The following is a 449,122-nucleotide window of genomic DNA, read 5'->3' as shown; positions in this document are numbered from 1 at the left end:
GCCGTATCATTTACAGCCTTTACAGCCATTTGTAATACGGCCTCCTTTGTAGCCAATTCTCCTAGTTCTTTACCTATAATTTGGTAGGCCCGGCGTAGTGGTCGGTGGTACCGTTCAATTTTTACCAACTGACCAATGTGCCTCTGTCGGTACTTGGTGGCATATGATTCCCATTAATCGTGCTTCTGCCCGGAATGCAGATGCAGTAAAATTGGTACCCGCATCTGTAGTTAGTATATCAGGAGGCCCCAAGTATGTATCAATCCAGCATTCTCGTAACTTCTCCCAGGTAGTCTGTGGAGTCATATTGGGTAGAAATCTTGCAGCCTGAAATGCAGTTGCAGCATCTACTATATGTAGGGTTTTATTGCTGTCTAGATCCATAACATCTACTATAATGTTATAGTTAAATTCCATATCGTCTTTTAACGTAAATTTAAATCTGGTAGGTGCGTTCCCCTTGATTTGGCAATATTGGCAGAATTTGTTCATTAATGCAATCCGGTCATATTCGATATCGTTACCGGAGCGTTGCAATAAATTGTATAATTTAGCAACTGATGGGTGCCCAAATCGTCGGTGTATTTGGCGCATTTGTACATCTGTTAAATAGATAGCTGCATTTTCTTCCGGTCTTAGTGAAAACCATGGGTGTCCCTATTTCCTAGTTACTGGTATTGTAATCTTGCCGGTCTTGGTGTATTTAACGATTTTATTCTTCTGTGAATTAAAGTATGCCCCTAGTCGGTCTAGGTCTCGTAGGCATAGTAGAAATGGTGTTTTAGTTCGCATAATATGGAATGTTATTATACCAATTGGTGTTTCGACTTCCACAGTACCAATAGATTTAATTGGTTCTGCATCTCCAAATTGTACGGTTACTTCCCCTGCACGTGTTTGGTCAAGTTGTAATGTAGTTTCTCGTTGCAGTGCCCGAAATTGGTTATACCCTCCAGTTGAGTGTTCTGCTGCTCCTGTATCTGGAAGAATGCCTTGGAATTGGTGGTCTGAATACCTGTCGATAAGGAAGTGTTGTACCTGAACTACTGTATCTGTAGTCTTAGGAGGAGGTACCTTGCCTAGTAGTGCATGGTATGCTGCTTGGGTAGTTAGGTACGCTTGTATTAAGAAGGAATCCTGGACCTGATCGTTGTACTGTATAATTGCTGTATCTTCGGGTGTTACAGTACCTGTAGTGCCTTCGTCACTATCATCATCATTATCTGGTCCACCTTCGTATTCTGTAAGATATAATGCAAACTGTTGTGTATTATTGCCTGAGAATTTGCGGTCTTGTTTCCATCGACTAATTGCGTGTTGTTGTTCCTCTAATGTATGGTTCCGCATCCAGCACCCAGTCTTGTTGCAAATATAACACTTTTTCTTCCACCTTTGCTGTGGCCTATTTGGTGTGCCTTGGTAGGTGCCTTGATTGGTGCCTTTGTAGGTGCCTCGGCTGCTGCCTTGGTAGGTGCCTTGGTCGGTGCCTTGGTTGGTGCCTTGGTAGGTGCCTTGCTTGCTACCTTGGTAGGTGCCTTGCTTGCTACCCTGGTTACGGTAGTTGTTATTATTATTATATCTCCGATCAACAAAATAGGTCTCTGTATGTTTTTCGTTATATGCATGTATTGATGTACGTAAATCGGCGTATAATGCCCTGAATGTTGTTGTAGGTCTTGTAAAAGTCTGTTCCAATTCCGGTACATTCCTACATGCCCGAATTACTGCAGCAATTAATATCTCGTCTCCCATAAATCCGGGACCTAATGCTCGCTGGCATAGTTGTATTCTGTCCGTTAGTTCCCGTAAGATATCCTGTAAGTCCTTGCCTGTACTTGATTCTTGGTTTCTGATTGCTGTAAATGTAATTGTTGACCATTCGTGGAAATATGCCTGTTTAGTAATATTTGACTCAAATTCCTGCTTAACTGCGTCGTACATTTGCCCGAAAGTCCACTTTGATTGCATATGCCTTCGGACCCATCTCTGTGCCTTACCTGTAAATACCTTTTTAAAAACTGCATAATACTGGTTTGGCTGTATTCCCGCCTCTTCACATACGTCCTGAAACTGTTCAACTGTATCGTCCAAAATATCATATAGTTCTCCCGAATACATATATTCTGGTTTCTACGCCTTTGAAAATTCCCGGCAATTCTTAGCATTAACTAGTGCATTCCCTCCTCGATATATCTATAGTACTTGTGGTACTAAGTCTGTATTTTCTGTAGTTATAGTATTTGCTGGAATTGTATTTTGTTGAATTGTGGTATTTGCTGGATTTGTTGGAATTGTAGTTTCTGCTGTATTTGTTGGAATTGTAGTTTCTGCTGTTCGGAATCGGTACGATGTATCGTATTGTGTTTTCTCGGTCGGTCGTACAGTCGATTGTCTTGTTGTATCCCTTGAATCGGGAGTTTGTGGTACTGTACTGTTAGCTGAGTCACTTACTGTATTACGACTTGGGTTATTAACAATAATAGTCGATAGTTCTTGGTTATTGTTATTATTAATTGTTTCATTAATAACGTCCCTAAAGTAAGGTGAGCAATCAATAAGACAGCTCTTTAGATCCTTAATATCCCATTCCATTAAATCTGTACTGTTAATTACCTGTACTAGCTGACGGGATATACCTGCGCGTATCGTGCCTGTATATATACCGTTATAGCGTAATGCATTTCGGAGTAGTTTTCTTACCGTAACATGGAGGCGTTCAAACATATCTATAGTCCAGTCCTTAAAATCAGTCTGGAAATCGATATATGCTGCTTCTGTTGATAGTTTCTTGTTCCGTCGGTAGCTTGCAATAGCTCGAATAGCATAGGTGTTTAAAAATGGTACTGATGCATCCTTGTCAGGGATTAAGTCAATATCGATATATTCGGCCTTTATTAGCTTTGCAATTGTCTGATCGCAATCTGCCCCCTCCAAAATGTATGCCATTGTTCTTTCCTGGTCTTCTGGTGTCGACCGTTGGTAGTCACTTGATGCGTCCATTGTAATTATTGTATTTATTGTTTTTATTATTTGTATTTGTTTTTAATTGTTTTTCTGTATTGTAGTTTTATTCTGACTTGTTGTACTGGTACTGTAGCGAGTGGGGAAGTGGGTTACGTGTCCTTGTTGGAAGCGTACACTTATTGCGGGTTGTGCAGTATGACGTATTTCGGTGCGGGGTAATCGGAGGCAATGATGTACGGTCGTACTGGGATTGTTGGTTTGTGTGATATGACACTCCTAGAAATCTAGTAAATAGGTCTCTAGGCACAAGGTAAATATATCTAACGGCCTGCAAGAGACGGAAAGATATTCTTTATCTTGTTGTAGCAATCAAACTCTAGGTATCAGGCCCGTCTGCTGAATTTACGAACGGATACCCGGTGAATCTGACCCTTTTAGTCGCGTACTGCTACCAGGCTTCTATGGTAGGAAACGGGTAGTAGTATCGTGATCCTCTTCAAGCCTTGCCAATCTGCGCTGTTCTTTACATACAGCACTGATCAGTGTTGATTCGGTTCTGGGGGAAACTGGTAACAAGAGATCTCTTTCAATGGATTCAATTTGGTACGAAAGGAGGGAAAAGAGGCTGCCCCTGAGCGGCCACTTTTATCCTCTCTGTGATCGTGCCCCACACGATCACGTGATCCTAGTCTACTATTGGCCACTATATACATACAACACACACTTTGTATTAATCCTTTGTAGCCAAAGGAGGAAAAGAAGCAGCCAGTACGACGGGGATTTTTAGGAGATGTATGGCGCGGCATGACAAAAGGCAATCTATTGGAAGTTCCCGGCCTTGTTGGGTCCGCTGCTTTGTTGCCGTTCAGCAAGTCGAACCGTAAAGCATTTCTGAGATCTGCTGGTGATTTCATAACTGCAGTGCAGGATCTCCCGCATGCAGTTAAGGAGGCTACTAGCGGTATAGTAAGTGCTGAGAATCTCGATGCTTTTACGAGCTCTGTTGTCGACCTGCTTCATGGGGTTCGCGATATTCCTCATGCAGCCGCAAACGGTGCAAAGGCTGTTGTTAATATGGAAAACTATGATGCTTTTGCCAAGTCATTGGTTGATTTTGCAAAGGCAGTCCGTGAACTTCCAGGAGCTCTTGGAGAAGGGTTAGACGACCTAAGTCAAGCCCCAACCGATATTGCTACAGCATTTCAGAAGTTACCTGCACAGCTAACAAAAGCATCTGGAGAATTTATGAGCCAGTATAATAAATACGTAAGGTTCTTTGCAGTAACTTTAACTTGTATAGAAATATTGCTAACAATGGGAAAATAGATACCGGTATGCTATAGCATTAGAAAACGAGTTGCGTTGGTAGTAGTATGCTAATATATTGGGACTTTTAGGAGGGTACTGACGGACGAAAGATTTTGGACTCTATTTTCCTAAGTTTGCCAACTAGCAATCTTCCTTTACGTTTCTCTGGCCAGAGGATCGGAGATGCTGTGGAAAATGCCTGCCCGATTTTACTTAATGCATTCATCCAACAGAAATCAGCGGAAGACGCAAAAGAAGTTGAAAAGGCGCAGCGGCAAAAGAGAGGAGAAGCTGTTGTAAGTTTTGTAAGAACTTGGTAGACGACCTGGATACTAATGCTGCTCGGAACGATAGGGTGAACTCGAGGCATTCAGCAAATCTAGCAGCCTAGGGAGACGTGTCAAACTCAACTAGTAATCATACGAGCAAGGCTTCTGTTTACCAGCCCTCGTGTTCAACTTATATATTCGTTCATTCTTTTCATAGCCCTCGTACTCTTGCTCTCACGAGCTCCTCGGACCAGTCGACAGACTACATATACCACATACTTGCTCGACACCTTGTTTTTGATGATGCCACGATGCACTCGCTCTTCCGAGCCCGTATCATCGCCCTGCTTCTTTGCCCGCAACGGCCAGTGATCACCCACGCTACATGTCAGACACAACTCTTTCCAAGGGTAGCACAGGAGGTAGATATGCCGCCAAATACCTGCTAGGTCCCGGACCATGACTTGCTCCGGTAAATTTACGTGGCACTTGGGTTTGCGTGGTAGGCAGCGCTCAGCATCGAGACATGCCAGCAGCGAGCCGTGCCGCGCGCAAGAACAGGAACAAGCACACTTTCATGTGCATGGAGCATGTTCGTGCAGACTGCTTGTACGCCGCACCGTACGCCTCCAGTGCCCGTACGACCAAGGATGCACTATGCGGCGCTGACAAACTGCATATGTGCCCTTGGGAACCGTGAGGTGCAGGAATGATCCAGCGTGCAGATATCATCATGTCCTTGCCAATTCCTGTGCATCCACTTCACCAGGGACGGAGCCTTTGGCATTGCCTTTCAAGGGCTGTTTGCGTTCGGTGCGTAAGAATATAGCTCCTCGACCGACGGAGCTGGGCCTAGCCTATGGGTCGGTTGCAGAGGTGAAGGCAAGCTAGCTATCGCCATGTGAACGGGCAGCGGCCAGGACGACGGCTTCACAACTGTGCTGGGACGGACGGGGCCGACCGATGATGATGTGCACATACATCTCGAAGTGGAGGGTCGATTGGATCGGATACAATGCTCGGTTGCGTCGCGCCGCGTCGCCTTGTGAGATGTTGCGTCGGATAGTTTGGGTTGTGTCGGCTTCACAACGATGCACTATCAGCGGGCAAACTAGGGAGAAAGTACGGAGTATTGTTAGCATTATTCCTGCGACCACTTGTGAAACATTATCCGAAACAGGCCTGAAAATAACGACACTAAGAGCGTGGGGGTCGAGAGGGGGTGAAGTGCTCCGTGCATGTATTCAATACAATTAGTTGTACTTACGGAGTAATATGGAGCACGTACTCCGTACTTGTCCTCAAGTATAAGTACACCTAGGTGTATACCGCACAGTACAAGTAAAGGAAATGGACGGTAAGTACATGCACAAGTACAAGCAGTCCTCTGTTGCTGTTTAAAGTGGGACCCGCGAAGCAGGATGTACTTACTTAAGTACTTAAGTATTACAGGATATGCATAAGCAGTAATACTCCGTACTCCGTACAAGTATGCTTGTCAGTGCATGAGATCATGTATATCACAACTAGGTGCACTTGTGATAAGTATTCCTGGTCCAGTATCACGTAGGTGAACATGTACTTGGGTAGGTACGTAGGTGCACGCATAATGAGCTATTAATACTAATTACTACCTACAACTACATTGAGGTCAACCGGCTCAACAGAGGTTTTCTAAGTACTTGTACAACTACATGTACTTAGGCGTAGTTGTGCAGTACGGAGTATGACCTGTACTGTACTCCGCACAGTACTTGTTGGTTGTTACAGGGTACTGTGCCATGGAAAGCTTGCTTGCATCGACCGCTATAAACCGTGCAGATACTGTATGTAGTTGGACAAGCTTGTGCCACTGACGCAGGGGCTAGCGTGACGATGTCTTGGTACTTGGACACCCTGGACGTTGTGCGGGGTGACGGGGCACAGTGGGCTTACAGGCGAAGCTGGACCCCCGAAATAGTATAAACCCTTTCCGTAATACTCCGTATTGGCCATGTAGTTCCAAACTGACGAACCGATACAAAGGTAAGTACGGAGTACAGTAGTACAGTAATAGTACGGCGCGTACAGCACAGATTCAAGCACATGTACTCCGTACTCCGTACTGCACTTAAGTACAGAGTAGGTACAGGGTACTTGTGCACGTAAGTACTTACATGTCGTACATGCACTCCGTAAGAACTCCGGATTATTACTGCGTGCCATCCCAGCTCAGCTAGGGTTGCCCAAGTATTACTGACTGGTAGCGTCGGCCGCGTGTGATTCAAGTTATCCGTACCAATCGAACGGCACTGCTCCGCATTCAAGCGGCGAACACACAGTTATCGCCAGGCTCGTCAAATGCCGAAGCGTGCTGCACGGGGTCGGATGGCGAAGGAAATGCTTGCATAGCGAATTCCTCGCGGCTTCGTGAATGGAACTGCTACAAAATACAGTACGGACGAGACAGAGCTGCCCATCATTGGCCTGGTATGGCGGGTGAACATTATCATCCGCCAGCGTCCATCGTCTAGTACCCAGCGTTTCAACCGAGCGTTTTCATGCCATTCGAGGCCGTGAGTGCTGGAAGGACATCGTTGCGTGAGTTAGGTGTTCATGCTGGGGTGAGCTGGAGTCGTCTCCCCAGGCTGCTGGATTTTCTGAATGCCTCGAGCTCGCCCTATGATTCCGAGCAATATCAGCATGCGGGCCTGCCATCGGCTTCCCCGTTCCGCAGTAGGTTGAACGTACCGAGACTTCTCTCTTTTGCTGTCGCCCTCGTTCCGCCTGTCCTGCATTTTCCGCTTCCTTATATTCGATGAAAGCGCTGAGCAAAGCCGGGCAGGCATTCTCCACGGCGTCTCCAATCCTCTGGCCGGAGAATGGAAGGTGAATGTTGCGTACCGGCATGCTCAAGAAAATCGAGTCTAGGATCTTCCTGCCGTCGGAGCCCACCTAGAAATTTCCAAAGCGTTAGCATGCTGCCGCCGATGCGACTCCCCGACACGACTCGTGTCGTGGCACTACCACGTACCGGAATCTAGTTGTCCCATGGTTAGCGTTGTTCAAGCACATATGCTGGTGGCCCGGAAGTGGCCGTGGCGTGGAAGCTTACATATTTATCGTACTGGCCCATGAACTCTCCGGATGCCTTGGCCAGCTGTCCAGGTAGCTTCTGAAATGCCACCGCAATATCGCCTGGAGCCTGTCTTAGGTCGTCCACGCCGTCCGCGATGGCTCCCGGAATCTCGCGGACTGCTTTGGCAAAGTCAACCAACGACTTTGCGAAAGCATCGTAGTTTTCCACGCTGACAACGTCCTTGGCACCGCTGGCTGCGGCGTGCGGAATATCGCGAACGCCGTGAATGAAGTCGACAGCGGATTTAGCAAAAGCCTCAAGGTTTTCCGCAGTGGCGACGTTGCCAAGAGAGCTTTTCACCGACGACGGGATGTCCTTGATCGCCTGCCAGAGATCGCCGGCGGACCTGAAAAAGGCGACGCGGTTTTCCTCGCTGAGCGGCTTCGCAGCGGCACTTTTAAGAAGGCCGGGAACTTCCCATAGATTGCCTTTGCTTATTCCGCGCCAGACGTCTCCCCAAAAGCCCCGTCGCGCCAGCTGCTTCGATTCCTCCTTTGGCTAGGACGAGGTGAGTATCGGGCAAGGCATGGGTTTCGGCCAGCAACTTACTTTGTTCTTCTGCGCTTCGTAATAAATGGCGTTCGAGGCAAGACCCAGTATGCAGCCACCGAGATGCTCGATCACGGCAACTTTCTTATTATATCCCGGCCGTGGCTGCTGTTGCGGTTGTCGTTGTGGCTTCTCGGCCGCATCATTCTCCGTCGCCTTCTTCGGCTCATCTGCCTGTGCCTTCTCGCCCGCTTCCTTCTCCTTGCCATCGGACTCCGGGTGCTTGATGAGCATGGCGTCGCCATCGACCTGCTTGCATTCTCCATTCCTCCGGCATACAGTATTCTTCTTGCCAGGGCCTGCACCGTTGGCGCCTTGGCCATTCGCATGCTTCATCTTCACCCATTCCTCACGGACCCTTTTGGCGTTGTCAACAATGGTTTGCACCTTGGAGATGACCATGTTGGGCGCCTGCGTCTTGTCGCCATAGTTCTGTGAGATTTTCAAGGCCATGAAGTCGAGAATCCTTTGCGAATCGGAGAGGACGGCATCGCCGACAATGGGAACATGTTTTGCCTGCGCTTGCATCTTTGGCTGGAGTTCCCTTGCGAACTTCTCCGTTGCCGCATGGTCCCCCTGAGTGTCGAAGAGCAGGACGGCATCGTACTGCATTTCCAGAAGGGCATTGGCGACGTGGGCGTCGGGATTGGAAGAGCCGTGTGGGATGATGACCTTCATCCTCGCCTCCAAGGCAATCAGGGCCGTCCAAAATACCTTGTCGGACATATCTCGGAATGCGATGGTGTCAACTCCCAGGGCTTTCAGGTCCTGAAGCGTTTCGTGCGTCATTCTTAAATCAAAGGATGCCGAAAGAGTATACAAGCGATCCGTTATCTTCTTAGGTGCTACCTCGATCAGCTTACTCTTCTTTGCTGGGCTGTCGTCTGGGTGCTGTTGCGCCTCGGCTGGATTCTGTTGCGCCTCGGCTGGAGCCGGCGGTCCTTGCTCCAGCCGTACATTCTCACCTGCATTCGTGTTGGCGGAAGCGTGCTGTTGGTTCGGTGCGGGCTCTTCATCGAGCGCGACATCCAGCACATCTTGATCCATTGCCGGATAAGGCCTCCCACGTTGTCGCCTGGTGCTTTTCCCACCCATGTTGAAGATGCGATTCAGGCTTCGTTCGGACGTGTTCATCTTACCCGCCGTGTATCGTGATACGCCGAGTGAAGCGTGTAGTTCGGCCGCCGACCTGTTTTTTGTTATGCCCATTTGTCGTCGTTCACTGAATTGAATTTTCCCAATCATGATCTCGGACAATTCGTAGCCCTTACCCTGAGTAACGAGGATTTTTTTCGGTGCATTTTTCCCGTTGTCATCTCCTTCGGTAGCCTCCAAGAACTTGCGAAGGTAGTACGAGTTCGTTATGTCGTTGGGTCTAAAAAGATCTTGATCTCCCATGACGACTCGAATCTTGTTTACCCTATTGGCATTGAACTTGTCGAAAGCGGCCTTGACGACATCGTTGTTGTCCATGATCATGACCATGTCGAATCCTTAGTCCGCAAGCTTTTGAATCATCGCTTGCGTGTAGATGAGTTGGCCGTGGTTTTTGGACGGAGTAATGCGATGTACTTCAGTATGGGTGCCGCCGAGGCGAATATCATCCCTCACCTGCTTCACATGATTCCACGTAACCTCGATGGGTTCGTGGCGAATGTCGGCAGCATCCGAGGCAGCATCGGCTGCAGCCACTCCACCAGCGGCGGAGAGGAGATTCCGGATTTTTTGGTCGACTTCCGCATCGCTGGCACCCGGGATTCGATTGCTGGACTCCGTCCCATCGGCTTGCCCCGGACGGACCAAAGGTCTGTTGCTATTCCCTCGAGAGCTGCTCTGGTCTGCTCCGCCATTGGCGGCACCATGCTGCCCCTGATTCGCCGACTGGAGCCGGTTGTTGGACGCCGTCCCATCGGCTTGCTCCGGGAGGGTGATGGGATTATTTCTGCTCCCTTGAGAGCTGGGTCCACTTAGGCCATATGATCCCTTGCCAGCACGCTGCCCAGTTTCGAACAGAACCACCCTCCTGGCTGTCCCGGGTTCTATCCTGTTCTCTCGGACGACTGCGTCCACCTTTCTTGACCTGCCCCTCTCCCCGGACTCCCTGGTAGCATGGCCTCGTTCACAAGCCTGGACGTAGCCCACGAACTCACCGACGAGGTCATTTCCTTCCCCCTGGACAAACCAAACGCCGGTAGGAGCCTTTCCCGTGGCATCTTGTCCAATCCCAATCAACACGCGGGTACGAAAGTTGATGGGAGTTTCCCCCGCATGCGGCGCTACCAGTTTGAACTTCCTATCGCCCGCACCAGGCGGCGCCTGGTACCTCCCTATGTCCTCCACCATTTCCGCATTGCCATCCAAGACGACAATCTGCGATACCTTTTTCATCCGCGCGGCCTCGAAGGTGGCGTCGGTTAGTTTTCGCTTCACGCCTTCGGCGTATTTCATGCGAAATAGCTTCGTGAGGCGGCCGGGACGAATGTGCGACGTAACCTCTTCGATGTCGTTGATGCTTACGACATGCTCGGTGCTGATGGTACCGTGATTTCCGATGTTACGGGGTGGACCGCCAGGCCGAGTATCGATATGATTATTGTCGACAACACCATCCCTTCCCGACGACGGCAAAACATCGTCGCCGTCACTGTCGGAATCGATGGTGATGATCTCGGGTGGCACCCTGGCGACAAGCACCTTGTTCTTGTCGGACCGCGTGTCGTGATGAAGCAGACCGCCTGCAACGTCCGACGCGAGAGACACGCCGGCTTCGGCAGCCGTGGCATGGCCAAGGTTGAAAAGGAAACACCAGAAAAGGAAGGAGGCCAGACGAAGGGCAAACGAGTGGTTCGCCATGGTATGGATCGAAGCAAGCCAAGCGAGGACGTCGAGTTATTGTAGTATTCTTTGGAACCGCTTCCTGAGTAAGCATGAGCCAATCTACGAACCGATAGGGGGACACCTCGGTATATATAGTCGACGCAGTACGATGAAGCCACCATCTTCGAGTCGCAACGAGGGAGCGTTGCAAGTCTAATTGGCCGCGGGGGCCCAAGGTGCAAAGGCATGGCGTGAACGTTGATGTGGTGTATCTCATGATGGTTGCATCACTGCCTCCGCCGGCGTCTTTCATAGTGGTCGGCTGGTGGATGAGCTGAGAGCAGTGAGGGTGCCAGCAGAACTGTTACGTGCGGCTTGGACGTGCCAGGCAAGCATTCCCTTGTCGTAGAATGAGAGCCAGCCAAGCAGGCTCCCCTGCCGCTTAACCCAATCGGGTAGGTAGCCGGTGCCAGTATCCGAGATGAATTGATTGTCAGCGTTGGTGACGGGTGTGCACGTACTCCGTAGCTTCCGATATAATATCATCTGTCCAAAACGAACCGCCGGCGGCCACGGGTGGCCCGCAGCCATGTTGAAAATTGAATCATCACCGCCGGAAGCCCGGAGCAGAGTTTACGAATCCATTTTTCTGGGCAAGGGAGGCTAGGGGCCGGCATGACAGGATATCGTGGCACGACGTTTTGTACTGTACTCCGTTCTGCTGTTAACGAGGAAGTTGAGAATGCAGCATATTGGCACATGCTGACTGCCTGGTCCGGTTAGGTGGCCAGCTTTAAACCTGTGACATTTTCTCCGCTTTTTACTGTACCTAAGTACAAGTACTGCACGGTAAGTACTTACAGTAAGTACTTGTATGAACAATCTCTCGGCAGGGAGGACTTTGTACATGTAAGTACTTACTAGTACCCCCTCAATTTCCACTTTGCAATAAACGGGCCAGCTCCGCTATTGCCGCCACAGGTTCCCTAAGCAAAACGACGGCGTACCAAGGCAATGGTCGATGAAGCATACGGAATCGTCCGAGTACGAGTCGCACGTCAAGAACACTTTCTCCCATCTCTGGTCTAGTTGCTATACGTCGGGAAGATGGCCAAGATGGCGACTAATAGACCGCTGCTGCGGCGACACCGCTGACTCGCATCCGGCTGCAACTTACCTCGTCCACCGTGGCGGTGTTGGGAACTACCGATGGCTGCTGCGAGAGGAAACTCGATAGGAAACTCGGGCAGGTTTAGTCAAGACTTGGGGACTAGAAGGAAAAGGACAGACTGGAACTTTCTCACTTGGGGACCCCCCGCCTTGCCTAGTGTTCGGCCATAGCCCAGCAGCCGGGCGCATTGTCGCTGCACCATGCTGGATGACGACGCAACCCAGTCCGTGATACCTCCTCCTATCACGTATACCGTGGGAATCAGTGGCAGAGTTTATCGGCAAATGGCACCAAAATCCAAACGGCGCCAGTACAGTTGGACTTGAGGTTATCGTGAACCCTATGTGTCGAGTTTATTCGTCAAGAATATGTCTAAAAATAGCCCAAAAACAAAAAATATTTATTGCAACTGATGCCATTGTCAAACACGGGGAGTGTACCCCGTGTAGGAGGCACAGTGATTACTTACTTAGGTCTGGGTGCTACGATCACTAAGTATTACAGTGGACAAAAACGATGATTCAATTTTGGGAGCGCTACTCCGTACCGAGTCTTAACTACTTAAGAACTTACGAGTCTTAACTGTTAGGGGTTACACCCCGTATGTTCACTTGGGCGCTGCCCAAGCAACGGCTCGCGGCGATGAAGGCGGCCCCCTACATGAGCGAGGGCGCACCATGACGTGCGATGCCGCTAAGTCACGTGCGCTAGCGCGCCTAAAGCAAGGGAGCACTATCACGTGCGATGCTGCTAAGTCACGTGCGCCTGGGGCGCACAAGGGTATAAGAACACGATATTTGTACATTAGTGGAGGAGACATGGATCGTTGAATATCACAGATACGTGCGGCCCCTGTCTTTACAGCGCCGCCCCGTAACATTAACTACTTAAGTACTTACGAGTCTTAACTACTTAAGTACTTACGAGTCTTAACTACTTAAGTACTTACTACTTACAGAGTGAATCGACACTTTTGCCACCCCACCATAGCTGCCAGGTCGCTGCGGACTTGCTGAGAGACTGCTAGCGGGGTATGGTACGGAGAACATGTACTCAAGTACAACTGCGGAGACGGAGTACGGAGTAAGTAAATACATGTACTTGACTAGCATTCATCTCTGTGGAACCACTCATCCTCATACGAGAAACAGTCTCCTAGCCTTGCAAGCGTCTATTGCTGTGATAATTAAGAACATGTACTTGAGTACATGTACAACTAGGCAGCCCAGTCACATGACGTGTGCAGACAGTACTTATGTCTGCTGGCAGCGATACGAATATGCATGTTGACATCTGAATCGTGTAGTGAAATTAGTACGCCGTGGGCAGCTCCATAGGATAAACTGCAGCGCAATTAGCCTCAAGTACAGGACATGTGCCAGTTTGACACTAGCATACTAAGTATGACATGGCCTTAAAAATAGGTGGGATAAGACACTATTTTCACGGAGTACGCCGTCGAGGGACCTTGGGTGAAGGGAATTGAGTCCTCCTACGTAATTACCTGCGAGTTAATACGGAGTGCTACCAAAGTATTAATTGCTAGGTACCATATATGCATCATATGCATCATCGAAACAACCCAGCAACGAGTCCGAAGTATTAATACATCCAAGTACATGGAGCACCAAGTACAGAGTACGGAATACTCGAGTAATAATTGAACCACAATAATTATCCGTACTCCATACGGAGTACTCCGCACAGACTACGCCGCACCTACCTAAGTACTAAGTATTACAGATTAAGTACAGTGTACAAGTACATCGCACAGTGCGCCTACAGATAGGGCCCCCAAGGGGACAACGGTACTGGTAGGTATCCGAAATTCGCGATTACTGCTGTACTCCGTAGTGACGATTCAATCTTGGTAGCGCTACTACTCCGTACTACAATGTGAATCGACACTATTGCCACCCCGCTATAGGGCGGCGCACTTACAGCACAGTACAGACGGTACACTAATATACGGCCATCATCGAATGCTGTTGCAGGCACCACCATTTATCTGCCAGTTCCTGTGCGCTCGTTTCAGCGAATATATACCGAACTTCAAGATAGAAGTGGGATACTAGGCCGCTGTTAAATCTCGTGAAATTGGGCCGACCAAGACGAGGACGACCATCATCTGGCACACAGGGACATGCAGAATCGAGCAATAATAGCTGGTTTTGTCCCCGTTGGTCGTTTGTAACACACCGCAACTTTTGTTAGCTCATTGTTGTCTTTGGTGAGACTCGCAGCCAAGCTCGCGTCTGGTATCGTCGCCTTTAAACGGTAATGCAGCCGCCGTTGCTCGACAGTGACGGAGGGCTCGATGCTATGCCACCGTTCCTAGCCCGTCCCCAGCTCAACCGGAGCTAAACAGGAGGACTTCCGACATGGCGAGCATTGGATGGAAACCCAAAAGTCCATGTGGCTGAATTGTTGTTCATCACAAACCATGCCACAACTTTACAGTACGCCAGAACTTCATGGTAGCCCCGAGAGACCGGAAAGCAGTGGAACAATACAGTACAATATGCCAACACCCCACACGCCATTGTTTCAGACAGTTTGAGTGCGTCTATCGACATCAAACGGGTTATACACACTATTTCAGCACCTGTCCGTTTTCGGGGTATTCGGTCGTGGCCCCTATCTTCTCGACTAGCTAGTAAGCAACAACCAACGAAGCAAAACAATATGCTCTGACCGTAATACCGACGAGCCAGTCGTACCGACGAGCCAGTCGTACCGACCAACCAGTCGTATCGACCGACCAACAGTACTGACCAACCAGTTACATAGACGGATAAGTTGCATACCTAGAGACGCGTAACCTGCTTACTGAATACTAATAGCCGCTGGGCTGCTGATCTGTGCAATCTCTATTTTACTCATTGCAGTATTACGTCTTGTGTCTAAATAGTTCTGTCTTTCCAGTGCTTCTCTTAGGTAGAAAAATCGCACATCAGAATCGCACATTGTACACGGAACATCGTACATTGAATTCTCCAACCACTCTTCTTTCCCAGTTCCTGACTGGCGCTCCTTCTGCTGTTAGTAACAGCCTGATTGATTCCCTGGTCCGCGCGATACACTTTCCACTGCCTCTCTGCAAATTGCAAGAACAAGTATTCCAAGTATTACTCCAAAATAAAAAATAAATGCGGAGGCCCACGGCAAACGGACATGTGCATGTACTTAACCCTACAGTGCGCAGCGTGCATGCACCACCCTTTACGTAGGCGTAAGTAATGCTTGTGCTTCTACTTAAGTACTCCGTACTTGGGCCTATGGATGTATGGATGATGCCTGGTACAGAGGTGTAGAATGGCGCCCGGCTCCATACTAAATCGTGATGGTGCCGCGGTCCCAGTGCGAGCCTTCCACCCCTGTAGCGGCGATCGGATGTCTCCATGTGCATGTACTTGTATGTACGGAGTACAAGCTCTTGTATTACAATTACTTGCACAGTACTCCGTAATTGTCGGGAGACACAATGCTAGAAGCGCGGATCACGCGACTAGGCAACGACTGACAGAAGGAAGGGGACTATAAAAGCTATGAGAGCTCCCCAAACGCAGGAAGGGGAGGCTCTCTAGGGATCAATGCACTCATCGCCTTCGTCGTTACAGGTAACTACCGATAACTGGCGTTCTAGCTCCTAGACCTCGCCACGCCTTCTCTAGTAAACCCATTGCGTCTGGCAGTAATAGCATACGGAGTACCCCGTACAGAGTCAAAATACATGTATATGCGCTTGGAATTACAGTAAGTGTTTATATACCTTTTGCCGAGCCAATCACCGAGCAGTATTTCCTCGCTGCCAGCGTTGCGTCTCATCCGAGGCTTCAGCGCGTAAACACCACGTTTCCGTCATCGTCCTAGACCCCGCTGAGCTTGACTGCTTCAGCCACATCATTTGGTGCCTCGAGGCTCAATTTTTTCAGCTAGTGGTTGAAGCCATCCAGTTTATCGGCCGCGTTGACCATCTTCGTCTTGCAATTTTTCAAGCATAAACGAAGCCTGCCACTCGCGTTATCCTTGTCCTGTTCCTACTGTAGTTCAACCCCCGCTCCACCTTACCCCCGTTTTGCCATCAGACAATCATGCTTTCTCATCGTTTCCGTTGCATCGTGCCTGGTTTGTCACTTGATCTTAATGTTATTACTCTCATCTTCTCGAGCCTTTCAGCCTGTGTCTTGTTACAGAATGACTCTCACAAAGCTGAATAACCTACATTATATCTACCAGGAGAGCGATTAGAACAGTGAAACACGCCACCAAAAATGGTTCGAAAATCATGGTCTCTATCTGCCGCTTATGAGGAATGACGTTCTTTTTCTGTGGCTTCAGAGGATAGATGACCTCTGTCCGTCGCTTCGGAGGAAGGACGGACTACTTCTGTAGCTCCAGAGGAAGGCCGGCCATCTCCTACGCTTGGAGCAAAGCAAGCTTGGAACTGTTCGTTGCATATAACCAGCTGTCCAGACGGTTGCCGAAACGCTACCTTTCCCTTCTCTAAACCGAAAACAAACGACTCCGGCGGTACGACAGTCGCAAGGTTGCTCTTCACGCCTTCCTCAATAAAAGCGTCGTCTGAGTGGGCAGCGGAACAGTTTTTCCCTTTGTTATTGCAGATAACCAGTTGTCCAGACTCTAGTCGGAATGCTGACTTGTCTTGCTCCAACTTTTCTACAAAAGTTTCCGGACGGACAATAGTAGCAAGTTCGTTGCTATGGATGTTTATCGTATCCTCGGATCCCGTTTCTAGAGTAGTATTCTGGCCTCCGGTCGTATCCCTGTTTACGCGTATCGCTACTTTTGGAGTCCAGCCTTGCAGAGCAGTAGGGTAGTAACAATTGGAACGAATTGACTTGTCGCATATGACTAGCTGTCCAGAGGCTTCTCGCATTGTCCTCTTGCCGGAAAAGAAGACTTGGTCTCGGAATGCAAAATCCTCCGGACGCAAGAAACATATAAAAAAGTCTATTGTCCATTGGCCACTTAATGACAGGGATGTATTCGTACCTTGGGAGTTAGTAGTCGCAACGAAAGTTGTAGTAGCATTGCCAGTAGAACCCTCCTGTCCTGTCTTGGGCTTGAGGTTGTCAACGATAGTTTCCGCACCCTCTTCAAGTTGGTGATCGCCAATTTCGGGTATGCCATTGCACATAAAATGGTCTCGAAATCTTTGGTCTTTGAACCTTTGGCTTACCGTGTTAGCCTTACCTTGAACTCTCCTACCGCCGCCTACGTGACCTGCGCTATGGCCTGCGCCGTGGCCTGCGCTGCCATGGCCCGAGCTGTGGCCTGAGCCAACGCCAATGCCGCCACGACGTTTGCATATATTATTCAAGCCGCTTACTTTTACACGAGTACCTTCTCCCCTGTACATAGTGCCGGTTTTAGAAAAAGCGTCAGCTTGGTTGTTATTGCTCTTGCTGTTGCTGTTCGACTGCGCTTGCTTCACTGTTGACTGTACGTGCTCCTCGGTCGCCTGCGCTTGCTCCTGCTTCGACTGCTTCCTGGCAATACAAGATCCCATGCCGCGTTTGCAGTTACCTTTGTTCTTACTATCCCTACCAATTCCAGCTTTATAAAAACTGTCCTGGCTTTTCGCTACGCCGAGCACCTTTTCCGGGTTGAATCCAGCACCAAACTTAGCGATAAGGCTTTTTCTATCGCGTGTAGGATCGGTTACCGCGGCCGATATTGAATCCCAATTAGTCTCTAGATCGGCGACTTGGTTTCGCATCTTTATAATTCTGTTTGACATTTCATACCCATCCCATACATTCTCAATATACTTCGTAACCGCTTTACATCGGATAGATTCGGGTACCATCTCGATAATAACAAGCAATGACCTAGCGAGTTTGGACTTATCCTTTAGGCTTCCTTTGGATAATTCCATAACAGCATTCTGGAGGTCGGCCTGAGTAAGAAGCTTAGACGTTCTATAATACTCCTGCCCATTGCGATTAATATCAGCTCCATACTTCTCGAGTTGGGGGTAGTCGCCAGTAAATCTTAAGTCAGTATCACCAAGGCCCTTCCCGGCTTCGTTCTGGAAGCGAAACCATGTCTCGCTATTACCCATCTCCACCCCATAGCCAACTAAGTAGAGGTTATTCTTCTGAAGCCTTAGCGTAACTATTGGTCCATTGGCGCTATATAGCTTAACCTCGAAGCAGCTCTTATCCCCCGAAGGGAGTACGGGAATGTGGCCGGCGACAGTAGGATTTTCGTTCTTAATTGCCGTACGGAAGTCTTCGATGAATGTCGAGTACTCCTTTGCTTCCGCTCTCGAAACGTCAAGATCGAATTTAAGCAGGGTATCATCTCGCTTCTGCAAATCGTTACTAAGGAACGGTAGCCTAGGCTCGACTTTCCTATCCTGCGGAGCAATCTGAGTGACAGGGAGAGATTGGGGTCCTATAGCTATATCGGAGATAAGCTGGACCTTGTGCAAATCGACGCTCGATTGGGGGCCGGTAGGTAAAGGAGCTAGACGGGCTCGAGGTATAGCAACGGCAACCGAGGCCACAAGGCCGAAGAGAAGAAGACGAGTTTGGTATATTATCATAATTGTTAGTAGGTATTCCGACCAACAACGAATGATTTTAAAATGAATTTGGAAATCGCGATCCTTGCATGGCACTACTATTATTTACATAAGAGTGCGTCTATCGCTTATCTTCAAACGCATCTTTCTAGCGCTCAACACATTCAGCATACGTATAACCCGTACCGCTCGCGAATAATAAAACTATGCACGTTAAGGCGCAAATCAAGAGCTCTGATTCATGCTGGTACGGTTTACAATACGTTGCCTGCCCTGCTATGGAGCGATACGAGGAACATGCCCAACATGATATGCTATTAGAAGACGTTCGCGGTATTGTTGCTCTGAGAACAACCGCTTGCGCCCTTTGCGTTAGTGTAGGGGTCAGTGGGTGGCGTTGTATGACTCTCCTGGAGAGGTTTAGTGGTGTAATTGTAATGGATCAAGTTTAGTAATATCGAACCATTGATAAGTACAAGCCTGTTATAGCAGCCAACATCTCAGATTAGCAATTACAGGGCGCAGCCATGATCCGCCCTTAGTCGTCTGTTTCATCTTTATAGAATCCTTGCAACTTGCAGAGAGGCAGTAGGAAAAGAATCGCACGGACCAGGGAATCAATCAGGTTTTTAGTAATTTAGTAATAGCAGAAGGTGCACCAGTTAGTAACCGGGCAAGAAGTGTGAATTGAAGAATTCAAATTGCAGTATTAAGATTACGATTATCTATCTAGGAGAATTGCCGGAATGGCAAGATTTCTTTATGCGTAGGAGGGGTTGCCTCGATTAGTGAGATGAGATTGCATAAGTCAGCATTTTAGCTGCTTCCAAACTATACACATCCAGGAGGTGGTGGAATTGTGCTAATGCCTGCTGTTGGTCCAAATGTCGTCAACGTACTGAATCCGCCTGTGGCTGTTACAATGATAGTTGTCCCACAATTGACTGTACATCCAGGGGGAGGTCCAATCGTGCTAGTGCCAGGAGTCGGTCCATAGGTAATAGTCGTAATTACACCACCTGTCAAGGTAACTATAATTTGCGTAAAGCAATTGACAGTACACCCAGGTGGAGGTTGAACTGTGCTTGTACCAGCTGTTGTTCCAAATGTTGTAATGCTGCTGAATCCTCCTGTAGCCGTAACAACAATTGTCGTTACGCAGTTGGCGGTACATCCGGGTGGAGGCGAAATCATACTAGTACCAGGAGTCGGTCCGTAGGTTGTTGACGTTACAAGCCCACCAGTTTCGGTAACTATAATTTGTGTAAAGCAGTTTACTGTGCATCCTGGTGGAGGTGGAATTGTGCTAGTACCTGCGGTTGGGCCAAATGTCCTTATGGTGTAAATCCACCTGTAGCTGTAACGATAATAGTTGTACCGCAGTTTACAGTGCAGCCTAACGGAGGCCCGATTGCGCTTGTACCAGGCGTCGGCCCATAGGTAGTGGTCGTAATTACACCACCTGTAAGGGTTACGATGATTTGTGTAAAGCGGTTGATCGTACGGAGTACATCCAGGCGGAGGTGGAATCGTGCTTGTACCGGCTGTCGGTCCAAACGTTGTTATGCTACTGAATCCTCCAGTAGCGGTAGCGATAATCGTTGTTATGCAGTTCACGGTACAGGCTGTTGGAAACAACAGAAGGTACTCCAGTGAGTAGCTGGACAAGAAGTGTGAACTGCTGAATTCAAATTGCGATATTAAGAGTACGATTTGCACCTAGATTCCCTAGGCAGCTTGACACTTGGACCTGTCATCAAAGTGAAGGTCCGTACTCCGTACTTGTGTAACTATTTGCACCAGTGGTTGGGTTAATACCTGGGGCGCAAGAGATTAACACAGTTGCCCTGGCGGTCGGGTATCGGGGCCCAAGGGGTTAGCTCGACTGAGAGGATGTTCCATGTCCCTAGAACGACAACGATGCGCCTCGGGCACATGATTCAGCTCGAATAAATAAGCGGCCACTTTCGGAACAAATAGTCGACGCAAGATCGTACAATACGAAAGCGAGTACCAAAATTCTCAATCTTGTTCTCAAAGCGCAGGATCGGTCCCTCCCTGTGAGGCACGAGAAGTCAAAGAGATTCCGACCAGGTTTCCACGTTCTTCCTTCAGCCAATAGTAGCGGGGACTCTGAGTCAGGGGTAAGTCGATCGATGCGGAGGCTGAGTAATAATATTAATTAGAAGCAAGTACGGAGTACTTAATTAGTTGCACTCACCTGACGAAGTACATGTAACTACAAGTATATGTACCTACATGTACGGAGTACAGTACTTGCATATACTGCAGTGTGCTCCTTACAAGTACAAGTAATAGTCATGTAGATAAACAGGGCTCCGTAATTACTACGTACTCCACACTAGGTATTGAATGCGGAGGACCACGGCAACGTGCATGTACATGTACTTAGGTGTACAATGTGTCACTGCCTTGTAACCTTCACATACTTAGACGTACTTGTATTTCTTACGCCGTACTTGGGCCGACGGACGCAATTACACGTATGGATGATGCCCGGTACAGAGGTGCAGAAATGGCGTCCGGCTCTATGCAGCATAAATGCATAAATGGTCATCTTGCCGCGGTGCCAGTGCGAGCCTTGTATCTCTTCAGCGGCGATCCGATGTCTCCAGGTAAGTTCATGAACTTGTACTTGAGTATATTATACGGAGTACGGAGTACAAGTACCATAATTGGGCACTTCCGGAGTACACACAAGTACAAGCAAGTGCTCCGTAATCTGCAAGTACTTACGCCCTACAACCACGGCACTTACATGTAAGGACCAAGTGCTTCGCACCCCGTACTGGATTAATACCTGCATCGTACTTACATGCACATTAAGCAAGTATTGTACTTGTAGCAGCGCACATGTGGTAGGGTAACAAACACTGTATGTAGGTGTACGTGTACGGAGTACTCCGTACGGTGTTCTTGAAATAAGTACTGTACTGCGCTGTAATTACATATGTAGGTATTTAAAGGTGGGTACTTAAATATCTTGCGCCGAGCCAATCACCCAGCAGTATTTTCTTGCAGTCGAGTGTTCGGCGCGGAAAAATCAGTTTTCCGACAGCGCCGTGATCACCGTTTGAGCTTGACTTGTGAATGCCACATCATTCAGTGTCTCGAGGCTTAAAATTCGTCTGGTAATTAATAATTGTGAGTTCCATCCAGTTCTCCGGCCGTGTTGACCATCGTTGGCTTTAGAATTGTCAACCATGAACGAAGGCTGCCACTCGCATCATCCTTGTTCCGTTGCTCACCGTACTTACGGAGTACTCCGTACTTAGTTCATCCCCCTTGTCTCCACTTTGCCATTAGGCAATCATGCTTGCTGACTCATGGTTTCCGTCGCGTCGCGCCTGGTTCGTCACATGATCGTAACGTCATCACTCCAGCCTTCTCAAGCCTTCCGGTCTGTGTCTTGTCACACAATGACTCTCACGGCGCTGGAAATTGAAGTCATCTCGAAGAACCCGCTCGACGATGCATTGGATCGCTTCCACGACAAGCTACGTACCCTCGACGAGACCGACCGATCATGGCAAGACACGACTGCAAGCATTGTTTTGACGCTGGTCGATACCGGCGCTGCGTTGAACCTTGGTTCTAGAGCCGGAAACGAGACCCTATCCGATGATCTTTTTCCCCTATATCGGATCATCCTAAAAGGGCCTTTCAGCAGCGAACTTTTCCGCCCTCTTGTATGTTGCGTTGTCGACAAGGCTCCCGATATTGACGTCTGGGAAGTGGTCTTCGATACGATCGAAACCTTCCACAGCACGTCTCCCCTATCCAGCATTGCCCCGACTTTCCAAGGAACACCAGTAAAGACAAGCTCGAGCCGGCTTGCCGATAGCGAAACGCGCGATATTATCGAAGAAGAGCTCTTCTTTGAGACAAAGGACTGTACCTTTCGCGGCGTTGCGGGTTTCTGCGATAAGTTCTTCAACGCAAAGGACTGGCGCCCAGAGCAGAGAAAGATGCAAAAGGCAGTGATGGCGATGCATGATGGAAAGAAATGGATAGGTTTCCCGGCAATTCCCGACGAAAAACCGGTCTGGGACTGGCTTTGCTTGTTGGAAGAGCGCTCCTTGGTCAACGCGCCATACAAGCTTCACACAACCAACACTGCCAACCAGTTCAAGGAGCGAAAAGGCCAGATGGATCTCTTCTTTCAGATACCGGCAAAAGGCACGAGTAGTTTCAAGTATAAGCAGGTCCTTGTTGTTGGGGAACAAAAGAAGTCGAATGATTCAAGCAAGTTCAAGGCAACTCTCCTCCAACTTACACGCTATGTTCGAGGCGTCTTTGCCGATCAACCAACGCGCCGATTCGTCCATGGCTTCACCCTTTGCGCTTCCATAATGGAGCTCTGGGTCTTCGACCGATCCGGGCCGTACAGCTCAGGGCCATTCGACATTCACGATGAGCCCGAAAAGTTTGCGCGCGCCATTGTTGGGTATGCTACAATGGATGACGATACAATGGGCCTGGACACATTCATCGAGCGAGGGGATTGGCATCGTTGTATTACAGTAGACGATACAAATGGCAATGAAATGACAGCCAAGCTGGGGGTGCTACTAGTCAGGCAGAAGGCCATTGTCTGCCGCGGAACGACGTGCTTCAAATCCGGAAATCATGTTGTAAAGTTCTCCTGGGCATCGGACAAGCGGAAGCTTGAGGTGCAACAGCTACAGCTAGCAGAAGAGAAGGGCGTTGAGGGGGTGGCAAGAGCAGTTGCGTATTGTTGCATTACTACTATTGCAGATATGCGCAAGGGTCTCCAGTTTTCAGAACGTCACCGGTTCCGGAATCACCAGTTCCAGGATGAAGATGCTCACTTGAATGATCTACCATCGGTTGCAGCGGGCAAGACATCAAGCAACAAGCGCGAATCATCGACCGAGTACACATCCGATGTGTCTAGATCCAAGAGGCAGCGCTCGAGCCATCATCAAACGTCAAAGCTAGCCAGCAAGGTCAACAATCAGTTCTCTGTCGCCAAGACTAAGCCGAGTTTATATACGCAAAGTAATGACCTGTGGGAGAATAAGATCTACTCATGCCTCATTATTTCGCCAGCCGGCCGTGTCATTAGTAACTACAAGACGATAAGGGAACTGCTGGAATCAATGCGCGACGCAATCAGGGCTCATCAGTCACTCTACACAGCTGGCAGCATTCTCCATCGGGATATTTCCTCGAACAATATTATCATTACGAATCCCAAGGAAGCAAATGGCTTTTCAGGAATGCTTATAGACCTTGACCTTGCCATTGTAAAAGATAGTAGCCCGAGCGGTGCACGACACCAGACGGGCACGATGCAGTCTATGGCTATCGAGGTGCTGCGCAAGGTTGATCATACCTATCGCCACGATCTTGAGTCATTTTTCTACGTCCTTCTTTGGATGTGTGCCCGCCAATCATGGAATAATGGCTTCTCCGGCAAACGGAAGCCGCCTAGGGAAAGCTTATTAAGGAAATGGGAGGTCGGAAGTTTCAAGGACATTGCGAGGACTAAAGCAGGCGATATGGCGGTTGATGGGCTTGAAGCGATTATGGGTGAATTTCCAGACGCCCTTGAAGCTATCAAGCCCCTCTGCTTAAGGATTAGGAAGATCCTCTTCCCCTTGGACGAGGATGAGAGGATGAACTTTGGAACTCCTACTGGAGATCCGAATCAACTGTACGGGCCTATTATTGCAGCGTATGATGGATCAATCCGGGAGATGTAGAAGACATTTGGCTTCTCTAGTGAGCATGACCTATCCGCTCCCGCAAGCCCGAGTAGTGATGCTACAATTAGTGCGAAAGCGGGACTACGCCACGTGTAAATAACGTCGTACGCCTTCGTTGCCTGTGCTGTTCGCCTGCATTGAAGAGTTGATTCTTCTGCGAGATCTGGAGCAATTGGAGATGACTCAGTTGCGACCCGGCAGATCTCCGGGAAACCCTCCCACAGCGTATTGATACCTTTCCTGATGCGTAGGAGAGATGACTAATCGTTGCTGGTGACATCCGGGGCGAGCACAGCACAGGCGCAACACACCTACAGTGCAGCTCCACTCGTTCAAAACAATATCATCCCATACAATGCTTTCTATTGCTAAGCACTTCTCTACACCAGCATGGAATACCCTTTGGCGGTACATTTGTAGCCAGTGCGCTTTTCTGTGGAACTTCATCTCACGCATACTGGCCGGAGAACCTGGAGCACCACGGCTTATGATCGGATCCCACAAGCAGCAGCCGCATCAGCCGTCCAAGGTCAGCGTCACGTCCATTCCCACATCTGGAGATGGGGGCATCCTAACACACGCCTGCAGACAGCACATATAGACGGCCCGCGACAGATTACTTATGTGCCTATCCCAGGACCGTGGCGACGGAAAGAGAAACCGAATTGGCCTGATACAGCCTTCCAAATTCCAGCCGACGTGCCCGATGGCACCATATACTATGTTACGAAAGGTAGATGGATCGGTGAGGGAAGCACGGCGCACATTGAACTGCTTACCTCGGGCCACATCGTCAAGTACCCCAAGTCGAATCCTTATTGCCGAAAGAATGAGGAGGAAAATCATGATCGTGTGCGAGCCGAGGCCGAAGTCTACAAGCGCCTCAACGATGCCTCCCACGTCCCTCAACTCGTTCACTGGGATCCGGATTCGTGCTGCCTGACGTTGGAATACATGGAGAACGGAAGCCTCGAGGGGTATGTCAAAACAACCGCCGAAGCGACCACGGGCGACGTACAGCACGTTCCTGCGAACCTTCGACGACGGTGGGCAGTCCAAGCGGCAAGGGCTTTGACTGTCGTTCACGCGGCCGAGGTCATTCACTGCGACGTCACGCCGCGCAACTTCTTGTTGAATGCACAACTAGATCTCTACATTGCCGACTTCGCCGGCTGCTCAATTTCTGGGTCGGCTCGTCTCGTCGCACCAGGATCAAGATATCAACCGCCAGGTTGGAATTGGAAGCGCAAGGCAGTTGAATCGGATGACGTCTTCGCCCTAGGCTCGGTGTTGTACTTCATCATAGTTGGTACCGAACCCTATGCCAATCTGGAAGAGGACGAAGTGCACGATCTGTTTCAGAAAGCAAAGTTTCCCAACGTGGACCAACTCCCATGCGGAGGCGTTATTCAGGGTTGCTGGGACGGCACCATATCTACTGCAGAGGGAGTAGTCAATGCCTTGAATGGTCTTGAGTGGAGGGAGGCAGAGATTGAACCGGTATGCTGAGGGCCCGAAGCTTGCGTGTCGATTTCGTTACATACAAACCACTACGTAGACTCTTCTGAAATGCATGATACCCTCCTTCATTGGGCCTAGCTGAGGCCCTTGACAATTGTCGCTTCGCTTCGTGAACGACTCTACCCCCCTTGAAGCTCCTACGGCATTGTGACAGTCCACCTTCGCCACGTGACGTTTTCTGGGGGTGTTGCGTTCGGAGCGAAGAACTGCTTTCAACGAGTATTAGGATCGCTGTAGCCTTCGTCCCTGTGATTCGGACACATGGTCCTGCTCCTCGTTTGACCAAGCTGTACTGCTTTTGGAATGGGGCAAGGAACGGAGCTTTCCTCGAACTGCGGGCACCCCTCCGTGACGAGAGTTCTCGAGATTTTGTTGCATGCTTCGGGGCAACCCAAGTAGCGCGTGGTCGATGTGAGCAGGCGGCACATGTTCAGGGGCGGTGAAGAACAGCTATACTTATTATCGCGGTTAGAGGATTGTAGAATGCGAATTGTGGGAGAGAAATCAAATCACAGCTCCTAGGCCATGGCTTATGTGCAAGCAACTCGTGAGATGAACGAGCCAACTTACCCCGCACGGCTGCCATATGTATGCAGGACTGTCCATCACCATTGGATACCACCAACGCACGGAAGGGAGGGCATCGAGCTCATTTCCGATGTGGTGGTCGTCCATGAGCCTCGCAAAAGTCAACACGAAGTGGTGGGGAATCCGTTTTCCATCATGAGGCGGTGCTATCAAGGTTTGAAAGGACCTACAAGGCGCCCTTGATGGCCAGCGTTGTGGTGCGACGGGCATGTGCCCTGCACCTGTGTCGTTTTGGTGGGTGCTGACATTGGCAAAGGCAAGACGTGCATTGCCGCCCGAGCAGTTGTTGTTCGGATCAATCGCATGCGAAAGCTTTTCTCCGCCGTGCATGAGCAAGCCGGGATAATTCAAGGCCCGGAGGACAGCAAAGCGGGACCCAAAGCTTCCCTCTCACCCAGGAGCCAATGCAGCGTTGCCGTCGGATCGGCTGGTCTGGCAGCAGCACTCGTGCCGATTGGCGGTTGCCAGGAACCGCGTGAAGTCGTTCGACAGCTGCTGGCCCAGACTGATCGAAAGCGACCATCCGGCAGCGCTGACGTACCCATGGCCTGCTGGGGATCGAAGCGGCCAACGTCCCGGACGGTTGGGCTGCCGGAAATGCGCAGGACCATGGCAGCTCCGCGACCCGGGGCTCGACGTGAAAATCAACGGCCACGGGCGGGACGCAAACGCAGGCTGCCAGCAGCTGCTCCCATTCGGAGCTGACCGGTTAGCAACAAAATCCCCACCAAACTTCGAATGGCGACGTGCCAGCAACAGGGACGAGCGCGGGCCGCCGCGTCAGTATCAGCCCTTCCGCAGGGTATCTGCAACCCGAGGCGACCGGCAACCGATCGGTGAGGGTTGTCGATAGACTTGAGGAATCAGCAGCGTCTTGGTGTCTGCTCCCGACAACTCTACACCGCCGGTAGCACCCCATGGCTGATTGCCAGCTTGAGCACCAGTCACCGGTAGGAACAGAACACCCACCTCAGCTGCTGGCGGCCGACAGTTGCCCATTCTGCCGTCCCTCCCGACTGCCTCCTCGTGGTTTCGACTTTTCTGGCAAACTTGACCCGATCGTCTACCGAGAAACCCGCTTGTACGGTGCCGTTACGTCCCGCTTTATTATGGCTGATACCGAACCCTATGCAGAATTAGAAGAGGATGAAGTGCACGGCCTATTCCAGAGAGCAAAGTTCCCAAACGTACACCAACTCGCATGCGGAGCCGTTATTCAGGGTTGCTGGGACGGGAATATACTAACTGCAGGGGGGGTAGTCGATGCCTTGAATGGTCTTGAGTGGGAGGCAGAAGGTTGAACAATTGTGCTGAGGGCCTGTGGTGTAAGGAAGCATACAGGCATACGGGTCTTGTGACTAGGCTGCCTATATATAACGCGAGCAAACAGTTCCACGTAAGAGGAGGAGGCGCTTCTCAATTACTTGTACACCACTCTACTAATAACTACCAGTCCTACAGCTAGCCACCAGCGCCCTAGCAGCTATAATATTCCTCACTCTGTTATTCCGTAGCTCGTATCCTACTCTACAAGTTGTGTCTGGCACAGCACGTGGGCCCACATGGCATGGGGAAGTCCGCTTGAGGGCTGAACGGCCTCTATATGTATTAATAACAGGTCTGGGCCAATATGGGAGGCGGATGTGAGAGACGTCTTGAAAGACAGAATTTAGCCCCCAAACTGCAGCTCTCCTGAGGTATGAACTCTACATCCGTCGCAATCTGTCGCAATCTTGAAAGATTATTATTGTAGGAAGCCAGGGGGGGGTGAAGGAAGAGAAGGAGGGTTGACAGCATTACACTGAGAGCGAATACCCAGAGCACCATCTCTAGCGACTGCAGGAGTAGGAATGATGGAATTAGTCAACGCTTTACGAGCCCTCTCAAGGCCCTGGCCGAATTCATGGATGCCCACATTTTTACCATTCTGTACTCGCGCATCGTACTGCTGCAGATACATTTACAGTATATATCAATCAACGTGGAAAGAAAACGAGGCACACAGTGGGTCTTGCAGGCTAAACAATGGATTAAGTCGTGCCGCAACTCGTTCTCCATTGCCATCGTCAACGGAGAATGGCTGTGGCTCGCATGTTCTAATTACAAATACAAAAACAATGCCGTACGCTTCTGTACCGCCGCTTTTGTTGGTGGAGACATGGTTCTTAAGAGTGATCCGCCGCGACGGGAGAGGGTCGCTGTTGTGAAGGTATTGCCAGCTCCTACCTGTAAATGGAAGACTGCTGGGATATATTGGGCGAGCACTCGCTTGGGCCAAATGTCAGCTGGTTGCGAACGAATGGTTCGACCAAGCTACCTGGGGAAATCGAACGCGTGGTCTCTACGGTAGAGCTTTCCTTGTATTTGGAAACTGGGCAACCAGACTGGCTCCTGTCATCAGTCTTGACTGCGGAACATCAATATCCATGTACGCACAATTCTGGTACCGCGCAGCAGCGAACTAACAACGCAACGAGGACTGACACTCAGGAGCATCGGACCAAGTGGAAGAAACCCCCCTGCTCTTGGGAGGTGCTTCTGGGCACTGACGGGAAACCCTCTGCTTTAATTGCAGCTAAATGGGTACAATACCATGCTAGATAATAATAGTGTTCATGTTGTTTTTTTGGGGGCTTTTAAGTCCATCCTCATGAGTGTCCCTTGACTAACCCAAAAAGAGGGGGCGGAGAGTCAAGGGGTCTAACGAGCTATACCCAGCTTTAGGGCCAACATGAGAAACAGATATGAAAGACGTCTCGGGGGACACATATAGTAGGGTGGCAAAAGAGTCGATTCACTTTGTCATGGTAGCGCAACCAAAATCGAATCGTCACTTTTGTCCAGTGACTGTGCGGAGTAATAGTTGCAGGGAAACAAGTGCGGTGTAGTGGTGTGGTTAGAACCCTAGCATCGCCAGTCATAGATCGCCTTTAGCAGGGCATTGGAGTCACACATGACGGGGTAGCAGGGTGGCTTGTGCACACCAACTTATGTTCTTATCGCTGGCTGCCATGGTTAAGGAACCTTATTTTGAGACGCCCGGCGCGCCTCGCGACAGACTCGATTATTATCCCGCCACATTGTAGGTCGAGGTGGGGCTAGTGACCATCGAGTCTGTCTCCTGATAATGCAACGCTGGTATGGGGCATCAACGAAGACTAATGCGACTCTCTACATGATAATACGGCGTACCTTGTATTACAAGAATACGCACTCTTACTCCAGCAATAATCAATGTAATATTATGGAGGCTTTGGGTCGGTAAGTAAAAGTAGATAAGCAGAGGAACAGATACGATTCTCCATTCTAGTGCCAATACTTGTGTCCTTGCAGCACTCCGGATCTGGCAGAAAATCTTAAAATCTTACTAGCGCTTCTCATCGTGACGTGCTACACATGCACTAACGAACAAGTAACCTGCATCGAGCGCTATACACCCTTTAAAAATGGGCTAGTTCCAAGCTGTGGCAAACTAACAAATCTCTTACGGAGTATAGAGTATGGAGAACGGTGTGCTATCCCGGGTTGCGCAGGTACCGGTAGTCCAGTAGTTTCGCCTGTGGGTACTCCGCACCAGTCGAACGATAGGTAATACCACGTATAACCCTATAGTCGTGTAAGTAGTCGTAAGGGTAAAGAGTACAAGCGGAGATATTATTAGTGCTTAAGTACAGGCCAAATGTGTAGTGATTTGAAGCGCCTCCGTGACAGTTCAATCCCAAACAGCCCAAAACTCTTTAGAGTAGCACCAACTGTACTCCATTTGGCTCATTCACTTCCCATTCTGCCAGCCAGGGCCAGCGCGATTGTCGATTTTTTGACGGAGCGAGTTGCTTGTACTGTACGGAGTACACTAATTACAACTAGTTACACGCAACCCCCTGTCATGTCCCACCAAAAATACCTCAACACTGCAGTATTTCTGTCTGACACCCTGCAAGCTGAGGGCACTCTTAAAACCAATCATTAATTAACCTGATACGTCATCACGGACCTGCATAATTATGCCTGGCCGCATTTCTGAGCGGGCACTGTTCAACCTGCTATTGGTAAAGCACACGCACACTTACCTACACTACACGTACGAGTAGTTGGGCGTAGATACCTCGGCTTTGCTTCCGCACTAGACATACCGCAGATCCTTTGCATAAACGACTAAATCAAGGTAGTGCGCAGCAGATACAGTGCATGGCTTGGTTCCTGCTTCACTGGGTCCTCTTTAGAAGACTATCCGGCAACGAGGGCAATTTAGGCCGTGCTGTTTCGGATTCGTTATGCACGACATCTCGAGACCTTACCCACATGAAGCATGTGCGTCCAAGCCGATGTCTGTTTTAATGTTGTATATATATCATGCCCGTATCCCCAGCTAACAAGCTGCTGTATATCCGTCCAACTTGTTTTCTTCCCACCGTAAACTAATATTCAAAACTATGCTCTACGTCACTATGACCCGATCTCCGTGGTCATGTGCCGTGACCCTTCTGCTGATTGTGCATCTATGCAACGCAATTCCCGACCTAGGGATCCAGCTAGACAGGAGATTGCGAGCCATTAACGATGACAATAATTCACCAATAGGTCAGAATCTTTACTCCTCGCATCTCGAGAATACCCGTGGCGGGACAAGTATGGCGGATATTATAGAGATTGGAAAGGTCGCCAGGGCAGCTGTTGATAAATTAGCCGAGTCGGAAGGCACAGCCAAACCAGGAATGGTTTCTGTGCTAGCAGTTGGCAACGAAATTTTTATCGCAGGTTCGGTGAAAGATGCAGGGCAATACGAAAAAAGCGCCCCTCGTCCCCACGACCTCGTCCCGGGTGGCGAGGCGGCGCACGTTATCAAATTATGTGGAGGTCACAGGACTGGCGGAGCCTGTGGCGAGATTGCTGCACTGGACCTATACTATCGAACTCGTGGAGATACCATTGATAGACAATACGGTCCAAATGATCGTGAAAATACTAACCGAATCGAGAAAATCAATGGACCTCTGAAAAACAGTATAGTTGTCGCAATAAACCAGGACATCCAAGTCCAGAATGCCTGTTCCAAGGTACGTCTAGCCCAACCGTCTAACTAGCATATATTAATCAAAGGTAGCCTGATGAGCTTGGTCGCGTAGGGTGCAAAAGAATAGTTGACGAACTCAAGATTGTCGCCGTTGATTCCAAGACAGTAAAAAAAGCAAAAAAACAGAGCAACAACGACAACAAGATGCCATTCGACTTCACTAGTCTCAAAGTACTAACTCCTCCCGCATACGACGAGTACAGCCCGCCGCCAAACTATTTCGATGACGATCCTGCACACCCCCACAATGATAATAACGATAACAGTAACAATAACAATAACAATGACAATAACAATGGCAATGACAATAACAATGACAATAACGATAACAATCCACATTACACTGATGATGATGGAAACAACACCAATGATCACGAAACTATCAAGTGCGATCGGAAGAGATCTATCTGCCGCCTCAGACCAGGGGCCGAAAACTCCAGAGCCACCAACCAACGCCAGCAACAGAAGCAACGCAACAGGCCTTCTGGAAGCACCTCTGGACTGAGTAAGGGTGCAGTTATGGAACATTTTGGTGGTATTGCCATTAACCTTGCTTGGATGTCGTCTAATTGCATGGCTCTCAACAATACAGTACGTTGTTGCCCGTCATGAAACGTGAATGGAAGTTAGCATTATACTCAATCCCTGGCGGCTAACTAAGAATCATTTCTCAGATTGAACGAAAAGGTTCGTCATCTCAAGAGGCGCCTCCTGAGGGCATTTGGCAAAAGGTGAAACATCTTCGCCAAGTTCCAGGGCTATTTTGGAGCAGCTTCATGAAGCTTTTCGACGAGGAGAACGTCATCGCTTTCAAAAAGTCCGCCACCGATCTGGGACAAGCTATTACTGAGATTCCAGATTCCGCCAAGCACAGTTTGATGGACCTTACAAATGCAGAAAATCTGGATGCTTTTCTGAACTCTACCCAAGACCTCGTAAAAGCGGTTAGTGAAACTCCAGCGGCCCTGCGAAGTGGAATGCATGACCTTGGAAACTCGGAAAATGCCCGTGCTGCTGGTAAGTCTCTGGTAGACTTTGCAAAAGCTATATGTGAAATTCCGGGATCTGTCAAAGGTGGTTTTCGAGATCTTCAAAGCGCCCCGGGTGATATTGCAGCAGCATTTCAGAAATCCCCTGCACAACTGGCAAAAGTTACTGGTACTTTCGTACAGCAGTACAATGAATATGTAAGTTTCCCAAACTGCCAACAACCGGTTTCCGCTAGTAACAACTCTCATTAACCTTCCAAATCTAGTTGCCGGTACGTTATCATACAGATCAGAGTCGATACACGCAGTACTATGCTAACACAGCTCTTGACTTTAGCCTGGTACAAACCAGAGAAAAATATTCGACTCTTTCCTCATGAGTGTGCCAGTCCAGCCAGCTCCATTGCGTGCATTCGCTCAGAGGATTGGAGTTTCAGTAGAAGAGTTAAGTGCAATTGCATCTGTAGCGTGCATTAAATAAGGCAAGGATATTATTCCCCTCCGCAGGAATACGATATCATAGCGTTACATAATCGGTATACTATGTTGTGCCCAAGTTCTTTTAATGGGGTCACTTTCCCGCCTATTTTAGCAGGCGTTGTACTTTAGACACCAAGCGGCTAGCAATGGCGATAGAAGGAAGAGCCAATAGACTGATTTTGACCAATTTGACGATAGTTGTAGGTTGAACAGTGCCCGCTCTGAAATGATGTTGTTTGACGATGTCTCCATGCCTTTCAAGTGCGTGTCGAGTGGATCTCCGGAAACCTATTGCAACGTTTATGATAAGCCCGGCCTACGTCCCGCGCAAAGGAGTCCTCCTAACGTACACACATATACGCATGACCTCACGAGATATTGCGAAATCTCAACTGGCTACCTTCAGAGGTCTTCTACGGAAGAAAAGCCTTCTTCCAAAAAATCCTGCATAGGAGGAAATGATCCGCTACAGTATTGTTAGGGTCGAGTCCCCCAGCCCTGCATCAGGTTCAAAAGCACCTATAGCTCCTGCAGCGTAAAACTCTATCGCTACCTCGATAGAGTAGTACCTATTGTACATAGAAACCTCGCAGTCCAGTTCTTTCCAAAAGTTATAGACAGGAGTTGGTGATATTCGCTCCTGAAGTATAGGTTCAAAATACTGTATATATGCTAGTAAAACTACCCAGCTGCAACTGGCAGCAACTAGCAGCAGTTTTCCTGCCAGCAAAAATACTGCTATAGTATTACCAGTACAAGTAGTATCAAGTCAACTATACAGAGTCGACCAATTGTTAATTCCTCCTCGTTACGACTTGCAGCGACAGGCGGCAGTACTACTGTCAGCCAATACACTACTGCAACATTACTAGTATCAGTCTTTTCAAGTCGACCAAGAGGGTCGATTGGTTGTGTTATCGATCGGGATCCTCCTACATTGCTACTAGCAGTTACCGTACGGCAGTATTACTGCCAGCCGGTTTACTACTACCAGTTTCAGTAGCATTAATCGACCAAGCAGTCGACTAGTCGTACTGACCAACCAACCGTACCAATCAACCAGTCGGACCGACCAACTGACTGTACAGATCGACCCATTGCATATACCAACAGATTGCATGAATCAACCTGTACCAATAGGGTTATAATTTTTTGACCAATCAATACAAGCAGCTAAACCACTAATCTACGCATCTGCTATTTTACCGATTCAGGTACGACCCTGTATGTACAAATAGTCCTGCCCTTCTGGCACTTCTCTTGAAGAGTTAATCGCACATCGTACATTGAATTCTCTAAATTCAACCCTCTTGCCCAATTTCTAACTTGCGCACCTTCTGCTGTTACTAACACCCTGGTTGGTTCCCAGGTCCGTGCAAACATTCCCACTGCCTCTCTGCAAATTTCAAGAGTATGTAATTTGCAGCATCTACAATATTCTCTGACCGTACTGCAAATTTATCAGTATCAAGCCTATCTATTTTTTTGATATAATGCTCTCTCTTCTGTCTCAGTTTAATATCGCGGCCTAGAATACTAATTTTTGGGCAGATGCCTGATGATCGGCTTTGCAGGCAATAGCGAGATATATTTAAACTGTTGAGCAACTTCCGCAACTTTTTCATTGGAGATCTCATTAGCATAATCTATAGCGTTTTTATATGCATCTCGATCAATTTGGAATCCATAGCTATTGTAGTTATGAAGATTTTTGCGATTCAAGATGGTTGAATACAGTGTGATACGTGTGTTGTAGCGGTGAGCACCACAGTGGGGCGTGGCACGAGTAGTTTAAACTCTATAGTATATTTATTCCACAAAGTAAAAGAACAAAATCACAGACCGACTTCAAACTATTTTCAATATTTACTTACAACATCAATTCCACCTTTTCTGTCATATAACAGTTCATTTTCGTATTCAATCTCTCTCATGCTTTCTCATTCTATATATGAATATATAATCGTAACTATTTTAGATGCATAATTACTCTATGCATGGGTTTAACGATAAACTGAAATCCAATTGCAGTAGCACTGCTTGGATTGTAGTACGAATTTTCTGATGAACTCGAAAACAAGTACTCTGTACAATTCGTGCGGTGTATGTGATGGTGATAGGGAGCTAGGTCTCGGCCCTCCCAGGGCGGACAAGTGATTCATCTATTAATAGCACGTCCTGGGCTTTCGGAATACAAGTATTATTGCGGAGTACTCCCTCCGCACTCCGTAAGTACACGCTTGAACGTTGTTGCGACTCCAGCCCCTGAATCCACTCAACGGGGTGGAGAATGTATTTTCTGCGACAGTTTCAGTTCAACTGCCCAATTCAACCAATAGGCACACTTCCCAAGACTTGGAATTGCCCCAATAAGTGCCACTTGTCACTAGTGACGGAGTAGCCCAGTTCAATCTAACGTGATTTCCAACCTATTACTTCTATGGCTCGTTCGCTGCACCTCGTACCCCGATTTGATGCCAAACTTTCTCAACAATCAAAGGCGTAGGATTGCAAGGGTTGCAACTATGCATTGTATAAACACCTAAGGGTAAGGATCCTGCGCTAGGCACAACTGTCCTCTAGTTTCAAACACTCGGACGATAGTATCCGATCTCAAAGGAATATAAAACAAAGTTACAACCCTCATATTCAACCTGTGGTTTCCTTCGTTCTTTCCATCTCCATCGTAGTCTTACTCTCATGAACTCCCCAGTCGACAGACCACATATACCGCACACCTGCTTTGCGTTTGTTTTTCTACGTCGCCACGATGCACGCTCTCTTTCGAGCAATTATCCTCACCCTGCTTTTCAGCTTTCAACGGTTAGTAATTACCCATGCTACACCCATACCTGACGCCATTCCTCCCGGCGCTGTTCCGGCTACTCCACAAGACGCCGACCGACCCGAGGAAAAACCCAATCGAAATTGGAAGATTTCGAGCTACGTGGCTGGTAACCCAAATCCAGCTCCCAAACTCGTTTATCGCGTGGACTATCGTGATCCAGACCACGTTTTCACACATGGAATGACAACTCGGGAGAAGAGCCCTACTCCGCACGGGTACGATCTTTCTCGACATGTTTTCGGTAGTGATAGCAACCTAAAAGATACAAACTACATCTCAACAACAAAATCTCCAACTGTTGCAGAGAAGTTCGGAAAGCAACCTGGACTTCCTAGTAAATTCTGGAGCTTAGGTGCAGAGGAGGCCTATGCTTTGGCCCAGCACAATATTCAGAAAGGAGTGAAACCAGGCCAACCACTCCTTCTCCCTCCCGTTGACAAACTCCCAGCTCATCCTCCCATTAAAGATATGTGGGTCTACGTCATTCAGCCAGATAAGTCTTACATCAATGTTTTTCAAACTCTCGGACCGGACGGGTATCCCACACCCGACTTTATAGGCCAGCAGGAATTTGCTGTAATTCGAGGAAAGATTGAAGCGGAACGAATAATCGGAGCTTATCAAGTGAATGATGCCAAGAGAATGATCCGTTTCAACCCTGCATTTAACCCTACATTCCGTGGACAGAGAGCTGGAGTTGGACACCCGGAGGTTGCACATGATAGTAACGCACAAGCGGCAGCGAAAATTATTGCAGACGCGGATGCGGAAAACGAGAGCTTCCGAACAGAGGCCAGCAAGAGTCCGAAGCCAAAACCACAATGGCGGTCCATGCCCTTATCCCAGTTTATCCCAGAGTACAATTCGCCCCTGCTACCAAACCACAAGGCGGATACGAGCAAGACTCCGAAGAATCGGCCGTGCAAAAGAGGTCTGGAATGCGATTTTCAAGATGACAATCCGGACAAGCTGATTGCCGGGAACAAGAACGAGGCGGCTGGAGAAAACAGGCGCGTCAGCCTCAAAACCGGACTCACCAAGTCTGCTGCTGCTGAACATCTTGGTGGTGTCTCCATGGCACTTGTGTCGATGGCTCTTACCTGTAGGGCACATGAAAGCTCGGTAAGTTCCCGCCGGTGAGCAACAATGTGTTGGTATCGGCCGCATGCTAATAGGCTCTCAGACGGTTGAGCAACAGCCGCCGCCCCAGGGCTTCTTCCAGTCCTTTTTGCGGGGTTTAACAAAAGGCAATCTTTCTCAAGTTCCGGGTTTACTTTGGGGCAGTGCGAAGAAACTGGGCAGCCAGGAAAACGTGGACGCTTTTGCGAAGTCTTCTGGCGATCTTGTGCAAGGTTTTACCGAAATTCCGAATGCGGTGAAAAGCAGGGCGAGTGAGGTTACAAGCGCGGAGAATTTCGAAGCCTTTGCGGAGTCGGCTGACGACCTTGTTAACGCGTTAAGTGAAGTTCCCGAGGCGGTGGCAAACGGTACACAAGACGTTGCAAAGGCGGAAAATTTCCACGCTTTTGGGAAGTCTCTTACCGACTTCGCAAAAGCGGTAGGCGAGATTCCGGCCGCCGCCAAAAGCGGTTTCGACGACCTCACCGAAGCGCCAAGCGAGATCGCGACGACATTTCAGAAGGCGCCTTCACAGCTGGCAAAAGCTACTACAGATTTCATGAAGGAGTATGATCAATGTGTAAGTTCTACTCATGGCCGGTGATGAGTCTGACTGTCAGCAATTACAATACTAACAAAATCTGTCAAATCTAGTTACCTGTAAGTTCTTACCATGACCGAATGTGTCGTCAAACGGCCAGGTCATTGCCGACGGGTTTGCTATTGTGGCTAATAACTCTAGCCTGGTTCCAACGGAAGAAAAATTGTCGATTCCATGTTCGCAAGTCTGCCGGTAGGCGCGATTCCACTACGTACGTCTGGACAGAGAATGGGGGACGTAGTGGAAAGCTTGGCCACTATTGCAAATATGGCATGTATGGAATATAACACAAGGAGGAGCAACTAAATTGACCAATGAAATGAAGAGGCAGGGTTGTAAGCAACGTGTGTCCCTATGACTGAGCTCGGAGCTTAAGTGCTGACAGCAAATTTAGGGTGAACTATGGATATTCCAACCAGGTCTCAGGCCGGTGCAAGCTGCTACCTACCACTATGAGTTTCCGTTACCTGGGCAAACTTCCAAACGAGAAGGCTGGATCAACCAGGCTCAACACTAACGCTTCCACTAAACGATGCGTCCGAATATATCAGGCAACAGACACGGTAAACACGTCTTGCCGTTGTCAATGTCGGCGCCAGCATGACAAAGGGGCAGGGCACATGATTCCCTCCTTGACAGGCCATACAGGCCCTCAATTATAAATTAGACCCCATATAGCAGCAAGACAAGCAGTGTCATCGACGGCACAGCCGAGGACAAAGGCGCTGGCAATTGCCACTTGTAGGATTACTACAACTACAACGCTCTCAGAGGGCCCCTCATGGTTGCGCATGCCGGGCATCACGGCGAGAAGCTCGTCGAGGCCGTGACAACCGCGCGAGGTGCTGAAATGGTCAAGCAATCAACTTTGGGTCATATCTTACTGACCCTAGCAGGCCGTTTGAAGCCCCTGGATTGGAAGACAACGGCTGTTACAAAAGTGAAGAATGTGGGAGTTTCGAAATACAAGCAAGAGATTCGAATGTATATAACAATTGATAATCTTAATCGCCGTACGACAGCCAAACCCTACCGTTTAAGTCAGGATGGCATAACAAACCAAAGATAGCGCTGCGATTGAATTCATCGATAGGCATAAGCAACTATACCAGAGGACTAAACAAGGCCTAATAAGTAGGGCACATATAGCAACGATTGCAGCCACGTTGTAACCACAACGGCAGATCCAATCGATGATTACATGCACATCTTCTGATTTTATCACAACAGAGAATGGCTATGACTCGGTATGTTTCAATTCAATCTTTCGACAAATAGATGTATGCATATGTGCGCAGTAGCGACAAGGGCAATTGGATATTTGGATTGGAAACTCTGCAATACGAGCACCAATCCTAACGCTAGCGCATGCCAAGCTAGAGTTATAGTTATTATTACTTGCCCTCCATGCATCGAAGCGGCCATGGTGTAACGGTTAGCATGGCTGATTTCCATTCAGCCGATTCGGGTTCGACTCCCGATGGCCGCACTTTGTTTTTTTGCGCAGGTCGGGTCGAGTTGCTTCGCACTTTATGAATCTGGATTGAGGACCAGGTTATTCGATGTCATCTGACGTGACGGCGTCTACTTTTCCGCCATGGGCAAGAGGATGGCCAGCTATTTTTTTTTTATTAGCACGGACTCGATGCCAGATGGCGCCCTCCTTTGCATCCCCTGCAACGCTTCATCATTCGCGGCATGCGTGCCCGTTGTAACATAATGCGCCAGGACGCTGTTGCTGGCAAGGGCCCCGTGGCAAGTCGGTGGACCGAACGAACAAACGGACATGCTGCTTTTTTTGGTCGAATGTATCTGGCTGAAGCAAAGTATTGGAGGCCATGCTTCCGTTCGTTTGATGAAGCATACAGTGTCCCTCGGGAAAGGAAACTTTGCAATAGGTTCCAAGAGTGCTGGCCACCTCAAGCTGCCTGCTGTCGTATGAGCAGCGCAGGGTGTGTTCGTCGTTCACTTCTCGCCTTGGCTTTGCCACGGCGGATATGCTAGTATACTTGGATGTCGTGAGTTATGCATCCAGTCACTACTGCCAGATGGGTACTAGGAGTAGGTATTACCTGGCCGATCAGATTAGCAAAGCAAGCGGGATGCTTCCCGGACGATGGAGTTGATGTCGGATCGGATGCTGCCTTGGTTGTGTTCGTTTACCTCGGTTCGCTCCTTATCCTTGCGCCTAGTCTTCAGCCCATCGAGCATACGAGCATCACTCGAGGGGAGTCTGGCAATTGACACGGACGGAGGGGTTGAAATTGGCGAGTTCCTCAGCATGTCGTGCTCGTTCCTCGCTTCGGAGTGGGCAGCTGCCCAGCGGTTCGATGCCCATGTGCTGTTGCGATGCTGGTGCTAGTGGTTCCAGTGGTTCCAGTAGCCTGGTGCTGCGATGGCGCTCTGGTGTCTGGTGCTGTGGTGCTGCGGTGCTGTGGTGATGTCCTGCTACTATGCTGCTCGGGGGGGGTATACTCAGTGCGGTGCTTGGGGGGGTTGGTGCTGGGGGGAGCATGGTGCTGGGAGGCTATGGTGCTGCTGCAGTGCTGGTGCCTTATCGCCATGGCTGCCTGCCTGCTGGCGTCTCCGAACAGTACCTAAGCGTTATTATCAGGCGTCAGCACCTAATAACCGGCGTGGTACTTGCAGTGCGGTATTATTACGGAGGCTCTGTAATACGCCGCTGTCCGTACTCGGTACAGTGGCTGTCTTCACCTCTCAGCTCCACCACGCTTCACCTTAGCCCTGCAACCAAAGGCTTTCTCGTCGGTCTTCTCGTCGGCCTTCTCGTTGGCCTTCACATCGTCGACGCATTCACGGACGGTGCATCGTCACGCCCCTTCGCACCGCCCCGCATCGCACCGCACCACCGCATCATGGCGTCCAAGACGCCGCGGCCCAAGCTCCTCTGGAACGCGGAAAACATCAAGGACGCGGCCGAGTCGGTCGGCATAAGCGCCCTCAACGAGGAGGCCCTGAAGGCGCTCTCGCAGGATGTCGAGTATCGCATCGGTCAGGTCATCATCGAGGGCCTGCGCCTCATGCGCGCCGCCCGCCGCACGACCATGACGGTCAACGACGTCGCCCTCGCCCTGCGCGTCCTCGACGTCGAGCCTCTCTTCGGCTACGACTCGACCCGACCTCTGCGTTACGGCGAGGCGAGCCTCGGCCCCGGCCAGCCGCTCTTCTACATCGAGGACGAGGAGGTGGATTTCGAGAAACTCATAAACGCGCCGCTGCCCAAGGTCCCACGCGACATGCACTTTACCGGTAACGTCCTCTCCGCTCCCCGCGCTTCCCATTTTCCATCTCCTCCTCCCCTCTCCACCTCGAGGCATCGGCCGAATGCCCGCTGACCGAACGGCGCCGAACCCCAGCGCACTGGCTTGCCATCGAAGGCGTCCAGCCCTCGATACCGCAGAACCCGACGACGGCCGAGTCGCGGTCGCAGGATCTGCTGCCCAAGGGGCCCGGCGCCAACCCCGCCCTCCACGCCCTCGCCGGCAGCGACAACGTCTCGGTCAAGCCGTCGGTCAAGCACATCGTCAGCAAGGAGCTCATCCTGTACTTTGACAAGATCCAGGCCGCCATCCTCGACGACAACCCCGACGATGAGGTCGTGCGCCTGCGTCAGGCCGCCCTCGGCTCCGTCCGCGACGATCCCGGCCTGCACCAGCTCATCCCCTACTTCATCAACTTCATCATGGACCGCGTCACCCACCACCTCGACGACACCTTCACCCTCCGCCAGATGATGGAGCTCACCAACGCGCTCATCGAGAACAAGACCCTCTTCCTCGACCCCTACGCCAGCTCGCTCTCGGCCCCGGCCCTAACCTGCCTCATGGCCCGCAAGCTCGGCGGCGACGACGGCGTCGACGCGCTCAAGGAGCAGTACAACCTCCGCCAGCTCGCCGCCTCCCTCGTCGGCCGCATCGCCCGCAAGTACTCGGCCTCCAACACGCTCCTGCGGCCCAAGCTCACGCGCACCTGCCTCAAATACCTGCTGGATCCGACGAAGCCCCCGGCCGTGCTGTACGGCGCCATCCAGGGTCTGCTCGAGGCCGGCGGGCCCGAGGCCATCCGCGTCCTCGTCCTGCGCAACCTCAAGGCCTTCGACGCCGGTATCCTGCAGCCGCTCAAGGATAGGCCGGAGAGCGCCATGGACTACGAGATGCTCGTCCAGGGTCTCGTCCAGGCCGTCGCCTCCCTCGCCAGCCGGCCCGACGGCGTCGAGACCAACGGCGTCAACGGCAGCGTCCAAGCCGCAGCCTCCGACGTCGCCGAGCTCGCCGAGTTCGTCGGCCCCACCGTCGCCGAGAGGGTCGTGTCCTCCGGTCAGCGTGCGCTCGCCAGGACGATTCTGGAGGCTCGCTTCATGGACTGAACGCCCGCTCGTGTGCAAAGTTATCAAGGCGAATGGCGTTGGGCGGATACCATCAAAAGCACAAGCACCTCGGTGGTTTCTCTTGTTTTTTTTTATCGCAGGCGGCTTCTTGACAAAGAAAAGTGCCTTATGTCGGCTTCCCATATTCTACACTCGGGCCAGTCCTCCCGTCGCCGTGTTCAGTATGACTGCCAGATACGAAACGAGGGCTCCGTCGTTTGGGACGCATCCTCGCCACCCTCCCTCCACGCCGTGCGCCGCGGTTCCCCCCTTGTACGTCGTACACTACAGGCCAAAGGCCAGGTAGAGCCCGCTCAGGATGCTCGACACCCACAAGGCAATCTCGCCGCGGCGGATGCTGGGCTTGGCGAATCCCTTGCCGAGGTCGTACACGAGGTGCTTGATGCCGTTGATGAAGTGAAAGGCAAAGGGGAAACCGAGGGCAAACTTGATGCCACCCTTGACGAGGAAGGGCAGGCCGGTGAAGGCGGCGGCGACGCTGGCGCTCTCGAGGTGAAGGCCGAGCAGGGGCGCGACGAGGTACGAGCCAAAGTAGAGGTAGGCGGTGCCGGAAAGGGTGATGCCGGTGATGCGGGTCCAGGCCGAGGCACCGAACCAGGTCTGCTCCATTTTGTAGATGGCGAGATGGGGCGAGATGGGCCGCTGTAGCCGCTGGTTGGCGAGTATCTGGTCGCCCTCGCTCGGCGAGAGCTTGGTCGTCGTGATGGGGCTGTCCGGCGACGACGGGGCCGACTTGTTAGAATCTCGTCCGCGTCTAGGTCGGCCGGGAGGGGCGGGGCGGGACGGGACGGCATACCGGACGTGGGAGGTGGAGATGGACGCGAGAGCCAGCTTGGGGATGGATTGGTTGAAGTAGATGCTGGGCTTCGTCGCGGCTGTAGGTCGATCGGGTCAGATCAGATCAGCAAAGCTGCTCGCACCATGGATCGGCAGACGTGTCCCGGATGGCCAACGCACCTCTGCGCAGGGCGCCGACGCCAACCCGTTGAGCGATCATGGCGGCGGTGGTACTGTGTCGGACGTCGCGCGATGCGGTGGAAGGTGGTCGTCGGTCGATTCGTCGCAGACCAGGACGAGAAGAAGCGTTCCGTCGTTGTCTTGTTAGTTGCCCTTTGCCGGTGATGCAAGTCGGCACCTAGCTCGGCTTCTCGGTCCACGATGCCAATCAGCAGCCAGGAATTCCTCAGCTCTTGTCACGTGATTTGCCTGCTTGTGCAGGATTTCTCCGTGCCAGGTACTTACTTACGGAGTACGGAGTACTTATTACCCGGTACGCAAGTCACGTGCACCTCCCCGACCTGTCGAGTACTAAGTCGCCTTTTTTCTGACATCCGCTTTTCCTTTTCTCTTCCTTTCCTCTCCAGATAGTCACGAACGCCCGCCGCACGCTGTCTACAATCATCGAGACTGGACAACGGCTGGATGGCAGGGTCCTTGGACCTAGGGGCGCTTCGGAGAGGAAGGCGATCCGTCGTTAATCTCGGCATCTGGTTTCTATCCGTCTGGGTGCCGTTTCATTCTGAGATCTACATTTTGCCCTCGATGCACGCGCTTGCACTCTTGATGTTGTCGATGTGATGGTCTTGTCGGCCCTTGACCCTTCACTGCCTTGACGGTCAGCACTGTGAGGTTCCTCTTCTTTGCCTCGGTTGTCTTTCATCGTGACTCTTTCCGTCGTTTGGCTGGGCAGCTACTGGTATTGTCGACACCCCATGTGGACATTGGACGTTGGACGTGGGCGACATGCAGCAGCACATGGCACGGCAAGCCTCGTCGTTGGCATGAATCACTGCCTTGAGCGAAATCATTCACTGCTGCCGACCCTACCAAGACCCAATGGCAGGCATGGTGGAAAAAAGGCATGGAGACGGGAGTGAGCATTACTTGCGTGCACAGCTTGCGAACATGACGCCTCCAACTCATCCCCTACCCCCGGTCCCGAAGCCAGCGGTAACCAACGCAACTGCAGTCCCAGCCATCCGGCACTCTAGTCGTTGCGCTTCTCGACGCCCTTGACACCATGACGACCCCATTTGCAGCCGCAAGGATAGAAACAGGAGCATTGACAGCGTCCTCAACCCCAACAACGGAGTCTCCTCCACACAGGGCACGAGGACGAAGAAGACACTGGCTTCGGAAGCGTGCAAGTCTCGCCGACGAAATGCCTCCAGTGCTCCACCTTCCAAAGCAAAGGGCTTGCGACGGTTCAGAAGTAGAAGTGGGTGATTTGGATGATGAAACTGCTCCGTCGTCGTCGTCATCCTACTCTTCCTCATGTCGTTGCATCACCCGCTGGTAGACTCCGGCCGTATCTCGGGCATCATTCCGCGGCCCGAGGCCGTGCATCTACCGTCAGCCGGGGAACAGATCACGGACCTTTGCTTGTTTCGCCCGAAGATGCCGGGTTGTATGAGAGGGAGGGGATGGGATGGACGGATCGTATGTTGACCATGCACCCTCTCGGTGGCATGTGCACAAATGCAGCTCTATGAATACTGTTCATCATTTTCCTCGGTTGATCTTCATCTGTCTACCGTGTCCATCTACGAGTTCTGTCCCAAAATTGACAAAGCAAACCTCCCGTCATGGTTTCTAGACTTGACCCCATCGCGAGTCGAACCTTCTTGCGTAAACAACAAGAGCATCTGCGGCCCGCCATCACATGGTACATCCACAAACCGTACGATAGATCGATTAGCGTATACACCTGTTCATGAACGGCCATGGCATGGCAATGCCCCGGCGTGCACAGACATTAGTCGCCGGCTTTGTTATCGGCAGTCTAGACCACGGGAAGACACTGTTCACCATGCAGTCTCGTGAACCGACAAACAAAGCGAACCCTGACCATTTGCGCCAGGTTGCTTCATAAAACCGACCATTGCCCAGCGTCCTCAGTCCCTCCGTCCACGGCCGCACACACACCGTTGCACGCTCCCGACCCATGATCGCACCTCGCCCGCCATGTCTGCCTACAAGAATCAAGCAGCGGCCTACTGCGATGCACCCAGAAAGTCATCCGCCGCCAGCCAACTGACTCCTGCGCTTCTGGAAGGTCTTGTGGCTCACGCGCCCCTCATCGTCGTCCTCGTCGTCTCAACCCTCATCATCATCCAGCTCACGCTATCCGTCACGACTCCGCGCCTCCCGCTCACGGTTCGCACCGCCATGGCGACGCGGGCGAAGACGGTGCCGGCGAAGCCGCAACCATGGCTGGAAAGCGCACGCCACCAGCCAATGGGACGCCGCGAGGTGGATGGCCAGGGAAACCCGACGGAGCCCGAGGTGGAGGCGCGGAACGACATCATGAAGCCTGGCCGCCCATCCATGCCGGGAGAATTCCCGCTCATGTTCGATTCAGAGTAGACCGTCGGCCAATCGATCGAGCATGTACGTCACGCGACTCGGAGTCGTCGTTCTGCGGAGCGGAGGGGGAGGAGAACCATAGCAGGGTTTATTCCATAGTATGTAGTACTGTACATGAGCCGAGTAGTCACCGTGCCCGTTCCCAGTACGGTCCTCTCGCGTGCCTGTGACCTGCTTGACGCACGGAAAGGCGCGGGCTGGAGGGACTCGTCCTTGTCTTATCTTATCCAAACGCCGAGTCGAGGAGTGCGCTTCCCGGCGCGTTGCCCCTCTCGCCCAGACGCACGGCATGCCGCGTGCCGCGTCTCCATGAGGCCGATGTCATCGGTCAATAAGAATTCGGGTTCCTCATGTTGTTCACCGCCCCAATGTTGGACACGTTTCCCAGCCCGATGCTGCCAAACATGGCGGCCGAGAGCTGGTCGGCGCTGTCGCTCATGCCGAACATGTCCCAGTTCAACGCCGGCATGTCCAGGTAGCCTCCGAGGAACGGGTCCACGTCGGTGCCGGCGGGGTCGAACGGCATCGACCCGGCGCTTTCCATCTTGACGTTGGGATGCTGGCCGTGTGGCTGCTGATGGTGATGCGACGGCAGCGTCGGCATCGGCGGCGTCGCCGACGACGGCCCGGACGAGCGCGACTCGAACGGCTGAAGCAGCTCCCGCAGGCGGGCGATGAGCGCCGGCGTCGTCGTCGTCTGGCCGGCCTGCCGCAGCGCGTTCTCGCGCGCCTTCCAGGCCTTGAGGACGAAGTGCGCCTGGACGTTGTACTGCTTCTGCGACATGTCCGACAGCTCCGTGTAGCTGCCGTAGACTCGCTCGATGACGGCCCAGCCGCGGTCGGCGAGGCTGCCCGTCGGCCGCTGGCAGAGCTGGCCGGTCATGACGGCGAAGATGTCGAGCTGGAAGTGTAACTTCATGAACCAGAGAAAGCCCGTGTCCTTGAGGCGCTCGAAGGCGTCAATCTTGTGCTCGCTGCCCATGACGACGACCTTGAACAGCTTGTCCTTGGGTCCGAAGATTTCGGTACCCCACTCGGGCTGCTCCCGCATGGGCACGAGCATCTCCGACAGCTTGTTCGTCACCATGGGTCGGATGGTGAGGGCGGCGAGGTGGACGTCGCCGGCGTGGACGTCGACGTATTTGGTCTCGAGGTCCATCAGCCTCCGCTCGAGCCCCTCGGCGAGGACGCGGAAGTTGTTGAAGAGGGTCTGGCGCGCGCCGGAAGCGTCGCCGTCGGGATCCAGATCCTGGCCCATGATGGCGGCCTCGAAGGAGGGGCCGTCGAAGGACTGGTCCGACGAGATCTTGAACTTGTAGACCTCGTTGAGCAGCAGACAAAAGGCCATCTCCGTCGGCCCCTCGCGCGGCCGGACGGGTTCGGTCGAGCCGGGGAAGATGTCGGCGTCGTTGACGTTTTGCGGCAGCTTCGTGTCGCAGGCGGTCGGCAGCAGGGACTGGCTCAGGCCCGACATCATGGCGTACTTGGAGTCCTGGATGGCGATCTGCCACCACACGCGCCGTCGCATCTCCGTCTCGAAGGGGTCGAGGCCGAGCGTCTCGCCGTCGCGGTGGTAGCCCATCTTCTGGGCGATGCGAACGACGGTGCCGCTGAGGATCCAGGCGGCGTGGCGGTCGTAGCGACCCTGGAGGGAGAACTGCTCGTCGCGGTCAGCGCGGGTCGGCGGTCGGCGGCGGGGAGGGGGGGCGAACGAGGAAGAGGACGAGGGCCTGGAGGGCGACCATGTTGTAGTTTTTCAAAAAGTTGAAGCGGATGAGGGCCACCTTGGTGGCGGCGGTGAACTTTTGCATGGCGGCTTCCCGGGACAGGCCGAGCATCTGGATCGACTCGCTCTCGGTGAGGGACAGGACGGCCATGGCGTAGATGGAGAAGAGGAGGGCTTGGACGTGCAGCGGAAGACTGCTCATGCCGGAGGCGGCCTCCATAACGAAGGGCTGCACTGTGGGCACGTGGATGACCTTTGTCAGGGGATTCACGCGGTCGAGGAAGATCTGCCAGAGGCGGAAGCCGTGGACGGGATCGGGCGTGAGGTCGTCCAGGTTGGCGGTCGAGAGGTCGCCGGGGAAGAAGAGGTCGGTGTTGTTGTCGGGGGTGAGGTCGTCGGAGCCGAGAATGCTCGAGTCCTCGGGGTCTTCGGTCTCGACAATGTCGCGCATCGCTTGCAGCTGCGTGGCGTGCGTCAGCACGGCGGAGAAGGCGAGGGGGACGGGACAGCGGGGACGGGACGACGGGGACGGGACGACGGGGACGGGACGACGGGGACGGGACGACGGGGACGGGACGACGGGGACGGGATGACGGGGACGAGACGACGAGGACGAGACGACGGGGCCGCGAGCTCACCTCTTCCGATATGCTGCCCCAAATGTAGCTGTCCATGAAGCGGACGCTGCCATCCTCGCTGATCATCTTGCAGCCCGACCTCCAGCTCTGCTGGGGCGAGGCCGTCGTCGCCGGCGTCGAGTCGGATGGTTCGGCTCTCGACTCGCTCGTCGTGGGCGTCGCGGGCGACGGGCTCCGGCCGACGGTGACGGCGCCGGCATACTGCTTGAGAAGCTCCTCGCACCGCATCAGCCGTTCCTGGAGGTCCTGGTTGGGCCGCCGACGTTTCCGAGCGGGAGCAGGTGTGCTGGGGGTGCAGGTGACGTTTGCCTGAGACCCCGAAGAAGTCAGCGTCCGCCGGACTCGCCCTCTCTTTTTTTTTTTTTTTGCCTCGGTCGGTCTGCCTCGACGTCAGAGGAGGGGGGGGGACAAACCTTGACGCAATTGGCGCAGGGGAAATTGCGATCACATTTGATCTTGCGTTGCTGGCAGAGGACGCAGGCGAGAACGCGCGCGTGCCGGTGAGGGGCGGCGGACAAGGCATGATGGGTTGGCGACATGGCCCTCGATTCTCCCATGCCTACGCTCCGAGGCACGCGGGAGGGGTGAGGATGGTCCGTCCGGTTCGGATCGGCGGCGGGTCGCCACGGGCGGATGGGGAAAAATCAGGCGTGCGAAGCGAAGCGACGGTGGAGAGGTGGCCTCGAGGCAAGGCGAAGTCGGCCACTCCGGGGCGCGGGTGGAAGAGAAGTTGTCAGGCACCAAGGCCAGCGGCGACGGCGGTGCTGGTGTCGGCCTGCCGTTATGTACTATTCAGACGGCGCAGCAGGTGCTGGTGCTGCCTGGATTCGGTGGCATCCGTCGCCTTGGCTCGGTCGGTTGAGCGAGCTGGGCGGACGGAGGCGCCAGGGGTCAGACTTCGCGGACGGGTCGGTCGATCGGTGGGCAGAGCGAGGAAGGCAGCTCGGTCCTATGATCGGCATGCGCTGCAGCCGTCGAGGGAGCGGTAAAGGGAGGCGGGCGTCGAGGGTCGGACGGTGCAAGATGCTGCTGCCTGTTGCCCGTCGTGAATCTGGACGCAGGCGATGGACGAGGCAGTCGGTCGATCCACCTGCCGTGTAATTACTCCGTACTGTACTTGCATGTACTTGGGCGAGACCTCGTCGCAAAGGGACCGGCGGGCCCGAAGCGAACTAGCGGCAGCGGTGCAGAGGGTGGGCAGAGGGGTGGGCAGAGGGACCATGACGTGAAGGCGCCCGCTGCCGTTGGCCGTTTAGAAGCGCACACCGAACCCAGTGGGCACCGTAGGCAGGCGGCAGCAGGTACCGATCGTGTACAAGTAAGTACCTACTTACTTAGCTCGACAGGACTCGGCGCTGACGAGTTAATAATTACCGTACCCGTGCAAGGAACACACTTGCCGCACATGCAGCGTGCTGCTGTCCGTACATGTACTCCGTAAGTACTTGTAGCAGCATTTAGTACCTAGCACCGCTGCACTCCGTACCTGCAGCCCACCGACCAAGTGCTAAAAGTACCTGCTGCAGTAGGTGGCTGCGCACTCGTGCAGCGAGGTTCCTGTCAGGGTGGTCGAGGGTGCGGAGATGAAACAAACGCAGCACAGGATTGGCGGCAGCCTGGGGAGCCGTGTCGGCGCAAGGCACAGCAGGCGGCGAACTAATAATCAAGGGTCGCTCGCGGCGTGCAGCTCGTCCGTTCCCACGGGCAGGCCTGTTTGGTCGGAGGCATGAAGACGTGGCCGAAACGAGAGGGCGGCGGACCGATGCGGAGATTGGCTTTATAGGCGGCGGAGAATGGCCAGCGGTGCCGACGGCCAAGCGCAGGTCAGGGCAAGGCGCGCCGCGTGCTGGGCGGAGAGACGGGACGGAAGCACCATGGCCAAGCGGAGGGCAGGGAGATGGATGGATGCGTCCCGATGTGTCACTTGTCACGAATCCAGCGTGGCCGCCGCAGTGGTGAAGACGGAATGTTGTGTGCCTTTCGCACGGCATGCCACATGCATGGAATACAGGCCATACAGCACACGCGGACGGTAGCAGCGCCTGCCGGCACAACGCACGTCCTGCACAGCCCATGTCCTGCACAGCCCATGTCCTCCGCAATGCATGTCCTCCACAGCGCTACGTACTGTACGCCTACTGCAGGACTGCAGCGGTTTGCTCGTCGGAGGCGGCAGGCTAGATGGCATCCAACTCCGCTCCCACCCGGACAAGTCCATTTCCATTCCGCCCTTTCTGATCAGATGGCAGAATCTACGCATGTGCTCACGATGGGGATGGTTCATGGCATGCTTGAGCGCGTCCTCCTCCTCCACCACCACCACCACCACCTTCTCCTCCTCTCACTCGTTCCGACTCTTTCCTACTCCTTCCGACACTTTCGTCCCCGGCCTTGCCCTTCCTTCCCCGACCTTGCCCGTCGTACTCACGCCCGTCCGAGTGCTCTGCCTCGTTTCGACTCACACACGTCATGGGGAGGTGAGAAGTGACGACGGCGACGTGCATGCGGCCAGGCGGAGGCTGCGGCGCAGAGTCGCAGAAGCCTCGCACCCTGTCGGCGCTCGCAGTGGACACGTACGCGTATTTTTGCACCTGCGCACCTGCACGGGACGTGATGCGAGGAGGCTTCCGGTGTGACTCAGAGTCGACGGACAGCCACGAAGGGAAAAGAAAGCAGTCATCGGGGACGCCAAGCGTTAAAGTCAGTGTGCGCTCAGAGCACGAAAACAACCGCATGGATAATTACCTAGTAGGGTACCTATGTAGGGACTCTGTCGCAGCATACTACAAGGTAGGTATGCAAGTGCTCCCAAGTATAACACCTAAGTAAGTACTATAATTAACACTATGCTAGTACTCCGTAACTGGTACCTAGTAAGTATGACTTACTGTACTCCGTACTCCGTACTGCACTCCGTAATTGCTAGGTCCTCAAGTTCACACTGACGATGGCGGCCATTTTTTCGTTTTCTCCAGTTTGGGGCAAAAGACTCCGTACCACCAACGGCAATGCGGTACCGGTACAGAGAGCAGTAGGCGTAAACCTGCATGTATTCCTTCGTATTCCGTACCTGTACTTGCTTGTACTCCAGCAGCCAGCCACATCCTACGGCATCAGATTGGGGGAAAATACGCGTATTCCGACCACTCACAATACAGTACTCGTTCAGAGTATTTACTCCGTACACTTGCACGCTTACTTGGTACGCCGTTCGAGCGTCGAGTATCATTACTTGTCAACGCTAGCAGGTTTGCCGTACAGTACATGTCGGTGTACAGTAAGTACATGTATGTACCGTAGCTCCCGGGCCCCGTACTCCGCATTCCGTTGTCCTCCGTGCCACGATCAAGTGCCTGCACGCCGTGCCACGGCTTGATTGACCCATTCCCGTACGTGCCAAGTCGGTAATAGCTTGTATTTGTACGCAGGACTACGAGGTAGGTACTAACACCACCACAAGCACAAGTGCAAGTACTTACAGTACTTACCTTAGTACTCGGTTCATACTTCCTGGCCGTACAGTACAGTACTACTACTCAGAAGCACACGTACAAAGTACTGTAAGTACTGTAAGTAGCTAATGAACACTCCGTAACGTTCTAGACACCTGCTTACCTACAGTACAGTACCTAAGTACTTGCCTAGAAGTAGTAATTATTGCTGATTTACTCCGTACTGTGGTAAACAACTCATCCAGCTGGCTTACCCGCTACCCGAGAGGCACGATAAAAAAACGGCAGCCAACGTTGGTCGGGTCCGACTTTTCTTCGCTCTCGCATCACGGATAGCTCTTGCCGCTCTCGCCGCCTGCCACGCGACGCCCACCCGGCCTCGTGACCAGCCGTCACAATGGCTTCCATCCGCCCATCCTCTCCTCTGCGCCTCCGATCCCTCTCGTTCGTCTTTCGGCATCGGCGGTGAGACCCTGTCGGCCGTGGAATGACCCTCTGTCGTGGCAGAACAGTCGGTCCCCGTTTTCTTCATGTGCCGTCTGCCTTCTTCTTCTAGAGGGGCCATGAATGCGAGAAAACAAGAGGCTCGTACGCGGCTGGCCATGCCGCCGAGGCGGTTGCGTCCCTGCAGGAGTCGGTCCGTCATCTGCTTGATCCGACAAGTTGGACGAGGCGAAGACGGCAAGCCCAGTACGTATCCTCGAGCGAAACGCCCGGGAACATCGCTTGGGAGCAACGCTTGGGAACAACGCGGCAGACGTGCATGAGTGGCGGTGACCAAAGGAGAGAGGGTGGCGACCGACTGACATGACGCAAGTACTCTGATGAGAATGGATGGCCCGCATGCGAGGTTTGACCCCGTCTTGGTTATGGGGAATGATGGAGCATTCTGGTGCGGCGCCGACAATCGTCCCCTCCCTCGATGAACGCCGGCGCAGAAGCGTCCAGACGCCGAGGGATTTTGCATCATTCGGCGGGTGACGAGAACATGGATCCAATCTCAGGGCTCGACGGCCGTGTCCCGACATCAGCCTCGTCTCTCTCCCGCTCTTCCGTGGGCACGAGCGCGAGCCTCTGCTTCCTCCTCAACGCCCTTCTGTGGCTGACGCCCTTGATGTGTCGTTGCCACGCCTGCTCCGTCACCAGCACCGTCTGGCACAGCTCGCACGTGCGCTTCGACGGCTTTTCCTGCGCCGGCGGCTCCGCGGCCGCCGTGAGCACCTGCCGCGCACGCTCCGAGACGTCGCGAGGCCGAGGCCGCTCCTCGCCGGCGAGGAACTGCGCCGTGATGCCGGCGGCCGGCTGGACGACGTCCTGCTGGAACTGCGCCTGGTCGGTGCTGTCGACGACATAGAGGCTGTCCATAGCCTCGGCACCTTCCTCCTGCAACCGACGCATCTGCTTGAGTCGAATCCAGCGAGTCTGCTGGACGGCATAACGCCGCGTCGCCGACTTCGTCTCCTCCACCGCCTTGGCCTTGAGATCGTCGAGGCCGCCGTCGTCGGTCGCGCCGCCGTCGAGGGCCGCCAGGTACGCCTCGAACTGCCTGTAGCCGATCGACTGCCAGATGCCCTTTGTCGTGTCGAGCGCCTGGCCCGCCGCCGCTCTGCGCCGCTTCAAGTCGACGAGCTCGCCGACCTCGTCGAGGAGGCCGCCGGAGAGCATCCTGTCGACGCGCTCGTCGAGTCGCTCGCGCAAAACGTCGCGGTCCGAGTGGACCCAGAACAGGAGCTTCTCCCACCGTGGCCGGCTCGACGAAGTGGCATCTCGGCTGGCCGCCGCCGCCTTGCGTTCCCGTTGCTCGGCGTAAAACTGCGACGCCGGCTTGCCCGTCTGCAGAAAGATCTCGAGCGAGCGCTGGATCTTGCGTCTGTCGTTGGGGTGCCATCGTTCCGCCATGACGGGGTCGCACCTCTGCAGCTCCGAGAGCAGCGTCTCCGTCGGCGAGTCGAGGAAGGGAAACGTCCCGGAGGGGGCCTCGCACTGCACGCCGTCGAGGATGACGTCGGCGAAGAGCAGGGAGTCGACGTAGTACTGCGTCCCGCCGACGAGTATCGGCAGGTTGCCCCTGGCGCGAATCTCGGCCATCGCCTTGGTTGCCTCGCGCTTGAAGTCGTCAACGTCCCAGGGGGCTTCGTCGGCCGCGATGTGGCCGAGGAGGTGGTGCGGGATCCCGCGCCGCTCCGGCACCGGCATTTTATTCGTCAGCACGGGGAGCCCTCGGTAGAGCTGCATGGCGTCGGCGTTGATGATCTCGCCCCCGAAGCGAGTCGCGAGCTCGACGGCCAGCTAGATGCTCGTCAGCGATGCCGTCGGACGAAGCGGGACTCGAGCGGTACCGACGTCGGATTTGCCCGTCCCTGTCGACCCGAGGATCACCAGGAGCGGATCGGCGGGGGGGGTGCGGACGGCCATTGTCGCAGCATTGCGCCGGAAGAGCGTTCCGATGCGGCTAAGCATAGGTCATGGCCATGTTCATCAAGAATTCGTCGCACTACCGTTCATGGGATGTGAGGCGGAAGAGTGCAGCAGATGTGCGGAGTGCTGTGGTGTCTGCTGGAACAATTTATTACAGGCAGAGGTCCCTGCCAGCACCCACCCGATGCAGAATGGCGTAGGGACGGAGCGCCGAACCAGGCACCAGCACTGGGAGGGTACCTGGAGGCTTCCGAATGCCGCGCCGAAACCCCTTGCCGGTCACGTGCACCTCCAATTTTGGACTGGACACATCTCACATTTCGGGCGCAACAGCTCGGAAGCCAGATCGCCATCTCCCCCCTTCCTCACTAACTCTGGTTATCCACCGCCAGCCCATCGCGAGAGCTCGTCAAAGCTCCGCTTGCCTTCCCTTCCCGCGGGCGTCTCGATCCCTTCCTTTCATTTCTGTAGTTTCGTCCCACCCGCCCGCCGCCGAAATGAGTTCCCGTAAGTTGCCCCTCGCGTCCCCGTCACCCAAGCCCGTGACGAGCTTCTCGTCCTCGGACGGGGAGCTCGGCCGTCGCGCGGCCACGACGACGGCACGCGCCATTGGCCCTCGGCGACATGTTGCTGACCCGTACCGCGCCTCGCAGTACGATTCCTTGACCTCGTCAAACCGTTCGTGCCGTTCCTCCCCGAGGTGCAGCAGCCGGAGACCAAGGTCCCCTTCAACCAGAAGATGATGTGGACGGCCCTGACGCTGCTCATCTTCCTCGTCATGAGCCAGATGCCCCTCTACGGCATCGTCTCGTCGGACAACTCGGATCCGCTGTACTGGCTGCGGATGGTCATGGCGAGCAACCGAGGCACGCTGATGGAGCTGGGCATCACGCCCATCATCTCGTCGGGCATGGTCTTCCAGCTGCTCGCCGGCACGCACATGATCGACGTCAACCTCGATCTCAAGTCGGACCGCGAGCTCTACCAGACGGCCCAGAAGCTCTTCGCCTTCATCCTCTCGGCCGGCACCGCCACCGTCTACGTCTTCACCGGCCTCTACGGGCCTCCCTCGGACCTCGGCGCCGGCATCGTCTTCCTCCTCATCCTGCAGCTCGTCGTCGCCGGCATGATCGTCATCCTCCTCGACGAGCTCCTCCAGAAGGGCTACGGCCTCGGCAGCGGCATCTCGCTCTTCATCGCCACCAACATCTGCGAGTCCATCATGTGGAAGGCCTTTTCGCCGACGACCATCAACACGGGCCGCGGTCCCGAGTTCGAGGGCGCCGTCATCGCCCTCTTCCACCTGCTCATGACGTGGCCCAACAAGCAGCGCGCCCTCCAGGAGGCCTTTTACCGCCAGAACCTGCCCAACATCATGAACCTGCTGGCCACGATCCTCGTCTTCGTCGCCGTCATCTACCTCCAGGGCCTGCGCGTCGAGATCCCCGTCAAGTCGGCGCGCCAGCGCGGCGCCCGCGGCTCGTACCCGATCCGCCTCTTCTACACGTCCAACATGCCCATCATGCTGCAGTCGGCGCTGTCGTCCAACGTCTTCCTCATCAGCCAGATGCTCTACTCGCGCTTCTCCGAGAACCTCCTCGTCCGCCTCTTCGGCGTCTGGGAGGCCAACGACGGCTCCTCGCAGCTCTACGCCGTCTCGGGCCTCGCCTACTACATGTCGCCGCCGCTAAGCTTCAAGGACGCGCTCCTCGACCCCATCCACACGGCCATGTACATCGTCTACATGCTCGGCGCCTGCGCCCTCTTCTCCAAGACGTGGATCGAGGTGTCGGGCTCGAGCCCCCGCGACGTGGCCAAGCAGCTAAAGGACCAGGGCCTCGTCATGGCCGGTCACCGCGACCAGAGCATGTACAAGGAGCTCAAGCGCATCATCCCCACGGCCGCCGCCTTTGGCGGCGCCTGCATCGGCGCCCTCTCCGTCACGAGCGACCTCATGGGCGCCCTCGGCTCCGGCACGGGTACCCTTCTTGCCGTCACGTGAGTTACCCCCCCCCCCGGACGCTGATTGCCCGACCTTGCCGCCGCCGCTCGATGCTGACGAGGACCTCTAGCATCATTTACGGCTACTTTGAGATCGCCGCCAAGGAGGGAGACTTGACGGGCATGAAGGGTATGATTATGGGCTAACCGGCCACGGAAGCCGGAGCATGACGCATCCCTCGGCGTGAATGGCATGGCCCTTGAATGACGCGTGGTTTGGCTCCGCTTCGACCATGCCACGAAGCCGGCTCGTCGAGCCGGCGAAAGGTCGGGGACCCGGAGAGCGATGTACAAAACAAGGCAGGACGGTATTGACAAAACACACACAGCGACGAGTGGGGTCTAGAGACGTCGATTCAGGAAGATGGGGCATGCCGGGGCGAAATGGTGGCGATACCTGCCGACTTGCTCATGGCTTGTCCGTCCCGATGCATCGAGTTGTCCGTTGTCGGCCGTGCGTAGGGGCGGCGATGGCCGAGGAGCGCGTGGGCGAACTGCCTCTAGAAGTATATCAACACGAGCTAGCAATGGAAAAGAATGAATGGATGACCGCATGAGCCGAGGTGAAGCTGCATGGGGCCACAACCAAGCCGTCGTTGTCTGCCGCCCACAAACGGGACGATGCCCTCACTGCCACCTGCGCCGTCGCGATGTTTTGGCATTGTAGCCACAAACAAGTAGTCTGGCCGGAAGCTGCTCCCAGCTCTCTAGGGTAGCAGCACATTGGCTACTCTAGAGCACCGAGAATCCCTGAACAACGATGGCGGGGAGAAGCCTGTCATGACGAGCAATCCTTGGGAGAAATGCGAGAGAAGCATACGGGTGCGTCCGGTTCAGGCCCAGTGGATAGAGAAGAAAGCAAAAGGTGAATTTACTGTTTCTTGTCGGAGAAGTCGGACTGATGTGGCTGGGATGACTGGTGATGAGCGGCAAACAGTACAGTTCCTATGACAAGGACTGTTGTTTGCCTGACTCCAAGGCCATGCTTTTTACATTGGCGCGGCTGATGTGACTCGACAACGCCTGCAGAAAGGCCGTCAGCAATACGTAAACATGTTCACATGCACTTGTAAAGGTAGACGGCTTTTTATCATGAATTGCTGTACTCTGAAATGGCAGTCAACATTTGTTTCACAGCATACTGTAATTACTTGATTGAGCGAACGGAGTGGTAATTATTACTGTACTGTTCTCCGTGCAAGTACGAAGTACCTACAGTGGGCGTAAGTACATATACATGTACAGGATTGAGCAGATAAGCGGACGAGGGCTGGCTGACTGACTCTTGGCAGATTGGGGCTAATTGCAGCAACGTGGGACGGAGTACGGACTATTACGCCGAAGAACTTGGTACTTATACTTACAATACTCCGGACGAAGTAGTTGTACTTACATGCCGCAGCTCGCCCCACCCATTCACAAGTTCTTGTACTTATACCACATGTATCGTCAGTACAGTGCACAGTGCGTATGGAGTAATACTCCATGCACTTACTCCGTACACTTACATGCATTGCTCCGCAATTGCAGAAAGGCACTGTACGCGTAAAATGCAGAGTACGGAGCTCATGACGGTACTTCCATGCACTTGTTGGTGGTGTAGGTGTACTTGCACGTAAATATGAAGTATTGCAGCCCAGAGCACTCAGTACGGAGCACGAGGAAGTACAAGTACGTGATATGAATACAGTGCTTACCTAGTACCTAGTACTGCACAGTTCTAGGCATCGGTGCAAGTAAGTACATGTACATGCATGATTCGTACGATACAGTGATGGTGTAGTACTTGTACTAGGATAATGCGCCTGCCTGTCTCTGTCTCAGCCCAAACTACGGCGTATTCAGCTACGTACTTAAGTATTTATGTACTTACTCCGTACTCGTACATGTACTTTATGCTCGCACGGTACAGTTAACTACTCCGTACTTGGGTGCTATACTAATATACACCTGGGGCTGCACAGAACACTTGCATTCGCACTCAACTGCAGGCATTCGAACATGCAAAAGCATGTTGGTGGACAGTGCATCTACAGGTCTAGATGGAGTCAGCCCGTAATATTTACGGAGCACATGTGCATACGTAGTACACAACACACAAGCACACGATTCTGGTCCGGGGCCTTGCCGGGCGTGTTGGCCTTGCTCACCATCATCCAGTTGACCGTGACATTACCCCAGAGTCTGTATGCACCTGACCAGAGCCCATGCAGGCAAGTGGACGACGCACTCGGCTTGGCTGCACGATAAGCACGGAGAGGAACCACCCGGCGGAGAGAGAGAGACGAAGGCGTGCAAGGTTCCGACTCATCTCGGTGGTTCCTACTGATTGGTTGATGTGGGAGCGGCGACTTGTCGCCGTCAGCAACCTGCATGCATGTCTTGCCTGCACCAGGTGTTGCCACGCATGAGGTGTCGAACGCTACCCACGGCCAAGGGACGCCATCAGATGGTGCAGCTCCTCATGAAAGTGCGTCCAGAGCAGCAATGTCGTGCGACAGCCTTTTCACGGCGGTGAGTCACGACGGAGCTTCACAGAGCTTCTCAAGAGCAACGGCGAGGACCAAAGGTAGGTCGACTGAAGAGGGAGAGGGGGGGCGGGTGACTCGGAGATATCCCTCGTTCATGCATGCGTCGTCGCTCGGGTGCGCCAGGGCCCGAGAGGAGACAAACATGAGAGGCAACCATGTCGGACTCGACCAACAATCGTCTCGTCACTCGGTGATGCTCGTCTGCGCGTGCTCCTCAGCGGCACCATTGGAAAGGTACGCCGAGGAGAGACATGCTGACGCCACATGGGAAGGACGGGACTGTTGCGCGACGGACAAGTCATCCTCGTCGACGTCGCAGCCGCCCTCGTACTGCATGGACTTGTCGTCGAGCAAGGTGCGGCCGGCCCATGTCGTGGTACGTGGGCTTTGCCGTGGCGGTACGGACGAACTGCCATTCGGATGGTGAACGGATGCGGTGGACACTGGCGACCAACGCGGCATCCGCATACCGCGATTGGAGATGATGCAAATAGGAATTACCCGCTTTGGCATGTGGGGGATTATTTTGGCATCAAGTCGCACCGAACCCAGCGGAGTGTGGCTCAAGAATCTGAGGAACAGGGACCTGGTTCTCGCTTGCTATGGTCGGGTTCGACGTGGGAAAGAAGGCAGAGCTGGGTTAGCAGAGGCTGCGATTGTTCTTGCGTGCCCTGTCGGATGCACACAAGCACGCACACATTATCCGTAGGGCCATTGTGTCGACCGATCGGATGCTTGTAGCCGCCTCCTTTGAACCCGTCAGCGCGCCGCATCCTCGCTTCCCATAGATTGGGGGGAGCAGCGTCGGCCTTGGAGGGCGGCAAGGCCAACACGGCACAGCAGACCGTCGAGCGAATCTGCGTTTGCATCTGGCCGCTGGAATTTGATTTGTGCAGCAGACGGCAATCTGACTGGGCCCCGTGAGCCTGCCGGGTCCCCGTGGACGACCAAGGAAGACGAGGTGTTCAGCCGGGGCGGTCGGCGGCTTTGGGTGGGAGGAGACTGATCGGGGCCCGGAGTTGCCAGCGAACAACCTGCCGGTTTCATGCACCGTGTCAAGCACAGGTCGAAGCAGCCATGACCCATGAACTTGCAGAGATTGACTGAAGGGAGACGACTGATGAAACTGTTGATGACACAGCGCATGGGTATGGAGATGGGCAAGGGGAAGGTAGCCGTACGTTTATACTTCCTCGGTAGCAAGTGCTGTGCGTACTGGGTACCTTGGGAATCAGGCCGCCGAGAAGCCGTCTCATTCCCCGAGCGAGTCGTGCCTTCTGGATGAGCTCAAGGGTAAACATGGCAAGGAAGTTGCCAGGCGGTTGGTCTTGCCGTTGAACTGGCAGCGGCTCCCCATTTCCTTGGTGCACCATGCCCTTGCCATGGTAGCAGCAGCACAAGCAGCAGCAGCAGCGGTAGTAGTAGGATGAGGAGGCGAATACGAGTACCTATTGTGTAGCAGTACTGCTCAATAATATCAACAATCGAGAATACTAGCAGCACTCCGTATTCTGCTTGTATTTTAGTATGAATAGTACGTACAAGGGCGAGTAGCATGTCTGTGTGCCGTGTTCGCTTCAAATACCTACTTACAGTACATGTACTTGCACTTACATGCGTACAAGTGCTGTAAGTACTGCACGTGTACAAGTACACTGACATGTACATATGAGTATTACTGATCCTTGCTATGCTCCGTACTCCGTACATGCAAGTACTGTCTGTAGGTGAACAACAGTACGTACATGTACAACTGTTTTACGTGGGACTCCTTGTTCCAAGCCAAAGCGTCGACCTCGAGACTGCACCTCCATCTGTCATTCACCAGCCGTCCTCCAGTACTCCGTACTATTACTGTACTTGTAGGTGCAAGTGCATACAGGTACGGAGTAGCTACGTCGTACCCGCCTGTAAAGGAATATGCTGTACCGTAGAGTATGGCTGTACAGGAAGCACTCCAGAAGTGTACTTGTACACCACAAATCAGTGTGCCAACAGTGTACGTGCAGTAATACCTAAGTATGTGTATCCGTACTTGGATCAAGACGGCAAGTGCATTAATTACTTGCACTCCGCCCATCCCTACCCATTGAATGAATGCATGTACTTGTTACTCACAAGTATCCGTACAGAGTACAGTACTTGCAAGTACATGCAGCTGACCAGCCGCGCCGTATCGCAAGCCCCCGTCACCCCGGAATAGAGTGGTCCGGATCGAAGACGGCTCGCGGCTGCACGGCGACGCTGGTGACGGATGGATGAAATAAAAAGGATGGTCGGTCTGACTGATGGACTGAGTCACCGACGAACTGATCGACCGATGCGTCGCCATGTGGGGGCTAGGGTGAACTAGCCGTCGCTGGTCTGCGGCGTGGCCCTGCAAAAAGGTTCGAGCACAAAGTCAGAGTACGAGCAGGTGGTACAAGAGAACATCGAACTTCCTAGTAGGAACAGGGACGAGTTCGCAAAGGTGCGCTACACCCAGACGAGCACCCACGCTTCTCCACTTTGCAGCGTCGGCCCAGCCCAGTCCGTTCCTCCAAGATTCTTCCATGGCCTTGACTGCACCGAGGAACAATAGTTGTACTTGAATATAAGTAACTCGCGACCTCACTCGCCATTGCTGGCTTTGCCATCGATCACGGAGCACGGAGCGCGGCGTTTTCGTCTTCCCTACCCCTAGTACCAAACCGACGTACAGTAAGTACTCCGTACTCGTAAGTACTTACTTGCCGTGCTCCGTACAGTATTAATCAAGTACTTGCGGAGGACTGACCGATCGGATACAAGTGCTTCCCTTCCCGACCAGCCGCCTCTAATTAATTTCTTCACGTCAACCATCTCCAAATCCACCTTCGCAAGTACCCCGGCGTGGCCTCGACATCCCTGTCCAGACAGGCTCCCGGCGTTCCTGCGTCCTTCCTCTCGACCGTCGGCATGTACCGGTGACGGAACCGGTGCTACGATTCGACCATTCAATTGCCCAAGCAGGCGCGCGCCGTCGATTGAGCTGCGCTGCACAATCTTCGTCTTGGGTGCAGCGAGGCAGCAGAATCTACCGGTACGTCCTGTGCCGCAACGAGTGGTGCCGTTGGGTAGGTCGCAACTGACGGAGCACTTCCTGCTAGGTCTAGGTACCTGCTAGCTTGGTAGGGTGGGGCACTGCTGTACCTACCTGGCCGCCGCGACTAGGCCCGAAAGCTCTCGCCGACGCTGGAAATACCACCAGCTCGAGCCTATCGGTGCGGCTTAGTACCCGTACGGTTAGCGGCTCCAGCACAAGCAAGTGCTGCAGAGACCCATGGTCGCCATTGTCTCGTTCTTATTCTCGTCCTGCCCCGCCACCGCCGACTCGCCGACCAAGCCGCCGTGACGCCGTTCAATTCCTCACTCTGCCCAGCGGACGGGCTAGGGTGCGACGCGATCCGTCACAACAACATTCGAGTCCAGAGGCCGACTCGACCTCCCTCCCTCCCTCCCTCCCTTCTCTCGAGAGGACACCCCCGGATCCCCCCTCGTCGACGACCAAACATCGACCGAGAAGGGCGCGACCGCAGCATCGTAAACTGCGTGTCGGCTGACGGGGAACGTGGTGGAAGCGTGCGCAGGGGCCCGACCTCGAAAACCTCACCATGACCTTTGCCCGGTGCTCGTGGCCGGTCTGGCGGGTCGACGACCTGACGCCCTGCTTTCAGCAAGAGTTTGTCCTCCCCTCCATCCTCTCGAGCCTGCCAACGTCGGCGCCCGTGCCTGACCGAAGATGCTCCGACCGCTAGTTACCTCAAGGTCCTCCTTCCCCTCGTCGTCATCGGCCTCTCCTTTGCTCGCCTCACCGCCCAGTACGGCCGCCGCCTGCTCGCGAACCGCCGGACGAGTCGCTACAAACCGCTCTCCAACGGCCACACGGCCGCCGAGGACCACACGGCCATCCCCCCCGATGCCGCCGACGGCGAAACCGATAGCGAGGAGGACGACGACCTCGAGATCAACGGCGGTCGACTGGCTCTCGCCAAGACCCTGAGCAGAGGCTCCATCGTCCAAGCCGACACCCCCCCCGGCCGGCATCTGTCCCAGGCCGTCGAGGAGCTCGCCGTCGTCGGCTTGATCGTCGTCAATGCCATCGCCGCTCTCGCCGGCGCCTACCGGGCCGGCGTTGACGGCCAGCTCGCCGCCGTCGCCGGCCTCGTCGTCTGGGTCTACACCTTTGTCCTGACCTCGCACCGCCTCTTCCTCGGCGCCACGAGATGGCGCATCCCCCACCTCTGGAACCACACGGCCACCATCTACGCCGTCGTCTGGACGCTCGACCTCTTCATCTTCCGCTCCGTCCTCATCCATCCTAGCTCCCGCCTGGCCCGCGTCCTCATCGTCGTCGAGTTCGGCCTCGTCAGCCTGCTCTTCGCCATGGCCATGACGACGAGGAAGGGCAACAAGACGGTGCTGCTCGAGTGGGAGGATGGCATCCCGCCCTCACGCGAACCCCTCGCGAGCCTCTTCTCCCTCGCGACCTTTGCCTGGGTCGACGACATCGTCTACGAGGGCTGGAAGAACCCCATGGAGCTGCCCGACGTCTGGAACCTGCTGCCCAAGGACAAGGCGGCCGCCGTCATCTCCGACTACCGCCAGCTCAAGAAGACGGCCTCGCTCGCCTGGCACATGCTCAAGTTCTTCAAGGGCATGCTGCTCTACCAGTGCTTCATGGCCTTTGTCTCCGGCCTCTTCACCTTTGCGCCCACCCTCCTGCTCAAGGCCATCCTCGAGTACGTCGAGGATCCGGACCGCGCCCCCGTCAACGTCCTCTGGCTCTACGTCATCGGCTTGCCCGTCCTCGACACCATCCGCTCCTACTCGGACGGCATGGCCCTCTGGACCGGCCGCAAGATTTGCATCCGCGTGCGCGCCATCATCATCGGCGACATCTACGCCAAGGCCCTGCGCCGCAAGGCCGCCGCCGGCAAGGACAAGGTGCTGCTCGCCGGCAAGACGGCCCCGAAGGGTGGCGACGCCGACGAGGAAGGCACCGTCGCCAGGATCAAGGGTCTGCTGGGCATGAGGAGGCGAAAGAGCAAGCGCGCCGGCGGCGGCGACGCCGAATCCGCCACCCCTCCAGCGGGCGAGCCGCAGGCCGCCAAGCCCGCCGGCGATGACGAGCAGGCGAACCTGGGCACCATCATCAATCTCATGTCCGTCGACAGCTTCAAGGTGGCCGAAGTGACGGCCTACCTGCACTTCCTGTGTGCCGCCGCCCCGACGCAGCTCGTCATCTCCGTCATCCTCCTGTGGCAGGTCATGGGCCTCAGCGCCATCCCTGGCCTCATCGTCATGGCCTTCCTGCTGCCCGTCAACTACTTCCTCGCGAGGGGCTTCAACATCACCTCCAAGAACATCATGGCCGCCACGGACAAGCGCATCAACGTCACCAACGAGGTGCTCCAGAACATCCGCATCATCAAGTACTTTGCCTGGGAGGAGCGTTTCGGCCGCATCATCGACGAGAAGCGGCGCGTCGAGCTCAACGCCCTGCGCTCCCGCTTCATCCTCTGGGCCTGCGCCGTCGCCATCTGGAACTCGGTGCCCGTCCTCATCACCTTCTTCTCCTTTCTCGTCTACACGACGATCGAGGAGAAGCCGCTGTACCCGTCCATCGCCTTCACCGCCATCTCGCTCTTCATGCTCCTCCGCGTCCCCCTCGACCAGCTCGGGGACATGTTCGCGCACGTGCAGGAGGCCAAGGTGTCGGTCGACCGCATCGAGGAGTTCCTCGCCGAGGACGAGACGGACAAGTACGAGCAGCTCGGCCTGGACAACGTGGACGAGGACGGCGTCAAGCGCATCGGTTTCCGCGACGCGACGCTCATCTGGGGTGGCAAGGATGCCGTGGCCGAGGACGGCTCGCGCGCCTTTCGGCTCATGGACGTCAACGTCGACTTCAAGATTGGCAAGCTCAACATCATCGCCGGCCCGACGGGATCCGGGAAGACGTCGATGCTGATGGGGCTCCTCGGCGAGATGACCATGGTCGACGGCAGGATCTTCTGCCCCGGCGGCCGGAGCCGCGAGGACGTGCGGCCCGACGCCGAGACGGAGCTGGCCGACTCGGTCGCCTACGTGGCCCAGTCGGCCTGGCTCGTCAACGCCAACATCCGGGACAACATCCTGTTCGCGGCGCCCTTTGACGAGGGGCGGTACAGGGACGTCATCGTCGCCTGCGCGCTCGAGCGCGACCTCGAGATCCTCGACCACGGCGACGAGACGCTCGTCGGCGAGAAGGGCATCACCTTGTCGGGAGGCCAGAAGCAGCGAATCTCGCTCGCCCGCGCGCTCTACTCGAACTCGGCCCACGTCCTCATGGACGACTGCCTGAGCGCCGTCGACTCCCACACGGCGCAGTGGATCTTTTCCAACTGCATCCGGGGCCCGCTCATGCGCGGCCGGACCTCCATCCTCGTCACGCACAACGTCGCCCTCTGCGTCCCCTCGGCCGACCACGTCGTCGTCCTCGACAACGGCCGCATCGCCTGCCAGGGCACCGCGCAGGAGGTCATGGCCTCGGGCCGCCTCGGCGAGGAGATTCAGAAGTCGCGGCCCCCGTCGGCCTGCGCCTCGCGCGTGCCCTCGCGCGTGCCCTCGAGCGTCGGGGACGAAGACACGGCGGCGGCGCACGGCAAGAGCATGGGCAACGGCAACGGCAACGGCAACGGCAACGCCCCGAACGGCGCACCCGGCAAGATTGGGCCCAAGAAGCCGCAGGTGAACGAGGCGATGAGCGAGGGCAAGGCCTCGGGCGCCGTCAAGTGGCCCGTCATGAAGAGCTACCTGCGGTCGATGGGGCCGTGGTGGTTCTGGCTCGTCGCCATTGTCGTCTTCAACCTGCAGCAGCTCTCCACGGTGGCGACGAACGTCTGGGTGCGCGAGTGGGCCAACAAGTACGTCGACGACGACGCGTCGGCCGTGGCGCTGGCGTCGTCCTCGCACGCCTACGGCGGCCCGTCCCTGGCAAAGGGAAGCTGGGCGAGCGTGGCGCGGCTGGGAAGCGCCCGGTCGACGGCCGAGGCAGGCTCGGTGCCCGGCGAGCCGGCGTCCTTTTCGACGCCCGCCTACCCGGACGTCAACCTCGCCTACTACCTCGGGGGGCTCGCCTTCATCGGCGCGCTCGGCGCGCTCGCGGCCTTGATCCGCGACGTCTGGATCTTCTTCGGATCGCTCACGGCGTCGCGGCGGCTCCACGACCGGCTCATGTCGGCGGTGACGAGGGCCAAGTTCAAGTTTTTCGACGTCACGCCCCTCGGCCAGCTGATGAACCGCTTCAGCAAGGACCTCGAGGCCATCGATCAGGAGATCTCGCCGACGGCCATCGGCGTCATGTCGTGCGCGCTGTCGCTCGTGGTGACCATCATCCTCATCGCCGTCATCACGCCGGGCTTCCTCGTGGCGGCGGCCTTCATCGCCGCCCTCTTCTACGCCGTGGCCACGTTTTACCTGCGGGCGTCGCGCGACCTCAAGCGGCTCGAGTCGGTGCAGCGCAGCCCGCTGTTCCAGCAGTTTGGCGAGACGCTGAGCGGCGTGACGACGATCCGGGCCTACGGCGACGAGCGGCGCTTCATCCGCGACAACCTGGCCAAGATCAACACGCAGAGCCGGCCGTTCATCTACCTCTGGGCCTGCAACCGGTGGCTCGCCTTCCGGGCCGACGCGCTCGGCAACATGGTCTCCTTCTTCGCCGGCGTCTTCATCATCCTCAGCCTCGGCAAGCTCGACGCCGGCGCGGCGGGCATCTCGCTGAGCTACGCCATGAACTTTACCGAGAACATACTCTGGCTCGTGCGGCTCTACGGCATGAACGAGCAGAACATGAACGCCATGGAGCGCGTCAAGGAGTACCTCGACCTCGAGCAGGAGGCGGCGCCCGTCGTCGAGGGCAGGCGGCCGGCGGCGTCGTGGCCGTCGGAGGGCGACGTCGAGTTTGTCGACTACACGACGCGCTACCGCGCCGACCTCGACCCCGTCCTGAAGGGCATCTCGCTCAAGATTGCGGCGTGCGAGAAGGTCGGCATCGTCGGACGGACGGGCGCGGGCAAGAGCTCGCTCGCGCTCGCGCTCTTCCGCGCGCTCGAGGCCGAGGAGGGGCGCATCGTCATCGACGGCGTCGACATCGGCACCATCGGGCTGCGGGACCTGCGGGAGAAGATGACGATGGTGCCGCAGGACCCGACGCTCTTCATGGGCACGATCCGCACGAACCTCGACCCCTTTGACCAGTACACGGACGAGCAGGTGTTTGAGGCGCTGCGGCGCGTGCAGCTGATTGGGCCGGACGAGCCGGGCGAGCCCTCGACGGTGGCGCCTCCGTCGTCGTCGCCGACGACGACGAACAAGAACGTCTTCCTCGACCTGTCGTCGGCCGTGAGCGAGTCGGGGTCAAACCTGTCGCAGGGGCAGCGGCAGCTGCTATGCCTCGCGCGGGCGATGCTGAGGAAACCGCGGGTGCTCGTCATGGACGAGGCGACGGCGTCGATCGACTACGGCACGGACTCGAAGATCCAGGCGACGATCCGCGAGCTCACGGGCACCGTCATCACCATCGCGCACCGGCTGCAGACGATTGTCGACTACGACAAGGTGCTCGTGCTCGACAGGGGCGAGGTGGTCGAGTTTGGCCACCCGTGGACGCTCATCAGCGACGCCGAGGGTTCGTTCCGCGGCATGTGCGAGACGAGCGGCGAGCTCGACGCGCTCGTCAAGGCGGCCAAGAGGAAGTGGGACGAAGGACAGCTCGTCGACGTCGGCTCGGCGTGAGCCAGCGCACGACGGAAAGGGAAAGCAAAGGGAGCCGTCTCTGCCGCGTGTGCGCGGAGCATCATGGGTCTTGTCGCGCTTCGCGCTTGCATTGGGTGTCTTGGGGAGAGTGGACGGACGTTGCCAGGGACATGGGCACGTGTCGTGGTCGGTTGCCTCGCTCGCCTCGGGGTCGGCGGGTGCGACAACGACACACGGCGACAACATCACTGCTTGGTACATTTTATCTTTACCCTTTAAAACTACGAGCATTCGCCACAGAGGCGGTGGACAGGCAAGGCCGCATACGGGGCCTCGGGTGTCGTGAGCGTGACCATTGTTGTACTCGCTCCAGAACTGTTGGGCAGAAGCGGCAGACAGGCAGGACCGCAGGCGTCGCATCACCGGTGGGGAGCGTGGACATGAGCAAGAGATTTCGCCTGCAGAATGCCGGCCGGCTGGGAGGGAGGACGATTCGGGGCAACGACCTACTCGGCAGTGCATTGCGAGGATAGCATGGAATACTCGCTTGCTTGACGTTGCCCATACCCAACATCTGGTGGCGGGCCCTGTTTGATGTTTCACCCCCGTCATGCTTCAGACTCTGGTGCAAAGTCAAGTTGTTTGCGGAGCACGGCGTTGTCCTGTTACAGGCTACCGCACTAGGCCTGCGAGCATCAGCGTCGGCCTAGCACGGTTGGCTCGTAGTTACAGTGGTTCCAGCCATTGTCGATGGCTCGTGCGTCCGAGCATGTATTTGCAGTGCGTCCAAGCAAGTATTTGCACTGTGTTCAAGCAAGTACTCCGTAATACTTGCAGTACGTCCAAGTAGGAACTTCCAATGCGTTCAAGTACCTGCAGTGCGTTGAAGTAATACCTGCAGAGCGTGTACGGAGTACAAGTAAGCAATACTTGCAGTGCGTCCAAGTACTAACGTAGGTGAACTTGCAGTGTGTTCAGGCAGGGACTTGCAACGCAGGTACATGTACGTGTATGTAGGTGTGCTGTGCGGCACCCATCCGTGTACAGTAGCGTAATTACTTGTGGTATTATATCGTCGCCGCATCCACAGATGCAGTCCAGTGCACTACACGCACTGGAGGTTCCCGACCATCTAGTGCCCAGTCGCCCGCCGCACCGTGCTGTATTCCGTCGAGAACCAACTACTTGACCTCCTTGTACTGTTATTCGTTGCGCGCGGCAGTGCTATGTGATTGTTCTCCCAGGTGTACTACGTACTTGCCGTACAAGTAGTATTACCTTGTGTACGGTATTGTGCAAGTAGTATCCCGTACTTGCATGTACTACCGTAGAAGTGGTGCAGCACAGCTCCTCCAGTGGATGTGCAGCGCATCGCCTACAGTGGATGTGCAGCGAAGCGCCTACAGTGGATGTGCAGCGCAGCGCCTACAGTGGATGTGCAGCGCAGCGCCTACAGTGGATGTGCGTCGTAGTGCTGCACACTAATCGCCGTGTTCCGCACAGCACACCTACTTCGCCTCCATTCCATGTGGAGCACAAGTGCATCAAGGCAGTCTGTATGCTCAGTATTTGCCGTTCCGCACAGCGCACCTGCATCGCCTCCAGTCCATGTGCGGCACATGTGCAGCACAGCAATCTACATGCACATCACGGCAGCCTACATGGACGGTGCAACAACTTGCATGCGCAGTAATCGCCGTTCCGTACAGCGCACCTACAAGTGCTGGCACGGAGGGGCACCTACAGCAACTAGACAAACGTGACGATTCAATGATGCTACTGCAAATTGAATCGACGCTTTTGCCACCCTTGCCACCCCACCGCACATGCCTAACGAGATCTCCCCTCAGCACCGAGCACGCAGCGGCCTGAAGGTACTTTAGCAGCACGGCCACCAGCACTTACCTGCAGAGCACAGTGCGCAAGACGCGCGGTGGAGAACCTGCCGTGTAAGTACAGGCACAGCACAGCACAGCACCCCTACTGTACAGGCATGGTACAAGCACGGTGGCCCTGTGGCACGGCGCCCACCAGTGTTGCATGCACGGTATGATCGACCGAGCCACCCCTCCGTTCCGAGACTCCATGCCCCAAATGCGTGCGTTCAGTATTATTACTCCGTACTTACATGTACTGTATTTACTCCGTACAGTCCTTGTGCTCCGTGCCGAGTCCTCCGTGCAAGACGCACGAATCGCGCCCCTACAAGTACTGTACGAGTGCGTACCGAGTGCTCGACGACAGGGCGGATGCCTGGTGGATGTTGCTACCCCGCATGGGCGAGGCTGACGGCTTCGATCGCCGCTGGCTGTCGTTCCGCGGCCACCAACCAAACTCTACTCGTGCACCATTCTCCGACACCATGCCCGAGTAGCGTAGGTGCCGCCCAGCGCGAGGCAGAATCCGCGGCGGCCTTGGCTGGCTGCCTGCTGGGTGTTGTGGATGGCAGGCCCCATCCAGCCTCGATGCCTCCGCTCACTCTTGCATCCTTGGCTTCGCCTCCTTGCCTCGCCTCGTACCCTCCCTCCCTCCCTCGCCTCTCTTCGAGCCATTTGCCTCTCTTCGGGCCATTTATCTCTGTCCTGACCCTTGCCCCTCTCCCGGCCTTTTGCCTCTCGCCTGGCCTTTTGCCTCTCTCCTGGCCTTTTTCCTCTCGCCTGGCCCTTTGCCTCTCGCCTGGCCTTTTGTCTCTCGCCTGGCCTTTTGCCTCTCGCCTGGCCTCTGCCTCTCTCCTGGCCCTCTGCCTCTCTCTTGTCCCTCTGCCTCTACACTCGAGCGTCTTCTCTCGAGCGTCCTTACTCGAGAACCACCCTGCCGGCCTCCGCCCGTCTGGCTCCCGCACGACCCGACAGCATGGGCGACCCCGATGCCGATACGCCCTCGCACGCGGGCGAGTCGACGGCGGCCATCTCTCTCTACCCGACGGCGGCCCCCCCTGCCGACGGCATGCGGTACATGGACGACCCGACGCTGGCGCTGGACGGCATCGACGACGACCTGCCGCCGCTCTACACCGACCACGAGGAGTTTGTCGATGGCGAGTCGAGCCGCGGGCCCGTCGACCCGCTCATGCCTCGCGGCGGCGCCGAGCTCGTGCGACCGTTTGGCCAGGACGCCGACGGCACGACAACCTACTACGTCGACGCCCGGCTCGACTCGGATCCCAAGTTCCTCCTCGACCACATCACGCGGCTCGCGGCCCTGCCGCCCCGGCCCTTTGTCCGCCTCCGCGGCACGCACAGGGAGCGGCGTCGCGAGCAGGGCAAGGACCGGCCGGCCAGCGCGCGCGTCGTCGACTTTGACGTCCGCGTCGAGCTCACGCACCTGCTCTACACCGACATCGGCCGCCAGCAGTCGTGGCGGAGCCTCGTGACGGCGAGCAACTTTGAAAAGGTGCGCCGCGGCACCGTCCGAGCCCAGCGGGCGCCCGAGGAGGGCGTGCCCGGCGTCGAGCAGTGGTGCCACCGTTTCTGCGCGAGCGCCGCCGGCCTCCGGTGCTTCACGCTCGAGCGCCGCGTCGACGGCTGGGACTGGGACCTGCTGCGGCGCCGGCTCGAGGCGCTCGTGCGCGCCACCAACTACCGCGGGCGCTGCGAGGTGACGTTTCCCGTCGCCAACGCCCGCGTCGACGTCTACAACGCGTGCCTCGCCAACCGCTGGCGCCTGACGCGCTGGATATGCTTCCTCTTCTACGCGAGCCTGCTCTTCCTCTTCACCTGGCCCTGGCTCCACTTCGCCACGAAGCGGTGGGAGACGGTGACGGCGGCCTGGCCCATGAGCCGGCCGACGGCGGTGCCGGGACGGAGGCGGTACGCCGCCGGCGTGAGCGAGGAGGCCTGGTACGGCATGTGGGCCAAGGCCATACAGCGCGCCATGCTCGAGCGCCGGGACGCCGAGCTCGACCAGCGCGACCTCGAGGCGAGCCGGGGCCAGCCGGCGGGGGGGGACGGCGCCCTCGGCGACGTGCTGCGGGCCGGCGTCGAGGCCATGGGCGTCGTCAACCGCTCCTTTGGCTGGGGAGGCGACCAGTGAGACGGGGGGGGAGGACGAGGAGGGAAGTGGGCGAAGAGCCCGGAGAGCCCCGAGGCGAGAGAGGAGCTGGTTTTCGCTCTCCACGAGCACGCTGTATATGTTTCTCTGCCCTTGCTTGGGTGCGTCGTTGGTGCGTCCGTCCGGATGCATTCGTGACGCACGACATCGCCCGACGTAGCGGTATCCTGAATTGTACGACGCACTTGCTTGCCTCTGTATCCCGTCTCGTTCGGAAGATGTGGCAGCATGGACGTGAAAGCGCCGTCCGAGGTGGTTGTTCTGCCACGAGAAGACGGCGTCGTTCGCTGGACCCTTGATTGCCGTGCGGTCCAGGCTAGGTGGGGGATGGCAACCCCGCCAGCGGCACCATCCATACCGCCAGGGAGCCAACCACGGCACTCTTTGCCACGCAGCTTCACCTCCCAGCGTCACCATTCCAGACCTCACCTCCCAGCGTCACCATTCCGAATCCCACCTGTTCCCTTTCCGCCGCGTCGACGAGCAAGGTCAAACGAGGACGAGAGCGGGCCGGAGAAGAGACGTCCACGGACCGATTCGCCGACGCCGACGCCGACGCAGGCGGGATGGAGGTGACGAATCCACGACGCATCCTCGCCGTCAGCCTCGAGCACCATGCCGAGCATCTGAGCAACGTGGTCCAAGGTGCGTGACCCTCGCGCCGCGGGCCCCTCGCCGGCACGCTCGCACGCCCCCCCCCTCCTCGCCGCGGCCGGTCGCTGACGGACGCCGACGGCCGCAGCGCTCGCCGGCTCCCCCCCTTCGCCAGCGTCGACGTCCCTCGCCGGCACGACGCACAGCCTCGCCCTCCGGACGCCGTACTACAGGGCCGACGTGCCCGTCTGGCTCGACCTCGTCGGCTCGCCGGCCGCGTGGGCCGCGTCGTTCCTCTCCGACGAGGCACGCGAGGTCCTCGCCGTCCTTGGCGGCCTCGTCCTCGTCTTCCCGCTGCCCCGCACGGGCCCGGAGACGACGACGACGCGCGAGCTCATCGGCCAGGTCGGTTCCGTCGTCCGCGACGGGCTCGGCGGCTGGGAGTGGGACGGCGTGCGCCTCGCCGTCGGCCTCGGCGGGGCCGACGACACGGACGAGTGGGACGGCCTGTGCGTCGAGGCCGGCATGGAGTTTGTCCACGTCTCCTCGGCCGTCCCGAGGGCGTCGACGGGGGACAAGGGCGCGCGGAACGAGTTTGGCGAAAAGGTGGGCGTCGAGAGGCTGAGGGAGGCGCTCGAGAGCAACGACTGGGCCCAGGACGACGACGACGACGCCCTCGTCTCCTCCGACGACTTTGGCGACTTTCACGTCGGACGGGACGACGGCGGGTCGCCCGAGGGGGACGAGGAGGGCGCGGAGCTGAAGCCCGAGGATCTCGACTTTGGCTTCGACAGAGCCGACTGGCAAGGCCTCAAGAAGGCGATATGGACCGAAGCTCGCCATCGTGCCGCCTGCGACGCCGACGCCGACACGGACGCCGCCGCGACGGAGGAGGACGGGATGCCGACGCGGCCAAAGGCGACGGGATTGGACGACGACAACGACGACGAGGTGGCCAAGGTCGAAGGCATGATGAGGCGCCTGCAGGCGGTGCGGGATTCGAGCGCCGGCCTGGGCGAATCGCAACGGAGGAGGATGGCGGTGCGCGCCGTGGCCGAGGTGATGCGGGAGCTATGAGGGCGTCGGGATCGGACATGCACGAGCGCGCAGCGGCGCACCGCACCGCACCACGACTGGGTGCAAAGGCATCGAGGCCCGGCCGGAAGCTCGCTCGTTTGCCATCGCGCGCGCGAGCTGCCACCGCCGGGACACGGACGGATTCATGACGACGAAGCGAGCCGAGAATCCGCAAGCACGACAGGAAGGATACACTGCGCCGGTGGTTACGCCGGACTCGTGGTGACGGCGCAAGTCCTTACCACACTCTGCAGAGCGAGCGGGTCAGTACCCGACAGTGCGGCGCAATGGAGAAGTGCACCGCTGCGGTGCGTCTCGTCTCTCGACCGCCGAGCCACTGGGACGAGTTTACACCGTGCCTGTTGCGTAATTGCTCGACATACCTTGAACGTTGGCACTTTTACAGTGTAGGTACGGTATAGGTAGGTAGGGAGTAGGTGCATCATAGGCACGGAGAAGGTGCAACATAGGCACGGAGGAGGCGCAGTAAGCACAGGCAATACAGAGCAGGCGCAGCATAATAGTTGTAGGTACTCCGTACAGAGGTGGTAATACAGAGCTAGTACCTAGGCACAGTGTAGGTACAGTATAGGTGCAGCATAAGGTAGGTACAGAGTAGGTACTAACGGAGCACAGAGTACTGTAGGTACGGCATAGGTGCAGCATAGGTATTAGTTGTAGGTACAGTATAATTTACACACGCAGCTGCACTACTTACGTACCTACAGTACTTGTGGCCGTGTGGGTGCAAGAAGGTGTTGCGTGCAATAATTAATACTGTAATAATTGCCCGTACAGTAGGGGCATAAGAACTATTACTTACAGTACTGTACTTACAGTATACTGCGCTTGTAGGGCCCCCCCTGGGAGCGCTCGAACTATAGTCCGCGGTGCAGCACTACTGTAGTTGTGAGTACGTAAGTATGCAAGTACGCATGCCTCGCCCCACCCTTCTGGCTCTCGGATTGCCACGCACTGGGCACGGTTGCATTCAAATCTCCTCCATGGAAAGGATCGTCACAACCGTGATGGCTATTGATTCTAATGGTTCTAAATCAACCAAGACCCCCCCCCCCCCCAAAGCGCTGCAGACTATCTCTTGCCGTTTGCGGAGGCAGAGCCTGAAGAGCCATTCGAAGCGACAGCAATGGAGGATGCACTGCTGGTAACGGGTGCGTATTACGCCTTCGAGGCCGCCTGGCTCTGCTCTGATGCAACATTCTGCCATCTAGATGAGAAAAGTTCCGGCAGGAACCTACATGCTCGTTTTAATTTGCATAGACGTTTGCAGCTAGCCACGACCATCATCGACTCACGCACCTCCGTGGTGACAACGAGGCCCCTTCCGCTACCGTGACCCGTTCCGACGCCGTGGAAGCCGACTCCGTCGTGAGGCCGATTTTCGCCTTGGCTACCTCTACTGTTGCGAAATGGAAGGCTGCATGCAACCTTTGAAACAAACTGCAGCTGGTTTGCCGGAGATAACACCGTTCCCTGCATAGGTGTGCACCACTGGAAAACACCAACGAGGGTGGGTGCTCCGTACTACTGTAAACGCACCCATCGCACAGTCAGACACCTGACCAAAGGGATGCTTCAGCTCAAGCGGCGACAACCAGGGATTGAATCGACACCTTGGCCACGATTAACCCACCGTACCGATCCGCTGGTACGCCTGTCGGCGGGGTGTGACGACCCGACCACGGCATTAGTGGTTGGAGGGTGGTTGCCCGAGCCCCAAAACAGCCGGCGCCCTCCCAACAGCAGATTTCCCCCTGACCGACGGCCACCTATTCGATGCAGGCCCGTCCGATTGTCCTGAGACGAAATGCGCGCAGTAGTGCACTCGCCGGCCTCTGAGGGTGCAAGCAGCAGGGGGGCTGAGCGTATTCCTGCACAGTTCTTTCCAGACAATGGACCGATGTCATCTATGGTTGCAAGGTAGTGGTCCTGTCCGGATGGTTGGGTAGATGGGTGGCCAAAAGAAGCAACCAAGGACGCTGTGCTCGGTCCTGTACGGAGCACCGCCAGAGGAGGATATACGGCCCTCCGTACATGTTCTTGAATTCCGGTACGGAGCAGTGCGTGTAGTACGTTTTGGTAAAAGTGCCGGCGGGGTTGGTAGTGCGAGTTGGTTTGTTTCGTGGTTGGTTACTCGTGGCACTTAGTGTTGACTAACAAACAGTAGAAGAAGTCACAAGCAAACAAGGTCGCTTTCAGGCCATGAGCCTGCGTCAGGCGGCACAGCCACAAGGGGTAGCCAAACATGCTTCGAGTTAAACTTGATGCAATGATGGTGGTCTGTTCGGAAAACACTGTCTCGAGGCGTGGCAAAACAGTTGAGCCTTTGGGTATATATATTTCTCATGGCATGTCATCATTGCGTGGACATGGTTCCTGTTTGCTTTTCAGTTTCACACATCCTTTTCGTTCATTCATTCCTTCACCGTACGTGGGCTGCCTTGCTTTCTGCTGTACACGTCAAATCATCGCAGAGCGAACAAGCACACGGCACATTCAGCGTCCCGTCTAGATTGGCCCATCCGGCCGGCTTCAGCATCATGCAAGTAGTCTCCTTTTGGCTACTCCTCGCCTTTGTTCAACTGTGGCAAAATGCTCTCGCCAACGTGCCACCCTGGGCAGTCTCGCGGAATACCAAGAAGGTAACTCTGCCGTCAAATATTCTTGCCCGAGGTGATAGCCGGTCGCCCACAGCTATTTTCGAAGACGGCTTGCAGGCCAAGCCTAAGCTGACCCTCGGCTTCGGGGAAGGATACGACCTCAACAAGCATGTTCAAGGTTCGGCCTCTAACATTCGAGGCTCAAATTTCGTCTCGACGACGTCGTCACTGAACGTTGCCGAACTCTTTGCGACGTATGGGACCGCAATCACCGAGGATATCAAGGATTTACAGTTGCCGAAGAGAGATGGCTGGGTGTATCTCCTCAGTCCGGATCCATCAATCATTGACGTTGAGGGATCTCGCGACCAGCCCGACGGCATGCAGAAGGAATTCGGGGCAATCAACGGAGTCGAGCGAGATCGCATCATCGGTGCGTACCGTGCGGACGACACTCGGCAGATGGTGCAAATGAATCCGTTCTACAATCGCGCCTACATGTCCCAACACGCCGGAACGGCACATCCTACCTTTGCCACTGAATTCTACAACGAGGAAGACCTCCAAAAGCTCGCCTGGACAATCAAGCTGGAAGCAAATCTTGAAAACCATATACTCAGGGAGACCGAAGCGCAGAGACCGGCGGATAACCCTGCTGACTGGAAGGCGAAGCTTGAGTCGGACATTCAGGGGAACAATTTCCTTCGAGACAAGGCAGCCAAGGATCCGCCCGCGCAGCAGCAGAAGAATAAGATAAAGCTTGCTGACCTTGTTACCGAATGGACTGCTAAAGACGTACCCAAGACTGCTAACCCTGCCGTGTCAAAGTTTGTCACCGAGTTCGTCGAGGAAAACTGGAGCCGAATGCTGTCCACTTTCGAAGCCATCGACGACAAGCAAATGGGTAGGAAGCCTAAGGGCAACACGAAGCATTCGAACTGCAGGCGCGGCGAGACATGCAGCATCAAGCCAAAGAAGGACAAGCCGCAGTCGAACCGAGGCAATAGACCTGTCGGGGTTGCCAATGCTAGAGTTATGGATCATTTTGGTGGTGTTGCCTTCAATCTTGCTTTGATGGCTTCGACGTGTTTGACCAATGCGGTATGTTCCCAGTAATGAATTGGATGATGGCGTGATTATACTATTCAGCGACTAGCTAACTGTTTCCAGACGGCAAAGCAAAGTAAACCATCTTCTCAAGAGGAGTCCCCAGTCAGTCTTTGGGACAGGGTCTTGGGGCTTCGCTTTGTTCCAGGATTGCTGTGGGGCAGCTTTACGAAACTTTGGTCCCAAGAAAATATTGATGCTTTCAAAAAGTCTTGGAACGACCTCAAACAAGCCTTCAGCGAAGTCCCCGACGCCGTAAAACGCAGCGTTAAGGACGTTATAAATGTCGAGAATCTTGATGCATTTATACAGTCATGCAATAATCTGTCAAAAGCAGTAAAGGAAATTCCAGCGGCGGCAAAAAGTGGAGCAGCCGACCTTGCAAACCTAGAGAATGCCGATGCATTAGGCCGGTCTCTTACGGACTTTGCAACGGCAATAAGCGAAATTCCGGGAGCCATGGAAAGTGGCTATAATGATCTAAAACAGGCCCCAGGTGATATTGCAACGGCATTTCAGAAGGCTCCTCGACAGTTGGCAGAAGCTGCCATGGCCTTTACGGCAGAGTTTGATAAATATGTAAGTATGCCTGCTACTACTACTATGACTATAATTAAATTGAAATATACTAATTGGCTTTGTAAATCTAGTTTCCGGTAGGTTCTTGCTATGTGTTGATGAGTCTAGCTGCTGGTACTATTCTAACGCTCTTACTATATATATAGCCTGGTTCTAACAGTAGAAAAATCCTGGACTCTATCCTTGCAAGTGTGCCAATGCAAGCAACGCCACTAAAATCATTTGCTCAAAGGCTTGGGCTTTCGCTCGAAGAGTTGAGCGCACTGGCAACTGAAGCATGCAAACCTAGGTATAGCGCTACTGAATAATAACGTTGATGGATTGTAAGCATGCATATATGCATAGGCATAGCGCCACTGATTAATATCGTGGATGGATTTTAAGTTTGCACCCCTAGGCATAGCGCTTTGAATAATGATGCGAACAGGTTTCATGATTTTGGGGGCAACTAACTGCAAGAAATATTGTTTTTGCCAGGTGCGCAGTGTGCTTTATAGAAGCTCATACAAGTCTTGTACAATAATTATGGATCAATCTGAATAGCATGTTAATCTAAAATAGAAGTTGCCCAAGTCGAGTGAATAGAGAAATGAATGGGCCGATATTGCTATGCTCGTCCTGCAAACTGCACAGCCGGCCGACCGAATAGGCCATCGTTGATCTGCCCGTGAGGTTCCGTTGTTGCTGGACCGTTGGTGGTATTCTGGATTGTCTCCCGCATTCCGACTTGTCTCTCGACTCGGAACGGTCAAGTACTTTGCGACGCATGGAGCGTGGAGCTGACCGACCAGCCGTAAGAATGCACCGTCAGCAGGCGAACCATCAATACTTGGTGCGGAGTGGGTTGAGCATGCGGCATCGTGCGAACCCACCACTTGGCTTTGGTGACCGGAGACAAGCCGCCCCCGGACAGATGGACTCGTGCAGATACGGCGTATACTGCAGAGTACGGAGTAGCTCCATAGCATGGTGGCCTTGCTGGCATAAATACCGGCTCGCTCGACACCCCTACCACACATGGATTGATCATTCTCACCAGCTTGGCCGGGTCAAAGGGATTCCTACGGATTGGGATTTCTCCCAGACGGGTGTCAACAGCACCGCTTTCCCTCCCGTGTCTTGGATGGAATAAGGTGCAATCATTTCGGTTTCAATTTCATCCGAACGCGTACTCGTTTCCGACGGTGTCGGACAACATTCATGGTGTAGGATAGGAGGCAGAGCGAGGAGTTTTGGGTGCCAGCGGCCAGGGCGCAGGGGACTAGCTGCAAGCACTTGGTTGTAGGACTGGCGGTGGGGTGGTGCAGTATTGATCTCGGAGGAGCATCTTTGCCTCTTGCGAGGAACCGTCCAGTCAGACGACCCGTATGTGTCTCCTGACAAATGCATGCAAGTACGTGCAGTGCCTCTGCAAGTGCCTAGCTGTGTTGTCGCTTCGTGTGATTGTGACTCTTCCCACTACGCCTCTGCAGGTTGCCACAGGTTGAAGATGGTGAATGCAAAGGTGCCTGTTGCGGCGGGAGCAAGGCCTTTGGTGGCGGGAGAAAAACCGAGTGATGGAAGGGTAGAGAGAGCGTAGCACGATGGATGGTCGAGCCCGAAGTACTTACTGTGCAGGGCTCGCTTACAAGCACAAGTAGTCGTAAGTACTTAGATGACTACTGCGCGGGGTACTTGCACATCTGCATGCACAATACGGATAGCAGGACGATGACGGCGTGCACCTATCCTACAGTACAACCAGGTACACGTACATGTACAAGTACCGTTGACGAACTCATGGTGTACTACATGTAGTAAGTACATGCACATGTTCCCAGTACGGAGCAAGTACTTAAGTACATGTACTTACTGGACTGTTCGTAAACACGTGCGGAGTACTCCGTACCGTAAACACGTGCGGAGTACTCCTCCGTGCGCAGGTACGGGATACGGAGTACTTGCAAGTAGTAATAGCAAGGACGAGCACATATACAGGAGGAAAAAGCACAGTTGGGGCAGCGGCCCGGGACTCGACGACGACCCTGGCAGGGGAGAGTTTTCATTGGAAATAAGTATGACAGGTCCCGGGCCACTGGACAACGGTTCATCAAAGTACGGAGCATCTTTACTCCGTACGTACCGTATAATACAAGTACTTACGTGAGGGTACCTCGGGCATGCACTTTACGTACTTGTATTCATACTGCGTACTAGGCACTTACTTGTACTTACTTAGTCGTACTGCGTATTACTTGTACTGTACTGCGGTCTTGTTCTGCGGATTTGCACCGCGTACAGAGTACAATCACGTAGTTGTACGTGCATACTGTATTACATGTACATGCACAAGCACAAGTACGAACACGGCAAGTACTGTACACGCACGGTGATGAGTACATGTACTGTAAGTACTCGTACGTGTACGGAGCACCCGTCCTGCACTCGCAGGTACCTGCTTACGTGCACGCCCAAGTACAGTACTGCACGCATTGCATGCATAGTACTACTCTGTACGCTGTGCTCCGCAACTACTCAAGTACTGCAAGTACGTACTTAGAGTGCAAGTCCACTTGGTTGCACGTACTTACAAGTACAGTAACTACTGGCAAGGGCGCTGTAAGTCAGCCGGTAATTACAACTCCCTCCTCGCACATGTACGTCTGGTGACCAAGTAAGCACTTAATACAGTAATGCTCCGTACTGTATACGAGGAAATACCATGGGGTTCCAAGAAATACTGCACGCACCACGTACGTGTTGCAGGCAGTGTGGCGTCTTGCGCGTTGGGCGCCGGCGAGACGCGAGCACCTCACCGCATGCCGGTCGACTGATGATGACGGCCATGGTGTGTGATGATGACGGGACGATGACTGGCCGTGACGATGACGACGAAAACGAAGAGCGCGCCGCCGTGCACGCACATGGCAGGCCGCGACGGGCTGCGCTAGCGATGCCGGTGGATGCGGCGAGTGCCGGCCCAGGCGCCGCTAGCGCGCAGGCCGAGCCGCTACAGGTCCCGCCTCGGCGCCACAGGGGGGCAGGCCTGCCGCCGAAGAGGCTCGCCGTCGAGGGAAGCCCCGCCGCTCGCCTGGGGGGAGGGGGGGTGGGCGGCATTCGTCCAGCGGCAGCATGCCCGGCCGCACCACCGGGGGCTAGTTGACGTAAAAAAGCTTGGTGCCCATTACCTAATGGCCTGACGGCGCGGCGAGGGGCGAGCTAGGCGGAAATTTTTTGGCCGCCGCTGGTGCCCCTGCCAAGGTGAAACGCGTGTCGCAGGAGAGGAGGCTCTCGGTGACGGAGCAGGCAAACGCGCCGGCGAAGGCGCAGGCTTCGCCAAAACAGAACAAGGCCAAGGCAGCCGGTCTCGACATGACACGCGCTCGCATCGTCTCGGACCGTCTTCTTTCGGCATGCCCAGACGACAACTGCCGCACGGCGCATCTGCTCAGCCTTCCTGGCGCTTGACCGAGTCGACGTTCCGATTCATGTCGGGTGCGGAGGGAACGGGGAGGGAGGTGTACGGAGGATGTGCAAGCAGTTGAACAGCAAGTACTTACAGTACAGTACAGTACAGTACAGCACGGAGCACTCTTGCCCTCTGCAACGCAGAGCTCTGTACGCATGTTCGGAGCATGCACTCCGCGGGGGTACAAGTACCGTACAGAGTGCTGCACTTGTACGTGTGCACTTACAGTACATGTATCCGTGCCTAGTACTTATGTCTACTGCGTATTGCTAGGTACAACGTACTCCGTACTTACTTGCAGTGCTCCGTACCGTACTCGCTGCACAAGTAATAATACTTAAGGCGCAAGTAATACTTGAAACAGTTCAAGCACACCTGCACGCTGCCCACGCTTGCGAGTCACCAGCAGCATGTTGCTTGGCGCCTCGGCGGAATTCTGTCTTGGTGCCCGTACAGTACTTGCGACTGTACAGTACTTGCACAACTAAGTACAGTACATCCATGACACGGGGTACTCGTGCAAATAAGTACATGCACGTCCAACTATGGTACGCAAGTACACCGAATTACAAGTACCGTACAACAACATGTACCTGTGCGGAGTACAGTACGGAGTACAGTAATTAGTTGTAGTTACTTGTTAAGCATGGCAATGTTTGCTCCGTACGGAGTAAGCACAAGCCCGAGTAATTAAGCAATATGTGCACAAGGACGGAGCACATGTAATACATGCAAGGTTGAATACAAGCAACACAGGCATGGGCAAAAATCACACTACGAGTACTTACTTACTAGGTACCTAGGCACTGTGGTAAGTAGTGCAGTGTTACGCACTTGCACGCTCCGGCACACCTGCATGGGCAGCATTCAAAGCTGGCCGCTGGCCGATCGGCACCATGGCTCGTCTCGTGTGCCTGCCGGCCAGATTCGCACTGGCAGGCGCTGCGAGGAACAAGCATCGCGACGGGGCACCAACTGCCGAGGCGAAAAGCAACGGGTCGGCATGCGGAAACGGATCCCTGCTCGCAGGTGCCGAGTGCCTCGTGTCATGCCGTGCAGGTTCAAGTGCATGCACGGAGCATGACTGCCCGCCGCAGACTGCAAGCAATTACGGGTGTGACGAGGCAAGACCTGTCCGGACTTGAAACGCCGGCGGCGGAGACGGGGCAGGCCCATGACGAGGAGCCTCCAGCCAGTCAGTCCAGCGCCGGGCGGGGAGCGCAATCCAGGCTGGCCGCTGCACGGGTGGGTACGACTCAAGGCAAACGCATGAAGCCGCCGGGCTGCTTCGACGACGCCGTCGCACGAGGTGCCGTCGCGGCACCACCGCGGCCACCATGGCCACCAGCACGGCCACCGCTAGGAACCGTAACGGCGACACGTACAGGGCACTAGGCCGGGGCAAGGCACGCCGCTCGCCGGCGCATGGGAACAACAACAACAACAACAACAAGCGAGAAGCCAAAGGCGACTAGTGCCCGAGGCTTGGACGAGACGGCGAGTCGGTCGACGGAGCGCAAGCTCTCCTCTCGACGAGTTTGGCCTCGGAGGTGCATGCTGGCCGTCTGCAGGCGCGCAGGTACGTGGCCAGCAGGTGCTGTATGGAGTACTGCACACCTACGGAGCGCAGGTCCCAGCATGCGCCGCAATGGCGAGCGTCGCCTGCGAGGGTAAGTACTTGCACGCCCACCTGCTGTACCTAAGCAGGTACAGTACTGAGGCTAACCCGTACATGGTAACCCCGTAATTAATACTTACACCCAGTAAGTATTACTGCACAGGTACGGAGCACTAATAATAAGTAGGTGCTCGTTCCGGCCCGGACAGTGCAGTGGGCGCACAGCACCTCGGAGCACTGCGCCGTCGGCCACGCACACCCAAGTAACAGTAATTGCTGTGCAGTGCATGCACGTGCGCGTACGCTGCACCGTACGGAGCGACACAAGCACCACCAAGCTCAGTGCGTCCAAGCGGACGACGGAGAGAACGGTGGGTGCACGCCGATCAACCGCCTACAGTGTCCACGTACAGCACCTGCGCGGTGCTTGTGCGACGCGGTACTTGTACGGGCACAGCCACTCATGTGCGCACCGGCTCTGCACCAACTCGGAGCAGATGCGCATGAGTGCGGTGCGTGGCCATGGTCCATGTGCTGCCATGGTACCTAAGAAGGTAGGTACCTACCTAGTAGTCTGCGCCCAGGGGTCGTCAGGCACCGTCCGGGCCTCGTCCCCGTTGCTCGTCAGGGGCAACAAAGGCGCCCGTCACGGTCGCGCGGGCCAAGTGGCGGAGAGCGGCGGAAGAGCCCCATGGCGCCGCGGCATGCCTGTCTCAGCCTCTCCGGTTCGGACGAGGGCGAGGCGCACGGTTTGCCGTCCGTGATGGCGCCACGGTCACGGAGCGGCGCCCCGGCTCCGGACGGCCTGCAGCGCCGGGGTGGAGGGACGCACTGCGGGTGTTGGCTGCGCACGTCCTTGGAGCGAACGGGTGCAGGCAGGTATGAGTACATGCAGATACCTGGACGGCCGACACGCGCATGCCCGCCTCCACGTACCTGCTCCGTACAGTACCGACCCCTACAGTGCCTACCCCTACAGTACCTACCCCTACAGCACCGCTACATGTACGGAGCAATACAGAACACACTCTTGCATGTACAGCACGCCTACGGTACCCCGTACGTGCACTCGCGACAACGAATACAAGCACTTGCATGTTCTTACATGCGCAGACGGGCTCCTGGTGGCCAGAACCAACCATGGGCGCAGGGCCTGCTCCGACGGTTGGCCGCCTCGGACCATGGCGAGAGCCAACGCAGCCGTCGTCACGCCACGCCTGTTCAGGCGGCTTCGCCGAGTCGGAATCGAGCGACGCGAAGCGGCCGGCGACGACCAACGACGGGGCGCAAGAGGCGCGGAATGGCCAAGCAAATTCTTCTCGTCATGCTGCCGCGTCGTCGTCGTCGTGGCCGTGCACCGCAGATGGACGGTTGGTGGCAAGCACATGTACTTGGTACGCCTTTGCGGATGGATGGAAGGCCTGCGTGGGTGGATGGGACCCGCGTGCGTGCTGTTGGAACATGCACAAGTCCTCCTCTGCCAGCGTGGCCGTACTGCTGTGCGTGTGCCGCACACCTACTCCGTACAGCGCAAGTAATTACTGCACATGCAAACAAGGGCACCGACCTGTGCGGACGGAGGAACCGCGCCCCTCCGTCGTCCATCGTCGTCCCCTTGGCAAGACGGCCGTTGGTGCCGCGGCAGCCGCACGGCGACGGGCGCCAAGCACATCGACCGGCTCCTGCAGGAACGGAACATGGCAGGCCCTGCCGTCGCCGGCCGTGTGGAAGAGGGACTCGATGGCAGGAAGCGTACCTGCATGAGGGCACAGGTACTTGCAGTTGGCCATGACGCCGCAGCGCGTCTCGTGCTCGTGAAGCCCCCAGGAACATGGGTGTACGGTGACGGTAGGTGTGCGGGCGAGGTACCTAGGAGCGCAGGCCTAGGAGCGTTGGTGCACGTCGGATTTCCCAGTCAAAAGCACTCCGTACTAGGTACCTACCAGGCGCTTCGACTTTGTAGACGGCATATGTACGGGGGTTACAAGTGCGTGTGTTGCCTGCCGTACCGACGCGCGCAGGAGCACTCCGTTCTCCGTACAGAGCGCCCGGTACCTAAATAGGTACTTAGGCACCTAGTACCTGCAAGTAGGTCGTTGGCATATTGCATGCTGAACAGGCCTCAGGCGTGCGCCAAGTGTCGAGTCTGGAGTGCCCGGTAGCCACGTGTACTTGCATCGCGGGTACCCATACCTATGTGCTTGTGCTTTCCTGCCAGGACAACGTGTACAGGTACATGGTGGTGCAGAGTACTTGCAATGATACATGGTGCGTCTTGCGAGCGAGGTAGCCATCGGGTGAGAGCCGCCTGGAAGGCTCAGGAGGCAAATGCGCCGAAGGAGACGATGGCCGTCGTGACCTTGGGCCAGCGTCGTCGCATGCGCGTGCACACGAACCCGCCGCATGTGCAAGTACTTGCTGTGCAGGTACTGTAAGTGCTTACTGCACAGCAATTACTCCGTACCACAAGTGCTCCGTACGCCGTACTGAACTCTGCACTCCGTGCTGTGCTCGGTGAGCGGCATCGCATGCACTTGCACCTACACGTACAGTAAGTACATATATCTATACGTACTGTACATGTAGACCTAAACCTGCTGTACTGTACTTACACCTACGCCTACACCTACACCTACTGTAAAGTGCACCTACACCTTGTGTACAGTACACGACACTACGCCTATTGTACCTACACCTACACCTACAGTACACCTACACCCACAGTACTGTACACCTACACCTACGGTACACCTACACCTACGCCAACGCCTACACCTGCACCTTCACCAAGTACACCTACACGCATCGCAACGCGGCATGCTGGCCGCGCCGCCTCTGCCGCCCGTCGTCTCCTGCCGCGGCTGCTTCGGCCTGGATCCCGTCGTCGCGTCGGGCACAGCACGGCGCCGCACCGAGGACGCGCCCACCCCGCTGCCCCTTTTCCCTCGTCGGCGCCTCGTCGGCGCCCCCCTCGTCGCGCGACTCGTGACTCGCCGCCCAGCCACGGCCACGCTCCGGCATCGCGGCGGCCGCGGGACGCTAACCCCTAGGCCGGTTTTGCCTGTGCAGGCAGCGTCGGTGCCTCGGTGCCGCAGGCTAGGGTTCGGACGCACAGCATCCGCGGTGCACGGGGTACCCTGCACACACACCAACACCTCGCTGCGGTACCCAGCACTGTACGGAGTACAGTACGTGCACATGGACAGAGTGCTGCACATTTCCTCTTCGGCGACCAGCAGCCGTGCCCTGCAGCACCGCAAGCCAAAGGTGCTGCTGCAGGTGCATGTGCTTGGCACTCGCACGTGCCGGTACGGTGGGCGGCCGGATGCTTCGCATGCTCGGTGCGAGTGGCCGCCTTCTCGGTGCACACGCCGCCCAAGCAAGTAAGCGTACACGCACAGCGACAAGCATTCGTTGCCGTGCGATGCGAGTGCGAGACGTGGCAGTTGGCCCGCCGCTCGCCATGGCGATGCCCGGATGCACCCATCCCCACGCTGTGCGGTTGGCCGTGAGGGCAGGTGCTCGGTGGCCGCTGGTGCTGTGATGCTGGTCGACGAGTAAGTACTGCACTTGTACAACTAAGTACTCGCCACGGCAATCCGGCACAAGCACAAGTAATCGTGTGCTTACTGAGTACTAGGTATGGAGTACTGCACGGAGTAATACCGCTTGTACTCCGTACATGTGCTCCGCACTTGCATTGGTGCTCCGTACTTACTCCGTACTGCGCCGCTCCCCATCCGTACTGCGCTCCCCATCCGTACTGCGCTCCCCATCCTTACTGCACTCCCAGTCCGTATGGTACGCCCATCTTCACCTACAGGTACCTATCTACCTAGTGCACAGTACCTACTGCAGGCACTTGTAGCTGTACTACTTGGAACAGTGCAGGCAGGGTTCCGGCAAGGGTGGCGCAGGCTGGGTGTGCTATTCGGAACGGTACAGGCGCCGTGCGGCGAGGGTGGCGCAGGGTAGGCGTGCCACTTGAAACGCTGCAGGCACCGTACCGGAGAAGACTGCACCCGAGCCTTGCCGCCTTGCGAGCCGAGACGAAGCATCGCCGGATCGTCGCCGCGACGGCGAGAGCCTGCCTTTCCCACCGCCCGGACGGGAGCAAGCGCGCGAGGGCTGAGCTGTGCTGTCCGAGACGGCCCCCCTCCCTGCGTCTCCGCCGCTCGGCGGTCTGCGTCGTCGAGGCTGAGCACCGTGCGAGCCTAGGTTGCGAGGCGGCGAGAGCATGTCAGACAAGCCTGGGCTCGTCGGGTCAACGGGAAGCGTCCGACGGGCCCGGCATCGACGCTGACCGACTCGCCTCGCCGCCTCGTGGCATCGTCTGTCCCTTTCCTTTTCCGACGCCGGTCCAGACGCGGCGGAGGCAGACGACGTGGGACGGTGGCGCGTCGAGCCCGTTCGGGTACCTTGCAGCCGCCAGGTGCTGGAGCCCGCTGCCCGTGCTGGAGCCCGCTGCTGCTGGTGCTGGCGAGACCCGCCGCCGCAGTCGCAGTCGATGGGTTCAGCGTCGGCCCAGCCTGTCCATCGCGCCGCCGCCGCCGCGGCACCCCCCCCCCCCCCCGATCCAGCCTTTGCTCAACGTCCAGCAGCTGCTCGAGACGGGGGGCCGACAGGGGTTAGCGTGCCCGCCGCTTCCTGCACCGCATCCTGATGCTGTGCGACACGGGGCATCACGGGGACAAGCCGTCCGCTCCGTCGCGAGTAAGTACCTACGTGCCGACTCGTCCGCGATGCCTTCTGCAGGTGTACGGGCAAACAAGTGCAATACAGGTACAAGCACTTGCTTGCTCCGTACTCTGCAGGATGGTGCCTGTCTGCACTTGGGGCTTGTGCGGTGCCAAATGCCTCGTCGTCTCGTCTCCTCCGTCGTCGCGTCGCCCTCTCTCGGCTCCGTCGTCTTTCTTCACTCCGACGCCGTCTCATGCCGCTGCACGACCTCTCGCCCATCCTCGCATCCCCTCGCGTCCCCGTCTCGAGCGGAGGATCGGCACACATTTGTGCACAAAACAGGTAGCGGCACGCGCGAGTGGTGTGCTGCGCTCCGTACGTGTACGTAAAACGTACTGTAGGCGCTGTGGCATGGATCCATACAGTACGTCACGCATGTACTTGTTCGGTACGACTGCATGCAAGCAAGTACTGTGCAAGTACCTTTTCCTCGGCACCGCCAGACGACTGAGAGGCGAGAACGGGTGCCGGGCAGTCAAGGGGAGCAGCATCAGCAGTCATTGTCGGGTCCACGCACCGGGAGTTGGCTTGCGCTCCGTACGGAGCACTGTACATGTACACCTGCTGTGCTACAACCTACTAGGTACCTAGTAGGTACTTGCAAGTTGCCGTGCTGTCTTGCTGTGCTACACTGTGTTGTGCTGGCTGGACTGTGCTGTGCTTGTGTTGAACGGCGCACATGTATTAGGTGCACTTCACCGCAAGCGCTGACGCCTGGTGCCTGGTGGATGTGCATGTACAGTACCACCAGAGGTACAATAATGGTCTGAGGTGTACATGTACTTACTCCGTACTTGTGCTCGTGCTCGTGTGCGTCCTGGTATGGCCTGTGTGCTCCGTACTCCGTAGAGTACTAGTTGTACTTGCGCGGTACTTGCGCAGCAGGTGTGCTCCGTGCTGTGCTCCGTACAGTACTCTGTACGGAGTACAGTACTGAAGTAAGTGTTCCTCCCTACTCCGTACAACAAACTACTCAAGTACATGTACATGTACATCTACAGTACATGTACAGTGCACCGACAGGTACGTGCCTTGTACATGCATGCGGGTGCGCCCAGTTTCTTGCACCGTGCGTGGTCCAGAGGCACGGCAGGTACATGCTTGCTGGCTGCGCGGTGCTTGTCGTCCAAGTATCTGGTCCCTGGTCCCCGACGGCCCACTGGCCAGCGCCGACGGGGACGGTCACGCAGCGATGCGGCGCCGCCGTTTGATAGGCCCTTCTGGGCGGGTCGGGCTCCTTGTCCCGTTCGCCTCGCCCACCCACCTATCCACCCACCCACCGTGTCCCGTCAGAGGTACGGATGGTACCTGGTACGAGTACGACCCGTCGTGCTGTACGTACTTGCAGTACTCGCAGTACGGGGTGAGAGGTACGGGGTACGTACCTGTTACTTCGGTACCTGGCACGAGCACGCTGCTGCGACCGGGTGCTGCCCACCACCCCGTGCCCCCCCCCCCGTCCGCTGCCACCCGTCGCCTCAGCTCCTTGGCCACCGCCCCCCCCCTCTCACTCCTCGCTCTCAGGCACCAGGGGCTCGGCCGCTGCTGGGATCCCTTATTCCCCCGTCGTCCGCTTTCTTTTCTCCTCGTCCTCCCATCCATCGTCATCCTCCATTCTTTTGCCATCGACACCTCCGCCGCCCTCCCCTGTCCTTACCTTCCGTTCCCGTCGCGAGCTTGCTGTTGTTTCCAGAGCCATATCTCGGTACCCGTCACTCCTTCCGGGACCGCACCTTTGTTCCTTTGCCTCGTCCTCTTGCTCCTCGACCGAGCCGACCGCGGATCCCATCCGACGACGAGCCGCAGCCCTCACACGCGAGCGAGCTCGTCCTCATCCGACCGACTCTCCTTTGCCGCGCCGCACCGCACCGCCGACCGATTTCGCTCCTTTCCCAGCATTTTCCCGTCGTCCAGCCTGCCCCGAGAACCTTCCCCGTCCCCCGTCGATTCCCCGAAGCCGCCCCTCGCTGCGAGACGGCCACGACCGACGAGTCGTTCGCGAGCCGCGTCGAGAGCCTCCCCCTATTCATCACCACCACCTCCTCCTCCTCCCCCCCTCCCCCGGCCGCGCCGACGACGCACCCGGGCCTCGCCGCACCCAGAGCGACCCGAGCGGTCCATCGCTGTCCCCCGGCCCCCTCGGACGCGTCTCCGCCATGGCGACCAAGCTCGAGCACCCCATCGTGCCGATGCCGACGCCGACGAGCGTCATGACCTCCCCTTCCCCGGCCTCGACGCCCAGCATGTCGAGGCAGTCCCCGACCCAGTCCGCGTCGAGCGCGAGCGGCCACTCAAGCTCGAAGCGACCGCCTCGGAAGAGCACCCTGACCCAGCAGCAGAAGAACCAGAAGCGCCAGCGGGCGACCCAGGACCAGCTGACCGTCCTCGAGGTCGAGTTCAACAAGAACCCGACGCCGACGGCCGGCGTGCGGGAGAAGATTGCCGAGGACATCAACATGACGGAGAGGTCGGTTCAGATTTGGTTTCAAAACAGGTACGCATCCGACGAGGCCCTCCCCCCCCCCTCCGCCTGACGTCCGCCGCCCGCTAACCTGGCTCCTCGCCGCCGCAGACGCGCCAAGATCAAGTCGTTGGCCAAGAAGAGCCTTGAGACGGGCGAGGACATTGACTCCATCCCCGAGTCGATGCGTGCCTACCTCGCCATGCAGGCCATCGAGTCCGGCCAGGGCCTCGGCGGAGGCTACCTCGCCCGCGGCGCCCTCTCGCCCTTTGGCCAGTCCGGCCTCGTCATGGCCGCCGACCAAGCGGCCCAGGGCAAAGTCTGTACGTCTTCACCCATCCCCTTCCCCATCCCCTCCCAACCCCCCCCCCCTCTTTCCCTCTCCGCCGGGACCGTCGCTGACGCCGAGCCCGTCCCAGTGATCCATCACCTCACCTGCCGCTCGCTGAGCATCGGCAAGTGGACGCGCGTCGGCCAAAACACCATGGACCTCATCATCTTCTACTCGCCCGACAAATGCACCATGACCTACTACATCAACAACGACCAGGCCGGCTACAAGATCGAGTACCCCTTCTCGAGCATCAAGAGCATCTGGCTCGAAAACGACGAGGGCGACCCGGCCAAGTCGGGCGGCATCGTCATCGAGCTCAACCGCCCGCCGCACTTCTTCATGGACTCGTCGCCCACCACCAACGGCTTCTACCAGTGCGGCGACTTCACCGAGGACGTCCAGGCCTCCCGCTGCATGATCCATCACCTCGGTGGCAACCCCAAGGTGCTGACGAACCAGCTCGCCAAGCTCGTCTCGCTCGACGCCTTCATGAACCGCCACAACCCCCACGCCTTCGCCGACGCCCACGCCCTGTCCGTCTCGGCCCCAGTCTCGCCCGTCCGCCCGTCGTCGCAGCCGAGCTTCCCGCCGCCGCAGCCGGGCCTCATGCCCGACCAGCACTGGGGCCTGAGCCAGATGCACTCGGCCATGCGGCCGCCCCACGGCCACAAGCGTCAGCGCAGCCGCTCCGTGCCGGCGCCCGTCGACTTTGCCATGTTCCAGAGCCAGCCGATGCCGTCCTTTTACATCCAGCCGCCCGGCGAGATGCCGCCGCCGCCGCCCCAGCACGCCGCCGTCTACGCACCCTCGCCGCAGCCGTCGGCTGGCGTCGGCTCGAACCTCCGCATCGACACGGCCGCCGGCTTCGGCCTCGACATGCGCCAGTATCCCATGTCGGCCACGACGGCCTCGCCCTCCGAGTTCCCCCAGAGCCCCGGCTACTTCCCCGGCGCCCCCGACGGCAGCCCCATGGCGAGCTCCCACTTCGGCACGCCCTACGGCGCCGCCTTCCTGTCGCCCATGATGAGCGCCGACGCCGGCGGCCACGGCGCCGTCTCGCCCCTCCCCTTTGGCGCGCCGGCCGAGCCCTCCATCGTCGAGCAGTCGCCGCCCATGTCGCTCATGGGCCGCCCGGGCTCGGCCGAGCTCTACGCCGCCCACGACGGCTCCTGCGCCGTCTCCGACGACGGCACCAGCCTCAACGAGATGTACTCGAAGCACACCATCAACCTGCCCATGCACGCGCCCTCGGCCGCCGCCTTCGTCCAGGCCGGCCCGCACGGCGAGGTGGACATGGAGCAGCTGGTGCAGTTCGACGCCGTCGACCCCGCGAGCCTGTCGCCCGAGACGATACCCCCCACGGCGCAGTGATGTCGACGGCCCGGAGATGGATGCACCCGGGAAGGCGTTCTTGTTTTGCAGCAGCGGATACCATGGCCTTTCGCCTTCGCCTCGTTTTTGATGCCTCCGGCGCACCCACCTCGCTCACTTTTCGCATTCTGGCACCGGCAGGAGAGCCGCTCCGTCTGGTTCAATTTTCCCTTGCGCCTCGTACAGCGGCCTATTATGAATTTGGCATGACGATACCTCCCTACGACATCCGTCATGCATGTCTGGTACAGCGAGCTTACATCCTTTTTCCCTTTGTCTTGCCTCTCTTCTCTCTCCCTTTTGCGTGCTTGCGTCGCCTTGCAGGATATCGTTGGCTCCGACGCTTCGTGTCGAACCGTGACCGGACGGCTTCAAAAACGTTACCCCCTCCCAGTGACCTGCGACGACGGCGCCAACCGGTCGAGGGCTGCTTCTTCTCATGCCCATTTCGGGCGCCGGAGCGGGCCTGCTTCCGTTTCCCCCCTCTCGTCCTTTGATTCCCGCGCCGTCACGTTTCGGAGCATCTAGTCTGGTCCCCTTGGAGACGGGCCCTGGAGGCCTAGCCGGCGTTTGTTGCCCTGGCTTTAATGGTGGAGAGGAACATGCGTCGTGCGTCCTCGGCTGCCGGGAGGCCGTTTGGCGTCCACGTGCGAGCGGGGGTTGCCGACGATGCGGAAGGGGGTTGCTATAGATAAAAGTAGTTGCCACGATGGAATCGAATGAACTTTCCATGTCGACAAGGTGCCAGCGCTTGGCTGGTTGCCTAGGCCGTCCCTCGTGCGTGACGTTCTGTGAGCTGGCAGCCCGGGATACATGCTAGTACGACGACGCGGGGGCGAGCGTTGGCGGAAGGAGGATGAGTGAGGCTTTTGTTCTCGACCATGAGACCGGGCCGGGGGGGGGGGGGGGGGGGGGGCTCTGTGCCTGTTGTTGGCAGTTGGCATCGGAAGAGGACGCCCTGTAGGGAATAGTTTCACGCGCGAGCGTGCGGTTAGAGGCAAGCGCACAAGTCGACGGAGCGCTGAGGACAAGGACGCAACGGAGAGCAGATGGTCAGTCCACGTCGTTGGCTCGTGCGAGGCCTCGCTTGACGCATTCTTGTTTCTGTTTTTTCCCCTCTGCTCAGTTGCCTCAAGCTGCGTCGACATGATATGGCATAGCATGGATCGACGATGGATCGACGGATGGGTGGACGGACGGATGGGTGGATGGATGGATGGAGTGTATTTCGCGAGCGTGATGCCTGAATTTCGAGGCGCATACAATCGTCAAGACCTTCAACGTGGTTGTACGAAGCAGCAAGGAATACCCGTAGCAAGCAACACCTGCAGCGAGGAATACCTGTAGCAAGGAGTATCGGTAGCGAGAAACTCCTGTTGCGAGGAATACCTGGAATGAGAAGCACAAGCATTCAAGACTGCTTCCTACACCGCCGGCTATGGTCATCGGCAAGCGGCGGAGGTGGGAGTGCGTCCTTCGAGCGGCATCTGCCCATCTGCCCATCGGCTTGGCTTGGCGGGCATGCATGCAACTTCGGAGCATCGTGGTTTAACTCTAGTCGTAAGCTTAGCCGGGGGGTGCAGCCTGCGATGGCACTGGTCGAAATCCATGGTGGTGGCCAGTCATGTTGGCTGAGACGATCGACGGGCGGGCATTGGAGGAGATTTCAGATTTTAACGCGAAAGCGCTGCGCCACGATGAAACGGTCCAAGCCCGTGTCTTCCCGCGAGCGCCAAAGAAACGAGTGCCAGCAGCCAACGAATGCCCAACAGAGCCGTCAGTTCAGAGGCCAACGGATCATTGTCGACTGCAGAGCACACCGTCCTCCTCGCCGTGCCGCATGCCATGACCGGAAGGTGGGCTTGATCGTTTGCAACCCGTTGTTGCCACCAATCCATCGTCTGCCATCATCAATCTACGGCCTGACCCTCGAACATCGAATCCCGAGCCCGTCGTTGGTCTCTTCTCATCCGCGACCGCTCGAGGCGAGCAGAAAATCATCGGCTTTGTGCCCATCATTCATCGCTCGTGTCGTCCCGACCCTTGGCCGTCCCGTTCGCGTACGTCCACCCTACGCACCACGGGGGATCGAATCCTTCGTCGCCGATCGATACGAAACAAGCACTGGGCGGGCGGGAGCATACGGCACGGTACGCCCTTTCGAGCAGGAGCACACGACGACGACGATTGCCATCACCCGAGCATGGGCTCCCGCTAGGAAAGGCCCTGACGCCTGACGCCGGCGGCATTTCTACGCCCCAGAAGCGAGATCGACGACCGATATCGACGGCTCCATGACACGAAGGCGCGACGAGGCCGCTCGCCCTCGTCGCGAAGCCGACGGCGGCCGCCTGTCCATCGACGATGCTGATGCCGAGACGAGACGGGGAGTCGACGACGAAGCGTTGAATGACCGCAACTCTCCCGCTCCGCCGACGCACGGTGAGAACCCCCCGAGGACAAACACCGATGCCGCCCGCTCCGACGGACCGCGCCGTCGAGATTCCTACCCGCCGAGGAGAAGATCGCTTGTGGAATCGAGCGCGAGGAGGAGACATGACCAGTATGAGCTGCAGACGATACCGTCGAGAAGCGTGGCCGAGCCGACGGACCCGACGGCGGCCGGTGCGGGCAGCGATGGATCGCCTGGACACGACCATTTGGCCGCCGACCCGACCGGGACGGAGAAGGCGTCCGTGTCCAACAGGATCAAGTCGTCGGTGCTGGACCGAACGACGGGGAAGGCGGCGAAAAAGCAGGCGCGGGCGAGCTGGGGAGAACGGGCCAAGGACCGAGCGGCCGCCATCTACCAGCAGGTCGTCATCGAGGGCCTCCTGCGACGGAAACCCCTTCCGCCTACGCGGGACGGCCGTCATCTTCCGCTCAACCCGTCCTTCGACCTCATCGATGAGAGGAGCGACAAGCCCTACGTCGACAACTTCATCCGATCCAGCAGGTACACCATCTACGATTTCGTCCCCAAGCAGCTCGTCTTTCAGTTCAGCAAGCTCGGCAACTTCTACTTTCTCATCATGGGCATCCTGCAGCTCATACCCGGCCTGAGCACCGTTGGACGATGGACGACCATCGTGCCTCTGAGCATCTTCGTCGCCTTCAGCATGGCCAAGGAAGGCTACGACGACTACCGACGGTACCGGCTCGACAAGTCGGAAAACCGCAGCCTCGCCGCCGTTATGATCCGCCATCGACGCGAGCCATCGACCAAGGCAGCGTCGACCACCCGTTGGAGGCAGGCGGCCGAGGGGAAACGGGCAGCTGATGGTGAGGGGATCGTCGGAAGCCACCGAGCGAGCGTGGACGAGAACAATGACTGGCGATCGGTCCGGTGGCAAGACCTTTGCGTCGGCGACGTCGTTCGTCTGCGCCGCGACCAGTCCGTGCCGGCCGACCTCGTCCTCCTACACGCGACCGGCCCAAACGGCGTCGCCTACATCGAGACCATGGCCCTCGACGGCGAGACCAACCTCAAGAGCAAGCAGGCCTGTCCGCTCCTCGCCGGGCGCTGCCGCACCCTCGACGGCATCCGCTCCGCCGACGCCACCGTCGTTTCCGAAGACCCCAACATTGACCTCTACAGCTACGACGGAAGGGTGACGGTCGACGGCGAAACTCTCCCCCTGTCCCTCAACAACGTCGTCTATCGCGGCTCGACGCTGCGCAACACGACCGAGGCCGTCGGCCTCGTCGTCAACACGGGCGAGGAATGCAAGATTCGCATGAACGCGAACAAGAACGTGCACGCCAAGAAGCCGGCGATGCAAGCCATCATCAACAAGATGGTCCTCTTCCAAATCTTCATCGTCATGGCCCTCGCCGGCGGGATGACGGGTGGCTATTACATGTGGGAGGAGCACACCGAGGAGAGGTCCTTCTACCTCGTCACGCGGCGGAAATACGACGCGAGCGTGCCCTTCAGGGAGATCTTCTTCGGCTACCTCATCATGTTCAACACGCTGATCCCCCTCTCCCTTTACATCAGCCTCGAAATCGTCAAGATCGGCCAGCTCATCCTCATGCAGGACGCCGACATGTACGATGCCACCTCCGACACGCCCATGGTCGCCAACACGACGACCATTTTGGAAAATTTAGGCCAGGTCAGCTACATCTTCTCCGACAAGACGGGCACCTTGACCGAGAACATGATGCGTTTCCGAAAGCTGAGCGTCGCCGGCGTCGCCTGTCTGCACGACATGGACGTGCAGCGAGATGAGGCGTCCAAGCCCAACAAGGCAGCCTCGGAGCGGGCACTAGGAGGGGTGTTGGGCGAGGAAAAGGCCAAGTCGGCGTCGGCGCCCCGTGGTGCAAAGACCTTAGGAGACGATGACGATGACGACGATGACGACGATGACGTCCACAGGTTGACACGTCCGAGCCGGCCATTCTCCATCGGCTCGGCATCGCACTGGCGGTCCTCCGTCCATCCCAACGAGGAGCCCGAGATGAAGACCGAGGAACTTCTCGAATACCTCCGCCAGAAGCCCAACACGACCTTCTCGCGCAAGGCGAAGCACTTCCTGCTCTGCATCGCCCTGTGCCACACCTGTCTCCCGGAGATCAAGGACGACGGTGAGATTGCCTTCCAGGCGGCGTCTCCCGACGAGCTCGCCCTCGTCGAGGCGGCGCGCGATTTGGGCCTCATGCTCGTCGATCGTCCTGCCCAGTCCATCAAGCTGCAGAGCCGTGACGGCGACGGCAACTTGCAGGTGGAGACGTACCAGGTCCTCGACGTGATCGAGTTCAGCAGCAAGAGGAAGCGCATGTCCATCATCATCCGGATGCCCGACGGCCGCCTGTGCATCTTCTGCAAGGGCGCCGACAACGTCATCATGTCGCGCCTCAAGCTGAGCCACCTGGCCGAGCAGAAACAAAAGGATGTCAGCCGCAGGGCGAGCATTCGCAAGACGTTCGAGCAGGACATGGCCTTGCGCCGCATGAGCGAGCACGGAACGGGTGCGACGCCGCGGACGAGTTTCGCCCTGCGCCGGTCGACCGATCTCTCGAGGATGTCACTCAGCGAGGGTGTTGCCTCCTTGCTCCCGAAACGGCAGCCGGAGGAGACGATGCCGCTTCGGAAGTCGACGGACCTGCTGCAGAGGCAAAGTCCTCGTCAAAGTCTAAGCAGAATACCATCCCTCGACCTCCGGAGCGGCGCACGGGGGCGCGGCCTAGTGGACGAAACGATGGCGGCGAACGAGGCGGCCGTATTCGAGCGGTGCTTTCGACACATCGACGACTTTGCCACCGAGGGCCTGCGAACGCTGCTGTACGCCTTCCGGTACCTCGATGAGGACGTGTACGCCGAGTGGAAGGAGTTGCACCGCAAGGCCGAGACGAGCCTGGTCAATCGCCAGCAGCTGATCGAGGAGGCCGGCGACGAGATCGAAAAAGGTTTTGAGCTCGCCGGCGCGACGGCGATCGAGGACAAGCTGCAGGAGGGCGTGCCGGAGACGATCGACAAGCTGCGACGAGCCAACATCAAGGTCTGGATGCTCACGGGCGACAAGCGGGAGACGGCCATCAACATCGGCCACTCGGCCCGTCTCTGCAAGCCCTTCTCGGAGCTGTACATATTGGACGCGACGCAGGAAAACGTGCGGGACAAGATGACGGCGACGTTGAACGAGGTCGGCCGCGGCATGGTGCCGCACTCGGTCCTCGTCGTCGACGGCCAGACGTTGGCAGCCATCGACGGCGACATCGACTTGATGATGCTCTTCCACGATCTCGTCGTCCGCGTCGATTCGGTCATCTGCTGCCGCGCCTCGCCGTCTCAGAAGGCGAAGCTCGTGCACTCGATCCGTCGTCGGGTCCCGAAGAGCATGACACTCGCCATCGGCGACGGCGCCAACGACATCGGTATGATCCAGGCCTCGCACGTCGGCATCGGCATCTCCGGACGCGAGGGTCTCCAAGCGGCCCGAATCTCGGACTACTCTATCGCCCAGTTTCGCTTCCTGCAGAAGCTACTCTTCGTCCATGGCCGGTGGAACTACCTGCGAACGGGCAAGTACGTACTGGCGACGTTCTGGAAGGAGGTCATCTTCTTCCTCGTCCAGGCACACTTCCAGCGGCAGAACGGATACTCGGGCACATCCCTCTTCGAGTCGTGGAGCTTGACGGTGTTTAACAGCGCCTTCACCTCCCTTCCCGTCATCCTGCTCGGCATCTTCGAGAAGGACTTGTCGGCCTCGACGCTGCTGGCGGTGCCGGAGCTGTACACCTTTGGCCAGCGGGACGAAGGGTTCAACTACGGCCAGTACTTTGGCTGGGTCGTCATGGGCATCATCGGTAGCGTCATCATATTCTTCACCATGTACGGCGCCTACATCCAGGCGCTCTTTACGAACGACGCGAGCTTGTTCGCAATGGGCGACATTTCCTTCACCGTTGCCGTTGTTTTCATCAACATTAAACTCTTGTAGGCAACCTCCCTCCCCCGACGCCGGCGACAAGGAGGTGTATCTGCAATTTACCGCGTGAGCGTGCTGACCAGCAAGCAGGATCCTCGAGCTACACTGCAAGACCGTCGTCACATTCGGCGGCTTTCTCGTCTCGGTTGCCGGCTGGTTCTCCTTCAACATGCTCATCTCCGCCGTGTACCAGCTCAAGACGGGTCCGTACATTGTCAGGCACGGGTTCCTGCACAATTTCGGCCAGGACCTGCTATGGTGGGCGACGGTGCTGGTTGGCCTGGCCATGCTTCTCGTGCTCGAGCTCGTCGTGCAGAGCATCCGTCGGGTGTACTGGCCGACGGACCAGGATCTGATGCAGCGAGTGGAAAAGGACGGCAAGATGAAGAGCTTGCTGGAGATGATGGCCGTCGAGGCTGAAGATGGGTGCGACGGGGCGGACGTTGCCATGGGCGAAGCGGACAACAGCGGCGGCGAGGACGGGATAAGCGGTCCGAAGATGAGGACGAGCGACTATTCGCAGAGGCCGAGTCGAGATGGCTTATGGTCATCCAGGCGTGGCCCACCGGTCGACGACGGGGGCCACCCGTCTGGGATGGCGCGGGTCGGGAGATGAAGGAATCAAAACAATGGATTGGTTTTACATCCAGTGGCAACTCGTATCGTATCCCGTGCCCGGGCCGTGTTGACTTGCAGTGTAGCGACTGGTATTGAGCCGACCCAGTCAGCATCTTCCAGTCTGCTGTAGGGCTTTCCTGTGTAGCGACCGATGCGATCAAGGGCTTTTTTGATAACCCAGCAGCCTCGCAACCGACAGGTTTTCGTCCCAGCATTTGGCATCGAAACAGTCAGACTCATCTTGAGGCTAGACTTTGTCTCTCAGACGTGTTCCGGCAGGAACAACTAGGACATGAGGTAGTAGATGATTTTTACCCATTTTGATTTTGCTTCTCAACATCTAACTGTGATGCACTCGTTCAACGTCAAGGCCCTGAAAGGCACCGGCTATATCAGAGCAGCCAAGTCGTATTTGGCCTGCCTGTCGTGCCTTGCATGTACAGATGTATGGAATCGGGAGCTTCCGCTTAGCCGCTGGAAGCAACCACATCGCATGGCCTTCCTGGGCATTGCGGAGAGCCAGCGGTCATTTGGTACGATATATTGCGGTCTAGACTCTTCGGTGGCTTCTGGGGCTTCCAAGGTTTAGCATTCATCGTCGCCAAGGTCGGGGTCTACTTTGACCAGGACCTTTCCCCTCGCGTGTCCTCCTGCCAGATGCTGATAGGCTTTCTTGGCATCGTCAAACGCCCAGACGCTATCTCTCACGACCTTCACTTCGCCGCTGGCCAGCATGCCGACGATACGCTCTCTGTCCTCAAGCGTTGGCGCCATCATGGAAACGCCCCGCCAGAGACGCCCAGTGCCACCGAGCCAGCGGCTGACTGGCCACCACTCGTTGAGCTTCATCTGCCAGACGGCGCGCAGGAAGTTCGGGACGGCAAAGGACGGCGGCTTGATGCCGACGGAGGAGTAGACACCCTCTGGGAGGAGATAGGAGGGCGAGGCGACGTAGAGGGACTGGTGGCCGCGGGTATCGATGATGACGTGGAAAGGGTTGGCGGAGAAGAGGGTGACGAGGTGGGAAGCGAGGTTCGAGTGCTGGGTATAGTCGATGACCTGTTCGCCATTAGCCAAGGCTGAGGATGGACCCCCCCCCGTGATTATCGTCATTACCTCGTCCGCTCCTAGTCCCTTCACCAAGTCGAGATTCTTGCCGCTGCAGATGCCGACGACATAACCGTCCTCTCCGACGATGCGGCGGACCATCTGGACGACCATGGTGCCGATGCCGCCGCTCGCCGCATTCACCAAGACGCGGTTCCTCTTCTTGACAGCAGCCTCGAGGACCATCTGACGGGCGGTCATGCCGGCGAGGAGGCAGCCTGCGGCATCGCCAAAGCTCGTCCCGGCCGGCTTGGCAACGGCATAGCGGGCGGGAAAGGTGATGTACTCGGCAAGGGCGCCGGTTCCCGTGGCGAGCGCGTGGTTCGCCGGCAGCATGGCGACGATCTTGTCGCCCTTCTTGAACCTTCCCTTGCTGCCATGGCCGGCGGCGACCTGCCCCTCGTCCGGGTTCCAGACGTCGGTGACAACGCCAGACAGGTCCATCTCGGGGATACAGGTGCTGCTGCGAATAAAGCTCGGAATCAGCGTCATCTGGAAGATGGCACCGACGTTGAGGCCGGCGAAGGCGACCTTGACGACGATCCATTCTTCGGGGACGGGCACATCGCGAGGGAGGGGCAGGCTTGGGGGAAGCGTCGGCGTCGGTCGGCTCGTGAGGGAGAGGACGTCGGAGGGATCGCCTCGGGAGGAAAAGACCCAAGCGCGGGAGTCTGGCATAGCGAGTTCGATACTCAAGAATGGATGGCACCGGACTTTGGGTCTCGTGCGAAGGTGAACGCTGATGTGCTGCCGAGTCTCTTGTTCATGGCGAGTTGAAAGGCGAGCAACCGGTCAGCGGGCTGGCTATATGATGATCCGATGGATGATGATGGTGCCTGCACGAAGCCGTTCACGTGTGCATGGCGTGCCGATGTCTCAGGCACTATTCATAGCATCCATAGCTGACGGTCGCCACCATTGGAGCTCAGCGGAATTGCGGGGTTTGCTGACGCGCCGTTGGATCGAGCTGAGCGATGGTGCTCCTTGGCGAAGGTGGAGGTGGAGATTGGAACAGGAGGTTGAGGCCAGCGAGACGTGATGGACGAGCGGGGGTTTTGGTATCGTGATCGGGACGGTGAAGGCTCCGTCTCCGGTGAAGTACATGTGTTGACCCTAGTTTCAGTCCAGTCACGGTTAGCCTACTTTTGCGTTGGCACTTTGCTTCAACCTTGGACGAAATGCTGCATGAGTTTGCGAGAACCACACATGTATCGGTACAAACAGAATGGGCAAATACCAGTGAAGAATGATGCTTCAATTACTATTAATATAAACAAGCATAACATGCATTTTAGGCAGCCCGTAAACGCTAATGTATCCAGGGGGAAAAAGGGGGCAGTGGTATAAATGTGCATTTGAGTGTTTCGTCAGCATTCGAAAATAAGACGCTTGCAATAAACAATGTACTACTCGGGCGGCTGCTAAGGTTAGTATCCTTCCGCATGGGTAGAAGAAGTATCTATTCTACACCTGAGGCAGAGCAATTTTCGTAACCTTCGTTGCAGACAACTAGCTGGCCTGAAGGCCGGCGATAGGCAACCTTGCCAGGCTCGAAACCGTACACAAAGGAATCCGGGCTAACAACAGTAGCAAATCTGGTATCGTTATCTCCAACTTCTGCCCGTGGCTCTATGCCTGTTGATGCTGTGCTGTCTGTGGTTGCGATATTAGAAGCGTTGTCCGAACCGGCAGAGGAACAGTCTTTCTTGTCTGTATCACAAATAACTAGCTGTCCCGACTCCAACCGAAAAGCTTTTACATCTTCTTCTAACCTATGCAAAAAGGATTCAGGGCGGACAATAGTGGTAAGTTTGATGCCGCCGAAATCCGGTGCTCCTTGTGATTCCGTTTCAGCAGCGCCGTTGTCACCTCCGACCGTATCCCTGGATAGTGTTGTAGACCGGGTTAGAATTTGTCGGACGGAAGAACCGGAGGTTGACTCTGGGTAGTAGCAGTTAGCATAAGTTGTTTTGTCGCATATCATTAGATCCCCAGAGGGCAATCGAATTGCCGTCTTGCCCGTGAAGAAAGCTTCATCTCGATATTCAAAATCCTCCGGGGACACAGCAACCGCAAACTTGTTTATGTAACCATTGCTTGATAGCTTGGACTTCTGTTTGCTTGGAACTTGAGTCGTGTCGGTGGACATACCGACTTCCGTCGCATTGGTAGAATAATCAACTTCAGTCGCACCAGTAGAGGTATCGACTCCAGTTGCCCCAGTAGAGGTATCGACTCCAGTCGCCCCGGTAGAAGTATCGACTTCAGTCCCGATGGTTGAAGTACCCAATTGAGTCGCATTTGTAGAAGACTCGTCTCCGGTCGCACTTGTAGAAGAATTATCAATGTCTGTCGCACCAGCGATTTCTGTCGCAACAGCAGAGGTATCGCCATTGGTAGTCGTAGGTTCGATTTCCTCGGATTCCTCATCCCCAAGGAACAACCGCGATCCTTCCTCCGCAAGTCCCATTGCGACTTCGGCTAAATCCTCACACGACGAAACTCTCTCCCGAAACTTTTTGTCTTTTTGCCTCTGGTTGCGTGTTTGACCTTTCCCATTGCTGCTTGCATGACTTGTTCCATGGCCGCTTGCATGACCTCCACCATGACCGCCACCATGACCTCCAGCGTGGCCGCTTGCATGTCCTCCACCATGACCTCCGCGGCGTTTGCACAGGCCGCCTGACTTGCGCACTCCACCATTTGGAAGATCTGGGTTGTTTCTGGAGCGACCAGAGTCCGAATTGGCATTCCCGTGCCCCTCACTTGTGCTCCCGGACATGTCGGGATTGTCTGCTCCAGCTCCAGAACTGGGGGTAGTTCTGCCCCCCCCCCTTACGTTCTGATTGGAGTCAGTGCTAGTAAGAGAGCTTTCCTTCCCTTCCATAGCTTTCTGAGCCCTAACCCGAGCATACAATCCCGTACGCACAGGGCAGGACTCTTTCCGCTTCGTAAACCAATGCGCCTTGGGTGGCGTTGCTAGTATCCGGCCAGGCCAGGATGCTCCGACAAAGATAGGATCCCTCGAACTAGAAGGTTCTAAGCTACCCCTTTCAAACAGGAAGCGTGCATCTGCAGAATGCAGTATGCTCGCTGCAAATAGGAGTATAATGGAGAGATTCATCACCTAAAGTAGCTGGGGCGGTCGTCGTGTGTCGATTCATGTAATGAGGTTAATGAAATGATGGAGAAGAGGAGAAAGAAGAAATCAAAGAAGTAAAAGTTCTCTAGATGTATATTTATGATTTGTTTTGCTGCAGTTGATTCAAATGCATTGGCAAACGCTTTTCTGACGTAAACCATTCGTACAAACATCGACTTGTTTGATGAGTAGTGTGGCGCAGAGAGCAATACCCTGCCTGAGACAACACACATCTACTCAGGCAGGGTATTGCTCTCTGCGCCACACTACTCATCAAACAACGTCTAGCCGGGGCGCAGGAAGTGTTAGGGGGTAACCAGCAGGATCCAGTCGTACAAATCAGAAAGTCATTGTTACACATACGTGTAGGGATACTGTATGAGTATGTAAACCTAACCCGTATAAGGAAACAACTATTGATTTCTTTTCTTTAGCGCACGATCTCATTCGAGCCCCAAGATCGGAACTTCTCCGTTTAAAGTATGTGTTGCTCGGTAAAGTCGTTAGTCTTGCAACAGAATTATAGACTATTGCTGAAACGGACGGACCCCGTAAGTAGGATAGAAGTTGACGGGCCCTCTGTACACCACGTAGCTTCACGTCGCCTCGCGAACCATACCTTTGCTCCGTGGCTGACCCTACCATACCTTACCTTAGCTCGCCCTACATTGCCATTCCTGACGGGCCTAACAGCGATGACTACCACGTGGCCAACCCTGTTACGTGAGGGCCGTATCCTGACACCTAGCGCGAGAACATAGGCCGCACCTTTACTCCATACATACAAATTGATGTCCAAGGCGGAGCACAAGGTGCCCTTTCCAAATTGGCACCTTCTTCTTAAAACCCGTGCTCGTATGATTGAGCTCACAATGCAGGTAGTGATAGTGGCTGAGTCGCTCTAGGGACCGGTGCTAATTAATCGTGTTGTATGATAAAACTTCTGCCAGTGCAATCACCATCCTCTCCCACTTGTCTCGGCCAATAGTCTCTCGTCATAAGATCCCGTCATAAGCATCCTGAAGCGGCTTTTCAAGCTTGCTGGCTCGGCTATTGTTGTTACAGCAAGCGAACTGCTTGCGTCGAGGGGCAAGGCCGTCACCTCTGTAAGGGCTGCTCAGCCACAATCGTCGCTGTATTTGACTGTTACTGGTACTATGTAGTTCTCAGCACAAGTACTCAAGTGCGGAGTGCGGGTAGGCGATGATTGGTGTTTATCACTACTACATTGCAATTCGGAATATGTATACGAGCTAAAATAGCAGCATCGACCATCCTTACATGTAACCGCAGTTGGCTTGGTCTTGTTTGGCTAGTTATTGAAACAGGTTGGGTAGGTAGATGGCACTTTGCTTCAAACTTGGAGGCATGCTACATGGGCTTTGCGAGATTCACATACGTAATGAGCGAGGCACAGTACGTTCAACATCCCCGGCAGAACGTGATGAAATATTTCAACGCTCACTTACGTACTGCTTGCTACTTAGAGACAGCACGGCACGTGCTAATCAGTGCCTGCAAGTGGCAGTTTATTCTCTCAGTATAGCTGACTACATTGCTTTCAATGGAGATGGACCTTTATATTGAAAGCCATGCCATTTGTGATGATTGAACTGCAGTTGAAGCAACTGACCTAATATTCGAAGGCCTACGTGGTAGGATGCGGGCAAGCTATGCACGTACCAAGATCCCTCGCCGCGTGGAATGGGCGTCGACTAATGGCGCCGGCGATGCGAGATTTTCGGACGATACCCAAGTCTGTGAAGTGCAGCTCTGTGGGCAGTGCTCAGATGGCTCTGAGTGTGACAAGCTCAACAAAAGTAGGATGGAACGATATGGCATTATGGGTCCATTCCTTCATTCACTCGACTTCGTCAACTTCTGTGTCCAATAACATACTGTTCAGATCAACCCATAATTATTTTATAAGACTCTTGTGAGCTTCTATCAAGTATCCTGCGCACCCAGTAAGAACAAAATGTCTAGCATATAATTACCTCAAAAATAATAAATTCCATTAGCGTCATCATTCGGTAGCGCTGTACCTAGGTGTGCATGCTTCAGTTGCCAGTGAGCTCAACTCCTCCAGAGAAAGCCCAAGCCTTTGAGCAAATGATTTTAGTGGAGTTACTTGCATTGGCACACTTGCAAGGATAGCGTCGAGGATTTTCCTACTGTTAGAACCGGGCTATAGTTAAAATATACATATCAGAATAGTACTAGCAGTTAGACTCGTTGGTGTATAGTAAGAACCTACTGGGAACTATATTTATAAAGCTAATTAGTTTGTTTCTATTGTAGGGTTGTAGGTAATATTAGGAATACTTACATATTTATCGAACTCCGCTGTAAATGCTATAGCAGCTTCTGCTAATTGTCTAGGAGCCTTCTGAAATGCTATTGCAATATCACCTGGGGCCTGACTTAAATCATTAAGGCCACATTCTACGGCTCCCGGAATTTCGCTTATTGCTGTTGCAAAGTCCGCAAGAGACCGGCCCAATACATCGGCATTCTCCAGGTTTGCAAGATCAGCCGCCCCGTTTTCTACTGCCGCTGGAATTTCCTTTACTGCCGTTGATAGATCATTACATGACTCTACAAATGCATCAAGATTTTCAACACTTATAAGGTCCTTGACACTAGATTTTACAGCGTCGGGGACTTCGCTGAAGGCTTCCTTAAGGTCATTCCAAGACCTTTTAAAAGCGTCGATATTTTCTTGAGACCAAAGCTTCGTAAAACTGCCCCACATTAATCCTGGAATATGGCGAAGCCCTTTGACCCTTTCCCAAAGAGTTGGTGAATCCTGTTCTTGAGAAGGTGGTTCATCATGCTTGACCGTCTGGAGACAATTAGCTGGCCGCCAAATATCAAAATTGCACCGTAATTCAATTCATTGCCGGGAACATACCCTGTTGTCAGTAGTCAAACAAGTTGAAGCCATCAAAGCAAGATTAAAGGCAACACCGCCAAAATGATCCATGACCCTAGCTTTGGTAAGTTTTGGTGCAACACCGACAGGTCTATTGACTGGGTTCAACGGCAGCTCCTCGGGCTTGTGGAGCTTGTCTGCTCCGGTTCCAGAATTGGTGGCAATCCTGTCCTTTCCACTAAACTTCCGATCGAGGTAAAGGCTGCCCTTGCCCATTTTCAACTTCCGATTGTAGTAAGTGCTAGTGAGTGGGCTGTCCTTCACGGGGCTGTCGAGCTTGTCTGTTCCGGCTCTATAACCAGGGGTAGTCATGTCCTTATCCCCATAGTTACGATTGCGGTCAGTGCTAGTATGAAAGCCGCCCTTCTCGGGGTTGTTGTCGAGATTGTCTGCTCCGGCTCCAGAACTAGTGGTAGTTTTGTCTTCACCTCCAATGTTCTGATTCGAGCCAGTACCGGTATTCGGGTTGTCCTCACCCCTCGAGTTCCGATTCGAGTCAGTGCTGGGAAGAGAGTTGTCTATTTCTTCCAAGGATTTCTGAGCTTTGATCCGAGCATACAGTCCCGTACGTGCAGGACAGGACACTCTCCGCTTCACAAACCGATGGGCTATTGGTGGCGTTGCTATTATCTGGCCAGGCCAGGATGCTCCGACAAAGTCAAATTCCCCAGGACTGGGAGGCCCTAGGCTACCCATTTCAAACAGAAAGCGTCCGGCTGCATAGTGCAGCATGGCCACCGCTAATAGGAGTAGAACGGAGAGATTCATGGCCGATGGCAGATGGGGAGGTAGTAGTAGTCTTGTGTCGACAACTATAAACATGTGCTTATTTATTGAAGTAAGGAAATGAGGAGATGTCAAGAAAGTAACGTTCTTTGGGTATCTATTTACGATTTTTCCTGGGGATGGATTGACAAACACTTCTTCGTGTGATTCTGAGACGTAAAACATTCGTTCAATAATTCCTGTTTGAAGATAAGAGGAGCACAGTGAGCATTGCGTTCCCTACTACAACGTGCAATAATACAAACATCCAGCTGGGGCGCAGGAAGGGCAAGCGGCTGTGCAAAGGGGTCCGGTGACGCAGTTCATGTACAGGTTACGAAGCCAATACACATTGGGACACATGTAATCATGACCCTTGCGAGGAAACGACAGTTGATAAAATTCCTTGGCGCGAGATCCCATTGGAGAAAAGGTTTGGTGCTTCTCCGTCCGTAGTATGCACTGTACAATCGCTGGGCTCGCAACACAACTGTAAGTTGTAGTTGAAACGAACGACCCAGTTATTGGGATCGGGGGAGGCGAAGACATCTGTAGCTTCACCTAGCTAATCGAAACTTACGTTCCTTAGGTCCTTGGCTCACCCTACCATAGCTTACCTTAGCTTCCCCTACCTTGCCGTTTCCCGACGAGTTTACCGGCGAGGCGGAACTACCACGTGGCCAACCCAGTTACCTGACGACGAACCCCTGGTGGGATGACGAAGACGGACCAGTCGGTGCACCCTCCTCCAAACAACACGCGCTATGAGTAAAGAGAGTGTGGCTGAGGTGCCTTGGGGACCGATGTCAATTTTTTTTTATTTTGTGCAGCAATTTCAGACACCCCCCTGGACGACGTGGTGACATTGTCTGTGGGTAAAAGGCACAAGGGAATACGAAGTGAGGCTGGTCAATTATTCGTGATGCGGTAGCTGCCGCTACCTGGTATTATTCCGCTCTCGCTTTTGGACAGACAGCATGCGTTCCTTTTCATCGACATGCCCAACATGCTACATGATCCGCAGAGGAACGTCGGTTTGGGCTTAAAACAACATGACAACACAGAAAATCCGTACAGGCCACCACCATCCTTCCCCTCTCGTCTAGAACTGTCTCTCGCGATATCCTCCCTGCAGTTAGATGTCATGTCTGCTGGCTCGGCCGTTGCTACTACAACGAACTGTCCCAGTCAAGGGATGAGGCTTCCGGCTACCGTAGCCCCTCCGAGACCACTCAGCCACAACCGTCCCTTTGGTTGATTACTGGTCATCTCTACCCCATACTCTAGTACGGGGTAGGTGGTGATTGGTGTGGTGTGCCCGAACCTTGGTGTTCCGTATGCATGCAAGTATCAATATGTTTGGTTAACGTGCCTATGTACATGCATTTCGTACTCCTGACCTAGTCTATTTGTTACGGGCAAAAATGAAACAAAGTATTCGTGATCTCTTGGTTAGGCTACGCGAATTCCTGGAAACCTTCATGCAGTAATTACCTGACGGCAAGGAACTTGCAGCTACCGAAGCAAGCCTGTTGCAGGCATCCTCTAGATGTGATATATAATGGGACTTGTGCCTACGTTTTGTTTTTGAAAGTCCCATCGTGTACAGACTCGTCACATTCTTCCCCCAGCCGTTGCAAGATTGTAGGTCCACGTCCTCCAACTTTTTCTTTTAAACCCTACCGACATGTTTATTCAATCTGGACTCCTGCTGTCACTGCTTGCTTCTACTCTACAGCTTGCCTCTGCTACCGCGACGCATGAAAGTTTTGAATTAAATGATTGCCTCGTGAGATACGAAATGAATAGCCGCATATCGCAATTGGACTGGGATCAAACCGGACAGCAGGTTTCGCAAACGCTGAATAACTACCACAACGAGGGAGGGAAAAATTCCCGACTTTGGTTATTGGGCGATATGGCTTTACTTTACGGCGACTACACAACTTCTGATTGTGTGAACCTTACACCTCAAATTGGGCTTAGCAAAAATGGAATGGTGATGAACGTCATCCTACCCACTGGTACCAAGGATCTCAAGCTTGTATCAGCCGATGACACCGTGGCCAAGGGTAATGATCGAGAAGGCGTCATAACGGGAATTGCAGGCACAATCAAGCCAGATAATATTGCATATATCTCAGCGGAGTCTGTCAAGAAGGCAATAGGAAAGGGCCTAACGAGGAAGCGGTCAGGGGACCCAATTGAGCTCGAAGCCGAAACTTCGACGGGGAAGACGGTTAAGTTGACTCACATCCTCGTGTAGAATAGCGACAGTTTATACCGTGTTTAGATGCCATAATTTAATCCACCAAGGGCGGCAACCAGGTCCCGATTCGAATGAGTATCCGTCATGCTTGGTGCTCCGTCTTCCTGCCAGCCACTCTGAGTTGCCACTAATGTTGTGGCATGGCAAGCCATGTCATGATTGATATTGCCATGTTCCTCGTACCAAAGTCGAATCCAGCTCTCCGCTCTTGTCGTGCTATTGCCACTGCCTCCACCAGCGAACGGTGACGAGACCCAGCGCGAGCTGGGCTGCGTTTCGAACCAACGCCCTCAAAGTGGTAGCCGGCATGGCGGAGCGCTCCAAATGACCAGCGGCCCCAGGGGCAGAAGTTCGCCATTGCGTGCTCCGTTCCGGATGCCACCGTGTACCAGGCAGCGGCCTCGTCTTCGTCCCTGTCAGCCGATCGCGTTATGTCTCGGCGCCGGCCAACTTTCCCCATTTAGATGCGTTGTAGAATCCGTATCTTATGCCACTTTGCGACTCAGATGCTCGTGCCATCTGCAAGTGGCTTCCCATTGAATCTATCCGATCGCTGGGACGAGGGGTGAGAAGTGCGTGTCGTGAACTACGGCAGCCGGAACTGCACTTGCCATCGGTCGAGGGACATCATGTTCCACGGCGAGGGTAGGAACATGGCCATGGTAGGGTATCCGCCGAAAAATTGAGCCAAGATTGGTACGGCGTTCTGCAAATACGTCGGAAGTGTGGGATGAGGTGGCATTCATTACTTGACTCCGTGCAGTCAGACGAGGTAGATGCAGGGAGGTATAATAAGTACGTAGGTAGGTAGGTAATAATACTAATAGGTAGACATGCTATTAATCCTCGACAGGTGAGGAGCAGACGTATGTATCAATACAGGCACCACCAGCGCCAATTCAGCACGCCTGTAATTAATACTTACACCGCAACTGGAGTGCTGCCAGGTACGCTGTACGGGAACTTGCAATGGGTGTAGTACTAATTAATATAGCGCAGCGCAAGTACCAGGTACTCGCACATATGTAGGTCTGCATAGAAATTCCGAGTACTCCGTACATGTACGGAAGGAAATAGTGCTTGCAGTGTTTCTAGCGCGCCTACCAAGGCTACCACAGCACTCCGCGACTCCGTACGTGGTATTTGCCTGGCACTGGTACTTCGTGCCCAGCACTGTGTTAAGCCTGCGCTGACATCTTTCCGGAGGGAATTCAGCGTGCCGCTCACTGCCAGTCACCGCCCCTGGAGCCCCAAACCGCTTACCTAGTATTGATATTGCTTCCCCTCACACTTTGACTGGCCGAGCGATAATATTCCCCTCACATACTCATACCCCCCTCACGTCTCACATGGTTTTCGCAGACGGCCGGTAGAGTTCGCCGACGCTGTTTGCTGATATTCATCCGGGCTCGCACTCGTCACAATAGTGATAGCGATCGATATTCACATCGGGCAAGCGACCGCTGCGTCATCGACCTTTTCAGCATGGCCCCCAAGGTCCTCGTCGTCCTCACGAGCGCCGACAAGATTGTCAAGCTTGACAAGCCTACCGGCTGGTATTTGGTACGCATCGGTCGATGAGGCACCGTGCTTGACATGTCTCTCACCCTTGCTCGCCCGACAGCCCGAGCTTGCTCACCCGTACGACGTTTTGTCCGAAGCCAAGGCGGACGTGGTCGTCGCCTCCCCCAACGGCGGCGTCGCCCCTCTCGACCAGAGCTCCGTCGAGGCCTTTGCCTCCGACCCCTCGTCCGTCAACTTCTTCGAGAACCACAAGTCGGTCTGGGAGACGACGAAGCCGCTCAAGGACTTCGTCGGCCGCGCGTCCGAGTTCGACGCCATCTTCTACCCGGGCGGCCACGGCCCCATGTACGATCTCGTCGACGACAAGCACTCGATGGCGCTCATCGAGGAGTTTTACGAGGCAGGCAAGATCGTCTCCGCCGTCTGCCACGGGCCCATCGTCTTCCGGGGCGTCAAGGTCGACGGTCGGCCGCTGCTTGACGGCCGCACCGTCACTGGCTTCACCAACGAGGAGGAGGAGCTGATGCAGCTGGCCGATGCGATGCCCATGCTGCTCGAAGATGAGCTGAAAAAGATTGGCGCCAACTTTGTCCGATCCGACAAGGCTTGGGAAGAAAATGTGGTGGTCGACGGCCGGATCATCACGGGTCAGAATCCGGCTTCGGCCAAGGCCATCGCCGAGGCCCTCGTCAAGGCGCTTGGTACGTGACCCGGCCTCGCCATCCAGCCATGCGCCCAGCGTTGTGCCGAGCGACCCGGACCGCCAATCCCTCAATTCCCCGTCGCTGATGACTCTCCTCTCCCAGGTCTCTAGCTGGCTACCGTGAACCGTCACGGTCACGGCGGACGTCAAGTTCGAATGCGTAATCGACGCATGATCGGCCTTGGCGTTCGCCCCGGGCCTCGTGCCGTGCATGCCTCGGATGAGGATGAGACCAGCACTATGGCACTAGCTCTGCATGCTCGCAAAATTCTGCATGGACGGCCGTGATGGTGCACACGGTTACTTGCACAGGTGCCGTGTGCACTGCGGTGACGGGCTGAATACTTTCCACGGCGCATCCCACTCAACGTCGCGTATGAGTGTCGTGTGGACTGCGGTGACGGGCTGAATAGGGCAGACGTTGCATGCCATCCAAAGTCTCAAATAGGTCCCGAATGGACTGCTGCGACAGACTGGAATATTTCCCACGCCTCGCCCCATCCAACCAACGTCCATGTAGGTGCTGATAACGGTAGTCACGGGACGGATACTTTCCACGGGCCATGCCAACCAAACCCTCGAATAGGTACCGTCTTGACTGCGGCGGCATACTGAATTATGCTTTCCATGGCTCGTCCCATCCAAGGTCAGTATGCTGGTGGCTATGTCGAGCATGTCGACCTGTAGTGACGTGGTCCATGGAGCACAAATCACGGGGCAACTGGAGCGGTACAACCTTGGCCGCTTGGCAGGTAAGAGGAAGACAGTAATCCCTTGGTGTGACATCTGGATCATATGCAGCCACTAGAACAGAGCGTCGGCCAAGGCGCTGTGTCTTTGGGGAGGCACGAGTGCAGCTGGCGTGTATTCTCATATATGCACTCTACTCCGTACGTGTAAGCATTTTGTATGACCATCGTGACTCTAAATTCCTGCAATTTCCGTCAATAATACGCCGACAGTCTTGCATTCGAGTTCAAAGCAAGCCGTTCAAAGTTTCCCGCTTCTCGATTACTTGTGGCATTCTTGTCGAACACTCGGTACAACCTCGACCTATCCACGATTCACGACGGGACTCCGCAGCGAACTCTCGAGCCATGGTCCAGATTGCGAGTAGGTGTTCCGTACTTGTATTTATGACACCTTGTATTTCGTGAACCAGAGGTTGCAGAGGGGTGGTGATACCAGTGCATTGAACGTTGGTGTGCTCCCATGCAGACATGGATATCCGGAATCACACCGAGCCAATTTCTGTGCTATACGGATGCCTTTCTGTACATTAAATGGTACTCGTATACATCCTTGTATGCATACCGTGCGTTATATGCCGAGTAGTAGCACAGCATGCTGACGGACAACCGTACGTAGGTATACGGGGTAGCGTGAGCAGACATATCGGCACCACTGGCCGCTGCTCATGGAGGGAGCGATCGGCGATGATGATGGCATATCGTCACTACCGAGACTGTGGAGGATGTGCCATGTTCTGAACCATGATTTCGGGATGAAGAAGCTTGCTTCGCGTGACAGATTGACACAATGATTTGCCTAACCTCTATTGTTAGAATCGGAAATGGTTCAAGGAGACTGATCTCGGCTTGAGCAGGCGCTGGACCCAACAGAACTGTAATCAGAACACCCGAAGCTACGTACAAGCTGGACATGAATGGCTTGCGGCTGCCAATCTTGAAGCCAGTATTCCATCGCCACAGTATAAAATAGCCTTGCAACGTACTGTCCCCTGGTGCGAATGACAGGGGTGACTAGACGTCCTCGTAGAGTCCTATAGCAGGGATGCCGCATGAAAATACCATTCATCCCTCCATCCGTCCCTTTCCCTTGAATATGCCGTCCGATGACGTCCCAGATCAACCATGAAGAACTTCCGGAACGGCGGAGAGAATGTCCCTGAACAGGTTGCAGTTCGCATCCAGCGTCGTCCGGTTCACAGGCGTCGAGCCAGCTGTGTGTTCGGCACCGACATCGCCAAGGCTGGCGACATCGAAGGGAGCATACGACGAGCCGACGGCGGGCCAGCCTGGGCCTCCGCCTGGGTTGCGCACGAACCTGCCTATGACGGCGCGGAAGTAGTTGGCAAAGGCGTACAGCGGGGCCGAGACCGGCAGGCTTTCCAGGGTGGGCGTTGCGAAGAGTAGCAAAACATCGGCGCCGTGGCATTTGCCGAGGAAGCGGAACTTGCTGGGAAGTAGTTCGGCAATGGAGACGTTGAAATAGCCCCGCCAGACAGGTGGGTTTGTGACCGAGGCGGAGGCGTTGGCGAGCATCTGCTGAGGCTGTCTCCCCCATCATCGAACCGTTAGCTATATCGCCGTCTGTATTTCCAAACGCCCTCTCCCCAGTGATCACGTCATATAAAGGACTACGTACGCATTGCCAGACCAGATCTGTGTAAATGGCCGCGGCGACGTCAAAGTCGGATACGAGCCCCTGTTTCTTCCGGTAGTAGTCGACAATACGCTGTTGCCGCCTCACCGTTGCGAGGGGAGGCGGAAGATATGCTTGAAGGAACCGTTCGATGGATATGTTTCTATTCACAAGCGACAGTCCCTCCTCAGCAACGGTCGTCATCAATGTAGGCACCTTGGACACTCGTCCTTGCCTCCACCTCATCGCACGTCCACCCGGCACCGTAAAATGATCCGCGACCGGCATGAACGTCTGGTTGGATTCCTCAAGACCCTTGAGCAGCGTTGCGGCCGGGACGTTGCGCATGCACGTGAGCCGGTCTTTGCTGCCGGAGCATCCGACTCTTGCGGACACAGCATTCCAGGCGCGCTCATCGTGGGCACTTCTCGCGGTGGAAAGCAGGCCAAAGGACATCTGGCCGCTCGAGAGGATCGCTCCCTGAAATGGCGGCGGATGGATGTCGGCATAGGCGAGGAGGCGAAGGTCTGTCGACATTGCGCCGGCCGACTCGCCCCAAATGGTGACGCGGCCGGGATCGCCGCCAAACGCTTTCGCGTTGGCTTGGACCCAGTCAAGAGCGAGTCGCTGATCGTGTAAACCTAAATTTCGCTGAGAGACGGGAATGTCATGCGTGTTGGGAAAGCCGAAGACTGACAGCAGAATGTCAATGGCGTCAGCATAGCAACGGGGGCGAGATGAGAGAAGAATGGGGAATGGGGGAAGCGAATTGCATGCTGATAAAAGACACACGAGGGTCCGTACTGTTGGTTCGGTAGTTGAATGTAAAGGCAACAATGTCCTCGTAGGCGGCGAACCCGGAGAGATCGATGAGGCCGTTGCCCAGCTGGAAGCCGCCCCCGGGAATGTAAACGACAACAGGACGTCCTTCGGGGGGGGCTGGGTTCGCCGGTGCAAACGCGTTTATCGAGAGACAGTCTTCGCTCTCAGGAGGGTGACTGTTGAATAGTTCATCGAGGATATCTTGGCCCGGGCCGGTATCTAGCCCCTGATTAGAAGGTAGCGGCTACTTGGATGCCCACCTATTCGGATAGGGTGGGATTTGCTATCGGCCGCTCACCTGTCTTGATGATGTATTGAATGCACGAGCTCCCAAACGAACTTGTGTTTAATGGAAGCTTCCATGGCTTTGGTGGGACTGCAAGACCGAACCTTTGCGGCTTTTCGGCGTACGGGATCCCTAGAAAGCTGTTGACAGCACCGTTGGCTCCGCGGAGTATCGTGCTTTTACCAGTGATGGTGCCCGAGACAAGGGCTGCCTGCGGTGCAACTGCGTATGACGCAGACACTACCGCTACAGCCGAGGGCAATAGGATAAAGAGTCGATTAATACGTGTTTTCGTCATGTCGAGAGGAAGGACACACATTTCTCAATGATCAAGTGGAGGGATGATATCCAGCAGCAGCAGCAGCAGCAGCAGAAGTTGGCAGCGAGCGGCTTTTATTGAGCTTGCGACCTTGATAGTGTGCTGCAACCATCCCTGTAAGACGTCATAACATTGATGACGCGCCACCGGCAACATTGTGCTGGATGCAACGGGCGCCGGCAAGCATCACCACCCGACCGCTGGCGAGTGCGAGCGGTCGGGGATCCACGGATTGATGACGGACAGGGGTACTCCGTAGAGAGGGTAGAGCTGACAAATGACGACATATGATCACGGCCCGTCTAGGTTATTGCAGCCCACATAGGCATCGAAACAAGTTTTATATCAGTCGGTTGTTGGAATTGTGCGCAATTCCACGAATACGATGGATGCCGGAATAGGGGGACGGCAGCCTGTAAGCAACAGGCCAATAAAAGGCATCACAGTGTTGGCAAGCGAAGGGCCGAGATGATTTGTTTCATCAGGGAGAAGGAAAGAACCTCTCGTATAGACTTTAAACTTTTCCAATCGGTATATACGGCTTTGTTCCTTACAACATGGGTTGTTTGTACTGCTTCTCTCGCAGATTGCATGATGCAGCTTCGTCGAGGTTGGAACTCTTCATCCACAAGTGACTGTTCCGAGCCCTGGGCGGCACTCATTATTGCTCGTCTCCTCTACGGGGGAGATTGGGCATTGTCGATGATCATCCTCATTTCGCCATTCTGCTCGCAGAGCAAGCCGCCGCCGGCGGCATCTGGCTCACACCGGGAGGTCGGAACCATATCCTGACCCCAAAGAGTAGCACTAGAAGATTGGACGATATTTAGAGATGAGAGAGAAAAAAACGGATGAAGAGGAGAGGATGTGGCGAGACATACGTGCGGAGCTTTTTGCGCAGGAGGCGCAAGGTGAAGTAAATCTCATCTACAGAGTTGACGACGACGAAGCTGAACTCGGGGTGGTTGCAGTTCAGCTCCCCCGAAATCAGATTCGGCTCCAGATCCTTTGCCGAGCACTCGACACCCTCGGCGTCCTTGGCGTCAACGTTGAAATGGATGGCCATCTTGCCGTTTTGCTGTCCATCGATGGTAATCTTGGCGGAAAAATTGTTGACATTGACCGTCTCGGTAATGGGCGCCGGGGCTGATGTCGCGGAGGCGCCGACGACTGTCGCAGCCAAGACGGCGTTGATGGTGGAGAAGAAGTGCATGTTGGATGGTGAATGGCGATGGATGGCAGATGATGTTTGACTGACAGACAGAAAGGCAGAATGGTTCGTCTACGCAAACAGCTGGCTCGCTCGCCAGGCCGGGAGCGGTGCAAGGATATATAGGAAATACAATCAGCCGCCGCCTTCTCCCGACTCTAGCCAGGTGCTCGCGGGACAGACAACGGAGAGCGGCCTTGAGCAAAGATGAAAGGGGAATAGGGGAAGCCCAGAATACAACACTGCTCAGGAGCCGACTGGAGGCCGTTCTTTGCACGATTGAATGTCATGTGCACTCCGTACTGTAGGAGTCCAAGTGCGAACACCATGCTGCCACACTATTGCTGCCATAATAAACACAAGATAGCAGCCCCGATATATTCCATTCCACTGAGGGTAGCCAGGGGGTTGTTAGCTAAAGGTCCCCTACTTATGCCCACGAGCGAGAGGCGGGACTGCCATCATGGCAAGCCAGCATGCGTAGTAGCACGCATATGTGAACAGCACAGGCAGACACCCTCGCGTACAAGTATCCGTGGCATGGTAGGGAGAGGGAAGAGGGGGTTGATCGATCGATCCATGGCTATAGCGGATACTCTATAGGTAGGTTCGTCAGCATCGACGGGGTGTCCCCAGCCTAGAGTACACTGTAAGTACGAGCACTCCGCAGCAGGCAGGCCACGGAGTTTCACGTCCTCGTAGTTGCAAGTACATGATGGTGTACTCGTGTCTATAAGTAAGCACGGCGCGCATGCAACCCCGTTCCCACTGGATCCCGCGAATGGCCGAAGGGGGGTCGAGAAACGGACAAGCCGACCCATGACGTTCGGTGAGGCTCCAAAAGGAACGACGATGACGACAGATGATAGGACGCGAATTCAAATACTCCGTCCCTGATGCCGAGTGCCAAGCCTGACGTGCTGCTTGTGCCGCTCAGGAAATCGCGGCTTTTTCATGCTGCCTCCATTTACGCCGAGGGCCGTTGCAAAGGCCGGGCCGGATAAGATCTCGCCGCCGACCGAAGCCGGTAGGACCCCCAGCAAGCCGTGCCGATCACTATTTTTTTTCTTCCTGTTCTTTTTCCACTCTGACTCTCTTTTCAAGACTGGATCGTTCACACGCACTCTCTCGCCGTCCCATGAAGCGTTTGTCTTTCTTCCATCTGAATGACAATGGCCAGCCTGAAGTCGAAACCGACAGAAGTGGATTGCGTATTGCGGGAAATAACGGCGTGGGGTCTAGGATCGCGGAGCGGATCGTGTGGCAGACGTACGAGTGAGTATTCTGACTCCGCACTCCGCATAGCAATTCTGTGTACTCCGTACGGGGGTAGCAATTCCACGATAACAGTACCGACATATACTGTACTCCGTACATGTAGAAACAGTCCACACCAAGGTGGACCTGTTCGAGTGTGCACAAGTCCATGTTCTAGACACAAATGCGCCAATAATGTAGCGGGAAAGTAGTGTACTTGGCAGTAATGCCCCTTTAGTCGTCGTCGATGTCGAGGGACATGTTGTGGAAGAACTTCTTGACCCAGGGGTCTTCCTGAGCAGTTATGCTTGTCGTGCACGCTTGCGAGGAGTGCACACGTGCGTATACATCCATGCGTACACTTCTACCGTGTAATTTTAAGTCTATAAGAGCGCTTCCTGAGTATTCGACGATGGGAGCGAGATGGCGGGGATGAAGCTGTCGAGCAAGGTCCATGGTTGGTGGGGTGTGCGTTACGCGTGTACGCCAACTCGCTCGGCGCGCGGCCATGATGGGTTCGCGGGGAGCTCGTCATGCTCCGTTTTGCCGACGACCATGGGCTTGGTCGGCGCGCGGGTCAAGGTCGGTCGCGTCGGATCGGCCGCTCCTCGCGTCATCCTCCATGAGCTCCGTGAGGGCGCGCTCAATGTGCTTGCCCATGGCGTAGTGGCTGTCGCCGTCGAACTCGGTGAGGATGCCGTGGGGGAGCTTCCGCTGCATCCAGCGCATCATCTCGATGGGCGCGTTGACGTCGACGCTGCCGTGCCAGATGCGGATGGGATCGAAGTCGACGTCCTCGAGGGCGAAGCCCCAGTCGAGGTCCGAGAGCAGCCTCGCCTCCTCGACGGCGGCGTCGGCGCCTTGGGCGAACGGTTCCTCGAGCACGATCTTGACCATGCGCTCCCTCTCCTCCCGAGCCGACCGCAGGAGCTTCGCCTTGGCCTCGTCCGTCCCGGGCTTCTCCTGACCCTTGGCGAGGAGGCGGGCGAACCAGCGGTCGAGCCGGCGCCGGGCCACGTCCCTCGCGGCGATCCAGCGCATCGTCCTGATCATGGCGTCGACGGTGACCCGCAGCGTCGCCGGCCACGAGTTGGCCATGTGCTTGGTCAGCCGGCGGGTCAAGGTCATCCGGTGCGCGCCGGCCTTCCACTGCGGACCGCTGGCGAAGAGGCCGACGGCGGTGAGCATGCCTCTGGGCAGGGCGTAGGCGCAGGCGAGGGCGTAGGGCCCGCCGCCGGAGAGGCCCATGACGGCGAAGCGGTCGAGCCCCTTGTCCTTGGCGAAGCGCTCGACGTCGACGGGCCAGTCGAGGAGCCGGCGGTGCGGCTGCGGACTCGAGAGACCGAAGCCGGGCCGCTCGAGCGAGATGAAGCGGACGCCCATCTTGCGGGCCAGATCATCGACGGGCTTCGCTTCGAAGCGCGAGGAGGGGTATCCGTGGAAGTAGAGGAGAGGCTTGCCGTCGGGGCAACCGTACTCGGCGAAGCCCAGGAGACGGCCGTCGGGCAGGCGAAAGGTCTGACTGTCACGGTTCGACGCCGCCGAGCTCGTCGTCGTTACCGACCGCCTTGCGCGAGCGGCGAGCCAAGGGCCCAAACGCACGGTCAGCCTCGTGTTGGGCCTCATGACGGCGACGGGTGGGAAGACGGCGTTGCAGGCACAGCGGGTGCTGTCAGTGCAGCACGTGGGCCGGCGAGGTGTTCTGTGATTCAACCCTTTTCCGTTGGTCGATGGAAGAAAAGGACGGGCTTCTCACGTCTCTTTTCTCTCGTGCCCTGCTCTGTTGGATTCGTCTATCACGTCCCCGCCGTTGGCACTGAGCAGCATCTGGCCCGAGGTCCGGGTACCGATCCTGGACTCTGCTTCGGTCTCTGCTCGCCCGTTACGCCGCCAGAACGAGACAGAGAATGGAGGAGAACGACGGATGGGCGGTGGCAGGCAGGCGGTCCGTCAATGGCAACGACGAGTCGATGACGGGGAGAGGAAGGATTCGAGACGATCTACCCTCGCCGTGACGAACAACGAGCGGAACCAGGAGCTTCAGGCGAACGTGTTCAACGTTGGGTGTGCTGCGCCGGCCGATACCGTGAAGAGCCGGGTACGCTGCCCTGCGGATAGTAATACGACGAGTACCGAGGGTGCGTTTGCGTGGGTAAGAGACCCGAGGATGACACGAGGATCAAAAACAGGGAATCCGAGGAAGGCGAGAAACGACGGCGGGCAGCCTCGCTGACCAGTTGGCTGGTTGGTTGGTCACGATAGCTGGGTACAACGATAAACCTACAGCAAGCATGCGAGGGACGGTACCTACTAACACCCGAACGTCGAGGCAGCCACCCAGAGCACCCTTTTTCTCATCATTCCCCCATCCATTCCAACCAACGGCGCGGTGGCCATGGGCTGCATTTTCCGACCTCGTCCCACCACGTTGCCCACGTTGCACCGTAGGATTCCTCAACGAAGCCTGCCGATCTCCTGCACGATGACGTTCGTCCACGGCTGGAAGTGGAAGCGAGGCGAATCCAAGGACTGGTCGGCAAGCAAGCAACAACATGGGCCATTTTGTCGCGCAAAACACTGCCAGAATCACTAAACGCCGGCATCGTCAATCACCAGCATCACCAAACACCAGTATCACCAAACACCGGCATCACCAAATACCAGCATCACCAATCACCAGCATCACCAAATACCGGCATCACCAAATACCAGCATCACCAATCACCAGCATCACCAATCACTAGCATCACCAATTACCAGCATCACCAATCACCAGCATCACAAGCACAGCGTCACCAGCGTCACCAAGCACCAGCTTCACCAAGTACCAGCTTCACCAAGCACCAGCATCACCAAGCACCAACATCACCAAACACCAGCATCACCAAACACCAGCATTACCATACACCAGCATCACCAAACACCAGCATCACCAGAAACCGCCATGCATCTTTTCTCGTTTCCCAAAGATTCACGGAATCACATGCCCATCACCGACGCCTCCACGCCCGTTCGCCCGCTCGCCAGGACCTCAGCAGCCACCCTTGAGCTGCTCTGCGAGAAGCTCGCCGACCATCCGCAGCCGTTCTTCCATGCGCTTCATCTTCGCTGCCTGCTCCTGGTCCTTCTTGTGCCAGTGGCCAACTTCCTCCGCCAGAGCTCTTTCGGACGCGTCCATCTTCTCTTCCAGCCATCCCACCCGCACCGCCAGCTCTTCCGCTCGGCTTTCATGGGATGCTAATGCCGCCTCACACTCTGCCAGTCTTGTCAAGCAACCCGCTCCCGAACCGGCTTCTTTGACCGCCGCTTTGGACAGCAGCTCCCACAAGCCATCCTCACCCTGCGTTTCGTCGGTGCACTGGCTCGTACGAAACGCGTCGAAGCCAGAGCTTGGCCTTTCGCAGTTGTCTGCAGACCCTCCCATCGCCTGGTCGGCCGCATCGATGCCTTCTTCCATGAAACAGCCCGAGAGGGCGGTTGTTGGAATGGCCCGACGGCTCCGAACGTCGGCCAACGCTGTTCCCTTGCCACGTCCATGGCCAGAGCCGATGAGAGGGGGCAGCCTTGTAGAGTCCGCCGTGGCCATCTTGCTGCCTTGCGCCTCCATCGGAACCGTCTTGACGTCGATGACCGCTTGCGTTTCACCAAGCAACGACCGATTCACCTTTGCAGCATTCGCTGCCATCTGCGGGCCCGAAACCCGCGTAGCCTCCTCGGCCTTGATCCCATGGCGTTTTCCCTCTTTCTGCAACAGCTGCTTCGCATTCGCCGGCACCACCGGTCCATGCGAGAAATCCGCTACGTCTTTGTGCAGGCGCCTAAAATGTTCCCACCAAGCCTGTTCCTGGAATGCCGATTGTCCAAACATGACTTCCATAATCACGTATTCAGCAGCTGACGGTGGACGCTCTCCCTTCATCATCGGACGGGAGATGCGGTGCTTGCGAGGCGTGTGTTTGTGGATGCTCACCGTCGCCAGCATGGCCAGTCGACGATATTCATCTTGCATTTTACCCGTCCAATTCTTTCCTTTATCCTTCCAAATCGCCTCGAGCTTGTCGACGATGAGTCTGTCGATGGAGTTTTTCGGTTTCACCGCCAGGTTCCTGCTACCTGCCATGGTCATGCCCGGAGTGGAGAGGTGTATTCCGTCTGCCGTCGTGTTTCGGCCAGTGCGAGGGACGCAAAAGCGCGTGGAAAAAAGTATCCTTGCCAACGAGATGCTGTGGAGCAATTGTATTGATCGATCTTCAAGCTGTGGTAGTCGGTCAACGTGGCCTTGTCGGGGCAGCCGAGTGGACATGCAGCAGACTTGACTGCATGATGAGGCGAAACGAGAATTATGACCAAGAAACCGCATCTCCTTATGTTCGACGCCGGGAGAGCCGTGAACTTGACTTCCGCACGCCTACTCCCCTTGATTAGCCACCACGGCACCGAATTCTCCGACGAGCGGGAGGTCCAACCAATCTCTGCATCCACCAAAAGGACTGCGTTGTGAAGGCAGCAACCACGAAGACTCTTTCATAGCCCGCCGATCAGTCGATCATGTACAATTGAAATTCACTGGTCTGGGTTATTTCACACCGTTGAAATATGATCAGTAGCCGTGGCCAAGTTCTGGCTGTTGTCTTGCTTGCGTGCTTTGATCCGAGCTGGCAGTGAAAGGACCCCAGGTGCATACCGAATGCTTGCAAACTTCCACGGTCACCGCTCCGGGCCTCCTGGAGACCCGTCGCTTCATTGCAGAAATACACCTCTAGGACACCGTTAGTCAGTCTTGGCCGTCTTGAGCACCGTGCCAGACGAGATTGGGACACGTCAAACACGTCATACAGACATTTGACGTCAAGCCAACGAATGCGACAGTCTCGCCAAGAAAGAAGATGGATAACATATAGATGCTGCATTTCAAGAGTGCCTGACTGCGGACCAGTTTTGGAGTGAAAATCGCTTGCCCATCGACGATGCATCCATCGCCGCCATCAACTATGTACAAGCTTGCGATGACGCCAGGGACAGTACGATTCATCAAAGGGAATCCAAGAGGATGGAACAAAACAAACAACCGCCAGCGCTTGCCGTTGCATATGCTTGCCGTTGCATATGCCATCACCGTCTGCGATCCAGGGTGAGAGTGTTCACCCCCCCTGGATGCCAACTAGACAGAAACGGACAACGGAGGTATCATTCTGGCCCGGACAACCCGGGACCGACTTTCTGCTCCCGCCTCGAGCAGCAAAGCCGACAAGCGACCAGAAGAGAGAGGTAAAACGCAAGGAACGCGGACGGAACGCGGACGGAACGCAGCATACGGCGCGACATGGTCCTGGCTGCGAAGCCCCGTCGGCCGATTCGGACGAGTCCGATGACGCTACTTCGTTTCGGCTCGCTAGGGTTTAGGGTTAAGCAAGCGGTTTCGATCGTCGTCGACGGCGAGCTTCATTGCGGCTCGGCTTCGTCCATCTTGACGTCACCGCTGGGCGAGAGCCGCGGCGTCATCGCCTCGTCGTCGCCCGTCGACGGTCGCCTTTTCTTGCCGAAACGCTCGCACCACTGCTCGGCGCTCACGATGGTGCCGTCGACGACGCCGATGATCTGCGTCACCATGTCGAGACCCTCCTTGGCGAGCACGAGGATCTTCTGGGCACCCTCGCGGATGGCCGACTCGCTGTCCCTGTCGGCGCCCTCGGCCGCGTTGGACATGGTGGCGACGCGGAAGCGCTGCGGCAGGGTGGTGAGGTGTCGGTGGACGAGCACGCGGGCGTTCTCGGGCAGGGCGCCGCCCGTGTACTTGGAGACGGTGTTGATGGACTCCTGGAGCGTCTTGAGGACGTCGAGCTTGAGAAAGTTGATCTTGTGGGCCAGCTCGGCACGAGATTCCTCGGGCGTCTTCTGGCCCGAGGCTTGGGCTTCGCTCTCGGCGCCGTCGACGGCTTCCTTGGCGGCGTCGACGCGGGAGGCGGCCGGGTCCGTCTGCTCGTACTCCTCCAGGGCCGTCTTGAGGTTCCCGATGACGCGGCTCATGTGGTCGTTGGACCATCGGAGCCAGCGCAGGCAGTACTTGAGGCTGCGCAGGCTCTCGGCGCTCATGGCGACGCTGAGACCTGACGTCGACATGATGAGCCGGTTCTGCCACGGCGCGCTCGACGAGGTCGGCTTGGGCGGGTCCTGCGGGCCCGCCGTCTCCGTGTAGGCGGGCGAGCGTTGATCGTCGTAGGCCGGGAGGGTGTCGACGGTGCTCGAGGACAGGCGACGGCTCCTCGGCGTCATGAGGGCCGCGTCGGCCGGCTCGGCCTGCTTCTGCGACGCCTCGCCATCGCCGCCATCCTTGGCCATCTTGCGCCGCTTCTTGGAGCCCTCGGCGGCGTCGGAGGCGGCCGAGGAGGGATGCTGACGCCGGGCGCCGAGAAACCACCGCACGCCGCCCTCGACGCCCGTGACGCGGCCGACCGAGTTGACGGTGTTGGCGATGGGTGTCAGGTAGCCCTCGACGTACTCGGCGCCAGAGCGGAAGCGGGGGGAAAAGTTCTTGGCGCCTCCGTAGGCGACGCTGGCGCCGCCGATGGTGCTGGAGATGAAGGGATGAGACGTCGTGAGGAGCGAGAGGAGAGGCTCCGACTGCGGGTTCGCCGCGGGAGGCGTGTGCCGCGCGCCGGCCGACGGCGGGCTCACGGGAGGCAGGGAGCCGCTATCCGGCGGCGACGAGACGAAATCTGAGGCCAAGGCACGCGTCGGTCAGCCGGCGGCGCGGCGGCAGGGGGCGGCGGCAGGGGGGAGCGGGGGAGGGAGAAGGAATCATGGCGCCCTCGACTCACCGGCTCGGAGATTTCCCAACGCCTCGGCGGCCAAGCGCACGTCGGGGTCGGCAATGGTCAGCGGCTTCTCGGCCGCCGCATCGGGCGTCGCCGTCTGGGCGCTCGCGACGCTGGCGGTGTCGAGGTCCATGGCGGCCGGGCTGTCGGGTCGCGGAAAGGTCGGCTGGGGTTGGGACTGGCGATGGACCAACGGGTCGCCGAGCATCGGACGCGGCAAGGGGGCCGAGGGAGACTGCGACACGGGTCCCTGCGGAGGGTACGGGTGCGGCGGTGGTAACGGGTACGTCAGCTTGGGGGACGGTCCCGATGGGGGCGGCGGCGGGTAGTACGACGGCTGGTACCGCGACGGGTACGGCGGCCGGTACTGTGATTGGTAGTCGGGCAGGACGTCGCCTCGGACGCTGTCGATGGAGGGAAGCATCCTGATGGGCGGCAGCCTGTTGGAGGCGGGCGACTCGTCGGCCTCGGCGACGCGAGGCGGCCGCGAGGTGGTGGAAGGGTCCATCGAGGCCGGCGGCTCGCAATCTCCGTCTTCGCTCCTGCGGGGGGCGAGCAGCCAGCTGGGCTCGGAGTAGGGATCGCCCACGGGAGGCTGAAGGGACAAGGGGGCGACACCCGGAAGCGGCGGGATCAGAGGTCGGCGTTGCGGCGGCAGGAGGAGAAAGGACGAGGGACGCAGATGCCGTCTCGGTGGTTGTCGTTGCCGTCGTCGACGAGGCGGTGGCGGAAGCGGCGGACGAGGTCCAGCGGTCCGCGGGGATGGTCGTGATGGTCGGGACGGCGAGGGTCGGGACGGCGAGGGTCGTGACGGCGAGGATCGTGACGGCGTGGGTCGTGATGGCGATGACGGCGATGTCGACGGTGTCGACGGTGACGGGGGCACGAGGGGCGACAGGCTGGATGGTGGGAAGGATGTTGCTGATGGGGAGCCGGGGCGGAGAGGAGCATCACCGTCTTCGTCTCTGCCTTGGCCTCGAGTTCTGTTGAGCTCTCGCTCTCTGCTGATGTTTCTGGGAGCGGCGGGGGCGACGAGCAGCACGAGCACAGGGGAAGCAGGGGCGCTAACGGCTGGGGACCCAGCAGGGAGCATGTGATTCTCCGCCACGTGCGCCGGCCTATCAGCGACGACCATGGCACTCGTCCCGCTGCGATGGCCTCTGGGGCCACGGCAGGACATGTTGAGGCCCCCCACGCCTCGGACGCAGCAGCTCCGACGATGGTGCGCGGTCAAGATGCCGCCGGGACTGGCACTACTAGGACTGGCATCTCTGCGAGGACTGGCATCACCGCGTGGGCTGGCACTGCTGGCAGGGCTGGTACCGCCGCGAGGACTGGTGGTGCTGTGAGGACCGGCCTTGCTGCGAGGGCTGGTATTGCTGCGAGGGCTTGTATCGCTGCGAGGACTGGTATTTTTGCGAGGGCTGGCATTGCTGCGAGGGCTGGCATTGCTGCGAGGGCTGGCATTGCTGCGAGGGCTGGCATTGTTGCGAGGGCTGGCATTGCCGCGAGCGTGAGGACTGATCCTGGTCGTGCTCGAACACGTAGCTGTCGTGGTACATGCGGCTGTGCGTGCACTGGTTCTCGTACGCGTACGCAGGGCCCTCAGCGGCGGGGGGGCCTCGCATGTCATGGTGCACTGTGCCTGGCTGTCACTGCAGGTATCGTGCGCTAGAGTCATCGCTGGCACCATAGGGATCAAGGTGGCAGGTCGGTAGGAAGGTGGGTTGTAGGTACCGAACAGGTACGAGCACAGTGCATGTGCGGTTTGCTCGTATGGTGCTGACGTGCTCGCCGCACCCACGAGGCACTTGCGATGGCAGGAAGCGCAGGCGACGGCGATGGCTGACGAGCCAGCTTGCGGCAAGATGGCACGGACAGCATCTCGACATGTCGTCGGCCGAACCTCCTCGACGCGGGACGGAGAGGCCTATTTATCTCCCTCCCCCATCCCCTCCGACGACGAGCACGGTGGAGCGACAGGCCGAGCAAGTGTGAGCCGTGAGCAGCAAACGACGCAAGCCGCCGTGACGGCTACAGAGTAGGGACGCGGACCGGTAGGCATGCCTGCCACCTCGCCGTCCAATCGTGGACGTGCCCTCGAAGCCGACAATGTCGTGCACCCTTCCCCCTCGACTTGGTTGGGCCCGGCACGATCAAGGATGAGGACGCCATTTGGGGTCCGTGACGTCGCTTGGCTCTCGTCGAGCTCCTTTTCCTGACGTCCACAGGTCGAGGGGAAGGCCTGCGCGAGGTTTGCGGTTCTTGACCGGCGTGGCTGAGCGGTTACCGGGAGTGGTTCCACGGACGATGCTGTCGCCAACGCATGTGCCTGCACGGCGTAGGTGCCAGGGTGGTAACGACCTAGTTGTAGGTGGGTGATGTTGGGCTGCGATGCGGTGGGCGATGCGGTGGTGTGGTTCACCGTTCGGGGGCTAGCGACGTCGACGACACCACATGCCAGGTCGTGCCAATGGAGCTTGCCTCGGTACGTACTAGGGGGCAACGTAGCTGCTCCGGGCGTTGGACGGGGGGTCGGGGTCGCCCAAGGTCGGAGCATGTGCTCTCGACGGCCATGAGAGTCTCGAGCTCAGCATGCACGTCCGAGGAGGGGAGCATGAGCGATGTGCGTGAGTACAGTATGGGAGTAAGTACAGTAATTACGGAGTATTACCCTGCAGAGTGGGACGGGTTCGACATCACCAAGCGGGTACAAGGTACTGTACTCCGCAGGTACTCCGTACTTGTGTACTGTACGGGGGGAGTACTGTACACTGTACCTAACTTACTTACTTACATACAGTATTACTCCGTACTAGGTACAGTAAGTGTCAATTAATTACAGTACTACTCCGTACGGAGTAGGTACATTTGCCCCCCACTGTACTTAGGTACGCAGCATCTCGCGAATAGTGGGGTGTCAAGTCACCATGGCGGCCAAAGTAAACAGCCGGCCCGCCATACTACACCCCCGCCAGGCTGCCAGACGCAACCAAACAAGGCTCCCACGAGGATTCCAAAGGCCACGACGAACAACTCGCCAAGTTGGCAAGCGACACGACGTACAAGAACGCCCGACGACGAGCGCCCCCCCCCCCGTGCCTAGGACCGACCGACCGCACGGCGTCGCCAGCGAGCCATGGAATCCGAGTCGGTCGTGTCCCAGCTCCAGCGCAAGATCGAGATCCAGTTCCCCGAGGACCTCGCCTACCTGCTCGCCAACGTCCGCAACGCCGCCCGGGCCCGCATCGACGAGGCCTTCCCTCCCGTCGACGGCGCCCTCGAGGGCGAGGATGAGCTTCGTAACCAGATCGAGGCTCTGATCCACGAGGTGCCTCCTCTCCTCGCCTCTCGTCTGGTCGTGCCCTGCTGACTCCTGCCCCGGCGGGGGCCCGCAGTACATCAACAGGACCTTTTCCCTCGCGGCGCCCAACATCTCCATCAACGGGCTCCCCGTGCCGCACGATCTCGTACGCCCCTCCGAGTCCCCCGAGTCCGCCTCGGTGCCGGCCGAGGACGACGCCAGCATCGCGTACGAGCCCTTCGACACGCGGAAGCGCCAGGCCATCGCCGATCTCGTCGCCCGCGAGGAGAAGCTCCTCGAAGAGGTCGCCTCCCTCAAGCGCACCGTCCCCGCCAACGCCGCCGCCATGCAGGCCACCCGCGTGCGCGATGCCCTTCAGCAGGATGAGGACGCCTTCCGCCAGCGCGTCGCCCGCCTCGCCGCCGAGTGCGGCCCGGCTGCGGCGGCCGGCATCCGCATCGACGAGCTCGAGCGCCAGGCCACGGTCGAGGCCGCCTTCAGGGGCGCCGTCGAAACGCTCGAGCGGCTGAAGAGGGACATGCCCGCCGTCGTCGCCAAGATGGAGAGGGCGCGGGTGGCGGGCGAGTACGTCGTCACCGACGGTCGACGGTAGCGACGACGCCAAAGGAACGCGTGTCGCGACGAGTACGCGAGGAAGCATCGCCTATGGCATCTGGCCCGGCGAGCAGGTCATCACCGGTCGACGGTGGCGACTGCGCCAAAGGAACGCGTCGTGATGAGTGCGCGAGGAAGCTTCGCCTATGGCATCTGGCCCGGCGAGCAGGTCGTCACCGGTCGACGGTGGCGACGTCGACGGCGGCGACTGCGCCAAAGCAACGCGTGTCGCAGCGAGTGCTGAGGAAAGCATTGCCCGTGGGATTTGAGCGGGCTCAACCTAGGAGTTTTGGCGTCGAAATGGAAATCCGATCGGCCATGTGCAGCACACTTTTCAATGATGCCTACCGTCTACAGCAGCACAACTGCCGCCGCTCCCATATTACCACGGTCTCGCGTCGGCAACGCCAAAGCCCAGCCAGGCTGGCGTGGCAACTGCATTCTTATTCTTGCCCTCGAATCAAACGATTCACCGGTCATGATGTGCCCAAGACGAATATTTCGGACGCACCACTTGGAACTAGGTTGGTGGGAGAAACAAAAATGCGGTTGCAAACCGGTGAGCGCGGCTTTACGAGAGTGTTGAAACCCCGATTGTGCATGTAGCGCCATGAAGTCAACAATGGACATGAATGGCTCCCGCGCGTCTTTTCCCTGTCTACCGATCTTCTTCCTCGACGCCCGCTCCGCTCCTCTACATCTCCGCATCCATGCGACTCCTCTGCCCCACTGCCCCTCGACCCTCTGCTCTCTGCCCTCTGCCCTTCTGCCCATCCGCCCATCCGCCAGTCAACCTTGTTCGGCGTCCCTTCGGCCCTTCGCGCGATGCCACCACGTCGACAACGAGCTGCCCCGTCCATGCTCCCGGAAATGCAAATGGCAAATGGTCCACGAGGCCCGCTCGTCGTTCCGTCCGAGCTGCATCGTCACGACCCTCACGCGGCCGCCGGCTGCGCGGCACCGTCCTTCTCGGGCACGGCCGCCGGCTCGGCGTCGGCCGAGGCGCCGGGCGTCTCAATCTCCGAGCCCTTGTTCTCGATCGTCTTGCCGTCGTCCTTCTTCTTCTCCCATTTGGCCGGCTTGGCCCACTCGGCCTCGCGCCACGGGCCGGCGTCGCTGTTCTCGCAGCCCTCGGCGCACTCGCAGGAGCCGCCAAAGGCCTTGGGCAGGCTCTCGGCGGGCACCTGCTTCAGCAGCTCGCCCTGGTAGCCGGTGCCGAGGATGTTGATCTTGGCCACCGTCACGGGGTCGAGCCAGCCCTTGACGACGCTCCAGACGGTGGAGAAGCCCCAGGGGGCGTTGATGAGGTACAGCTTGCCGAGCCGCTCGGGGTAGTAGTTCTGCGAGATGACCGAGGCCTGGCGGACGTACGAGTAGACCTGGGGCACCTTGGTGAGGGTGACGCCCTTGAGGTCCATGATGGTGCAGCACGTCTCGAGCAGCTTGCCGGCCTTGCGGGAGCAGGCGGGGAGACGAGGGTCGGCGAGCCGCTCGTACTCGACGGCGAGGTTCGAAAGCATGCGCTCGCCCGTCGTGATCTTGTACATGGCCGTCAGGTCGATGCCGCCGAGCGTCTCGATGTAGATCGGTCGGCCATCCTACGACGGCCAAGAGCCGGGGAGGGTCAGCCGGCGGGCACGGTGGAGGCGGGGGGAGGCGGCGGTGCGTCGCGGCGCGTCGTACCTTGTCCGTCTTGTGGTAAAACTGCTTGTAGTACTTGGCAACCTCGGGCCGCTCGGGATAGTCCCAAGTAGGCACCAGCTCGTCCAGCTTGGTTTCCTTGCGCCACTTCTCCGTGTCGACGAACCTGTCGGCCGAGCGTCAGCATCGATTGGGGCCATGACGGCAGAGGATGCGTGGTTGGCGGACCGGCCGCGTCATACATTTGCTTCGAGAGGGCCACGTCAAACTTGCGCGCGCGCAGGAATCGCAGCTAGGACGGCCGCGTTAGCATGGCATCTCCGATGCCGCATCATCTGGCTGCCGCCTTCTTCGTCGAGATCCTTACCAGCGTCAGGGTGTCGAGGCGGTCGGTGAAGCCTTCGGCCTCGAGCATCATCCGCAGCTGATGAACCTGCGCGATCTGGCCTTCCGTGAGGTGGCCGGCGTGGCCATTCTGAGGCTCGGCCGCCGTGTGGGGAAAGTCGTAGTCGTCGTACTTCTTGTCCAGATCCATCGTGATGAGGTTGCCCGAGGAGCGGAGGAGTCAGGGAGGGACGAGGGAAAGACGGACGGATCGGGTACGAGAGAGGGGAGCCCGGCGAGAGGGAGCGAGTGCAGTGTACGGTAGAGCACGAGGAGGAGAGGGTGCAGCACTGTCGAGCGAGCACGGCTTGGAGGAAATGTGAGACGTGAGTGGAGGAGCAAAGAAGTGGGATTTCCGGGAACGAGGGAGGAGGGGCAAGGTTGCAGGCGAAAGTCCGCGAGCTCATGCCCAGATAGGCGGACAAGATGGCGGTGCTACAGTACTGTACGGAGTACCGTACCTGTTAGCTCTTTGCCGTCGCAGCTGTCCCGCACTACCAGCTGTACTTGAAAGTACTTGGAACCCACAGGCAATGTACTTGCATCCAGTATGTGGGACATGTATTGTAGGTGCACTTGCCAAAATATCCCGTTAGTAGGTACTTGTACTGTAGTGTTCGTAGTGGGGGTGAGAGGGGGTCAATGGCGGGGGGGGGGGGGGGGGGAAAGGGGGTGAAGGGGCTCGGCGGGCATGGCAGGCCAAAATTACAGGTCTCACGTCTCGCTGCCACCACGACTGTTGCTCCGCGCGGCTGGGGACGGATGCCGTTAATTAAGGGGGGGGGCGCGGCGGCATGGTTGCCAGGGCAGTTGGAATTGTGCGTGGGAGAAATACGCCGCGGGTGGGACGTTGTGCACAACGGCCACGTTGAAGAAGAAGGGGGGTAGTTGTCCCGAAGGAGACTAGCATGTGTTTGACATTATAAGTACGGAGTACTGTACTCCGTACTTACTCCGTACTCCGTATTGTATGCTGTAACTTACTTAGTACTGTACCTACTCCGTACAAATACTGTACAGTAATACTCCGTACTCCGTACAGCACACGTAACTACAGGTACCGCCATATACGATTCCTCCATGCCTCTACATGCATACATACACCCGAACCACGAAACAAGAACTCGTAGAGTATGCAGGGAATTTGTATCAGCTTCTTGTGTGCGGAGAACTCGCATGCATGGCCAGTACGAATTCATTCATTCACTTACTTCTAGTCCTCTATGGCTCTGCTCATCGTTCGGCGGTCGCAACAGCCAGCCAAGCTGCACTATCAGCACTGGCGCAGGCCCGCGTTGGTTCGCGGGCACCTACAAGTATGAATAGTTGCATTTACAAGTACGCATGTATTATAACGAAGAGCAGTCATCCTCTGTCAGTAAATGATCAGTAAATGATCAGTAAATGATCAGTATTCGAGTGGAACTATAGGTACGTCGAGTTCAACCTAGAATCACGCCTGCTCGATTCTACAGCATGCATTATATCCATCGGACGAGCGTGCATGCACGAGAATGGGCATCGCACAAGTAATACACGTGGTTCCCGACGTGAGCGTTCACGTGCCACCATCAGCTGCAGTCCAAGCTGGTAGATACTGCAGTGGTGACTTCCGGCCCATCACCAGCCCCTACGTGACTACGAGTACTGCTAGTAGGCAGGTGCCCAATTAGCCGCCTAGGGTTGGCCTTCCATGGCCTTCATACGGCGATGAAGCATTTCACAGCCGGGAGAGTCCCATCGAACCCGAGCATTCAGGACCACCCCCAGTCGTCGAATCCATGGAGAATCAGCATTGCCCGGGCGTGGTGGTCTATGCCGTGTCTCCTCACGCGGCAAGCACGCCGGAGAATCAGCATCATCTGCGAGGCTACACGAAGTGCGGACAGCAAAGGGTGAAGCAAGGTTGTCGGATGAGTCGGAGACTGACGACGACATCGAGCCAGGTTGGTCCCCCTACTGCGGTCCCAATTCTTGTCGCTATGGAATCATGGAACTGAATTTCCCCGTAGGCGCCGTGGTTTTGCATCGCCTGTTCGACCGCAGGGTGATTCGTTATCCCGACAACACTGTCGTCAAGTCTGGGAAGCGGATGGCAATCGGCGAGGCGGATGCACTCAGAGTAGCGGCGCGCGCCCGCCGGATTCCCGGTCCCTCGTGTCTGCGAGGCGTACAAGTCGTCGGATGGCCAGAATCGGAGACGAATGAGCTACATCCAAGGGCAACCCCTCGGTCAACTTCGGCCCACCATGACGGTGGAAGAAACGAAGGTGATTGCCCGGCAGGTTCGAGACGTGGTGGAAAGATGAGATCCGTCGCTCCCCCTCCCCATCTCATCGGCGCCTGTGACGGCACCGAAATTCGGGATACGAGGCTCCACTGCACCTACTCGTCCCCTCCGTGCCGTGACGAGAAGACCTTCAACGAGTTTCTCCTTTCAAGCCTTTTCGACCAAATACCTCCACCCCTGCGCGAGGCCTTCTCTCGAGGGATGCGGACGAATCACCGCATCTGCCTTTCCCATTGCGATCTGGCACTGAGAAATATTCTCCTCCAAGAGGGCAGGATTGTTGGCCTCGTCGATTGGGAGGACGGCGGATGGTATCCGGAGTACTGGAGCATGTCAAGTTCTTCCAGCGCAGTGGTGCCGGGGACTGGAAACATGACGCACGGGATATTTTCCCCGAGCTGTACCGTGACGAACTGGTGCGGTGCAGTGCCATATCGAAGTGGCAAAAGTCCTAGGAAAGTGCAAGCAAGGCCACGCCTGCCCGCCATCGACATCATCCACAACTGCGGGGCACGATGGATAGTAATACAGTATTACTTCATCCTGCGAGAACAGACCTCCCACGCCAAGACGCTTTGAAAGGCAACGATGCAGATCGAATCCAGCGAGAGCATCTGTCCGTTTTGACGGCGCCATTCGCCATGTCGGGCATCACGACCGCCCGGCAGTCGATTTCCTCCCCAAACGGGTCATCGGCGAACCTTGCGAAAGCATCGGACCTTCTCGCCTTCGTCCCGTGACCCTGGCCGGCTTGCATTCGCCCCCGAGTTGTACAGTTCGCAGCAGCGGGACGAAAGCATCAGCGGATGAATCGTGCGAGACAGCCATGTTGTGTTGGAAGCCGCGCTTTGTCAACAGCACCGGACCGCCTGATGTTCGATCCGCAGAACGTCGGGTGCCATGGCGCCATGAGGCTGTGGCATGGCCGTGTTGAACAAGGCGACTTGCACGCTTGGACGCTCTCATCTCCAGCTTCAAACAAGGCCGCAAGGAAGACCCATGTGCAGCCAAAGATGGGCCGCACGTTCTCCCGTCGAGCATTTCAGACGGAAATGTACACCGGAGGCGATCACGTCAGCGATGCCGTCTTCAAACCGGCCCAGGGCTCCCGGCGCCGACCTTGCCCACAATCGTCACCCTGCTCGTTGCCGCCCACATTCGCTCTCGGACATGGAACCCACGGACGAGCCAATGGTGGCGGTTCAACCGGAGCAACGACCTCGGAGTGCGGACCGTCTCGGGCGGAAGCTTGGGGGAGAGAATCGGAAGACCCCACATCCTATCATGCCAACGACATCTACTTCTGCTCGAGCAGGACGGCACCCAAGATGCCTAATGGCAGCTAAATATAACATGGTCATGCACCATCATGAGTAAACACGCCGACAGATCCGAAGGACCCTTCAAGGCGCATCTCCTCTTGGCCGCCCTTGGCCGTTGTGGCACCAATCATCGCACGCCCAACGCGCTGTACACCGTCCCGACTCCGTCCCCTTGATCAGCAGCTACGCTTCCATCCAATCTTGTCGTTGGGAGAGTTGGCCAACCTGTCGTAGGCCATGATTATCGTCCTCGTCGGGCGGCTTAGGGCAGCGGTTCACCCCTCACGAGTTGTGTCGGCGAGGTGCGAAAGCATGCTTGCTCTTTCCAGTGGCATCGGTGAGGGACAAATGGTCCCTTCGTCGACGAAATCTGACCCCTTGCACGGTTCATCCCAAAGGCCAACATTGACCCATGCTGACAGGACGCTTTCATCGCTAGCTGCTGACCATCACGGCGGTACTTTTTTTGTTTCATTTGTCCCGCACCCTCGCTGACCATCATGCCAAACCTTGGCAACAGCAAGGCCGCTTATCTCGTTGATGTGACGAGGACCTGCCGTGATGTAGTCACGGAGTCCCAGTGGTATTCTCCCACGGGCATCCCCCACGGGCATCCCTCACGGGCACGCGTATAAAGCCCATCACATCGCCCGCCAGAGTAATCTATTCCTTTCCTCCAAACCAGACACCATCAGCTCCAAGAGTCGGCTTGAACCCAAATCAGCACACCAGTTCCTCTCACCTTTCTACCAAAGCAAAGTCAAAATGAAGTTCTCCGCCGGAGCTGCAGTCGCCGCCCTGGCTTCCCTCGTGGCCGCAGACACAATCACCGTTCAGAACGTAAGGGCTCCCTCCATGACGGAAGGATAAATGGCCAGCCCTTTGCTGATGAAACGGAATGAAAAGAACATGGGTTGCACGATTGCCGTGTAAGTGGTGCTCCCGACGGCCTGCTGTCCGCTTCTCCCTTCACCCAGCTGCTTACACCGTATTGCACCAGCCGAGGCTTTGTTGGCAAGATTCCTTGCTTTCGTGTCGTCTTCACCGACGGCGGTGGCTCCAGGTTCTCGAGCAAATGCGGCTTCGCCAGCCCTGCAAACACCTGCAACGGATACTGGGAAAATCAGTGAGAAGCCCGTTCCCGTCCCTCCTTGAGAATGCTCGATGCTGAGCATGTGCTTCCTTCACAGGAGAAGCGATGTTGACCTCGGCGGTGGTTACATTTTCACCTCTGATGGCAAAACCGCCTATGTCCGCTCCGGTAATGGCCTGTACGTCTTGTCTAAATCCAGTCTCTCCGTTGCCAGAAAAATAACCCGCTAAAATTATTTGCGCAGATACAATGCTAGATGCGTTCCCCAGGGAGACGGCAGGACACCGGGCATGGGCTGCACCTTGGTACGTGCTACACCCTGTCATGAATCCCGTGTTGCAAGCATCCAATTCTGACACAAATATCCCACAGACTGGCGACACAGACTCTCAGTCCTAATCTCCGTCGGATAGCCATTCCCATCCGTGTTTCTCGTTGTTTCCGGGGCGCTCATTTTCGGAAGGAACCCTGTCTGACTGCTGGAAACCGGAACGGTAAACCCTGCACGGTATGTTGTGCTAGCTCATATTTTGAACGAAAACACATGGTATAGATAGAAGTAGAAGACTTATCCTGCAATGGCTGTTCTACTCAGTACAGAGATGCCGTGAAGTCTGGTCATCTTGCTGGCCACAGCGTAAGCAGCAAATGTCACCAGCATCGCAGTCGCGGGCACTACTTTACCTCCACCGGAACCCCTACGCTAGAACAATGTACGCAATGCGTCTTCGAGACTCTATCAGTATTGAAAAATCCAAGTGATGGCTTGTTCTTGCATCTTTATATTTGTGTCCTTGTATATGATGGTTCTTCCACTTTGTCGGTCTACCCCTCAACGAACCTCTACCGACATCGCATCATCGATGATGATTGCGACTTTTTGGGTATAGAGCACCTACTATTAGTGAAAACCATGCCATCTGAAACAAAGCAGTCGTTTCCATTCCTTCTGGCATGTGCAAGTAGTAGTTCGTTCGTTACCTACCCACCCTGCCTGTCGCAACCGTTGCGCCCAAAACTCCGGTATCCAATCGATGCGTGTGCGTGACGCATCCGTCAAAACAAAGGGAAGGCAGAAAGCCGTTTGCCGTGAAAAATGAAGAATCCATCCGCAGCAGGGCATCGTCTTGGCGTGCCGTCAGCTCCGAACCCATATCGGTCATCTCATCGCCGGCGAGCACCGCATGCAACACATGGTGCAGCCATATGGTAGCAGGCTCCATGCCAGCTAGGCACCTCCACCACGAGGCTTCGCCTTGGCCGCCGCCTTCTCCTTCTTTTCCAACTTCAGTTTCTTCTTCTTCTCCTCGTTTTTCTCCTCCAACTTCCGCTTGTGCGCCGCCTTTTCCTCCTCCGTTTTGGGCACGGGCTTGAAGAAGCCCTCGAGACGAGCTTGCTGAGAACTCTTGAGGTTCTTTTCCAGCCGGGCACCGCCGCCGCGAACACGGTCCTCGGAGAAGCCCTTCTCGGTGACGAGAAACTGGACCAGGCCCTCGGTGTCGGGCTTGTCCCATTTGAAGTCGCACAAGGGATCGTCGGCCTGGTGGACATCGGGCTCGAAGAACAGATTCCGGGCGTCCTTGTACGGCCAGTCCTCGGGCAGGGTGAACTTCTTTTTCGAGTCCTTCTCAAACGCGTCGACAACTTTCTCGAGTGACCCATACTCACGGATGAGCTTTAGTGCCGTCGTCGGTCCGATCTTCGGTACAGGATCGAGATAGTCGCAGCCGAGCAGAATGCAGAGATCGACGAACTGGCCGAGGTGACCCGTCAGTCGCCTCAGTTGGGAATCGAAACGCCAAGGGGGCACTTACCTGCTCCCGCTCCATGTTGAGTCCCTCCAAGACCTTGTCCAGTCGAATCTCTTGGATCGGCTCCTTGCGTTGCTCGCTAAAGGTGAGGTGGCGCAGCAGGATGGGCGTGTTGAAGCACAGGGTGTCCATGTCTTCGCTGGCCGCGGCGTACACCTTGCCCGCACGAGCGAGGACGGCGCACTGGGCCTCGGCCTCGGTCGGCGCGACGATGTAGGGAATGCCCATCAGCTTAAGCAGGCGCTGGCATTCGGCATTGTGCTCTCGCGTCACCCGCACTGTCCGTCTCGAGAACTTTTCCACATCCTCGGCCGTGCCCGTCTCCTTGGCTTCCTCGAGGCCCTCGGTGGCCTCCTTTTTGCGCTGGAATCGCTTGGCGAGCTCACCAGACTTGAGCTTCGGCGGTGCGCCGTCAAAGACATAGAGGGGCTTGATGCCATTCTCCACCATGCGGAGGGTGCGATAAAACATGCCCATCAGATGCGAAGTCGTCTCGCCGCTGTCGTTCATGAGCTGCTGGCCATCCGATCGCACGGCGATGAGGAAGCTGTAGATGCTCATCGAGGCATCCTAAGCGGCCACGTCAGCAGCGGCCTCGCCCGGATGGTCAGCCAGGCCACGGCAGCGCGGTACACGTACGATGGCGACTTTGCGGCCAAACTGGCCTTTGATCTCGCCTTCCTTGATTGCATCCGGAGCCTCCTCTTTGATGATTTGGAAGAGCTGCTTGATGCCCATCGTGACGACTTCTCGCTGCGGGGGAAGTAGGAGAGGACCGGTATCTCCCAACCGGTGACAAGAATGGAGAATGCAGTCCAATGAGGAAATCGGCAAGAAGAAACGGGTGAGAGGATGAGCAAAGCCGTATGCTGGCAAGGATGACTGTGCGGGAAAGGCACAAGGCGTGTGGACGTCGGGTGCTGTCACTTCGACACTTCGACGACAGCGAGAGCGGGAGACGCGAACCGAAAAAGTCATGACGCGCCTTTTCGCGCACGTAACGTTTAATTAGCGGCCAGCGGCTATGAGCTTCTACTTGCACATGCAGCACAGCATGCACTGTACTGCAGGTACCTTGTGCTAAGCCTGGAACATGTACTTTGTACTCCGCGTACTGAATTTCGAGAACTGTACTTACGGAGTACCTGTACGGAGTAATAACGAGTTCAGTACGGAGTATCCGTACTCCGTACTCCGTATACTTATTAATCAAGTACAGTATACGGAGTATACGGAGTACTAGAACTCATTTTAGTACATGCAAGTATGTACTCACAGTAATTATAAGTGCACGTACAAGGTGTAGGTAGAGTGCTCCGGACAAGTACAGAACATGTACTATTCCGTTCAAGTACAATAAATGGTACTTGTACTGTAAGTACAGAGTACTCCGTACTCGAGTGCAATTACTGTAATACAACTATGTACTTACTTAAGTTTAAGTGTACTTGTAATAATACGTAATACTGTACTCCGTACTCTGTCAGAGTCCGCTAGAACGGCCACTATCAAAAAAAAAAAGAGACCAGCGGATAAATAGATTGTTCCATCCGGTCGTCCAACCCCAAGCGAGCAGCAGTGACAAAGCAGACCGATCTGGGTATCATTTCAGGCAAGTCATATCAAGGCTATGCAAAGTTGCCTCCCCTCATGCGCCATGCTGCTCCGATTGACGCAAGAAACCAATGTAGAGAAAAAATGGATCGAAAGGGTGACGAAAGACACGAGCCGCAAACGGCCAGGCGTGCGGAAGCTCCGACTGTCGCACCTACGAGGACGCGGGCTGGCCTGTCGGCTCCTCGGCTGCTTCGGTCGTCTTGGCCATCTCCCTCTCCTGCATCCACTCGAGCACGATCCTGCGCAGCTCAAAGACGACCTCGACGGCGATCAAAAGGATGATGATGAGCTCGAGCCGCGTGCCGTGCTGCTCGCTCGACATCTCGCGCAGCACCGTGGCGATCTCCTGGGCGTAGTCCATCTTCTGGTTGAGGGTGCGGATGCGCACGTTGACGTCGAGTGCGCGGCCGACCTGGTCGTAGTACCCCTCGAGCCCGAGCTCCGACCGGCTGTCCCAGAAGATGTCGGGCAGCGAATCGGTCAGCTCCGAGTAGTGGTTGAGCCGTGCCCGAAGGCTGAGCAGCTCCCCCGTCTTCTGGAGGATGAACCTGCGGCCGAGGGGCACGCCGGCGCCCTGGGAGAGCAGCGCGGGGATGTTGCGGGTGCTTTCAAAGTACGACGTCAGAGCGCTCTCGAGGACCGCCAGCTTCGTGCTGCGGGCGAGGCCGGAGGAGAAGGCAATTTTGGCCAGGGTCGTGTCCCTCGTGTCGCCGTCCTTGTCTTCCCGGCGCGTGCCGAGGACGACGACGTCACCCTTCATCGTGCTCTCGGCCTTGGATGTGTCGGTGGCGAAATCCAAGTCTTCCACCTCCCGGAGCGCCGGCGGGTGGGGGTCCTCGGCGGCACGCAGTATCTGCTTCGTCACCACGTCGGGCGGTAGCGACCAGGTGACGACGGTACCGGAGGGGAAGACAAAGATGTCGCCGCCGTTGACGCCCTTCGCGTGCACCACCTCGGCCGCGTCGAAGCCGGTCGAGTCGGGATCGATGGCGAAGCCGTGCGACTGTAGAATCTCGAGGACCAGCGGCATGTTGAACGATTCGGCGATGCAAGTGGCGCTTATCGTCGTCGAGGAGTCGACTTGAGCCTCGCCGACAGACTCACCGGCTGCCTTGCCGTCGGCGCCGCGCTTCGGCTGCTGCGCGATGATGGCCACGCGACGGAGCGAGCCTTTGGCCGTCGTCGCTCGCGTCGGCTTCCGTCTCGTCGAGGCCGAGACGGCCACCGAATGCTCCTGTCTCGGGGATTCCGAGCTCGGGGTGGAATGAGAGTCGTTTGAGGGATTGGAAAGGAATGGATTCGACGTGAAGAAGCTGCGCTTTCTTGGCAAGCTGGCCGGGGTGGTGAGGTGGAATGACCGCCGTGGCCGACGGCTCGTCACCAAGCCGTGCATGAGCCGGGAGCCATGGCCGAGAGATGCTCTCTGCGGCGGTATCCTCATCGCGCCGGGCCGCACTCTTCGTCCTCGGCCATGCACTGTCGATTTGGAAGAACGGAGCGAGCCGGGAGCGAGGATGCAGAGAGGAGCGATAACGATGCAGAGGAGTCGAGGTCGAAATGCCTTGGCTCTAGTACTTGGTTCTTGTACTGTACATGCATCATGGAGAAGTGCTCCGTACCTTAAGTACATAATTGCATCGTTACCCAGTGACTCGTCACGTGACAAGCTCCTGATCAAATCTGTCGACAACTGCATCTTGCAGCAGTACACATACCGTTGCTCATATGCCTTGGGATTGTTCGTACGACAGAACAAGGTAAAAAAAGAATAGGGTTATACACGGAAGAGTCTTCGTTTCTGAATTGGCTACGAATGGCTACGAATTATCTCATGGAATTACTACGTCTCAGACTTTCACGAATACAAGTGCGTCAGCTTACCATGAGAAGCTGCTTCCTTACGCTTCCCCGTACAGCCTGCGCCGATTGCCATTGTCCAGTATTGATGCGAGATGGTAATATCATGATGCTCAAACACAATTTTGTCAAGTTTCTTGAATCCGAATACCAAAATCATCCTTGGAAAAATGTCCACCTCTCTGGTTACATGTCATCGTTTGTGCCAACGAATGAGCTCAGTGAATGATCCAATTGCGCAAAGGGAAGTAGCTGAACATTAAATGGAGCTTCAGATCATGGCCAACGGTAGGCAAGCAGTATTCGTCTGTATCACAGCGAAATTCTTTGACTGCAAGCATGTCAAGTAATAATACCACTTCCGGCTCACCATGCATTTACGCTGTTTCTCTCTGCTGTATGCCATTGCATTTTTGACCTAAAAGCGCAACGTTGAGCCCGGTCCATGCGTAGGTGTGCTACGAGCTTCAGTTTGCCCAGGCATCCTCGGGAGAAGCAGCTGATCGGTGGCCAAGAAACGGGGGGCCGAAACAAGTGGGTGGCCGAGAAAGTGGGACGGAAAAGTGGGTGGCCGGCCGAAATAGATGCCGAGTGGGGTCGCCAGAATGCCGAAACGCCGAACACGACTTCATCATGGAGGCCGAGGGTGAAAAAGAGTCAAGGGTCTGACCAGTTCGAATCTCATTTTGCTCTTGATGGCACGGCGCCATCATCCCATCTTGACCTAGGTGCCCGATGACCGCTTGGCTACTTGGCAGGAACAGGTCATGGCCAATCTGCCGTCTCCCAATGTTTACCAGTATATCATGGTCAAGCCAACAACCAGGTTCTAGTGGGCCATAGTAACGTTCACACAGTTTGCAGCACGTTCAAGTCGAGCGTGATGGCTTAAGCTAGCTGCATTCTTGATAACTTTACTGAAATGTTCATCCCTCCTTTCGGTCACCCGGGTCGGTCTCTAACGGCTTCGTGCTTCATACGTTCTCTTCCAAGAATACTTCCCATTGCTTCCGGGGAAAAAAAGAGGCCACGATATCTTCTCAGAGCGCATGATGGATCAATTATGGTTCAGTGCTTCAGGCAAAGAGGGGAGAACAAGTCAGAAAGAGTAATGACAAGAATAAAGACGAGAATGTGGAGCAAGAGGAATGGAATATATTCCACTCGCACGGAGCATCCGTTGAGCTAATTGAATCAAAAATGCAAGTCTAAGCTTGGCTAGATCCCTTGCGTTTCATCTCCCATTCTTTGATCCACTCTACCAGCTTGTCCACTTTCTTATCAATGCATTGGTAAACTTCGTCCATCTTTCCATCAGGCTTTCTTAGCCCTTGGCATTTTGCTGCTTCGTCGCGGCAGTCGTAGATGTTTACCTTGTCAAACTTTTGACAGTACTCATCGACCTGCTTGTTCCAGACCTTGCTTGCCTCGACGGCCTCTTCGTAGGCCTCAGTTCGAGACGGAGCATTAGGATCAGGATTTGAGACCGACCCAAGATATTCCTTGATGAAAGGGATATAGCTACCAACTCTTGTATATATCCCGGGGTGATGTCCGTCGCCCGCTGACACGACACCAATGAGATGGCCCGTTTTCTGGTCAATAAGGGGACCGCCACTGTCAAATGCAAATATACCCTTGTCGCCTCCACCAGCACATACTATTGTGTCTCTTCCTGCGAATGCCGGAACAAACGTCCAACAGTCCTTGCGGGCGAGAACAGGAATGGCAACCTTGCGGAGTTTTTCGGCTGCAGGTGACCCGAGTCTGGGAACTTGTCCACCCCTTGCCTGTCCGTTAGCGTCTTCTCCAGCAGTCCTACAGTAAACCTTCATGGCACTTACCAGCCTGCAACAATTGCGGTGGAATTGATCACAGGGTCCGAGCCGTTTTTCGGCAGCGTTGCATATTTAATCTTGTCGCTCTCGGCAATTGGAGTTGATAACTTCAAGATGGCAATATCATTAAGAGCTTGGAGACGACCCTGTGGTGAATTCAATTTGTATTCGGGGTGCTCCTTAACAAAGGCAAGCTTGCCAACAACTGCCGTCTTGCTAATTTCCTATCACTCTTCTGTCAGTTTTGCCGAGGTGCTGGGGTACTAGACGTAAAATATTGGCCAGACTTGCATGTATTCCTGCCCTCACGTAGTAGACATTTCGAGTACAGTGGGCAGCGGTAAGGACAGTAGTGCTGTCCAGCAATGTGCCGCCGCAAATATGGGACCCCTGAGCCGAGCGACTTAGACTAACGATGAATGGAAAATCGCCGTCGTTGGCCTCGTCTCCGCCAAGAATCCTCTTGTCAATAACTGCCGCCGAAACAGCAGTCATCGCTACGGCGAGCGTAATAAACCTTTTCGTAGCATTGTAAGTATACGGATGAATCAAAGGCTTGTTAAAAGAGTGGTGTATGATAACACAAGGTAGAAACAACCACCGATCGATGATGATGCAATAATCAAGATGGGCGGCTGGCTGCGCGTATATATTATTCTTGCTCCTGGAAGTCTTGCTAGCTAGTAAGTGATGGAACAATAGAAGACACTTACAAATACAACCAAGTAAGCTCTTCTGTACAGGTCCCTATCCGTATTGTAGATTGAACCATGATGGGTTTAAGCGAATGTTGAATTAATGCCTCGAATAGGTATTGGATAAATGAGTTGCCTGGCTGGCCTTGTACAGATACGACGACGCATGCCTTTCAAATTCGTGCGTCCATCCCACCCGGCCGTGGCGAAAGCCGGTCGGCTGCTAGCGAATATGGCCGAGTTTTCATGGCTCTTCTTGTTCTTTCTCTTTATTCGCTTGAGCACCTGCATATTCAATCTTCTGGGGCCCGGAAAGCTTTGACTGTACTTTGGTTAAGCGGCGTAGGTGCATCATTTTGAGCAGCGGTCATGACGTGTCAATGGGCCCTTGTGTACAGTACACACTTCCGCGGTCCACGGACGAGTCACTCGGCTGGGTCATCTTCACCCTGTTTCAAGCGTTTCATCAGCATTAATCGTCCTAAACCATTAAAATACTCCCTCCGGAGTCGTTCATGTCGGTACGTCATGCAGAAATCAGGAGTAGTTCTGGCATGAGTTAAATGGATAGTGCTCACCCTCGATGCATCCACAATCACGGTGAAGCCAGATTTCATCGCAACTTTAATGTTCAATGCCTGCCGTACATGTAAGTTGAAAGTTCCAGCCGGAGATTACGAAAGGATCTGCTGCATGGACCTCAGTAAGCAGCAACCATGCCAAGTTCCACCTTGAAAGTTCAATTAAGGATTATTTTGAGCACTACTGAATCAGGTGTGGCACGATTGTATGATACGCGCAAGTATTGAGCAGCTGGAGGCAACGGAAATTTGGCCGGTGAGGCTGCCGCCCCGATAGCACAACTCTCAATTGGTTGTAAGTCGCAGGCATCACCATACCTAATAATGGCATGCGAATTTTGAGCTCAGACCACCTAGCTTGCCAGACCGAATGGTGCATTATCATCATACAAGTGGTTAATATTCCAAGACTACACGTACACGGTACGTGCCAAACTCCTTGCTACTGACATGACCGTGTGGGCATGCATTCTCGCTCATGCGAGTTGAGACGCAGATAATGTGTCTTTATGCGATGCACTGCCCACACATAATAGTCATGGAGAAAAAGAATTACTTATAGACGGGCAAATATCCTCTCAATTTCTGTTTCTGTAGAGACCACCTCACTCGTTTTGACCAGATTCTCCTTTCCCTCGCTATCATATCGTGCCCCGGACTACGCACGGAGCTTACTCGGCCGCAATGATTTGTCCGCACTGGCTAGCCATTCTGTGGCTCGGCATCATAGGAGCAACATCAGCTTGGGCCGCCGAAAATGCAACAGTGTCGCCGGCCAAGCTCGTTGCGGGTGCATTTATTCTCGAATGTGAGAGCGGTCAGATTTGCGAATCAGTCGCTAAAGCTGTTGAGAAAAGGGGCGGCACATTACGCCGGACATTCAACTCGGACGTGTTCCATGGCATCTCGGTTCAGTTGTCTAACTTGACGGCCGAAGAGGACAAAAAGGCCTTGGTGGCACAATTCAAGGGTATCAAAGGAACGTGGCCAGTGCAGGGCCTCGCTCAATCTTCTGATAGTACGGCCAAGAGCCAACCAGAAGACAAGCTGGAGGAGAAGTCAACGCCAGGACAGGGGGGAGGGGAGCTGCTAGAGAAGAGGCTGGCGGCGACGCCAAAGACGTACAAGCGGCACAAATGTCTTAGAGGTCGAGCCGAGGATGACCATGTCGAGTCCCCTTGGAACCACCTTATGACGCATGTGGACAAGCTGCACAAGGAGGGTTATATGGGGAGTGGTATCAAGATTGCTGTTGTCGACACTGGAGTACTCGCTTTCCCCTACCCTTTATCCTGTCCCGGATCTCGGAAGAAGGCAGAGGCTGACAAGCAGAACAGGTCGACTACAACCACCCCGCGCTGGGAGGTTGCTTTGGACCGGCCTGCAAGGTTGCTACTGGAGATAATTTTTCGAACGAGGGAGACAAAGGCGACCCTTTAGACTGCCACGGCCACGGCACCATCGTGGCCAGTATTCTGGCTGGCCATGACAAGGCCAAGGGTTTTGTTGGCGTGGCGCCGAACGCAACCATTATGGCATATCGCGTGCTCAACTGCAGGGCCACTGGAAGCGAAGACGACATGATAGCAGGTTGGCTCAAGGCAAAAGAGGACGGCGCGCAGATTATCATCTCGTCGTCTGGATTCGAGGGACAGAACTGGGCCCAGAGACCGCTTGCCATGGTCGCTTCTCGCATCGTCGCCAGCGGAGTGCCTTGCATCGTCGGTCTGGGAAACATGCAGAACGAGGGCCTCTTTTTCACCCTGAATCCCGCTACCGGCCGCGGAGTCACGGCTGTCAACTCGTTTGCCCGTACTGATGTAGCACTGGAGGACCGCGGTACATACTCGATCGGCAACAGGTCTGAGCCCGTCGAGTTTATGTTTGCGCCTGGCTGGCGGGGGCCGCGTGATTGGGACAAGGAGTGGCGTCCGCTGCACGATGTCGACGCCGACTTTGGCGACAAGCCCGACGATGATCTCATGGGTGGTAAAGACGTGCCCATCGCCATCGACGATTGGACCTATCTCGAAAGAAATTGCAAGCTATCGCCGGGCAACTCGAGCAACGGTTTCGATCAAGACCTCGTCGGCCGCATCGCCTTGATCCGCCAGACGCCGGAGACCAAAAACTGCAACTTCTATGATCGGGTGCGAAACGCGGTCGCGCGCGGTGCGGCGCACATCCTCGCCTGGCAAGACGACCCGACCTACGTCATGGTCGAAAGAAAGGACGCAAAAAGGGTCAGAGCAATCGGCATCACCGGATCGGATGTCGGCCGTGCCATGGCCCGGGCCCTCGCAGCCAGCGCGCCGGTCACGGCACGAAGAATCGGGAGAATGCGGATCGAAACGGGGTATATCGCGGCCCGGTCGGCGTACGGACCGACATGGGACATGGACATCAAGCCGAATGTCGGTGCGCCCGGTCAGGATGTTCCTGTAGCGTACAAGGATGGCGGTTACGGCTCCCAATCGGGCACCTCTTATGCCGGGCCTCTTGTTGCTGGCGTCCTTGCTCTCATGGCTGAGGTTCGGGGCACCTTTGATCCCGCCCTCCTCAACAGCCTACTTATGTCAACGGCGGAGCCCCAAAACGAGGATGGCCGCCCGATAACCGTGGTCCAGCAGGGAGGTGGCCTTGTCAAGGCGTGGGAGGCGGCCCATGCAACGACCCTCGTCGAGCCCGGTGCCCTGACGTTTAACGATACCGATAACCGGGTTCGCTCCATCGGCCTGCGCATAACCAACACGGGCAAGACCGAGGTGACTTACCAGCTTTCCAACCTCGCCGCCACGACGCTATACACCTTCGCGAGCGGCTCCATTCGGCCCAGCAGTGGTGAAGCCGTCAACGCCACGGCCAACATCAAGCTGAGCCAAACCTCCGTCGTCGTCGGCCCGGGCCAGTCGGTCACCGTGGACGTCTCGGCCGCGGACCCCAGCGGCCTTGATGCCAAGCGTCTGCCCCTGTGGTCCGGCTGGGTAGCAATCAAGGGGTCTGACGGTAGGAAACTGACCGTTCCCTACCTCGGACTGGGCGGCTCGCTTCGCTCGGCTACCGTCCTCGATCCTGCCAGCGCACTGAGAACCTTGGCCAATTCGGAATTCGTCCTTCCCGATCCGCCAAATGGGCAGAAGCCTGGTCCTTCTGGGGAAATAAAGCAGTCTCGGGCTGCCATTCGCGGTCCGGCCATCTCCACCGAGATTGACCTCGTCCTCGGGTCTCCCCAGCTTCGCGTCGATATTGTGCCACTCGATCTGTGCTCGGCGTCCGGTCCTGTCAACGCGAAAAGGGTTGGTAGTCGAGCCGCAGCCGGGTTTGCTAAGCGATCAAACACAACTGAGTTGGATCTATCCAAGGCTTGCGTGCCCGACTCGATGGTGACAGAGGTTTCTGGTGTCAAGTCTATCGGTCAGCTGCCTGGCTATCCAAACCACCATGTCAAGCGCGGAAGCGTCCAACTCGATTGGGCCGGTGAATTTGCTCCGGGACAGTATGCGCCGCCCGGTAGGTACAAGATAGTTGCTCGAGCCTTGTCCATCATGGGTGAGGCCGCCAACGAGGCCCATTGGCAGATCATCGAATCGCCCGTCTTTTCTATTTCGTACACGCACAACGGCCCGAGTTCCCCGAAGCTGTCACAGTCAAGCGCCGATTTTTGGGCTAAATATTTCACCGACAATCCTAATCTTCCACAACCAGATTGGGATAAATTTTACGCCAAAAACCCTGGTCTCCGAAAACCCAATGCTACTGCTGGAGGCGCTCCTGCAGCAGGCAACAGTGCCAAGGAGTAGGGCAAATTCGATTCTTCCGTGTATCAGGCTTCGATATTCAACGTTGGCAGGGCGGGGTGTCGAGCATGTGGAAGCTAAGTACTTGGAAATGGTATTATTACGTGACATGCTTGCTCAGTGCAGTCAGTTTGTTGCAATTCAGTTACTGTTACAACGATATCTGATGATACTCCGCACATGTGCTTGCATGTTCACCGTGCTTGTAGTTTTTCTAAGTACTTAGGTGTAGGTGCACAAGTATAAGCACATGTACTGTAAGTGTACATATATTCCGTACAGTGCTTACAACTACTTGCACTGCAAGGTACGGAGTACTGCATACTGTACTTAGTACTGTACATATACTGTACTGTACGGAGTACTTAGGTGCAAGTACAACATGCATTTACCTGTCTATTCCGTATGCTGTGTACAAGTAGGTAGCACGCTATCGAACGAAGGACCTCACAAGGTATGACAGTACGGAGTGCTCCATACACCGACAAGTATTACTCCGTCCTTGTGCGTCCATTGCAGCAAGAATTTGGACCATATTATTCGCTGTACTGTACGGAGCACAACTGTCTACAGCTACGGAGTACTGCCTACAGCACACAGTACTGGCATACATACTAGTACTTAAGTACTCGTACTGTACTGTAGGTGTGAGTAAGTACTGTAAGTTAGTACAGTATGGAGTATGCAGAGTAATTACAGTACTTGTAGTTATTTTCCAGTACGGTACTTAGTTGTAAGTACGTACTCCATACATAAGTACTTAGGTAATATTCATACTTGTATTATTATTACTTGCATGTATCCATATGTGCTGGTTGGCTGTAATTACTTATTAATTATTACTTGCTGGTAACATGTCAATGAACTTGTATGTACTTGTGTAAGTACTGTAGTTGCACAACTACAACTACAGTACATGTACTCCGAAGTACAGAGTACTCCATGCGTTACTTGATACTCCATAATAATTATAACTACTTACTAGGTAGGTGCGTACAGTACTTAAGTCATAAGCATTCCGTTGTACGGAGCAGTGTCCCTACTGAATTGTGGGCAGCATCCGTCTAGTGCGTGAGCCTCGGGCCCTCGGCTGTGCCGCGCCCCTCCCCCACCGCGGGGAAGGTAATATTATACATATTAGGTAAGCAATCGACTACCGGAAGAGGGCAATGCTGTTGAAGGGCCAGGGTGGCAGAGAATCCAGCCATCCGCCGTTTTCGACAGCATTCACATGTAACCAAGGGCGGCGACGGTCAGTTGGGCATGGGTCGAACAGCATAAACGAGTACAAGTACTTTAGGTGAGGCAGCGAACGACTTCCAGGAATGCTGTCGTCGTTCGCCGATTCCTCAGCTGGAGCTTCTGCGAGACTTCAGAGTGAGAACGGAAGAGTAGACTGATGAGGGACGGCGAGCATGTCGAAGGATTGCATAGCAGGTGAAGGACGGATACCGTCCATTCGATGCTGTTTTCGTGGTCATACTTGTAGGGAGGAGCACAGTTGCATTCCGCAAGTACTCTGTACTGACGCACGCGGTCGGTTCGAGGGTTGCCGCATTCGAGCGTGCCTACAGGACATTTACTTGCACGGCCATGCTTTCATTTCATACCTAACCCTGGCATGAACTACATGTGGTACGGCGTAATTACATGGTGCGTTCGACCGTACCTGACCGTCATACGGAGTAGAGTACGCGGAGAACCTACGGAGTACGGAGTAGTAATCCATCGATTTCTAGTCGCTGTTTGCCTGCGGGCCCTGCGGCGGCTGAGCTGACCCGAAGACGGTGGCAGAAAAGGGTACTGTGTGGATGGCATGTGATTGTGATTGCCTTTCCCCAGACAACGCAACGCCCCTCACCCCCCCCCCCCCCCTTTCTTGGCCGCCGCCGAATGGGATTTAAGGATAATCGGCCGGCTTTGCGCAAGCTGTGTCTGGTCTCATTCTTGCTCTCGACTCCTTGTCCCTCGTCTCGTCAAAGGACTCTCCCTCTTCCGTCCCTTCCGCCACTTCCGCCTCGAACTCGTCGTCGATTCCTCCACGTCCCCATCTCATCCCCTGCCTCTCGTCGTCTTCTCATCGCCCCTCCATCGCTTCTCCATCCCATCTTCATCCCTTCTCCATCTCATCTCCTTCACCATGTCAAAGACCTTCACAGCAAGCGACGTCGCGTCGCACAACCAACCCGACAACCTGTACATCATCGTCGACGGCGACGTCTACGACTTGACCAAGTTCCAGGATGACCACCCCGGTATGCCCCCCTTCCCTCGACCCTCGGCCGCCCTCGTCGGCACCGGCAGGCAGTCTGGGAGAGCGCTGAACTGACGGAGCGGTGGGCATCTAGGCGGCAAGAAGATCCTCCAGCGCGTGGCCGGCAAGGACGCTTCCAAGCAGTTCTGGAAGTACCACAACGAGGGAATCCTGAAAAAGTTCCAGTCCCGCCTCCAGGTCGGCTCGCTCGACACCAAGCCCAAGGCCGAAGCCAAGGCCGAAGCGAAGAGCGTTGTCGTCAAGCCTGCTGCTGCGGCGTCGGCGCCGGCGAGCCACGGCGGTAGCGACGAGCCGCTCGAGCCTTTCGGCCACCAGATCCCCTTTGCCGACCCCTCGTGGTACCAGGGCGTACGTCTCGTCCACCCTCGTCCTGTTTCCACCCCTCCCCCCCCCCCAATCTCCCGCGTGCGCTGACGGTCACGATGCAGTACTTCTCCCCCTACTTCAACGAGACGCACGCGGCGCTGCGGACCGAGGTCCGTCAGTGGGTCGAGACCGAGATCGAGCCCTACGTCACCGAGTGGGACGAGGCCAAGCGCGTGCCCGAGGAGATCTACAAGGAGATGGGTCGCCGCGGCTACCTCGCCGGCCTGCTGGGCATCAAGTATCCGACCGAGTACGCGGCCGGGGTCCGGTCGGTGGATCCGGCCCGCTGGGATCTCTTCCACGAGATGCTCGTCACCGACGAGCTGTCGCGCACCGGCTCCGGCGGCTTCGTCTGGAATCTCATCGGCGGCTTCGGCATCGGCTGCCCGCCCGTCATGAAGTTCGGCTCCAAGGCGCTCAAGGATCGCATCATGCCCGGCATCCTCAAGGGCGACAAGCGCATCTGCCTCGCCATCACCGAGCCCGACGCCGGCAGCGACGTGGCCAACCTCACGTGCGAGGCCAAGCTGAGCGACGACGGTAAGCACTTCATCGTCAACGGCGAGAAGAAGTGGATCACCAACGGCATCTGGTCCGACTACTTCACCACGGCCGTCCGCACCGGCGGCCCCGGCATGAACGGCGTCAGCCTGCTGCTCATCGAGCGCGGCGAGGGCGTCAGCACGCGCCGCATGGACTGCCAGGGCGTCTGGTCCTCGGGCACCACCTACATCACCTTCGAGGACGTCAAGGTCCCCGTCGGCAACCTGCTCGGCAAGAAGGACAAGGGCTTCAACGTCATCATGACCAACTTCAACCACGAGCGCATGGGCATCATCATCCAGTGCCTGCGCTTCTCCCGCTGCTGCTACGAGGAGTCGGTCAAGTACGCCAACAAGCGGCGCACCTTTGGCAAGAAGCTCCTCGAGCACCCCGTCATCCGCCTGAAGCTCGCCCACATGGCCCGCCAGATCGAGGCCTCGTACAGCTGGCTCGAGAACCTCATCTACCAGTGCGAGCGGATGGGCGAGACCGAGGCCATGCTGCGCCTCGGCGGGCCCATCGCGAGCCTCAAGGCCCAAGCGACGGTGACGTTCGAGTTCTGCGCCCGCGAGGCGAGCCAGATCTTCGGCGGCCTGAGCTACTCGCGCGGCGGCCAGGGCGGCAAGGTCGAGAGGCTCTACCGAGACGTCAGGGCGTACGCCATCCCCGGCGGCAGCGAGGAGATCATGCTGGACCTGAGCATTCGCCAGAGCTTGAAGGTGGCCAAGGCCATGGGCATGAAGCTGTAGGCACGCCTCCTCCCGCCTTGGGCTTGGCCCTTGGCACGCTTGGCTGGCTGGCCGGTTGCTGCCAGCTTGGTAGCTTGTACGTATACCGATTGATGTAAGGTGATGACTTGTATGCCGGGGCCTGTAACTGCAGTACCACCGTAGGCGTGCATGCAAGCACAGCGTAACTACTGCACGTACTTAAGTGCATGCAGTGCCTGTGCCAGGTACCAAGTACAAAGGTAGTATTAGGTATTATCGTCCCATTGCATTGTGCAAGAGCTGCTTTAGTAGCCACTACTGAACTTACTCCGCACTACAGGGAGGGATGCCCCGTAGTAGGGTTGGTTCTGCGCAGGGGTTGGGTTGTCGTTCCAGCATTGCCTACTCCGAGGTACCATCCACCTGGTTGAATGCCACCCCAGCTTGCCTAAGTAGGTACTAGGTGCCTAGTATTACTTAGTACCTAGTACTAGTAGTCAATAGTACCTAGAACGATAGTAAGACCTACAGCAGTAGGAAGTAAGTACTAGGTTAGTAAGTAGATGTACGTACGGAGTAATTACTCCGTACTACGAATACATATTACAATCATGTGAGGAGCCCAACAGGTACTCTGTATATGTACAAGTATTATTATAGTTGGTCATTACAGAGGCACGGAGCAAGTACATGTTTGGCATCGATACCTGGTGGCACCTTTTATGCCACGAACGTAACAATCTTTTCATCGTCCTGCTCGGGTAATGAACGCATCACACCCTCTTCGGGAGACGGCGCGAAGACGACGGTCCTGTGCGCGGGATGCTGCAAATGGCCAGAGCCTCAGGTGAAGGACCAGTCCAACGGGATGGAAGAATGCAATGCGCGTTTGATGAAATGCTCACGCGCCCAAATTCCCAGCTCCCGGTATTAACGAGCGAATTAGTAGCAGTGTACATTCTAATACTTGTGTTTACTTACTATCTGGCCAGCGTAATAGATACCTGCAAACAAGTGTCTACTAACGAAAACAGAGTACGGAGTACATACTAGCAACATTAGTGCTGGACTTGTATACTTGTACGAGCACATTATTATTACCTAGTGCCTTGGATACACCATCATACATACCATCTGCGGTACACACGCATACTATAGTATACCTGGTAATTCCACCATCAGCGCATGTGTGCCTGCTGGTTGTACTTGCAGCACAAACACATCTATTTGCACATACGGTACTTACATTACCTGCTAGTACACATACTGTACTTATTTCCCGCACCCAGGTACCTGTGTTCACACCCTAAATTCGAACCTATACTGTCGGTTGCTACTCAAGGCCGCTCCATCTCACCGACGACGGAGAATTGTGCACCTGTTCGACTGCAAGATCAGAACAAAAGGCCCCAAAGGACATCTGCGTCTGGCCCTGTAGTGACCGGTCCTCTCAACGTCAGGAAGCTCTTCATTTAAGCTTCAACGCAAAGTCCCAAATTGCCAAGTTTCAAGTTCCCATGTTCCAAACGGCCATGGCCACCCAACCCCGCGATCACGTGACCACCAGAATGGCTTTTGCGACGCTGGCTTCCATCCGCACATCGTCAACCGTTCACCATCGGCACGAAATTGGACTCTGCCCTGCCGCTCAATCAATCCCTTCTCCAACACCCACAGGAAACCAACGACCAAGCTTCCTTCCACCCACTCTATCCGGCGCCCCGTGCCCCCCTCCACAACTACCTTCCTCCACAGTCGCGCACGCAAGACCACATAAGCCATAAAGCCCCCGATCGTCGACGAGTGCCCACCGCCTCCCGACAGCCCAAGGTCGGCCGCAGCGAGGGAGAAAAATAGGATTGCCCCCGAGGTCGACGGTGAACTCTTCTTCGCGGCAGTTTTGCAACCACACGATAGCCACCTCGGCTAGCTAGTCCGCGGACGGAAAACAGAGTATCGCCACACAAAATGTCGAAGCAGCTGGCAGATCAACTGAGGAGCACCCAGCTCAGGTCCGTTCTTCAACCATCGTCCCCCTTGTCCCCGGCATCGGCGTCGACCGTGTGCGTGAGCCTGGGATGGCCTTTGCTGACTGGATCGATAGCGATTCCCCCCCCGCTCCTCAGAACGATGATTGGAAAAAGAACCTGAACATCCCTGCCCGGGACAACCGGCAACAAACAGAGGTGTGCAGCTGCAATCCCCCCCCCCCCCCTCCCCTTCTGTTGCCTTTCCCTTCCGCCGTTCCCTTCCGCCTTTCCCGTCCCGTTCGCCCTCTCCTTTTGTGCCTGTGCTAAGCAGCTGGCTGCCCTGCAGGATGTCACGAAAACGAAGGGCCTCGAGTTCGAAAATTTCGCTCTCAAGCGAGACCTGCTCATGGGCATTTTCGAAGCCGGTTTCGAAAAGCCCTCTCCCATCCAAGAAGAGGCCATCCCCGTCGCCCTCACTGGCCGCGACATCCTGGCCAGGGCAAAGAATGGCACCGGCAAGACGGCCGCCTTCGTCATCCCCGCCCTCGAACGCATCAACCCCAAGGTCACCAAGATTCAGTGCCTCATCCTCGTCCCCACACGCGAGCTTGCCATGCAGACCTCCCAGGTCTGCAAGACCCTCGGCAAGCACCTCGGCGTCAACGTCATGGTCACCACGGGTGGCACGGGTCTCCGCGACGACATTCTGCGGCTCCAGGATCCCGTCCATATCGTCGTCGGTACGCCGGGCAGAATCCTCGACCTCGCCGGGAAGAACGTTGCCGACCTGAGCGAGTGTCCCATGTTCATCATGGACGAGGCCGACAAGCTTCTGTCCGTCGAGTTCACCCCCGTCATCGAGCAACTGCTGCAGTTCCACCCCAAGGACCGTCAGGTCATGCTCTTCTCCGCCACCTTCCCCGTCTCCGTTAAGGACTTCTCCGACCGAAACATGGCGAGCCCGTACGAGATCAACCTCATGGACGAGCTTACCCTGCGCGGCATCACCCAGTACTACGCCTTTGTCGAGGAGAAGCAGAAAGTGCACTGCCTCAACACTCTCTTCTCCAAACTGCAGATCAACCAGTCCATCATTTTCTGCAACTCCACCAACCGCGTCGAGCTCCTCGCCAAAAAGATTACCGAGCTGGGTTATTCCTGCTTCTACAGTCACGCCAGAATGCAGCAGCAAGCCCGCAACCGCGTCTTCCACGATTTCCGCAACGGCGTTTGCCGCAACCTCGTCTGCTCTGATCTCCTCACCCGTGGCATCGACATCCAAGCCGTCAATGTCGTCATCAACTTTGACTTCCCCAAGAACGCCGAAACCTACCTCCACCGAATCGGTCGGTCCGGCCGGTACGGCCACCTTGGCCTGGCCATCAACCTGATCAACTGGGACGACCGGTTCAACCTCTACAATATTGAGCGAGACCTCGGTACCGAAATCCTCCCCATCCCCCCGAGCATCGACAAGAGCCTCTATGTGTACGAAAACCCCGAGTCCATCCCTCGCCCCATCTCGAACCTCCCGAAGAACGCGCAACAGCCCTCGCAGATGCTCTCACAACAAGCTCCTCTCCAGGCTCAACCACAAAGTAATTGGCAAACTCAGAACGGTCAGCAGAACGGTCAGCAGAACGGCTTCAACGCTGGACGCGGCCGCGGACGAGCACGCGGCGGTTATCGTGCCCGTGGAGGCGGTGGCGGCGGCGGCGGCGGCGGCAGCAGTCGCGGTCGCGGCCCCCGCGAGGCCCAAGCCTAACCTCTCCTCTTCCTTCTTCACGAATGACGGCGGGGGGTGACGAGGTGAAAGGGGACGAGGCGAGAGGCGAGAGGCGAGCTCGACATATTTTCTTGTTGGAAGTGGAGCTGATGTCGATTTACGGTTGGATTGTACATTATTCGCACATTTTGGCGAATCGGCGAATCGGCGAACCACATTTGATTTCCCGATGGATGACGACTACACACGCCACCTCGACCAGGGGAGGGCTTGTCAATTACTCCGCGAGCAGACACGATGGCTATGTGCCCTTGGGACGACGGACCCCGCGGTTTTTTTCTAACGTTGTCTTCATCCTTTTCGATTTGAGCTCGTATCTCGAGCTGCATGGGCGCAAACGGTTGTTGACTTGTACCATACCCCCGTTGGCTTCGGGCCTTGATTGTGCCTTCCCCTGCGAGATCTGGGGGTGATCGGGAGGAGAACTGTTCTTGGAGCGAGGCCCGCAGTTTCAGGCATGAAATGGGGTCACGACCTACTACAAGTCATGACGCAAACGGTTGAGCTTTTGCGGAGGCGAAGGGGGGGAGGGCCGGGGGATGGAATCCTTGTGGCTGTTGCATTTGCAGGCGAGCTACAGGTGCAGGCGAGGCGTATCAGGTTTTACTCACCCCATTTTCTGCATGCTCTCCGCTGCGAGCACTGTTCAGCGGCCGGAGCTGGATGGGAGTCTCACAGAAGCGGGTCGATACCACATTACGATATCACTACGTTGCGCAGAAGTGCCGGATCGGCGACGAGTCGGACGATGGAGCAGGCCTCTCAGTTGACGGAACAGTGGCCGAAGCGCGTGTTCGCCCCGCTTCGAGTTTCTGAATTCGGCCGACGAGGCTCTTGGAGATTTGTGGGCGTTGCCATGACGCCTGCGGAAATTTGGACCTCGATGCATGATTTCGAGTACCTACATTTTGACGAGCTGAACATCGACCAGGAGCAGCAGGCCGGTCGGATGGGATGTGGTGGAGGGGGCCTGGGTTGGCTTCCCAGCAGACGAAGGCTGCCGAGGAATGCCACACTAAACAAAAACACTATAAAATCGGAGACAGAAGCGTCAGTCGATATGGGGCTGCTTTCGAACCAGTTGAGACTCTTTGCTAGGACCCTGTCTTGACGGAGCAACGGTTGCTCTGCATCCACGGACTTTGAAGGGTTAGCGAGAGAGTTTGGAGCTGATGGGGTAGCCGCTTCGTCTGAGCAAGGCATAATAAACCACAAGTTCTGTCTCTACAATTCTGTGTCATCTCTGCTATCGTGATATCGTGATGTGACTTGAGTTGTAATTCTACTATCTGATAAAGAGTGGTGCTTACGGGCATTCTGGGTCAGGCATGGGATTAAACGGAACTGATGTACAATCATCGCATTGGGTTCAAAGGGTTTGAAAGTCCATGCTTGTGGTCGTCTCAGGAATGTCTGATAGCAGGTGAACAGGCATGCCTTATCATTGACATATTCGTTCCTTATCCATCGCAAAGCCGATATCGTGGTTATTCATCATCAAACAAGCTGGGCTACCCAAGCTTCCTACTTTCCCATGCTCGGGGATGCCGTGTTGGATGCCGAATAACGACCTGCAAACGAAAGCCAGCCAGAGTGCTATCGATGGCATATTGGCTCATGTCCTCGTTCCCAGAGCTTTCGAAGGCATTCAGCAAGAACAGGCAAAACACAAGAGGATGACACGTCAACAGAAATCGAGCTGTGCAGAAGGTATGCACGGAAGAATCACTCTGCTTGTTTGCGAGTGTGAAGATGAATGTCCCGAGGTCGCCACCCCTCAGTCAAGGTAGCCTCATCCCCCGCCGCCCGACAGCAGCGAGCGGTCAAAGACTCGGGGCCTCATCGCACAAGCCATGCCAAGACGGAAGATAGCAGGATGCTAGCCTTGCCGAGAAAGCACATGGTCAATGTAAATAGTTCTCCCTTGGGAGTAGCGTAGGACGCCTCGGGTTGTGTCTTGATATACCGCTCGGAATACAAAGCTGTCAAGGATGGATCTCGCCTTGCGCTTCACCTTGCCGTGCGGAAGGAAACAGAAGAGTTCAGTCATATGGTTCGGAATGCATCCTTACCTTGTGAGGGAGACTTCGCCGAATGGGCACAGACACCCACGTGCTCCCAAGAAAGGGAGGGCCGTGGGGGCGGGCTCTCGGGTTCACATCAGTGCCTCGAGAGTCAGGACCGTCCGTCTGTCACCAGCGGTTGGGTATCGTTTATCGTTCTACCTTGGGGTATATCCCAACACGAACCGCTCGATATCATGCTGAGAACGCCGGTCTGGCTCGTCGGCTCAGTCTTGTTCGAAAAATACCTTCTTCCTTCCACTGCCCCTGCTGCCCTCCATGCTCTCAAGCGCCTGGTCAATGCCCATGATGTCTAGCATCTCGACTTCCAAATCCCGCGACAAGTCGGCACTACTATCGGCTGCCGTGTTGAGTGTGTTCATGAACTCGAGTCCGAGGCTCGGATGCGACGGCGGCTGTGAGGGATCTTCTCTCCCATTCAAACCCCCCCTTAGGTCTTCCTGACCGTTCGAGAAGGGCCTCAGCCTCAGCGTGCCGGGCTTCGACGTGCTGAGATTGTACGGCACGCTGCCCGCTGTTTTGCCGCCGTTCCCATGAACGATGATGGCGTCGGATCTTTCGACCTTGGAAAACAGCCGCTTCCGTCGGTTGTCGACAACGGTGCCAATCTTCTTTCCAGGGCCATCTTCCCCTTGTCGGAGCACCACCATGCGGGATTCGCCCCGTATCAAGACCTCTACCGGAAGTCCGCCGTCCTGATCGAGGTGCTCATCGCTGCTGAAGGAACTCACAACGAGGCTCACGCCGCAGCATCGTTCGCCGAGCAATCCGGTCGACAGATCCAGAAGCTTGACCATCTTCGTAGGCTGTGCACCGCTAAACAGATTGACACCACCGCCGGCTCCTTTCCGGAGCTGCGAGTCCCAGAACCGGGAAACGGCGGGGATGATGCAAACGTGCTCTTGCCCACCAACCCACAGCACCAGGCTTTCGTCTCGTAGCATCCTTCCGTTGGACGGTAGAGCGGTGATCCGGGCACCACCACGAACGGTTGAGAGGCGATCGGCCGTGGCCGTGGTGCTGAGGGATGCCGTCGCCTGGCGGCGGGCGTGGGGCGTCATGGGCGCGAATTCACCCGTCTGGCTCTCCTTTCGTTGGGTGGCGACGCTACGCAGCGTGCTCGTTCCCTCCACGTAACCGGACACGCTGAATGAGGTGAGGGCAGCACCCCGGACGCCCGGCTTGAGTTTGCTCGACATGGCTGCCACAGATGCGGAAGGGCTCGCGCCGTCCACGTCCCAGATGCCCCACATTCCATCAGCCAGGAGCACAAATATTGCACGGCCATGTGCTATCCAGACGGCATCCAATATCGGCTTCCTCGATGTCGACGGTCTAGCGAACGGTTGGTACAATGACACGAGCCATGACCCCTGCGACGGAAACGGCCCCGTGGCATCGGGATCGGCAGGCAGAGGCGAGGTGGCGAAGTCGTACACTCTCGTCGCTTGGTGTGAGGAGACGGCCAACAGCTGAGTGGTGTGTGTCGGGTTGAAGGAGATGCTTATAAGTGGGTTTGGCAAGAACTCTGTTTGAAAGGGCTCCAGCGCTCGGTCGGGTTTGTCCTTCGGATCCAGGGGAACGTCCCATAGGAGCAGTGCCCCGGATGCTTGTCTTGAGCACGCAGCAACGACGGCTCTTGCGGATTTGACTTGCCGCTCGGAAGACTTTGGCTTGATCAGGTTCATCGCCAATCCTTCACTGTGTTTCGTCTGTCCGCCAAGGAGGACAAGTGATTCGCCCCAAGCGCCGGACCCGGCCCTCCCGGCTAAAAGGTCAGCCCTCAGCTCCGGTCGCAACTTGCTTTCGGGAGAGGGCGGTGTCAGCGGCAGTGTGATGACGAAAACATCGCTCGTGACGCATGACACGGCAAAGACTATCTTATCGCCGAGAATGGGTGCGACTGATGCGGCCGCCTCCCGCGCGGTGCATGGCGTCATGGGCATCACGGCCACGTTCAAGACGGCCGTTCCCAAGGTCAAGTCAAGCGTCTGGATTACTTCCGGGTACGGCGTCTCCTCCGCAACGTCTTCGAAATGCGGTCTGTCCTCGAACTTCGGTGTCGACTGCAACTTCGCAGGCGGCTCGTCGTCGTCGGAATCGATGATCATGACCGCATCTTCGGATGCTCCGTTTGCCTTCTCCTTGGGGGGGTCCTTCTTGAGCGGTTTCAGCCGCCGGCCGCCTCGCCATAGCAAACTGACACCATTCTCGTGACCATAGATCAGAATGGTAGCGCCCTGAGGAGACTGGACTGGGTAGGTCTGGACATCGTTGATACGGTGCGGCAAGCTGTATCTGCATGTGGACTCCAAATTTAGCGACCGCGGCGACGGGCTCGGTCGTGGCCGTTGGTTCGAGAAAACTCACGTGAATTGGGTATTCTGTGCCGTACGGCGAATGCGCGGCATGGCAACGGAGCTCATCATGGGTGCGCCGTCACGAGTCCGAGTTGGTGAGCAACAGGTTGGGAGCCTTGAGGCTTCGACTCATGCCACGGGTCGAGCAACAATCGAGTGCAGCAAACTGAAGTTGGCGGGCGCTGCTTGCTAGTGATCAACCGAAACTTTCTGTGACGCGACGCCAGTCGCCCAGCCATTGAAGCTTGGCTCGACAATGGCGGTTCCTCACGTGATCTCGGCAACACCTTGGTCCAGTGACGAGCAATCGACCCAAGTAATTACCCGCACACCTCACAATACGATGACATTTTTGGGTACTTTCTTTTGACAACTGGGCTGATTACATGGTGTGGTATCAACTGCGGTTTGTGCAGTGCTCTCTCTATTTCTACGGAGCACGGTTCGTTTCACCATCACAAGCCCTCCCTCTGCCTGCTCGGTGGACGTCGTCCCCGGGCTTGTTCTCGTCGATGCCACCAACGTAAACTTCCCCATGGTGCACAGTTTGTGACATCAATGGCGAAAATCAACCCGTAGGTACCCAACCCAACAGTAGATTCGACGTTCCATGAACTGTCGCAGGTGGTGGCGGAGGTCCAATCATCCAAGCCCAGCTCATATTGCTCGATACCTCGGGGTCTCGTAAATTGACCGCCTGATAGATATCCTCCGGCCGCAGGGAGTGATTATCGATGATGGCAACGGACATTCACCGGCGAGAAATCATTTCCTTCAAGGCTTGACGTGACTTGAATTGGTCTACTATGGCTCCATCCGTGCATCCATACCGCATCGCTCCGTACCTGGCTTCCGTGGCTTCTCATTCCGGCATATAAGACGGGAATTAAAACAGGTAGCAAAGGGAATGTGACCATGTGAGTTATGTACGAGAGACGTCCCTGAAACGTCGCTCGAACGAGGGGGGGGGGGGGTTGACTGATGCTTCAGCCTTCCATATGCCCAAAACCGCCGCTCGTCCCAAGGACCATGTTCGCTACCAGGCTTGTATCAGCGCACGACGCAGGCAGCGCGGATAGGCAACGACGTTGGCAAATCCGAGCAGCCGGCGGCCAAACTGCAACGCCCAGAGGTAGATCCATGGATAGGTCATGGCGACGAGCGAGACCGGAGGTGTGGAACAAGGGAGGGGGGAGAAGGAGCAATCGGGGTTTGTCGCAATTATCTGCAAACGTCGTTCGAGATGCAAGGAGCGGACGGTATACTGGCGAGGCAAAAATGCGCAATGAATGAACGAGCCTTCTATGTCGATCATTCCACCAGGTCCAGAAAAAAAGAGTTTCCATACGCCATTGGAAACGGAGAAAAAAAACGCCGTCAGGCCATCGGCTGGTCGAGCAACTGATGGTCATGAGCTTCATCCCAATGAACGCCGAGAATGCCTGAGGTTGGAGGAAGTGGTATTTCGAAACAGGGGTGAGTTTTATGTGTTGACAGACTGCGCGTCGAAGACATCGACGGTTTGTCATCATCGGGCTCACGCGTTAGTGACCTAGGCCGTCAGGTTAGCGCGGGTGCACGAAGCAAGGGGCGGGCGACGAGGGGCGGCGAAGGGGTGCGGGACATACCCTGAGGATCCTGCGCGAGTAGTCTTCGTTGTCTGCAATACTGCCGTCACTCATTCTACGATGAGCCAAGACGGGGTCGAGGCGAGCGTCCGTCATGGAAATGCTGCCGCTGCTGCCCGGAGGCTTGGAGCCGTTGATGAAGGCGTTGACGGCAGCATTTCGCCGGTGGCCCTCCTCGATCTCCGAATTCCGCCTCCGTCGGAGGAAGAAGAAGATGCCGCCGATCAAGGCGGCGGCACCAACGACGCCGGCAACGACGCCGGCGGCGATGCCGGCCGTGTTGGGCCCGCTCTTCTTGTCGTCACCGGACGAGTCGGCGGGCGCCTGCGTCTCGGTGGCGGCCGGGGCCTTGGTGGCTTCGTCACCGGATGATGAGGTTGGCTTGGCGGAGCTGGACGTCGTCGAGGACGATTCGTCAAAGTTGGAGACATCGACGTTGATGCCGGTGTTGAAGATGGACCAGGCTCCGGGTGTGCCGAGCCCACCGCAGGCTTCCAGATCGTAGAAGGGACAGGGATAGTTACACTTCTTGTCGTCGACGAGGGCGTTCGTGGGGGGGTAGGCAAAGCCGCAAAAACATTGAGAGCCCTTCATTCCCGCCACCCAAAAGTTGTCGGCCTTACAGACATTGTTGCAAGATCCTGTCGACATCTTGTCGGGGGCCTTGTGCATGGTCAAGTTGCCTTGTGAGGAGAAGCAGCCTTGGGACTTGAAGGAGCCGGGTAGGGGCACTTCGGAAGGATGTTGGACACCCTTCGCCTGGCGGGCGGCAATCCTGGTGCTGCGCTCGCTACGGATAACCTTGGTCGGGGGGTCGGACGCGGCATAGACGTTGGAGGCAGCCAGCAAGGCCGTGAAGGCGATTGTGTGGAGCTTCATGTTCAAAGTCTTGTCGAGGGAAATCAAGGTGATGAAGGAATGAAAAAACGAACGAGGAAGGATTATGGGAGGGAAGAATCGGCTCGAACGAGCGGCGTGGTAGTCACGACTGCCACGAGTCGAGGAGGGAGCGTACTTTGACGTCGATCGTCGGAGTGGTTGACCGGAGGGGGGGGTGCGAAGGCAGTTGATCCGCCGGCGAGGCCTTGCCTTTGGATGACGATGCGGACGACGGTCGATGACGGAGCGACGACGGTCGGCGGTGCTCACGATGGTTGCTGTTGATGCTCCGGGGGGTTGGTTGATGATGATCAGACGGACGGACGAGACGGCGGCGCTCTCGAACCCGAGTGTGAAGGAGGTGAGCTGGTCAGACAGGCTGCGTAAAGAAAAAGAAAAAATTAACGACGGCTTCAGCATCCGATCATTGAATAACAGGTCTGGTCGTTTGAACCAGGGCGATGGATGAAGATGGGGGAAATGCGATGCTGTGGGGGCAGCCGGAAGAAAGAGGGACTGACTGGAACGAGTGGCAGATGTTTTCGTGAAAGGGGGCTGAGAGGTGAGAAACCTGACGAGACGTGCTGGGGAGGCGGAGAAAGCGGTATTGGGAAAAGAGGAGAGGCAGCGAGTGCGAGAGAGCGGGAAGCGAGCGAGAACTAAGGAACGGGGGGGGGTGAGCGTGTGTGTGGGCCAGGGCACGCTGGCAGGGAGGGGAGGGTCCAGTGGAGAGGACAGGCGGGAGACGCAAGGAAATTAAGTGGTGCAGGCGCGTCTGGTTGGCAGACCTGGCACGGTGCGAATTCTGAGTAACACCATCAACCAGCCGATCCACCAGCCTGGCCCCCTGACGGCCTGCGTGTTCAGCCATCCATCCGTGCTCGCCGCGACCAAGATTCAATCTCGCCTCTCCGAACCAAAGCCTCCTTCCGGCCGGATGCTTTCTCAACTGCGGCAACCAGACGTTGCTCCTCTTGCGCGGTCGTCGGCGGATGAAGAGGATGGCTGGCGAGGGGACAGGCCACGCCTCCAGATGCACTACGACGGCGGGATTTTTGCGTACAGAACAAGTGCAGTAGCAGCCGGAACAACGACCCCTTACGAGCACGTTGCCTCCGTACGGGGGGGTGTATTCACCTGGGTACAGGTACTTGTACATGCATGCACAGCATCTGAACAGGCGCCTTGTTGTACGAGATTGACAAGTACTGTACAGTGCACACCTCAGTATACACTACTCCGTACCTGTACGCCCATCACACGAACATGGCACAGGCTATTCTCAAACCAACTAAAATGCCGGAGCCGCCGCAGGAGAAAGCCATTCGCTTCACGGCGTCGAATGAGACGACGCTCGCGATCCACTAGTGCTGCAATGCCACGGTGGTTGGTACTAGTACACTGTACGTAGACCACGTCGCACGGGTTCAGGACTGGCCAACAACGCTCACGCGTCACCCAGCAGTGCGCTTGCACCGACGACGACACGACGTAAGTACTAAGGCACAAAATGTATCCGGTACATGAAACTACACAAGATCTGTGCACAGCATCACAGCACAGTCATGAACATGGACATGTACATGTACCCTTACCACAGTGCTCGTATCCGCCTACCCTCGGACCAACATTAGTCGCTCCACCCCCCAACGCGTGTGAAAAGATGCGAGGCCGATGAACGAGGACATGCTGTAATACACACTTACTTACTTGTACGCTAGTGGTACTCCATACTGTACGTGAATTTTCCTGCGCATTAAGCGTACTTGTACGGAGCAATAATACGTGAATACTTACGTGTATCCGTACAAGAAGGTGTGCTCCATACCGCGCGGCACACTGTACTTGAGTACATGGAAGTACTCCAGGTTGGTGCATGTAAGTACACGTGTAACGTGCAGTAAATGTGTACAGTAATGTACGAAGTACAGTGCATGCAGTTCAAGTCTACCTATAATTACAAGGAGATGTACAGTATCGTACGGAGTACGTGCACTCATTTACAGTGCCCTGTACACATACCTGTGCTGTGCGCGTGCATACGGCCGCAAGGACATGAGAACATACATACAACTACAGTGTTGATGTGCTTGGTTGCACGTAAGTACACGTGTACGAGGCAATTGCGGCCACGAGTCCTATAATTCCGTACTGTACAGTACCTAGTACGGAGTACACCTACTTAAGTACTGTAGGTACAAAGTACGTATAGGCGTACAGTGCATGTACAGTATATATACGGAGTCCACCCAGACACAAGTATACTGTACTTATGTAGCATGTACAGGTACTTGTACAGTAAGCACTCCGACATGCATAGTGGTATTGCACGAGAATTCGCAAGTAAGTATGTGTACTTGTACGAAACACTCCGTATATGTACAGTGCAGTGCTTCGTGCAAGTATTTGTACATGCACCTGTTCTTAGGTGTGCAGTACTGCAGTGCAAGTAAGTATACGGAGTACCCTCTGCTGAGCACTTTGCTGAGTACTCTGTAGTACTTGCTTACATTACCTACATGTACATGTGTAGTTCTGTACCTACCCAGTCGCGCACGGTGAAGGGGGGAGACCTGTGTGCAACAGGGGTCCGGACATTGGGCATTGCAGAGCAATCTCATCGCTGCAAGGCCTTTCTCTAATAGACGTTTTCACTTCTCACCCACAACCCCAAGCTACTTTACTTACAATACAGAGTGCACTTAGGAGAACATCATGTGCTGTCCGGCTATCCATTGCTAGCATCTAGCAGAGGCCGCGCGGCTCAATTGTGACGTTTTTGTTCATGTTTACCACCATGTGTTCTTGGCTCAAGATGACACATATCACGCATTCGCACATGCATACTTGTACATTGACAAGAACAGTACATGTACAGCTAGATGTATAAGTACTGTACGGAGTAAGTCAGACCCCCCACTCATGGGCCCCCCCCCCTCTTGGGCCCCCCATTTTCCTACCTTCATCAATACAAGCTACACATTACAACCGCGTTTTTTCGCGTAACTTAATTGATTTTTACAAGAACAGCTATTCCTAGCTTATTTAATAGCTAAAAAAGCTAAGTATACCGAAGAAACGCTCTAACTAGCCGTATCGGCTGTAAAAAACGGCCTCTTGCAGTACCAAGCTATCTCTCAGTATAGAATTCTACGGACAATACTCCAAAACCAATTACGCAGCCACCTTCCAAGAAATAAAGCCTATATCCCGTTACAAAGGCTCTCAAGGGATTAAGAAAAGCACCTTTACGATTGGGTCCTTATCTAAGGCGCATTAGGGCTACCACCGTTACATTAGCAATTAAAGGTCTTTGCCGCCCGGATCCTCGTTACAGGAGGGGACCTTTAACCCCTCGGTAAGAACTAAATTACGGGCTTTTTACGCCGTAACCCAGAAGTTAGTACCGTATAAGGTAAGTCTATTGATTCGTACCGTTTAAACGGTGCTTCTACGAGCCTTATTAAAAATTGGTTTAATTTACTAAGGCCCTCCGAGATCCAGGCTATCCCGCTACAATACCGTTGGAATATAGACGAAACCGGGATCCTCGAGGGCCTTGGTAGTAACGGCCTAGTACTTAGGAGGTCGGATAAGACATTCTAACTAAAGAAGAAGGCTGGATCGCGTTGTTGGACTACTATTGTAGAATGTATATTAGCTATTGGCCAAGCCCTTCTACCACTAGTCCTTTTTAAGGGTTAGGACTTACAATACCAATAGTTTCCGGAGAATCCGACCTTCCTCAAAGAGTAGTACTTTAAGGCAACCCCTAAAGGCTGGACTAACGATAAGGTTGCAATACAGTAGCTTAAGCAGATCTTTATACCTTAATCTAGAGTATCGAAAACGGAACGAAGGCTACTTATTGTTAATAGGCACGGAAGTTATTAGACCGATCGATTTATATATACCTGCTTTGAAAATGGTATCTACCTTTTATTCTTACCACTACACGCCTTATACGTCCTCCAGCTACTCGACGTATTGTGTTTTTCACCTATCAAAGCTGCCTACCGCCGGGCTATCCAAGATATCCTTTTTAAGGCTTATACTAACAATTTAGCGCCAGTTGGTAAGGCTACCTTCTTATATTGCTATCATCAAGCCCGTACGGAAGGTCTTACGGAACGGAATATTAGGGGAGGGTGGAAGGGGTCTAGGTTATGGCTTGTTAATATAGCGAAGCCGTTACTAAGCCGCCTTGTCTTGCAAGATAAACCCCTAGCTATCTCGGAAGCCGAAGCCCTAAAAAGGCAATTAGAAGAGGATTATAACCCTCTGCAAATACCCCAACGATCACACAACTTTCGGAGCCTTGTTGTAAAAATATACGCGCCTAGTCAAATTGACCGTATAGCGCGGTAGCTATTTTCTAAGGTAGGCCGGGCCCTTAACGCTTAAAATACTACTCTTGCAACAGCCTAGGCTAGAATCCAACAACTGGAATATTAAGTCGATCGACTTAAGCCTCGGAAAAAACAAAAAGTAGCCTAAGATCCCAACGGCCGCTTCGTACAGATCGATAAGATTATCGAGACCCAAAAACGGTACAAACGAACACTCAATCCAGCACCATTATCAGCAGAAACGTCTAGTTACGGATTTAAAGACCTTTGCTTTAAATGGCAGCTTAAATAGATACTATAGATATTTTATTTTAATTTTATTGTATTAATAATACCTCGTTTTGTAGCTTTAAAGATAGCTTGTTTTTCCGTATTAGGGGGCCCAAGAGGGGGGGGGGCCCATGAGTGGGGGGTCTGACTTAATCCTCTGTCCAAAGGCGGCTAATTGACAGCGATTGCAAGTACCTACAAGTACGGAGTACCCCTACTCATGTTCTTACATATTTGTACTTAAGTGCGGAGTACCGGTACGAGCGAGTAACGAGCACGAATACTTTTTACTTAGATACTTACTTACTCATACAAGTACTCAGTACGGAGTACTGTACGAGTACCGTAAATACCACGATGTGCTCTGTACAGCACCCCGTACTCCACACAGGTACTCCGTCCAGGTACTCCGTACTTACAGTACATGTACAGTAGTTATTACAGTAACGAGTGCCAATGCACGCATGCAGCATCTTGTCATTCAGTTGCACTTACGTAAGTACTAACGGAGTAATACCTGTACATACTTAGTACAGTCCGCAAATAAGTATACAATAAACAAGTACATATACATGTACTGTACATGTCGTTGTAAGTACTCAAGTACTTGCCCACGTACGGAGTAATTACAAGTACTACGAGGAGCACTCCGTGCAGTAAGTAATACACGGTATAAAAGATTGGCGTCACTCTCCTACTTACTTACATGTACCTTCCCATGCACATCTTTATGCAGCAGTGAAAATAATCAAGCCCGTGTCAACGCACAGTCGCAAAGGTGAGACACGCTAGAAACGGCGCACTGGTAGTCCGTCAATGCTGAGGGAGGAAACACGCGAGATGGGAAACACGGAACAGACCTTGGCTGTCAGCCGCCGAGTCATGGCTCGCATTGAGCACAACAAGGACCGCGCTCCCTGTACATACAGCAAGTACTCCGTACATGTAGTTGTACAAGGACTGTACGGAGTAGGCGAAAGTAAATACTGTATTGTAATTACTTGAATGCTGTACTCCGTACTGTATGCGCATCCCTAGAGTACTTGGTTGTACTCTATACTCTGTCCAGTACCTACCATCACGGAAGCATGCATGTAATTATTACTTACTTACTTACTTACTGTCCATACCTGTACTTACAGGTAGGCGTCGCATGTTCGGGGTACTTGCCGTGTATGCATTTCTGTACAGTACTTTGGGATGAGTGTAAGTAGAAGTATTATCATTTGTACTCATGCATTTCGAGGAATATCGTACGGAGTATACGTGCTTCCTCCGTATGTTTGGACCAGTTCGAACGATTGAGCACGGGCAATACCAATACTTTACATGTACATGTACTAATCTGCACTGCACACTGTACTTTATACCTACAACGTATATGTACACCGTACTAAGCATGCACTTAGCTGTACTTGCCTGTACCTAGGGTTCAGTGTACGTGCACAGGCTACTGACGCGTTTGAACAGGTGCTCATCAACATAGTCAGTCTCCTCATTCAAAGGCCAACAAAGTAATATTACTTGGAACTTACGCTGTCTTTTATCCCAATAATGAAAGTTCTGAGCGTTACTCCGTACTGTGCGATGCTCCTGGGCTTGGTCCCAACACACAATGTATCCAAGGCAACGAACAGTATGGCGCCATGGCAAGGGCCTGACTGGCTTTGACTGACGCCTTTGATTGCCGCCTTGAAGGCCTTGCTTGCAATAACTGCTCCCGACATTCCGACGGACTGCCGCGTCCACTCGCAACACGTCACCAAACTCGCGTCACGCGTGCCCGTGGTTGGCATGCCAGACAGCGCCGGGCTGCTCGTCACAAAGCCAATAACGGGTGCAAATGTCTCGTCCTATCATCCATCCGGCGTTTCACGGCACCGACGCTCTCGCAACGCTTGAGCGATCAGACATGCATGTCTTGGTCGAGGCAAGCCTGCACTTGCACTGTACGTGTTGTTGAGCCAAGCCATCGCGTACGGAGTGCGTGCACCGTGCTCGTCCGAAGAGTTGGAGTAACCGTGCTGGTGAGCACTGTACGGAGGCCAAGGAAGGAGGATGGATACCTCGATCGTTGCCTTGTTGCTACCAACCTAACACGCAGCCCGTAGGGGTACGGTACTGCGCGAGAAGAAAAAAATGCACTGTCCGTAAGTACTTGCTGTCCTGTCACTCGCCCACTGTCTCTCGGTGCCGAGTACTAGGTGCATACATGTACGGAGTACTGTACGTACAGTACCTGCGATTGCGGATGGCACAGTACACGCACGACGTGAAACCTCTGGTCGCCCCCTTTCCAATCTACATGGAGTGAAAGGATTGCGCCAGCCACCAATGCTGATGGACGCCTGGGGATTCCCAGGGCTTGATACGAGGCACAATTCGGCGCGCATGTACGGAGTGCTCCGTACTCCGCGCCTGCTCCGATCCCCGTGCCCAATATCTGCGTGTACTGTACGGAGTACGCCAGGGCATCGAAATGTCCACTGACTAGTGGAGGCTCTGAGCCCCATAATCGTTGCTCGGTACAGGAATGCAAGGTTGAGTTGCCGGCTCCCTGAAGGATACGAGACGACGCGCACGAGCGCCTGTTCGTCTCGGCGCGACGTCCCACGATCGGATTGTCAATTCTCTTCTTCCCCCGAAGCCGACGTGCCCCGAGTGCGATTCGCCCTATCGAGGGCGGTGCAGCGTTGCGATGCCGTCAATGAATGTATGGTATGGATCGTGGACAGTTCAACTCAACCCCAGACCCCACGAATTGTCAGGCGGCATGTTTTAGCAGCCGACGTCGCTCGTTCATGCTCCTCCTTGCTTCCGAAACTCACTAGCCGTGGCCGAATGAGCGAGTCTTGTCCTCTCTCCGGCAAGCCGCCATGGCAGGCCAATCTCGCCACGCCACGCCACGAGCGAGGCGCTGAGCCTCGCTCGCTCTGTTCAACGTAAGACAGCACCGGTATCATCGGACCGTGACTTCAAACTGTTCGCAGCGGTCGGGCTTGGCGGAGTCCAATGTTCAATGCATCCACTCTGCTCGAACGGATCAAACGTGCATCTAGCATTGCAGGGGCCCTCACATGACCCTCGTCGTAGACGGGTACCCAGGTTTGCAAGCAGGCGCCGACGACAAGCATGTACCGACGTAACGCACCACCTGCCCGAGCGGCTGTGGCATGCGAGCGCCTTGGCCTTGGCGAGCAATATGCGGTCCTGTGACGTTTGGGGCAGTTTTTGACGGCTTCCATCCTGTCTCGACTTGTTTTGTCTTGTCTTGACGACGGACCCTGTTTCCGCTCGTGCCAACGATGCCATGCCTGCGATGCCGGAAATAATCATGGACGAGCGATACCGCTAAATGCCGACTGCCTACACTTGGGTCCTCGGGCATCCTCCGTATCCTGGCAGGTCTTGTCTCGTCGGCGGAGGCATCGCAAGTTCGTACGGTTGAGGGCCTGGCCTGAGCGCAGCATGGCATTCGTCGTCAACGATCAGACTGGCAGCAGGTAGCAGCAACCACAACCAGAGGGGCTCGTGTGATGAGAGAGATGTCATTGTGGGTGGGATTGTGGGATGCAGGATTCCGTGCCCAGAAACAGCAACTGTGGTACCTGGATCGCCTGAGCGGACCACCAAGTCCCCACCAATCGCCGGGACATGCTGGGCCTACATTACTGTACTGTACTTTCAGTGCAGTCCTCTGTAGATACACCTACTAGGTACTGTACTCCGTACCTCACTTTGCAAGCATTAGCACCTGCTGCAGGTGTACATGTACGGTGCGGAGTACCTACTAAGTAAGTATTTACTTACATGTGCTGTAGTACGTACACCAACATACTTGGGCACTGCAGTAGTAAGTGCTCCGGACTCCGTATGGCCGGCCCAAATCGTATCAACATCTTGGCCAAGGCCGGTTTCGATCTAGTCCATTCATAACTTGCAGGTACTGGTACTTGCAAACCGCACCAGGCCGGTGGGGGGAAATAAGTACATGTACTCGTACCTGCTGTGCCGCGGAAGGGAGATGGGGCGATGGTGTTATTTTTACCCCAGGCAGTTTAGCCGGCTCGCTGCGCTCGTCATTGGCTCCGAGCCATTGTCCACCGACGCGATGCCTAGAAGGGAAGGCTCTCTACTTGTAAGCGGGCAGAGCGATGTTCGCATCCATCAGGCAGCCCAAGTACGGCGGACGTCGCCCACTTGGCCGGCCTGGAGCCTGGAGCGGTGCGTCATTTCGGTCAGTGCAAGGAACGCCACTGGCGCGGCACATGACGATTCGCCGCACATTGCCATCTCCGTTCCCAGCTTCCTTGCCCTGGCCCTCGGCGCCACCTGAGCTGAGCTGAGCTTCGTTCGACCGACGACGCCGTGATTCCCTTCTTCCACCCTGCTCCGTCCATCACCACTTCCCTCCCCATCTGCTTCGATCGTGCGGACATCTTCCTGGCCCTCCTGTCGTGCCCCTCCGTCATCTTGTGCTGCCTTCATCCAACGAAAGCCGACCGACCACCCCCCTCCCAAGTGCCCGACCCCCCGGGTTCTTCGCAGAGCTCCGAGCGTCGCCATCATGAAGACCACCCTCGTTGTGGCGGCCGCCCTCGCAGGCTCCGCGCAAGCTGGAGTCCACAGGATGAAGCTGCAGAAAGTATCTCTGGAGGAGCAGCTGGTGCGTCCGAACCATCTCTTTCCCCGACGAGACAGCCTCAACGGCCATGCTAACGCCGCCTCCCCCAGGCCGGCGCCTCCTTCCAGTCCCAGGTGCAGCATCTCAGTCAGAAATACCTCGGCGTCCGCCCTCCGTCCCGCGCCGACGTGATATTCAACGGCAAGCCTCCCGTGGCCGACGGGGGGCATCCTGTTCCCGTGACCAACTTCATGAACGCTCAGTGTACGTCGGCGTCGTCTGCTTCCCCTTGTCGCCCTTCCGTGTCCCCCTCCGCCGCTGACGGGAGGCGCGCTCCTAGACTTCTCCGAGATCACCATCGGCACGCCGCCTCAGTCCTTCAAGGTCGTGCTCGACACGGGCAGCTCCAACCTTTGGGTTCCCTCCAAGTCCTGCTCCAGCATCGCCTGCTACCTGCACTCGACGTACGACTCGTCGTCGTCGTCGACGTACAGGAAGAACGGCTCCGAGTTTGAGATTCGCTACGGGTCCGGCAGCCTCTCCGGCTTCGTCTCCAACGACGTCATGTCCATCGGCGACCTCAAGATCAAGGGCCAGGACTTTGCCGAGGCGACCAACGAGCCCGGCCTGGCCTTTGCCTTTGGACGCTTCGACGGCATCCTCGGCCTCGGTTACGACACCATCTCGGTCAACCGCATCGTGCCGCCCTTTTACAACATGATCAACCAGAAGCTCCTCGACGAGCCCGTCTTCGCCTTCTACCTCAGCGACAAGGAGGAGACCAGCGAGGCCATCTTTGGCGGCATCGACAAGGCCCACTACACGGGCGAGATTGAGTATCTTCCCCTGCGCCGCAAGGCCTACTGGGAGGTCGATCTCGACTTCATCGCCTACGGCCACGAGGTCGCCGAGCTCGACAAGACGGGCGTCATCCTGGACACGGGCACCTCGCTCAACGTCATCCCGAGCTCGCTCGCCGAGCTTCTGAACAAGGAGATGGGCGCCAAGAAGGGCTACAACGGACAGTACACCGTCGACTGCGCCAAGAAGAATACTCTTCCCGACATCACCTTTTCGCTTGCCGGTTCCAACTACACCCTGCCTGCGAGCGACTACATCCTCGAGATGTCCGGCACCTGCATCTCGACCTTTCAGGGCATGGACATTCCGGCGCCGGCGGGCCCGCTCGCCATCCTCGGAGACGCTTTCCTCCGAAGGTACTACTCCGTCTACGATCTCGGCAGGAACGCCGTCGGCCTCGCGAGGGCCAAGTGAGCGTGTGCGGGAGATGAGTGCCACGCCCGGCTAGGGATGTGCCCGGCGGGTGCGACGTGGAGAAGGAGGATTTGCTCGTCAAAGACTTGCTGTATCCGAACCCGTCTTGTTTCTGCTCCTCGGCGCCGTATCGGGTGCCTGTCGATTAATTGCCTATCTGTAATGCACGATTGCGAAAGGAGCAGCCTTCGATTTGCTTCGCCGTGACGACCGTGTCGCCCGCCGCCTACTGCGTAAATACCTGTTGGCCCCCCGACACGGAAGCGTGCAGGTGCGAGAGCAGTCTGCGGCATGGTTAGCTAGTCCCTCTGCGGGGCGTGGCAGAGTAGCAATGACCGTGACTACACCTGGCTGTCGTGCTGGCCGAGTCCCTGGTGCAATTCGCTGGAGCACGGGAGGACGTGAGGGTCGTCCCGCACGACTGCATCATGTCTTGCCGGAGCCATGCGGTGGATGGATGACGTGACCGACCCCCGTACCGTGTATTGACGGACCAGGTTCATTTGCCCGTACAGTAGGCCATCAGCCATAGGCATGCAGCGGGTACGCACATCCTTTCCGGCACGCATGCTTGATCGGACCATGACTGGCCTTTTTCTCTTTCTTTGTTTGCCCTCAACGCTCGGCTGGTGGCCGGCGACGAAAAGAAAGGCGACGAGAAAGGCTGGCTATAGGGTAGGTTAACAGGCCCCTCCCTCACCCACCAAAGCGTGCACTGTTGGTGCAAACGTGGACTCGAAATCACGTGCCGTGAATTTTAGACTTTTCCGCGACAGCCTAAGCGTTGGCTCAGCGCCAGTCACCCCAAGCCTCTCCTGCCTGCCGATTCAGGACGCTCACATTCTTTCCATCGGCGAAGCTTCACCTGCTGCATCACGCCTCGCCGCCGTCCGAACGACTCGGTAAAATCGACGTGTCAAAATCGACGTCCGCCGCACGAGGCCTCACGCATCGCTCATTTTTCACCTCCCCCTTCGATTGTGCGGCCAGAGCTGGATGCGGACCCTTGTTGTCGACTGGCCTTGATGAAAGGACTTGGAGTCGCACCAATCCAATCCATCCTCCACCTCGACCCGCCAACGCGATCGCGTATCGCGACGAGGCGTCGCCGCCATTACCATTGACCACGACGGGCCAGAGACGGATAGAAGATGGCGCAACCGGCGGCCCGCGAGGCAAACGGCGTGACGACGACGGGCAGCAACGACTCCAACGAAGACCACCTCGCCCTCCCTGGGAAAAGAAAACGCGACGTGGGCGACGAAGGATCCGCCAGCATCAAATCCGATGACGGTCCAAAGTCTGCCGGCCCGCGCCGCTGGCCCGCAGGCCATCACAAGGACCTCGTGAAGTCCTATTTTGACGTTTTGAAGACGTGAGCCCTCCCCTCCCCGTCCTGCCTCGCCCTGCACACACCAGCTCTGCCTGCGCTGCCTTCCCTCCCCGCGGCGACGACCACGTCCCATCCGATGCCGCCATCCGAGCCCGCGTTTCGCCCTTCTAACCATCGCTCGCCAGGCTCGATGTCGAACCTTCCATCCTCAAACGCCCCCTGTCCCAATGCGAAGCGCAAGACGAGCCCGACCTGAAGCGACAGAAGGCCGCGGAGCCGTCGTCGGCCTCAAGCATCGCCGACAAGCTCGTCGCGGACGCGTACGCGAGCATGGAAGACATGGCAAACGACGTCCTCTCCGCCGTCAAGGCTGCCCTTTCCGAGCTGGATAGGAAGTCGCCCGACGACGTCGACAAGGCGACCATCTCCAAGGCTGCCAATCGAATCCGCGAGTTCAAGATCAAGGCGATCGAGCTGCTAGACCGTGAAAAGTCGTACCCGAACCCCGTGACGCGAACGGCCGTGGGCGATGCCGATGCGGAATCCCCACCAAACGACGACGAAGCGGTATTGTCCGTCATCGGATTGGCACCCCAGGAGAGGCGCCTGTTCTCGAGCCTGCCCCTGCAGCGGCACGGGGACGCGGATGCGGACGCGGACCTGTCGAGGTTCAACTTGCCTCCCGGCGTGTCCTTCTCTCACGTCGTGCCGTCGAGCACGCAGGAGATGACCACCCAAACGCTCGGCGAGCTGTTCGCGGCGCCGCGACCTCTGCCGCCCCTGCAGCCGCCGAAGCAGCCCAAGACGCAGGCCAAGGGAAACATGCTGGACTTTTACCACCCAGAGCTCACCGACACGTCCAAGTACCGAACGAACTGCTACTACACGACGAAGCTCGCGGCAGGCCACTATCTCGACTACAGCAACGCCACGCCCTCGTCCAAGTCGAAGACGAAGCGACGCGAGCGTGCCCAGAGCCTCGCGGGCAAGAAGCCTTCGGCGACGGAGCTCGAGATGACGGAAATGGAGGCTCTGTTCCGCGGCGCCTTCACCTCCTTCGCCCCCTGCAAGGACGACTCCGGCGCCATCGTCCCCTCCAACGTCGCCGGACGGATGTGGTGGCAGAGGACCGGCCTGCGCAGCGTCCAGCGCATGATCGAGGTCGAGTACTACGGCGACGTCGAGGAGCTCGACGTCTCGGCCCGAGGCGCGCACGCCGGTCATCTCGACGAGGCGGCGGTCCAGGAGGCGATAGACAACTGGGACGACTCCGTCGTCGACCCCTCGCTCGACGATGTCATGGGCGCCAAGCCGGAGAGGCACGAGAGGGAAGTGGACGAAATCCTCGACGAGGTCAGCGACATGCTCAAGACGCTCTCCTCCTACCAGAGGATCCGCAACCTCACGCTGCCGAACTCGCAAAACCGCCAGTCCAGCGACCCCGTCACCGGGGACATGCTGGCCACGGCCGGCCCCCAGCCGTCGGAGGAGGAGCAGGCCGCGTACGAGGTGCTCAAGAGCCAGCTGGCCCTCATCGTCAAGACGCTACCGCCTTACGCCGTGGCCAAGCTCAACGGCGACCAGCTCGACGACCTGCTGATCAGCACCAAGGTCCAGGTCCACACGGATCAGTACCGGGGCGTCATGGAGGAAGACGAGGCCGGCGTCCAGGCCCGCCTGCGAGCCCAGCAGCAGGCTCAGCAGCAGGCCCAGCAGCAGGCCCAGCAGCAGGCCCAGCAGCAGGCGGCCCAGAAGCAGCAGGCGGCCCAGACCAACAGCCGGGCTGCCGCGCAGCGGACCCCGAGCGTCTCGACGCCGTACGGTACCCAGTATCAGGGGCCGAACCAGTACGCAACACCGACCCGGGCGCCCTCGCACAACCAGCAGTTCTATCGGCCTGCCCCCACGCCAAACTACCAGCAGCAGCCGCGGAACCTGGCTGCGCCCCCCTCGGCTCACCAACCTCGACCTCCTCAACCGAACCAGTACACGCGCGCGGCCGGCTATCCGAACCAATACGCGACCCAGCTTGCGAAGGCGCAGACGCCCTATGGGCATCAGAACATGCCTCAGTACGCGAACCAGCCTCGGACGCAGTTTGCCCAGATCCAGGCCCAACCCCAGCACCCGCAGCATCCTCAGCAGCACCCTCAGCAGCACCCTCAGCAGCACCCTCAGCAGCACCCTCAGCAGCACCCTCAGCAGCACCCTCAGCAGCACCCTCAGCAACATCCCCAGCAGCATCCCCAGCAGCTCCCCCAGCAGCTCCCCCAGCAGCATCTGCAGCATCACCAACCGCCGCAAGGCACCCCCAACGCCCGCTATTCCGCCTTCCCGCAGGCGTACCCGAATCAACAAGGCGCAGGCGGGCAAGCCGGCTACGGGCCGGCCTACACTAACGGTTCCGGCCTGCCGCCCCGAACCATGTCCCCTCAGGTCCAGCTGCAACGCCCTCCGTATAGCCCATCGCCGAACATGCAACAGCAGGCTCAACGATACGCCCCGCCGAACCCCGGCGGCAATGCGTTGATGAACAGGCACCCCAGCGTCGGCGCCATGCCGGCCGGCCTACCCCAATCCCCGGGCTTGACGGGCTATCACACGGTGATACCCGAGGCCCAGCAGCAGCGGATTCTGGATCAGGCCAAGGCACGCGTCGCCGCCCAAGAAAGGTCCAGCATGTTCACGGAGAAGATGGGTCAGTCGGCGCCCGGAGGCATGGGGTACGGCTCGGGAGATAGGCTCACCGGCGGGCGCGCAAATCAGGGGATGCAGCCAAAGCCCCCCACCCCCCTCGGCGGACAGCGGCAAGGGGCTAACGGCTCGCCGGGGCCAGGACCCGCCGCCGGATACCTGCCACCGCAGAAGGTGACGCCGGTCCCCGTGCCCGCGATTCCGGGCGCGCAACAGCCGGTGCAGGCGCAAGAGCAGCAGCCGCAGCAGCAGCCGCAAAAGCCGCCCGAGATGTAGTGGGCATGTACAGGCCTGCCGCGCAGTCAAGGTGAGAGGGAACCCGGAGATGCGTCCGCGAGGTGGCGCCTCGTGGGAAGCCGCCGGTTCCATGGGGTAGGTAGGAATCGATGTCAAGTTGTGGAACAGCGATGCATCCGCCCGAGGCGGATTCGACTGGCTGCCCGTGAGCGGCTGCAAGTCGAGCCCGTCGAGGGCCGCGAGATGCATGCAGGCCCGCGCGACGACGACGGCGGCGACGTTGATGGGGAGCTTGTAATAAAACAGATGCGGGCGCGCGTCGGATGGGCGACTTGGTCGAACGTACTTATGGGACAGCATGTCATTTAGAGATGGCGTTGCACGGGACACGAGACACGGGCGGGCCTTGATGCACGCCAGAGTAGAGCCCGAGAGGGAGCCGTGGTTGGGTTTGTGATAGCGTGCAGTGTACGTCATGCACCGCACCGATTATTGGACAGTAGATACGTCATCAATCAATGCCCATGTTTCTTGCCTTGCCGTCTTTCTACCGGCATGGGTTGGATGCTTGGATGGCCTGCCCTTGGTCGGACGGCACATGATATTCCAAGCTTCGGGGACCGCTCTTCGATGCCCCAACAACCGTACGCTGCCGGGTTTTCCATTTTCGACTTCACGTTCTATCCTCGGAACCTATCCCTGAGGGCATCGACCTCCCTCCGCAGTGCATTCAGATCGGCGAGGATGTCGGTGCCCTGACCCGCATCGTCGACCCCCTCGTCCTGGCCAGCGGCGACAGACATGGCTCTCTCCCGGCCTTCGGCCCTGCTTTCCGAGCTGTTGACCCGATCTCGCCGAGGCGGTGGGGGTGGAGGGGGCACGCCGTCGCGCGCGGGCCGTTTGGACTCGACGGAGACGTGCCGTCTGAGGCCCTCGACGCTGCGCACGCTCGGCGGCCGACGGATCGACGTGTTCCGTGACGGCGGCGGCGGCGGCGGAGGCGGAGGCGGAGAGGACTTGGTGTTGCCGGCTTGATGGGTGACGACCGAGTCGAAGGATCGTCTCGTGAGGTCCGGGGATGCCGGGTACGCCGTCGGCGGCGAGGACGGCGGGGTGCTTTGGGGTGCCGCGTGGTGTGCCTGCTTCGCTGCCGGGTGCGGTCTACGCGGAGGCGGAGGAGCGGGAACGTGGGTGGACGGGCGCGACGAGAGCGCCTCTTCCGTGGACTCGGGCGCAGGAGTCTCGTCGGGGCCACCGGCCGTCTTCATCGGCGTTTGATGGCGCTGCTCGGGACTCGGGGGGGTCGCAGCGGGCCCGGGTCCTTGTCCCCTGGTGTCGGACCTGCCATGGGTTCTTCGCGGAGGAGGGGCGGGCGCGTTCTTCTTGCCGCTGCTGCTGCCGGTGCTGCTGCTCCTCCGTGGCGTCCCAGGTGTCGCGTGCGCATCCACATCCACCGGTCGAGGTTCTGGAACTCTACCGACGGACTCGCGGTCGAACGGTGACCCTTCCTCCACGCTTGTGCGGGCGGGGGAGACGGGTAGTGGTTTGTTGAGATTTGTCGGTGGTATCAGACGATGAACAGACACGCCGGCGTCCGGAGCAGGGACACGGTCGCTGTCCCGCAGCGACTTGCCGTGGCGGGAGCTCGGCGGTGGCGGCGGAGCCTTCTTTTCATTTCTGGTCTTTGACGGGCTCGGCGGATTCGGGCTCGGCGGATTCGAGCTCGAACCAAGCCTGGCTTCGAATTCGGCTTCCTCGTCATCGTCTGACGAGTCGGGCGGGTTCCACGGCCTGTCGCCCGTGCCGATATTTGTCTTCGTCGGAGGGCCATGCTGCGTGGACGGCGGCTGGTCATCGACCTTGCCCGTCATGAGCAGGCGGTGAAAGGCGTCAACGTCGAGCGACTGCCGGGCGGCGGCATTGGCTGCCTTGAGGGCCTCGCCCTCGTCCCTCTGCTGCTTCCCGAGCTCCGGGTCCATGGGTGATTCCAGGTCGTGCAGGGTTTTGCTGAATGGATTCACCTGGGGTCCTGCTGGCCCGGACGGAGCCGATGCCGATGCGGCCGGGGCCGTGGGCGTAGCGGCCAACCCTCCCACGGCCGCAGAGGTTGGCCGAGACGTGGCGATGCTCTCGGCATCGCTGTCATCTGTCGAATATGCACCGAGGAAGGGGTCGCGGCCGAGGCCATGGCCCGCGGCGTCATGGTCCGCGACGGCGGCGCCGAGGGCGGCGGCCACGCCATCGTCCAGCGGCCGCTCGGGCGACTGCGGCGGCGGCGACAGCACCCGCACCCTTTTCTTGACCGGCTTGGGCGCCCCGGCGGGTAGGGCGTCGGTGGAGGAGAAGCGGTCGTCGGGGAGCGGCGAGTTGCCACCACTGGTGATGCGAAGGCTCGGCTTGGACGGGGACGGCGTGCGGTCCTCCTGCGGCACCTTTTTCCGGAACGGGTTCGACATGACGACGACGGCCTTTGGGCAGGCGGATGGCAGGGTGACGAAGACGGAGCCCAGGTCGGGCAAGGATCTCCGATATCTCGTGCTCTGGCTGGTTCGAGGCGATCAGGGCGCGCAGAGGCCGGAATGCGGGGCCATCATCTTGCACAAGAACAATCTCGCATGCAACGAGTCTCGACGATAGCACCCGGCCGGAACCGATGGGGGAAGGGGGGGCGAGCCGAGATGACGCTGTGCTTGGACGAGTGAGGCCTTGGGAGTCGGTCGGTCCTCTCTCGGATCCATCGGTAGGCTGCTGTGTGGTTGGTTGGCCGCTGTGTGACGGACGGAGGGGTTGTGCGAGCAGGCAGGCATAAGCGTACAGTACTTACTTACTGTACTTACTGTACAGTAAATGTGCGTAGCTGTACTGTGCTCCGTACACCGCACTCGTACTCTTACTGTAGAGACGTCGGTGCTGAAGGTGCATGTGCACAGTGCCCATGTACACGTACTGTACAGTACCCCGTGCCAGCAGTGAGCACAGCACATGCATGTGCTTACTGTGCTGAGCGGATGCTGCATGCGCGCGGCCCAGACCGACCCAGCGGGGATCATCCATGCCCATCCATTAACGGGTGACCGCGCCGTTTAAGGCGGATGTTGGCGGTCGCAGGTACCGCCTTAACTCGAACGGTGCCGTTCTGTAGTGTCAGCACCCCCGTTCTCCGTACTGGGCACCTATCGATAAGCCGTCAATTCAATGGAACAGGCGCTCCAGGCCACCATGGCCCGTTGTGTACCTACCCTATACTCCAGGCCGTCGATTCGGGTCGACGGGTGCGCATCCGAGAGGCGGCAGAGAGGAGGACAAAGTGTCTGCTGATGACTCCTGAATCTTCAGCACCTTTATCGCAATTCTGCATGACTCGGGGCCGCATCGTTGCAAGTTCTGGTCGGGTGGGCGAAGCGTTCATTCACAAATAACCGTCTGTCAATTGTTCGTTGTGGCCGCTTCGGAGGAATTCCAACCCCGAGCGAGTCCTGTAATTACTTGTACATTTCACCATACCACCTGCACAAAGGCAATGCTTATTATTACTGCAGGCCCAAGGTGGCGTACTAGTAATTAGCTACGGCAGGGAATTGGAAACACTACCTAGGTACCACGAACTGCAGTATTAATACGGAGTACTTGAGCGGAGTGTGGACACAAAGGACGTTTCCCCGGTATTGACAAACACAGGCCACCTTTAGCTGCTTGTACTTACTTACATGCACATGCACGTGTCCTATCATCCATGAGAACAAGTATTTGGATTTGCACGAGTACTTACTGTGCTTGTACATGCACACTTCGCAGCAATTATTATACGAGCCATTTATTCCAATCTACAGCCACGGTTCCCTTTCATCGCGCAGGTGTGAGGAAGTGTCCTCTCCGGAAGCCCACACGAGCACCAACAGCACTTCTGATTTTACCTGTCCACCACAAAATACTTGTTATCTGGCTTGCAACTACCTCATACGCCCCCAAACTGTTGACGACAGTGGGGAGCTTGCCATGCTGCAGGTGGTACGAAACACGAGTACGGGCACTGGCGGTGATATGTTGTTCTACATCGGCGAGTTACACTCCCCAAGCAAAGCGGCGCCCCGGGCAGCGCCCATGGGCAACTACTTAATTAAACGCCTTTGCCTTTATTGTGCCTTTCTTCCGCGCAAGTACTTTGTGTAGTTGTACATGTGCTTGCATTTCCTTATGGACAGGCACGTGATACCCCTGAACGCGACACGTTTCCTTCCAAATGTCAACAAACGGCCATCGACGCGCACGAATTCTGGGGCCATGGCTACGATTTCAGTCACAGGTACTCCGCAACAGCCGTAATGCTGTAATTAATTACTGTACTGTAGTTGTACAACCTTGCTTGTACTTGCAAATGGGGCTCCACGCGTTGCAGATATTTGGTCAAGTACTCCGTACTGGCAAGTACTTATTAGTTGTTTGGTACTTATATGTCATGTACAAGTATAGGCACCTGCTTTGAAAATATCCAAGTAAATGTACGGTGCAGAGTACCGCATCTACCACGCATACATGTAGAAATGTACAAGAATAATAGTACAAGTACAAGTGCACGTACGGAACGGAGCACGCTTGATCTGTACTCGTACCGCACGTTCTATTCTATCCGTACACGGTATAACTACCCAAGTACTTGTACTTTCGTCCGTAATTGAGCGGACTGTATTTCATGTACTCCGTATCACGCAAGTACTTACAGTTACGGAGTAGGTGTACATGTAAGTATATGCCTTATTATTATATCTGCAAGCGCTCCGTACTTACTCCGTGTATGCTGATGAATTGTATTATTACTTGTACTTGTACTCCGTACGTGCACCGCTACTCCATGCTTGCAAATACAAACACTTGTAGGCGATTTTGTACTCGGTGCATGTACTGTACCTACGTGAACGCGCGCAATATTCTCCGTCGTACAATCACCACCCCACTCGCACTCGCACACTCACGCCGTCTAAACACCCGCTCTCTCGCTCTCCCACCCTCAACTCAACCCCATTCATCCATTCGCGTCGGGCAAACCCCAACAACGAAGCCATGAGCGGGATAAAACCAAGTGGAAAATAAGTTGAAAAAGCATCGTTGCATGTCATTTCCGCCTCCTCCCGGGACTACCGATAGTATACTCGTACTCGTAATTTACAGTGTCTGCTCCCACGCGTCGCGCGACGAGCAGGTGCCGCTCCCGCACCAAGTCTCATGAAAGCCTCAAAACGCCAAGCAGCAAGCAGGCCCCGTAAGCCCCGTCCGTCCCTGTGCGCCTTCTCCGCCCTCCACCGCCTTCGCCGTTGGCCTCGCCGACGGCCGGCATCGCGCAGACGGGGCGACGAGAGTCGGACGAGAAAAGGCGAGCGTCGACCGTGGCAGGCTGCCCCGCCCGCCGCCGCCGCCGCTGTTGCTTGCCGCCGCCGCAATGCTGGCGCGTCTCCGCCGTTGGAAATTGCTGCGGCGGAAAAATTGCCGCAGAAAAAAAAATCGGCACGTGCAGAGGGGGAAGCCGCCGTGTGGGCGCGCGTGTGCGGTGCAAAACAAAAACCTCTTCTCCGCGCTCGACAGTATCCCAGACCAGATATACCCGCCCCACCGGCGCGTTGCCCTTTATAAATCCCAAGCCGGTAACGCCGTTGACATCATGAAAAACACAAGCATCCAGGACAGAGAGTGAGGGTCGGGCCTCCTACTCCTTGGCGGCGGCGGCGGCAGCCTTCTTCGGCGCCGCCTTCTTGGGAGCCGCCTTCTTCGCCGCGGGCTTTTGCGTCTTGGCGACGCGTCCCGATTTCGTCTTGGTCAAGACCGTCTCGGGCTTCTCGGGCTGGACACGTTCCGATCAGCCAACGTGCACGCGCCACTCGCCTCTTCTCGAGCGGGGCGTAGACGTACCTTGGCAGCGGCCGCCTTCTTGGGCGCAGCAGCCTTCTTCGTCGTCGTAGCTTTGGATCCGGCCTTGGTGGCGGTGGTCGTCTTCTTCGTCGCCGTAGCCTTCTTGGCCACCGGCTTCTTGGCGGCATCCTTCTTGGCCGCCGGCTTCTTAGGCTCGGCCTGCTTCTTCGCAAGCTTGGTGCCGCCCGAGGGTCCCTTGGGCTGGGCGAAGACGCCCTTCTCGACGCCGGCCTTCAAGGCCTTGTTGAAGAGCGAGTCGAACATCTTGTCCGAGGCCACGTTAAGCTGGTTGTTGGCCTTGACGTACTTCTTCAGGGACTGACGGCTGCGGGGACGGCGTGGTCAGCGGCGACATCGCGACGGAAGACCATGGGCACGTCGGGACTCACCTCGAACCATTGCGATCCTTAAGCTGCGGCACGAACGACGCGTCAGCGGGCGATGCGACAGCACGGGAACAAGGCAAAGAATGAAAACGAAAAAAAACTACGTCGACCGAGAGCGACGGAGGGGCAAAAAAGAAAAGAAAAGAGGGACAACAAAGCGGCTGCGCCGTGCGGCACCTGTCACGTTCAATCCGCCCGAGCAGGAACGCGAGGAGACGAAGCAGAGCGATGCGCCGGAGGGAAGGGGCGGGCGAGACGTACGTTCACGATGGCATCCGTGATCATGTCCTGCGAGAGGTTAGACGGACCGCATAGCGGTAGGAAATCCGAGTCGGGACGAACCTGGTAGCTTGCGTGGCTAGAGCCGGACTTGGGCTTGGAGCCAGTTGTCTCCTTCTTGGCAGGCATGGTGGATGATGGGGGGTGGAGGGGGATGTGTTGACGTTTGGCTGCGTGTGCTTGTCGAAAGAGGTATTTTGGATGGAAGAGGGCGGGCTGCTTGGGAAGACGATGAGAGAAAATGGAGGCGTCACACGTTCTTGCGGTCGGGTCGGGGGGAGGAACAGGAGAACAGGGCCGACGAGGTCGGGCGCGTGGAGGGGACGGGGCTTGTTTATATATCGGGCGGGGGCACGACCGCAATCAGTAAGGGAAAGGCACCTCGCTCGCTGGCGGCGGCGGCTGCTTGGCTCGCTGTGTCGCCCCCCCCCCCCCCCCCGTGCTGCCCTGCGCTGGTCAGCGGCCTGCGATGCTGGCCTGCGCCGTGCTCAGCGGTGGTCAGCTCCGCCATGCCCTGAGGTGCCGTGCCATGCGCTGCGGGTGGGTACCTGGGTGGGTGGGCACCCCCCCCCGTCCGGGCTCGTGGTCCCCTGTACGAGCTGCGCTACGGCTCCATGTACCTGCTGTGCTCCTTCGACGAGCGCTAGGGGTACCGCCGCGGCGTGCCTAACCATCACTACCGCGTACCACTCGACGCATCGCCCAGCACGAGTACGGAGCGCAAGTACCATGGAGTACAGTACTGTAAGTAAGTACTTGCTCTGCAGGCGGCGTGTGGAACTGAGACCCCCACCTGACGCCAACTCCATCGACCAACCACCTTGTACCGTTCTCGGCCGCCAGAAGCGTCGGCCTACGGGGACACTTCATATTATTATTTCATAGTCGGCTTCTGCCTTGTTTAGCATTCTGATCGCCCGCGCCGGATTCGAGAGTGGCAGCAGCCGGCCTGGCTAAGAGCGCGCCACACTCTGCCCACCCGCGGCCGCGTTCCCTCGCTCCTCATCCCATGATTCCCTTCTCACACCTTTCTCACATTTTCTCGCTCGTTCGGCAGAGTGTGCCGTCTCGGCCGGGACAATGGGTGTAGCAGGTGCACGTAGGCGTACGCCGGTGTAAGGTACTTTCTGCCTCGTAGTTGTGCATGTAAGTAATTACTAAGTAGGTACTCCGTACTTGGTGATGGAAGTACTGTAGTTGTACAGCAAGTAAGTACTTGCATTGTATCGAGTACGGAGTACTTCGCACACCAATCCCACCTCGGGCCGTAAGTACAGCCAGAACTTGCAAGTACCTACTTGTAACCATGACTTTTGCCTTTTCTATGCCATATCTGTTTGTTTGTTGTCGACCAACTGACTAGTGAAGCGAAGCACGAGTACTCCGTACTCCCGGACTAAGGTACGTGCCTAGGTGTACATGTATTGGTAGCTATAAATTGCTACCAGGCACTACTCTCCATGCTAGTAGGTTAGTAGGAATGTTAGCACTCCGGACGCCTAAGCAATTCGCAAGTGCGGAGTAGTTGCATTTACTTACTTACGCTTACGGTGCACATGTACATGTACTTATACACTACAAGTGCAGGCTGTGCAGTACTCGAGCACTCCGTACTCCCTGCAGCACGCTGCACCTGTGCTCGAGTACTTATCAAGCGCAGCAAGTAAGTACATGTACTTGTGCTCCTCTTTGCAAGTGGACACGCACCGTACCGACGACGGTCTGTTGTCCTCCAAAATAAAATGGGCGCCCACTCGCCAAATCGATGCTTGACCCATGACCAATTTTCTGATTGGCCGATTGTTTCGAGCATCATCTTTCTGACACTCCGTAATACCTTCTCTCCGCAATGCTTGTACCTGCTGCATGTACCAAGTACTTGGTATCGAGTTCTCCCATGGTCCTATGATCTCGTCGCCAGCCTGCTCCGGCCGCGATGGGTTGTGCTTCGACCGCCCACCCCTCTTTTCCCAACAACCTCTGCTGCTCCGGTTCCTGCCCGCTCTCTCTTCATCGTCTGCTCTGCTCCGATCGACCCTCCTTTCCGACCGTCGATGAATCCCATCCCCCCCTCAATTTTTTTTTTTTTTTTTTTTGCCAGCCTTACCCCGCGGAGACATGCGCTACCGCACAGTAAAGTCACCCCGGCGTTGGTTGTGCCTCGATGCAGGACGACGCCAGCCATGGTGCTGGCTGCGCGGAGAACCAAATGGGGTTCAGCCTCGCGCTGCCGATGGCGTCACTTCTCCCATGCCGTCGAGAGTGTTTGCGACAAATGAAGTGCAGTCTACTCCTCCCTCGTTGCCTGCCGTGAAGATCTTGGGAGCATTTGGGTTGCAGGTTGCTGGTGGAGTGCTTCCCGCCACTACCAGCGAGCCAACTTGAAGCCATCGACGCGTCCAGCCCCCCCCCCCCCCCCCGATCGTTCCCCCCTGGAACTTTCCATTCGTCGATGAAAAGGCACCGTTCATGTCACCGAATCGTTGCGTCGCCGTGGAGAGAGCACGGTAGATTTCCCCCCCTCTTCCCTTCTATCCTCTTGGCGAGTTGTCGCGGCCAAAACTTGGACAATTCTGCTGCCGTCGAATCCGAACCGCCGACGATTACCCGTGTCCGGAGAGTTTCTTTCCAGGCTCTTTCGCCTCTCCTCCCCCGCCCCCCTCTCTCGCTGGCGGTTCACCTCTGCATGGCCGCGTCGCAGGTTTATCATGCCATCCTCGACATCTGGATGGCAACTTCGAGCCGTTGCTTGCCCGTACATGCTTGATCTCTTGTCTCGCTGCGCGGTGGAGCTGGTGTCAACCACCCGATGATGGAGGATGGATGGTATTGATGCATCCTGCCATGGCGCGTCCCTTGACCGTGACCCGACATGGCCTCTGCACCGCCCATAGGCGAGACATGACATTCGTGGCAATGCCATCTTGAAACTCCCCAGCATCCATCGCACGGTAGGCGTCGCGGCCATGTGCTGTGAGTGACCCGCCCTCCGTCGTTGGATGCTTTCGTCATGGCGGGAGGAGGGGGGTGGCACCACACCATTCGCACGAACAACTTCTACCGCAGCCTCGGCCACTGCTGCCATTATCCCGCATGCATGCGACGCGACCGAGTCACACCTGACGGCTCCGAAGCGACCACCCCCGTCTTGGCCACGCATGCAGATACGGGTCGTGGTGGCCACTGACATCTTGCAAACTACAGTACGTGTACGGAGAGGCAAAGGCGGGAAGCCGATGAAGACGAGACATGGGTTTCCAAGACAAGATAGCAAGACAGGAGAGCCGAGGGAACCTCTGCTCTCGCCACCTGATCCGATTAGGAGACTGAGTGGCCAGCTCGAGATCAAGCCGCCACTTGCGTTGAAAGTCGGATGTCGGGACCGTGGCGGTGGCGACTTGCATGTAAGTAAGCAAGTACTTCTTGCAAGTACTTACAGTGCAGTTTTGTTGCGAGTCCACGAGACGACGAGCGAGATCAAGAGCTGTCGAGAGTGGGGGCTTTCTTAGCGCAAACTCGTCGAGCTTATTCCGTGCCATTAATTATATTCTTCATCGTTTCTGTCGCGGCTCGCACGTGATGCGGACCCCGTTAGTCGCACGGAGAAGCTGTCTAAGTGCATATCGCAGGAGAGCTGCCCTCGCTTTCCAGAATTGTGGCTCGACCCCCTGGCCCGAATAGGAAATCACCTCTTGCCCAATGAGGATCCTGGCACAAGTCCCGTCTCCAACGTCTTCGAACCGTCTCTCGTTTCGTTACCTGGCATTTTCCCGTGCTTCACCTCGACAAAGGTCAGCGTCGTCGGATACCAGCACCACCACCCCTCACCACCACCCCTCACCCCGTCGTCACCCGCATCTCCGGCACGCTCACCCCCCCTGCCGACGAGAAGCCCTGGGCCATCTGTTTTGCGACAACGAGCCGTGCAGTATGGAAGCTGTTGCGGGCCTATAAGCTGCGACTTTTTTGCTCTCGCCTCCCCAACCTCTAGCTGCTGGTCCGCCGGCCCGCTTGCCCACCTCCCGGCCTGCATCGTGTCATCACGACGACCCCTCAACTGCCACCCAGCAACCAGCACCCAGTACACAGCACCCATCGCCCACCCGCCTGCTGGCCCGCCCGCCATTCGTGCATGCTTCGGGTTTAAAGACCGTCTACCGAGACCGTCGAGGAGACCGCCATGGCCGACTACTCCCAGTACCATGCTCTCGGCCAGGGCATGGGAACCGACCCGAACAACGCCAATCGAAATGATGGCAATGCTCCTCCCCACAGCCAGCCTCAGTACTACCAGCAGCAGCAGCAGCCCCAGCAGCCGGGCCAAGCTGCCTACGGCGGTCCGCCCCAGCCCCCGGCGCAGCTGCCTCCGCCCGGCAACCCCTACGGCGGCGAGCTTCACCCGGGTCAGCCGTTCCAGGGCACCTCGCCGCAGCTGGTCCACCAGGGCCAGCTGGTCACCCAGATGGGGGGCATGAGCGTGGCCGCCCCCGCCGGCGCCGGCACCATCCGCAAGAAGAAGAAGGATCGCCACGCCTACCATACTGTGGAACCCAGCGGCTCGTCTCAGGCCTTCAACGGCATGCCGCCGCCCGGTTCAGCCTCGGCACAGTTCATTCCCTCCGCCGCCGGACCCGTCGGCCCCGGCTTCGGCCCGCAACCCCAGCTCGGAGACCAAGGCTCTCCTCAGCTGATGAACCCGAGCCAGTTTCCGGCACCCGTCGGAGCCGCGCTCAGCCCCCCAGGCCCTGTTGGCTTCGGCCCCGGCTTCGGTTCCCCCGATACCGCGACGACCATCGCCCCGACCGGCCAGTCGAAGATTTCCGCCGACGACATGCCCAGTATCCCCGTCGCTCGTGATTCCGTCCAGCAGCACTTCCTCAAGAACGTCTACCCAACCTTTGAGCGCCACGTGCCCCCCCCGGCGACGGTCTCCTTTGTCGCCTACGACCAGGGGAACGCCTCGCCCAAGTACGCCCGCCTGACACTGAACAACATCCCCGCCACCTCGGACGGGTTGCAAGCCACGGGCCTCCCCCTTGGCCTGCTGCTGCAGCCCCTCGCGCCCCTTCAAACCGGCGAAGCAGACATACCCGTCCTCGACTTTGGAGAGTCCGGCCCGCCCCGCTGCCGTCGATGCCGCGCATACATCAATCCTTTCATGATGTTCCGCTCCGGCGGCAACAAGTTCGTCTGCAACCTCTGCACCCATCCCAACGACACCCCGTCGGAGTACTTTTGCGCCACCAACCCCCAGGGTGTGCGCGTCGACCGTGATCAGCGACCGGAGCTCCACCGCGGCACCGTCGAGTTTGTCGTGCCGAAGGAGTACTGGACGCGGGAGCCCGTCGGCTTGCGCTGGCTCTTCGTCATCGACGCGACCCAAGAGTCCTTCAACAAGGGTTTCATGGAGACCTTCTGCGACGGAATTCTGGCCGCGCTCTACGGAGGCGAAGACCGCGACAAGGACGACGGCGAACGGAAGCGGAGGATGCCCGAGGGAGCCAAGGTCGGCTTCATGACGTACGACAAGGACATCCACTTTTACAACTTGAATGTGAGTTGCGACCCTGATTGCCGACCGACCGAGACCCGTGCAGGCTCGAGATGAGCGACCGATGACTGACCCCGGCGTCGCAGCCTCGTTTGGATCAAGCCCAGATGATGATCATGCCCGACCTCGAAGACCCCTTCCTCCCGCTCGGCGAGGGCCTGTTCGTCGATCCTTACGAGTCCAAGGCGCTCATCACCTCGCTGCTGACCCGTCTCCCCGAAATGTTCTCCACCATCAAGAACCCGGAGCCGGCGCTGCTGGCCACGCTGAACTCGGCCTTGGCAGCCCTGGAGAAGACGGGCGGCAAGATCGTATGTTCATGCTCGGCGCTGCCCACCTGGGGGCCTGGTCGTCTGTTCATGCGCGACGACGGCAACCACCCGGGTGGCGAGATGGACAAGAAGCTCTACACGACGGAACACCCTGGCTGGAAGAAGGTTGCCGAGAAGATGGCCTCGTCGGGCATCGGCGCCGACTTCTTCCTCGCCGCTCCCTCCGGTGGCTATCTGGACATTGCGACGATTGGTAACGACCCCGCCATCACCTCCCGCTCGGAGGGAATGCCGACGCTAACGTGTGCGACGCGATGCTAGGTCACGTTGCCGCCACGACTGGCGGCGAAACCTATTACTACCCCAACTTCATCGCCCCACGGGATGGGCCGAAGTTGTCGGCCGAAATTTCCCACACCGTCACGCGCGAGACGGGCTTCCAGGGCCTCATGAAAGTGCGGTCGTCCAACGGGCTTCAAGTGTCGTCCTACCACGGGAACTTTGTGCAGCATACCTTTGGCGCCGACCTCGAGTTGGGCGTTGTCGATGCGGACAAGGCTCTCGGGGTCAGTTTCAGCTACGACGGGAAGCTTGACGCCAAGCTGGATGCTCACTTCCAATCCGCCTTGCTCTACACGACGGCGTCCGGCCAGCGACGCGTTCGCTGCTCGAACGTCATCGCCAGCGTCAGCGACACGTCCAAGGAGTCCAGCACCAGGGAGCAGAGCATCCGCGGATGCATGAAATTCGTCGATCAAGATGCCGTCGTGGCCATGCTTGCCAAGGAGGCGAGCACGAAGCTCGCCACGACGTCGAGCAACCTCAAGGATGTGCGGAACTGGCTCAGCGAGAGGTCCATCGACATCATGTCCTGCTACAGGAAGCACTCGGCCCAGCAGCACCCGCCCGGTCAGCTGGTCATGCCGGAGAGGCTGAAGGAGTTTTGCATGTACGTCCTGGGTCTCATCAAGTGCCGCGCCTTCAAGGGCGGCATCGAAAACTCGGACAGGAGGGTCCACGAGTTGCGAATGGTTCGATCGATGGGCGCCACGGAGCTGAGCCTGTATCTCTATCCGCGCATCATCCCCATCCACAACCTCCAGCCCGAGGAAGGGTTCGCCGACGCCGAAACCGGCCACCTCACCTTGCCCCCAGCCGTGCGGGCTTCCTTCGGCCGCGTCGAACCCGGAGGCGTGTACCTGGTGGACAACGGGCAGCAATGCCTGCTGTGGTTCCACGAGCAGACCTCGCCCAACCTGGTGGCCGATCTCTTCGGCGAAGGGAAGGATTCGCTGCGGAGTCTTGATGCCTACACGTCCTCCTTGCCGGTGCTGGAAACGGTCCTGAACTGTCAAGTGCGCAACATTCTCGAATTCCTCAAGGCGATGCGAGGATCGAAGGGCCTGACGCTTCAGCTGGCTCGACGAGGCATCGATGGTGCCGAGTACGAGTTTGCGAGGATGCTGGTGGAGGACCGCAACAACGAGGCGCAGAGCTACGTGGACTGGTTGGTCCACGTGCACAAGGGCGTGCAACTGGAGGTGAGCTGATTGACTTGTGCGGTGGCCCCGACCGCCGTGGGGGTTGTCGTGACTGACGGTGCGCGTCGCAGTTGAGCGGACAGCGAAAGAAGGAGACGGACAGCGATGCCTCGCAGTCGCTGTCCACCTTTTCAGGCCTACGACCTGCCTACTGGTGATGGCGTGCGGGTCCACGAAGCGGCAGACGACGTTTCTTATGCCGGAAATTCCGTTGCTCGGCTCGTTGCTCAGGAGCATGCGTCCGTCTCACAAGTAGCAGGAAAAAAAGGGGCGGGAGGGCGTCTTGGAGCGATGATGTACGGTGAAAGCGTCCCGCAAAGGAGACTTTGGGTAGCAGCGGTAGCAACGACGATCAAGCAGCCGGTCTGGCGAGGTGCTTCAGGTGCCGGTGATGGAATGGGTTGGCTTGCCGTGTCACGTCTCGAGACTCTGTTTGCAAGTTTGTCGCGGCACCCGTCAGTCAGCCCTGCGTTGTGCGCACGCCGCAAGGAATATCACATCTATCCTCCACAGGGACCGGACGGACCAAAAGATCAAGCAGAATATTAAATGAACGCTCACCTTTGCTTGGCCAATACTGCAAAACCCAACAGTGGAACATAAGGCCGGCGGAGAGTGGCGAGCGTTTCGACTACGGTGAACCTAGGCAGGGGCACGCATGTAGTTGGCAAGCATCTGAGGGATGCCGCATACCACACTCGGAGGTGCACACGCAATGTACCCACGTACGGATACTCGCCCAGGCCACGCCGCAAGCGAATCTCTCTGTTGCGTCCGGCAGTGAGCAAGGGGCGAGGCTGATTGAATGGCAGGTCTCCTGGGCCGCCGACGCCCAGCGCATTCTGCCCAGTCATTGGGCAATATATGTAATGAATATGTGTAATTACTCGCACGGCTAGCTGTGCCAATGTCGTGAACGAATCGGACCAAGACGGATACTTCAATGCATGATCGTTGATCAATCGAGCCCTGTCAAGAGGGTTGGGGGAGGTAGAACCTGGTGTTGATGTGAGACGCCTATTCTCACGAAAAAATAGCAACGCATTTGCAACTGATCTTATTGATAGCCACCCGCAAGATCATAGGAATTGCGCTGCCCTCTTTTCCCGCCCTCCGGAAGAGGAGGATGGGCAGCGTTTCTTTGCTCTGATGAGTAAAACCAAAAGCACGGGTGATCATGCCGCCCAAGGCCGCTTCGTCAACCTCCGCGCCCGCAATATGGCAGAAACGAAGGTGGTGGCAGGCAGATGCGTCAACAGGAGATCCACAATCTTCAACACTAATGAACCCTTCGCCCGCCAATCGTTGCAGATGTGACCGCGTAACGGTGGGTGTGGCTGCCGAGCAGGGCATGGGAAAAAGCAAACACGCAGAAATAAAGCCTCACTGTCAACTCCGTACTCCAATTTCGTACCGAAGCGACAGAAAGCAACCAATACCATGTAGAGACATGGCTCACCCTTGCAATGCATCATAGTCTCGATTCACGTCTTGAAGAGTCTTCTCCGTACCATGGGGGGGGGCATCGAGCCAATGACAAGGGGCAAGGGCGTACTGCCACAGACCTGGGACGACTGTGTGAAGATGCGAACAACGAATTAGCACGGTATGAGAATCCGAGCAGGCTAACCTGCACTGCCGAAGCACGGGATTCTCATGCCGGGCAGGTGCTGAGAGTTCACGGTCCGTCAGGACGTAATCATGTCCAAGCCGTAGCGCGGATCTGGGCTGCTGAGAACACGCTGGATCTCGACCGGGTCAAATACATGTTGGAATATGGCCATATCCGTGGGCGCGTAGCATCTCGACGACGAGGTCGAGCTGGATGCCGAGGACCCATCCCGCGACCGGCCAGCAGAGCCTCTCCTTTTGTCTTTCTTGGCTATTTCATCAAGAATCGAGCGTTCCGTGCTTTGCGACGGGTCCTCGAAGGCGAAGATGACGTAGGTGAACTGGCCGCGTAGGTCGGGGTCGAAGAGGAAGACGTCTCGCCAGATTTCCGCAACCTCCCGAGGGGGGTTTCGGTAGTTGTTGCCGAGCCCAAAGTCACCAATGACGACGCGGTCGTAGTTGTTGTAGAGGCAGATGCGTAGCGCGCCGCGCATCTTCTCCCGCATCAGGTCACGCTCCTCGGAAAACGAATACATGGATCCGTTCTCCTTGAGCTTCGGCCAACGAGGTGGCGAGACGGAGACGACGGGCAAGTCGTACCAACGTTCCAGCCTCTCATATCGACCGTGGGGTCCTCGACAGACGACGACACAATCGGACAGGATACCGCCGGTGGAGGGGATGGGATAGTTGGACGTCTCGCCGGTACTGGGCCAGGGGGTGCTCAGCGTAGCTGAAAGGTTGCTTCGACGGCAGAGCGTCTCCTCGTACACCGAGCAGCCCGTCTCCCAGTCTCCACCGGGGCGGCGCTCGTTGGCGGCGCATAGAAAGGGGACGCGGATTCGAGGCCCCCCAGCGGACTCGCTCGCATGGCTATCGACGGCGCCGTAGGATATCGCCGTCATGATGGGGTCCTCGGCGACGAAGTGGAACGCAGGGGGGCGCGTGCTGAGAGTGCGGCGTGAGATCGCCAGCTGGGCTGTCGGCTGGCGATACAAGATGGAGTACGGGGGAAACATTTCCGCGTAGTTCGCCTTCACCATGGGGATGAAGTTTCTCTTCGTGTCGGCCGCCACCTCTATCGGCCTCACCCGGCCGGGCCTGGATCCCGGAGCCATGTGGAGGGCGGGAGTTGAACGGAGACGGAGTCGGTTGCGGTGATAGGCTGCGGCGGTTGCTTGAAGGTAGTCGCCGAGACGATGCTGGAGCGGGAAGCGAGCCGATGCATGGACGATGGGGGCGACAGGACGACCTTTATACGGCTTGGATCCCTTCCTGACGGGGACGAGGAAGACAGAATGGAGAGAAATGCCACCATCAGAAGGCAGAAGCGAGATGTAGGGATGGCGGCGAAGTGTGCGACCTAATATGTCGAGAATCTGAATCAGGTGTTTGGGACATATCCATCTAGAGGCGAGGGCAACAGCCGAGTTGAGGCTCCAAATTCATGGAAACGACGGACCGGGGTGGGCTTCAAGCACACGGCAAGCCGACATCGCTTGACATGCCGACGACGGGGCAGCGAGTTCCTGACGAGAGAAATGAGGAACGAATGAGGCAAAGGGTGGAGAAGGAGAACGGAAGGTTGATCATCCAAGAAGACCGGCCGGATGGCAAGGGCAAGGGGTGGCACCCGACTGCGGGCGGCCGCCCTGCAGCGGCTGCCGTCGTTTGCTGCTCCTGTTTGCTGCCGCCGCCTGCACCGTCAGACGGCCAAGGGACCAAGGCGACGTTTTTGACCGACATCTCAGACATGAGCCCTCGGCAGCGTTGGGAACTGCTTGCGCCACGTCGACAAACCGGCAGCGAGACAGAGACAGAGACATGGAGAGAGGGCGCTATGCGGGAGAGAAACAGGTGGTGTTGACGGCGGTGGAATTGCTGGCGGGTCGGAGCATTGTTGGAGGTTGCTGGGGAGCGCACCAGATCTGTGCGACGCCATCTCGCCTCTGTCCGACCTCGTCGCATGCAAGGCCCCAGGGCCGAGGCACGGGGATCCTCTTATTTCGTCGTCCGATACGCGATGGGATGACATCAAATTGGCGACCGAGGACGACTCTCGTGAACGACGGCACGAGCCAACCGTGGCTCCATAGCCGCTGGCACGAAGGGGAGCCGGCGGCAGCTGTGCTGGTGGGCCAGTTTGAGCCATCAGCTGAGACGCCGCGAGACATGAGGAAAGATGCTAGTACAAGTACAAAGTAGTCGATCAGAGAGAGGCGTCCGTCCCGACCTGTTCGACTTGCCTCTGGAGCCGGGCCGTCCCCCACGCAGGCAGCGATTGGGCATCGAAGGATGGAGGAGGCACCGCCGTGTACCGTATATGGACACTTTTGCACGCACCACGATTCCCTTGTCGCGGTGCCGCCCCCGACGAGCTCCGGGCATGGGGCGAGACCATCACGGACGTCGTAGTCGTCGTCGATGAGGGGGGGGGGGGTACGGATTGTAGTGGATGCAATGGCCTTTTGGAAATCCGAAGAGGAGGACACACTGGAAGAAAAAGACGATTGGCAGGGCATTCATCCATTCCGTGCAAGGTGTTCTTCCCGCCCAACGGAGGCTGGTGCAGTGGGAAGCTGCGACGGAGGGCGCTTGACTGTCTGCCTGAGCAGGCACAGGCAGGTTGCTCCTGGGGCAGGAGCGACTGGGCTTCGGGCACAGGGGAGGCCAAGCGCTAATGCGAGCTGGACAGTGGCCCTGGCCCTTGCATATGCAGCATTTCAGGGCTCTGAACAACCTAAAAGCACCGTAGCCGGGTGCGCAGTATGTGTTCACCCTCGGCGTATCGTTCCTTGCTTCGTGGCAGCACTTGCAGGCCGAGAGTGAGAGGTGATGATGACGAGCGCTACGGAGCACGGTATTATGTCGTACTACCTCCTTTTTGACGACCGAGGGTTTTCGGCAGGTGCGGTGCATGTAAATTACAGTACATGCTGCACTAGACGTGAGGTAAGCAAGAACCCGCATGTACATGCTGGTGCTCCTTACTTACAGTACATCTACAAATACTTACTCCGTACGGAGTACTTGTACTTGTACATGCACTGGACTCAGGTACGTGATAGGCGTATATGTACCCACGGTACGGAGCACAGTACAGTACTGTACAACTACTGTACGTACCGAGCGCAGTACCTGCAGCTGTACTATACTGTAAGTAAGTAAGTACTGTACGGAGTACCAACCCAAAGCTTTGGTGGCGCGGTCGCGGGTTTTCCTTAATCCACTTGTAGCCTTCCCTCCCCATCTTGACTAATAATAATAATTACTGTATTAATTTTAATTACTTACGGAGGACGGAGTGCTGTACTCCGTAGTTATTAAGTACTTGTATCAGTTTGTCGAACCAAACTCCACTCGAAACAAACTTGTACCTGGGAATTTACGCTAGACTGATTCGCATCCGTACCTGAAATCGTTTCTCGCCACGGGAAGGAGCTGGTAAGCGACATCTTGTCGGCCGCACTTCCCACACGGACATATTCTCACTCGCCGACAGAAGCACCGTCCGCGAACAGTACGCCGATGGCTCGTAGGACCTAGTCTTGACGAGTTGGAAGCCGTTATCTGCCCCCCTGTGCATGGCCAGCAACCGGCCACTTCGCCTCCCGCCATGTTCGGAGCTCCGAGACGGCGCATCCGCCTAGGCCAACCTCTACCCGTGGTGGTCTCCAGATCCTATTCCGTGCGCATACCTCCCGGATTTCCGTCGGACCCGTCCATCAAGACGGTGGCCGACCTCAAGGCGTGGCAGCCGGGCGTCAATGTGGCCGACGTGGAGGTGCACGGTTGGGTGCGGTCGGTTCGGAAGAGCGCGGGTGTCCGCTTCGTCGACATCACCGACGGTTCTTCCATGAGACCGGTGCAAGCGGTTGTCGGCAAAGAGTTGTCCTCCGAGTCAGTAGCCTGCTCTCGTCTGTGCCATCGGGACACTCTTTCCCACGCCGTCCGACCTTGACTGACCGACGGCCAGGATGAGACCTGGCGCCGCGGTTCGTCTAAAAGGAACCTGGTTCAACGCGAGGCGCCCGCCGGATGCGCAGACGACCGTCTCACGAGGCCAAAGCTCCCGCGCACCGGCCTGGACAGCCGGGACGGTCGATCAGCAAGGCCGGACGGCTGCCGTGGACGGATCGAGCGCAGCCAAAGCCGGAGAGGCGACGACGACGACGACGACAACGACGACGACGGCAACGACGGCGGCAAGCGAGCTGCAGGTCAGCGAGGTGGAGATTCTGGGCACGTCCGACCCCCAGGTGAGACTGCCTTCGCTTGCCGTCATGGCGGCTGCTCTCCGCGCCCCCGTCCGGCGGGCTCTGACTTGCTTCTCCCCAGACGTACCCGATTCAAAACAAGTACCAAACGCCCGAGAGCCTTCGGTGGATGCCCCATCTTCGCCCACGAACGCCTCTCAACTCGACGCTCCTGCGCCTCCGCTCAGACGCAACCGCTCTTCTCACCCGCTTCTTCTTCGAGGAGAAGTTTCAACAAACACACCCGCCCCTTATCACGTCATCGGACTGCGAAGGCGCCGGCGAGGCCTTCACCGTCAAGGCGGGCGGTGCCGACGACTTCTTCCGCGACGCAAAGTACCTGACCGTCTCGACCCAGCTTCACCTCGAGGCCTTGGCGCAGGCCCTGGGCAACGTCTGGACCCTCTCGCCCACGTTCCGCGCCGAGCGGAGCGACACGTCGCGACACCTGAGCGAGTTCTACATGCTCGAGGCGGAGATGAGTTTCGTGCGCGACATGGACGAGGTGATGGATCTCGTGCAGAGCATGCTGAACTTTGTCGTGCGAGGGCTCAAGGGACTGCGGGCGGCCAACGAGCTGGAGCGGAACAGGGTGGACTCTCGCGAGCCGTCGGAACGGCTGGCCTTTGCCGACCTCGCCGACGGGAAGGAGCTCGAGCGGCGATGGAGAGGCCTGGGGACGGCGAGCCGATGGCCCCGAATCAGCTACGGCGAGGCCGTGGAAAGGCTGCGGCGCGCTGGTCACCGGTTCGACCACGAACCGGCATGGGGGAGCGGCCTGCAGTCGGAGCACGAACGGTTCTTGGCCGACGAGGTCGGCTACGACAAGGAACGGAAGGCCTACTTGCCAGTCTTCATCACACAGTACCCTCGGGCGATCAAAGCCTTTTACATGCGCCAATCGGCCTCGTCGCCGGGCGAAGGAGAGACGGTGGACTGCTTTGACCTCATCGTCCCGAGCGTCGGCGAGCTCGCGGGCGGATCGATGCGCGAGCACCGGCTGGCGAAGCTCGAAGACAACATGAGGCTGCACGGCCTCCCGGTGGGCGGCGGCGGCGGGGGCGGAAAGGCGGCAGGCAAGGACGGCATGAGGTGGTACCTCGACCTGCGGCGTTGGGGGTGCCCGCCCCACGGCGGCTTCGGGCTCGGCTTCGACCGCTTGCTGAGCTACCTGACGGGGGTGCCCAACGTTCGCGACGTCGTTCCGTTTCCTCGGCACCACGAGCGGTGCGACTGCTAGCCGGCGTCGCACGACAGGACGGCGGCCACGGACGGCGCCTCGGCCACATTGCCTGCCTCGTGGAGCCGACGTCTCGGCACGGCTAACGAGTGTTTTTCACGCCGCGCCCACCACCCGCCCGCCGCCTTGGTCGGTCGGCCGATGGAAGATGTCGCCGTGCGACGGGGAGCGGCGGCGAGGAGGCACTCTCCGTCGGGGCCGAGGCGAGCGTCTGGATCATGTTTCGGAATCTGCGTCGTCGGACGCTCAGGCGGACGCCGAAAGGCTTGGACGCGAGGCGACGACGGGCGGCTGGCTGCCGAGAAGCGTCGGACCCAGGCGCGGCGAGATGGGGACGGCGCTGGAGTCGGGACGGCTCGTCGCACCGCACGTCGTTGGCGGCCACTCGGCGAAGTTGACATTTACTCGTCACGGCCCGCACTGGCCTCGTGCATCGACGCGGATGACGCCTGACGAAGCCCTCGTCTCCAGTACTGCACGATGCGAGGTGCGAGGCGGGTTGGTGCTGGCCACCTGCCCCGGCTGGACGGCAAGCCAGCAGGATCTGTACGATGGGGGTTGGAGAGCGGGACGTCGTCGGCCGCACTCGTCGTCATTCTGGCGTCTTCTGCTGCTCGGGTCGCTTGCCGTCGTCGACGTCGGCAAGCGTGCCATTACACCGGCCATGAGCTTACGCGACCAGGAGGACACGTCGCGTTCTGCAGATGACAGACATGACGAGCAGGACCATGACTGCCAGTGCGGCGGAGTAGAAAATATAGGAACCTACCTACCCGCACAGCCACAATACACACCATCCATTCGAGTATTTGGGTGGACACGCACCAGCCACCTCTGCAGAGCCTTGCCGCACTTCACGTGCGGCTTCGTCAATCTACGCTGCTGCTCTCCCGCTTCTGCGTGCGAACTTTGCACCAATTCGAACATCAACCGACAAGACGGAGACCTCTCCTGGGCGGTGCCGTGAGGGCGGCTGGACAAGGAGGAGGCCGAGTCTTTTTCCCCGACCATCTGCCGATGCAGAATGGAGCATCGCTCGAGGCCACTTCCCCACGGCCAGTGACGGCTTGTCATGATCGGCGGCGTGTGGCCAGGTCGGCATGCGGGCACGAACAGATGCCGACCGGCTCGATGGATGCCGGCACTTTCCAGCAGTCAGTCCACGCTCATGCTCGTTCGCAGCGCCCTCGAGCATCCGCCTCGGTCGCGGCATCTGGAGAGCGGAGCCAGGCCTCGGCGACTCACGGATGCGGCCGGCCGGCCGGCGAGAGCGTCTCGGCGAAAGGGGAGATGGGACGACGAGGAGGCGAAGAAGGACGCGAAGCATGGAGGTTCCGTCACGACCGATAGGCGCACGAGACGGGGGAGACGGGAAGCACGACGCATCGAGTGCGATGCCACTTCGTCTCCGGTTCGCGTCTGCTCACCGACGGGGCAGGCGTCGTGCAGCAAGAGAGTGGGCGAGCGGGCGCGGCCGCTGCTTGGACGGAGCGAGCAAGCGTTGCGTCGCAGAGAAAGAGACGGGCAAGGCCAAGCAAGCAGGTTTGGGTCGTCTGGCAGGATGGTGAAGCATCGAGTGGGGAGGCGGCGCTATGTTTCATGTTTCACCTTGACGGAGCCCCTGAAGATTTGGCGGGGATGCATTGACCAAGGCAGTCGAGGGGCACTTGGAGCGAGTATCTTGCAAAGTTTTGAATGAAGCACGTTGCAGGTATAGCCATTTCAGAATCAGTGCCTCTTGTTCCAATACGCCATGCTGTAGGAAATGCTTCCACGAATCGTGTATATATATATCTACGTCAGAGCACCCCGACGACGAGGGAGAAAAAATAACTTTGGCCGACTACATCCGTTTACACATTTACTTTCTACATTTGCATTTACATTCAAATTCTACATTTACATTATGCGTGCCTCTGTCACCACTCTCGTTGCCGTCCTGGCTGGACTGGGGCTTGCTGCATCTGCAGAACAGCACGAAAAGAGGCAGTCATATGGCTATCCGGCCAATGGCTATGGTCAGCCCAGCAACCAAGGGTACGGCTACGGAAACCAAGGGTACGGCAACCGAGGGTACGGCAACCTAAGATACGGCAACCGAGGGCAGTACCGCCAAAGGAACTACAACCAAGGGAACTACGGCCAAAGGAACTATGGCCAATGGAACTACGGCCAACAGAGCGGCGGCCAACAGACCAGCGGCCAACAGACCAGCGGCCAACAAACCAGCGGCCAACAAACCAGCAGCAAAGCGGACGATGGCGGTAATGACAGCGCCTCAGGCAACAACCAATGGAACGGCCGAAGCGACGACCCCATATGTGCTAAAAACCCCCGTGTGTGCGGCATGACGATTGACTGAAAATGACGGCCATGTGGGTTTGCTCTCCAGGGCGCGGGCGCCATGAAAGCATAGATTACCCATTGGACAAAATGGTAGAACAAATCTTTTGATTATAAAAAATGCTTCAGACTGCGTGACACGTGACATGCTCAGGGCCGTACGGGCACTGCAGGCATTTACCTCGGACGAATACTTAGCATCGAACCTCCATGTACAACAAGGAGCAGAGGGGGGCAACCGATACGATGCCTGCATGATGGCGATGGTCATGGCCACGGCCATGGGGGCGGCGGGGGCGGCGCCTGTGGGAATCGCGCTGCATCCGCCCATTCGACGGCAGTCGGAGGCGACGGCGCCGGACCTGCTCGCCGCATCGTCTCGTTCTCCCAAGCACTCGTGCAGGCAGGAAATGGTAAGCCGCACCCTGCCCACCGGCTGCACGGGCGAAAGGCAAAGGTGCGCCGAGCTTGTTCCCGTCGGGCCTCGCTCCCTCGCCGACGCCATCGGCCGGCCATTCGTTGGCCCTCGGACTCGCCAAGGCCAGAGCGTCCGTCCCGAACGTCCCGCCGGCGCGGAGCCCTGTTTGGCGGCGAGACGAGGGAGCGGCAGCCAAGTCCTCGGGGAACGGGCAAAGTCGACTGTCGGGGACGGCCAAGCTGCCTCTCCAGCACTGGAGCAAGTGGCCGCCCGGGGGCTTCGTTTCGTCTCGTGCGGCACGGGCACGCACGGCGTGTACTTGCGGAGCCCAGCAGGCGCTCGCCCAAGTACGGGTGAGTCGGTTCGGCAAGCAAGAAGGCTGCCATTCGTGGCGGCATCCATGCTCGTGCTCGTGCTGGTGGTGAAGCAAAGAGGTTGTTCTCAGAGCAGTAGGTGTCGGACGGCGGTACTGTACACGTAAGCAGTGGACGGTACTGTAAACGTAAGCACTGCGAGCACGCCGCACGAGAAGGTGCAATGCTCTGCATCAAGTAAATCAAATCACGTGCAGAGCATTAATACATGTACAGTACTTTTCCGTGCACACGAGTGTACCTACTTGCTGTACTTTACGTGTGAGTTCGTACTTGGGTGTGCTGTAGTTGTATTACATGTAATTACTGTAAGTGCATGTACTTAATTGAGTACCTAGTAAGGGCGTGTGCGAAGCAGTCCGCAGCAGAACTTGTAAGGAATATTACATGTATTAATTACTCCAGGGTGGTAGGACTTGTAAGTACATGTTGGTAGGAGTTGTACGGAGTACCTTGGCTTGAAAGGATTGTGCCGCTGCTCCGTACTCACGCACTTTATGTACTTGCCACTACCCACACGAGGTACTTGCGCATGTGTAAGGTGGCATAGGAGTATTACATGCTGCTCAGGTCGGTGTGTGTACTTGTATGCTCAAGGTACTGGCAGCATTGCCTGCTGGCTCATGCCATGCTCGTCCTGGTACGAGGCACTCGGCACAGGCAACATAATACTGTGCCGGTGCATATACTTGCAGTACATGTACGTACGAGGCATTATGGAGTGCTGTACAATGCCAATCCCGTAGGCCAGTCGTGTGCGTACCGTCTGTAGGCGTGGGTGCGGAAGAGGAATCGTACGTTCAAAAGCTTACGACAAACTATGCGGAAATAGGAGCAGCCACGCCGGCAAGCAGGTGGACGAAATGCTCTCCGCCCTTCCAAGCCAGCCACGCACATACCCAGCGATGCGCAAGTAAGTATTACTGCCAGTAAGTACTCCGTACTCCATACTGTAGGTGTATTCCTCGAGTGTGGTACGTCGGCACGTGTGGGTGCAGCACAGTAGCAGCACATCCTTACTTACAGTACACGCTGGACTGTATGCTGCACGAAGGTATTACTGCACTCACTGTACGCTGTGCTTCGTGGTACGTACAGTACTTACTTACGGTGCGTTGGTAATGGCTATTTGCGTACTTGGACTTGCGGCAAGTGACTCCCCACAGAGTACTTACGTGTAAGTACGCAAGGAGGTACATGTACATGTAGTGCTTGCTTGTGTCCACCCTGAACTCTGCACAGAGTATCGGCACGGGACTTTCGTACATACTTGAGTACTCCGTACGGAGTACAAGAACACCTATTTGTACAAGCATTGTTGTACAGAGTACAGGCATGCGCAAGTATACCTTAAGCAAGCACCTCGTAGGGTACTTGTAGTACTTAGGTGTACAAGTAGTGGTATGGAGTTACGGGGTCGTAGTTGTGCAGTGCACACATATGGAACTTGCTAGTGCACATGCAAGTATAGCCATTACTCCGTACTGGCAGTGGTAGCTGTATTCTTGGTCAAAAGTACTATTAATTAACGTGTACTTGCACTCCCTCCTCGCAAGCACTGCACATGCGCACACCTTAGTACTTACACCTACATTCTAAGTACAGTACTTAAGTACAGTACATGTGGTTGTACTTACATAAGTACTGTTCGCTCCATGCATGTACTGTACGTACCCCGTCCAGCGTCGTGGGACGAGCAGGGCCCCGCTGTGGGCCAAGTCGGCTGGGACGGCATCTCGCAAACGCCAAGCTTTCCCTTGGCTGCGACATCCGTCCACCTTAATCTTTCCGCAGCTGTAACACGGAGCTGCGTGATGAGCCAAGCACGGTGGCGCACAGGGTGTGATGAGATGGGGTGGGCTCGACATGATCTCGCCCGTCGTCGAGTGGTCGCAAAGGACGCCAGGCGCCGCAGAGTGGGACGATGGAGGCAATCAATCGGCACCGACGGCGGAGCACATGCACCTACAGTACAGCACCGCTCGTACGCCCAAGGAGCACACATGAGCATGACGGTATGAAGTGCTCGGCTCGGGTACATGCCACACCTACTTACACTTGCACCTGCCTACAGACACAGGTGCACTGGCATCGCTCCGTGGCAGTACTCGTGATGCGCAATACACTTGCGTTCCTCGCATGCCCTTACAGTGCAAGCAAGGTCCTGCACGCGCTTGAACCGTGTCGATGATGGCGGCGCCGACGCCCTCGCCCTTTCGTTCCAGCCGGAATGGGTATCCGTGCCAAGGCCATTGCCCTGCAACGCTTAAATTCATGCTTAAAAGCCGACGAATCCTTGTGGGACGATGACTGGCCGAGTTAGCCGCAAGCACGAATGGACGCGTAAGTACGCTTATTTGCCGTTGGCGGACTGTACATGCACAGTGCCAACGCAAGTACTTGCAAGCAAGTGCGGAGTGCTCCGTACCTGCCCAGTACTTGCAGGCCCTCGGTCCGTGCGTGTACTTGAGCAAGTGTACAGCTACAGTACTGCACAGAACGTGTACCGTAATACACCTGCAAGTACGATTTGGGGTGCAGCGCGGAGTACACTTGCACGTACTGCACTCCGCAATAAGTACGGAGTACATACGGAGTACATACGGAGTACATGTACGCTTATGCTTGCATGTGCTGTACATGTGGTTGTACTTACTGTAGGTTGTTGTACTTACTTAGGTGCAAGTACAAGTGCTGTACATGTACAGTAGGTGTACGTGTTCGAACGTACGAGTGCGCCTTTTGCTCAGCGCACCCCTCCACCCCCTTTCCTCGCCTCCACCCTTCCCACTTCCCTTTGAACATGTGGAGTCGTATGGCAATCTCCACGGTGCATCCGCACCTCCGCAAGTCGTCATTTTCCGCCCTCCTGCGCCCCAAGGCGAACGCTGCTGCACCCGCGCGAGTACGCCCGCCGTCGACGAGTTCGCACCCGCGCTCCGCATGCACGCCTGCTGCTGCCACGACGTCGAGGGGATCAATGGCGCGGCAAGTCGAGATGAAGTCGGCGGTGCCTACGCATCCAACGGGCTGGTTGGCTCCCGAATAAGGCGGACCCTGGATCTGCGCGCTGCGGTTGGTGGCTTGGCGCATGCACCGTACCGGGATGCCCATCGGCCATCGCCAGCTGCCAAGGGTCCGATGACGAGCGGAATACCTTGCCGCACAGGCACTGCTGCTCGTACATGCAGGTGTACATATGCAGGTGTGCAGTGCAGCAAGTACAACTAAGTACTTAGGTGTCCATGTAAGTAGGTGTGCGTGCTCGTCCACCCATACGCCATGTGTGCTGTGCTGCGAGTGCCCGCACATGCAGCTTGGTACGCATCTCGCAAGTCGGAGAGCGACAAGACCTCCAGGAGAGCGTGGCGTCGTGACTCACTCCCTCTCTCCCCGACCAACGGGCATGGTTGCCTGACGAAACGAATCATCAGCCGGACCCCTCGCCAGCCGATTATCCTTTCCACCGTCTCCTCCCCTCCGTGGCTCGGGTGCCGATTTCCATTGCGTCGTCATTCCCGCGTGCGCATCCCTCGTTCTACTCGGCGCTGCGGCCTGCACATAGGCGGGTGTGCGCACGCAGAGGTTTTGGCGAAAGCATGGGCGTGAGAGTAAGTCGGTAGGTTTGCACTCCTCTCGTTGAACTCTGCACCTGTCGACGCACGGCGACGGCTGCTGCGCGGAAGAGGGTCGCTCATTGACCGCGACGGGGGAGGGGGGTGGCACGAGCCAGGCCGGAGCCGGCTCGGCAAGGACGTCATCGCCCTGGCTTGGCCGTCCGTCACCCGGCCCTCGACGACGATTCATCATGGACGGGTGGACGACGACGGTCGGAATGATCAACGTTGCCGTGCCGGTGCCGAAGCAAGAGTGGGCCGTGGGCCACGCCGCCCAAGGAAGCGAAGGTTGGCACGGCTGGCTCGCGAGGGTACAGCGTCCCCCGTCCGCGGCCCCGTAGGTGGCAGGGCGCTGCGAGCGTGCGAGGTTCGTCGACGGCATCAAGCAACGGCCGTGCTGCCCATGCCGCCCGCATGCGTGCGACCGCTCGTCGGGGCACATTGACGGAGGAGCATTTGCTTGCACAGAGCCCAGGCACGGTGCCAGCATGCGAGGACCTGTGCGTGCCGTCCGCCTGCCAGGGCGATCGATGGCCGACAGCCGCAAGCCTCATCGGAAGCGGTCGCGGGTACGGGCTGGGATGAATGAATGAGCATTCCGCGCCGAGGCACAAAGTCAAAGGAAAGACGGTTTCCTTTGTGAACACGACACACGACGATGCTTGCCGTCCGTGCAAGGAGCATGCTGGCTCGGGCTCTCGCAGAGTCGCAGAGGAGAGTTTGCTGCGTCACATGGATGCACCCCCTTGGAAGCGCGGTACTGTTTTGTGCATATTTTTGTGTGCATTTTTGTGTATTGTTTGTGTTTTTGCGTGTGTGCGTGTGCGTGTGCGTGTGCGTGAGCACAAGTACTTAGTTGTCCATGGAGCGGTGCGGGAACCGAGACAATGGCATCGGCATCGCTAACCAGGCAAATGCGAGCACCTTGCGTACCAATCCAGGACGGCGGGCATGTGTACCCTACGGTACGCAGACACCCACCTGGTTCTTGGTGGTGCTTGGTGGTGCTTGGTGGTGTTTGGTGGTGTTTGGTGGTGCTTCTTGGTGCGTGGTGCCTGCTGTACTTGCCATGGGGTGCACTGAACGACTGCAAACAGTTGCAGGTTCCGCCCGGGCTTGACGGCGACTGTGCGGTACATGGGCTCGCCTAGTGGTCCAGCGCGGACTGCATGTGCACACGCAGCGCATCTATTCGTCACAAATGCCAACTGCCCCCTAGTGCGCCACCGTCAAGGTTATGACGGTTAGAGTCCTCGACCGAGTTCGGAAACTCACCGTCGTTCGTGGCACGAACCGCGACCGATGGCGAGTCTCGGGAGCCACGGCACTTGGTGCTGCGACAAGGCGCCCCTAGCGTGCTGCCTCCTCAGAAAGACACGTGTATCGCGGCCGTGGCGAAGACTTTCACGGCGCTCCATTGGCGCCGCGCCGGGGCCCTCAGTTGGGGCTGGAACACCGTCGCCGACGGGGGGCGGCACTGTGGAGCAGGGATGGCGACCCCATCCGCGGGCACGAGGACTTGCCGACATACCCAGGAGGCGTGCGACCATTCCCACGACGATGACCTTGACGCAGCAAACAAGAACGACGCATGCGCAGCCTGGTGGTGGTGCTGCGCTGCCCAGCACGGAACGTACCCGTCCCGGACAGGTAAGTACAGTGCGTGCGAGTGCCCGTACTCCGTACAACCGACTACATGTAACGTACTCCGTACGGTGCTCCGTAAGTACACCCACCTGTCCTAGATAAGGCAACGTACCCCTATTACCCGTCCTGGATACGTACCCCTAGATACTAGGTAGGTACTACGTAATTACCCCCAACACCAGCCGGTCCTGGCACCAACTTGCAGCGCGTACTTGGAGGACCGACTCCGCTGAACCCACTCCCTCGTGGGTGCCTGTTCTCATCCGCCGAGTGTGCAGCGCTCCCTTTGGCAGACGTGGCTCCGTGATGGCGATGCACGACCGACGACGCGCTCTCCGTGGCCGGCCGCGCCCTTGTCGGTGGCCCGTGGTGCCAGTGATTGCTGAGCCCCCCCCCGCCGCCGCCCGCCTCTCGTTGAGGAGTCGGTTGCCGCTGGAATGGGGCCGGCGGGACGATGAGCGGCGAGAGGGCCGCTCGACCCGACGGAGGATGCTGACAGGCAGGCAAATCGCTTGCGCACGGTGCGTCCCCGTTAAGCCTGGACGAGCGTGGGCCGGTGACACGACGTTCTGTCTTCGACGGTTGAAAATAAGCTTAGGGCGAATCCATCACCTTATTTCTGCCACCGTGGCGTTGCCGCCGTCCGTTTGATCTTGGCCCTCGTGCTCGCCGGTGTCTGCCACGCACCCACCGCACCGAGGGCGGAACCATGCCCTGCTCGACGCGCAACGCCCGCCTCGAGCATTCATGCACGCCTGCAAGCACTTGCCTCGCCACGCGGCGCGCTCGAACGCACTGGTGATGCGTACAAGGACGGCGGACAGTGTGATGCCCGCATGGACGGGCAGTATGCCCTCCGGAGACGCACGTTGAAGCCTCCCCTCTCTCCCCCCAATCCACGGCCGTTACGTCCACCCAACTTCGCCTGCGCTAGGCCGGCCCGTACGGACCTTGTCGTGCTCGTGACGGCGCCAACCATGGGCAGGTCCAACCCTTCCACTGTGCAGGTAATCGAGTCCTCGCTGGCACCGCACCGTGGCCGGCTGTTGCCCCGTTCGGGTCTTGGCTCGGCCTCTCGGCAACGCAACTGCCCATCCCACCGCCCTCCCTAGGCACTGACGGTACCGTGCAGGTACGGCCACTCGTGCCTGCTGTCCTCCGAATCGGCTCCGCTAACACCCAGTGCACCTTCCCTCTTTCAACGGTGCAGGCGGCCCTGATGACGCAACACGACAGCCTTTCCTTCCTTTTGCTTCCTTCGGGCTTACGGAGATACGTACGTACCTGCACATGTACAGGATTACGGCGAGTACGCGTACTTTGGACGGCAAAGGGAGTACGGCCAAGTGCCAACAGTTGCGTCTTCGTCGTGCCTTGGCTTGTTCGTATCAACTAAACTCACCTGGTCTGGTCCGTATCGACTAAACTCACCTCTGTTTGTTCTTTTTAATCTTGAGTTTTAACCTTGCCCCCCCTATGCTTACGACGAGTCCGTGCTCTCCGGTGCTCTATTCTTGTAGCTGCAGTTGTACATGTACTGTATGTAAGTACACCTACCTGCTCGCACGCAATGCACTTGCATGTACTCCGTGCCGCAGGCGCTCCCTCTGTCGTGCGGCCGCCCACCTCTGCGTCGTCCGCTCTGCTTCTCCCTTGCGCCCGTCAGCCCTCGCACAAGACCACAGCCGCCGCCGCCGCGTGGACGCAGGCTGCCGACGAGTCGTTGCGGAGGGTGCGAGGTAGCGTACGGCGGCATTGCCGAATGCTTGACCTTTTTGGAATGGCCATCCGGTGGCTGTAGGTTTACTTACGGGGACGCATACGGAGAGCGAAGATGAGGGCCTTGAAGCCAATATGGATGGGCCTTGCACAGTGCAAGGTAGGTGCATGTGCTGGTAGATACGCCGTATCCGTACGGAGTACATGTAAACGGCTCGAGCCTGCACCACCACCACTTGGCTTCTTCCCACATTCTCGATCTGCGTGCACCATTAATTGCTTGTACTTGCACATGGACCGAGCACTGTACATGTAGCTGTACTTGTGCTTACTTCTCTATTCAAGTATACTTACTGTACTTATACCAGCAAGTGCGCAGGCCCCTCCATGTACTTACCGGCTGGCGTACTTGTACTGTACTTCCGCAAGTACTGTACGGTGCCGCACAGGTGCGAGTGGGCTGCTTGGTACGTACGCTAGTGCCGCCCCCCCTCCCCCTTGCTGATGCCACCCCCCCTCAAGTCGGCTTCGCGGCGCCGACTTAAGCGTATTATTCATTCTCTCATCTACCCATTCATACTTGTACATAACCTCTCCATTCTGTTGCCCATTTTCGCAACCCCAGCCTTGGCTACCCTTCCCTCTCGACCTCCGACCCCTACCACTGTCGACTTTCGATTTTCGATCCCATTGACCGCCGTTGACCGACCGCTTCATTCTACAGCGTTGCTGCCGATAACAAAGGTCCCATCGTCCCCTCGGACCGAGCCTCTCCCACCGTCCGACGGCATCACGCGAGATCGAGGTACGTCACCCTCGCTCTTGACGCAACCCTGAAGCTCTCCTTCGCCCGCCGCACTGCCTCCCCTACCTACGAGTATCCCGTCGATGCCCCCGATCCGAAGTCGGCCTTGTTGCCGCCGTGCACGGAGCTGCCGGGCTCGGCCACGCGTACGAGCGAGTACTCCCGCGGTCCCCCCTACCCGTTGGCTCATCTCGCGATGCCGCCATCTGCTTCCGATGCCGACTCGGTGCTGCGCCAGTGTGCAGACCTTGGGTGCTCGTCGATGCATTCTTTGCTGTTTGGAGAGCCTGTACCGTGGCCGACTCTCGCCTAACCAGCCCGCCGTCGCTCGCCCGATCCGAGCACCCGCGTCGGCGACGACGGCATCGATTGGCTCCGGGACCTTCTGGCTGTCCTGTTGCCAAGCGGCAGTTTTTCCACCACCGGATGGTGAGGGGAATCCGGCGAGCGGGGCGGGGCGGGGGGGACGGACGGACGGACGGACAGACGGACGGACGGACGGCCCTTTGCAAACGAGCTGCCTGGCTTCTCCGTCGCCGCGAGCCGTCTTCTCGACATTCTCGATGGAAGGATGCCACCTGGGAGATGGGTGCGAACCTGGCCGTAGCCGTGGTGGCATCCACCTGTCTTCAACTAGACTTGACCGGCCGGCCTCTCACCCTCCGATCCCAACGTCCTGCTCGAGCCCAAGTGTGCAAGTGTATGCTTCGTGTCGAGCAGTCCGGCCATGCCCGCCCCGAGCTCGCTACGCTCACTCCTCCTCCACCTTGTCCAAATCTCAACCTCCCATTCGACCCGGCGCTGATGTGAAACCGCAGCGGATCCTCCTCGCCGACAGACTCTGCCATCTTGGCTGGACCCGGCCGAACGCCATCCTCCTCCGGCCTTGCTCGCACCCAAGTCTCGTCCCCGACTTGAGTGAACTCGGCTGTTTCTCCCGGACTGGGCCATTCCCCTCTTCCTCCTCCATGTCAAGTACGTCCTGCGAAAGCAGGTACGGAAAACGCGTTCAAAACGGATTCCATCAGTGCCGTCAAGATGGAGACGTACCATGGTTACGTGCGGACTCCGGCCGACGCCATCAAGCTGTTTGAAGCCTGCCGTCTGGGTTTGCTGCCCCGGGTGCAGCGTCGGCTGTCGGAGAAGGAGAGGCAGTCGATCCGCTCCGGCTCCGTCTTCGTCTGGGATGAGCGAGAAGCCGGCATGCGGAGATGGACCGACGGCAAGTCGTGGAGCGCCAGCCGCGTCTCCGGCAGCTTCCTGACCTACCGCGAGATGGAGGGCAAGCGGGGCGGCGGTTTCGGCAGCAGCAGGCGAGGCGCCGGCAAGACGCCCGACTCGGGCCGCGGTAGCGACGACGACCACGACGACGGCGAGCCCGAAGGGTACCGCTACAAGGCCGACGGCCTCATGAAGCAGTCCTTCAGCATCACCACGTCGACCGGCCAGCACCTCCACCTCATCTCGTACTACTCACGGCCCCAACCCGGCCAGCCCGACCTGCCCCAGCCGAGCTCAGACCCGTCGCTGCGCGGAATCTCGCCCCCAAAGGGCATGTACCCGGAATCCAATCTCGGCGAGACGATCCAGACGCCGGCGCTCACGCGGACGCCCATGCAGCAGCCGTACATGATGCCGCCCGGCCACGCTCACGGTCACCACCCGCAGCCGTACCCCCCTCACTTTGGCCAGACCGGTTACGCGTGGCCTCCCTCGCCGGCCGTGACGCCGCCGTACGGCCAGTTCGCCCAGGCTCCGTATCCGCCCAGCGTCCACCAGCTACCGCATCCTCACTCGTCGCACGCTCCGCCGCCGTCCCAAGCTCCCGCGTACCCCAACGGCTACCCGCACGCCACGCCTCCCGCCTACGACCGCGGCTCCCTGACGCCGCTGCACAGCCAGGCGCCGGGGCCGATGGCGCCGCTCCAAACCCGACGTTCCTCCCACGGAACGCCCCTGCCGGCATGGTACGACGGAGCGGCGCAGACGGAGCTGCCGTCGATGGCATCGGCGGCCGCGGCCGAGGCGCAGGCTGGCGGCGAATGGTCACAAAGGTCCCTCGGACCCCTCCCCGCGCTGAATACGGTGACGCAGGGAGCCTACGCGTCGTCGCACGGCTCCATGGCGACGCCGCCGACGCGACACCTCAGCGTCAGCCCGCCCAAGCTGCCGCCGGTGGAGAGGCTGCCGGTGGGCGGCGGCGGCCGGACGAGCCTGTCGGCGCTGCTGCACCCGACGCCGTCGAGTAGCGAGTGCGGCAGCGTCGGCGCCGGCAGCCACGGCAGCGCCAGCAGCAGCCCGAGGGCCAAGGGGGCAGGGGCGCCAAGCCTCGCGTCGGAGACGATCGGCGTCAGCGAGGATGCGAGGGCGCTGAGAATGTTGGATCGCAAGTTTTGTGTGTAGGAGACGAACGAATTCCTGGTCGAGCCGAGATGACGAACCATGGCCAGTATTTACTTGCCGGCCCGTCCTGATGACTTGTCGGCGTTGGAGCCGCTCCCGTCGACGTCATTGCTTGCATTCATTTCGATTGCCGAGGTAGCCATGAATGAGCAAAGCCAAGCAGAATTTGGCCAAACACAAATGCTACGAGGAGTCACATCGGGGTCGGTGTTCCCGTGAAGGCGGGTGCCAAGATGGCCCTTTGGTATTACCAGTGGATCGAAACAAGTGGCAGCCGAGGCCGCTTTGGCCCCAGTCGCCCGTGCCGCTGGCTTCACACCTCCTCGCCCAGGGCAACGAGGACCCCGTGTTTCCTTGACTGCGCGCCGTTGAATCACGAGAGGGCGTGGGCGCGGGCGCATGAGACGAGAAAGGAGGGTCAGTCGAGGTTCGGTCGATGAAGGCCGCTCGTACGATGCGTTGTTTCGGCTTTTGTTGCGGCTCGTGGATAAGGGCGGCAAAGGGCAAAGAGGCGACGGCACGAGCAGGGAAGTTGGATGGTGAATACGGAGTAGGGATGATGACAACCGTCGAGCTCGTCGTGGTGATGAGCAGTGGTGGAGGACATGGGCGATGGTGGGCCTGCCGCGTATTACCAACTTGCTTCCACGTAGCTGCACCTGCGAGGATGCCGTAGTGTGCGTTTCCCGCATTACCACTCAGCTATTCCATCGATAGTCTCCGTACAGTACGGAGCAATGCAAGTAAGTGTACGACTTCCAAGTACGTGTGCAACTAAGTACAACTTGCAAGTGTGAATGAATCATGGCACCATATCACTGGCTTCCTTGGCACAAAGGTGCAACGCATATGCAAGTATACAGTACTTGCGTTCAGCAAGCAACAAGGTACCACGATCAAGTACCAGGTACTTCCATCTGGTCAAGGCCAAGAAGTCCGTAATCCCACCGGCCACGGCGGAATGCGGTATGTACCGAGTCATATCCGTACTCCGTCCTGGTCATACCATCCCCAGTCGAAGGCGGCAAGGTCGTCGGAGAGGGGGCCGTTGGCATTCGAAGAATAAGATAAAAAAAGGGCAAAGAAATCTGTTGGCATTCGAAGATGATAATAAAATGGGCAAAGAAATCTAGAACGGCAGACGTTTGTGCTATATGTCAAGAGCAGTTGGCATTCGAAGAATATGATTAAAAAAAGGGCAAAGAAATCTGTTGGCATTTGAAGAAGATGAAAAAAAGGCAAAGATATCAGACGTTTGCGTTACACGTCGTGGAGAGTATACAGTAGTATGTACTTGGGTGCGTGTCGTGGGCATCTGCATGTGCAGGTATTTGCTTACTAAGCAGATATACAGATAATGTTCGGGCACGTGCACACGCAGACTTGGACAGGCCAGCTTGCTGCCTCGATCGACCATTCATCGCAGTGACAGACAGACAGGCCGGCCCAGGATGCCATGGCAGCATGAATCATTGCCTCTTCCTATCCATACACCTACGCGCACGTGGTGCGAAGTAGGGAGACGAAAGGAACGTCTCGCCATGATGCTCACGCCAACTCAACTTCGGTCGAAGCCCCTGGGAGTCCTTGCAGCATCGTGCGGGTGCGCCGCTCCGTCCACCAGCGTGCCGGCCGTCGTCCGCGTGCAGGGATCCGGGATCACGGACACCTGGCTTCCGACACTTGGCCAGTGCGATTTGTCTCGGGCCGTTCTCGAACGCACAGCGCTACCGGGTTCTTGGGCTGTGGCTCCCTGGTCGAGCCCAGGCTCCGGTTGCGGCCTCGGGTCGGGTGGCTTCCGGCACAGTTGACCTTGGCTGCTCGATTGCCGGTGGGCGCGCCGGCACTTGACAGGTACCGGATCGCAGGGGACGACTCGTTGTCGTCCGAACCTCGGTGGGTGCAGAGGTCGAGGCACCGCTCTGCCGTGGCGAAGACTGGTTGCGTCGGCCCTGCTTCCCGGCCACAAATTATTGACCGCATCGGGGACGGTGACGCAAGGCCACCCGCCGACACCGCCGCCATGGTCCCGTCGCCGTCCGTCAGCGAACGCGGGCCCACGCAACCGCATGGCGTCGGAAGCTCTCCCTCGTCGGTGCGGCAATGGAACCGAAGGAAACTACCGCCATGTGCCGTCACACGAACCAGCTCGACTTGGACGACGCCGTACTGGCCAGACGACGGGTCCGAAGAAGCAGAATAAGACGACGGACGGACGACGACGACGATACTGCCAGTCCAATGTCGGCCGCCAGACGTCGCGTCAGGTGGGTGGCCGAGGATGCCAATAAGCAGCATGACGACTCGGGACCGTCGCGCGCCCGATGTCGGCATGGTTCCAGAAGAAACGAGAGAAGGATTCGAATCATGACAGCCGCCAAGCCGCATCACGCCTGCCGCCTGCCGCATGCGGGCACAGTCACGGCCATGGGTGCATCGGCCGAAGCGTACGACGGTCGATCTGGATCGCATGCAGGCATGCATGCGATGCACGATGCGGCGACACCTGCAGCGTAACGGCGGAGCATGTCTGCAAGTACGTAACCCTAACGGCCAGCAGGTGCATGTGGCCATGCGCTTCATGCATGCGCATGTGCGTAGGAACCAAGATGGGCTCGTCCAAGACTTTGCTGGCCTTGGCGGCGTCCGTAACCGTCCCCATTGGCGACCTTGGCCAGCTGATCGGCACGGCCATGGACGAAGGCGGCTGGGACGAGCATCGATCCGGTCGGGTCGGCCGTCTTCCGCCGCCCCACGCCGCATGCGCTAACCAAGAATGGCTGGTTCGTGAAGGACGACCATGTATTACTTACATACTGTAGGTGTACCTGCGCATGTGCAGGCAGCACGGTACCTGCAAGTACACCTACAAGCACGCAAGTACAACGACTCGAGGTACCCGATACCTGCGAGGTACGGGGCAGGAGACGCTGCAAATCATCACCATCGCCTGGCTGCCGAGACTATTCCTTCCAGACAGATGAACCTGCACTGTTCAGGCACATGGCGAGTACCCCTCTCTAGCTGTGCATTTCGTGAGGGTTTGTGCTGAATGTTGGTAGAGGCAACCAAGTAGGTGTCGGAGGCGGAGGGCAGGCTCACGGGGTCCATGTTCAAGAACCTGGTAGCCGGCCTTTGTGCGTGTGCGTGCACAAGCTTGTGCGTGCACAAGTGCTTGGTACATATACTCAAGTAATGCTGGTACCATGCTCAAGTAGGACATGAGTGCTCCGTCTAGAACGCATCACCCAACCAACCGCGCGTACATGCCAGTCCTGAGGAGCGGTATGAACACACCTACCTACATGTATGTACTCGCTAACTCAAGTGCGTACATTCACACACCGCGGTGTACCAGGTACGATTGCTCCTCGTACTTTGGAGTACCTGGGCGTACCCATACGGTTCTTTGTGTACAGAGTACTCCGTACTTGTAGTGCGGGTGGAATGTACCCGCTTGTGCTTGTACTGTACGCTCCTACTTGGGTGTAAGTAGTAACTAATAGGTATTACTACTGTAGGTAATTACTAGGTTAGTACCTAGTAGTTACAGTACATGTACTGTAAGTGTGGTTCCCGGGTACCGATGCACTGCAGGTGTATCCGCACGTACCGCAGACATCTACTAGGTACCTAGTACAGTAAGTACATACGGAGCGCTGTGCTGTAACTTAACACCTGCGCAGTGCTGTACATGTAGTTGTACATGGCTTGGACTAATTTAAATGACTAGGTGCAGAGTACTGTCCTTGGACCCCTGTACTTACAGTACTTGCAGCACTCGTGGGGTGGTTGTGGGCTTGTTTGCTAGTGCAAGTCAGAACTGCGAACCCACGAACGAGCCTAGCTGTTACTGAGCGCAGCACGATGCGAATGAACATCACCAGCTCGGAACCGACTCCGGCGCAATTGCACAGTATACTAGTATTCGTAGTGCCCTGTAGGCTGTACGAGTAGTGTAGGTGTGGGAACTGAAAGGTGCCCGTACTTGCCACGAATTACTGACACCAGATGGTTGCCCTTGTACTTCGGTGCCCTTACTGCCGCCGTAGTGGCACGAATGAACTCATCCATCGAGGTACGCCGTACTTTCAGGTGGCGAGCTGAGGGGTACAGTCACCACTAGGTACTCCGTACTAGTACCTAGTACTAAAGGTACCTTACCTTAGTAGGAATTTACTAGGTAGGTGGGTAAGTACACACTGAATCGACACCGTTGCCACACTACTGTACCTGTACTCGCTTGCGTCGCAGCGCCCATCGCATCCCTCCCTGTCCCCGTCGCCAACGTCCGAAATGAAGTAATAGTGGCCACCGCTGCGCACGCAGCATCGAGTCACGGCACTCCCGACGAATGGCAACCATGAACCCATACTGTGGAAAAATCAGGATGGGCTTTGGCTAAACGCTGCGGCTTATCATTAGGCCGACGAGCCCACGTCGTTTGGACACGGTCGCCTTGCCCCGCCAACGACGCCTATCATCCACATCACGTTGGCCTCTGACGCCGCACTGTGGTGCTCGTTTGCCACGACGGACCATACGATGGTATGAATATGTTTTCCAGATACATCCTACAAGTACATGTTTGTCCGCGTTGCAAGCACCGAGTACCCGGACACTTGTGATGCCGAATACGAGTACGGAGTGGCCGCCCGCCACCTTCGTCAAGTAGGAGCAGCGCGAACACGGCACAGTATGTGCGGAGCAGGTGTACTTGCATGTGTTTTTACGGTAGTAAATCTACCGTTCGAGTACCAAGTGCATGTACATGAACGGGGTGCTATGGGTGCAAGTGTGCTTGTTTGCAAGTGCAAGCAAGCTCTTGTGTGTACACTTACTTATTTACTTATTGCTTGCGGTTGAGCCGACACTGGATGGATGAGGGCCGATTGCTGTGCACCTCAGGCACCCATACTTGTAGCCACGCTGTGCTCGTAATTACTGCCGTAATGCTGCGTCGAACTTGTGCTGCCGGTGCGCTGTACAGTGTCTGCGGCGGTATACTTACTGTACGGTGCTGCATCCGGCAAGGGCCGCCACCGCCCCGTGACCTCACACGCCGCCTGCTGCACACGCTGTCCTTGCCGCCCTCACCCCCTCCATCCGATGCTCGTCTACGGGCGATGCATTGCCGTCATTCGTCGTCTGTTTCACTCGACTCCCACGGCCGGTTCCCTCGACTCCAGCGCAACCGCCCGCCCACCCTTTCCCCGTTCGCCCTGCCGTTCAGAAATCGATGACGGCGCAAGGGAGGCTTGCCGTCGAGTCGACCCTGGCCCTCCCACTTGATTGGATCGAATCCTTCCTCGACACTCCCTCGACCTCCCTTGACCTCCCCAAGTGGCATGCCGGCCCATGAAAGCATCAACTTCGCCCGCGGTGGCGTCGTCCGCTCGGACGGCTCCTCTTCGCTTCGATTCAACCGTCCCACGCCCGCACGACTCGTCCAAGTCATGAACGAGCCCCCCGCAGGACAGCATGTGCCCATGCCAGCCGGGCCGCCCTCCAATCGTCGTCGGCCGGAATGGCACTCGAAAAGGAGAGCGGCTGTTGGCCCGCAGCCTCTGCACCCTTTAGAATTCAAGCCTCCCACCGACCATGCTGGCCGGGCTGAAAATTGACTTTGGGGTAGACCTGCCAACCTGGCCGTTGCGCCCTGGCCGTTCGGTCGAATCGACGCCAAGCTCGCGTGTGGAACGCAGCGGCCCCGTGGGACAGGCGAGGCACGGACGAGGGTCACCAGCGGCTGCCTAACGAGCAGCCGGATGGAGAAAGGAACGGTCGGCCGCAACGGGTGCCGCACGGGCAAGGCACCATACTTTGCTTCCAGCGTTAGCCTGGCACCACCACCTCCTCCAGCACGGCTTGGTGGCGTGGATGAAGCAGATCTTGGCCGCCGCTCATCGTCGGATTTTTCGGAGTCGACGCCCAAGCCGCAGTGGGAAGGAAGCAGCGGTCCGACAAAGATGAGAGGCCGATTGCTCCCACGATGCCCTCCGCTTAAGCCTCGGCCGCGGCCCCGTCAGTGTCGAGGGGAGCTGCCATCCATGATGGAGTCGACAGGGAGGGGGGGGGGGGGGAGGGGGGGAAGGGGAACCACTCCAGGTGATGGGAGCCTCCGCTGGAAACTATTCATCGATAGCACTCGTTGCTCGCTGGCCGAGAACCTCCTCATCCCTGGGGCCCACCGCCGTGGTCGCTCGAAGCCGTGGTCAAGGACATGGTCCGCTCGACGATCGACGCTCGACGCTCGAATCCTGACGCTTGACGACACTCGCGCCGGTGTCTGACGTCAGATCCCATCCACCATCCACGAGCCAGCTCGATGCCGCCGTCCTGCTCAACCTTTCCCGCCGTCGGAGCAGACGACGAAACCAGACAGCGCCGGGGGCGGACCGGGATGCCTTCGGCAGACTGGCAAGCCATTCTGGGCAAAAAGTGATGCGTCGGAGGCTTGCACGCCAACGGCGCCTCCCCAAGAATCCTAGTACGCTTCCGGATACCCAGCTGAAGGCTATTCCTACCAAATTGCCGGGGGCCTTCGGGAGCTGATCGATAGCTCATAAAGTATATCTACCGCTTCCTCGAAACCCTGGTCACACACGTCCGAGACCCTTTCCGCATCGCGCAACCACCTGCTCGTCTCTCTCCATCGCAACACTCTCGACTCGCTTCCAAGAGGACAACAGGATAGAAAAAAAAAGGCAGCCGGCCAGGCACTCCATCGACCATGCCAAAGATAAATTTCCACCTCAAGTCCATCCTGGCCGTGAGGAAGAAGGTGAAGGCGAACAAGGCGGATCAGGTTCTCCCCAGCGCCTACCGGAATGGCCTCACCGTCATCGTCGGCGAGTTCTGCGGAACCTTCATGTTCCTGCTCCTCGCCTTCATCGGCACCCAGGCGGCGCTGGACCAAAACTACCCGGGCAACACGGACGCGCCCTTGTTCCCGGCCACGCTGCTCTACATCGCCTCGTCCTTTGGCTCGTCCGTCGCCGTCAATGTGTGGATCTTCTTCCGCGTCACCGGCGGCATGTTCAACCCAGCCGTACGTACAACCGAGGCGGGAGACGGACTCGATGCGAACGTTGCATCGAGCTGCTCCCCTCGAACCCACCCCTCCCACCTTGCCCGCCCCTTCGTTGATGGAAACATGCTGACGGTCGGTGCGACGACAGGTGACGCTCGGCCTCGCCCTGGTTCGCGCCTGCAAGCCCGTCCGGGCCATCGTAATCTTCGTGACGCAGATTGTCGCGGGCATCGCCGCCGCCGCCGTCGCTGACGGGCTCCTGCCGGGTCCCCTCCTCGTCGCCGACACGCTCTCCAACGGGACGAGCGTCGTCCGCGGTCTCTTCATCGAGATGTTCCTCACCTCGCAGCTCGTGCTGACCGTCTACTTCCTCGCCGTCGAGAAGCACCGAGCGACGTTCCTGGCCCCGATCGGCATCGGCATCGCGGTCTTCATCGCTCACCTCTGCGGCACCAACTTCACCGGCACCGGCATCAATCCTGCCCGGTCATTTGGCCCCTGCGTCGTCACCGGGGACTTCACCACCTACCAGTGGATCTACTGGGTCGGGCCCTTCATGGGCTCCTTCCTGGCCTGGGGCGCCTACAGCCTGCTCAAGTGGCTCGACTACGCGACCGCCAACCCGGGTCAGGACGCGGCCGACGACGTCGAGAAGGGTAACAGGGCCAAGATTGTCCACGTCGGGCCGGGCAACGCCGCGCGGAAGCCGAACGGCCACCGTTCGATGCCGAGCGACGTGACGACACTTGCGTCACCGACGGCGCCCGACATGGGACGGAGGGAGACGACGACGTCAGCAGATGGGCCGAGCAACTCGGATGCCGGGCCGAGCGAGAGCTCGCCGAGCACCGTCGATCGCGCGTCGGCCGAGAATCAGAGCAGCGCCGCCCCCGCCGCCGACAGAGCGGAAGGCGCCGCTTCGAAAAAGTAAGGCCAGCCTGGCGCCGAGGCCGACGCCGGGAAGGAAAGAGATGCGTGGGCCGAGGGTCGGGGTCGGGGGGGAGTATCAGTCATTCGTTTGCATAGCGAAAGCAGGAGGCCTCCAACCCCACCGAGGGCAGCCGCCGAGGAGGAAAGGAGCTCCGAGCGAGCAGCGGAGGCAGTCGTCGAGGGGCCGGCATCAGCTGACGAACCGATGATGGTGATGTGATGGTAGTGTGGATGGAATCCGATGGATTCGGATCACGCATCAGCTATCGGCGACACGCAAAGACCAAGTAAGAAAGAGTAAGTACAACATGTAGTTACCATACGATTGTGCAGAGCACATGACGTAATTTTTAATTCAAAGGTCAAAGGAGAGAACAGTACGCGTTCCGCCAACGTGCATGTTGGCCAAGTGTCGTTGCGCGATCCAAGTGTATGGAGCCAAAGCGAATCAACCCACGCCGTCTGGCCGTTGTCGTGATTGCTGGTGCCGCAGAGATGCAGCTATCGACGGACCCGAGTCCAACAAGCCGGACTCGATCGAGATGGGCACCCGTCGGCTGGTGAGTGTTCGATCAATGGTACGACCAGTTGGTCACCAGTGGAAGGCGTGCAATGTTATGTTCCTGTCATGCGCGGCAGATGCAAGATTGCATGGCCGGAAACGTACTGCCACATGGAGAAACTGTCGGGGACCGACGGAGAGTCCCGGCGTCGGGCTCCACAGACGCCGGCCGTTGGGACCGAGTTGGGACCCACGTGCCTTTGCTTGCCAACAAGGGGAAGACGATACGAGCAGGTCGCCGAATACGTGGCGGGGATGAATGGTGAAGTGAGAAAGGATGAATACGAGTGGGCGGAGAATACGACGGGTTGGCGTTGCCGAGGACAGCGAGCGCGAGGCGTGATGGAATCAACCGTTGTCGACTCGACACCAATGCCAGATGCCCGTCCGTTCCCAGAGGCCAGTCTGTTCCTAGGTGCCAGTTCCCGGATTTTATATTCCAGATTCCAAGGTCCAACTTCCAAGCATCAGTCATGCCGCTCCCCAGATGCCGCTCCCAAGAGGCCACTTCCCAGATTCCAGGGTTCCATATCCCAAGTATCCGTCGTGACACTTCCCAGAGGCCACCTCGCCGATGCCAGGATCCAAATCACACGTGTCAGTCAGTTCATGATGGCCATTAGCCGACAGCACATGCTGCCTCTGTACCTGCACCGAAAACACACCCACACTGCCCAAGGCTGGGACGCTGCCATGGTAAAGCTTGCAGCCACATAATGGCCCCTGAAACTCCTCCTGGAGTTTTCCGACCCGCCGTCGTTGCTATGGACAGATAGATTTCCAGATACAGCAAATGGAAGAGCTCTTGGTTGGTGCCGTCTCCATTCGCCGCCCGCCTCCAGCGCCTCCCCCGCGTGATGAAACAAGACTTAACTCGATCGACGCTGCATCCGCAACATGGGGACCGGCCGTTAACGTTATTACACCTGTGGCGCCAGAGAAACAGGATCGCCCCCGAAAACAATTCCGACAAGCAGCTAGAGTCTTACGCGGCAGTCCACCGAAAACCCCACTGCATGGCCGTCGAAACACTGCGATGGAGGAGGCAAAGCGTGCGATTGGTGAGTTTTGCGCGACGGATGGAGGCTCGAATATTGGATCCATGGCTAGAATCGACTGATCGACCTCGTTCCCATTAGATACATGCTTTCTTCCTGTCGTGTGAAACGGACGGGTCGGTTACACGGTGCGATGCCAACTCAGGGCACCCAAGGGGCCATGGGGCCCAGGACGACTATAAATTTCACTCCATCGTCCAATTTCGATGCGCCGAGTCACCCATGCTCGCAAGAGTCCAAGCTCTCACGTCGAGTCTCCTAGATATGAAATAATCCAAGCTCGATCTTGTACCTGCCGTATATGCCAACACCAGACGTCGAAGGAAGATAAGCAAAGCACCATGTTGTTCAGCCGCATCGTCACCCTCGTCGCCCTCGGCTTCGCCAACCTGAGCCTCGCAGAGTCCGAGGGAGACTCGGAGTTGGAGACGGGCTCACTCACGACGGAAACAGGGTCGCACATGCACTCGCCACCACTGGAGACACCACCGCCGGAGACAACACCGGCCGGGACGCCTCCGGCAGGGACAACACCGGCCACGACACCACCGGCAGAGTCCCCTTCGGCCACGGACTCGGAGACGGCGGTGCAGACGGCAACGCGCACTTGCGGCTTCAGGCAGGACCCGTGCCCGACCGACCAAGCCTGCAAGCCAAACTTTGCCAGGTGCTGGATCCCCAGCCGCTGCACCGGAAAATGCGTCTACCGCAACCGCTACCGGCAATGCGGCAGCAGCAACCCTCGGGCGCCGAGGTGCGTCCGGCCCAACTACGAGTGCCGGACCGACCCGAGGACGCCCTCCGGGTCGAGCATCTGCCTCCCGAAGAAGCTCGCGACCTGCGGTGGGATCACGGGCAAGAAGTGTCCGCGGGGACTGTTTTGCTATGACGACCCGAGCGACAACTGCAATCCCGCGAGCGGGGGCGCCGATTGTCCGGGCGTCTGTGTTTGATGAACGAGGAATGAATCCTCACGACCTTCTTGTCCAGCTTTGTCATCTATCGTTGAATGAGGAATGAATCGTCGTCATCTTGTCTTGAGTGTTTCCCCATCCACGAATGAAGAATGAACGTTCATGATGGCGAGTTTGTTATCGCTCAGCTCTTTGTCTTCACCTTCTTATTTTCGGACGAGGCAAGTCGATATCAAAGTTGGTACGTCCTTGCGGCCACCTACATTGTAGCCTCCATCTCATCATGGGAATCCACCAAGCAATTTGCATTCATCGGCGGCTTCAGTTCAGACATGTCGATGTGCTGCTGTACAGAGGAGTACATGGTCCTGCGATACCCATGCGGACGTTGATTTGAATCTCGTGTCCGTCGGTTGCTTTTTTGCCGCCTCCTAAATTCCCACGGCAGCTTGTGCCGGACCGTGTCGCATCGTACTGGGCCGGGACAGACCAGAAGTGTTGTTGTGCTCGTCGGGCCGGTCGAGCGGCGCCAACGGCGAACGACTGCGAACCTTCGGCTCGGCAACCATCGGGGATCCACTTATTTTTACCGAGTCTCCGGCCCCGCATATGGGAAGCCGGCACGATTAATAATGCACAACCCCCAAGCGGCGGCTTCCATCATGTGCTGCCACGTTCTCCCCCCTTCGGACCCCAACACCTCGGCCATCCGTTTCCCTTCCTCCCCTGCAACTATTTGCCTCTCAGGGTAGACGATTGCAAGCCCAACAAGTGGTCAGATGATGCGAGGCGTGATTCGTCGGCCTTCAGCATGACCACCTTTCGCATCACCGTCACGTCCGATACTGTCTGCCCCTGGTGCTACGTCGGCCGTCGACAGCTCCAACGCGCGCAGCAGCTCTGGAGGCAGAGATATCCCGACCGCGCCGACTCCTTCTCCGTCACCTATGCCCCCTTCCAGCTCAACCCGACCTGGCCAAAGGGCCCCGCCTCGAGCAAGGACAAGACGCAGTTCTACCATGAAAAGTTCGGCCCCGAGCGTACCGCCATGATGCAGCAGCGGCTATCGCAGTTTGGCCGCGAGGTCGGCATCGTCTTCAAGTACGGCGGGCGCACCGGCAACACGCGCGACTCGCATCGTCTCGTGCACCTGGCCAAGAGATACGGCGAGGAGGTGGAGCTCAAAACGGTCGACGGCTTGTTTGCCGCCTACTTCGAGAACGAAAAGGACATCACCCAGTACGAAACGCTCAAGGAGGTCGCCACGGCCGCCGGCATCCCGGTCGACGTCTTTCAAACCGCCATCGTCGAGAGCGACTCGGGCGGACCAGAGGTCGACGAAGCCGCCGCGATGGCCAGGCTGAGCGGCGTCTCGGGCGTGCCGGATTACCAGATCCAGGACAGCTTCCGGTTGAACGGCGCTCGGGAGCCCGAGGCATTCGTGGAAATTTTCGAGAAGATCAAGGCGTCGGGAGAGGGAGGCGACTAGATTTAGCTGCACTAGCCGAATGGAAAGCCGAACCGTCGGCGTCAGTAGCCGGCCGAAGTAAAGTAAAGCTCCGTGCGCATGTTCAAGACCGAGTCGCACATCTTGCTTGCGGCAAATCCGGGCACGTACAGGAGCACGCCCAGCTCCTGGCTCGTCCACCAGCTGGCCCTGTCCATGTTGCCGGAGCCGAGAACGAGATAGTCGTGGTCGACCGAGGTCATCTTGAAATGGCTAAAGACCGGCTCGTCGCCGCGACCGTCGAGGGGCTTGTAGTACAATATCTCCAGCCTCCCCAGCGACGCGGCCTGGGCCTCGAGATCCGACCTCTGCCTCTGCCTCTGCCGCTGTCGATACTTCTTGACAAGATGACCGAGGCATCTCGACGTGGTTGTGCCGGCCGTGATGAGCTGCTCGATCAACATCATGTTCTTGCTCGTCCGAATCTGCACGTTGACACCCCGGTCGAGGGCGTCGAGGAGGGCGTCGAGCACAGGCCAGGAGGTCATGTTGGGCGTCAGGATGGCAATGTCACTCTGCGCGTTGGCGAAGAGGGTAAGGAGCGCGCCGTTGAGCGGCGTCATGGGCGGCCTGGACCGCGACAAGAATGGAAAGAAAGTGAAGCGGGGATTTCGGTGGTGCGATGACGGCAGGAATATCGTCGGGACCGGGTGTGGAAAGGCAATCTTGATGGACTGGGTGGTCGACAAGCCACGGCCGTAGGGGCCATCGGACAAGGCAGTGCAGCTCGTGATCGATTCCAACACCTCTCCGTCTCCTTCCGTTGCGGAATGCCTGCTTTGGAAGTTGCCGCCGGTCGCAGCGTTGTTATTGATGTTGGCATTCGGCAACGATCTTGATCTTGACCCGATTTCCCAAACGGCGGCGTGCAAGGACAGCATGGTCGACACGGCCTCCCCCTCCAGCTCGATGCAGCCCTCGAACCAGCGCTCCCAGCTTACGTTGCAGCTGGGGACGAAGGCTCTTGCCTCGTCGACGATGACGTATTTGGGATGGATAACGCTCAGAGGGGTGAAGAAGAGACTCTTGACCGTCAGTTCGATGCCGCCGTCCCGGAGCGAGCTTTCGTCCGGAAGGCCCAGCTTGCGCCATTGGGCTGGCGGATAGATGTGGCCGGCCCTGGAGGAGGTGTGAAAGAGCTTCTGCAGAAGTCCACTGGAAGAAAAACCGATGGTGATGCGTAGCTTTGGCGCGCCGGCGGTGCGGTGCTTTCGCGACGAGGCAAGCTGCCAAAGGGTCTCCCGAAGCGCATCGAGCGTGGGGGAAGCTGCCCAGTAGCAGGTGACGAAGTGAACGGAGTGGGTGGCGGACAGAATGGCCGGAAGGATGGCGCGGGTGAAGATCGAGAGGCCGGTGCCCAGGTCAAGGGATTTCGGGATGCTCGTGGTGATGAGGGACTCTGGATGTGCGACGTGCCGGTTGGGGAAGTCCTGCTGCTGTTCGCTTTGGTGAGACCGCAATAGTTCGAGCCACGGTCTCACGAACGAGGCGGGGAATTCGACTGGTGTTGACATGGGAACTGTGAAATTTGTTCCCGACACGAGGCGAGAAAGGGGGGGGGGGGGGCCGAAGGTTGCAGGTTGGAATATCAAGTGACAAAAACACTGGTATGGAGTACTTGTAATCTGTAAGTACCAGTACATGAATAGGCTCACTATAATACTTGTACAGCAGTGACATGGTACTATTATTACCATGGTAGTAGTAGCGTCTTAGGAAATCCCGCCACTTACCATGACGAGCGAGTCCTGTCCCGCGATGTGCCATGGGAGGAATTGGCCTCTGCCGCGCGAGTAAATCGGCCCCGATTGTGTATAAAGATGTACATGTTATGATACTCCATGTTATGATACTCCATGTAATAACATATACATATGCATGATATTATATATATATTATGTGTTTTAACATATATTAATGTTTTATATTCGTGCATACTCTACAACGCGAACCTTGTCGTGGGGAGTGGTGCTGTTGCAGAGTCAATACAGGGAGCCAGGGCCCGATGATAACCTCTACAGTACTTACTAGTAGGCCGTACAGTACATGTACATATATGTACATTTACTGTAGTTGTACAAGTAGGTATTAATTACTGTAGGTGCAATAAATACAGGTATTCGTGGTACCTTGGCGCAATTACCACCAACTAAAGTCCTTGCCGCCTCCCACCTAAACATAGTGCTGGCTGCAGTGTGCTGTATTTACCCTCCCTCCCGCTTTAACAGCAGCGCTCACCGCCTGTGAGCTCTGCGGCAGAACCCCCCCCCCCCCCCCAGATCAAATGAGCTGGTTCAGCATCGGATCCTCCAACGTCAACTTCGACCTTCACCAGTGACTCGCCCCCCCTCCTCCTCCCCCCCTACAGCCGTCGCGATGATCTCAGGCGTCCTCATTTTCAATCAAAAGGGCGAGAACCTCATCTTCCGCGCCTTTCGCAACGACTGCCGTCCCCGCCTCGCCGACGTCTTTCGCATCCAAGTCATCTCCAACGCACAAGTCCGGTCGCCGATCCTGACGCTCGGCAGCACCACCTTTAGCCACGTCAAACACGAGAACATCTACCTCGTCGCCATCACCAAGAGCAATGCCAATGCCGCCCTCGTCTTCGAGTTCCTCTACCGCCTCATCCAGCTCGGCAAGGGCTACTTTGGCAAGTTCGACGAGGAGGCCGTCAAGAACAACTTTGTCCTCGTCTACGAACTTCTCGATGGTATTATCCTCCTTCTACCCCCCCTCCCCCTCCCTTTGTTCGTCCCCGCACACGACTGGGCATGCACCGTTCGATGCTGCGGGGGAAATGAGAGTAAAGTGATGCGATGCTGACTGATCCGATGATAGAAATCATCGACTTTGGCTATCCCCAAAACACCGAGACCGACACGCTCAAGATGTACATAACCACCGAGGGCGTCAAGTCCGAGGTTCGTCCCGAGGACACGTCCAAGATCACCATGCAGGCTACCGGTGCCCTCTCCTGGCGAAAGGCCGACGTCCGATACCGAAAGAACGAGGCCTTTGTCGACGTCATCGAGGACGTCAACCTCCTCATGTCCGCCACCGGCGCCGTCCTGCGAGCCGACGTGACCGGCCAGATCGTTATGCGCGCCTATCTGTCCGGCACGCCCGAGTGCAAGTTCGGCCTCAACGACCGCCTGCTGCTCGACAACGATGGGCTCCAGAGCTATCCCAGCGGCAACCGCACCGGCTCCAAGGCGACCAAGGCCGCCGCCGGCAGCGTCACCCTCGAGGACTGCCAGTTCCACCAGTGCGTCAAGCTGGGCAAGTTCGACACGGACAGGATCATCAGCTTCGTGCCCCCCGACGGCGAGTTCGAGCTCATGCGCTACCGCTCCACCGAAAACGTCAACCTCCCCTTCAAGGTTCACGCCATCGTCAACGAGGTTGGTCGCACCAAGGTCGAGTACAGCATCGGCGTCAAGGCCAACTTCGGTTCCAAACTCTTTGCCACCAACGTCATCGTCAAGATACCGACGCCCCTCAACACGGCCAAGATTATCGAGCGCTGCACCCAGGGCAAGGCCAAGTATGAACCGAGCGAGAACAACATCGTCTGGAAGATTGGCAGGTTCACCGGCCAGAGCGAGTACGTTCTCAGCGCCGAGGCTCTGCTCACGAGCATGACCAACCAGCGAGCCTGGAGTCGACCGCCTCTGAGCATGAACTTTAGTCTGCTCATGTTTACGAGCTCTGGCTTGCTGGTGCGGTACCTCAAGGTGTTTGAGAAGAGCAATTATTCGAGTGTCAAGTGGGTTCGTTACATGACGAGGGCCGGTTCGTACGAGATAAGGCAAGTCACTCATCGTTACTGTTGTCCAGATGGCGCCTTTTTTGCTGACGAGAAGTTAGGTTTTGACATGATCCCATCACGAGTGCATTGAATGGCGTTTGGGAGTATCTGGGCCGGTAAAATCTTCACCAACTGCGTGCTGCTCTTCATGACCTTTCTTCACGACTCAAGTTTCAAGTGCCAACCACCTGGCGCAAGCAATGCGGACTATTCCTTTGCATCACCATGTTTACCTGTGCTCATCCTTGGGCCCGAGTCGTCCCTCCCTCCTCTTGCCCCGTCCATCGGCCGTTCGATTCGACTTGCGATGGTGATGCCGCCCTTCTCGGCCTCCCACTCGGTTCGACACTACCTGGTGCCACTGGGCAGAATCTCGTCAACATGCACTGCCCCAGACTCCTGCGCGACGCACCACACACAACACCGCACCATTGTCACAGCATGACGCATCTCGCCGTCGATGTCATGTACGCAGAGTGGCGATGGTTATGCGACGAGCGTTGGACATCGGAAATTACCCCCCAGCCCTGGTTTGCAAACTTGCGTACCGACTTGATTGTGCTTGGCTAGATGGGCTCAACTCTCCCGATATCAGCTGGGTGCAGTGTTTCTCCCTGTCACTTTGGTCGCAGATCTGGCGTCTTGGTGGCCCGATAGCTGCCGCTGAAGGCTACTTGAATGGTGCCAAAATGAGAGCACCATCGTAAGGCCTTTCAACAGAATGCTGCAACCCGCTGTGCAGAGTTAAATGAACCTTCTAGAATCGCAAACGGCATCATCTGGCGCGGGGCCAATAAAATAACTCTGGACAGTGGATAGAAGCCATGTCGGTGAGGAAGGGTGTTGTCCAAATTCCACCAATGCACATCACCAGGCCATGCTTCTTTGCACCGGCCGATCTCACTTCCAGCTTGACATGCAGTCTGACCGAAAATGCCTCCTGTCGCGTGGCCGGACACTTCTCATTCCTCGATGCAGCCTAAAAAAAAAGTCCGCATGCCAAGACTTGTCCTGTTTTCTTGAAGTCCTGCGCAATGCCACTGGGAAGAGAAGCTGTATCAGTTCTGCCGCGAGCTGCTCTGTGTGGGATTGCAAGATTCGTGATATCGTCGTGGCGGGCGAATCCCCAGAAACCAGAGTCCTTCCTGATTCGCAAGGACAATGTTATACAGTGTCTCTCTTTCCCATGCCTGCCACAAACCCCGAGCGACTGAAACTTCCTTCGGGGGTGGCGATACGAGATCTGGCCTGTTCTTTCTCCTCAGCGAGATTATGTTGACTTTCACTTGGTCGCTTGCGTCCCGCGATTTTATGGCATGATATTTAGGAACATGTCAAAATGCCTTGTTCCGGCGCGCTATCTTTGGCTTCTTCAATTACACAGAATACTGTCAGGACAATGGCTATGAGAGCAAGTGCATACTCGCCTTCAGATGCGATCAGACCGCAGAACGAAAAAAAGATTTCGATGTGCAAATCTTTGATTGATCAACAGAATCACCACATCCATCTCACGGGCTGGGCTCATCTCCCAGAGTGTCGAATTACTACTTCTCGCGCTCCAGTAGATAACAACGCGAAGGCCTCGTTACCCTAGGCGGAAACATATAATCACTATCATTGCTAAAACCGGGTGACCGCAGTGTCCTTGTCAAGGAATCTACAAGCAACCGTCCGGTATTAGGGACGGCATATCCTATGTCACCGCTGGGTCCTGAAACAAGAAATCCTGCGGCCGCTCGCCATCTGCGTGCCAACCCAAAGCCTAGTTTTCTACGCTGAATACCAGGGTAGTCAACTCACCCCTGCCTACTCTGGCGACGATTGCCAACACAGCCGAACCGATTATTAAAAAGTTCTGCCCCTAGTGCCCCGAGCCCTTTCGGTTTGCATTTACCATTCTCAGCCTCACCTGGCCAGATACTTTTGGTCATGCAACTCGCCGAGACATACAGTACATCCTCTGCGGAACCTGTCGTCATCACCAATGCCCGAATCAGTCAGCCGCCTCACCTGAGTGATCACCAACCTTCAGCGCTGCCAAGCCTTGTGCACACCGACCTGTCCATTATTGGCTGCTGAACTATTCTCATCCTTCTGATACGGGAGAAGCAAGCGAGAAGCGAGAAGAAGGAAAATGGTTCCATTAAGATGTGCATCTGCTCGACGGTTCATTACCATCACAGCCCCCCTTGTCCTCGGCCCTCCTTTTTTTTTACGAATGGCTACCCATACTGTCCGTGTCCGGGTTCTGCCGTCAACGCGATGAAGAACCTGCCCGTGGCTCCTTGCACCAATGCCCTGTTGTGGACCGCCAGCGGCGTCAGCGACGGGACCCGGTGTCCATTGCTCTCACGATTCACAACCGCCGAGTTGGGCCCATGCGTTGCGAGCCATAAACGTAGTGGAGGGATTTGCTGGTCTGGGGACCTCGGCGAGAGGCGGGTGTGCTGTAAGTTAAAGCGAGGCGGGAACGTGTATAGCGCAAGCACGAACCCAACGGTTGGATGTCCCGACACAATCTGCTACCATGCTGTCGTAGGCTGGCACGGGGATTTGAAAACAGGCGGCCTGAAGATATAAGAATGGATGTTATTGTGATGTGTACAACTAACCACGACTGCATCATGGCATGGGGGAGGTTTCATCTAGTCCGACAGGGAGGGAGGCGATATTCATCACCATACCTCCTCGCCTGTCTTAACCCCCCCCCCAGACTTGCTGTCGCATTACCAAGTTCTTTCAGCTGCGGCATCCCTACGAAATCTGCGGCCCAGCGTGGCTCAGCCCTGCCGGATGGCGACGCACCCCAAGCCGCCTGGCCACGGTGCTCAAAAGTCATCCTCGGGCACGCATCACCCAGGCCGACAACCCCGAGCGACATCCCAAAGCTCCCACCTTGCTTCACTCCCTCGTGCCGATCACTGAAACGGCGGTCTCCTGAAGAGAAGGAAGCGGGGGAGGGATACTGAGGCGGAATACCAGGCGAAAAAATCAAGGCTGCCACGTGTCGATGCCAATAATACCGCGTCACAGCCGAGATTGGCTACTGTCTTGTCCAGTACTTCGACAGGTGCTGGAGCCCTGATCGTGACGGACTCGCTCATCATGCTGCCGTCTGCTCTCTGAAATCGAGGCGTATCCAGCGCCGTGCGTCAACCAGAGGCCGGTATTCAGTCCGCCAAAACGCGAGAGACACGCGAGTTGTGCTGTGTGACCAACTCGGAGGAGGCCTCGATGCCGTAAGGGTATAAATAGGGCAGCCGTCGATCGGGGACGCTTCAAGGTCTTAGCAGAACAAAACAAAGCAAGAGAGTCAAGACAGTACACGACCAGACCAAACCTCGCCCTACTCACTACACTTGTGCTCAACACATCCTCCATCGATCAGCGGGAGTCCAGAACGGGATAGGTAGCTCCACATCTGCCACAATCCTGCTGTGTGAGCCTTCATTGTCGACCCCGAACTTCCCTATCGTCGAGCAAGCAAAAATCATGTGTACCGACAGATGCATCATCCTCGCTTGCGGGCACAACATCAAGTCGTGCGATCGCTGCTCCAAGAATCCAGCATCCGACGGACGACCCGCGTCTGCTTGCAAAAAGTACAAATACGAACCCATCGAGCATGAGGGACCCGCGTCAAGAACCGGGTCGCCGTCGTGTCCGCTGCTACCAAACTGTCCTTATTGGCAACGCGACGGTCGGTGGAATTGCTGCGAGTGTGGGAAAGTGATGAACACCAAGGCTCGCTGCGGCTGCGAGATGACGGTTGGGGGCACGTTGATTCAGTGCCAACACATGTGCTGCTCTGGCTGTCCGCGAGGGAGCTGGCGGATGCAAAGCTATGGCTTCATACGGGAGGGCGGTTGACTACATCCCCTGCTGTCATGGTGAAAGGCACAGCCTAGGCTTTTGATCCGACGAGCTGCCAGAATGATAAGTCGCTCCAGACCCCCATCCGTTGGAATAGAGTCATAGGGGAAATTTTGTCCTGTCCTTGAAGCAGTATCATGTTTGATCCTAAATTTTATGTTGCCTTCTGCGTGCGACGCAATGGTTGCCAGGTCACTGAAATGCTGGGGCAGACAAGACATGAAACTGGCAATCTCCCGGCTCGAGAAGCTGCATCATGCACGTTGGATAGGGAGTAATGGATATGAGAATCTTCGAATGTCTTGAGACAGGGTCGGTGGACCAGATCCAGAATTTCGGATATGGTAGGTAACATGCCCTGCAGGCCTGCAGGGAAACGTTGGACAAACGAACAAAACACTGGCGGCAAAAGTCGAGGATAAAAAATTGCACCTACACGCACTTCCATCGCCTCCGACCGTGTTGATGAATGCTCCAGTCATGTATATGATCGAACCAGGCCATTAAATAAGCATAGAACGCTGCCTCCACATTGAGACGGCATTGCAAAGTGCACACTGTCCAGGTCCCAACGACTGGTAGGGCCCTGATCCGGCATGACAGGCGTCGACTTTTCGGCGCGTGTGCGACACATTACTGTTCTCGTCACAGAGTGGCCCGCCTTGCATCTGGGCGTCGAGACGTATCGGCGAGCTGCAGTATCGAAAACAGTGCATGTCTCGCAAGTCTCTCGGTCGGCTTCATCGTTCGGCAGTCGAGCTTTTCTCAAGCGATCGCCAAGATGGCCGCCCTGCGAGATTCGACACACCCACAACGACCTCGGCCACAGATCAGTAGAGGGGCATCGCCCAGTTCTGTCTCGTCCAATGAGTCGTCTGGCCATTGAAATCCACTACCGTGATTCCCCCCGAGACATCGAGAAGCAGTCCCAAGCTCCCGTGTGATCCAGTCTACCGCACCGGTGCCGTGGTTGTGGGTATCGGGTGCGGCAAGTTGCTTGTTCCTCCGATTGGGCATATATCATGGCAGTCCGGGATTCGCGAATGAATCATTTCGGCTATAAATCCGTCAGAGAGGAAAGTAAATAGCAGAGCACGGCTCTCACTCGATGGCGAGCCAGTCAAAAGGCTGCGGGCACAAAAGCGAGTTCTCATGTTGTGAATCACCGGTTGGTCTCCTCGACCAGAACATAAAAGGCGATGCGCTGCTCGCCGAGGCCCATTATCAAGACGGTTTCCTCGGCCGCAAAACTCCCGTCGACGTTGGCCTATGCATGCTCTGCAGAAGGGAGAAGCACCTGCTGGTGAGAAACGTCACGACATACTACCCACCCGCCCCGTGCGAACCATGTGCAGAGGAGAGCCGCGGGAACATGTGTGTGGGCACACGTCAATCAGATGGTTCTATTGCCGGCACGCGAAATACGACGCGACCTCTGGACGTAGGAACAGCTGCAACGACGCGGACATTGGGCAAACACGACATGGCAGAAGTGACTGCCCATTGCAAAACTGTGCTTTCAAGGCCAAGGGTGGACGGTGGGTCTGCTGCCAGTGTAGACAAGGCCCGAACACGACCGGCTGGTGTGTGCAGAAGGTGCAGCGGTCAGAGACGAACAGGTCCTCGGAGAAGGATGAGCGGAAAGAGAGGACATGCGACCACGGCTGCTGCGAAGACTGCTTCCAAAGTTGTGAGTGTTCGCGGTTGTCCAATGATACTTTCTCTTGGTTTGCTAACAAGTCAGCAGTGCAAGGAAAGGTAGCGGCGGACTGAGGAGGAAGGGCATCGCGGTACGGTAGAATCGAGGCCTGAAAGGCAACTCAGGAACAACGATTGTGCAATAGTGCCCCAGACTCGTACGTGTACGCATGTACGATAAACCTTGTTGAGGGGCCGTGCAACCTTCATAGTTTGTGGGATAGATGGCCATGCGGAGACGTATCGACGGATGGGCGAGTGGAAACAATCTACCGTACGGAGTAGAGAGAGCGAGCGAGTGAAGGACGGCGCATGCTCCGGGTACGTGTACGACATGCGACAGAAACCAACACTTGGTTCGCCGTACTCCGTATTATTATTGTACACGGCTGATTTCATCGTCCGAACCGGACGGATGCGGCTAGCAGGAGCCAGGCACCAAAAATAGTCGCAGCCACGGCCTGCTGGGGGACGATCCCCTGGTCGGGGCCGTCACAGAGTGGCCAGGCTGTTGGCCAACAAGGTGAGGCGGGAGGCGTGTCTCGGCCGGAATATTTCTCTTGCGCACAGCCGACCAGTCTGGTTGATTTGTCACTTGATGCTCGCCACATCGAGTGAGGGAATCGTTCACTGGTGTTGTTTTGCAATATTACCGAGCACGGTGTCACGGCTGCGAGGCAGCAGCAGCAGCGATTCCGTCGGCTGGCCCATCGGAATTCAGCTTGGCGAGCCACGTGTGCGAGAATGTGATTGTGCTGCGGCGGGCTGAGACTCCTCCAGAGCTCCGAGCTCTGAACTCCGATTGCTGGCTCGCCGACCTGGTGGCCTGCATTCCAGGCAAAGGGGGAGGGAGCGCGGGGACGGCTGACTCGCCGGCGGGCCATGTCTCATCGGCAACGAACGTAGACGCCGCGGCGGAGAGGTTAGTTGGCACGGACAGAGGGGCGGGAGGCGTTGCATAGCTAGCTATCCAGCTGTACTCCGTACCGAGTACGTGATGCCAGACCATGAGCCCATCTCATGCTCACCAGAGCAGTGCCATGGACATTCATACCTCGCAACGCAACGCAGGGGTCCGAACAAAGCATCGATCGCGTGTTTCGCACTGATTTTTTTATGCCGACGGATCGTCAGTGGCGAATCAATTGTCGGATGGTCCCAGCGGGGCGCGGACGTAGGGGGCGCGGATGCAGGGCCGGTATTGACAAGGTCGGTTCTGCCTCATCACTACCTGCTGGGCTTAGTGCTGATGGGGAACGGGGCAGGGGTGATGCCTCAGGGCTGCGCTGGTGATGCACGGTCGCACATGGCACTGCTCCACCAAGTCTGCACGATGCCACCGCATACGTGGTCCGGACGTGCCCCCTGCGGCCGATTTCGTTGACGCAGGTGCTAGCATTCAAAAACATGCTCGGGATGAGCCCAAGTGGGAATCCTGGTGCATGTACGAGCAGGTACGAGATGCCGTACGGGCGGAACGCGCTCGTAGGCCGCACCGTAACCCGCCCTCGTCCGCCGTCCTTGTCCATGCAGTTCGTGTGGTCGTTGTGGCGGTGGGACAACGGTGAAGATGGGCATCGAGGCGAAGAGTCAAAAGCGATGGCGGCGATTGCTGCGAGACTCGTCGGCGATGTCGTATCCGGGGTACTCTGTACTTGTACTGCAGAGCGAGTCAAGGCCGCCATGTGTATCCTCCTCCCCCTCACGCTGGAGGAACGTTGAGGACGATAGGCTCAGGGAAGTGCCGATGCGCTTGTGCTGGCGTGAGTCTGGAGATGCCTGAGCGAGGTGGGAAAGTCAGGTTTGACTGATACCGACCCCGAGCTGGCGCCCCTTCCCTCGCTCGCATATCTTGTGCAAGTACGGAGTAGTGCAGTGGCTACTGTGACGTACATGCCGCAAGTGCACCTGCTTCAGGACTAACGGTGTGAGTACCCACTAGCGCACTTGCGTGAAGTTTGTCACCTACAGCATTACGGAGTACTTGAACCTATACATGTATTACTCCGTATAGAGTACATGGAAGCTATCAACTCGTACCTTCCTCGCGAGGCTGTGTAATTATTAGTCGTTCCTACTCCGTGCAGTGCAGGTACAGCGAGTACAACTACAGGCACAGCAAGTACACCTACACGTACAGCAAGTACATGTACGTTGTGGCCTCTGCGCAAGTGACACGAAGGCTGGTACCTCCGGGTTCGAGTACATGTGCTGTACATACCTCGTCGCCATCGAATGCGTGCTGCGCGTGTTACGCAGGAGTACCATCAAGTTTTGGTACATGCATTTCGGTAATGCATGTATGAAGTACGGTACCTAGAGAGTTTGGAGTATAACAGCAAGTACGTGCGCCTACACCGACAGTACTTGCTTGCAAGTACAGTAATATGTACTTACTTGTACTGTACTTACCTAGTACTTACACCTACTTACTTACTTATACTTGTATTTATACTGTAATAATCCGTATTTGCACCTTCCGAGCCCCACCTTCACCAACATCCGCTCCGGCCGAATAACGCTGCGCACCAGGCAGGCCATTTATTACAAGTACATGCTTGTCCTCTCCTGTCCATTCCTCATTGTTCATCCCATCACCCAGTATATCCCCTTCTCCTGTTGCTTCCTCGTCATCTCTTCGCACTCACCTAAACTCTCGTCCTATTACTGTTCGTCGTCCGTCGTCATCGACAACAGGCAATTCATCGAGAAATCTACCTGTTTACGCCGTCGTCGGACCGTCCCCACCAACCATCGGTGTTGCACCAGGCGACGATACTCGAGCAACCAAAACAGTGCTTCGGTTCCCGACAAAATACCAAACAGGCGGAGCATTCCCGTACTTTGCCATCTCATCACCTGCCAGGTTCCCTCGGCAATAGTGTACTCCACCCAGTCTGGGAGGCATTGCCACCATCAGCAAGTGCAGCTAGTGCCGCGGTCCAGCTCTCGACGCCTCGAAACGTCCGCCCTTTCGTCACTCGCGCAAAAGATGCCCATTTCGCTCGAGTCGGCTCGTCCCATCATGGCCCCGTCGGTATGTTTACTTTCCTGGGCATAATATAACATGTTTACCTCTGTAAAGTCCTTCCGAGCTTGACTTTATTGTCTTGCATTGTCTTGGTCCTTCTCGTCGTTGCCCGGCTTATTGTTCGTGACCCACGCCGTCAGCTGTCTTACCCTCCCTTTGCTTTCCTCGCTCTGCATCTCACCTTGCCCTTGCTTCCTGCATCCCATCCTCTTCAACTTCACCTCTCCGACACGCATTCTCTCCTCTTTCCCCAATGTCACTGGCACCTTTCCTTCATTCATTCGCTCCTGTTGAAACTCGCAACCTGACGTCCACCTGCTCATCATCATGCATCACCAGCCGCCTCGAACGTCGCTTCGCTTCAGCACCTACAGCATGGCGGCACCATCGTTGACGCCCACGACCCAAACCTCGGACTCGGCGCAGGCCGAGATTCGCGACATCGCCGTCGGCCTGGATCGCATGGAGAACAAAGCCCTCTCATCCCAACGTGTGATGCTGAGCGACGAGCAGTCGGACAACCTGAGCAAGCTGGCGCTCGGCGCAAAGCTGGAGCGAGCCCTTGAACGTCGAATGAGCGGTCAGGATGCCGTGATGCGGCCGCGGCCGCGATCCAAGAACATGAGCATCAACATCACGGTCACGGAGCATCAGCAACTGTCCGAAAAAGTCTAGGAAGCCCATCTGGACTCGGTTGGAAGCGACGGGCCATGCCATTCTTCCGTTTCATCACCAGCAGTCGGCACTGTCATGTATTCGCCTGTTTTCTGCCTCACGACGCTTTCGACGTATTTTTCAGCCTGCATGTCCATTTTCCGGAGCCGAGGATCTGTCAACAATGACTCCCAGGAGGAAGCTTGGGGGAAGTGAGGCAGTGTGCCTGCGGGAGGGCGGGGAAGTGGAGGGGCGCCGTTGCCAAGGTGGGGGAGCGGTTTCAACGACTCTCTGACAACTTCACCACCGGAACGGGCGTTTGTTGCTTGATGACGTTTGTCGCCCCGAAATTGGCATTTGGTGCGCGAGTGCCAACGAATGGTTCAACGTCGGTTTTTTCCTCTCTCTCTGCGTTGCGGCTTTGCTTTTGCATGCTGCCATGCGAGTGTATGTAAGATGAGCATCAGGCCAGAGCATCGGGATACCGGCGTTATGGGAATAGTGTCTCGGTGACGCTTTTTTTCTTTGTTTCTTTTCATTTGCCCGCCTGCCCCTTTTACATTAGCACCAACGATATCCAATGGGACACACTTTGCGGCTTCGTACCTACCACATGACGTATCGCACAGCCGGAAATGAGAGCGAAAGAGATTGAGTGATTTTGATACTAACCAGTGGCATGCTAGTCGATCAAAGATCGGCATGTCTGAGATGAGAATTGCACCCTTTGGCCGCAATCATGATCCCACCGCCACGCAAGGCTGGGTGGGGGTTTGAGCTGGAACGTTCATTGCATATGTACGGAGTATTGGTCATCATCTTTATGCGGCATACTTGCTCGTCCTTTCTTTTATATATATATATATATTGCTATCAGTCACATCATACAAGACCCCAACACGCCGAGACTCGAGGTTGTGGGCAATGGGAAGGGAAAGTTGCATTGTCATCGTGCGCCATCTCGCCGTCTGACGTTTAATCTTCGATCCTGGACGATCATGACGTGCGATAGTCCGAAAAGACACGTCATGATTTGCATCCTGCTTTCTCCGTATCATGCCCTCTCCATGTTCGGCTAAGCACAGACATGAAGGAAGGATCGCAACGATGGCCTCATTGCTCTGCCGGTCGACGGTGTAGCCTCACCATTTCTGGCCCTGTGAGCTGCCGTGGAGGTTCAGCATGCTCAATGCATCTTCTTCTTCTCAATCGAGCTGTCAATCTCCTTCAGCAGGCCCACGAGCTCCGCCTCCTCACCCTCGACCTCGAGTCCGCTCTTCACCCACTCCCTCGCCTCTTCCAGCCGGCCCATCTCGACGAGGCAACGACCCCTCCTCCACCAGCCCTTGGCGTTGCCTACCCTCCGCGCCTCGACGCTAGCCTCGGCATCGACGGCGCCTTCGGGCCAGTTCTGGAGGGCCATGTGCGCCTGCGCACGGTTGGCGAGCAGGCCGCTCACTTCTTCCCTCACGAGGGCCGCAGGCTCCCACATGGGCCGAGTGAGGGCCATCTGGATGCCGAGCGTGTAGAGACGCACGGCATCGGCGTACTTTTGCTTTCGGTATTCGGCGTTTCCGTTGTCGCGCAGCTTCGTGATGTTGCCCGACCGCTTCGGGTTGACCGGGATCGGCGGAGGCGGCACGCCGTTGCCGTCGACGGAGAGGAGGGCGCGGTGCAGGCTGTTGAGTTGCTCGAGTTCGGCGTCGAGGGCGCGAGAGGGCTTGTGCGAGGAGATGGCCTTGGACTGCGGGTTCATCTGCAGCGGTAGGAGGTCGAAGTGGTCGAGGTCGGACATGGCTGCGACGGTGGACGTCTAGACGTCCGAAGGATGATAGGAGTCGGTTGGGTATATTCGTGCGCGCTCTGATTTGGTGCAGTGTGATATGGACTGGGAATTGAACGTCGGAGAGCGGCGTTGCCGGCTCAAGATGCGGATGGTATGGCGAGAAGGACAGCGGCTAGCGGGCGGGTTGACGAAAAGGAGTTGCGAGATTAATAGAGTGCAGATTATCCACTGGTACCTGCGCTACCACTTCGTAGATTCGATCCAACAAGAAGGACACCTCGCACCATTCGAGCCTATTGTTCGCGGTGGCTTATCTTATCAGCATGTGACTGTGGGGTATTAGTTTTCGCCGTTTCTAAGTACTCCGTACTCCGTAATACACCTTACTCAGTACTTATACACCTACAGTAATTACTCCGTACTTACGGAGTACGTGGGTGTAGGTTTACTCCGTAATACAGAGTGCGGTTGTTAACCCATCTCCGTACTCTGCTTACTATTGTTACTTTGCACCTAAATGGAGATCAAATGGACGTGACCAGGACGTCACAGTGTACCAGCTGGCGCCCAGTAGTACAAGTACTTGATATCAGCTCAAGTGCGAGGTTGCTGCTCTCATCGCTTTGCACACGTTGCGGATTTAAAATATCAAGCAAGCTTATAAAACAACATTCACATACAGCAAAAGAACCCAAGTTTGGGTCCACTGAAAGGAAGCACACATAATCATGACCAAATAATTTGCAGTAGAAGTGATCGGCGGCGGAGTGTCACCGAAGGCAACCTCGCACTCGGTTACGGATAGCAACTTGCGACACGGGAGCTGCGCTTTTGGTGAACCGTGCTCATCTGCCACAGGAATATCAAGTGCCCAGCTCTTCCAAGCTTCGACCCATCACGCACCTACACCTATGCTGCCGATGCACGCCACTATTACACCACGACGACCTGTGTGTTGAAGTTCGTAATAGGTTCCATTCCCTTTTCTACTCCGAGTATGCCAAATGCCAGTCACCCCTCCATCGGTGTGCGAGAGAGGAGTCACATATTTTGCCGTCCACCGTTCTTCCCATCGCCACCACGTTCCCTTCCCCCCCCACCGAGTGTTCCCTCCAGACGACGTCCTGCCAATGCCAGAGGTGGCATCATTGAGTACAGCCGTATGGGCTGACGAGACGGTCCTCCTGTTCTACGCCCGTCAGGGCGTGGCACCATGTCCCCTGCGTCGTCCTCACGCAGCATCGTGTTTCGAGCTTGTTTGGTTCAGTGCTATATTCGTTTGTGCACGGGTGCCGACGACGAGATTCATGTAGAACATTTAGAATAACCATCCGCCACCATCCCATAAGCCACTGCCCTTGCCATTACTCGGCAAATAAGGTGTAATCCGTTGTGAACCGCCGCGCCAATCTAATGAACCGCACGAGAAAGGACAAGACAATGCGAAGCTACCGAGACCGGTCAGGGTCGGGGTATTGCCTAGTATCCGTAGGCAGCCAGGGCCTTGGCAGTCTCGGGCTTGACGGTAGCGTTCTTCTTCGCATCCGACAGTTGTCGCGCAGCAACCTTCTTGCGCTCGTAGTAGGCGGCGCCCTTGGCCTTTCTTCGCTCCTCCAACCTGTGCTTTCCGTCAGCAAGAGGACCGCCAACGGGTGCGAGTCGCCGGGCGGCGCGACATACCGAGCAACAACATCCTGGTACTTCCAGCCAACCTCGTGGCTGAGACGACCGACGGTGCAGTACTTGCGGCCGGGCTGGAGTCGGAGGACACGCAGCGCCTGGGGGACGACCATCTTCTTCTGCTTGTCGTAGGGAGGGGGGACGCCCTCGAAGACCTTGAGGCGCTCGAGAGCGGCAGCACCCCGAGCCGTCTTGTGGGGGACCATGCCACGGACCGCCTTGTAGAAGATTCGGGAGGGAGCACGGAAGTGGAAGGGACCTGCGGGCTGTTAACAAGGCGTCGCGCGGGCCAGCATCGGAAGGAGAACTGACCACCGCGGGTGGGGTTGTATCGGGTCATCTTGCGCAGGTAGGCGTGGTACTTGACTGTGGAAACCATCAGCTTGCCGTCGCTTCATTCGGAGTAGATGGCCCTCCTCGTCTCGGGTTGGGTGTTGGTGTCGACACCATCGGATCGAGGGGTTCATCGTCGGGAGAGGGCGGAAAACACATACGCTTGGCGCGGAAGAACTCGCCAGAGATGTTGAGGGCCTCGCAGCGAACGATGACGATCTTCTGGCCGTTCAGGAGCTGCTTGGCGACGATGCTGGCGAGGCGGCCGAGAAGGTGGCCCTTGCCATCGATGACGACCTGGAAGGAAGCGGCCAAGTTAGTCAAGTTCCCAAGCGCAGAATCCATGCCGCCGGGGAGCTGCGAGGCCGATGCGGAGGGGCGACAGGAATGGATGGCCAATTTTGCATCGTCCTCTCCGTGTCTGCGCCTGCTCTGCATCCGCGTGCGCCCGAGGCAGGAAAACCGATGAGTGGTTTACTCACAACCGGTTCGAACGACGACATCGTATCGGCTTCCTTGACGGCGAAAGGAAAACGAGAGGATAGGCGACGGCTCGTTGACGACGTGAACAAACTCTCCAACCGAACCGGCGAGAATTTGTTGCTGTACTGCTAGGGTTAGTCGTCCCTGGGCGAGGATGTTGTTGCAGTAGTGGTCGCGATATGACTGACGGCGAGAAAATCCAAGTTCCCCAGGGCTCGTTGTGCCTTTGGGTCAATAATCACTAACCAAATGGGGGAAGGTGGCATTTTTGAAGAAGCGAGCGAGGGCTCACAGGCAGAATGTGTATTAGGGCTGCAAGACCTACCCACATTGGCCGTAGTTTTGCCAACCACTGTATGAACGACGGTCCCACAAGTACTTAGGTAATGCACTGCGCTGTACGGAGTACGGAGTACGGAGTAATACGGAGTGCTTGTATTATTATTACTCCTTACTGAGCAGTTGCGAGTCCTCCGTATTACTGCACTTCAGTACGGAGAAAGTAAGTACTTTAAGCACTTACATGTACTTACTTACTGTAAGTACTCAACGGAGTACAGTACTTACTCCATACTCTGTACTCTGTGCTCCGTACAGTCCTGCACATTACTCCGTAATTACTTACTGTAAGTACGTTGTAATACATGTACAAGTACTGTACACCACAAGCAGGAGTCAATAGGTGTGTCCGTACGGAGTACTTGCGGCATATGGGTCTCCCCACGTGACACTACTGGGACGTGAACAAGTTGACGTGACCGTCCCAAGTACAAGTAATTACTATTTTACTCCTGTACTCCGTACTTACAGTACAAGTCATACCACTAGTGCACTTACGGTTCGGAGCTTGTACTCCGTTCTTTCAGTGATTACAGATTGGTACTCAGTACGGAGTACTGTACTTAAGTACTCTGCACTTCTCATTGCTGGATGCATACTTCTGTCCATCAGGTCGTGGAGGTGTAGGTACTTGGAAATGCAAGTGCTTGAGTACAGTTGGCGTCACCAGCTGGGAAGTTCTCCTGTATTATTCTGTACTGCTGATCAAGTAAGTACAGGTGCTGATAGTAATTATGTACTGTATTTCCAAGTACGGAGTACCATGCGTATACTTTCTTGCAAGTAATTACGTGCAAGTAATACGGAGTACTGCGTTCACCTGCATGTACTGTACTTATAGTACGGAGTCCGCAGTACTTACATGATGTCGAGTACGGAGTACTGTACGAGTGCTCCGTAATTATGGTCAAGATCTCAGATTATGGTATTACGTCCAAAAGCATGGGCCATATCACAAGATGCACGCGCAATCTTTTCCAGTTTGTCTTCGACCGTCTTCAACGACCAAATCATTGTTTCAGATGGCTGTTCTGCTGGTGATGACCAAGTACATACCTCCACGCCTCCACAGGTGTATACGTGTATGTTCGCAGTCCGGCAAAGTGTACATGTAGAGAAATGTCCGTCTGATCTATGGGAGCTAGCTGTACATCATCTTCTACGAGAGACGAGAATTGTTATCCAACTTGGCACCATATGCCTCTCAGCGTGCCCTGCAAAACCGAAAACACATGAGAGAGTCGAGGTAGGGTGGCAGGGTGTGCCGCTCATTCGCGATGGGGGAACACCGAGGAACAGGCGACAGGGAGGGAGATGTTGCAGTCGATCCATCTACGAAGCCTTGGCCGCGTCTAAAGCCTTGAGCACACCCTGCACCTGATTCACCAGCTCTTTCCTCCTCGCCCTCACCTCGGGAATGCCCTCGGTATCTACGCCGTCGAGCTTCAGCAGTATGCTCTGCAATATCGACTCGGAGAGTCTCCGATGCTCCTCGTCACGAGTCTTGGGGTCCGACGGTGGCGACGCGGTGTACTGGGTGCAGAGAGGCAGCCATTTGGCGACAAACTCGTCGTGCAGCTCCTCGATGCGCTTCATCGGGCCACTGCTGCTACCGGCACGTGGAGCGTCGCATGGGCTGCTCGCCGAGTCGCCCTCGCCCTTGCTGTCCCTCTTCTTGCCGCTCTTCTTCTTCTTCCGACGACGCGACTTGGCGTCGTCGGGGGAGACGTCGGCGATGACGGCGTCGTCGGGGGCGGCTTCAGGGAGCACGGCCATGAGCTCGCTCCTGTTCTTGACTCCGTAATCGCGGACGGCGGCGGCGGGCTCCTTCAGCTGCTTGCCCTTGTACAGCAGCTTTATGCGCCGCGTGGCTCGATCCGACAAGCCCATCAGCAAGCCGATGCGGTCCCGGACATCGTTGACACGCAGCTTCCCATCTCCGATGGAATAGGCGGGGAAGTTGGCGGGGTAGGTGGCTCCCTTGTTCTTGAGGATGAGGATGTCATCCTCGGGCGTCGAGCGTCGCCTGGGGTAGTGGCGTTCGCCGGCGTCGAGGTCCCGCGATGTGATGTAGCTGAAGTCGTCGTCCGTCACGGCCGGCATGCGGCCCGACACGGAGCCGTAGGGTGAGCTCTGCTCGCGGTTGAGAGACCAGCCATATCTCGACATGGTCAACGGCACGGCGACGAGGGCGGCGAGGCTGCCGTAGACAAGCCCTGGCGAGACGCCGAGCGTGTCGCAGATGTAGTCGCTCGATTCCTTGTAGGCCGACGAGAGGTTCGAGAGGGTGCCGCTGAGGTAGGCGGTGATGTTGTGCAAGGCTCCCGAGGATGCCACGAAGGCCTGACTGGAATCCACCTTGACTGTCGGTGGGCAAGGTGGCCTGGGGACAGGACACCTCGGACGACGAAAAACTGTTGACCACGATTCTCTGCCTCGACAAGAAGCGGGGGTCACGACGCAGGAGGTGCCGTGGTGGTGTGCTTGTGCCCTGCAGCGTAGTTGGTCGGCATCCGTTTGGGCGTCGAGCGTGGGGCGAGCGTGCGCGCCAATGCAGCGACGGAGCGTTGCCGTTGGGCGAGATGCAGTCGGTCGAGGTACGGGATGTGCGATCCGACGCGAGGCCGACGATTGGGATGGGCCCGGTGACACTTGTCGAAATGAGGCAAGGAGGTGAGCGCGGTGCGGCGGACCTATTGCTGCAGCGGGCCTAGAGGGTGTTGGGATGGCGGAACGGCAGGCAAAAGGTGCGGGACGAAAAGGCTGCCGCTGCCGGTCCTGCTTTTGCTGAAGGTGCCGCTTGATGGTCGGCAGTCAGGACCGGATGAGCTGGCGGGAGCGTGATGCAACGAGGCTCGAGGGCTTGCGAGTTTGTGAAAGGAGAGGCCCAGAGGACAAGGGAGGTGGTGATTGGGCTGAATTGGAGGCGGATGCATTGTGCCCAATATTAAGTGCCTGAATAAAAAGTATGGGGTAATACGGCGTATTACCCACAACTGTATCAGCACCAAAGCCTTGGTACTTTATAGCAGTACTTACTCTAGGTGTACTACAGTATACATAAGTACAATAGGTGCCGTAAGTACCTGCAGCTGGGCGTCATTACTGGCACTCTACAAAGTACTCCGAGAGTAACGTAACTAAGTACATTAAGGCTTGGGCGTACGGAGTAGGCGTACTGTAACGGTACACGTGTGTAAGCAAGTAATATACAGTATCAAGTGATAATGTACACTCCATACTATTACCCAATACTAATACTTGCTTGTATTTTAAGCAATGGACCCCCTCCTTCGTACTTACTTACTGTACGGAGTACAAGTACTGTAAACAAACTACTTACCACTTACTCCCTGCTTGTGCAGCACTAAGATCTTGCAGATGTACAGTAGTATTAGATAAGCACATCCTAACCACCCAGAGACAGCCATAAGGGCGAGTCAGGTGACCAGATTCAACATCCTCCGAGCACGTCGTTTCCTTCCTTGCGAAATGATGATATGCTGGCGGTACAAACAGCATCATTTTTTGTCGACAATACGATTTTGCCCGAGGTGCAGAAGTGTGTGTGTCGACAGCAGCCCATGCAACAAGCTGTCCGGCGCTTCACTACAGGTCGTCCTTGCGACCAATGACTTGGACTGGACACCCGATGTCATCGTTACATTGCGTATCCAGGTACGTTCAGCAAGGCAATAATACCAAACGGCTTCTGCAGGTTCCTCTGTTTCCAGTAATGCATGTCATCTATCCTGTTCGCCGTAGGTTCGCCGCTCGCGAGGTGGTGAAACAGTCTTCGACGGACTGAAATGCTCCATCCGCTCCTGCCGAGTCCAGTCCGGTGCATATTATCTGTCATACTCTGTCACACGGCGATTGCATGATTGGAATGGCAAGCATCCATCCAAGTGAGGAGGCCTGCATTGGCGATCCGTTGCTACACAATCACGCGGCGAGGGGGGACATGATTGGCAAGGTACTTCCGATTTTCGATCAAGGCTGACTCTCGGGCATCGACTCCCTGCCAGTGTTCGTCATCTCGAGCGTCTTCATTTGATGAAGCGACAGAATAGTATCGGCACGGAGCACAGAACTCCCCGCTGTCCGTCGGTTCGCCCGTCAACGCCCGAACAAATCAGAGAGGGAGCTTCCGTATCAACCAGGAGCGGCCGGGGGGTAATGGATGCGGGCATTGCTGAAGCTCGCCTGGATTGCTACCTTGGCACCCGGCCATGCGCTTCTCGTGTCACGCGAACCGGGGAAGCAACATATAATGCCTCAGCGTATGCGAGCATGCCATCGGCCATTCATACATGCCTCCATTTTGCCACCCGGCGGAGGGTGGAGGCGGCCGAGCTCGCCGCAGTACCGTGCCATAAAAGGGCCGTCTGCTCCTGATTCTGGTCAGCCTCCATTTCTAGTACGGCAGCCATCGGCATCTCTCTCTCGCACTCCCTCAGCAGGAAGTGGTCGTGGTCTGACTGGCCAAATTCGGCTCCCGCGTGAAGCATCGATTTGACTGGCCATGGCTCCTACGATGGACATCACAGTAGGACCGCCGCCGCCGCCGCCGCCGAAGCGGCCTAGCCACCTTCCCCGACAGAGCTGGCAAGTGCGCTGACTCATGGACCGACGTGCGTAGCATTACCCGGGCAACATCATCAACGGCCAGTTCGTGGCGTCCGAGCGGACCAGACACTCCATAGACCCCGCGACGGGCGAAGCGCTGTACGAGGTCCCCGTGGCCACCAGAGACGACCTCGACCTGGCCGTCCAACATGCTCGCGAGGCGTTCACCGCATGGTCCAAGACGGCATTTGCCGAGCGATCCAGGCTTCTTCTGGCCTTTGCCGACGCCATCGAGCAGAATCGGCACGAGTTGGAACAGCTGTTGACCATGGAGCAGGGCAAGCCGCTTTCCCTATCCCACCAGGAGCTCGACATGACGCTCGCGTGGCTTCGAACCTTTGCGACCATGGAAGTCAAGGAAGAAGTCGTCGAGGACGTCGAGGAGCGGACCATCTACGCCACCTTTCCTCCCTTGGGTGTCTGCGGAGCCATCATCCCCTGGAACTGGCCCATCCTGCTCGGCATGGGCAAGGTCGGGCCGGCGCTCATGACGGGCAACGTCATGATCGTGAAGCCGTCCCCGTTCACGCCGTACTGCGACCTCAAGCTCGGCGAGCTCGGCATGTCCATCTTCCCACCCGGCGTCTTCCAGGTCCTCAGCGGCCACGACGAGCTCGGCCCGTGGATGACGGAGCACGGCGGCATCGACATGATTTCCTTCACCGGCTCCATCCCCACGGGCAAGCGAGTGGCGGCGAGCTGCGCCAAGACGCTGAAGCGCTACGTGCTGGAGCTGGGAGGCAACGACGCGGCCGTCGTGTGCGAGGACGTGGACGTGGCCAAATGCGTGCCGAAGATTGCCATGAGCTCGTTCCTGAACTCGGGGCAGATCTGCATGCTCACCAAGCGCATCTACGTCCACGAGGAGATATACGACCAGTTCCGAGACGCCATGGTCGAGTTCACCAGGGCAAAGGTCAAGACGGGCGCCGGCTTCGAGCCCGACGTGGTCGTCGGCCCGGTGCAGAACCGCATCCAGTGAGACGCCCCCACCCCCCCCCCCCCCTCGGCTCGGCGGGCCGACGACGAGGGCGCGTTCGTGGGGTTGCTGACGAGGCCAGGTTTGACCTGGTCAAGGACATGTACTCGCAGATCGACGCGTGCCGGTGGCGGACGGCGCTCCGGGGCGAGGTGCGGTCGTCGTCCAAGGGCTACTTCATCGAGCCTGCCATCATCGACAACCCGCCCGAGGACTCGCGCATCGTCGTCGAGGAGCCCTTTGGGCCCATCGTGCCGCTGCTCAGGTGGACCGACGAAGACGACGTGCTGCGGCGGGCCAACGGGCTGCGCACGGGGCTCGGCGCCTCCGTCTGGAGCCGCGACGTCGAGCGGGCCGAGAGGATGGCTCGGCAGCTGAGCGCCGGCAGCGTCTGGGTGAACTCGCACTTTGACGTGGCGCCCCACGTGCCTTTTGGCGGCCACAAGGAGAGCGGCGTCGGCGTCGAATGGGGCATCGAGGGCTTCAAGCAGTACACAAACTCGACGAGCCTATGGGTGTGGAAGAAGGTATTTGATTGAGCGAGGGAGGGAGGTGGGATGCCGGGGTTGGGCTGACGAAGTTGGCGAGCACCCGCTCTGGCGTCGGTTGTGACGGGGGCAAGCAGTCGGCATCAAGGCTAGGCTGCTACCTGCTCGGCCAGTCGAGGCAAAGGGACAGCCGCCAGCGATTCGGGAGCATTTGCTAGAGGACATCGAACAGCCTGTCTAGGCTTGATTTGATTTCTAGGGATCCTCGTCCCCCCTCTTGCGAGGGGTGTCGAGTTCCCGACGTTGACTTCTCGAGCCTGTTCGAGAGTGTCATTGGCGAGGCAGCTCGTTGCGGGTGGACGCTGATGATGATTCGACTTTTGTGTGTGGCCGCCGCGGGTAAGACCGTTCGAGGACGTCGGTGCGGCTTGTGTGACGAAGCAGCGGCCACTTGCCCGCAAGAATGGACGTTATCCGTACGTGACTGCAGGTTTGGGTGAGGCTATTCCGGTGCCCTAGTTGGGACTACAGTGCAGCGAGCTACGAGGGCGTTGTGCGTGCCGCACTGTGGAGAGGTGCACAAGTACTGCTCTGTACCTTGCAAGTACTGTATACCGCATGCTGTCACCAGTAGGTACCTACTTATGTACGTACTTGTCCGTGTACTGTAGTGTTGGGTGTCTGTTACTCCCTCGTTATTCAACAATAAGTACAGCCAGTACGAAACACATCCTGTAAGTAAGCACTGTGCAGTAGAAGTACAGCACGTGCGGAGTACAGCGAGTGCGGTACCACGGAGTACATTTCGGGAGAACTTAAGTACGGAGTACAAGTACAAGTACTGTACGGAGTACATGTACTGTACATGTACTGTACAAGATTCCTCAGAGAGTGGAGGATGAATTATTAATGGCCCTACTGTACTCCGTAGGTGGTGACGAGCAACTCGATTAGCAGTCGGAGTAGCTGAACTTGGTATTGCAGCATTATTATTCCCTAGGCTGTGTTGGCAGTTTTAGCACGCAACAGGCCTTGCCTCTAAGCGTCATCCACTGATTGCATCATCTCGCGGCGCTTCTGACTAACGCCCGAAGCACTACTCCGTACGGCCTGACAAATCCAGTCTCGTCCGCTACGCTTCCATTTAACTGCCCGTCCATCGAACAGCAACGGCGCCAATCGTCCACAGTTCCCGTGCCTCTCCCGAAGCTGCCACCGCCACCGGCTTGATGCAGCGATTGATTGCCCCGCAGACATATATCTCGCTCGCTACCCCTCTTGCATACTCGAGACTGCACTCCCGCAAGGCGACGCCCATGTTCAGCATCTTCCGACAATTCTTCTCAACAACACCATCCCCCCAACGACAAGCGAACATGGCAGACGCAGGCAAGAAGGTCCAGCAGATGATTAACGACAATGCTGTCGGTACGTCGTGGATTCCTCACCCAGCCTACCTCCCCTCCCCTCCATCCCCTCACCTCGATCCAAACTCGCTTCCCACCTCCTTCATCTCGTATGCATCTACCGTCGAAGCTCGGGGCCGGCTAGTAACACGTCGCCGCAGTTGTCTTCTCCAAATCGTACTGTCCCTACTGCAAGGCCACGAAGCAGACGCTGAACAACCTCAACGTCGACTACGCCCTGCTGGAGCTCGACAACGACCGTAGGTCTCCCCTCACCCCCATCTCTCCCCTCCAGACGCATGCCGCCCCCGTGCGCCGGGCGCTGCGATCATGCACAGTCGCCATTGACACCTTGCAGCCGATGGCAGCGCCCTCCAGGAGGCCCTCGAGGAAATCTCGGGCCAGCGCACCGTCCCCAACGTCTTCATCCAGCAGAAGCACATTGGCGGCAACTCGGACCTCCAGGAACTCTTCAAGTCGGGCAAGCTGATTGAGCTGGTCAAATCGGCCGGTGCCCTCAAGGCGTAAGCGGCCCGGCGCATCCGCGAGCGGAGATGGGCCTGATTTCTAGTCAGAAGCCGGCTGTGACGGAGCCATCGTCACACCCGAGGCGGATGCCTAGTGGCGTAGGCTAGACGCAGATGCTAAGCACGGATGCTAGACACGGATGCTACTAGACATGGATGCTAGACGCGGATAGAGCGGCGTTGACCGGCTCGTGGGAGTGCTAGAATTCGCCAATGGCACAAAGTCTCGAACGGTTGTGAACTTGACGAGTTGGCCAGTGTCCCTTTGATGCAGAACTTTTGATGCACCGGCGCGCCTCTTGCTTGCCATGCGTGGCACGAAATGTCCACGCACGTCCTCGCAGGTAATAACCGGGCAGGTGCTCCAACCTGCCACGCCTGCCGGCGTCCCCCCCCCCCCCCCCCCCCCTTGACCATCACACGACTTGGGCCGCGACGGTGCCCACCGGTCGCTCTACGAGCTCCATGATGCCCTCGATTATGTTCCTCCTCGCCTCCTCCGACGCCACCTTGCTGCCGGACAGGTAGTTCAACCACAGCAGCCGGGAGAGGCGCTCGTCGTCGACGGTGCCCATGACCTCTCGCGTCGGCTCCCGCTTCTTCGTCCGCTCGCCATCGCCGTACAGGACCGACAAGGCACCGGCGCCGTCGCGGCAGAGCAGCAGTTCCTTCTTCTTCGGCACCGACCCGCGGTTGAACATGACCTTGAACCGCTTCATGGCCCCGGCAAAGGCCTCGTCGTTGTAGGCCGTGCCTCGCTGCGAGCGCGCCTGGATGGCTCGCACGAAGCCGTCGCGCAGGTGGTGGAAGTCGGTGTCGCGAACGGGAACGATGCGGAGGGCGGTGCGGCACCCGGACTCTTGGAGGATCGAGTCCCACGTCTCGTCGCCCTCGACGGCGTCGAGCAGGGCCTTGCGCAGCGCCTCCTTCTCCGTCGGGATGAGCGTCGTCGCGAGCGGGTTGATCTTCTTGACGAGGTGGTGCTGCAGCCGGGCAATGTCCTGGGTGGCCACGTACAAGCCGACAAGGTAGACCTGGATGCCGATAAAGGTGACGGTCCGCATGCCGAGCCCGACGAGGGTGAACTCGACACCCGCTTCGTCCGAGATGGAGGCCGCCATGGACGCCTCGTTTCGGTCTAGTCCCTGCCGCGCCGTGGGCATGTCAAGTTCGATGGCGCGCGGGAACGCCTTGACGAGGCCGTGGCCGGTCGGTATGATTTCCCGACCCTCGTCGTCATGCAGGACCACCTTTCGCTTCTCGCCGGCCTCGGTCTTGAACGTCTCCGTGGGAATCGACGACGGCGCGTCGCATTTGACGGCCAGCTTGGACCTCTCGCCCGAGCCGTCGAGCGCCTGCTTGAGTTTCCATGCCGTGTAGACAAAGGAGACGATGCCGGCGAGGGCACCGGCGGCGAGGAAGGCGGTCCGATTCTGCTCGTAGTCGCGCCGCTTGGCGTTGAGCTTTGTGATGTCGAATTCCTCCGTCGCTCGTGCCGACGGTCGGTGGGAGAAGAGCGTCCGCCGGAGAGCTGCTGGTGCACAGCGGGAGGGAAGGGTTCGGGGAACGAGCCGAAGCATGGCCGAGGTCATTGTGCTGCGTGCGGCGGGCGACGGATCTGTCCGTCTACCTGGGGGGTTGGGTATCTGTGATGTCGGCACAATGCTACGTGACGTCGAGCTTGACAGCAAAGACTGTTGCCTTGATCCCTCTTGGCGGACGTGGTGGAGGATGTGTTGGAGGATGTGTTGGAGGATGTGTTGGAGGCTGGCTGTCGAATGACGTACGATGATGCATCACCAAGTATTACGGAGAATCGCTGCAAATATTTCGCAGGTAGTGCTGCAAGTATTTCGCAGAGTACTCTGTACGGAGTACAGTATCAAGTAATACATGTAAAAATCCAGCACAAGTACAGAGTAGGTACACTGAGCATGTACAACTAAGTACTTTATTAGTTGTACGGAGTACTCCGTACTTTCTTAAGCACAGTACATACTGTACTCCGTACTCTGTACTGCACTTAAGTACTTAAGTAGTCGTATTAATAATAATACTTGTACACCAACAGCGTACCGTCGCAGCAATGGAGGGTCCTGACCTAAACGGGAACTTGCTTATGTCAGTCGGGTGCAGCACAGAACGTGCCTGCAGGCGGCTTCACACCGGCCTCAACATAATACCCATTGCCAGTACGTAATGGGTGTGTAAGTGTGCATGAAATAGAACGATCGATTGATGAGTCGGCCGTGCGATCATACACGGCTACCGAGGCAAGTGTACAGTACATGTGCGAATGGACCATCGAGCACACGGGCGAAGGCGCTGGGGCATGTACTTGGTCAAGTACTCGTTAGATCGCTGTCTATTTATGCATGCAGATATGTACAATGGATGCTCCCAAAGGATCGCTCGTCAGGCGGCAGAAAAAGCCAAGAAGAAAGATGTAGGGGAAAATGGCAGAGCAGAACGGCGAATGCCCTAGGCACTACAGAATTTGCTCGGGCTTCACAACGAGCCAGTTCATGTGAGCCGTCACGGGAAGCCCCTCGCGCTCCTGATCGGCCTTTGCCTTTTCTATCATGCCCTCGAGCTGGCGCATGTACTTCTCCTTGCGGTTCACCCACAGACGTCTGCCGCCCCTCGCGACGTCGACGCGGAAGAGCATGGGCCCGTCGCTGTCGGGCGTGTCGCCGGCCGCGAGGATGGGCGGCTCCCACTCGTCGATGTAGGTCATGATGGCGGCCCACTTGCCGGCCTTCCAAGTGGCCGGGGTCCAGAGGTAGGGCGTCATCTGGAGGTCGAGGTTGGCCTTTTCGTCGTAGGTGCCGGCGGCGATCTGCTTGCGCGACGACGTGAGTTCGCCCGTGGCGAGTTTCTTCATGAGCAGGGTGACGCCGATGACGTTCTTGGCCGTCACGTTGTAGCCGTACTGGGGGTCGGAGGCGACCATGCGGACGAGCTCCTCCGAGGCGGCGCTCACGATGTAGACGTCGATGCCGTTGTTCCTGAGCTTGTTGAACAGCTCAACCTGGCCCCTGTAGATCTTGGGCGGTTGCACCTCGACCTTGACGACCGTATCGCCCTGGTACAGGGTCGTCGGCACCGAGCCCTTGAGCTTCATGAGCTCGTCGACGTGCACCTTGAGCTTGCGGAGCGGGATGCCACTGAAGATCTGGGCGGCGAACGGATAGCAGACGGCATCGTCGATCTCGCACAGGCGATGATAGTAGCTGTACAGGCTCTCCTTGTGCCCGGCCGAGTCCTTGAAGGGGATGAGCTTGAGGGACGGATCCATGCTGTCGCGCGTGATGACCGCCTTGTTCTCGAGATAGGGCAGCAGCGACTCCTCGAGGTCGAACTGGTAGCTCGTGTTGTCCATGTCGAAGACGGCGTACCGACCCTGATTCTTGTTCCGAGCGATCATCTTGTTGAGCGCGGCGGCGACGTCCGACGGCCAGTGCGTGAGCCGGGGTCCGGCCGTGCATTTTCCTCTCGTGCCGGGCGCCGCTTCTGTGAGGGAGAGGGTTCCGGCAACCGCCAGGGATAGGGCGGTGCAAACAAAGGACCTCATCGTTTCGTCGTCGTCGTCGTCGTCGCTGGAAGAGGTATGGAGAGAGGGGGAGGGGGACGGCGGTGAAAAGGGAAGTCGGTTGACGATGGATGCATGAGGCCTGACGGTTGACGATGGATGCATTTGGTTTGGGCTCTGCCATGCATTTATTGCGACCCAGCCAGCCGCTGGTCGCCCGGCTCGCCGACTAGCCAGCGAGGCAGCCCAACAAACGAGACTCCATTCTCCGAGGGGGCATGATCCCGCCTTCCGTCCGCAGTAGACGGGACCGGTATGGAGTAGGTGGACTGCTACCTCGTAATTTCCATCGCATATACATGTACGGAGTACGGAGTGCTGTGCTGTGCGGAGTACAAGTGGTTGCACTTGCACGTATTCCTGCCGATGTACCCGTACCTTTCAGGTTCAGGCATGAACATGGGGGGCCGGGGGGGGGGGGGGGGGGGGTTGCAGAAGGTACCTCGAGAGCAATTCGTAGAGGGTAGTACTTCCTCCGGCTGTCGTCGCTTTCGTCCCTCGCCTGCGAAGAATATGCAGACATGTATATCCATATGCGGTGGTACGCGGCATCGTGCGAGATGGCCGGGTTGCTTCAAGTACACTCGGTTACGTGGGTACGAGCAGGCGTACAGGCATAGACCGCGACGGATTTCGTCGGACGATTCTCCAAGTACTTACTGTACAGTACGGAGTACTGGTGCATGGAGTACCTGCAAGGTACTTACCAGCAGTTCGGTGTGCCAGGTGCCGTGGGCGAATTCGGGCGCGCAGGCCTTCCCTGCCCAATGGCCCGGCACCCACCGCCGACTGGCGCCGACTGCCAGCCATCCGTTCGGCTGAAGGTGGATCGCTTCCCAAAGCGACCTCGAGTCAAGACTGGCCATGGCGCAAGCCGTTCAACGACCACGTCACGTCGTACACTACGCACCTACCTATTTCTCCACGACGACAAATCTGTTGCGGCTAGCATCGCCCGGCGCATGACGGCGGAGCCCTCTGCCCGTGTCCTCGGACGAACATGTCCACCATCATGCTCATGCACGCGTACTGTACGTGTGCTTGCACGTCGGTACATGCGCATGCCACTTGCCAACCTGCAACATGTCCATGGCAAAATCAAAAACAATTCAATCCAGGATTTCTGCAAGCCCGATCAATGGGCAAAACCCGAGGTCGGCATCGGCCACGACCTCGTCGTCCGGGCTTCTGGTAGGGAATGGTGAGTACGAGAATAGGTACGGAGTATTACTCCGTACAGTAAGTAATACTGGTACATTTAGCCCGTGTATAGTAAGTAGATAGGTACCTGTAGTTTTACTACGGAGCAAACGCACATGCATGACGGAGTTTTCATACACAAATGACAGGTGCAGAGATTGGCACGTGAAATGCTAGGGTGCATCGGCAGGCAAGTACACCTACTTGTGCTGTACATGTGCTTACTTACGTGCATGTACTGTATTGTAAGTGCAGTAGGTGTAAAAGTACTTGCTTAGGTACGAGGCACATGTACTGCTGCTAGGAAGTAGGCGTCAGTAAGTACTCCCCAAGTACAGTACTGTACTGTAGTACGGAGTAATTACATGTACGGAGTACGGAGTACAAGTACTTGCATCGAGCAAGTGTACATGCAAGTACATGACAGACGACGGAGCACTCCGCGCATGCAAGCATTACATGTAGGCCATCAGTACAGAATGCAGGTGCAAATGTACTTTCTTATACTTGCGTACGGAGAACAACTTGGACTCTTCGTTTACAAGTACATGCATGCACTCCGTCCACGTACGGAGCACTTGAACATACAAGTACTTATTCTCGTACGAGGTCTTGGTACTTGCAATTGTACTTACTCTCCGTACTTGTGTGTACACCGAATGCAACTCCCCGCAGATGTACGGAGTACGGAGTACGGGGGCCAGGAATACTAGGAACGTGCACCGACGATCCAAGTACTTGGCTTGGTGCACCAATCAGGATCACAGTGCCAGGTACATGTTACACCACGACATGTGTGTTTGAACGGAGTACTCCGTACTACTCGCATAAGTTCAGAGCGTACGGAGAAATAATAAGTACATGTAACTCCGTACTCCGTACATTTTGCAATGTCTACAGTAATGCCACTCACATACGAGATACTTGTCGTACAGTATACCTACTACTTAAGTACTTAGGTAGGTAGGCAAGCACAGTACTTATACAAATACACTTGCACTGCAGCAAGTACACACACGTACGCCTACTGTACTGATCGGCCTATGCATCGAGTTTCTTGGCACAACACAGCCCTGATGTCTGCCAGCAACGTACTCGCACTACTGTGCTTTCATATGCATTGCGTGCAGTGATACCGGCATCAACTACTTGCACGCTCGTGCAAGTGCGCTGCAGTGCCATACATGTGCAGCTTCGTTTCTACGCCTGCCATGCACATGCTTGCATCTGTCGGTGTGAAGACGCACCCGCCCATGGGGAGCATTCGTGCCGCGATCCTACTTCGCAAGTACATGTCCATCAAGAGCAAGCAGAGTTGTCGCCGAGCCTCGACCAACCCCCGCAAATGCAGTGGAACCGACCACGGCACAGCCAAGGAGGGCCGGCAGGAAACATGCATGGCATGCGCGGGAGCATGGATCGGGATTGCCTAGGGAGCGGGCGCGATCGGTGTGCGATGGAGAGACCAGCTAGCTCGCCGCCTTCGATGTCGACGACAGGATGCAGCGGGAGCAAGGTCCGAAACCTTGGCCGTCGACGAAATGCACTCCCGGACCATGGCTTTGTCGCTGTCAGCGCTTGTTCCTGCACCATCGGGACGGCTCCCCGTCCCCAGCCACCTCGATGGCGTGGGCGTGCTTGGGCCCAGAAGCCGTCTCGTGCATGTGCCAGAGAACGGTGCCTTGCCCGTGGAAGGTTGCTGTAATTATCATCTCGTCCATGCCGAGCAAGCCGCCCGGTCCAATGCACCCACTCGTAGCCGACGTCGGCGTGCCCATGCAAGACGCGAATCTTGGCGCCCATGCCGTCGTGCTCGGCTGGAGTGGTCCAAGTACGAGGCACCTTTGTGCCACCTTTGTACGGAGCGACCAAGCGATGTGCTGGGGAGTCAGGTGTGCCTGTGCGACACACCTACAGTGGGGGGCTGTAAGTACCTAGTACTCCGTAGGGTACCAAGTAAGTACAGTAATATTAGGTGTCGAACGCACGTGGGCTTGCGCGAGTTTTACTGCAGGGATTCTGCCAGGTGCCTGGTGCAGGGTACCTCGCAGAGTGCGAGTAGGAGGAAGCTCTAAATGGGTAATTCTGTGCGGATATACGAGTACGTACGGAGTACTGTACTGTACTTATTCCGTACTCCGCGCAGAGTAAAGCAGTATGTACAGTACTTAGGATGTACAACTACAGTAAATGTGGCGATGGTCAGCAACAAGGGCTATAACGGCAAGTACTGGGCGTCCTCCGTACTAGGTACCACCTAGTAGTTTGGTGATTACTCAGTGTAAGTAGTACACGTATGTCCTTGTATGCACTGCGATGAATCTACTGTAGAAAGTACGGAGTAAATGTAGATCCATCCATATTATTGGCGTATGCAACCCAAGATCTACCCTTGTACATGCAAGTAAGTACAAGCAAGTGCACTATTGAAATTGCTGCAAGTGTACGGAGTGCATGTGCACCCGCGTACGGTGCATGAGTAATACTTGTGCGAGATGGCCAGTCGGGCGGACTCGACGCAGTATTACAGGTAATTGCTGTACATTGCCATCGCTCTGCCACACACCTCGTGCCTTGACACTTTGATGCGCGCAGTTCACGTTCCAAGTACTTGCGGAGTATTCATTCGTGACTACTGCACAAGTAGGTACAGAGTACAGTATTACAAGGAAGTACTTAAGTAGGTAATTAATTCGTCATCACCCCGTACAGTATTTCTCCTCTCCGTGCAAGTTCAAGTACGTAGCGACAGTCCTTCCTTGCACGTACAGCACAGCACACGTACAGTACCTTACACTACGGAGTACAGCACACACCCATCTGCGAGGAATACATTGGAATACAAGCCAGCGTATACCTACGTAGGTGCATGTAGTACCCCTGCTGTACGAATATGCGAGTAAGTACTGTAGGTTCTGTGCATGCTCACCAACTTACGAGCACGTAGGTACTTGTACTTGCATCAAAGTGTGCTTACGGTACTCCGCACTCCGTATGTACTGTAATTGACAGTTGTAAGTACATGTGCAAAGCAAGTAACAATTACTACCTAGCAGCCAAGTAGGTACTCCGTATTAATTACTCCATAGAGCCACTGTAAGTAGATACCACGTATTAATGTATGGAGTAAATACCTGTGCACCTCCACATACTTGCTCAAATACAGACATGTCCACCGACAGTACGGAGTACAGTGTACGTACATCTTTGTGGGGTTCGAGATAGAGATCGAGTCAGTTGGTCCATAACAAGGCGACACGGGATGGATGGCGAGAATGACGTATTGGCAGCCTTAAAGAAATAATACTTGCAAGTGCTGTAAATACTTGCCCTCGGAGTGGATCGTCGGTGAGAATGGATCAACCGTGCCATCTCGATGCTTCAGCCGGCATGTGCGAGCCTCCCCTGTTGGCGGTACTTGTACGGAGTACGTACTCCGTAGGCCTTGGGTCATTTGGCTCAATCTACTTGCTTCGTATTACATGCTTGCTCAGCATGCATGCATTATCAACAACCAGTCGCCAATTCAAGCACATGTGCACGTGCGTATACTGTAGGCACGTCGTGTACATGATAAAATACTTGGCAAGCACTCTGTACACCTACACACATACATTTTCATGCCCACTAATAACCGGAATACCCAAGTTAGAGCACGGGGTGCTTGCTGTTCCCTTACGCTATTTACGCTATTAATAAGTCACCATGAATGGTAGCCAGTGAACCACATACACACCGTTCCCTTGACCACAAAGGTCAGAGGCGAGTTCAGGACATGCGCAATCCTGCTTTCGGCTGCGACGGAGGAGACGGCAATCCGAAATGCCAAGTGCTCGTTCCTGTGAATGATTATATGGTGCGCTGCCTGCACTGTCTACCTAGTATTTAGTAGGCGTACTCATACTCTACCTGGACAGTACGACTGACTGACTTAGTAGTACCCGGTCTTACGCAGTAGGGATAAGGAAGCACTGAACGTGACCGGTAAAGCATGCACTGGCCAAACCTGCGACCCAGGCCGCTGCCATACATGTCTCGTGCTACAGGCACTCCGAAGTAGGTGGGTGCTAAGTACTAGGCACAGTACTAAAATACTCTGTACTGTAAGTAGCCGTGATCACGTACCTACCTACTACTAGGTAGGTACCTAGGTTAGTACTTGGAACCTAGTAGTATTACAAAGGTACCTATGTACTTGCCTAGCTGTTCTCCGTACTCCGTACCGACCGACTGCTGCAATGGTGGCGAAAACCTGTACGGCGTACGTACTAACAGTATGTGTACCAAAGTGTGCAGATGGCTTTGAGACGTACGCACATGGCATACGACTCTGCATAAAGTACAAGAATGTACGGAGTAATGCTCCAGGTATTCGTAAACTCGCTGTGGGTAATGGAATTCTAGAGCTCATGCACGCCATGTATGCCGCGCTGGACCTGACGGAGCGCACGCGACTGGTCCCCAACTCGAACTGGCCCGGATGCCCCAGAAGTTGTTGGCGTTTCATAGCGCCAGTGTCAAAATAGCAATGTCCTTCAGAATGGGTTGTTTGTACCATGGCATGTACGAGTACTATTGATACACAAGTATACAAGTACGTGCAGTATAAGGATCAAGCGGTTACTAGCCCATCTGACCTTGGTCGGAGTGCAAGTACTCCATGTGGAGTGCTGGGCTGCCATCTAGATTTAATTGCATGCACATACTCCGTACAGTACGCATAGGTGCATGCATGCTCCAGATCCCACGGCTTGCTACACAACAATCAGTGCGCAGTCAGGTACCAGTGAACCTAGTACCGCCAGTGCCGAGGCCTTTCGTCCACCAAGGCCGAGTCGAGAAAAGCCGTCTCGGTCCCAAGGGCGACCGCTCGTCCGAGTATGGCCGTACTTGGATGCCAGCGGATGACAAGGCAACCGTTGCCTTGTTCAAGTGCCTACGATGGTACCCATTCGTTCTTGCTCGCAGGACCGTTGCTGTCCAGCCGTGATGCAGGGCAAACGAAATTTGGCTGCCTCACTGTCTGGCTGCCGTTCCCATAAGCTGCGGCAAAGGAAAGGTAAGATGCCCAGGGTAGGCACGCGGCAACCGAGCTTGCTAGGTGCAGAGGGTGAGTCGAAACCAACGCGTTTGAGAACAACTGTTTCACGTCCAGTATGGAAACCAAGGGTAGGGGACGCTTTTTGGCCAGCTTTGCCATTTTCTTGAACTCGTGCAAATAATTCGTGCAAAATACTCCCGACCGCACCACCTATCAAACGCGACGCGCAATAGGACTGACTCCATGCTCCCGTTGTACAGTACTACTTGTACGTGGGCGAGCAACGACTATGGAGCAGCTCGTACGGACCAGCGTCGGTAGCAGGCACCGAAGCGTCCATGGCAGTTCGTATCTTCACCTCCTCCGCGCCATCACCCGGCCGCTGCTGTTTCCTGTCTGCTGTGCGCTGTCTGCTGTGCGCTATCTGCTGCTCTGCTGCTCTGCCAAGGTGCGGCTCGGTCACCTCAGCTCAGGTCTCAAAGTGGCCCCTAAGTGGCCCCAATAATGGATGTGGCAGCGCTGTGGCACCTGCTGAACACATCCGCAGGCACCCCAGCTACGCTAGCGCCACCCACCAGATCGAAAGAGCGCGCGGGAGAGCCGTCCGCGAGGAAAACAGTGACCCCTCGGTGTCCACATGCCCCACGGCGGCAGCTTTGGTGACTTCCCAGTGACCGTCGACCACCGCAAGCACAGCAAGTACGGGGGTACTTAGGTATAGTACTCCATACAGTTCTCGTTCATGTACATGTACACCCTCTCCAGACGGCGCATGGTAGTACGGGCACGCCATGTGCATGTACAGGTACGTGCCGCAGCAATCGTGGTTCATCTTGGTACAGGTACCCGATCGCACCTGCGCAGGTACTTTCCTTGCTTACTGATGACCCAGCGAATGGTGCCGAGCAAGCAGGTACCGACCAGCACGACACCATGTACTGTACCGCTAGTCCACTTGATTCAACCTACTCCGTACCCGTGATTGGGTTGTTTGCTTGCATCGTTGCCCCGTCTTGCTCTGCTCTCCTGCCACTCCTCATCCACGTCCACGTCCACCATCACCATCGCCGCCGACAACAACCATTCTTCATCACCCCCCCTCGAGCAATCACCGACGACATCTGCAGCACACCCGGCAGCTCTGCTGGAACGCGGCCATACCCGCTCCTTCCATTTCCGCTTGGAGCCTCCGCCAGCCTGGCCCTTCTCGCTCCATCCGACGTCATCTCCGCTCCCTGCCGCCCTGCCCTGACCAAACGCACGCACGCACGCAAGCACGCCGTCGAGGCTCCGATCGGATTCGAGTGCCTTGGCGACGTTGGTGAAGCCGACGCGTCCTCCGAAAGTCATCCGTCAGCCCTCTTGGCCCCTGCTTCATCCTCTCTCCCGCCGAGAACCGCGCCTGGCCAGCCCAACGCCCGCTCGCTTCCCGAGTCCGCCCGCCCGTTCGTCTCGAGCTCGCCCGCCGCCACCCGTGTTTGGTCGGAGAGAGCGTGCATCCCGTCGAGCGAGGAAGAACGCCCCTGTCCGAGACCCCTCGGACTCGTCTCACTCTTGACTGCCGACCCCGTGCCGACGCCATGTCTGCCGTGCCCGATGTTGCCGCCGACGAGCAGGACGACTCTCGCTCGTCGTCGTCGACCACCTCGCCCGCTCCCGCCGACAATGAGGAGTCCGACTTCTTCCTCGGAGCAAATGACTCCCAGTCGTCGCTCGGCGTTCCCAACTTCCAGGACATGCAGGTCGACGACACCTGCTGGCCCCCCGTCAACTCGCTCCCCAACGAGATCCTCATCGGCGTCTTCTCCAAGCTCAGCACGCCCTCCGACCTCTATCATTGCATGCTCGTCTCCAGACGCTGGGCGAGGAACGCCGTCGATCTCCTGTGGCACAGACCCGCCTGCAGCAACTGGAAGAACCACAGCAGCATATGCCAGACCCTCGGCCTCGAGCATCCCTTCTTCAGCTACCGCGACTTCATCAAGCGTCTCAACCTCGCGGCCCTCGCCGACAACGTCAACGACGGCAGCGTCCTGCCGCTGGCCGTCTGCTCCAGGGTGGAGCGGCTGACCTTGACCAACTGTCGAGGCCTGACCGACTCGGGCCTCATCGCCCTGGTCCAGAACAGCGCCTCGCTCCTCGCCCTCGACATCTCCAACGACAAGAACATCACCGAGCGGTCCATCGCCGCCATCGCCCATCACTGCAAGCGCCTACAGGGGCTCAACATCTCGAGCTGCGACGGCATTTCGAACGAGAGCATGATCACGCTGGCCAAGAGTTGCAAGTACATCAAGCGGGTGCGTTCCCTCCCTCCGCCTCCGGACCGTCGGACCTGTGGGCTAACATCGGTACGACGGCCAGCTGAAGCTCAACGAATGCGCCCAACTCCGCGACGATGCCATCTTGGCCTTCGCCGACAACTGCCGCAACCTTCTCGAGATCGACCTGCATCAGTGCCACCAGATTGGCAACGGCCCTGTCACCTTGCTCCTCTCCAACGGCAACTGTCTCCGTGAGCTGCGACTCGCCAACTGCGACCTCATCGACGACAACGCCTTCCTCTCCTTGCCCGACGGCCAGGTCTATGACAACCTGCGCATTCTCGACCTGACCTCGTGCACGAGGCTGACCGATGCCGCCGTCGAGAAGATCATCGATTCCGCACCCCGTCTCCGCAACCTCGTCCTCGCCAAGTGTCGCAACATCACCGACGCCGCCGTCCACGCCATCGCCAAGCTGGGCAAGAATCTGCACTACGTCCATCTCGGCCATTGCGGACAGATCACCGACGAGGGTGTCAAGAAACTCGTCAACTCGTGCAACAGGATTCGCTACATCGACCTCGGCTGCTGCACGAACCTGACGGACGATTCCGTCAAGCGCCTGGCTCTCCTCCCCAAGCTGAAGCGCATCGGCCTCGTCAAGTGCAGCTCCATCACCGACGATTCCGTCTTCGCCCTCGCCGAAGCGGCCTATCGGCCGCGCGTTCGTCGAGACGCGAGCGGTGTATTTGTCGGCGGCGAGTACTTCGCTTCGAGTCTCGAGCGAGTCCATCTGAGCTACTGCGTCAACCTTACTCTGCGGGTCAGTACCGGCGCCCCATCAGTCGCCGCGACGGGCACCATGGCTAACTCGTCCGTAGAGCATCATGAGGCTTCTCAACTCCTGTCCCCGACTGACTCACCTCAGCCTGACGGGCGTCGCCGCCTTCCAGCGAGACGATTTTCAGGCATACTGTCGAGTGGCGCCCCCTGGTAAGTTGGCGTTGCCCCCGCCCCCTCCCCTCCCGGAATGATCATGGCATCCCTGAGACGGTCGGTTCGTAGAATTCACTCAGCACCAACGGGACGTCTTTTGCGTCTTCTCCGGCAGCATGGTTTCGCAGTTTCGCGACTTCCTCAACACCTCGCCCCGGTTCGAAGAGCTGCGTGAGAGCCTGCCCTATCGAGCGGGAGGCAGTCGCATCCGTGGTGCCGCTGCTCGTCGTTCCCAGGCGATGGCCAACAATCTTCCAGCAGCCGAGGTCGAAGGCTTCGACGACGAAATGGCCGACGAGGACAACGATTTCGAGGGCTTGGATGGAAGCGAAATGGCCGTCGACGCCTTGGTCCAGCTCCAGCAGGCGGGCATCGATGCTGGCCCGAACAATTCTGCTCCGGCCGCGACGTACATGATTCCTGTGCCGCCTCCGGCGCCAACCTTGGCCCAGCAACCCTTCGTGCCGCCGAGTGGTCAGGGACATGCGGCTGCGAGCCAGCAGTACATGTTCCCTCCAAGCGGGCCCATGGGGCCTTTGGCGTTTTCGAGCTTTGTGAACAGAAACATGGCCAGTGGACCGCCGGCGGGCGCTCATGGCCAGATGCAAGCGAGCATGGCTCCGTTGCCGGAGTCGAACCTTCAGACGGCCAGCACCGCCGGCGATGGGCCATCGACGGGCGCCAGCACCGCACCGATGCAGTCGGCACCATTCCATCAAGATCCAGCGAGAGAATAGATTGTCTTGTTCATAAGGTGGAAGGTGTCGTTTGGTCCGTGATTCGGGATCACCAAGCTCGTGCTGGCTTGCCAGCAGCTTGTGTGAGTTCCCGGCAGCACATGCTACTACCCCCGCGCGCACCCGCTGATGCAGCTGCAGTTCATTTTAGGGCAACGACTTGCGGCGAATATTTTCCAATGTCGGCATGTCGTCTCGTCATCATAGCATGCATGGAGTTTTTGATGTTGTCTTCGCCAAAGTTGACGATGTGGCAGCAAACGCATAGGGAGTCACGTACAACTCAGGTATACCACATGGAAGCAGTCGTTAGTTTGGAAGAAGCAGGCGATAGGACAGAGCGAGGCGTCGGGGTTCATGATGAAAATTGGGCGAGGGCCGGTTTGCTGCAGAACAGTAAAACTCGGCAACGCTTGGCTCTTGTCAGTGTCATGTCGTGTGCATAATGCGTACCCCGCGCGAGAGTGAGCACGAGAGGGAGAGCGTGAGGTGGCGTGAAATGGAGCGTCCACATTAGAGTCTTGACTATGGACTACGAAGAATAGTATTTCCAACTAAGTACTTCGGGCACCACTATCCCGAATCATGATTGAATTACCGTTGCATCGGGAGATCATGTCACTTGCAGAGGCGCACGGAGGAGGTATTTTGTCATTCATTCGTTCGCACACCCGCCTTTTGACTCGAAAGTAGACAAATACAGATGGTATCTAGAATCAAGTTTGCTTCCACAAATCTATCGGAACCGAGGCTACCAAAACGCTACCAAAACGCCGCACCGCAAATTGCCACGAGTCTGCTGGCCCAATACCGATGATGCTCAGACGGCGTTGGGCCCAGTCTTCTCGTTGGCAGCTGAGCTGCTTGACGACACGGTGCGGTCGGCATCGGTGACATGGCGCGTCAGCTCGACGTAGTCATAGGCGAACTCGCCGAGCTGGCAGTCATCGATGCCGATATCCTCATCCTCGGCGGAGACGCGCAGGGACAGGCCTGGCACGAGGTTCATGAGGAAAAGGATGATGCAGGTCAAGACAAAGGACCAGCCGAAGGCGGCACAGATACCAGCGAGCTGGTAGCCCAGCTGGATCCAGTTTCCTTGAATCCAGCCGATAGGGCTGTAGTTGTTCCCGTCGAGTCCGGCTATCGTGGAGCTGTGCGGAAAGTGGATCGTTAGCCGATGCACAACAGCAATGAGGATGGAGGGACTGGCGGCGCAGGGGAGGTGGAAGGTTGGAGAACATACGTGCCAAAGATGCCGGTAAGAATGTTGCCGATCATGCCGCCAATGCCGTGGACGGCGAAGATGTCGAGAGCATCGTCGACGCCGATGAGGAACTTGAGCTTGGTGGCAAAGTTGCAGCAGACGCCGCCGCAGACGCCGATGATGACGGCAGCCCAGGGAGTGACGAAGCCGGCCGCGGGGGTGATGGCGACGAGGCCGGAGATGGCGCCGGAGCAGAAACCGATGGTGCTCCACTTCCGCTCGAGGCGGTAATCGAGCAGGATCCAGCTGATGGCGCCGCAGGAAGCGGCGAGGTTGGTGACGTAGCAGGCCATGACGGCGCGCAGGTTCATGGCGAGGGCGGAGCCGCCGTTGAAGCCGAACCAGCCGACCCAGAGGAAGACGGTGCCGAGGACGACGTTGGTGACGCTGTGGGGTCGGTAGGGCAGGCCGGCGTTGGTGCTGTAGCCGGCACGGCGGCCGAGCATGAGGCTGTAGGCGAGGGCGCAGGAGCCGGAGGCGATGTGAACGGGGCCGCCGCCGGCAAAGTCGTAGGCGGGCAGCTTGAAAAGCCAGCCGTTGGCGTTCCAAGTCCAGTAGGCGATGGGATCGTAGACGATGGTGGACCAGACGAAGATGAAGACGAGGGCCGGAAGCATGCGGCCGCGATCAGCCACGGCACCGATGGCAAGGGCCGGACTTTACTCGCCAGTCAGCCAGACCAGCTCGCTTTCAGTTCACATGCGGTTCGCCGGGCGAGACTCACGTAATGGAGGCAAACATGCCCTGGTAGAGGCAGAGAAGAATGTCCGGCAGCAGCGGAGAGCCGTTGGGCTCCCCGAGCGTGTTCATCAAGCCAAACTGGGTCAGGTCACCAAGGAAGGCGTTGCCAGTGCGCGAAAAGGTCAAGGAGTAGCCCCAGAAGAACCACTGGAAGCCGATGATGGCGACGGAGAGCATGGACAGCAGAACGAGCTGGAGGGCCGACTTGCGACGGGCGAGCCCGCCGTAGAAGAAGCCGACGCCGGGGATCATGAGCAGGACGAGGACGGAGCAAATGGTAAGAAATGTCATGTGGCCGGTCTGCGAAGCCGTCAGCGTTGGTCGCCATCACTGCAGCTGGGGAAAGGAGAGGATGTAGGCGCCGGTAGCAAGCCAGGAGCTCGCATGACAGGCAGAGAGACGAACGTCGTAAAAGATGTTCAGGTTGTGGACACCAGACGAGTAGCCGTCGTCGGCCACGCCGGTGGTGCCATTGTATTCTACCGCCATGCTCGTCATGGCCCCGGGGGTCGGGAGTTTGTCGTCTTGCGGTCGTGGATGTTTGGTTCAGGTGCCGTGAGCCTGCGAGCGTGAGGGAGACGGGGCAGGGAAGCGGTCGATGTTATATCGCCGACCGTAACGCCAGGTAGCTCCCGGACACATCCAAGCTGACAGAGTCGTCCGCCACAGTGTCATGCTTGCATGGAAGCAGCTGGTGGTCAGGATTGGCATCCCTAGTGGCGCGCGAGATAACCCGACCTCGAGTCGCCGAGTGGGCGCGTAGGGATTCGTTCCGCAAGCTGGCGGTGCGCAGGGGTGCTTGGTTAGGTGCGCATGTGCACGTCGAGCTCTCGTAGCTGGGGCCGACTCTCAAACGTTATCGCGACGACAAAAATAGTGAGGCGCCTATCTTCCGATCCGGTGCGCCACCACGGCGTTCTAGTCTCAGGGCAAACAAGGACGATAACGGGAAGACATGTGATAGGTGATCCAACCAGCTTGACGAGTCTTTTGCACATTGATTTTTGGTTGCTTCATGGCGCCGTTGTGCGGTTGTCCGACAGTTACAGTCGACGTTGCTGTGTTGGGGCTCGAGAGCAGCAAATCGGTCGTTGATGGTCGTCGAGGTCCGGAAACGAACGTGGCACGCACGCGTAGTTGCGTAGTAGTGGGCGAGCATCTTCGGAATGAATGACTCCATTTGCTGTTGCTGTTCTTGAGACGCGTGGGCGGAGGATGGATGGAGGAACGGATCATGGATGCATCTAGGGCACGGCGATGCAAATTTTGCAAACTCGGTGCATTTCACGGGCGATGGTGCCATGATGGCGATCTGAAAACGGCAGGCGCGCGAGCTGGCTAGACGGCAAGAGCCATGCACGGTGCTTGCCAATGACATATCGGTCGCTTCAGGCCCGTTCGTGTCATTTATTGCACGAACCTACCTTGCTTCATGCGTCCAGTCGCGAGTTTCTATTTTCTCATTATACGGATTCTAGTACGGACTCCGAATCATGGTTCTCCAAGCGCAAGAATACGGAGGCTTCAACAAGCAACCTCGACCCAACGAGCGAGGGGAAAAGGTTGCATGGAGAGGATGGCGGACAAAATAAAAGGCACTGTAGGTACAGTACCTGTGCAAGATGTGAGCAGAGATGGGACAGCAAGGCAGGCAGGCTAGCAAGCAAGCCTTCTCAGCTTCTGTGAGAGGCAGCGCCTGTTGTTGAGTTTTTTCTCGAAGCATCAGCGACCGTTATCGACGAGTCGAAAGTGTCGTAGATATAGCGGTAGGTTTAAGTACTGTACATGTAGGTGTAAGTACTGCACATGTAGGCGGAAGTACTGTGCATGTAGGTGGGTGTGCAAGACGACGTACAGGCACATGTGCAGTGTAAAGTGCAAGTACTCCTCCGTACTTGGGGGTACTTGTATTAGTCCTGTAAGTACAAGTACAGGTAGACAACCATTGGATCGGGAGATTCATCACCGTCCATTTCGCAAAGATAGCGATCGACGATCGCTGATTGGGCTCGTCCCGTTCTTTATCTTTCGGCATGTGGCCTGGCGGAGACGCGGACGGGCTAGTGCCGGGGTTCCGGAACGGCCGTAGCGGGTGCAGCCTGCTGGATCCTGGAAGCCGCCAGTGGAGGGGGGGGCCACCAGATCCGCGTCACTGCTCGGCTGCACGCTAGGAATAATTATCCTGCATACGAGTTCCGTACATGCCTGTACTGTAAGTACTTATATCTAGGCGAAGGATGGGACGAGAATGCTGTATCCATGCACACCTACCTACGCACACGCATACGTATGTGTACCGAAACTGTGCAATTGGTTACCGGAATCGGGAGTCGACCGTGACGACTCATCAACAAAACCTCGCCTGGACTAGCTTCCGATATGTTCCGTTAACCGTTCGTCGACGGGAGAGCTGGCCGCCATACCGACTGCAGCACCTGCACTTATATTTTCATATTTTTCTCCGTCTTTCGTTTGGCTGCGACGGCGTACGTAGATGAACCTCGCCCGACCACGTCGGACAATTGCTCGGTCATTCATTTATCAGGTAGGTTGCTGGAAACATTGGCGCTTGTCCGCGCGCCTGCCGCTTGGCATATTTGCCGGTCGTCGTCTCCTGGAGGCTATCGATCGTTGCCGAGTAAGTAGATGGTGCAGTCGCTGGTCCCTCACGAGTCATGACTGCACCTCGCTCCTCCATTCGGCTTCGAGCTCGACCAAGCGCTCGGCAACGTCGGCTGGAGCGACCTCTTCCAACACTCTCCGTTGCTCCTCCGAGATCTTGTCGAGCACGTACCGGCTCACCGTCGCCGCGTCCCTCTGCTCCGGCCGACCGATGCCGACGGCGATCCTCGCAAAGGGCGAGAGGGGGTATCGACCCTGCGACAGAGATTTCTTGACGCTCTTGACGCCATTGTGACCTCGCGGGCTGCGATCCCATGAGACGAGCTTCACGTCGCCCAATTCTCGTTCGAGCTCGTCGTGCACGATGACGAGGCTGAGGGACGCCGCCGAGTTGCTGTCCTTGACCATCTCCTGCCAAGCTCGGGCGACGAACGGGCCCGAGACGTTCATGAGCGTTGGCGACTGCACGAGCGTGTACTTTGGTCCGCGCGACGTCAGGCAAGCCTGCCGTCCCAACACCACTTCGCGAAATGCCGGCTGGCCGACCACTCTAGCAAGCCCGTTGAGCGCGAAATGGCCGGCCGAGTGTAGGCTCTCGTACTTGGGAAGCGGGTTTCCTAGACTGACGACTAGGAACCGGGGGTTGAACATGCTGGCCAGACGGATGTCGAGAAAGCGACAAACAGCCATGCCATCCATGCAGCCATGATTCGAAGTTTTGTTCGCCTCGTCCAGCTTGGGAATTTTGAATCACGTGATGCTCTCGCCCACTGCGGTGTGCATTATTACTGCGTACGGCCATAGTCTGTAATAAATATTAAACCTTGGGCACTTGTTCGTCGTCTCCGCCTGCGCCTCATCCACACTGACGTACACATCCGGCACGCCGATTGGGTAGCGTCGTGCCTACAGCCGGCCCCAGTTTCGACGCCCCAGTGTTCAGTGCCATCACCACCCAACACCACGGACACCTCCAGGCAATCATCAGGCATCACAGAGCACCTCCCGGCTCCCGCGAACATTGCCAGACATTTTCCCGATACGCCGTAACTGCCGCCAATTCCCACCCATTCCCATCCTCTCCCGCGCCCCCGAGCGGCACCGTGAAGCGAACGACTGGACGACGGCTCTCTGAAATCTCACCCTCGCCCTTAACCCGAAACACAGCCCTCCCGTCGAGGCAGACGTCAGCCAAGATGTCGTGGGCGGGTATGCGCAATCGCCGCCCTTGATTGCGAGTCTCCGGCTAACGTGCACCAGGGTTCAAGAAGAATGTGAATCGCGCGACGACGCAGGTCATGATGAAAACCGGTACGCTCCCTCGCGCCCTCGCTCGCCGCGCTGCTGTCGAGGCTGACCAACTCGGCCAGGCCATGTGGAAAAGACAAACGACCGGGACTACGAAGTTGAGGAGAGGTACGCGGGCAGATTCGAGTTCCTGACCGTCCGAAACGATCGCTGACGCGCCGCTCTCAGACGGTTTCGCACCATGGAAGCCGCTTCACTACGGCTGCAGAAGGAAGCAAAGGGCTATCTCGACTCGCTCCGAGGTATGTCACGGTCGAGGACAGCACGTCGATGCGCGAGGTCGAGTGGACAACGTTAACGGTTGCACAAGCCATGACGGCGTCGCAAATGAGGATAGCCGAGACCATCGACGCCTTCTACGGCGACTCGGGCGCAGCGGACGGCATGAGCAGAAGCTACAAGCAAGCAGTTGAAGACCTCGACGCCGAGACGCTCAAGGCCCTCGACGGGCCCTACCGAACGACGGTGCTGGAGCCCATCACCCGATTCTGCGCCTACTTCCCCGACGTCAACGAGTGCATCAAGAAGAGGTCGCACAAGCTGCTCGACTACGACGCCCTGCGAGCGCGGGTCAAGAAGCTGGTGGAGAAGCCCGACAAGGACGCGACGAAACTGCCACGGACGGAAAAGGAGCTCGAGATGGCCAGGGTAGCTTATGAGCAGCTCAACGAGCAGCTCTGCACCGAGCTGCCCCAGCTCATCGACCTTCGCGTCCCCTATCTCGACCCGACCTTTGAGGCTCTTGTCAAGATTCAGCTCCGGTTCTGCGCCGAGGCGTACTCACGCATGGCCCAGGTGCAACAGTATCTCGACGCCGATACGAGGGATCAATACGCCGAAGGCCATCTGGACGCCAGGGTGGAGCAGGTTCTGCAAGAGATTCGGGAGCTGAGCATCAGCGGTACCGTCTAACGAGACGTCAAGGTCAGGCAGGCAGGCAGGCAGGCAGGCAGGCGGGTGGGTGGGCGGGCAGGCACGCTGCCAGCCAGCCTGATATCGGAAGAGGCAAGAGACGACGGATTCGACAATGGATGCAGGATTCACGCATCAGCGATACGCATGGTTCGCCGCAGAGGTAGCCAAAACTGTTTTTTGTAGACGCTTCATCTTCAATACCCGATTCCGTGGATAGGCGGTCGGGCTTTTGTGCGACACGCCGATGCCCGCGGCCCGGGTGATTTGTACCGACATGACGGCAGGACATGTAGCATGCGGCGTATGACATGCGGCATGCGGCATATGGCATTTGACATGTAGCATGTAGCATGTAGCATGCAGCGTGTGGCATCGAACATGTGACATGTGACAAGGCGCGGCCCGTGTTTGACGCAGTGCGAGCGAAAGTGCAGCGTCGAGTTGGGCAGAGTGCCGTGCACATCCCCCAGCCTCCTCGAAGCAGGGTCATTATTCGTTTCGTCATTCCATCACGTATTTCTCGCACCTCATTTCCCAGCCGTCTGCACACTGCGCTTGCCAAACAGGTCGCTCAGCGACAGACGTTGACCCATCGCCTGGATGGCGGGATGAGCGTCCGGAACCGCTTCCTCGGCCGGGCTGGTCGGCCGGACCGCCTTCCAGGACTCGTAGATCATGGCGCCATTGACCTGTCTCGTCTCGGCGGCGTCGTTGTGTATCCAAACGCCGATGACCTTGCCGCCGGCGTCGTCGTCGGCAGGCTTGTCGCTACCGACCCGCAATATGACGAGTTCGCCCATGATCTCGACGTGGGTGACGAGGGCGAGGTCGACGACGAGATTCTCGAGGCCCCGCCGGTTCAGGACGAAGACGCAGGCGCGGGGGACCGACTGTTGATCCGAGGAGGAGGCCGCGGCCGGTTCCTGGGCGCAGACAAACATGGTGCCCTCGATGCCAGACTTGTCCCAACTCTCGGCATCGCCGTCGAAGGTGTAGATGACGGCATTGGCGGCGATGCTGAGGAGGCGCTGTATCGAAGGCAGGTACCGCTGCAAGACGGAGAGGTTGAGGTCGGTGTTGGTGCGGTGCGGCGGCGGCGGAGCGTACGATGAGGTCTGCATCGCCGTCGCATCCGACTCATAGTCTGAGACGGCAGGGATGAGGTTCGAAGGATGCCGTGCGTGACGGGACCTGCGGGGCGTTGATTTGCTCATGACGGTCGACACGACGGGTGGCGATGGCGAGAAGGTGCCTGTTGTGTTTTCGAGAAGGTTTGCTATCGTATGCTGTACTGAAGTTCGAGGCGGCGGACGAGACGGAGGCGTGCGTTGGGCGTGGTGTCGAACTTGAGGTTGGAGGAGCAAGCAACAATGGTGGGAGGGAACACGATGTACGCTTTCGGGCGCTGAGGACAGCTCTCGTTTGCCTCCGCACCAGGTCTTAACACGGGAGAAGCAAAAGAACCAAAACAAGGGTTATGGGATGCAGTGCGGCGCGATGTGCCCAGACGATTTGGGCTTCAACCGTATTGTCTTGACGTCGTCGATGACATGGCGCCGCTCACGAGGCTCGAAAGTGTCGAGATTAGCGGGCAGCCAGTAGAAGGGTGAATCGGCTTATCGATAAAGACAATCTCCCGTCGGTCAGTTGATGTCAACATGTAAGTACTTACTGCACGGAGTAATTACTGTACAGCTACCACTACTGTACAGAGTACCATACAACTGCTACTACTGTTCAGAGTACCGTACAACTGCTACTACTGTTCAGATACAACTGCTACTACTGTTCAGAGTACCGTACAACTGCTATTGCTGTACGGAGTACCGTACAACTGCTACTACTGTACGGAGTACTCTGTATTAAATTCGCCGAGGCCCAGTGGGACGAGGGGTCCTGGACGAGGCGCTGAGGGGAGGTCAGTTAGCGGACCGTACTTAGGGAACACAGGCGCCTCTCCCCTGGAGCGGAGGCTGCACCCGCAGATATCGGTGGCGCCTCCCACCTTGCCCTCGCTGCACGTCATTTGCGAGCGCCTTGCTTTGCTCCCTGTCACGAACAAGAACACGGAGCCGAGCTGCCATCCTTTCTCTGAAATCACAGTTCCCGGGTGCGTCCCGGGTACAGACGCACATGGCGCCGCTTCTGGGTCTCAAGACAACAAATTATTAGGCATAGGTATTCATCGTCACCGCGAGAGCGACGACCACCACGACCGCAACCACCGCGACTGCAACCACCGCCACCGCCCCATCTATTGTCATTCACAACCTTCCTCGACTTTGCATCTCCCTCCCTCTCTCGACACCTATTCCGCAGCTTCGAACATTGCTTCGGCACCCAGCGACTCTATTTACCGTACACCATGGTCCAGAGGATCAGAAACCGCGACTACGATATCGAATGCTAGCAGCCTGGCCTTCATTTGCCCCCGTCGCCCCCTACTTGTCGAGCAATGGCCACTCTGTCGAAGGCGCCGTCTGTCCACTCGGCTGCTTCCGACTCGGCCGATGTCTCGTCCACAGCACCGCAGTCGCTCGCGAGAGCCGTCCTCACCCGCAGATCCGAATACGTGCGCCCATGTAGCGTACGGGTCAAAATCGGCACTTGGAATGTCGCCGCCTGTCCGGGCACCGACAAGGACCTCGCTCGCTGGTTTGTCGCCGGTCGAGGCGTTGACGAGAACACCACGCGGCTGCAAACTTCTCGAAACGCCGCCGTCGAGCGCGCCACGGGCGAGAGCGTCGATTCCGTGCGCCTCGTCGGCGGAGACCATGTCGGTCTCTACGTCCTGGGGCTGCAGGAGGTCGTCGATCTCAGCCTGACGAGAGACTACGTAAATCGAGCCGTCTACACCGACCACTCCTCCATCGACAAGTGGCAGGCCGCTCTCGAAGCCGCCATGCCTCCCGGCTACGAACTTGTCGCCTCGGAGCAGATGCTCGGCCTCCTCCTGCTCATCTATGCCTCTCCGGAAATCGCGCCGACCATCACCAACGTGAGCTCGAAACAAGTTGGCACTGGCATCTTGGGATACTTTGGAAACAAGGGTGCCGTCGCCACCCGCCTTGTTCTCGGTGAGACGACCCGGATGGCGTTCGTGAACTGCCATCTCGCTAGTGGTGCCGGCTCGAACTACCTGGAACGGCGGTGCTGGGACGTCGGCCAGATCCTTGCCAAGACCCAGTTCGACCCTGTCGTCCACAGCGGCGTGACCGAGGACGGCGGCGAGAGGATCGGAGACGAGGATTTTGCCTTTTGGTTCGGCGACCTCAACTTTCGCCTCGATGGTCTGCCGGGCGATGACATCAGACGCTTGCTGACCTTGCACGCAAGAGGTGAATATGGCAAGCCTGGCGGAAATCGTCGGCAGTCTTTGGATGGAAACAGAGATGGAGGGGACGAGGGACGAGACGGCGACGGAGACGAAGACGAAGACGGCATCATCGTCATGAGGTCGTCGGAAAGCGATGATGAGACCGACGGGCGATCCCAGGAGCACATCGACTCCGACACCGAACCGGACGACTTCCCCAACGATCCGAGTCAGGACCCAACATCGTTACAAGCAACGCTAGACTCTCTACTACCCCACGACCAACTGAAGCGCCTCATAGGCCAGAGAAAGCTGTTTCATGACGGGTGGAGGGAGGGCCCGATCGCCTTCCTTCCCTCATACAAGTACGACATCGGCACCGTCGGCCTCTTCGATTCGAGCGACAAACAGCGGGCGCCCAGTTGGTGTGACCGTATCCTCTATCGCACCCGCAAGGATAAACTTGGTCATGACACACGGCTTCGGGAAGAGCTAGCGTCGAAGAAGAAAGATGAAGAAATGAGATCGAGGGGCTTGGAGGAAGATGACGACGTTTTGTTCAGTTATGACCCGGAAACGGATGGCGATGAACAGGCGGTTGGAAATTCCGAGGTCAAGTACGACCCATACGACGACACGACCGATAATCGGGAACTCGTCGAGGAGGATGTCGTGACGAAGGAAGGGTACCTCGACCACATCGCCCAGGACATGTACACTTCTCATCAACGCATCACGTCTTCCGATCACAAACCTGTTGTATCCGTCTTCACTCTGCAATACGACACTGTGGTGCCGGAGCTCAAGGCCAAGATTCATGCCGAGGTCGCACGCGAGCTGGACAGGGCCGAAAACGAAGGTCGACCCAAGGTCACAATCGTGGTCGAAGGCGGCCCCGAAGATGACGGCAACGCCGTCGACTTGGGTTCCGTCGGACTTTTGGAGACGGCCACGGCCGTCATTACCGTTGCGAATACCGGCGGCGTGCCCGCCAACTTTACGTTTGTCGAGAAGCCGCCGCCCGAAGCTGGCGAGGACCCCGTTCCCGTTTGGTTGACGACGCGCTTCCGACGACCGGCCGAGGAAGGGACAGACTTTCTGGGTAGGACGGTGACGCTCGAGCCTGGGGAGACGATTCTTGCACAGATCGAGGCCCAAATCTCCGACATCATCCACCTCCGCGCGCTCAACGATGGCCACGCGAGGCTTGAAGATGTACTTGTCCTGCGCGTCGAGGACGGCCGTGATCACTTCATTCCTGTTCGAGCCAGGTGGCTGCCGACCTGCTTTGGCCGATCGATCGACGAGCTCATTCGCGTTCCCGATGGAGGCATCAGAAGCTTTGTGCTCGACAAGGGCATCGTCGGCGCCATACCCGACGACGCAGCCGTGCATTGCTCGGCCCCGAAGGAGCTGTTCAAGCTGACAGAGGCGATCCAAACCATGGCCGAGCGGTGCGTGGCTGACGAGTCGATGTTGGAGGCCATGACGCTGCCGCGCGATCCTGGCTGGCCGTTCGATGCTTCCACCTGGGCTGCTGGTCCGACGGAGCAAACCCCGGTCAAGGCGAGGATTGTAGCCGCCATGGACACGGACTCCTCTGTCCTGGAGGCTCTACCCGTCGAGCTCCAGTCGTCAAGCAAGCTGGAACTTTTGTCCGCCGTTCTCCTCCTATTCCTAGCCTCCCTCACCGATGGACTCGTGCCCCGGCAGCTGTGGACCAAGCTTTCCACCTCTCTTCCCAACCTCACGTCACTACCCACGAGTGCCTGGGCCGACATCAAGAGCCAGGTGCTTGAGCTCCTCTCATCGGCTCCCAACCACAACATCGCCTTTGTATTTCTTACCTCGACAGTTTCTCGAGTCGTGGCCGAGATCAGCCCTACCACTGCACCGGAATTATCGGGCCTGCCTGGCCTAGGACGACGACTCAGCTTTCGGCGGGTAAACGACGAGATCTCTCGGCGAAGACGAAGTAGGGAGAAGCGGTATGCCGAGACCTTGGGGCCGCTCGTCTTCCGGGCAAACGACAAGGAAAAAGCGATGAAGGAGAAGGAGAGGATTATTGTTGAGATGTTTTTGAGACGAGAAACAGATGACTAGGGGGGTAATGAGGAGGAGTGGAGATGACGGACTTGGATTATTGTGAACGCTGTGCAGTGCCATTGATGAATCCACTAGAAGAGGCATGGCATGAGCATAATCGTTTTGTCACGGCACGGCGAAGGGCTGATTGACCGATGGCAACACGTGGAGGCCACCAATCTGCCGCTGCCTTGACCTTGATCCTGACCTTCACCAGCATACCAGTCATTTTCGTCCTTTTCGGCTGCTGGGAAAGGGCGCAAGCCGTCGGGGGAGGACAGCCTGCCGAGGTCGTTACCCATATCACTTGACTGTATCCTGGACGGTTCGGTCAATTGTCGTGGCCGACACGACGGCCATCATTCACCCCCACCCATCTGCTCTCCGATGTGGTCCTCGCCTCACCGACGCCCAGCTTGTTTGTCCTGAAAGATAAAAGTAAAAAACCTCCTTCTCGTCGTCTTGTCTCGGATATAAGCACGGGCCAATGTGCGGCTATCTATGTGCAACTTCGCGACCGGCTCAGCCTTGACCGGCGTTCATTTCGATGAAAATTGCTTCCATAATCCGTCGTACTTGCAGGTATCACAGCGCCTACCCGTCGCTATTTCGTCGTCCTCGCGTGTCCAATCCAGATGAACAGGTAGCAGAACGAGCACTCGGCCACTCTATTATCAACCTGGAAGTAGAGCATGCGTTCAGCTGCCAGAATCAAAGATACAACCAAGATGTTGTACGAGAGTCGTCTGCTCCTCCTCGAGAAGGTGTCACAAATCCCGCACCAGCTGGAAGCAGTTCGCCTCCGGGTCATTCAACAGGCAACCGCCGATATCATCGCCCACTTCGCCGAGGAATTTCTTCGGGAGGACTTGATTTGATAGAAGGGGTGTGGTAAACACCTTGCAGGGATAAAGAAGCGGAGCAGGGAATCAATCATCATATGAGATTCGTTGGTGATGGACCCTTGTCGCTACCAATCGGCCACAGTTTGGTCCACGTAGGCGATGTAAATGTATACTGTCGTACAGGACGCGAAATTGGTCATGGGTTTGGGCACGACTCATCGCAAGTACTGGGTAGGCGTTCGTATTAATGATTGGTGAGAAGAGATCACGTTTGATGGGTTTGGGATGCCTGGCGTAGTTAAATGCCACACCTCCGATTGAACCACGTAGAATTGGTTTCTACAACTTCGAACCAAATATATGCCTGCTTGCTTCGTCACTCAACCGAGTCCCACATGACGGGAGCGGACTTGTGCTAGTTTATTGCATGTCATTGGAGTCGACCATTCATGTCATCAAAATGGGATCCGACCCAATATTCTCTGTGCATTTCCGTCACATGTTCATATTTCATGTCCGAAAAAGCTGCAAGAGGGTGTGGTAAAGCAAACCTCTACGGCTAAGTTATCTGGCAACGAATGTGCCCTCCCAGAAATTGCTACCTCCCAATATCAATATTTCGAATTCCTGTCCACTCCATAGCCAACCATCCGTCCCTTCAAATGATCAGGTACACATATCATAGCAAAGATTGCATGGGACCTCGTTGATATGAGGACGGGGAAACCATCCCAATGTCTCATCTTGTAAATATCAATCATGAGTCGATCAGAAACGCAGGTGCGGACAGGGGAACGACATGTCGACAACGAATCGTGGTCACTCGACGTACTCGCGCTGGTATGTTGGGTGAGGCGACCATTGTTCCTCGAACATCTGAGCAACCCAGTACAAGGGGTGATCCCAGTCAATCTGCGCCTGTCTCCCGATATATTGTGCTTGGTAGGCTGTGGTGTCATCGGACGTGGTCGCCCCGACTGCAAATTGACAAAATGCCGGTCAGACACTTCTGCAATGCACGGTGGCTGGTAACAATGGGCCACTTACGACTACCGTTGTTGTCCTTGTAATGCTTCCAGATGGCGAGCTGGCGCTGCACGCGTGCGTCCGTCATGGTTTCCATGACTAGGTCGTGCTGTTCGGGACTCAGTTCGGAGAGGAACGACTTGTGCCTATGCCACGGTTCGAGGGGATTAGGCCAGGCCCTGCAGTTGTAGTAGTGCCAGTGCAAGAGGATGGTGTTGCAGCCCTCGTGCAGCTGCTCGACGAAGCCGGGAATGGAGTATCGGTACTGGATTTCATGAGTAGGTCATTTTCTCGCGACAGGAAAATACCCAGGTTTCTTACCTTCGCACCGTAGTTGTTCCTGGCATGCCGGTATCGATCCGAGCTGACGAAGCTTGCTTGGTGGAGAAGGGTGAAGAAGCAAAAGTAGATCGTCCACCACCAGCGTGGCTGGTTGCGAAAGACGAGGGCTTCGAGGTCCTTCAAGACTTCGCGTCCGTAGATGCTCAGAATTTTCGTGTGTGTTATACAGTCGAACTGAGCAATGACCATGCGCGGCAGAGAGACCTTGCCGAAGAGAGGGTATGTGTCGTCCTTCGTCTCGGGGTCCATGCCGAGCTTTTCGTCGCCGCAAATGTAGGCGCTGCCGGTAGTATGCCCTGCAGTACACAGGTAGGGTTAGCCATGATTGTCTTGCCGGATGGAAAGTCGCGTTACCCACTGATTGCAAACCATAGAATGAAGAGATTCCTGAGAAGCCTCTTCTCCACGTTCACGGTTCTACCCCGTGGCCCTTCAATCTCGTCCTTGCACGACAATCAGCACGTAGAAAAATGAGTGTCTGGAAAACAAAGGGGATATACCTCGAGCCCGGAATAATACTTGACCGCCATAATGTAGGTCCGATTGATCACGTCTCGCTCCACTGCGGGTTGGATCATCGGGTTTGGTTTGTTGTGCATCAGCAGGGATGGAATCGCATTCGTCGTGACATACTCTTCAAAATACGACGCAGTGCTCCAAGCATCAACGAGGCAGTATGCCGCCAGATCCTTTCGCCTGCGCGTTTCAAACCCTTCGGCGCCATCACGAACCGTCCAGAAGCGGGCGATGACGTCGCCAGGCCGGGTGTTGAATTTCACGACTTGAATCGTGATGGGAGTCCCACAGATGCCTTGAGTAAACGAGATGACGCGAACATCGCCGCTGATCCGGTCTGCGGCCGAGACGTCCCGTATGGCTGTGCCCGACCAACGGGCAGTCAGGTTGAGCCCGCCGCTGCGGAAGAGCACGGCATCGGTAAGCTTGTTCCTGCAACAGAAGATCTGATGGATCGTCTTCCTGGACGTCTTGGAGAACCTCTGGCACGCCAAGCATTCTCCGCCAGGATTTTCCGGATCGTTTTGGCACTCGTATTCAAGTCAGGATATGCTCGGGGGTGCAGCAGGCCGGCCGGGCATACTTACACGAATCTTCTGGACTCGGCACCTCAGGCACGCGTTTCGATGCCTGGTGTCTGCCGTTTCTTTGCGTCTTGCATCATCGAACGCGGATCTAGTCTTGGGCCATTGAACCATGCCGTACGGTTCGAGGGATGAGCCGGCACCGTCGCTCTGTTCCGGGTTGATGCACGACCCCAAGGTCAGCTCCTCGGTGCCGAGTGGTAGCGAAGGTGGCGGCAATGCCGCTCGGGAATCGAACGGGGAGGAGTCGGCGGCATCGTCGGTAGCCTTGTAAGCAGCGCTAGGCTGAGAATGCGGCGGAAAGACGTCACCTCCGCCCATGGTCAACTGAGGGGATGGCTCGAAGGTGAGGGCCAAGCCCGCTTGCTGAGAAGAATAAAGCTGCTGAAGCTCAAAGTCGGAATACTGCTGCGCAGTATGACCGGATGGCTCGTTCGGGGTGGGGTTCAAGCACGGATATGGGCTCAGCGCCTGGATCGGGTTGAACGTCTGGCTTGATAGCGGAGGGCCGGATAGGGAGATTTGGAAAGCCGAGTCGGGATCGCCGACGGAAGGTAGGTGTGTCAGGGCCGGAGGGGCCAATATTTCTCCCCTTGATGACAGGCCAACACTGTCGGAGACACCGGTCTGACCTGGCCCCGGTAGGGATCCTCCACAGGGCACTCCGCCGGTAGCGTTGAAGAGCGAGGCAGGCGCGGCGTTGTCCAGAGGGTAGTAGTATTCCTGCTGATGACGCTGCTGCTGCTGCTCTCGAGCCTGATGCTGCTGCTGGTACTGCGGGTGCTGTCGATACGGTTGGTCCTGCTGCTGATGCTGATCCTGATGCTGATGCCGATGTTGTTGGTATTGCTGCTGCTGCAGGTGAGTAAGGTAGGGGTTGGAAGTATCACCAGAGATAGGCGGGAGGAAAGGTGGATCGTCAAGGATTGCCGAGACGATAGGATCGGGAAGCAAGGATGCTTTATAGGAGGAGCCGTCGTTCCCACGATCATTGCAGGGGGCTTGCACCATGTCATGGGGTCCATTGTAGGCAGCAGGGTCCAAGGGAGCGTGCCGCTGCGAATCAACGTTTGTATGGCTCCTCTGCTGATGGTCGCGAGGCTCACGATAGGCCTGGGGGCTCGGCAGGTCCGTGTCGTACTCGGAGGGGTCATCTTCCTCGTACGCGGCGTCGAGTCTATTCGGCGTCTCGGACACAGCCGTGCGAGGGCTGTCCTTCCATTGGTATGAATAGGAGAAAAGAAGGCGGGAGTGCTGTTCCTGCTGGTGTCCAGCGGCGGTGCCCTGGTTGAACACGGCAGCAGGGTTACATGTCCCGTCGGCATGATAACTGAGGTCGACGAGCTCGCCAGCGGTTCCTCCATCGTGCTTCGCCGGGAGACGCTGACCCAGGGGGGGCTGGATGGTGGCTAGTCAGAAAGCCATGCTACAGATGACTCGAGGAGCGTGTGCGAACTTCCAGTCTGTTCCGGTTGACGAAGAGACCCCTGGCGTGCTGGGCTGGGGGCGCAAAATAGCACTGGCCTTTGTGCGCCCGTATCGCCCAGACCCTAGACAGTAGCCATATCACGTCACACGCGGTTGCTGATCTATGCGCACACCGGTACGTACGCCTCGGGAATACTCAGCGAAGCAGCAGTTGCAACAAAGACAGGGCGCGCACAGCACAACGCAGGCCATCACAGCACAGCATTTGACATCTGCCAGGAGAACAAAATAGAAAGGGGAAAGGGAGTGAGGAGTCGGTGCAGTGCAAGGGTAGGTGGGTGTCCATGCCTCGATGAATAAGACTAGACGCGAGAGTGATGGTCTCCTCTCTAGGAAAGGAGGAAAGAGAAAAGGCCGAGGCGAGTCATGAGCAAAGAGGTGAGGAAGCAAGGAAGCAAGGAATCCAGGATGATAAAGGCCATAAGCAGTCTCACGTACCTGGTCCATCGTTGCCGCCGGGATCCTGGATGACAAGTGAGCACAAGCAGGTCCGGAGTCGGGGGCTGTTCGCTGCTCTGCAGGGTTTTGACAGATGAGAGTTGCGGTCGCACACGGACGGGAAGACTCGTCTTGATGGACGGCGACGCACGTCTGGTGAAGGCAGCCGGGATGAGAGGGCGGCAGGTGAGTGGATGCTACTCTGTACTTGTATGACGGGGGACAAGAGGAGGCTCGCCGTCAGGTTGTACCACAGGCACTCTGTCGGCTGTCCAGGTTTGTGGGAGGCTCGGGATCGAAGAATCCGGGATCTGAATGCAACGATGACGGAGGAGAGAGGGAAAGGGAGAGGGGAACCATGAGGGTGCAAGGAGGACGATGCCACTTTCTCGGACAGCTGGGGGATTCGTCAGTAGTCACCTGCTGGTGGCAGAGAGCAAGCATCAGCGAGAGGCGCCACGTCGGGGCGCCCCAGCCAAGGCGCCGCAGTCGAGGTGCCGCGCAGAGGCGAGACATGCCCTGGAGGTGCGGATGCTCATTCCTCGTCGCTCGCACGTGCATGGTCGAGCAGTCGAGCGTGGCGGAGGCGGGTGGACGAGGCTGCGGGCCACAGTACGAACTCGAGATGTCGGGCGCTAGGTCGTCTCCTTGCCACGTTGTACGGAGTACATGTGCTGTACTTTGACGCGTGTCCTACTCACCTAACTGGGCTCCGTCCTGACGTTGAGATGTGGAAAGGACGAATGGGCAGAAGGGGCGACGCACCCCCTGAGTTGATGAATGGGGTGGATCTGCTCGCCGTTCCTGCCTGCCACTCGCCTTGCCGCCTCGGCCCATGGATTGATTGGTTCCTACGCCTCGTCGGATCCTGACAATCAAGGCTCGCCCAGTGGGCATGGCAACTAGAACCCACGAAGCGGAAGGAGTGGTACAAAGAGACGCTTGGTGCTGGTACGATGCACCGTAATTGTACGGAGTACATGTGCAGTACTTGCGCAGATTTTGATAGTACCAGCATGCAGGAACCCACGGAGTACGGATACATATCGCACCATGGACCTACCGCTCCTGCTCCGTGTCGAGTACATGGGCCTGATCCGTGATTACGAGCAATAGGAATGGCACGTTGGCAACTCGACATCCCCATACGCTGTCACTGCTGTTTCGCCCCCTTTTCACTGTCATGATTACTCGTACGTTCTCGCTGACGAACGAGCGTGGCTTTGGAAATGCCCTTCTGAGAGGTGAGTCTGCCATGTATACACTGTACGGAGTAATTACGTAGTTCTACTCTCGTCCATGAGGTCGCAGCTAAGTACTTCGCGCTGGTACTTCCTTCCGGCTCACCGACGTCGTGCCTGCCTTTAGGGATGCCAGATTTCAAAGACCGGGCAGGCACGATGCAGCTTAAACGGAGAAAACACGTCACGCCACAAGACGAGTACTTCTACCTTCTCGATGCTGGTGAGAGTGGCGAGAGACGGACCAGTCCTTTGTACCTAGTAGGTAAAGGTATGCAAATGGCACTGTGATGCCTCTCGCCAATGATTCGAGTGCTCGCAAGGCCCATCACACGCCTTGTCTCGGAAGTGCCTGCGGATAGAATGCCTTTCATACACAACGATACCCGTCCAGGGTGACATTCAAGAGCCGCAGGGGAGGCCGCGATCTCAGAAACCTCGGAGCAGAGAAAACGAGTACCGATCCGTACATCAAAGGACCTACACATGCAAAATAGGTGAGCATGGTGAGGGAATTTGGAACAAAGGTCCCACGGAGCTGAGAGGGCGGCATGGAAACAACCTGATCTGCTGCTCCTTGATCAGAGCAGGGTGTCTTTTCGGCGTTTACCGGCGCCCCCAAGCATCCCCCAGTCTGACCCCATGTCCATGGACACAGTGTCTGTCAGAATATCAACACGTAGTACCTAGTACTTAAAATGCATGCACAAGTACCCCGTACACGTATCGTCCTGTATTACCTCTTTGTACGAGTACGCGCTGTAATATGTGGAAATACCCAAACAGGTACTGGTGCATGTATTATGGAAAACATGCGATGGAGTGAGAAAGAGGCTCGGTCGCAACTGCTTCGGGAAGTACGGACTAATATTAGTTAATACCTGGCTGGTACCTAGTACGGACTTGGTACCTAATCAGACACCTTTCTCAGCGTACGTGCTCCGTGTTCGTTCCAGTGCCATTTGTCATTCATGCTGCCATCGCCAGCTTCTCAGCGGGCCTCTTGGCCTCGTCGTGTTCAGTCATCCTTCGCCAGGGAGATACAAATACTATCCCATGAACACCCTACATCATCTGTTCCCTTATTTTTGCCTTTGTTTCATATACTATCCAACATTTGGGCCATCCGACTCGACGAGCACCGATATTTTGCAAACCAGTTGGAACAAAGAACGAACGTCACATGCCACCGGTACGGGTATTCGACGATGAAGAGGCAGTAACGAAACGTGGCATTGACCAACATTCTCTCGTGTCGGCGATGTGATGGGCTATAGCCGGCGAATACCCTCAGGCTTGTTCTGCCTGCTCCCTGTTCATCCCGCCTCCGTGTGCAAGCTTTACCGTTCCAGCTACCCCATCACGTGCTCGGGGCATGTCATGAATGAATGAGTGCACCCAATCCACCAATCCTGCATTTCTTTCGCTTCTACGGAGGAGTGCTGTCCTGTTACGAACTCGCATTTCGAGAAGCGCTGGAAGTCAACCGACCGGAATCTCAACCATGGTGACCAGCACATCGCATTGACGGACAGCTCCAGTATCGGTAGTAAATATCCGAAACTACCAACAAGACTCGGTGGTAGGCGGAAGAATACAAGTGTTCTGTCCTTGAGGAGACAAAGCATGCGCATACATTGAGTCCGACCCATTTGGGGTTCAGATCAACATTGTCCGCGTTGGATATCAATTCGTCGGCTTGCCCAATGCAATCACGGCATCAGCACTCGATATGAAGTCCAAAGTCAAGTTGCGGCTGGCATGGTTCGGTTTCCGGAAGGCGGCAGCCGTCTGTATATTTGATGATATCAATTTGAAATTGGAGGCACGGCATATGCAACCTACTGTTTGAGTCACCTGCATGGACAATCCGACAGCAATGGATACACTCCCCCCCTCAGGCCACCACCCCAGTAGCATGGCATGTGGGAATAAATTGAAGAGTCCATCCATGAGACTCGAGGCGGCCTCTTCCTTACTAGCCTCGAACTTGCAAGACTTCCTTTCTTCAGGCCGATTCAAGAATATTCCTCATCTTCGACACCTCGTGTAACCAGAATATCAAACCTACACTCCGTGCGTCTCGAAATTGTCGGCTGCAGTTGACGGAGAAGAATTTCATGCACGCATTTCCAGACCAAACAGCACCATCTCTTCCTTTCTTCAGGATCCAGTGATGCCCGAGCTACCGACACCAAGATCACTATCAGGGCCTCTCGTATGGTCTGAACAGAGCCTCAGGAACAAGGACGAAGAGCTCTACAAGTTGAAACTCACCTCCAATGAGATTTCCGATATAAATACATCCCTAGAACATTTCAAGGGTATGTACTCAAGATACATGGCTTCAAAATGTCTGCAGATGAACCTAACAGTGGGTGGTAGCTCTTGAACTCGACTTGGACCAAGTTTCCCCCGCCACCTTTCCCCTTGGAGGCCTTGCACGCCAGCTTCAGAATGTCGCCCAGTCAGTTCACGGTGGCCTCGGATTCACTGTCATCCAAGGCCTGGATATGGCCCAGTATTCCATCAAGGACAGCGTCATTATCTTCCTAGGGATCGCTAGTCATATCGCCGACAAGAGGGGATATCAGGACACAAAGGGGAACATTTTGGGTCAGTTGATGCCACGCCTTTCTTTGATCTGATTCTAGAATGTCACTCATCGTGTTCTCAGCCCACATCACCAACTCGAAACTTTGGAATGTTCCCATGGAGAAACGTCATGGGATTCACTCCAACAAAGCGCTCGTACGTACACCCCTTGGTTTGAATCCGTCTTGAATCTGCAGCCGCCAGACAGCTCAAGTCTCCCATGCCACCAGCCTTTCCACAACGACATGGGTTGTGACATCCTAGCCCTGCAAGCTCGCCACGGTACATGTGCTGGTGGCTGCATATGTCTGAGTTCCGCTTGGACTGCGTATAACAGGCTTCTTGATGATGAGCCTGACGTCCTACAGACACTTCTGGCCCCCAACTGGCCCGTTCAGATGTATGCACTCCATGCTCCCTACGATTGACAGCCAATGGCATTGGTAAGCAGGATGATTTACATCTCACCTAGATCGGGTCACCACAGTCGGTATTATCTGGCCCCGGCATTGGCCATGCACGGGGGTAAGCTGATGACAAGCCTGGACCCCAACCGCTTCGGGCGCCATGCCGCAAGTACCCATGCAGACATTCCGGATTTGACAACGGGACAAAGGCATGCGCTCGAGAGGTTATTCGACGTGGCCATGCAGGCCGAGGTGCGATTGAAGCTCGAGACTGGCAGCTTTCTGTTTCTCAACAACTGGGCCATCCTTCATCGCCGTGACGCCTACGAGGATGACGAAAGCACATCTCGCCACATGGTTCGACTCTGGCTGCGAAACAGCCAATTGGGCTGGGCCATCCCGACCCGAATGCTCCCACCATGGTTGGCAGCGTACGGGGACGGCCTGCAGAGGGCCTCTCCGATCTATGCACTTCACCCCTTGACCACCTATATCGCTCCAAAGTATTCTGCAGGGTCGGCTGCATTTGTTATGGAAGACTCTGACGAGTCAGATGGCGAGTGAATCCTTTCAGAGGGAAGCCTCGTGGCACGGCTGCTTCCGAGGGGAGGGGGGGTGAGGATATCGGAGAGGTCAAAGGCAATTCGAAATTGAGCATGATACGAGTATGATTCGGAAATTCAAGAGGCAACCTGTTTGTTGCATGATTGCATTATTCTGCTTCTCGTCGAACGGATGCTGTGGACGTGGCACACTCGCATCCTCGAAAATCAGAATAGGAGAGGCCGTAGAAGCAGGCCTCAGATAGAGCAACATTAGTCTGCATTCTAAAATCGACCGCCCAGTCGAGTTAATTACCCTCTTTCAATGTATCCTTCCTGTGTTTCAGCGTGAAGGATGATCATATTACTCTTGAAGTCCCACGAGTAGGGCTTATGTCCGCGGTGACGTTCATCAACAACTCTGTGATGCGGCTCCATCTCCTATCGACGCTGCCATTTTCGCTACATGCAAGCAGCGACGTGATCATCTATGAGCAAACACCGTATCAGTTTGAAAGGCCTAATATCACTTGTTGAATGTTCGAGGTCCCTGTCCTTCGTCATTGGTGGTTGCTGCGCAGACAATTTCTAAGCATGCAATAACCCTAGAACACGATGCCACTATCAAGGTGGCTGTGTAAATCTCTTGGTTCGTACATATTACTCACTTTGGTGTTCCGAAACCACCCACTTGCCTCGGCAGGCGGATTCCAGGCGAGTCGGTCATGAACCGTCGGGCACACCCCCTGGGCAGATGTTGGGCTCGCCTGCACCCGTTCTACAGTGGCTTGTTTCCTATTTTCCGGCATATTATTCCTCGTATTAAACAATACGAATGGTTATTCTGGGGTTTGATTGGTGGTCAAGCCAGGTTTGCCGGCGGTTCTGCCGAAGCGAGGCTGGTCGCCTGCCCATATTCACGACCAAGTTTATATTACAGTTTCGTAGATGCCTTCATATGAGATCTTGTACTTGCTTACAATATTCGTCTCAATTACAATGTCTTTGGTCGCCATGTTCTCTTTCTTCACCGAACTGCACTTGACTTTCATGAGAACCAAATGCGTTGACGGATGTTGCAACTGCAGTTTTCAGGGGTAATGGTCCGGCAACGGGATAGCGTCCTTGAACAGTTCCTAGCGGAATTTTTTCGACAAGATTTTCATTGATGCAGTACTTCATGCGATGAAACATGACAGCAATATCCAACAACTGGAGGATACTGGCTAGGATACAGATGTTGCCCTAGCAGCCTGTAACCAGGGGTGGACGTGACCACATTGAGCGTCTGCCAGCAACGCGATCCCATAGAGACAAACAATCTGACGCAAGGGGATGATTGAATCACCTCCATGGTATTCCACGCAAATTCCTTGCTTCTCCCTTTGAATATCGCTTGGGTATATGGCAAGGAAGTTGGGGGCGCAGCATGCGGCGTGCGGTAGGGGTGGTTGTAGCAACCCACCATCTGGAGTTTGTTGCGATGCAACTGCAGCCGATGCTGGGGAGATGTGGTTTTCGTACTCTGCAGTTGCATCGATAGGATGCATCAATTCTGTCATGTTCGCTCAAGCAAGGCTGTGTTGGGCATGAAGGCCTGCAGCCAATGCCCGACAATGCGACTCCGCTCCGGCGCCCAACGTCTGCACCATATCTTTGGAATTTGGACTGCGCCAAATCGGACTACCGTGTATTTCGAGAATGTGTTCGTGTCACATCACTGCCGTCGGTTATTTAGCTTCGTGGCCACTGCCAGCATCAGAACGTGAAGGCACCCATGCACAGTTGGGGTAGTTGCCAAGACGGCTCGGAAGTTCTCTCAGTCATCTTCTCCGATCTGAACCTCAATGGATGTGCTCCGTACAGGGTACCAAAAAGCAGGCGAAGCAATTGGATGGGAATGATGTGATTTTCTTCTATGGCGAGCCGATGTTCTGCGAAGGTGTGGCCACAGCACGTAAAATATGTCATTCGTGGCCAATGGCCATGAATTCTTCCCGTCCGCACATGTCGGGTATTGTGCCTGGATTCAATGAAGTCGTCGAGGGACATCTATCACTTATGAGCGGCCATCCTTTGCAGATACGAGGTGCTGCCAGGCCACATCCAAGGGCGATTAGGCATCACCGGCCGACACTGGTTGGGCGATGATCGATACACATCACCTGGTTGCACGGAGTGGCCCGTACGAGACGAGGGGCCTAGCCTGTTCTTTCAACATCCAAAATTCTGATCCGTAATGCGCGAAGAAGCGTGGTAGGAGGGAGTTCATCGTCCAGGCCAATTATGCGACGAGTTCGCAAAACTCTCAAAGGGTCTCTGCCGCCAGTTGCACCCGGCGTGCACCGCTGCCGATGCAGTTTCGCGTGGGCTACACATCTGAATACACTGGCTCTCTTCTCCGAGGCTCACTCGTTCGGTTCCGCATGCAATGGAGCTGGTTGCATCAGCCGCAGCGATACGGTACAAAGCCTGTTCGAAAAGTCGACCGGCCCGAGCACCAAGATTTACGGAGCAGGTCTGGCAAGTAGAAATGTCGACACAGCTGCCACGAACATGTGGCACATCTCAACTTTGTTCGCCTAGGTGCGTCCAGTCAGAGCACATGAGAGAATGGCGACAGGCACGGAGAGATTGGATACTTCGCACACCTTGGCCGGAGCGGCTCTCCGGTTGGGTCGAAGTCTGTTCACAGCGACCGTCGAAGGCATATGACATGCATTGCACATGCATGCCACGCATAAGGCCATGCTGTAGTCACTTTCGTGTGTCAACTGGTAAGGGTTACCGTGGGTATCTCCTGCGGATAGTCTCGTGAAGGTACGGTTGATGGCTGCGTTCTCCAGGTCAACACAAGATGGTCATTTTTCCAAACGAGCAAGTGGAGGCATGGTTCATTTCCACGGCCAAATGTCCAGTCGCGTCACAACCTTGCGTCCCTCGAATGTGTTTGAACGATCTCGGCTCCAGCATCAGACAACTCGTAGCGTCGGCTAGGTCGCGGCATCGGCCAACTCGCTGCATCAGGCCACTTCCTCGACCCAATATTCTGTTGCTTATTATGGACCGCGGTTGTTAACATCAAGCTGTAGATGGCGACGATGCAAGCATAACGTTTTTTGCACACGCCGTGTTGCACGGTTAAGGGTAGACGTGGCTGGTGAGCAGGTCGATATGGCTTGAAGGCAAGGTGGATGATTCACAGCAGCGGACAAAACGAGATGAGAACCACGAGCTGCATTAATGATGAACAGTAGGAAACCAAGGGCAATGCCATGATATGCGGCACGCGTGAGGTCAAGGCATCCATCATGGTTGGACGATCATGGGCAATCTCAAAAGAGTAACTGTTGGATCGGGGTGATGGGGCAATCAAGGGAATGGCTTGTGCGTGACGTCTGCAGGCAGGAGATGCTAGAGAAGAGGAAACGGAGAAGCGGGTGTATGACATAATCCAGTACAGTACATGTACATTTTGTGTACGGATGTACGGAGTATAACGGAGTACATGTTCGTCTTGTCTTCCAATTAAGTACTCTACAGTAGAGCATACACCTACATACTGTATACAAGCAAGTAGCACTCCATACTGTCTATTCATACAGCATCATACAAGCATCATACAGCATGGGTATCATTTACTTGTTTTTGCGTGCACAAGGTATCAATACTTGCATGGACGGAGTACGATGCTACAACAATGTCAAAGTAAATGTATACACCCAGCGCGCCGAGATGCTCGAGCGGAGGCTGAGCATGCTCGTGCGCGTCCATGAAATTACAGTACAGTAATACTCCGTACACCACACCACACCTGTGAGGGACATGGACGTTCTCGTTCTACTCTTGCCTGATCAAGTGCCTAGGGGACGGCTGATGGAGAGAAACGTTTGATTCACAAGGGCTGACGAAAGGGTCGGCCGCCCCAGGGGTGCTCGTTACCAAGTAATTAATACGTGCTCCGTACACGTACTGCCCATGTAGTTGAACGGATATGGGGGAGTTGTACATTTACTCCGAACATGGGCGGAGTTCAATTTGGTAGCAAGTATAGCTACATACACCACACGTACTTCGCACTCCGTACATGTATACAAGACCAAGTAGAACGTATGGACACTTTGGCGGTGTAGACATACGAGTACTTGTACGGAATACAGCAGGCAAAGTCGAACAAGCATGCAACGTTGTATCATCATGACCCCCCCGGAAATGCATGTACCTTGTGGTGCGTTTGGCAGCCTGCATATGCACCCCTGCAATAGGTATGATGCCACGACTGTCCTAGAGAGAGTACAGGGTACAGCGCACTGCTATTGCTGCTACGAGGTAGGCGCTTGCAGTGCAAGGCAAGTACTGGTACGGAGTAGGTACTAACTAACCTTAGTAGGTGGTCAGCATGGCAAGGCGTGCTCGACAGCGGCATGGACGATGGACTTGTCGACAGGTAGAGTACGTCGTGTACGAATGATGCGTTCACGGGTGCCGCCGGGGTTGCGTACGGGGGGAGCACGGCTGCTTTTCAAAAAGGCCACGGCACGTTGACTCAGCGATACGGAGGGATATTACTCCGATCATATCATTTCATTCCGGCGGTTGCCCAGTACTAGGTCCCTGCGGCCGGCCATGTTACAGCGGGACGCCGTCGTCGTTGCCGTCGCGCAATGAGCGATGCGAGCACACTTGCATGTACAACGTACAGCGTGCGGTTTATGAGCATACGTACAGAATACATCCACTCCGTCATACTCCGTACTCCGTACAGTTGGTATTACCTATTAGTAGGTTCAAGGCAGACCAGTACTTACCTGCGTGTACTCCGTACTGGGTAGTGCCGAGGTATGCATCGCAGAACTAGTCTGGCTAGTACCGAGCAGCGTACCGACCGAGGCACGGACAATGGCTGCTAACGGCCTGCGAGTACCGTGTACATGGAATACTTACAAGACAACCATAAGTGACAGGTACCAGGCATGGAGCACAGATAGTGGACCAAAACTCGAGACAGAGACACCCGCCAGCGCATGAATGATTACAAGCACGGACAGTATGGCGTTCAGAGAACGTCTACCGGCCTGCCACGTTAGAATGTAGGAGACTGGCCTGTTCGACTCCCCGTACGCACCAGCGCATGTAAATACTGTACACGTACGCGGACTGCACGTCGACGGACATGCGCCATCCTTGGGGGACAGAAGTCGTGTTCCACGTCACCGTACCACGTGTGCTTCCTGTGCCATGTTGCCTCCAATCTCTCCGTGTCTCCGTGTCGCCATTCTCATTTCGCCGCAGGCCGCAGGTGATGCACCCTGGCGATTGGTTCATCCGGACAGCATCCAGCGTCGGGCACCCCGAGCTTACCGACGGCGACGCCAAGGCATTTGGCAGCCCACGAGACAAAAGGGTGGGTGCGAGCGGGCGAAAGGGGGCAAGGGGGCGAAGAGGGTGGGAAGAGGGGATGAGGGATGGGGAACGGGGGATGGGGGATGGGGGATGGGGATTGAAGGGGGGTGGTCAGTTGACGCTCGCAAGAAAAAAGCAGAGCATGCCAGACGGCAGTTGGTTCCCGTGCAGATGTCGATCGTTTCTCCTGCTGCCAGAACCCCATACGAGCAAAGGTGCGGGTACCAGGACGCCCAAGAGTCAAGAGGGCAGAGACAGGACAGATGCACCATCAGTTTGATTGCTCAGGATGAACGGAGCATTCCAGCGTCATGGTCGAAACCAAACCACCCAACGACGAGCGGTTGCACGAGAGGAGCAAGAAAACGAGCGATGGACGTACAGCGCTGCGCTTGCACTATAATACTTCCTGATGCATGCGGTACCTACGGAGTACTTCGTGCATACACCTACTTGCATGTAGTGTGTGGAGCCTCCGCCCCTCGGGTCGTGTGTTTGCCAGTGCCATGGTGCATTACTTACTTCCATACTTTACGGAGTACATGTACTGTACTTGACTTACTACTAGGTTCCTTGTAATAGTACCTACTAGTAATTAGTAGTTGTTCACGTACAGGCTGCCGTGCACCTACAAGTACACCTGCAGACACCTGCAAGGTACAGGGCTCGCAACATCTGGTATCGGCTGCTCCTGGGCACCATGACCAAGCACCACAACGGCCAATACAGTACTACAGTAGTAGGTCCCTCTATGCAGTACTTGCACTTAGTGTGACGCGCGGCGACCACGTACTTCCACATACTCCTTCGCCTGCGAACGAGAAGGCTGTAATACCGAGGACAAGTGCGAGTTCTCCAACGTCGCTCGCTCCGCACCGCACGATGATGTCAAGCCCAACCTCACCCCGTCACCTTGCGCGCACAGCGTGGCAACTCATCGCTTTGCCTGGCCTGGCCTGGCCTGCCAAAGACAGGTCCGCTTTACCTGTCAAGCCACGAAGTAAATACGGGCACGAGTACGAGTTCGACGCGAAATTGCCTGCCTCCACGAAACGCCATGATGCCCCGAGCGCTCTCGGTACTTGGGTAAAATGACCATGTACGGAGGACATGTGTCTGCGCGCCGTCCTCCTGAGACTACGAATCAATTTGCACAGTTCCGAGCTGAGGCGGAATTGTCAGGGGCTCCTCGGCTCGTGCGACGGACTACATGTACAGTGTGCTCGTACTGTGTCGTACTTGCGCAACCATCCCTAAGTACGGAGTACTCGCGAGGGTGTTGAGGCCGTTGGAGGGGGCGGGGATTATTCCGCGCGTATTGTTTGTTCTATGCACCTACATGTGCGGAGCACTCCGCAGCGCGTATACTTGTAAGTAAGCGCATGTGCAGTAGGTGTATTACTCCGTACAGTATTAATAAGTACACCTACGGTAATACCTGCAGGCACGCACGTACTTATGCACGTTACATATGTCTACATTTTCTGTGCGTGTCCGTCAGTGCAGGTGTCCAGCAAGCAAGTGTGGGCATGCCCTACTGCGAATGGATCGACGTCATGATGGTGCGAGGTGCGCTCCAGGGTGGATGCTACCTATGTACGAGTGCTGACGAGGAGCAATCGGCTTACGAAGTCATGACAAACATCCCAGCTCTCAGAGTATGAACTAGTACGGAGTGTTGGTAGAACTCTTCCTTCCAGTAATTACTTGGACTTACGTGCCCCGTACTCCGCACACTGTATTCAAGCATAATACGGTAAATACTTGTCAAGTTGGTGTCCCTGCCTGTACAGTACTTGTACACCCTACTCCGTACAACTACTTAATACTGCACAGGCAGACAGGCCTGCCGCAGCGGCAGCCGCACCGACCGTGCCTTTGTCCTTGGTACTACCGACACTGTAACTGCACTGTACGGGTACATGTCAATCTGAACGTAGAGCACAAGTGCACCGCAGAGGTGGCCGATATGTGGATGCGTGCTTGTAAGTGTACAGTGCCAGTGCAGGCACTCACTGTAGAGTGTGACCTCATTCCCTGTCTCTGCCACATCTGCTGGACCCACACGCCACCTTTCCTTCGCTTGGCCCAATTGGACCGGGGACTGACCTCTCGCTTCGCCACCCCTCCGCTGTCCACTCAGCAACCAGTGCCAGCCTCCAGTTCCTGGCCGGACCAAAGGAGAAGAAATTAGGAGCAGCGCAAGGGGCAAAGGCGTTGCCGCATCTGCAGCCCGCTCGCGCTCGGTGCTCGCTCAGCGGTCTGCCACATTCCACATTCCACCACTCACTCCATCTTGCCATCCGATCGCGCCCCCCCTTGGCCCCCCCACCAGCCGCTGCGTTGCGCTGCGCTATTGTTGCCTATTCGCCATGAGTGGCCTCGATTGACTTGTTCTACGGCCTATTGCCTGCACACGTACAGTACGGTGTCGGTGTGTAAGTCCACCCACCTACTTACAGTAATAATTACTTGCCACACCCTCGTACCCAAGGTACCTGTAACCGGCCTCCCTGGCTGACGGTGCATGTACAGGAACATGGACAGACAAACACGGCGCCCCAAGTTTCCTTGCGAGGCTCTGTACTTGTACATGCTTGTATTTGTAAGTCTGCATTTCGATGTACTTGTACATGGAGTACGGTCCTTGCTCCAGAAGCATCTGCCACTACGGAGTACAGATGGATGTACGGAGGAGTACTTACTTACAGTATTGTAGAGTACCGTCCTTGTACACACGTACTCTACACAAGTACTTGCGCTGCGCCCGAGTCCTGCGCGCGAGTGCTGTACACGGTAGGTATGCGTTTGTATCTGCAAGTGCCTGACGGCCTGCTGCTAGTGCAACACGTCGTCTTGCCTCTCAGCAATTCAAAGAAAACCCACCCGCACCCACTCTTTTTCGCTCTCGCCTCCTCGCTCCTCGATTCTCCATCCCAAATCCCGTCAGACGCATCGCGAAACGGCATCGGTGATACCTGCTCGACCGCCAGGCTTGTCGCCTCACGCATAGCGCGGCCTCATCCCGCGCACCGTCTCCTCGACGCGTCCGCTTACTCGTAGGCTTCGCTCGACGGTCGAATCGCCCCAGGCTACGAGCACGCCAACCGACCGTCTTCGGCTCCCCGCGTTTTGGTCCGCTTCGAAAGGGCCGAATACCGCCTGCAGGCTCAACGTCGATCCCCCCCCCCCCTCCCCCGTCCGTCCGTCTCTTCCTACCTTTGGCCACGCGAGTGTGCGCCGGCGAGTGCTCGCCCAACCGCCCCCGCAAATACCAACCCTCTGGGTCCCCGTCGAATTGATAGCGCCTTGGGGTGGTATCGAGAACCTTGCCATCTGCGGCCTCCGACGCGCCGGCCGAGTCGACCAAGATTCGGTAAACATCTCCGCCCATCATGTCCCAGGCCGTCAAGAGGGCCTGCGATGCCTGTCATCGTCGCAAGGTCAAGTGTGACGGCATCAACCCGTGCCGGAACTGCTCCTCGGCCCAGCTCTCGTGCACCTACAATGCCATCCCCCAGAAGAAGGGCCCCAAGGGCTCGAGGGCCAAGGTCATCAGCGAGCTGAGGGAGACGCAGCGGCAGACCAGCCTGTCGGCCAAGGTCCAGAGCCGAATGAACGGCATCCCGTGCCCTCCGACGAACCCGGCCTTGGGCCCGACGCCGGGCCTCCTCACGAGCGAGCTCGTCAAGGACTGCGCCCAGTTCTTCTTCGACAACCTCTACGCCCAGGCGCCCATCCTCGACCGCCGCCAGGTCGAGCAGCAGGTCCTCTACATGGAGCAGAATCGCGACGCCTACTGCCTCATGACCTCGCTGTGCGCCTTCGTCATGCTGCAGCCCGGCATGGCCATGCCGCCCGGCGACCCCTACAACCTCGACATGATGCCCGGCGCCAACATCATATCCAGCCAGCTGCTCCTCGAGGAGGCCATCCGCGTCCGCAAGGGGTATGACTACCTCGACTCCATCACCCTCAACGCCCTCGCCACCAACTATTTCCTCTTCGGCTGCTACAACGGCCAGGAGATGCACGACAAGGCCTGGTACTACCTTCGCGAGGCCACCACCATGATCCACATGATCGGCATGTCCAAGGAGGAATACTACCTGCAGTTCGACGCCGCCGAGGCCACGCGCCGTCGACGCCTGTATTGGCTGTTCTTCGTCACCGAACGGTGAGTCCTACCTCCTTCCCCCTCCGCGCCGCAAGCCTAGCCTCCCGCGGCAACGTGCTGACGGCCGCCCGTCTTGCAGTGCGTACGCCATCCAGCGTCAACACCCCATCTCCCTCCAGGCGACCATCAACGCCCCCACCGTCGCCGATGACCCGAACGATCCTCAGTCCCACCTGCTCAACGGCTTCGTTCTCCTCGTGAACATGTACAAGCCGTTCGACGACACGCTCACGGCCGTCTGGAACAAGACCATGGGCCACCTGTCGACCCAGTACCTGAGCGGGCTGCAGAAGCAGCTGAACGAGTTGGTGCAGTCCTACGCCTGCCAAGACGCCGCCTTCAACGACGTCCAGACCAACCAGCAGTGGCTCAAGAACACCTTTTGGCAGCTGACGGGTCGTGTCGGCGGCAACGGGGACGACGCCATGTCCTTTCAGTACCCCGTGCACCTGTCCCGAGAGCTCCTCGTCGGCATGGCGTCGCAGTTCCCCGTGCAGATCGACCTGCTCGGTCCAAGGCTGGTATGCCGCCTCCCCTCCCCCCCCTCGCGTGCATGCGCCCGTCCGTGCTCCCGCAACGTTGCTGACGCCGACAAGATTGAAAAGCTGGTCCAGATGACGTCGTCCATGACCGAGTTCCTCTCCATGCAGCCGCCCTCGCGCGATCCTTTCGCCGTAGGTCCGCGCGAGCACCTGAACCAAATCATCTCCATGGTGGCCGTCTCCCGCAACGGGGACCATCGGTTCCTGCCGCTTCTCATGAAGAAGCTGAGCGAGCTGCTCCCCCGAACCGCCAGCCCCATGCTCCAGGACGTGCCGGAAAACGTCAACATGGCCAGCATCGACATCTTTGACGGCTTCGGAAACGCCGGCATGGCGCAACCGCCAAACTCGGTGCAAATGTCCATGGCCGGCACCGACTTTGACCGAAAGTTCTCCGTCGAGGATTACGAGAAGAAGTATGCCATGGACATGAGCGGAAACACACCCGAGTCGGCCACGAACTCGACTCACTCCAACGCCTCCCCACCTGCGCCGCCGCAGAGCTCGGCCGACATGAACGGATCCTTTGGCAGCTCGCCGGGCCTCATGTCTCCCGCCATCGACTACCCTCACGGCATGGCCAGCTTTGGCTGCTCCTCCATACCGGACATGGTCATGAGCCCCATGGGCAACCCGACGCAGTCGGGTGCAATCAACGCCTCCCAGGGTCAACAGCAACACCAGCACCTCGGCCACGGCCATAATGGGACGGCACAGCACATGAACGGCATGGCGCAGCAGGGCATGCGTGCGTCGGGCTTGAACACGGTCATGATGGCGCAACCGCCGTCGCTCACCTTCCGTCCGCCACCGCAGAGGCAAGGTAGCTTCCAGATGCAGGGTCAATCCCAATTACGCGCCGGAAACGAATTTCACGCCTTTCGGGGAGCGGACTCGGAAGGCAACGCCCTGGTCAGCATGGGCTCCATGGGCGGCGACCTTGACTTTGCCATGCGGTAACGTGCCGTTGTTCGGCACACCTGCCAGCCGCGTCGACGCCCGTCGCCCCTCGACGGCGACTGGCTTGTCTTGTCGGAGGAGCGGCACTTGACTTGGGCCACCTCATTCCCCTCCCGTCCTCGGCGTCACATTTTCCTTTGTCACCCCGACGGCCGAACTAGGCCTGAGCCCATGGCGGTACCCATCGCTCGGTCGCAAAACCGGCACCGCCGTCTTTTTTGGTAGACCAGTTTCTTCCTGCCAAGGATTTTCTTTGTTACGTTGGCATCCTCTGATTTTCGAGCTGTAGGAAAAGTGAATGGGTCGGATGCGCTCGGCGTTTCTCATTCTTGGGTTGGATCAGCGCCGCTGGAGTCTTTGATTCGTGAAGGAACACTTGGAGGAACGCGGGAGATGCATCTGCATGCTATCCATTTTGTATATCGGTTCCCGGCATCTGTTTCCTTGACCACCGCATTTAGGGTAGTCTTATGTATCATAGGCAGGTGATGATCACCGACTTCAAAGCACATTCGAATGCTTGAGACTGCGACCGTGGCCTTGATCGTTTGCACAAACGGCCGCTGCCTTTCTAGTTGAGATTTTGACACGTCGTCTCGATAATGCGACCATGCCTTCACCTTCGAATGTACGCCTTGCATGGCACGGCATCGAATGAATAAATTGCACCGTGCACCTGCGATGAACTCATGGTGCCGACTTGAGAGAATGCCCAGCCATCCCGTCCCGCGGCAGTACGCCCGAGCCCTCGGTCGCCTAGTTGCAGATTCTTGTGATCGTGACCCTCGTGCGATCGGTGGCTTTCTGCGGGTTGCTGCTGCGTTGCGGAGGGCCTTTGCGGCTGCCGTACGGCCTCGCTGGAGAAATGATTGTCTGCCATGTACCGGTACACCTACGTACCGCACGCTCATCAGTTTGTTGTTGCCTGTCTGTCTCAGGGAGGCTCGACCGTTGGTCCCAGATGAGGCGCGGCCGGATGGTAGGGAGCGAAAGTCACTCGAGGGGGTTCTACGACAACCTGTTGACAACCCTCGCTACTGGGTTGCCCTCGTTGACGATGCTTAGCAACCAACCCTTGCATGCGTTTCCCTGGTTGCTGCGTGACTTTGTGGACAACGACGATCCAGAGAACAAGGGGATTTTCGCCAAATCATTGATATGCATCACCTCCTTTTGGAACCCTGTGTAATGTCAAGCTCGCTCCTGGGGAAGCCCATGTGCACGCGAATACGCAAGTGCTGGTGTGTATACAAATATATAGTTAGAGAGACTTGCTTGAATGGTGCCGCCAGGAGCGGACGCGCCTCAGGATCCGAGCAGTCTTGGTAATTGTTTCTCCAGCCCAATGAGAAGCGGGTTTTCTCTTGTTGCTACCTCCAACACGTAGTAAACAACTCTCCTCGTCCATCCCATGCTCCTCCTTCGTGTGAAACCTCTTTCGAAACGTTTGCTAGGGTATGGAACATAAGCAATACAAGGGAAATACTACCATCAGGTTGTTCCTACGACGGATCAATCCTAAGGTACGAGTTGATCTAGTGTTTTTTCTTCTTGTTTTATTTTCGAATACATTCAGTGTGGAGGGGATAGAACGTATTGTTCAACACGGCTTGGAGCATTACGACCAAAATTCAAGAAAACCTACCTGTACGCTGTGCGTACAGGGCAGATGTAAACAAGGCCAGACGCGTATGGAAGAATTGGCGAATATCTTGGCCTCCAACACAAATCGCACGCCTGCGCCCATGAAATGTAGCGAGACGGGTTATGCTACGACGCAACTAGAGATCCCTCACCACACAGCTATGGCAATGGGAAGGGTCTCTTGGTATTACTGGAAACGGATCAAATATGAAAATATGGAACTGTAGTAATACCAAGTATTTGACTATGAAAACGCCGAGGTTCAATCGTGACAATAGTCCTGTAGGGTAAGTATATCTAGTCAAGTCGTACCTGAGCACTGATTATACAACTAAGTAATTACAGTACAGTACTTACTTGGTTGTACTTGCACGGAGTACTCCGTACACTTCCTGTACTTGTATTACTAAGTATTACAGTACAGTAAGTATATTACAGTACACGTACTCCGTACTGTAGTATCCTTAGGCGAACCCCACTCCCACCTATTTCTAGCTTCACTGGCCCGGTTGCGCAATATAGCTTTTCCGAAACGGATCGCAGGCCTAGAATGCAACGCAGATATTCTTGGTTCGGTGTCACACCTTTCATTTCTCCATCAACGCCACACACAACGCAACGCAAACGCATCGCAGTTCATTTGCCCAAACGTCCCTTTGCCTCTGAATCATCGACGTGTCGTTCCTTGAAGCTGTCCGTTGCCCGACACCCCCGACAGGCCCTGCAGCATGGCTTGGAGAAACCAGGGCATCACGGGCTCCAACAATATCCCTTTGGGCAAACGTCGCTTCGGCGGCGACCCTGAAGAGGATGAGCTCGAACGAGATTTCAAGCGCGGCCGTGACCCCGAACCGCGAGGCATCGCCGATGGTCCTCGCCAGCGGAAGAAACGCAATCGCTGGGGAGATGCCTCGGAGAACAAGGCGGCTGGCCTCATGGGCCTGCCGACGGCCATCAAGGCGAACATGACGAGCGAGCAGCTCGAGGCGTACACGCTCCATCTTCGCATCGAGGAGATCAGCCAAAAGCTGCGCATCGACGACGTCGTCCCGGCCGATGGTGACAGGTGACTCGCTCTCCCCAAAGCCCCCCGCCTCGGGCTCGCGCCGATGTACCCTCGGCTCGACGATGCTAACCTCTATCCTCCCGCCAGGTCGCCGTCGCCACCTCCCCAGTACGACAACCATGGTCGACGTATCAACACGCGCGAGTATCGATACCGCAAGCGACTCGAGGATGAGCGTCACAAGCTCATCGAGAAAGCCATGAAGACGATCCCCAACTACCACCCCCCGCAAGATTACCGACGGCCGACGAAGACGCAGGAGAAGGTCTACGTGCCGGTGAATGACTATCCGGAGATTAACTTCAGTATGATTGCTAACCCCGTCGATTTCCTTTCCTCTCCCCCTGTTCCCTCTCCGTGCTCCGCCCCCCTACCCGATGCCCCGCCACCGTCAACGTGCCCCTTGACCTCTCCACAGCGTCCTCAGTTGGGTGCTCGCGTGATGACTCCGTGCGCTCGCTCGCTCACCCACCTTCGTTCGCATGAGAGGCGGCAGGCATGCTTCCCGCTCCCGGCTGCTTAGCATTTTGTTCATCATGACGTCGCCTTTCTTTCCAGATACTAACATCTAGGTCCCAAGTCGGTTTGCTCATCGGCCCGCGTGGCAATACCCTGAAGAAGATGGAGGGAGACTCCGGCGCCAAGATTGCCATCCGTGGCAAAGGCTCCGTCAAGGAAGGCAAGGGTCGCTCCGATTCGGCCCACTCGAGCAACCAGGAGGAAGATCTCCACTGTCTCATCATGGCCGATTCCGAAGACAAGATCAACAAGGCGAAGCAGCTCATCCATAACGTGATCGAAACGGTACGGTGAACCCCGACTCTCATGCAGGGTGCCAGCGCTCATTATTCGCTTCCACAGGCTGCTTCGATTCCCGAAGGTCAAAACGAGCTCAAGCGTAACCAACTGCGAGAGCTCGCGGCCCTCAACGGAACGCTCCGAGACGACGAGAACCAAGCGTGCCAAAACTGCGGTAAGATCGGTCATCGCAAGTACGATTGCCCCGAGCGGCAGAACTACACCGCCAGCATCATCTGCCGCGTCTGCGGAAACGCCGGGCACATGGCTCGTGATTGTCCCGACCGCCAGCGAGGCGCCAGCTGGCGCAACGATCCTGGCCACGGCCGCCCCGGTGCCGGCAGAATCGGAGGCGGCGACGCCGTTGACCGTGAGATGGAGGTATGTCTTCGACCCCAGCGGCAGACGTCGAGGTGCGGGCATGCTGACCGAATCGCAGCAACTCATGCAAGAGCTTGGCGGTCCAGCCGGTGCGCCTGCCCAGATCGAAGCTGGTCCTGGCGGTCACGACCACGGTGACGCCAGACCATGGCAGCGCGGCCCCACCGGCGGCCCTGCTCCGTGGCGCTCTCGCCATGATGACTCCAACGACAGACACAACGGGTCGTCGGGACATTCCGGGGCTCCTTGGGCCCGCGACCGCGACCGCGACCGCGACCGGAACCGCGGTTACGACGACCAGTCCGACGGCTACCGTGGACAGGGATACGGCTCCGGCTCCGGTGGCGGTTCCTCGGGCGCCGCGCCGCCTTGGCAGCAACACTCGTCGGGCGCCGGATCCCACGGTGCTTACGGCGGCTACTCTGGATACGGCAGCTACAGTGGCGCCCCCGGCATGGGGTCCTCGGCGCCGGGCATGGGCCCTCCTCCGGGTCCGCCTCCTGGCCCCCCTCCGAATGGCATGGCCGGCCCTCCCGGCATGGGTGGCTCCCACGGCTTCCCTCCGCACTACCCGGGTGCCGCTCCGCCGCCGCCGCCTCCGTCTGGGGATGCTCCTCCGCCCCCTCCTCCGGGCGGCCAGCCGCCGCCGCCTCCCCCGCCGGGTGCTTAGTTTGATTTCGAGGTACCAAGAGGATCCGCCACTAATCCCTAGAGCTGGTTGTGAGCAAAGCGAAAGACGACATTGGCTTACGATCGAGGCACAGGGCCGTCCGACCGCTAGCTGGCTACCCTCCCCTGGATGTGTCCGTCTCTCCGATATCGTTCATCTCTGGCAATGCTCCTTCACCGTCTGAACCCCGGCGCCATGGCCTCGGCCATGCTCCTGCGGGGGGGTGTTGCCGTCTAGCATGGATGAGGAATCGCGAACGGTTTCCGCGGACTAATCACCCGCAGGTTGTACGAATTGCTGCTTTGTAAATGGACAAGTTGACTTGTAACGCGCTTCGTTTCTTTCGCGCGCAAGGCCGAGGAAAGACCGAAACGGCGGGTGCCCGGACCGTTGCATCCAGATCGTATTTGCTTTTCTAACCTTTCGTACTGCAAAGTTCACACAGTATAAGTAGCTGCGAAGCTCTTCGCGAGGCGAGTATCTAGCATTAGTGAATAATACTAGTTGGCCGCTGCGTTGGCCTACCGCTCCGTGCTTGCTTGTGCCGGCCGCGATATGCACCAGGCGATTTTCTGGCCTGACGACCCCGTTGCTGCCTCTCTCAAATCGACCTGGAGATGCGGTCCAGGCTTGATCGCGAGGTTGTGAGCACAAGCATGGCGGTGATGTTTCCACATGATGATGGATGATGCACGTGGGCATCTTGTGCGCCGCACGAAAAAGTACGGACCAGGTACGGAGTACACTGTATTACTTGCCAGGGTATATGATGTATTGTCAGAGGACCGGCGTCCAAAGACGAGGAGGGAAGGGATTCTGGTCTGCGACATGGAGCCTCCAGGGGTTGTTGGGGCTGCTGAACGAGGTCTCAGGTGACATGCATTCCTGGAGTCTTTTGCAGGCAAGGCCGCGAGGCTACCAATACTTACTGTACAATGTACTCCGTACCCCGTACACAACCCACCTCCCAACACTACGGCGGTGACCTCCACCACAACCCCCGTCCACTCCCTCCGTGCGGATGCCACTTCCTGCCTACGCCGCCGTCTTTGCAACCACGATTCGCGGAGACGCCATACAAGTGCTCGGCACGAAAATCTTGAGCGTCTGCCAATTGCAGAGGCGCTTCCACGACGGTCGCAACATGTCCCTATAGGGAGGAGCAGGAGTACTAGCCGTTACCCCGCAGGCTGTCGCCTCCCCTGTCCGCCGAGCCAAGCACCTCGCCGCTCCCTACCCATCTGCTCTCCTGCGCCTTCGTCCAAGAGCTCGCAGGGATTTCCGCCGATTCCCGTTCTGCCGTCATCGGCCGGCCCCTGGGCATCATCATGATGAAGTTTCCCAACCCATTCTCATTCCACCCGGGCCAGGTCACCTGGTGGACCACCTCCATCTACCTCGCCATCGTCATCCCGCTGCTCTACGTCCATGAAACGGTTCCCAGCCCGCCAGCAGGACGCGATATCCCAAAGGGCATAAACTTGACAGAGGCGTGGTCTGACCTGCAGGCGGTGACGAAGACGTACCACCCGTACAACAGCCACGAGAACGATGGTGTCCGAGAGTTCCTCATCGACCGCTCGAAGGAGGTTTTGGGTCGCCATGGGCTGGGGTATACCGTTGATCGATCCGGCGGAGTAGTCTGGGATCAAAGGTTGGTAATGCAATACCGAGCGTTTACGCTTTGATCCTCGTTGACATGACACAGTCTCGGGCCTGCCGGTGAGGCAAATGACATCGACAAGGAGGCACGGCGCACTCGCGCCCGGAGACCTCCCGGTGCCACCATCTTCGACGACCGCATTTCCAACGTGACCTACACCTACAGTGCCAAGTCGGCCTCGGGCGGGCAATATTTCGAAGGCAACAACTTTTACGTCTACATACATGGCAAGGAGGACCCCGAGGGTGACTGGTGGCGGAGGGAGGATCGACTCGAGGCCCTGGGATCGTCCGGCGGAGTTCTCGTCAATTGCCACTTCGACTCGTAAGTCGTCTGCTTCCCACCCGTCGCGCTCGCCCAGGCTCATGACCGAGTAGCGTCTCCACCGGCTATGGCGCCACCGACGATGGCATGTCCTGCGTCTCGCTGCTCCAGCTGCTCAGCTATTTCACCACCAAGGGGCGCCAGCCGAAGAACGGCATCGTGCTCCTCTTCAACAACGCCGAGGAAGACGGCCTTCTGGGCGCGAACGCCTTTGGATACAGTCCCTTGTTGAAATTCTGCCATACCTTTGTCAACCTCGAGGGAGCCGGCGCCGGCGGACGCGCCATGCTTTTTCGCACGACGGATCTTGAGACGGCTCAGGCGTACGGCCAGAGTCCCCACCCCTTCGGCTCCGTCGTAGCGGCCAACGCATTTCAACGCGGCGTCATCAAGAGCGGCACCGACTTCCAAGTCTTTGTCGACGTCTTTGGCCAGCGCGGCCTGGACATTGCCTTTTACGAGCCGCGCACTCGCTACCACACGGAGGACGACGACGTCCGCCACACCTCTGTGAGCAGCATTTGGCATATGCTGTCGGCGGCACTGGAATCCACCCGACGTCTGTCCGAGACCAACGGCATCGACTTCAGCGGTCCCCGCCTCGATGGAAGGAAGGACTTGGTGCAAAACGGCCGACCGACCGAGGGTGTCTGGTTTGACTGGTTCGGCGGTGCTTGGACCGCATTCCCTCTCCGAGGCTTGTTCGCTTGGTCTCTGACCCTGCTCATCGCCACCCCGCTGGTTCTCGTCACCATCGGCTACTTGCTGATGCGCAACGACCGGTTCTACTTGTTCGCCAGAGAGGTGAAGATGGATTTGGAACCGAACGTGGACCCAGTCTCCTTGGGAGGCTGGAGGGGCTTCTTCCGGTTTCCAATCGCCCTGACGTTTTCCACCTCTCTGACCATTGGTTTTACCCATCTCCTGGCCAAGTTCAATCCACTCATCGTCTCCAGCAGTGGTTACGCCGTGTACGTGTGCCGAGACAACTGCCGTCGGCAGACCGGTTACGCTAACCGATGGCAGGTGGGCAATGGCAATATCGCTGTTCTACTTTACGTTCTGGCTCATCATGCGTGCCTCCGATCTGCTCCGTCCCAGCGCTCTCCAGAGAGCATTTGCTCTCTTCTGGTTGTTCATCCTCTCGTGGGCCGTCCAGGTGCTTGCCGCCGTGGCCGAAGACCGGTTGCACGTTGGCGCCCTCTATTTTGCCCCTTTCTTGCATACGGCCGTTTTCTTATCCTTGGTGATATCCATGCTCGAGCTTTTTGCGTTGCCCGGGAAGCGCGAGTTTGCTGAGCGACTTGGATATGCCCGAACGGCTCCTGACGATGCCGCTTCGAACCCGGGGGCAACGGTGATTGACGATGCAGCCACCGGGGTTGCCACAGAGCAGTCCACGGCAGTGGGAGCCAACCAGGCTGACGACGATGCCGACGCCGCTACGGAGACGACCCCTTTGAGGGCCGGAGAGCAGGGCTATGGATCGAGCAGCCCGACGACGTTTGCCAGCACGTATCGACGATCCGTCGTGGCGGCCTCTCCGTCGGCACCCAGCTTGTGGACGGTGCCGCCGTACAAGCATGAGCAATCATGGTCGGGCCGGCTGCCATCCTGGACCTGGTTCGTACAGCTCCTTTTGCTCGCGCCGACGCACGTCATCCTTCTGGGAAACCTGGGCCTTGTCCTGATGACGTCGACGCAAGCGACGGCGGCGGATGGAAGCAATATGCTGGTGCCGCTCGTGGGCGTCGCCGCCTTGAGCATACTGCTCCTTCTTCCCCTGACTCCCTTTATCCATCGCGTCAGCCACCACATCCCCCTCTTTCTCGCCTTTGTGTTCATCGGCACCCTCGTGTACAACCTCGTTGCCTTTCCATTCTCCGTCAACAACCGGTTCAAGTTTCGCTTTCAGCAGGTCGTCGACCTCGACGACGGAACCAACCTTGTCACGTTGACGGGGCTAGAGGCCTTTGTTCGACCCGTCATCGCATACCTTCCGGCTGCCTCGGGGCAGACCATCGAGTGCCGTACCTCGGCGATGGAGCGGCTCGTGGACTGCGCGTACGACGCTTCATCCCTGCCGCCGCCCAACCTTGCCGACGACAAGGACTTGTCGCAGCTGGTATCGGCCACGGCAACGAGATCAGCGGACGGGAGGACTGCCAAGGTGCAGATCGAAGCGTTGAACACGAGAACGTGCTACCTCGACGTCTCGTCGCCCGTCTACGACTTCTCCGTCGACGGTGGCGGCGCGAGAGACGACCGGTTCGGCTCCCTCCCCAAGGATGGGTTCCGGCACCTTCAACTTTGGCGTCGAACGTGGGGCGGGAGGTGGAATGTGACTCTGCAGCTGGTGAACGAGGCAAGAGACGAGCCGGTGAAGGCAAGAACCGCTTCCGACGAACGGTCCCACGAGGCAGGCCGACAAGCCAGCTCGCTTGAGGTAACGGTCCGATGCGCCTGGGACGACGCAAACAAGGCGACCAACATTCCGGCCCTGCACGAGGTGATGAAGTACATGCCCAGCTGGGCGACGGCGACGAAGAAGGGCGTCGGGCTCGTGCACGTGAAGAAGTCGTTTCGCGTACCGTCGTGATGTGACGGGGGCGACGCAGAGGCCGCCGAAGGCGATAGTCAGGGGTCGGAGATTTGCATGCATTTCAGGGCAAATAGCAAGTCAAGTACTTAGTCGTCGACAGAGTCATTGATTCCTAGGCGCATAGCATCGAATCCGTAGTAGGTCTATCATCATGGAAGGCCTGGTCACGATGCCATGTCGGGCGAAGCCAAGCTGGCGATTCCGTACGGAGTGCGACGGAAACAAAGACCGTTCCTTTCTCATCGTACCTGCTCGCACTCTGGCGATGGCCGATTATTGTTGTTCAGAGGTTCAGAGAGACATTTCTTCTTAGACATTTCGTCTCAGAAATGGCGGGCAAGTAAGCAAGTTTGCATGTACAAGTACCTGGCAGCTAACCGACCCAACCATTCCTTGGCGGGCTTGCACGGAGCATCAACGTAAAGGGAACGACAGGAAAAGCCTCGCATAAAAGGACAACGGCTGGGACAGCAGCAACACGGACAACAACGCAGCAACACAGGGCAGTGGCGGACAATGCGCAGAGACCGACCATGATCTCCTCGATATGGCATCCGTCGACGCTGCGCAGCCCCCGTCGGCGCACGCTCGTCTACATGATCTGTGGCAACCCCGGCCTCATCGGCTACTACACCGACTTTCTCGAGGCGCTGCGTGGCCTCGTCGACGACCACGAGGCCACGTCTGGCACCGCCTACGACATGTACGGTCGAAACCTGCTCGGCTTCAGCGACGCCGAGCACGAACCCTTCGGCCAACCGTGGGACCTCGACGGGCAGGTGGAGGGCGTCTACGAGCACGTCGTGGCGAAGAGCCAGGACTGCGATGACGGTCCGTACCACTCGGTCATACTCGTCGGCCACTCCATCGGCGCCTACATGGCCGTCGACATCTTCCGGCGCCACCTGGAGGACCCGTCGCGGGCGCCGCACCTCAAGCTCGACCACGGCTTTCTCCTCTTCCCGACGATCGCCTCCATCGGCCTATCGTCGGCCGGGCGGCGGATGCAGCTCCTGCGCCGCGTGCCGACGCTGGACGCCTTCGCCCACGCCTACGCCCGGCTCGCGCTCCTCCTCGTGCCCCGAGCGGCGCTCGGACGCATCGTCGAGGTCCTCATGGGCTTCTCGACCCAGGCGGCCGAGCTGACGGCCGAGTGGCTCAAGAGCCGCGACGGCGTGCGCCAGTCCGTCCACCTCGGCCTCTCGGAGCTCGACGTCGTCCGAGACGAGCCGTGGGCCGACGAGCTCTGGGCCTCGGGCCGCTTCTACGCCCTCTACGCCGACGAGGACCACTGGGTCGCCGACGAGGTGCGCGACGACTTTGTCAGGCGCAGGAGCGGCACCACGCACGTCGAGGTCGACGCCGGAGGCCTGAAGCATGCCTTTTGCACCACCGAGCGTGCGTCCACTCCCCATCTCCCGCCTCCGCCTGCAGAGCTGACGAAGGGGGCGAACAGATGGCAGCTGGGTCGTCGCGAAGCACGTCCTTGCGTGGATCGAGGATGCCGAGCGACGCAGGAAGTCGTGAACTCGTTCCATGGTACGGAGCACGCGCAGCTGGCCGGCCACCTTGGTCCTAACTTGGGACCGAGGCCAGTCGGTCGGTGCTCTTCGAAATCACGGCGACCGACGGCGCAAGTCATGATGCAACGCCACCGGCTTGCGGTGCACGGTATTCTTGCCTTGTGCTTGCATGCAGATTCCTCCATGCCCGCACACGAATCCGCACGCGAGGCACGAGCGAGAAGAGGCTCGGAGGGCAAGATGTGGATTCCCAGGAGGCATTCTTGCGCCGCGTAGGTACGAAGCAACTCTGATGGGAGGGTTGGCGGCGCCACAAATTATAATCACACGAGACGCAGACGCGGGTGCCGATGCAAGTCAGATACGGACGGATGCTGCGACAGTTATGCATGCAACTAGGTACGGAGTAGCAGTTCCCGCTATTCACACGCCCCAGCAACGGCGAAGATTTGTTTCCATTCTTCCCACTCGTACTTGCATGCCGCCCTCGTCGGATGAGAGTTGACCGGTTGATGACGTCGAGGCCGGTTTCCATGCCAGCGCAGATGGGCCGCGGCTCGTCCAGTCCTGCCACTCGCAGAGCGGCGGCACGGCGCAAGAGCAGCAACAACGGCGCATGCCAGCACGCGCTCGGGGATGAAGGCACACTCTGGTTCGAAAGTAGGCAACGGACGGGCATCGACTACGCGGCTCAGCCAGGGGAGGCGACTCGGGCGAACGGCGGCGGCCGTCACAAGACGTCACGTCACGCACGTCACGGGGTCGCGAGATGGCGGTCCAAAAACGATGGCAAGAATCCGAAGACGATTAACATTATCCCACTATAGTTTGCAGTACACTCTCCTTGGGAGAGGGAGGAACCAAGCGTTGACCCGATCCCGCCAGAAGAAAGGACGGATGATCTCGAAGGAATCGTCCGCCGCCAGAGGGGGCGCCGCCACGACGGGCGCGTAGCCTTCCGGCTCGAGGCGCCAAGACAGCTTACAGGGCCAGGGCACCGAGGGCCAGCATGGCCAGGCCACCGACGGAGGCGAGGCCGGCGGCGCCGGCGGTGACGATGGCCGAGGTGGTGGGAACGGTGGTGTTCTTGTGGGGAGTGACGGAGGGGGCCAGGGTGGTGCTGCAATCCACGGAGGAGACGGCGGTGGCGGCGTGGGTGGCAGTGGCGGAAGCCTGGGGAGTGGAAGGCTTGGAGGCCGGGCTCGAGGCCGGGACCGAGGCGGCGACGGACGTGGAAGCGACGCCGGTGGCAGCAGCAGAGGAGGCGGGGCCCGAGGCGGCGGGGGGGGCGGACAGAGCCTCCTTGCAGACGTCCTCGATGCCCTTGAGGACCTGGGCTGCCATGGGAGTCAGACACGGACGGCTCGGGGGTGAAAAGGGGGGGGGGGCAGCTGGAGGCGCGAGCGGCCACGTACCAATCTTGTCACTGCAGGCCTTGATCACGCAGCCCGTGGCCAGGGGCCTGACGGCCTCGATGTTCTTGCAGATGCAGGCGTAGTTGCCCTCGCAGTTGGTGGTGGGTGCCTTGGCGGCATCGAGGATGCAGGGCTTGGCGCAGTCGGGGATGTCGGCGGCGCTGACCAGAGCGGCCATGGCGACGGTGGCGACGGCGGTGAACTTCATGTTGGCGGTGCTGGGAGAGAGGGAGGCGTGTTGGGTACGGGTGGAGAGTGCGGATGCAAATGCCAAGCGAGTGGATGGATGGAGAAGGGAGGAGAGAGAGGAGGAGAGGGTCGAGAAGGATGGGTGGGCGGCTTTATGTATTCGCCGCGCTCGCGGTCCATGCGACTCGGTCGCCCTATAGCGACAGGTACGTGGGCTTACATATAGTAGTCATTTCCTTTGGGTTCCCTCCGACGGCTCGAGTACGAGCACACCCACGGCGAGCGAGCGGCCGTCATTCTCTGGCCGCCGCCGCCGGCCAGCACGCCCACCCGTGGACGCTCCTACGAGCCCGAGCCCCGGGCCTCATCTCCACACGCCCCCCCTCTCGCGACCAACGAGGCGGCTTGCCGATGCAGGGACATGGACGGCGAGGGCGGTTGATCGAGCGTCGGGGACGACGGCGGGAGCGAGTGCCAGATACGAGGGGGACAGATGGAAAGGCGGGGGGTCTAGGGGGTGGGAGATGGGTGAGGGGAGGTGAGGGGAGAGGAGAGCGTCGAGGCAGATGCACAGGAGCGGGAGGCAGAGCGCAGGTAGGGCGGAAACGGAGGCGCAGGCGGGCAGGCAGGCGTACGCGGACAGCACTCGCGCCGCGCAAGCCGTACGGATGCAGCATCTTCTCCGTCCGATGCCATGGCAGCGGGCCATCGCGTGGTGGCGATATGGGGGTGGGCTTGGGGGTGGTGTTGAAGGCCGAATGCTTGCACGGAGAACGGAGCAAGTACGTAGTGAAGAAGTATAATGTACTCCGTAGTTGTGCGTACAGGTACAGATACATGCACATGCACAGGTGCCCGCTGCGCGGAGTACAGCAGACTTGCATGTACATGTACGCGCAGCAGATGGCCTCACCAAGTACTTGCACCCACCCGCCAACATCAAACGTACTGTAAGTACTTACTGCAAGTACGGAGGAGTACTGTAGCTGTACATGTACTTGCATGTACTCGGTACTGTACGAAGGAAGTATTGCACCATCACTCTGCACACCTACCATGCCGTACGTTACATACTCGTACGAGTAGTAGGCACATAGCTACGGAAGGAAGTTGTACTACCACTTACACCTACAAATACAACTACGTTCACCACTGCTGGTAGTTTTTGTACGCTGCTACGGAGTTCATGCATGGGTACGCGCGGAGAAGGCATTGACGGCACCGCACAGACGAGCCAAACGAGACCTATACAGTACTTGAGCTCTTGCAGAAGGTGTACATGTAAGAACGTGCAAGTAATGTACTAAGGTGTAGGTAAACTTTGCCGGCATGTGCAGTTGTACTTGCGCGTAGCAGTACTTGGGTGTCAGTGTAAGTGTGCAGCGGTTGCATGTACTGTAGGTGTACAACTACTCCGTACTTGCGCGTTCCGTCCTCCACAGCTGTCAGCATGTACATGTACTTACTTGTAGGAGACGTGTGGGGGAGCTTGGCGGCACAGGGTCCGCATCCGCCCAAACATGGGTCGTCGCGTCGGCCGAGATGGGGATCGACAGCCGGCAGCCGGCGAATGGGAAGGCGCGCATGGCCGGACCCGATGTCCGAACAGGGACGACGCCGACGGCACAGGGGTGGTGGGCAGAAGGCACTACAGAAGTACTCGCATTGTACTCGGTACATGCACAGCATTGCATCGACTTGTATCCTTGACGTGTGCTGGTGCCAACACAACACACGACAGCAAGCAAGTCTGCAGCGTACTTGTACTTACAGGTACTGCTCTGCGGAGTACGGAGCACGCCTACTGTACTTTGTTGTAAGTACATGGAAAAGCACTCGGAACGGTACAGAGGACGACATGCACATGTACACTTAATTACAGTGCTGTAGGTGCTGCGTACAACAAATCAATACATGTAGAGTACTCCGTACAATGCCAAACAACCAATACGAGAGGCCCTCCTTATCATAAGCGGTGCTCGCCTACTTGTACTTACAGTACATGTATAGGCACAAACATAAGTACGGACAAGTACATGCAAGTAAGTAAGTGAGTGGTGAACGCATTCGGTTCCATGCATCCTTCAGCGTGCTGGTCTGATCCGCCCCATGGCCCAGCTTTCCTTGCAGTAATTATAGCAAGTACTTGCTCCGTACGGTGCATGTGCGCAAGCCAATACGGACGTAAGCCGGTGGTGGCTGCAAACGACGCTCGGCGACACGGAGGCGGGGAAAAGAAAAAAATCATCGGCGAGCCAGCAAAAAAAAAGGAAGAATGGCGGCCGTCATGGGTCTAGGCACGCGTGCGGCGTCGACAAACGAAGGCGGGTATTCACACGCTCGTGTACACAGGCAAGTGGACTTGTACTTGAGCGCCGTCTGCCAGAAGTTCCTATCAGCACTTGGCAAGGTGCAAGTCCTTGTAATACGGAGTGCATGCTGCACATGTATTACTTGTAGTTGTACGGCAAGTATGCACAGCACTGAGTGGCGCTCCGTTGGTGCAAGTGGGTGTACATGCACTTGGGCGTACAGTACAAGTATAGTACAAGTAAGAACAGTACTCCGTATACTGTAGTGCAGCACGTTCTCCGGCGGGTTTGGGAAATGAGCATGTGGGGGACGGATTGGGGTCGTTCTCGGTACCATGGGTTGCAGGGATTTTTGGCGTCATGGTGCATGCATTCCTGTGCTGTAATTACTTGGTTGTACGTACTTACTGTACTGTCAGTACTGTAGGTGCACAAGTAGGTACAGTGCGGTTAGTATTGCTCCGTAGTCGGTGCACACGAGTACTGTACGTACGAATCTGCCTGTATGGAGCGTTGCATGAAATCGCATACTTGTACAGTGTTGGAGCGCCAGTGACGAAGCGACTGCCAGCGACGAAGCGAATGCCAGCGGCGAAGCGAATGCCAGCGGCGAGGCGAATGCCAGCGGCGAGGCGAATGCCAGCGGCGAGCCAGCGACCGCCACCGCCACCGCCACCGCCACCGGCCGCTCGGCAGGCGCCGTGTCTCACATCTCACCGACATTGTTTGTTTCTCGATCAAGCTCCATCTTGTTCCATTGTTCCATTGTTCCAAGGCTTCCACCGCCTCGTGCGCTGCAGACGAAATGACGTCCCCGTGGACCTGTCATTCGTCCAAACCGTCCAGGACGAGAGGCAAAAATGGCCAGCAGCAACGGACAAAGCGACTTTTCTTCGTTTCCCAGCAACTCGCGCCGCCCATCATCCTTGCTTGCACTCTGTACACTGTGCAAGTACGGGCATGCTGCATGTACTGTATTTAGTAGCACACGCACGAACATGCAGTGATGCTTGGTGGTGCGCAGTGCCTGGGCTGTACGCCAGCTGCAAGTAAGTAAGTGCAAGCACAGAGTACTTGCATGTACCATTAGCAGGTGTTCAGTACTTTAGTACTTACTTAAGTCCTTACTTACCTGGAAATGCGTGTACTTGTCCTGGTTGGTGTACTGTAGTACAAGTACCGTACGGCACAAACACGTACAGCAGGTACAGAGCACGGAGTATCATTGTGTGCAGCAAGTACTTTAGTACTTACTTACTTACGTATTGCTCCGTTCTCCGTAGGCGCATCCGCATGTACTTACTTACTAACTGCACAAGTATGAAGTGGATGCACCTGCGGATAGACGCAAAACCAAATGTACTAGTACGTACTCTGCACTCCATGATTCATCCTCCATTTGATCCTAATAATCCTTCGAGTACGGAGTACTTCGTACAAGCATGCGCGTACAACTATTAATACATGGACTCCCCTCGGCCGTGACCAAGGGGAGGCACACCGAGCGACGCCGCGAGTACTCCGCACTTACTGTACTTTTACTTGTGCAAATACTTGTGCTTGCGATGCACGCAAGTACTTGCATATGCGCGCAGACGCAAGTACGGCACGCCAAACGTGGTCCTGCCCATGTATTGCTGTAGTTGTAAGTATTTGCGAATAAAAACAAGAGCTCCTCGTGCCTCCATCTGACCGTGCCTGTGCCGACCGATGCGTTGCTGCCAATCAATGCCCTCGCCATTGTCGGAGCTCGGCCTCGTTTGGTAACCTGACGCAGTCGACGCGGCCAACTGTCCGGGAACAAACAAGCTCGCCAACGATACTGTAGGCACCGTCGCACAAGTGCTCGTATTTTCTCGCACTCGTCTTGCTCCGTAGGCTGGCACAAGGACCATGGTTTCCGTGCGCTGCACGAAACCGCAACACTTGCCTACACGTACTTACTGTACTCCGTACTGTCCTCACTGTACTTACTGTACTGTACTTGCTGTATTTCCCTCGTACGGCGAGCAAGTGCGCGTGCCGGCAACTTGCACCTGGACCTCTGCCCAACGTCCGTCATCCTCCGCCCCACGCGGCCCCGTGTCCACCCACACCTCGTGCTGAAAATTCTCCCCCGTTGCCCTGCCACGGTTCGCTTCCGCTCGCCGACAGCTCGTTTCCCGACCGCCAGCCTCCTCCCCCATTGGGCCGTCCGTCCGGGGAAGGCGGGGGAGCACAGGGCAGGCAATTTCCGCGAAGGCGACCATCCCATTCCGTCGACGTTTGGTCCGCCGCCGACGGACGGATACGAGCATCATACTTTACGGTACGTCAGCCGTACCATTGGAGCCCCTGAATGCATCCCTTTCTTTCGTCCAAAGTGCTCAAGTACGCCGGATGCAGGGCGTGCGCTTGTATCGATAATACTGTACTTACGGAGCCCACGCATGGCAGACGTAACACTCGGTGCTTGTGTCGGCGCCTGCTTTCGGCATGCGGACCAAGTGTACCATTACCGCACTGCACGAGCAAGGATGCACGGAGCTGCGAGGCAAATATTGTACTGTGCTGTCAGTACGAGTACTTTCTTGCACATCATTGCTTGCAAGTACACCAACGATCATGCAAGTGTGCTTGAACTTACGCCTCCATGGACCGGACCTATACGGAGAACTGACGGGTCGGGTACGGCACTTTGGCGCTGCATTGCAACCCTTTGCAAAGCACTGTAATGACAAGTATTGACCTGCAGCCTTTGAACAGGTAAAGTAGCACGCCCGCTACAAGTACTTACATGTGCTGTACTCCGTGCACCTACGGTACTGTAGCTGTAGCTGTAAGTACGGTACTCGGCACATGTACTTACTGTACCCTTACTGACATCCCCCACAAGCAACACAATTCAATTTCAACACCTGGGCCGCTATGAATACCGAACAGTCCTTGTACCTATGCAACCCACTTGCAGGCAATACAAGTAAAACTACTACAGTATGTACTGTACGGAGTACTTTGGTGCAATACCAAGTACGGAGCGCATGCACTCGTACTGCAAGTGCAGTTGGAGGAGTACATGTACAAGTGCCTGCGCATGTTATGTACTTTTGTTTTGTGTGCAAGGAGAAACACATCGACAGGACTGGTACGCCGAAGCCCGCATCCAAAAAAGTACTCATCGATCCGCACAGCACTCTACTGTACCCCGTAATTAGTACAGTACATGGCCTGAAAGCGTACTTACGGAGTAAGTAGGTGTACTTGAGTACCTACTTACCAACAGAATGTACAGTACTTACATACTAGTATACAAGTACAAGCACAGTAGGTGCACTGGCAGCTGTCTCTTCATGCACTCCCCGCCGTCTTCGGATGATCTTCTGCCGAGCAAGCTGTTGCGCTGCAGAGAGAATCGGATCGGCATCAATACGAGCCTTGTGGCGACAATGGCAGCAGGACGTCCGTCCGCCGCATACACGAGCAAGCCCCTTCGGACCGTCTGCTTCTGGGAGCGTTGCATCGACACAAGCCTGCATCGACACAAGCCTCCATCGCTAGACTTGACCGCTCAGCAGGCCGCCAGGTGCCTTTGTACATGCAAGGAGTGGCCATCGTCACCGTACATGTGGCTGCGGTCCAGCACTCGACTTGTAAGTACGGGTAAAAGTATTACATGTACGGAGTACGTGCCGCCTCCCTCCGCTGACTGACCGTCAACGGAGCCATTGTTTGGCCGAGCACTCCTACAAGTACATGTACATGGACGCCCAAACATTCAAATATTACTGCTGCCATCTCTCCGAGTACGGGCATCATGCAACGATACCCTGTACAGTACATATTGCATACTTGTACATAAAAGGATGGAGCGCATTCGGGAATCGTCCATCCATACGGAGTACTCGTACGTGCAGTGCAACGTATTCCCGAGCAAGAGAATCATCGGCGTGGTAATACTCCGTACAAGTACATGTATCACATAACCTGTACGGAGTATAAGTATACTTACTTACTTGCTTACAGTAGGCACTTTGGCGCAACTTGTACTGTACAGAGTACGGATACATTACCGCGCTGCAGATCTGCTCCACCTGCCAACATTTTACTCAAGTACGGAGTACAGTAGTTGCACATGTACGGAGTAATACCTGCTGTAGTATTAATTACTCAAAGAATGTACAAATACTCCTCCGTACTTGTGCCAGTACTTATTACTCCGTACAGAAATACTCCGTACATCCAAGTGCGTTACATGCAGGAGTATTTACAGTACGTGTACAGCTAATAATACACTTGCAGTGCGGAGTACGAGTACTTGCATCCATTACTTGTACTTACTGCATACGTATGCGCTTGGACAGCACGAAAAAGTCTTCTTCCTTGTCCTTGCCGTAGAGTTGTAGCTGCAAGTACGGAGTACACATATTACCGTATTACTGCAAGATATTACGGAGTAATGCGGAGTCGATTGCCAGCGCTCAAACTTTACAGTACTTCGTGCACTTACGTGTACAAGTACTCTACTTACCTACTTACATACCAGGTAGTCAGAACGTGCAGCACCACTGCTCCTCCGTGCCTGGTCAAGGAGCGGAATGGAGCGAGATACACGCACCCATTGTCAGGGGTTGCTGCCCGGAAATTGGTCCAGGCCAGAAGCAGACCCAGATCGGTCTACGGGTAGTATCGATGAATCATGGATTGGACAAAGACGAGCTGAGCTGGCTCACGGTCCGCCGAGAATACAGGAGTGCAATGTACTTACTGTACTAATTACAGTATTACTTGTTCATCTACACCTGCAGTTCGGCGTACTGTACATGAACGTACAACTACAACTACTTGATACAGTGCTACCACTACTTACTTACAGTGCTACAACTACTTACTTACAGCGCCACGGTGCTCCTCCTCGAGTCCCCGCTGTCTGTACGGAGTACCTGCTCCATAGTACCAAGGTACCTAGTACCTAGTAGGTATCCTGTACGCCGAGTGCCAGCAGCATGAGCGCAGTAGGTGCGAGTAAAAGTAGTGCAAGTAAAGTAGTGCCAGGAACGATCAAGTACTTGGAGCGTACGGAGCAACTACACGTACCGTACATCTGCAGGGAGCGAGCACCTACAGCAAAGGTTGTAATGATCAAATATCAAGTACCGTTGCGCCGTGTATCCTGGATGGCAAGCACTGTAGGTACCTGTACACCTACAGAGCACAATGTACTTGTCGTCGGGTGCCAAAAGGATGGCTCCCTCTCGGCCCGTCACATCATCTGCGTGGGCCGACGTCACATGCTGCCTCGCCGTCATCTCTTTTTGTTTTCTTCTCCCCTCGCCCGCCCTTTGGCCAGCAGTGTGGTGTGCGGCGGTCGAGCCATCCGCTGGCCGGGGCAGCTATACGGAGCGGTGGACGACACCTTGCGACCGACCGTCTTTCGACCATGGCTGGCCAGGTGCGACGAGCAGTCGTGGACCCGCGACGAGCTCGACGCGGCAATCCCGGCACGAAAGGGGCCATGCATGCCCATCGATTGACCGCGAACCCTGCGTCCGCGCACATGAACTGGCCGGCGTGAGCGCTCTCGCCACACCATCGAGGCCCTTGGGGGCTCGTCGCCGCGCGTCTGCGAGTCGAGCATGCGGCGAGCGGCCCGACCACACGAGCCCGGAGACGCGAGCCCGGAGACGCGAGCCCGGAGACGCGAGCCCGGAGACGACAGCCAAGAGACGACAGCCCGGAGACGCGAGTCCCAGAGGCCAGGGAAAGCGTGGAGGGTAGACGTCTCATGTCGCGGGCCTGCGGCAGGCGGAGAATCGAAAGCCATCGTTGCGCAGGACCATGGCGGCCGCCACCGTCGACGACATTCCCACCGACCCTTCCCGTCCATCGACCGTGCCGACGGCGGCCCGAGGGAGACACGCCGCGGCCCGTAATGCTGCTGCTTCGTCCTCCCGTCGTCGACCTTTGTCGTCTCCGAGTCGCCGTCGCTCCGTTCCATGGTCCAGAATCCACCCGACGGGAATGCCGTGCTTTGGGCATCATCCGCCGCCCTCGAGTGCCGAGCCCATCCTCGGCTGCATCTACGTATGCAGCACCATGCAGCCGTGGTCAGAGTCGAGTCGAGTAGATGCCTCGTGGGCAGCCGATGGATCAAACGGCCAGTTGATCATCGTTTCCCTCCCTCCCTACCAGCGACAGCCACCAGAGGGGAGGGGGGAGGGGGGGTCGTTGTGGGGTCCGGTATGACGCAACGCTGCCCCTCGCCTCGCCTCGCCTCGCCTCGCCTCCAACTCAAGCTTGGTCGGGTGCGGAGTCGGCGCCGGACTTGCCATTGTCAACCACCAGCCGGCCATCATCCATCATCTCGTTGTCGCCCATCGCACTCGCACATCGCCATGGCAAGCAAGACATGCAACGTCGGCGTCGTGGGCTATGGGTGAGTCGCCGCACCGCACCGTCTCCCTCGCCGTCACCGCCGTCCCCGTCTCCCCTGACATCGCTGACGACGCGCCCCCGTAGCATGTCGGCCAAGGTCTTCCACATCCCCTTCATCACCACGACGCCGCAGCTCAGGCTGCACAGCATCGTCCAGCGCGCGCCCAGGGACGGTAGCTCGGCGCCCCAGGACCACCCCGGCGTCAAGCACCACACGCGCGTCGAGGCCCTGCTCGCCGACGCCGACGTCGACGTCGTCGTCGTCACCACGCCGCCCAACAGCCACTTCGAGCTCACAAAGGCCGCCCTCGAGGCCGGCAAGCACGTCTTGACGGAGAAGCCCTTCGTGCCGACGGCTGCCGAGGCCGACGAGCTCATCGCCGTCGCCCGCAAGCACAACCGCCTGCTGTGCGTCTACCAGAATCGTCGCTGGGACTCGGACTTCCTGACCGTCAAGCACCTCGTCTCCCGCGAGACCCTAGGCCGCGTCGTCGAGTTCAACACCCACTTTGACCGCTACCGCGCCGCCGGCCCCTCCAACTGGAAGGCCGAGCTCGGCCTCGACTCCGGCGGAGGCGCCCTCTTCGACCTCGGCACCCACCTCGTCGACCAGGTTTACGCCCTCTTCGGCATGCCCTCGGCCGTCCACGGTCGCCTCATCTCGCAGCGATCCGGCAAGGCCGACTTCTTCAACCCCGATTGCGTCGCCGCCGAGCTGACCTACCCCGACGGCATGCTCGCCAACGTCCGCATCAGCGCCCTCAGCGCCGAGCTGGTCCAGCCGCGCTTCTGGATCCGCGGATCCCAGGGCAGCTTCCACAAGTCGGGTCTCGATCCGCAGGAGGACCAGCTCAAGGCCGGCAAGGCGCCTACCGATGCCGCCTTTGGTCGCGACGCCGCCACGAGCATGCGACTCTTTCTCGCGAGCAAAGACGACAAGGTGACGGAGGAACAGGTGCCCCAGCTCGAGCCTGAGACCTATCGAGCCTTTTACGCCGCCTTTGGAAAGGCCGTCGTGACGGGTGACGAGGAGCACGTGCCCGTCAAGGCCGCCGAGGCCCGCGATGTGCTGCGTATCCTCGAAGGCATCGTCGAGAGCGCCAAGACGAACAAGGATGTCCTCTTCGCCTAGTGCCCGCGCCGCCGCCTTGCCGTTGGCCGCCTTGGTCGAAGGCTTCCGTGCTGCTTGGACATGGGTGCCGTGGGACCCGTGCGTTGCGAACGGTCGTAGCGCCTTGATGAACGCATCGCCGCATCGTCGCGACGGATGCCGATGGCCATGCTCGTGCCGACCTGACCATCCTGGGCGTTGCTAGTACCTTTGAAGCCATCTTCGCGAGACTTGAATTCAGCTTCGGGCCGGAATGATCACGAGCCAGACATTCATCTTTCTCATCGTGCCATGACGCGCTGCGAGTGGACCGAGGTGACTGTCATGCAGTCGTGCAGTCGTGTGCTTGGTTCCCTTGACGATGCTTTGCCGCGGCAACGATGAAAACACGGAAACCACCAAATCGGTGCCCTCGCCGGCACCTTCCACGTAGACGAGTGGCGAGCCGACCCCTTCCTCCACCTCCAGCTGGCTCCTCGCTTCCTCGAGCCTCGACGACGCGGCATCCCAGGTCACCGGCCAGCCAGTCATTCTGCCTGCAATCACTCGTAGCTCCTCTCGACCGAGACCAGCAGCCGTCATCTACTTGACCTCGTCGGACCTTGCCATGAACCCTCAGGAAGCCCGGGGTCTCGGCTACGGCAAGCCCGGCTCGACGGAGAGTATCGCGAACGGCGTCCCCTCCACTTCGGCTTCACGCGCCACTTCGGAGAGCACGCGGACCCCACGATCAGCTCCCATCATCAAGAATGTCGACCAAACCTCCGGTCACGTCCCCACCGAGCCCGCCGGTTCTGCGAGAGGAATTCGCTTCGAGTCGTCCAACCCCCCCTCGCCGGCGCGGCCACCGTCGGGGGAGGGCGACGGACGACGACCCATTTCCCCGCCGTCTGCGACCGAAATGCCAAGCTCGTCGCAGGATGCCCTTGCCGTCGACATGGAACCCGGCTTCTCCTCGTGGGCTGATGTCGTCGACGGCAAACCGACCCCCTGGTTTCCCTGGACCTGCTTTGGCTCCAGGCTGGAGCATAAAATCCGTGACCCCGGAGCGGCCAGTTCCATAAGGTACAGTGTCCGACCGAAACTTCCGCTGCTTGTCTGCTTCCTCTACTTCGCCGGCTTCTTCGCCTACTGCCTCCTCATTTCCACCTTCCACCGAACCCTTCAGAATCTCGGCTTCGACTGTACGCCCACCACGACAACGCTGCCCCGTAACGGGCGAAACTCGACTGTGGCCATTGTCTGGGCAGAGACCCTCGTCGTAACAGGCGTCTGCTTCTTGCTGGCTCAAGGCTACTACGGGTACGCTGCATTTCCACACTTCACCTTCCGTCTACGACGGAAACCAGCCTGACTGACGTTCGGGATAGCGTACGAGCCAGCCGGGAGCGGATGGAGAGGGTCAGGCAAAACACCATGACCTTGGCCTACTCTTTCCTCAAGTCGTTGAGAACCTCGAATAATGCGCTCCAGCTCCAGCTCGAAATATAGTAGGCGACCCCGGAAGCGAGGTTCCCCATGCCTGCTCCACGGCTCACATAGCTCCCAGCGAGTGTCTCGCTCTCTTGACGGCGTATCCGGTTGCCTTGCTGGCGCAAATTCGAGGCAACACCTGCGAACCAGCCGTGACCAGATATTGCCGAGACATATCCCACGCGCTCATGAGACTCAGGCGCGGAGACGACCCGGTGCTGTCTGCCCCTTTCGAGAGAAGCGAGGCGTGGGAGAGTAGGGGCTTCCGAGAGTTTGCTGCGGTCGAGTACTTCTTCGAGATCTTCTCTATGCAGCTTCAGCTGGAGTTTCGCCGTCGATCGATGAGGATGAATGTGCCCCCGTCGCTGACGACGCAGCACGTCATTTACAACCTCCGAAATCACTTCGAGAACCTCGTCGACAAGGGGAAGGTGGACCAGGCCACGGCATCCATGATGCGTCCGTCATGACTCGCTCGGCTGGGTCGATGGTTGGCTGACATGGTCCGCTCAGGTGATACAATAGACATGTTGTCCCTCGCAGGACGGGAGTGCACAATCTTCTCCCACGGCGACATTGCCCCGATGGCCTTCTTATGGTCCGTCCGCTTGGCCGGCTGGCTCGTCGCACTCTACAACCCTGTCCAGAGTTGCCAAATGCTTGTCAACAGGACGCTTGCCGAGGACGACAGCACCACGCGTTTGCCACTCCTGAACCTGAGCATCCTGTTCTTCATGGTCGTGCTCGCCATTCTAAGCACCACGCTCACAATAATCATCAGAGAGATGTGGTGCATGTGGGATCCTTTTAGCAAAGCCACAAATCCGTACGCTTGGACGTTGGGCATCGCCAACGAGATCGACAACATGCTCAATGAATTTTACGAGTACGATGATAGCGCGCATTGCCGTAAGCATTGTTACATGGGCCGTTCGATGGCCAGGCGTGCTCGCCGTTGACGTGCGACCGACGCAGAGTTGCCACGTCAAAACCGTCTGACTTCTAGGCGATTGGGTGGCGAGATAGGAGCCGCATCGAAAGGGGGAAGGCGAGGAGTGTGATGCCGACAGGGGAGGTCTCGGAAACAGTTCTACATGGGCGGAATAATCCAATCCTGCCTCGCGGCGAGGTCGTCGGCATCCGTGGACGGAGGAAGCACTCGTTCAACACTCGCCACCACGAGAAGGGAGGCGGGCCGCCGGCGCCGAGACGAGCGATGGAAGTCATAACCCTTGCAGTTGAATTACCCAACATGAAATGATCCGCCAACGCTAGTAATACAAGATACACTGAGGATTCGGGAATGACGTGCGTGAAAGAAACAAGGCCTGCCGGGAGAAGCGAGACGGTTGGCATGTCATTCGCCACTCACCACACTACGACTTCGAGCACGGCCACGAGCAGGGAAGCGAAGGCGGCGGCCGACGCCGTCGAGCGACGGGTCATGCTCCTCGAAGCGAGACTCTTGACTTCGATGGGCGTGCTGTAAAAGGTAGGCTCGTAGGGGGCAGCCTTGGTCTCGTTGAGCTTACCGTCCCAGCAGTAACGAGCGAAGCACTGCTGGCACTTGTCGGGAACGGCCGTCCCGGTGCGCTCGAAGCTGCGGGACAGCATGGCGCAGCCGACGCAGACGGGCCAGTCGGCGTCGCGGGTGCCGTTGAGCTGCGTGGCGACGGCCCAGCCGTTCTGGATGATGGCGTCGCGCTGGCCCGACGGGATGGACATTTGAAACGTCGAGATGTTGGAGGCGTAGACGTAGGGATAGTTGGGGATGTAGACGACGAGGGGCGAGGGCGTCGTCGTGTTGGTCGAGTTGCAGCCGAAGAAGACGGGCCGGGTGTTGAGGCCGCCGTTGATGAAGGTGTCCTTGCCGGGGACGGCGGGGAAGCTGGTGCCGGACGACATGTTCTCGAGCGAACGCTCGTAGGTGGCAATGGCCGACGCACCGTCGGGCCAGCTCGTGTTGGTGTCGGCCGAGGAGTCGATGGAGAAGACGACGTCGACCTGACGGCCGCGGGCGAGGTGAGGGTGGTAGGGCACGTTTTGCAAGTCCTCGCCGCCGTCGACGAGCGTGAGGCGGTCGGAGCCGGCGCCGGGGTTGTTGAGGGGATTGTAGCCCTTGAAGGGGTTGGGCGTCCAGTCTGCAATGTCGTTGTTGGCCTCGCCCAGCGTTTGAAGCAGCGAGGTCAAGGCGTCGACGACGAACTTGGGCGAGTCGGCGGGGACGTAGTTGCTGCTGGGATCCCTGAGATAGAGGACGATCTGGTTGAAGAGCGAGCTCGAGGTGCCCATGACGAAACCGGCGTTGTCGAAGCCGCTGACGCACTTTTCGCTTGCCGGAAGCGAGCCGTTGGCGAACTTGGAGCCGACGTACCGCAGGGGCACGAAGCCGTTGAGGGAGGGGTCGAAGGAGCCGAGCTCCCAGGGGGAGAATTCAAAGACGGTCGAGTTGAGGGCGATCAGCGTCTCGCCGGGGGCGCGGCCGTCGGCGACGAGAAACGGCAGGGGCGTCTTGCCGGAGGCAAAGTCGGCGTCGTCGGCGATGGAGGAAAAGGTGAAGGCAGGACCGCCGTTGGTGGCGTTGATGAGCTGGTACGAGAGCATGCGGCCCCAGTAGTCGGTGATGGAGCGATCGTAGCCGGCCTTTTCCTTGGCTTCGATGTCGTCGAGGATGTTGCGATAGTACTGCAGCAGGCTGTACTGCTCCGGGCCTGGCGTGCGTCACCCCGTTTTAGCGTCCGGGGCTTGGGGCACGTGGGCGGAGGGGAGGCTCACCTTTGAGTATGGAGCTACCGAACTGCCATATGTTGGGCGAGTTGACGGCATCCTGCACCGAGGTGAAGTTGTTGGTGTAGATGCTGCCGACGAGCCAGCCGCCGCCCGAGAGGCCCGAGAGGTAGGTGGCGCACTGGAGCAGGCCGCCGAGGTTGCCCTTGGTCTGACTGCCGTCGGAGCGGCTATCCCACGAGGCGAGGGCGCCGGCTCCGTTGAGCATGGCGCGGTAGCCGCCGCCCGAGACGGCGAGGCCAATGTTGGGGAGGGCCGTGGCGTTCCGTTCGACCTGCTCGAGGTACTTGTCGCTGTCGAAACCGGGGATGGCTAGCCGCCTGAGAAGGGCGCGAATGTGCGGTATGGTCTCGTTGCGACGCTTGGGGAGCCATGCCAACTCCATCGGGCTGAGCTCGGAGCCATTGCGGATCGAAGGCCGCTGCTCGGGGCAGTCGACCGACGACGGAGTGTAGCCGCTGGGGGCGCGATCGACGGCTCTTATCGCCAGGGACGAAGGGCCGACGCCAACGAGAGAGAGCGACGAGGGTGCATCCCGAACTTCGAGGGCTGGAACGCGAGGCAGATGGTGGCGAGGTTAGCAACGGTCTGGGACGAGGTCGATGGTGGTCGATGGTGATGGTGGTGGTGGTGCGTACCTGTGCCTGCATGGTGTTGTTGCTGAGCCTCCTGCGGCGGCAGTGTGGCTGCCCTAGCGGAGGGCGAAAGCACGGCAGCTGCCGCCGCCAGCAGTGTGAGGATGGCGACTGCCATGTTCAGCCCCGTGGCTGTGCTAGTCGAATGATGTAGTCAGGCAAGGGGAAGGCGCAAAGGAGATGGCGAGGAGAACAGGAAGGTCCCGGGGAGGGGGAAGGAGGCCACGATCTGGGGGGGAGAACTCCCAGTTTTCATCTCAATCCCTCCGCGCTTCTACTAGTACGAAATTCGAATAATTATGAATGATGGTGCCGGATGGCTGGCGCATGGGAGCGAGCAAAACAATCGCAGCAAGATCCCGGCGCTTGGGCGTCCCCTGGGCGTGGCTTGGCAAGCGGCACAGCAGCGACCAGGGCAGCGGATGCCAGTTAATAGTGCCGATCTAAATACGAGCGCTCCGTTCTGACTGACACCTATATCAGCACATGTACAGCACTGTCCGCCTACAAGTACAGCGCAGGATCGATCACTAGCAGTGCTCGACGGAAAGACCTGCGGTGCGTGGCATCAACGATGGCCTCCATGGAGCACCGAGGGCAGTGAAAACGACGGTGATCTGCATTCGGCGCCGGCTTTTTTCACCTCAACTGCCTACACCTACTTTCAGTGAAGAGTGGCAGACGGACAGGGAGTGCGAGGACGGGCAGAGCTGGAGTGCGAGAAGCGGACGACAAGCGGCCGACGAGCGGACGACAAGCGGACGACAAGTGGCTGGGCGGGCTGCAAGTTGGCGTCGTACACCGCATCGCCATATCGCTTTTGCCTTGTCCTCACCTTTCAGCACAGATTCATGTTGCGGGGAGGCAGCGATGCTGCGACGATGGCGAGTTGGCGGCAGACACTAACCCCCCATCATTCAGGTTGTTGTTTAGAGTTGGGCGGCAACGATGAATGACTCGTACATGGTACTCGGTGCAAGCCGCTTCATCGTCCACCGATTCACTCCCACTGTGGTATTGCCGAGAGATACCTAACTACTTGTACGAAGTGCGCGCCGCCAAACTCGTTCGCCTCTGGTCGCTGTGCAAGCTGACTGCGGCCGGTACCCCCATGCCCATGCACGCTGACGCGGACTTTTGTCGAGACTCGCATTCGTGTTGGCGATGAAAGCACGAGTCCGCGCTCCCCCCTCGCAGCTCATTGAGGAATACGAAAAGCCAGGCTGCCGGCGATGCTGGCCGGTGCCTATTTCCGTCTTGATGGGTGGCCTAAGACGAATGACGGGACCCAATCAGTTGGCTGGGACGGGCGTGACGAGTGCCGCAAAACCAGGCTGCCCGACATGCCCAACCTACGGTTCAGCAAGCTGCCACGACGCAGAACGTGTCTGTACACGCCACAGGCACCCGGACCCAGACTCGTACATGCGCATGAAATCAGAGCACGGGGTACTTCCGGCCTCCGATTTTTGGTTCCGCCAAGACACTTCACCCGTGTCCTGTGGACGAGCGTCGTGAGGGGCACGAACAAGCGTGCAAATGCCGATTCGCATTCTCGCCAACCTCGTTCCCAGTCGTGGCTGACGTGGATACAATTTTCATCGTCTACTCTATTGGTATAACGAAGCTGCGCAGCACGGTGGATATAGGGGCGACGAGATTCGTCATGAGAGGCGCCATCGCCCCATTTTCGCCAGGAAACGTTCGATGTGACGAAACCTACTGTGCCTCGTAGCCTTGCACGGTGCTCTACGATATGTGCGCCCCGGCTTGGGATGCTTGGGCGACGGACCGGTAGGATCGACGGGTCGAACGATGGGAACAAGCCGGTCGATTGCCGGTCGGTTGCCAATGCGGCACCGTGGCGTCGCCCTGCTTCGACGAGAATGCCCCCGGCAAGAACGGACTGGCAGCGAACCAAGCACGCGGCCTGGGTGATCGCGGCCTGGGTGATCCCGCAATACCTGCCACCTCAGCGGTCTTGCCTCGACCTACAGTACATGCCGCACCCCCTCCCACGAGTGGCGCGCGGGCGATGTAATGGTGGCCACCGTACGCATCGAGCGTCGGAGGCGCCCGAGACGAGGACAGGTTGAGCCAGTGACCCAAACACGGCTCGCATCGTTGTCATTGAGCGACGGGATAAACAGGCCGGTGGCTAGTCGGAAAATTCATCGCTGTGCGGCTCCCTGCCAAAGGGGTGGTTGAACTTGAGCAAGCCGTTGAGGCCTCCGACCCAAGGATCATCGTCCTCGGCCTTGATCACGCACGGAACGCCGCCGTGCCATTCCTCGCCGGGGCCTGCGCGGCCGACAAACTCGCCCTCGATGCGAATTTCCGTGCCCGGGGACACGCCCAAGCATCGCTTGCCGTCGATGCTGAGGTCGAGCTCGCGCCCTCGGTTCTTGGCGCTCATCCGCAGGCACACCTTGGTGTCGAGCGGCAGGACGAGGGAACGAAAGCTCAGGCTGCAGGGGCTGATGGACGTGATGAGCAGCGACTTGACGAGCGGGTGAACGATGGGCCCCCCGGCGCTCAGGCTGTACGCCGTCGACCCCGTCGGCGTGCTCACCAGGATGCCGTCGGCCGTCGTTTCCGTCAAGAAGTGGCCGTTCTGGTAGACGTCGATGACGGCCAGATGCGGGTGCGACCCCCGGTGGACCGAGATTTCGTTGATGGCACGCAGCGACGGCGATGGTTCCTCGGTGCCGGCCAGCTCCGGCTGCGACTCGGCGACGTGGTGGTTGACGTTGGTGCCGGCGCCGTCAAAAATGTCGGCTTTAATGCGGTGACGGAGGAGGATCTTGGAGGCGCGACGGACGCCCAGGCTCTTGCCCCTCATGCACTCCCAACCGGGAAACGACGCGGCCGCCGCCTCGAGGGCGCCGTCCCGTCCTCCGCGCGGCACGGCGGCGTCTTGGACGGCCACGTCGCTTCCACTCATGTACATCTCCCTCCAGGCCTTCTTGTGCTCGCGGAAATCCCACTCGCCGAGGAAGCCGAGGGTTCCCATGCTGAAGGAGAGGATGGGGGGGACGGATCCGTGCAGCTTGAAGAGGCTGGCCGCTCGCAGGACGGTCCCATCGCCGCCAAAGGTTGCGATGACGTCGATCTTGTCGGCCATGTTCGATCCGCCGTCGGGCACGTGGATGGGGAAGCCGAGCTGCTCTTGTATGGAGGAAGACGTGCGCGGCTCGACGACGAAGTTGACTTCGGGATATTCGCTCCGAACGTATTTGGCGAAGCGCACGACGGACTGGCTGACCTCGGCCGAGTAGAGCTTCTGGACGAGGAGCAGGTTTCGCGGCGGTCGAGGCCACCGGAGCGAGAGCAGCGAGGAGCCCGGCTTCGTGCTCTGCAGGTACCTCGGCACCGTCCGCTTCGGGAGAGTCGCGACGCTTCGAATCTCGGCCAGGTGACGAGAGGAAGATGTGGAAAAGAAGCGAAGCGACTGGGGCGAGGCCGACGAGCCGCATTCGGTGCGCAGCAGGCGAGGCACGACGAGCGAACTCGCGGCGAGGGCGCGTGTTGACATGCTAGCGACTCGATTCCGCGATGACCGGCATGATGCCTGGATGGAGCGGAGAGCCGAGGGTGCAACGCCGGGGGCGAGGGGTGACGGGTGGTGAAGGAGCGTGACGAGGGTTGGTGATGACGGGGCGAGCGATGGCTGTCGCTGTCGGTCCGTTGCGCGTCGCCGCAGCAGGAAGCGATGCAGCTCAGAGCTTCCGATGCAGCGAGGCTGACCGCCTGCCGCTTCGAGTGCGGGGGATCACTGACTGGTCTGGTAGGGGCCGAAGTACTTTAAAATCATGAAGTATTATTACTTACTTACTCCGTCCAGTACAAGTATTACTACGGTACAGCAATTACGGTACAGCAATTACGGAACAGCAATTACAGTATTTGCAAGTACGGAGTAATACTTACAACGTACACTGACGTCGTCCCTGCACAATACAGTATACAAGTACTCATCAAGTACTCCGTACTGAGCACTCTGTACAATACTGCGTGCTTGTACTTTCATGTACAGGTACGGCATGTCACAAAGGGATACGGGCCATGAGGACAGAGCACACTTACCACTCCGAGTGCTGAGTTCCTCCAGCAAGTACTGTACAAGCTTGTATTACTGCAACTGTGTTATGGTACCTTGAGTACCCGCAACTCGGGATTACAATGCTCAAGTAATAAATAATACCTGCTTGTACGGAGTGCTCCGAACATGTGTTCTGACTTATTACTCCGTACTCCGTACTCGGATCTCTCTCGAACGCGCAGTGGGGCGTGGAGAGCCCGCCCAGGCTAGATGTGGGAGGACTTGTACATGTACCTATAAGTACATGTACAAGTACCGTTCGTCGTGGGAACCTATGACTATTACGGAGTTTAAGTACGGAGAATAAGCTAATAGCTGCTTCAATCCAGATGGTCGCCGCTAAGTGGCCGACCACGGGGCGGCATCGCCGCTCATTGGATGTGGAATGCTGGGCTGATGAAGTAGGTGCAGGCAGCAGTCGTTCCCGTTGACGATGTCGGGCCTCGTTCGTCTGGTCGTCACAAGGACAGCGCCAGCGTGCCCTCCGGCTCAGCAGGCGGTGCCTATACTCGCCAGCCTCGGCCTCCCTCCCACCACCACCGCCGCCGCTGCTCCCACGCAACGGAAAGTCGGTCAGGTGTCCACGACGACTCTTCATCTAGCCGCCACCTGATCTGATCGCCTCCAAACGACGGCATCATCCATCCCTCCCATCATCAGCCGCGAGAACACGTACCCGCCTCGCTCGCTCCCCGCCGCAGCGTCATAACCCCGTGCTGCGGCATTCCCTCGGCTCGAAGTCGCCGTCGAGCCGTTTCGATTCCGACGAAGCGACCCATCCCCGGCCTCGACCATCGTCCCCCGTCAGCAGCAGCACCAGCAGCACCGTCGATTGGGTCATGGCCGACTCCTCCGAGGAAACGAAAGCAAGCATGCCACGGCCAGAGTCCAAGGCGGCGCCGAGCGATGGGAAGTCGCCGCGGCCCGAGGTCAACGCAGCCTTTCATCCGTCTGGACGAATGCCCCATGGTCGCCTCACCCAGTTTCTGCGAGGCCTCGCCTTTGCAGCCTACTTTGCGTTTTGCTGCGTCATGTCGGTCCCTTCTCTCCGCCCGAGCCGCGTCCTCGTCGTGGCTGGCCTGGGCCGTTGACGGCTAACCCCCGGCCGCAGGATCGCCATAACGCAACTCGTCGGCGCGCCGCTGTACTTTGTCAACCGCGAATGGTACTACGCCTACATGGCCATGACGAAACGGTCCTTCGCCTTGACCATGATCGTCATGACGCAGATATGGGGCCCGACGACGATTCGCATCAGCGGCGACGAGTCCGTCGCCGACCAGATCAAGGCGACGGCCGACGGCGGCGTCCAGTTTTCATTTCCCGAGCGCATGGTTTTGATCGCCAACCACCAGGTAGGCAGGTCGACGAGTGTGCCGCTGACGGCCGCGCCGTGAGGGAGGGAGCCTTGCTGACGCGACACGACCTCGTCGGCAGATTTACACGGATTGGCTGTATCTCTGGTGGATCGGATACGTCAACCGCCCCGGCATGGACGGCCACCTGTACATCATCCTCAAGGAGTCTCTCCGCTTCATCCCTCTCATCGGCATGGGCATGATGTTTTACGGATTCATCTTCATGTCGAGGAAGATGGCGACGGATCAACCCCGGCTGGCCCACCGCATCCGAAAACTGAGCCAGAAGATGACGGATCCGAAGGGGAAGCCGTACATGAGCCCGATGTGGCTGCTCCTGTTCCCGGAGGGGACGAACCTGTCGTCCAACGGGCGGAAGAAGTCGGCCCAGTGGGCGGAGAAGAACGGCATCAAGGATGTCGAGCATGTCATGCTCCCGCGCAGCACGGGCATCTTCTTCTGTCTCAACGAGCTCAAGGGCACCGTCGAATACCTCTACGACTGCACCGTCGCCTACGAGGGTATCCCGTAAGTGGCGGCCGATGGGATGACGGTCCGACCCGTGGCCGCATGAAACGATGCTGACGAGCGCCGCAGTCGAGGCAAGTACGGCGAAGAGATCTTCGGCCTTGCCAGCACCTACTTCCAGGGTCGACCGCCGAAATCGGTCAACTTTTACTGGCGACGTTTCCGCATGGCCGACATCCCGCTCGACGACCAGAAGAAGTTTGACGCCTGGCTGCGGGAGGAGTGGTACAAGAAGGACCAGCTGATGGAGAAATACCTCACGACGGAACGCTTCCCGGCCATGGCCGGCGCCAAGCAGCCATTCATCGAAACGACGGTGCGCACCAAGTATCCGTGGGAGATCTTGCAGGTCTTCACCGTCGTCGGCATTTGCGGATTGCTCTGGAACAGCATGAGGAAGCTCGCGACGGCCGTCGCCAAAGTCTCGAAGCCGTAGTGAGTGTCTGGCCCTGGGCACGAGCGCACCGCCTGGGTGCCTGTCGGCAGTGGCTGTCGTGTCGGGGCAGAGTGTCGGCACCGGGGTCGGTAGATGGTGTCGGTAGCGAGCGGTGATTTTCGATTTGGCACTTGGGCAGGCGTACTGCCGGGTTCGCTGCTTGCGGCGTTGATTGCATTCACGGCTGTGGTCGCTTGTTACCCCGTTTCGCCTCGTTTATGAATTGCCTAGGGAGGGGAGGGAGTAAAGGAAGGACGGAGGACTGTTAGACAAGGTTCGCCATCACCACGACATCATGGGCTCGGATCCCCGGCAGGTTTTTTTTCAATCGATCAAGTAGAGCTATAGCCACTTCCGTCTAGATATTTATATACGTGAGTATAATTGTATGGAGTTGTGCTTCCGCAAAAGGAGAGAAAGGGTGTTGCGATTGCTGGGTGTGAGGGTCATGAAGGGCCATGCTGACTATTGCCCGCAGCCAACCAGATCTGTGTCTCGTTACGTATCCACGTACAATACTTACGTATTAATAACCCGTAGCCGTAACTGGCGGCCCCACCTTGTTGTATTACTATCAACGTTGTTGTTAACATGTCTTGTAATATCTTTGTCTCTATGCCCCTATCGTTGTCAATCTGCTTGTTCATCGCCATGCTCCTATCGTCATTATTTTGTCTGTTTATTCTTGCTCGGAAATTCCTTCCAGTGTATACTACTTATTGGTACCGTCTTGGGTTGCGTTTGCTGTATGGTAGGATTGCTAGCTGCCCCTTAATTGGGGTTGTGTTGTTGGAGTAGACTTTTCTGCCGAGTAAGTGATTCGACGGCCGAAAATTTGTCTCCGTTATCCTGATGCAATTCAAGTTATCAATAATTGTAGTCTGGTCTTGTCTGTCTAACTCCGAGCGAATAGTGGCAATGCATTGTGTATCTCGATTCAAGTTTAGTATATGGAACTGTATTCTATTAGCGGGTATAGTACGGGTTTTTTTTAAAAAAAATCATTCTCGACTTGCTCCTCTTTTCTCCTGGTGACCTCCCTGTGATTATTTTTGTCTACTAATCTATGAGTGCTTGAGGTTGGTGTGCTATGTGATTCTCTTCTGATAACGTTGGTTGTCTGTGCTTGAGGATATGTTATCGGGAGGCCTTGCAGTTCCGAGTTTTGTATTAAATGCAACCAGTCCTTGCGGTATGGTTTGCAAGCCCAAGTTATTGGTAGGCTGTTCGTATCTATGGCGTTAATGCGTCCTCGTTTTTGTCTTTCTGCTACTCATCCAGGAATTGTTTGAATTCATTCGTATCTGCACTCCATCAGTGAAACTGGGATCTCGTTGTCAAAAATAGCCATCGTCTTTGGATACTCTGCCTCGTATCGGTCCAAAACTATACATCTTCGGGCGTTAGCTAACAGTAACGATAAAGCAGTTGTCTTAATGGAGAAGATTTGTCTTGTTCTCCGTGAAGGGATCGTTGGCGTTCTGTCAATATATGTCTAATTGGTTGTTTTGCTGGTTTGCTGGCGCCTCTCGCATCATTTCATGGCTTGTAGAGGCGAATTTTGATGTTTTCGATGATTCTGATGTTGCTTTTTCGCAACGTGCACTTGCTACCAACTGTCACGATTGTTGGATGTGAGGGTCATGATGTCCCATTCCGTCCGCAGCCAACGAGATCTATCTGAGCCTCGTTGTCACGTGTCAAGGTGGTAATACGTGACCCATGGCCGTGACATGACAAACCATGCGCCTTAGATGTACATGTGCTTGTAATATTGACGCAAACCACCTACTTGTAATACGAAGTAGGTGTACGGAGTAATGCTTGTAATACGAAGTAGGTGTATTTGTGATACAAGTACTGTATGTTCGGTGTAGTTGAACAAGCGCTGTCGGCCCCCCCTGTTGTCCCGCTGGATCGGAGGGCCACTTCCAATATTATAACGGCGATTGACTGACCTCCAACCTCATCTGCCATCTGAGCAGTTCGCCAGCACCACGACTAGGTACCCCTGTAGCCGCAGCGTGCCGTCTGCGGGTAGAACCCACCAACATACTCCGTACTTGACGTACTAATGCCATCGGTGTGCTCACCTGCAAATCTACATCTACGAGCGCGAGCAGAGTTCAAAGCAGAATTTCAAGTCGCAGCGCGCGGCGAAAAGAGAAAGACAAAATGTTCCCGGAAGTATCAGCCCAAGTAAGCAATACCCAACATGATCGATGGCGATGATGGATATCCATCCCAACAGACCTCGCATCCGTTCCCGTCCACCGCTGTGGGCACGACAAACCGATGGGCGAACAGATGTGCATCAAAAACCTTGCAAACCGTGGCAGCTTCGAGCCATCTATCATGTGCTATTCATACTCCGGCACCTCGAATCTCAACTTTCCTTGCAAAGCGTTGATCATGGTAGCCCTTCGACGGCACCATCACCAGGGGGCCCGCTTCAACCCTCGTAACCTGCCATGACGGGAGGGGGCCTAGGCTATCATGCCAAATACGAGGCCCATGGCCCTCTATCCGTGCCGGATCAGCTATACCTTTGGGTAGAGGAGGGGAAGGGCATGGTTGAGACATGTTCCGCCCACAACCTTCTCTCCTTTCCGGAACTCGACTCTTTCTTGCAAGACATCGTTCGCCACAACGCTCTCACTCTCGGCATGCCCCTTGATATTCTTTCCAAAACTCTCGCAGACAGCCCTTCATGCAACGAGCCCTCCTGGAAGATGTCGAGGACGGACGGCGGGCCGATGGTGGTGCCATCTGCAAGGAGCCGGCTTCAGTGCTCGAGCATCAACGGCGATCCGACGATGAGTTGGAGAATCAAATGGAGAGTACGGTTCAGTTTGCTCCGACGCCAGAGCAGCAGCGCAGCATCGTCCGACGCATCGACCGTCGGCTCGTCGTCACCGTCGGCGCCATGTACTGCGTCAGTCTCATGGACCGCGCCAACATGAGCGCGGCCAACATCGCTGGCATGGGCACCGAACTGCGGCTCGAAGGAGTCAAATACGTTAGTTTGTTCGGACGCCAGCCGCGGTCACCTGGAGGGAAACCCGCCGCGGCCACCTCGCTGACGAACATGGCTCCTCGTGGATAGAACACGGCCAATCTCCTCTTCTTCATCCCTTACATCATCTTCCAACCCCCCTCCACCGTCCTCGTCCGCCGTATCGGTGCCCGTCTGCATCTCGCATCCATCACCCTGCTGTGGGGAGCCGTGACGGTTGGCATGGGCTTCGTCGTCAATTTTGGCCAGCTCGCCGGGCTCCGCGTCCTTCTCGGATTCCTCGAGGCTGGCTTTTTCCCGAGCTGCGTTTACCTCCTCAGCACCTGGTACACACGATGTAAGCGAGACATGTCCCTCATGTAGAGTTGGTGTGCTGACGTGATGGCATGACGACAGACGAGGTCGGCAAACGATACTCGCTCTTCTACCTGCTCGGCAGCGTCGCATCGGCGCTCACTGGAATCCTCGCCTACGGTGCAAGTGCCTACCCACCTCATGCCCCCCCCCCCTCTTCCATGATCATGTCCGCTAACGGACGTAATCGCTGGACAGCTCATGCAACTCGGCGGCAGGGGGCATCTTGCGGGCTGGCGCTGGATCTTCATCGTCGAAGGTGTTCTCACCTGCTTGCTCGCCATCGGTTGCTACTGGATTCTCGTCGACTTTCCTGATTCCAAGAGGAAAACCTGGCGCTTCCTGAGCGTCGACGAGCGCCGATGGGTCATCGACCGCATCCAGAAGGACCGAGGAGACACGCAACCGTCGCCGTTTCATCTCCGTCACTTTCTTGGTGCAGGTGCTGACTGGAAAGTATGGGCCTATGCCGTCATCTTCTTCAACACGACCACCATGGCGTATGCGCTCTCGTACACCTTGCCCATCCTCCTGGTCGAGAACATGGGCTTCAGCGTTGGCGCGGCGCAGTGCCTTGTGGCGCCCCCCTGTGCCTTTGCCGGCATCATCATGTTCCTCGAAGGCTACTGGGGCGACAAGTACCGGGTACGAGGCCCCATCATACTGTTGAACATGCTGCTTTGCCTCATCGGCCTGCCAGTCATGGGATGGCATGCGAGCCCGTCGATCCGCTACTTGGGCGTCTTCCTCTTCACCGCCGGCGCCAACAGCAACGTACCGGCAACAATGTCGTTCCAGGCCAACAACGTGCGAGGGCAGTGGAAACGCGCATTCTGCAGTGCGACCCTGGTCGGCTTCGGCGGTATCGGCGGCATTGCGGGCAGCCTGGTCTTCCGAGGAGAGGACAAGGTCACAGGCTACAAGCCGGGCATGTATGCTTGCATAGCCTGTTCCATTCTGACCATCATGCTCGTTTTGCTGTGTGACCTAGACTTTTACTGCCAGAACAAGCAAGCAGAGAAAGGAAAACTGTTGGAGTCGCACGAGGTGAGTGGAGTGTCCTCGGGTGGATGGACATCCATGCAGATGCAATGGCTCACTGTTTACAGCATGACGAGTGCACTCCTGGGTTTCGATATACGTATTGACGAAGCATAACACTTAGGTGATGGAACCTCAACGAACGGAAGCAACTTCCACGGAGGTGCGGTTCTTGAGATGGGCAAGGCGGTTAGGGATGTAGCGTCGTAAAATACTAGGGTATCCGCGTGAAATATGCAACAACAGGACTTCTTCTATTCAGCAGCAAGAGTCTGGGTTTTTGATGGTACGAGGAATGACAAGACCTGCTTACGGTGGTACCTGGCGTCATAAAAGGAGGTAGCGATGCTAAGGAGCTGTGGCTTACTACCAACGTCATCACCTAGCCAATCGATACTCAGCGTCCTACATCACCCATCATCCACCTCATCATGGGATTTGCCTCATGACGGAATAGTCCGCGAAAATCGTCAGCATATCGTCAGCATAAATTGAGACGTCGACTTTTACATCTGACCTGGTGAATAGCCTCGAGCTCAATAATAGACATGCCTGTCGGGGCTACGATGCATCAGCCTCTTCGCCGCAGCGCTCGCCACCGAGGTCGGGACCCTGTCATGGTTGCCGTGGGAGAGACTCTGGCAGAAGTCCAGCCGAGTACTTTTCCAAGAGGAAGCATTGTGAAACAAATCTCTAGTCCTGCGATCCCCCCTAAACCAGAGACCGGGAAGATCAAGACGGAGCCGCCGGATACCATTGTCGACGATGGGTCGGCTCACGGTAGCGTGCTCGACAGCAAACCGTCCACTCTCGGCACGAGAAAGCCAAAGTCGTTCTTGGCCAACGGTCGCCGGTCCCCATTTCCAGATTTCACCCGTCCTACGTCGGACGAGTGTGTCGTTGCCCACCGCATCCTTGCCGCACTTCACGGCGATCGTCCTAGGCCGGACAAGGTGATTGCGTCCACCGTCACAGCCGGCTGCGGTGCTTCGCCGTCGGTGCTTGATGCCCTCATCCGCACTATTCTGTCGCAGAATACGAGCGACAAGAACAGCTCCCGAGCGAAGCAGAGCATGGATGCCGTGTATGGCGGCAGCGACAAGTGGGAGGCCATCGTGGCTGGTGGTCAGCCCAAGCTGCAGCGGGCCATCCACTCGGGCGGCCTCAGCGTCATCAAATCCAAGGTCATCATCGGCATCCTCCAAGAAGTCAAGGTCCGCCACGGCGTCTACTCGCTCGATCATTTGTTTCGGGCGTCGGACGAAGACGCCATGCGCGAGATGCTCTCGTTTCAAGGCGTCGGGCCCAAGACAGCCAGCTGCGTGCTGCTTTTCTGCCTCCAGAGGCCGAGCTTCGCCGTCGACACGCACGTCCATCGCATCGCCGGCTTGCTCGGCTGGCGACCCGCTGCAGCCACGCGTGAAGCAACACAGGCGCACCTCGACGCCGTCGTGCCCGACGAGGAAAAGTACCCGTTGCATGTCCTCCTCGTCCAGCATGGGAAAGTATGCCACGAATGCAAAGCTGGCGGAAAGAAGATCGGCAAGTGCGAGCTGAGTAGGGCCTTCGGAACAGGCCAGCTCGAGCATCGGGAAGGAAGCCTGGCGAGCACTCGAGGGTGACAAGGTCCGGTCCGATTCATGGTGTTGATGATTGGTCATGATATTCATCATGTCTTTCATTCGTCGTATGGGGTCGTCCTCACCATGGGTATCATTCCTCGCGCAAACAAGACTGGATCAACCAAAAGAACCGTGGCAGACACACGAGACACCGGCCATGCAACCGTCCACACTTCACGCCTCCCAGTCCATCGGCTCAACCATCCACTCCCACTCGTCTAGTTCTGCTACTCGCCGCTGCTGGTCAGTGACGCCGACCTCGGCCGCGGCAAGTTCCTCACTAACCCTCGCCGAGGCCACCTGGTACGCATCCTCGAGCCCCTTCATCACTTCCGTCACGATCCAGCTGAGATGGTACATCTTGAGCGGCGGAGTCTCGCGGCCCTCTGCCGCATCCTTCCATCGGTTACGGAGCTCTTTAGCCTTCCAGAGCGCCTGGTTTACGTCGCCACGGCCGAGAGTGGCGTGTAGCGGGTGCGTCTCGTCGTCGAGCGTCTTGAGGACGTTGTGGTGGTACGCGTGCGCGGCGGCCGACTTGCCGCCGATACGCATGTTCTGGTCCGTCGCAGCGTTGATACTGTCCCGCTCGACCGTCGTGCCGAAGACCTTGAACAAAAGCACGATGGCTTGCTCGATCCAAACGTAAAATTCGTGGAAGTCGACTTTGAAGTTGCGTTCCGCGTCGACGGTGCCAAACTCCCACTGCCCGGGATCGTTGGCTCGCTTGTACGAGTTCTCGAGGTCGATGAACTTCCAACGAAGCCGTCCGCATGCTTGCTCGAATCTGTGTAGCGCCTGGGAACGCGCAAAGGCCAGTGCCCGCGGGGCAGCGGTCGTCGACGTCGACGTCGACGTCGGCGTGGACGAGGTCGGCGCCGGCGCCGGCCGCGCAGGAGTGGACGCCCTCGGCGGCGTCGCCGTTGGATGAGCCCACCAGGAAGACGACAGGCCCGGCGAGTTCTTGGCCATGTCACGATGAGGCGGCGCTTGCGGCAGCAGTGGTGGCAGCCCGCAAGGAGGGCGCTAAGGAGGTCATGAATCTGAAGCGTGACGTTGCAATTGGAGAGAGCCGCGAAGCCCCGACGGAGGTGGACCTGCTACGAAATACTCCGTATTCCGCACTAATTACAGGCGGAGTACGGAGTACGGAGTAGGAGTATTAATAATATACTTGATTCGAGCAAAACACCGTTCGAGTCCGCCTGCTTGCCCCACCAAGCTGCTTGCCAGCTTCAGCGCCCAGTTGCGCGCCAGCACAAGTACTGGTCAGCATGGTACGGAGTACAGTAAGTACTAAATATTACTGAGTATTATTTAATACAAGTACAGTACTGTACAGTACATGTACTTAAGTGATTACAGCAAACCCGCAATACGCCTAAGTACTTACAGACAAGCAAGCACCATCTCGGGCAAGTGCAATGCAGGCAATTGCGACGGTGGAAAGTGCGACTGATCGTCCTGGAAAGTACGGATGCATGAGCCTGAGGACACGTTTAATCGATTGATCGGCCAGTCGTTCGCGGTGAACAAAGCTCGCTCGAACCCTCCTCTACGCCTTTCCAACACACCGGCCAGCCCGTTCACTTCACTTCACGATATCCAGGGATCAAGACCGAAATGCCATGGGATTTTCGAGCCGCCATGTCCATCCAAGTGCAAGGCCAGTGACATGTTCAAGTCGAAGAGAGGCAGACGCCTGAGTGAGACATAAATACAGAATGCCGACAAGGCGCGCTCTTCCGCCAAATATAACCGCACAACTCCGTCTCTCTCTCACCAATGCGTGCCGCGCTCTCCTTGCCTCCTGCTACGCTGAGCTGTCAAGGAATGAGCACACAAAGCATGTCCACCCATGCGCCGTAACCGATGGGGCAGTAGGCGGGTGATTCATCATTCGGCGCCTTTCGTCTTCTTCGTCGCCTTTGCCGTTCCGATGTGGGTGTTGTGCACCTGTCGAAGCGAGAATGTCAGTCCATCAGTCTCCTCCGGCTTGGAACCGGCACATCGACATACCTTGGTGGCAAACCTCAGACTCGTCAAGGTCTCCTTCAAGTGCACCTCCAGCGGCGATACCATGACGAACATGAGGGTCTTGCTGTTGCCGCCGAGGCTGTACTGCAGCAGGTGCGTCAGCTTCGAGTTGCGGTACGGCACGTGTCCGGAGCCGCGGCCCAGCGCCTCGATGACGTCTCCCAGGCAGCTCAAGCTCTTGTTGATGCTCTGCGTTTCCTTCATCCGCTCGCCCTCGGCTTGCGAGTGCTTCAGCCTCTCCGACCCGGCCAGGTCCACGAGGTTGAGCGTGCCCTCGCACCGTTCGCCTGTAGCCGAGTTCTCGCCCACGAGCTTCAGCACGAAGACGCTGTGCGACCGCGACGATCGTTCATTGGCCTTGGTCGCCGCCACCGACCGGTTGCTCTGCGCCTGCTCCAGCATTTTTTCCACGCTTGCCGCCGAGTTCAGCTGGACCGACCGGCAGTTGACGATGGACGTCTGCTTCCGAACTTCGTCGTGCCGTATCTCTAGCTTCTTTGCCTTGCCCTCGGGTGAGCTGCGGTCATGGGGCGTCAACAGGTCGTTGAGCTCCTCGTTGTACACCTCGACAAAGGACCCCTCCATCGTGTACTCCCACGACTTTTCTCGAAGTTCCGTCATGGTGTCATAGATCATGTGCGTCGCGCGCGGGATCATGCCGTCCTCGGACGACATGGTGTACGTTTTCCCGGAACCCGTTTGGCCGTAGCAGAAGATGCACACGTTGTAACCGTCGAGGGCGCTCTGAACAAGCTGCGAGATCTCGCCAAAGATGTCCTCGTTGGGCGTGTTGGGCGTGAAGACGCGATCGAACTCAAACGGGTAGTTCTTCCTCGAGACCTGCCCCAGGCTGCTCCGCTCCTCCGGACCGGCCAAGACGATTTCGGCCGAAGTCTTGTCGTCCGGAAACGAAACCCTGGCCTCTTCTCCCTCGCCGTCGCCAAGAACGGGCCGGACGCGGCACATGACGCGGATGTTGCCTTTGAGTTCTTGATACTTGTTGAAGAGGACGCGTCGCTCGGTTTCTTCCTTCATCAGCTTCCGTCTCGCCTCGTCGGCCGCGAACAGTGCATCCTGCAGCCTCTTCTCCATGTTGGAAAATGAATCCGATTGCGCTTTGCTGTCGGACTCGAGGAACTCGACGTGCGACTTGAGCGAGTTGATCTTCGCCTCGAGCGTCATGTTGGCCGCCGACAGCTCTGAAATTTTTGCTTGCAGACTGCCTCGGAGCAAGTTCTCGCGATCCATGTCCGCTCGCAGGTTCTCAAGTTGCGACTTAATATCCTGGGCCTCTCGCTCCTTGCGCTGCATCACAACGTCCAGGTCTTGAAGCTCGAAGCTCATCCGCTGCCTGATGTCCTGTATTTCCCCATCCTTTTTTTGCCGTTCCTCCTCGAGCTGCTGTTGATGTTGGCGCAGCAGAGCATCCATTTGCTGCCGGTGCTCCTTCGACTGCTGGTCTCTAAGCTGGTCCAGCTCACGGCTCAGATCCTCCACCGTCATTCGATGTTGTCGCGACAGTTCCTCAACCCTGTCTTGGTGCCGTCTTTCGAGATCGTCCATATTGCGCGTCTGGTTCCATTGCTGCTTCTCCATCTCGTGATGCAGTTCGCGTCTCTCTTCCTTGATCGCATCTAGCTCCTTCTCCAATTGCTCATTTCGTTCTTCCAGCTTCTTTCGCTCGTTTTCAAGCTCGGAAACTACCTCCCGCATCAGCGACATGAACCGCGGCCGGTCTCCATCCGACTTACTGCGAGACTTTACCGACTGAAATGCGTCCTCTTCATCCCTGCGTTGCATGACGGTGGATTCGACCATGTCCTTGAGCTTCTTGATCTGCGACTCGACAACGTCGACTCGTCCGTCGACATCCCAGGCTGCGCATTCAAGAAGATTAGAATCCTTGGTTAAAAACACGTGCAGGTAAGGGGATCTGATTGGGGAGTGTAATGATTTTTTCAACTTGGTGATCAATCCCTGCACACGCAAAAATTGCATCTCCACCTGCCTGCGAGTTGGCGTCCTCCGAGGAACGGGCTAAGTCTCCTGAGATTTCGCCGGACGCAGCAGCATGGCCTCTTTCGAGGCACGGTGGCTCGTACAAGATCTGTCGATGCCGCCTTGCGGACGGAGCTCGGTTGTCACTTGACGCGTTTCGAAAAGGGGACCATCAACCCCCCAGGCCAGCTTGGTCCCGGTTGTCAAGGAACTTTCACTTGTGCAGGACAAGCATCGCTGGTCATTCCTCTCCTCGACTTGAGGCGCCTGGAACGGCTCGAGGGCGGTCTTTCGACTACTGGAAATTTCGGGAAGGTAAGCCATACCGCTTCCAATTGACGTGTCGCCAACGTGTTCTTCGCGATGTCCCTGCACCGTTCGCGGCCGTGGTGTCTGCGATTTTGTCCGGCTGTTCGGGGCACGAACACCCGAGGTCGATGGCGCCGCCGTTGACCGGCCGAGGTCGATGCTTCGGCCCGGGCCAATACTCTTGGCAAAGTTGTTGATGTTGGAGGCAACTGTCGACTGACCGCGGGACCGGGACGGTTGTTGCTGTTTCAGCTAGAAATGTTGCCCTGTCAGCCGGTGCACAGAATGGACGAGGAGGCACCGTACCTGTGAGATTGCTGACAAGGTTTGACCCCTGATGCTTGAGCGAGCAGGATTCACAGTTGGCAGCGAGGAGGATTTGGCCGGATAGTGGGCGGCCTGCTCGGACAAATGTTTTCGTTTCGCATCGGGCTGGAGTGCTGCGGATGCAAGTCAGACAATCTGCTGTCCCGTCGGCAGGGTGAGGGCGAACGAACTTGATGGAGCGATCGCTCTCTTCAGGTTGGAAGGCTTCGAATCGGGAGGCGCCGGTATGGACGACTGCGTGCGAGCGTTGCTTTGCGAATCGCTACACTCCGCTAGGCTGGATCCCGCGCGCGCAGCTAGAGCTGGGAGTCGGCTGGTCATGATTCTGGACGATCGCAACGACTGCAGGCCCTGTGAAGTCGGAAGTCGACGGGTCAGCGACGGGACGGATCGACACAATGGTCGCGAGTATGTCGGGGACGAACCTGATTCTCGGTCCCGTCCATGATGAAATGATCGAGTGCGCGCCGCAAGCAGAGAGGAACGAGAACCGGGAGCGCAAGGAGGAAAGCCCCGCCGGGGGCTGCGGATGCGCGAGGCGTCGTGGGCGGTTGTGCGCGTCGGAGTTGGAGCAGGGGAAGATGAAGGCGACGAGAGTGTCGACGGTGACGAAGCAGCCCGCGGTTGGCTAAATGGCTCACGGTGATGACGAGCACATATTTTTCGCCCGTGTTTCAACCATCTCGGAACTCGAAACTCGAATCGCGTTGCGAATTGACCCACCAGTGGATGGCTGCGAATGGAGGGAGACGTTGTTTATGCTTCATCCCCTCGGCAACCACCAGCCCCACGTCGACGCCCCACGGCCACGGACACGGCCACAGCATTTACCTGCCAGCCACACACCCCCAATGCACAAACCTAAGTACTTACATGCATGCACGCACGCACACAGCCACGCACCGCCACATTCTTACCGTTTTTCTCATGGCCCAGTTTTCTGCGCATTCTAGAAACAGTCAGCGGCGCTGCCGTAACCGGATTCGTGCAGCTCCGTTGGTAAGCAAGAAGCCAGCACCAGCTGGCCGCTAAGTGAGTCGCTGCAGCGTTCACATGTCAGTTCAGTCAGACCCTCCTGGGCAGGCATGACGACAGCTTCTCTCATCCTACTCTGCATCTGCACGAGCGACGACAGACCAACGGAACGGGCGGTGCCTACTGCCTGCCCTGCCCTGAGCTGAACGAACGGAAGGATTCGGATACGGCAAAGGTCGCAGCAAGATCGTCGCCGACTGTCCCTGCTTGTCCTCGTCCTCGCCGGCTGCCATCAAAAAATCCGACGGTTCGTTGCCACCACGATCCGTTCATCATCGCCTTCGTTCTCGACCGATGCCGCGACACTCATAGCCTCGCCCATCGATCACGCCAACCCCGAGCTCCTAGATCTGCGTTCCCGACTACACCTGGGCGGCTAGGGTCCGTCCCGTTTCCCCGCGATGGAAAAGTATAGCCAGTATCGAGACAAAGGTACGTGCGACGTCCGAAAACCATCGCCTCCCTTACCCCCCCCGCGTCGACGGCATCGTGTCATCTCGCCGTCCATCGACCTTGTCGCTAAAACGAACCCCTCTTCTCCAAAGCCACGGGCATCGCGCCTTTTCTCGCCGTCACGACGCCCCTCTCTGCCGTCTCGACCGTCACCCACAGCCTCCTCTTCCTCTTCCGTCTCCCCTTCTTCCTCATCTACGCCCTGACCTACTTTGTTCTCTTTCACAATCTTCCGCTTCCCGTCGTCGCTCGCAAAATCGCCCTATGGGGTCTCATGGCCATTCCCGGCATTTGGTGGGTTGACCTCCAACTCGACGGCGTCAAGCGCGGCACGTTGTCCGAGCAGCCTCGTGAACGATTTCCACATCCCGGCTCCGTCATCGCCGCCAGCTTCACGAGCCCCATAGACGCCCTCTATCTCGCCGCCATCTTCGATCCCGTCTTCACCATCTCCTACCCCGGCACGCGGAAAGTGCAGCGTGTCGGACTGCTCGGCGCCGTCGCCATGGCTCTCGGTCCCGTTCGCACCGCCCCGCCGCCCGATGCGATACTTGTCGACATCAAGGAGCTGCTCCAGGAAAATGCCGATCGGGTCATCGCCGTCTTCCCCGAGTGCGGCACGACCAACGGCAAGGCCATCTTGCCTTTCGGTCCGGGACTGCTCCAGTGCCCGCCCGACGTTCACCTGTTCCCCGTGAGCATCCGCTACACGCCATCCGATGTCACGACCCCAATCCCTGGCCAGTGGATGGCGTTTCTGTGGAACCTCCTCTCGCGACCGACGACCTGCATCCGCGTCCGGATAGCCGAGGGGCAGACCATGGGCGCTGCTTCCGCCTCCACCAACGGCGCCGGCAACGGAAACGGTGCCGGCGAGCTGCGGCTCCGGAAACCCGTGGATGACGAGGTATCTTCTGGCGAGCAGAGAGTTCTGGATCGCATCGGCGACGCTCTAGCCCGGCTCGGCAGGGTGAAGAGGGTCGGGTTGACGATGAAGGACAAGGCAGCGTTCGTTTCCGCCGTGACTGCAAAGAATGACTAGGGAGGTGGCAAGAAAAGGAACATATTGAATCGTGTGACTGACTGCCCGGAAAGGACCAGAGCTGTCATTTGACAACTGTTTTGTCGCGACGACTTGTCCCAGGGCCCATCCCCCGCTCTATAATATCCATGAAATGACGTGCGCATGTCTTGAACCGATGAATGATTACATTGTGGTGCGTGAAAAGACGTCCCAGAAATCACAATCAACCAAAACCGAGCGCCCGTTTTACCCGACCAGATACCATTGCACCTTGGCACACCCGGATCGTCTCGCCTGTTGTCTCACAGGCGCTCACTGCACCGGTCCGTCCGTGACGCAGCCCGAGCTGGCGTTGCTCACGAGCGCCGCATACTTCTTGAGCGTTCCCTTGGTGTACCTGGGAGCTGGCGCCTTCCACGCCTCCCTTCGTCTCGTCATCTCTTCCTCCGGCACCAGCAGGTCAATGGCACGCTTTTCGGCGTCGATGACAATCTCATCCCCGTCCTCGACGAGGGCGATGGGACCGCCCGCCATGGCCTCGGGGACGACGTGTCCGATGATGAAGCCGTGAGAGCCGCCGGAGAAGCGGCCGTCGGTGAGGAGGGCGACGTCCTTGCCCAGGCCCGAGCCCATGATGGCCGACGACGGCTTCAGCATCTCGGGCATGCCGGGGCCACCCTTGGGGCCGTCGTAGCGAATGATCACCACCGTCTTCTCGCCCTTCTTGATCTCACCCCTCTCCAAGCTGGCGATGAAGTCGTCCTCGGCGTTGTAGCAGCGCGCCTTGCCGGCAAATCGCAGGCCCTCCTTACCCGTGATCTTTCCGACGCACCCTCCGGGCGCCAACGATCCGCGCATGATCTGGATGTGGCCCGTGGACTTGATCGGGTTGCTCATGGGCCGGATGATGTCTTGGCCGGCCGGGAAGTCGGCCACGTGCTCGAGGTTATGCTTCATCGTCTTGCCCGTCACCGTCATGGTGGAGCCGTCGAGGATGCCCTCCTTCAGCAGGAACTTGAGCAGGCTCGGGGTGCCGCCAATCTTGTGCATGTCCTCCATGACGTACTTGCCCGACGGTTTCAGGTCGGCCAGCAGGGGAATGCGGTCGGAGACGGCCTGGAAGTCGTCGATGGTCAGCTTGATTCCGACCGAGTCGGCGATGGCGATGAGGTGGAGGACGGCGTTGGTGCTGCCGCCGAGGATGGACACGACCACCATGGCGTTCTCGAACGCTTGGCGCGTCAGGATGTCTCGCGGTCGGATGTCTTCCTTGAGAAGGTTTCGCATGGCCGGCCCGACGCGCTCGCACTCGTCCCGCTTGCTGCCGTCCTCGGCAGGGTTGCTGCTGCTCCCGGGAAGGGTCAGACCCATGGTCTCGATGGCTGTGGCCATGGTGTTGGCCGTGTACATGCCACCGCAGGCTCCGCTACCGGGACATGCGTTGCGGATGATGTCGAAGCGCTCCTCCTCGGTTATGGCGCCCGTGATGTACTGGCCGTAGGCCTGGAAAGCGGAGACAATGTCGATGGATTCGCCCTTTTTGGTGCATCCGGGTTTGATGGTGCCGCCGTAGACCATGATGCTGGGTCGGTTGACGCGGCCCATGGCGATGGCAACACCGGGCATGTTCTTGTCGCAGCCAGGGAGACTGATGTTTCCGTCGTACCACTGGCCGTTCATGACCGTCTCTATACTGTCGGCGATGATCTCTCTGCTCTGGAGCGAGTAGCGCATGCCCTTGGTTCCCATGGAGATGCCGTCGCTGACGCCGATGGTGTTGAAACGGTAGGGGACGAAGCCGGCCTTGGCGACGGAGTCACGGACAATCTTGGAGAGGTCCAGGAGGTGCATGTTGCAGGGGTTTCCCTCGTACCAGACGGAGGAGATGCCGATCTGAGCCTTGTTCATGTCGGCCTCGGACAGTCCGGTGGCGTAGAGCATGGCCTGCGAGGCACCCTGAGACTTGGGCTGTGTGATGGCGGACGAAGTTTTGTTCAGAGCTTGGTCGGCCCGACGGCCAGATGTCGACGAGAAGAGGCGACTGCAACAAGGGAAAGGGACACATCGTCAGCAGGGTGATCATGATGACGGTGACGTGTGGGAGGGAGTACCCATTGCGGACATGGCGGGTCGCAGAGGTCAAGCCGGCTCTGGACAGCGCACACGGCTGCCGCAAAGCCGTCGAGAGCATGATGAAGAAGCCGGAAGAAAATGTCGATTCTTTGCGATTGGCACAGCGGCAAAAGTGATCGTAGCGAGCGCTGGGGACGAGGAAGAAATGTACGGAGCGAGAGGGGGGGGGGGGGGTGGTAGGAAGAAACGATTCCGGTGTCGGTTGGTCTGTACTTACGGGGTCCGGTCGCAGTCACCAAAAGTCTCGATGTCAGCCCCACCATAGGTAATTCAAGACGATGCTATTGGCCAATGCAGCGATGAAGGAGGAAGCACGCAGCAATTGATGATGCACTCTGTACTGGTACAAGTGCAATGGCATCACCACACTGCAAGTATTCGTATCGATACTTGTAGATATGAATGAAGCTAGCCGCTACGGAGTATTAATGTTAATGAATACTTTAAGTACGGAGTAATTACTGCACATGCTTAGTATGACCATTGACAGTACTCCGTATACCGTAATCAACTGCTCCAACCCGGAAATACTTAAATACTGTACAATACAACAAAGTACACGCACGCGACGCAACGCAAGAGAACTGGAGAATCCTTCCTTGCACCAAAACGTTGCAACACAAAAGTACGCAAATCCAGTTCTTGCAGCGCCTTCAAGTCGTCAATATTTCATTCGGGGACAAGCCAAGGATACTGACGGTACTTTCGTCATCAATTGACTTTTCTGAGCTTTACGGTTGTCGCGCCGACATCGGCCCCGTTGTGCTGGACGGGTGCGTACCAATTCTGGCGTTACATTGTTGCACACTTTACCCCTCAAACTGTCAGTGACGGCGAGAGGCGGCATGTTGTCCATCGAGGCCGACGGCGCGGCTCAGAGATGGTCTGCTACGTCTCGTCGCCCTTCTTTTCATCCGTGCCGCTTTCCCTGTCCGGCCTCTTGGTCAGAATCTCGTCGATGGCACCAAGCTCGAGTGCCTCGGACACGCTCAGATACTTGTCTCGCTCCATCATGTCGTTGACCTCTTCCACGGTGTACTTGTCGTATCCTTTGGCTTTGTTGAGATGGTACCGCATAATCTTGTTCGACTGCTCGCGGATCCGCTGTATCTGGTTCGCGTATATGAGAATGTCGGATGCCTGGCCGTGCGTGCCGCCGAGGGGTTGGTGGATCATGATGGAGCTGTGCGGCAAGGCGAACCGCTGGCCTGCCTCGCCGCCAGCGAGTAAGATGGCCGCCATGGAGGCGGCACCACCGACGCAGATGGTTGATACGGGCGACTTGATGTATGTCATGGTGTCGTAGATGGCCATGCCTATGCGTCCACTGTCAGCCATGCCGCCGGTCATCTTTGGTCGGTCGACGAACCAGAGGTGACGGAGCCGCCAGGCGAGTTGATGTACATTGTGATTGGTTTCTCGGGCGTATCTGATTCGAGCCAGAGGAGCTGCGCGACAATAGAGGCCGACATGTAGTCGTTTATCTCGCCGTTGAGACAGATGATTCGTTCCTGCTCGAGCGCGTTAGCCCGAGCGGCCGAGGCACAAGAAGGGACCCAGGGGGTTCCATCTCCCGACCTGCAGCAGCTTGGAAAAGATGTCCCCTCGAAAACTATCAGCGCGGCTCTACCGAGACTCTCTCTAGACGCTCTCACAAGTCTTTCGCCCAGCGGCCTAATTCGTGTCAGCGAGCGAGCAGCCAAGGAGGCTGGTCAGGCCGAGTTGCTCACCGAGGTCTCCTCAATGTAGGGCATTGGAATGTAGTCCATGGCGGGCGAGGACAGCCGGCCCGGTCGAGAGGAGCCGAAGGGCCTCGTCTGTATGCATGGCACTCTTCTCAGAGCCCGCGAGAGCGACATGATCGAGATGGCCGATGGAGGCAATTCTGGAGGCAGGCAGTGACGAAGCTTGGGGAACGGATGGTGGGGCACAATGAATACCAGCTCGAGCTGGTAGTACAGTATTGTTAGCGTGCGTTCTTACACTCGGGGACAAAATAACATGTACTTACTTAGGTACTTACGGAGTACTGTACTGTATCTGCTGTGATACTCCGTACATATACAGAGTACTAGGTACTTACTTGTACTTACGTGCCGATTGCTTTCACCATCTAACCAGTACTGTATTATTAGGTACCGAACCTCTTGGAGCAGTTTTCCCTGCACTGCGACTACAACCGTCACCATCGGCAATCGTACATGCTTCGCCCGCTGAGCAATGCGTCTGCTGGCAGCACTCGGGAGGCCATGAAGTGGTCTACGGCGCTGCGACGGAAGCAGCGGCATCTGCACTTCATACCCACCTTCACCGCGTCGGCCAGCTTGGGCCCTCCAACGACGCTGATGCAGCAGCGCTGGACCTCGTACGACAGGGCGGCCCTCACGAAAAAGGACCTGCTGCGCCAAGCCGAGGCCGGCCTCGGGGATGACTGTGACGGGAAGCGGATGCGGATCGACGCGGAAGCAAAATTGTTATCGACCGCCGCAGGCCCTCTGCCGATATCTCCCCTCTTTGACCCTGCGTGGATGAAAGCAAGGCGTCGGCAGAGGAAAGACAGGCCGGGCAAGCCGATGGGACGCTTCAGAAGGAAGCTCGCCAACAACCCCTTTGGTACGTCATTCATCCGTCCAACTGTCGGCTTCGCCGCTCTCCGCAGCCCCTGCCGGAGGCTGACGATGAGCAGCACTGGCACTCGCAACGCCAATGCGAAGATGCGCCAACACGACCACATCACTGCCGAGGTATTTTCTGCAAGACTTTGAACTTGTCTCTCATCCCGACACGGGTGCGGCATGGTGGGCGCCGGGTCCCTTGTCGTTTGAACTGGTGCAACAAACGTCACGGACGGCGAGGGTGGCCGAGGAGGACGAGGTCGACGAAGCTCCCCCGGCGACCGACAGCACGACGAACACTAGCTTCGGCGTCAATGGATCTGCCGTCCCAGGCAGAAAGTCGCATGAGAGTCAGCCGCAGGCCGTTGACAACGACGAGGATACAGGGTCCGCGCCGAAGAGACCGTACCGCAGCCCAGTGACGAGCTACACGCTGTGTCGCAAGTCGTTGGTGGACAGTCTCGGTGGCCCGAGCAAGAAGAATGCCGCATTGCTGTTGGCGGGCCGCACCGGCATGGCGGTCGCGCCGGAAATGCGAAATTCGGTCTGGCGTGCGGACATGGGCGAAGTGCTGTTGGGCATGATGCGTCGTCACGTCGTCAATGCATTGGTCGTCCTGAGCCAGGCTCGGCCCGGCGAAGAGGAGCGGGTGGGAAATAGGCTGGTCCACCCTTGCGCGAGCTGGGAAGCGGCCAAAGATGTGAAGCTTCGAGGCTGTCTACTGCGGCTGCCTAAGCACCAGAGCCCGGACGAGACCGGAGGGGGATACGCCACGTTGGACATTCACGAGGCCCAATACGGGCGTAAAATGATGGTATATGACCTCGACTGGCTGTTGGGGGACACGGAGGTGACGAGGCTGCGGCAGGAGGCGCCGCCATTCGGTCAGCACGAACTGTTTGTGCTGAAGCAGTGGAACAGCCTGAGGGTCATGAGGCTGCACCTGCTGCTGTGGCGCCTACAGGGATATCTGGCTCCCTGACCGGGTGCAATGCTCTGCTCGTTCCTACATCATACAGCATTCTGTTTTGCAACAAGAGCACTTTCAAATGTACGAAAATCACCCCAATGAAGGCCGGCTCTGGGTTGGAGATGGTATGTCGACGAGGTATCGGTATCACCCATGGCAAACCCCAACGTCCGACAGAGGCCAGCGCACAGCTGCCATTGATTGATATGCTGCAGCCGAGAGAGAGCTCAGCTGATGAAAATGACGCAACACTCGGCAACTCCGTTCCTCGGCCGACGACTTTGACGCTTCGGCTGCCGATCCGCATCATCGAACGGAACGGTAGGTGGCAGACGGCAATTGCTCACCGTCACTCTGGCGACTCTTCCCGGCCGTTGCGCCATTGAATTCGCGGTTTCGAAAGAGGAAATAATAATGAGAAGGCGAAAGTCAATCCGATCCGAGTCCAGCAATGGATCAACGCCAAGAACACCTTGATGGACAGAATTGGCATGCTCGATGAACACCTTGATGACTCGTGACCGATTACGACGACACGCCGAGATGGTTGAAGCCAACGATGCCTTCGGCGATGAACAAGTATTCCCGCTCACGGGGTGGCCGGGCATAGAGCGAGACGCGGCGGCCGATGATGCCGCCACCACCGACCTCGAGCGACAGCGGCTTCTCCAGCGGGAGCTCGACGAAGCCCGTCCCGCGCACCATCTCGACGCCGGGGAGGGCAAACCGGCGGAACTGGCCGCAGTCTCGGGCGCATCTCGTCAGGTCGCCGCTGTCACTGGCAGAGTCGTCCTCGTTAGCAGCCACCCTGTCGGTCGGAGCTTGCGTCGGATTCCACACTGCGGGAGAGTCGAGCTGGGATGGGCTGGGATGAGAGAGAGGGGGGGATGAATGACGACGACTGTTACTTACTGGATGACAACCTCGAAATCTCCGAGCATGCCGACGTCGCCAATGTCAGGCGAGCTGAGGCGCGCGTGCGTGGCCACGGCGCATCGTGGGCGGCCAGGAGTGTGGAAGGAAAGATCGCCGTCGGCGAGCGCTGTTGGACTGCTTCGGCCCGTCGTTGTCGGCGGACGCAGAGCAACGAGCGCGCCGCCCCTGGGTCGATGGTCGCTCTCGGAGCCGCACATGGTGATGCTGTGAGAGGACCAAGACTGGCGAAGCCGAACCGGAGTGGAGGAAGTTGTATTTTTGAATGACCTCTCTCGTCGCCTTTCTTTTTTCCGCATTGGATCCTGCCCGTGTTGGATGCGGGAGATTGAATCCCGAAACTTGCTCAATCGCTAATAGTGGTTAGGGATGTACTGTATCATATTTGGAGTGTGATAGCTAGAGAATTGCGTCCTGGACCGTCGTGTACCGGGTGCACCGTCCCGTACGTACTATCCTGCACTAACCTGCACTATCCTGTGCTATCCTGCACTGTCCTGCACTGTCCTGCACTGTCCGCACGGTCCGCACTGTCCTGCGCCGTCCTGCACCGTCCTGCACCGTCCTGCACCGTCCTGCACTGTCCTACACCGTCCTGCACTGTCCTGCACTGTCCTATACTGTCATGTACTATCCTGAACTGTGATTGATATATCATTACTTATTGTCCTGTATCCGTAGCGTCCTTATTATCCCTGCTGGCGGCTTCTTACTTGCCCAAGCTTGCCATGGCCATCCACCTACTAAGTAGGTACTACCTAAGTTTACTCACACACATGTGCAAGTACTGTATAGCGGCGAACAAGTACATGCACACTCACTATGCCTGGTGCAGCGCAGTGACAGCACCTACATGGAGAACATTGTAATACTTTGCGGTAATTACTTACATTCGAGCTTCCAACAGGATTGACCAACTGCAATTAATACGGAGTATATTAGTGTGCGAGTGCAGGAAGAAGAGTTCGAGGCTGTGCAATAAAGAGCCAATCACGTCGCTGCATCCTGCGACTCCGTTTCCTGAAGTGGCAATTTGCCTTGAGCAAGTTTGAGCCAAAATTCTCAGGAATCATCATGCGACGTGGGGAAAGGTGCCAGCGACGGCTTCAGGGACGTTTCGTTGCATCGACGTCATTGGTGCCGTAGACTCTTCGCCGATACCTCGCTCGCGAGAAGCTGGAATATTTCGGTCCAAGCAAGCCTGCAAGGCGAAGCCCAAGGGTGGGAGATCAAGCAGCTCGATGGTGGATTAACGACATGTACTCCAACGCCGCGCTCCGCGACGGCATGAAGACAAATCATCTCGGTGGCCGCTGCCGAGCAAGAACAGGTACAGATGGAAATTTGTACAGTGTACGGAGTACCAGGTACTACAGTTTTCAGTACTGTATATACGGAGTAGTACGGTGTATGTAAATGCGCAGCTCTGTGGGACCAGGGCGACGAAATGTTGTCACGAAACGCCATGGATGAAGCATTCTCCAGCGTACGCTCGACCAAGTAATACATCTAGTTTGACATGGTCTCACCCGAATTCGGTATTCGGTTGTATTAATGTAATCGATTTTATCTGAAGTTGCTGTTATTTTCTGTTATATATGTTGTGAGGGCCCAGTGACTATCATCATCGCTCCTGCCCCCCTAATCCGCGCGGCACCTGCCCTGCCGTACCCGCTTGTGCCGAGATCCCACTCGAGGCGCTCCTGCCTGGCGGGTGGGCAAATATTCCCACGATCCAAACGCCCAACTCCAACCCCGGCTCTCTCACTCGCTTCCTGCTCTTGCATCTTCAGTTCCATTTCGTCCACCGTCGTACCGTCGAACAGTCTTAGCTGTCGCAGTCCTCTCCTGTGGTTCTCGCCCCCATATCATGACAATCATGTCCGGTCGTGCGTACAGTCTCCCGGCGCTACCCTACGCCTACGACGTAAGGCTTCCCCAATGCCAGGCAATGAACCGTGGCAATGGCTTGAATGCAAATGAGGACTAACGGCGGAGGCTTCTTCTCACGTCATCAGGCACTGGAGCCGAGCATCTCGTCCCAGATCATGGAGCTGCACCACAGCAAGCACCACCAAGCCTACGTCACAAACCTCAATGCCGCGATCGAGACGTACGTTGCTGCGGCGGAATCCCGCGACATCGCCGCGCAAATAGCCCTTCAGGCCGTCATACGCTTCAACGGCGGCGGTCACATCAACCACACCCTCTTCTGGGAGAACCTGGCTCCCGCAACATCCAATGCCGCCGATCCCCGTTCCGCCCCTTCCCTGATGGCGGCCATCAACGCCGCCTGGGGCAGCTTCGACCAGTTCAAGGCGGCATTCGCCAAGACCCTCTTGGGCCTACAGGGCAGCGGTTGGGGCTGGCTGGTCAAGGATGGTCAGGCGTTGCGCATCATCACGACCAAGGACCAGGACCCCGTCGTCGGCGGCGAGGTGCCCATACTCGGCATCGACATGTGGGAGCATGCCTACTACTTGCAGGTAACTTCTTCGGAAGCCTGGAACCTCTTCTCTGAGCAACCTGCGACTGACGTTCTCGATAGTACCTAAACGGCAAAGCGGCTTACATCGAAAACATTTGGAACGTCATGAACTGGGAGACAGTCGAGAAGCGATTCTGCGGGGGGCGTGAGGATGCCTTCAAGATCCTCAAGGCCTCGATGTAGAGGTTTGCAGCCGATATCGATCAAGTAGAATTTCATAGTCTATGCAGCATTCCCCTGCAGTTTTTTCCTTCGTCTACATCTCCCTCATTAGCCGCGAGACAGGGACACGACGGCCCATTTGCCGTCCCAGGCCCATCTCCGAGCCCCGCTTTCGCCGCCGCCCCCTTCCAACTGCCTCAATTCCTCATCTTTGCCTGCGGGCAGACCGACGACGACGTCGGCCTTGCAGGTGCGCAGCGATAAAATGCTGACGCCCGAACCCTTGCCCATGGGCCCGAGGGCGTCCTCGAAGGGCGTGGTGGGGTCCCATTGAGCCTGTGTTGGTTAGACAAAGATGTTTGGGAGGATGGGGAAATGGAAATGGAAACGAACATCGCCGGTTAGTTTTCGGTAGTTGAGGTCGCCTTTGAAGATGACCAGCTCGGCCGCCTTGAGGTCCTCGTGCAGCTCCGGGGCTTGGTGAGGCAAGCGCCAAAAGGAACTGGCCGTGGTCCAGTATCGGTTTGGCCGCATCATGAGCTGGCCTTCGGCGTGGAGGTTGGCCCAATCCTGAAAGACGAACTGGAGATTCTCGACCTCGGCCTGCGATAGCGGTGCCGGCATCTTCTCCTGGAGCTCCTCGGCCTCGGACTGGGTCTCGAAGAAGGCCTTGGGGTTGGCGATGGCGGAGAGGAGAGCGGCAAAGTCGCCGGGTAGAACATCGGAGACGAACCAGGGCACCGACTTGGGCCGGAGGATGACCTGGGTGGCGAGGCCCGAGGCGAGGAGGAAGCCGGCGAGGACGAGGTCGACGTAGAGCTCGAAGCCGGCGTTGTCGAGGACGATGTCGACGCGCCGCTCCTTCCGACCTTCGGCCCGGGCCTGCTTTAGAATGTCGTAGGCGGCCGGTAGGTGGTTGACGAGGATGTTCTCCTCGGCCGCTTTGCGCGCGGCGCTCCCTTGGAGCTTCTGGATGTCTTCGTACGTCAAGTTGGTGAGGAGGGAGAGGTCGGTGGCGTTGCCCCAGAGGCAGATCTCAAAGGCTTCGGCGAACAGGAGCCTTTCGGCATCCTCATCATGCGTCACAGCCTTGTGGGCGTGTATCTGCCCCATGAGCTCGCGGTAGCGCGCGGCCAGCTCCAGGACGGCGTTGCGCGAGGTTCGGAACGTGTCAATCTTCTGCCGCGCAAAGATGTCGTGCTTCTTCCAGTGCTGGGTGAGCTGGAAGTACGTGCTTATGCGCCTGTACAGGTAGCATTCGGCGTAGAGCCACGGGACGTCCAGCCAGCCGGGGCCGTCGAGGTCGTCGAGCTCCTTGTTGTAGACGGCAATCTCTTCGGCGTGACCGTCGTCGAGCAGGGGCCTGCGTTCGAGCACCATCAGCCGCGGTTAGGGCCTCGGCATGGGATATCGGACGTCCGTACGTCAGCTTCCGGCCATGCTGGACCTCGTACTTGAGGCAGCCGAGCTGCTCGATGATCTTTTTACCCTCGGCCTTTTGCTCGCCGTCGTCCATCCTGCAGACGGCTCGGTACACGTCGTCGACCGCACCGGTCTGGAGACGGCCACGTCAGCACGAGCAGGAGGGGGCCAGGAGTGCCGGGCGAGGCGGGGAGAAGCTCACAAGAATGACGGGCCATCGTTTGCGGACCGAATCGCTGGCAAACGACGTCACGTCGCTGGTGACGTATTTTGCTGCGAGCGTTTTTGGTTGCCATCAGTCGACGTCCCTGGGCCGTCATCGCCGTCGGCACTCACGGGTATCGGGATCAAATTCCATGGCAAAATCCGACGAGCCGTCGCTCTCTACGAACACGGGGAGGACGAGGGGGGAGGACGAAAAGCGCGCCCTAGCAAGAGGGGTGGAATTGTCGTGGTTCGGGGTCCACGATCGAAAGCCACGGTTTCGCCGTCGAGGATTCTCTGGGGAAGCGTCGTCGGCCTTAAAGTGGGTCCATCCATCTGGACGGTTTATGGAGTGCACGTGTATTGTAAGTACTTAAGGGCATGGATGCCAAGGCATACTATTCATATGCATGTTTTATTTTATTATTTATTGCCACCTCTTCTATATTTCCCCCCTGTGTTTTTTTCCCATTCGATTGTTACTCCAAAAGGAAGCCCTCGTAGAAATTTTTCCAGGCCGCTTTACTTGGTAGTATGTATGCCGTACGTAGGTTCGTCCCTGATGGTGAGATCTTTCTTGTAGTATTCTCTCCCTCGCCGCGACGGATCATATGTCCCTGTTCATAACAATGGCCCCGGATTCTCAGATATTGCGATGAGTATGGATGTGTGTGTTATCATGGAGATGTAAGCCTCATGAGGGCGGCTTCATTGCCTTGCACGGGGTCGGATGGACGGCTTGCTAGGAGTGGGGAGCGAGGGTAATGAAGTCTCGGATGTGGAATATTCATTCGGGGGGAGTGGATGGGATGTAAATTTCTCATCAGGAATTTTAGATTTAATTTTTCTACCAAATTGATCTGATCGGAAGAGTAGTTTTCAAGTGATTCCAGGTCGTGCCTGAGGCTCCAAGGCAAACGACCATCGGAGGCCTCGGCCATGCGAGCGAAAAGCATCCCTGTGACCTCTCACGAAAACATCAGGCCCTCTTTGCCGTCGCCCACGAGCCGTCCCCCGTTCGATTCGACCACGCCGCCAGTGGCAAAGGTATCCTTCATGCAGTACAAGTACGCCTCGGCCACCTCATCGGGCCTCCCCACGGTGCCCGTGATGCCCTCACGCGCGAGATTGGCCAGCACGGCCGGCAGACGGTCCTCTGGTATGCTGTCGAAAAGCTCGGTGTGGACGGCGCCGACCTGGACGCAGTTGACGCGAACCGGCTGGAGGCTGATGGCGAAGCCGCGGGTAAGACCTTCGACGGCGCCGCCGGTGCCTGCGATGACGGCCCAATCAGGCCCGGGACGCCAGGTGTTGGTGCCACCCGTGACCGTCAATGAGCTTGCCGCGCGAACGTTGATGTATTTCGGCAAGTGCTTGGCCAGCATGATGAGCCCGACCTGCCGCACCATGCCGGTCTTCTGCACGTCGGCGACGGTCGTCTCGGCAAGCGGCGTGATCTTGATGGCGTCACCAGCCGTGAAGGCTACGTGGTCCAACTTTCCATGCTGCGTGGCATATTCAAGAAGGCTGACGACGTTGTCTTCGATCGTATCTGGGTTGGAGAGATCGCACGTCTTGGCCGATATCCTCTCGGCCTCGAGGCCGATGGCTGCCGCGTGCGCCTGCAGACGGCCGACGGCCTTGTCGAGTTTTGCCTGGTTCGAGCTGCTGATGATGACGTGCGCGCCGTGCTCGACCGCCGCTTCGGCAACGCAGAAGCCGATCCCGGTGGAGCCGCCGAGGACGAGAACGCGATGGTTCTGCAGCTTGTTGATGTACTTGTGCGCCGTGGTTGATGCCATGGTGGGAGACGAGCAGTGATGATGATGTCGGGTGAGCCGATCCTTTCTGAGCCGAGAAACACGAAGCAGAAGCCCTTGGGTTTTATGTTCGTTCCCTCCCCTCCAGAAGGGTAGAGCTAAACCTTTATTTTACCGTAAGCTGACGATGCGGCGGCGGTGCGGCCTTGCTCCGGCAACAGGTCCGGCACCGGTGGTGGGGCCGCTGCAAGTTAGCGTCGGCCACGGATAGATTGCGGCGCCGACCCCTCAGCTGGGCAACGGCGTTAAGGGCCTCAGAGCAGCAGCCTCCGGGTGTACGTCCGCAAACTCCGGATGGTGATTTGTCGCTCATTGATCCCCGCCGCTGACAGCACAACGGGGCCATCCGTCAGCCGATGGAGAGAGTAAGTCGGCGGAGGTGACTTTCAAGCCGTAGGACTCATGACACAGGACACAACACCCCCCCCCCTCTCTACTCCGTACGGAGTACGTCGATTGAGATTGAACTCCTACACGATTTCTCTGTAGTAAGACAGGGAACTAGGGAGATGGTGCCTTGGAGCATTCAATCGTCCGTAATCCATACTGTACTCGTACCTCCTTACTAACAGGTGCTCCTAATTACTCCCTTGTATCAGCGGGAAAGGCGCATGAATCATGTCAAGGCGGGTAGGTAGTATTATGTAATCCCCCAGAATCGGGCAGTCGCGGCATCGAGCACGCCAACGCCAAACTTTGACCGCTTCTCCTCTCAACCATGATCCAACGCCATCCTAAGCGCCCGTGTTTCCGCCAACGACAGCCCGAGATGTAACTATACCGCGAGCCTTGTGCGAAGACGTGTCATCTCCCCCCATCGCTCCCTCCTCGGGCCTCGATGCGACCACGGCACGTACGATAACCGCCGACGATGCCCTTCGTTGCCAACACGCCCGAGTCGCTGCTTCGCCGCTCCGACTCCAAAGACCCTGGCCAGACGTGCGGCGGAATAACTTCTGGAGGGCGTCCATGTCGACGACCCATCGCCCGCCCCGTCGAAGCCTTTCGCCGACCCCTCGGGCATCAAGTTGCCGGCGACGACAGCCTGTACTGCTGGCAACACAAGGAGCAAGCCCGTCACTCGACACCATCCAGCCCCGCGCCCCAGACGAAGCCTCGACCCATCCTGGAGGATCGCTGTAGCTTGGAGACACTTGCCGATAGGCTAGGCCTCGTCGACTTGCAAGATGGCCGAGGGGAAAAATCACGGAGCGGCGCAAGGCTGACGGAAGCTGTCCGGCCGGCGACGCAACGGCCTCCCAAGTCGAGTCGACCCAAGGCGAAGAAGCAGTTGTATTGCTGCTTGTGCTTCTCCATCCCTATAGAACCAACCCACGACTCAAGGAGGCCGAGACCGAGACCGCTGCAGCAGGGGCCCGTGTCCGCTCCCACGTCCGCTCCCATGCCTGGCACCGTTCCGGTGCCCGCCGCGTCTGGGAAGTCACCAAAGCGACAGCGTGTACGTGACTCGGACGCCTCCCAGATGGCCCACGTAAAGGATCTCATTCCAGACACCCTCGACCCAGCGACCGCCTCCGCCCTGCTCGCCGAGCTCTCTCGGCCCTATGCCGACGCCGAGGAAGCAGGCTACATCTACATGTTCTGGCTCACGCCCGCGTCTCGGCAGTCGGCCCCTCCCGTCGATGCTGCCCGCTCGCTCCTCGCATCGCCCAAATCCTCACCCGCACGAGCTGGTGGCCGCACCCGTCGACCCAGTGACGTCGTCTCCCAGTTCGCGGCCCCGAGCGGCGGCGGCGGCAGCGCTCGTATGCTCCTCAAGATCGGGCGCGCTGCTAACGTTCAGCGCCGCATGAACCAGTGGCAGCGCCAGTGCGGCTATGACATTGAGATGCTGCGTTACTATCCCTACCTGCCCGGCGCCAGTGACGTCTCCCCGAGTGCCCGGAGCCAGCTTCCTCGTACGACGCCTCACTGCCGCCGAGTCGAGCGGCTGATCCATCTCGAGCTCGCCGGCATGGGCCACCGTGCCAATCTAGGCACCTGTGATACGTGCGCGCGGGATCATCGTGAGTGGTTTGAGGTCGAAACGACAAGAGAAGGCATCCGCAAAATTGACAAAGTCATACGGAGGTGGGTTGAGTGGGACGAGGCTTCATCTTGAGAGCAAGTACGAGTATACGAGCATACGATACGACTGCCCTGTAGGCTTCGCATTTACAGTAGATTTAAAAGTATATAGCCTTCAGAGTCAAGCGTCCGCTGTTATTTTTTCTGTACATTTTTGGATTTCTTTTTTCCCTGTTGAGGGGGCATTCGTCTCTGGTGGCCTGATCGCACACACTCAAAACGCCTGTTGAGTCTGCACCGTCTCGCACGCGAGGCGCGCGAGGCAGGACTTTTAGACTTCTACTTCTGCATGAAGCAATCATGGCAGCCTCCCAATGAGACAAAAATTCGTTTCTCGCATCAGTACTCATGGACACACATGCTCAAGGGTATTTATGTAGTGCCTGCAGCACTCGTTAGTCTCCCGCATGGTGCAACGCCACGATCGCACCCTACCCTCCTCTGCCGGCCCGGCGCTATATATAATATTGCGACGATGACTGAATGCTGCAGCGGTTCCCTCCGTGAAGTCGCATCTTCGGTCACGAGCTCACGAGCTCCCGCACGGGCAATGGTGCGCGAGCGGGGTACGTCGCATCGGTATTGTCACCATCAATGTCACGGGTCAACCGTAGTGAGACATGTGCGGGCATCGACGCCGTGCTTTCACTTGCTTGCTCTGCTGCTGTCACATTGCATTATGAAGGACGGACTGCAGGCATCGGACTATACGGCTCAACTTTGCGAAATGTGGTCATCGGCAGTATGAAACATTCGCCGAGCTCCAACGATGTGCCGACAGGATGCCGCTGGCAGCCTCTAGGCGGGCGGTGTGGGCTTCTCCTGGTCTTCTGGAAGATCTGCCGAGAGCTTCCGTTCCGTGGCTCCCATGACAGCCTCAATGTCCCCTTGCTCGGCACGGTTTATTGACTCGGTGGCCACGCGCGTCTTCCAAGCCGGGGTGCCCAGATACATGATGCCGTTGGGGTCCTCAAACATCGCCTCCGTCTCCTCCAACGTCTTTCCCGCGGTCTCGGGGAAGAGGAAGAAGACGTGGAAGAAGGCGACGGTGTTGAAGATGGCGAAGATGAGATAGCTCTTCCACTTGATGTTGGCGAATGCCGGCGGCGTGAAGAGGCCGAGGGCCGTGTTGAAGGCCCAGTTGCCCGACGTCGACATGGCCACACCTTTGCCGCGAAGACGTAGGGGGAACAGCTCAGGAGGATACGTCCACGAGACGGGCCCCCAGGTTGGGGCAAACGAGGCTACGAAGAGGTAGGTGCAGGCAATGAGGCCCTTGGCAGGCGCGCCCGTGAGCCGCATGGACTGGGCGGCGACACCATCGATACCGCCGGGGACAATCTCCCCCTTGGTGGCCAGAATGGCGGCGTTGGTGTACATCCACGTGGCCATCAGAACGGATCCGACGAGCAGCGTCGGCCTACGACCCCAGCGATCGACCCAGAGAATGGCGGGGATGGTCATGAGGACGTTGATGACGTACTGAATCGAGGATGCCAGGAGGTTGGCATTGCCCGAGTAGCCGGCCATGCTGAAGACGTTGGCGATGTAGTACACTGCATGCTTGTCAGTCAACGCATGGCACATAGCCTCCGGACATGATATCGTAGCTCACTCATCACGTTCATGCCAGTCAGCTGCGACCAAATTTGCGTGAAGAGGCCGATGAAGGTCCGGTGAATCATGCGCGGCTTGAAGAGGTCCAGGTAGGTGACGTCGGCGTGACGGCGCTCAAACTCGCACATATTCTTGATGTCCTGCAGCTCAAAGGCGACGAATGGGTGGTTGGCATCCCCCTTTCCGTGCACGAGGGCAAGGACAGAGTGGCACTCCTCCCAGCGGTCTTTGCGGGCGAGCCAACGAGGCGACTCGGGCAGCAGCATCATCATGAAGAAGAGAAAAAAGGCAGGGATCATCTGGAGGCCCCACGGGACGCGCCAGGATGCCTCCTTCCAGGCGGTGGAAGAATAATTGTCGCCGATGAAGGAGCAGCCGTACGAGATGTAGTACATGATGAGGATGCCCCATGTGATGGCCCACTGCTGCATGCCTATGAATCGACCGCGCTTCGACGGCGGGGACAGCTCGGCGATGTAGACGGGAACCTGGGCCGACTCGATTCCGACGCAGAATCCGTTGATGACGCGGCCGACGATGAGCATGCCGATGTTCTGAGATGCACAGATGATGGTCGATCCAATGAACCTGGAGTAGCACGGTTAGCTGGAGACGACGGCGGCGTGCATGACTTGGACACGATACCAGATGACGCAGCCAACCATGATGGAATACTTTCAGCCGAGGCGATCAGAAAGAGGTCCGGAAACGAGAGCACCGAGCCAGGAACCCCCAGCCATGGAGGCAGTGATGCCTCCCTGGACCAGGTCGCGCGGTCCCGAGCACAGGTTATCGTTGAACGGCGGGCCGTCCGGACCCTGGTTAAAGTAGCATTTGTACGACTGCTCGCCGAGCTGGGCTGACAGCGACGATATGTCAAATCCAAACAGGCCCCCGCCGATGACGGCGACACCTGCAATAACGTAGATGTTGCCAATGGCCATGACGAAATCTTCCTTGTTCGTCTGCGAGGCGTTGAAACTTGGAGCAAGTGTCGTCGCGCGGGACGGCGACAATGAGGCGTCTCAGGCCAAAGGTTCGACTCGAAGAGATACGCGAGGCGAGTGACAAGGGCTGGGATCTATGATTATATATGACGAGCAGAGCTCCTTCCACCCGACATGAGCAACGAGTGGAAGTATCCTGAGCTCCTCCGGGCCGGCTGCTGCATGGTGCATGCTTCACGACGCTGCACCGATGCTGCAGCTAACCTCGACTTCAACAGGATGACCGGCAGCAGGCCACGCCACTGGCACACCCCTGCTCGCAGGTTGGTTCGAATCGTAGTGTCAGCATCGGGAAGAAAAAAGATGCGTCAAGGTGGTGGGGTTAGCCGGTCCGGCATATCAAGCTCGGCCGAGCAAGTTTTCCGTGAGGATCAGAATGACGCTGAAAGCGGAGGGAGCTTGTATACAGAGTTGCATGTAGCGAGAGGAGGGTGATATCCAGCGCATACTATTATTCGAAAAGTCATCACGTTGCCTTTGTTTGCCGTCGCATCATTCAGGGCCATTTTCACCTCACCATCCCATTCATGAGGGCGGCGCGAGAGCCGAAGGCCAATGACAAATTGTCAGTTTTTATCTCGCATATTTCTGTTTCATGAGCTGCATCCAGTCTGAAGGGCGGTGGGACGGGACCAACGACGATCGGAAACGGTGATGCCTGTGGACAAGCTCCGGAGGGTTGTGCCGGCAGAGTTTGCCCAGTGAGATCAATTCATGGGTGCGAGGGGATGCGTCGGAAAGGACAATGGCGCCGAGGATTTGGCCGCTTCAGAGACGCCCTGGTGGTCACACCTCAGCCGGTCAGGTCGCAGCTTATTGCCGAGCTGCAGCCTCACGAGCTCACATGTCGTCGGCCTTTGTCTGCGTTGGACCATCAGTCCGTCGGTCGACTTTCCGGTCCGTTCGTTTCACAATCACCACTGCAATCTCGACGCGGCACCGGCACGTACCCAGCTCGAGTCTTTTCCTCCCAGGGCCTCAACAGTTGTGGTTTGCTCTCCCCTGATGACGCAGATACTCACCTCATAGGGGACGAAGCATGGCGTCGGGGCGTGGGCAAGAGGACACTGCCTCGGGGTATGCCACGGCCGCAGCAGTCGGACCCTCCATGCTGATGATGTTTTGGCTGCAGCAGCCTCGATGGACGTACAACAGGAGCCAGTCCCGTCTGGGTAATGGCTGTGGTACTTTGTCGTCGTGCGGCTCGCCAGCGTTGCAGCCTTGCATGGCCTCGTGCCAGCACCGTTTCGGCACGCACTGGTTACGGTGGACAATTCGGCCGGCTGTTGGGTCTGCATTCGTGTAGTGTCGTTTTCCTGCAGGACGTCTTGCGCCTACGAGAGACTCGGAGCCAGATCCCTGTTGGCATCCAAGCATGCCAAAGACGATGGAGGAGAGGAGGTGGTGGAGAAGGAGGGACGAGGAGGAGTGGGCGGGGGATTACAGGCAGAGTGACCAAGGTATACACCAAGTACGGACAGGGTAGTAACTACTCATACCTACTTACAAGTACAAATGTTGCTAGAACCTCCTCCTCTTTCTCTTCATGTGTACATGTACTGTGATACGGAGTACTTTGTACCTACGAGGATGACTCTTACATACGCATACTTCGAGTATTCTGTACCAGGGACGACGCCGTAGGTACGAAAAACATTTTCCTGCCTGAGCGTTTGGATGCCTTCAATTTCGTTGTTCCCCTCTATCAGCGTATGCAACTGGTCGGGATTCAGTTGGCGCCGAACTTTGGCTGTACCTCGAACTCGCGTACCTTCGAACTTTAGCTCTCTTGCTGCCTCTCTCGCTTCGGGGGATCGAGATTCGTCCAACAACTCGCTGCACACATGGCAATGGAATTGGCTGACTGCGTTTCCTCGTTCCAACTACCACGTCTGGTCGAGAGCGAGAGCGACCCTTCCCCCCCCCCCCCCCCCCCCTTCTACATGAGCCACCCACCTCCTCGCAGAAGGTCCGATGATCAACGCGGACAAAACCCAGCTTATTGCTACCGTCTGCCAGGGCTGCACTACGAGTGCTTTACGACTGAAGGAACCCTCCACCATGACAAGATGACAAATGGCAAATGTGCCATCATCAGCACCGCACATGGCAGCAGGGAACCGATGCAACCCTGACTGGTTCGCCACGGGAGCAACATGACTAGCCAGGACGGGGCATGGCGCATGGTAGTAACAGTACAGCAAGTAGTATGACGCAGTCCCAGAAACGGCACCTTGCGCACAGAATATTCCACGACTGTGATAACCTCTCGATAACTACGGGACAAACAAAACACCAGATGAGCTGCAAAGATGTCAACTCTGCAACTGGAAGCGCCGCCGTCCAGACCCGGATCCACCTTGTTCAATCTCAGCATCATTCTTATCCGTCTCGCGTGCATCCATCGTCCGCTCCCGGACTAGTCTGCGTCGAGATCAGATGGCCATCCACTTCCCGCAGCATCGGAAGCGGAGAGATTCGATCGAGTGACGGCCCGCCTCCCCTGGTTAGCTGGCGTTGCCATCCTCCCCTCACCCGGGCGCTCCAAGATGGTGTCCTCAAACCCGGACCTCCAGAGCTACCTGCACTCTGTCCTGCAGCATGTTTCCACCTACTTAGTTCTCTGGGCCTCAGTCTACTTGAGGGCCTTTTAGAGTACCATTTTACGATTGCGTAATACTATCATGATACCAGTCAGCCGAGTGTCGACTCTACCGTTACTCCTCCCACAACACATCGACACAGCATCAACATGGCATGTACATCACGACTTCCATCGCGACAGCGTCCGCCTCTTTCTCCTGGGTTTCGTGTTTTCCAGTAGCATGCGCAGTAGCAAATGTTTGTTTGTCTGCTTCCAATGAGTGGTTACGGCAATGTCTGCATGATGCACTATAGAACGTCACCCGTGCCTACAAGTACTCTCCAATCCCATACCAGAGCATTGAAGAAAATGCCGTGTTACATGATTCGCCAGCACCGATCATTTTGTACCCAAGCAAACTTCAAGCATGCCGACAGGTGACGACGGAGGATTGAGACAGATGCTTGGTCACATGAACCGTACGCGATGCCAGGTCCCCGAAAGAACATTTCATACCTGCAGGGTCATTTGCCGAGCAAGCTTCCGTTCGTTCACCCAAGCCTCGACTGTGTAACCGGTGTATCCTGGACCGTGGCATGTCTACAGAATCACTTCTACGTCAATAGCATGGCACGCACCAACTAGGCTGGCAGAATCAGCCGACGCGGCCTCAATGGCGTGAGACTGCAGATTCCAGCGAAGCGGTGCCCTCTGGACGTCCTGCAGCTTCGGCTTCCGGTCAGCATTGGAAACCATGGTTACCATGCACGTTTTCGCAGTGCCACCTGTCGAGAGGCGTGCCGTTGACCTTTCGGAAGTTTATTTTCGCGACGGTGATTCCGTTGCAACCGCCGGCGGCGGCGCTGCATTGGAACCAGCCGACCTCGTTGACGGCGTCGTCGACGGTGCCGCGGACGTTCCGCCACACGAGCTCGTCCATCTTGAACTTGCTAGAGTGGCAGTCCTTGCCGGCGAAGCCGGAGTAGTTTTCGCACTGCCAGGCGAAAAATGGCTGGCGGCGGAGCCGCTCGGCCCTGACGTCCTCCATGACAATGTTGGACGCGCGGCCAAGTCCGCCGCCGCCGCCGTTGGGAGGGTAGCCGCGCGAGAGGCCGGCCCAGGTCTTGAGGTAGGAAACGTGGGCCGTGTTGCGCAGGGTGATGTTGCGGGCGTAAAAGTTGGTGATGTAGTCGTACCTGCCGTCGTACTGTCCCATGGAGCCGATGGCGACGCCCTGGCCGTTTTCGAAGACGCTGTCCAAGACCTTGATGTTGCTCGAGTTGGGTTTGAGCGCGATGGCGTCGTCACCGTTGTTGACGTACCAGCGGCGAAAGGTGATGTCGTCTGAGTAGATGGTGTCGCAGCCATCCGTGTTGAGCGTGTTCCACTTGCTGTTGGAGACGCTGCTGACGTAAATATCGTCGAGGTCGACGCGCTTGGAATAGGTGATGGCCATCGTCCACATTTGGCTTTGGACGAACCGGAGCCGTCTGATGACGGAGTTTGTGAGGCCGCGGAAGTTGATGTTCATGGGCCGACGCGGCAGGTTGCCTCGGCTCTTGGCCCAGTCGTACCAGATCTGGCCATTACCGTCCAGCGTACCGACGCCGTAGCCGTCCCAAGTGACACGGTTACCGCCAAAGTACCAGACCGTAGTTTGGTTCTGGAAATCGACGGGCATGGAGACGGAGCGCCAATAGGCAATGTCGGTGCTCCAAAGCAGGCGGCCCGGCTGGTGGATGGCGACGTCGTCGAGCTTGGCCGTCGTCATGACCGTCTTGATATTGTAGACGGGGCCGGGAAGGTACACGAGAGCGTTGGAGCGACACTTGATACTGAGGGCATCGACTATGGCGGGCGCATCATCACCGCCATGGGGGTGCGGCTTGACAACACAGAACGCGCGATGCTGCGACTTGGCGAGCTTCCGGAGCGAATCCTCGGACGGGAGTTCAGATCTGCAGGCGAAACCCTGACCCGTCGCCGCCGAGGGCAAAGCCAAAACGATGCCCTGGAGCAAACAGAGGGCGGTGAATAGCAGCATGGCGATGTTTGGTGCCGTTTATGACGCTTGGGCAAGACGGGGGAAGTCGGCTCACAAGCTGCTGAAGAAGCGGCAAAGCCAAACAAAGAGTTGAGAAGTTTGGGGCCCAACGGATGCGTACTGACTGCTCTCCTCTACTTTCCGATGATGGCACTCCAACCGGGTAGATGCCATGATGCTGCTAGATATAGCACATGTGTTTGCGGGCAGCCCCTCATACCGCAGCCCTACCAAGCATCGGTTCAAGCCGGCGTTCGGATGTCATATGACAGCCAACGCTTTCTTACACCCAAAAGCCTGGCTGGGTCGTAGTGCAGCGCAGCAGACATGCTGCAGCAGGTAATAGTCGAATACGACGATGCATCGTGCTCAGAGGGATCGAAGGGGGTTCAGCCCCCTTGCAGTTGGTGGGGACTTGCCGGCTTCCATCCTCACCGACAGAAAGAGAATGATGCGGACTGAGGATGACGGCATGCCGTAAATCAACTGGAGCGGCCATCATGGCGATGTGAACAGTTCGCTGGTGGTTGACTCCTCATTTCCGAAAGTCCCTGTCTGTACCAGCACGCTGCATCGAGGCAGCACCATGCCTGCACCATATCGGGAAGACACGGGGCTGTACCAGCCCAAAATGTCTGTGAAGCTGTGCTACCTCCTAAAATAAAGATGGTAATACTATATCGGAAACGGGCTCGTACATTTTATGCAACAGATGCACCTTGCCGTGGCCAAAGGACGATGCGGCTGGTCGAGTCGGTGATGGCATCATGTGGTTTGGGCGGTAGCATTCTTGATTCCCAATAGAACACATTTTGCTTGAGTAGGTTGACGGCGAATGAGAGGCCGAGAGTGTAGACAAGTCGACTATGAGTGTCTTTGGTGCCCAATGCAACCTTTGGTTTGCCATTGTTGACATCGCGCAGGCGTGGACGTCGGATGAAGTTTGCCGTCATTTTGCCTCGAATGGGCGAGCCTTCATAGTTTCTCTTCTATATTCACCGTAAATTTCGTCCAATAATCCTGCATGACAGGTATATGGATGCTGCCTGTTGCTCGTGTTTGCCGAAGGCCGTCTTCCAATCATCCAAGATCGGCGTTGGTTTCATGCTGTACGACAATCCTCGCATCGTCGGCGGGACTTCTGTCATCTCCATGTGCCCTCTCTCGGTGCGGACATCCCGTGTTCCCCCCGGGTGATTCTCGTGCGGTTCTCGTGTTTATTATCGTTGCTGTTCTCGTCTTTCTTTCCGGCGAGCCGGCAAACAACGTGGTAACGTGGTTGGAGAAGCACTTGGATTGAAGAGAATTCAGCGAGCACGGGATGGCTACGAGGAGGAAGCGGCGACCAGGCTGCGGTCTACCCTCTGCTCCCGGCAGGAACCTTTTTCACCACTGATGGTACGCTGGTACTTGGTATTGTTACGCCGACAATGGAATTCCTCCTCCACCAGCTCGTGAAGGTGCGTCGGCCATTGGCAGTTTGCTGGTGATACCGAGGTGGAAGACTCCGTTACCATTCTCAAGTACGTTGCTGTCTTTACCGGGGACATGCGCTCGAACCCGAACGGACATTAAACCCGACACAATCTGTCGTCTACTCGCATAACATCGGAACAAAGCCGCCCCCCCCCCCCACGCCCCCTGCGGCTTCACAAGACAGGCATCGGCCCAGAGTTCGGGGCACTCTGTGCTACCAATACTACATGCGCCAACGGATGCATGCGTCCATCGCTGAACGAGTGCGTGGCCTATGTTGCTGCAAATGCCCATGCGGGCTTCGTACGTCGACTTTCAACGGATGATCCGGTTCTCGTGGTCAAATCCAGCCGTGTTCCACTCGAACCCTTGTTCAAAGGAGCAGACGACAATATATTCCAGACGGATCGAGAACGTACAGGTTACGGCATCATGCATTTCATCCGACTCTCCCGCGCCCGCAGAGTTGCCAAAGACAACAAGCTCGCCATGGTTCCCATGCGTACACGGCGGTGTTCTGCCACCGCTCGACTCGTCTCGCTTGCGGCCGAAAGGCAAGGCAATCACACGTAACGAAGCTCGTCGAACATGCCCGCCCGGACCTGCATCAAGCTGGCGAGCTCGAGGAGAAAGGACTGGAAGATGATGACGTTGGTGATGATGTGCGACACCGACACCTTGATTTCTCCCGCCGACGCGGCTTCCTCGTCGACCTCTGCCCCCTCCAACGCAGTGAGGCTGATGTCTGCATCGTTTACCTCGGGCCCGGCTTCCATCTCTTCACCAGCGTCCAAAGTCACGGCCGCCCCCGACGCTGGCTTCCGATCCAGATGCAGTGCGATGGGCTTGAGCTTGTCATCCGGTAGGCCAACACGCCTAGCCAGTATGCTCTGATCGACGGCTGCGTGGGACGATGCTTGGCTGGCGGCACTGCTGTCCCTCTTCCTCTCGTCCTGTCCGAAGACGGCCTCGCTCCTAGCGCTCCTCGCGCTCCTCGCGCTGCTGGGGGAGAGGCTGCGGATGGCGTCGCTGCCGCTCCTTCCAGGGTCGGTATGGTGTATCGGAAAGTCCCTTGGCGGCACGCGGATGGCCTTGGGCGTCATCATCTCCATGGCGCCCGAGGAAGCCGTGCCGGGCGTCAAGGCGCCGGGGCTTCGGCTCTGGTCCCTGTGGCCCTTGGGGCTCGCGGACCGACTCGGGGTGCCCATCTCGGACAGCAGTCGCTGCGCAATTCCCTCAATCGCCGACGGTCGCGGCGGCGAGCCGGTACGGAGCATCTCGTCCATACTCGGCCGCTCGGGCGTCATCTGCGGCGGCGGCGTCGGCCTGTGCGCGGGAGGCGGGTTGTCCAGCATGGCATCGGCCGTCTCGAAGGCCTCGCGGCGCTGCTGCAGGAGCTCCTCGAAGCGAGGGATTGACATCTTGTACGATTCCACCTGGTCGCAGAGGGCTTGAAGAACGCGCAGAAGTCGGGGGGCCGCGTCCTGCGACCACAAGGGGCGCCGTCGGCACCGATCCACCGCCTCGAGCCTCTCGGCCTCGGCATCACGAGGACCGCGCCGCGCCTCGAGGGCGGCCGAGAGCGACTCGGGACCGTCGCTCGCGACCGACGTCGCGTCGGTGACGTCGTCGGCCGCCTCCTCGTCGGCGAAGCTGTAGGTCTTGGGACTTCGAGCAAACCAGCCGTCGATCCTCATGTAGCCGCAGCAGGCCAAGTCCACGACCGTCTCGGAGACGGACAGGTTCGTCTCGACGGGGTTGATGAAGAAGGTGCGCAGGAGGTCGAGCATGGCGTTCAGCAGCGGGTCGTCGACGCGGAGGGTGTGAGTCCGCACGCCCCTAGGCACGCCAAGAGGCGTGTCGGGGATCGCCGGCAGCTCGCGGTTGTTGGTCGAGACGCGGGGGGCGACAATCTTCAGCGAGCACGGGTGGCTCTCGAGCCGAGACATGGTATCCTTCAGGACGTTGGCGTACACGTCATCGAGGTTGTCGGACCCGCCGATGGAGCCGGCGAGCGACATTAGGTAGTCAATCTCCTGCTCGTGGGCGCCGACGGTGCGCTCGGAGGCGTCTCGGGGAAGCAGTTCGGTCTTGAGCAGGGTGATGATGGCATATCGATGATGCCGCTTGAGGATGGCGGAGACGAGCTGGAGGGTCACGTGAATGGTCTGCTGGTTGCGCGAGCGCAGGCAGGCGAGGATCAGGTCGACGAGGTTGAAGAGGAGCGGCGTCGCCGCATCATCGGACCGCTCGGCCATCATGGTGGCGAGGTCCATGGACTTGCGCAGACGGGCGTCGCTGATGGACGAGCTCTCCCGCTCCTCGGACGGGCCCATGTCCGGGAGGGCGAGGAGGTAGTGGAGGATGAGGTTGATCATGTCAGGGTGGTCGAGGGACTCGAGTATGCGCCGCAGGTAGGTGAGGACGGCGACGGACGAGCCGCCGTCGATGTCGGACGACTCGAGCAGCGAGGGATACCTGTTTCGCACGTCAGCGCGGCGCGGCTCCCGACGGGTCGCCTCGCATCGACTCACAGCAGCTGTTGCAGGAAGATGACCTGGAAGTGCTCGAGCAGCGTCGACTTGACCTCGACGGAGCGGCAGTGGTTCAGCACGTCCTGCCAGAACAGCAGGTGGGACAGGAAGGTCTCGAGGTGCGACTTGAACTCGGCCGAGCAGGAGCTGACGATTTCGTAGCTGGACGTCGGGTGCTGGTAGTCGGAGAGGGCGAGGATGGGCGGCAGGTCGTGCGAGGGGTGATCGATGACGAGCTTGCGGCTCAGCTGGCTGTAGAGGGCGCCGAGGCCCGTGGCCATGAGGGTTGACAGGTCGCTCTCGACGATCCACTGCTCGAGCAGGGCCGAGCTCGAGGCCGCTTCGATGATGTACAGCAGGCCCGTCCTCGCAAAGTCGCCGACCTTGCCCTCGTGGTGGATGTAGTCCATGAGGATGTAGAAGAGGGGAAAGTCGGCGCGCTGGGTGAGGCCGGCGAAGGCGGCTCGGCCGCGGCCATGGCCGTCGGGCGGCGGGGCCGGCTGCTGCACCTTGAACCAGGCGGGGAGTATGTCGGGATCGAGACGGATCTTGGTGGTGATGTTAAACGCCAGCTCGACGACGCGCGACTCCGTGTCCAAGCCGAGGCGGACGCTGTTGGCACCGGTGATGCGCACGAGCAGGTTCGTCAAGCTCGTCGAGAAGGTGTCGTTTTCGACAAAGGCCTCCTCCTCGCTCTCGATGAGGGTGGCGAAGAGGAGGACGGCCTCCTTGATGATCCATTCGTTGTAGGACGTGGTGGCGATCTTGCCGATGGGCACGTATATCTGCTTGATGGAGGCATACTGGATGCACGGGTGCGGCAGAGGTCGACGGCTCTCGTCGCTGAGGATGTTGGTGAGCTCCTGGAGCCGAATCTCGAGCGTCTCGGCGGCATCGCTGTCTCGGGAGAGGTTGGTCGACGAGCGCCAGGTCGACTGTTTGCAGGCTCCGGTCAGGACCGGACGTCACGCACGCACCATCCGAGCAAGGTCTCCGCAAGCCAGAGACTCACCAGCAGATTCCCGTACTCCTTCTCGAACCGATGCAGCCGTTTGGCAGGGTCCTTGGCCTGGTCCTGGCGCGAGGTGCCCGCGGACAGGGGGCTCAACAGTCGTGACCACTGCGTCCCCTCGTTAGCGGCGGCAGCAAGCTTCGCTCTACAGGGAGGGGGCGGGGTCTGCTTACAAAGTCCATGACGGTGCCAGAGTCATGGTCATTTCCAGGAGAGCAAGGGACAATGAAAACGAGGAGGAGGAGGAGGGGGGGGGGGGGGAGAAGGGCGCAATACAGGGGAGGCTCAAGTGAGGCGATGGGGAGGTCCGCTCGACTCCTATCGTCGTGGGATTGCAGTGGAGCACTATAGCATTGTGGTTGCGTTCAGTTGGGTGCCAAAGTGAGGTACCTCTGCCCGCCATAAACTCATTGGTGCCAGCAAGTAAGTACCTTTTACTGTACTAGTAATACACCTACTCCGTACAGATGTGTCAGTACTTAGTACTTGTTCGTAGGTGTGCCAACACGCGTGTGTGCATGTACCAAGTAATACATTAGTACTAGTACTAATAGTACTCTCTACTCTGTAAGTATGCGCTGATGCATGTATTAGTACCTACTAACCTACTACTAGGTACCTAGGAAGTAATTGCGGCACAGTAAGTACTTGGGAAGTGTTAGAGCACGTTCATGTACTTACAACCAAGTACTATTAACATACATGTGTTATCCCCAGCCATGTCAGTCTGGTACAGCAAGTGTTCACCTACAGTCGGACAGTCGGGCCGCACGTACGGAGTCCGGAGTCATGCTGCACAGCAAGTTAGTACTGCGCCTACAGAACTGTTCCGTACAGGTGTACTGTAAGCTATTGAACTTACTTGTACGGGGTGCAGTGTAAGTAAGTACATGGGCGCTCATTTTCCTACGTGAAAGGACTCCGAACGGTACGGTCCTACTAATAATCCGCAATCAAGAATACCTGTTTTGAATACTCCGTACTTACCATACAGATGGAGTACGGAGTAAGTACAAGTACATACATGAAGTACGGAGTATTATACGGAGTACAGATACAGTACATCACCTAAGTACTGTAAGTACTATACAGTAAGTACTGTATACTGTACTCCGTAAGTACTGTACTTATTATGCAAGTACTCCGTACATACTCGCTCCGTACAACTACTGTAAAGTAAGTATATTACAGAGTATGTTGGCGAACTCCGTACTCCGCAATGCGTTCTGAAATAATACAGAGTATATTCCGTAAGTACTTGTACAAGCATACTGTACAACTGGTATGGAGTACTTGTAAGCTGCTGGATTATTAATGCCATGTTGTTCCTTGACACGGTACGGAGTACGGAGTACAGTACATGCGTTACAAGCACTTGTCCCTGTACTTAGTATCGTCACCCCACTGTTAACCACATCCAACTTCGAACCCCGAACCGTCCTCCAATTTTCACCCTCCATCGTACTCGAACAGGCTCGACGGCAACGCCATGGACCGTGTCGGGAGACTCGACCCCTCCGGTGCATGCGGCTGATTTGATAGCACAACATGCCCAACGTCCATTCTCCCGGAAATTGTTCACGTCTGTTGCGCGCCCATGGCGAAATATTGCAAGTAGAAGGATGAACCTCCGGGGCGACAAACGACGACGCGATTACTCTCTGCCGACATGAATGGCACCCAGAAACGCGGTCACGTGGATGTAGACACAAGGCCCAACCAGCCATGAGCGTTGCGGACGGTTGACATTAATAGGGAAGCATGTATCCGGTGCGAGAGGATATTGAAAGCCAACACTTGAACCCGTCTAGGCAACCTATGCCGAACATGTATCTTTCTATCTCTCGGGCCGCAGGTAGGGAACGTGCATCCAACGACAATTTACCCATCCGGTTTTCAATTTCGTTTAACTAACCTCCCTTGATTGCATTTATTCATCTTCGTCTCATACGCTTGATATTCATCTCTTCCTCGTCAGGGGACCTCTCGCTACACTCTCGATGATCGTCCGCGTCCTTCTCCAGCTGTCTGTCTGAGCACCATATTACATGGCTTGATGTTCCAAATCATATTCGAAGTACTCGTAGAAGGAGACAGGTGGAAGAATTCTACGAATCCCTTTGCCGCTCCAACTCCTTTGGCTCCCATACAACCCCCCTCAACCGTGCGGGTACTGTTCGCCTGTCACGCTTTCGATTTTCAGCGACGGCTCGGCAGCTCCTCTGTAACACAAACAATCAAGCTATCAATAGGCAGATACGCACTTGGGTAGGCAGAGATACATTCAGTCAGTCACGTAGACGGTATCAAAAGCAGCCTTTGCGACTGCAGCACACTTGCAGTCATGCAGACACACAGGCAGGCAGACACCGTAGGCAGATAGGCAGGCAGGCAGGCAGGCAGACACCGTAGGCAGATAGGCAGGCGGGCAGGCGGGCAGGCAGGCAGGCAAGTAGGCGGGTAGGCGGATAGGTGGGTAGGTAGACACGGAAATGGGGGCAGCGGACAGCGGTAGTGGCGGCAAGGCGCCGGAAGGGGAAGCCCGGCCCTGAGAGCCCGGGCGGCGGCCGGAGTGGCCGGAGTGGCCGGAGTGGCTGGAGTGGCCGGAGTGGCCGGAGTGGCCGGAGTGGCCGGAGTGGCAAGGAGACGTAAGCATCCCCATCCATGTCCAAGTTTGTATTACTGCGTTCCCATGGCAGGACTTGCGCTGCCATGCGGAATTTACCGATGGCTGTCTGCAGTCCCTGCTTCACTTTTGCGCCGGGATGACGGCGCCGTTCCGGCGCCGTCATCGAGCAACCCTTAGGCGTTGCATCCTTGTGGAAGGACTTGCGCTGCCCTGCGGATTGTATTGAGACATGTCTGCAGTGTGCATCTGTGCCAAGACACTGACACCGTTCCAATAAGTGTCCAAGGATCCTTAGGCGTTGCGTCCTCGCGGCAGCACTTGCGATGCCATGCACAAGGTATTGATATCCATCTGCAGCGCACACTTCCACTTTGTGCCGAGACTCTGGCACAAAGTGGACGATGGAGTACCATTAGGTGTTGCGTCCTTGCGGCAGGACTTGCGCTGCCATGCACAATGTATTCATGTCCATGTGCAGCGTACACTTCATCCTTGGGCCGAGACGCCGGCCACGGTCCGGTCGGTGAACATCAAACGATACACATGCCCAGGGTACTTACTGGAAGCATGAAGCCAGTCGGTCCCAAGATCCACCGCTCGGCCCCAGGAGCCCTTGGAGCATCCGTAGTGTCGTGGAGATGCAAACATCCCCATATAAGCAGAAGATGGCGCTGCCCCCCTGTGGTAGGACCTGCGCTGCCATGCAGATCGTATTGATGTCTGTATGCAGCCTGTACTTCACTTTTATGCCAGTAGTGGCACCGGTCCAGTGCGTTTCGAAAGGCCATGACCCTGAAAGAACCTTTTGGAACCATGACGCTGGTCGGTCCAGAGATGCACGGGTTTATAAGCTGGCCGCCAACCTGCTCTCCCTTCCAACTTTCCCTTCATCATCCTATTCTACCGCACCGCTCCTACATACCATCAACTAAGAACCGGCACCTAATGCCTCGTTCCTGAACCAATCCTACCCCTAGCAGTCTGTGTGCCATCACAAGCCACCATGGGCGTCGGATATAAAGGCTTGCCGGCCAAGAGAAATACGGTATGTGGCAGTCATTTCACTTCCCAAAACGCCGACCTTGACCTTTCCAAAGGCCCCATGCCTCGTCGTTTCCGCAACCTGACCGATTCTTAGCATGGCAAGCAGCCTCGTGGCGTCATGGACCAGCTGCACGATGCTTACATCGATGAACTTTTAAATTTCAAAGGGAACCCATTTGCAGGTGCTGAGAACTGGGTGGACCAAGTGGTTGCCGCAAGAGATCCGCTCGATAAGCCGTTCCAAGAGTCTCCATCGGTTGGATGGTCCGAATCCAATCCTGATCCGGAAGGTTGTCCCTCCGAATACAGTGGGCACGATGAAGCTGGAGCTTCTCACGCCGAAGGTCATGCCGCCGGCTACTATTCGCCTGAAGAACTTGCAACCTGTTGTGCTCAATATTCCTCCTACGAGGATTCGCGCGAGGGACCTGAAGATGGTACTCCCTCCAAATATTCGCACAGAGGGATTTCAACCCGTGCCGGCCAGCGGTCGTGTCTTTTCCCATCGGGTTTTGCAGCTGAGCTCCCGCCCACTACGGCGGCAACTACGTCGGCGGACAGGATCGAAATGTGTATACAACTGAGGAATTCGTGTCGTCAGGATGAGAATCTTGCGCCTCCCGCGGTGGTGAAAAGTAGGCCAACTCGTGCCCATGCCCATGCCTATGCCCAGACCGTCCCGATCGGGAAAATACGGCGATTTAGCCGGGCTCCTCATGAACGTCAAAGGGGCAGGTGGACGATCTGATCTTCTTGCTGTCCGCTTTTGAACCTGGGGACTGGCCATGGCTTAGGAATGACAGATTGTTTGGCAGTGGGAAAAAAGAAGGTCGCATGATTGTCCTACCTCGAGTACAGCTTTGGCACCGTGATGGAAGGTCATAGAATACAAGGGGATTCCCATTTGCCAACAAGTTGCATCGTTTCACTCGCCACGTGTTGGTGTCGTGCATGCTGCGATCCGTGAGGCTCGCACCGCATCATCAAGGACACTACGCCATGCTGTGCCGTCTGTGCCGTGCCGTTCGCGGGAGCCGTGCGAGCTGTTTTGAGAGCGGCCTTGCCAATCCCCGCGGTCAAGCGTGGCCGGGGGGCGAGGAAACGGCACGCATCTGATGAAAGAGGCGCCACGGGCACCCTTGGATGCATAGGAAATGTCTCGTCTCAATTCCACTACGGACCGCCATCTCATCCGTCCCCCCGCAACACGGGGCTAAAGGTCATCAAGTCGGGCTTGCCGGGTCGTCCAGGCCGCCGCCGCCGCCGCCGCCGTTGCCTTCCCTGCTCCCGCTGGCATCGCCGCCGCTCCCGCCGACGGCCGGCTCCGGATGGCGTGGCACCACGGCGGCGGGGGATGCGGAGGCGTCATCGCTCGCCTCGGTGAAGCCGCTGACGTCGCTGAGCATGCTCGAGCTGCGGCCTCTCGACTTGGCCCCTCGAGCCTGCGGCGGTAGAGGAGCGGTCGGTGACTGCCACGACACCATGCTCGGGGGTCCGGACGGGGCCGCCATCGGGGGCAGCATGTCGCCGCCGGACGAGGCGGGCCAGAGACCGGGGGGATAGTGCGGGGGCGCGACGGGGTGGGGGATCCACGGGCCCGGCTGGGCAAAGGACGGGCGCATCGGCTCGGGCGCCATGGCGCGGTGGACATCGGCCGGCATGCCGTTGGGGGGTGGCAGGTATCCCGAGAAGGACTGCACCTGCGCCTGGAGGCCGCGGAGATGGTCTCGCCGACCGTTGTTGGCGGCCACGACATGGCCGAGCCGGTCCGCGTAGTTGTTCTCGATGGTGGCAACCTGTTCCGAGAAGCGAACTCGGTCCTGCCTTCGTCGCTCCGCCTCGTCGAGGCCACGGCTGTTGGCGTCGGCGATGTTGGCGAGCTCGTTCTCGATCTTGGCGATGCGCGTGGCGATCTTGTTCCGTCGGCTGTTGAGGTTCGACTTCTCCACCTCCTTCGCCTTGATCTCGTCGTCGAGCTGCGCCTTGTGCCCCTTGAGCTCCTTCTGGGCCGCGTCGAAGACCTTCTTCTCGGCCGAGTAGGCCCGCTCGGCCTTCTTCTTCCGCTCGGCCAGCTCGAGAGGGTGGTCGACGCTCCTGAGCTGGTCGACGAGGCGGGCCGTGTCGCGCTCGGCCTGCGCCTTCTGCGTCTCCTGCTGGCGAATCTTCTGCTTGAACTTGTCGTCGCTGCCACCGGCCGACGAGAGCTGGTTGTCGGCCAGCTCGTTTTCCTTCCTCAGCGTGTTGATGCGCAGCTTCCACTCTTTGCGCCACGTCTTGAGCCGGTTCTTCTCATCGGCGAGCTTCGACTCGGCCGCGGCGATCGAGGTCCGGAGCGTCGTCGCCGGCGAATCCGGCCGCAGGGGGGAAGGCGCGCTCGGGAGCCGCGGCGACGCCGCGTCGTCCTGGCGTAGAGGCTCCTTGACAGTGCGGATGCTCGTCGTGAAGAGCACCTGATCGGTGACTGTGTCGACAAAGTCGCACACGTACTTGGAGGCGGGTCGGAGGCCGTAGATGTCGCCGGCCCACCGCGTCGACGGGGCGCCGTCGTCGGCCGAACCGTCGGCCGGGACGATGCGCGTCGGCTGCCAGAAGGCGTTGTTGATGCGGACGTAGAAGGGCTTCGACGTGTCGACGCCGGCCGGAGGCGAGGCGCATCCGTCGGCCCCCGAAGGCGGCATCGAGTCTCGGTCGGCGGCGGCGGTGGCGGCGGCGGCGGCGGCGGGGAAGTGGCTGGTGTTGAAGCAGACCTCGTCGCTGCCGATGTAGGAGATCCAGATCTGCCTCGGCTGGCGATCGAACGAGGGGGCGCACTCGAGCGTGTGGATGTCGTGCTTGTTGGACGGTCCGCGGAGGCCCTTGAGCTCGTACTCCTTCACGGCGACGATCTTGGTGCTCGCCAAGGCGGCCCACAGAGGTTGGTGCATGCGAACCTGGGCGCTCTGCTTCCGCCTCCGCTTGGACGTGGCGGCCGAATGCTGCACGGCCGAGGGGCCGGCGTCGGCGTCGGCGACGTTGAAGGTGCCGTCGTGGGACGCGTCGTTGCCGGCGCCGGCGCCGCTCGACGGCGAATTCGCGGCCGCCAGGTTGCCGGCGCCGGCGGGGGAGGACGAGGACTTGGCCGACTCGGGATCGCCGGCGGCGTTGAACCTCTCGCGCCGAATGTACCATTCGCGGACGTGGCGGACGATGCCCTGGGTCAGGATGTGGATGGCGAGCATGCTCTGCAGCCAGCCGTGGCCGTCCCTCCTGTCGAACAGCGTCGTCGTCGGCTGCGTCGGGTGGCCGAGGACGGCGGGCAGGCGCCAGCCCTCGGGAAAGTGACGGGCGAGCCAGGGCCAGTAGGCCTTGGAGGAGCGCATCAGCCTGTGCAGGAGCATCCAGACGAAGCAGGCGGTGACGCCCGTCGAGGAGCCGTCCTTGGCGTCGGCGCCGCCGCCGAGGGTGACGGCGACGACGGGCTTGGCGAACTCGAGGACGAAGTCCTGTATCGGCGGCCAGAGGAAGACCCAGATGAGGAAGAAGAAGAAGTCGAGGGCCGTCGTGGTGGCGAGCGAGGGCATCTGGACGAGGCCGTCCATGAGGTCGCCGAGATTGACGTTCCAGCCGACCTTGCTCATGACGGGCGGCACGAAGGTGAGCGTGGCGAAGAGGGCGTAGACTATGGTGAGGGAGACGTAGGGGATGTGCATGAGGATGATGAGGATGGCGAGCGTGTCCTGGATCGGCAGGGAGCGGACGACGGTGGAGGCGAGCTCGAGGGGGCCCGAGTCGCGGTGGACGTCGGTGTTCTTGGTGGCGTTGACGTCGATCTGGCGGTGGCCGGAGCTCGAGCCGGCGTCGAGGGCGCCATTGACGGCCAGGTTGGAGGCCGACGACTCCGAAGACGTCTCGGAGAAGGTGCCGAGGGAGCCCCGGCGGAGGGCGTGACCGGGCCGGCCGCCGTCGAGCGTCGGCACATGGTCGCGGGCAGGCCCGTCGTGGAGACCTTCGGCCGCGGGGGGGGACGCCGACGACGCCGCGCAGTTGCCGCCGACGTCGGGCAGCTTGGCGGCGCCGTCGGCGTTTCCGTGGCTCCTCTTGGCCGCGATACGCCTCCCGGGGCCTACAAGGCCATTATCGTGCCTCGAGTCGCGCGAGGTGGCGGCGCCGTGCTGTCGCTTGCCCGAGCCGGACGCGCGAGGCATGCGCAGCGTGTTTTGCTCCCGCTCCTGACGTGCAGACCGGGCAGTCCCGACGACGGGGCAGGGCCGGCGGTGCAAGCGGCGGACGGGCGATTGCGGCCGAGGGCGAGGACGAATCGAGGGCGGGCCACTCGTCGTGGCGGTGACGGCCGCCGTGGTCTGGCCTGATGGAGGCGAACGAGGGCCGCGTCGAGCTCGGCAGAATTCGCCAGCCAAGGACAGGATGGGCTGCGGACGGTCAAGAGAGAGAGGCGAGGCGACGGCCTCTCCTCCGCCGACTGTCGATTGGTGCGGTTGATGGTGATGGTGTCGAAGCTGAAATTGGAGGGATGGGATGATGGGAGGAGAGGGCGAGCCGGGTTTGGCGTCGGAAGGAACACTTGGAATATTTTCACCAAACTGGGGAAGGGCGTCAGATGCGGAAGGAACGAAGCATGGATGGAATTGACAGAACGGGAATGAAGCCACCGCTCCGCTGGGTGGGGGGGCGGAGGGGGGGGGGCGGCTTCAGGCGGCCAGCCAGTGAGAGAGGGCGCTGATGGAGCCATGGGGGAACCTGGCCGGAGCTTCCGCTGATTTTCACAGTGGAGGCGACTTGCTCGCGGTGCCGAGTTTGCAGCAAGCAACGATCCGCAATCTGGCTGGAGCACCTGGTCCCCATCGAGTGCTGGATCCGTCTGGTTCTCACGTCCATGGCGATGACATTGAACGGGTTCACATTGGTGCACGACCTGAGCATGCACGCATTGTAAGTGTAATACAAGCAGGTACCGCCTTTAGGGCGTGTTCAGCTGGGAGGCACTTTCGTACATGTACATGCACTAACACCACGTACTCCTTCCGGGGCATGTGTACAAGTACAAATGCAAGTAAGTACTTGCAACTAAGTGTAAGTGTACTTAAGTACTGAAGCAGGCGTACTCCGTACTTGCTCCGTACTGTGCAAGTACAGTACTCGTACTCGCAATTGTCGTTTGCTGGCCAGAGACTACCAGTAGTTGTACTGCCGAGTCTGTTCTAGCGTCTGGTGCCCAATGGATGGTTAAATTTTGCACCGCAACTCTATGTCCTTCGGTGCCTCTGCAGGACATGTTCCCTGCACAAGTGTACCTGGGGTGTGCAGGTAATTACAAGTAATAGTTGTCCAGGCCTGACCACTCCCAATTGAGTGTCTTGGAGGCACTACTCTGGGTGCGGCCTCCCTGCGTCTAGGCGTACAGTACTCCCTAATTACTGCGGATCCAGATACGGAGTATTAAGTATGAATACTCCGTACATGCTGCAGTAGGTGCAGTAGGTGCATACTGTACTTGTATGTGCTAGGTATGTAGGTACCTAGCAGTGCAGTACAATATGGCGGCCATTTATGTACACATGTATAGTAGGTTAGTAAGTGCCTTCGTATGAGTACGGAGTTACCGTATAGGCATTAGGATTTTAATATTCGTAATTACATACTCCGTACTCCGTACAGTACCAAGTATGTATCTAGCACTACCTATTTGGTACCTAGTACGTGCTACCAAGGTACCAGGCGAGTCGGGGCAAGCACTTGCCGATGTGCAGTATTATTATGGCTTACCATTAATACTGTAGGTAGTACTTAAGTACAGTACTTGTAGTACTCCGTACTTGTACTGTAGTCGTACTTACAGTACTCTGTACTCCGTAATACCCAGTAATTCATGACATTGAGGCCAGTTTTGGCCTTGATTGACGTGTCGCCCTGGAGGCGTTGCCCTTTGCCAGACTTGATTCGAACATGGGTAAATGAACGTCTTTCCCGTCTCATTCCCCCTCTCGATACAGAGCACTTCCGTAACCTATTCTGTCCTTTTTGCTCATTCAATGCCATACATCCGGCGAAAGAAAACCCTCGTCAAATTCTCTCGCATCTCAAACGAGGAGCATCTCCGCTCAGAGGCTCCCTGGAGGGGCAAGTGTGGCTTGGATCTCCCCGCAGCATCACTGCACTGACGGCAACCACCAAAGTCGAAGCATCACATGCGTCTGGAGGGTAATTTGACGTAGCCACTTTTTGTAGCCGTGCAAAAGTGTACGCAAGAGGTACCGTATTTACCCCTCCATGAGTACTGTATGAGTCGTTTTCTTGCCTGCTCCATGGAGTGTCCATCTACAAGGAGGATGCACCCCATCTCCTGGCATCGCGGTGAAGCCCCCCCAGGTGAGATGCAGGAACAGCCCTCCTTGTGTACCTCCCAGTGCGCGAGATGGGGAAGAAACGGCACGCCTTTGTTCATGATGATCCGAGATGGTGGTTGTCAACATCACTTCCATACGTCGTGAAAGGTAGTTACTGTAGGAGTCGCTTCCATTCTGACTGGCCACACTCGTTGGGAAAACTTTTGGTCGAAATCGTCGATCATGTGCGTTTCCACGATTCGACCCGCTTGGTTTGTCCTACCATGCATCCGTGACGAACTAGAAGTCGTACTACGTCGAAGAACCCATCGTCGGTCAGTCTTACCAGGTCCCAGTTGTTCATGAGTTGTTGATGAGAATTTCCACACATGATGGCGCTTGGTGATTTGAGACGGTTCCCCCCACAGTTTCCTTGGTAGGATTTTGGTCGACCGTCGGCATTGTTGGTCCCTGAGATGGCATGTACGTCGTACAGGCATTATTGAACTTTGTTCACCGCTTTCCCACGCACGAACGTATGGGGCTCGGATAGAACAGCGTTGGTGTCACGACATGATGGCCGGTATCCGACTGGAGCACGGCCAGCTGGTTGATGTTGACGGTTTGTTCGACAAAATGTTCCATCGTACCATGGCCACCGGTTAACATATTCCCATCGCACGCGCTGCTGCAAAGATGGGGATACGCATGGGCTCCCGGGGAGAAACGACTCCGTCCCTGCCACCACTCATGTTTGCCCCATTCTTGGTCAGCACCTCCATAAACAACCGCTTCTCGGCGCGGCAGCGGTCGAACAACACGGCATAGGTTCGATGTGTCGATGGAACGGTTTGTCGGATAGATAGAGTCTTGCCATGTCAGGAGGATGCGAATAGGAAATGATTTCATCCAGCAGCTCCAGAGGTGGTGCGTCCATGAATGGTGATGAGCGAAATCCTCCTCGACCGAGGTGGACGGCTTTGAACGTTTGATGAAGAAGTATCAAAAGTGTTGCTGACAATCAGTACTGATGATACCGAAGAAAAAGGTACGACAGAGTGAGAGACGATGCTGTTCGTACGCATGTACTCGGTACTAGTATATACATGCTAATACTGAGGTCTTGCATCAGTACGTCCCTTCGGAGGGGCCGTTGGGCTCAACAAGTAGATGCATGTGTACGTATCCGTGCACATGCATCTACTTAGGCGTAAGAGTCGGTTCGACATTGCATAATTGTAGCAATCGCGCAGAAATACAGCATACCTATTTATTCATTCTCTGCCACTGGCTCGGGAACAGGACTACTTGGTACGTATTCCATGGCTGTGTTCATTCTCTCATCGGCATCACCTTCAGATGGATATGTCGCCAGCTGTTGAAACGTCGACGAAACAAGGAATGCATCACCCGCACGAAGCGGATTCCCTGAGAATGGCCAACGCAGGGCAGACCGACGGGGCAGGTATGTCATCCAGTCTAGCTGTTCCATGCCCGTCTGTCTACGTGGCTAATATCGCTGCCAACGACGACCTGCTACCCCCAAAGAATGGCATGACGCACAGTGAACGAACCGAACCCGGTTCCATGCAGAAAAAAAAACTGTCTTTGTCCTCGATTCCATATCAGATAATAATCGCCACGCCGCCTGTGGTGATGGGCATGTTTCAACACCAGAATATTCTAGTCCTCATGCTTGTGATTCACGGCAGTCTTTACGAATCATGGCCGTCGTGCGCTGCCATCACGCCGTCGCTGCCATTGGCATCCGTAGCGGAGCATATCGAAGGATGCATGACAAAAGGACTGTCCATCCAAGGTCGTTGCATTCATCGTGAATGGCCTGATGCTTGCTGGGGTCCTTCTGAAGCGACTTCTTTACCGCAGGCAATATAGGTCATACATGTATGCACTCATGAGAGGAGGATCGGGTGCGTGATGGCTCGCGGCGGCAGTGACCAAGCTAACGATCGACACAGGTCTCACACGCTGGATATTGTCAAACAGAGTCCTGCGAATCTACACAGCACGGAGCATGGGCATCCCTGCTGCCTGTGCGGGACGAGAAAGTAGTGACCATCCTGCTGCTGCAAACACGCAATTGCAGTACTCCATACGGGCATCTCATTCCGTACTGAAGCCTGTGCATCATGATACGCTGGGGGCATTCGGCGGTTCAGCACAACACATGCCACTACTGGCAGGGACGTTGCGTGTGCTGTATTAGTGCCAGGAGTACTGAGCACCTATGCACTATTCTCTAGCCTAACGGCACCAGCCAGTCGCTTTGTAGCGGCCGTGGGGGGGGCCTGTTTCTGCACTGTAAGTAATATTTGTTCGTAGAATGGGGGTGAGCCGAGAACGAAGCCTAGCTGCCATGCTTCGTAATTACTAGGTACTCGGCCTGTTGATCTATAGTAATCCAAGTACGTTGCAAATATACTTACAGTACAGTAAATACTAACGGAATACTCGTTCTCCCCCAAACACCCAAGTACAGTATAATTTATTACTTGACGTACCAGTGTAGCCTCTCCGCAATAAATAGTAGGTACATACACACAGTAATACAGTTGCTTGACAAAAGTGACGACTCAGTTTTGGTAGCGCCACTCCTACAAAATGAATCGACATTTTTGCCACCCCAATGTACCTAGCACGCCGTACTTGCATACTAGGTACCTGGTACGTACGTACCTACTAGTAGTGGCCAGCACTGCCGTTCAATCGTCTAGCCTGCCTTTCGTTCCCAAGCTCCTTCGCGACTCTCGTCCTGCCAACGACATCCCCAACCAAGGCTTGCTTGTGGCATGCTCGGCTCGGAAAATGCCAAGCCCAAACCTCGAGCTGCGGCGGCAAGTGATTGCCATATACAAAGGTCCGGCCGTCCGCCGACACCCTGAACCGCGTCGCATGTCCCTCGGCACGAGCCCGGATGGGCGTCGCTGAGTGACATGAAGGTTGCATGCCGTCGAAGCTGGTCCAACTAACGGCCCTCGCAGAACTCCTCCACCTCGGACGGGACTATCCCCTCGGATTCCACTACTTTCGTCCGCGACTTCACAAGGCCTTCATCTCACGGGCGGATGAGCGTGACGAGGCCAAGATTCAAGACGCCATCGCGCAGGCTGAATACGTAAAAAAAGGCACGTCACCTACGGCCAGGCTCCTGGCGAGTCGGTCGCTCATCATCATATGCTGACGGCGATGGCTTCCCAGAGATTGAAGCACTGTAAGGCACCCTCACCCCGATGAAGATGCACGGCGACAAACGACATTTCCATTTGGATTGCTCCCTTTCTACCATGACGCATGTTGATGCACCCGAAATTCCACCCGACGGCCCGCAATGGTCCGCGATGACCCCATGACCCAATACTTTGATGCCCTTGTGCCCTTGTGCCCTTGTGCCCTATTTCCTTCATATTGCAAGCCCAGAATGTGTACCGGCCAAGGATGCCGTCATTTAGGTTGGAGAAAGCTATCCAACCCCATTATACCCCGCTCCGGTTTCTCGTACCTGTTTTTTGATGCTCCTCACACACATGCGGCGCAGAACGGCGCAGTAAAATGAAAAGAAAAAGGAGAGAAACGAAAGAAAACAAGTAGAAAGAGAAAACGACGACCATCGCCGGCCGAGTTCATCGCTGCTTCGACCGACCCCGGGCTAATGCGTCAGCAGGTACTACCTGAAACGATACCGTACGCTGAAGAAGAGGTACTATGCGGACGCTTGACCATCAGGCTCCGTCCTTTCAGGCACGGGGAGGGCTGGCCGCCGCGAGCCGGTCGACTCCAGCGTGCCGTCGTGGTGTCGGCCGTGAGGAGTGCCGGCCGTGAGGAATGTCGGCCGTGAGGAATGCCGGCCATGAGGAGTGCCGGCCGTCCGGGAAACCGTTTCGTCTGCGTTGGACGTCGAGTCGTGCAATAGGCAGACAGTTGCCGTGAGCAAGCCTTCTGCCGCCATGCCTGGCCCCTCCATCCGTCGACCCTCATGCAGCCTGGGACCGCTTCCTCGCCCACCAGGCGCCGACCTCGAGACACTCGCCCCAGCTCGCCCCGCCGTCGCTCACGAGGTCGGCCATCATCTTGCCGAGCCAGACGTCCCATTCGTCCTGGCTCTTGCCGCTGACCTCGCGCAGCAGCGGTTCGAGCGCTTGCACCTGCTGGACGACCGTCAGCAGCGCCGTGCTCCGAACCGCCTGCTGGCCGACGCTGAGCATCCTCTGCTCCGCCTCGGCTTTCCCCTTGGCCGCCGTCATCTCGCGTTTCCCGTGCTTGCCGTTTCGATCCGTCGCGGCCTCGCCGCCCCGGCGCTCCCACCGCACGTCGCTGAGAGGCACGGCGAGGCGCCGCGACCGGACGTCGACGAGCGCCTCGGCCTCCTGCAGCAGCGCCGGCCCGACGAGGGTGCAGGGCACGGCGCTGAGGTCGCGGGCCTCGAGCGCCCGCCCGAGCCAGCCGTTGTACTCGGCGAGGTAGGGGTTCAACGGCGTCGACAGCGGCGTGTTGGCCGACATGACGTAGGCGCCGAGCCGACGCGCCGCCTCCTGCTCGTCGGCCTCGCAGGCCTGGGCCGGCCCGGGAACGTGCGGCCGGAGCATGCGGATGAGATGGTCCGACTCCCACACCTCGAGGGTGCCGCCCGGTCGCAGCAGCCGGATGTACTCGTCGACGAAGCGCTGGCTCTGGCCGTTGGTCGTCGCAAGGCTCATGTCCTTGACCATGACGAGGTCGTACTCGCCGCTCGGCAGCGGCCACGGGAACTGGCGCAAGTCGTGATGGACAAAGGTCCACCGCATGTCCTTGTCGGGCCGCGCCGCCGAGCCGTCCGAGGCCGCGTTCGAGGCCGCCGACAGGGGCGCGAGGTCGAGGCCCGTGAAGGATATGCCCGTGTGGCCGCGGCCTCGAAAGTATCGATGGCACATGACGCTCCAGAAAGCAGACCCGCAGCCAATCTCCAGCACCCGCTGCGGCGGACGCTTGGTGAAGGTGGGCGAGCACACGGGCGCGCCGAAGAGCTGGATGAGGAGCAGGGTCCGCAGAGACTGACGGTGCAGCTCCGCGAGATCGAACGGGAGAGGGTACTGGACGCCGCCGTCGCCGAGGTAGGCTCGACCGTTGCGCAGGACAAAGGGCCGCGCGGGGGACGCTTCCGAATGTGTCGTGGATCGCGTTCGAGCCGAGAGGGAGGTGGCGCCGGACGAGACTGACTCGTCACTCGTCGGCCGCATCGTCATCCGCGAAAGCCCTGGTCGTCGGAGCGGGCGAGGGGGGGGCGAGCCGGCGTTGCCGCGTCTGGCATCAAGGTCGAGGGCAGCATGCGCATCAAGCTGCCGGCCGACGCGAGCGTGGGACGGATGCGAGCTTGAGGTCGAGGTCTTCGTTGAGGTCGAGGTCGAGGTCGAGGGCAATGGAGGAGGAAAATTTTGCCGCTGCGGCCGCTCCAAGCGAAGACGGACGGACGGATGAACGGACGGACGGACGGACCATGCGAGTCGGTTCCGTGCATGTGGATTGGATGCATGTTCGCATGGCCTATAACGATGTGGTGACGATGTATCAGTACGAGGTTTCTACTTGCCTGTGGTGTGCGTTTGCGTGCACGTTCAGGTACCTGGTGTGTATCGTGAGTGTTTTCCCACAGCGCCTATGAGTGCTAAAAAAAAAATCCAATAGTGCTTGTGTCGTTAATGGTGTTTAGGCGGCATTCGGTAAAAATAGTGGCCGAGCCGGGCGGGGCGGTCCGCTGGCGTCGCCGTCCGCCGGAGAGTGTTCCGACCACATCGTTGGAATGCACTCTGGCCGTCTATTGCACCCTTCTGGCCCTTACACAGGAGGATGGCATGATGCGTCCACGAACCTGCTTGAATTTTTGTTGCCTTTTTATTGTATTTTCTGACATTTTTTTGGGGTATTCGATCGACTGTTGAATCCACTGGAGGCACCATGCGGTTGGCGAGCAAACGATTATACAATGTTGCTTCATAGGCATCATCCAACGAACTGAAGTCCTGGCTAGGGATTGACTCGTGCATAAACATACATGAGAACAACATGTTCAGGATGTGCCAAAGTGCCAAAGTGCCAACGTGCCAAAGTGCCAAAGTGCCAAAGTGCCAACGTGCCAACGTGCCAAAGTGCCAACGTGCCAACGTGCCAAAGTGCCAACGTGCCAAAGTGCCAAAGTGTTAAAGTGCTATTTGTATTATCATGCAAGTACGAGTACGTCAATGATGAATGAAAGCATCTATTATCTTTCCTAGCCACGCTCTAGTGGTACTCTCTGTTTCCCATGAGGCTAGACGAGTCGATGACTTGCGAGGGATAGAGTGCGATGCCATACGCTCCATTTGGCCCTTCGTCCCTGGCTCCTCCGCAACCACTGGGCAACGAAGAACCGTCGTCATATACGTCGTGTCACCGCACAACGTCCTGGTCCATTGCAGCATCGGGCGGGTCATCAAGACAGCAGGAAATTTCCGTCAATTACCAAGCAGGCCGTCTATGGCTTGCCTTGCCGGCTCTGGCTTGCATCCATACTCCTTCGCCGGCTTCCTTCCACCATTCCAATGGCCATGTGGTCGCCGTCGAAACGCCATCGCACGGCATCCAGCCACTCTTCCAAGACATGGCACACCTCCCTATCGATAATATTCTACCTTGACCTGCTCTGTCAAAGTACCCCCCTTCCTCGGGTTCATCGTCGAGACGGTGCTGGCACCCGGATAGGCGTCGTCAAAAGTCCAGGCAGCAGTCGAAATGAGTCACGATATCTACGCTGCCAAACATGACTCGGGACAAGCCCCGAACATGTCCATGGGATTGATTGACTCTGCGACTATTGGGAGGATCCAATAGTTACACTCTGGGGCTTCGCGATTGGAGTCTGGTTGTCTTACCGAACCATTCATAGCACTACCAAACGGAAGACGGTCGAGGTAATATTGTATTAGCTCCAACTTCGGCAACCGCCAATTCTTGAGACATCACTTCTCAATTCAAAAGAGCATCCAAGACTCTCCAATCGGGCCCAGACTCGTCGGGCCGTTCGGTATTGCCTCCTATTCATTCTTACGGGGAGCCCAACTACGTCTGCACTGCTGCGGGATCCAACAACGCCGAAAATGTCATGTAAATCTATCCAAGGCGGCAAGTGTCTACGTACTCCGTACTTTGCAATAGTATCAGGAGTACGGAGTACTCCGTAGTGGTGGGCATGTCGTCGTCATCAACTGCGCCTTTGCGAGCACTTCCTCACGACGTTGTGTTACGGCTTTCCCTCGTCTGGAATGCTCATTACCGAATCTGCTTCGACGCTATCGCCCACTGTCTGGTCATTGCCTATTCCGGCACTCATCATCTTCTCTTTCTTCGTTGCCCTTGCTCGTCCTGCCTGTTTCAACAGGGTCCACGGCTCCTTTGCCGAAAGTCTGCCTCCATCTTTTGGGACAATGTTGCTCCTGATGGGCAAAACCCCACAACTTGTGGCCAACCATAGTGCTTCTTGTCGGTCTTGTCGTGAGCCACCATGGCCGTTCGAGCCTATGTGGCTGGCTGGCTGAAACTTCAAATTCCAACCACCGGCTGGCAAGGGTGGGGAGCGGGTTGGTTCGGTAGACACGTGTGCAGGCGTATCCGCATACCCGTCGAGGACCGTGTAAATGGAAATCATGAAATTTGTAGAGGCGGCTGACAAGAGGGGTCTCGGATTCTAGAATTATCAGACATAGGAAACCACGTGTATGGATGTGCCTACGATTCCTCGCCGGTGACAGTTGCAGAGGGAGCACGGAGCTGTCCCACGATCCAAGCCTATGTACGGAGTATATATAGTTTTGCTTGGCGACCAGACAATTCGCAATTCATCTGATCGACTATTCCCTCAGCCTACAATTACTATTATTACTGCCTCTTGGCAGTGTTTAGATTCAGATGGCCTTCACATACCACATTCTCTTGGCATTGTCGCTATGCCTCGCCACATCTCTCGCCTTGCCTTGCACATCCTTCACGGTCAACGGTTCCAACCCGACAGTCTTCTCCTTTTACAGATTCTATGACTTCCGCAAAGCCTCAGCTTCCACAACCCTTCAGCAGGGACAGGCAACTATCTACCAGCCTGGGTCCGGAAGCCTTCCTCCAACCCAACAGGTCAGCGGTTCGTCCAACCTAAGCGATTGGATGGTTCAATACAGCCATAGAGAGCCGTCACTTGCTGGTCGGCCGTCCCTGGACTACCTTCCGGCAAACGTCGTCATCGGTTCGTAATCCACTGCTCTCGGCCGTCTTCGTACACCTTTAACTGAATAAACTGTACAGATGGTCCCACCGGGGCGAAAACTCTGTCCCTCGTCACGAATCGGGTAGATAATGACACCCAGCAAGGGGGTCAGTTGTTTTTCGGCCTCGCCGACGTAACCTCCGTCTCCTTTCGAGTCTCGGCCTACATATCCGGCGATCCCGGAGCAGTCGCCGGAATTTTCACGTACCGCAACGACACCCAGGAGTCGGACATTGAGGTCCTGACGAGGGAGAGTGGTCACAACGTACACTTTACCAATCAACCTTCGCAGGACGACAATGGCCAAGACGTCCCTGGGGCCTCGCAGAACATAACGCTACCGGCCGGTGGCACTGTGATCAACTGGATGAATTACCGGCTTGACTGGTTCAAGGATAGTCAAGAAAGCGTGTGGTACGTGAACGGACTGAAGCTTGCAAACACCACCATAAACGTGCCCGAAGCGGCAAGCACGCTTATTCTCAACATGTGGAGTAATGGCGGGTATTGGTCCGGCAACATGGCGGTTGGCGATCTTGCCACGCTGAAAATTCGCTGGATTGAAGTCGCATTCAACTCTCCATCACAACCCAGCGGGCAGCCAGGGAGAACGTGCGCCATTGACCCATAGTCGGGACCCCAATTTCGGAAAAACATGCGGTAGCAACAACCGTCGTTGCTGTCGATATTTTGCATTTATGATGCCCAAGATAACGGCCTTTCATCAGATCTATGACGACCGCCAAGGAGGCTACGAGGGCTTGCAGCGTTGCCTGGCTTGGGCAATGGGGACTGTCGTTGGTTTGTGTTGGATCTTAACTCATTTGATAACTAGTTATTAATACATATAGCAGTTCGTCTTCATTTTGGCTATACAGAGTAGAGTTTGTCTCCATGTGTACCCCATGACAACATTTTTTTTTCTTCCGACGCGTTCGCCGAGATATATGTATATATATATATATCGCATATATATATCTCATATTATATCTCATTATAATCTCGGAAGCGCGAGGCAAATAAAAGCAGCTCCGATGTCTATGCCAGCACGTTCATTATCGCTTAGTCCAATCTGCAGAAGGGAACTTCGCGTTTCAACAGAACCAACCCCTTAAGGTTTGACCTTCTGGCCTGTTGCTTCGGGTCAGTGTCAAAAATGCTAAATATCGAACAATGCAAGGTTAAGCGTCTATGGAGAAGCTTTGGCTGATATTTCTGCGGCTTGGTGCGCGCGTTGAACGCCCCGGCTTCAACTTGACCACTTCGATTGCTGAAATTGTAGGAGACGGCCTGCGGTAAGCAATTTGTCGACGTAGTTTAATAAAACCTCACGCATTTCTGGATTCCGCCATATATGGAGTGGTTTCTGACAAGACATCCTCACAGACACGATTCGTTCCCGTGCCGAGTGGTCATACATGCGAATGTATCCAGTCAAGCTCCCTCTCGCAAAAGCGTATCCAACTATTGAATTAGCAACTATACACCAGCCAGCTTCAGCATCCCTCTACCATTGATTTTTCTTATATTTTGAATGAGTAGCGTGTCAAGTCAAGCCTGTGTAGGGTATCAGCAATGTCAAGCAAGGCCCACCAGTGAAACACGCTCGCGCCGCTCTGACGTCGATGCTACGCCCGGGTGCCTTCGCCATCTACTCCACACAGTACAGTAAGTAGTTCTCGTTTGGAAACGCGGTATTTATCTCAATCTGTCTGCGAATGGACCAGTATCGGGAAGTAATATTGAAAACTTTTCGACATGGACCAGCAACATCGTGATGCCCAGAAAGCGTCCGAGGATAATGGTTCTGCAGTGCATTCTGTTCGTGAACAAAGGAGTGCTTTTTTCTTGAATGCTGTGGTGAGAGAGCTTGCAGCAGAAGCCATTTCCGATACCTATTTGCACCAGCGTATACAAGGGCAGCAAACACCTTCGGTCAATGACTACCATCCGCGCCCAAGCTGCCGGTTTTCCGGGTGGCAACTATGAACAGGCTACTATTTCGGATCCTCACAGTTGCTATATCTGAGCACCACGTTCCAACCAGTGGGATGGAATACCTGTCCGCTGTAGTCGGATTTCGACCCTCCACATTCTGCCATGATATAGTCGGCACCGTCGGCGACGCTATTTGCGCTGCTGAGCGTCATTGGTGTCGAATTCTATGATGCGTATTAGTATCATGCTGATTGTTCAACGTACATTGGTGAGAGATGGAAAGGTTTGTCCATGTTCTGCTGCGTGTATGTGCACTCACATCGTTGCACCACCACACTGCAGCCCAATTCTGGCAGCTTATTTTTGAGCACAGGTTGGGACCAGGACCCAAAGTCGGCTCCTTTTTGTTTGCATCGTCATCTCTCAACATTCTAATGCTGGAGAACAGATTTTTGGGGTCGGCTTTCGGGAAGACGTTGCAGAAACTCTGGATGTAGCCAGGGAAGGAAAAGGTGCCTTCACTAGCATGGCGGCTATGAAGAGTGCTATTATCGGTTTCTGGAACATGTGCGGTCCGACTCAGATTCATCCTATTCAGTTGGGCTTGAACCTGTTGGATGGTGCCATTAAGCACAACAGTCCTCCCTGGTACGATCTCGACCGTCCAGGAAGGCAGAGCGACCTTGTAGCCACCTCGAGGGGCGACACTTCCAAGAGTCTTGGACGGGGCATTAGTAAGACGGTGCTGATAATTATCTTCAAATATCTCACTTACTCCAAGGAAAAGGAAGAACGGCGTAAAGATTGGGTCGAACCTCATGGTGTCTGTTTGTCCGACTACAATAATTCAGGATTTACTACCTTGAATATCGTGAAAGAGCTGTCTACTCAAGGATCGCAATGTAAGAGCAGCGGCCCTCCCCAATAGAAAACGAATTTATTCGGCGCGGTTACTATGAGGTAATTTCAAGGGGAACACGGAAGGGAGGGCCATGTTCAAGACCCGTCCTTCTCGGTGAATCTGCGTCCGTGCGATATTATCCAGCTAGCGGAAAAGTAGCCGGACAATCATCATTCTGTATACTCCGTACGACTACATGTACTGTTCCAGCTAGAGTACACTTGTTATCGAAGGGAATAGCACGACCACTGGGCCAAGTCTGAATGGCAGCCGGCATTCGAGCATCAGCAGCTCATTCTGGCGGCATCGGCAGTGGACGAGGAGCGGATAAAGCACAGGAATCGATACTCGGAAACTGTGCAACAATCGGGATATGAAAACGCACGACGAGTGCGTTCGTTTCACACAAGGGCAACGCCGAGTCGGGACGAGATGCCTCTAGAAAGCAGGACTGGGGAGCAGCCATCCCAACATCAGCTGCGTGATAATATTGGGGAAAATTCTTCACCTTCCCTGCACTCGAAAATTTCCTTGTCCTCAAAATTCATGGACACGATCTCCGGCATGCTTTGTTCCACAAGTTCTGGCCAGATTCACATGGCCAACCACTGGCAATCTGCTCCGGTCCGTATTTGCAAAAATGAAAGGGGCATCAGACACAAGTTGAACTGAGCGATTGCGTCTGTAGGGTTTATTGATGCTCAGGAGGAGAAAATCCGACGCAACAATTGAGGATGCTTCATTGTGTAGAGTATGAGATGGCTATGCTAGTATTGATGTTGGTTGGTGACATGTACTTCCGGAGTACTCTGCAATCTCTACAGGTACAGTACCAGTACAAGGGCAGCACCTTTCCCAGTACGAAGTACGGAGTACTTGAACCGAGAAATACCTATTTGCATTGTACATGTAAGTACCTTACGGAGTATTACTACTGAGTCTACTGTAAGTCACACCTGTCAGGGACTCAGGTACAGGTTAGTGGGATGGAACTGCACGTGACCTAGCCGCATTGTGGAGGCGTCAAGTCACGTGGCGAAAGGAAGCCCGACGCAGTTCGTCACCGCACAGCCACGGTGATCCAGCTTCCGACCTCTGCTTGTCCCTCGATATCGGCCACTATTATTCTGCCCAAGTATCAGTTGGTTTCTTCAGTGTTTATAACTCCATTGCACTCACTCGTTATTGTACGTGAACCCGGCAGCCGGTCGATGGCGAACCTGGGGGGCCCGTCGAGCCTCGTCGAGCCTTACCTCACCCCCCCCCCTCCCCGGGCGGCCTCGTCATTTGTTCACGAACGCATGCTGACCTCGCTTTCATTGCAGAGCAATCTCAAAACTCGCTCATACAGGCCGCGCACGATCGTCGCCCGACGGAAGTACTGCAGGCATCCCGCTTGCAGAGAGCGACTCGTTTGTGCATCCTGCCGCCGCCGCACCGAACCTGGCTGTCTCGTCTCGTCTCGTCTCGTTCCGTTCCGTCCAAGTCCGTCGATCCCCGTGGCCGCTTCATCGACTACACATCGCGGACATCGGCGACAATATATGCAGACATAGTTGCTGCTTCCCGATCCATCGACCCATGCGCATTCCGCGAGTCCTGTCCACAGTCCCTCCTTTCGAGCTACGCGTGATCCAGGGTAGACCGTCGTCATCGCCGCGACTTGCCCTCGAAACGACTTCCGACCCAGTCACCACGCTAGGCAGACGACAGATGCTGCCCAGGCTCCATCTCAAACCACAGCAGTGTCAGCCCGTCTTCCGCGCCGCTGCCGACGCGGACAACTAGCCACCAGACCGTGCTCACGTGAAAGGCACGCACAACTAATCCATCGACGTCCTTCGCTGTGCACGGCACCAGCCTGCCGGCATGTACTCCCAAAACCACCAGCAAGGGCACAACGCCCGGCTGAATGGGGCGGGCCGCGGGATGCCGAACCTGCTGTTCAACTACCAGCAGCATGCCCAGCATCAGCATCCGTCCCAAGCCCAGCACCACCAGGGCCTGCAGCACGAGCACGGCATCCCCAACGCCAATGGACTGGCGCACCACGCATCCTTTGGTTCCGCCGTCATGTCCAACTCGTCCGCCTTCAATGCGAACCCCGTGCCCAACGGGCACTCCGCCAGCGTCCGGGCCGGCCAGGGGCCTCCCAACGAAATGTGGCAGGAGCAGTTGCGCATGCACAAGGAATCCGAGCGGGCGCATTCGGCCATGACGGACCAGCAACAACCGCACTACTATGCCCGGCTGAAGGCGTCCGAGAATAGGGGCATCGGAGGCCCCTCCCCTTCGAATTCCAAAACGCAGGCCGATGGCGAGAACGAACCGGACGACAGGCGGCCGCCCTACAACCTGGACAAGGAGGCACGCCGGCAAGACTGGCACAGCATGGACATGAGCGGCCAGGGGCTCCGGAACCTGGCCCCCGAGCTGTTCCGATACCAGTTCCTCGGCGAGCTCTACATCGCCTCCAACAAGCTCACGCGCCTGCCCAAGGAGATCGGGGAGCTGCGACAGCTGCGCCACCTCGATGCCTCATACAACCAAATCTCGGAACTGCCGCCGGAGCTGGGCATGTGCACCTACCTGCGACAGCTGCTTCTCTTCAACAACAACATATCGGAACTGCCCTTCGAGCTCGGCTCCCTCCACCTCTTGGAAATGCTTGGTATAGAAGGGAATCCCTTGGAGCCCAACCTGAAGCAGGAAATCATGGACAAGGGTACCAAGAGTCTCGTCAACGCGCTGAGAGAAGGAGCTCCGAGTAAGTTGACATTCACTCACCTCAACCCTCATCCCTCCCCCCGATGGACCTTTGGCTGATGGAGCGATGGCGCGCAGTCCCCCCTCCGCCAGCGCAACGAGCCAACATCGTCATTCAGGAAGATGTCATGGAAGGCTTGGAGCGGGTCAAGGTCTTCTCCTGGAACGTCCTCTGCGACAAGTACGCGACCGCCTCGACGTACGGCTATACCCCGACTGGTGCACTGCACTGGGAGTACCGCAAGGACTGCATCTTGGAGGAGCTCCGGCTCCGGGATGCCGACTTCCTGGCTCTGCAAGAGGTCTCCACCGATGCCTTCAAGGAAGATCTCAGCCCCGAGCTGGCCCAGATGGACTACAAGGGAGTGCACTGGCCCAAGTCACGCGCCAGGACCATGTCGGAGAAGGATGCCCAGTCGGTCGACGGTTGCGCCATGTTCTACAAGCAGAGCAAGTACATCCTGCTCGACAAGCAGCTCATCGAGTTTGCGACCATCGCCATCAACCGCCCCGACATGAAGAACCAGCACGACGTCTTCAACCGCGTCATGCCAAAGGACAACATTGCCGTCATCTGCTTCTTCGAGTCGAGACTTACCGGCGCCCGCCTCATCCTCGTCAACGTCCACCTCACCTGGGACTCGGCTCTGGCGGACGTCAAGGTCATCCAGACCGGCATCCTGATGGAGCACGTCACCAAGCTGGCGGAAAAGTACGCGAGGTGGCCGGCGGTCAAGGACAAGAAGATGATCACCATCCCCGGTTCAGACGAGGGAGACGCGGCGCCGCCCCAAGCCGAGCCGGGCCCGAGCCAGGAGTATCGGTCCAACACGGAGATACCGCTCTTCGTGTGCGGCGATTTCAACTCGACCGAGGACTCATCCGTCTACGAGCTGATGTCGCTCGGCCGCGTGCCGCCGAACCATCTGGAACTGACCAACTACCAGTACGGAAGTTTTACCCGCGACGGCATCGAGCATCCCTTCAGCCTGAGGGACGCGTACGCGCATCTCAAGGGCACGGCTGACGAGCTGGCCTTTACCAACTACACTCCTGGATTCTCCGACGTCATAGACTACATTTGGTACTCGACCAACACGTTGGAGGTCGTGCACCTGCTCGGTCCCGTCGATCCCAACTACCTCAAACGAATGCCGGCGTTCCCCAACTGGCACTTCCCAGCCGACCACATCCAGATCATGGCCGAGTTCTTCATCAAGCCCCGCAAGGACAAGAAGCAGGCGCCTGAGCGGGAGGTGGATTTTGGAACCGGCTCGGGCGCATCCCGCAGCTGAGGCTTGGATGGATGGGGTCGATTCGATCCGCTTGGTCAGGCCGAAAGTGCTCGAGAGGACGATGGCCCTCTTTGCCTCAATCTGGATGTAGTTTTGGGTCTTGCAAATGGAGTTTCGGATCTTGCACGGGTGGGAGACGGCAGAAGGGTGACGACGGGTGTAACTGTGGGCATGTAAGTGAAGGCCGGGGCCGAGTGAGCGGTCTGTACCGTGGGACCTGTAGGAGTTGACTGAACTTTTGACTCGCGGACTTTGATGCGTAGTCGATCTCTCATGTGTACATTTCTACAGCGTTGGCTTCCATCCGTTCCTGTCGGCCGCAACCATGCAAGTGCCTGTTGTATCGACGGTGAGCGGTTGTGCAGCCTCATGGCTGGAGCCTTGGCGTCACCAGCTCGAGCATATAAACAGGTCAATGATGCAAGCAAATATGCAGGTTCATGATGAGAGTATCCATATATACAATGTCTGCTGATGCGAGTGAGCATGCGCGACTGCGTGCGAATCGTATCTATACAGCCAATAACGCAAGATTCGGGAGATCGCTGATGGGGAGTGAAAATGCACGCATGTACGTCCCGTCGTCCATACCCCTCATACTCCAACTCCTGATGCAGATGCAGACACCATGGCGCACCATCGCTCCTCAGTTCAGTAGGATGTCGTACCCGTCCTTGGTGATGCGGACCTCCTCCGAGCCGAAACCGTACTTCCGCCGTATCAGTTCAAAGATGATGAGGCCTGCGCTCGTGCTCGGTACCTGACGGATCGCGTTCCACCAGAAACCCCGGTAAAGCCAGCGGCCGATACTTTGACGGTCGGCCGCAGCCTCGGCCGCGCAGGCGGCCCACGTCTCTTGGTAGGCGTGGTAGTAGGCGCGCAGCATCCTCCACCTCCGTTCGGGCAGGTCGAGGCTTGCGCCCTTGGCATTCTTGTACCTCGCCGCCTTCGCGTCCAGATCTTCGAGATGGTCCCAGTGCTCGACCTGAAAGTGCGTCAGGGGGTGGAGCAACAGCTGCTGAGCGAAGGAGGCGCTGAAGCCGGCACACAGAAGAAACATGGGCTCCAACGCGTAATGCGGTCGGATCGTTCTCTTTTCGCGGTCACGGTCCGTGTCCTGGTTGGAAGGGCGTTTCGTGGCCAAGATGTCGACGACTTCCTGACCGAGTCCGCCATAGTACCACTTGACGAAGCTGTAGTAGCTCTGGGCCTTGACGTACTCGAACATGCTGAAGAAGACGGCACTCCCAAGACTATCCTTGGCAAAAGACAGCCCCCAGCCGGCAAAGACGCCACGGAGGCCAATCTCGCGCAGTTTCTCGGCGCCAAAGGTCCACATGCTTCGTGGTTTGCCACTACCATCGTTGGGCATGAGGTCACGGTGATCGTAACGGGCTTGCAGGGCATCGAGCGGGGCAGCGAGAACGCTCTGGAGAGCACCGGCGAGAAAGCCGGCGGCAAAGGTATGCTGGGGCAAAGGTGGCGGATAGACCCTCTTGGTTGCCTTGCCGCTCTCCTCGTGCAGGCGGCCGAGGATTTGCAGGTAGCTGGTGTACAGGACGGCACCGACACCGACGTTGGCGATGAGGGGCGGGAGAATCTGGTGAGGTATGACGGACCACCCCTGGTGCTTGACGGCAGAGGTCAAGACGCCCGGCGTGGTGCCGCGCAACCAGAGCCATGTTTGCCTCCAGAGGAGGGTGCGGCGCGAGGCCAATTGATCGTCGGCGATGGCCTGCCAGAGGGGCATCGTCTGGGCCTGGTGAAGGGTGCGAGCGTAGGCCAGGTAGTCGACGCGGGTGCGGAAGAACGCCTTTGCCGGCGCGCGAAAGTAGAAGGCGACGACCTGGGCGCTCACGGCACGAACACCGGCCGCCGACGCCGCCGTCGCCGCGTTGCTTCGGGGAGCTCGGTCGGGCGGGTCATCATGGACGGGGAGGTCAGGGAGGACGGCAGGCGGCGCGTCTGGCGGCAAAGCAGAAGCCATCGCACGTCATTGCGGCCAAAATGCATGGCTCTGGCGCGACATGATGGTGGTGGTGATGGTGATGGTGGTGGTGGGGTTGTCGGTGGTGGTGTTCTGTCAGTGCCTGGTAGTGGTGTGGCATTGACTTGATGTGGGGAAGCTGACGAACCACCACCATGTTGACATACTTACTTACAGTTTGACCAAGCACGGAGTACGGAGTATTAATACTCCGTCATACTGAGTGCCGCCCAGAGTAATAATCGTTTTGGTCCAATGATCAGTCAGGGCCACCGCTGGCTGACTAAGGCAGTACGCCCAAGGGTCTTTAAGTAGGCTATGAGGCAGCAGGGACGCCTCTGTCAATATGCTGTAAAAATGCTGTAAATATGCTGTAACAATTTCACCTTCTGCGTCTGATTTTTCTTAGGTTGTTTATGTGACGTCGGATTGGAGTGCCCGAGGGCATGCTAGATGAGCCCGTTCAAATCTTCTTGATTCTGCTTCCGAAGGCTTGGCGAGGGCTCAAGCAATTCATTCGACCGTCACGGCCACTTCCTCCCGAGTTGATTCATCCGTTGAACCATTCCAGTTATTGGCAGAGCATGAGCCAAATAAAATACGGCGTCGCAATATGCTGTAGGTATAGTGCGGGTAGATGCCTACCCAGGTTTTTAAGCAACACGCTTCTCCGCTCGACGGTTCATCGTCACTCAATGGGCGCCGTCGGCGTGCTCACGTCTTCGGGCAGCTTCGTCCACCGACTCGTGTACACACGGCCGTTCTTCATAACCGCCAGTACGTTCTCCTCGGGCCGGGCCAGAAGCGAGACGTCCTCGAGCGGGTTCGCGTTCAGCACGAGCAAGTCGGCGGCAAAGCCCTTCTTGATCTGGCCAAGAAAGGCGTCCTGCTTCAGCAGCTTCGCAGCCGTCACGGTCGCGCTTCGCAGCACCTCGGGGCTGCTCATGACTTGGGACCGAATGCTAAACTCCCGGTTCTGCTCCTCGTGCAGCGGCCCCAGCAGGTCGGAGCCGTAGCAGATGCGCACGCCGGCGGCCGAGGCGATGCGCAGGGACTCGAGGCCCCTGGCCAGCACCTCGCCGTTCTTGGCCCGGTTGACGGCCGGCAGGAAGGCCGAGTACTTTTCCTCGCTCAGGGCGTGGTAGGTGGCGAGGGTCGGCACCAGCCAGACACCCCGTTCGGCCATGTAGCGGGCCGTGTGCTCGTCCATCAAGTTTCCATGCTCGATGCAGCGGACGCCGTTGTCGACGGCGTGGCGGATCGCCTTGGGCGTGTAGGCGTGGGCGGTGACGTAGGTACCGTACGAGTCGGCCACCTCGCAGATGGCGCGGATCTCGTCGGTCGTGAATTGCGTGTTCTCGAGCTTGTCTGTCGGCGAAGCGACGCCGCCGCCGACCATGATCTTGATGAAGTCGGCGCCCGTGCGCATCTGCTCCCGCGTCACACGGAGGCATGCAGGCACGCCGTCCATGACCTTGGTCAGCACCGTCTCGGCGCCGCAGCAGTGGCCGTGCCCTTGATGGGGTCCTCGCGCATCCCCGTGCCCGCCCGTCTGGGAGAGTGCCTTGTTGGAGATGAAGAGGCGTGGGCCGGCAAAGACGTCGTCGTCGATGGCTTCCTTGAGCGCGAGCGTCGCGCCGCCCGTGTCGCGGACGGTGGTGAAGCCTCTGGCGAGCATCTGCTTGCAGAGAAAGGGCTGTCGAAATTGGGAGACGGTCGGGTCGAGGCCGAAAACGGCCGGCAGGTTGTCGCTGCCCGCGACAGCGCTGAGATGCACATGGCAGTCGATGAGGCCGGGGCAGAGATACTTGCCCATCAGGTCGACGACGACATGGGGAGTGGACGTGGGGACAGCCTCGTCGTCGACGATCGACTCCACGAGTCCCTCCGACAGCGTGACCGTCTGCTTCTCGATGATGGTCCCGTTCGCCGTGTCGACGATGCTGGCGTTCTTGAATACGTAGGTCGTCTGAGCCGGTAGCTTCCACGGCTTGACGGAGGTGGCCGGAATCTCGGTGGCGTTGACGGCAGTCTGCTGCTCCTGCTGCCGCTGCGACGGCATGTCGGGAATTTGAGCTCGATGAAGCGTCATGTTTGTCTGGGTGCAGGGACAAGCATGCGAGCGTAACGATCAAACGAATCCGAAGCGGGGTTGCTCTGATGGCCGGCTTACTGGGCGACGTGACGTGCCATCAGACAGACGAGTGTAGACAGAAGAGCACCAGGCGCATTGGGGACAGCGGTCATCTTGGCGCTCGGGGCGATTGGCAGACTCGCATAGCTGATGATTCACGTCGTGAAGTCGAAGGATCTGTGGGCTGTTTGCACATGTGCGGAGTATACATGACGCCTTTGGTGAAGTCGAAGCATGGCAGACTGGCTGCGACATGTAAGTAAGTACATGTATTAATTACTGAATATGTGCCAAGTACGGAGTACACGGTGCAAATACCACGGTTGAGGTTGTCGTATGTACCTGTGCGGAGTACGGAGTGTATACTTGTACTGTAGATGATGCATATCATGAGGTCAAGGCATACGTAGAATGCTTGCAACATGTACTTACTGTACTTACATGTGCTCTACGTATGTATATACACACAACATGGTCGACGGTACGCAATGTACGGAGTAATTACATGTAATTAATACATGATGCATATTGTGAGGTCGAAGCAAGGCGGGCTGCTTGCAACATGTATGTACTATAGTGCGGAGTACATGTACTTACTGTACAATTAACTAATACTAGGTGTATCAGAGCTCTCTAAGTACTTCAGTACGTACCTTACTGTGCTTAAGAATGGAGTACGTTTTGTATTACTAATCAGGCCCCGTCTTCGTCGGCCACACAGCACTGGACGAACTTGACGAGCGAGAGCTCTCTCAGCGGGCCGTTCCGCTTGCTCGTTAAAGCAAAAATCCAGATGGCGAGTCATGCAATAGCAAAGAAATCATTTAAAAGGGTTTCGAAGTAGAATGTCGTCGGCCATCAAGGGTCAGCAAGGAAAGAGGCAGGAAAAAAGGAAGGAAGCAAAAAAAGATTGCCCACTGAGTGAATTGAACACTCGATCTTCGCATAACTGAGAGGTACAAGTGCGACGCCTTACCACTGGGCCAAGCGGGCGTCGAATACTTGGATGGTAACAAAAAGTCCTTATACCTGTACGATGTTTCCAAGCCAATGCAACGAGTCCTGGCCATTCTGCCGCGATATTGTATTGTGTATCACTTCAATTTGGGGCCATCACGTCACTCTATCGACGTGCTCGAGGTTAGCATTCAATAATTCGGCGCCATTTTTAAAAGTGGTACGAGATGCCGCAGTTTTGGTCGGTAAACCCATGCATTACTCGCGCTTTCAATGCAGGACAAGAGCGTACCGACTACTAGTGAGTACCATCGCTTTCCGTGCTGTGTGCTATGCTAGGTGCTACTCGGACCGTACGATCGTCAGCGCATACGCGTACTCGAACTTGTCCACGCTGGTTGTCCACCGAATGCGGCAGACGGTACGTAATAATACTGTTGGTGCGCTCTGTACGGCTTCCGGAGTAGGATGGTGCATTCCGCACCGGTTATGTAAGCGGCTATGTAAGCGCGCTCTACCAATCTTTGTCGAGGGCGGTGATGTAACGACGCCATGAGCTGCGTCCGCTGTTGGTCAATGTTGGTCAAGGGATGGATGGGCTGCGAGACGAACGGTAGGACTCGTACTCCGTACATGTATTAGCATCACAGGCACAATTGTCAGTACGGAGAGCATGGTCCATAGCTAAGTGCCTGTACTTCGGAACACACATTGTATTACCAATTGACACATCCAGACCTCGGTTTGCAGGTAAATGCGGTTCCGTGTACTCCGTACTCCGTGTTATTTATTGCATGCACATGCTTAGCGACGTTTGGCATCATCGGCTGCCAACTGAATGTTACCACAAGGTATGGAGTACCTGTAGTATGTAAACCTGTCATCTACGGTACAAGCACAGCCGAGGGAGGGGCCAATATACAGTGCATATACGGAGTACTGCGTCCTGTGCTGCATCATGCATGGATACTGGGTACCTGTTGGTACTGCAAGTAGCTGCAACGATATTTAACAAGTAATAGTAATACTCAGTACTTACTCACCTTACCAAACAATTAGACTCGCCCGCCCAGGGAGGATGATGCAGTATTCATTAGCACACTCAACCACTGAGAGGAATGAAAGGCCCCTTCAGCACCCCTCCCTCGCCCTTCTGCCGGGCTATTGAGCCCCTAATTGAGCTCGTTCATTGCCCTTCAACACTGCTAAAGCTACAAGCTGCACTACCATTGTGCGGGTGCAGGAGCCGTTAGTGTCATCCCCACCACCCACAACCCCATTCACATCGACCCTCCCCATCACCCACCCAGCCATTACCCACCCATCCATCACCCACCATGCATCATCATCATCCACCAACACAAGCCGCTCGGACAGCTACAGCTACCGCCAAGGTAGGTAGTAGCTTCACACAGCGAGCTTGAAGGAATCGATAACTTGACTTTGCCCATGGGCCCGACTGCCTAGACGCAAAACGTACTTTTCGACATGGTCGAGGACAGAGAATGCAGTCTGCATGTGCATCGTCTGCCTCTGCAACACATGCATGTCTCATCTGTTACCGAATAGTACGGCGTGCTTGCACTTCCGTCCATCTCGTTGTCTCGCCACTCCTTGCACGACTCGCACTCGCTCGCGGCCGAAACCTTCCTCCTCGGCCGGCGGTCCCTGGTAGCGGTACCTACGACGTCAAGTCACCGTCCGCCATGCTCCTCTTTGGCCCCCTGTACGATATTGTTTGGCATTCTGTCTATCCGTACGTCAAAGTGCATCCATCCATCGGCCAAGAATCTATAAGAGGGGATCATCAATACATAATAATGCGTGGCAATAGCATGCATGGTAATAGTCTGTCCCTGGCCCTCAGCGACGCCAACCCCCCCCCCCCCCCCTTGCTATCCGCATACCTGCGCGTGCCAGCATTCGCTTCCGAGGCCGAGGTCGCAAAGCGGGCAAGGCGTTCGTACGAACGGACGGAATAGGTACGAGTCAGCCGAAGTGTAAACGGTCCATTAAGCTCCCTTTGGTCACGGACACGCGGAACCGCCTGAAGTCGTCGACGCGTACGTGGCTGCGCTTGCTGCGCTAATCATGAGAGCGACCAGTCGAGGGATAATGCATGTAGTACAATACAGCATACTTACAGTGCTCATACCCTCGTTCTTTGTCCACCAGCGAGCTCCTCGTGCCTTGATTTTCCTCTCCATCTTCTCCCTCTACCTTTTTCCATTCTCCCACTTTGTCCATTCTCCGTCTCTCATCTTCATCTTCATCGCCTTTTCCTCCTCATCCTCCTCCTCCTTCTCCTCCTCTTCCTCCTCCTCCTCCACCACCACCACTACCACCTCCGCTCTCCTCTCCGCTCATCCCGTCCGTCTCGCCATGCGTTGACAGTCGGCCGTGGACAGTGGACAGTTGACACGCATCCCTCGCAATGATGGAAAAGAAAGCGTGGTTGTCGGCAAAGGCAACGCTAAGGCCCAAGCAGTTGGCCGCCAAAGCGCCCCTGCGGCCGAAGCACACCCCCCTCTTCCTCCTCCTCGTCTTCCTCCTGTTCTGCTGTCGAGGCTTCGACCTCTTCGATCTCTCCATCTTCTCCCCTCGTACCGGAACCTGCTGGGATGACTTCGACCTCGGCAACATCACCGCCATCGCCCAGCAGCATGCCGAGTCCCCCATCCAGCCGCCGTTCAAGAACCAGTTCTGGGAGGTCGGCCAGCGGTCGAGGAACCTGACCAAGTGGCTGTGGTACGGCGACCAGCTTCACAGCCGCTCCGGCACCAAGCGCAAGCTCGTCGCCGCCATCGAGGCCACGGCGGCCTCCATCTTCCCCTTCATCACCTCGTCGCCCATGTGGCCTGACAGCCAAACGCCCCTCAGCGACCTGAGGACCATCCACCGCAACGGCGGCCGCGGCATCGTCATCCCCGTCGGCGGCGGCGAGCAGGCCGTGCGCTTCGCCGGACACCTCATATCCACGCTCCGCCGGACGCTCGGGAGCAAGCTGCCCATCCAAGTCGCCTACGCCGGCGACGCCGACCTGGCCCAGGACCAGCGCGACGCCCTCGCTTCGCTGGACCCGATGAGGAAGATCGACTTCGTCAACGTCATCGAGGTCTTCGACGACACGACCCTGAGCCTTCGCAAGGGCGGCTGGGCCATCAAGTCCTTCGCCGCCCTCGCCTCCCGCTTCGAGGAGGTCATCGTCCTCGACGCCGACGCCGTCTTCATGCAGCCGCCCGAGGTGCTCTACGAGCAGGAGGCCTACCTCAACACGGGCGCCTACCTCTTCCACGATCGACTCCTCTGGCAGCACGGCTTCCGCGCTCGCCACAACTGGTGGAAGGATCAGATCAAGGAGCCGTCCGAGGCCTTGAACCGGTCGCGCGTCTGGACCGAGGACTACGCCGAGGAGTGTGACTCGGGCGTCGTCGTCCTCGACAAGTCGCGCCTCTCCGTCTTCGTCGGCCTCCTTCACATCGCCTGGCAGAACACGCGCGAAGTCCGAAACGAAGTCTCCTACAAGCTGACCTACGGCGACAAGGAGACCTGGTGGCTCGGCCTCGAGCTCGCCGGATCCCCCTACCAATTCGAGCAGCACTACGGCTCCATCCTGGGGTGGCGAAAGGATCAACCGCCCAACGTCGACGAGCTCCCGAACCGCGTCTGCAGCTTCGTCATCGCGCACACCGACGCCCGGGGGAGGCTGCTCTGGTACAACGGCAGCTTGGTGAAGAACAAGATGGTCGAGCCGGAGAGCTACCAAGTGCCCAACGCTTGGATGGTCGGTGGAGAGTGGGAAAAGGGAGGCGCCAAGAAGGACATGAGTTGCATGGTCAAGGCCAAGGTGAAGACGTTGACCTTGCACGAGCAGAGAGTGTTGGAGCACAGCATCGAGGAGGCGAAAAAGGTGGACTGGATGCTCAAAGACAAGGGACTGATGACGCCTCAGGATGGCTTGGTAATTCGCTAGCGCCGGAAACTTGGTTTCTCCTCGCCTCGTTAAATCGTCTCTTTTTGTTTAGAAAGGGGGGGCTGCACGCTCGCACGGGTCCGCGAGCAAAGCCAAGCATGACAGAGTCGTATTCAGCGTCGAATTAAGCATTGAACTTTGTCTCCGAATTTTTCTGCTGATTCCTGTCCGGCACTTCTGCCCAAAGTGCCCCAATCGATCGTTGCACGAACATTCAACCTCGACAGTTGCATGCGAGCGGACCCAGCTCGGAACATTTCGAAGCCCACTGGTCCCCCTTGGAATGGCGTGTATTCGTGAAACGGAGGCGCTGAGGGCTCCGCAGCGTCCCTCGAAAGAATATCCCCGATTCCGCGTTTTCCCGACTCTCTCGTACGAGCGAGGTTCGCGCATGAAGTCGAAGAGGCCTCCGGCGAGCGAGCAATGCGCTTAGCGAGGTCTTTGCCGCATCTCCTCCACGCGATGGCGTACGGGGGGGGTCGAACGCGACTTGATTGATGGTATACTCCGACACGCAATGCCATGACGGTATCGTCCGTCACCGGTCCACTGCGAGACTGATGGAAGCGGGGTGTGCAAGTTCGGGGTGCCCGTTGCGCCGTGTGCTTAGCATTCTCCAAATGCTTCGTGCCCGCGTCCTCATGCCTCTCGGCCGTCGAGCCACTTGCTCATGTACGGGCCGTCGAGCCAGTACCCAAGCTTCTTGTAGTAGCTCCGGACGCCGACGCCGGAAATGACGCTAATCTTCTCGCTGCCGTGCTCCTCCCTGGCTATCCTCTCCGCCTCCTCCATCAGGAGTGTGCCGAAACCCTGATGCTGGAACTTGCGAGGGTCGCGCGCGTGGATCGGCACCGCCGTGCCGTAGACGTGGAGTTCCCGGATCATGCTCGTGGCCTGGCCGACGAGCTCCTCGCGGTACGTGTACTTTTCCGTGCACTTGCGCAGGCGCAGCAGGGCGACGAGAATGTCCTGCTTCGGATCCTCGTAGGCCAGAAACGTCTCCCAGCCGCCGTTGGCGGCGTAGTCTCTCCGCACGAGCTCGATCTGGTTCGGTCGAATCTTGTTCTTGACTTCGTTGACGCCGACCTCCCTCGTTCGCACGTCCCGGCACGTCGTTCCAAAATCCTTCATCCGTGCGAGCGCCAGCTCCCGCAGGTTGCCGTTCTCGACACCGGACGTCACCAGCGGCATGGGAATGTCTCGCTGCACGCGGTAAATTCGGGTCCAGGGCGGGATGAGGGCCAATATCTTGGCGACGAGGTCGATCAGCCCGTTGGGCGTGTAGTTTTGATAGCGGCCCGTCCGCCACAGCTCGTACAAGCCGGTGCCTCGGATGACGAGGGTCGGGTAGATCTTCAAGCCGTCCGTCCGGAAGGCAGGATTCTCAAAGTACTCCCGGAATTGATCCACGTCGCGCTCCATGCCCACGTTGGGGAGGTCCGGCATCATGTGGCTGACGACCTTGAAGCCGGCGTCCTTGGCGAGGCAAAACGTCTCGGCGACCGATGCCACGGTGTGGCCACGGTTCGTATCCCTCGCGACATCTTCGTAGAGCGACTGGACGCCAATCTCGAGCCGCGTGCAGCCGTATCGCAGCATGTCGGTCAGATGGGGCTGCAGGCAATAATCCGGGCGAGTCTCGATTGTGATTCCCACGCACTTGACGTTGCTCATCTCGCCCGCCTCGACGGCCTCATCGACCTTGGACGTCTGGTATCCGCTCAGGGCGTTGTGGAGCTGAGCGATGAAGTCTTCCCGGTACGACTCCGGCAGGGACATGAATGTTCCTCCCATGATGATGTACTCGACCTTGTCCACCGAGTGGCCGAGCGACTTGAGCTGGTCCACCCTTCCTCGCGCCTGCTCAAACGGATCGTACCGCGCCCGAATGGCTCGCATCGACGTCGGCTCGTATCCCGTGTACGACTGTGTGCTGTACTCGAAGTCGGAGTCGGGCCCACCGGGGCAGTAGACGCAAATGTTGCCCGTGTAGGCGATATGGGGACACCTGTGGGGTTTGCACATGACTGCGACGACGGCGATGCCAGAAGACGTCCCTGTTTCCGTCAGCCAAAGCCTCACCGACCTGTCCGGACCAACGCGGGTGCGGCATACGTATGGGCTTCGCAATGAGCTTGTGCAGGATGTATTTCTTGTAGTGCTCCGGAATGGCGGCGATGATGGCCGTCAGCGGGGGGATGTTGGTCAGTTTGTGCTTCTTGGCCAGCTTCGAGCGCAGAGAATTTAGATTGATGTCTCGCGACTTGCGGCCGTCCTTGGAGGCTTCATGGTCCTCGATCAAGGCGTTGGATACGTCCGCACAGCATCGCAGGAACCGTTCGCTCTCCGGTGCAAGCTCGGGACCTTTTTTCTTGGTCGTCGTCACCGTCGCCACCGCCATGGCTTATGGATCTTTCGGAGTTTGATGAACCAGATGGCTGGACTGGAGGGGGGATTGTCGTGAAATGAAGTTTCGAAGCTTCGCGTTTGGTTCAGAATTCATCAACAGTGGTGGGATTGTGAGATCTGGAAGTCGAGTCAAACTATGGGGCCATCATTGACAAATTTGGTGAACATAACGGAGTACTGAGTACTAACGGAGTACGGAGAAATAATTACTTGGTTGTACGGAGTACTTGTAGCACAGTGTGGAGTACTTAAGTACGGAGTAAGTACTGTTTATGTACTTGCCTGTAAGTACTGTACTCCGTACACCAACATGTAATTAAGTACATGTCCATCTACAGTACAAGTATCAACATGCATGTACTGTAATTACTTACATGTACTCCCTACATAAAAACTTGCCGTAATAATTACTCCGTAACTTGTACGAAGAATGGAGTAGTAATACTTGAGTAGTAATACTTAAGTACTTGTACGCCTTAATTACTTGTAGGTCAATACGAGTTACAAGTACGGAGTTTTGTACACCTACTTACTGAAGTACATGTAGGCAAGGTACTGTACAGTGCATGTACGGAGTACAGAGTACATGCACAAAGGCTATTCCGTCCATGTGCGGATACGGTACTCCGTACTTGTGCATGTACTCTGTAAGTACATTCGGTGCATGTAAGTACCGGTACTCTCCTCCTTTGGCCACCCTGCGAATCCTTGTCTCTGCGACGTGGGGGAATTTTTCGGAAAAATGTAGCCGCCGAGGGTCCGGTCGCACCCGAAGTTGCCAGCCAGCAAGCTCTGGCTCGCGGTTCCGGATTCTGAACTCTCGACTCGGGACTCTGGACGCCGGAACTGCAATCGTTTTCGCCCGACAATCTCAAGGCTCTTCATCCGCCCATTCGCCTCTGGTCGAAGGTTGCCACCGCAGCGTCCTCAGCTCATCCTCTCCTCCGTCCCCCACATTCACCATGCAGGCCATTCCCAGAACGGCGGCGCGCTCGGCGCTGCAGCAGGCGAGCCGTCGCAGCTACAGCAGCGCTTCGTCCCCGTACTCCAAGACGATCGAGAACCTGCGCATCAATGGCGACACCAAAGTCATCTTCCAGGGTTTCACGGGAAAGCAGGGAACGTACGTCGTCCGCCTGGCCCGTTCCATCGCCGCCCCGGGTGCTGTTGCTGACGGGACGCAGTTTCCACGCTCGTCAAGCGATCGAGTACGGTACGTCGCGAATGCTCCAGCCGCCGGACCGACCTCGCATCCGCCATGCGAACGGCATGCTGACAGGCCGGTTTCAGGCACCAAGGTTGTCGGCGGCACGAACCCCAAGAAGGCCGGTCAGACTCACCTGGACCTCCCCGTCTTCAAGAACGTCTCCGAGGCGGTCAACAGCACGGGCGCCACCGCGACGGCCCTCTTCGTCCCGTACGAGAAGACAACTCCGTTGGTCGTGGCGGATGCGATTGCTAACATGCGCTGCCCAGCCCCCCTCTGGCCGCGGCCGGTATTGAGGAGGCTCTGGAGGCGGAGATCCCGCTCGTCGTCTGCATCACCGAAGGCATCCCCCAGCACGGTAAGCCCTGTGCCCGCCCGCCCTCCCTCCCTCGGCGTCCCTCGGCCGGATACCCTTTGCTCAACGGCGTGCAGACATGGTGCGCATCACGTCGATGCTCAAGTCGCAGTCCAAGACGCGTCTCGTCGGCCCCAACTGCCCCGGCATTATCGCCCCGGGCCAGTGCAAGATCGGCATCATGCCCGGCTTCATCCACAAGCGCGGCCGCATCGGCATCGTCTCCCGCTCCGGCACCCTGACGTACGAGGCCGTCAACCAGACGACCCAAGCCGGCCTGGGCCAGTCCCTCGTCGTCGGCATCGGCGGCGACCCCTTCAGCGGCACCAACTTCATCGACTGCCTGAAGGTCTTCATCGAGGACGAGGAGACGGACGGCATCATCATGATTGGCGAGATTGGTGGATCCGCCGAGGAGGACGCGGCCGATTTCCTGAAGCAGGCCAACACGGCCGGCGGCGGCAAGCCCGTCGTCTCCTTCATCGCCGGCATCTCGGCCCCCCCCGGCCGTCGCATGGGCCACGCCGGTGCCATCGTCTCCGGCGGCAAGGGCGGCGCCGACTCCAAGATCAAGGCGCTCGAGCACGCCGGCGTCATCGTCGAGCGCTCCCCCGCCGGTCTCGGCAAGGCGCTGTACGACGAGTTTGTCCGACGGGACCTTTTGTAATTTTCACCCACGCTCCATCTCACGGTCAGCCCATTTGTAATGAAGGCGGAGGGGAAAGATGGTGGTTGGCAGGGCACCGAAGGTAGCCCGCTTCCTTTGTTACAATAACGTACCGATATCCTACATTTGGGATGCCAGGGCTGTGGCCTCTCGTTGCACCATGTCCACGTTTCGTGCCGGAGCCATTTGCATTGTCTAGGATCCGACTATCCGGTCAATCGATGCATGAAGCGCGCTGCGCAACAGGATCGTCCGCATCCTGCGACCAATACCACGAGCCTGGTTCGGCCGCTGGCAGCACGCCTCGGCGGCGCTTTTCCATGGACACGCCGAAGGATGCGAGAGCACCGCGCATCAAGTCGGCTGTCTCGGCTGTCACATTCCCCACCCGGGGGGGTAACGAGACGAAAGCAAAAATTGATATGAAAAGGAAACTCCCCCGCTAATGCTAAGAATTCAAATGCGCACCCGAGCGCAACGCTTCCCGAGTTGGCCTCGCGTCGGATGTAAAAAAGGCCTGGGATCCAAGATGATCATATTTCCTTCTTCCACCTCGTGCCTCGTAGCCCTCCCCCCCGCCCTTCGCTCATTGTTCCCCAAGGAGACGGGCGGTGATGTCGCCCATGTACGCCTCCTCCAGCTCGTAGTCTCGCCCGTGGTTGCGATCTATGCCCACGTATATGAAGGCCTCGACGACGGCGTCGAGGTCGAAGCCCATGGTGACGAAGCGGTCGATGAGATCCTTGTTGTAGCCCTTGTATCTTCATCCCTCGTCAGGCCGGGCACTCGGGAGGCGAGGCACGTCACCTACCTATTAAAATCATCCGACTTGGCCGTCGCCGACTGGCCACCGTTCTTCTTCATCCAGCCGTTCAGGTCGAAGGATGGATTCCTCGCACCGGCGTGCCGGATGGCCCACTCCTGCGCCTTGCGGGCGAAGCGCTCGGGCTCCTCGACGAGCATGCTCGCCACCTCGGCGTCTTGCGGGTCCTTTGGGTTCGGGGATTCGAGCAGCATGCGGAGAGAGAGGAGCGCCGTTTTTATCGTCTGGACGGGAGACCAGCCGCTGCCGAGGGTGTCGAGACAGATGGCGCCCTGGAGAGGAACAGGCGTGAGAGGTAAGCCGATGAACGGACGATGGTATGGGGGGAGGGGGGGAGGGGGGAGGGAGGGGTGACGGCTGGGGGCGGGCGCACAGTCTGGCTGCTGACGTTGGGATGCCAGATCTTGGTCTCGAAGCGCATGAGGGGCGACTTGAAAGGATAGTTGTCCGGTATCTGGATGTCGATGCTGTACGTGCCCCCGGCGTAGGGCGTGTCGGGGGGCGCGGGGATGGTGCCCTTGAGGTGCTTGAGGGTGACGCCGTCGGCGGGTGCTGCGTAGACGCCGGAGTGATCCCGGTCGGCTTGGATATCAGCCAGCTCCTTGGCGATGCGACGATCACGGCTCGTCGTCATGGTGTCGGTCGGGGGCGGCGTGAAGTTGAATGCAATACTGTAATGGATGTTCTGCCGGCGTCGAGTGACGGAGAGGGCCCTTGGTGGCGGGTTTGGTGGGAGGGAACGACGTGGAATACAGCCGACGATGATGGAATAATATACTCTGCGGGAAGCATCACCTATTACAGTACAGGCTACCGGACAAACGGCAAAGCATCTGCTCCGTACAGTACGGAGTACTCCATACTGATTACTGTACTCCGTAGCTGCGCAGTACTTGCAAGTAAGCACTTGTAGGTAGCATTCAGGAGGGGCGATGAAAGTATATACATGTACAACTACTGCAGGTGTACAGTACGGAGTACAATGTACAGTAATTACGAGAACCGCAGCAATATGCCGGTGTACCTGAGTACTTCCTTACCTAGTACTCTGTATTACTTGCAAGTGAGTACAAGTAGGCGGTCTACAGTACAAGTAGGCGGTCTACAGTACAAGCAAGTAGTACTGTACTGTGCAGCACATGCGGCGTACCGCCCACGACGTCAGTAAGTATTACTAAGTTCCTACAGTACTTACACGGAGAACAGAGTACAGAGTATTACAAGTATTAATATTCCTACGTAAACGCACCTGGAATGACCACAAGTAAGGTGGCCATTCCCTGTACCTGCAAGTATCAACTTCGCACCAAGCGCGGGAGTAGCCATGAGTACGGAGCACAGTCCCTCGAGCCTACAGGTACTGTGCTTGCCTAGCTTTCGATACCAAGTACAGCACAGTGCAATCGTTACAAGCATTAAGTAGAGAGAGAATGGTTCACACCAACACGCACATGGACGGCGACCAAGACAATAGCTGAGTCCAGCCGACGACGGACTTGAGCCTCGACACGGTGCGGTGCGGTGCGAAGGATAGTCCATCTTTCCATTCATTCGGGACCGATTGTGATACTAGGCTCCTCTCTCAAAAAGCCATGGATAGTTTGCGTGATTTGGGAGGTTCATGGGTATTATGCGGGTGCGATGAACGCTTACTTACTGGAACCAAGGGCCTTCCTCGGCGCTCCGTGCTGACCGAAACATGCACTGTACCGTGCGCCGAGTGGACACAGCTCCCCCCAAGAGACAACACTCCGTTGGCTTATTCGGCGAGTCTCGAGGCGACATGTCCGAATATGAAGAACTGCTGGGGATTTCGTTTTGCAGAGCAGAGTACCTACGGCTACCGCGATGTGCATGTCTGTCGCGTTCAATCCTTTCCATGTCCCTTTCTCGTGTACATGTACTGCTGCATACAGTATGAATACAGAGCTATTTACTCCGCAGCACCTCATACCAGCAACCTTATTTGTTGCATCCAAGGCCACCATCTGACGCATATAAGCGATCGAGATCCTTCCCTCTCGACAAGTCAAATAATACCGAGACTACATGTACTAGAATTGCAAGACGGAACACATCTGTTCTTTTGAGATTTTGCAGCAGGCCAACCCTCGGGTAAAGCAATGAGATCCAAGTGACTTGTTCTACAGGGTAGGTAGTTGTACTGTAAGCATTGCGGGCAATGGGTCCACAGGGGTGCATGCATGCGAAGGAAGCTCGGTTGGCGCAGAGTAATAATGCAACCACTGTACATGCACCATTCCAGGCACAGGTAATGTCAAGAAAAGCTCCAATGAGTCCGACGGAACGAAAACTTCATTTAGCTGTGCTTCAACCATGGAGCTTTTTCTGACGAGCGGGCTGTTGTGTTGATGCTGCGACAATGCAACACATCACGTGACCCGGCCTCTCCAGCACGTGACGTCTGGAGCTGCGTCGTGTCTCCCTGCCGCCTACAAGTACAAGCCGGCAAGGCGTTCGAGGTCCATGATCCCAACATCTGTTAGCCACAGACCTACATACCTTCATCTTCATCACCCCTCACTCACTCACTCACTCGCCCACCTCACCACTCCATCATCCTCGCGCCCTCGACCCGGATTCAAGGTAGCATTCCTGCGCGGAGTGCATAGTGCATTGCGGGCAATCGAACCGCTTGCTTCACTCGTCGACGCAAGCTCCGCGTTGCCATGGTAAGCTCGTCGCCGCCGTCGACGGCCCATCCGCTCTCGCACCCTCGCTCACTGTGACGCAGGGCCAAGGACAGTCTGGCCTCGGAGGCAGCGGAGGCGGCGAACCCCGCGATGACAAGGAGAAAAAGGTAGGCGGACGCCTTGGGATGGACCCGGCAGTCCGTGGCATCGGCTGACGCCGCGCCGATGCAGAAGGAGAAGCCCAAGTACGAGCCCCCCCCTCGGCCGACGACACGCGTCGGCAAGAAGAAGAGAAAGGCGGTCGGAACGACGGCGGCGGTGAAGCTCCCCACCGTCTTTCCGACGAGCCGATGCAAGCTCCGCCTCCTCCGGATGCAGCGAATCCACGACCATCTCCTGCTAGAGGAGGAGTACATCGAGAACCAGGAACGTCTGCGTAAGGCGAAGACGTCCAAGGAGGGGGCGACGGTCGGGCTCGACGCCGACATCGACAGGCTGGCCGACGAGCGAAGCCGCGTCGACGACATGCGCGGTAGCCCCATGGGAGTCGGGACTCTGGAGGAGCTCATCGACGACGACCACGCCATCGTCAGCAGCACGACGGGCCCCGAGTACTACGTCAGCATCATGAGCTTCGTCGACAAGGACCTGCTGGAGCCGGGCACCAGCGTCCTGCTGCACCACAAGACGGTCAGCATCGTCGGCGTCTTGACCGACGACACGGACCCGCTCGTCAGCGTCATGAAGCTGGACAAGGCGCCGACGGAATCCTACGCCGACATTGGCGGCCTCGAGCAGCAGATCCAGGAAGTCAGGGAATCGGTCGAGCTGCCGCTGCTCCACCCGGAGCTGTACGAGGAGATGGGCATCAAGCCGCCCAAGGGCGTCATCCTCTACGGCGCGCCCGGCACGGGCAAGACGCTGCTCGCCAAGGCCGTGGCCAACCAGACGTCGGCCACCTTCCTGCGCATCGTCGGCAGCGAGCTGATACAAAAGTATCTCGGCGACGGCCCGCGACTGGTCCGTCAGCTGTTCCAGGTACGTGTCCCCCCCCACCCCCGGGCGCCGCCGAGGCGACCGAGGAAGGAAAGCAGGCAGGGACAGAGGCTAATCCGAGGGCGCCAGGTGGCGGGCGAGAACGCGCCGTCCATCGTCTTCATCGACGAGATCGACGCCATCGGCACCAAGCGCTACGATTCCACCTCGGGCGGCGAACGGGAGGTGCAGCGGACCATGCTCGAGCTTCTCAACCAGCTCGACGGCTTCGACGACCGCGGCGACGTCAAGGTCATCATGGCCACCAACAAGATCGAGACGCTCGACCCGGCCCTCATCCGACCGGGCCGCATCGACCGGAAGATTCTGTTTGAGAACCCGGACCAGAACACGAAGCGCAAGATCTTCGTCCTCCACACGTCCAAGATGAACCTCAACGACGACGTCGATCTCGAAGAGTTTGTCTCGCAAAAGGACGACCTGTCGGGCGCCGACATCAAGGCCATCTGCTCCGAGGCGGGGATGCTCGCGCTGCGGGAGCGGCGCATGCGCGTCCAGATGGCCGACTTTCGGTCGGCGAGGGAGCGTGTCCTGCGCACCAAGCAGGAGGGCGAGCCCGAGGGACTGTATTTGTAGTTGCGCAGCCGTGCGCCGCCGAGCGCGGTTGGAGCGGCAGGGCAGAAGGTGCAAGCGGCAGGGATTTGCTGCGACAGCGGATCATGTAGCATCTATGCCACACAGCCATGTATGATAGCAGCTTCCCATCCATGGATAGAAATGCGCCGCGTGCCTGTATTTCGCCGAGGCTCCTATATGTGTGCGTGTCATGTACCTGCCCGCCCCGAGGCGTTTGCGGCGGGCGTTCCGAGTCCAGCTACAGTACTATCTACAAGTGAAGCGACCGCTCGTCCCGTCCAAGCAGGGTGACCCTGCGAGACCCTGCGTGAACTTGCCTGACCTGCATGGCCTTGCGCGACCTTCCCCAAAAGTAGCAGCACGGCGACCCTCTGCCACGGTCTGCACATTCTCACCTTCTCACGCTGGCTGGGCGTCCTCGTTCTCACTGGGCATAGCCCACGCCGGCGACGTTCTTGACGGGTATGCTGGGTTTGGCGGGCCCATTCGCATGGTTTGCGTGCACGTCACGCTTCACGGCCGTCGGCGCATGGTTGTAGAGCCAACGGGCGACGAGGAAGCTGCCGAGGGCCCAGGCCCAGACGAAGACGGCGATGGACGAGGTGACGAGCAGAGCGGGCACGAGGACGAGGAAAGCGAGGGAGATCCAGAAGAGGGCGAAGACGATGGCGGTGCCGAGAGCAAAGGCGACGGTCGAGGCGGCGAAGAAGACAAAGAGGAGGAGAGGCAGAAAGGACAAGGCAAGCTGGGAGGCGGCGAAGGACTAATTTGGAGCCGTCTTCCGTCAGCACAAACGAAGGCTGTCGCGCGAACGGGGGGGGGGGGGGAGCTGTCGGCGCCGCCATCGAGCTCGAGAGGGGTGTCATCGAGAGGAGTGTCATCGAGAGGGGGATGGTCGAGGAGGGGAGATGGGATGGCCGAGAGGGTTGGGAGCAGAGGAGGCGGGGTGGTGGGCAGAACGTACAAAGAGGATGGGCCGCGATGAGGCAAATGTCGAGGCCGAGTCGTAGGCGCGATGGCGAACCGACGGCTTCACCACCTGGTCGAGGGAGCGCTGGACGAGGGAGTAGATGGCTCCAGCCTTGCCGTTGGCCTTGTCGCCGACCTGCGGCTGGACATTTTGCTTCGAGGACATGGTGGGGGAGAGGTGGGGGGGAAGGGGGTTTGGTATGTGTGGCGAGCAGTGCTGGCGGCGGGTGCTGCTGGATGCTGATGCGTGCGGGGATGCGATCTGGAAGCTGCCTGCTTCAGCGGAGCGGCCGGATTTTGCCGTCGAATCTTTCGTCCTTGCTTCGTCTTGGGAAGCAGATTCACTTGACGGTCGCTTCGGTTTCGGATGTGTCGTTGTTGTTGTTGTTGTCAGGAAGTCGAGTTCGATTGAAGTCAGACGTCAGAAGGAAGTCGGAACTTCAGAGTTCGATGCTTAGCGCCGTGGTGGCCTGAATTTGGACTGGTGACGCAACTGAGGACGGTACGAAGCATGGGGCAACCAACGGACCCCCCCCCCCCCCCCCCCCCTTCGCCCCCCGCCAAACCCCGGCAGCTTGCTCATCAAGCTCACCATGATTCACTGGCGCAAGCACTCGGTGCGTACGAGGCAATTGGTGCGCCGCGGCAAGTGGTTTGCGAGCATGATCGCCGTCGCTGCCAGAGAGACTGCGTGACCATTTTGTCGTCTTTCGCCGCTTGCATGTGACTGTGCGTCCAAGTGTACTAGAGGTAAGTAGTTGCAAGTACTTAAGTACTGTACATGTACTTTACTAGCACGTACGCATAGCATACTTTGCACTTGTGCACCAGCGGTATATATATATTGAAGGTACTTTGTACTCCCTCCGTACCGCACAGTGGTGCGCAGTACCTACCATAAACATGCACTTGTAAATACATGGCTGGGACAGACCGCCTGTTCAGGTTATACTCTGCATGTACATGTACTGTGCTCCGTCCACGGTAGAGCAGGCAGTGCAAGTTCTGTATCTCGACGGGCAATAATAATCAACAAGAAAGTATCCAAGAACCTGCTCACTTGGCCATGCATGTCATTACTGCTAAACGACATTCTTTCCCACTCCAACGCAAAAAGCTGACACGCTCGACGCAAACACAGACCCTACAAGCATTCCTCTGTGGTGCTTGCTCGAGCTGGACAATTCGTCGGCGATACGCAAGTACGGAGCCCATGTAAGTACTGTGTTGTACGGAGTAAGTACACACGAGAGGAGATACGACCAAGTACTTGGATTAAGTCAAGTAATTAATTACTTGCACAAGTACACCTAGGTTCTTGTACTGTACTCACAAGTACGGAGTCCTAGAAACATAAGTAATGTACTCCGTACTTGTACAGGTAAACGAGTAGTTACAAGTATGTACATTTGCTATGCATGGCAAGCACTTACAAGTACACTCACTACTCCGTACTTGCACCCTGTATACCTACCTACTTGTACAGTGCGGTACAATGTTCTCACGGTCTGTACTGAAGTACGTGTATAAGTATTATTGATTTACAGTATATTCCTGTATTCCGGACGGAGCACCTTATGGTTCGTTCATTCAAGTCGGAGACACCCCATATACTTACTATTTGCAGAAGACCTATGGAGTAGCGCAGGAACTATTATTCCCATTGTCATTACGGACACACTTGTAGTGTTGTACTCGCTGTACAAGTACTTAGTTTACAGTACATGTACACTTACTTCTACAAAGTTCTTCCAGTACTTACTTACAGTATACAACTATTAAATACTTGTACTGTATGTGCTTACGGAGTGCAACTTCTTACCCACACACACATACTTGGTACTTGTGCAACTATTTACAGACAGTCTCACTGCGCATGTGTACTTGTGCAGTACTTGTGACTGGCACCATGGACCATGTTCGTGCGAACCTTGGGGTTGAGTTGAAATGAGGTCCAAAATGCGCAAATTTGGCAAAAAAGAATACCAGGATCCACAACTTCCTCGTTGTCCTCTGTGAGACTCGAACTCACGACCTTCGGATTACCCAGAGTAAATCTGGTCATATGAATATGAGACCGACGCTTTAACCAACTAAGCCAAGAAGACTGTGCCGATCCGACATGCCGACCAGTTGCTATCATTCCCTATACTCCATCTCCTCCGTCTCCTCCATGCACCCATCACTAGGCTCAGCAACCGAGAGGGTATATCCGCCATCATGAGAATCGATGAGTGAGACGCCCGATCGACCTTGGAGCCTTGCCGGGCCAAGCTTGACAACAACGACAAGGGGCTTCCGTCGCGCGCTTCTCCGCAATGTCAAAACATGCCCCGACCGACGCAGGCCGAGAGCGCGCTGCCACCTACACTACACCGGCGGCGTGCACCCGAAGCTTGTCGACGAGCTCTTGCCGTCAAAGGCGGCGATGAGTCCTTCGACGCTCGAATAGACGCCCAGCACCGTGGTGACGACGCTGCCGAGCATGTAAAACAGGTTGAAGAGGTTGAACCACGGCTTCATCATGAAGGCGCGCTTCCAGCGGGCGAAGCCCGTGTCGACGTAGTTGTACTGCCGCGTGCTCGGGTCGAAGCGCTCCTCGGCTGTCATGGCGTCCTTCCGCAGCCAGAAGCCGAGGCCGACGAGGGCGGGAAAGGTGTAGGTGAAGCTCAGGATGAACAGGGCGCCGACGAGGCCCGAGATGTAGTTGAACTGAGGGATGGTCGCGGCGATGATGAAGGCGAGCGCCCAGTAGACGGGAATCATGACGGCCCAGGCGATCTTGCCGATGCGCTTCGTCAGCGGAGGCAGGTGGAAGATCTCCTCGAAGACCTCGATGTAGATGACCTTGAAGCCGATGTTGCCGTAGAGCGCGGCGGCGATGAGGCCGGTGATGAGGTTCAGGATGTTCGCCGCCGTCTGGAAGCCGTAGGGCGACAGCCCCTGCATGACGGGGTTGAACGAGTACTGACCCTGGTACGAGTAGACGAAGATGCCAAAGAACATGTAGACGCAATAGATGAAGACCTCGCCGCAGAGGAGGGCCTTCCAAAAGTCCCACGGGTGCCTCATCTCCGACAGGAAGGCGACAAAGGCCATGCAGCCGCCGTAGGAGTAGACGGCCTGGTTGAGGCCGTTGAGGGAGCCGACGAAGCCGGAACCGCCGGTGGAGAGGCCGTCCGGGGGCGTGCCGGCAAAGGTCTGGACCGGACCGGGGCCGAACTCGGGGCCGAAGGAGGCCTCGGTGGCCTTGAAGTTTGGCGGATAGTTGGCGACGACGCCCATGCTGCGGCCAGCGTCAGCGAGCGCAAGCACCGCACCGCGCCGAGTCCGGCGAGTGCGAGGGGACGGTAAGGCAGGGGGAGGGGAGGGGGACTCGGACTCGGACAACGCACCAGAGGAAGATGATGATGAGGTTGATCCAGACGGCAAAGTTGGCGATCCAGGCGAACCGCTGCAGCGTTCGGATCTGGCCGACGATGCAGCCGGCGGCGGTGAAGATGGCCAGGCAGGCGATGAAGCAGATGCCGTCGCCGTTGCTGTCGTTGTCGCCCTGGGAGATTTGCGAAATCGACTGGCCGTTGCTCAGGATGAGGGCGGCGACGTTGAGGAGCAGCTGCAGGCCGAGCATGAAGTTGACGACGTGGCGCGAGACCTGACCGAAGAGGCGGAAGAAGAGGTCGCCGTAGGTCAGGAGGGGAAAGCGATCCGAGTCGAGGCCGCTGAAGCTTCGCCAGATGATCCACCCGGAGCTGCCCCGGCGCGGCACCCCGTCAGCCTCGACGGTCGGAGGGGGGAGGGGGGGTTATAGGAGCGAGCCGACGTACTAGCCGGCCATGACGCCAAAGACGGTGTAGAGGGCGATGCCGGGGCCGTAGCCCATCTGGGCAAAGGCCCAGGGGGTCGAGAAGGGGCCGAGGACGTCGGTGGTGATGAGGAAGAAGACGGCACCCCAGCTCGCCGTCCGCAACGCTCGACTCGCCGTCTTCCACTCCTGCTCCGAGACGCCGTGGGAGACGGCGACGGACTCGGGATCCTCGTTGACGACCTCTTCCTCAGCACGGTCGAGGACCGAGTTCAGGCCATCGTTGGCCGGTTCCGCCGCCGGCTCGGCCTTGGGCGCCCGAGAGAAGCGGCTCTTGATGACGGACTTGAAGGTGCGGGGGCCGCGAGCCTCCCTGAAGGCCTTGTTGGCCGCATCCTCGTCGGCGCGCGTGATGGCGGCCCAGTACATGAACTCCTCGAAGGAGATGGAGGTGTCGCGCGAGTCGAGCGGCTGGTGCACGGCTTCCTCGTGGGAGGCGGTGGCGTCCTGGCCTGGCACGAGGGCCACGTCCCGGTCCCGTTCCCGCTTCTTCTCCGACACTGCCTCTTGCTTCTTCTCCGACTCCCCCTCCGGCGGGGGCGGAGGAGCATCGGCGACGTCGATGGGTTCCGCCGTCATGGCGGGCGATCTTGGCTCGTCGGGCTCGCCGGGCACGTCGGACTCGTCGAACTCGTCGAACTCGTCGGGCTCCTCAGCCTCCTCAGGCTCCTCTCGCAAAGGCACTGGGCTATGGGGTCGGAGCGGAAGGGAGCAACGCGTGCGTTGGTCGGCGTTGGTCGACCTGATGATGGTTGGTGCTGGCGGATGGCCTCCTCTCGTCGCTCTCGACCGGCCACGAGGCGGCCGACTTTGTTATAAGGCCCCGAACCCGTCGAGCCGACGACGGCTCAGGGGCCCAGGGCTCGCTAGCATCGATGGATCGGCGTCGATGCTAACGACCGGCCAGCAGCCGTCGCCGGGGACAGTTTAGTGAGCCTCCCCATCCTCTGCGTTTTTTTGACTTTTGCATGGGAAAGGGGGTGGAGGCAGGTACGGTACCGAGTACCGAGTACCGAACGCCAGACGCTTTCATCGCACAGCCAGCCGCAACAGCGGCGTACGACCAAGGTTGAGTTGCGTGTTCGTCTGCGGCAGCGATGACGGCCGTCGTGGCGAGTATGGGCGAGCTAATAATAACCCACCTTACCCTGCTCCCTGTGGTCGTGCTTGGCCGTATGCGTCGACGGGTGCACGCCATGATGGAGTGGCATGGTTGGATTCGTGCCTACGCCTGGCACGCGTACAGCATCACATCACCGTTCCGCACCACCTCCTCCTGCCCACGCACGAACACGTATGCCATCCTTCCATCCATGCATCCATCCATCCCCTTGGCTTGGCTGCCCTTTGGTCGATTGTGTGCTTGCCAGGTATTGGCTCGACGGGCGGCGGCACGAGGCTGGCTGTCGGAAACGAATCAAAGAGCTTTGGCGCCGAGACGAAGGCAAGCCAATCGATGGGCGTTCAAGCCATGTTGAAGGAGCCGGCCTGGCAGCTCGAGGAGCGACGAGGGGACGTCCTGCTCCGGCTTGGCTTGCTTGGCGACGGGCGAGATTGTTGTTCGTACGAACGAGGCATAGAGGGAGACATTTGGCCAGGTTGGGACATGGCCAGTACGCACGAGGTAGGTTGGCGTCGGTGGGGGGTAAAGTACTGGGTACGGAATGCAGATGTCGGCGCGCCGTGCTGGTACCTGTTCCCGCTCGGTTGAGCCGTAATATTCTTGGGTATGTTCCGTCTACGGCGTGGTGCAGCCCCCGTACTCGGTAACTGAGCCAAGGTACCTGTACTTGCCGGATTCATGACAGCTGTTGCGGCGTGCTCATTGGTGCTCCTCCGTGCGGGGTGCTAGTGCCATTCCGGGCCCACTGCCAATGGCGGGATCGGACAGCCGACCAGATCTAGGCGACCAGTGGCCTGCCGCCTGGGGTCTGTGGACACTGCGCGACTCCTCCCTTGAACTCCTCGACCTGCGAGGGCATGTACATACATGTCCCTACTAACATGACACTGTTTGTGGCCTGTAGGTAGCGCACCCTTTATAATTGCATCGGCATGTACAGTACACGTAGGTGCGCACGGAATCACGGAGAGGCAAGCAAGTACATGCACCTTCACCTACATGTACTTACAGCGGCTGCAGCACAGGCAAAGCAGCTGCAAGCGCCGTCGCCTCTAGTGTGTCGCACCCTTCCATTCCATTCTGCGATGCGCTGCAAACGACATCGTCCGACTGCTACATGGCGCGCATCGACCCCGGACGTCGAAGCAGCAGGGAATGTGGCCGTGCAGGAGACAGCACTGATGGCGCTCCCCCCCCCCCCCCCCCCCCTCGAGACGGCGGTGGGAGCAGGGAGCAAAGGCCGGCGGCTCAGTCCCTCTCGCAAGATATTCCGACCCATACGTACTACACACATTCGTACGGGCGGATAGACGTAGAATCTACGGAGTCTTCATTCGTACTTGCATGCCGGGTTATAGCCCCACCTCGATATGAGCATGGTACCAGGCCATCCATCGTGAAGAAATTCCCTCCTCCGAGGCTGTGGCGGTGCCCAATGGTTGGTCAGGGCTAGGACGGACAATGAAGACGGCCCGGGAACCAAAATACCTCGGGGAGCTCAGCCTAATTCCGCCATGCCCTTCCAACAGGAATAATTACATGCAATTACATGTGCTCGGTACTGTACGGATGGACGAAAGGGGCAGAGGAGGGGGGATGTTGTGCGTGGCGCTCGAAACGATGTACTTGCCCAAAATACATGCACATTCTTACGTAGCACTGTTGCGCTGTAATACCTTAGCACTGTACTCTGCATAGATAGGTAGGTAGTATCTTAATACTCCACTTCGTAAACCTAAGAACTCCGTCTACCTTCTGTGCTCCGTATATCTGCTGTGCTCCGTGCACCTGCTGTGCTCCGTATACCTGCTGTGCTCCGAATACCTGCTGTGCTCCGTATACCTGCTGCACTCTGTATACTAGTATGCACCTACGGTATTCCGTATACTTTCTAGGTACTCTAGTTGCAGGTACAAGTAAAAGTACATCTGCAGAATACGTACAACTACGAGCATGGGCGCGCTGATCGACGCTAAACTACCGACGGGTGCCGATACTACCCAAGCCGCCAAGAAATGCATCAACGACCATGCATACAGAGACAGCACCGAGGTATCCCGTACATTACCTACTTACTTACACCTACCTATCCGCACCCGCACAGGGTACAGTACTATCCATGTCCTTGTACATTTGTTGCAGCAATACTAATGCGTGCAAGTACCCAACTGGTACCGATCTGCGCGGCACATGTACTGTGCCCGTGGAGGGCAACCGTCATCCCCCCCCCCGCAGAGGTAGAGTGCATCCTCTGGCTGTCCCCCGAGCTGGCAGAGTTGCTTCGTCGACCTTCGAAGCGTTGTGTTTGTTGGAGTGATGCTTGATAATGCAGTACGCACACTCTTTCTACCGGAAAATGAAAGAAAAAGGATGGATGAATGAATGATGAATGGAATGCAGACGGGCCATGTCGCATCACGGCCTACGTCAGGCATACCAGAGGAACAGCACCATGTACATGTACAAGGGCCCTGCGTTGTGCTCCGTCCTGGTACCGAGTACTGTAGACAAGCTCGCGCTCGGACCGTCGCGGGTGCTGGTCTCTGTGAGCCATACAGTATTAATTAATACCTGCGCGGTACTTGCGAACATGCCTGCGAGTGTACTCCGTACAGACTACGGAGTGCATGTACTTACTACACACCACACCACCATCCACGCACAGTTCATGTAATAATAATATAGCAGGACTGCCTACCAGTTGTAGCAGTACGAGGGCATACTGACTTGGTAGTGGGTACATACTAGGTACCTAGCATGGACGGAACGGAATCAAATGGCAGCAGCGCAAGCGAAGGGAACGAACGACGTTGCCATCCTGCCTTCGACCCGCGCCACCCAAGGCAAACTGTGCTTGCAGATGCAACGGAGGAGAACCCGCAGAGATGATCGTCTTCCTGCGGCTCTCAACGAACCGTGTCACGCGCAGCGCTACCTCGGTCGTTGAGTGCATGCATGGTACGTATGGACTGCGCATGTCCTCGTGCCTGCAAGTACATGTACATGCGAGGCGACTGAGACAAAGGCCGCCACGAAGACATGGCCTGCATGCCCACCTCGGTGCACTGACGGGCCCCGGTACCATCGTGCACCTGCCCTGTCCGTTCATACCCTACCTCGCAGTACCAGGTACCTCAGTAGGACTTGCAAAAACTGCCCGGAGAGCACAAAGACTGGGAAGAGGAGGTGGTAGTCATAAGCGCCGTGGGTTGTACGTCGGATATGCACAGGTATCACGCGAGTACGGAGTACTTGCACTTACATGCATATGCACGCACAATATCGTCAACCACGCACCACCCAATCCATTCTTTTCATCTAATACCATCCGCTCAATCCGCTCGCTGCCACTCGCAACATTCCCAACAGAATCTGAACATCGTGCGCCTCGTCTGTATCCGTTGCAGCGTCAAGCGTGCTCGTGCTCGTGGCATTCTCCATTTTGGACCGGCTCCCCTCGCCATCGACGACGACCCAGCCGGAGCCGTCACCGCCGTCAGTCAGCTCGCTCACGCACACCAAGTAACGGCGAGGCCACTCTCGAGTGACGCCATCAATCTGCGTTTGGATCGACGCCGAAGGCCTCGAGCAGGCAGTACGGATGGACCCCGGTCCTTCGGCCGCCCTCTCGACTTCCAACCGTCCCCCACCCTGCACGCCGGGAGGCAAGCAGCGAGGAAAGGCCCTGCGGCCGCCGGTAGTTGCTGTCGACGAAGCATGGCATGACATTTTTTACCTTGCATGCACGCTAGCTCCGACGTAGTCCAAGACAATTAAATGGCTCACGCTCACGCGGCCGTCCATCGTGGCCTGTCTCGGATCGTTATCGGTACCATGCAATTCGGCCGTTGCGATGACACCTAGGTGGAGGCAATACAAGTACGATGCATACCTTGCGACGGCACCATCGTCCGTATCCGCATCGGCACCAGCCTGTGCTAACCCCATCGGTTCCCTTCGATCCGACAACCTCGACAGGCCGCATCGTCAAGCCAAGCCATGAGAAGACTGGCGGCCACATCCGCCAAGGTCTCTAGCCGACTACGGTGAATTGGAGCGCAACGGCTGTCTCTCGCGCAAGACAGCGACTAACACTGGGCGTTTGTCGTGCGAACAAGTGAGAGCATGAGAGAGCGAGCGACAGTAACGGAGAGGGGGTCGGGGAGAGAGAAAGTGAGAGCGAGTGAGCGAGAGAACAAGGGAGGAGAAGTCGACCAAGCGTCGACGAACTCAGTTCATGCTGTCGTCCGTCCGTCCGCCCGTCCTTTTCCTTCGACGCACCGCGATGGACGTGTGTCGACTGGCAACGGGCATGCCCGCTCCCGCCGTTGCCTGCTCCGAACCGTTCATCCCCATCGCCGCAGCCGATGAGGGCCGAGGGAGGAGCCCAGAGACATGGTACTGACCACATGCATGGGCATGCATCGGTAGCGCCCTTCAATTCCCACACCAAACTTGCCTCCGGGGAACGGGGCTAACGCGTCTCAGGAGACAGCCAACGGCGAGTACGCTTCCTGCGCCTCGGCCTGTCCACGTGTACGGGCCCTCGAACGGCGGCAGGAATGCGGCCATCGGCCTGCCATGGACGAGTCCGACGTTCCCGAACGCGTGTGGATGGATGGCCTGATTCGATGCCCCTCCTGCATCGCGCCGTGGTCGACGGGGGCCTGCATCATGGTGGAGGATGGATGCATGTGTCGAGGGATGAATCGATGGGGCCCGTCCATGGCCTGCGGGAATCCCGTCGGTATATCTCGCCCTCGTACCGGACTCGACGACGGCCGAGTGGTTCGCTGCCTCGTACTGTCCCGTCCCGGTCCATGCTGCCTTGCGAGGGAACAAAATGGGCCAAGCGAACATGAACCATGTCAAGATCGCCGTCATTGGCATCGGTATGTTGCTTCGACGCGTCGACGACTCGGCCCCGCGCTGATCCAAACACCCCGCAGGCCCTGCCGGCTTAACGGCGTTGAAGGCGCTCCGCGAAGAAGGCTTCGACGCCGTCGGCTTCGAGCGACGAGATAGGGTCGGCGGGCTGTGGTCCTTTAATCCGGATACAAGCTACACCTCTGTTTTGGAGGGAACCGTGTCCAACATCAGCAAGTTCGTCGTAAGTTGCCGTCCCCGTCCATCCATCGTCATGAAGGTCCGCTCATGAGGAACGGCGAGTCCGATCCAGTCAGGCTTCAGTGACTTTCCCATTCCCGACGGTAAGTGCGCTCGCTTCCTCGTGAATGAAGCCTGCTCGGGCGTCGTCGAACGAGCACTGATAGGCACGTGGCAGACTATCCAGCCTATCTCTCGGGCGCAGAAGTCGCCAAGTACTTCCGGGCGTACGCGAAGCACTTCGATCTCGAGAAGCACGTACGCTTCAACACCTCCGTCACCGCCGTTCTTCGGCACGAACACGATGGAGGATGGAACGTCCATATCACGGGCCCCGACGGGGACACGTCGGTCCTCTTCTTCGACAAGGTCGTCTTCGGCACCGGGTCCGAATCCGTCGCCAAGTGGCCTTCGATGCCGGGGAAGGAAAAGTTCAAAGGAATGATCCTTCACGGACAAAGCTACAGGAAGTATGTGTTTCCCTTCGTCCACGGATGCTGGGCCTGACGTTGGCCAAAGTCCAGAGCAGTTCCGAGGGAAGAGAGTCTTGGTCGTCGGCATCGGCAACACGGCCTGTGAGGTGTCCCTGAGCCTCACCAAGCACGCCTCGGGTGTCTACCAGGCCTATCGCCGCGGACGCATGATCGTCTCGCGCTATCTCGACGACGGCACCCCGACCGACAGCACAATTCCTTGGCCGATGCTCCGACTGAAATATCTCCTCGACGACAAGGTGCCGTGGCTCGTCAACCCCCTCGTCGACAAGTTCATGGTTCGGAAGATGATCGCCGACGCCTCCCGCGAGGACCCGTCGGACGGCCGTCTATCCCGCCGTGAGAGGCGGCGGCTGGCGAAGCGCAAGGCGACGAAGGAGTGGCGGCTGACGCCCTGCCCGAGCATGGCGCACGAAAACCCGGCGGTGCAGGAACACTTTCTGCCCGCGCTCCTGTCGGGCGAGATAACCCCGGTTCGGGGGTTCAAGGATTTCGTCGGCAGCGACAAGGTCCTCCTCGACGGAGGCTCCATCGTCGAGGTGGACGCCGTCATCTTCTGCACCGGCTACACCCTCGATTGGAGCATCATGCCCGAGCTGGACATGGATGGCGCCTGCGACATGGCTTCGACGACGGCCGGCGAGGTGGAGGAGCAGAGGAGAGCGAGGGCTCGTGATGAGGATCCCGCCGCTCCGCCAAAGGGAAAAGAACAACCGCATCTGCCGCGGCTCTATCAGCTTGTATTCCCGCCCCGGTACGCCTCATCCGTCGCCTTCCTGAGCTGTTTGTCGCCGCAGGAGAGCGTCTGGTGCGTCTGCGAGCTCGCCTCGGTCGCCATCGGTCAAATCTGGGCGGCCGAGACGGCGAGAGACATGCCGCTCGAGCAACCCCCGGCCGGCTACAGGAAGCCAGCGCTGCTCCCGTCCGTCGAGGAGATGAACGATCAGGTCGACCAGTACCACGCTTGGTGGCGGAAGCAGTGGAGACAAGACTCGTCGGTGCGCCAGGGGCTCGTTCGGTCCTATCCGTTCTACAAGTTTATGCATTCCATGGCGGGAACGGGCATGTACGACAATCTCGACCACCCGTTCACCGGCCGGGGCTGGTCGCTTCGGTGGAAGGACAAGGACGTGTACAGGTGGATGTCCAAGGGCCCGATGAACGGCTACGCCTGGCGTCTGTTTGACACCAACCCGCGGCGAATCCCGGGATGCGGCCGAAAGGCGTGGCCGGGGGCGAGAGAGGCCATGCACGAGGCGGTATGTTTGATTGCTTTTCCTTCCCGCCACCGTCATCAGCAGCGTTTCCCGAGCAGGCACGGACTGACGCGGGGCAGTACGAAACCTTCCAGAGCTACAGGAGCAACATGAAGGATGAGGAGCGGCGAAGAAAGGTTCTATTCGAGGACGATGCCAAGGGTACCAGCGTCCTGACCGTCGCGGCCGTGGAGAAGGGGGAAGGCGGGTTGGAGCGACAGCCCAGCGTGCACATCCCACCACCCTGACCAAGGTGCCCTGCCCTCCGAATCGTAGCACTCGCCCACGCTTGGGTTTCTGAGCCATACGAGCTCCCGGGAGCACATGGAAAGGTGCCGAAAGATGTGGATAAGATCTCATGTACATGTATATGCTGCAGCCGGGGCCCACGACGAGAAATCGAGCCATCGTTTAGGGTGGACAATGTTCATATTCTCTTGCCTCTTCGCCTTACGCCGTCTGCTGATCGCCTCCTGCCATCACGCTCGGGACACGGCAGCGGCAGCAAACACTAATTCCCATGCGCTTTTCTCGAAATTACATGAAGGTGCCGCCGGCCCGGTTTCATGCCGCGTGGTGCTTCGGTTGGCCAAAGGGGGTCGGGGCGGCGACCCATGCCTTGGCGTCCTCAAGTGCCCCAAACTGGGTGCTCGCGTACCCGTCCCCGTCACGGCATGCCGGCGAGGCCGCGGCGCATGTGCAAGTGTGTGTCGGCCTCGGCGTCGACAGCGGCGTCGGCGCCGCGGCCGTCATGTTGGAGGAGCCGTCGTTCGCTGGCGGCGGCTGGAAAGGCTGATCGGGAACGGCCATGGCGGGGCCGAAAGCGGGCGCGGACCAGGGGCCCGCCTCGCCCACGTGGAAGCCGTATCGCGGCGCGGCGGGGGCGCATTGGCCGAGGGAGCTGCGTGCGCTCGGCGGGGGCGGGGGCGCCGTCGGAGGTTCGGGGTAGAAGCCGGTTCCGGCGCGGGCGTCGTATTCGTAGACGGGAGAAGCGTCGAGGGCCGTCGGGAAGGTGCAGGCGGCGTCGAAGGGTGCCGTGGCGGCCATGGCGTGCGCGACGGCGAGATCGGACGGCGCGTAGGCGGGCGCGAGCTTGCCGGCCGACAGATACTCTCGTAACCTCGCCAGCTCCTCCTCCAGCACGCCGTTGCGGCGGCAGAGCTCCCGCACGGTATCCTCGTTGCTCGCGCCGGGCTTGGCCGCCATGACGACGCGGAGCTCGCGGATCTCCTTCTCGAGCCGCTCGATGTGGTCGCGGGTCCGGGAGCGGATGGCACGCTGGGCTTCGCGATCCTGCATGCGCTTTCGTGCGAGCTGGGCCGGCGTCATGGTGGAGACGGTCCGCGAGGCTAGCGCGGCGAGTCTTGGTCAGCGTCCGTCGGAAGGGGGGGGGAGGGGAGGGTTGGTCGGAGGACGAACGGCGGGGCTTGGGCGTCCTGGTTGACGGCGTCGTCGTGGGCGGCGACGGGCTGCCGGGGCGGCCCATGGTCCTGGACGGTGCTGGTGCGTTCGTCGTGGCGATGGCGGCCCGCCTCTGCGCGTCGTGGGCGACGTCGAGGCGGTACGACGGGTGGTGCGTTGGAGGCCCGGAAGACAGCGAGGGGCAGGCGACGACGGAAGCCATGACGGGACCGAGAGCCCACGCCGGGCAGCACAAGGGGGGGGACGGCGAGCGAGGCAGGTTTATATAAATCGTGACTCGGCGGGCGAGCGCGACGGCGGGCAGGCTGTGCGGCGGGCCAGCATCGTTGGTTGCCGTCGGTGTGCGGTCGCGGCGACGATGATGTAACTTGGTCGCACGTGTGAAGGGCCGGCGCCTCGTCGGGAAGCAGAGGGAGCGCATTCCCCCGGCATGCCAGTTCGCGCAGTTCAGGGGACCGAGAGCGGCTGGGGTGCCGCAGGCGTCGGCAGGGGTGTCCCACGTTGCGGCTTGGGACGGGGGGAGGGAAAATGTGAGATGTCAGAATCATATGTGAGATGTCCCGATCTTGACATCACAAGCGACTCCAGGCGTGGATAGCCGCGGGGAGGCCGAAACATCGCTTTGATCGTACATCTGGCCACGAGGCTTGGATTGGTCTCGACTCGACGTGACGAACGGCATGGGATTCGACGATGCTGCATCGGCCGTCCTCGACGGGTGGCGGCTGGTCCGTCGTCGCTGTCAACGTCGACAGCAGCGGAGGTAGATGGACCATGGATGCGGCGCATGGACACGGTGCATGGATACGAAGAGGTGGTAGGTGACGATGGGAGGAAGAGAGGGGGGAGGACGAGAGGGGAGGACGAGAGGGGGGGGGGGAGAAGAGAGAGGAGGAAGAGATTGGAGGACGAGAGGGGAGGAAGCCATTCCACGTACTCGGCACGGCCAGGGAAGTGGCCACCCAGATGGAAGAATTTGGCAGGCTCCATGGATATGGATGGGAAGCGGCCACCCAGCTCTGGAGGCCCAAGGCAGGCGGCGACCGACATATCTCCTTCCTGCGAGGCGAGAACGTGGTGTGATGGGCACGCCGTAGACGAGCGGTCGACCAATGACCTCGACGCCCTGCTCGCCAAGGCGCAAGAAGATGAAGATGATGGGTTGCCTCGCGCGAGCGCCGCCCGTACGTGCATGTACAGCCAGAGTATCGGTACCTGTGCTCCCGGTGAGCGGCCTGCTCCCCCCGCTCCCCCGCTGGCACTGGCTGGGTGGTTCGTTTGCACGAGCACTCCGTACTAACATGAGTACCCCGTACAGCGCCCTGTATTCCTCCGTGCGGCACTCTGCACCCCGCCTGGAATTTACCGTCCGATGCAACTGCTCTGTCCGGCTGGCACGAAGGCACCAACAAACCTAGGTACTAGCCCCGATGCTTAGTTGCCTACTAGGTACCTAAGCTAAGACTTGACCTAGGTTCTCACCTTGGTACATGTCGGTTCTCACCTAGGTCCTAGCTCAGGTACGAACCTAGTGCCCTGGCCGTCGAGTAGGTACCAAGTGGTGGTGGGAGCATCATTCGTACTTGATGTGCCGATGAGGGTAGAACGTACTGGTACATGGAGTACCTACGACTGCACAGCTACCTCGGCGCACGGTACCAGGTACCTGGCCGCGCATGTACCGGACACACGTGCACCGGTGTTGCGGCGCGGCGGCGCACGTGTATACGGTACAGTTGCAGGTGCTCTCAGCGTCGCGGGAGATGTAGCGAGTACCTGGTGTTCCGTACCGCAGGCCTAGGCGACGTGCGCCCAAATGATTCCACCATCACGCAAGGCATGGCGCAAGCAAGCGAACGGGACAGCGGGCCCAGGCCCGGCTAGGTTAGCACGGCTCGATGGCGGCTGTTTCGTGCCGGCGCTTACGTGCAGGTGTGGAGGCGGAGGACGATGCAGATAATTACAGCACCTTCTGCACCGCAATCCCAGCATTCTCGCCGCAGTGCCTGTTCACCGCAGTGCCTGTTCGCCGCAGTACCCGTTCGCCGCAGTGCCTGTTCGCCGCAGTGCCTGTTCGCCGCGGTGCCTGTTCGCCACAGTGCCTGTTCGCCGCAGTACCTATTCGCCGCACGTACTTGTTTGTCGCATGTAGTTGTTGCGTAGGCAGGCTCTCATGCGGCGGCTCGCACGCCCGTGGGAGGTGTGACGCATAGTCCACGTCGCTTCGTCCTTGTCGACAGATAGGCGCCCGCCACCGATCGACGAGCCCAGCGCACTGCTGGCCGGCGGACCGGGGTGCTCGGAGGGTTCGAGAGGGAGGGGCGATGGCATGCATTCGTCGGGACGGACAATTTCAGCGCACAGTTTCAGCTCAAGAATGCCTCCTCCCGGCTCGTGCGCGCGTGCGGTGCGGTGCGGTGCCATGCGGTGCCATGCGGTGCCATGCGGTGCCATGCGGTGCGGTGCAGCCGACTGCGCGTGGAAAAAGCAGCGACGCCGGAAGCTGCACGGGACGTGGCCGAGGAGATGCCATGTCGTGCCTCCACGGCCGAGACCAGAGGCGCGGGACGTTCAGCAGCTCGCAGCGATGCTGCCGCAGGCACACCGAGCACCGAGTGCGGCGGTGCGAGTACGGAGTAGTGCCGAGCACTCGCACCTCGGCGCTCCGTACTCGTGCCCGCCTGCGCACCTGGGTACCGTCGCACCCGCAATCCGCCGTGCGCTGTGGTCTGATTGAGGCGCCAGCGACCGCTGCTGGGCGGCCCTCCGCTCCGCTCCGTTGCGTCGTCGCCGCCCAGCCCACGACGCACGTGCGGGTACGGGGTGGCAGCCTCTCGCGAGATTTTCCCCGTCTCCCGTCATTCCCATCCCTGCTCCTGGCCCAGCGTCGCCCGTCCGGGGGGCTGTCCATCGTCGCAGCCTGGCGCAAGGGACGGCACGGCCGAGGCGGCACCCTCTCCAGGGCAGCTCTCCGGCGAGCGAGCTTCGCGGGGCAGGGGTCGAGCGGCGACGCCGAGACGGCGAGGCGCAGCGCGCGCATGCCTGGAGCGACAGCGCATGCTGGTACCTAAAGTACACCTGCTTGGGAGGGCCGGTGAGCAGCAGCACCAAGCCGACGACGCACCTAGCACTCGGCATCCTCCGTGCTGCAGGCGCCGACGCCGACGCATGCCTGCGCACCATCAAGCCGCATGCTCCCTGATGGGCTCACAATTCTCGGGTTTTTATTTCGTTCCTTTCTTTTTTTCCGGCTCGCCTCGCCGCCGCGATGTGGTCTTTGTCCTTTGCGCGCTCCATGCTGGTAGGGTGACCTCCCGTGACGGCCCAGCAGGGACGCGTACGGACCTGTTGGGGGAAATATACTTACTCCGTAAGTACAGTACTTGGTTGGCACGTACCGAGTACCAACAACCCTGGAACTCGAGCGTACCTAGCCTGGCGGTACGGAGTGCTTACGGCGTAACAGCACAGCACCCCCCTCCCGTAGTGACATGGAAATTAGGGAGCTCGCCGCTATGAACCCAACTGTCGTCGTGGCGCCCGTCGCGCCCGTCGCGCCGTCGTCGCCGTGGCCGAGGCCGAAGCCCTCAACGGCCGATGGCAACGTTGCCCCTTCGCTCCACCCCTTTCGCCGCGTGCCTACGAAGCGACGGAGGCCGTCGGCGCATCCTGCCAACGCCCCTCTGGCATGCATCCTTGTGCCGGCCGCTGAGGAACGCCATGCCACCCACGGTGGTCGACGACTCGTCACGCCCCAGGTAGCCCCAGCTCGCCCGGGAAGGCCCGCCACCCGGTGAGACAGGTTGCACGTCGGCTGCGTCCCTGGGCCCGCCGGCCGTGTCCCCTGTCCTCCGGGGGGGGGGGGGGGGTTGGGAGGGGGCGTCGAATGAAGGACCTGCGCTCCTCTGGCTGGACGAACCCCGGCAACGTTTTCGTCCAGGGCGCGTCGTCTGCGTCGACGGATACGGAGCCGGGCGAGCTCATCGGGACCCGATTGGCAACCCGACGCCATCCATCCACGTCATTGTCTCTCGACAGCGCGGCTTTTGACTCGCCGGGGACCACCTGGCGTAGCCGGCACAACTGGCTGGCTGCCGAGCATTCCTCCCTCCGTCCGTCCACCCGCATATGACCCGCCGCTGGCTGGCCTGCCTGTCCGTCCGTCCACGATCCACCCATACCGTCTTGGGCCGAACTTGTTCCGCCTGGACTTCCCCATTCGGATTGGCGCCCTTTTATCCCTTTGAGGAAATGCCCCGGGCTGCGGAGCCGGGTGCCGGAACGCGGCCCCTCCGCCTCCGCAATGCGCTCTCCACCTTGCGCTGCCCACCTTTGCACAGTAATACTCTCCACTCCACGTTGAACTCTCCACTCCACGATGAACTCTCCACCTCCACGATGAACTCTCCATCGCCACCTGAACCCTCGGCCTCCCAACTCCTCCTCGACCATGAAGCCTCGACCTTGACGTCTCGACCTTGAAGCCTCGACCTTGACGTCTCGACCTTGAAGCCTCGACCTTGACGTCTCGACCTTGAAGCCTCGACCTTGACGTCTCGACCTTCAAGCCTCGACCTTCAACTCTCCAACTTGAACCCTCAAAATTGAGCACTCAAACTTTGAAATCTCGACCTTGGACCCTCGACCCTGAATCCCCTCGACCTTGAACCCTCGGCCTCCCTTTGACCCTACGCCTTGAGCCCTCCAACTTGAACCCCCTCCTGCTCCGTATCCGTCTCCCTCGTAGCGAGACCTGTTCGTATGCAGTATGTGCCCGTCCAACCCCCGGCGGACCGTTTTGCCCACGATGGGATGCGTGCTGTTTAATGCCGCGCCAAGTGGCATACACTGAACTTGACCGACGACGGCCCGTCCGTGTTGGTCCCAGATATTGCTCCTCATGCGCGCCTTGGCTCACGACCGCAGGGGTTGTCGTGGCCGAAAGAAGCGCCGCTCTCCACCAGGGGACCCCGACGACGCCGCGTCACACGGCCTCGTCGTTCGTCAACGCTTGCCTGTGCCGGTCCCGGGCCGGCGGCCGCGCGTTCCCGGCTCTCGCCGCCTCCGAGGCGCCGTTACGAGCCGTGGCGTAGACGGGACTGCCTCGCGTGCTCTCCGGCTGCCGCTTCGGCAGACGCCGTCGTCGCTGCCTGCCCCAGCCGGCGCTGCGGCTCAACGTCTGGCCGGCGTAGCCCTCGACCTCCTCCTCCTCCTCCTCCTCCTCCTCCTCCCCGGCGCCGTAGACAAACGGCTCCCGGCGTCGCAGCGGAATGTGGTTGTAGCGCCAGTCCCAGACGGCCGCGTACGAGGTCCTGTAGACGGCGAGCGCCGCGAGGGAGCCGATGGCGGAGCCGGCGACGATGTCGTAGCCGTTGTGTGCCGCGTCGATGGTGAGCGAGCAGGCCATGAGGAAGGCGACAAAGAGTGGCAGCAGCGTGAGGAGGAGCTTCCACCCGGCCGGCCTGTGGTCGGCCCAGACCTTGAGCTTGCCGTTGAGCCAGAGGAAGAGGAAGCCGAAGCCGGCAAAGGCCACCGTCGCGTGGCCGCTCGGGAAGGACGTCATGGCGTTCCTGAGCTTCGGACCGTCCGTTTGGGTGCAAATCTCCGTCGTGTACATGACGCGGCCGAAGCCGACGCCGTTGAGGCCCGTTCGGTTGGCCGAGCCGGCGAGCGAGAGGTCGGGCATGCAGACGTCGAGGAAGTAGGGCCTGAATCCGCCGATGAGAATCTTGGTGACGACCTGGACGAGCGTGGAGACGACGACGGCCCAGAGGGAGCCGACGACGGCGCTGCTTGCGTCCGACGCCGACCGGACGCGCACCTGCGCAAGCAGGTAGACGCCGATGGGCATCGCGATGGAGACGAAGCCCGAGAGCCACGAGGGGATGATCCAGCCGCGGTACGGGTACGCCCACTGCGGGTAGACGATGTCGCCCGAATCGCCAAATGTGACGGGGAACGTTCGCGTAAAGGGGAGGGGGGCGTAGTAGATCTGCCAAACAACAAACGAGTCAGCTGAAATGCATGTGCCTCTGCCACGGCTCCCGCTCCCGACTCCCGGGTCCCAACGCCCGTCACTGCTTCTGCGTCTGCTTCTGCTTCTGCGTCTGCTTCTGCTGCTGCTTCTATTTCTGCTGCTGCTTCTATTTCTGCTTCTGCTTCTGCTTCTGCTTCTGCTTCTGCTTCTGCATCTTTCCCTTTTGTACTTCACTCTCTGCCCAACGACGAAAAAAGAAAGGGGAAATTCGCACGCCAAAGGAAATGCCGGCGATGGCACTGATGAAAAGGCCATCGAGCCAGTTGAGGGCAATCCACTGCAGGGCAAACGTCCTGCAGACGAGGAGGATTGGCTTTCGGCGAGGGCCTGTCGGTTCTTGGCGGCCTTGCATCGTAGTCTCTCTCTCCATGGCAGGCGCAAACTGGGATGGCGGGCGATTCGTGTTGATGAAGAGTAAAGAATGGCCGACTGGGTTTGCCTCTTCATCGTCTTGGTGCTGGAGCACGTGCAGGCATACGCAGGAGAGAACTTTCCGACCTTGCCTTGACGTCATGTGACGGATCGGAAGGCAAATTCCCGATGCCGGCCGCTCTGAGAATGCCCGGTGCATGTACATGTACGAGCCTGCGCTGCCAACGAGACGGAAAATGCATCAGGCTTTAAGTACAAGTACATGCACATCGTCGCCACGGCGTACAGGAGGAGGCACCCAGTACTGCAGGCACTCCTCGACTTCCGTAGCTCTCAACAGCGTCTACGAGGCGTCGCGAGGTACCCGCTAACACGATCGTACCGATGGGGTACTCTCTCGCAGATGACAGGTACATGCAGTCCTGCGGCCACCGAGTTCCCAACTCCCAATCGTTGGGGCCGCGGCCAGGCCGGCTGGCCCGTGACGAGTCTTGCAGCGTGGGACCGGCCCGAATGGAAGTGCGCAAACGCCGCAGTCACCGTCCGTTACGCTCGCCACTACGCATACCTGCACGAGGGGGTAGGTGTAGGTAGGTGTAGGTAGGTGTAGGTAGGTGTAGGTGGGTGTAGGTGGGTGTAAGCAGAGGTAAGTGTAGGTGTAGGTGTAGGTGTGGGTGTAGGTGTAGGTGTAGGTGTAAGTGTAGGCTAGGTGTAGGTGTAGGTGTAGATGGAGGCACGTGTAGGTGTGGGAAGAGGATGGGGTAGGTGTACATACATGTAGGTGTAGATAAGAGGTAGATGTTCATCTTCACGGCACGGCACAATGGTGTGGCACGGAAACAGGCGGCAGGTCGAGAAAACAAGCATGCATTAAAGAGAGAGAAAGCTAGCAACACCGACGATGCGTGATCCTATGGCCTAGTGATAGTGGTGCAAAGAAGGAAGGAAAATGGATGAGGCACAAGGGGGCGACCGACGTCGCCTCCGAGCACGCGTCGCAAGCCAGCCGCTCCGGGAGATTTTCGTCCGTCGCACATCACAGCGCCGTGACGGCGACGCCGGCGAGCATCGCCGCCAGCATGTAGAAGCTAACGGCGAAGCCGCCGACGGAGAAGAGGCGGGCCATGGGGGCGCCGAGGACGGCGGGCGAGTCGCTGTCGCCGGTGCCGTTGGCTGCATTGGCCGCCTGCTTGTTGATGTCGGCCGCGTTGTTCAGCCTCGTGGTGCAGCTGCTGTCCTGGGCGGCCGCCTGGACGACGGCCTGGCCCTTGAAGTCGCAGGCCGACGAGGACATGCTCTGCTTCTGGTAGTAGGCGTCGAGCACGTAGTTGAGCTTCTGGGCGTCGGTGCACATGCTGTAGGCGCCGTACACGCCCGTCGAGGCGTTGCCCTTGATGGCGGTGCAGATCTCGGGATCGGCGCCGCAGATGAAGCCGAAGATGGCGCCGAAGCTCTTCTCGCCGAGGTTCTTGGACTTGACGCAGGAGCGCGACTTGGACATGCAGTCGCAGAGGGCGACGTCGGGCGTCGGCGGCAGCTTCTTGCCGCTGGCCTTCCACGTGTCCGAGAGGGTGGGGCAGTTGGCGGGCTTGTTGCTCGACGTGTACGAGTCGCGGTCGACGGCCTTGGGGTCGGCCTTGTTGACCTGCGTCTTGAGGGCGCTAAAGTCCTTCTGCTTGGTCGCCTTGCCGTCGCTGCCAACCTTGACGACACCTGGCGGAAAAATCCATGTCAGCGGGCCCGTTCACCATGCGTTCCTGGCGTCCGAGGCAAGGGCATGACGCATCGGCGTCGAGATGGACGACGCGGCGGGCGCGGGACATGGGGCACGGCACACGGGGCACACGGGGGGCACGGGGGAGGCGGGGACGGGACGTACCGTAGTCGTTGGTCTCCTGGAAGTACATGTAGACGATGCCGCCGGAGAAGACGGGCGTCATGGCGTCCGAGTACAGGGCTTCGGTCTCCTGGAAGATGCGGTTCTCGGCGCCGTCGGGCAGGTTGCAGCCGTACTCGGCGAAGAAGACGGGCACCGAGTAGTTCTGGAAGAACTCGGTCTGCTTCGTGTAGCCCGACTTCTCCATGTCGCTCTCGCCGCACCACGAGTAGATGTTGTAGCCCCAGAAGTCGATGGAGTCGGTGGTGGGGCCGCAGTTGAAGTAGTCGGCAATCTCCTGACGAATGTCGACGTCGTCGTTGGCGGCGTAGCCGACGCCCATCCAGCGGTAGTTGCGGAACTTGATGTAGGCCTTGGTGTCGCGGACGGCCGCCTTGACGTAGGCCGACGCGTCCGTGTTGCTCCTGTTGTTGCTCACCTCGTTGCCGGCGAAGAAGCCGATGACGTTGGAGTACTTGGCGAGGTTGTCGACGACGCGCTGGTAGCGGTTGAAGAGCTCCGTGTTCCACTCGGGGTTGTCGCGGTTGATGGACAGGCCGGGCTCGCCGAGGTCCGAGATGACGTAGATGCCGGCGTCCTGCAGCAGCTTCATGCAGCCGTCGTGGTTCAACGTCGGGTCGATGGCGTAGGTGCGGATCGTGTTCGTGCCGAGCTCCTTGAGAAGAGGAACGTCGCGCTTGCAGGCGTTGGTGTCGGCCAAGGGGTCGACATAGGTCGCGTTTTCGTTGTTGTTGGTGGCGCCGGCCGCCGACGAGTCCTGCTGGTAGGCGACACCCTTCATGAAGAATTGGGTGCCGTTCTTGTAGAAGAACTTGGAACCCTGCGAGGAGGCGTGGGGCGTCAGCGGTCGTCTGCCGGCCAGCCATCTCGGGCGAGGGGAGGGAGGCTCGGGCGAGGGCCGCGGGCCGACGAGGGGACGAACGGACGAACCTTCATCTCGATGGGTTGCAGGTCGGCCATGACGCTCCCGGCCAGGGCGAGGAGCGCGAGGGACAGCTTGGTCAAGGCCATGATGGGTGGTGGCAAATTATGTAGGTGAAAATTTTTGTCGAGGGTGTCCTATCGTATCCTATCGTATCCTATCGGCCCCGGCGACGGTCGACGCGAGGCGAGAGGAGGAACGGAGGCGAAAGGGAGCTCGTAAATGGTCCACTGGTCCGACGAGGGCGGGCGTGGGCGCGTCTCGAGGTGGCAATGGAGGAAATATAAACGGGTAGGTTGAATGAGTGTCTGGAAAGGCGAGACAGGCGCTCGACCACTCTCGTGCAGGAGAAAAGGGAACGAGAAGGGGTAAGAAAAAGGAAATGAAACGGAAGGGGAGACGACAAAGGCAGTCGAGTTCCCGTGAGAGCGAGTGTGCTTCGGTCGAGCTGTAAGAGGGACGAGGAGAAAAAAGAGAGGAGGAGAGAGGAAGAAGAGGGCCCGAGGGAGGTTGATCGGGGGGACTTATGGCGGTGTCGGAGGGGTCCTGGCAGGACGGGCGAGCGCTGGACGGGTTGGACGGGACTGGCCTGGGACGGGGCTGGACAGGACACGACAGGCGGGCAGAACAGGCGTCGTCGCTAACACGAGACCCAAGAGCGACAATTGGAAGAGCTGGCGGTCGATGGAGCAGCCTTGGCAGGCCTGGCCCAAAGCCTCATATACCAGCGGCCGCTAGCACGGCGAGCCAGTGGCGAGCCGGCGAATGGAGGCCCCAGTTAAATCCGAGGCGCAGCAAGGCAAGGACGCAGCAGGCGCCTTCTGGTGGTACGATCCAATCAGACGGGACGGCCGCGCGACTCGGCGCACGGTGAGGGAAGTAGAGGCTATCAGGGGAGGCTCCTTTACGGTGCGTTCGGGGCCTCGCGCCGATGGCATATACCGGCTCCTCGCCCGAGACGTGCCCCGCGACGACACTGTGCCGCACGGTGCCGCCAGTGCGTGCACGCCGCGATCCCCCTCCCGCGGCCCCCTGAAAATCTGTTGCAGGCGAGCAACCCCTAAGGGGGGCCGCCTCCCCACCTCCTCGCTCGCGTCTCCCACCAGCGAGGCATCCCTCCACGGTCCACCGCACGGCGCGCAGCACACACTGTACGAGCACACCTCACCTAAGGACAAGTACCACTCGCGATCAAGGTACCGCACTTGCCTCACGACAGAGGTACCGACGGCACGTACCTCGAAGGCAAAAGATACCGCCATCCCCTCGACGGCCAAGGTACCGACCGCACTTTTCTCGACGGCCGAGGTACCGCACGCACCTCGAGGACGAAGGTACCGACAGCACGTACCTTGACGACAAAGATACCACGCGTCCCTTGACGACCCAAGTACCGACCGCACTCGGCGCGGCCTTGTGAGGGCAGAAAAGGACAGCTCGCAGGTACAACACTCGCAGGTACAGCACTCGCAGGTACAGCACTCGCAGGTACAGCACTCGCAGGTACAGCACTCGCAGGTACAGCACTCGCAGGTACAGCACTCGCAGGTGCCGCGTGCGAGCCATGTCCCTGCGCATGCTCGCAGGTGATACAGCACTCCGTATTCGTCAACAAACTCGCACATCGCTGGCCCATCGACGAGCGAGCTTCCGTGATTGCCGCGAGGTGCGGATACGAGGCCAAGTCCAAGTGCTAGCCAAGAATTGCAGTAGGTGTGCTGCCAGAGGTAATACCACTAAGTGCTAGCACAGCACAACAGGCATGCACACAACATGCACACAACCACGCGCTAGCGTCGCGATCCACCGCGGGCGTCGTCGCATCCGCACGTACTTGCTTAAAGTCCGGAGTACGGAGTACTGTAAGTACAACTACAGTACAACTACTCCGTACTCCGTATAGTAATACTTACAACGAATAGTAAGTACAGTACTTACTTACATGGGCTCTATAAGTGAAGTACTTAAGTACTTACATTCCAACACCCTTCCCGACAATTGGTCTCCGCTTCCAACCAGGCACTGCCATTGTTATTATTACCTGTCCTGGCACTCACTCGCACGTGCTGCACTCTTGCCTGCACGTCCGTCTCCCGACATCCGCCGTCGACAAGCAACTTGACGTCGTCGTCCATCCGTCACCATGCGGTGGCCAGTGGATGCCGCCTTGCCAGCCAGCGCTCACCCGGTGCTCCGTCGAGCCCTCCCAACGACGGGCGCTCGGCAGGACAAGTGGATGGGACTTGTACAAGCTCTACTGTACTTCGTACAATGCGTCGTAATCTTAATTGATCGCGTCGCCTCTGGGCAAACCTTGGCCGGCTTGGCTCCCATCTGCCCCCCACACAATGCTTCGTCATGGGCGCCGCCGTGTACACGGTGCGAATACAGTGCGCCTTCGCACAGCCCGAGGTGCCGCCTCGTGTCTCGACCTCCAATGCCCATCCGTCATCTCGTCTGAGTCCTGCTTCTTGCTTTTTCCGTCGTCGACCATTTCACCAACCGCCGTCCGTGGCTTCGAGGCCGAGTGCCCGTTCGCTTCGTCTCTCTCGCTTCTCGCATGCTCGCTGTCCAGGGTCGAGGAGGGACGTTCCGACAAGACTTTATTTCTCCCCGAGCCGCTCGTCGTCGGCCATTTGTCGCTGTGGGGGGTCGGTCGTACGACGAGCAAGGGGTGGCCGTCATCTGCGGCCATGTGACTTTTTCCCCAGCGCTTGCTTGGCCTGCGTCGGCGGCTCTGGCGTCCTTGCCTCGCGTATTATTATTACGCCGCCTCGACGTCCACTGGCCCAAGCCTTCTGGAACCCGGTGGAACAGGCATACCCACACCCACCTGCTGCAGGCGCAGCACTGTGCCGGCTCCGTACAGTACTGTACTTACTGGACGTGCATGACACGCCGCACACCAGCACCACCACTCGCACACTCGCACACTCGCACACTCGCACACTCGCACACATTTGCCCACCAGCCCACTCGCACCCACAACGCATCCGGCCCTTTGTGCCGCGTACCCGGGCTCGCCAGCCATCGCTCCCCGTCATTGTCGGGCCAAGTTTCACGCCGTGCTGCTGCGACATGTCGGGAAGGCTGCTGTGGCGGCGACTGATCGGGAAGGGTGCCGTGGCGACCAGTCGTGAAGGCTGCCGCCGTGTCGACGTGGCGACAAGCTGGCCGGCCTGTCCATCCATCTCGTGGCCGATCTCGCCATCAGCGGCCCCGGATCTTGGAGCGCAGACAGAGGCTGCCGATCCCGTACAGGACGTGATCCCAGATCTGGCACGTCTTGCGCCGCCTCGGCTCTCGTGAGGGCATGAGTATGTGTGCGGTCGAGTCATGCTGCTGTTGTTCGTCGCCGCTGCTGTTTCGTGCTTGTTTCATGCGCCGACGAGTCACCACTGGGTAGCACACAGGCTCGCACAGCATGATTTGCGTCGGGGCAATCAATGTTCAATTGTGCCATCTTCGAGACCGAGGCCGCCTTCATATGTGCAGAAACCTTTTGTCTTGAAGCATGTGCTCGACGCAAAGGCCATGGTCCGCCTCCGTAGGCCGAAGCGTCATCCGCATCTTCATGCGCAACCAGACAGCCCCATGACGACGAGCGAACGTGGCCGTCAATCACCCACTCCGTGGAGGTGGTGCAAATGCACCCGTCCTCCACGCTGAACGGCCCCATCAGGCGCACCGGCAAGCATGGGGGGCTCCCGTGCGGCCATCCCATGCTGCAGCCAGGCGGCCCACTGGCAGTGGTCTGGTTCATGGTTCACGCCGCACTGCACCCAGAGGCAAGGAGTGCCGGTGGTGACGAGTGCACTCTGGACCGTCCATGCTGGTCGACCCGGGAACGGAGTACTTGTGACAACGATACCTATCATTTACGGAGCCTTTATTTACGGAGCCATCATTTACGGAGCCATCATTTACGGAGCTATCATTTACGGAGCTATCATGCCGAGGCCAGCCGAGATGCGGCACATGCTAATACATGTAATTAGATGTAATTAATAATAATTACCCTTCGCAAAAGGTACCGTGGTACCCAGTGGTCCTACCGAGTGTACGGAAAAACCATGTACTAGATAGGTACCTTACCAAGCAGTGATGGTAATCTACGGAGTATCCCCTGCCATATAAACCTAGTCGTCGGGAATGACGGTCAACATCCGTGACCAGTTGTGGTGATTTGCCATTTCGAATGACCTTGCCCTGCTCCGTGACAAGTCGCATGATCATCGCCGTCGACCATCAAGGGCGGCAGATGATGAATTGCTAGTGAATCGGCACTTGCTCGATCCGTCCGTTCCGTGCGTGCATGTGCCGTCGCCAACCTGCCTGTTCCCCGTGGCCTGCACTGCACTGAGGCGATGCGCAGCGGCGCTGCGAGTATTACAGCATATTACAGGAGCGTACAGCTTAGTAGGGTAGCGCTGTGTTCCTGTACGAGCAGTGAATTCGCCGCACAACGTGGCTTCTTGAGGCCACATGTATCGCCACCGTGCCCAGCGCGGGTGCCCTAATTCCCAGCACATTGCACTCACGCGTAGGTGATGGTGGCGGTGCGGCGGGTGGCGTGGCCAGGTGGTGCTGTCACCAGTCTCTCTCTCTCTCTGCACCGCCCACGGTCTTGACTACTAGTGTCGCTGCCAAGTATTGCTGTGCCTGCGCAGCACAACTGCAACCACGTATTACTTACTCCGTACTTACTGTACTTACTCCGTACTGTAAGCACATGCATGTAGGTATTTACCTAGCACTCCGTACTGCCCTATTGCACCGACATCACGGCCACACCACCGCAACGTGGCACCGTCATCGTATGTGCCATGCTTACATTTGCGTCGGCTTGTGCACCAACAAGCTCTGGCGTGTCATGCAGCGATAGCTTCCCACGACGAGCAACCCGTGTCCCTTCTGTCGTGCCACTCCTGTGGCTTCGTCGCCGAGCCTCGGAGCCGTCTGCGTCGTGGTTGGTGTTTCGTCGAGGCCATGCGACGGCGATGCGAGTGACGTGCCTAGACCCCATACGTGCCAGTCATGGCTGATGGAGAGCGGCATCTCGGCCATGGGTGCATTGGCTCGACGGTATGGCGGTGCAGAGTTCATCGTTGGACTCGTCATGTAGCCAGCTTGTCCGCCCGCTTGACGCGTCGCCTTGGACAGACTCGCCTTGTAGTGGCTGCTTTGCGGCAGCGTCGTTGGTGTCCTTGACGGTCGAGTCCCACTGATGATGGAAAATGCCACTCAACATCGGCACAGCCGTCTCCGGGACGAGGGGCAAGCATCATTCTCGAAACAAAGTCGGCGGGCGCTCGGGTTGACCGCACGCAGCCCCCGTGCTCCGCGACTCCTCGTCAGGACCGGCACGCGGAACCCGAGGGCATCTCCGGTGCTTTCGACGGAACGCCGCGCTGCGCAATTTCTGGCCCAAGCACGAACTCGCCCATCCGTGGATGGGGGAATGCGGCGACCAGATTGATCGACGACGCCGGTACCGCACCGATGGTCATCCCCAGGCCCTGCAGAGGCCCGCGCCCGGCGGACACGACGGCATGGGCCGCACCGCAAGTCGGGTTGATGGCGGCCTCTCGTCGACGGCTCGACATTGTTCGGTCACGATGCCAACTGGAGGGGTCGAAAATTTGGCCGTGCGTGGGTTGATGCCTCCAGCCAGGCCAGGGTCCGTCGCCGTGTCGTTGGGAGGTGGCCGCCTACCTGCTGCCTGGCGCGCACCCACCAGGAGCGGCACCCAGCAGGGCAGCAGCAGAGCACGGCACCCAGCAGAGCACGGCACCCAGCAGAGCATGGCACCCACCAAAAAAGAACGGCACCCAGCAAAGCACGGCACCCAGCAGAGCAAGGCACCCAAAAGGCACTCACCAAGCAAAGGCACTCACCAAGCAAAGGCACTCAACAAGCACGGCACCTACCAAGCACGGCACCCGCCAAGCACGGCACCCGCCAGGCGCGCACCCACCGAGAACAGCAGCCCCCAGGCGTCAACCAACCCTCGACCAGCCAGCGCGCGGTGCTGGCACTGCCGGTCTAGGCACCAGCATTCGGTCGACCGACTTGCAGTATATCAACAACGGCTGCGGCCGCGAGAGCGCTGCATGCGTCACGCACATGTCCTCCTCATCCTCTTCACCAACGAGCCATGTCCGGCTCCGCAAGAACGGAGAAACTCGATCACGTGGCCATGAGCACGAACTTGCAGTAGGCTTCATTCTCCCTCCCACCAGGCGGGCGTGCTAACGTCGCCTGCAGCGGCACCTACCTCGCATTTCTCCTGCAAGCCTGCGCGTCGCTGTTTCAGCAAAGTCGACAGCGCTGGTCCCGGGCGTCATCGGCCGGCACAACCAACGCAACCCTCACGATGCCCGCAAACGACAGGCCAGCCGAAAACCTACCGGCGTCGCCTTCGAGGGCCGCGTCAAAGTCGAAGCGGCCGGAAACACCCCTGCGGGAACCGCCGCCGCCGCCGCCGACGACGACGACGACGACACCCTCGACGTCGAAAGCGACGAGCACAGGGCAGTACCCGGATCATGCTCCCGACGAGGATGAGATGGAGAGGCGGAGGCTGGGAGAAGCGCAGCCGCAGATGGTGCCGACCGAGGTCTTTTTAGACCGCTATTGTCTCGCGAGAGCCATGACGGCAACGATCGCTCGACGAGATTGAGCAGGGGGGATGCACCGCCTGCGAGCAAAGACGGTGCCCACGGTGCTAGTCCCTGCGGCGGGTGCAGGTGCTCGGTGCCATACTGTACTCTCCATCATCAAGGTAGTGCTCGTGGGGAAGAAGCGTGCCAGACGCCATGTACGTGCCGTGGACGCTGTGATTACGACGCAAGATTTTAGGTTTTCATGTGACGTGCTTTTGTCTTCGAAGCATGGACAAGATGCTATGTCACCAAGCTACCAAGTCACCGTCGCCTCGAGCGAGCCATTTATTCACAGGCAACAAGCTGACGTTGGAGGGGCCGAGCGAACGAGGTCACCGTGCCCGCACCAAACCACTAATTGCTAGTACCGGTAATGATAGTACGTAGGTGCTACGGGTACAGTAAGTAGTCCTAAGTCGTTGTATGCGACTGACTGTACGGGTGATGATGTGGTGACGGTTCGGGGGGAGCGCCGTGGAGGGGCTAACGGGAACCATTCCGCGGCAATTACCTTGTTTTGCTAGTGTGCCATTTTCATGTATTCCTTGTCACTGCATATGCATGCAACTACACGTATGCGTACTCCGTACTTGCAAGTCATACTGACTTGTGCCGTATTATCACTCCATGTAATTACTTACTTTACTTGGCTCGGATCTGTAGATTACCTACCGTACGGAGGAGTATCAGCCGAAGAACGTGGGTGCGTAGGTACTAGGTATGTACTGTACCTACTGGGCTAGGTACTAGTAATAGTAACCTGCCTGCTGCGAGCAATAGCACCTACAGTACTCCGTACCTAGTACCTAATGCTGCACTTAAACTCACTCAGCACCGGACACGTACAAGTACCTGTAGGTAGGCGTAATTGCTCCGTACAGCAGGCAGAAATGCATGGCTCGCCCGACAGCTGCCATCACCGAGCAAGTGGGAAAGGAGGTGACTTTGGGGTGATGGATACTGAGCATCATGACCCCTGTGGTACGGCGGCTTGTGACGTGGTTTTTTTGTGATACTAACAATGCAGGGGAAGAGGCCTCACTGCCTGCCAACATGATGCACCTGTAATATAGTACTTTCAGTTGCTTGCTTCAGTACAGTACTTGTATTCCGGTAGTGATGTACGCCTGTACAGGACATACTACGTACCACATACTACCTGCTGTACAGGTCCTCGTCACTGAGTACTTGTACTTACATGCAAGTACTGACTGATCAAGTACTCCGTACCTGGTACTTGCCTATTGCTTGTACAGTAAGTACTAATGCACCAAGGGATGCACAGGACCAAAGTGTGCAGTATTCATAGTAGCCACCCACTCCCACATCCATTTTCTCCGGTTGTCATTAATACCGGGCATGGCCTACCACATGCACGGAGTGCCTACCACCTTGGTACTCGTAGTATCATCTACCTAGTACTCCGTAAGTAGGTACTCAGAACTGCATCGTGGTAGTCACATGCGTCCACGGCACGTACATGGCGTCTCGCAGGTATCGGCGGCATAGGTGCAGCTGTGCACCTACTGAAGGCTGCCCCTACAGTGCTTTACTCGTGCACCTTGCAGCAGGAACTAAAGGTGCAGTAATTACTGTACTCGTGCACCCTAGACACACAAGTACTTGTACATACCCTGCAAGTAGTTGTACGTTGTGCACGCAGCAGTACAAAGGTGCCGAGCCGTGCCATCGAAAAATCCCGAGACAACGGCCTTTCGTTGGGACGTGTTCCAGTTCTGCCATTTTCGCCGTGCATAATGCGACAGGAGACAAGCGGCAAGACAAACGACACATCCGGCGACACCGGCCCTCCTGCTTGACTCGGGGTGCGAACCCCCAAGCCGGCGCTGATTCGTGCCGCTACGTACTAGGTACCTACCGATTGCCCCTGAAGTCTCTAGCGGAGGCGGCAAGGCGGGCGACTACGAAGCGTGCCAGGTATATTTGCACCTAGTACGGAGTACGAAGTACGGCGTACAACACCTGCTGTACTTAGGAGTCCTCCAAGGGGTGCTCGTACTGTACCTGCGAGTCCTCCAAGGGGTGCTCGTACTGTACTTGCGCTGCACGGCACATGAAAGTACCTGTACTTGTGCTTGGACGTGCGCGGCCACCCAGCCAAGTACACGCCTACAAAGGCAGTACCAATATGCATTCGCCGTGCCCTGACTGGCTGCTTCGTCGCCTTTAGCCTGCACTCCGATGCCCAATCGGCGCCGCTCGCCATCGCCACCGCCTTATCGGCCAGCCAAAATTTTGATACGGTGCCCCACCAACAAAAAATCACCCCGCCTCCATACCCATGCCGCCTCAGCCATCAGCTGCAAATTTCGAGCAGCGTCTGCTCTGCACCGTTACCTGTCGTGCTCGCGAGGAAGAAATCTCTCTTCACGAGCGAACTCGAGACGACATCCCTCGTCCTTCTCTCCTTCTCTCCTTCTCCCCTTCTCCCCCCCTTCCCCTTCCCCCTGACCTGACCCTCTTCTGGCGTTCTGCCACTCCCCTCTCCCGAGCCATTGTCCTTCCTCCTGACCGGGTCTCGTGCTGTGCATCCATCGTTGGCCTACCCGTCGACGAGACTTGGCGAATATCCTCACGCAACGGCCGAGTCCTGTGCCTGCAGATCGGACCTCTAGACCGCCACCATGGCGCCGTCCGCTTCCAAGGAAAAGAGACTCGCCAAGAAGGCGGCCGAGGGAAAGCTCAAGGCCGGCAAGGCCGGCAAGGGCAAGAAGGACGAGGTCCAGCTCGACGCCCACGGCAACCCCATCCAGGACGATGTGCCCGCCACCTCGGGTGACAAGATGGACGAGGTGAAGCGTCTCGCCGACCAGATGGACAAGCACGGCATCTCGGACCGTGTCACCACGGGCGTCCTCGCCTCGACCCAGTCCAGCAAGGATGTCAAGATCACGAGCACGAGCCTCGTCTTCCACGGCCGCGTCCTCATCACCGACTCCATCCTCGAGCTCTCCTACGGCCGCCGATACGGTCTCCTCGGCGAGAACGGCTGCGGCAAGAGCACGCTGCTCAAGGCCATCGCCGCCCGCGAGTTCCCCATCCCCGACCACGTCGACATCTACCTCCTCAACGAGGGTGCGCCCCCGAGCGAGCTCGGTGCCCTCGAATGGGTCGTCACCGAGGCCGAGAACGAGATGGCTCGTCTCGACAAGCTGGCCGAGAAGCTCCTCGAGGACGAAGGCCCCGAGAGCCCCGTCCTCATCGACCTCTACGACGTACGCTGAGTCGCACCGATCCCCCCCTCCTCTCTCGTTGTTCTGACCGGCCCTCGCCCCCGCAGCACATGGACAAGATGGATCCCTCGACCTTTGCCACCCGCGCCTCGCTCATCCTGACCGGTCTCGGCTTCAACAAGAAGACGATCCACAAGAAGACCAAGGACATGTCCGGTGGCTGGAGGATGCGTGTCGCCCTCGCCAAGGCCCTCTTCGTCAAGCCCTCCCTCCTGCTCCTCGACGACCCCACGGCCCACTTGGACCTCGAGGCCTGCGTCTGGCTGGAGGAGTACATGAAGAAGTGGGATCGCACCCTCGTCCTCGTCTCCCACTCCATGGACTTCCTCAACGGCGTCTGCACCAACATGATCGACATGCGCGAGCGCAAGCTGCAGTACTACGGCGGCAACTACGACTCGTACCACAAGACGCGGGCCGAGAACGAGACGAACCAGATGAAGGCCTACCACAAGCAGCAGGACGAAATCGCCCACATCAAAAAGTTCATCGCCAGCGCCGGTACCTACGCCAACCTCGTCAGGCAGGCCAAGTCGCGGCAGAAGATCCTCGACAAGATGGAGGCCGACGGCTTCATCCAACCCGTCGCCGGCGACAAGGTCTTCACCTTCCGCTTCGCCGACGTCGACAAGCTGCCCCCCCCCGTCCTCTCCTTCGACGACGTCACCTTCTCCTACTCGGGCAAGCCCGAGGATGACCTGTACCGGAACCTCGAGCTCGGATTCGACATGGACTCGCGCACCGCCCTCGTCGGGCCCAACGGTGTCGGCAAGTCGACCCTCCTCCGCCTCATGACGGGCAAGCTGTCGCCCAGGGGCGGCTCCGTCACCCGCCACACCCACCTGAAGCTCGGTCTCTACTCGCAGCACAGCGCCGAGCAGCTCGACCTGACCAAGTCGGCCCTCGACTTCGTCCGCGACAAGTACTCGTCCAAGTCGCAGGATTACCAGTACTGGCGACAGCAGCTCGGCCGCTACGGCCTCACCGGCGACTCCCAGACCGCCCTCATGGGCACCCTGTCCGAAGGCCAGAAGAGCCGCATCGTGTTCGCGCTGCTGGCCATCGACAGCCCCAACATGCTGCTCCTCGACGAGCCTACCAACGGCCTCGACATTCCCACCATCGACAGTCTCGCCGATGCCATCAACGCCTTCAGCGGCGGCGTCGTCGTCGTCTCCCACGACTTCAGGTAAGTGGGCGAGAAGCGGGGAGAGGAAAGTCTCGTTGCCTTTGTCCCTGTGCTGACCTGTCGTTAGGTTGCTCGACAAGATTGCGAAGCAGATCCTCGTGTGCGAGAACCAGACGATCCGGAACTGGGACGGCAGCATCGGCGAGTACAAGAATTATCTGCGCAAGAAGATGATCAGCGCCGGTGCCGTCTAAGCCTCCGACGGACGAGCCTTGGCCGAGCACACACGGCCGCGCGGTACGAGGGGCCGTGGTGGTGACGCCAAGGGATGGCTACGGAGACCGACACGTGGCAGGTCATCGGGAACGACACGGCGAGGCGCCGCCTTTCGCACCCGCCATCGCCGGGATGCCGTACGAGTTGTGGGATACATGCATTCGTTCATGACGAGAGGCTTGCGTTTAACGGATAGACTTGGTTCTTTTGTTTGGAATTTCCCTCGCTTGATCACAAGCCCAAGGGCAAGGGCTAGGATGAATATGAAAAAGTTGGAATTAGATGACATTCACTTGAACGAGCTGATGAGTGGCCGAGTCGTGGAGACGACCTGCTGGTCATGCAAGAGTGATGGCCGCATCCAATCTTGTACGACCTGAGTCTGCATTCGTTGCTGGTCTCCTGTCGATTGTACCGTGTGGTCAACGGCAACAACCCCACCGTCGTTGTCGACGTAATCATCCATCCATCAACTCCATCATCATGATGTCGCCGAAGCGCCGTGCATGTTTATCCTGCTGAAACTCAACTTTTGTATCCACCTGAGTGATCGAACTAAAATCATGCGGTGCCAGAAGACTCTCATGCCAGCCCGGAAATTTTCTTGCCAGTGAATCTCGGTGTTGATCAATCTCTTCGACGGATTCACTGACCAGGATAAGGCCATTCCGCCAAACACTCGCTTAACACGTTCCCGTATGAGTCAGTGAATCTGTCTGCGATTCTCACCAACCAGGCCCCTTTTTGTATATAATCCCCCGGCTCTCGTCCCATCCTGCTTCTCTAAAACTTCTCCAGCCTATTCATCTCTTCTCGAGAACGTCACAAGCGAAAAGGCCAGCATATCAACTTCCAGTCAAGGTACTTGCCCTGAGCACTTGTTTATTCGTCCCCAGCCACTTGATCATTCGCAACTATGGACTCCGATTCTGCCCGCCAGAGAAGATTGACCATCATTTTGCGACAATTTCTTTCTGGAGATCGGGAGATGAAAAGCTCTCAAGACGCTGCCCTATTCTTTGAAGCAGCCGACAACGTTTGCACTGAGAGATCCCCTGCCATCCTTGTTGAAAGGGTCGTGTCAAGCCCCAAAGGTGTTGATGTCATCCGATCAGCCGTGAGAAGCAACATCTCACCTGATTTCATCTCCAACACCACGGTCTCGTTTCTCCGCCATCTTCTTGACCCGCAAGTAAAGGCTCTCTACAGCGGACTGTTCCTGAAGCAGCTTATCGGTCCCATCTTGTCGCCGTCGACCTTTTGGGCGTCCCTCCTGGCCACTTTCCAGGATGACAAGCTCGACGAGCAAGGTGTAGAGACATTTGCAAACCTCTGCTTAGCAGTGGTCTCCAGTGATGTTCCCGGCCTCGACGTTCCATTTCGTCAAGTCGAGGAACTGCTGTCGCGAAACACCCTATTGGAGTCTCCGTCGCATAGAGTTCGAACCGTCGCCTATCGCATCCAGAAAGCACTGCAGCTCCGTCGTTTCGGT

General features: G+C 57.4%; 127 protein-coding genes and 3 non-coding genes across 130 annotated transcripts; 62 read left to right on the top strand and 68 right to left on the bottom strand.

Annotated features, from left to right (window-relative positions):
* Positions 1–3,768: 3,768 nt before the first annotated feature.
* DCS_04243 (uncharacterized protein) lies at positions 3,769–4,686 on the top strand (the record flags this gene model as incomplete). The annotated part of the gene is made up of 4 exons (XM_040801555.1): positions 3,769–4,230; positions 4,291–4,296; positions 4,362–4,568; positions 4,627–4,686. 4 exons carry the CDS (start codon positions 3,769–3,771, stop codon positions 4,684–4,686), a joined length of 735 nt encoding a protein of 244 aa, XP_040656588.1.
* A 2,448-nt stretch (positions 4,687–7,134) lies between these two features.
* DCS_04242 (uncharacterized protein) lies at positions 7,135–9,606 on the bottom strand (the record flags this gene model as incomplete). The annotated part of the gene is made up of 5 exons (XM_040801554.1): positions 7,135–7,200; positions 7,272–7,475; positions 7,555–7,560; positions 7,636–8,157; positions 8,209–9,606. 5 exons carry the CDS (start codon positions 9,604–9,606, stop codon positions 7,135–7,137), a joined length of 2,196 nt encoding a protein of 731 aa, XP_040656587.1.
* A 96-nt stretch (positions 9,607–9,702) lies between these two features.
* DCS_04241 (uncharacterized protein) lies at positions 9,703–11,061 on the bottom strand (the record flags this gene model as incomplete). The annotated part of the gene is made up of 1 exon (XM_040801553.1): positions 9,703–11,061. The coding sequence occupies one exon, from the start codon at positions 11,059–11,061 to the stop codon at positions 9,703–9,705; it is 1,359 nt and encodes a 452-aa protein (XP_040656586.1).
* Positions 11,062–16,502: 5,441 nt separating this feature from the next.
* Positions 16,503–18,770, bottom strand: DCS_04240 (uncharacterized protein; the record flags this gene model as incomplete). Its single annotated transcript, XM_040801552.1, has 1 exon — positions 16,503–18,770. The coding sequence occupies one exon, from the start codon at positions 18,768–18,770 to the stop codon at positions 16,503–16,505; it is 2,268 nt and encodes a 755-aa protein (XP_040656585.1).
* Positions 18,771–22,189: 3,419 nt separating this feature from the next.
* On the top strand, positions 22,190–24,499 carry DCS_04239 (serine/threonine-protein kinase Sgk2; the record flags this gene model as incomplete). The annotated part of the gene is made up of 1 exon (XM_040801551.1): positions 22,190–24,499. The coding sequence occupies one exon, from the start codon at positions 22,190–22,192 to the stop codon at positions 24,497–24,499; it is 2,310 nt and encodes a 769-aa protein (XP_040656584.1).
* Positions 24,500–24,857: 358 nt separating this feature from the next.
* DCS_04238 (uncharacterized protein) lies at positions 24,858–26,011 on the top strand (the record flags this gene model as incomplete). The annotated part of the gene is made up of 2 exons (XM_040801550.1): positions 24,858–25,031; positions 25,091–26,011. 2 exons carry the CDS (start codon positions 24,858–24,860, stop codon positions 26,009–26,011), a joined length of 1,095 nt encoding a protein of 364 aa, XP_040656583.1.
* A 947-nt stretch (positions 26,012–26,958) lies between these two features.
* DCS_04237 (uncharacterized protein) lies at positions 26,959–27,222 on the bottom strand (the record flags this gene model as incomplete). The annotated part of the gene is made up of 1 exon (XM_040801549.1): positions 26,959–27,222. The coding sequence occupies one exon, from the start codon at positions 27,220–27,222 to the stop codon at positions 26,959–26,961; it is 264 nt and encodes an 87-aa protein (XP_040656582.1).
* Positions 27,223–31,044: 3,822 nt separating this feature from the next.
* Positions 31,045–33,155, top strand: DCS_04236 (uncharacterized protein; the record flags this gene model as incomplete). The annotated part of the gene is made up of 5 exons (XM_040801548.1): positions 31,045–31,668; positions 31,716–32,276; positions 32,360–32,872; positions 32,941–32,946; positions 33,012–33,155. The coding sequence occupies 5 exons, from the start codon at positions 31,045–31,047 to the stop codon at positions 33,153–33,155; spliced, it is 1,848 nt and encodes a 615-aa protein (XP_040656581.1).
* Positions 33,156–35,924: 2,769 nt separating this feature from the next.
* DCS_04235 (uncharacterized protein) lies at positions 35,925–38,239 on the top strand (the record flags this gene model as incomplete). Its single annotated transcript, XM_040801547.1, has 5 exons — positions 35,925–37,124; positions 37,186–37,701; positions 37,776–37,781; positions 37,864–37,914; positions 38,117–38,239. 5 exons carry the CDS (start codon positions 35,925–35,927, stop codon positions 38,237–38,239), a joined length of 1,896 nt encoding a protein of 631 aa, XP_040656580.1.
* A 900-nt stretch (positions 38,240–39,139) lies between these two features.
* DCS_t70 lies at positions 39,140–39,211 on the top strand. The gene has a single exon. It is a non-coding gene; the product is annotated as a tRNA-Gly (tRNA).
* Positions 39,212–40,598: 1,387 nt separating this feature from the next.
* Positions 40,599–42,109, top strand: DCS_04234 (transcription initiation factor TFIID complex 60 kDa subunit; the record flags this gene model as incomplete). The annotated part of the gene is made up of 2 exons (XM_040801546.1): positions 40,599–40,997; positions 41,144–42,109. The coding sequence occupies 2 exons, from the start codon at positions 40,599–40,601 to the stop codon at positions 42,107–42,109; spliced, it is 1,365 nt and encodes a 454-aa protein (XP_040656579.1).
* A 285-nt stretch (positions 42,110–42,394) lies between these two features.
* On the bottom strand, positions 42,395–43,127 carry DCS_04233 (uncharacterized protein; the record flags this gene model as incomplete). The annotated part of the gene is made up of 2 exons (XM_040801545.1): positions 42,395–43,005; positions 43,088–43,127. The coding sequence occupies 2 exons, from the start codon at positions 43,125–43,127 to the stop codon at positions 42,395–42,397; spliced, it is 651 nt and encodes a 216-aa protein (XP_040656578.1).
* Positions 43,128–45,094: 1,967 nt separating this feature from the next.
* Positions 45,095–45,496, top strand: DCS_04232 (uncharacterized protein; the record flags this gene model as incomplete). Its single annotated transcript, XM_040801544.1, has 1 exon — positions 45,095–45,496. One exon carries the CDS (start codon positions 45,095–45,097, stop codon positions 45,494–45,496), a length of 402 nt encoding a protein of 133 aa, XP_040656577.1.
* Positions 45,497–45,824: 328 nt separating this feature from the next.
* On the bottom strand, positions 45,825–48,417 carry DCS_04231 (fungal specific transcription factor domain-containing protein; the record flags this gene model as incomplete). Its single annotated transcript, XM_040801543.1, has 4 exons — positions 45,825–47,153; positions 47,221–47,682; positions 47,861–48,169; positions 48,274–48,417. 4 exons carry the CDS (start codon positions 48,415–48,417, stop codon positions 45,825–45,827), a joined length of 2,244 nt encoding a protein of 747 aa, XP_040656576.1.
* Positions 48,418–50,124: 1,707 nt separating this feature from the next.
* On the bottom strand, positions 50,125–50,595 carry DCS_04230 (uncharacterized protein; the record flags this gene model as incomplete). Its single annotated transcript, XM_040801542.1, has 1 exon — positions 50,125–50,595. The coding sequence occupies one exon, from the start codon at positions 50,593–50,595 to the stop codon at positions 50,125–50,127; it is 471 nt and encodes a 156-aa protein (XP_040656575.1).
* A 1,683-nt stretch (positions 50,596–52,278) lies between these two features.
* DCS_04229 (tRNA isopentenyltransferase) lies at positions 52,279–53,727 on the bottom strand (the record flags this gene model as incomplete). The annotated part of the gene is made up of 2 exons (XM_040801541.1): positions 52,279–53,601; positions 53,656–53,727. The coding sequence occupies 2 exons, from the start codon at positions 53,725–53,727 to the stop codon at positions 52,279–52,281; spliced, it is 1,395 nt and encodes a 464-aa protein (XP_040656574.1).
* Positions 53,728–54,227: 500 nt separating this feature from the next.
* DCS_04228 (protein transport protein SEC61 alpha subunit) lies at positions 54,228–55,878 on the top strand (the record flags this gene model as incomplete). Its single annotated transcript, XM_040801540.1, has 3 exons — positions 54,228–54,237; positions 54,384–55,728; positions 55,803–55,878. 3 exons carry the CDS (start codon positions 54,228–54,230, stop codon positions 55,876–55,878), a joined length of 1,431 nt encoding a protein of 476 aa, XP_040656573.1.
* Positions 55,879–61,894: 6,016 nt separating this feature from the next.
* DCS_04227 (ATP-dependent bile acid permease) lies at positions 61,895–67,058 on the top strand (the record flags this gene model as incomplete). The annotated part of the gene is made up of 2 exons (XM_040801539.1): positions 61,895–61,962; positions 62,039–67,058. The coding sequence occupies 2 exons, from the start codon at positions 61,895–61,897 to the stop codon at positions 67,056–67,058; spliced, it is 5,088 nt and encodes a 1,695-aa protein (XP_040656572.1).
* Positions 67,059–69,872: 2,814 nt separating this feature from the next.
* On the top strand, positions 69,873–71,051 carry DCS_04226 (uncharacterized protein; the record flags this gene model as incomplete). Its single annotated transcript, XM_040801538.1, has 1 exon — positions 69,873–71,051. The coding sequence occupies one exon, from the start codon at positions 69,873–69,875 to the stop codon at positions 71,049–71,051; it is 1,179 nt and encodes a 392-aa protein (XP_040656571.1).
* Positions 71,052–71,297: 246 nt separating this feature from the next.
* Positions 71,298–72,740, top strand: DCS_04225 (uncharacterized protein; the record flags this gene model as incomplete). The annotated part of the gene is made up of 3 exons (XM_040801537.1): positions 71,298–71,351; positions 71,390–71,714; positions 71,812–72,740. 3 exons carry the CDS (start codon positions 71,298–71,300, stop codon positions 72,738–72,740), a joined length of 1,308 nt encoding a protein of 435 aa, XP_040656570.1.
* Positions 72,741–75,301: 2,561 nt separating this feature from the next.
* Positions 75,302–77,128, top strand: DCS_04224 (uncharacterized protein; the record flags this gene model as incomplete). The annotated part of the gene is made up of 2 exons (XM_040801536.1): positions 75,302–76,462; positions 76,511–77,128. 2 exons carry the CDS (start codon positions 75,302–75,304, stop codon positions 77,126–77,128), a joined length of 1,779 nt encoding a protein of 592 aa, XP_040656569.1.
* A 5,988-nt stretch (positions 77,129–83,116) lies between these two features.
* Positions 83,117–85,163, top strand: DCS_04223 (uncharacterized protein; the record flags this gene model as incomplete). Its single annotated transcript, XM_040801535.1, has 5 exons — positions 83,117–83,172; positions 83,227–83,616; positions 83,672–83,961; positions 84,346–84,544; positions 84,821–85,163. 5 exons carry the CDS (start codon positions 83,117–83,119, stop codon positions 85,161–85,163), a joined length of 1,278 nt encoding a protein of 425 aa, XP_040656568.1.
* Positions 85,164–87,891: 2,728 nt separating this feature from the next.
* DCS_04222 (homeoprotein) lies at positions 87,892–91,019 on the top strand (the record flags this gene model as incomplete). The annotated part of the gene is made up of 4 exons (XM_040801534.1): positions 87,892–88,187; positions 88,385–89,347; positions 89,426–89,637; positions 89,734–91,019. The coding sequence occupies 4 exons, from the start codon at positions 87,892–87,894 to the stop codon at positions 91,017–91,019; spliced, it is 2,757 nt and encodes a 918-aa protein (XP_040656567.1).
* Positions 91,020–93,313: 2,294 nt separating this feature from the next.
* Positions 93,314–98,069, top strand: DCS_04221 (putative P-type ATPase; the record flags this gene model as incomplete). The annotated part of the gene is made up of 2 exons (XM_040801533.1): positions 93,314–97,461; positions 97,544–98,069. The coding sequence occupies 2 exons, from the start codon at positions 93,314–93,316 to the stop codon at positions 98,067–98,069; spliced, it is 4,674 nt and encodes a 1,557-aa protein (XP_040656566.1).
* Positions 98,070–98,656: 587 nt separating this feature from the next.
* On the bottom strand, positions 98,657–99,856 carry DCS_04220 (zinc alcohol dehydrogenase; the record flags this gene model as incomplete). Its single annotated transcript, XM_040801532.1, has 1 exon — positions 98,657–99,856. The coding sequence occupies one exon, from the start codon at positions 99,854–99,856 to the stop codon at positions 98,657–98,659; it is 1,200 nt and encodes a 399-aa protein (XP_040656565.1).
* Positions 99,857–100,637: 781 nt separating this feature from the next.
* DCS_04219 (uncharacterized protein) lies at positions 100,638–101,960 on the bottom strand (the record flags this gene model as incomplete). Its single annotated transcript, XM_040801531.1, has 1 exon — positions 100,638–101,960. One exon carries the CDS (start codon positions 101,958–101,960, stop codon positions 100,638–100,640), a length of 1,323 nt encoding a protein of 440 aa, XP_040656564.1.
* A 2,641-nt stretch (positions 101,961–104,601) lies between these two features.
* DCS_04218 (uncharacterized protein) lies at positions 104,602–105,951 on the bottom strand (the record flags this gene model as incomplete). Its single annotated transcript, XM_040801530.1, has 2 exons — positions 104,602–105,165; positions 105,235–105,951. 2 exons carry the CDS (start codon positions 105,949–105,951, stop codon positions 104,602–104,604), a joined length of 1,281 nt encoding a protein of 426 aa, XP_040656563.1.
* A 1,756-nt stretch (positions 105,952–107,707) lies between these two features.
* DCS_04217 (uncharacterized protein) lies at positions 107,708–108,286 on the top strand (the record flags this gene model as incomplete). Its single annotated transcript, XM_040801529.1, has 1 exon — positions 107,708–108,286. One exon carries the CDS (start codon positions 107,708–107,710, stop codon positions 108,284–108,286), a length of 579 nt encoding a protein of 192 aa, XP_040656562.1.
* Positions 108,287–108,416: 130 nt separating this feature from the next.
* Positions 108,417–108,749, bottom strand: DCS_04216 (uncharacterized protein; the record flags this gene model as incomplete). Its single annotated transcript, XM_040801528.1, has 1 exon — positions 108,417–108,749. The coding sequence occupies one exon, from the start codon at positions 108,747–108,749 to the stop codon at positions 108,417–108,419; it is 333 nt and encodes a 110-aa protein (XP_040656561.1).
* A 1,025-nt stretch (positions 108,750–109,774) lies between these two features.
* On the top strand, positions 109,775–110,522 carry DCS_04215 (ThiJ/PfpI family protein; the record flags this gene model as incomplete). Its single annotated transcript, XM_040801527.1, has 2 exons — positions 109,775–109,852; positions 109,914–110,522. 2 exons carry the CDS (start codon positions 109,775–109,777, stop codon positions 110,520–110,522), a joined length of 687 nt encoding a protein of 228 aa, XP_040656560.1.
* A 1,862-nt stretch (positions 110,523–112,384) lies between these two features.
* DCS_04214 (cholinesterase) lies at positions 112,385–114,307 on the bottom strand (the record flags this gene model as incomplete). The annotated part of the gene is made up of 4 exons (XM_040801526.1): positions 112,385–112,810; positions 112,905–113,593; positions 113,706–113,942; positions 114,022–114,307. The coding sequence occupies 4 exons, from the start codon at positions 114,305–114,307 to the stop codon at positions 112,385–112,387; spliced, it is 1,638 nt and encodes a 545-aa protein (XP_040656559.1).
* A 698-nt stretch (positions 114,308–115,005) lies between these two features.
* DCS_04213 (uncharacterized protein) lies at positions 115,006–115,541 on the bottom strand (the record flags this gene model as incomplete). The annotated part of the gene is made up of 2 exons (XM_040801525.1): positions 115,006–115,135; positions 115,210–115,541. 2 exons carry the CDS (start codon positions 115,539–115,541, stop codon positions 115,006–115,008), a joined length of 462 nt encoding a protein of 153 aa, XP_040656558.1.
* A 1,785-nt stretch (positions 115,542–117,326) lies between these two features.
* DCS_04212 (uncharacterized protein) lies at positions 117,327–118,421 on the bottom strand (the record flags this gene model as incomplete). Its single annotated transcript, XM_040801524.1, has 1 exon — positions 117,327–118,421. The coding sequence occupies one exon, from the start codon at positions 118,419–118,421 to the stop codon at positions 117,327–117,329; it is 1,095 nt and encodes a 364-aa protein (XP_040656557.1).
* A 1,405-nt stretch (positions 118,422–119,826) lies between these two features.
* Positions 119,827–120,915, bottom strand: DCS_04211 (uncharacterized protein; the record flags this gene model as incomplete). The annotated part of the gene is made up of 1 exon (XM_040801523.1): positions 119,827–120,915. One exon carries the CDS (start codon positions 120,913–120,915, stop codon positions 119,827–119,829), a length of 1,089 nt encoding a protein of 362 aa, XP_040656556.1.
* A 1,322-nt stretch (positions 120,916–122,237) lies between these two features.
* DCS_04210 (clock controlled protein) lies at positions 122,238–123,134 on the bottom strand (the record flags this gene model as incomplete). Its single annotated transcript, XM_040801522.1, has 1 exon — positions 122,238–123,134. The coding sequence occupies one exon, from the start codon at positions 123,132–123,134 to the stop codon at positions 122,238–122,240; it is 897 nt and encodes a 298-aa protein (XP_040656555.1).
* A 459-nt stretch (positions 123,135–123,593) lies between these two features.
* DCS_04209 (uncharacterized protein) lies at positions 123,594–126,170 on the bottom strand (the record flags this gene model as incomplete). Its single annotated transcript, XM_040801521.1, has 2 exons — positions 123,594–125,540; positions 125,628–126,170. 2 exons carry the CDS (start codon positions 126,168–126,170, stop codon positions 123,594–123,596), a joined length of 2,490 nt encoding a protein of 829 aa, XP_040656554.1.
* Positions 126,171–126,749: 579 nt separating this feature from the next.
* On the top strand, positions 126,750–127,527 carry DCS_04208 (uncharacterized protein; the record flags this gene model as incomplete). Its single annotated transcript, XM_040801520.1, has 2 exons — positions 126,750–126,941; positions 127,009–127,527. The coding sequence occupies 2 exons, from the start codon at positions 126,750–126,752 to the stop codon at positions 127,525–127,527; spliced, it is 711 nt and encodes a 236-aa protein (XP_040656553.1).
* A 937-nt stretch (positions 127,528–128,464) lies between these two features.
* On the bottom strand, positions 128,465–129,705 carry DCS_04207 (Sec14 cytosolic factor; the record flags this gene model as incomplete). Its single annotated transcript, XM_040801519.1, has 4 exons — positions 128,465–129,127; positions 129,213–129,336; positions 129,413–129,462; positions 129,538–129,705. 4 exons carry the CDS (start codon positions 129,703–129,705, stop codon positions 128,465–128,467), a joined length of 1,005 nt encoding a protein of 334 aa, XP_040656552.1.
* Positions 129,706–132,485: 2,780 nt separating this feature from the next.
* Positions 132,486–133,190, top strand: DCS_04206 (uncharacterized protein; the record flags this gene model as incomplete). The annotated part of the gene is made up of 2 exons (XM_040801518.1): positions 132,486–132,575; positions 132,732–133,190. The coding sequence occupies 2 exons, from the start codon at positions 132,486–132,488 to the stop codon at positions 133,188–133,190; spliced, it is 549 nt and encodes a 182-aa protein (XP_040656551.1).
* Positions 133,191–133,931: 741 nt separating this feature from the next.
* DCS_04205 (uncharacterized protein) lies at positions 133,932–134,658 on the top strand (the record flags this gene model as incomplete). The annotated part of the gene is made up of 6 exons (XM_040801517.1): positions 133,932–134,006; positions 134,073–134,095; positions 134,167–134,292; positions 134,357–134,437; positions 134,504–134,564; positions 134,632–134,658. 6 exons carry the CDS (start codon positions 133,932–133,934, stop codon positions 134,656–134,658), a joined length of 393 nt encoding a protein of 130 aa, XP_040656550.1.
* An 829-nt stretch (positions 134,659–135,487) lies between these two features.
* On the bottom strand, positions 135,488–136,808 carry DCS_04204 (Flap endonuclease 1; the record flags this gene model as incomplete). Its single annotated transcript, XM_040801516.1, has 3 exons — positions 135,488–136,012; positions 136,074–136,640; positions 136,710–136,808. 3 exons carry the CDS (start codon positions 136,806–136,808, stop codon positions 135,488–135,490), a joined length of 1,191 nt encoding a protein of 396 aa, XP_040656549.1.
* Positions 136,809–137,838: 1,030 nt separating this feature from the next.
* DCS_04203 (YagE family protein) lies at positions 137,839–139,128 on the bottom strand (the record flags this gene model as incomplete). The annotated part of the gene is made up of 1 exon (XM_040801515.1): positions 137,839–139,128. The coding sequence occupies one exon, from the start codon at positions 139,126–139,128 to the stop codon at positions 137,839–137,841; it is 1,290 nt and encodes a 429-aa protein (XP_040656548.1).
* A 1,624-nt stretch (positions 139,129–140,752) lies between these two features.
* DCS_04202 (extracellular trypsin protease) lies at positions 140,753–141,877 on the bottom strand (the record flags this gene model as incomplete). Its single annotated transcript, XM_040801514.1, has 3 exons — positions 140,753–141,329; positions 141,389–141,606; positions 141,692–141,877. 3 exons carry the CDS (start codon positions 141,875–141,877, stop codon positions 140,753–140,755), a joined length of 981 nt encoding a protein of 326 aa, XP_040656547.1.
* Positions 141,878–143,342: 1,465 nt separating this feature from the next.
* Positions 143,343–146,458, top strand: DCS_04201 (subtilisin-like serine protease PR1C; the record flags this gene model as incomplete). The annotated part of the gene is made up of 2 exons (XM_040801513.1): positions 143,343–143,924; positions 143,996–146,458. The coding sequence occupies 2 exons, from the start codon at positions 143,343–143,345 to the stop codon at positions 146,456–146,458; spliced, it is 3,045 nt and encodes a 1,014-aa protein (XP_040656546.1).
* A 2,137-nt stretch (positions 146,459–148,595) lies between these two features.
* DCS_04200 (acyl-CoA dehydrogenase) lies at positions 148,596–150,388 on the top strand (the record flags this gene model as incomplete). Its single annotated transcript, XM_040801512.1, has 3 exons — positions 148,596–148,710; positions 148,804–149,078; positions 149,159–150,388. 3 exons carry the CDS (start codon positions 148,596–148,598, stop codon positions 150,386–150,388), a joined length of 1,620 nt encoding a protein of 539 aa, XP_040656545.1.
* A 1,929-nt stretch (positions 150,389–152,317) lies between these two features.
* DCS_04199 (ATP-dependent RNA helicase DHH1) lies at positions 152,318–154,084 on the top strand (the record flags this gene model as incomplete). Its single annotated transcript, XM_040801511.1, has 3 exons — positions 152,318–152,361; positions 152,454–152,535; positions 152,666–154,084. The coding sequence occupies 3 exons, from the start codon at positions 152,318–152,320 to the stop codon at positions 154,082–154,084; spliced, it is 1,545 nt and encodes a 514-aa protein (XP_040656544.1).
* A 2,311-nt stretch (positions 154,085–156,395) lies between these two features.
* On the bottom strand, positions 156,396–158,615 carry DCS_04198 (uncharacterized protein; the record flags this gene model as incomplete). Its single annotated transcript, XM_040801510.1, has 2 exons — positions 156,396–158,481; positions 158,560–158,615. The coding sequence occupies 2 exons, from the start codon at positions 158,613–158,615 to the stop codon at positions 156,396–156,398; spliced, it is 2,142 nt and encodes a 713-aa protein (XP_040656543.1).
* A 1,499-nt stretch (positions 158,616–160,114) lies between these two features.
* Positions 160,115–161,056, bottom strand: DCS_04197 (WSC domain containing protein; the record flags this gene model as incomplete). Its single annotated transcript, XM_040801509.1, has 1 exon — positions 160,115–161,056. One exon carries the CDS (start codon positions 161,054–161,056, stop codon positions 160,115–160,117), a length of 942 nt encoding a protein of 313 aa, XP_040656542.1.
* A 9,186-nt stretch (positions 161,057–170,242) lies between these two features.
* Positions 170,243–171,574, top strand: DCS_04196 (vacuolar protease A; the record flags this gene model as incomplete). The annotated part of the gene is made up of 3 exons (XM_040801508.1): positions 170,243–170,341; positions 170,410–170,563; positions 170,640–171,574. 3 exons carry the CDS (start codon positions 170,243–170,245, stop codon positions 171,572–171,574), a joined length of 1,188 nt encoding a protein of 395 aa, XP_040656541.1.
* A 1,151-nt stretch (positions 171,575–172,725) lies between these two features.
* Positions 172,726–175,877, top strand: DCS_04195 (uncharacterized protein; the record flags this gene model as incomplete). Its single annotated transcript, XM_040801507.1, has 6 exons — positions 172,726–172,949; positions 173,093–173,483; positions 173,576–173,845; positions 174,069–174,126; positions 174,219–175,249; positions 175,344–175,877. The coding sequence occupies 6 exons, from the start codon at positions 172,726–172,728 to the stop codon at positions 175,875–175,877; spliced, it is 2,508 nt and encodes an 835-aa protein (XP_040656540.1).
* Positions 175,878–176,518: 641 nt separating this feature from the next.
* Positions 176,519–178,294, bottom strand: DCS_04194 (uncharacterized protein; the record flags this gene model as incomplete). The annotated part of the gene is made up of 1 exon (XM_040801506.1): positions 176,519–178,294. One exon carries the CDS (start codon positions 178,292–178,294, stop codon positions 176,519–176,521), a length of 1,776 nt encoding a protein of 591 aa, XP_040656539.1.
* Positions 178,295–181,536: 3,242 nt separating this feature from the next.
* Positions 181,537–182,533, bottom strand: DCS_04193 (Histone H1; the record flags this gene model as incomplete). Its single annotated transcript, XM_040801505.1, has 4 exons — positions 181,537–181,671; positions 181,740–182,064; positions 182,129–182,151; positions 182,387–182,533. 4 exons carry the CDS (start codon positions 182,531–182,533, stop codon positions 181,537–181,539), a joined length of 630 nt encoding a protein of 209 aa, XP_040656538.1.
* Positions 182,534–186,584: 4,051 nt separating this feature from the next.
* On the top strand, positions 186,585–190,317 carry DCS_04192 (Sec23/Sec24 family protein; the record flags this gene model as incomplete). The annotated part of the gene is made up of 4 exons (XM_040801504.1): positions 186,585–187,958; positions 188,042–188,480; positions 188,549–189,768; positions 189,904–190,317. The coding sequence occupies 4 exons, from the start codon at positions 186,585–186,587 to the stop codon at positions 190,315–190,317; spliced, it is 3,447 nt and encodes a 1,148-aa protein (XP_040656537.1).
* Positions 190,318–191,456: 1,139 nt separating this feature from the next.
* On the bottom strand, positions 191,457–192,497 carry DCS_04191 (uncharacterized protein; the record flags this gene model as incomplete). Its single annotated transcript, XM_040801503.1, has 1 exon — positions 191,457–192,497. One exon carries the CDS (start codon positions 192,495–192,497, stop codon positions 191,457–191,459), a length of 1,041 nt encoding a protein of 346 aa, XP_040656536.1.
* A 720-nt stretch (positions 192,498–193,217) lies between these two features.
* DCS_04190 (uncharacterized protein) lies at positions 193,218–193,553 on the bottom strand (the record flags this gene model as incomplete). The annotated part of the gene is made up of 1 exon (XM_040801502.1): positions 193,218–193,553. One exon carries the CDS (start codon positions 193,551–193,553, stop codon positions 193,218–193,220), a length of 336 nt encoding a protein of 111 aa, XP_040656535.1.
* Positions 193,554–194,995: 1,442 nt separating this feature from the next.
* On the top strand, positions 194,996–196,875 carry DCS_04189 (uncharacterized protein; the record flags this gene model as incomplete). The annotated part of the gene is made up of 3 exons (XM_040801501.1): positions 194,996–195,279; positions 195,356–195,638; positions 195,718–196,875. 3 exons carry the CDS (start codon positions 194,996–194,998, stop codon positions 196,873–196,875), a joined length of 1,725 nt encoding a protein of 574 aa, XP_040656534.1.
* Positions 196,876–198,781: 1,906 nt separating this feature from the next.
* DCS_04188 (uncharacterized protein) lies at positions 198,782–199,237 on the top strand (the record flags this gene model as incomplete). The annotated part of the gene is made up of 1 exon (XM_040801500.1): positions 198,782–199,237. The coding sequence occupies one exon, from the start codon at positions 198,782–198,784 to the stop codon at positions 199,235–199,237; it is 456 nt and encodes a 151-aa protein (XP_040656533.1).
* Positions 199,238–208,836: 9,599 nt separating this feature from the next.
* Positions 208,837–210,201, top strand: DCS_04187 (uncharacterized protein; the record flags this gene model as incomplete). The annotated part of the gene is made up of 1 exon (XM_040801499.1): positions 208,837–210,201. The coding sequence occupies one exon, from the start codon at positions 208,837–208,839 to the stop codon at positions 210,199–210,201; it is 1,365 nt and encodes a 454-aa protein (XP_040656532.1).
* Positions 210,202–211,860: 1,659 nt separating this feature from the next.
* On the bottom strand, positions 211,861–212,535 carry DCS_04186 (uncharacterized protein; the record flags this gene model as incomplete). The annotated part of the gene is made up of 1 exon (XM_040801498.1): positions 211,861–212,535. The coding sequence occupies one exon, from the start codon at positions 212,533–212,535 to the stop codon at positions 211,861–211,863; it is 675 nt and encodes a 224-aa protein (XP_040656531.1).
* Positions 212,536–216,375: 3,840 nt separating this feature from the next.
* On the bottom strand, positions 216,376–216,630 carry DCS_04185 (uncharacterized protein; the record flags this gene model as incomplete). Its single annotated transcript, XM_040801497.1, has 1 exon — positions 216,376–216,630. The coding sequence occupies one exon, from the start codon at positions 216,628–216,630 to the stop codon at positions 216,376–216,378; it is 255 nt and encodes an 84-aa protein (XP_040656530.1).
* A 304-nt stretch (positions 216,631–216,934) lies between these two features.
* DCS_04184 (aquaporin-2) lies at positions 216,935–218,165 on the top strand (the record flags this gene model as incomplete). The annotated part of the gene is made up of 2 exons (XM_040801496.1): positions 216,935–217,252; positions 217,452–218,165. 2 exons carry the CDS (start codon positions 216,935–216,937, stop codon positions 218,163–218,165), a joined length of 1,032 nt encoding a protein of 343 aa, XP_040656529.1.
* A 1,960-nt stretch (positions 218,166–220,125) lies between these two features.
* Positions 220,126–220,737, top strand: DCS_04183 (uncharacterized protein; the record flags this gene model as incomplete). Its single annotated transcript, XM_040801495.1, has 1 exon — positions 220,126–220,737. One exon carries the CDS (start codon positions 220,126–220,128, stop codon positions 220,735–220,737), a length of 612 nt encoding a protein of 203 aa, XP_040656528.1.
* A 772-nt stretch (positions 220,738–221,509) lies between these two features.
* On the top strand, positions 221,510–222,187 carry DCS_04182 (DSBA oxidoreductase; the record flags this gene model as incomplete). Its single annotated transcript, XM_040801494.1, has 1 exon — positions 221,510–222,187. One exon carries the CDS (start codon positions 221,510–221,512, stop codon positions 222,185–222,187), a length of 678 nt encoding a protein of 225 aa, XP_040656527.1.
* Positions 222,188–222,228: 41 nt separating this feature from the next.
* On the bottom strand, positions 222,229–223,719 carry DCS_04181 (phospholipase D; the record flags this gene model as incomplete). The annotated part of the gene is made up of 1 exon (XM_040801493.1): positions 222,229–223,719. One exon carries the CDS (start codon positions 223,717–223,719, stop codon positions 222,229–222,231), a length of 1,491 nt encoding a protein of 496 aa, XP_040656526.1.
* An 862-nt stretch (positions 223,720–224,581) lies between these two features.
* DCS_04180 (adaptor protein complex AP-2, medium chain) lies at positions 224,582–226,586 on the top strand (the record flags this gene model as incomplete). The annotated part of the gene is made up of 3 exons (XM_040801492.1): positions 224,582–224,918; positions 225,047–226,000; positions 226,195–226,586. 3 exons carry the CDS (start codon positions 224,582–224,584, stop codon positions 226,584–226,586), a joined length of 1,683 nt encoding a protein of 560 aa, XP_040656525.1.
* An 8,362-nt stretch (positions 226,587–234,948) lies between these two features.
* Positions 234,949–235,296, top strand: DCS_04179 (uncharacterized protein; the record flags this gene model as incomplete). The annotated part of the gene is made up of 1 exon (XM_040801491.1): positions 234,949–235,296. The coding sequence occupies one exon, from the start codon at positions 234,949–234,951 to the stop codon at positions 235,294–235,296; it is 348 nt and encodes a 115-aa protein (XP_040656524.1).
* Positions 235,297–236,461: 1,165 nt separating this feature from the next.
* DCS_04178 (tetratricopeptide repeat domain containing protein) lies at positions 236,462–237,070 on the bottom strand (the record flags this gene model as incomplete). The annotated part of the gene is made up of 1 exon (XM_040801490.1): positions 236,462–237,070. One exon carries the CDS (start codon positions 237,068–237,070, stop codon positions 236,462–236,464), a length of 609 nt encoding a protein of 202 aa, XP_040656523.1.
* A 1,470-nt stretch (positions 237,071–238,540) lies between these two features.
* On the bottom strand, positions 238,541–239,577 carry DCS_04177 (Ribosomal protein L13, eukaryotic/archaeal; the record flags this gene model as incomplete). Its single annotated transcript, XM_040801489.1, has 5 exons — positions 238,541–238,679; positions 238,742–239,000; positions 239,054–239,107; positions 239,236–239,371; positions 239,557–239,577. The coding sequence occupies 5 exons, from the start codon at positions 239,575–239,577 to the stop codon at positions 238,541–238,543; spliced, it is 609 nt and encodes a 202-aa protein (XP_040656522.1).
* A 1,651-nt stretch (positions 239,578–241,228) lies between these two features.
* DCS_04176 (BAG domain protein) lies at positions 241,229–242,065 on the bottom strand (the record flags this gene model as incomplete). Its single annotated transcript, XM_040801488.1, has 1 exon — positions 241,229–242,065. The coding sequence occupies one exon, from the start codon at positions 242,063–242,065 to the stop codon at positions 241,229–241,231; it is 837 nt and encodes a 278-aa protein (XP_040656521.1).
* A 2,368-nt stretch (positions 242,066–244,433) lies between these two features.
* Positions 244,434–246,043, top strand: DCS_04175 (aldehyde dehydrogenase; the record flags this gene model as incomplete). The annotated part of the gene is made up of 3 exons (XM_040801487.1): positions 244,434–244,508; positions 244,569–245,503; positions 245,587–246,043. 3 exons carry the CDS (start codon positions 244,434–244,436, stop codon positions 246,041–246,043), a joined length of 1,467 nt encoding a protein of 488 aa, XP_040656520.1.
* Positions 246,044–247,368: 1,325 nt separating this feature from the next.
* Positions 247,369–247,926, top strand: DCS_04174 (uncharacterized protein; the record flags this gene model as incomplete). The annotated part of the gene is made up of 3 exons (XM_040801486.1): positions 247,369–247,420; positions 247,560–247,658; positions 247,757–247,926. 3 exons carry the CDS (start codon positions 247,369–247,371, stop codon positions 247,924–247,926), a joined length of 321 nt encoding a protein of 106 aa, XP_040656519.1.
* A 415-nt stretch (positions 247,927–248,341) lies between these two features.
* Positions 248,342–249,517, bottom strand: DCS_04173 (uncharacterized protein; the record flags this gene model as incomplete). The annotated part of the gene is made up of 1 exon (XM_040801485.1): positions 248,342–249,517. The coding sequence occupies one exon, from the start codon at positions 249,515–249,517 to the stop codon at positions 248,342–248,344; it is 1,176 nt and encodes a 391-aa protein (XP_040656518.1).
* Positions 249,518–250,413: 896 nt separating this feature from the next.
* DCS_04172 (phosphorylcholine phosphatase) lies at positions 250,414–251,622 on the bottom strand (the record flags this gene model as incomplete). Its single annotated transcript, XM_040801484.1, has 1 exon — positions 250,414–251,622. One exon carries the CDS (start codon positions 251,620–251,622, stop codon positions 250,414–250,416), a length of 1,209 nt encoding a protein of 402 aa, XP_040656517.1.
* Positions 251,623–258,395: 6,773 nt separating this feature from the next.
* DCS_04171 (F-box domain-containing protein) lies at positions 258,396–261,755 on the top strand (the record flags this gene model as incomplete). Its single annotated transcript, XM_040801483.1, has 6 exons — positions 258,396–258,465; positions 258,651–259,103; positions 259,169–260,058; positions 260,123–260,845; positions 260,904–261,015; positions 261,088–261,755. 6 exons carry the CDS (start codon positions 258,396–258,398, stop codon positions 261,753–261,755), a joined length of 2,916 nt encoding a protein of 971 aa, XP_040656516.1.
* Positions 261,756–262,575: 820 nt separating this feature from the next.
* Positions 262,576–264,261, bottom strand: DCS_04170 (ammonium permease; the record flags this gene model as incomplete). Its single annotated transcript, XM_040801482.1, has 4 exons — positions 262,576–262,909; positions 263,002–263,679; positions 263,747–264,063; positions 264,169–264,261. The coding sequence occupies 4 exons, from the start codon at positions 264,259–264,261 to the stop codon at positions 262,576–262,578; spliced, it is 1,422 nt and encodes a 473-aa protein (XP_040656515.1).
* Positions 264,262–266,436: 2,175 nt separating this feature from the next.
* Positions 266,437–267,036, bottom strand: DCS_04169 (mitochondrial peptidyl-tRNA hydrolase; the record flags this gene model as incomplete). Its single annotated transcript, XM_040801481.1, has 1 exon — positions 266,437–267,036. The coding sequence occupies one exon, from the start codon at positions 267,034–267,036 to the stop codon at positions 266,437–266,439; it is 600 nt and encodes a 199-aa protein (XP_040656514.1).
* A 545-nt stretch (positions 267,037–267,581) lies between these two features.
* On the top strand, positions 267,582–268,605 carry DCS_04168 (hob3; the record flags this gene model as incomplete). The annotated part of the gene is made up of 5 exons (XM_040801480.1): positions 267,582–267,594; positions 267,646–267,696; positions 267,756–267,801; positions 267,862–267,935; positions 268,004–268,605. The coding sequence occupies 5 exons, from the start codon at positions 267,582–267,584 to the stop codon at positions 268,603–268,605; spliced, it is 786 nt and encodes a 261-aa protein (XP_040656513.1).
* Positions 268,606–269,135: 530 nt separating this feature from the next.
* Positions 269,136–269,822, bottom strand: DCS_04167 (uncharacterized protein; the record flags this gene model as incomplete). Its single annotated transcript, XM_040801479.1, has 1 exon — positions 269,136–269,822. The coding sequence occupies one exon, from the start codon at positions 269,820–269,822 to the stop codon at positions 269,136–269,138; it is 687 nt and encodes a 228-aa protein (XP_040656512.1).
* Positions 269,823–271,063: 1,241 nt separating this feature from the next.
* On the top strand, positions 271,064–274,027 carry DCS_04166 (phosphatase family protein; the record flags this gene model as incomplete). Its single annotated transcript, XM_040801478.1, has 1 exon — positions 271,064–274,027. One exon carries the CDS (start codon positions 271,064–271,066, stop codon positions 274,025–274,027), a length of 2,964 nt encoding a protein of 987 aa, XP_040656511.1.
* Positions 274,028–275,673: 1,646 nt separating this feature from the next.
* On the bottom strand, positions 275,674–279,809 carry DCS_04165 (uncharacterized protein; the record flags this gene model as incomplete). The annotated part of the gene is made up of 8 exons (XM_040801477.1): positions 275,674–275,831; positions 275,902–276,145; positions 276,202–276,518; positions 276,581–276,665; positions 276,723–277,268; positions 277,326–278,720; positions 279,249–279,325; positions 279,500–279,809. The coding sequence occupies 8 exons, from the start codon at positions 279,807–279,809 to the stop codon at positions 275,674–275,676; spliced, it is 3,132 nt and encodes a 1,043-aa protein (XP_040656510.1).
* A 2,856-nt stretch (positions 279,810–282,665) lies between these two features.
* DCS_04164 (taurine catabolism dioxygenase TauD) lies at positions 282,666–284,055 on the top strand (the record flags this gene model as incomplete). Its single annotated transcript, XM_040801476.1, has 5 exons — positions 282,666–282,813; positions 282,875–283,105; positions 283,167–283,240; positions 283,282–283,484; positions 283,557–284,055. 5 exons carry the CDS (start codon positions 282,666–282,668, stop codon positions 284,053–284,055), a joined length of 1,155 nt encoding a protein of 384 aa, XP_040656509.1.
* Positions 284,056–292,831: 8,776 nt separating this feature from the next.
* On the top strand, positions 292,832–295,115 carry DCS_04163 (C6 zinc finger domain containing protein; the record flags this gene model as incomplete). Its single annotated transcript, XM_040801475.1, has 3 exons — positions 292,832–293,613; positions 293,693–294,134; positions 294,210–295,115. 3 exons carry the CDS (start codon positions 292,832–292,834, stop codon positions 295,113–295,115), a joined length of 2,130 nt encoding a protein of 709 aa, XP_040656508.1.
* A 2,372-nt stretch (positions 295,116–297,487) lies between these two features.
* DCS_04162 (uncharacterized protein) lies at positions 297,488–299,674 on the top strand (the record flags this gene model as incomplete). Its single annotated transcript, XM_040801474.1, has 5 exons — positions 297,488–297,825; positions 297,913–298,130; positions 298,406–298,629; positions 298,687–299,004; positions 299,063–299,674. 5 exons carry the CDS (start codon positions 297,488–297,490, stop codon positions 299,672–299,674), a joined length of 1,710 nt encoding a protein of 569 aa, XP_040656507.1.
* Positions 299,675–301,002: 1,328 nt separating this feature from the next.
* Positions 301,003–305,790, top strand: DCS_04161 (uncharacterized protein; the record flags this gene model as incomplete). Its single annotated transcript, XM_040801473.1, has 6 exons — positions 301,003–301,328; positions 301,383–301,661; positions 301,715–302,632; positions 302,688–304,256; positions 304,766–305,661; positions 305,720–305,790. 6 exons carry the CDS (start codon positions 301,003–301,005, stop codon positions 305,788–305,790), a joined length of 4,059 nt encoding a protein of 1,352 aa, XP_040656506.1.
* A 977-nt stretch (positions 305,791–306,767) lies between these two features.
* DCS_04160 (uncharacterized protein) lies at positions 306,768–307,409 on the bottom strand (the record flags this gene model as incomplete). The annotated part of the gene is made up of 2 exons (XM_040801472.1): positions 306,768–307,123; positions 307,202–307,409. 2 exons carry the CDS (start codon positions 307,407–307,409, stop codon positions 306,768–306,770), a joined length of 564 nt encoding a protein of 187 aa, XP_040656505.1.
* Positions 307,410–314,983: 7,574 nt separating this feature from the next.
* DCS_04159 (uncharacterized protein) lies at positions 314,984–315,676 on the bottom strand (the record flags this gene model as incomplete). Its single annotated transcript, XM_040801471.1, has 1 exon — positions 314,984–315,676. The coding sequence occupies one exon, from the start codon at positions 315,674–315,676 to the stop codon at positions 314,984–314,986; it is 693 nt and encodes a 230-aa protein (XP_040656504.1).
* Positions 315,677–316,073: 397 nt separating this feature from the next.
* On the top strand, positions 316,074–317,245 carry DCS_04158 (NAD-binding domain protein; the record flags this gene model as incomplete). Its single annotated transcript, XM_040801470.1, has 2 exons — positions 316,074–316,114; positions 316,198–317,245. 2 exons carry the CDS (start codon positions 316,074–316,076, stop codon positions 317,243–317,245), a joined length of 1,089 nt encoding a protein of 362 aa, XP_040656503.1.
* A 586-nt stretch (positions 317,246–317,831) lies between these two features.
* On the top strand, positions 317,832–319,703 carry DCS_04157 (uncharacterized protein; the record flags this gene model as incomplete). The annotated part of the gene is made up of 5 exons (XM_040801469.1): positions 317,832–318,526; positions 318,595–318,714; positions 318,774–319,156; positions 319,211–319,606; positions 319,675–319,703. 5 exons carry the CDS (start codon positions 317,832–317,834, stop codon positions 319,701–319,703), a joined length of 1,623 nt encoding a protein of 540 aa, XP_040656502.1.
* Positions 319,704–320,065: 362 nt separating this feature from the next.
* Positions 320,066–322,237, bottom strand: DCS_04156 (uncharacterized protein; the record flags this gene model as incomplete). Its single annotated transcript, XM_040801468.1, has 3 exons — positions 320,066–321,408; positions 321,473–322,033; positions 322,123–322,237. 3 exons carry the CDS (start codon positions 322,235–322,237, stop codon positions 320,066–320,068), a joined length of 2,019 nt encoding a protein of 672 aa, XP_040656501.1.
* A 2,040-nt stretch (positions 322,238–324,277) lies between these two features.
* Positions 324,278–325,654, bottom strand: DCS_04155 (ATP-NAD kinase family protein; the record flags this gene model as incomplete). Its single annotated transcript, XM_040801467.1, has 1 exon — positions 324,278–325,654. The coding sequence occupies one exon, from the start codon at positions 325,652–325,654 to the stop codon at positions 324,278–324,280; it is 1,377 nt and encodes a 458-aa protein (XP_040656500.1).
* A 1,406-nt stretch (positions 325,655–327,060) lies between these two features.
* On the top strand, positions 327,061–328,543 carry DCS_04154 (1-acylglycerol-3-phosphate acyltransferase; the record flags this gene model as incomplete). The annotated part of the gene is made up of 4 exons (XM_040801466.1): positions 327,061–327,254; positions 327,333–327,576; positions 327,659–328,107; positions 328,177–328,543. 4 exons carry the CDS (start codon positions 327,061–327,063, stop codon positions 328,541–328,543), a joined length of 1,254 nt encoding a protein of 417 aa, XP_040656499.1.
* A 2,710-nt stretch (positions 328,544–331,253) lies between these two features.
* Positions 331,254–333,071, top strand: DCS_04153 (uncharacterized protein; the record flags this gene model as incomplete). The annotated part of the gene is made up of 4 exons (XM_040801465.1): positions 331,254–331,562; positions 331,650–331,896; positions 331,956–332,082; positions 332,132–333,071. The coding sequence occupies 4 exons, from the start codon at positions 331,254–331,256 to the stop codon at positions 333,069–333,071; spliced, it is 1,623 nt and encodes a 540-aa protein (XP_040656498.1).
* Positions 333,072–333,502: 431 nt separating this feature from the next.
* DCS_04152 (base excision DNA repair protein) lies at positions 333,503–334,576 on the top strand (the record flags this gene model as incomplete). The annotated part of the gene is made up of 1 exon (XM_040801464.1): positions 333,503–334,576. The coding sequence occupies one exon, from the start codon at positions 333,503–333,505 to the stop codon at positions 334,574–334,576; it is 1,074 nt and encodes a 357-aa protein (XP_040656497.1).
* A 174-nt stretch (positions 334,577–334,750) lies between these two features.
* DCS_04151 (uncharacterized protein) lies at positions 334,751–335,545 on the bottom strand (the record flags this gene model as incomplete). The annotated part of the gene is made up of 1 exon (XM_040801463.1): positions 334,751–335,545. One exon carries the CDS (start codon positions 335,543–335,545, stop codon positions 334,751–334,753), a length of 795 nt encoding a protein of 264 aa, XP_040656496.1.
* A 924-nt stretch (positions 335,546–336,469) lies between these two features.
* Positions 336,470–339,565, bottom strand: DCS_04150 (putative kinesin-related protein KLPA; the record flags this gene model as incomplete). The annotated part of the gene is made up of 5 exons (XM_040801462.1): positions 336,470–336,529; positions 336,593–338,487; positions 338,713–339,169; positions 339,224–339,357; positions 339,415–339,565. The coding sequence occupies 5 exons, from the start codon at positions 339,563–339,565 to the stop codon at positions 336,470–336,472; spliced, it is 2,697 nt and encodes an 898-aa protein (XP_040656495.1).
* Positions 339,566–340,680: 1,115 nt separating this feature from the next.
* Positions 340,681–341,774, top strand: DCS_04149 (vacuolar protein sorting protein; the record flags this gene model as incomplete). Its single annotated transcript, XM_040801461.1, has 2 exons — positions 340,681–340,711; positions 340,825–341,774. The coding sequence occupies 2 exons, from the start codon at positions 340,681–340,683 to the stop codon at positions 341,772–341,774; spliced, it is 981 nt and encodes a 326-aa protein (XP_040656494.1).
* A 294-nt stretch (positions 341,775–342,068) lies between these two features.
* On the bottom strand, positions 342,069–343,947 carry DCS_04148 (dihydroxy-acid dehydratase; the record flags this gene model as incomplete). The annotated part of the gene is made up of 2 exons (XM_040801460.1): positions 342,069–343,797; positions 343,868–343,947. 2 exons carry the CDS (start codon positions 343,945–343,947, stop codon positions 342,069–342,071), a joined length of 1,809 nt encoding a protein of 602 aa, XP_040656493.1.
* Positions 343,948–344,777: 830 nt separating this feature from the next.
* On the bottom strand, positions 344,778–345,658 carry DCS_04147 (Peptidase S14, ClpP; the record flags this gene model as incomplete). The annotated part of the gene is made up of 3 exons (XM_040801459.1): positions 344,778–345,205; positions 345,259–345,400; positions 345,620–345,658. The coding sequence occupies 3 exons, from the start codon at positions 345,656–345,658 to the stop codon at positions 344,778–344,780; spliced, it is 609 nt and encodes a 202-aa protein (XP_040656492.1).
* Positions 345,659–346,090: 432 nt separating this feature from the next.
* On the top strand, positions 346,091–347,860 carry DCS_04146 (uncharacterized protein; the record flags this gene model as incomplete). The annotated part of the gene is made up of 4 exons (XM_040801458.1): positions 346,091–346,502; positions 346,576–347,416; positions 347,469–347,599; positions 347,652–347,860. The coding sequence occupies 4 exons, from the start codon at positions 346,091–346,093 to the stop codon at positions 347,858–347,860; spliced, it is 1,593 nt and encodes a 530-aa protein (XP_040656491.1).
* Positions 347,861–347,999: 139 nt separating this feature from the next.
* Positions 348,000–348,607, bottom strand: DCS_04145 (uncharacterized protein; the record flags this gene model as incomplete). Its single annotated transcript, XM_040801457.1, has 2 exons — positions 348,000–348,339; positions 348,387–348,607. The coding sequence occupies 2 exons, from the start codon at positions 348,605–348,607 to the stop codon at positions 348,000–348,002; spliced, it is 561 nt and encodes a 186-aa protein (XP_040656490.1).
* A 1,679-nt stretch (positions 348,608–350,286) lies between these two features.
* DCS_04144 (Superoxide dismutase) lies at positions 350,287–351,078 on the top strand (the record flags this gene model as incomplete). Its single annotated transcript, XM_040801456.1, has 3 exons — positions 350,287–350,334; positions 350,426–350,893; positions 350,956–351,078. The coding sequence occupies 3 exons, from the start codon at positions 350,287–350,289 to the stop codon at positions 351,076–351,078; spliced, it is 639 nt and encodes a 212-aa protein (XP_040656489.1).
* Positions 351,079–351,165: 87 nt separating this feature from the next.
* On the bottom strand, positions 351,166–354,485 carry DCS_04143 (DUF89 domain-containing protein; the record flags this gene model as incomplete). Its single annotated transcript, XM_040801455.1, has 6 exons — positions 351,166–351,393; positions 351,451–352,420; positions 352,482–352,612; positions 352,682–352,752; positions 352,816–352,907; positions 353,656–354,485. The coding sequence occupies 6 exons, from the start codon at positions 354,483–354,485 to the stop codon at positions 351,166–351,168; spliced, it is 2,322 nt and encodes a 773-aa protein (XP_040656488.1).
* Positions 354,486–355,374: 889 nt separating this feature from the next.
* Positions 355,375–356,625, top strand: DCS_04142 (uncharacterized protein; the record flags this gene model as incomplete). Its single annotated transcript, XM_040801454.1, has 1 exon — positions 355,375–356,625. One exon carries the CDS (start codon positions 355,375–355,377, stop codon positions 356,623–356,625), a length of 1,251 nt encoding a protein of 416 aa, XP_040656487.1.
* Positions 356,626–357,389: 764 nt separating this feature from the next.
* DCS_04141 (glucose transporter) lies at positions 357,390–359,152 on the bottom strand (the record flags this gene model as incomplete). Its single annotated transcript, XM_040801453.1, has 3 exons — positions 357,390–358,147; positions 358,207–358,796; positions 358,995–359,152. The coding sequence occupies 3 exons, from the start codon at positions 359,150–359,152 to the stop codon at positions 357,390–357,392; spliced, it is 1,506 nt and encodes a 501-aa protein (XP_040656486.1).
* Positions 359,153–362,538: 3,386 nt separating this feature from the next.
* Positions 362,539–363,843, bottom strand: DCS_04140 (uncharacterized protein; the record flags this gene model as incomplete). The annotated part of the gene is made up of 1 exon (XM_040801452.1): positions 362,539–363,843. One exon carries the CDS (start codon positions 363,841–363,843, stop codon positions 362,539–362,541), a length of 1,305 nt encoding a protein of 434 aa, XP_040656485.1.
* A 2,039-nt stretch (positions 363,844–365,882) lies between these two features.
* On the bottom strand, positions 365,883–369,047 carry DCS_04139 (DNA polymerase epsilon subunit C; the record flags this gene model as incomplete). Its single annotated transcript, XM_040801451.1, has 4 exons — positions 365,883–367,797; positions 367,854–368,788; positions 368,866–368,973; positions 369,039–369,047. The coding sequence occupies 4 exons, from the start codon at positions 369,045–369,047 to the stop codon at positions 365,883–365,885; spliced, it is 2,967 nt and encodes a 988-aa protein (XP_040656484.1).
* Positions 369,048–372,497: 3,450 nt separating this feature from the next.
* Positions 372,498–373,286, top strand: DCS_04138 (uncharacterized protein; the record flags this gene model as incomplete). The annotated part of the gene is made up of 2 exons (XM_040801450.1): positions 372,498–372,539; positions 372,633–373,286. The coding sequence occupies 2 exons, from the start codon at positions 372,498–372,500 to the stop codon at positions 373,284–373,286; spliced, it is 696 nt and encodes a 231-aa protein (XP_040656483.1).
* A 475-nt stretch (positions 373,287–373,761) lies between these two features.
* DCS_04137 (ubiquitination network signaling protein) lies at positions 373,762–377,413 on the bottom strand (the record flags this gene model as incomplete). The annotated part of the gene is made up of 2 exons (XM_040801449.1): positions 373,762–377,118; positions 377,408–377,413. The coding sequence occupies 2 exons, from the start codon at positions 377,411–377,413 to the stop codon at positions 373,762–373,764; spliced, it is 3,363 nt and encodes a 1,120-aa protein (XP_040656482.1).
* A 5,440-nt stretch (positions 377,414–382,853) lies between these two features.
* Positions 382,854–384,388, bottom strand: DCS_04136 (SAM binding domain-containing protein containing protein; the record flags this gene model as incomplete). The annotated part of the gene is made up of 2 exons (XM_040801448.1): positions 382,854–384,296; positions 384,344–384,388. 2 exons carry the CDS (start codon positions 384,386–384,388, stop codon positions 382,854–382,856), a joined length of 1,488 nt encoding a protein of 495 aa, XP_040656481.1.
* Positions 384,389–386,796: 2,408 nt separating this feature from the next.
* Positions 386,797–387,776, top strand: DCS_04135 (uncharacterized protein; the record flags this gene model as incomplete). The annotated part of the gene is made up of 2 exons (XM_040801447.1): positions 386,797–387,124; positions 387,184–387,776. 2 exons carry the CDS (start codon positions 386,797–386,799, stop codon positions 387,774–387,776), a joined length of 921 nt encoding a protein of 306 aa, XP_040656480.1.
* A 1,366-nt stretch (positions 387,777–389,142) lies between these two features.
* On the bottom strand, positions 389,143–389,903 carry DCS_04134 (uncharacterized protein; the record flags this gene model as incomplete). Its single annotated transcript, XM_040801446.1, has 3 exons — positions 389,143–389,307; positions 389,403–389,801; positions 389,859–389,903. The coding sequence occupies 3 exons, from the start codon at positions 389,901–389,903 to the stop codon at positions 389,143–389,145; spliced, it is 609 nt and encodes a 202-aa protein (XP_040656479.1).
* Positions 389,904–391,853: 1,950 nt separating this feature from the next.
* DCS_04133 (Glucose-repressible alcohol dehydrogenase transcriptional effector) lies at positions 391,854–394,045 on the top strand (the record flags this gene model as incomplete). Its single annotated transcript, XM_040801445.1, has 2 exons — positions 391,854–392,751; positions 392,829–394,045. The coding sequence occupies 2 exons, from the start codon at positions 391,854–391,856 to the stop codon at positions 394,043–394,045; spliced, it is 2,115 nt and encodes a 704-aa protein (XP_040656478.1).
* A 646-nt stretch (positions 394,046–394,691) lies between these two features.
* DCS_04132 (mitochondrial carrier protein) lies at positions 394,692–396,032 on the bottom strand (the record flags this gene model as incomplete). The annotated part of the gene is made up of 1 exon (XM_040801444.1): positions 394,692–396,032. The coding sequence occupies one exon, from the start codon at positions 396,030–396,032 to the stop codon at positions 394,692–394,694; it is 1,341 nt and encodes a 446-aa protein (XP_040656477.1).
* Positions 396,033–396,720: 688 nt separating this feature from the next.
* On the bottom strand, positions 396,721–398,124 carry DCS_04131 (uncharacterized protein; the record flags this gene model as incomplete). Its single annotated transcript, XM_040801443.1, has 1 exon — positions 396,721–398,124. One exon carries the CDS (start codon positions 398,122–398,124, stop codon positions 396,721–396,723), a length of 1,404 nt encoding a protein of 467 aa, XP_040656476.1.
* A 953-nt stretch (positions 398,125–399,077) lies between these two features.
* DCS_t47 lies at positions 399,078–399,159 on the bottom strand. The gene has a single exon. It is a non-coding gene; the product is annotated as a tRNA-Thr (tRNA).
* Positions 399,160–401,557: 2,398 nt separating this feature from the next.
* DCS_04130 (uncharacterized protein) lies at positions 401,558–403,096 on the top strand (the record flags this gene model as incomplete). The annotated part of the gene is made up of 1 exon (XM_040801442.1): positions 401,558–403,096. One exon carries the CDS (start codon positions 401,558–401,560, stop codon positions 403,094–403,096), a length of 1,539 nt encoding a protein of 512 aa, XP_040656475.1.
* Positions 403,097–403,735: 639 nt separating this feature from the next.
* DCS_04129 (histone acetyltransferase) lies at positions 403,736–405,497 on the bottom strand (the record flags this gene model as incomplete). Its single annotated transcript, XM_040801441.1, has 2 exons — positions 403,736–405,153; positions 405,212–405,497. The coding sequence occupies 2 exons, from the start codon at positions 405,495–405,497 to the stop codon at positions 403,736–403,738; spliced, it is 1,704 nt and encodes a 567-aa protein (XP_040656474.1).
* A 970-nt stretch (positions 405,498–406,467) lies between these two features.
* DCS_04128 (succinyl-CoA ligase alpha-chain) lies at positions 406,468–407,734 on the top strand (the record flags this gene model as incomplete). Its single annotated transcript, XM_040801440.1, has 5 exons — positions 406,468–406,628; positions 406,690–406,718; positions 406,796–406,922; positions 406,982–407,070; positions 407,145–407,734. 5 exons carry the CDS (start codon positions 406,468–406,470, stop codon positions 407,732–407,734), a joined length of 996 nt encoding a protein of 331 aa, XP_040656473.1.
* A 586-nt stretch (positions 407,735–408,320) lies between these two features.
* DCS_04127 (ubiquitin conjugating enzyme) lies at positions 408,321–409,191 on the bottom strand (the record flags this gene model as incomplete). The annotated part of the gene is made up of 3 exons (XM_040801439.1): positions 408,321–408,495; positions 408,546–408,829; positions 408,931–409,191. The coding sequence occupies 3 exons, from the start codon at positions 409,189–409,191 to the stop codon at positions 408,321–408,323; spliced, it is 720 nt and encodes a 239-aa protein (XP_040656472.1).
* Positions 409,192–411,247: 2,056 nt separating this feature from the next.
* DCS_04126 (26S proteasome subunit P45 family protein) lies at positions 411,248–412,843 on the top strand (the record flags this gene model as incomplete). Its single annotated transcript, XM_040801438.1, has 3 exons — positions 411,248–411,250; positions 411,313–411,378; positions 411,443–412,843. The coding sequence occupies 3 exons, from the start codon at positions 411,248–411,250 to the stop codon at positions 412,841–412,843; spliced, it is 1,470 nt and encodes a 489-aa protein (XP_040656471.1).
* A 424-nt stretch (positions 412,844–413,267) lies between these two features.
* On the bottom strand, positions 413,268–413,978 carry DCS_04125 (uncharacterized protein; the record flags this gene model as incomplete). Its single annotated transcript, XM_040801437.1, has 2 exons — positions 413,268–413,606; positions 413,808–413,978. The coding sequence occupies 2 exons, from the start codon at positions 413,976–413,978 to the stop codon at positions 413,268–413,270; spliced, it is 510 nt and encodes a 169-aa protein (XP_040656470.1).
* Positions 413,979–415,819: 1,841 nt separating this feature from the next.
* Positions 415,820–415,920, bottom strand: DCS_t46. The gene has a single exon. It is a non-coding gene; the product is annotated as a tRNA-Met (tRNA).
* Positions 415,921–416,182: 262 nt separating this feature from the next.
* DCS_04124 (Transmembrane amino acid transporter family protein) lies at positions 416,183–418,888 on the bottom strand (the record flags this gene model as incomplete). The annotated part of the gene is made up of 4 exons (XM_040801436.1): positions 416,183–417,098; positions 417,208–417,564; positions 417,640–418,360; positions 418,825–418,888. The coding sequence occupies 4 exons, from the start codon at positions 418,886–418,888 to the stop codon at positions 416,183–416,185; spliced, it is 2,058 nt and encodes a 685-aa protein (XP_040656469.1).
* A 4,755-nt stretch (positions 418,889–423,643) lies between these two features.
* Positions 423,644–425,904, top strand: DCS_04123 (Flavin monooxygenase-like protein; the record flags this gene model as incomplete). The annotated part of the gene is made up of 6 exons (XM_040801435.1): positions 423,644–423,692; positions 423,750–423,910; positions 423,980–424,010; positions 424,085–424,376; positions 424,426–425,659; positions 425,737–425,904. 6 exons carry the CDS (start codon positions 423,644–423,646, stop codon positions 425,902–425,904), a joined length of 1,935 nt encoding a protein of 644 aa, XP_040656468.1.
* Positions 425,905–426,220: 316 nt separating this feature from the next.
* Positions 426,221–427,626, bottom strand: DCS_04122 (uncharacterized protein; the record flags this gene model as incomplete). Its single annotated transcript, XM_040801434.1, has 2 exons — positions 426,221–427,019; positions 427,076–427,626. 2 exons carry the CDS (start codon positions 427,624–427,626, stop codon positions 426,221–426,223), a joined length of 1,350 nt encoding a protein of 449 aa, XP_040656467.1.
* A 4,436-nt stretch (positions 427,627–432,062) lies between these two features.
* Positions 432,063–433,629, bottom strand: DCS_04121 (uncharacterized protein; the record flags this gene model as incomplete). Its single annotated transcript, XM_040801433.1, has 2 exons — positions 432,063–433,070; positions 433,330–433,629. The coding sequence occupies 2 exons, from the start codon at positions 433,627–433,629 to the stop codon at positions 432,063–432,065; spliced, it is 1,308 nt and encodes a 435-aa protein (XP_040656466.1).
* An 894-nt stretch (positions 433,630–434,523) lies between these two features.
* Positions 434,524–436,395, bottom strand: DCS_04120 (beta-1,3-glucanosyltransferase; the record flags this gene model as incomplete). The annotated part of the gene is made up of 3 exons (XM_040801432.1): positions 434,524–435,200; positions 435,367–436,204; positions 436,315–436,395. 3 exons carry the CDS (start codon positions 436,393–436,395, stop codon positions 434,524–434,526), a joined length of 1,596 nt encoding a protein of 531 aa, XP_040656465.1.
* A 4,741-nt stretch (positions 436,396–441,136) lies between these two features.
* Positions 441,137–441,373, bottom strand: DCS_04119 (uncharacterized protein; the record flags this gene model as incomplete). Its single annotated transcript, XM_040801431.1, has 1 exon — positions 441,137–441,373. The coding sequence occupies one exon, from the start codon at positions 441,371–441,373 to the stop codon at positions 441,137–441,139; it is 237 nt and encodes a 78-aa protein (XP_040656464.1).
* Positions 441,374–441,759: 386 nt separating this feature from the next.
* Positions 441,760–442,873, top strand: DCS_04118 (uncharacterized protein; the record flags this gene model as incomplete). Its single annotated transcript, XM_040801430.1, has 3 exons — positions 441,760–441,913; positions 441,981–442,522; positions 442,574–442,873. 3 exons carry the CDS (start codon positions 441,760–441,762, stop codon positions 442,871–442,873), a joined length of 996 nt encoding a protein of 331 aa, XP_040656463.1.
* Positions 442,874–445,616: 2,743 nt separating this feature from the next.
* On the top strand, positions 445,617–447,608 carry DCS_04117 (putative iron inhibited ABC transporter 2; the record flags this gene model as incomplete). Its single annotated transcript, XM_040801429.1, has 3 exons — positions 445,617–446,207; positions 446,273–447,414; positions 447,482–447,608. The coding sequence occupies 3 exons, from the start codon at positions 445,617–445,619 to the stop codon at positions 447,606–447,608; spliced, it is 1,860 nt and encodes a 619-aa protein (XP_040656462.1).
* Between the last annotated feature and the right edge of the window lie 1,514 nt (positions 447,609–449,122).

Source organism: Drechmeria coniospora, chromosome 02 (assembly GCF_001625195.1).
Source record: "Drechmeria coniospora strain ARSEF 6962 chromosome 02, whole genome shotgun sequence".
Lineage (NCBI taxonomy): Eukaryota > Fungi > Ascomycota > Sordariomycetes > Hypocreales > Ophiocordycipitaceae > Drechmeria > Drechmeria coniospora.
Note: the sequence above shows the minus strand (reverse complement) of the source record. Positions and strands in the feature narration are given on the sequence as shown.